The 568,096-nt window shown below is 39.7% G+C and overlaps 2 protein-coding genes and 1 long non-coding RNA gene across 15 annotated transcripts; 2 read left to right on the top strand and 1 right to left on the bottom strand.

Moving 5' to 3' along the window:
• The first annotated feature begins 6,779 nt into the window (after positions 1-6,779).
• CEMIP2 (cell migration inducing hyaluronidase 2) lies at positions 6,780-55,035 on the top strand. Of its 6 annotated transcripts, none has more exons than XM_064502361.1 (25): positions 6,780-7,097; positions 8,823-8,899; positions 19,905-20,241; positions 24,862-25,002; positions 25,553-26,114; positions 28,861-29,030; positions 30,498-30,686; positions 33,080-33,249; positions 36,474-36,683; positions 37,088-37,293; positions 37,876-37,945; positions 40,828-40,956; positions 42,723-42,811; positions 43,809-43,940; positions 44,460-44,495; positions 45,203-45,358; positions 46,191-46,368; positions 46,759-46,974; positions 47,673-47,881; positions 48,378-48,563; positions 49,530-49,749; positions 49,930-50,028; positions 51,233-51,381; positions 52,179-52,282; positions 52,786-55,035. In XM_064502361.1, the coding sequence occupies exons 3-25, from the start codon at positions 19,917-19,919 to the stop codon at positions 52,980-52,982; spliced, it is 4,143 nt and encodes a 1,380-aa protein (XP_064358431.1). In that variant the 5' UTR covers positions 6,780-7,097; positions 8,823-8,899; positions 19,905-19,916; the 3' UTR covers positions 52,983-55,035. The 6 variants fall into 6 exon arrangements, with proteins under 6 accessions (XP_064358431.1, XP_025953590.2, XP_064358430.1 ...); XM_064502360.1 differs by lacking the exon at positions 6,780-7,097 and adding an exon at positions 7,249-7,313; XM_064502359.1 differs by lacking the exon at positions 6,780-7,097 and adding an exon at positions 7,720-7,859.
• A 197,234-nt stretch (positions 55,036-252,269) lies between these two features.
• TRPM3 (transient receptor potential cation channel subfamily M member 3) lies at positions 252,270-533,698 on the top strand. Of its 8 annotated transcripts, none has more exons than XM_064501204.1 (27): positions 252,270-252,812; positions 387,900-387,979; positions 388,673-388,877; positions 397,511-397,724; positions 400,674-400,798; positions 409,995-410,166; positions 432,364-432,538; positions 441,520-441,643; positions 459,793-459,865; positions 468,345-468,445; positions 470,252-470,332; positions 472,990-473,040; positions 479,073-479,108; positions 479,254-479,394; positions 480,799-480,828; positions 481,966-482,255; positions 483,107-483,335; positions 485,958-486,125; positions 487,065-487,190; positions 494,468-494,608; positions 499,664-499,792; positions 501,908-502,159; positions 507,438-507,612; positions 516,156-516,306; positions 516,862-517,061; positions 518,435-518,567; positions 526,558-533,698. In XM_064501204.1, the coding sequence occupies exons 1-27, from the start codon at positions 252,723-252,725 to the stop codon at positions 528,005-528,007; spliced, it is 5,142 nt and encodes a 1,713-aa protein (XP_064357274.1). In that variant the 5' UTR covers positions 252,270-252,722; the 3' UTR covers positions 528,008-533,698. The 8 variants fall into 8 exon arrangements, with proteins under 8 accessions (XP_064357274.1, XP_025953592.2, XP_064357275.1 ...); XM_026097807.2 differs by having other exon boundaries at positions 252,271-252,812; positions 470,252-470,386; XM_064501205.1 differs by lacking the exon at positions 479,073-479,108 and having other exon boundaries at positions 252,271-252,812.
• On the bottom strand, positions 376,383-381,297 carry LOC135324952 (uncharacterized). Its single transcript, XR_010386174.1, has 2 exons — positions 381,138-381,297; positions 376,383-377,308 (listed from the first exon to the last, which is right to left on the bottom strand). It is a non-coding gene; the product is annotated as an uncharacterized LOC135324952 (long non-coding RNA).
• Positions 533,699-568,096: the final 34,398 nt, after the last annotated feature.

Below are 568,096 nucleotides of genomic sequence, written 5' to 3'. Positions count from 1 at the left end.
ATCATGAAATGGCATTGAGTGAGTTATCTAGAGGATGTTACAGCCTACACTGAGTTAGCAAATGAAGTGATTTGACTGCTTGTTTTTTTGCACGTGCAAAATAAAACCATGGAGCTGGCTTAAGTGAACTGGCTTTATTTTGTGACTGACTCAGAATGGGAAGGTGCAATTAATCTGAAAGGTTAAGATTTACTGATCTGACTATGGTAGTGTATCATACTTATCAGTTGTTGGGAAGTCTTAAATACACAGTGATAGGCTCTAAACCGTTGCTGCTCGGGGAATGAGGTCTTGCCATTGCAATGAATACTACTAAGCAAGCATTAGCTCAGTATTCAGTGGTGGCCAAAAAAGCAGGTGGAATTTAGAGATGATTCAAAGAGAATAAAAATAAAGCATATTTTCAAATCCATGGTGCCTGCATTCTGGACACTTCTGCAATCTGGTTCTCTCATCTTAAAAAAAAAAAAAACCAAAAAAAAAACAAAAAAAAACCCACTGAACTGGCAAAAGAATGGTAAAGGACAGAAGATGACAAGATATGAAATGGCTTTTGTGTAAGGAACAAATAAATACGCTTCATTTATTTAGACAGAAAAAGAGATGACTTGGGGAAATGCAGCTAAGTAGCATGGAGAAGAACAAGGAATGACTTTCTTTCAACATATGAGCTATGTCAAAGGGGTGGTGTCAAGAGGGATGTCAAATGCAACTAGTAGGTGGACGTTCAAAACCAACCAAAAAACAGGCACTTCTTACAAGAGGTAACTGCACTGTGGAACTCCCTGCCACAGGACACTGTGGATGCTCTGAGTTTGCTTGAGTTCAGAAAGCAAGAAATTCTTTCAAGGGCTGGTGAGTAGAAATATCCCAACTCTGGTGGTGGCAGAGCTGGAAATCAGTGGAGGCCGGGAGAACAGACAACCTAGTATCAGTGTTTACTTACCTTCTGCTTATACCCTTGTCATCAGCTGCTGTTGGAAACAGGCAACAGTGCCACATGAACCTTCGATACGGCATGTGGAATCCCATTTTAATATCACTTTCTTTATTTTTTCCTAAGAAACAGACCTAGGAAACCAATGATAGTCACTGTATTTTCACCTCAAGCTCTTTTTTTTACAAGCTGACTTTAAAAAAATGGCATAACTTTTAGCATTCTTGAGTACATTAACCTGAATTTCCAGTTGTTTAAAGTGATACAGCAAAGCAGTTCTGCAGCAGTGCAGATGCCTCTCTGCTGTGAGAATCAGAGATTCGTTTCAGATGGGCAGACAAATGTTTCTTATTTTTACATTTGGCTGTTATTCACGTGAGATACTTTAATTCCTGTTTTTGTAGAAAACAAAAGGTCAGGATGATATCCTATGCAGGCAACCCAACAGATAACTTTTCCTGTAACAGTGATTAGCCTTTGTATTTGTTCTTTCCCAAAAGGAAAAAGGTTCAGTCAGCCATTTGGTGACACACTGTGCTGATAAAAAAACCTGAAAATTTACTGGAAGCAAAACCCTTCAGTTTTACATACGCATATGATTGCTTTGATACAAAACAAGGTAAGCAGAAGAACTGTGATATTTTATTACTTAAAAGTATGCCAGATGTGTTTTAATGCTATTTCAGAGAAGTTTTATACATGGGAAGAATTTTGAGGGCTATGATCTGAATGTATATCAGGGTTGAAAGCCCAAAACTTTGCGCGAAGTTTTGCAATAGCAAGTATGAGAGATGTCTCGTACTACTTGATGGCAAATTCTGTTTTAAACTTGAATTTAATGACCATTTAATATGTGTTCCCTTGAAATCCTTGGGTTGCAATTTACTTGCTGCATTTTCAAAGATACACCAAGTATTTTTACGTGGATATGTTTCTTCTCAGAGGAAGTGAGTTACCAGCAAATGCAGATTTTCAGAGCATTTGACCTGTCTTTGACAACAGTCTAGAAACATTGTAGCTTCCTTCTTCTTCCAGAAGTATTTATTAATGCTTTTGAATTATTTGATATTCCTGAGCATTTCTATTTGTGAAAATATGCATATTGTCTCTTATCAGTTATCTAATAACTAACTGTATAAAAAAGGGGGGAAATGCAAACACTTAGTGTTTTTCTCTGTATGTGGAAGTCAGACTGCCCCTTCAGGGCAGTCTTCAGGATGAAAAGGACACGTTTTTATCACATAGCTGGCTGACTTGTATTTATCTCCAGATCAGAACTGTGTGGTTTTAGCTCAGCTCTGCTTATTGTATACTTCTTGGTATCTAAAGCAAAATCATTCTCAATTAAGATCAAACTAAAGACTAAAAGTTTCAGGACACAAATTTATTGCTTAGAAATATTATGTGTGTAGTTCTAAAGTAACTGCATGCAGCACATGAGATGAAACACAACCATAATAGAGATTCCAATTAGTCTCACTGAAGTCTGGTAAACTTGTAGAAAATAGTGTATTAAACAGTTTTCAGTCTATCTTATAGTTTGTGAAATATCTTGTAAGAGCTCATGATCCATTATTTGTCAAAAAAATTCTGACTCGTATATAAAGATCTGTAGACTGTGTCTTTTTGCTTAAGAGTACACCACTCCAAACTCAACTCTCATGGGATTGACGAGACACAGGGTCTGTGTGGTTATATATTGTTTCTGCTTCTTGACCAAATAAGCATAGTCCATAACGTTATGTTTCTGGTAAAAATCCTCACAGTTACTCATTTAAAAATTAGTTTCCTTTAATATTTCCCTTAAATGTATGCTAAATTTACTGTTTCAGTTTGCTAGTAAATTTGGCATATGCATCAATCCAATTCCTGTTAAAATAAGTATTGAAGAAACTTGGAAGGTGAACACCTTCCCAAGGAAAGCCTTCCCAGGGAAAATGTTTAAATAAGGAATGCAATTGGATTACATGTTTTTAATAGCATTGAACCAAAATGTAAATACAATGGGAAGATAATATCTGTATTTCCTAATATGAGAATACTCAGCATTTTGTTTGGTATGAAACTGCGACTTTGAAACTGTGACTTAATGATTTTACTGATTCACTGTGAGTATCTGATTACAGAGGAGAAAATCTATAGGTCACAGAAAAGTTTGTCAGTTTTTCTTGCTGGATTTCAACAGTTTCTAATCTCTATATGACTCCGAAACTTGAAATTGTGACGTTTCTCCACTGTAAATTTCTGATAACAGCTGGAGTGAGGGGAGACAAGGTAAGATAGGATTTTGACAGAACTCAGTAACAGATCATTAGTCAAAAAAGTGATTTTGGCCTATGAATTGGGGCATGTGGTGTGCTTACATTCAAGTAATCTTAATAATTATAAACAGATGGAAAACATCCTTTGCCAGCTACCATGTAATACTTACCTCTTACTGACTCGTGCTAGCAAACTGAACAGAGTTCAGTATTATATATTTGATACAAAAAAAGTGACTTGAGACCTCTATTTGCAAAGCCATGTCCTTCAAAGCCATGAAAAGACTTTGTATTTTGCAGTGACAGCAGATAAGCAAATCTTTTACAAATCTTTTATACGTAAGCATGACTCAAAGCTGCTTTGGATATTGCAATACATGAAAAGTTCACTTTGCTAGCCTGGGCGAATTGTTCATTCAGTGATACCCCCAGCAGCTGGATAAGTAGGTGAGGAGACTGTTAACTTGCAAGCTATCCGTGTTTGTGATGGGTACATGTGGGGAATTTAAGCTATGCGATTGAGGGTGCTTATTATTCTTTAGGGAAAAATCTAGACCCGACACTGATCCCAAGCACATGAACTAGGGGGAAGTGTGTGAAATCCCTGAGGCACCCAGAGCGGACGCTGCAGTCCCGAACCATGCATCTCCTGCCAGCATCGCTGCTCTGGGGGAAAGGGTCACTGTCACGGATACACAGGAATCTGTGTCAGAGCAGTGAGAACTGAACCCAGACTTCTGATCTCCTAAATGAATGTGCTTGCCATCTACAGGGGTTTCTTGTTTGTTTTTAATGCTGCTAATTTCAGTAATAATAAATTAGGTCTCTAATGACTTTCTTTACTTTTTTATAGGCCTGCAATGAGAAAATGAGTTGTGCATTGCTTTGTTTTGACATATATAAGCAAAAAGGCATGACAGCTAAGAAGTTTTATAAGTATTAACAATTTTTCAATGAGCCAGGGAAGATTATACAAGGGGAATTGTCAGAGGGGAATGATAACAGATTGTGAAACAGGAAATTATGCTGAAAGTATTCTATACTAAAATCCAGTTAAAAATTATTCAAACATTCCCCAAAATATGCAATTTAAGCTCTTTTGTCTTCTTTTTTTTAAACTGTTCTTATACGTTGCTAACAGTATTTGAAAATTTGAACAGGCTTTCACCAAGAGCAAATCTCCCTTCAACCCAGGCAGCCTTTGTATTATTTCAAGAATTTAACTATTCTTTGCCACCCGACATGTTAGACTCCCAGAGAGGTTATTAAAAATACATATGCTTAGTAAGATAATGTAAAACACAGCTACTATATGGAAAACGTATTACCACGGAGTACCTGGGAAGTAAGCCAGAAAGGTTTAAATAAGGAAAGAAATATGTATGTTTGTGCTCTTATCCGCAACGTACCAACAGCAAGCTTTCCTGAATCACGAAGCTCTATATGGGAATTCAGAGAAAAGGCCATAATTTTTGCTAGTAACTGAATCATACTTGCCACTGCCCCCTCATCTACCAGTACTTCATTTTGTTTAGGGGGACGAAAAATGGCTTCTTTCTTGCTCATTTTGAAATGATCACACCATAGTCACCCTATCAATGATGTCTTTTAAGTGCATCTTTTGCTACTTTTAAGCTTTTTAGGATACACATTTAGCACAAGGATTTGTCTGCTTAGACTCCGAGCAGCGTGAGTAAAGAAGTTGTACCAGGTGTAATGCTTTAGTGCTCCATTTGGGCTTGACACAGAGATTTTGTATATTCAGTTCATCTTTAAATTAAATCTTTCATATGCTTACAGCGTTTAGGGATTGTTTTATTCAAATGCATCTATCACTTTTTAAAATTATAGCTAAGACAAGACCTGAAACTTTATTGAATGATAATTCCATAGTACAAGATACCAGGCATTTTTTCAGCTGTCCAGTATTTCTGATTTGCCTAGGATTAATAGGTATGCCTATGTGCGCGCATGCGTGTGTGTGTGTGTGTTTGTATAGGTATATCTGAATGAAATACTGGAAATGCTAAATGATACTGGACTTGCAAACAGTTGCAAACCTATGGCCAGTCTCATTGGAGATCCCATCTGAGATAGATAGTCACAGCACAAGATTCTTCTTTGGAAAATACAAGAAAATAAACAGTTACACTCATGTGAGATAATCTTTCTCATAAAAATCTTTTGAATGCTGCTTGAAACTGGCTTTAGCCTTGAATCACAAAGATTCCTGTGGGTGTATAGATTAAATACATGTGTGTATGTGTCTGTGTGTGTGTGTGTGTGTGTGTGTGTGTGTGTGTGTGTGTGTGTATATATACACACACACACACATACAATATATTTAGCTTCAGACTGCCTTATGTACATAAGTGTTTCTGCTTTATTCCTCTATGTATGTGGTGCCCACCAGCACAGTGCCTACCACATTTATCACTGAAATGAGCACTTTGCAGGCTTAGGACTGGGAATGATGATGATTTTGTTTCTTAGTTTTGTATACAACTATGTAAAAAGTAAGTAATTCTTTGCGTTCTTGGACCCATAGCTTTCCAATGGATAAGCAACGCTGTCTGTTAATGAAAAACAAAAGCATCTGAAGAAAAACACATTTTAAATTTAGTCCTACTATTCACTGAGAACAGGAAACATACCATCTGGCAAAGCTGCCTTTACGGATTTTTTGTTGTTGTTGAAGTACTGCATTAAGTGAAAATAATTTCTCAAAAGAAAAATTAGCCTTACTTCTAATTATTTAATTGAATTGGGGGGTGTTTCAAAGATTAAATTGTGTGAACATTTTGTTACAATGGCGTTTTCAAAGAGTAATTCAGTTTTTTGGGTTTTTTTTTTTTTTTTTTGGTAGAGGATTATATTAAAAATGGTCACCTACATTTCATGGACAAGCATTATATTACATGTGTAAACTGGATGCCCAGTGCCATGCTGAGTTTTTTTTTTTAAAAAAACTGGGCACTTTGTCAGCTGAAGTGTTTGAATTTCACACCAAAGAAAAATAAACCGCTTCCAATCCGACTTGTCCTTCAACCAGGGTCATCCACAAATGCAAATTTGCACGTGCATTTGCCAAAATGAGGCAAAGATTTAGGGTCACAGGTGTGAGAAGGACTGTGCTCCTTGGTATTTAAAACATTAAGCTGGAGGAGGAAGAATAGCAATGTGGAGACACGACCAAAGAGAGGAGAAACTGCCTTGTTCAGATAGCTAAAGGCCTGTCTTCACCGCAGTGGGGTACTGATCATCTTCACAAGTTAAGGACTGTCCCAGCCCCTTTCGTGTCTATACAGGCAAAATCTTGGGTGAAGTAACGCTCTAACTCTGAGCCGTCGAAGTGAGGGGCTGAAGCCCAAGTAAGGGGTGAAACCGCAGCCGGCGGCTTGAGCTAGTGCGGCAGCTCGTACCGCTGCCGCGGCTGTGCTCGGCCCCCCCGGGCTGCAGCCCCCGCGCCCCGCTCCGGGCTGGAGCCCGGACCGAAGTGGGTTTGCAGTTCGGTGTTTAGTCACTAGATGTCTCCATCTGCTGCGAGCAAACACAGGATATGGTTGCTGGTAAACAAAGAAGAAATGGCTAGAACCAAAGTTACGCAGGGCACTGTTTATGGGAACAGAAGTGAGTTATCACTTGGTTTCCAGCCGCCTGGAAAATTTCCAAGGGAACAGTTACTTTGGAAAATGTTGGCTGTTCTTCCCGAGCCGCTTCATTGAAAGCACCTCGGATCTGATCAGGGCTGGTTGTTGGGTTTCTTTTCCTGATTCCTAGCGAGGCTGGCCCAACCTCGGTGCGCCGGGAGGGGCGGGAGGTCCCGCGCTTAAGAGAAGTCCATTGTCAGATCTACATCAAAGCGAGCAACCTGGGGGGCTGCGGCGTCCCAGCGAGAGGTAAGTCCCGGAGCTGCTCGGCCCCGCTGCTCCGCTAAACGCAACTTTTTTTTTTTTTTTTTTTTGGTGCCTTGAAATTCAGAACATTTTTGGGTTTGGTTTGGTTTCAGTCCAAATCGGACTTGCGGGAAAAAAAAAAAAAAATCCCAGGAGGCAGGACGGGAGCTTCCAGCCGGCTCTGCTCCTAGCTCGGAGGCCGTCCGGGCTCCGACTCTTGTGAGTAACTTCATCCCGGGCAGCCGGACGAGCCCCGGCGCAGAGATAACCAGCTCCTACTTTTCTGCTTTCGGGGTTTCTCTAGTGCTGCCTTCCACGCAGCTTATGCGCGTCTCTCCCCGCTGCGACTGCAGAGACAGAGCACGCCGCGTCCCTCCCTCTCCCTCCTTTCTACGTGTCCCTGCTCCTTCGCTGCAACGTTTTGCACCTCCTTTCTGGGCACCTGCACGCTTTTTTGTCTTTTTTCTTCTTTTCTTTTTTTTTCCTCCTTCTTTCCTTCCGCGGACCTTGGCGCCCCAGCGCAGCCCGCGCGCCAGCCGCTGCCCCGGGAGGCCGCGCGGCTCCGGGCCGGGCCTGCGCGCCGCTGCCCCGCCGCGCTCCTCCCCCGGGCTGCGCGGGGCGGTGCGGAGCTGCGCGGGGCGGGGCCGGGCCGCCGCGGCCTGGCGCAGCCGCCTGCGCGGCCGCAGCCGGGGCGGAGAGGAGCCGCGGCGGCGCGGAGCGACATGCCGCCGCGCTGAGCGCCGCGCTGCCGGGCGCCGGGCCCAGGTGAGTGCGGGGCGAGAGCGCTGCGCGGGGGCGGCCGCACCGCACCGCACCGCACCGCACCGCACCGCGCCGGCTTCTTTGTCTCCGCGGCGCGGGCAGCGCGCAGCCCCCGCGGGCACCGGCCGGTGCCCGCGGGGGCTGCGCGCTGCCCGCGCCGCGAGGCTGAGGCGACCCCCAGCCTGCGGCCGGGTTTGCGCTTTTTTATTTGTTTAACTTATTTTATGCAATTATTTTTCGGGCAGGTGGGCGCGGGGGCTTCCCAGCGGAGCGGGTGGGTGGCAGGTGCCGCAGCGGGGGGGAGGCTGCTCATCGGATGCTCTCGGCGTTGTTTGCAGGGCAGCTCGGACCGTTTCGGCTGCAGTAACTGCCCCGCTGCCCCATCTCCTGGTGTTCGGCTTAGCGCGGGGCGTCTGTCCTGTTTGCGTGCTTTTCGTGCCCCAAAACTTGCACAAGACGTAACGGGAGTCCCATATCTCAACCCTTCTAAGGAGAGAGGGTCTGCGGTGACAAACGCGCACCTCACAGCTCAGGTCAGAGGTGTGCGCTGAAGAGGCCGCTCCTTGTTCGCCTTTTAAAGAAGGATTTGTGGGGCAGAGTCGGGAAAGGGAAGAGGTTTTGTATTCCTTATTAGCTATCAAAATGAAATAGTGTCTGGGGCTTGACAAAGCAATAAAAAAGAGAAAGTGGTACTTGAAACTGCTAGGTGGCATCAGTTGGGTTTCAGTGAAAAAAAAGATATATAGCAGCAGATCAGTGTATGTAAAATGGCCCAGCGGTAGCCTGGTTTGAACTACATAGCAGCAGGGAGGAGAAAAAGACTGTTTTTACAGAGCCTGTAGCTCTCTGAGCTGCTTTGTCTGTGGGGATCCTGCGCGCAGCCCACGCGAACGCAAAATCTTCTGCCAGGTAGAGTTTGGGCTCCGTGCTTAGCTTGTTTCTCTTGCTCTCTCCCTGCCAATTCAGCATCCAGCAGAGCGTTTTGTCGTGGGCTCCAGCTAGGCAAAGTGTCCTGGAGAACAACAGTTTTATATGAACTAAAGGTAATACTTTTTTTTTTCTTTTTTCTTTTTTTTCCCCCTTCCTGAATCCCATTTATGGTTCAAGGTAAGATGATTGCTGTGAGGTCCTTGCTAAAGTGAGATTGCAGAAATCTCTGAAATCTAGCATCTGATCTGAGCGCTAGCTGTAGGGAGTATTTTTTAGACACGCAGATAGGTATTTTTTTCAGTTGGGGACTGGAGGGTTTTTTTGATTATGAACATCACTTTACACTCATGATATTGTGTGGGGAAAGTGGTGGGAAAGGGTTGGCTGGCAGCTTTTAACCCGTTCGTCAGAGTTGTTGCTAATGGTTGAATGCTGGAGATACGAAGTGGTAGGTGGTGGTGGTGGTAGTGATGACCCCTGCATGAAAAACCTGCGTTGTTTAGCAGGCACTGTGAAATCTTCCGGAGGTGTCCCAGCTGTAACTGATCCCATGACTGCAAGAGAGGCTTCGATCTCATTTTTTTCCAAGTTGAGAAAACAAGAGATGGGATAAGAGAACAGAAAAAAAAAAGTTGATTTTCCTCTAGTATGTGAATGTAAAAATAGCCGCAGTAGAATGAGATTTACTAATCTTAGAGCTTGAAGAATAAACCGCTGGATTTTCTCAGTTAGTTAGTAGCCTGATTTTTCAAAATCTTGTCTGATATGTATTTGAATAGCTTCTATCTGAAAGGAGATTAGGAGATTTTATTTCAGTGGGTAAAGATAAGGTACAGTGGGACAGATGCTTTTCAGTCTAATTTAAATGCTTGAAAGCAACGTTATTATAAAAGATGCAAATATATATCTAGATACCTTGGACAATCTGGACTACTTGAAACATTCTTTAATTATGGATAATAACTTACTTGTTTTTAATACCAAGTAGTCATTAAACTACCTTTATTAAGGTTCCAGTATCCAGCATATTGTAGGAAGCTCTATATTAAACAGTTTTAGCAAACTATCTTCATGCATTTTTAAGTGGGTGCATTCTCTATTTCTTTGCTTTGGAGTTTCATTTAAAAAAAAAAAAAAAGTAGTGTTTTGCAGCTTGTTATTTTTCCTCAAATGTGAAGAGCCATAAAGGAGGATGGGTATTAAAAATGTCATGGATGTTATGCAGCAAGTCAAGTATGTTTATCTGATTTGTTGAACAGGAGGTAGCCTCATGCCTCTTTACTGGCACTGAGCGGATCCCAGCTGTCCTTCCTCTCGGTGCTGCCGCCCTCCTCCCTACTGCTTGCCCTTCCCTTGCAAAATCTCTCCCAGCTTGGCCTCTCCTCTTTACTCACATCCAAACCGGGCAGCTCGCAGAGCTGTGGTGGGCTCTGCAGACCAGATTATGCTGTTTTGCACAGGAGATGGGGAGAATCCCCCTTTTGAACTGCCCTGCAGCAATTGCTGAGAGTTGGAGCCACAGAGCCACGGCCTCCACAGCTGGCTGGTGGCATCTTCCCACCCTCCCTGCAAACTAAGGGCCTCCCCAGCTGACTGGCTTCATCGTGCATCTCTGCAAGGAAGCGTGTTCCACAGCTCTGTTCCTCATCTTTTGCATGATTGTGTCACTGATTTAAAAACTACTGACATAAATGAGTGGGAAAATTATCATCTACTAAGTCTCACTTTCTGCATATGCAAAGGATATGATAGGAGCACGTGGTGTTACAGAGTTGTCTAAAGTGTATCTGTGAAGTTCATTCATTGGATTAGCAAAGACAATTCCATAAAACCACTTAAAATATACATCAAAAGAAGATGAAAATCCATATGTATGTTTCAGCCTCTTGCTTGCTGAATCCAGTCATGATTAGATGTGTCCTTTATAAGTTATGTTTTACTGGAAAGGATTTCACTATTGATTTAGTGGAGATGTTTTTGGCAAGACAGATGGGGACAACTTGTTTATAGATATGGGTTTATTTATATATTTTCTTGGAATAGTAATACTAAGAGAGGAAGCGGAGGGGGAATAGAAATCTGTATACCGTGAAGAAAGATGCGAGGAAGAAAAGTGAGGTATTTGCCGATACGGAAGGGAAATACTGAAGATGTTAAAGCATGCTTTAAAACTTTTATCTGATTTTGTTCCACTGTAACGAAGCGGGTTAACAGAAGGGAATGTACTAGCTGCTCGTCTATCATTTTGACACACAGGATTTAAAAAAAAAAAAAAAAAAAAAAAGGTAGTACGGTCATGCAATATGATTAGCTGTACCTGGCAGGATATTGCAAGGCCAGGATTTCGGATGCAAAGTTCTTGGAGTAAAGTCCCTAGAAAGGAATTTACCACAATAATCCAAACTATGAGTGCAGCCACCAGCTCGGCAGAATGCATGCTTACTGGTGGATCTGAAGCCTTTGTTTGGCTTTTAAAGATTTGCTTCTATTGTCAGATATCTCAAGTACTCTGTTTGTCTCTGTGATTCTTACAGATGTTTTTGTTTGCCAAAGTTGTACCAGGGTTTTCTATGCTATGAGTTAGATCTCTGTAAAGCTAGGCAGATGTAAATGTTCAGACATGCAGTCAAGTTACCATGCATTAGCTGTGCTGTAGCAACGGTTTTTAGCAGGCACCAAAAACAGGTCAGTGTGATGTTAGGGCTTGGAGCTCTCGTGGATTTAGCTGGCAGTTGCCCTACCCTTCTGCTGGAGGCCACCGTCCCTGTAGCAAACGGGAAGGTGTTCCCATGCCTCAACTGCTGTATGCCTGTCTGGCGCATTAAGCCGTCAGTTGAAGGTATATTTTGTGCTGGTGACGTTGACAGAGAGCTGCCATGGTGGGGCTGAGGGCATTTTGGTAGTTATAGGAGGTGGTGAGTTGGAGAAGCGGGGGCAGAAGGTGACAGATAACTGGGAGTTTATAAAGCATAGTACAAGAATGGTCATACTGTGTCAGACTAAGTATCTGTCCAGACAGTTACCCGATGTCTGACAGCGGTGAGCAACAGATGTCTGGTAAAGATTGTACAATCATCCCACTGCTGCCAGCCACCAGCAACTTATGGTTCGAGGACTTCCTAAGCTGCCAGCAGTGTCTTGCATGCAGCAATCCTTGGCTGACTGCTTTTCTGTGACCTTGTTTTCTGAACCTACATAACCTCTTAAAATCTACAAAATCCAGTGTTATGTCAGGTTTCAAAAGTTCTTCATATGTCTGTCTTTCTTGGAAGAGGCAGGAACAGTCATTCACCTTTTCTGTGCCACTTATGACTTTATGGACCTCTGTCATATATCCTTTTAGTCATCTTTTTCCAGGATACAGAATCCTCTGGGAGTTCATGCAGCTCAGAGGTGCGGATGTCGCTGCTCTTTGCTCAGTGGGTGTGACTTGGAGCTCTTGGCTTAATCATCTTTTAATGCAAACTCCTGTAATTTAGAGTTGCCTCGAGTTCGTATGAGTCAAAAGAATGAAGGTGTGAAATTACAACAGGCAGAAGGCAGTTTTTCAAGCTGCATTGTTTTCTTCTGCATAATTAAAAAAAAAATTTGAAAAAAATCCGTCAAGTAAGAGAAATAAGGGGTGGTATATCATCACTTGAAATCTGAATTGGATGAATAAATTTGTAAGAGTAAGATTTGAGAGCTTTAGTAAAGAGGAAAATCACAGTTAAGTACGAAGAACTGAGATGGAGAGAGAAGCAAATGCATATGCTGATGTGGAGTAGAGCATATCATGCTAGTGATCAGTATTTTAAATATAATGGTGTGACTTAGGCCTTTCTTTTTTTAACATGAAAGCCCACTGAGTACTTAGTAATCCTATCAATATACTTGGGCGTTGCCTGGAGCATTTATGCTTATGTCCATTGACCAAAGTTAAACGTGAGATCTAACTATGTTTTTTTTCCTACTGTTATATTTTGTGCTGTCATATATGATTATAATCTTTTTATAAGGGCTTTTCAATCACAATATTTAATAAACAAGAATTAGACAGGTAGTGTAACCATCCTCCTCTTGACTACCTTACAAGCCAGAACTTGACTGTAATCAGTCACTCAAGATTGTCCCGGAAGTGGAGTTCTCTTCATTGAAATGTATTACCATTGCATAGAAATTTTTTTCTGAAGTGAAGTCTAAGCGGTAGCAATTTTGGATGGCATTGGTGTGCTTTTAGAGACTGCAGTTATCTTTAAATGCAGCCTCTTATTAGCATCCGCATGACAAATAGTTAAAAAAAAATTGGTTTTACTTTTTTTTTTTTGGTGGCATCTTCTTCAGGTTCTCTAAGGTGAAGGAAATTACTTTCACATGGAAGGTGCCCACTTAAACAGACCTCTTTATTTGCTTAAAAGTAGGCTTGTACTTAAACGTATCACTGAGCTGAGGGAGACCCAAGTGTTCTGTAAACTGAGCTCCGCGGCGTCCCGGTGAGGCTAGCGACCGTTTCTCTTGTGTTACAGCCTCGGCACCCAAATGAACCGTGACTCACACAGCAAGCTAACGACAGATGCATGATTAAAATGCAGGTCTCCCCTTTTGATCTCTTATGCAAATTATTAAAGCTTTCCTTTCCGAAAGGGTTGAGGTGAGAAGTGTAGTAAAAATTATTCCATTCAGGTTGCCCATTGGAGGGTGCATGCGGTGTTTCTTAGCGTGCTGTCTCGGATCCTCTGTATTTGAAGCATGGGTAGATGCAGTTGTACGCAAAGAAACAACTGGTTTCTGTGCAGCTTCCTCCAGCAGAACATTCTGCTCATTTTAACAATGAGTGAAAACCAGAATAGAGTTCCCCAAACTGTAAATGATTTCTAAAGATTAACTATGACAAAAGGGGAAAAAAAACAAAGCTCCTGGAAGTGTCAGACATCGCTTTATCTATAAGGACCACGGTCAGATGCTGCGGTTTCTGGCTTTCGTTTTAATGGGGAAGATGTAAAGGTGTTGCAGTGCTCTGTTAGAGCAGTACTGAAACTAGCAGTGCCTTGACATGAATTAAGAACACTTGAATGTTTACTGTATATATAAAGCTTAGCGTCCAAGAATTAGAAAAGGCAGACATGTCTCAGCAACCTCCACAGTAAGTACACTTGGAAACGAATGACAGAAACGCCTACATTTCATACGTGAACTTTCTGAAAAGTTAGACGTTTCATCTGCTGCTTTCAAATGCTTTCCTGGTAATTATATAAGTGAAACTGGCTGCTGCAAACCTCATTCACACAAACTGTTGATGAAGGACAAAAACATACCCAGTTATCATGGGAGAGAGGAACCACTTTTTTTGCTCCAAAAGTTGCTTTGCCTCTGATCCTTCCGGCATCAGCCTTAAGGGAGATCTCCAGAACACCTCCAAGGGAGACCAGGACAAATTCCTGATGGCTCTGCCGTACGCTACAAGTCATAACCACGCGAGTGGTTTCACCTGACATGCCATAATTTCATGCTTGTTCCCACAGACAGACTCATATTCCACAGACTACAAATTACCTGTCCCCGTCTCTTGGGAAGCAATTTTATCACCGTCTTCCTCCCCAAATCTTTTCTAATCCATAGATAATAACTAAATTGCTTCCCATATCACGTGACCCATATGTAACTAAACTCAGGGCAATTGTTTCCTACTTGTATAGAGCTTTGAAATTTCCTTCCCTTTCTGACCTGGAGAAAGGCTGTATGCCCAAAATATTTCATCAGACTAACCAAAAAGATTACTTGTACCTGCATGCCTTGTCTTATATGGTTAATATTATGCATGTCTGTACTTCTCTCTCTTGATCTGTGGTGCTTTGGGGAGGCCTGTTTTTGGAAATGTGATACGCAGTTTGAATAGTTTCCAGTGCTTGCATATTATGTAATTTTGTGTGTTTTCTGTGTGCCTACAAATTCAGTTAAAATGAATAGTCACTATACAGGAAATTCAGAAAATCTGGGGCAATGTGATTTTATGTTGTTGTTGCTGAACCATGTTTTTACTTCTTATCCATCTTGCTTACATCTCTGTTTCTCATTGACTATTGCTGTTTGTCCTCTGACTTTCTTCAGAAACCTCTGGGCAAGGGAGGTGACTCATTTTTGGTGGCATGCAGCAAACAGCGTACGTGGTAGAGGATGTCTCTAGCTTTACAATTTATAAAGTCAGTTGGGGTTTTTCAGACTCTTATAAACATTGTCGTGATCTCTCCCAGTTACTTTGTTAATGCATTTTACCATGCGCCCATTTTTTCCAGCTTTTCCGTTTGTGGATGGAAAAGTAGATTCCTATAAATATGCTGTCTATTATTTTAGTGTATAGGCCTAATTTCAAAACAAAGGGATAGAACAAAATGTGCAGCTGCCTAGGAAGGCATATAGATACCCCAGGTGTTTATTGGGAAGTCTTTGTTTTCTTAAAGGTAAGCTCATGCTGTGCCGATTGCTTGAACTGGGAACTTCTCAGGCATTTGAAACATTGCCCTGAAATTAATAGCTCTATTAGTTAGTGGCCAGCTTGGCAGCAAGTAAAAGTGTACGTGTCGCACTGGAAATTTGCTTTACACCGCTTTCTGTGCAGCAATTGTACCTACTTACGAGCCTTTTAATGAGCTCGTTGTCCCTTTCCCTTCTGCTGGGCTCCTCGCTGCCCTTTGATCGCATACCAGACAAGCCCGTGTGCCAGGAAAGCAGCAGGAACCAGTGTGGCGCTGTATTATATGAGGAAATATTTTTCCTGATGTGTGGGGTTTTCTTTTATTCCCCCCCCCCACCTGCACTCCTTTTCTTATTGGGGGTTATATATTCTGAAATTAAACTGCGTGGTGATAGGCCAGAGCTACAACGCATAGTGTTTGATAGCCAAGAGCAGCAGCAGTACAGTTTCATCTAGTTTCTTTGCTCTTTTTTTGTTTTGGACAGACATGCAACTAGGCACCCTTAAAATATATTTTAAAGGAAGCATTAATTTTGCACAATACGGAAGTAAGCTTGCGTTGTTTACTGGGCTGTCAGACGATGCAGTGGTGAGCGAGGAGTTTTACAACAAGCTTGTGTTTTCCTACAATGATCATTTCCCGTCAGGAAAGCGTGAAGTGTCTTGGTGTGTTTCTCTCATTTTGGGTGGCATTGGAAGATGTTTTGAATTGCCTTCTAAAAGGTGTAGGGTCTGATGCCTTTGCAGGAAATCGGCCCCGTGCTGAGGAGCAGGTAAGTGAACCGCTTGCTGCTCGGTGCACGCTTGTGGCTCTGGAGATTCAGCTGTTCTCCTTTGTTTTACCGTGGATATGTTTCCAGTTTGTGCCAGTATAGAACAAAGTAGGTTCGTATGAATGTGTAATTGCTTATTGCTATAGAATAAGGGTACAACTTAAAAGTGGTGAAGAAGATGTGAGGAAATTGGAGGTTTTCCTGCCCATTCTGGAAGTCATTGCCATCCATCCATGGCAATGGTTTACTGTCCACACTACTACCACCAGGACGAAACTTGCAGGTAATCACTGTACTTAGCTGTAGTGCATAATAAACTGGTTCATTTTAAGGTAGTTATTTAAGCCAAGTTGGCTGACATGATAAATATGAGAAGTACTTCCCTGTTTGCTTGTGTTAAGGAAGGGGTACATAAGGAGAAATCTGAACTGTGTGGAAGGAAATAGCATTACTCCTGCAAAAGGATGACATGTGAATTCATTTAGTATCCCAGCAGAGGGATGCTAACAAGCACCTAGTGAGCTGTGGTATCCAAAATGCTCTACCTGAGTGTATTTGGAGCCTCGCTGGCGTTGGTGAGCTGGAAGTAGGTGTTTATATGTAATCCTAACTAAAAACTGTAGTGAATAATGGATTTGCAAAAATTGTGTAATACTGTGTCAAAGGATGAAGGCCAAGAATTTCAAAAATGCCAACATAGCAGCCCCTTTGAATGGTGTACCAAAAATGTTATGGTAGTAGACTTGCATTGAACTCTGTACACTTTATTGACAGCGTTAGTTGGACATTGTGCAAGAAGTTGACTTTTACTGAAATCACTCTGAAACAAGCTGCAAAGTGAAATACAGAAATTGCTCTATATAATACAGTGGAATTATAAGAGCGGACTTCTGCTTGTCTAGGGCTGCGTCATCAAGTGGAGGTACCTAGGTTGTGGAGCTCCTTCGTGAGAACTCCCACTCCCGTGGGTTTAGGAGATCCTGGTGACAGGAGCCAGCCCTCTGTGGTTTTCTAAGTTGCAACGGTCTCCTGGATCCTTTGTTTTCTATACCTGAAAGAAGATGCAACTGTCTTTGGTATTTTTAAAGGACCGTAGTGTAGGCTTGGGTCAAAGGGAAGTGGCAAACCTTGGTTGTGGGTGGAGAAAGTAAAAGTGGTAAGCTGAAAAAACTCAGGTGAATGGGAGTTTGCAAGAAAATGTGGCATTTAAAAAGTTCAAGCAGCTTCTCCCCACCTCCCCCCCATTACACTCAAGCTGTATTTGCACAGCCGAGTAATTGCACTATTCTCTAGGGCATTACTGGTTATACTACTACTATTGCACTTGCATTTGTGTGGTGCTATCTGAAAAGGGAACAAAAAAGTCAGTAATTTGAGTCAGATTGTCAGTATGTCTCAATTTAAAAGAAAAGCTGATAGCTGCTGTAAAGGATAAAAAAGATCATTCTTTCAGCTAGAGAATTTCAGATGACACAGGAAGAGGGAAAGAAGTGTGGAAATAGTTACTCCTGTTGTGCTGAAAAACTATATGCTAAATTTTTGATTGTACTAAATATCTGGTTGTGGTTGTATTGCTTCATTTTTATTTTGAAATAGGGAAGATGTTGATTCTGCAGGCTGCTTTCCACCCATCCCTGGGGTGACCAGTGTTTGTACTTGGATGGGATTCTTAGAAAACTTTAACTTTACAGTTAGCAAAATGATGCTTGCGAAGGAGGGTTAATGTTTCGTAGCATATGAAACAAAATATGTTTGAAATACAATATCAGTGTTTTCCGTGTCTGCTGTAATGAATTACTTTCAATTGCCCTTACTTTTTCCTTTAAAGTGGCAGCGCTATTAAGATGAAGCCTTAGTAGATGAAACAGTGGCATAACCATTCTGGATTTAGTTTATACTGCTGAGCAATTAAAAGACTTATTAACTCTGTTTCACATTATAGTCAGCGCTTCATATAAATGCTGCGTCTGCAAACTTTTTTAGCAAGTCTAAGAAGTTCAGTATGCAAAACATGAAAATTCTCACTACTGGGTCAGATTTTTTTTTTGTTTGTTTTATTTTTTTTAATAAGAGGATAGTTTCATATCTGGTTCAGTTAGACATGAATTTTGCATTTGAATTAGTTGAAAGGCTCCTTCCCTATTAAGCTTTTAACCCTGCTTCTGAAACATAAAAGGTGATTGAGATTTTACTGTTGGAAGATGTTTAGTTGAGTTTAAAAGCCCTCGTGATGAAAGCAAGCTACTCCACGGTGCTCATAAAACGTTGGACAGTGAAGTTTGAGCACAGAGGATTAGATTTGTGGAGCAGTTTCTCAAAGCACAGAAGGGAGAATGGTGAAAACCAGTTTGCTGCGAGGAACAGGTGCAAGGAGCACGGGATTAGCTGCTGGTGGATTTGGCGTGGTTTTTGCACTTGGGGCTGGCTGCTCCAGTTAATGTTTCAGTGCCTTTATCTTCATTGTGCGTACATCTGGAGTGGCATTGTCTCCCCTGAAAGGGTAATCCAGCCTGCTCCCTGACAACAACCCTGCTTGCCTTGAAACAGTGAAGTATCAGATTTTGCAGCATGCGAGATAAAAGGCTCCTTTGCTGCTTCTCAGAATACGATTACAGTTGTCGTGTTTCTCCTTCACCAGTGTGCCTGGCACTTCAGAGTATAGCTTTAGACTTCCCTTTGTTAATGGGAGAGAAAGGGGATCTTTATGGCCTTTCCTCTTTGGTAGTTCTGATTTTTATAATTCATTTTGCTATTTAATATGCATGACTTCTGCTTAAGCCCTTTCAGGATTTAGTTAGGAGGTCAGGTTTCAGTTAGCTGAAACTTGAGCAGCCTTCTCAAAAATCCCATCCCTAAGAAATGTTAATAAAAAAAATACATGCCAGCTTTGTGTATACTCCTTACAATGCCATGCAGTCGGAAGAAAGCTTGAGGAAGTAATTGTATGCAGTGTTGTATCTCTTAAAGTAGACCAGGGAAGTGGGGAAGGTTAAAGCTGTTGGGCAGAATGGGTTGGGGAGTAATATTTTTTAGTAGGTTTTTCTCCCTGGTTGCTCCAGAAAAAGATGGAACCAGAATACTAGTAATTGAAATAAAAATAGTGCACTATTCTGGGTGATAAGTACAAAAATCTGGAACAGTCACGTTGCTTCCAAGCTTTGCGTCCAAACCCAGACGTCCCAGCAAGGAGACAAACGGTGAGGCTTGCCGAGCAAGGCAGCAGGTGACTTGCTCGCAGGATCGCTCCAGACACACCTTTACTGGCAACCGAATCCTGCTGGGAGCAAATTGGAGCTTGCAGGCTCTGTGCACCTCTGCTCATTAAAAGTTGCATCAGAGTGGAAAAGTGAACATAAATAGAAGTTGTGTCTGGTGCTTTATGAAATGCTTTTTAGTGCTTCCCCTATGAAATGAAGACTTCTCTTTCAGTCTCTTCAATAAAAGAAAACAATGAGGAGTTTGTTCAGCTTCTGCGTGCGGAAGAAATACATTTAGGCATTCTTTGCATAGCTGTGGCAAGAGGGGGTTGCTGGCTTTCTCATTGTTCAGCAAGTCACTTCTTAATTGCACAATACAAATTAACTGCGATGACATTCAATTAAAAGTACCTGGTGGAAACGTTAGGAAACGGTCTGTGCTCTACCTGGTCCTTGTACCAGATTCTTCTGATTTTAATTTTGTTAATGAACAATAATGCTAAATGTTGGTTTGCACTGTTACACCGTGGCGGGTGACCAGTAGCTACTGTGTGGCTGGTACTGCATGAACAGCCACGCTGGGGAGAATGCACGTGACTTGCAACTGATGGTTTTTCCTGCTGTAATGTACTCTCCGTTCTGAAACCCTGTCTCTTTTTTTTTTTTCTTTCCCCCCTTCTGTGCGTGTGTGTTCCAGTGACTTTATAACATGCAAGACACTGATCCCAGGGGGAGCTCCCCTGCTTTCCTTCGGCCTCAGAACGGGAGCGGTCCCAGGTCGTCCGGGTACGTGCCAGGCAGAATCGCCCCTCTTCGCCCCCCGCCGCCCTCGCAGAGCCGCGCTTCAGCCGAATTCACCTCCGCCAGGCAAGAAGCCCGGGCAACGTTTGCGTCCTTGCCAGCGGAGCAGCATCGCCGCCGCGCAGAAGCCAACAGACACAAAAATACTCTCATTTGCTTTGCCGTCTCTAGCTTTTCGCTTTTTGTTGCACTGGGGATTTTTTTGGGAATAGCTTCAAAATATGCTCCAGATGGTAAGTTCTTGTGCAAACAAACTTGTCCTAGAAGTTAAAGTCCGCATGAATGTAATTCAATAATTCAACATCAGAATAGTGTTAAAGGGTTAGCACAAAAATGCGATACTCGCTGTAATTTTGACGTGGGGAAGGGAGCAGTCCTGGAGTGTTAAGTTCAGCTCCTTTTTCTGTTATTGATGTCACTTTTTATGTTTTTATTATGAATAATTTGATTTACTTGAAGGAAAAAGGCATAGCAATAAATAAAGATAGTGGGGGGGGGGAGTGTGTGCTGAATAGGTGTAATTATTTTTGTATGTCAAAGAAGCTGTCTGGTATTTTCACAAATTGCAGACAAAATGAAATACTCACTGTTTGAGCAGTAACTAGGGAAGATAGTAAAACAGCATTCAAGTAAAATACTCTGAGTATGTGTTTGCTTTGTTTTTAAACAAATTGAACGGGCAGCTTTTTGTATCAGCCCAGATTTTTAGCTGATCTTGGGAAATCTGGACAACTTTCAGGGAATCTGGGATGGGGGGAACCAAATGTGCCAGTGGTGAGAAAGCATGAGCAGATGATCTTATTAACTGCTGACCATTAGCTAGATGTGCCTCTGGCAAAATATTGCTTAGGCTCATTATGAGATGCAGTTGGTAAAGGTTGGTAGTATATTTTGGGGAGTGGCTTTTCTTTGTTTTGTTTTTTTTTAACATAGAATCAGGTTTCTATAAGCTAAGTTTTCTGAATTGAAACTGATTGATGATGACTATTGCATTTCTGACATAGTAATGCCAAAAGTTCTGTTTCCCAAGCTAACACAATGCATGGTGATCAAATTAGATACCAACCGATTGAAGATTTCAGATAGCAGTATTAAATGGGTGCATACGTCTTACTGGAACACGCTTGGTGGTGGGTTGCAGAGATCTCTTCTTGGGTGAAGTTGCACAATTTGTATTTTCCCAACAAGGTTGCAGGAAAACAAAAAATTGAGGAAGTGGTAAATGGCAGGTTAGTGCTACCTTGTGATCACTGGTGATGTGGGTGCAGATTTGCAGTGAGTACTTCAGCACAGCCACATGCAAGGGAGCTAAAGGTGACTTAGTCAGTTGACTGAAAAATAGCCTAGGAAGAAAGTCTTGCAGTTTTGATATCAAGATGTTAAAGCTTGCTGTTGCTAATTAACTAAAAGGTGCAAGTTTTGGTGGATGTTTTAGTAAAAGAGGTGAGGTTTTATTATGTGTTGTGGTCCCTTCGTGCTTTAAAAACTGCTGATGTGAGGGAGATGGTTCCCCCCCCTCTGCTCCGCCTTTTTAATATAGATGGTTTGGGCATGTTTTTGCATCATTTGTAGTAGTTTATTCCCAAGTTGTTACAGATGTTTTGCACTGAATATTTAGGTGGGGTTAGCATGTGGTTGATGGATCACCCAGGATACTTGGGATGTTGCAGGAAGAGTTGTTGTGATTCAACAGATAACTTTTTTTTTTCTTTTTTCCTCTGTCTGTTGTTATGAATTTGTGAAGACTGAGGAATAACCCAAGGTTGTGACTGCTTTCCTTCAGCCTCCCATTGCTCCCTTAGGGAAGTCCGGCTAGTTTGCAGCGTTAGTTGTTGCGTCTTGTCCTTCTGCAGTTCCCCGCGTCATCCTGTGAAAGGAAAAGCACGCGCTCTTTGGGAGCCTTAACAAAAGAGACATCCCACACAGGCACCGAGGAAAATCCGGCTGGTTGGAAATTTAACCTCGCAGTATTGCTGTTGCAGCGGCTCCCCAGGAGGCTTTTGACAGGCGGGAATTTTAATGCCCGCAGCTGAAACCCGGCAGGTGCAGCATTAAAGTCAGCGATAGCCATCCCGGCTAGGTGCCCTCTCGCTAAAGGGTAATGGGAAATCCACGTTGTCGATACTTTTTGTGGCTGCTTAACGGGCCACGGAGGGAAGGTGAGATTTAGCAGCAATCGCCTGTAAATCCTAACCCTCCGGTGTGCCTCCGCAGCGGGGAAAAGGATGCAGGTCTGTGCCCCGTGCCTGCCTCTGCACCGGCTCCTCGTTCCCCCTCGCTTTTAGCCTCCGGCCGTCGTGGTCACCTCCGGGCCGTGGGGCATCCCTCCCTCCCTCCCTCCCTCCCTCCCCAGCCCCGGCGGCCTGCGCTGCAGGGCTGCCGTCGCGAGGAGCAGAGGCTTTCTTGGAGGAAAGCTCTGCTTGGCCTTTGTAGTGCTCGGCTGGAGCTGGCCCAGGGTAAACAGGATCCTCAGAAAACGTGGCTGCCAAGCTGTGATAAACCTCTGCTCAGCGCAACACTGATAATTTTTTCCCAGAGGCTTGGAAAACTCCAGACTTGGCAGCTAAGCAGGTAGAAAGCAACTATTTAACAGCATGTTGAGAACTGTTTCCTGCCTTTTCTCCTGCCAGATTTTGTATCCTTGCTCCAACATGTGGAAGGTTCTAGATATTTTTTCTTTTTTTCTTTTTTTTCTTTTTTGGCAGGGTGTTTATTTTTTTTAACCACTTACAAAAATACCACTTTTTTTTCCCCCTAACCCTGTTAGAAGCAACTACCAGCTGACCCATTTTTGTTAAAACTTACAGAAATACTCCGAAGCAGAGGCTTGACCTGGAAAATTTTCAGCTTGAGCGGTTTGGCCAGGCTCTAGCTGCCTAACATTTTCCGTTATGTGTTTCTGTTTTCATTTAATCTTAACCGTGGAGACAACGACTGTGGACTGTAAAATCTAATCGGTAATTTTGGAGGTAATATATGGTGAAGCACTAAATATATGAAGTTTCCCTGCAGCCCGGTGGAATTACTAAGGAAGCACTTCAAAACGCTTTTGCTGAGCGCATCCGATTTGCTTGCCAAAAAGCTGATCCGCCTGCTTTAAAAGCGCACTCGCATTGGAGGAGCGCTCCGTTTTGGTTCTGGCGGCCACGTCGTCTTTGCTAAAACGCGATGTGCAATCGAGTCCAGGGGTTTTTTTGTCGTCGTCGTTTAGTTATGATATTCCTCATCTTTCTGACTCGACAGAAACACGTACAGTTACTAGATGAATCATACAGTGTAGAAATCATCAAGCTGCTGACTCATGGACACATTTCCCTCCGCTGCTGGCCAGGAAATACGACGTTTCTTCACAGAGCCTGTGCGTGGTGTCGGGGGGAAGGGGCTTAGTGGTCCTGCCGAAGCCTGCAGATCTCAGCGCTCCTGGCTTTTTGGCTTCCCACCATCTGTTGAATTTCTTTTTTCTTTTCTTTTTTTTTTTTCCAAATGATCTCTTCTTAGGCTGCCCCCAAAGTTTTTTTTGAACTATTTATTTTTTATTATTTCGATATTACTTCTTAGATACCTTTTGGCCCTACTCACTTCTGCTGATTTTTTTCCCACTGGCAATCAAGGCTTAGTTTCTGTGGGTTTCCTGAGTTGGAAAGCCTTTGAAATGTGGAGAGTAACAGCAAAGGAAATAACATTCCTCTCGGCAAAGCTAAGGTTTGTGCTAAGTCTGTGTGTAGGTTTTGCTTTCTCTGGATTTTGCAAGAATGGGCTATTACTAATAGCTTCCTTCCCAAGTTGCACTGTTTCAGATGTGTGGGTTTTTCTTTTTTCCTCAGAAGATAAGATGTGAAAAAACTGTGCATAGGCTCCATTGCTATGGAGCCTTGCTATTTTGACTGTTACTCTCAGTTGGGCTGCAAACCTGTTTATTTTGGCATCCCTTTGGTTGTGTTTTGCTTTAACAAAAACCTTTGCAGTCCCTTTTGTTTCCTCCACTTTTTTAGAAAATTCAGGAAATATATTTCCAGTCTGTGTCCAGTATGTCTATGCCACTGTGTTACAGCAGCTATTTATGCTACATCTGCTCTTCTGGCGTTGTAGTATGGCGTTGTTGCCTCTGTAGTGCTAAACTTTTCATGGGGGTTTCAACAGCGATGGTGCGACTCTGCTCCACCTGCTGTATAGCCTGGTGTTTAAGCTAACTTCTTAAGGGGCACGGATTGTGAGTCTGAACCCACAATTCCTCCCTTCCTAGGAAACCTTCCAGGACGGTATTGTACTTAGTATATGAAATATGCCTTGTCCTTATTGCTGAGTTACCTGCAAACCTGGATTTGAAGTGTTTGGGATGCTCAAGAGCAAGAGGGGATCAGCCTTTCTCGCACAGGTGCCCGTGACCTGGAGGGGGGTGAGATGTTCAGGCGCCTTAAAGCCATGTTAGTATGTCGGGTAGCTGCCTTGGGGTGTACTGCGCTCAGTGCAGCTGTTGCAAATCCAAGTGCTTGTCACTTACCTCTCTGTACCTGATCTAGGCAATCTGGAAAAATATTAAATGCTGTGCTGGGGTTTGGAAGTGCGGTGTATGGCAACGGTTCAGTCAGTCTGTGGTGCTCAGGGGCTCTAATTTAGGCGTAGGAATGCCTTCCTTCCTGTGAAAGTTTAGCCACTTTTCCTGCAGCCTTTTGGCTGCTCGAACGCGCGTTGCAGCACCCGTCACTGAAGCACGGTAACCGCAGAAGGTGATGGGAGTCTGTTAGAGGTGACTGACACTGCCTGACGCGTGTTCATCCTAATGCTCCCTCGACTGCTACAGTCCTGTTGGTGACAGCTTATTCTAAAAGACTGAGTTTCACGTTGTATTGCAGAGAATTGTCCCGATCAGAATCCCCGTCTTAAAAGCTGGAGCCCCGGACGAGATCCTGAAAAAAAAGTTTTTATCAAAAAGGGGGATTTGTTTCGTCTGGATTCAGATGCTACAGTACACTCTATAGTTATACAGGATGGAGGTATGTAACGGCAAGATAAACAAGAAGCTTCAATTGACTGTATACTTCTTATTCTGTGATTATATGCAAAGTGCTTTGGAATTTTGTATTGCAGCTTATTGACCAGATCTTCTGCTTTTACTTTTCTACCTGCTACCAAGCCAGAAGCATCAAATGTTAAAAGGATGAATGAATGCTCTCATTCATTGCCTTTCAGTGAGGCAATCACATGGTTTTCTGTAGGATGTAGTAAATGATGGCTTGTGTAGTAGCTTTCTGGGTACAGGGTCTGATTGTCTTCTGGTCTTAGTCATGGTGTGTTAGCAATTCTACCAAAATGGCAAACAACAAAAAAAGAGGAATGAACTCACCAAATTCTTAGAAAGATAAATCACGGTTAGTAGGAGTTACTTTCCAAAGTATTCTTAAACTTATTTAAAAGCTTACCTGCTCATTTCATGGGAGTGGAAATTAAATCTTTTCTAACTTTTCTGTTGCTGTTATTGGAGAACTGGGTTCTTTGAGTCTACTTTGATATTACTTTGACTTATGAAAATATGTTTTCCTTTAGGGTTACTTGTTTTCGGTGATGATAAAGAAGGTTCTAAAAATATTACTTTGAGAACTCGTTTTATCCTGATAAAGGATGGTGGAATGCTTCATGTTGGAGCAGAGAAATGCCGCTATAAATCCAAAGCAACTATCGTTTTGTATGGGAAATCAAAAGAAGATGCTGATGTGCCGGAATTTGGCAAAAAATTTATTGGTGTGGGCCCTGAAGGGACGCTGGAATTGCATGGGCACCAGAAGGTATCATGGACTCTTCTGTCAAAGACTATAAGTTTCTCAGGGCTGGCCTATGGTCATTATACCTTTAAAAAGAATTTTTCCCGCGGACTAAATGTGAGAGTGATCGATCAGGACACAGCAGAGGTTTTGGAAATATTAAGGTTTGATACTCATCAGTTTTCAGAAGAAAGCTTGAAGCTCCAGAACTTACTGAAAAAAGGAAGTCCTGGTCGCATTGTTGCTATTGCTGTGGGAGATTCAGCTGCTAAAAATCTACTGAAGGAAACTAGATTGACTATTCAAAATCTTCTGGGAAGTAAGTTTGTCACAGGATTGAGCTACAGGTAAATAATTTATTTTCACCTTTTGTGTTGAGTAAAGTTTAGATAGACCTTCTACCCTCTTTGGAGGATTCATCAAACTTTGACAGTGGCTGTCCTGAAAATCTTACAAGGATTAATTATCAGTGTAGTATTTGGATAATGCAGAGACTAGTAGTTAACAGAGATCTGTATGATAGGTTTTATTACAATTACTGCCTTTTGCTGTTCTTTATAAAAATTAAATTTGGGTACAGTGAGGAGCTGCTTCCTTTGAAACACACAGACAGCAAATAGGTGCTAGGCGGAGCTTTTAATGCATATGATTTGATATTTGGAAGTGCAAGGAATGACGAGCTAGAGAGGGACTACAGAGAAGGGGAGATGATCAGGTATATCAAGCTACTCTGTACACCCTATCCATGCCCGTGCACTGTTGAAACCAAAGTGCACTACCCCTTTGCTTATATTCTGAGGGAAGTGGTCTATAAAAATATTTTATTATTGAAATACATTTGTAAGGTGTTTTTGTAGTTTTTGCCATCCTTTCATTCAGACTGTTGGGGCTCAAATGGTGGGACAACTAATAAGATACAACAGTAGAGGAATAACAAGAGCTGTATAGGCACAGTGAGAAATGTTAAAGCAGGAAACCTAAAACTACTGTGCCATTCATTTTGTTATTGTAAATGACTTTGCAGTGCATGTTTTGACTGTGGCTTGCTGCTGTGCATGTTGACAGTAAGTGTGAAAGGGACACCAAATGCCTAAGCGTTCACCAGTTCTTTGGCTTCCGTAAAGATGGTTTTGTATAACCTCTTTTTGTTTTTCAGAAAATCAGTAGTTTTTCTGTTCTATTTTTACCCCCCGTTATCTCCTAAAATCTGGATTATGGTTATTTTTTCCTTTCTCTGCTTTGATACAGCTGTGTCAGAATATCAGTCAAGGTTTATTACAACTTTCACTTCAGAAACATGTTCTTAAAAATGGCTGTGTAAAGATGTGGCCATGTGGTCCTGCTCTCAAGCCTGCCTGTGAAGCAGTTTCGTTAGAGGCACTGAGATCTACATGGCCCAGAATAAGTGCCTCTTCTGAGAGTCGAGAAAGACCACGTGAAAGTTTTTTTTCTGTACCTGTGCAGCCAGCCTTGATCTGGATGATGGGTTCTGGTGTTCATCTCTGCCTGTGACTGCCACAGCAATTAATCTAAAATGGGGAACTTCTTTAACCTGCTGCCGTGAAGTAGATAGCTTTTATTTCTTTTTTTCTCTCTTTTCTGCTGAAGTGATTACTGTCTATCTTCATAGTATTAGGAGACTCTTTAAGCACGTAAAACTGTGGTGTTCTGCTCTCTGCAGCAGAGGATTGACAAGCAACTCATTTCTTGATAGTCGCCAAGGAAAAGCACGGTCATTTTGTTAAACTTGTAAAGCTAGTGAAACAGAGTTCAGCATGGTGATAAATACCGCATTATGTCCTTCTCCACTTGTGTCTCTTTGTCCAAAATAGGATGTGCTAAATTCTGTGATGCTTATTTTAAATGTTGGTGTATGGAAGGTTCATCTTGTCTGCTGGTACTGTGGAAAAGCATGCCCAATATATACTATTCTCAACAGTGTATTAAAACCAAACAATTTCATTTGGCCTTGTAAACCCAATCATTAAGAAGAATACAAGAGGGCTGAAATAAAGGCAGCCGGATGGAAGGTGGTTTTAATATCTGCCTTTGAATCAATCATAAGCAATGGACTAAGCCCAGCTGACTGACCCTGTTTTCCTTTCAGTCAAACCTTAATGATACATTTTTTGTTTCAGCTTTTTAATGATGCTCTAGTCTGCTGCCCCTGCATGTGATTATGGCATTATGGAGCAGTAAAAGACAACAAAACACAGATTTTTTTCAACTTGGTGGCAGCTTTCTGTGCCGCATGGTTCATTTTCCATTTTCAAAACCTAGTGGGGCTGTAGGAAAGTGGAAACACATCAAGGACAGTTCCCGGCTCCCCGCAGGCACGTGGCCAAGATAACTGTCCAGCTGAGGGAAGGGCTAGCGGAGGGAAAAAAATGAAACTCTTTGCTTCAGTCTTCAAAAATCTCCACAATCATGCATCCAAAGGTTTTAAGGGTATACTTTAAAAAAAAAAAAAAAAGAAAGAAAAGAAAAGCGTCCTGAAAGATTCAGCAGACAGTGCCAGTCACATACATGCCCTGCTCCCCAGCAGCTGCGGCTGAGCGCGTGCGTCCCTCCCCGCCTGATGCAAGGACGTCTCCTGGGGCTCCTGTGTGCAGGCGGCTTACGGGCAGCGGCTGACAGCACTGCTGCGGCAAGAAGCGTCAGCGATGCCTCATCGTCTGCCCCGGCTCCAGCAAACCTGTTTGTGAGCAGGAGCCAGAATTACTTCTATCGCTTGTCCCTTGTGGTTTGTTTTTGCTTTTCCTTAAAAAAGAAAAAGAAAAGGGGGAGGTGCCTCATTGGACAGTGTACAAAAAATGTATCTGAAAGGCTTCTCTTCTAAGTGAAGTGGTCTCATATTCGCCAGTTTATATAAAACACCTAAGTGTTTGAAACGACCTTTTCTGTTTTTTTTTTTTTTTTTGTGTGTCAGTTTTTTTCTCCTGCTTTTTAAAATGAGTTTGGGGAGAGTAGGCAGAGGCGTTATAAATACCTTCTGTGTTCCCTGTCTTGTTCTGTGCCAGTTTGTGAAGAGTTTGTTTAGGGAGATTACATTCAAATATTTACTTTGGGGTTTTTTTTTTTTCTTTTTTTCAGGCAAGCTTGGGCTTTAGTTGGTGTCATAGGTGGTGGAAATTCTTCCTGTAATGAATCAGTGAGAAACTACGAAAATCACAGCACTGGTGGGAAAGCTCTCGCTCAGAAAGAATTTTTCACGGTGGACGGTCAGAAGTTTGTTGTGAGAGCATACAGCGAGTGGAACGATGGTAGGGAACTGTCTGGTAAAACTCTACAGGCTGGGGAAAAACAAGAAGTTGTGTATGCTTTTTTTTTTTTTTTTTTTTTTTTTTTTCCCCTAGAACTGTCAGTTGCAGTTCTAATTTTCTGTGAGTTTTGCTTTTTGCCACACATGTGGCCTGGCTGTTGGATTAAGTGCAAGGACACAGTCTTCTTCCTGTACAGCCTGCTTTTGCAATCTAAATTTTGGTCTCAATCTAAATGTACAGTATATGTGAAGCATTACATTAAGAGGCAATTACCATCTTCATTTTTAGTATATTAGATAGGAATAAGGATTCTAATAAACCACTAAAATAGATCTTCTGTTTCTTTTAGCAATCCGTCAGTCATATATATCTTAAATTTAAGCTTCTGAGATGTTGATGGTGATCCTAAAAGGAAAACTGTGCACAAGCCAAGAGAAAAGCTTTACCTGTGTTACGAGTTTCTGTTCTTTATGATGGTGAACTTCAGTTCTCTCATCAGCATTAGGCAAGCTCTTTCAAGGTTGATTTTTCTGGTATAGAGAGCCTGGAAGATCTACCACTCATTTGATTTTATCCTTTAGTTGTTTTTCAAGAAGACCTTTGATGTGAGTTTTATTGTTTATGGGCAGTCATCTTTTTCTGCTCCTGAAATTACTGAACAATATTGTTTTTGCCTCAGAAGACTTTTTTAAGGTAGTCAAACTCTTGTTTTTAAAGTAGTTGAGCTATTTTTACTACGCTTTTTACTACCCTTATATTGCTTATTGTGGCCCTATGCAATCATATTGGCTCACATTAATTAAAAAAGAGAAAAGAAAAAAACTCACCAAAAGATATCTTTTACTTGCTGGTACTATAAAGGTAGGCTCCATTATAAAAGTAAGCTAGATCCTGATTCAGTTCTTCCTTGTGCAGTGAATAAAATGTTAAGTGAAATTAGAATTGCTGAGCTTAGGCAAATCCATCATAATGCAGTAGAATTGCATGTGTGTGTGATTTAGCCTGCCAAACCATTTTTAGTTGTGCGTAAAGTGAAAGTCTCCTTACTTTGGCTTGCCAAGTCCTTGATTACATCTGCAAAGTTTTAAAATGCAAAAGCATATCACTTTAAACAAGCAGAGCTAGTTGGATCTACAAATTGTTGCTGTCTGATATATCAATTTTTTTGGTAGATTTTACTGATACTTACTGATTTTTTTCTTTTACCAATACAGTTTTTACTGACACTGTTATTTCCATCTCTTCCCTTCTTTTTATTTGAGATCCACCAAATAAGTAGACTGTGATTGTATTTCACACTGTCACATTTCAGAGCAGAACTGTACTTTAGAGGATTTTGAAATGTGTGGAGTCTCACAAATTTCTTATTAGACAGAGTTTAACCATCTTCTTGAAGATGGTTTCATGTAGAGATGAATATAATCTCTTACTGTATTTACTCTCCTCTTTTTTTCCCATTTTTGTTAGGTGTTCCAATTTCAGGCTTCCAGGTGGAAGCTGTGGGTGGAGTAATACTGAATCTTCTGGATGATGTCAGTAGCTGGGAGCCTGGAGACCGGATCGTGGTTGCGAGCACAGATTATTCAATGTATCAGACAGAGGAATTCACTCTCCTTCCCTGCCCAGAGTGTAGCAAACACCAGGTCAAAGTCAAAGGTATGGGAATGGTCAGCGTTTCCTGAACCTTGTGTGAGGTGTGTATTAGCAGGAGTGCACCCCAAACAGGTCCTCTCAGCAGGAGCAGTAACCGCCTGTTAATGTCTCTGTCTCGCCTTGTTGCCGAGTACAGGAATGTATACTTCCTCTTACTATAAAATTGCTCTGTATGATGTCAGATCTGCCTCTGACCTGTAATGCTCACCATACTAACCTTCCTTTTGCCTTGCTTCCCAGGCTCAGTGAATGCTTTAGTTTTCATCCATGAATGAATTATGGTTGTGTTCTCTTCTTGGCTGCTTTCTGTCATTTCACTGGTCATCTTTATACGTGCTTGGATTGTTGTTTTGGTCATTACTACTTCCTTTGCCTGTAGTGCCCTTCCCATCTTCCAAAACTTGTCATTATATTTTTTCCATTTTTATAAAAAGGGGGAAAAAAAGAGGAGACGTCAGTCTTTGAACCTGTCTTCTCTCTTCCTCAGTTTTCGCATCTGCGCCACCCTCCCAGTAAAATGGTTATGAAAAAAGCTGGCTGTTCTAAGCCTGCGCCCGCACAGGATGTCCCAGGCTAGCTGCAGTCTGTTTTCTCTTTGGGCGTGATGCGCACAAAACGATCGTACATGTTATTGCCCATTTCCCTTTTCGCTCTGACTCATGCCGTTTGACTTCACGGCGGCCTCCCCCGGGATCGACTCCTTGGCTCTGCAGATGTGTGTCTCTTCCTCCTGCCACCCTGCTCGGCCTCCGTGCCAACCCAGCGGCCTCCTCCCGGGAAGCTCTGTCGGCCTCAGAGCTTGGGCCTCCTGCGTCGCTCTCTTCTGGTGGTCTGCAGGGTTATCTGCAGCTGAGCAGGCTACTGCTGCATCAGCGCGATGCTCCTCTCCTCGTGGAGATCTGGGTTTGTCCCATTCACCTCTGTCATGTGCGACTTCCTCTTCTTCAGACAGCTCTTATCTTCTGCTTCTCCGTTCCCAGAGCTTTGCTGTGTACGCCCTCAAACTTTCCTCTTCCCCTGTGTCTTCTGGGACTGCCCGTTTATACATCTGCTTTGCAGTGTTGTTTGCATCCTACAGTGTTCATTAGCTCTGGTAAGATATGTTCTACTGCACTGTGAAGTCCTAGGCAGGAAAAGATCTTATATTTATGTACCTTATTAGACATCAGAGAATAACAGCATGAGTGAAACCATAGAGCAGCAAACATCCTCAGTTTTGTTCTTGACTTTCTCACCTCGTGTGTGTTTTGAACTTGGTATTTTAAGGTGCAAGCTTGCAGCATGAAGTTTGAGAATACTTTCTGTCACCACGGAATACAAAATATGCAAACTCTGTTTCATCTTGGAAACTGTGTACCATGAGAAAGCAGCTGCTTAAGAATCTGTATGCAATTTTTTTTGCAAGATTTACAATATGACACAAAATACAAAATTTTGTGGTTTGTGAAAATAAATGCTACCAGAACTGTGTGTAGATTGTTAAAAGATGTTAAAGGAGATGAACCGGACCATCATCTTTATCTCCCTCCCCCAATACAATATTATTAAGTCTCCTTTTTCATAGTAAGGGAAGCAGTTTTAAAAAAAACAAAAAGCAAAAAGCAATATCTTTATTCTACAAAGAATGAATTTTCTGTGGAATGGCAAATTTGACATAATGAAGAACTCACCATCTTTTGAAATGATTTTTTTCTTTTTCTTTTTTTTTTCCTCTTTTGGCCCTTTTATAGTTGGAAAACAAAAATGAAGAAATACATTGTTTTATAGGAGGCCTAGTTGCTGTCTCCTCACTTGATATGTGTGTGCTATTCAAATACGGGAAGAACAATAAGGAAGACTTCAAGAAGAGGAGTGTAGTCCCATTTTATAGCTTTGTTTTCCCATCTAATTCTTAGCAAGATACAGAAATTTAGGGTAACTAGCTTTTGAAAAAGCTTCTGTGGTTTTGGGGGGGTTTTTTTGTTTTTTGTTTTTTTTCCCCTCCCATCACGAACAGCTACAGTGTTTGTTTTGGGAGTTGTTTTAGGAATGACAAAAATGGAGAGGTCTTGGTCCTTTCAGTAAAATGAAAAATACGTATACAGCGCCTTGTTTTGGAATGAAACATGCAGTAGTGTATTTGATCCCTCACACTAAGGTGCGCAAGTATCACTGAATCAACCATGTCTGGAAAAGGGGAGTTTGCTTGGTTTTTACTTGCTTAATGTTTATCAACTGCCAGTTACAGCCTCTGTGTGTATTAGCATAAGAAAAGCTGAGAGCTTTTGAAAGCTTGTTGAGGTATCAGAATGAGAGTTTTGGTGCTAAAATAGTTTTCCTATATACAATAACTATTTTCGTTTCTAACCAAAGACAACTTTCTCACTTTTTTTTAATTCAAAATTGTTCTTGGACAGAAAATCCTCAGTTTCCTCATATAGGAGAAGTTATTGATGGAGTGGACATGAGAGCAGAAGTTGGAGTCCTTACAAGGAACATCTTAATCAAGGGAGAGACAGAAAATACATGCTATCGTGAAAAGGAGTGTCAGTTTTTCAGTTATGATGCATTTGGTGGACATATCAAGGTATGAAGAACACTTTAAAATAGCTTTCTGTAACCTAAAGGCATACTGAGGACAAAAGGATTAGTGTTAAACTTGGAGGGATTTGAAAGTTTAGAGAACATTAATCCACGTGGCTTCTTTGCCTGGAAGACTGTCTTCTCAGCTTTCCCAAAGTTAGATATAACTCACCAAGACTTAGACTGCAGAACTGGGGCAAGAGGGTGCTTTAAATGTTGTAGAAACGTACTTTATATATTGCAACTTTGTGTGGCAGTGTTTAAAACTTACAAGCAACTTCCCTATATGTTCAGCATGTAACATTATAGAATAAAATTTGATTTCCCTTTTCTCCATCTTCCTTCCCTTTCCTCCTTCCCCAAATCATGAGCATCAAATCTCAGAAGTCTGCCTCGATGCCTCAAGAAGTCAGGCAGGGAAATGAAAGAAACTAGATATGGGTTGGACTTTTTTTTTTTTTTAATTGGTACTAAGATTATTGTGCAGAAGTATATCAGCTCTTCATTCACAGTGGAGAAGTTTGAGACCTTGTATTTTAAATGCAAATTTATTGCAAATTTATTTTTGCTTGTTATGTGTTGGTCACAGTTTAAATCACCCTTTTTGAAACATTGGGATGCAGATTTTAGATTTAGAGGTGGACATAATGCTGGGAGAGCCCTTTCCCTTTTGTGGCCGCTTTTGTTTTGTGGAAGCAAAGCAGAGTGGGCTATAAGTATGCTTTGTCTTTGAGATAATGTAATGAAAGCAGATAACGACAAACTGTGAATCTTGCAAAGCCTGACCTTGCCACAATAGGGTGAGTACAGCAGGCCTGTCAGATGGAGAGAAGATGGAGCAGAAAACAAACATTTTGAGTCATCGAAGTTGTTAAATTGTTCCCAGGAGCCTATTCAAAATTGTTGGGTGTCTGTTGCTGAACCTAGGCTTTAGCACTAAAGGCATTTTTCAGCTTTTCTTAGTCTTATGTGCTCAGGCAGAGAGAGTTAAGCATTAGCATGGCTTCAGGGGTTTTAATCAGCCTGGGATTTCTACTGGTCATGGGGGCATAAAGGAGGTTTAGTAGCAGTGAGTAATAAGGCATTAGTTTGTGGCTTTACTGCTGCTTTAGTGTTCTTAAATGTTAAGAGTCAGATCTCAAAGGAATGTCTGGATTTGACCATCCATCTACATTTTAAGCACACAAACCTTAGCTATGCGATGAAAAACTCCAAATGGTCCTCCACTGTATTACCAACATCCCTTGAGGACTCAGCTGTTTGTATGAAAATGATTATTTGTTAAATATCTAGTGCAGGTGAGTTAATAACAAAAAAATTTTTTTTTCCAATTTAGCTCCTTTGGATTTGCTGCCTGAGCATCACTGTTGCATTTGTTTTCTGTTTTCATATTAGGTTAGATGGAAAGAAAAAGCGTATCTGTGCTTTCCCCCGTTATTGTACAACCCCATTACCTTAATGTCTCTACTGCTTAATATTTTTGCTTTCTGGTAGTAGCTTTACTATGCATAATTCTGAAGGAAATTTCATATTTTTCTTAACAAAGAAGTTCCTCTTCGAGGTCAAATTCCAGCATCCATTCAAAGCAACATAAATGCAAGTTGTCACTGAAAGGGAGGCAGTGGTAAAGCAGGGGCTGGTGGAAGGCCTCTTCGTATCATCTCTTTCAATGATGACCCACACTAATACTGTTTTAAAACGTGTGTGAAATTGCAGCTTAGAACATAGGGTTCTTTTCTGGAGTTGTGTGGTGATCCCCATGTAGGAAGCTGGGCAGTTCTCTGGTTTCTGTGAGGCAATTTTGATGGAGAATTCTCATTTCTCCCTCAATTCAGTGCTAAAAGATGTCTTTCATGAGCTCTAATTTAAAAGAGCATCTGAATCAGCAGTAATGGTATTACTCCAGAATGAGAGCTGTTTGTTATTTCTGGCATTTCCAGTTTCTCAGTTCAAGCATCAACACTTGGCGTTCCCACCTATATAAGGTGGGTGGAAAATCAGGTAAGGTGCTGGGCTCAAAAGGTTGTGATCAGCAGTACTGAGTCCAGCTGGTAGCTAGCTCCTAGGGGTGTCCCTCAGGCCTCAGTTGTGAAGCCAGTGCTGTTTAACATCTTTATTTAAAAGAGCTGGATGATGGGACAAAGTGTGCCCTCAGCAAGCGCACAGGTGGTACCGAATTGGGAGAAGCAGTCGGTCCATTTCAGGGAGCTGCTACTCAGAGGGGCCTGCATAGGCTGGAGAAAAGGGCTGATAGAAACCTCGTGAAGTTCACCAAAGGCAAGTGAGAAGTCCCGCATCCGGGGTGGAATAACACCGTGCAAAGGCACCGGCAGGGTGCTGGTTGGCTGGAGAGAAGCTTTGTCTACCAGGACCTTCTATGTGAGAAGCTGACCATAAGGCAGCAACGTGCTCGTGGCAAAGGCCGACAGCATCCTGGGCACTGTGCTAGCACAGGTGCAGCCAGCAGGTCCAGGGAAGAGTTCTTCCCCTCTGTTTGGCACTTGCAAGACCACGTCTGGAGTGTCGTGTCTGGTTTTGGGCTCCCCAGGGCAAAGAAGACATGGATACGCTTTGTGAAGGTGCACAGTGATGGGGCAAAAGGCAACTGGAACCAAAGGGCAGCAAGGCAAATTCTGGTTAGATATTAGGAAAATAAGAGGGAGGAACCAGTTGCTGTCATGTGACTATCTGTACTGTTAGAGGTATTCCTAGGACAATGCACTGAGCAAGCTTCTCTAAGCTGACCGTCTGTTGAGCCGGTGATAGGAGCAGATGATCTTGAGAGGTTTCTTTGAACCTGTGTTATTCTGTGGTTCTGTTCAACTAAGCCTGTCCCAGACTGGTTTAGGTACATTGGTACAGCTTCATGGTGGATGAGCCCTATGTGGGTGGCGTCTGTTTCTCTGGATGGAATGTCATTGTACATGAAGAATATTTAACATATCAGCTGGTAAAGACCAAACCGTATAATGTAGCAATATAACGTCCGATGAAATTTGATCTGTTTTAGCACTGCATAGGTTTTGCTTTTACCCTTATTCGTGAAGGGTACTGTTTTGTAAAATGGGATCCAGTATAAGAAACTAATTGTTCCAGCCAGCCTTGCTGGTGTTGTCTCACGATACCTGTGTATATCTGGCAGAAATAGCTGATATATTAGCTTGAATTTCCACTGGTTAAAAAGTAAGTAGTTTGTTATTTATTCTGGACATCTCATTATGTTTTTAGATTCTGAAGAATTTTACATCTGTTCATCTCTCCTATGTGGAGCTGAAGCAAATGGGGCAGCAGCAGCTTGGAAGTTACCCTGTCCATTTTCACCTATGTGGGGATGTGGATGAAAAAGGAGGTTATAATTTTAAGACTTATCTGGAAGGTCTTTCCATTCATCACTGTTTCTCCAGATGTGTGACTGTTCATGCAACTAATGGCTTGCTGGTAGGTGCCAGGACAGTAAAACTATGCCTTGTTGAGAGAAGTGTTAAAAAGAGTATTTAGAGCAAAAATAGTCACCTTCCTTCTTCAAGTTTAAATGCTCAGCAGCGTGTTTTTTTTTTTTTTTTTTTTTATGGCAACGAATAAACAAACAAGTGCGAACAGTAACTTTCTTTTTAACAGATCTTGCTGTTCTGTTTTTTTCAGATCCTTGCAGGCAGCTAAGCTCTTCAGGCGTAGTCGTGTGTTTGTAAGGGATAAATAAAACTTCATGTTTGAATCATCTGAACTGTTGATCCTGAAGCTTCATTTGCAGCTGTGCCAACATAGTAAAACTAAATGGCCCTTGTCAAATAAATCCCAGTCAATGCTATTGCTAATGACATAATGAACTTGTATTTCTGCAGATAAAGGACACCATTGGCTATGACACACTAGGTCACTGTTTCTTCTTAGAAGATGGCATTGAACAGAGGAATACTCTGTTCCACAACCTTGGACTAGTCACCAAACCAGGCACTCTTCTTCCTACAGATAGAAACAGCAGCATGTGTATTGGCATTAGGGATAAAGTGTATGGAAGTTATGTCCCAGTGCCAGCCACAGACTGCATGTGAGTATTTCATGGTGAAAAAGCAGAATCAAACTGTTTGCAGTGGTTGAACTGCTGAGGGTCTCTTGACAATATAGAGAGGAGAACATTTTTATGCATAAGGTTATGAATACAGAGATCTTAAGTGTAATTCATGTTGCTGCACTATCTAGAAAAAGAATTGGTAGCCTTTTATTAAAGATAAAAATAAGTTGTTTTGTAGAAGGATCATTATTTCTTGTGGTACTTGTTCAAAAGACTTTTAAGACTGCATCTTTATTTCTGTGCAAAGGCCCCCACATTCTCAAACTGTTGCTACTAGTTTTTCTTCATAGCATTAATCTCTTCTAGCAGCTTACTAAAACAGTTTATCATTGCACTGAGTATTTGAAATGTTTTAAAATACTGTGTATTGAACTAAAAAAGAAGCATTTCCATGACTACTTAAATGTGGGGGGACTGTGATTTCTGTGATTTTCCTTCATATGTAAACTACTGAATTTAGACATCAGATTAGCATTTTCTGATGTGCTTGTTATGAAAGTCCCTCTGTAAGGGACTTAAAGCTTCTGAATAATACTTTGTTTCTGAATAATATTTCAGGGCGGTTTCAACCTTCTGGATTTCTCATCCCAACAATCATCTCATAAATAATGCAGCTGCAGGTTCGCAGGTGAGGCACATGGATGTACTTTAGCACAAACTACTCATTGCCATGATGTTCACAAAATGTGTGCAACATTACACTTAAAAAAGCAAACATTACACTTAAAAAAAAAAAAAAAAACCAAAAAACCCACCCCCCCCCCCACACACACACACACCCCACACACACACACACAGACATTCTCACACTCACACTCACTCTTCCTTTTTTACATATGAGTCTTTTTGTTGTTTGGTAGCACATTGGCATTGTAAGTGCAAATTTTGTCTAAGTGTGAATTTAAGAGATGCCACCTTTGTTTTGGCTGGAACAGAGGAGAAGTCTTCCTCTTTGTAGTTTCTAGTCCTTATAATAGTGCATATATGTGTGTGCGCGTGTGTGCATGTGTGTGTGCATATATACACGGATACCCACAGAGAGAGACAGAGATAGAGAGAGAAATCCTTTTTTTCCCCAAGGAGTTAGTGCACTGCCTTTTAACATTAAGGCTTCTGTATCTTCTGTAACTTCTGTCATGATTTTACTGTTTGACTGTTTTTCAAGATTTGGCTTTATAGCTTCATTCTTTGGGCTGACAAGTAGTTCATTATACAAGAAACAGCATAGCTAAGATACTTTTTTATTATTGTTGACTTTGTCAGTCATTTTTTTCTCAGCAGTGATTGTTTGATGCATTTTTAGCTATTGTGAACATTATTGTGTATCTTTTGTCACAATACAGGTTGTGGAGTAGGGACTGGAGTCTGTTCAGCTTTTAAATTGGATAAGAGGCTGATGTGCATTGTTTTGAGTAGATTGTTTTGAAGAGATCGGTGGGAATAGAATAAAGGAAGGACTTCTTAATGCAGAGACTCCAGTACTGAAAGTAGAATGTGTGTGTCAGTGCATTATTATGACTTAGGCATAGAATACATAAAAAACAGAATTAATGGAACAGGATTTGAAATATTGAAATGAGTTGAAATATCTGCAGTATAAAAAACTTACAAAATTCTTATTCTGCTTCTTGCCTGTTCTTGCTTTCTCTGGAGAAACACTTTTCTTGTTGACTGTAGGAAGTATCTGGACAAACTTACTGAATCAAACCGTTCTTCTGTTTCCTACTCAGTATCTTTCCATTTTGTTGGCTTTATGTAACATTCCTTTACCTGCTTTCAGTATTGCAGGCCAAGTTACAGGAAACAGCTTGTGTGTGTCTGCTGCCTAAAATTTGCATTCGTTTTGCATTTGCAGTGTATGCTAGTGACTGTCACTTCCTTTCGTTATCTTGGTGTGCATTATCAGAGCGAGCACTTGTATATAGTACGGAGTTTAACAGCTCTGGCGTTCGTGCAGGCTAAGCTGGCAAACCTCCCTTGCCTGGACATAATTATATTAGTATAAAAGGGCTACAGCTTGTTATGTTTCAGAAACAAAATACTCAAACTGTTGCTATAAATTACATTGTGGGGCTTTTGCCGACAAAAATTGTAACAATTCACAAGCAAATAAAAGGACCCCCTGCCTTCTCCTTTGTTACACAGTGAAGTCCATTGTAAGGCTGTATCAGCAGAAGATGCTTTTCTTTTGTTTGGGCTGTATATGAGAGCTGCATTTGTGCTGCTTAAAAATAACATTATTCCTCTTTCTGAATACTTGTAAGTGCTTAAGTAGCTGTTAAGTTTCCTTATTAAAACTTCTCTTTTAAGCAGCAAGATGTGTTTTGGGTAAAAATTATTTGCTTTTGCCAAGCATGGAACTGTATTTAATTAAATGTGAAGTAAGATTTTGGTATTTTATTAATGGAACATCCACATTTGTTTAGCATTGTTAACCATCAGAAATGTCAGGCTGCGCCATCGTTAGGGATGGGAATACGCTATGGAGAAGCAGAGTTTCCAGGGGTGTTTGGAAAATGTTCTGTCAGAGTGAAATCTGTCAATTCTTTTAAGCTAAAGTGATCTGGCTTTTTCAACATTTCATGAACAGTTGGGAGGATGAAAACTCTTCTCTTTCATAATATAGAGCATTCAATATGCAGCAGTTCTCTGGTTACTGTTTAACTTTCTAATGCTCCCTATGCTTCCCACCAACCCTTAATTTTATAAGAGTGCAGAGCATGTAGTCCTGCAAGGTTTTTTTTCATACTTGTAGGTGTTTGCTATTCTGGCACAGTCCCTGTGCCACCTCTTGTGAGCCCAAATGTGAATACGAATAGAACAGAATATGAATTTTTGTGGTTCTGTGTTACCAGATAAACCTAGCCTCTTTAAGAGCAGGGATGTCAAGGAAGTGGAGAAAATGAACAGACACTGATTATTACTGCATGTTATTGGCACAGTGCTCTGAACTGGCCAGACTTCTTGGTGTGCTTTTTGCTTTTTTTCCCTTTCCCTGCAAATTTTTTTTTTTTCTGATGTGAGCGGAAATGAACAAACCTTAGTCAGACTGTAGTAGTGAGGAGGAGAGAAGGGACTTTTGAATATTTTACAGTAACTAGCATCGTTAACTAGTAACAAAAGGAAACCAAGTATATATAGTGTAATTCAAATGCAAAAATTATATGAACTCTTAACACTTTCTTGTGATTTGAAATATTAGAGGATCTTAAATGTATGGTGTTACATAGTTTCTCCGAAAAGCAAAACACTTTTTAATAAATATTATTCACTAGAATACAGCCCTATTTGAAATTTTTTACTTTCCCATCAAACAGGTGCTCAGAGAATTTATTTTGAAGAATGCTTTCCATTGCGCAAAGTTAATTTTGGCTTTGTTCGTATCTGCTGCCCTACTTAAAATATCCAAGTTCTGTTTAACATACGATCGGTTTGTGATTAGAAGTTGATACATCAACACTGATGTATCAGACTCTCTTATAAGTAATGTTATTCTCTCCTTATCTGCAGGATGCTGGAATATGGTATTTGTTTCACAAGATTGCTACGGGAGATTCTTATGGTTCAGCCACTGAAACTAAGTCAGAGCTTACACCTTTAGGAATCTTCTATAACAACAGGGTTCACTCCAATTTTAAGGTAGTGCACTATCTTATAAATAAAGATCTTTAATTTTCTTCTATATAAGGACTCATCTATTGAAATGATAATCCAGTTGGGTGATGGCTTGGGCTGTTATTGACCTGCGTGATTCTGTCTAGGTATTGTAGAACAGTTTATAAAAAGCATGTGCATGGTTTCTTGCAATGTTTTATTTCAAGTACTTACTGTGTTTAGTATTGTCTTAGAGCACAAACAACTGAAATCAATTAATACTTCTAGTGAAGTACACTGTCCCAGGAGTAACGTTTTCAGATGCTATTCAGTTTTCCTGGCAGCATTGTTTCCTACTTTGAAGAAAGCTGATCCCTGAAGTATTGAGGTTTATTATGGTTGTGATTCATTGAATAGCTGTGACGTGTTTTCCTGGAGTCTTTTTACATACAGTAATTCGGGTATTTCTACATGGTGACACAGTTTGACTAGAGATTATGCTTCCAGTTGCCTTTAGAAGTCCAGCTATTGTCAGCAATTTTTTGTTGGAGGGTTCTCTCTCTGGGTACAGGCTTTCCTTATTCTTTTGTTTAAGTGATTTTAATCTTTTCCACATTCTGCTACATGAAGTCAGTTCAAATCCTTTAACTGATGCTTTCACTTGGAAGATAGGTGCTGTCTGTATAGATATCGATGACATTTATAAAGCTACTTAACTTCAGATGTCTATTTTTGTTAATGTGAAGCTTGCCTAGTAAAACCCAGGATCAATATTTATTTGCAGAATCTCTCTGTCAAAGTCTTGGATGTTTTCTTGCCAAAAAAAAAAAAAAACAAAAAAAAAACCCTCTGATTTTACTTGTTAGTACCTCAGCCACCTAACTCTCAAACTGTAGGTGCACTGTTTTATAGAAGTTATGTTAAGGAAAGGTCTGTTTGGGACTGTAGGGCAGTTTTCAGATTGGAATTGAAAGGTATTGAAGGCAAAAGTGCATTGTAAAGGGAAAAAAAAGTGTTTCGGCACTATAACTGTCACTATCTTTAGACAAAAATAGAAATTTGTGTGTTAAATCACATGTTAAAAGAACTACCTCCAGTAGCAGATCTGAAGATCTGTTGTATAGCAACATGGTCATCATTTGGATCACAGGTGAAGGTAGCTGCAGCTGCAGTTTATTTAATTTGTTAAATTAGTCACACAAATGATTCTTTCTTATTTTCAAAAGTAAATTATTTCATACTGTATTATTGAGTTTCAAGCTGATGATGATTGCCTGGTGAAAGTTAGCTTTAGTAGTAAAGGTGATTGAGTTTTAAACTAAAAGACAAAACAATCTTGCACAGTTCTCTTTCTTTTTTTTTTTTCTTTCTTCCGCCCCCACCCCCCCATTGGTGACATTTGCGAGAGTATTTTGATTTCATCACAAGATTGGTTTCCAGATTGTCCAGTACAGCATGTGGAAGAAAGTGTAAAACCTCAGATAGTCAGATGACATGAAAGAAATTTAGAATGAACTTTATTTTTTCAGGAATAGGGGGTGTGGGTGTGTGTAGCTTGCTGCTTTTTTTTTCTTTTTTTTCTTCTTTAATGTCATGCAATTCCCCCACCCCACCCCAGCATAGGTTATCTGTTTCTAGGGAATATGTCAGCTAGGTCTGATTGAAAGGTCAGACAGTATGTAATGTAGTGTATTGAATGCATTGTAACTCTTTAATTTTGAAAATCTAATGCTTATATTTATTGCTGAAGTTAACTAGTTAAAAGCCTTCAATGCTGGATAGTATGACACGTCTTTCCTTGTTTGTTTTAGGCTGGTTTATTCATTGATAAGGGTGTTAAAACAACTAACGCTAGTGCTGACGATCCCAGAGAATACCTTTGTTTGGACAACAATGCCAGGTAAAGGATGTTCTCTATCAAATCTGTGAAAAATGGATAAGGTCTGAGGTTGTTTGTACATTCACATGAGGAAAAACATGTTCTAAATATTATAAATAATAACTGAAAAATAAGGTCATACTTTTTTTCTGATATGCTCATGTGTTATAGGAACAACAGAGCATGGTGTGCCTTAAAGGAGCTGGCTGTTCCTCCTGAGCGCTTGCCCAAGGTGGTTTTCAGCCTTTTAGAATTCATTTTAACCATGCTTTGTTGTCATGGTCTAAGTATTTTCTGGTATTGCTGCTAAAGGTAAAGGCTCATTTTAAAATCTGTTTTTCTGGTTTATGGTTCAGTCTTAAATACTTGTTTGAAAAAGGCACACAAGTGGTAAGTAATACATACACTTGCCTTTCCTACTGCTGAAAGTTTCCTGGCATACCTCCTAGAGTTGGAGGTCATAGTTCAGTGGTACAGTTTTATTGGAAGTTATTTGCTGAGACAGTGCAAATCAAACACATTGAGAGACAATGAGACAGTGAGAGACAATAGTGGAGAGTCTAGGAAATTTCAGGTTATGCTGCGTCTGGTTAGTTTTGTCCTGAACTTCAAATAAAATATCTTTGGTTAACGAGCAAATGTCAAATGGGAGGAAAAGTACTGAGTATAGTTATATTTGTTGATATTCTGTTGTGACTGCTGAGCCTTAAAACTGAAAATATAGTTCAGGAAGCTTACTGTGTGGATTACTGTTGAGGGAGACTGAACAAAGGGCTGGAGAGTTCTCAGAAAAGAGAGGCTCCCACTTGATTAGGTCCATGTACACACTTTTCTAGGAATGGAGGACTACAGATGAGCTTGGTTTTGGTTTCTGTCACTTCCAAACACGAAGCAGAGTTGATTTTTGCCTCTCAGATGAGCGTGAGCATTTAGCTTTTAGGCTCTCTCAGCCCTACACGTGTGACACACACAAAACAAATAGAGTTTTTATTTTAAGCGTTTGGTTTTCCTGTCCCAGGTTTCGGCCTCATCAAGATGCAGACCCTGAAAAGCCCCGCATTGCTGCCCTGATTGACAGACTGATCTCTTTCAAAAACAACGATCACGGGGCCTGGGTCAGGGGAGGGGATATCCTCATTCAGAACTCAGGGTACGTATCCGGAAGCAAACCGCTGCATTTGGGTAAGAAATTTCCCCAAAAGGTGCATTTATGACAATGAATTACAACAGGGTTATAAGAGAGGACTGATGCTTAGCTCTGGGAACTTCTCAATATCTTCCACTACTTTCACAGTATCCCACTACTTTAGATAAAACAAGTTTATACGCAGTTAAATGGGAACCTGCTTTAAATGGAAGCAAAAAATTTGCATAATAGGAAAGAATGAAGCCCAGAAGTTGGATAAAACCATACATTTGTACTGAGATTTTTATGACTTCTCTGAAGCTATCGTGTTTCCACTTAAATATATATAAAAGATTACTTGATCTTTTTTTAACATCACCATTTTTATAAGACTTATTTATAAGTGTGGGGGGTTTCTAAATTTCATTAATACAAAAACTCAAGCTTTCTGCAGTTCAAAACAGGATGTGCTCTTACAGTAGTTTATTAAAGGATAAGTCGGAAAATATGACTTGAAGCTTGATTCAAAAAACTTTCTTTTAGGTTTGCAGACAATGGAATAGGTTTGACATTTGCTAGGTGAGTAGTTCATGTTAATCACTTGTGTTTTTCCTTGCTTAAAAGTTTAGAAAATATAAGTCCTTCTATCAAAATTGATAGGTATACCTGCATAAGGATATAGTTTCATTTTTGGGTCCAGGTCTGTTTCCAGGGATGCAAAAAATACTGTTAAGGCTGTAAATTGACATGACTGGCAAAGCTTGCTCTTTAATTCAACATGTGCTGGCTTTATACCACAATTCGCTGCCTTTTCACCAAAAGAGTTATTTTTATCCAGGTGGTTTTGGTATAGCACAACTCTTTAGGCAGTTTTGGTTTTCTCCCTGAAGAGCTGAGAAGAGGAAAGGGATGAGTCTTTCAAACCAGCAGACTCTCATTTTAATACAAGAGAATTAAACAACTTTGGTAGAATGCCAAAATTGTTGTCAGTTTAGGTAACAAAAAAACAGGTCTAGAATTGCGGCTGTGGGCTCTGAAAGCACAGGACTACAGGCAGAGACAAGAAAGTGTAATGCTCAGCTCAGCACAAGTGTATGTAGCCTTTTAAATGTTTAGTCTGAAATACTGTTAATGATAAAATTTCTTGCTTTATGTGTTGTAAATGAGGTATAGACTGCTTTGCTTTTATGAAGACCATTGTAAAAACAGAAATAGTACCACGGCTTGGTGTTTTCATCTGCTGGAGTACATTAACTAAAAGCTTCTCTCTGAAATTGCTTTGATAGTGATGGGAGCTTCCCAAATGACGAAGGTGCCAGCCAGGAGGTATCTGAGTCTCTGTTTGTAGGTGAGAGCAAGAATTATGGGGTTCCTGGTGGCCAAAATAAATATTGGGGAACTGGAGGAATAGACAATAAAACGCGCACTCTGCCTAGAAATCGGTAAGTGTTTTATGATTGAAATAACTACTGCCCCAGAAATGACCTTTATATCAGATATAAGCTCCTTTCTTGCATAGTCTATAGGAGATGAAGACTCTGTTGAGGGTGACAGTGTTTTAACACTTTGTGTGACAGCTGTGTCACTCTTGACTTTTTGCAAATTGTTTGATTTTATGCCACCAAAAGATTTTCTTCCTTATGAATTTAAGTTACCCTAATGTAGTAATGAAAACCTAGTCTTTTAAAACATTTGGGCCTGGAAGAAAGAAAGAAACAGCTTTCAGGTAAAGGGAATTCAAGGAACAGGTTGGGACTATGGACTAAATCTGTTTGTGAGGATGATCCTTTCTCTCTCCCCCTGGCTTGATGTGATGCTTGTTTAACATGGTGCCAGATCCTACCTCTTGCCCTGGAGGTGAAAGCTAGGTCTAGGCCAGACTGGTTTTACACCACTTAGCCACTTGTGAGGCTCACTTATTTGAGAGGGGAATGCGGTGATGTTTCATGAGGTACTCAGGCTAGTCGAGCAAGTAGTAGTGTTCTCCTACTCTGTTCCTCCTCTGGGAAAGGACAGATTTGCAGATGGACTGTGACAGCTCTTTCTTCTAACAAGAAAATTCAAAAAATCAAGGCTTGGGAGCGTGAGTCATATAGATAAGCCTAGAAACAGGTTTTCCGTTGCAAAGACTTGATCTGTGAGTCCATGTCCTCATGTTGCTTTCTTGAATCTTCAATGGGAGAAAACCTGTTTCTAACACCAGCTAAGGCTTGTCATAGTTATTGTTACAGGATGCTGTTTTAAAAACTGTTAAATATTTACTTGTATTAACAGGACATTTCCAATCAGAGGTTTTCAAATTTATGACGGACCTATTCATCTTACCAAATGCACATTCAAAAACTTTGTGCCAACTCCAGACAGATTTACCAGTGCAGTTGGTTTCTTGATGAAGAACACATGGCAGATGACACCTAAAAACAACATTTCTTTTGTGAAGTTTGGTCCGAATGTAAGTTTGTTACAAGTTTGCTTTTATTCCTGTAGGAGGCTTCACTTTCTTCTTTCTCTATTTTTATCATCTAAGGGCTCCAGGTCATCTTTTCTATACATCCTATTCCAGAATTTATCTTTTGGTGAGAGGTCACCCAAGGTGTCCCTTGTTCCCTGAGCAAAAGGGCCCATTGTTTGAGATGGAGGGTGTGTTGCAATAAAGATCTTCTGGGCAAAAGACCCGATTTGAGCCTACTACTGAAAAATGAAATCCTGTTTGCAGGATTCCACTGCCTTTGCCAGAAGGTTTTTAATCAACTCTGTCAAATTCCTCCATTTCTGCAATTGTGCAAGTGTTAATTTGTGTGTCACCTAGCAGTAAGTTAACTATTTGAATTTTTATTACCAGGTTTCTCTGAGAGTCTTCTTTGGAAAACCTGGTCCCTGGTTTGAAGATGGAGATCTGGATGGTGACAAGACCTCAATATTCCATGATCTAGACGGTTCGGTGACTGACTACAAGGATACCTACGTTGGCAGAATGGATAACTACCTGATTCAGCACCCCAAGTGCATTAACAGTACAGAATGGAATGGAGTGATTTGCAGTGGGACGTATGCTCAGGCTAGTACTGTTCCAGCTTTCTACTGAAAAGAAATCTAGAACAATTGGGGGGATAACATACAGATTTCTCTATCTTTAGATTAAAAGAAAAAAAGAATCCTTCAAAGTATCTTTAAAGTATTTCAACTACTTTTATGTGTATTATGTGTATTTTCAGGCAAGTTCTGTAATTTGCATTATTCTCAGTATGTGGACAGAGTATACAACATTAAATGCAGCAAGGTAAAAGCAAATGTTTATGCTGTGAGTTTGTGTACCATAAGTTCCAGGTTGTCTTTTGTTCATGGGCTGGATCTTGTTTTCTTGGTTTTGTGGGTTTGAGGGGGTTTTTTGTTGGTGGGTTCTTTTTTATGAAAATGTTGAAAACAGCTTTCTGAATTACAAATCACTTGCCTAGAAAATTCCAATTTCTGCTTCACATTGGGTATGAATTTGGCCCAACACCTTAACTGATTCTATACCTTTCTTTTCTTTCCTCCATCCCTCTTTTTTTAGTCTGTAAAATGGGCAAAGTCTACAACCTTTTTACCAATGGCTCTTAAAAAAAGAGTTCTGTTTGGGTCTTGCATAGTTCAGAATGTAGCAGCTCTGTTCATAATGTACTGATTATTCTTCACTACTTCGTTTCTTTTTGCACTGTTTAAAAGATAATGTCCAAACCCTTCCTCTTTCTTTTCTTCCCCCTTGATATCCTATAGATTTACGTCCAAACGTGGAATGGGCAGAACCTTTCCATGACCATAGTACGAGATGAATACCCCTCCAATCCTGTGGTTCTGCGAGGTATTAATCAGAGAGCCATCTTTCAACAATACCAGCCTGTAGTGATGCTTCAAAAGGGCTACACAATCCATTGGAATGGAAAAGCTCCAAATGTCACTTATCTTTATCTCATTAACTTCAACAAGTATGTTCCTTTTATTTCTTCTTGTTGATTTATAAAGCAACATTGAAGTAATGTCCTGCAGAATTAGCAGACGTGAAAGTTGTCAACCATCAGTGTAACTGGATGTTGACTTTTTGCTACAAATATTAAAATGTGAAAAGCCTGAGCTTAAACAGTGAGCGTGCACCTGAAGTTAAAAGTCTTTAAGGAAAATCATTTGGAGAAGAAAAAGTGTCAAATAGTGAAGTTGCGCAGAGCAGGAATTGAGTGGTTTGTCATACTTGATCTTGTTGTCAGATAAACTAATTAAATATCTGAAGTATAAAATCAGATATATCTTAAGGGTATCAAAGGTAGTTAATGAAACATTTTGTGCAGAGAGGGGAAGAAAGATCTGGTTTGAGGGTGCGGGGGAATTTCTATATTCCTGTTGCTTATTTTTTGAATCATCTGTTTGCTGCACATTGTCATCTAAACTGTTCCTATGGTGAATCATATGTTTGATTTTATTTTTCAGGAATGACTGGATTCGTGTTGGTCTTTGTTATCAACCAAACATGGATTTTGTTATAGTATTGGAAACCTTTCAAAGGCAGTCATCTGCTCTGTCGAGCAAGATAGAGCGTTATACACCCGTATCGTCAATGCTGGAGCTTGAGAAGAATCGATCAGACAAGAAGTTTTATTTTGACAGCAGTACTGGGTAACTCCTTGTAGCTTGGCCCTATGTAAAGGCATGTTGTTTTAAAAGAAGTCTTAAAAGAAAATCTGTGCCCTCCTGTTAAACTGAAATTACTAGAAATTTCCAGAAAGGTTTTGGTTCCACGAATGTTTTAAAGATAGTAGTACCTACCTGTTTCTGAAAATACTACTCTGTTTTCAGGCTTATCTGAAGTACTTAAAAGTCCTAGTCTCCCCTTCAAAAGTACTTCTGACACTGACACTTCTCAGAAATTTAAGATATGGTAAACTTACTAGAAAATTTCTACCTACATCACCTGCACATTTTGTTCTTTAGTTTATAAGCAAATAATTAATACAGGGCTTTGTTCCCTTATATGTTACTTTGTCCATCTGTGGTAAATGTGCTGATGAGTGTAGCTTTTTAAAAGACTTTTAAGCTTCCTTTGTCTAAAAACTTCCATGATAATAATTCTTCTACCATTTAATTGCTATCAGTCTCTATGTCATGGGAACAGTAATGACCACTACCCCTTAAAATGCATTTTCAGGCATTTGTTTAACATGCGAGAATGCAACTACATTGTCCAGTGTTGGCTGGTGAAGGCGAATATCCAAACAGTTACTGCTGGGCATCTGTGAAGATCTATGATCAAAGAAAACATTTGTGCTCTGCAGTTTGTTTTTTGTTTCCTGCAAGTTTCTATTTTGGGGAGTGGCTTTTCTTTTCAGAACAGATCCATTTGTCATGATGTCCCCTGTAATTGTTGGGGATTTCAGATATGTCAGTAGAGACTTCCTAATTCTAGTAAAAACTCTAAATATTTAGAAATAGCTTAAACAATTGTACAGAAGTAAATGCTGATGTAAATACTGTTGTTTCCCTGCTCCTTAAAATCATGGAGTGTAGCCGTTAAATTTTATGTAAATATGTATCTTTCTAGTAAATGATCTACTTTTTTTTTTTCTTTTTCCACCTTTTGCATAGATTACTCTTTTTATTTCTTCAAGCCAAATATAATAGGGATGGTCACAGTTATTGCTCATCTCAGGGATGTGAAAGGATCAAGATTGTGACCAAAGATTCAGCAAAAGGGATCAGTAACTGCATGGCAAAAGCTTATCCAAAGTACTACCAAGGGCCAACTGTCATAAAGCAAATGCCAGTAAAAACTACTGTACCGTGTACAAAGTGTGGCGCAACTCAGGTAAAATATGTCATTATATTTATTGTCATGACTAGAAATGGAAATAACAGCCTTGTTGATGATTAAATGGACACATTGAGTGACTTTGGAGCATAGATTATTTGAGTGAGTTAAGCCTTGTGTGATAAAGCATTGATGACATCTGCACGTGTATACTTAAAGTGTTTTTTTGATATCCAGATGGTATTCACCAGTGATCCTCACAAAAACTACCTCCTTGTGCAGATTAATTCTCCTGGTAAAAAAGAGTTAAGTGGAGGTCAGAAGGCATTTATTTCTGTAAGTATTGCTCTTGGTTTTCTTTTAAAAAGCTTTCTCTTCAGCAGTTTATATTACAGGAGTTTACAGCTTTACGTAATGCTGAGCTCACTTCACTCAAATAACTGTTCGTTCATAGTTTAAAAAAAAAATGAAGCTGATGTATTTCCCTCAGAAAATTAGGCTCCAAAGTCTTCCATTATGTATTCAAGTCCTTTGCTACTGGAGAAAAAATTGTACTAGTAAAGAAGAGTTTAAAATCCTCACATTCCTGTTAAAATCTGGTTTATTATACTTTTGTTGATGACTGCTTTAAAAAAAAAAGAAAGAAAAATTTGTTAAATAATTGTTTTTGTTGAAATAATTTTTGTGCTAACAGATGACTGACTTTAGTGGTTTGAATGACTTGTCCTATTAAGCTTTGTTGAACTCCAAAACTGCAATTACAAAAGAATCCGTAGAGATTGCTGTATTTATTCTGACGCTATACTGATGTGCATAGTGCTGTGATATTGTATAAAACTTGGTTTACTTTGATTTTTTTTTTTTTTTGTTTGGAAGCTGAAGGAGACTGGTATGTGATGCTGAAGATAGAATTATCTTTAGGATTATCATTATTGTGTGGTATCCTCATACCACAAAGCTTAAAGTCTGTTTGTGATTTACATCCTGCAATTTAAATGCATTGTCTTGATTGAAATAGTAAAACTCTGAGTTATCCAAACAGACAAATTGATTGTGATCTGTTAGCACAGCAATCTTTACACAGAAGCTACAAACTTCTACAAACTTTTGTACATTATCATAAGCAAGAAGAGTGTTTCATGGGAAAAACGGGGCTAAAACTGGGACTGTTGCAGAGACAGATCAACTGAGCTCTTGCAAGAAGCGCAAACAGTTCAGCATCTGAATGTTAGCTTTCCCAGATGGGAGAACTTATTAAGGCAGGCAGTAACTCACCTGAAACCTATGATCTCCACATAAAAGCAGGTGACTCAAGACTCCCGTGCAATTTCAGAAGTCCCACCAAAAGTCTCTTCTCCAGAGGAAAAATGAAGAGATGCTAATGAGAAGCAAGTGTTTTGGGGGAAGAGCTGTACACCATGTTGTGTCTAAACCAGATGAAGATAACTTTGAGTGCAGTAGAATAGCTGTTGAATTCGTGCATAATGTTTAAAAAAAAAAAATGTGTTTTTTCCCTCCCATCTTTTTTCCTCCCGTTTAGGTCAATGACACTATATTTTCCCTCAAGGATAATGGTATACTTATTGTTGTAGTTGATGCCTGCATTGGCACAGTGTCAGGAAATAAATTATTTTCTGAAGTAGACATTAAGCGTGTAGATGGATATTTAAAATCTGGAATTCCACAAAGGTACGTGTAATGAACATTTATTTACAGTATGTCCCATAAACTCTAGTTCTACATGGAAATATTTAGCTCCCTAACAAGGATTTCACTAACCATGTTTATGCAGAAGCACTAAAAGTGAACCAAACATATGTATGTTGAGGGAAAAAGAGAAACACAGGAGCATTTTAACAGTGCACTGAAATGACCTTGTTAAACTCTAAGTTGCTATTCTTTTAAGCTAAGAAGCGTTATTGCATGATGTTTAGTTAAGAAGTTTGCTTTTGAGGTGGAAGACAGGCAGCACTGGAAAACTCTGCGTGTTCCAGTTGAACTGCTTCATTTGAGAAAATCTGAAACTATCTAAAAATCTGAACTATGTCACAAAATGTTACACTGTTAGTGAGTGACTTCTCTCTCTTATCCAGGGAGAAAACTACTTATCACTAAAGCCCTTTTAAAACAATGAGAAAAAGTTAGCATCACAAATATCAACTTTCTAATATTTTAATTTTGTATCAATGCTTTAATGTGATTGTTTAATGAATAATTTTAAAAAAACTATTCTAATCATGCTTCCAAATGGTTTTGAAATTGATCTTAGAAGTCAGTCTTGTTTTTAATAACAATTATCTTCCAGAATGGGCTATTGTCTAGGAACGTTTTTCCAGAGACTGCTTTCTATCTCCATGTATAGTATTACCACGAATACTATTAAGCAAGTGGACTATTAGGCCAGCTAACTGTAAAAGCATGCAATAAAGTATTCAGAAAACTCAGTATTTATAACCATTGCCATCTCTGCATTGTTTCTGATGCAGGTCTATAATTCTGCTGAGCACAAGAGGTGACATAGACAGTCCTAATATATCAGAAGCCTTAATGTCCCTGGGGACAGCCAAACCGCCTTACCTGCAGAGCAATGGTTAGTGAAGTTTTGCACATTTCCTCTTCTCCTCGGACTTTTTTTCAAAGCCTCCATTTTGTGCCTCACCTAGCAAATCTGAGGGTTTTTGGTTCTGTTTTTAAAAACTTCCTTGTGCCCAGGTAGTGCTTTCTGTTCTAACAAAATCAGAATGTAGCAATTAAAAGCTGTTAGTATGTTGAGGGATGATTGCTTTATAGATCGCATGGTCTAGACCACGCTCTGCCTCTGGCACGAGTGCTGTATTGAGACGGCAAGCTTATAGCTGTCATTCATGTTGGGTTTTCAAATAAAGATTTCAAAATATTTAATGACAAATGACAAAAAAATGCAAATTAGTATTTCCTCATTAGTTGCATGGGAAGCTGAGATTGGATTAACACACTGAGGAGTCCTGGGGGGAGAATATCACAGCAATGCATTATTTTCTTCCTGAGTCATTAGTGTGTTGTACGTGAAGGGACTTGGCTGCTTCTGTAATACCGAGCTGTTTTTTGTCACAGGAAGCATGGCCTTTCTGGGCTTCAAAGGAAACTTTAAGCCATCCTGGATTAAGCTATTTACCAGTCCTGCTGGGCAAGGGCTAGTTCAGATAGAGAAGTATATCCCTTTACAACTGGAAGAGTATGGCTGTGCCAGAGCTATCAAAAGCCGACGGAAAGACCTGGAGCTTCTAAAGAAGGCTACAAGATCTCATTAAAGACTAAGATGTACATAACTGCTGGGGGAAAAAAATGTGAACTAACTTATTTTTAATTTATGGCATTTTAAACTATATTGTTATCCAAGTAAATCATGTTATTGTTTGACAGACATTTGCCAACATTGACCGCTTGAATGCCAGTCTGTGCACCTTCTAGTTGTACAAAATATTAAAGAATTTATTAGTATGTGTATAAACAGGTTTCAGAGATTTTTTCAGATGTTTGTATTTACTGTAAGCAAGTTCCTTCTGTTTAATACTCCTTTGTATTTAAAAGGGTGTTCAAAAAAGCCTTAAAAGTTTTGATAGCAGGTGTTGGAGTGTATCGTGGATTACTTGAAAGATTAATGTTAAAATCTCTCTTTCTAGCAGCTTGAATTGGTCAACTTAACTGAGTTTGCATTTTTCCTCTGCTGTTTACATGTTTTTCTGAGAAGTCATTTTACAAGCAGCTCAGTCACATTCTTTACCTGCTTTCCAAGATTTTAAAGAGTAATTCCTTTCCTTTATGCAGCTCGGGCTGAAGGGGCTATAGCCCTAGTGGTGTTCTTGCTTTGCTGTATGAGAGATGGAGAGGAGGAGGGTTTCCAAGATCCAGCCCAGTGCAGAGGGTTATGGACTGTGCAACAGAGATTGCCAGGGCTGTTTGCACCAGCGTGGCATACGGAGCAGGGAAAGATCACAGCTCTTCTGGATCGCTGTTTGCCGCTCACCCCAAAATATGCAGGAGTCTGTAAGAGTTGCTTCAGCAGTTAGTCTGGGTATTAGCAGTTAGTCTTGGGTACAGGTTCATTTCAGCTTTTCCTTTTAAAGCTTTTAACCAGCAGGGCAAAGCTGAGAAATCATTTGTTACTTTCAATTGTTATGAAGCTAAACTTCCACTCTTGCATTTTTGCAAGATTTTTTTTTTTAAAGCTATGCCAGATCTAACTTAAAGTAAAGGAAGTAGAAGGTGCTCTCAGTTCATTCAGTTAGTCATGTTTTATCTTTTAACTTTGACTCTTAATATACTCAAGTTGATATTTCCTATTGGTTTTACGTTGGACCTGTTTGGTTTCTTTTGGTTTTGTCACACCTGTTTGACCCTTTGTGGGTCAAACACATTTAGAAGAACTGAGACAGAGCTTCCCTTTCTTGGGATCTAATCTTTGAAGTTAAATTTCAGAGACTGTAAAGGTGCATTTCATAATAGGGTGCAATAGAGCTAAAATGTAGCTATGGTTCTAACACAACTGACACAGTTCGTTCTCCTTATTGTGCATGTTCTCATTCATTCCATCTGGTATAACATACCTACCGTTCAGAGACGCCTTGTCCTTTGGATTTAACATGGAGTGGCTGTTGGAAATGGACTATACACTTATCTTCTCCAAAGAAATTGGAAAGCCTTTTTTTTTTTCAGTCATGCTTTAAAGGGGAGAATGCACAATAGCAGACCTATTATTCTGTTCAACTACAATATGCTACCTCAGTGCTACAATTATACTGCCTGTTTTAATATCTTTGCTCTTAAGTGGGAGGGTAGGGGAAAGGAGCACAAGTGGTGAAGTTAAACGGATGACTGATACTATTTTTATTGTAAAATCAAGCCAAATGGATGATTACATATCGTGCAGTTGTTCTGATGCACAGTTCTGTTTTAATGTAAAAAAGACATTTTGTTAAGGAAGTGTGTGGTAAATCTTTAAGACTAGCTATAATGTTTGATGTTAATAATGCAAGGCAATGTGGTTTACTAATGCTGTGAATGCGGTAGCGATAGTGTTTGTGGATTACAGCGGTCTTAAGATTTCTGCTATTCTTACCTGTGGGTCGTGCTCAATAGAGAAATCCCAAACACAGAATGGTCTTTGGGCTTGTGAGGTAGGCCGTGAGGTGTGAGATGCAGCTGTTCCAAGCTGTCTTGCAAAAATCATACTTAGAAATGTCAAGATTATTCCAATGTAAGACATACTGAGATAAACAATTGGACCTGCAGTTGAAGTGTCATCTTTTGTGTAAATAAATTTTTACATCTGACAAGGCAATAAAAGCTTGAGCTAGTCTCTTCTGTTCTTCTGTTAAGTAATTTTGTAATATATGTTCTGAAGATTATAAACCACTTTATTTTAAACATCAGTGGACCTGTGAGGTTTGTGGCCCAAATTCCACTTTCATTCTACCTTTGAATTACATTCAGAGAAGAGTTGAGAGCACTGGGAAATGTTGATGCAAATGCTTTGCCCAAGTTGAATGGGATGACATCTGGATATCCTGATTTAGAAATGGTTTCTCAGTAAATGTTCTTAGAACATGGAATGGCCTCGTTTTTATGCATAACTTATGCTAAAGTGAACATAAAAATGAAGTGATTTTTCAGGATTTTTTTGTGTGTGCAAGTTTATAAGTAATAATGCTGATCAAGAACTGCTCGGAAGAGTTAGAAATGTAACTGTCTTAAGTGGCCTTTCCAGTGCCATTTTCAACAGGCACACGAGGATCAGTTCAGTTTTGTATGTTTTGTGTAATTACTAGTCTTGGATCTCAGAAGATTACATGTCGTCCTTTAAATATCTGTGAAGTTCTTTAGCAGAAGATGGTTCATCCATCTGCAGGGTGTGAACTATGATTTAATAGTTTTCTTCCATCTCTGGTGCAAGTGATGTCTGTGGCAGATGTTTTCAGTAATAGTAGAAAACATCCCAGTCTCTCATTATTTCTATTTCTGAGAAATGACTCTATGATGAGCATCACTCCCTAGCTTATACTGCACTTTTCTGCTTTTTAATGGTCTTCTATAAACCTCCATATGGCAGCATGTCCTGGGATTAATTTTTCTTTTCAGTACCCCTGTATTGATAACAGATTCTCTTCTGTCCTACACAACAGTGAAACACAAAGCATTAGAAGATACAACTACATACACTAACAAGAATCATAGCAGCACATAGAATTTCCATTTGGGTTCTTTGTAGTAGCTAGCAAACAACTATAAAATAAGAACTCCTGTCGCAATCTAATAGCTGGACGTGGATGGAAGAAAACAAATAATGGTTCAAGAAAAACATACTTGCGGTCTCTTCATCTTAGAAGCCATACATGCATTTCTTTTTTCCTCACTGCTTTCTTCTCTGGTCATAGAGGCTGGCGTGCTGCTCTAGTCTTACTCCCTTAGGAGTTTTCTTCCCAATGTTTTGCTGTCCATGGATTTTCTGATTAATTGCCCATCCTTCTCTACTATCGCTGTTTCCGAAAGATACTGGGGATTAGGTTGTACCTCTCCTGTTTTCCAACTCCTTCAGTCTACCAAGCCAGACTTGGGTGTCCAGGTGAAATCTGGGTCTTTTAACAAAGTCGTTACCCGAAGTAGACTTCTTCCTTTAAAATTCTGGTGTTCCAATGACTCTGCTTGTAGCAGCACGTTCAACATTGGATAGATGCGTGGAAATTGTTTTTGCAAATAAACATGAGGCATAGTGACCATCCTGATATCAGACTGAAGGACTTAAAGGCACAAAACTCTTATGCAAATATTGATCTCTGCTGCCCAATTTGGGTAGAGTGCCACTTGTTGAGTACCAGATGGGCCCTTTATAATGAAACTGAAGCCCAGAGGGTGAGCTTAAGTGCTTTGAAAGCTATTTTGTTGAACAAACCCAATTAAATGCTTTACAGCCCAGGATGTATAATTAGAACAAATACTGATATGAAGCTTAGAAATGTCAATACCCACTCTTTATATAAATAAATAGCTGTTCCCAAAGTAGCTTCTAAAATTACAAAAATATTTTTGCGTGCAAATGGCCCCTCCGCTTGCCTGTGGAAGCCTGCTGTTTGGGACCTACGAAAGAGTGAATGACAATGCAAACTGCCCGGGGTCTGCCAGAGGACCCCAGGACACACAGAACTCGGTGCTGAGCTTACGAGGGAGGCACATGCTGTGCTCGGGAGCACAGCGCAGTAGAAGCCTGAGCCAAAATCGTCTTTTCCCCCTGACAGGTGGATCCTCCAAATGCTAAAAAGAAAACGTGGACTCCTACCTATAATTAACCAAATTCTGGCCATCCAGCTCTTAGAAGAGCCTTCAACACTCTGTGTGTTGATTATAAACTTTAAGAAGTCTCGTAAGTGGTATCAAAAGGTATTAAATTGATCAGAGATGTGCTGTTTGCGAGAATATACTTGCAAAACGAAAATCTGAAGTGAGGTGGTGTTTCTCATTAGGAACAGACACAACAGTCCAGGTGCAGGCAAATGTCTGGGCTCTGAAGAAAGTCATTACAAGATAGGTGTCTTCACACTTTTTATATACTTGTCATCCCACAAATGCTTAAGCCTGTGAATAGTCAGCTACGAGACCTTAGGTTCACAGGAAGGGTGTTGAATCTAAGGTGTGGTTTTCTGTTCGTGAGAACTGTTGCAGAAGTAATTTGGTGATGTGTATCTAAAGAGTGTTTAATTCTGCTTTTCTCTATACAGCCTGTTAACTCTGGGTTTAACTCTACTTCTTATAAATCAGGTTCTTATACTGGATCTGTTAAGTTCCTGCTTAGACAATTATCAAGCCTAACTAGAGGCAAAGGAACCATCCTTGAGATTTTTCATACACAAAAAAATGACACCCTCTCCCAATGTAACAGCAGGTAGGGGTGTGAGTTTTGTGTGTGCTCATTAACCCTTGCACATATTTATCAGTGTAGCTTTCCTAGCATTGATACATGTATAGTTGCGTAGCTTAATTTTCATATGGCAGATAAACTGTACTGATACAGTTGTGCAGTTTTTGTCCACCAGAAGGAGGGAAGCCAATTTTTCTGGTACCCAGAAAATGCAGTCCATGTGCATATATGCGTGCTACATTAGGAGCGAGGTACCCATATTTTCAGGGCTGTTTTTGAAATCCAAGGCAGTAATTAAATATATAAATAGTTTTGTTTCCAGTCAAGTAGCCGAAGTTCATTCAGAAAGCTGCTTTCCTAGGCTGGGTCAAGGCTGTCCCAGAGAAAAGGCGCAGGAACCAGAAAATACCCAGAACGAGAGCTGAGTCATCACGACAGAGCTCAGGAAAGGAATTGCCATATACGTTGGTGTGATTTTTTTTTTATTCAGATAAAGTATGTCACAAACAGGAATGGGTTCCCGTGCAGGAAACAGCTCTTCCGTAAAAGGGCCCGGGAACGGAGTGTGTTAGGCCACGGCAGTGGCAGAGCAAGCAAAACGAGTACAGCGGCTACCGATTTCCTTCCTCTGTCAGGCCACAGCAGAATTTATTGCAGAGCTGCAGAGAAGCTATCAGTCCAGCTTTCAGCACGGCTGTCACCTCCGATCCAGATACAAGGTAATACGTGTGCTCATCCTAGCAGATATATAGATCAAAAGGTACCAGCTAGGGAAAAACAAATGCAGGCAGCTGAATGTGTGTGCTATCAAAACATATTTCCCAGAGTTATTAGCAGAAAAAGGGAAGTTCTCTTATTAAGGAAATTGTTCAAGGAAAGAATAGCGTGAGGCTGTGGAGTGCTTTGATGAAAGGAAGTGCTATTTTGGTACCTCCAGTTAGCTAGTGTTCATGAAGCAAGAAGTGAATTATAAGCAAAACCAAAACCTACCCCTACCCATTTTACAAGCACAGCCAGCGGATGTGGAAAAAGCCCTTGGGCGCGTGCCATGGCCTCCCACATGCAGCAAACGTACCCGAGTGCCCGCAGCAAAGCAGAGGTATCTCACCTGCCTGCGCAGAGCCAGCCGGCAGCAGAAAGGACCTGGCCAAGGAGCACCAGCACAAAAGAGATGCAACAGCCAAACCTTTTTGAAGTGAAACATTTTGAAGTGAAGCTGCTCGAAGCACAACTTTTCTCAAGCTTTTTAGGAGTGCAAACTTCTACGGGGTACGCCAGCCCTTGGCAGGCTTGCATTTATTTGCAAGAGGTGCTCATAGCGTGGACCTGCCACGTGAGTCAGTGGGAGCTGCTGTGGGTCCCTGGCTGTCACCACGTGTGTTTGCAGCTCTCCTACCTGTAGTCACAGAAGATGCGGTGCCAAGGGGCAGGGATCGCGCTTTGCTTTACTGCTTGGCACCTGCCCAGCAGATACTGGCTCATCTTAAAAAGAGCTCCCTGCCTGGCACGGCATCACTATTGTGCTGGCTGAAGGAGGAGAAGCTGCTATAGTAAAAGGGGGGTCACTTTAATTAACGGGTTAACATGAGCCTCTAGATTGCAACCCTGATGGAGGAAATTAAAATAACCTCTGGGTGAACTTAGTTGACGCTATTTGCCGAGCTTCACATAACAAAATGTAAAGCATGGGTTGCCATGAGCACAGAGGAAAGAGTGTCTTGGGTGGGAGCACCACGGAAATGAAGGAAGGATTAAAAGAGGCACCGCAAATTACTTTGACTGAAGAAGAGATTTTTCTTGTCTCTCAGTTCCCGCTCCACCATGAGAATTAATTTCCAGATATTCCCTACTCAACATTTCCAACGGATGTCCATCTTCAAACAAAAATGTGTGAGTTAGCTATTGAGTTAAATCTGAGGCTCATCTATGCTGGTTTTGAGTATGACCGAGGACCATATTTTAATCAGCCTATGACAACATTCTCAGGTAGCTGTGCAGGCACGAGCTCTCTTGCCATTTTACTTGGTAATTAAAAGCACAGCCGCAAAACCTCGGAAGCTGCTGATTCTTGAATAAGCTATGGCCACAATGCATTGGAGATGGGGAGAAATCATACTCCATGGAGGGGTAGGAGTCTGGGTTTCTTCACTAGTTAGGTCAGTTTTTGTAAAGCTGTGCTTCTGTCAGAGTAACTACTATCAGTCTGTGGGCTCTGCAGAGCATGTCTGCATGGCAATAAAGAGCTTCTGTCTGTCATCCCCAGACCGAAAAGCACAGGGAGAGACAGAGGAAAGTAACTGCACTGGGATATTTGGTGCCAGCTGATGATCGCAATAACAACCCGCTGCAAACGCCTGGAGGCAGGCCCTCGGCCTCTGCCTGCAGAGCTACTTATTCCTAAACCCATGTTCATGTAACGTCTTTAGATATTGCAGTGGGGGCTCATGTCTCACACGTTTCCCGGCACCGTGTATCCGAAGGGGCAGTTTCCACATACAGGTCACATGAGTCCTTTCTTCCTTGCCTATTCCAGAGGTCTTCCCCCCCTTCAGTTTTTTTCAGATGTCAAATGTCTAACACTCATTAGTCAACTTGAGTTCAGCCTTAAACATCCATTTAGATGTTCTTCTCTCTCCCAGTCTTAGTCATTGTGGTTTCCTACAACTTCTAAGGAAAAAAGCAGTCAGCAAAAATACAGTTATTATTAATCCTTCCTCTTCCAATGGAAGGGTGAAATTAAATCCTAACTCTGCACAGATATCTAGAGACCAGTGATAGAAATCAAGTCTTTCAAAATTTGCATTGTCTATTTAGATAGACTGCCACCAATTTGCAGTTACTTTCCTCTGCCTGTATAAGAGAAAGACATTTGACTGGCACTTATGTCTGCATCGGTAGTGTCAGCAAAGCTCTCTGGGGCTTTTATTGTGGGACACACTGAACACGTAAAGCATAGCTGAGCAGCAAAGTTAGAATCAAAATGGTTCCATTACTGTGAAGGGAAAGCCTAAGGGCCTTAAGGACATTTTTAAACTATTTAAATTCTTGTATTTTGAGTAGGAATTATAGTCTTGTTATTCCTGGGGTTTTTGTCTTTTTTTTTTTCAGGGCTTTCAATTTCAGCAGAGGGCACTGTGACCTTACTTAGAACTCAGTCTTTTAACTGAGCCACTTAGGGATGGAAAAAAATTATAGCATTTCAGTCCTTAAATCACAGGGTTACATATACAACATTTATTTATTCTCCATTTAAATCACCCCCTTGCCATCCCGGCTAAAAGACTGGAAACAAGGAAAAAAAAAAAAAAACCACTTTGTGGAATTAATAGATTAAAAAAACACCAGACATCTTCCTCTTTCATAGGGGAAAATTGGCTAAATAAAGGCCTAGACTCTCTTCTTCTAGGGTAACTGGTTTCCACTGTACAAGCCCCACTGGAGGGATTTTAACAAAGCCTTTCCAGCAGCTGCTATATTAAAAAATAAGAGTGCTGTACATTGCATTATCACCTACTCAGGGAAAAGCACACACACATACATCCCCAGCACTGTAATAAAACTAGGGGTGCTGGCGCCCCACTTTGCTGCAGGAGCTGAGCCTGAGCCAGCGCTTGGTTTCTCCTTGGCCTCGGCTTCTGCCTTTAAGCACCAACATACAGTATTCACTTTCGCAGCCTGCTTGGACCTCGGCGCGAGTAGGTGCTAGGAGCTCGCAGAAGCCCATGGAGAAGGAAGCGAGGAAGAAGAAGTGGTGAGAGGCTCTGAGCAGTCTCCCTCGGCCACCGGCTCACTCCGGGAAAAGGGTTATATACATGTTTGTAAAAAATGCGGGGTGCGAGGCACTGGCTTTCACAGAGGTTTAGTAGCCGAGCTGTGCCCGGAGGCCGAGGGAGGTGGGTTTTGTCAGGCTGCTCAGCTCTGAGTGACTGTGTGGAGGGAGAAAACTACCACCGCAGCTTTGTGCTTCGATAGTCCTCAGCTGTGCATGCACGCGCTGCCGTGTGCCTTCGCAGTGAGGACCCCGGGTCAGGCGGGCCAGAGCTTTTGCACAAAAGGAGAGGCTCAGTTCACATTGAAACCATTACAGGATAAACAGCTTTTTAACATGGTGAAGAACTTGGACCCATAAACCAAAACAAATCTTATGTGAACTTTTTAAAGAAGAATTGGTGGTGCTGTTGTTGATTCTTTGGGGAAAAGGAATCATTTGCTTTTTGGAGAAAGCAAAACTATTCTTTGTAGAGGTGTCTTTAACCGGAGGTATGGCCATAGCCACGTCTGGCATTGCAGAGCTAGCTGCGATGGGATCCCTCTTTGCAACATGGTGTAAGATGAACAACTTCCTCATGAATAGGAAGCAAAGATGCTGTGCTAAGTACACTTTATTGAATGAAGAGATTAAGCAAGGTTGAAAGAGCACCACAGGCTAGTAACTCCATCCTTTGAATTTTCTGCACTATCAAAGTGGACTGTATCCACCACTCTCAGCTGCCATTTTATCCAAAGGAGGCATCTGTATTCCTCACAGATCATATGTAACTTGGCAGGAGATACATCGGTTGCTTGGAGCTCCCTAGCTAGGAAAGCTTATTTAAGATTTCTCCATTTGTTTTGCATAGCTGCATCTATCTCTGAGAAAAACAGTTTGTCCTCAAAGCACTACTGTCTTCTTTCCCTTTGTCTCTCTGGGATTAAACATGCTGTTGTTACAAAGCAGAAATGTGGGCACCAGCTTCCTCTGCTTTGGACTGCAGGCTTGTACACCTGGGCACTAAGGGGTTTTGTTACACCATATGCCTATTACTTGTCATTTTAGGGACCTGTGGCCTGTTCTGTGTAGTTGACCAGCTGGTGTTGATTGTGATCCATTTAAATTCTGCTTTGTACCAAAAGGCATCTGGGAACGTGAGGCGCCTCATAGTGTTATGGTTTACAAGCATTTAAAGCCAGTGTTGGAGACAGGTAAAAGGGACTTTTCTGCAGGAGAGCTGGTAGAGTCCTGCAGTTTTGTAGTCAGTCCTGAGAGTTGTTTGCAGCCCCATGGGCATGCAAAATACCTGACAGGCACAACAGTGGTGCACTGCTTATATTCAAAAGTTTATGGCAACGTTACCCACCACCTTGCTGGCAAGCTGTCCTGGCAGCAGCTGTCAGCAGCATCCCTCTAAAAAGACAGATATGACATATTAGATAGCAGACCCACCTGCACATAAAAGCCATATGCCACCCCACGAGTGACTGCTAGCTAATTACTGCTCCTACTCCACCCACCATACCCGCAGGAAGGAAGAGGTGGATCAGCTCAGCTTCTCTGACCTTTTCTATGGCTTTGATTTGGGGAAAAACACGACAGCTGAAGCAAACAGGGCCGACCTATGACAATGTGTTCTGGTTTTGATCTTCTGCAATGTTACCGCCCTTGCGGCTTTCAGAAGATTGACAGGCTTCACTGTGTGGCTCCACATGCCTGGTACAGTTCCCTCAATAACCTCTGTGGCCAGTGTAGCCAGGATGGCAAAATCAAATGACTTCATCAACCATATTGATTCTGACATGCTGTACGACACTCCCTCTGAAAATCACTCGCACGTAAAAAAGGTCCTTAGCGCAGCTTTATTTTTGAAGTCACTAATACATTATTTGGATTAAGGCCTGTCATAAGATTTTGAATTTCCGCACGAGAAAAGCAATTTAAGTTGTCACCCACAAATATTGATTTGTAAGTCAGTTTTAAGGGCTTGATCTATAAAATGGCTGACTTAATCATCCACCCCACTCATCTCCCTTCCCACCTCTGCAGGCCAGGGAAGAGATATGAAGTATTTGAAAACTCAAATTCCATACACAGAATTTCGGGTGAGTTAATACCTAGGTGTTAAAAACCCAACGTTTTATCTCAGTTCATGTCAGTAGCTCTGCTGTTACTTGTTTTTAAATGATGCCATTCCAAGTCCCATCATGTTTACAAGTCTCTGCTGTGTCTGGTTTTGAACCTGCAGATAGTGCTGGTTCCTAAGAAAGCAGTCTCACCTCTACACACTGAACACTGATAATATAGCCACCACTTACTTACTCTTTTAATTGTTTCTGTTTTGTGAAATACGCAGTGAAATCCTATCATCTGCTATACTGTGGTTTGTTCGCCACTACCATGCATGTATAAAATGGGGAGGCATCGAAAATAAGGTTAGATATTTAACTTTTAAGAAAGATTTAAATGGTTTAACATTCTGGTAAGGAGAAGGGTGAAAGAGACACACTACTCATTTGTACCAGCTCAGGAAGGAAGAGGTGATGATCACAGTGCTGTGCTTGAACTGTGGCATGACTGGCATAATCCCCTCTCTTGATGTGAACTTATGGAGGAGAGCTGTGATTTCTATCTGTGGTGTTCTTAGGAAAAAAAAGGTAGTTTTTTGTATGTGGAGTTCTAATCATTTGTGGCAAATTCAGTAATAGAAATCAGTTAGAATTTCATTCTGCTGGGGTAGGTAACATTTCTGTCATCAAAGATCATCACCTTGCATTCCTTGTGGATTAAATTACAAATTATGTCCATGGAAGAACAGCACTGCCGCCTCAGGCATCAGTAGACTGGAGGAAAAAAAAAAAAAAGTTGTGTGCAATGCCGTTTCATGGAGGTTTGTCTGAGAGGAAAAGGTCATCTGAGGAAGACAGCAGTGGCAATGAGCAGCTCCAGCACAGAGTGGAGCCTGGACATGGGAGAGGTTTCCAGGGGAGGTGAGCAGAAACAGGAACGGGAAGGTATTAAGGCTCATCTTGGTGCAGCTCAGCAGCCGGGCACTTTCTGCTGAGAAAGCCATCTAACTCTCCAGAATTTGAGGTTTCTTTTAAAAACAGCCTTACCCCTCGCTATAGCAGAGAAATCCTGCTGACTCGGAGCCAAAAACAAGCAAGAGCCGTGATGCAAGAGCCAAGAGCCTGGTCCTCGTGCAGCGCATTACAGCGGATTGAACGGGGGTAACCACGAAGCCAGGGCACATAACTCTCACGCGGCTGGTCTAAGGCGATAAGGAAGGTGGCAGTGGCCTGAAGCCCTGCATGGTGGCACCGTTGGTGGCAGTAGAGACACGGGGCACGGGCACCCCATCCCCAAGCCCCACGGGGAGGGATGGCACCCATGGAACAGCCCCTGTGTGACCTGCCATCGTCCACACGCTCCTGCCCTTGCACCAGACACTGCTGGCTCCTGCAAGGCAGAAGGCACGGGTGAGGACACACTGTGGGAACGTGAGGAAAAAGAGGGAGGATGTGCTTCACCAGCCATGCCATAGCCATTTCTATTGTCCGCCCGCTCCCTTTGGTCCTCATCCTAAGGAAGCAGCATCACTCCTAGTTTACATATGGGTTATACTAATGCCACTGGCGTATCAATGCCAACATTTCAGTCATCAATCCAACTGAAATCTCTTTTCCTGGCAAATGGTTTAATCAAATCTTTCAGGGTTTAATATTTTTTCCTTTACAAATATTGCAGGCTCTGTGACCATGTATGAAAGGCAGGGTTTTGGTTAAAAAATGGCACAGTCACTAAATGTTTGTGATTATTTATTGTATAATAACTTTTGCCTAATTTAGGTTTGATAGCTGTGAAACCAATTCCCCTACACACATTGGCTGTGGTTTCTTGTTATAATCCACGAACACATCTATTGATCCTTGCTGACTTCTTTTTGTTCTCTCCCTTCTCCTTCCCCCAAGCTTTTATATAGTTTTGCAGATTTTTCGTTAGCCCACACAGCAGTATTTTTCATAACAGATTTTTGTGGCATCTGTTGCTGTCTGTACGCACCAGGTCTAGCTATTAGAAACTCTCTGGATGACAACACATCCACTTCATTGTGTGATATAAAGTGAGCTAGCTGAAAAGTGCATACCTGCTTTCTTAATTCTGAGGCACAAGCAAATGTTTGCGGAATCCTGGATATTGTGAATTAGTGACAGAATGCAACTTCTCCCATCAAATGAAGGAACCATCAATGTCACCATCAATGTCACTCTTTCTTGCTGTTGCTGGGTTGCTATTGATAATGCCAGTAGATCCACTACATCCTTTTCAGTAGGCGTCCTAAGTCTGAGGATTCGTCCTAAGACAGCTCTTAGGGTATATACATGAAAGCAAAACCAGTTCCTCCATTGGCCTTGCCTTTCAAGTCTGCAGCAGAAAATAAATGGGGCTCTTAGGATCAACGGATGATTGATGCTCCAGGCAGAGGATTACTTCTCTTCGTCTAAGCAGTGTGTGAAGCAGTCAAGGCTATATGACCACTGTAGAGTATGGGCACTGGTTAAAGAGGAGAGTCTTCCCCGTGCTCAGGCTTGGGAACTCTGCCCCAAAAAAAGTGGCATGGTAAGAAGAGAAAAATCTTGAGTTAGCCCAAGAGAGGCTAGTTACAAAAGTATGTCCTTCAAACCCGTTAGTTTACAATCCGAGCGCATGTTTCACTCAGCAGGCAGCACTGTATTATAAACTTTCTCAAAAACTCCTTAGAGCCAAGAGCAGCAGACCGTGTTTACCTCAAGACCTAGCTTTGCTATCCTGCAATGCTGATAGCATGAAGATCTCCAGGCATGTTTGCATGTTTAGGACGACCAGAACCTGATGAAATGAAGGCATTTTGAAAAAGCCTTGCTATGCGAAACATACATTTTGGGACATGTTCTTTTGTAACAGTACTATTTGTAAATTAAGGGTTCTTGCTTTTCAATTACAGCTTTTGTATTTGTTGCAGCAACAGTTTTGGTGGTTGCTTTTCCCAGAAGAGAACTGTCAAATAGGTAGTTATTACACTATAAATATTTTAAAATGTGTTCTTTTCTGCAAGCAAAAGGAATTGTTCAGATGCAAGAAAAATAAATTACTTTGATTCCATCTCCTTAGAAAACAAAGTGTTTCTTCTCACAAAAAAAGGAGCAAATTCACAGAATAGAAATCTATGCAAATGCGCAAGTATTTAAGGATACAAATATGAAGGTCTATCACGTATCAGTGTTGATCTTGTGATATTAATTCTATTCTAAGATTGCCCTGATTATGGTGCCCTAGTACCAAGCCACAGAAGTATGCAACTTTTTCAAAGTTAAGTCCCTAGGGCCTCGCCTGTGCTTTTCCCACATGGATTCCCAAAACCCAGCAGGGCTGAGCCATCCACTTTCTTGATAAATGTCCCCTTGCTGCTGCTGACCTGAATGCGATTGGCCCTGGCGTCCCAGCTCCTAACAGCCACAGGATCCACGGCCTCCTACACCTGCACTCAGCAGCACCTGGCTTGTTTTCTCCTATTTGTTCCCCAAAAGCTCCCACCATCTCTTACCTTTCTGACTTCTGGGGCTGCTTTTTCTCATCCACCTGCAACCTGAAGACTGCAGCCCAGACCCATTCCTGGCAGGACCCAGCATGCCCAGATCTCCTTTTTTTTGTCTCAATTTCCCAACTTTCCTTGCAAGGCTCTGGGATCCTGGCGGTAACTTTGGCTCTTGGTGCTCACAGTTGCTATGTGCTACAGCCCTCATTTGGGCCCTCATTATCTCCAGTTGGACTGTGATCACACCCATGAAATTATTTCCCAAATATGAAGGCTTTGATGTCCAAACTTTGATTTCACTCCCCTGATGGTGCAGAAGGCTTTTCTCTGTTCAGCTCAGTCCTCATTTATCTTGTGTCATATTGATGGCGAAACAGAGTGGACTGTTAAATATCTTTTCCTCGAAAATAAACTTTTCTGTCACATATTTTTTATCAAGTAAAACAGATGAGATGTGAGGGGAAAATGCTTTGAAGAGAGATTTATTTTATCATCAAATTACTTAAAGCTATTCAGGTTAACCATGCATGCCACTATATAACTTCTTCTGTTTATATTGGACTTCACAATTAATTGAATGTTTCTTATCAAGATTTAATTCTGTGGGGCTTAGGGAACAAATAATCTTTCCTTTACTTTGATTCTTGTCTCTCTAGTCTTGGTCTGGGTTTTTCTTTGTTCTTTTTTCCTTGTTTTACAAAAAACGACCAATACACAAAACAGATTTTAATAGAAGAGTGTATTCTATACCTAAAAGACAACCTACAGATAACAATCTTGGATCATAGACTGTGCAAGCCCCAGCATGCCAGCAGACCTCTAATCAGCTGCCAGAACTGATGGAAGCCTCTGCTTAGGCAGCTGGATGAAAGAAAAAGGATGAGGCTCAAGCAAGAAGTGATCTAAAGGCCCTGTCTTCATACATGATTTCCATGGATGCCAGAGACAGATCAACCTGTGGGTTTTGATGACACCAACTCTATAGCTTATTTTTTTCCCTCTTACACTGGTTGTACTTTGTTGCATTGTGTCCTATGTCCCACAGCTTTTGGTCCCAAGATATTTTGTACCCACCATTTTTAACCAAGGTATTAAAAGCAAAATAAGCTGCATTAATGAGGACATTCTGGGCTGTGCGACCAACGCTAGATTTAATAGGCTATTACTGTAGTAATGCTTCTGCTTTCTGTCCCGTTGGGGCCATAACTATAGTTATCTTATCCTCTCCTTAAAGGGTAGGATCCCATCTACCTCTTAGAGTGTTTTTAACTTATTCTTAATCAGTGATGAAGGAACAAAGAGATTATGCAACATTCAGTATACATTCAGTAAAGAAAACCGTGCTCCATGTAACTTCTGTCCTTCAATCTGAGACCTCTTTTGGCATAATCATTTTCCTGTGCATTAGCATATCACATATTTGTAAACCAGCCTTAAAAAAAGACAAATTAATGAACTTCAAGATGTTCTGTAATGGTGCATGCCAGACTCTTGTAAGAAAAATGTTTGACATCAAATGCAAAAATATTGGTGGAGATATGGCTGTTACATGACTCCTTTCATTTTGTGAAAACTTGTGAAAAACGGAAATAACTTGATTGTTACAGGTCATGATCACATTGGCCCATCAAAAAAAAAGAATCAGACGTGTAGTTGTGACACATCACCTACCACATTTTCCATGCAATGTAAGTAATAGCTACTGATATAAAAGGTTTTCACTACATTCACAATAAAAGTTCATGCCTCACTTTAGGGCTTTTAACTCACTCCAAGGTTATGTAGGCATGCTAGAATCATAGAAAAAATCAGGCTAAGAGGGACCTGCTGTCCTTAAAATCCTCTCAGCCATAACAAGAGGAGGCTTAAGGCTAAGAAGGGGCAGATCTTCATTCTGTTTACAACCACTTAACAGGCCAGTCAGGGAAACTGCATTATATATAAAGATTTAAAGAAAAGTCTTCTTTCTACAAGGCTGATCTGGATCAAGTTGTCTGCATGCTTGCTGGTGTGTCTACACCTGAGCGGACAGGCCCTGTGCAACCTGAGGTGGTATGGGTGGACTGGAGACCTCCTGGGGACCCACCAGCCTCCCCTCTCCTGTCATCGTCATCATATCCTCCCCTTTGCTTCCTCTGCTCTTTTCTAGATGGAACCAATCCTTCTCCCATGGCCTTTCCTCATGTGCTGCATGCCCCAGCCCTGTGACCATGCCTCCAATTTATGGATGTCTCTCCAGAGCTGGGAAGCCCCAAGCTCCCTTCCCTCTGCCTTCTGGCTATGCTCGTGCCAGTGGTGCCTAGTATGTGGTTGGACTTTACTGGAGCAATTGAGCTCAATTATCAAAAGATAAAGATATCTCCCAGTATGCAAAATCTTCAGTGCTTTTATCTCTATTAGTGAAACCATTTGTTATTTGATAATAGCAAGAATAATTCTGGTTTGAATTTTGGAAAGCTCATCTTAATTTTTCTTGGTGGGAGTATAAAGACCTGCTTTATGTAACTGAAAAGATATACATACACATATATATACATATTTATGTCTAAATATTCAGTTTTTTCGCCTCAAGTGCAAATACCTCAAAAGTAGTGTACTATGAGAACCTCCCGAAAACTTGGCTCCTCATGTTGAAATTAGTGAACAATCATTCTAGATAATCTGAACATGCTTGTATTGCAGAATACTTAAAATATACAGCTTAGCTCAGTCTTCTGGCTCAGTCTCATCGCTATTTTAAAAGATCTTATAATTTGAGACCTTGTCTGAAGTCAGTGCAGCATGCACATAACAAAAAGTCTCCATTTGGCCTAATATTAAACTAGACTTACAACTTTATCTCCGCATGAACTGCAGGAGCACATATTTAGGGATAGGAGGTTAAGTCAAAACTCTTCCAATAAAATACAATAAATAGCAAGAATTGCTACCTTCCACATGATTTTTCAGAACGTTTCATTGAACAGAAGGCATCAAATGAGGTTTGTAGGTGTTACTGACTGTTATGTAGACCAAGAGTTTGAGTATGTGGTTTAAGGTTAAGGCAAAAATCTCAAATCAGAGTTGCAGAAACAGTCCAGTTCCTTTATGGATAATATTTCTTCATTTGTTTAAGCTTATTTTTCTCTCTCTTTGAAAGAACTTTAGCTCAATCCAGAAAGCTGCATGCTCTATTTCATAACTAGTATCCTCTGTCTTGTTTTAATTGTGCTGTAAGAACTGATAACCAGAGCTGCCTCCTCTGCACAAAAAGGTTTTGTTTCCCTGAAAATATGCAGTATAAGAAAGGAAATAGCAGAAATGATGCAGCCACGGTAGTCTAAGGATATGAGTGAGGCAAAGCTTGTCGAGATGGTATATAGTTTTGGGGGTAGGGAGAACAGATGAGCAGGAGCACAGCCCTTGCTCAGAGTCAATGCAAGAAGGAGGAGATGTTGGTCCTCTCTGCTCAAAGCTCTGGTTACCCAGAGAATGACAGATCCCATCCTCCTGAAGCACTCTTTGCACATGAAAGCATGAAGTTTCAGTCAGATTTCTGTGGGAAACAGTATCCCCTGTGTTTTGCTGCATTGTAAGTGTAGTCTAGGCTATGAGACTTCTAAAGAGACTTCTTCTAGACTCCTCTGGATTTTAGTTATTTATAGCTAGCCAGGGTGCCTTCCCTCTGCCTCAAGGTATGAGTTATCTCATTCTAGGTCTACCAGGGGCTTTTCAGGGTCTTCACTTCCAGCCACTCATCCCTGTCTTTGCCTGTTTCCCCCGTGTCTCCTTGCCCCATCTGAGCTGGTCTGACCTTTCTGCGCAGCACTTGGTTGGAAAGTTCCCTAATATAGCCTTTTCTAGCCACCCTTTGATCTTGTATTGGCCACCTTAAGTCATTTTAGGGATGGCAAGAGAAGGAATCTTCTAGGATTGCTGTGGAAAATGAGTGGCAGTTTGAAAACAACTTGTGTATAAAATAGAAGCATCCTAAGAGAGGTGTCTGATGTATTTATGCATTAAAGCATTTCCAGATTTACATTATTTTTGCACAGAATACTCTATGGTGGATCCTTACCACTGATCCAGCTCTTTTTCCTCTTCTGCCTGATTTTTGATGCAAAACACCTGTATTTTCGTCAACATCATCTAATTTTCTCTTTTGCGGTTTCATTCTATATTAGGTACAATACCAAAAGCATACTGTAGCTCATGGCTACACTCTGCTGATGGCTGAACAGTTTCCAAACCATAATTAGACCTTGCTCCTCTTCAATCGTTTAATCAGAAAAACCCACAAATGGAAAAGAAATGGTGTAAATATTTATAGGCATAACATGGACATGACACTGTTGCTCTTTTGTCATGCTAGTTTAATCCCAGATTTTCATTACTAGAAGGTATAAACATGAGACAGAAGGATGGCATAGAACTCACAGAGTCTGCAAGTTATAACACACTGTTCAATAAGTGACAACAGTCTCAATAACCTTTATTAGCATATGTACAGAGTGAATCGGATACTGTCTACTAAATCACAAACTGTTTTTGCCAAGTCCTCCATGGCCATAAAGTGTTTCTGCAATGGAAAGGAAGGATCTTAAAGGATCTATGGAACTGAGTGACTTTATACTGAAACATGCAAGTAGTTAGTTTCCAGAATTATTTTTGAGATGTTATTAAATAATTACAAAGGATTTATTTTCTTCTTGTCAAATGTTCACTTAGGTAAATTGAATAACAGCCTAATTTGTTAATTACTCCATTGTCAACTACATTTCTCCATCTCCAGATATCAATTTGAGGCATAAATGAAAAACCTTCATTGATATTACGAATGTACAATGTCTTCTCACTTTTGAGACAGAAACCTGCTGCCCTGAGACAAGATAAGCCACAGGAAATCTGGGCTTTGCTGAGAGCCATCGCTCCTAGCATCAGCCCCCAAGGAAGCAGTGCCTTTTTGGAGTGCATGCGGGGTGGGCAGCCACACTGCTCCTCTCGACCCGCACGCGGTGCCCTCGTCGTGCCACTGAACGGCAGCCTGCAGCGCTCAACAGCGCTGGGAGAGCTTTCGGGAGGTCTGCATGAAAAAGCCTGCACATGAGGACTGTTACCAAACAACACTTCAGTTTGTGACACCTACTTCTCTCCTTAGGTCTCTGAATACCTCCATCCAGACTCTACCTCTGCTGTGGTCAAACGAGGCATAGGAAGGACAAATTCCTTATGTGATAGCAAAACAAGATCAGAAGCAGCCTGCAAACATATTTCTGATTTTAAAAGATGAGGAAGCAAACAAACAAAAAGGTCATAAATGACTCAATTTCGTTTCAGAAAGATTGTATTTCCTACAGTTATATACTTGGGAAAATGAAGTGTATGAGCCAAAGGTCTGGCTCTGTTCAGATATGACAGTCGGAGTTAACTTTCCAGGGTCAGGAAAGAGGGCACCCCAGATATGTTTTCTTGTCTGACACTAGTGATTTGGGCTCTACTGTTTTAGTAGATATGTTCTGCTTGAAGAATTTAAATAATTTTGTAAAGGATCACTACTCCCATGCTGGTGCTGGGAACCAAACCTCTTTCAGTAGTCACAAAATGCATTGGCAGTGGGGTCCTAAGTGTAGTCTCTTTTCCAGATCAGAGCACTGCCAATTTAAGAAAGACTGGTCTTTAGGAAAAATACTAGCATAAGTGAAACTTAGAGCTGTCTCAAGCAAATCACAAATATTTTTAATAATTTAAAAATTATTATCCTTTATTATTCCTTTATATAAGATAAAACTCCTAATACAAACTAAAGCACCCAGGTTTTTATCAGTCACATAGCTCAAGAGACTAAACATTTTCAATCTTTCTTTTTGAAACAGTGTTTTATGTTATAGATCATCCACAAGATTAGTCTGTTTATCCTTTCGAGAAGCATTATTTTATTACCTACTTTGATTACTTGCTTGTTTGCTTACTCTGGTAATATCAAAATCAACTATTATCCAGACATACCCTGGAAATGAGAAAGGAGAGTTTATATATGGTATTGCACTACAGAATTTCTGAGTTCAAAGGATGGCTATGCATGTTATATAGCTAATTGGTTCAGCTCTTATTTGTATGGGAAATGAGATTTGCAATAAGTGCCCTTTAGTAAAAATACTTAAGTACATGAAATGCAGTTGAAGTGCATTGCCTGGTTTTGTTTTTCCAGCTTGGGTATTCTGTACCGCATGTTTATGAATACACAGAGCATAACAATTGTTAGCACATATAAATCATATCTCATATTTAAAATTCTGCACACAAAAAAACTAGTTCTTATTCCATCCTTCTTAAGCATGAATTCTTTATTCCCCTCATTTAACTGGTGGGGAAGCAGAAGCAGAGAAGGGTGTGATGTTTTTCCCAGTAAACACACTCAGGTTTGCTCTAGACCTGAGATCAAACTTCTGAATTGCAAACAGGGAGAGGAGTGCTCTTCAGCAGCGTGCGTTGGCTCATTTCTCTAGACAAGTCCTTCTGATGATAGAAACTCCCAGACCAGAACACTGGGAGTCCTGGGAGCAGGACTAGCGGTTTCTGAAGCACCTATCAAAATCTGTTGGTTGTGCAAGGTATACAGATGACTTTCCCTTCCTTTACGTCAGTAGAAATGTATCTTTGGAGAGATGGTTTAGCTGACGTTAGCTAAGGAAGAAGCCAGGCCGTGTGGCTGCGGAAGGTGCTTGGTGCCTTGCAGCAGTGAACCTCAGCTCTTCTGCGACCTGCACTCACCCGTTGCTCTGAGGGCAACCAGCCTCAGGCAAGGCTCCTAAAAAGCCAGCGGGGAGGCATGTTGGCTGGTCTATGCACAGATTTGGGGATGTGTTTATGTTGATTTAGAAAGGTCTGTAGCTCTTTGGCTTGCATCAGTGAATTTATATTATCATCATGTGGCTTTCCAGCGCGATGGGTGATTGTTAAGATTCTCTGTTGGAAAATAAAATGTGGAACATTGGCTAGCTAAAGAATTCTTCCTGCCTGCTGTTCTTTTGTTTGTCTAAGATTTCTGCAACTATTTATAAAAAAGGACACACCTTTAAAGTAAATCTCAGCTGGAATATTTTCACTAGCCTTAAAGAAAGGGAGGAACAGGGTAGCAGCTTGGAATTTTTGCTGGATCCAGCACAGGTGCAAGCATGTATTGAGGAAACATCAGTTTAAGGCCGTGTGGAGAAGAAACACTGCATTTATTAAATCTATCAGTTTCTGCTGGGGAGGTCAGAAGAAAGACTCTCTCTGTCATACTCCCTGTATTTTTTCATAAGGAGAACTTGCAGGCTAGAGCAAATGCTAAGGTTTTGTTTTTTAATTAGATAAGAAAATTGGCAAGGCTTAAAGGTGACCTGAAATTACCAACATTCCCCAGTTGTCAGCCAGCAGGGCAGGTAAAACAACTGAAATGTCAAGAACGCGATGCTGTTTTTTAAAACCGTAATAAAGCCTTGAGCTTTCAGTACATCCGTTATACATTTTCCACATGTCATCTCAAACAGCTCAGGGTAGGATAAGGAGCTGCCTCCTGCCCTGTGAAGAGTGAATGCCAGGAAGCGATCACATGGCTGGACATGGCAGGTTGAATTGGCTTGACAGCCTCAAGCCGAAGATACAGGGATGGGGAAATGTATATCTGAAAATTGATATGATCTTCTTTGAACCTGAGAAATTAAACTGTCAGGCTGGGATGCGGTCTCAGTGTAAAATAACCTGAAAAATCCCCCTCACGTGTCTGTCAACAGAATCGCCAACACCCTCGCCATCCCCAAGAAGCCTGATGGGTTATACCTCTTATAAAATCGTAATACTGTAAAAAAACAGCTGTTATCTGTATTCATTCAAGATTAATCTCAAGGATATCTCATGTTTATTATAGAATTAAAGGAATATGAATCCAGCAGCCCCTCCAAAACTCAGCTGCAGTCCCAGGTCTCAGCTCTTTGCTCAGTCTTTTCGTCACAAAACCGTGTCCTGCTGGCGCTTCTGCTTCTTTTAAACCGAGAAAGCAGCACTGTTTGCTGGGTCTACAGAGTGTGACTGCAGTACATTGTCTGGACACAGAGCCTCATTAAACCATGTCATCAAGGCAGTTTTCACCATGTGGAGTGGAAACCGTGATATCAACAAACAAGCTACAACAGCTTGTATTTACCTCTCTTTACCCACATGTTCTCTTCTGGAAAGGGCACTCTTCCTACAGAAATTCTCCTTGCGCCTTTCCACTGTGGTTCCAACTCCTGCCCTACCGTAGTCTAGGAGACTGCAAACACTCAAACATCTGCAGACACTTTCCTCATTTTAAATATTAGGCTTTTTTTTTTCAATTTTCCACCATTTACATATGTTAGTTGGAAAAGATGTTGATCTTAGTATCTTTTCAAAAACATGCTGAGAGATGATGCAATGGGTTATAATTCATAAATTACTCAGAGCTGCAAATCACACCTATGGATCAGAAGTGTTATATACAGTTTTGTGTAAATATCGGAAACTCCTTACAGGGAAATGACTATTGATGCCTGCCTAAACACAAATGGTCACCAGAGGCTCTGAAATGCAGGCAGTTCACTGAAGGAAACATGATAGCTTAAACGTTCAATAAAAAAGTTAAGCAGAAAATACATAATCAAAGCAGAGCTGTTACTAGAAATAGCGAAACCATAAACAAAATACAATATTACAGCAGAATCAAATCCAAGTGGACAGGTGGGCTTATGCCAGTCCCAGAGCTCCAGGTATATTTTCTTTTTATCTGCATGGTAAAGGGGGGGCTGTTAAATAATTATTGCTAATGGTGTGATACTGATGAATATTATATACCAGCCATGCCACTCGTGTGGCAGTGGCACATCAAGAACTGCTGGCTCCTCTCCCATGCTTGCTAGGCTACACTGTGTTTGCTGTCTTAGGCGGAGAACACAGATACAAAACCTCTCTTTTTCGTAACCAGAAGTGTGAAATCTTCAGAAGCTACATGGGAAAATTTGTTACTCTCGAGAAGCTGCTGCAGGTAGTGAATACGGTGTAAATAAGAAAATCTCCACAGCGTGGTTATTTTAGTGTTACCATGAGGAGGAACAGGTGGTAAACTACTCTTTCCCTTGGGAGAGCCAGGTTTGAGCTGAGGGGTTAGCTGCGATGGGAATGAGGAATACAGGCAAAGATCCTTTCCCTTCATTCCCTGAAATCTGTACGTGAAAATGAGCACACAGTGCACACCTCTAACACAGAGGAAGCTGCTGTCATACAACCTGAGAAAAAGAAGCAGGACTCAAACAGAAATGTGATTACTTATTTCGAAAGCTAGTCAGGACAAAGCAGGTTTACACTGGTACCTCTGCATCCTGCTCAGCAGCAGTTAAAATAATAGATGTCATTTTCAGTGCAGAATTACTTTTTTTCAAAATATACTCTGACTTTTCCTCTTCTATTGACCTTGTTTCCTACAAAAACTCTCTTGAATGCCCCTACCCTGCATCTCTTTTCCTACTGCATCTCATGTTCCTACTGGACTTTGGGGGAGAGGGAGTAACTTTCAGAGGAAAGTGGCTTTTTGATTTTTCCACCATACGTATGTCCAGACAGTAACACATTTTCCCTCTGGGAAGGAAGAAGATAAACAGAACAATACAAAGCCTGATGTTAGCACAGTCTCTTTAGCTGAGATTAGATGAAGCTTGCCAGCATGGCCACTTTTCATGGCTGCTCTACCTCCAGTTACTCCTTCCCTTTGAGAACGTTGACTGCGTGGCCTATGTGTAGGCACCTGCCTGCTAGGCTTGGCAAAAGCCCATCTGTAGGCACAAATTCTTCACTGGATCACCCTTCCTAAAGACAATACACAATACAACACAAAATGTAAGTTAGACACTTGCAACTGAAAAACTGTCTACTATGCTGCACATCGTTTCTTCTAAATAGGACACAGCAGCTTAGGATAGTATACCTTTTGACAATGCTTTAACATAGGCTTGACACCTCTACTTCTCCACTGGTATGTCTTCTCACCTCTTTGAGTAACCCTGTTCATGTCTATCCTTGCTTTCTCTAGCTGGGTGTTGTTCATACCCTGACACTACATTTTCTGCCCTCTCACCGTGCAGCTCTCACTAACCTGCACTCACACCAGCCTTCTCTTGCCTTCAGATGCACCCCGTATCTGGCATACTGTGATAACAAATCTAGGCAACAAGTGCTCCTTAAACTGGTCTGTCTGCCCAGTTCTCCCAGGGCTGAAGAAACAGGGGGATTAATTCATACTCCAGCAATAAATTCATTGAGCTATTTCCTTGGAAACTAGGGGGCAGGAAGCAAGGAAGGCGGATGAGGTAGATGTGGCAGTTTAAGCTCACAGGGGGTGATTCACAGATTTGCATTTTATCTCTGAGGTTCCAGTGATTCCTTCTTTATAAAAACTATTGGATAGGATTAAAAAGAGATAAGATAAATAATGCATAGTGTTATTGGCTGAAAAAATATTGCTAGAATTCACTTCAAACAGCATACTCTATTATATTGTTAGATTTTCAGAGCTCTTCCATTAGTGCACATTTAAACATGTAATATTTTCCAATTAAATGTGTTGGTAGGAATTATTCATTTTAATAATTAAAGCATTTCCAGAGCTCCCTGAAGAGCGTTACCATGGAGGATCGGACCCACTGCTGGGAACACTCACAGCTTGCTAATGTACAGTATAGGCCAGCTGCTTAATGTCAGCCGTGGAGAAGCATGAAATCCAGTCTTGAGGCACGTTACAATTGGTAACAGCATATGTCTGTCCTTTCATGGCTCTCTCAAAGTTAGTTTCTTGAGGCTGATTTCTGTGTCTTATGAAGCCTGCTGGTTGAGCACCCTCAGATGGGCTGCAAAGCTGCCTTTCTCCCACTGCATGTTGTGGTGATGGCTTCCTTGTACCTTTGGTCCTCCTAACTTGTTCATCAGGGCCAAAAGTGAAGGCTTTATGCCCCAAGTATTTGCCTTGTCTCTCTTTCAGAAGACTGCTAGTCGAGACTCTTGAGGAGCTTACCTTGCCCTTCCTTTGGCCAAACCACGATCTTGTGTTCCTTTTTTTTTAAGCAATGAGAAATTAAAGGCATCAGCTCTTAGAGGATATTGAAAATCCCGTGGTGCACAGTGGAAGAGCATGTTATGTGGTGGCATTCCTGGCCAGTGTTGCCTTCTCCCACTGCCATGCAGCGCATTGGCTGGTTACCAGTTGGCTTATGTGGCTGTCACCCTCCCACCAGAGATGGCTGATGCACTGTGTTTGTGTGTGGGCACATGAAACGAGCCAGACAGATTGTAAAGTGTTTTAGAAACAAGAGGTATGAAACAAAATCAAGCTTCACTATCATCAGAAGGAGCTTTCCTGTCTGCATTTGAAGATGCAAACCCCACAGTAAATTGAACAAAAAGGAACTTGACAAACAGTGAGTGAAGACAGGAGTTATGGGGGGCATGGATCCTTCTGAGTTCATGTAAAACTGCTTGTGTTTTTATTTTGAATAAATAGAAAGGAAGGATGAGCAGGGAATGCGTAGAATGATATCTTCTTTCAGGCAGAGAATGGAACAAGATGAAAAATGTTTGTCTGACTAAGCCAAAACAGCTAAACAAATGAAATCATGTAAAAGAGGCAAAGTTCTACGAAAACAGCTGTCAACTGTATCATTTGACTGTTATTGCAGTCTACTTGTAATACTTCATTGATCTGATCAGACTGGTTAGCAGCACTGATATTCCTTAAAGATGTGAAGATGATCCAGACCTACCACTTCAAAGATTTTCTTGATCTGTTTCTCAATGTTTATTTCATACCTTAGATCCTTGGAAGACTTACAAAAAAAATTCACAGTTTGTTTTCCTCAGACTGCAATTTGGATGTATGAGAATTTTCCAACAGTTTATGAGGAAATATCGGTGGTCAAAGCTGAAACACTTCCTTCAGAACATGTTGGCTTAAAGAAATTCTTTGATGTTGAAAGAATCTCTAGAAAAAGAGTTCTGAAACTGGCACAACCCCCCTGGCAAAAACTGAGAGAATTTTTCATCTTGAAAATATCAACTAATTACATAAAATGAGTTGTAATCTAGACAAAACATTCAGGGCAATTGCTTAGTCATTCTGTTAACAAAAAGAAATCAACTTTTTGTCAGAATTTGGGAAGGGCAATTTTGAAAGTCTTGAAAATTCATGCCAGACAGGAAGATCATTTCCTGCCTATGTATAACATTTAGCATAATACATTTTTAATCTCTTGAGGAAAAAAATTAATTCCTCCTGCTAGGAAGAACATTCTTTAAGGAAGAAAGGCATCATTATAAAGTTCCTTGATTTTTTTTGGATACATCTTTTCTTCCTTTGAGAAACAAAATACTGGATTAGATGAAACACTGGTGGGATTTGGGATACTAAACTATCTTATTCTTTTTTGGTATCTAATCAGTAATCTACACACATTATGTGAGCGGAAGTGTGATTACGTATTTTGTATCTAACCAGAGCCTTTGGGATATGTGGGTTATTCTGTCATTGGTACTGGCTTCAAATCTTGCCCTATTTGTTCTCATACGAGTTGGTTCCAGTCAAACATAAAACAGTCTGAAAATTTTGTTTAGATAAATCCACTCATGTTTTCTATATTTTGTATAAATCAAGTTCACAACATTCTTTAAAATATTTGTTTTCTTTAAGTCATCTTAAAGTTACTTCTGGGCTTTTAGAAATACAAATTGGTTGATAATCAACCTGGTTTCTGTGAGAGACCAAGCAAAGCTAGTCTCATTTACCCATCCTCTCTATAGACTCTGTAGCATGGATATGGACAGCCCGAATCTGATCCTCTTTTGAATGTTTCTTTGCCAAACAAGTAACAGCCCATAATTTTGCATAAAAAGGTGTATTTACCTCCCTGCCTGTATCATTTTGTAGCCCTTATCAAACTGACTTTGGGCAGCACCAGCAATTCTTCATATTCTCTGCATTCCTTAACTTATCATTGATATTATCTGATAAAAACAGATTCCCAAATAGCATTGAGCTATTTGGAACAATCAAAGTGGATTAAAACAATTCTCAGTTATTTGTATCACTAAAGTGCTGTTACAGTCCCAGAAGAGAGCAATTCAAACAGCTAATGCTGCTTGTACTTGGCAGCTTTAGCCTTAAACATGTATTTGCAAAATTGATTTCCCTTTTCTCATTGAGTTTTCTAGCCATGAAATGTGTAGCACGAATCTTATTCAAGGAACACTTGTTATATTGTGATTTAATGGGAACAAGTGAGTCAAATTGGGGAGAGGGGGATTTTTTAAAAAAAAAACCCACTCACTTATAGGTTTTATAAAAAATAATCCACAAAGCTGTTTTACTTGTTTGATGCCTTCTCCTTTTCCACCCTGAATATTGCAGTCCTGCTTTAGAGCTGCCTTTTGTGGCAGTTCACACTGGTGCATCTGAACCAAAGAAGCAAGGTCATGGTTCCTTTGTCTTCTTGTCAGCCTCTTTTCTAATGGGTGAGCACGAAAGTCACCCTGCAACAGAGGAGTCAGGACTAACACAGCTTAAGCAGCAAGCATTGATAAAAAGTGTGGAACAGAAGAAGAGAGCGAGGGAAATGGTCTAGCTCAAAGGACAGCTGAGTATTCGATGGAGCTGACTAGCTGAACAAAACTGAGTGGTGATCTCCCAGCCATGGGGAGAAACTAGAGATGAGTAGCTTATCATCAGTGAGGTGGTCGAATTTACACATATATATATATATATATATATACATATACACACTCCCACAGCCCATGATGACAAAATCTAAAATCAGATCCTTGTCAATCCACTTTCATCAGGTGCCCCTGCTACAATCACAGCAGCTGTCACTGTATCTACATATTATATTTCTCCTTCATACCTGCACTTGTTAGAGCTGCAGTAGAGCTCTCCTGGCTCAACAGGGTCCAGGCTGGACCTGATGGATTTCAGCTTCTTTTGACTCAGATATTAGCCGGTTAAGATGTAAAGGTCAACAAGGTTAAAAACTCTCCTACCCATTCTGGGAAGACCTTAAGAAGTCAGACCTGACCCTCTCCACTTTACAGCAAAGTATATAAAGGCAAATCTGCCCCAGTTTCACTGCTTCTGCCTCAGTCTATTGCACTGTAAACTGTAGCAGATTGGGAATGACTTCCTGAGAAGTTAAATCCATAGGGACAGTTCTGCTCCCAGAGGACCCCCTACATTTAGCACTTCTTTAATAAGCCCAGAGCTTGCAAATATGATTGGTTTACAGTTAATTCTTCAGACACATGGAGATGCATAGACTATACACAGACTGAAATACAAATAGTAAACATACTTACTGGCTGATAACAAATAACAAACACAAATATTCGGCAAAACCACATACGCCCCTGCAGTTTTACTTGTCTGAGTTTCTCCACCACTTTTGGACACAAGTCTGAGTTTCCTAAGGAGTCCAGACTCTCTAGCCCTACATGGGGGTACAGTTACACAATTATACAGTGTCTCTGTATTATGAAAGCACTTTTCTTCCTTACTTCCACTTCCTAGGTTCTAAGATTTATACTAATATCTTGAGTTTTGTCTGCCATCCAAAAAATTTATTGTTTTGAATGCCAGTTTTTCTTGAAGATCTGCGGGTCCTGTTATGCTGAGCTCCACCTCAGTGGGAGCCCTTCAGAAGTGTGAGTCTGTGTAGTCACAACATGTGGGAAGACAGAAGACATGCTGGGGAGACGCTAGAGAATAAGAAGTTTTCATTTTGACCAAAACAATCATAAGGATCCCACAGCATCAAAGAGAAGCCCTAGTGGTCCAGTGAGACACCCTTAACATCATTGCACACATTGTTTTATTTCTTTCACAATGAGAAAGGAGACAGTGTCACCGATAAGGGAGACGAATACCTTTAAAAGTATTAAACCTCTGAGGAATGAAAATGGAGAGGAGAGAGCCAATTGCTCACACAAACCAAGAAAACTTTGCTCACTTGCCAGCTTCTTGTCTCAAGCAAAATCCTGTGCAGCTATGGCGTCTTGTGTGTGAAGACCCTGAACCGGATCTAACCTTAGGTTGCTGATGGAGCTGGTTTGAGGAGGTGAGAGAAGAAAGCAAGATGTGTTGGTCCAGTCAGAGTGCTATCAAAAGAACACCCTGAAAGACATTCGTGCAATGTCTTCCTCTTATTGATACCTTCCCCATTAGTGAACGAGATAATTAGAATATATATAGCCATTATAGCCATTGCTTACAACCTCCCCCAGTTTTGCCAGGCTGATCTGCCCTATTTTTCCTCTGCTTGCCTCCCCCTCCACCCACCTCCAACTGGCTACCAATCTGCGACACTTTTTGCTCATTTGTTACAGTTGTGCAGGCTGGCCCTGCTGTGCATGGAAAAACAAACTGGCTCATTTCCTCTCTGCACTTCTAGCCCATATGCACAGCATCAACACGGGGCTCTCTCAAACTATATTACTATAGCAACTGCTCTCAGATCTCTCTCAGATCCATTGTCTCAGCAAAAGGATTCAGTGCTATATAAAAGGTTCTTGGCTGGATGTATTAATCTTTTCCAGTTGACCTTATTGCCTTTTTTTGCTACTGTCAAAAGAAATGTTCGGAATTATAGAAACAATCAAACTCATTGGATATCCTGTAACAAATATCAAGATAAACATAATAAATAAACAATAGCAAAGATTCAACTCCAAGAGTGTTCAGAATCAAACAAATTCTAGCAAACCTTTTTAAAAGCTACTTTTCATTGGCAATAACTATGCAAGCTATGATACGGCAGACTCAGGTTTGTTACTTGGTCTTTGGGGGTTTAAATGAGCTACTCAGCCTAATCTCAAGTACATTTAGTCATGTGATTAAATGCGTGCAATTGAATGATTCCATGAGAATATGGAGTTAAACTAAAACACGTGTTGTAGATTCACATCCAATATGATTTTGGAAAAACTGTCTAAATGTGCTTATTTTAAGTTAAATGCTTCTGACTATAGCCAGATATCCAATAAGATTATTTCAAGTCTTTTTCCTTCATTCCAGTGGTGGCTCCAAGGTTTTTTAGCTGATGAGGGTCTCAACAGAAAACTTCATAACAGACTTGTATTCATATGTGCAAAGTCACATACCCAACAGATTTTTATGAGTACAATATCACCCAATACATGAACAGCATAAGTTTATCAAGATAATACTAACAAGAAAACATTCACTTGTTTCACGTTGAAAAACGGGAAAAAATGACCACTTTCTTGTAGAAAGCCTTGTATGCCCCTTGTCTTGCTCAGCCCAAGCTGTCAATCCTCATCTTTGCAATTTTGCGGATAGCAGCAGTGTTCCCACAGAGAAATACTGCACGAGTCCATGACTGCATGAGAACCATCACTCATTTAAGTGTAATTAAAAAAAAAAGCTATGGAAACTTTCTACATGTCATCTCCTTGCTATATGTTGCATCTATTGTTTTATGCTGCCATTGCATGTCACTATTAAGACAACAGCAAAGAAAGATTTTAGCAAGATTTATAAAGTTCTGGTGGGGTAACCCTACTGCCTGCAAAGAAAGAGCCATTCTCACTGAAAGTGAAAATTATCTGAAGTTCTACACAAGAATAACTATTTATTGCATTATGATGCTTTCATTTCAACATAAATAGCAGCTAATGGGAGTCTACACTTCTTTGTTCATGGATCACTTTCTTTCAAGATAAATTACAGCTGCTACACTGCAGTTTGGCCTCTATCATTGTTATCATGTCCTTTTTTCTTCAAAGCAAACAATTTCAAAAGCAGTCCACAAAAAAACTGAAGTATAAAAACATCCTTTTAAAAACCCTAATATGATCTACATCTTTTTTGCTATAGTACATATATATATGAAAGTGAACACTACTACTTAAATAGTAACATGTTCCCAAAATGTTTGAAACCCAGACATTGCAACATTAAAATCTGAAAGAGGAGGGCATAAATAATATGATTAATTTTCTTTCATTGTCAAAACCAAGAGGATTTTAAGTGGTGAAGAGCATACATATTGGCAAGAAAACAAAATTCTTAGCATTCATTGTTTTTGAACATAGTTAAGGTGGTAGTAGTAATATATGTGTTTACACTGCAAGTCTTTCAGCTTACATTGTAGCTTTACACTTTAATGAAAAATCTTTATTATTTAGTTTTTCTTACCAGTCCTTTCTATCTTCTATTTTAAAATAAACTAGATGATAGTTGTTCTTCGCTCCAGGATGAAATCTGTAGAAAGGTCTGACTCACACCTGCTGTTTTATCCACATGTTATCTTAGCTGTCAAAACCTTCACTGGGAGCAACTAATACGACTAAACTGAGGAAGATCAAGACCCTTGTTTCTGTCCTATATAATATCTTTCTTTCCTTTATATTTTGTTTCTCTGTTTCATAGTGATGTGATTTAGAAACAACCCTTCAAAAATTAAACAAATTGTGTCCACAAATAAACAAATAATGAAAGAGTCAACCTTCCAAAAAAAAAAAAAGAAAGAAAGAAAGAAAGAAAGAAAGAAAGAAAGAAAGGAAATGTACTTGAAATGCAGAAAAGGTGTGGTTGCTCGGCACCTGGAAATAAAATTCAATATGAAAACTCAATGTACAGTAGCTGTTCTTCAAACCTCTGTACAAGTACTCTGTGTATTGAAAAGTAAGCTGCCCCAAACCAACACAGTCCTGCCTAAAGCTACCCAACAAGAAAGTGCTGTTCTGAGTGGGGACTTTCACTAGACCCTCCAGATGTCTTATTTAAGGCTGTGGAGAGGCATCTGCACGTACTCCAGAAGAGACTCTTGACTGGACCTGATCCTCGTATCCTTTCTTTCAAGGAAAAGCTAAGACTAACTTGTAGCCTGAAAACAGATGCAGAAAGTTGTGTTTGGGTCTCATTTTATGTAATACCCACATGGCATTTCCTTAAAAAAGTAGGGCACTGGTTAAGTCCTTTCCTGGCTGGAAGAGATTCCCACATGTGTGTGCAGGCTCTGCTCTCCAAGCGGTGCAGACACGGCTGCCAGCACCAGTGGGCACGAGGAGACGGTCAAGAGGAGCCGGCCCTAGCTCCCCTGCTGGAACAGCCTTGGAAAATTCAGGTTGCGCTTGTGCTGGAGACTGTTCTAGTGCCCATTTCTGGGATTCTGAATGCATCTGAGGCTAAAGTAACTGTTGGATGGCCAATATATGTTATAACATGCAACATTTTCCGATGTGGGGATCAGACCCCAGACCCCCTCCAGGATGCCTGAGCATTCTGCTGTGCTGGGGTATCGCTCCCTTGTTTTCTCAGTCCCACATGAATCTTATTTTTCTGTACTGCAACATAGTAGCAAGGCTGTTTTTTACTTTACTTTTACTTTACTTTGAGCTGGGGAAGAAGTTTCAGATCCTTTGGAGCACAGAAAGGAACTGAATTTGGCTTTTTTTTTTAGCAGGTGACTGTGCTAGCTAATAACCACCAAAGAGCTGGACTTCTCCTTTCCAGCCCTTAGCTATGTTTTAGAAGAAAGCAGCATTTGCAAGTGCATTCTGAATGGAGAGAGATTTTGCCAAAAGGTAATTACATGTAGTTTGGGATATTACCTACCTAGTAGAGGGACTTTGTAAGGGAGTTTAGACAGAAGACTTCTGGCTGAATGTCAAAGTTAGGCCCACATATGAAACTTTACCTGAGGTTCTTGCAGCCACCAGAAGAATAGAGCTTCCTCGCATTTGGAAGATTTTAAGGCTAAAAGAAAACTGGAGACATTTAAGGAACTTTGTCAAAGTTTTAAGAATGTCAGCACTGAAGCTGAGCATGTAATTCAACTGAAATCCCACACTAGATACACAGAAACTTCTTCTGTCTGTCTGTCTGTCTGTTTCTCTCTCATCTGGCCCTAGGTTGTTCAGGAAGTCTTCAGTAAAACAGAAAATTGACCCCAGCTTACCAAATCCTAGAGAATCATTTTCACAGATGTACTATCTCTTCTCTCAGTGAATGATTTTTTTTTTTTTTTTTTTTTTTTTTTTTTGAGCAACCTCAGAAATGTGCTGTGCAAACATGTACTTCTAGCTGTTACTCCTGACAGGCTAAATTTGGAAGCATACATACAAATGTCTGTGGGATTTCTACATTTGCAATCATCTTAGTTATTTTGAGCTAAGTAATTTTTGGCCACATTACAGTTCAAGTTAACTGATCTAGAAGCTGGGCCTGCACTATTGCAGATCTGGGCAGAGGTTAAGGGAGGGAGCTGCAGAGGGGTTATATGAAGGGTAGAGGTTAGGCCCAGCTTTCCATTTTTTCCCCTTCTCCCATTTTCCTCTTCATTCAGAGTTGAAATCCTGCACTGATGTAGGGTTTATTTGTCCCTGATCTCATGCTTTCATTTATTTTTAATGCTTTTATAAGTGGAGAAGTGTGATGATGGTATAACTGAATAGAATAGCCAAGGTTATTGTGCTTTACAGGCATAAAATGTGAACAGAGGTATGATCTAATCTGTTTTCATAGAAAAAATCACAAGTCTGGGTTTACTGAGTTGTTGAACTTTTACGTATTTGATAAATTAAAATTAAATAAAATTATGTATGATTTATGGAAAAAAAAACTGTCTTTTTAAAGTCTGCTTCTGCTCAGAGTATTATTATCTGCTTCATTAGGAAGCTGGTCAATAGTCTGAGACTTGTCCACGGTCACATTTAGACAAGCTTTAGTATTACAACATGATTTCTTTTTCTTTGCTAAATGGTGGCCTGAAATTTCTTAAAGCTCCTTTTTCTACTAAAGAAGAGATGAATTGCCCTGATGAGTGTGTTTTTGGAGGACAATAAGCAATGCTTGGAAGGAGAGGTTAGGCGGTAGGGGTGCTTTGTGTTTAAGTCCTTGGCCCTCAAGATGTTAGGAAAAAAGCAGCTTCTCGGTCCGCACATAACACTGACACAGCTGACTCACTACAGCCTTTATTTATCCAGCCATAAATAAATAAAGTGAATTGTTAAGTAACCACCAACTGCTTTACTGTAGCTTGTCATCAGTGTGAAAGGTTTGCCAATTTACGCATCCCATCCGGCAAACAGGGGTACCTGTGAAGGGCAAGCACAGGGTTTGCAAGGGAAACTCGTATTCCCTCCTGAATTCCATATGGCTCAACAGAGAGGGGAAAATTAAACCCTAAATAGACCCAATGAACTCATGTGCCACAAAGCCTTTCAGGCCAGTTTTAATACTCACAATCAGGGTCATTCAAAGACTGCTTTAAAGACCAGATGGGATAATTATCACCTGGCTTTGAAGTCCCCATCGGTAGGAGAATTAGGAAATTGTTCGTTTCGTGGCAGGTGACAGGTGGCAAAACTTCTTCCCTCCCCAGGTGTCGACTGTGTCCTCCGTTGGCAAAACACCGGGGCTGGCTGCGGGGGGCAGCCCGAGGCGCGCGCTGATTAGCCTTCGCTTGCGCTCCACAGCTCACCAGGCAGCGATGCCAGGGGAGGGGAGGTCGGCGAACGCCCAGCGCTGAAACCTGCGGCACTAACAACACGCGAGACCTCTGAAGCTGCTGTGAGGGTTGACTCTTCTCCCTCCACCCCTGCTTCCACCCCGCTGCTGTAGAAATGCACCAGTGTCGCACTCTGCTGATAGACTTGAACCCGGCTCGCCTCCGATGTCACCCAGCATGAAGAAAAGGCAGCTGGATTCGTATTAGTTTGCCTGTCGAGAGTTGGCTGCCCAAATGAAGAATAAACAGGTGAATGTGGTGAGTCTCCTGTTTTGTTTAAATGTCTTGAAACGAAGGAAGAAGTTGTGTTTTTTATTTTTTCTAAGTTAGCATCCGATATTAGGATTGCTCTTCTCTAGTGACTCTCAGGACACTCGGGAAAGAAAATCTCTCGAAACAGTTCCCTGTGAGATCAGGTGCACTGTGGAGCAGAATGACTGCAAAGCCACAAAAGCCTGAAAATACCAAACTTCCTGGCTGACGCAGTGTCAGGGTACTGGAGACGTTGTGTCACACAGTGATAAGCTGTTTTTAGGTTTGCTGTTCCAGGAAAGGCAAGCAAAATCATTTCCAGCTTCTTAAATAATTCAACAGTGTCCATGGGAGTGAAGTGATGGGATTTAAAACTACCACGGAGCTTAATGTAACATAACTTAGTTAATTAATTCCTAATGTTTGAATAATAATTAAGAATAAAAGTTACACTTCTGAAACTATGAAAGACTCTTATTTAGTGTCTTGACTTCTATTTTCAGTTTGTTGAACCTATTTTAGTTAATTTATGGGCACATATTGTATATGTAGAATACACTACGTTCTTGAGGAAGAGTATGTGGGCTTTGTTATGTGTACAGTTTTTCTACTTTTTCATTAATATCTGCTGTATGGGATAGGAAGTACCCATCAAAAGAAGTGACAGCTTGTTCTACACCCTGTTCTAAGTGACATATGAGTGCCTTCTGAGGGCTGATGCTTAGCTCTGTTGAAAACCTCTAACTTTTGGATATGAATGTGACATTTTCTTCTGGAATTTTGCTTTGTTACTGCTTTGGCCCGTACCACTTAATAGTCTAAAATGACTAACATTTTATGAACAATAACTTATTTTGACATAATTTAGGTAATAGAGTCATTGAACTTTTCTTGTCCTGTGAAAAACATTTTTGAATGAAATATATTTATGTAGGACTAAAACTATACAAATGAAAAGAATTTTCCCACAGAAGGCTAACTTGGATATATATAGTTTTGAATTCTGGTAAGTGATTGTACAACTTTTTAAAGGACAAGCTCCAGTGTGATTTGTTTTGCTTACTTCACTTTTCACACTACAACTTTATCAGTCCCCGTGGTGTAGAGGCATTGCAAAGTGAGGTAAGTGTTGAGGGCTGTTGCCTTACAGTGAGGTTTGCGGGGGAAAAAGTTGCCTTTGCACAGAGTAGGGGCTGGACAAGAAAAGGTCACATTATATGAAATTATCATCACAGATGTAGGAGAGTGAGGTTTGTGACTTGCTGAAAACATTCAAGTCATTTTAGTAACACCAGTAAGACCTGGTAGATGATAGATGGCTTAAATAGATGAAGTTCTCATTACTGGGAGAAAGGGCAGGTGAAATGTAAAATGGACTCTCCGAGTGTCTTCCGATTCTGTCTCAGATTTTAAAGTGCAAATGTTGTGGGATACAAGGGGAGGGAGGACAAGTTCAGTCTTGCTTGTGCGCAGCACCAGCAGCGGGACGTAGAAGCTCTCACACGGTAACGCATACCGTGAGAGCTGAAGACATCTGAGCGCTTCCCCAGAAAGTGAAAAGTCTGCTACTTCTCAGATTGCACTGAGAGTTTAGTTACTGCTTGTGAAAGCTTCGTAAAAATATATATATATTGTTCACATTGTTTATTATCCTGTATTAAGTGTCTTTGAAAAGTATATGGAGAGGAGGGCTTGGGGGTGGGGGGGGGGGGAACCTCAGCACTGGACGTTGAAACGGTTTGCAGTCTCTGAGTCCCAAACGAACTTCTACAATAACTTAAAGTTATACATAAATTATATTTTAAGGATTTATTTTCTGTAATTCAATGATAGAAACATATTATTTTTCCAATCCCTCCCCAAAACACCCATTCAATTATAAACATAGAAGTACCCTTAAAATGTTGTAAGATAACTTTTGGAAAGGCCAGCCAGATCTTGTGGACATCTGATATGTTTTATGTAGTTTTTGTATTTCCCTCTCTTAGTGCAGAAAATCGCGCAGAAAATCGCACAAAAACAAGATATCTGGTGATTTTTTTAAGGTCTAATTCCTGCTGATTTTGGTGTCACAATGTTCTCCACAACAATACTAACTGTTCTGTCACAAATGGTGAAGTGAGTAACAATCAACAGGAGGGTATCACTAAAACAATAAACAAAAGTTCACATGAGAACAAAATAATATTAAAAAAGGAGGAGAAAATCAAAAAACAATGTTGTCCGTTAGTAGAAATTCCTCTGAAGGGTGTGGTTCTTTTCAGAAAGGCACTGGTACATTTAAAAACTGCCAGAAATGTAATTTGTAAGATCTGGTTTAAAACAAAGATGAAGACTAAAGGATTAAATGGTAGTTGTTTAGGTGTTTTGCTTCTAGACGTTGAAAATGTTAGTTCAGTTGTGCAACGGCATGCTCTCTATATGAAGTCTCTGTTGCAAGAATATAAAGCGTAGCTGCAATCTGTATTGCTGTTTTTGATGATCAGTCTTAGTCTGAACAGCAGCAACCCAGTCCTTCTATGTGCACACTAAAAATTATTGCAGACTATTATTATTGTTATTTAATGGGCATGTTCTTGTAAAAAGCCCTCCTGGCGGTACAGTAACAATACCGTTCCTATCGTTGCGAGGTATCTCTTCTCAGAAAAGCTGAAGTGCAAAGAAAAGGCCAGGATGGCCCTGGGAGAAGCTTTCTGTGACTATCGCAAAAGAGCAAGGAAGCGTAGGGCTTTGGGCATGGTGCACCTCCCAGAGAATGATGAGATCTGGCCTCCTGGAGCCTTTGGTGTCCTCTGGGTCCCTCGCTGTCCAACCTCCCCGCTGGCACTGGTGGGTGGAGGGGCTGTTTCAGGACAGCCCCGAGCACAGTATCAGCACGGGTGCCTCCTCAGCGCCGTCAGGCCAGAGAACCCGTGCAAGCTAGACACTGCAGTGCTTCCCCTTCGTGGATTTTAAACGCATGGGTGCCTTCCTGGATCAGTACCAGGTGGACCACTTTCTGGACTGTGGGCACGGTGGCCCACTTTCCTGGAGCGATTGCTACCACTGGTGTTTTCCATCCATCTTGGTGTCAGTCTGCTCCGCTTTCTGACGCGCATCCTGCCAGCTGACGGACTGCCTCCCTGCCTTGTGGCGCGGGGTCAGGGCTGCTGTGCTGCTGCCAGTCAGTGCGCTGCGTGGATCCTCTGCACGCCAAATCGTACCTTACGGGAGAAGAAGTGTACCACCACCAGCCTGACCCGCCGCTTCAGCTAGTGAGGTAACCAGCCAGTGTGGGGGTCGGCAGAAGTTTATTCCAGCTGCAAAACAGCTGTGGTGTGGGGTGCGTGTTGGGGGGTTGTCTGTTGTTTTGAAGGCCAGGCGTGATGTCTTCGTGCATGCAACGCCCTTTCCTCTCTTTTGCTGTTACTGGCTGGTTGCTGATGGCATTGCTGATTAAGAAGAGCTGGGGTCACAGAACCAGCTTGTAGTGTTATAGTGACGGGACCTATCATAAATTTACTTTTAAAAGCTAGGCCTTTGTGTCATCACTTACTGCCTTCAGTATAAATAATATCCAGGGCGACATGAAGTTAAAGTTGAGGAAGGTGATGCACGAGGAGAAGGTGGGAGGGCTGCTACAATTTTTGACAGTCTGTGCTTTTGTATATTAGATAGAGGAGGGCAAATGGCTGTTTACAGAGCACTGTCACCTGGTTCATTGCTCAGGGAATGACAGGGGAGAACTGAAAGCACTTTGGAAGAAAGCACTCCGAAACGGAGGAGGGGGGCAGCCTTGCTGGAGGGACAACAGGTATATTACCTGCATCTGCCTAGATTTCAGACGAATTTCAATTTGCCTTAAGTGGAATCATCTCTTAAAAGTTTGTGCCCCTGAATGGCTTGAAATATTATTTTGGTACCGGACACTTGCTATGAATGAAAGGAACAACCGTTAAGTCCTTATGACAAGCTTCAAGTAACAAGCACCTTCCAGCCATCATTTTGAATATGTCAAGTTCTCTTGTGACAGCTGGTTACGCCACCGAGATTTCCAATGTGCCAAGTGCGTATGATGGTTGTAGGCAGCTGAACTGGAGATTGGATCTAAGTTTGGGGGTCAGTCAGAGTTAGAGCAAGTGGCAGAGATGAAGTTGCATGAAGTTGCAATTTTTTTTTCTTTCTCTCCAAGTAAATGAGACTTTTGCAGGATTGAATCGCTTCTAATAACAGCTCAAAATGCCATGCTCGAGTGTCTAACGTGTGAATCATTCCCTTCATTTTTCTCATGTTGTCGTACTTTTATTTCTTCTAGCAAAATGTTTAGGATTCCCACAAGCACCGACAGAGGTTAGCAGGTTGATGAGGCTGTTGTCTCAACACAGTGCTAGGCCCGTGATTCCTGGTCGCAGAGACGCTGCGGCGTCCCCGAGGACCAGGTCTGCTGTTTGGCTGGGGCTTGCAAAGCGTCACCGGTGTGAGGCTCGGCGCGAGAGCTCGGCGCGCGCGGCACTTGGGAGGCCCTGGCTGCGCAGCTGGGAGGGGGCTGCATTTTGGGGCCAGTCCCCGCATCCCCCTCGCCAGGCGCCAGGCGGGCTTGCGTATTCGTGAGGTGGCTTTGCCCTCTGGCGGCCCACGCTCGAAAAATCCCCCTGGTTCACGAGAGGAAACACCCTTCGGAGGCTGCAAAGACTTGAGGAAAGGCAGGCTTACGTGGCGAGCGTAGTAGCAGAGGGTAAAGGACGGGAAGCAGGTCTTGCAGGCAGCAATACTGCAGCACTGGGGTAGGATAACAAGGAAAGGACCAACATTTCAACAGGACAAACGCTTTATGCCTGCAAAAAACAATTCTCTGTTAAAATTCGGTGCCTTCTCTGGTTATGAAGACTTCCCCCAGGGAGCCTGCCCTATATCTTAAGGGCAGGAACGTGGGAGCTCTAATCAAAAGCATCCTCTCACCAGCCTACAGGGAGCTGTTGGTGACATGAAGGGGCTTGCTTTAGATGAGATTGGCCTTTAATTTAACCAATAGAGGCATTTTGAAGGGAAGAAAAGGTTTGTTTTTCACTGCCTGGGCAGTTTATGTGCTGATGGTGCTACTCGTGTGGCATCAAAACTTTGGCTTCTCTTGGAAAAGGAGTTGGTAGCTACTTATAGCCTCTAAGGGAGAATAATGCGGTCGACTTGAGAATATGGTTGACATGTAAACCAAGTGCAGAGCAGCAATTAGAGTAAGAAATACTACATTATGGTTTAAGAAGGAGAATATTTGACTATTATAAGTAATATCAAACTACTGTGCACAATTTGAGTATCTGTGTGCAGCTTTGTTTAATGCTTTTACTGCTTTTCATGGTACTTTAAAATAAGGGGCATGGGGAGGAATTCCATCCAGAGAGAGGGTTACCTCCCACCCCAAGAAAAGATTATTTAGTTTGAAGGAAAAAAACTTAGAATAGTCATTGCTATACCTAATCATATGAAATAGATAAACCTGATCCTCCTGTTTTGGTCCCTGCTAGACAGAAAAATAATGTACTTACAGTGGCTATACAAATGTAGGACTAATCTGTGCAAAAGATTTTTTTGTGGAAAGATCATGTAGGGAAATAACAACTGATAAATGACTCAAAGCATAGGGAATGGCAAAAGACTATATATTTGGCCAAGTATCCTGGCAGGACAGAGTTTTTTAACAGCCTGGATACAGAAGACAGAGCAGAGGTCTGCAGTTATACCCTGTAGCCTAAGTGATCTCTGAGTTTGGGTAGTCGTTACATAAATCTTTCATGGAAAAAGACAATAAAATAAACTTTCCTACCACCCATATGACTATATGGTGCATAAATCTTCCTTTCAAGCTTTTGTTTTCTCTCTCTGGATCTTGAGTTTGGATCTTGATTTTTAATTACCTAAGCCTTGCAAAGCACTGTATCTTGTGGAAGGGGACAGAACAGCACTGTTTTGTTAGTCTGTTGGTGCTGCAGCTCCTGAAACTGTTCCCGGCATCCTTACATTCAAAAAATGCTATGCCGAGAGAGATGTTGAAACAGGGCTAAGAAGCTCAAAGCCCAGATGCCCAGGAGAGGAGGGTTCCCCTCACACAAATCAGCTGCTATTGTTTTCACACCAGAGCTGATAAATTCCTGCGTACCCAAAGTGATGCTGTCCATCCATTTGTACCAAGGACCTAGAGATGTTTTGATACCCGTGGTATAAAAGGAAAAATATATACATTTTTAATAAGATACTCTAATGAGTAATAAATTTAAATCTGAACTATTCATACCTGTGAACATTTTCCATTCAAATGAGGGTGTCTTTTTCTTTTTTAATACTTCTGGGTTTTCTTTCTCTTTAGAAGCAAAACAAAAATGACTTCTCTTCTCTGTTCCATCTTTACTACTTTTTTCTGCTTTTTCTCTCCATCCAAGTTCATTTCCACTCCTCTCCCTCCGCTTCTGCCCCCCTTCCATCCCACCACCTAATATCACGTACTGTGTTTCTGTTACCATGGTATCTTAGCATCTTTCCAATTCTCCATATATTCCCGTGTCACTGCTCTTTGTTTCTTCTCTCAGGTATTTTCCTACTGTTACGACTGCATATAAACAGTCTCTTTCAGAGCTGCAACCCACATCTTTTTGTCCTTTTATTGGGATCAGGGGAGATATTCCTGTTTCTTCATCTTAAGCGATATGAAGAAAAAGCAAAGCAGCCACAGTAGCCGGCCAGGGCATAATGTGTAACTCTGTTTCTGACAGATATAATGATAGGTGCAAAGCCATACATGATCATCGTTTACGTTACCGAAAATTTTAGGACATGAACTATTTTAAATTAAAAAGAATAAAGATTTCAAAAAACAGTTTAAATGAACTACATGCTATTGATTTTGATTCCAATGTCTGAATCTTTGCCACTCCATTTTAGAAAATAGCTTTTTTCTTTAAAGCTGAATGCCTGCAATGCCCTGAAATAAATCAATATTCAGAGAAATAATTCATGTCATCAGAGTTGCTGTATCACTTGTAGTCTGTATTTTTTGCAAAATAAGATCACTTGTTATCTCAGTACATTTTTCATACTACATAATAACCGGACAACACTGAACGTATTTTTCCATTTCTCACTCTCCCAGATTTGCAAGTATGTTGCCAGAAGCTTGTTAAATGGAGACATTGATAACCAGTTCGCACACGCCTTGGTGTGCATGGCAGTAAAGCGGGGACCTACTCCTGTAGCCATTCCACATTTTTCACAACACTTAATAGTATGCGTTTGAACTAGTAAAACGCCAAATGAAACCAAACCTCTTTTTTTAATAAAGGAAGACTTAAAGGTTTTGGATGATAAAACAAACTATTCCTCTTTGTGGGATTTCTTCCTCCCTTTTGTACCGTGTTTTCTTGCCTTCCAGCTGCAAAAGAGTAGAGAAGTTACAGAAAATACCTCTTAAACATGCACTTGAAGATTAATTATTTCCACACGTGAAAGGGTTACTCTTTTCAGGTTTCTTAAATTCATATGCTGGACAAAAGGGTGAATACCTTCTTTAAATATTCCACCCAGAACATGTGTGTGGTTTTGGGTTTTTTTTATTAGTTCTATTGTAGATACTACTCCATTTAAAAACATTCTTCCTCCAGTTTGGTAGATGAACAAGCAATGCATTTCACAAACTTTTATGTTCTTATACGGGTATTTTTCTCCTTCAAAGGATAAAGAAATATAGAGATGATCAATGACCAAATGAATCTAGGCACCTGACAAAGACACTAACTCTAGATTTCTAAAGTTAGGCGGTGAAAATATTCCATATTCTGTGCTACATGGTGTACTAGCTTTGTTGGTTAGTGTTTATACAACTCATTTTAAAATCAGCTGCTCTTAATTATCCTTCAGATTCAGCTTAGTTTTCCCACTAGGAGTCTTTAAAGCTAGTGTTAACAGTGGAGAGCTTTGTGGATATTGTTAAGAAAGGCTTTCCCTTTGATACATACAGCGTCAACAAATGTACAGAAATACTTAAGAAAAAGCTAACAAATGGGTAGATGGCTCAAAATAGAATAAGTTAGAAAAATGAGGAAAGATGCAGTTAAGAACTGAATTTGAAGGCAGTAAGAAGATGTTCATATTTCAATGACAGAGATGTTGGAAGGATTTGAGAACTAACATATGGTAAAAATTAAAAGTAAGGAGAATGCCTTCCATGGGCACTTGAGTAGATGTGGGCTGGATGGCGAGGAGGAGGGAAAAACAGGACCGACAAGGACACCAACAAGACCCTGGTGAAGCAAAGCAGTGCTCTGTGCTGTTTGGGTAGCTTGTGCGAATATCCAGGTAATTGTGGTTTGGGTTGAAAGTGTGAGTGCATTCTGCCCTCTCTGCTGCAAACATCTGCACCTTCTGCCTTGGTGTAGATTCCCTTGGCTTTTTCTTTAGGCCTCTCTGCTCCTCTCTCTGCTGGTCGCTGTACGAAACAGAGTAGGAACAATAAATCTCACAGCAGAGAATTACTTAAGCTTAGTGACTAGTCACTTCCATTTCATAGTTTAAATCAACATCCAGCATATTCTACCACAGTGACTGAATTTAAGAAGAAATATTGTCATAGTTACTTCCTGTTGAAATGTGCTTGCTGCAGATGTGAGAAGCATCTTATGGCTCAACTGTTAAATCACAAACAAATGTAATTATATTACGGGCTGGCATTTATATAGCAGGTAATGGTAATCTAATCATTAAATCCTTCTTGGAGAAACTTGATTTAAAGCATTATTAGGCTTCTTTAATATCCCAACACTTGTAAACCTTTTTGTCCTGAAATCACTCTTATTTGGTGCAGTTTGCATATGGAACTGCACTTAAAAAAAAAAAAAAAAAAAAAAAAAAGTTGTAATGTCTCTGGACTGGAGCTGTAAGGTTTTAAAAAACTAGTTTATGGAGTATTTTCAGTATTTTGCATAACTCTTAACTATTGACTTCAGGATACTTCTGCAAATCAAAGTTTTACACTAATTCAAGATGAGCACATGAGTGACTTGTAAAACAACTTTGGCCTGATTTAGGTATGCTGATGACAATAGTTTAGCTGTATTTTAATTTGAGATGGTTTCGATCCTATAGAAGATTACATGGATGATAATTTTGTGAGGAGTATTTACAGTTCCAGGAAGAAGCATCTTCCCCCTTTCCTCCCAAACAGGATAGGCTAAAGTGGAAGTCAGTTAAAGCCACATAGTTAATTAGCTTATTAAGTATTGTAAACTCTTTACATTTTAGATTTTAAAAAAACCCATAAAAATGGCTTTTAAGGTCAACAATGTGCTCTTAGAAACAAAATTTTCAGTTTGAAACCAGAGAGCAGTAAAACTGCTGGAGCCATATCAAACAGCCTAAGGTTTTATTTTCAGTGACTTTGAGTAGTGACAAAGCTGCCATGGAGGGATCCTCCACCATGGAGCTGATAACAAGCTCCAGAGGTGTCCGAAGTTGCTGCACGCCTGCCTGGTTTGGCTGCGTTCCCCAAGCTGCTCCTGTGGATGTGCAGACCTGGCCCTCCCATGTCCACCAAAGTCTGGTCAAGATCTGGGCTCTCGATGCCCGTGGGCCAGACAGGTCTCATTCAATAGGCCCTCAAGGACCCAGTGAGTAGTACCTCAAGACACTGGTCTGAGCAAAGATGAGCTCTGCACCTGCTGGCAAGGCATGCAATTTTTTTGCATGTTTTCTCTTTAATATCCTAGTACAAACTATTTTACAAGCAAGGGATGGATATTGTCTCCAAGCAGAATGTGTCCAATAAAACAATGCTGGCTCTTTCAAATGCATGCGCTGTGCAATGTCTTTCTTTCTTGTATTACTCAGAAAGAATGTAGCAGGCACAATACTGCTATTAACTTCATAAAATTCTTGTCACAGAGGCTCTGGCATACATTCTGGATTAGACTCTTAAATGGATTTTAGAGCATTAAGCCTTTTGTGACTCATTAAGCTGTTAGACAAATCCCAGATGCAATAGAATAACTTTAAACAAATCTAAACTATTTCTTCTTCAGGTAGAATAAAGATCAAAAGCCCCTAAACATCTGAGGGAGTGGATTTGGGGCATAAAAAATCGTCTTTGGTAATGCTAAGGATTCTCCGAGCTGCATTGAATTGTGCTGTGAAGTGAATGTGTTGCAATGTGAGATTAGCTGTTTGTGTGTCCACAAAGCACCTAGATGGTAGGATTGCATATTAATTACTCCTTTAGGAGTGGACTGATATCTAGTAATCAAAATAGAAAAGGAAAGATAAGTGTATAGCTAGGCAACGCTTTGACTAGCTAGGCAGTGCATTACCTGCTACTCTATGCTTTAACTAGTGTTGACTGTTCAAAGTGGAAATTTTCAGCTATGGTGTCATAAACCTACATAATAATAATAAACCTAAACATTTTAGATTTCACAATCTCCATGGCAACAAGCTGTGTCCTTTAAACCAAGCTTTCAATGATTCTCAGCTGAGAAAGACACAATAACATATAACAAAATTGTAAATATTGGCAAGAGGGTTTTATCTTGATCGAGGCTTTAAGTTTAAGAGGGAAGGACTTTAGTTGTTCATACAATTTGCTGCAGCAATTGCGCAAGGTTTTTAAGATTCTGGTCAAAGGTGCTTAGTCTTTCTACTGGCCTGCAGGCAGGTTGTTTTCCAGGCTGTGTTACGGAAAGAAGTTCAATTAAAATCTTTTGAACCTAAACTTGATTTATGTTGTATACTACACCAGAAGGTATTTGTGTGTCCTCTAATACGGCTTTTTTTTTCCCCCCCAAACTGGAAATTCAGATGTTTTCAAAACTGACAGTTTTGAAATAAACAATTTTCTTGCAAATTGACAACAGGGACATAATATTTAATTCAGGCTTATTACTCTTATCTTGGTGAATAACAAAGAAAATTCAGTTGGGAAATTTTGTTTCTTTTCAATGATAAAAAAAGAAAACCATGGCTTTGGAAATTATTCACATCCCTTACTGCTGTCTGTTAAATTTGTCTGGAACTTGGGTTTTTTATGTTCTTTCCCCCATTAGTTTCCCAACAAGCAGCAGTAGGCTTGTTGGTGGCGGTTAACGGAGCAATGTTGCTGCTGCGCTTGCAGAGGCCACGGGAGACCGACAACCCTGCAACACGCTCCAGAAGAGGCCAACTTATCCTCTTTCCGACTTCCTACTGGCGGAAGGAGATAGGATTTGGGAATAAGTCAGGTGTAGCAGGACTTGTAGAAGATGACTAAGACTGCCTGCACATTTGGGCAACGAGGCGAGTGAGGCCGAGGTTCCCCATGTCTCGGGGACTTTTTGGTCAGGCTGCAGAAGAGGCAGAGATGTGGCATGGGAGAGCCTGCTGCCCAAAGGACGTGCGGCCTGGAGGCTGGAGTGGCTGGGGGACTGCAGCTGGCAAGGAGGGAGGAGAGCAAAAGCCATGCAGGAAAGACAAATCCAGTGGTCTGAGGTGGAGCTGTCAGCGAGGGGAAGCTGGGAATGGGAGGAGCCGGCAGAAAGGGACAGGCTGTGCCAGTCGGCCCAGACTGATGGAGGAACCTCACACTTGGAGCGGGATGGTGCCGGGCTGTGTCCCTCTGCTCGCTGTGGCCACAGACAGGGAGCCCGCTGGCTTTGAGGTAAAACTGCCTCTGACATATCATCCTTGAAGGCAAAGAGAATTTGTGTGGAAAAGAGGAACGAGAAACCTACAGCCCAGAAACATAAGACAGCCTGTGACTCCAGCTTTTTAATGGCTCTCAGCCTCGGCTTTTTTTTCTTGAACATTGCGTATGGTATGTGGTTTTTTGAAGTGAGGCTTGCCAGTGGCTTGACTGTTGTTTTCACTTGTAGAAAGGGAAAATTCCCCTGCCTCTGATCTGAAAAGACAGCAGAAAATACAGCTGACAACTGAGAAAAACAAAACAACAAATAGCAGCCCTACTTGAAAAAGACCAGGAGAGATGAAGTCCCGAGTGCCACTGGGCAGGCTGCAGGTGAGATTCTTTCCGGGCAGAAGTAGAGCAAGAAAAAGGTGGAAGAGCTTGTCAGCTCTGTGATTTGAAATGGTAGAAACACATATGTTAAGGGGAAATGTGGTGTTTTACAGAAATCACGGGGCAGCAGTTAGTGCGTTAGCATGGCTGGCTCGCTGAGTGAGCTCTGGGAGCAGGAAGGACGTGGGTGTCATGGCAAGAGCAACCATCCAGGCATGGGAGCAGGCTAGAGCACTAGCTGGTCCTACGGCAGGTAAGGGTTTATGCAAGGCATAGGCATCGGCTCACTAGCACTGGTGATGATCAACAGTAATTCAATATTACAGAACTGCAGCCTATTTTGGAATGACTGGAGGAATCTTAAGCTGCTATATCATCTGTAGCAATTGTTAAGTATTCTATTAAAAATGGTGCCTGATAGAATATGAACAAAGTATCTGTACATGCTCCAGAAGGAAAATACCACAAAATATCCTTTTCTCTAATAGATAGGATGACTTTATACTCAGTTTTCTCCTACTTCACTATAGAGTTATTCCACTCTAGATGGCAAGGAAGAGAGGGAGAGATGAAGCTGTGGAGTGGGTGCTGTTTGCCCCTGCCTAACTGCATTTTTACAGCCTCAGAATTGGAACTGGGCAGGAAAGTGGCAGAGGGGCTCTGCCCAGCCTTCACCTCCCCGCACACACCTACCCTTTTCTGTTCTTTAGAGCATAATCTTGGCACACAAGGATGAAGTAAGGAAAGAAGTGGGGAACAGAAAAGTTGATGAAATCCATGCCTATTAGTACCTTTCAATATCCTCTTACTAAATCCTCTATGTGCTTTCCAGGAACCCTTTGCTAAAGAAAAAGCTATGCATTTGTGCGATTTTTATGTGATCTGGTTTTATTTAAAATCTAAATTTTTTTGCTGAGCCAGAAGATAATGGAAATAGAAATCTGCTCATTAAATCAGTAAATAACCCCAGTTCCTGCTCCTCATTAGTACAGAGATGGGAGGAGTGTCACAGAATCACAGAGGCACTGAGGCCGGCAGTGCACTCCAGAGACCGTCTGGTCCAACCCTCAGCTCAGAGCAGGGTCACCTCGAGCAGGTTGCTCAGGACCATGTTCTGTTGGGGTTTGAATATCTCAAAGGATGGAGATGTCACAACATCTCTGGGAAACCTGCTTTAGTGTTCAACCATCCTCACTGTGAAGAAGTGTTTTCTTATGTTCAGACAGAATTTCCTATATTTTAGTTTGTGCCCATTGCCTCTCATCCTGTCACTGGGCACCACTGAGAAGAGTCTGGCTCTGTCCTCTTCGCACCTTCCCATCAGATATTTATACACATGCATAAGATCACCCTCAACCTTCTCTTCTCCAGGGTAAACAGACCCAGCTGTCTCCTCATATGAGAGAAGCTCCAGTTCCTTCATTACCTTCAAGGCCCTTCACTGGACTCAGTCCAGTATGTCCATGTCTCCCTTGTACTAGGAGCCTAGTGCTGGATGCAGCACTGCGGATGTGTCTCACCAGGGCTGAGCAGGGGGGGAAAGATCACCTCCCTCGACCTGCTGGCAACACTCTTCCTGATGCGGCCTGGGATGCCATTGGCCTTTTTTGACACCAAGGTGCACTGTTGGCTTATGGTCACTTTATTGTCCACCAGGACCCCTACGGCCTTTTCTGCAAAGCTGCTCTTCAGCTGGTTGGCCCCCAGCCTGCACTGGAACATGCAGTTACTTCTCCCCAGGTGCAGGACTTGGCATTCCCTCTGTTGGACTTCATACAGTTTATCTCTGCTCGTTTCTCCAGCCTCTCAAGGTCCCACTGAATATTACCACAACCATCTGGTCTATCAGCCACTCCTCCCAGTTTTGAATTATCCGCATACTTGCGGAGCATGCACTCTGTCCCATCGTCCAGGTCATTAATGAAGATGTTAAACAGTATAGACCCCAGTATTGACACTGGCGTACACCACTAGTGACTGGTCTCCAGTTGGACCTTATGCTGCTGATCACAACCCTTTGCACCCTGGCAGTTCAGCCAGTTTTCAGTCCACCTCACTGTCCACCTATCTAGGCTGTGCTTCGTCAGTCTGTCTATGAGGATGTTATGGGACAGTGTCAAAAGCTTTACTAAAGCTGAGATAAACAACATCCACTGCTCTCACCCCATCCGCTGAGCCAGTAATCTCATCACAGAAAGCCATCAGACTGGTCAAGCATGATTTCCCCTTTGTAAATCCATGCTGACTACTCCTGATCACCATCTTGTTCTTCATCTGCCTGGAAATGGTATCCAGAATTAGTTGCTCCATGCCAGAGTGTCCTCTGGCATGAATAAAAAGAGTCCCCATGTTCAAAGCCCAGTCCTTTTTAAATAAAGGAAACTTAACTGCTATCTACATGGGTCTCTTTACCCATGTAAACACATATTGAAATGGTTTATGATCAGAGGTTCATGCAGGCACAGTTCTAGTATAGAAAATGGTTTGGCAAATTTGCTAATCTATGATTTTCTGCTCAGAATCAAACTACATTTATTCTTAACAGGAAAAAAAAAAGCACATGTCCAACAGCTGAAGACTCTTTTGTCAAATACATTTCACTCATTTGTATCATAGATACTTGGCCTCTTAAAATCCTTTTGCATGTAGTGCACATAGACTCCCCAGACCCAGACTTGCTATGAAGATATGTCACTAATGTAGCTCCTTTTTTGTTTCCATTCCCCTCTTTTGAGTGCTGTCCATTTGCAGCCGATTGGAGATGATGAGGGAAGAGATTTGCATTTTCCAATGATACATATTTGCTGGATCATTGTTTTCTTTGCTAGCTACAGTTATATGTCTTATTTAATGACCCGACTCATTGCTTCATTCCCAGGGACTCTGGTTAAGAAAGAAACTCTGTGTTTGTGTTATGTGCTCTAGTCTTTCTTAAATCCACTATTTTTCTTAACTTCTGGCTTAGCACAGAGTAAACTTCAATCCGCTCAACAAAACAGTGAATATGCACAGTTCCTTCTCTTTTTCTTGGGATAGGTGAGGAGAGAGGGAAGGAATGAAAAGAAGGAATAGCACAAAAACAAGGAATGTCTCACCTATGTGACACGCTGAGAAATCTCTGCTTGATAGACATTTGCTATTATATATTTTAGTAATTACTCAGACAATCACTCTTTTAGCATAAATGGCATGACCTAGCCCAGAAATACTGATATGGCCATCTAGAAAAACCCAAACTGACACTGTAACACAGTGTTGAAGCTTGAAATACCTGCTTGTATGTGCCATATGTCATGGACCTCCATCCTTTAAAACAAAGAGCTAATACTCATGCGTGTGCAATCATAATTAGCGTGAGTCCTTCGCATTGTGATAACTGTCAGCCAGCGTGTGCTTAGACCATATCAAAGGCAGGACAGTTCAACTTTTCCTAATCTTTTTGTTGGCTTAGTTTAGCCCACAGTAGGAGAAGTTAAAGCTAAATTAAATATTCCTTTATGTTTACTGCAGCCTGTCGCAGGTCATGTAGGCTGTTACTACAAGCCAGCTTGTTTAACCATAGCAAATAGATCATGTGATGAAACTAAGCCTAAGAATAAGCCCTGTGGAAGTATATTGGGACTTAGTTCTTGATTTCCTTCTACAGTGAATTCTACTTTCTGCTCCTGCATTTGGTTAAAAAGATATGGGATTACGAGGATCTTACTTAAAAAAGCAGAGAATTTTTTCCTCTGTAACAACATCAGGGTCTTGCATTCTTTAACTCCTCTACCTGAATGGCCCTACAAAACTTCTTTTTTTCCCCCTTTTTTTCTGAAAGAAATACTGTCTTTTCTAACTTCTGGAGGTTTGAGATCCCTTGTGTAAATTTAATGTCAAGCCATTGTTCACATCTTCTATTCAAACTGTGCAGCAGAGCATTGAATAATATTTTATTGAAGGGTTACTAAAATAGACTGTAATCATTTGGCCCTTTTGTTCCAAAGGCATTAGCTGTGATTTCTGTTTTTTATATAGTATATCTCAGTTAATTGCCAGCTGATTGTATTTTTTCCCCTTTGGCTTCTGGATGAATATATATCATCATTTTTCTGCACTGGGTGTAAGTCATGATGTACAAGACAGTTATCTTTCTTTGTTTAATTCTTATGGCTGCTGAATACTCTTTTTTAGCTAGGTATTAAATGTGGCTGTCTTCAGTTAAAACTGTAAGTTTACCCTGTTACAATACAAGCTTTTTAGCTTGCTTCATTCTTTGACTCCTGCCCTCATTACTCTAATATCCACATTTAATTTGCATGCAAAGGTTATGCAATCAGCTACATAATTTTCTCCTTACTCTTTCAACTGTTATAAGACTGGGCTTGACTGATTCTGTCCACGAGAATGTGTGTTGGAGGTCTAGCAAATATAAACATATGTAGTTATTATGGTAAATCTTTTATTAATGAAAACTTGGGTAGTTGGCGCTATAACAAACATCATTTTTTCCAGAGTTCATCTTTGTGGCTGAATGGATACAATTTGCTCAGCTATTTGTGTTCCCTGGAAGTTTGGTATTCAAAATCAATTTTAACATTGTGGGACAAGGGAATATGTATATTTAATGAGAGTGAATAGATCTTACCTACTTTTTCAATGTTTGCATGCCAATGGTAAGAGAACTGTTTCAGTAAACTCAGTGTAGCTGCTGCTCAGCTTCCCCTGAAGCATCTTTTTCGACTTTTTTTTGCCAAAAGGTGTTCACTGGCAAGAGAGACGGGGGATGTAGCTGTTCAGTACTTGTGTGCCAAGATGAGGAAAACAGTTCACCAGAGGGTCATTAAATTTTCAAAATCTGAAATATTGAAGGAGAATCTTTAAATGCAACAGGTTTGGAAAGAGATTAGTCCAAGCTAGCCTCACTCTCCTGAGGGCCGATCCAAGTCTAAAAGTCCCTGATGGGAGCTGACCTGGGAAAGGCAGGCAACACTCAACACAATCCGGTGAGAAGCTTCTCTCTCTCTGCCAGGAGGTATCAAAGTGGGCACAGTGGATTTTTTTCCTTAAATGAGTTTCTAGTTATTGTGCTGTTCAGCTCTGTGGCGACTGGCACTCTCATACTCCATTTTACTGACTGTGCCCAGGGCGTTCCTTAGGTAATCCTAGTGGTACTCCCCCTCTTCTCTCTCTGTTTCTTGGCAGGGAAAAGCTTTTAGCTGGTCCACAGGAAAAGAATCGCTGTCCTCCTGCTCCTAACCCTGGTTGATAGGTAGGGAGGGCACTGATGGCATAAATGCTTCTTCCTGCCATAACCCAAGAATGGATGAGATTTATTTCACCCTCTTTCTTGTTTAAATTCCTGAAAATGAGGGCAGATATCTTAGCAGAGCAAAGCTTTAAATATGCAAAAACTCAGGAGATTTGAATATGAAATTGAGATTTTGAGTTTTATATGTTTCAAAAATAAAGTAAAGAACAAAAAAATTGACTGGAGCTGTGCTGGACGCTTCTAAATGCGAAGGATTAGGCAGCCATGCCTTAAATTAGAACTTCTCGGAGTTAGAGAATCATTGCTAAATAATCCTGATATTGAGTTGTGTTTAAGTTTGGCCTGAAAATGTGTCCATTTAAGGCCCATTCCTACCCACCTGAGCAAAGCCCCTTGCTGAAACCAGCCAAGCTCTGTGTTCTGGCTGAAGCCAAAGCCTCTAGCAAGGCTCTGGCGTAGAGATGAAGGTCCCTATATCAGAGATACTTCCTGCAGATACAGCACTGCAGGTCTGGAAGAGATCTGGGCTTTGAAGGCAAGCAAATTTGTACACATGCATGCTTACTGAGTCAAGGAGCAGTGAGATGTCTTCCTTAGGAAGCCCGAGGGTGACCAGATAGAATAGGGAACATTTTTCTTAAACATGCAGAGAACAGCACCCAGAAGTTACTCTGACTGGAAGTCCTGATTTCGCGCCTCTTACTGTGGCATGCAGTCTCATGGTGCTACGCAGCTATTCATCCCACAGTCCACGAGATGTTGGCCTAAACAGGAGCCAGGTAAATCAGCAAGGGTGCCTAGGGAGAGCTGTAATTTTTGGCATTGGCCAGAACTAGATTTTCCCACTAATGTTATCAGCTACACTGATTCATTTTCCACCAATAAGCAAGATCTGCAGAAGAAGGGCAGCACAAGTCACCAAAGCTATTTTTTTCACCATTTGTTTCTCAGTTGAGAGGCTGTAGATACCAAAATGTCTGCAATTTCTATTTAGTTTAGGCATGAGCCCTGATCATTCATTTTCCCTCTCTTTCTCCCTTTCCTTCTGCAGCTGCAAGAAGCATAGTCTGAGTTAGAAAGATTACAGATAAGCAGGCAGGCCTCTAGTATGAATAGATTTGTGCAGGTACAAAAGAGAAATGCATTCTTCAAGAGTATCTTTAGTCCATCTGACATGTATTGCCTGCAAAGACCACTGGTTTAAGTCTCTGCATTGTTGGCTTTTTACATCAAATTTCTTGAATACTCTCTCTCATCCCGTATTTCCCATGTCTATGTCTCTTTTCCTCCATGACCCCCTTCTTATTTTGCTTCTTCCCTCTTCAACTGAGGCCAGTAAGCCGCCTTCAAGCAGTTAGTGCTTCCTACTCATATTAGTTATTATTAGTTATTAGCTATTATTAGTTATTAGCTATTATTAGTTATTAGTTATTATTATTATTATTATTAGCTATTAGTTATTATTATGCTTCCTACCTCACATTAGTGAGGTTCATTTTCTTCTGAATGAACAAGCTCAGAATAATACAAACAAAAAGGCTGTCTTTGCTGCAGAAAGTGGAGGAACGTGACAGTCTTGCAAAGATTAATAAAGTATACAGTTTCAATCTTAACACAGCTGAGAGGGGCTGGTACTTCACCCCTATGTAGCTTCTGCAATTGATGATCTGTGATGATGTCAGGCATCATCTTCCTCCACTGAAGTGAAAAATTGTTTTTTTGTTCACGTGGTTAGGCCTTGACCCTTGGTGAATTTATTCTTGCGAGGGTGAGAAACAAGCAATAATGTCGAAACGTTCTTAGTGCAAACTTCTGTTCCCTATGTGGGGCACAGTGATTCCGTTTCTACTTCAGTTCACCTCCTTTCTTTTTAAACCATCTAGGGAAAAAAAATGTATTGCTCTTTCCTCTTTTTTTTTCTTTTTTCTTTTTCCACCTTAATTTTTCAGGAGTCTCTTGGTTTGGAAAAGTTTATAGAAACTCTTCAAAGTGCTTTCCCTTTTCAAAATAAAAATAAAATAAACTTATGTTCAAGATAAATACAAACTTTTGAGTAAACAATTTAGATTTTTTTCTTTCGCTTCTGAAACATAATGGAAGCCATTAAGTTAAGAAAATACTGCTAGGCTGTGCATTTATAATATATGGTCTTTGCAGTGCTTTCCACATTGACAAGGAAATTTGAAAGTAGGTTTTGCAGTGTGGCTAGAAAAGTATTTCCCAAACTCTAGTCTAGGAGCATGTCAAAACTGTTTTGATTTATTACTATAATATGTCTGAATTAGAATTTTAAGTTGATATTTCTGAAAAGTAGAAAAAAAGCCTGTTTTATGCATACTCTTTAAATAGTTTAACACTTTTGATTACGGAATCTGTTTCAGCACCACAACGGATATCCAGAAAAATAATATGCTTGAATGACTTTATTTTGCTTAATAAGTACATAGAGCAAATGTATGCACAGAAAAGAACTGATTCCCCCTGCCTTTTCGAAAACTTCAAAAGCCTCTGAGATTGTCATTATAATTTGTCATATAGGGACAGCCTGGGATCAGAAGTGGTCAAACTAAGCTATTTGCTTTTGACACTATTATTACTTCCTAGAATTGCTCATCTGCAGAACCATAAATAGATATTATGCACACCGAGAGCAGGTGGCTAATTAAAAAGTACTACAGAAGGTGTTAGGGAGCTATGCAAACCAACATAATTTTAAGATTTTTTGATTTATTTTTTTTGCCTGATGTCAAATTAATGAATATTCTTTATTTACAAATTTTGATTCGTATCTAGCTGGGATATTCAGTAAAATAAAAATCAGACTTAAGACCCTTGAATAAGGGATTTTCAAAAATAACATCTGCTATCAGTACTCTAAGATCAGCGCAAATAGTGATGGCCACAACCTTTCTTTGTTTTGGCAAGAGACTGCAGGAATTATACCCTATATCACCCCATATAGTCAATCTTTAAGTTGGAGCAGTCTTGCTGGCCATGCACCTGATGTGTGCACTATTACACTGGCAGCAACACAGTATTAACCAGTGATACCTCTAGCTCTGCTTTTCATTTAGTAGATCACCTGAGTATCTAATGACACATATATGCTCATTTTGGTCAGGAAAAATTTCGGTAACCTCTAATATCTCTTTCATAATAAATACATATTTCATTTCCTTGTCTGCATGTGTGTGTTTGTGTGTGTGTGTACGTGTGTTTTAATGATAGGAACTCTGTGGAGAATAGAAAATGCCTTAAAGTCTAAGCAAAAAAACCCAAACAAATCCTACACACTACCTTTTATGGCAGGTCTTCTTTGGCATGTCATTTTTCTCTCTTATGTCAGATCATTTTGGTTTGTCTTGATTCTTTTTCTTTTTAACCTCAGTTTATCTCCTCTTCTTCATGCCCCCCCGAAGCTCAATATTTCACCCCCCAAAATAAGCTACAAGTGGTTTCTTGCTGAGCTTTATAAAAGACACACACACACACACACACACACACACACCAGTTTCTTGTCACAGTAGATTTAGCACAAGCTCAGATCTAAGAAGAACTTAAACTAGGTGTTATCCTGTAAATAACCCATACCTGCTTGGAAAATCTGGATATTTAAAATAAGATCTCTTGAGATGTTACTGGTTCTGAGGGTCTTTAAAAAAGAGTACTCTAGGTAATGAAATTCATTTGTCATATTTTCTACTCTGCTACACTCAAGTCTGGGGAAAAAAACCTCACAGTTTGTATTTATAGCTTCATATCTGCAAAAGCAATGAATTTCTATAAACCATGGCCATACTCCTCTTCTTCTATCCTCTGCCAGAAGCTCTTGTCCCAGCTGTATTGTACGCACATTAAATCAGATCCTGCAACTGGTATGGACTGATTTTAAACAGATCCACTCAAATTCCTTCACCAAGCAAGGTATGTTTTTAGCATAAGCAAAGGAGATGTGTCCAAAGTGGAGGACTGTTGTTCAGATTTTCTGTCCTCTGTCTTTTTGTATCGAGCCCAAACCTCCAGCTGGCTCCAGTGAGTTTTGGACTATGAGCTGTGCTGTCTCATTGTGAAAAGAACTTTAATATTTATGCCTACACATTGTTGGAAAACTAGTGTAATAAAATGCAGTGTGAGATCTTATGCAAGGAAAAGGTAATACTTATTCATAACATCTTTAAGCAAATTATTTTATGCATTCACACTTGTTGTCTCATCGTTTTCACTCACTCCTTCACTCGCACTCACATACTCGCAAGCACCAAGACGGATGTGTCCAAGCTGTCTGGACACAGAGGTCAAGGGATGCCCGTGGTGCTGTGGTCTTACCAGAGCACAGGCTTTGGGATCTTGACAGAAATAACTTGTTCTTCAGTTTTACTGCTGGGAGCAGTAAAAAAGGTCCTCCCTTATCTGTACAGGCCATTTTTATAATCCTTTGTTCTGCAGTTTCTTCTTGTGCTTAAGCATGCACTTCCATTAATACATACTTCATTCATATACCAACCTTAATATTTCTGGTGAAATACTTCAAAAATAAACAAAAAAACCCTGAAATACTTAACCATCACCACCTTCCTACTGCATACTCTAGGTCTTAAAATAGGTAAATAATAATCATCTGTGTTTCAAAATAACAAATATCTTTGCTCTAAAATCAAGGTGGATGTCTCTGCAATAGAAGAGAAGAATGATAAGTGATGACAAGCAGTCTCTTGTTGATATAAATCATCAGTCATTCTGAATATGTGATCACATTAAATGACATAACAGTACCAATTCTGGGGAAGAATTAACCTGCTAAAAGAACTTGGGGTACCATGGTAACTATTATTTCTAGATTCACAAGTTACAGTTGGAGTTTAAAAGATATCTATCACTATTTATGGAAAATATCTTGTATAGACTAATGAAACAAAGCACCAGAAGTCCATTGCCTTACTTTTCATCTCAGTCCTGAGTAAATCCTTTCCCTATACATTTAAGATAAAAAAAAAAATCTTTTTTCCTTGCTACTGTGTTGGAAGATTAACAACTTGTGACTACATTGCAACTTTTGATATTTTAACTCCTACAACTAGGACATCGACTGGAAACTGCCCCCATAACTTTATTCCTTATTAAACTGTGCATAAAATACTGGTTTCTTCTACCCATTAGTTAAATTCTCTTAAAGTTCTGTAAGTAGTGGAATGAAGGCAGTACAGTGATGTTTATGGTTTTATTTTGTAAAAGTTTATAAAGGTTAAAATTCATAACTGTTTACCTAAGTAAACAGTTCCAGAGGTAAGCTGATTCATGCTCACCAAGGACTTTCTATGTTCTGGCATCATATCTAATAACATCATTATAGAATACAACATATAGCGCCAGCTTTCTCATCTAAGAAGTACTGATGACATGAGAGTAAAACCTTTAATAGTTGGCACTTATGTACTTCATGTTAAGCAGACATATAGATTCATTAAGAATCTCTGGCAGTACTATTGACTTTGAAGCTAAGTAAGGGCCCAAGTGCTTTGGTGAGTTAAGATCTTAATTTTATATGAAATAAAATGTTATGATGTTCAACTTCATACTAGTCATAGTATTTACATACGTGAATAATACGTAAATTATTAAGATCCCATCTGCCAACTGTTAGAAGTAAGAATCCGATTCAAAGAGCAAGAAGTTCCTCTTAATTTAATGGATAACACTGATCAGGCCAGTTCTATATAGATCTTCCCCCGAGCTTCTCTTGTGTAAGGGTAGATGTGAGGTAGCCAAGTGAAGCAGTTCGGTGGTCACTGGCACTCTTGCTTGGCTTTCAAGCCTGGCAGAGAGGCTAGAAGAATGACAGCCAGTGGTGGATAAAGACCACGAGGGTTTTATCTAGAAAAGAGAATTACTAACTTGTGTGGGTGAGACAGACCAGTTCTATCTGTTTATTTGATAACACCTTCCGGGAAGACCTTATTCAAGCTGGGCACCTCTCAGCTTCCGGAGATCTGTGGAAAAGGACACAATGGTGACTGTCTCGAGGAATTCTCTTTTAGAAATAAAGAAACAAGGAAAACAATCTTATACCTTACCAAGCTTACTAAGCTTTTGAACTGAATGTTGCTATTCTTTCCTTAAATAAGTAAAAATACCAGCGGTCACAGCATTGCTGTCCACCGTACAGGAATAAGTGAAGCCTGCAAGATGGTTCAGAAAGGTGTGTTGCTACTTTTTTCTTCTTTTCAAGTGCCCCAAGCTTCCCAATACGAATAATGAAGTTTATCATTGCAGCGAAACTTGGATGTGATCCGCAATGTGGATTACATGTTTTACCTAAAAAAAATCTAACTTCTGAGATAAATTGCAATATGAAAAAAAGATACTTAGATAGTTAGAAAAAAGATAGTTAGAGCACTACACCCATATCTTTTTCCAGCAGAGAAGTTAATGATATGCTTAAGTGTATTGCCATATCTGTGGACAACTTTTCAAGTTAGAGAATGCTCATATTTTCTGCACATTAATCATCTCCCACCTCCTACCCTGAGTTGGAAAGTCTGATAAATTCACTGAAAAATATTCTCTCTCCATCTTCCCCTGGAAGCTTTTCCTTCCCTACTTGCAAACTGTTTTCTGGATTATATGAAGCTCCCCCACTTCTGTTCAAGCATTTCTATGACTGATTACTGTAAGAGAAGGACAGGCCAGTGATTTAGTTCTGATTTTGGGCATTAGTAGTGTACCAGGAAAATGGAGATGCAAAATCAGAGCAAGGACTCAGTTTTCTCTGAGTGCATGAATTAAATTTGGCATCCCTTCTGTTCCCTCAGTGCTTTAGTGTTTTACCTGGACAGCCAACCATATTGCCAAAAAAGGTTCCTTAATTGCAGTTTAAGTGGCAATTACTTCAGTAATCTAGAATTGTCACAGGAGTCCAGTGCTGTCACTTGTTTGAGGGTAAAATACATGCCCAAATTTTGCATACATTCACTAATGCATAATTACTATAGTTGAATACAAAGCCAGAGGGAAAATTTCCACAGGAACATCTTGAAGTTTGCTATACACATATATTTTTAAAAAGTTGAGGAATTAATTGAAGTTTAGTGTGCAGCAGCAAGAAAAGGATGAAGCCTGCTCCTGACAGATGCAGAAGCTATTTTTTCCATCTTTCTTATTGGGCATATGGCAAACTAGCATACCTGTTTGGTGGGGGTTTTTTAGTGAACAATAAGGAGTTATTAATTTACATCCTGGGAAAAACTGTATTTTTAAACACTGACCTAAGTTTTTAAATCCATGTAGTATTACTGAGACAAATCTAACTATAACACTTTGCATTACTTTCTGGCCAACGTATTAAATATTGTGAACTTGCATTAGCTCAAAACTGTTTTTTAGGCTAGGATTGTCATTCCTACTGAATTGTAAAATTCTGATTTAAGAAAATGATTATGTAAAGATATGCTGCAGTTCTCAAGTAAGTATATTTTTTGAAACTATGACTCCTCCTATGTTCTTCAAGAGTTATATGGATGTAGAAAAGTCATTAGCAACTGTGCGCAACAGTGTGCCTTGACTCGAAATGCAGAGTATTGTACTTAGCAGACACTTGTAAATAGGCCTTTATAATTGCTATTGGGAAGTGTTTTTATCAGTGTCCCCTTTGCTTCATCACTTCTTATCCCGTGCTGTATTGAGTTGTTCATCAGTCTCTGTTAATTGACAGTTACATGTTTTTAACAAAGGAATCAATACAGTGGGAATGTCCTAGTGTTTCTGGAGCACTTGGTATTTTGAGAGGATAGGTCTCAAGAGGAACTGAACATTGCTCCTAAGCCTTTACCTACCCCAAACTCCAAGGACTCCTTTCCTGAAGGCTAAATGAACATTTGTGCCTCTTCTTCATGCAACTTCACAAGACATTGACTTAGTGTCCGTTGGCCCTTGCATTACAGGCAAGTTTCATAGTTGGGGCACAAATATGTCATGCCATTCAAATGTTCTCTTTATGCCATATTACCGAGAGATAAATGTATCTGATTCACTGGATTTCATAATTTTGTAAAACTAGGCTAAATTTCAAGCCAAGCAATTCTTTGTTTTGTACTGCATTTGCTGCCTATTTTATGTATAAGATGATCTACTAGAGCCTTAGCAAAAATATTATACAATATTTGTTCATGCTGTCTGCTCTCTAAGGTATTGCAAATGCTTTTGACAGTGTCGTAGGGGAGACCATGACCCTTTGCTGTGAACAGACGGGAGAAAGAAAAACTGAGCATAATTAAGACTTACATGCTAAAAGTTTAATCCTGCAGTCTGTGTTCAAACCAAATTTCCTCTGCAGTGGGAGTTCAGCTTGAATAAACACTATACTGAGGGCTTTTAAGAGACTGTAAAAATCATGTCTTTCTTTGTCCTGTCATACTTTAATGAGGTGTCCAGACATATTCTAAAAAGACATGTTATAAATTGCCAGTATTTTTCCATTCTGGTCTTTCCAGTAGTGAGCCAGAAAACAAGCTCTCTACTTGTAGTGTTCCCCACCTAGTTCACGTGTTGGGAAGAATGATCAGATGGTTACAGCATTAGACAGAATTAAGTAGATACAGGTTAATAACACCTGGTTCCACTGTAAAGTTGGTGTGACCAAGTAGGAGGTCACTAACTCTGTTTTTAGACATAAATTGCCAATAGTGCTTTTCTTTGAAAGTCCATTATCAAATACTTAGGTCCTACAATGATGAAGCAGATATGCATACAGATAGAAAGCTCATTTTGTAATAATCCAATGTAACAAAAGTTTGCCTCCTCATCTTTTACCTTGCATGGAAAAAATTTTTCTTTTAATTCAATTTTTAATTCATTTTGAAAGAAGAAGCCTCCTAGCCTCCTCCTGTTTGAGTCAGAGGGTTTTTTCTACCAGTGATAGGAATGGATATATGAGCAGCATTTAATGTAAAAGACTTCATCAGTAGCCTTCAAAACCCAGAAAGTGTTGTAAAGTCATGCTTTATAAAAGAAATTTTACTGTGGTTATTACCAAGCTTTTCAACAGAGCCATCTTCATTACCTAACCTCTAATATTTCAGACATTTTGGTGGCCTGGGTCAAAATATTAATTTCTAAAAGTTTGAAGGCTGATTTGTTCAAGACTTACAGAAAAGTGAATGATCAGCTTCATTTATTCTGCAAGTAATTGAAGACCGGTTACTCTTTTTCTTTCAAAATCATAGTAACGTTGCGCTGGAGGCTTGTTTTTGTCTGATGGTGTTATGGTTGAAGTACAAGTATTTTGTAAGCATTCATCAAAGAATATTGATATTGGCTATGATTTATCTATCTCTCTATAGAGAATGGTGTAATGTATAAAGCAGACTAAACCTGTGTTAGTCAGGCAATGCAAACACTAATCAGCAACTGCAGTACAGACCTCCTGGAAAAAAAGCTCTTAGACAACTTTGATTCTGAGTGTGAGTATTTAATTAAAATTCTGTGAACCAGAAAATGGAAAAAAAAAAAATCTTCCATGATGCAGGTGATAAAAAGCATGCATGTGTATGACCCACTTCCAGCAGCATATACATGAAGGAAACTGATATCAGACATGTTCCCATTTTAAGAGGAGAAGAGAAAAATTTACATCAGCTCTTGGATTTTTTTTTTTTTTTTAACAAGGAAACTTTATGAGAAGCTACTTTTTTCTAAAAACAGAGAAAGTTTGGCAGGGATGTTTAGTCTTTGAAAACCTCTATCTTTATATTATGAACCACACATTAAAAAGGAGAAATCATAGACAAGCTTTCTGCCCCTTTGCAACTGTGTAATACCCTTGAAGTAATTACTTGCATGAACAGTTAATCAAAGAAAACACTTAATCTTTGTTTATATGTCTTTGGTGGAGTTGGCAGAGTTTATGAAATGGTTGCGTATTTTTGTGGAGCCTGAGGTAGTCGCAAAAGCATGATCAAAGGCCTGAGAACAAAGGCCATTTGGATATTGCATACTTGTGATGCCAGGTCTTATAAAAAGTTCATGTTGTAAAATTAAAAAAAAAATCATAAACAATGCAAAAGATGTACTATCCCTTGCTGTGTTTCTGAAGTCAGTCTTTTGCATCCCTTTCCTATCGGCGGAGAACAAATATGTATTGTGTATATGCTTTAGATAGCCCAAACCGATAACACAGTAGCGTGTTGTTCTTGTTGGTACTGAGACTCCTCTTTGGGACTGTCATCTCTGTAAGTCAGTCATTGCTCTGATGCTGTAGGGCACAGGCAACCGTGTTTTGGGACTGAGGGAACGTTATGGCTTGAAAGTAGCCCTCCTTTTGCCTCGTGCTCATGAGGGGAAGGACCACGATACTGCTTCTGCTGAGGGCTTAGGGGAGAGGAGTGCGATTTGCCTGGGTGCTATCCTGAGAGCTACACATGTGGGAATTTCTTAGCTGACAGAGCCTGCAGAGAGGCAGGTTGGCCTACTGTGGGAAGCAGCTGAGGAGCAAGAGGTGCCACGTGCAGACATCCCCCTCTGTGCTCATCTCTAATGGAAGAGGGAAACAAGAGGCTGCACTGACCAGCGGTGAGAGGGCATGAGTGTAGCTGGTGGAGATGCAGGCTACACGGCTGCTGCTGCTGAAAGAGGTCATAGGTCCATGGTGAAGGAAGTAGAAACTGGAAAGGGCCTCAGACTGGGAGACAAGAGAGGAAGTTTTTTCCAATGGATAGCTAATGTTTCACCTGTGTTTTCAGGTTAATGGAAAAACACCAGAGGTGGGTTTCATGTCTTTTTTTCTCCTCAGCATCTGTACACATGGAAAACACTTGCAACTCATTTTTCTATGTATGTGTATTATGAAAGCAACTGTGAAAAGACACTAACTTTTAAAGATATGAGAGGGCTTTATTCTTTTACTGGAGCAATATTCCAAAACACAGCATTTCTATACCTTGTTACCACTTAGAAGCAACTCTTTACCATATAAGGTCTTTGGAAATATTTTGGATGTTCTGTTGTGCTTAGGATATAACTGCTATTTTTCAGATACTTCAGCAGCATCTCTATTGTCATACAACAAATAAAAACTTGTAAGATCCTGCTATTCATCATCAGACACAATGTGCCTATTTCTTGGTGTCTGGTATACAAGATGTGTACTATGACTAAGCAAGTAGAAATATTGAGCAGAACAAAGGTTAGCATAAATGTAAATGATCACACACAAATGCAAAAGAGGGAAAAAATGAAGTCTACACAGAAAAATGTGCAAGGTGATTTTAGGCAGAAGTCTACAGAATGTTTATTTCTCTTTTTATGATACCAAGAAAATTACCAGAAGACAAAGGAACAAATTTGTTATATTTATTAAACTATTCTACATTGAGGAGAAATAGCAAACCTGTTATTAGCTCTTCTAATAATTTATATGACACTCTCTTGGGTGATGGGCAACACGTGCTTTGACTAGCCTAGAATTACGCAAATACTGATAGCTCATCGGTACCCAGCTGGCCAATGTAGAAGGAACCTCTGAGCTCTGACTGCTCATTTGGGTCTCTCTACTTAATATAAGCACCCCTTTTTTTGATAAAAATTTGTAGGAATTTAATTGTCTCTGAGACTTCTGCCCTTCTTTCCAACGGATTAAAACTGGTAAAAACCAGTTAAGTGGTGAAACCAGAGGAGGACAGGCAGCCTGTTTTCTTTGGAAACCTTCCCGAAAATGAAGGAAGGACAATAGTTCAAGTGTCTAGTTATACTTCATAGTTTTGGGAGAGGGAAAGCACAACTGAGGAAACGACTAACTAGAAATAAAATTAATGCTATAAATATTTAAATAAAAATTATTGTCAGAACAAAGGCATTTGGGAAATAATTTAGCTGAGATAACTTGGTTAAACTAAGAATGCACTAAAATTAAATAAATAAGAATACATGGTGCTGCTCATATTTTTAAAAATGAAGAAAACTCTTTGCTGCTTCTTGTTTTCTGTTTTTTAGTACAGAAATATAGAAGTTAAGGTGCATATATAGCAGAGTCTGTGGGAGTGAGGCAGTAACCATGATCGAATAAGTTCAATTTATGGTGTACTTGACCCACTGGACACACACAAGTCCATGAGACCCAATGGGTTGCATCTGAGGGTGGTGAGAGAGCTGGCTGATGGCATTGTGAGCTGCTCTCCATCCCCTTTGAAAGGTCACGGCAAGCCGAGGAGGTTCCCAACAACTGGAAGAGAGGCAAACATCATACCCACTTTCAGGAAGGGCAAGACCCGGGGAGCTCGCTGGTCAATCTAACTGGTCCATGGGAAAGTTACAGAGTGAATGCTACCAAAAGCCATTTCCAGGCTTATAAAGGTGATTATGAACAGCCAGCATAGTTTACCACAGGGAAATCATGCCTTTTTAATTTGATTGCTTTTTGTGATGAGGTAACTGGCTCTAGGAACAAAAGAGCACTGCATGTTGTATACCTTGACTTTTGCAGGCCTTTTCACATGGTCTCCCATAATTTCCCTATAATCAAACTATGAAGACATGGATGGATTAGTGGACAATAAAACAGATGGAAACTTGTTTAAATTATTGGGCTCAAAGGGCTGCAGCAAGAAGTCCAACAGGTAGCTAGTAGCATCCTTCAGGAATCAATACCACCTTTAATGTCTTTAATGGAGTGAGCTCTCAGTGAGTTCACAGGTGATACCAAACTGGGGGAAAAACTGTTGATACATGGCAGGGCAGGGCTGCTATTCAGAGGAATTCAGACAGGTTGGGGAAATGGGCTGACCGGAACCTCATGAAGTTCAACATGGTAAAATTCAAAGCTCTTCCCTGGGCCAGAATAACTCCAGGCAACACGGCGGGCTGGGGGCCGAACAGCCAGAAAGCAGCATTGCAGAAAAGAACCTGGAGGTCCTTGCGAGGAGCTAGATGAGTGTGAGCCAGCAGCGCGCCCTTGCAGTAAGGGTAGCCAGCCACATCCTGGGCTGTATGAACAAGCGTGTAGCCACTAAGGTGAGGGAAGTGATTATTCCTCTCTATCTGGCGCTTGTGAAACTGCCTCTGGAGTACTGTGCTCAGGTATGGGTTCCTCGGTACAATAAAAATTCTGAGATCCTGGAGCAAATCCAGTGGAGGCCACCAAGCTCGTCAGGGGGCTGAAGCACACCATGGAAGAGAAGAGACTAGAGAACAGCTTTGTTCCGCCTTAAGGATGGAAAGCAAAAGGGAGATTTTATTGCTGCCAAATGGGAAAGTGTAGAGAAGATGGAGGCAGACTGTCCTTGAAGGTGTGTGATGAAAAAGGGCAACAAGTGGGAACATGAGAAATTCCAATTAGCTATATGGAAAAGCTGTTTCACCAGAAGTACTGAAACGGGTTGCCCAGAGAGGCTGTGAAATCTTCATCCTTGAACGTTTTTCAAGATCTGACTGGATAAAGTCCTCAGCAACCTGATCTAACAGGACCTTCTTTGAGCAAAGGGTTGGACTGAACAACCTCCAGAGGCCCCTTCCAACATAAGTTACGGTGACTTCTGTCCTGCTAATGCAAGGTGAAATGAAGGCATTTCCCAGGCACTGAGTGACTGCTTCCAAGCCTCTGAGGAGTTCAAACTTACTATAAACGGTGTGGTGGGTCTTGGACTCTGGCAGACTAGAACATTTAAACCAGGCAAATGGAGCCCTGTCACCACCTATTGACATGCACGCTTTCACTTTGTGATAAATACTAGAAAGTATTTATAAAAGACTGTGAATAACAAACATGTAGGTGGAATGAGAGAGAGCAAAATAAAGAGATCAGACTGCAATATACATAGCATGTGGTCATGCCCTTTTCAGCTCAGGATGAAAATATTAACTTTCTTGCCAAGCATACGGTATGCCTGATTAAAGCCATGACAGCAATGCTTACAAGAGTATGAGGAATAAATATATGGTGTATATAATATAAATATTAGAAATGAATGGTTGTGCAGATGGTTATAAAACATGCACATTGCATTAAAGCTTATCAGGACCATGTGACAGGTTTAAACCTGCTGTTACAATGATTTATACAAAAGGTGACTGGCACTTAGTCAGATTGGCTGGTTCAGATGAATTATGGTTTGAAATAAGGAGAAGGAGTTTCAGCACTTTTCTGTCAGCCTTAACATCTGAAAAGAAACAGTATTTGGACCTTGATCTTCCAGCCACCAGAAAATCAAACCAGACTACTGACAAGTCAATAATATACATATTTTCGTATCCAGTCTATGAATTCCTTCAGAGATTCTTAATTACACGCCACCCTTTAGAAGACTGTCTGCCTGCATTTTTGATTTTCTTTAATCTGACTGTTTAAAAACAGCCACTTACATGTGGAGTTTGAAAATGATTACATTTTTCTGATGCATGATTAAAGAAAAACACTGGAGTTGGGAAATTTAATAGTTATGACTAGCAGATAGGGGAGACATCAGCGGGAATGATCTATAGACCTGTATTCTAAAACACGGTGTTAATAAAAATGATAAAGCTAATTGACTTAAATCAGCAGTGTTGACCAAGTGCTAACGTACTTCAGTGAGGAATTAATTAAGCTGGAATTACTCATGAGGATAGCTCACCCAGATGTACTGACTTGCTAGATTGCAAGATCTTGATATAGTTACAGGTCTTGGATGGAAAAGACCCTCCAGATCGCTTGTATCCCTACTGAAGGTATTTAATCAGACTGGGTAATGAAAGGCATTAAACTACCTAATGTCATAACAAAAGCCTTAGTCATTAGTTTCCAGTCTATATTTAATAGAGAATTTAACGTGTCCTTTGGAAACTCTGACCCATCTTTCTCGATTGTTATCATGGTATTAGATACTCTGCAGAAAATATATCTTTTCATGAAACATTTTAAATACTGTGGCTATAACTAGAATAATACTTTACATTATAATGCCATATCATCTTTTTAAAATGGAAAGTTCCTCTACTCAAGAGCACAGCATAACTAAGAGTCTTTTTCAGCTAAACACTTCTCTACAAAATCTTTGTAGGAAGGGTTAAATCGTAAGTACAAGTCAATGGTTTAATGCCTCCCTAAAGCAAGTCTGAGAATCAGTCTATTTTTGCTATTTTAAAAGATCCCTGAATGGCAGAGGGTCTGTTTAGATTCGCCTTTTCTTAGGGTGATGGTGTAGCACAAGAGCGGACGGGTGTCTACACAGCAGTGCCGGTGGATAGCCCGAGCTCGCACTGTAACGCGCTGCCTCGCCATCCTGTTAGTTCAGCCTTGCGGTCCTGTGCAGCCGCTCACCAGGCAGAGAAAAATCCATGGTGAGCGCTAAGGGCTGCGGGGGCCAGCCTTCCCCGGTGGCACAGCGCGCCCGTGCCCGGCGCTTGGCTGCAGGGTCGATGACCCTGGCTTGCACGGTCCTGGAATGTCCTCTGTGCAACAGACTGAGTCTGGGACCGGGGCCGCTGGAGACCTCTGCAGTCTTGGCAGGGAGACGTAACTCCAGAGATGCTCCTTGCTGAAGTCAGGAGAGGAAACCAGGCCCCTGAGAGGTGTGCCCTGCAACAGCACCGGCTCTCCCGGTACCACGCTCCCTTTTGCTTAGGGGTCAGTGTCACCATTCCCCCTTACTGTAGGTGGGGGATAAAAGTGCTGGCCTTAGCGGGGAGCGTCTCTACAAAGGGCCGCAGGATTTTGAGAGGGGACGCCCTTTGCCACGGGCAAACACTAACTTAGTCGAACAGATGGCCGCAGAGGAAGCCTCCTGATGAGATTTAGGCGAGGCCTGGGCACTGAGGCAGAGGGGCGGTGTGCCGCTAACACTTCAGCAGGGCGCAGCAGCCCGCCGCTGCCACTTACCGGGCGCCGGCACCCCTCGCGGCTGCGGCTCCCCCTGCCCCGGTGCTTCACCGCGGCACACGGAGGGGGGTAACCGCCCCCGGCCGCCCCGCAGCGCCCGTCCCCGCGGCGTCGGGCCAGCCCAGCCCCGCCCCGCGCAGGGCTTCCCCCGCGGCGCCGGCAGCGCCGCTCACACGGCGGCGGCGAGCGCGGCGCTGCGGCCATGGGGCAGCGGCGGCGGAGCCCCGCGACGGCGGCGGCGGCGGCGGCGGCGGCGGAGCGGGGCGGCGCCGCCGAGGGGGCGGCGGGCGGCGGCGGCGGCCGCGGGCGCCTGGCCGAGTCCTGGCGGCGCCTCAGCTCGCGGCGCGGCTCCGCCAAGCGCGGCGGGCCCTCCGCGCCCGCGCCGCCGGTGAGTGCCGAGCCGCGCCGGGGCCGCGGTACGGCGGGGCTGCCGCGGGCGGGCGTCGCGGGGGGACCGGCAACCTGTTGCATTTGGGGCGGAAAATCTCACGTCCCGTGCGCGGAGTCTGACTTTGTAGTTCCAACAGGTAAAAGTCTCCTGCTTGGTGCTTTTGCGCCTGTGCGTTTCTCCCCCCCCCTCTTTTTTGTATGCTCCTTTTCCTTTTCCTTTTCCTTTTTCTTTTTTTTTTGGTGCGTGCGTGTGTTTTCTAAACCGCCAGCTGACCCCCCCTCCCGGGGGAGCAAACAGGGCAGCCCCTGCGGAGCTGCCGGCGCGTACGGGACCGGCACCGGCTTCCTGGGAAAGCAGCGGCTGCAGGGACTTGGGATGAATTGCGCGCGTTGAGGAAGAGGCGGCTGCGCTTGTGGGCAAGAAACTTCAAGACAGGTAGACTCAAAGGCGTTTTCTGAGGGGGGAAAGGTGTCTCCTCAGAAGCGTGCCCTCCTCGGGGAGGGATCTGTCCTCTGCCAACTCGGTGAGTTGCGTGAGGAATTTCTGAGGTGGTTGGACAGACATTTTGATGAAGATGCCACAGCATAGATTGCATGCCAGAAAAATTAACATTTTAGCAAGATACACGAGGAAACTGAGAGAATTAATTGAGTATTCGAGTAGTAGAAGAGAGAAGTATTTATTATAGTGCTTGGAGGTCTTTTTCCCTGGGATCAGGATTGTAGTGTTAGGATGAACATATACAACAGAGATTTTGGATGAGCTGCTGACTGTCCAAGTACAACCTCAGTCTTCATTTGTTTGGAAGCAGAGTTGTGTGTTCTTCCCCAAAGCTGACTCTCTGAGGTCTGAAGCTGTATGTCTTATTCAACAGAACAAATGTATCGCTTCAAAAATGAATGTAGATTCATTAGCTTTTGAGCTGGGAGGAAGATGCCCACAGGTTGAATGCCAGTTGGGGAACAGCGTAAGGGTGAGGAGACCTACGGTAGCAAGGATGCCATGGCAACAAGAAAGCATCGGAGAAAGTAGCAATATTCTCTCATGGAGGGGGAAGAGGAGGAGGAAGGTGGAGTTGCGTTCATCTGTACCACCCTGTAGATCAAAATACTCTCTCTCTAATTCAGGTTTCTCATAATGCGCTGTCAAACTTCTTTTTACGGTAGATACTTTGAATTTAATTCCCAGATAAGGGCTCCACTATCAAAGCTCACCGGGGAAACGCACAATACGCACAATGCAGTTTAGGATGGCAGGGTGGTGGTGGTGGTGGTGTTACGTGTCTGTTGTTGCTGCGTGAAACAAAGTGGTGCTTGTAGCTTACGGCGGGGGCGAATTCTTGTTCCAGGCAAAAGCCCTGAATTAGTTTCAGGTTACAAGTGATTATCCAGAACTGAAAGGCTGTATTAATCTTTTATTAATCTTTGCATTTCCAGAGTCTTTCTGTGTAATTGAGCAACTTCCTCCTGTCGTCTTCTCTAAAATGATATTAGGGTGGTGTATTTATATTACCAGATTTGCATTACACTTAAAATACTAAATTCCGTAAGTTGGAGGATGGGAGACAGTGGTTGATTCTGCATGGGATTTTGGGTCAATTTGTTTTTGACTTGTGTTAATTTTCTTACAAATCACTTGTTTGTCTGTGACAGGGGTAGCTGTTAGTTTGTGTTTCCAGTACTCAGTATTCTTTTTATAAGAGAACATAGGGGTTTTGAAATCATATTTCACTATTGCTGTCATTTTCCAAAGTGTTATTAGTAGTCCTTAAGACATTTCCCGCCACCCCTTCCCCCCACACCCCAAACCCTGAAGAAGTGTTAGACTTAAATTCCTTTTAACATTAGCAGTATAACCTCCCCAGCTGTGTTCTTCCTGAAGTAACTTCTATTTTAAAGGTTGTCACTGGTGTAAGAAGGACTTCTGAGGGTCAGTGATGAAGCAGGAGGCTGGCATAGGTGGCACTCTGTGTATCTGTACTCGTGGTGGAGGATGGGTCCTTGCCTAGGCCTGTCTTAACATCTGAGGCCTCAGATGCCTTTTTTAATTAAAAAGACTGATTTTGTTCAGTGTTATTGTTCATCTGGAAACTGGCTGGCATGTGTGCACTTGCTCTCTCATGCCCCATAAGCAGGCTGACATAACAGTCTTTATAACATGCCTTATAGGAAAGGACGCTCTTGTCCACAGATGGATTTGGGTAGGTCAGAGATGCTGTGGGTAGTACTTCAGCACCTCCTTGAAAGCTGAGAATTTCATTTCTTTAGGGCAATCTCTGAGGTTTAACCTGCATCACAAAGTTCCATCTTTAAAGATGAGATTTATTCAAGATGGAGAAAACGTGGCGTGGTGAAGTGTTTGCATCATGGATCTCATCTGAATGTCTTGCAAAGCTGTTTAGGTAGGTGTCCTTCCTTGCAAGAAAAAGAGAATTCTGCATTTTAAAGAACTAATTTCTTCTCTATTAAGACTTGTTTTAGATTTCCTATCAAATACAGAAGTTTTAAATTAGTAGTCATACATTATGGTTAGTGCTGAGAATAAATACATTGTTTTTCTGATCAAATTTATTGTCTCACTTACAGCATCTTTCTCATCTGGTGCTGTCTACCGACATCTGAATTTTCCAACCTTCCCCTCCTTTGGGTGACTATAGAAATTGCTCATCCTGGTGTTTCACACATATTTGATGAAAAAGTAGCAAGTGCTAATTCTAAAAGTTGACTTTTGTTTTATTTCTTTAACTGTTAATTCCCAAAGAATAATTTGTAATCTCATTTCTTTACTGAAACAGTTTTTTGGTTTTGTATAGCTTATTTTAATAATAATAAGCCTTGACCGACGGAGAGAGCTGTTTTTTTATTGGCAGAAGTTGAGGAAGGGAAGGGTATTTGAGATAGAAAAGGTTTGCAAAAGCTAACACTGGAGAGATCACATAAAACACAGGTGGCCACCTCTAAACAATCCCCAAGTTGAAAGCTGTTATCTTTGTTTATAACATACTGGCTTTTTATTTATCGTTCAAAGGTAATAGGTTTTTCTTATTGCTTTTGATCTGAATTTTACCACAGGATATTTACAGTAGCAGAGAAACTAAAAGAAAAGGTCAGGTGAGAAATGTACAAGTGCATAAAATACTAGTTTGCTCTTTTATTTTGGTGTGTGGCAACAATGAAATTACAGCTCTAAACCAGGTTTTTGGTCCTGTTCTGGAGTTTTAAAATCAGATAGACTGAATACCAAAGACTGGCAGAGAGATAAGCTACTTCATGGCATAGCTGAGGATGCTTACACATATCTGTGGTTGGGGAGAAGTGGATATACGGTAGTTGTCAACCAGTGAGTGAGTTGGACTTCAGAGTCAGTTGGCTTTGTGCAAATTAGGGTGGCCAACCTTACTTTGTCCCATTAGTTCTACATCTGAGAATTAAAGAAATCAATTGTCATTCTCTCTGTCTTACTTTCTGAGGCAAGAGCATCTTTTCCAACAGGCTGGCCAGCCTGGTGAGGAGAGCTTTAAACTAGGAACAGAAGGTGATGACCCAAAGTTAAGTGAGGAAATGGTGGACAAGGGTAGAAAAAAAGCAACAGGTGTAGGACAGCAGGAATGAGAGAGAGCTCAGGAATGATAAAACAGGGCAAAAGGACACCCACCTCAAGGGTATGTACACTTATGAGTGCACCCAGGGAGAAAGGCAGGAGGAACAAGAGCTTTGCATGCAGTCACAGAACTGCGGCATTGCTGGGATAATGGAGACATGGTGGGACACCTTGCATGACTGAGCACTGTGATGGACAGATACAGGATCTTCAGGAGAGGCTGGCAGGGGAGACGAAGAGAGGGAACTGCTCTCTGCATGGAAGAGCAGCTCGAGTGTGTGGGGCTTTGGGTCTGGGTGCAAGCTTGTGGGACCGGTTGAGAGGAGACACCACTATGCATGGCATTGCGGTGGGAGTGTGTGACAGACTGCTGCCAAACAGAGTGAGGAAAGGAGTGAAGCTTTCTTTAACCAACTCAAGGAAGTCTCTGTGTCACAGATTCCTGTTCTCATTGGGGACTTTAACCTCCCCGACATCTCCTGGAAGGGCAACATAGTGGCATGCAAGCAGTCCGAGAGGTTTCCAAAGGGTGTCATGAATAACTTCTTGTGATACACGTACTGGATGGGCCAACCAGGGGTGACGCACAGCTGGTGATGCACAGCTGGATCTGCTATTCACTAACAAAGAAGAACTGGTTGGGGATGTGGTAATTAGTGGTAGTCTTGACTGTAGTGACCATGAAATAGTGGAGGTCAAGGTCCTGAGGGGGGTGAGGGAGTCAGGAGAGTAGCAGATCCCAGACCCTGGACTTCAGGAGAGCAGATTTCAGCTTATTCAGAGAATAAGTAGGTAGGTGGGATCCCATGGGAGACAACTCTGAAAGGCAAAGGAGCTCAGGAAAGCTGGTCAGCCTTTAAGGACAGCATCCTGCAAGCACAAAAACTGTCCATTCCCAATACTCAACAAAATAACGGGATGTACCAGGAGGCCGACTTTCTAACCAGGGAAGTCATGGTGCAGCTTTTATACAAAAAGCAGCAGACAGGAGAAAGCAGGGACAGACTACAAAGGAGGAAATTAGAAACACTGCCTGGGTATGTAGGAATGGTGTCAGAAAAGCCAAAGATCATCTGGAGTTGAGTCTTGCAAGGGACGTCAAGGGCAGCAAGAAGAGCTTCCATGGCTACATTAGCAGTAAAAGGCTGAACAAGGAAAATGTGCACCCACTGCTGGATGGAGTGGGTGAATTGGTGACAGCAGACACAGATGAGGCTGAAGTCCTCATTGATTTCTCTGTCGTCACCAGCAAGGTCTGCCAGGCCTCTGTGCCTAGTGACAGGGCTCAAGGAGGAGAGGAGCTACCAGCCAGGATAAGGATTGAATTAGGGATCGCTTGTGAGCACTTGACCTGCACAAGTCCCTGGGATCCCTTGGGCTGCACCCAAGGGTGCTGAGGGAGCTAGTGGATTACCTTGCAAGGCCACTGTACATCAGCTTTGGCAGGTTGTGGATACCAGATGAGGTCCCCCACCACTGGCGAAAGGCAAATATTACACACATTGTCAAAGAAGGGCAAAAAAATAAATCTGGGGAGCTGCAGGCTGGTCAGCAACATTTCAATCCCTGGGAAAATTCTGGAATGAGTCCTCTTGGAGCCCACATCCACACACGTGGGGAAGAAGGTGGTGATCAGAAACCGTCAGCATGGATTTACCAAGGGTAAATCACGCATGACCAACTTGATTGCATACTATTATACAATGACCAGATTTGTGGATGAGGGAAGAGCAGCAGATGCCATTTACCTCGACTTTAGCAAGGCTTCTGACACAACATTCTTGTATCCAAATTGGGATGTTATTTTCTGGACGAGAGGACGATGAGGCGGTTAAAAAAATGGTTGAGGGTCAGGCTTGGAGGGTGGTGGTTATGGGTCGCACCCTGCCCAGAGGCCGGTGTCATGTGGGTCGCTGCAGAGGGCTCTGCTGGAACCTGTCCTGTTCGGTGACCCAGAGGAGGGGACGGAGGGTGCTCCATCGGGTTGTAAAGGACCCTGAATCTGGGAGAAGCAGTGGCTACTGCGGGGTCAGGGCGCCTCATCCGGAGCAGGAGTGGACATGGGGCACCGCGAGCAGGGCCGGGAGGCACCACAGGCAGGGCCGGGAGGCACTGCTGGGCACGGAGAGGTGCTGCCGGCTCCGGCCTCAGAGATGCCCGGCCCTGGTGGGGGGAAGCCCGTTGCTGCCTGGTCTCCCTGCTCAGGTACGGCTGCGCCGGCTTTGGGCAGGAGTGGACTGGAGACCTCCTGCCATCCCTGCCAGCCTTAGTGACCCTAGCACTGTGTAAATCAACATAAAAAGTCCTTTGAGACTTTATTTATAAGTTCTACATTAACAGGTCTAGTAACTCTTATCTATAATCATCATCATTTATTGTAGAAATTAAAAGCTTACCAGCAATGGTTATCAGAAGTGAAAACATGCGTTTTAACAAGTCAAAAATAGTAGTTCTAGCCCAGGGCTGGGATTAGTGATGTAATCTGGCAATACGTTAAATCCAAAGTAGCATTTTGCCGGAGGCGGTGGGCCCTGTCTGCACCCTGCGGGCGGTACGCCCCTCTCTGCCTTGAGCCCGGGGCTCCAGCCCGGGTTCTTCTGGTGCTGGGGCTGGAGGATGTAGCCCGCAGAAGCTGGTTAAAAGCAGGTGTCCATTTTTCATTTGTTACGTTTGTAATACCCTTCTGATGGTTTCAATGTCCAGAAAGTGTAGCAGTGACAGATTCAATAAAAATGGAAACAAGAAACCTCTGCCAGCAATATGACCTGGAGGTGAGGTGAGGGCTTGGGTGAATGAAGCCTACAGCAAGACATGTTTGTGCAGGTCACAGGTTAGATATTGAGCTTCTCGAGGCTTCAAATCGAAAGGTGAATTATAATGCATTTTACATCTGATCTTGATTTACAATCTTTAAAGAAAAAAGTACAGTTTTATCATTTTTTAAAAGTTTTAAAAAGTTTTTATTAAAGGGAGAAAAACTAACTCTCTGAAGAAGTACTTTCTCATCTATGACAAGGTGCATTTTTGTCTCTAACTTTTATTTTTATGTAACTACACTTTTTCTTCCCTTTGGCATGTATTAAATGACATGTGGTCGGAGTGGTGAAAGTTGTTTGTCCTTCTAACCTTATTTAGAGTGAAATAAGCTCCAGGAGATGAGGATGGAACACTTTGGTTCAAACTTTATCGCCTTCCTGGAAGGGCAGTTCTTATATCTGTTCTTTGAGAGAGCACTCCAAATGTCACCTGTAGCTTAGTAACAATTTTTTAAGAATATTATATAGTATATACAGTGTGGTTGGGGTTTTTTTTTAGTTTGTTTCTGTGTACTTCAGATGAGCACTCTTCCTAACTCTTTATTGGATGGATTAATAACAAAACTAGAAAAGATACCTATTTATACTTAAGTTTAAAGGCACGTTTCCAAGTTTCCTGCACATCAACGGGAGGCCACACAGTTAAGGATTACTGCTGAGTGTCTTTCTTCCTGCTGTGGGCTTCCAGTAAGCAAATCTGTCAGGACACATCTTATGATAGACCAGTCCTGTAAACTTGTCTGAGCTTTTCATGAGCTTGGTCTTTTATTGACGGGGAAAAAAAATCGATACTCTGTGTGTCACTTCTTGGGTGCATGTGCAGAGTAGTCTGTAACTACTGCCAGAGTTGGACTTCTGAAGATTAGTAATTCCTGATGGTGTTAGGAATCATTTTCATACTGGAACTATACTAAGAAAAATGTTTTTACTTGTCTACTACCGTTCTTGTAAAGGAGTTTTCTGTTTCATGGACAGAGTTCTGTCTGATGCTAGAAAAGTATTCATAATCCTCTGTTCCTGGTAGGAACGGACTTTGAAATTTGCTGAGGGGAAAGTGTCAGATTTTTGATTTAAATAATTCTGGAAGATGGTTAGACTAGATGACCCTCAGAAGTCCTTTCCACGGTATAATATTCTGTGACTTTATCTTGGGAGAGTAGTACTCTGCACCGGGGAGAGCAGAACGTGGCATAAGTGACAACAGTCATGTGTGATACAAGTCACTGTAGAACTAGGATGTGATTTTTGGTGTGGAAGATGAGGAAAACAGAAAACAAAGTAAAGGGAAACAAATTCTCATTAATATATGGAAGCAGAAAAATGTTTAATTCCATTTCCACCATGCTCACCCGATTGCCTTTCCCAAAAATGTTTCAAGGGAAACATCAAATCAAATATCAAATCCTGATGTTTTAATGTCTATCTAATGTCTTCCTTCATGGGAAGACAATGTGTCTAAGAAAGTAGCAAGGCCTGAAGTCATGCTGGTGTTTTTCTTTCTTTTTTTGGCAGAGATAATAGTTATTAAATATTAATATACAGTGTATTGTCTATCTGAAATGAAAGCAGGCATATTTCAAAAAGGAGAATGAAGTTTAGTAGTTGGAAAGATAGTGCCAAACTCCATGGGATAATGTTGGACCAGATCTGTTACATATTCTGTAAAGTTGCCCCAGCCTTGCCTGAAAATACTAGATTTCTTTAAGAAGAGAAAAAAGTTTTAAACGGTGAGAAACAAAGCATTTAGGAGCAAGGAGAAAGAAAACAAAGAGGGGGGTGAGGGGATGGGAAATCCCTAGACCTGTGACTAGAAGCATGAAAACTTATATCTAGATCAGAAGCCTCTTTTGCCTTCCAGAATCACTTTTTGTAAATGAGGTCTGTGTAGTCTTTAAATTTGTGTTGCATATTTTTTTTACTATTACTATCTTTCAACTGTAGGAAACAAATACTATGAAGGATTCATGCAGGCTTTTGGAATTCACCTCAAGCTTAGGGGATAGTCTTTTATTCAGCCCAACATAATACAGCAAAAGACTTCTCGAAGTACCCAAGATGTTAATATCACTTAAGAAAACAACAGCACGTTTTTAGGCACAGCTTTCACTTCTTAGTCTAACAGTGGCTAGAAAGTGATATAACTTTCCTATTATAACCCAGTTGCTGCATTTGTAGCTGAAAGCAACGCATTAGTGACACAAACGTAATGCTTCTGCTAAAACAGTACTTCAGCAATCTTGTCACGCCAACAGCTCTTTTAGAGTTGCCCCTTTTGAATGGAAATGTTAAAAAATTCCTATTCTTTTTAGTGTAAGCAGGGTTTCTTCCTGTTGTTATGTTCTCTTTGCTTTTAGATAAAATGTTTGCTTTAATGACGCAATGGAAGTGGTGTTATAAAGAATATGCCAAGCGGGTGATCTCCTGTTGCAACTTCTTGAAGTTTTTTTCCAGGTGCCGTCAAATGCAGAGAAACTGCCTTGTCATAAAATCCTCTGAACACACTCAATAATCACGGTAAATACAGAGCTGTAGGAAAAAATTAAAATATCATGTATAAATAAACAGGCAAATGAAAACTCGCTGTCACTTATTGCCAGACTTTAAGTGTTTGTTCTCTGGGAAATAAAGTATAATGAGAAAAAATATCTGATGGTAATGGGAAAATTTATTATAGCTATTTATTATATGTTTATTTCTCATTAGTTCCACTGAATGATAATGGCATGATATTTACTGTGACTTTCTTTTTTCTCATTTCACTAACCTATTTAATTATCTTTTTATGAACACACAGGAGATACAGTTTTTATTTTTAGTAGCTGCGCTGGTTTATAGACGGGGAAAAATTTAGATCTTATGAAAACAGGTGCAGCTTTGCCTCTGTCAGAGTATTTATTTTTAATCCTGTTATACATTTAGGTTCAAGAATATATGTATTGAGAAGTGTGTGTGTGTGTGTGTTTGTGTGTGTGTCTATATATATTTCTCAACTTACTGGAAAAAAATTTCCAAATCTAAATCCAAGAAAGACAGAACAAGTTCCTGAGATCAGAAGCTGTAGCTGCCTTTACAAATGATGCTGTATTTCAAATTGCTCAGGACATTAACGTTGGAGTATACCACCCTGTTCTATATATTGAAGTAGTGGTAAGGGATATTAACTAAGAGTAGAATTGTATGAGCTCCTTCTTTGTGGTTCCCATCATCTGCAAGCTCTGAAAAAAATAAAGACCCAGTTTGCATTGACTTAGAGGCTTTTTTATTTATGCATGCCCTGAAAATTTTAACTGTGGATCTATAAAGTCTATGAACGTCACACCTTTTTTTTTGCTTTTGCTCTTGAAGCTTTCAAAACCAACGACTAAACTTGGGCCGCCTTCATGGTGGTGACTGTAATGCACCTGTATAGCTAATAGCCTAGTGTTTTCATTCTTTGATTCAGAGCACGGACGTGAGCTAGTATTCTTGCAGCTCCAGAATGTGCCCTTCCACCTACAGCATATTCTGGCACAGGTGTGCTATCCTTCTTCTTGCACTATTACTGTTTTGAAAGAATAAGATAATTTGAGAAATAGAAGATGTGTCCTTCTGCCCTCCTTCATGCCTTCTTGACTGGATCAGTTGATGTGATGAAGCCAGTAAGAGGGCAAACCCTTGAGTTAGGATTGTCCTCCATCATGGTTTGATAGACCTTAAAACGAACATTAGATAGACATTAAAACATCAGGATTTGATTACCTTATAACTCTCTTAAGCTTATTTCTCTGAGGTTCTGGAAGACGTCAGAGATGTCCTATTTCACACTAATATATCAATTGAGATATGATGCAAATAGAGCATTTGTCCCTGCGTTGGTATTGGCGTGTGATTGTATTGATGCCAGTTCAAGTTCCAAGTAGGGTGGCCCTACTCAGACTGTAGAATAATTTGGTGAAAATCTAAGCTGAATAATTAAGGAAATACATAATACAATAAATGGTTATGAACAGTATTCTTTAGCTATGGTGCTGTAGAAAACAGCTGTTATATTAACTGAGACACAGTGTTGTTAATCACATGATTTTTCTGCAGTAGTCAGCTGAGGGTACAATAGCAAAATACTGAAACAAGTCACAGAAGGATATTAGTCAAAATCTCATCAGTGACTCTTATTACACTAGCATTAGCGGATTCCCAAAGAAGCATTGAATTTGGGGTGAGTAAAGAAACGGAATCATAACAAGTAAAGCCCTGAATTTTGGTTTCTTACGGGTTTATCCTTTTGTTATGAACAAGATGCTTCTAGGTTACAGAGCTGCTATTTTGGATTTTGTTTTGGTACAGTCTCAAGTTCATCACTGCAGGCCAAATAATGGCTATGAGATATTGGCTAAGCGTAAATCATTATTTGTATCTCTATAATCCACTAACTACCATATAAAAAGCAATTTGGTTGCAGTACCTCAGGTGGGAGAGCATTGCAAAAATGTCCATAAAAGCTGTAGTTTGCTTTAGCTATCTGTTATGTTTTTCAGAAGGGGGAGGAGGGTAACGACCAATGTCCTCACTGATGCATGTTCTCAGAGCAGTTTCTCATTTAAAGAGAGGCTTAAAACCCTGTTAAGATCCCCATTTGCTGCGACTTCTTTGCATTAAGAAAAAGTGATGTTTACGCAGCTCCTGCAGACTGCTCTTTGCACTCACCAAGACGTCCTTATGATTCCCTTTGCCCACCATAAGCCCCTCTTTGTTCCACTTTTCTTGTTTCCTCTGTTGTGGAGCCTCTGGCACACCCCACTTCAGTTTCCCTTGGCAGGAGTTCAGTGTGTGTCTCTAAAGACTTCCAGTTCTTACTCAAAGTCTATCTATGTGTGTCTGCCCTGTACTCTCCTCTTTGCCCATGTTAACAGTTCCCCTCTTTCCCTCAAACAGAGGCTTTCTGCAACACCTAGGCTAGCATCTGTGTGCACATTTTTCTCTTCCTCCTCCAATTTATATATATATATACACACACACACAAATATGTATATTTATAAAAGCCTTTTTAAGAGTTGAGTCATAAGGATGTGTTTACATTAAGCTATTTGGGGAGACTGAGCAGAAGTGTTATTATACCAAAAAGCGTAGATGGGTTCATCAGCCACTTTTTGACTGGGTTTTAAATCTATAGGCAAGTGCAGGCCGTTTAAAGCAATGATGATTCTGTATGTTCTACCCACCAGTTTTCTTTTGATTCCCACATCCTTTCCACTACTGTTTCCTTTTTTCAGAAGCAGCCATGTAGTCAATGTTACGATTCCCAGACCACTACCTGACTCTGAGTCAAGGGAGTTGGAGTGTGGGCAGGTGACTGGAGCTTAGAGCTGCTCATTTGTCTTGGGAATTGACTAGGATAATTGGGAATATCGAGATATTCCTGGTTTATGTGACATAAAACAAACCAATTCACATTGAAATTATAGGCTGTGCTTAACAAAGGTGTCTGTCCAAGTATGTGCATGTGGGTTTTTTTTGTTGTTGTTGTTTTTAACTTCTGGCAAAGGCTGAAACAACGTCTTGGAGAATTTGTATAATGAGACTTCCTAGACCATTTGCTGCTGCTCACTAGGCGTTGTAACAGGATAGCTAAAAGCAATTCTGATACCTGAACAGAGACTGAGATAGTCTCTGAGAGTTTTAGTCATAGCTCATTTTATATTATGTCATGATTTTAGGGATTGTCTTTAGGCTCTGGCAGAAAATATCAGGTGTATTCCATTTACATAAGGGTTAAAATACTTTTAATTTCCTGGAGGCAGTGACTTTTAAAAGAGAAAACAACATGCAGTCGTACAAGATTTTTTCCCCACTTATTAATATGCCATTAGAAACCGGTAGCTAATTGTGCTTCCTGTGCTAATGACCTTTCTGTGTATCATGTTGTCATCATAGGCAGCTAGGGAGATCACAGTGTACTGCTAGAGGCTAGGCTGTGCTTTCCATTAGCAGCTGCCTGTCTCACTGCAGAATTTGTTCTATAGAAATACTTGTTCTAAGAAATACTGCTAGTCAAATTAGGAAAGTTCAGAATATTTCACTGTTCTAGCAGTCTAACTGGATGAAATGCCTATAGCTTTATAATCAGATTTAGTACACTGGGAACACTCACTTGAATTCATTATGTGAATATCCTTAAGTGCTTCTTTAATTTGATTTATTAATGTCGGGATTTTGGCTTTTGTAATTGCCAAGCCTCTGGATCTTGATGTTCTCCTTAAGTAGAAATCACTGTTTTGCTGTCAGCCAGGAAAAGAGGTGAGGCATCTCAAATTTTATGAGGAAAATCAGCTGTTAAAATGTTGATTCTGTTGGCATCAACTGTGTTACTACTAGTGTGATAGATGTGTATTCATGCACACAGGACCCTTGAAATTGATGGTAAGGGCTAGTAGTAGGCATATACACAATTGATTCGGTGCATAATAAAGCATGTGAGAAAAGTATAGCTAACAGCTACCCTATATATGAGCATATATCTATAACTAAGTTCTCCACTTGCCTCCACCTGCCCTTGTCCAAATGACTTCATTCCTTTTTATGGGATTTTCCAGATATCCCACAGCTGTAGCTCCAAATGGTTGTTGAGCGTTCAGAAATCCCAGGCATATCCAGTGTGCATGTGGATGAAAAATCTGGCACGTGCACCGTAGATCTGTATGTCTGGAAAGCAGGAGTCTCCAGAGCTGGCTTGTGCATGTATAGTACCTTTGACGTGCTCGGTATGCTCTGGGCTTGTGCACCCCGATGTGTAGCACATCAGCTGTGTTTTTGTTTGAAGCCTCATGCCCTGAGACAGGAGAGCCACCCTAACTGTGGCTGAATTAATTAATTCATTGATGAATTAATCCATCTGATATAAAGGACTTCCAGATTTCTTGATGGAAGAGCTTGTCTTTGGTGTTATTGTGGTTTTGAAACAAACTCTTCTATCCAGGTGTGGCATTGGCAAAATCTTACTGCTTTAAGAAATGAAATATGATCGTAATAGCATTTTCAGAGTTACTCATCAATATGAATAGATTTTTTGGAAAAAGGAAACTTTTGAAATAGAAGAGCAAGACTTTATCTTGCTCTTCATTATCCTGGGGAAAATGGGAAGTCCACATTCTCCCCAGGATACTAGAGAAATAAAAATACAAGAAATACAAATAAATCACAGTGACATACAGGTGTGTGACTGAAACAGTTTGAAAAATGTATGCTAAGTAACCTGGCATAGTGAAGATTCACAAATAATTAAGAACTATATGGAGGTAAAATTATGTCCCGGTAATAAGAAACTCTTTCACCACACAAAGTTGTTCAACACTGAGCATATTCTTGGTTTATACCAGATGTATGCCACTATGAAACTTCTCCTGTGGCTGGTGATATCTAAGGTTCAACAGTACTCAGGTTTGGAAAGATGTTCTCACTGGAGAAAGAACCTTTTGTTCTTTTGCAAACTGAATTTTAAGCAGTGACAAGATATATTTTGAAATCCATCCCATTATTTATTGTAAAATTACTGGAAGGCAGTGCAAAAGACATCTTAAAAGCCTTTTCCAAATGTGAATTTTGTAGAGTAAGCTGAATTACAAGACCTTTATTCAAAGCCCTTATTTCAACAAAACTAGAAACTCACATTAGTAGCTGAAAGAATGTGATTGATGTCACTGAACCAAAAAGCACTTATGTGTTGACGTTTTCCATATAATCCAAATGTAAGTTGATTCAGATTTGTCAAGGTCCTCTTGTAATAATGGAGGCATTCTTAACCTACAGTTTTGAGTTCTTAAAACTTGGATCTGACTTTGAAAGCTGAGAGCTCTAGCCATAATTTTGGATGATTTAGAGACCAAGACAAGCAGTGTTTCCTATCTTTCAAGTTACTTTTAGTCTATGTTTTTCTGTAGATGACTCTCTGCTTTTTCATTGTGTGCTCCGGTAGGTTACTAGGAATGTGAGAGTTTAGAAATCCTGGCCTGATCATTTCCTTTGTTTCAAGGCAGTCTAGCTCAGAAGTGATGTGCTAAATAATTAACCTAAAAAAGCAAGAATATGACACCTGATTCTGTATGAAAGTAAACTTTAATAGAGGAGTCTGAAGTTAAAGAAGGTTTTATTATTGGAATGCTAAACTAATGTGCAGTCCAAAGAGGTAAGCTGCAGTTGGGGAAGGGAATAATCACAGGAATATATTTTAAAACATAAGTAGTAATAGAAGATAGAATTCTTGCTGGATTCTTAAACAGTCACAGTATTTAAAGTTTATAAAAGTTACAAACGCATATGGAACTTAATTAAAAAGATGTGCTTAAATAGCAAGTCACTCTTGGTATTTGCTGTTGTTAATATTTCATTGGTAGACTTAGAAATGTTTATTACAGAATTTTCCATTGACTTTGGAACCTGTCAGCAAATGCCAAGAACAGAAGGAAAAGAATCTGATAAAACTGTTCTCAACATATAGTTAGATCTGCCCTTTAAAAAAAAAAAAGTACTATAGCTTTGGGGAAAGAAAAGAAACATAAAAAATTAATCTTTTTGAAGGGCACATCTCATCACCGTCCTTTTCTCTCTGAACAAAGAGGTCTGGAATTTTTGTTTAAAGTAGTCATCCACTTGCCAGACTTATTGTGGGACATGTCTGGAAAATATTAGCAATAAAATGTTGAAGACTGATTACTGTTGTAGAAAAGCACACGGTTTAGACGTGTAAATCTGTACAGGCCTCAGTCTAACTATTGCAGCAAGTGGACTCAGAAACTGAAGTTTTGTAATAAGAAATAGTATCCAATGTGCTTACCAGGTCAGATATTATTTTAGACTCTTCAACTCTGAATCATTAAGTTAGAATGACTCTTCCTTGAGTGTGCAGTACGAAAAAAGTGTAAATCTCATGACTTCTATATAATCCTGCAGAAATATAAAGTTTCCATTCAAATGTAATTCCACTTGACAATATCGCAGTATAACTGATTAGCAAGCATAGGCCTATAAGGTTAGATTGTAGCCTGCAGTAATAAATCATCATTTATTTTTCAGCCTTGTTGAACACTGTCTGCCTTATAAATAAGTCCTGAGCAGAAGCCTCTGTAAGGGGGCTGAGGACAGTTTGGCCAAGCTAAATGAGGAAACAGCTATTAGCCTTCTGAGTTTTGAGGGAACTATGGTAAGGTCATATGAAAAGCTTGCCTATCATTTCTTCTCGGTAGTTTGCTCTGGAGAGCACTATACAAGCGCTGGAGTTTGCACAGCTGGAAAAGCTGTTTTCTGCTCGATTGCAGACCTTGCCTTCTCAGATGGTAATGGCTGATTTTATAAAGTTTTGTGTGGGTCCTCTGCAACTCTTGACTTAACCTGACATTATAGGCTTTTGCTTGTGTGATCTTGTTCCCACAATGTCTTCCTGCCTCATCACTTAACAAGTCTTATTCCTCTGCAGGCCTGTATTCATTGTGGTGCTGAAATTCGCTCGGGTTGCCTTTGCCCGGCCGGAATGGTAGATGGAGGCAGAGCACAAGAGTGGTATATTGCTGACCAAGCAGCGACTAATACAACCTAAATACTCCAGAGACAGAAATCCAAAAAATTACTTGCCATTGCCCTTGCCATTACTCCAGCTATATTTAATGTTGCAGTATAATGCCATGTGACTATACAGTCAACAATGTACAGATTTTACCTGTGCTGTGTATACTAATCCTGACCGTGTGTTAGGCATACATGACCTTGCCATGCTTGGAGCTATTCTAGATGTCCCAAAAGAACTAGAAGAAACGCAGTTTAAGCTTGCTTCTTGGACTTGCATCAGAGGTACAGCCAGTAGAGGTGATTTAGGAAGAAATGTCTTATTATAATTTCCTAGTTCACATATAGCCATGTAATCAGGCTTTAGCAAATTTGTAGCTGTTTGTCATTTTTACAGCTACCTGGTGATTCATCTCAGGCGCTAGGGCTCACTTGTACGAGCACGCAGGCCTGCTTTTGGTCTGCTAGGGAGCTTAATTTAAGTGAATGCCTGTTACAATTACAGACTTCCTACTTGGGAAGCTTGCTAGAGCAGTGCAGCAGCAGTGAGCTTGTTTAATGTGGCCAAAGCTTCGACTAATTCTAGCGTTTACTTCTATTAGGGAGAAACTGTAGTTTCATCAAGGTGTTAATAGAAATTTTGCTGACTTCATTTCTCTTTCTATGGGAGTAAACACTATAAGCAATGTGGGCTTTTTTCTCTATTTTTTTAATAGTCGAGGCTAAGTTGGCCTTCAAGCTTGAGTCCTGCAGTTCAGCTGTGAAATCAGAGTGGGACTGTCTGCTGCGTAGCTTGTGTTTCAGGCTGTTTATGCCCGTGTGCCTGTTGGCCCATTAGCTCTCCTGTGAAACCAACAGGCGAGCAGCATTCTTCGAAAGCATGGGTGGTGTCTTCTGGGTTGTTGCATCCAGTTCCCCATTATTTTAGGTAATACATGATGTTTCTTTCTGAAGTGTACTCATGTCCCCTTTAAAAGCATCTGAGTGTTTTGCCTCCAGTGGTTAGCAATTACTCTCCTGAGTTCCAGTTTAAATTTATTCATGGCCTTATTGAGCTATTTGTTCTTGTTTTGATGCCAGTCCTTAGATGAGATAATGTTTATCCTTTTGGTGTTATTAGTAAGTGATAGCTATAACCTGATCAAACTCACCTCCTTGAACACCTTTCTCCCTCAACAGCCCTTTTCTGCACTTATTCCCAATGAAGTGAATCTTTTTTTCTTTTTTTAACATCACTGGTTAAAGTTGTGTAAGATACTGCTGCACAACTCCAAAATTACTTTCTCTCCTGGAAGTATCCTTCCTGATATATCCTAGGACTAGGTGGCATTTACTCTTACCATCTAATTCCCCTCATCACTGAACAGTCCTGACTTGTATGACCCTGCGTTTTGTATTATGAAATTATCTTTCTTTTTTTATTTGACGTGGTTCTGTCATATATTCGTATTTCTGAATATAAATGGTGCCTTCCAAAATTGTCATCCGTAAATGTTACCAGTGTTACTGGCACACTTTCTTTTTTTTTTTTTGGTAAAGGCAACTGATGAAGCTGTTGAACAAAATTCACCCTGACAGCGATTCATGAGTATCTGCTAGTAACCTCGCTTTTGTCTGATGCTCTTTTGTACATGACTGCCCTTTCATGTGCTTGTTTTGAGTTTCTTTAATAATTTCATTCTCCTCCAGTTTATCTAATCTCTTCCCGTGTGGCACTGTATCAAATGCTTTTTTACAGTCAAAAGAGATAAAATTTCATGTACTTTCCGTTTCTTCAGAAAACTGGTTCTTTTTATCTGAGGAAGCTGTTTGGTTAATCTGACATGTTTCGTTTTTGCCAATATGTTGTTTTTTCCTAAAATTTTTAGTCCTAAAATGCTGGAAACAAGTAGCTGTCTCTTCTGAGCAACTGTATGAAAAAGATAGGTTTTTTTTCCTTGTTTCTTTTGGGGGAAGTGAGGAGGGTTTAGGAAAACACGTATGTGGTACTTGTGCTAACAGTGCTACTAATTGACTCTAGTCCTGCACTTAGAGGAGGGCACATATTTTAGAGAACTTATTTTCCAGAAATTTAACATTATTAAAGAAAAGAACCACGAAGGCCAAATGGGAATGAAGTATTTAATTTATGTTCTGCAAGTAGCCTTCTGATTGCCATTTGCATTGAAGTGTCTACAGACTCCCACATACACATATCTTTTCTCTTGAATATTCTGTTTCCACTGAAACAAGATATCATTCAAAGATAGTCTTGAAGGCTGACATATATTTGGCTCGAATAAACAGTGCCATTAGATAAAATGCCAGCCTTTTTATATGTGCAGACACTGTCATTTGTAATAAAAGTTTGACAACTTAAATGATTCTTCATACTGAAAAGACAGTAAGTACTGAATACATTCGAGAATTCTGCTAGCAAAGGATGACTCCCATCCCGTCTTCTGGAGCAGATCTTACTTGCTGTTCTCCTTGCTGTGTATGTTAGGACTTCTAGGAAAGACACCAGTGTCACTCTGGTCAGGACGACAGAGACAGGCGCTTGGGAGAGCCAAGGATGGGAGAGGTGAATCTTCTGTGCCGCAGAGCAGGTCCACTTACGCAAGGTAGAAAAAGAAGTCTTGCAGGAGGATTATGATAATGTTTGAACAACATCAAATGTTAATACAGTATATGGAGAAGGCCTTGGTATGTGGATCTGGAATAACATGGATCCACCTTCTAAATAAGTGATATGATTTGGGTGCATCAACAGATACTCTGTGCTGCCTTTGAGGGAGCACAGCCTAGCCTCCAGAGACCATTCACTCAAGCCTGACAGTCATTTTAAAAAAGTTTTAGTGCTGACCAGGCCTAGGCCTACCACAGTTACGTAATTTGTTCTTTGCTCTGTGGGCTGCTAAAAAGGTTGGACACATTGGAATTGTGGAGCCAGATGCAATCTGTTTTAGCCTCACTGCCTCTTCTTTGCTGAAGAATGATAACCATTTGAAGGAGTCTTGCATTTTATTTTTATGCAATGTTTCAAAGCCTCCATAAAAAGAGAAGGAACGTCCAAATGACAAATGTGAAAATCAGTGAGTGTTTTCCTACCCCACATATACGTGGCACAGTATAATTTGCAATTCTTTGCCCTCCTTAAAGATACTTTGTTTTGCCTTAAAGGAGGCAGCAAAGGTAGCCACGTCACTCCCTTTGTGCAGGACACTGCCCATGGGTTGGTGAGAAGGGCTGGAGCCCATGGAGCTCTTGCTGCTGGGTGGTAGCTGCCTAGTTGAGAGATTCTTGAAGTTAAACTGAACTTTTTTCCAGATTCTACCCAATTTCCAAATGGAAAATAGAGCTTCCTTTCCTCATTTGTCACCTCAGTCACAATAATAATGATCACAGCCACAAACTATAGTTTGTGATACTGCATGCAATTGTTTTCCGTTTCCTGCAAATATTTTCCATTATGCTATTTACTGTCATAAATTTCCACACTAGTGCTTGAGTTTTCTTTTCTATCCAGTAACAATTTTGACCACTGTGTAAAAGCTCTTCTACAAGCTTTCTACACAATGATTTTTAAGGTGAGAAGGCTCTAAAACAAAGCTGGCTGTTGCCAGAGATTATTCTCTCCGGGTGGCTTTCTCTATCACTCTATTGATATCACTCCATCGCTTGTGGAAGACTGGGTGTGGGGGGGATTCTCTAAGAAAAATATCCCACCAAAGCTATTTATCTTACACCCTTTCTCCCTTCGCCTCTTATATCTTTCCTTTTAGCCTAGCACTTTGCTCCTCTGAAGGGCATTTCATACTTGGACTGAAATAGTAAATAGTATTGAAAAGATTTAATGGATGGAATGGGCAAAGTGCTGAAACAGTATGAATTTTTGAAGTACATGGATATGTAATCTAATAGAGCTGAGAAAAGGCCAGGAGGCTTCTGGTAAAACATAAGGCAAGATCCAGAAGAAGACCTCAGGAGAATTTAGATGACTGTGTCCAAAGTTGCAGTCCTAAAGACTCCTCTCATCTGCCACCCAGCCCTGGAGATGCTTCTTGGTTGCGATAGTGAGCACCTAGAGAGCCTAAAATTTTAACTCAGTGTGGCTGCACTTCTTTCTTAATTGACCTAAGAGAGATTCACACGCATTCTGTAATCAAGTTAGAATCCAGAATTTAGGTGGTGGTGGCATAGGTCTCTCACTCGGAAGCTTGCTAGCATACTACACAAATTTCAGAAGGAAGTTTCAGAAAGAAGGAATGCTGCTTTCTTCTGTAGTATCAGTATGGTGGTAGTGCCTGTGTCACTGCTGTCCTCTTTCTAAGTCTGCATTCACCCAGGAGTTGGGAAGGCCCTTCTGAAAGATTTCTTTAGAACTTGCATTTTCTGCTTCTGCAGACTTGGCTACTCTGGGATGAGGGATAAAGGTATTTCTGCCTCCCCTTTTGAAGTTTTTCTGCTGCTTTGGGCAAATAAATCCAAGATTTGGGGAACCAGAGAGAAATGGCATAAGAATGCATTTGACTAAGTTGAGTGGAACTTTCAGTGCAGAGAGGAGGTCTGAGTTCTGATTCTTATTTCAAAAATTTCCATACTTACTAAAGGCCTACTTACTCTACAGAAGCCTTTTAAAATTTATTTGATTTTAATATTTGATTTTAATATCAATTTTTATTTGATATTATTATTTGAATTGTGATGTATCTGTATCTTGTTTTGTTTTAAGCGTCAAGCTGCATGGCTTGGAAAAAAGTGTTTTTTTCAGGGTTAGGGCACTACTCATGTTTCCTAAGCTTCCTATCTCTATCTGCTTACAGTCATAAAATTTGGTCAAAAAAATCTGCTATATAAATTAAGCATAGTTGTTTACTTAACTCTGATATTTGTACTGGAAGGTAAGTCTGTTGCAAGCATTTTCTGCTATGTTAGAGGAGTATTAGAAGCAGTGTTGCTACACTGCTTCTAAACATGAATATGGTAGCACTGTAATCCAGGGCAAAAGGTCCCTATTGCAGGTTCATTGCAAGGAAAATAGCTCATCCGTGTATTCTGTAGTTTAATTTAACCCTCTGTGTTACCTTGGCATTTCACATAATATTTATCTGACTTTATAATAGATTTCAGGAAGCTCAGCTGTCAAGATGTGATACATAAAGTAATCAGATAATAGCAAGACAATCTTTTCTTCTAGATAAGGTAAGAAGAGCAAAGAGTGGGAAAACATTCTTGCAATGCTGTCATTAAATAAAATTCATGTTCCAGCACTGGAAAATATGAAAAGCAATTCACATATAGGATTTTTTTTAAAAAAATGATCCAGTTATTCCTGTTAAAATATCCTGCCATCCTTTGAAAATAACCCTGAAAACTTGTACAAGAGTATTTACCAAAAAAACAAACAAACAAACAAACAAAAAACCACAGGAGCTGAAGGTTAAAGGTAAAAGCTATTGTGTAAAAGTACAGACTAGGTCATTTTGTGTGGGTTGTTTCTCCAAGCAGCTAAGTGCTTTAGTTATAACAGTGTTGTGGTAATATTGCAGCTATTTTGAAGGATATGGGGGAAGGGGTGGATTTTGTGATGTTTTCTTGACTCACCCCTAATTATTAAATACCAACTCTTGCTTTATGGAGTATGAAAGTATGCTTTATTTATGTAAAGAGCAGGCAAAAATTCAAAAAAAGATTTGAAATGCTGGCATCATTCCAGAAGACAGAATTCTGACGTAGAACAGCTGCTTTCATTAATTTGTTCCTACGTAACTGTAGACTTCATGGTTTGGTCTTGTCTTTAAACCTTCTACCATCTGACAATAGTGGTGATTTGGCATATGTCATACAGGTGTGTTTTTTTCTTCCTTTTTAAGGGTTTAGTCTTTACATCCATAAAGGGATATCAATAATGCATGCACATGTTTATTCACTGGAAAAATATCTTAGAAATATGTTTATATTTTGCATATATGGTGTGGATTAAGTAACCATGCAAAAGCAAGTGCAAGAGGCTGTTATCTGGGTTTTCCTCTATGCACATTTTTCCTTTTGATGTTCTCAACTGGAAATAAATCTGCCCAGGTCCTTGTGACCACTAGACCTTCACTCAGCACATGGCAAGAAGAAAGTAACTATATGCTCCTCAGCACTGTAGATCACGAGCACAGATGTGTTTAGACAGTCCTGTCCGTCATTCACACTGTATATGAACAGATTGGCCCAGCCAAAGTCCATGTATGAAAATTATGTTGCAAGAATGTGTGATTTCTTGGGTTTGAGATTACTTATTAAACTATATCAAGCTATATGAAATAGCTGTATGTCAAAGACTTTTTTTTTTGAAACACCTCTTCATACAGTATTCTGTGGAATGAAAACATATTTGAAAAATTTTAATATTTCTTTTTTTCAAGTAAACACTCGAGCAGCCTCCACAATGAACTGAAGATCCACAATAAACTGAAAAAACCCCCCGCGTGTGTGGGAAAACTTTTGTCTATGCATCTTCAAATGTATCCAAATATATGTTTTTGAACAAAGGATGTTCTAATTTTTTTATATTGCTAATGCAAGATGAAATGGGGAGAATATTTATATCATGGGGAGAATATTTATATCATGCAGAAACTTACCCTGGAGGAGTATATTGCAGTTCAGTTTGAGAGTCTTTTAATATAATGTTTTTCAGTGGCCTTTATATCTGTTTGTTCTTAGAGTTCAAAATCTGCACCTCTTCATTTCAAATGAGGAATTATAAACCAATTCAACTAAATTGCAGTGAAATGCTTATCGGAAATGCTTGTGATGTGCTTCAGGGAAGTCTTTAGGTTGCCCCTTCTTTTCTCTTCCAGATGAGAACTATTATATCATGAGTTTTCTGCCTCTGAAAATCAAAGCGAGATTATAATATTTCATACTTGCTGAGGAGAAGAAAGTAATTTACTGGGTTAAATAGTATTAATTTATACCACCGTGCATGTGAAATTAGTCTAGGCAATTTTAAAATAAATTCTGCTATTCAAATTACCTTTTTGTCATGTTGATCTTTGATTGCAGATCCTTTCAAGCTTAGAGAAAAATGCCTGAAAACCTCCAAATACTTTTATAATTACTGTTTGCCTGCCTGCACTGCATGGCATTTTCCTTACAGAAACATTGCAAATTCAGCATAAAACAAAGTAGCGTTTTACATATATCCAGTATTAGAGAACTGATGTTAATTCTGCAACAAAGCAGGCCAGTCTGGTCTCCTGCCAGTCACAGTGTGCTGCAGCCAGTTTGGTGTTAAGGCTTTTTTGTTGAAGTTTTACTCTCAGTTAAGCTAAAGCACAGTGTAACTTTGCTTCTGGATAACAGCAAAAAACCCACCACCTCCTCCAATGCTTCCCCTCTCCCTGTGCCAAAAAATGTACAGCAACCTCCACCCACTCCCTGAGCGCTCTTTCTCTTTGGGGCCCTTCGGGGCATCATCACAAGTATTTAGGGCCTTCCCTGTGCAACCCCTGAGAAATCTGGACCCTACTTAAATTTACAAACCAAGCATGGAGCCCTGTGCATGATTTTGTGATAGTGAGGGGCCAGCGTGTCTTTCGGCTGCTGGAAGGGCCTGACAGGTTCTGCTTGCACACAAACGGGAGGTGTAACTTAAAGCTGTACTGAGATAAAGGAGGTGTCTGAAACCTGTGATCTGGTAGACCGCAAGACTAACACAGCTGAAAGGAATCTTCTGTTTACTCAGGGAATTCTAATGGCCATGGTGAGAGGGGATATGCCTGTATATACTGATGGTTAATTAAGAAAGAAAAAACTAAAAATATCAGTATAAAATGTAGAAAATTAGAGATAAAAGTTTATGTTTCATGTTAATATCTATATCAGAGAGGGGGATCTATACTGTTCTCCTAGACATCCCCACTGCTGCAGATAGTCCATTGCATGGATATGTCTTTTATACTAAGAGGTATTTCATCTTGCAAGATTCAGTGGAGAAAATCTGTGGTCTGGCATTTTTCACTTTCTGTGCCACTTCATGCTTTGCTACGTATATAGCTGTAGCATAATCTATCTACTGTTCTTTTTCTAGGGTTTGTATTTTAATAAATATATAGCCTTTTCTTTGTCTAGCTCCCAAGTCTCCTTAATCTGTAAGAAAACAGAATTGTCTGTAGTCCATTTGAGCCATCTATGCATTAATTGCATTGTGCGATACTGCTCGGATGCACTCATTTAGGGGTTATGTTACTGAAAGTTACTAGTCTCTCTTTGGCTAGTTAGTGTGTTGCAATAATCATGTGCAATATTAAAAAATTTTAATTAAAAAAAATTAAGAAATGCTTATTAAAAATACTAAAAAATGTGGGAAATGGGGGAAGTTACATGGCAAAAACGTTTATGGCTGCTTAGTCTTCTTCCTAGCATATATCTATGTCATATGTGACATTTTATCAATCCTCACTAGAATAAATGTTCTTAAAATGTTGTTAGAAAATATAGCACCTAAGCACACTTTTTTCAAGAGCTGAGACAGTCAGAGGTCTTCAAGTGTACTTTGAGTTCATTTTCACTTGTACCTGATTAACTTAATTCACTTGCTCATCTTAGCTGGGAGCCTGGAGCAGGCTTTGCATTTGGCAGTAAAGTGAGCGTTCAGCACCGAGAGAGGCTCACAGAGGGCTGAAAACTGTCATTATCGCGCAAACCTCTCCTTTTCAGAAGTGTAAGCCATGTTCCTCACAAGCAGAGGGTAAAACAGATCTTAGCAATGTTAGGTTTGGTCTCTGCATTCAGCCTGTAACCACACTGGAGGGAAGTTAGCAGGTCAGTGCCTGAAACCCAGTAGAGTGTTTCCTGGAGATTATTGCTCCTTGCAGTCAGCGTTTGAGTCCAGACCGTGGCCGGAGTGATGAATTCCTAAGGGGTTTTAAAAGTCACATGTGAAATAGGCTGCTGCTGGGTTTATATTATGCCTCTTTTATAGTACAATGTTCCCTATAGGAAAAAAAAGTCAGCTAGCCATGGTTTTAGCCAGAGACTTTTAAGAGTTAAACAGCCAAGACTACCAGGTTCGATGTAGTACGTCTGAAACACAAAGAGCATTTGCAGCAACGTTAGTAGACCCCGAGTGGGGACTTTACCTATGGGGAACTTGAACTATAAGTTGATACTCTTAACATGGAGGGTGGCAGAAATACTGGATGTGACAAAAGTCGCCGTTCTTGAGGATTTGCTTTAGGTCCATGTTGTGGCCTCCCTTTGGATATTCGTTTGCTTAAGGGACTCCCAAAATCCAGTTCAATTTTTTAAAAACTCTGGATAACTTCTCATAACAACTAAAACGCTCTCATTTATTTGTACATAAATAGAAGAAGAGAAGAGATAAGTTTTTTTTTCCTTAGGTCTGGTAGAAGTAATGAAAAAATAAATAAAATGTATTGTGAACTGCAACAAAATGCATTAATATCTACAAGCGTTCTCTGAAACTTTCTGTATATCAGCAGGTATTGGCAAGGTGTGACTTTACTTGGCCCAGTATTTAGAAGGTATTTAAGTATTCTTATTTGATTCTGTAGAAAGCTCTTCTATCTGCAAGGAAAAACTGATGAATGCTTCCAGCTGTGAGTACGGCAGTAATGGAAGGAGGAGTACAGCAGAGAAAACAGGGTCAAGATGAGATACTGTAATAGGCAGGGACTTGTAGGCTGGCTGCATCCCTGTGCGTTACAAGGCAGAGAGGAGGAATTCAAAAAGAGAAAGTTGTGACTATATGCATTTGCAAGTAACAGCTACTGAGCAAAGGCACACTTCTCAGGCTTGAAAATTACAGCCGCAGAAAGATTTATTTTTATTTTTCTGGCGGTAAAGAGCTGCAGTTATGGTTACAAAGGTTTTTTTAATGGGAAGATCTGAGATGCACATGGGCTCCTTTGTCACATTCCTGAGTTGAGAGAGGTTAGAATTGGAAATATGATCCCAAAATAACCATTGCCATGTCCTTTCTATGTAGAAAAAGGATCGAGGTATTTTTGTTATAGTCCCAAAAATGAAATGTTATTATCATGAAGGTGGTCATGAAATTATGTGTCTGGCTTTAGCAGAAGTACTCAGAATTACAAGCAATTCACTAAAAACTGCTGGTGGCGGGGGGACAACAGCTTTCAGATCAGTTGCTGTTTTGTGCAGTGTATTTTCCATAAAAATTACAAGCTAATATTTGTTTGGCTAATTATTTTTTTAGTATTGTGCTTAAGCTAACTTTGTTAGTTAGCTATGGACAGGTTCTGTGTGTATTAACAAAGCAGAGAAATTGAAAAGTAGCAAATGAGTTCTTCCGTAATATAACGAAGGTGGCTGGTGCCATCTTCTGGAGGTGGCCGTGCTGCTTCAGAGCACTTCGGAGTCTCCACTAAAAGCCAGACCTTTTTTTTAAGGAGTTCAGTATATTTTGAACAAACAAAAAGATCTGCTTGCTACAAGAACGGAGGAGATAACAAAGCTGTTTGGCAGCTCAATACCACTCACTCTACCTGGGACACTTTTCCAGCGCCGAGTTTCTATTTTTGGCAGCCCTGCTTCAAGAAGCATTCATCTGTTTCTCGCAGAAAATGATGCCCTGTAAGTTATTGAACACTGCACGCTGAAAGCAGCCTGGGGGTCCTAAATCTTCCCCTGGGGCCGTATCGGTGCTGCGGCGCCGAGCATAGCTCTGGGCTGAGAGGAGACGCCCGTCCGTGGCACCGTGTACGTGGAAAGCTGTCTGGGACCTAAGTCCTTTCTGCTCCGCTAGATTCATAGCAGATTTCGTAGTTCATGTGAAGCTCTGTTTTTGCTGCCGTTGGACAGCCACCATACCGTTGCTCTTCAAGTGAAAACACGTTACATATTCATTTTAAAAAAGAAACCCATATCCGGATCAGTATTTAAATGCTGCAATTTAGTCCCCTTTCTCCTGTCCCCTCATTTCTTTGTCAGGTGAGAAGGAGCTTGTCTGCCGAGCATGGTCATGGACCAGCATCATGTAAATTCTTCTGTAATTCAGGCCTGCTATTTGCATGGGAAGGATTTTAAAAAAGCAAAAGGTGAAAAAAAAACAAACAAACTGTGCAGTATGTGTTTCTGATTTTTTTTTACAGTCAGAATGAAAGACTAGTGTTTTTCTAGTTATATTTCAGTCTTCACCGTTTAACTGAGCCTCATTTTTTTAAGGCGTTGCTTTCTTGTTCTATTTGATCATTCCGTCTTCACTTTTCACCATGATTTTGAGAGAGCAATCTCAGTGCCTCGATGAGGAAACTACTGTGCCTGGCTTTTAGAGTTAGCCTGGCGTTACTTGGTTGATAGAGGTGGTACAGAGCGGATGGGGACAGCCCAGCTGCACAACATGGTAATTGGCAGAAAATATTTCGTTTGGTTTATGTGCAGATGCTGCAGAGAAATGAACATTACAATTAATGCTAAAGAAAAATAATAGACGGATGCACTTTTTTCTAGAGAAGTTCCCTTCCTGGGTGCTTGTGGGTGCTTTCGTTTTCAGATTAATGTACAGTGGGGATAAAATCCACTGGTCGCTCTCCATTCGCTGGTGTTGCTGTGGTAGGAATCTGCCGTGCTGTGTTGATTACTACAAAGCTACTTAAATGTGGGCCAGCGTATCTACTGTGGACTGCTGCAGGCATCTCACAGTTGCTGTTTTATTTTTCTAATACACTAATATCCGACTGGTAATATGAAGATCGTTGTTGCTAATATTCCTCCTGAGCACAGAAGGGTGTCTGCTTTTTCTGAGAATACTATGTGTGTGTGTACCCAGTCCTGAATCTTGTTTTCTCAGGCATATATTTAAGGGTTGTGCAGAGTCGCGTAGCCCAAAGCCCCCATGATCACTGGCAATAAAGCATTGAACTCGCAGTAACACAGCTCAGACTATGCATGGCACAGGGCCAGAGTCATTCCTGCAGTGTAGTCTAAGGTGGCAAATGGAAGTTAAATACACCTATAATTATTTAGTTTAACTCAGGATTTTATTTGTTTGGCACTTTATCAGAAGGTAGGATTTTTTCGGAAGTCACACTGTTTTTCTTTAAGACTGTTTTACGTAGTGAATTAGAAATGAAGGAAGGCATCACATAAAACACTTCTAATTTACATACATGAAAGGAAATTAGACTTACAATTTAAGAAATGTGTCAGTAGACAATAAAACTTATTACTGGTAACAGTGAAGAAAAGTTCAGATGTCATCTGTCATTTAGCAAAGTTCAGTGAAAATAATAATTTAAAAATCCCCAACCAGCCCTCAGTTATAATTTAATATTCTCTTGAGAAAACTAGGATAGTTGAGGTCATTATTAAAAGATGAATTATTTCACTTTGCAGAAGAAACACATCATTAGTGCAGAAAAAAGGATCCAGCCTTGTAAAATGCTGAGTACCTCCTGATACTTGCTTAGCATCAGCTTCAGTAAGAGGTGAGGGTGTTTATGTCCCCTGCAAGAGGGAGATCTCCTGCTTTGCAGAGTGGAGCCCCAAGGGAAACCACTCACCACGTGTGCAAGCTCAGGGAGGTGGGAGGATGGTGCCCTTCTGAGATGTGCTGAGCACATTCAACCTCCAGCGGGCACGTTTTGTACAACTGGGTTCCACTTTCACGTTTACTCCTGCTTGTGAATATTGAGATAGTTGGAAAATAATGAGTAGATCCTTTAGGAAATTTGAAGGGGAGATGAAAAGATGTTTCTTTCTCTGATTCTCGAGGGATGGGTGAGACCCTGAAGTGTTCACAGACTGTAATGTCATAGTGTGCGCAGATAGTAATGGCTGTGTAAATGGATTTGTGTGAGATTATAGTATAATAGAAAGTATAATTGCATATTATTATGACTGTAGTATAATCAAAAGCCACTGAGGGCTCAACAGTTGAGAAATTACTTTTCTAAAAAAGCTGCTACAAATGGTGCATATAAAAAGCATTTTCGTATGCCAGATGAAAAGTTGAGTTACTTCAGTGTCTGTTGGTAAGTACGCAGGCATAGAGGAGTGTCTCCTTTGTGCATCTGCTCTAGGAAATTCTACAGCAGTACCTGCAGTTGCTGACAATTTCCCATTAAAAGAAATCGCTAATTGTATAGTCAGAATAAACTGAAGTATTTTTCTGCTGAATCGTGCTTGTGTAACACTATGAGATTATATAAAATGTACATGCATGTGATCTATATTTATTAAAAACACATACTTTCCAGTGTGTACAAATTGCTTCAGTTGGTTTTGCCCTTTTTATTTGCCTGCTCAGAGAAAAATATCACATTCTTCTGAAAATATACATTCAGATGGATTATAAATGTAGTAAGTGCAGCTTTTACTCATCACTAGCACTGGGGTTTTATTTTAGAAAACTTTTAACTCCAAAATTGTTCACAGTGCTCATCCATGAAGACTATGCATTGCCTTTATTTGCCCCAGTGGTGCCTGCTCAGGTTAATATTACAGGTTGGCTCTCTGTTACGAGAATTTGGCTGGCTGCGGAGGCTTCACGTGTCGTGTCCTCAGTTTGCTTCTCAGGTCTGTTACATGAGAAGCTTATCTCATTGCACATGCTAATCCTGCTCTTTCCCTCACAGATATTGCCCAGATTTTTGCCTAACTATTGCTTTCAGTAGTTCGTCTTCTGTCTTTCATTATCATCACACTTTCTGCCTTATTTAAAATGCATATTACAGTGTTTCAGTGCGTATGTTTAACCGCTTAAATCATTTTGCCTGACAATATTTGTCACCACTATTTTTTTTACTTAGCGTAGCCCCTTTTTTCTCCTTCACCACACCAAATTCGGAATTCCTGGTTTCAGCTTTAATGTCCAGCATGAATTTTGCTAGTTTGTTATCTCACCTGCTTACTTTTTAGCAACCTTGCCCAGGCCTGTCTGCGTCAGGAATGAGCATTTGACAAGCTGTCCCTGTTCTCCCCACACGTTTCCCTGCTGCTGTCTATGAGCACAATATGTTAGATGTTCTTCCTAAGTCAGTGTCGAAGGCTAGTCTTCAAGGATTCAGACTTAACTGTAGTCTTTTTGCCATCTGGATCTTTACAAATATATCGACAGATCGATGTCTATTTTTACATATTTATTTAATGTGACTCTCTTATTCTACCATTTCTCAGATTTATCTCTGAACATATGTTCTGTGGGGAAAGACAAATTAGCCCTCTACTATTTGTACAATATTTGGTATTCCAGGGTTTTAAAAATAAATATGTGCTCGGCAGTGCCTGAACATGAGAGAGAAATCTGGCAACAAGTACCTAGAGTTTAATTAAATCCATTTTACATTTTGTACTGAAGTGTGCAGAAACATGAGGCAGCTAAAAATGAAAGTGCTGTAGCTGGAATATAGTACGGATAATCGCTGTGTGAGTAAAGCATGCCCTCACACAAAGGTGTTGCAATTTAAGTGTAAATGTGTTTCAACTCATGCTTTTGCAGACCAGAGCAGATTCTGATCATATGTTCCTAGCTGTAAGATCTTGAGTATGCTCGATAAAATCACTAGAGTAAATTCACCAGATTTGCTATGGCAGTGTAACAGAGATTACTGTTTGGTCCTCTGAATCAAGTGCTAAAAGTGAATAAAATGAAGTGCTAAAAGGGAGTAATTTTGTCTTTACTTTTCCTGATTCCATTTTCAAACCATTGTATTTTGGGCACGTGGGAGTTTGTTGTGCATTAATACGAACACCGTATTGTAGGATATTTTACTGATCTCTAGATTAGTTTCTACTTTAGGGAAGGTGTTTACATCTGAGAAATACGGACAATGCTGAGGATGGGGCTTTTCAATTCATCTCCAGCATCTTTGGGAGATTAAAAGAAGCAGAAAAGGAGGGGAAATCCCCACTGTGTCAGATGCTGCAGCTTGTGCCCTTACATCAAGGCAGCATGTTGGGCCATGACAAATGTGGTTCAAGCCAAAGAGACGATCCAGTCGCTGTTTTGGGTTGGCCTAGGGCCCCTGAAGTACCTTGCTGCCTCTTCCAGAGAGTGGGCCAAGCTGGGAAAAGATAACATTAATTGAGCTTTATGTACAGAGAAGGAAATTTCACTCTAATATTTCACAGGCCACACTCAAGATTATCTAAAAGTTTTTTCGCTTCTCAAAGATCACACAGTATGATTTGAAATTTATCTCTTTTTTATCCTTGCCTTTCTTTACTATTTAGCGGGAACAGTGTAATTGAATTCCACAAAAAAATTTCCTTCCTGCTGGATATATCTTTTCACATGGAAATACTGACACAGCAAAATAGTCCCATCTTGAAACCAGGAGGAGCAAAAATACCTATTAAAATCTCGAAAGTTGACAACAATTTTCTTTCTTTTTTACCATAAGTTGCCCTGCCTTAAGGAAAGTTGTTGAAAGAGAACTTTCTGTTGCTCCGTTGTTAGCTTTTGCTCATCTACACTTTAGTAGTCACCAGTAAGTGTAAAAATAAAAAACAAACACAGAAGCAACAGGGCAAATGTGGGATTAAGAAGCTGGTGCTCAAGAGAAAGTTGGACTCTTAACACAAACATCTGTGCATGTTTAAGTAACTAAGCCAAGGAAAGGAAAGCACATTTTAGGAACTTTTTAGTTAAGTTAAAAAAGACAATAAGCACTTGAGAATGGGCCATTTAAATAGTAGAACAGGAGACTGAACACTATTCAATAGCTCAGATTAAAACCAAGCAGCTTTCTCTAGTGGGGAAAAAATACAGTTTTGACTTTGGTCTTTTATCCCTAAAGTGTGAACGGATATGTTGTAATGAAGAAACAGGCTGAATTTTTGTACTGCTTATCAACACCTTTGAGAAAATCAGTGCTGACTTCAAAATTAGTAAATACATTGGGAGAAATGCATCCATACAAATTCTTAGATTAATAGTATGTTCATTAAGTCATAAGCATTTTGAAAGCAAATAGAAATATTGAAAGACGAATATCAGAGCAAAAGATCTTTTCTCTGAACTTTCTTGTCATCTCTAGCATAGGAAACATGCTAGGAAGTGCTCTATTATGCATTGATGTGTATTTAACCTACTGTTTAAATGTCACTGCTTGGTTGATGTTCTTACTGCTTTCCTTCCTTAAAGGCAGGAACAGTGTCTGTTCTTAGCTCTTTAGGAGCAATAATTAACATTAATCGGTGAGTCATGTAACATTCTGCTGCATGAAATAAAAGCGAGACTTGACTCTTCTGCCTTTTAAATTGCTCACTCTCTAAAATACTATCAAAGTTAAAGTAGTTTTTGTAAGGAATGAGTGCAAACATCCGTCTGCCATTAATGCAGATTTGCAGTGAATTTTGTGAATCTCCAGAAAGCCTCTGGTACTGCAAAGAAGCACCTTTTCTCGTCTCCACCACGTAGCCCAGCTGTGGCGCAGCGGAGGGGAGCCTTCGCTGAACAGCCACATGTGCAAGAGGCCCGTCGAGACTGCTGAGAGCTTCCATTCTGACCTATGGATGTAGGTATAACATCCAAAGGTTATCAGAAGGTTTAACCATTCATATATGTTTAACTTTTTTCTGTCCTTGGACTGAAGCATTAAGCAGTTGCAGTGGATTGTAGCAGCACATCCAGAGTCCTGATTAATTACGACTGTTTAAGAGGAAAAATGACTATGTGAATATTGGCAAAGTGCATGTTGGGCAGTTATGCTACAGAGATTTTGTCTTTTGCATAGCCAAGTTTTCAATCCAACTCTATGTATTATCTCAGTTCTCTGATTTATTTACCTGTTAGGTGACGTCTTTAATTTTAACTGCAGTTAAAAACATCTATTTAGGATCTACTGACTCATCTTAAAAATTACTTCAGCTCCTGAGCCATCTCTTTGTTATGTTCCTGACCTGTCCAGTCTGCCTTACTTACATAAAAATTTCTATAACTTTTAAAAATGAAAGATAATTACCTTTTGGTAGTTGCTACTGTGAAAAAGCATTATTTTTGACAAACTGATGCTTTTGATGAAGGGAGTTCTTTAACATACAAGACAAACTGAGTCTTGAATCACAGGCAGAAAGAAACTGAAGATAGGAATCTGGATGTGCCTGATGTGTACTAGACATTCATTTAAATCCTCTTAAAAAGTGTTTTTAGTATTACTAGGCATTCTTGAGAACTTCTGGGAATACATTTACTGTTATCAGTGCGTAAGAAACCAAGATATATTTGCTCTTCATTTATTGTAACTATCCCAGGCACATTGTGGTTTTTTCTGTTTTAACATTTGAAGCGTTCCAGAAAATGTAGCTGTAATAAAATGACTAATTAATTTATTATATAAATATGCAGTGATATTATAGTAGCTGCAATGATCTAATAATCACGATTTATTGGAAAAAATAATCATATCCTAGATATATTGATATACAAATGGCAGATTGAAATAGCATCAGCTTCAGATATACTAGCCCCTTTTCAGGTCTGAAATTGAAGTAGCAAGCATGAAGCTAAATTCTTGTTGTGGACAATAAAAACAATTGTGTTAATCATTAGTTAATTTGAAAAAAAACAGGAGACTAGGAAATGTTATCAAGCGAAACGTTGATAAAGCTTGTTATCCCTGTGAGACAGTGATCAAAGCTGTTTGCATAACATTGAAGGGATAGCCAAGAAGAGGAAAAAATATGTTCTATAAAAGTAGTATAAGCTGATACGGGTTTTAGTACTGAGTGTAGCTATTTTAGTTCAGCTCTATGCAACAGAATTTTGGTTCCCGGGAGCATCTTTTGAAGGTAATTTTTAAGTCTCCTGTTGGCTGGAGAGGTCACAGGTGGAATGGCAGCTCTGTGGAAAAAATTCTCCCACAGAATCGGGTATTTTTGTTCTTTTACTGATTTCTCTATGCAATTCCATTCTGATATCTAGTGGTAGCAGTTTAGTTTCTTTCATATAATTTCATAATTTGGATGTTGTAACATTATCTGCATAAATGTATCCTGGGATTTGTATGGGCAGGATATTTGATTTGGAAGACTTTGTTGCTAGGGCATTTATTGCAATGGCTATTGGTTTGTGTTGGCAAGTTTTGCAATTGTATTCTGGTTCTGTTCTGTATCAGCATGTATTGGCTTTTGAAAGGCATGCCTCCGATGACATTCGGAGCACAGGGGTTACTTGAAGGCTATGTGAGTGTCTTCTGGGGAAACTTATGTCAGGTCATGATCTTTCTACGTTGTGCATTGCAATATTTTAATGACTTCCTGAAGAAATTCTACTATAGGGTTATTCCTGTCAGTCAATGGTATATGAGGGCTGTTTTTACTTTCTTTCTTTCTTTTTTTTTCTTTCATTAAAATGAGTTTGTAAGTGATATCCTTGTGGTAAGGAAAAGCACCTGTTTCACTAGCAGGCACCCTTGCTGAGTGAAGATCAGGTGTTGTGAGTGTGTAATCACTGAACTGGTTCTGAGAAGTTTGAGGCTGTGTCTGCACTTTGTGTGGCTGCTGGCTTTGAGAGGAAAATTCTATATTAACCTTTTTTCTTTTTTTTTTTTCCCTTAACTCTATTTCACTTCTTCTAATACAGAGATATCCTCTCTCTATCAGCCTTGCCTTACTAAGAGCATTTTGTGGATTGAACAGACTTTCTCTTTGCCTTTACAGTTATGTTCAAATCTTATTAAAAAAAAACAAAAACAAAAAACCTAGGTGATTTCTTGCAATCACAGTGCTTGTCACAGCTCTGAATTTTTTTTAACCTGTCAGAAAATGATACTTCTGTTTACAGACTCCTATACCAATCTATTTACTGTGGAAAGTGAATATTAAAGAGACAACAAAAAAAACCTACCAAATATAACCCCCCACCCCAACCCATTTTCTTTACCTCTCTATGGCTGAGATTTAAGCCTCATTTGCTTTGCACGAAGGGTTTTCTTTTGGTCTGACTCTTAAAATAGCAAAATGGCTAAACACGGTTTTGGCATCCCTTCTTTGTAGGGGCCCTATTGCTGACAGCACCAATTTTACATCTCCTGAGTATATAATGTGATTTCTTACGCAAAATATTCCAAGAAATTCCTAGTCTGCTTGTCTACCACTGACCAGCCAATATTTGATCAATTGTTCAAGGCTACGCAAGAGCCTTACCTGGGACATCAGTCAAAATCCCTTAAGTCATGGGAAATCACTGGAATTGGGAAGCTTTCTCTTGACCTCAGATGGACCAATTTTTAATTTAATGAAATGAAAATACTCATTCTAGTTTTATATAGTGTAGAACTATGTATTTTGTCTGAAATACAGGATGGGGCGAGAGAGAGAATTGTATAAAACTGTAATTATAGTGATATGTGAAGTTCAGTAACAGCTGACCTGTGTTGGTGCAGAAGGCCAATGTTGGCAGCAGTAGGCTGAGCTACGTGGACAATTGTGAGTGCCCTGTGGTACTTTTCCAGAGACCTCCCTGTCAGAGGTGGGATGTTCGTGACCCCTGGCAATTCCTGTTGTTGCCTTTCCACAGATTCAACAGGTGTTTGAATTTCAGTACCGATGACAAAAATGTGCTTCATAAAACCCAAGCCAGCTGACATGACCTCTAACTTCCCTTAATGCTTATGTCATTTCTTTTCAAAGAAAGGTGTGGGGGTTTTGTTTTTGTCTTTCCTCCCCCCCGCCCCCCCAAAGGAGAGGTGATTAATATGATTGCAGAGCCCTTCTTGTGGGTATATAGACAAAGGGCATGTCCAGATGGGCTGCAGATTCTAACATATCCTAATTAGTGTGGGATATTGAAAACTGCTGGGAAAGCCTACTAAGAAGGCTTGTGAAACAAAATGCTGCCCTACCTAGACTGAGCTAACTTAGGCAGCTGATTTTTTTTTTTTCTTTTTTTGCTTGTTTGTGTGGTTTTTGGTTTTGTTTTCCTTTCCACTATTCAGGAGCTTACAGCATCATCACTCATTCCTGGTTAATGGTTATTCCATAATGAGCATGGAATTGGTGAGCATCAATTGGTAACCAAGAGAATCAGTTAACGAGTGGTTTTACAGTACATATGCTAAAGACATTGATGTGATACTGAATGTTGTTTATCTAATTTGGGCTAGAGAGCAATCTTTCTCTTTTGCACCCTTCGCCTGTACAGACCCTCAGAAAATACACTCCATCAAGTCCGTGAAGAACAATGCCAAAGTTTCTTTGACTAACTGAGATTTATCCAGCGTAAGATCGATGAAGTTAGCTTTGCCGTGCGTGTCCAGTAAATGTGGCCTGAATGTTAGGGAGAAGAAAGTAGGTGCGAGACTTGCTTGTCCGGACAGCAGGAGTTTGTGGAGACATTGCTGCTCTCAGCAGTGACTTTCCAGTGTCCAAAACTTGCTGGATGTTTCGCTGCTTCAGATACCAGGAGCATGGCTGGGATATGTCATTCCTTGCTGTGAAACTTCCTTACTGGTTAAGACTTCAGTATACTTCCTCCTGTGATATACCACTTGTTTTATCTCCACTTTGAGGTGTGAATAGCTCAAACTTCCTCTCTTTTTGTGTGAAACCGGTCAAAAGCAAATGACACTATCATTAAAAAATAAAGCAATAAAGTTTAAATTAGACTTTTTGAGGGGAGAGATTTTTACATTCTAATCTAAACTTTGAAGCTGAAAGAATCCAAATTTATTTTTGCTACTACCACCAAAAAAGCTAGATGAACTGTTTTGGTCAAGGACAGAAAGGAACTGTCACAATTGAAGCTACATTTTGAAGTCATAGGAATTTAATTTCTTCCTCCCTTTTTTTAACCTAGTTTTTCTTCAGCAAATAAAAATAATTATTTGAAGACTTCTAACCATGACCATGGTTAACCATAACCATTTCAGCCAGCAGTAAAATATATAAGTAAATAAAATGGAAGAGAGGAATATACTGATGATCTGAGGATGGCCTAAACTATGTCCATAGCCACACAGTGGGGTGTATATCATACTGGATTTTATGGAAATTGGGCAAAAAATCCCCCATTCAGATCACTTTCTGTCCACTAGCACATACTTCAATCCAGTGGAAGAAGTCGGAGTGAGATACTGCATTTATGTAAATTATACACCATGAATTCAAATATGCATATAAAAAGCTAAAAAACAAGTCTTTAAAAGCTACTTTGCTCATAACTGACTATTTGCTCTGTCTTGTGTATTTAGCATGAAAAAATCCAGATCTTAATGTGCTATTGTGAAACAGAATAATTAAGGAAAACAAAGGCCAGATAATTTTTACCATTCAGTCATTGTAAACATAATGTTTCAGTATTTCATCTCTGAGAAGGCTGTGAGAGAACACAGTTTGAATAAGTGCCTTTCCTAGTTTGCTTTGAAACAAAAGCTTTGTGATATATATAGCACCATAACTTGTCCTTTTCCTGGAGACTGTGCATAAGCATATGTGCTAAACCCCTCCAAAGTTTAGCTCAACCCTTCCTTCTGAGGCAAGCTCAGTTGCAAGTTTTCTGATGAGCAATGTTTTGAACTGGAATTCCTCTGTGCCACTCAGTCAGACACGTCCTCAGGTTTCCACTTGGGCTTTAAATGCATTTGCAGGGAAGCCTCTGACTGTAGTATCCCACTTCCAGAACCTCTATGTTGATAGGGTTATTGTATGTGGTATGTACCCACTTTGTCACTAGAAACTAGCTGATGTGTACACACTGATGTATTTGTGACAAAATATGCTTGGCAGAATGACCAAGGACAGTGCCTTCTGTCCATCCATTGCAACAGAGAGGCCAGATTAGACTGGGAGAGTTTTCAGTGTTGCAGGTGTAGTCAAGTTGCACATATATCAAATTGATGTATATCAATATCAAATGTGTGTATATCAATTAGTGATTACAGAACTCTAAATTAATTGATTCCCTTTTTGCTGAATATTCTAAAACAAGAGGCGAGTCCTGAAGTCTTAATGCATTAGCTTCTTGGGAATTTCATTGAAGTCTCTTGGTGTTTGAAGCCATCTGCTCAACCTGGGGCCAGTGGCTCAAGCCTTGTCCTAAATTCTGCAAGAGCAGAATGGGTTGCTGATGTGCCAGATGCAAACTGTGGAGGTGTTTGGGAACTTTGACTATTTGCAGCATGGTAAATTAACTTCAAAGGCTGAAATGATAAATTTAGTCTGTTAATGGAGATTCTGCTTCAGTAAAAATTAAACGGTATGGAGCTGGTGGAAATCAGCACCATCCCCTGGTGGTACTGCCTGCTGCCTCTTTGTTGTCCTCTCCTGGTGCCAGGAAGGAGGTGAGCCATGGGGATAGCAGAGGTACCCTTGTTTGTGCAGCCAGATTGCTCTGGCAATTGCTTCTTGCAATCACTGCTCTCCTACTCTGACTCTGCTGACATTAGACACCCCAAGAATGGTCATATATCTCATACAAGACTTTCTTGCTCCAGGAGTATAAATTTCAGTAATAAACATGTAATTTATTTATCATATCAAGGAGTTAGGAAACAGCAATAGTGATGACCATAAGAATTTGTCAAAGTGTATCACAAAATCCTTTGAGCACTTTTGTGGAAGGTTAAGGTTTTAATTCTCCAGATGCATTGCCAAAATCGCCAACATTAAGTTTTGGTAGATTACTAAATATGAAACTTAGATTTTAAATGTGTTATTTACCTGGCTGGACTTAACTAATATAATTATTTTCCTGTCTCGGTTTAACAGATGTTACAGCTAGTTTTTGAGAGAGAATTAATCTACAAAGCCTTCATAAGTGGAAGACAGAAAAGGAATTTTGGGGGGTGTTTTTTTTTAAGGAAGGAGATATTGTCAGGTTTAGAGGCATCCAGCCTTCAGCTGAGTTGGCAGGCTTTTACTCCATCAGCTGAAGGTCTGTAGTTCTGTTGCTGAAAATTATTAAATATATTTTTACTAAGAGCTGCAATCAAAGCTTTGTTCCACCTTCACTTGGAACTGGGTGATAATTATCTCATCTTTTTGTATGTCATGTGCTTTTATTTTCTTTAAAAATGCTTCTAAAAAAAGAATACAATGGTTAGCTAAGTGAGGGATTTTGAATCTAGATGGAAAAAGCTGTTTTATTTATCAAGCCCCAAACTGCCCAGAAGAAATTAGAATGAAAACAAAAATTAGAAAACATTAGCTGAAGTTTCGGCAGGCCTGGTAAGAGTGCTTCCCAGCTAGCAGAGCAATTGGTGTGCTTGCGCAGGGTGAGTGGGAGCAATCTCTAATGTTTCTGAACCCTGTCATTCACTGCTTATAATATCTGTCCCTTAAAATCTGAGAGTTTTACAAAAAAGCAAAATGGTTGTTGCTGCCTGGTCACTGAATATCTTCTCTTGTTTTGTTATGGGCATATAAAATCATGACAGAGCTCCAGAAACTGAGAGCTGATCTTAGGGTGCTGCACCCCTAATTCTATACAATGTACTACATAAAAAGGGATTTTTAAAAGCTCACAGATAGCTTTAAAAGATATTTTTCTACATTGCAAATAGAACTTTTTAGTGAAGAAAGCGCTTCTGTAGCCTGATTTCTGAAAATAGTTTCATAAAATGCTATACGTTCTTGTGGAAATTATATTAGGTTTGTATGAACTAAGCTCTGCATTTCAGTAACATTTAAACTTCTAAATCAAAGTTTCTTCTCACAGTTTAGCGATGTCCTACATTATTAAGGCTTTTCTTCCTTTTTTTTCCCCTTCCCAAAAAAGATTTTAAAACAAAGTACAGCACCCCGGCTAATTCTGTGATCTTTCTGCAGGAGGCTTTTTTTTTGAACAGAAAAGTACTGTTTTTAAATGCTAAGCTTAAAATGACTCACAGTTCAGAAAAAATCTCTTAATTGAATAGACTAATGGTGTAATATACTATGTTGAGGACTAGTCACACTAAGAAGGGATAGCTGATTTAATTCCAGAGAAACAAAGCATTTAAAAAAGGAAAATGAGCAAATATTGACAGCTTAGGATTCAAATTAAGGCAGCAGACCTATTTGTGATGAATTGTTTCAGTGACTGAGTATTGACTGAGGCAATTTAAGGCCTGTCAGTTTTCTTAGTGTAGTTGATAAACTGGGAAAGATGATGCAGGATGTGCTGCTCTGGGACTCCATGTCTGTTTCTTGACATGTGTCACAGGATCAGCATGAACGGGAGATGATCATGGTATGCCCAGGGAATTAAAGGCCTGTGCAGGAAAAGGAAGTGTGGCTCCCCAAGGAAAACATAAAACTGCAAAAAATAAGTGTGTGCATGGTGGTCATGGTTACCGCAGTGGTGTCTTGGGGTCTTCGTGCCTTTCAGTTCTGCAAGGTGCTGATGCACCTCTCTGCTAGTAGTGCCTGGCGAGGAGGTCTTCCTCCCAAGGCCAGCTGTGTTTCTCTTAGAAATGTTTCTTAGGGCTAACAAGTGCTGGCTGTTTCACTGTGTTTCACTGAGTGGCTTTTTACACCTTTTGTCATGGCTATAAGGTAAGGAATTAAAAACATGGGGTTTAATTCTTCCTCAGTAATTAAATAGCTTTCCAGGTAGAAGAAACTTGACTGTACAAGTCCCTAAGCAACGTGATCTAGCCTTAAAGCCAGCTTTGCTTTGAGCAGGATGGTGAAGTAGCTGGCCAGTTTCTTCAAACCTAAATCCTTCTATAAGCCTAATAAGCATTCTTCTATTCTTCTATAATCCTATATAAGTTTATATATAAACTAAGTAATTTGGAGAAGGTCAGGTTGTCCTGAGAACGGATTTACGTGAGCAACTAAACAACAACTGCTTGCGAATGAAGAAAGCGGGAGCTTGGCTCTTAGCAGTACTTTGGAATTTGTGCCTGAAGTCACAGGAGGAGGAGAGTCAAGTGAAATCCGATCATCTAATATAAGGGGGTACAAAGGAACTTTTAAAAACCCGCAGTTGGAGAAACTGGCAAAACACAATATGTAATCCTCTGTTGTGCATGGTATAAAGTACCACATAAAACAAAAGCTGGCAAAGCACAACTGTGTCTGTGTTCAATTTCTAGCTGCAAAGATTCTCACATTATACTCTTGTATTTTATGTGAGTGTGTAAATATATATTATAGATAGATAGATAGATAGATACAAGAAAAGGGTGAGTTATGGATTTTATATTATGCTAGTTCTGCCTGTGTTATCTTGTGGCTTTCCCAGAAAGAGGAAACTCCTGTTGCTTGTGCTTGCCTGTGTTACGGTGACTTGGAGCAGTTCCTGCTTATGTAAATATATGTTAAAATTTTGATAGCCTTCTCTAATAGAATTTGGGAGTAAGAAATATTGAACAGAACACAAATGTCAAGAAACAAAGCAAAACTTACGGTTTTCGTGTGTTACAGTAGCCATCTGGAAATTTCTTTGCAGTTCGAATGTCGAAGATAGTGATGTCTTCAAGGGTGTTGGCATCACATATGGAAATCTTTAAGGTATTGCCACTGTTCAGTAGGACCTGCTTGAATCATGCAGTGGAACTTTGGCAAGCCATGGCTGGCTAATGTCATTGTCACGTAATTTATGGGGGGAGAAGGGAATCTCTGTAAAGATTTAATAATAGATACTGTATCCAGTTTATAAGAATTTTTGAGAATTTAGCTTATAAGAACATAATTTGTTTGGACTAAATGAGAGTTAGAGTGCTAACAACTCTTTATAGATATGTATTTCAGTGCTTGATCAGTATTATGTGTTAAATATTTGAGATGTATTTTGTCTGTCATATTCTGTTAATGATTTTTGCCAAATCTAAATAAACTATTCATACACGTAGATAAACTGCACAATGTCCTACCTGGAGACCAACTGCTCTGGGAGTTTGTCTGATCAAGGTACAGTCTAATGCCATCTGAAGAATCTAACTTGGATGATTTTGGACTCTTACTGCACTTAAGGCCTTATCATCAACCTATTCTATAAGCAGCAACTCCTGTAGTTAGATTTTCAGGTCATCCTTCTGAGGTAAAGTAGGATATTTACCTTCTGGATGCAGCTAATCATTTCTCCAAGAAATGTATTGTTTTCTTGTCTTAGTATTCTGGAGGCTTGGTAGGATAAGTTGGGTAATAACCATTTCTGTCTGTTCTATTTCTAGATTCTGTTTTTTGGATATGAAGTGTAGGTTTAAGTTGGTATGTCTACAACTTTAAGTGGAGGGGCAAAGAGAGTGGTCAGAGGTCATGAGATATGTTTACAGGAAAAGAGGAGATGTTTACATGCCTATCTCTGCTGTAGGCTTCACTGAAGTAACAAGACCCACAGACCTCCTTGACTTGACTCCTGCTTCAAGTCCGGAGTCCTGAACTCCTGCTGGCACCTCATTGGCCTGTTGTTAGCTATAGAGTACTGTCAGTGCGGCCAGTCACTGCTAACACAATTTTATGTGCCACTCTTGTAGTGTTTTGTAGTATTGACTCACCTGCTGCGAGGAGAAGCAGGAGTGATTGACTCATGTAAACTATCAGAGGAGAGGTCACATGTAGAGCCCCTGGGCGCACAGGAGCTATCAATCCTGTAGGATAAGAGTTGGTCTTAACCAATCTTTTGTATTTCCTCTGTGCTTAACACTTTTTTTTTTCCCCGGTTGGAAAGGTGGTTGGATGTGACACCTTGTTGAAGCCTGCATTTTACAGAGAAAGACTGAGATATATGAGCTCTTGAAATCTATTCTGACTCTTTATGTAGAAGTCCAAGCTAAAATGAAATTTGGTGCTTGACATTAAATGCAAAAGGAGGCTGAAGTAAGACGATTTGTTTTACAATTAATTAATTTTCAGACAGATAAACAACGTGTGTATATGATATACACAATATATAATCCTCTGTGTGTGGCATAAAGTATCCCATCAAAAGCATAAAAAGACTGTCAGAAAACTCATTCAAACCTAAACAACAAGATGCAATTCAGTTCATATCAATGGTGTAAATCAGCATACGAGTGACAAGCAAGTCTCTAAGGTTTTTACAAGTAGACTGATACACTCCACAGAACCAAACATAATGCTTTTGTGCTGTTTCTGGACAGGAGCTCCCCACTGATGAAGGCCTCTTGGGTGTGATACTGGATTAGGTTAGGTATGTGAAAGTGCTGAATTATTATTGCTTAGGGATTTTTCATATTAATTTATGGATATTGTTGTTCAATACCACAAAAACATCCTCTCATATTTGCAGGAAATTACCTTAGTGAATTCCTTTATCCCTTCCTTCAACATGCGTCGTGTGCTCTGCAGTGGAGGAAGAGGATGTTGGTTGATAGAGAGGTGGAAGAGCTGGAAGGATTAGGAGGAAGGGAAAGAGAGGGAAGAGGCCCTGTATAAACCTCTGAAGTATCCACATTCTCCCATCCCATAACAATACACAAGAATACAGATCTAATCCCAGATTTTCACAGAATCGTTTGGGAGAGGATTCAGTTATGGGACTTGAAGCAACTTACCTTCTGCTCTATATCAAATAGCACCTTCTAACATCGTCATCCTCACCTCTAACTTTTATTTTGCTACCTTCTTTACACTCCTGTGTTGGGCTTCCTTCCTTCTGCCCTCCTTTCCACCCACCCCTCTGCACACCTAACCACTCTTGGTATGAGGCACTGTCAAAGTGATTCATTTCTAAAGCCCTGCCCCAGAGTACTACCTACTCTGGTTGCCCAGGTTTGCGGTGTCTCCATCCTGCCCATTCTGCCAGTCTCTTGGGCTTGTCAGCTGTCAGGTAGGCGTGCAAGAAGCTCACCAACTGCAGTCTCCCGTGGCTCACCCACGGGTCTGCTGCCCTATCCAGATTTAATGAGCATGGTTAAGTATTCAGCTTTTGTTTCTCTGCCTCTTCCTTGTGTGAGTCAAAGGCTCCTAATACCCTTGCTGTCTCTTGATTATGCTATTTTATACTTTATCCTGAGCCTTTGATTGACATTTGTACCAACCCACTTCCCTGCTGTTGTCTGAGAAGCAACCCCCACAATCTGCAGTCATTTAGCTATCTTGCTTTTTCTTTCCTTATACTATTTTTCCTCCTATTACCTCCCTTCCTCATAGGTAGCCAAATTTATGTCTCAATATGTAGTTGATATACTTAACAGTCTTCTTGGATGTGCTTACACAGAAAAATAAAAAGCATAGGTCTGATTGATCAGTTTTACAGTAATGAGAGTCGATGTGGACATATAATCAAGTTATCATTGTTTCAAATAAAAACCTCTGAGACATACCTACTGAAATATCCCAGGATGTTTGAAATTCTGTACTAGTTGACACTGTTTTTGAAAATAAGTGGGTGCATTTGAATTGTAGTTCAGACATACATGTGAATATACATGTCACCTGTCTATTTTTCTACTCACTTTTCTTCACTGAATATGAGAATATCTTTTTTATGTTTGTGTAAAATCTGTTATATTCTCCTGTTATAGTGCTAGTATGCTAATTTCACATGCATCACCTGGAAAATGAAAGTCTACTACTAGAAGACTTTTCTGGCTCTTAACGAAGTCTTCTGGAGTCCTGCTGTATTCAAATGTAGACAGTTAAGACTGAGGAAGAAAGACAAGCAAAGTTAATTTGCTTTTTTGGAGCAGAAGAATTGGTTGTCTGCAAAAGAAGCAAGCTCTTGCAAGGGAGACCTTTAGGCAGACATATTCTTCTATCCACAGTTAAATATTAGTAGTGCTAGCTTATTCTAGTGCAGTCTCATAGATTTATCTTTCTAAGAATAATTTCAGAATAAGATGTTGTCTCATGCCTTAGTTGAGATTTTGCTTCATATGCTGATAACCAGCCAAAAGAGTTTGTTGTGCAATGAAAGAAATACTTCTTTACAGGATCATGCGAGAAGTATAACAAGGTAGTGAGCAATTATCAGAGTTGTAAGAGCAACATTATGTGAAACATCTTCATTTGTTCGTGATATCTGTTAATGCAGTTTTAAACCCTGAGCAAGCTCCTAATATGGGATGAATATAAAGCTCTTCTGAAGTGAGACTCTGGAAGGCAGATGTAGCTGCAATTGGTGTGAAACATTTTGAAGACATTGCGTGAACATTGTATGAAAACTTGGTGATCTCATTAAGTTGTCTCTATTTGTTTTATTAATCCGTATATTTCTAGATATTCTTAGGCATATAAGTATTCTTATTCATAAAATCTGAAGATGTCATGCTCAAACCAGAGAGTTGGTGTTTTGTGTTGTGTTTTTAAGATAGAAAGTATCATTGTCTCAAGTATCTGAAAATTAATTGTTTAAACACTAGGTAATTCTTTGAACAGATTTACCATCATGTGTTGAATTGTGTATTGGTAGCTTATCTGTGGGATTTAAATGGCTGATTATAGATCTTGTATCCTGGAAAACTCCTTCACCAGATTCTACTGTGCTCCCTTTAGCTTAGGAAACTGCTTCTTAACTTTTAGAAAAGAAAGTACTACCCTTTAAAGTAATTCTTTTTTTTTTTTGTAAATATCTTTAAAATTTCAATTAACAGCAGCGCTTGCCAGAAGACTATCAAGAGGATAGGTCTCCTTTTCATAAGTGGAAAGACTTTTTGACTCCTCTTGTGCCCCATACCCTTCCATTAGTCTTGGCAAACTTGCTCAAATATCTAAGCACTGAGACAAGAACTTTATGGGAAGCCAGCACATAATGGTGATATCTTAAAGTATATTTTCACTGGTGGCTGAAGAACACATCACTTAGCTTGCTCCCTGATCTTGATGTTTTTGATGATTGAATATTATATTAGGTAATTTCAAACAGCATGGATTAGTGCTTGAAAGCCAAGAGACAGAAAATTCTATACTCACCTGCATTTAGATATCCAGGACTTAATACTAAATATTGACATAAGCCACTACATGGAGCTCGAAGCACAAACAGAATTGTCCATTTAATTTCAGAAAAGAAATTCCTTGAAGGAAAAATGAAATGCTTGGAATTGTACTGCAATAATAATGCACAAACAAAGATAAGTTTGAAACAAGGTAAGACTTCTTTAAAAGTGCTCAAAATGGGATGTTTGCTTAGTGTTAGAACTTTTTTCCTCAGAAATGGAATTCTGATGAAATCCATCTTCTTTTCAGAGGTTTTCAATTGTGTATTCTGGTGTAGCAGTTTCTTTACTGGAGATATGTGAATACTCTTTCATTTTCAAATTAACCTTGCTTAGAGAAAGAAAGAGCCAGAATGAAACTTTTCTACCTTCCTTACCCTGAAGAGTTGCAGAAGGTGCTTAGGTCCCAGGTGTAACAGAGCTCTGGGACTGTCTGTGTACTGAGACTCCCTGATAAGCGACACTGCTTTCTGGAGTACTAACTTGCAATTCAGCCCCATAATTAACATTTACGTCAAAGTGCCAGCGGAGGTCCGTCCAAGCGTTTCATGCTACATTGTCCATTTCTCTTAAATGCAATAGATCCAAATCTAGGAAAAAATACTGAACTCTTCTACTTCTTTTGTATCAGTTTTGCTTGTGAAGATTGAATGTAGGCTTTTGATTTTTCTTTTTTGTTCTACCATCTTTATAGTTTTCTTCTGATAGAAGAAATTAAAATGTAGGTAGGAACATATAAAGTCTGGTTGCTGTGGACAGATGTGAGGTTTTACATGTAATTTTAAAACTGCCTTGTTTCTTTCTACTACACACAGATCAATTCTCCTGCAGGAATAAGATTTGGCGTTTGATTTCTTTTGCAAACCAGCTATGCCTGTATTGTTTTTTCACCTGCAAGCTTTCAAGTAGGCGGAGGCCTCTGTTCTGCCTTGGTGTGCAAGGTGATCAGCCTGGAAAATTGGAGCTTTCATCTTTGGCTTGGTTTGTCTTATGTAGATGTTTCCTATGTTGTTACTTTGCAAAAGTGACCATTAGGAGATCGTTTTTCTTTGTTATGGTGGAACCAAGATCTCAGGTTACTAAATCTGGTGCTGGTTGCATTTTTCCAAGGACAGCATGAGTTGCCTGGGAAAAGGCATTTGCTTCAGGCAGTTGAAATCCTTTCTTAATCTATCTTAAAGATGTTTTCTTACCGTGTCTGTGTGAAAATTAAGAAGGATGGCCTTGTAGGAACATGGGTGTCACATGGACACAATTAAGTGTGAAGAAAAAGGAGCGCTGCATCTTCAGAACAGTTCCCTCTGAGCACCACACTAGAACCAGCAGCTTCAGGGGAGCTGCTTGGCTCAGTAGATCAGCCTGCTGCTGTTCTTGTACTATTCCAAATATTGGCTGGCTTATATGCATTTTACATTTTTAATGTATACTGATACAAGTCTTTTACACCATTCACTTAAGAGTTTTATTAGCACAGCAAAGAGTATTGGCCTCAGTGACAAACTGTGGAAATATATTAATTACATGTCGTGATTCCACTTGTTTTAATTTTACTTTTGCACACTTTGAAGTCCCTTTCTGGGTGGAACTGTTAGAAAAATGTTTTTCAAGACTCTTAATTTATATTCCTCTCTTTCCTTCTTTTTTCCCCCCGAAGGAAAATTAAAAAATAATGTATTTACATTTATGTGAGAATACCTATCATGAGGAGAGGTAGCTGAGAAGGAGGGAAAAGAGCTGGCAAAAGTCAAGGACCCACTTTCTTTTGCAACAAGTCTCTTCCTTTCACTGATCAGTCACAGGGTGACATAGTTTCCTCGGCCCTCACTTTACTCTTCTATTTTGGACCTCTTCTAATGTGTTGTAAACTTGGTGGAAGTTTTGTCTGAATAAAACAACAGAGCTCTGTCTGGAGGGCTCAAAATCCAGCATGAAGTTAAGCTAGGTGCAGTTTATAGCTCAAGTCTTCAGTTTGAAAATACGAGGACCACCGGTGGGCTGAAAGAAATGTCTGGAGTACTAAATTTGTTAGGGGTTTTTTGGTTGTATAGTCATTACTTTGAAGTCCAGTTTTTTTTCTGAAATGACAGCTGTTTCTATAGCAGCTGATTGTGATATAGTAAATGTTTTGTACAGGATTTGCAGAGGTGGAGTCAGACACTTGGCTGCATTAATTCCCCCCCTACACACACACACTTAAGTGATTAATCATCCTCTCATCAGAAGTTTACCATTTATGTATATTAGCCTATCCTGAATTAGTTTATTTTGGAGAGAATTTCTCTAAATTTCAAATGAGGAAAACAAAGAGCTACAAGAGAAGAAAATATCTTTTTCAAATACAGCACAAATGCATAATTTCTACAACATGAAAGCCAAATTTCTATTTTCATGAAAAAATCTTTCATTTTCTTTTTGACTCTGATCAGAATTTTATGTAAATCAGAGTATGTTTTCAATGATTGAACTCTGAGATGATCTTTTAATTACTGGTGTATACATTTTTGTATGTTACTGAGTGACAGTAGACACTGTCTTAAGATTTGCAGTTGAATTTTTGTTGTGAAGTTGACCATCTATTTGGCCATCTTCTCTCCCCACAGTAGTTCATAGAAAAATGAGGTTTCAGTAGAAACTGGAATTTGGCAAGTCCAGGGTAAATTAAATTTATACTATACGATTTTAGATTGTAGAAACACTTAGTTTTCACAGTCTCTAAACCTCTTTTCTGTTCTTGTGTCTCTTCAAATTAACATAAAATATTGTGCAACCATCACCACTACCCCAGATAAAGGAAAATATTTCATTTGGGGTTAAATAAAAGATTTCTAGTTGATGGAAAGTGTGTTGTCTGCACTTCCCCACTCAATTCTCAGGCTCTTGGGGAGTCAATGACAGTTGTATTAAATTTGTTAGTTCCATCATTTTTTTCATGTTTGTCTTAGTCACAAGTATAATCTATTAGCTATCTGTATTTAATTGACTGCATTCACTTCCTGCTGTTCCATTTTACAAAAGAACTATGTACCCCTTGATGAGCAGGTTGCACCTGAGGAAAATATAGAATTCGCCTAAGTCTGAAGTCAGTGATGGATGTCAGAATTAGTAGCTTGCCGGAGCTCGGTTGAGTGAGAGATGTACGCTCATGTAAGCAGTGTTTTGAATTCTTTCTCCAGACTCCGCTTTGAGATGCGGGGTTAGTTAGAACTGTATGAAAAATACACAGTAGGACATCCTGAAATGAATTAGTGTTTCATTAGTGGGTTGTGAAGAAGAAAATGTTAAGAATAGGTAATTATGACACCTGTTCAATGTCACAGAGTGCTGAAAACTGAAGACTAATAATTCAGAAGTGTATTATAAATGGGCCAAAGAGCAGTGAAAATTAACATGCCCACATAGTATATGCCCATAATGTCTGGGTAAGCCTTTAGGGCATTCATTGCTGAGATAAGCCCTGTAAAACATAGTAAAACAGTATTTCAGTTGCTTTTGCAGAAAATGCTAAAGACCTAATTAACTGTCAGAATTAAAATCAGTATGCTGTACTTACAGTGAGTTCTTATGGGTCACAGCCTGTGGCTGCTGAAGGGACGATCCCCAGCTATGAAGATTAAACCGAGGGGGCCCAAGATGTATTTCTACAAAATGAGTCTTTAGCCTCACTGGAAACATTTCCCGCACAGCGCTGCTTTTGTGATTTTTTTTCTAGCGGCATGCTCCTTGACTAAGTAGGGCATTGGATTACTTTTTAGTGCCTTAGAGCCATTGGGCTCTATTAGTTAATTTTAAAAAGTGAATTTCTTGTAAAAATCTCATAGCAGCATAGAGTTCAAATAAAACACTTTCTGATGGTAATTAATACTGAATTACAGAATGTGAATGATCATGGAGGAACATTAAGAACTCCACGCTGCTCATTTGCTGTGATCTGAGTCTCCACTCTTTGCAAATAAGCTGATTGATCTCTCTTAAGAAATCTCATTTCTTTATCATCCATGCAGATTTTATATGCAAATGACTGCAAGCTAAAAGCAGCTGGAAAATTACCTCTTTAATCTCATCTTTAAATGCTTGGTGTTGTACTACAGATGGTGCATTTGTTTTCTGGTAGACAAGTGCCAGTATAATTAGGGTCTTATAAACTTGAGAAAACTTTTATTTTGTGATGCGTATGCAGATAATGCAGCAACAAGCTTCATGTTCTTTCTACCTGTGTTGAAAGTTAGGGCTTGGACAGAGGTTGAGAATAAAAATCTAGAGTGCCAGATCCCGGTATATTGCTGTATTCTGGAAGATTTTGGGGGTGAGGGCAGTGCCCCCCTGGCCACAGTGCCATGCCAGATGTTTTCTTACCTCTGGTGAGAAGTTGTCCTTTGCTGTACCTGGCGTAATATTAGGGCTGGGGCTATCCCTCATTCTTCTCTTCAGCTAAGGGAACTGGTTCACTGCTGTCGAATGAAATTACAGTCCTAAATCCTAAACACAGCACATAAAGTTGATAGCACAGTTTACATTTTCCCCTAGGAAAGATGCTATTTTCCATTGCAAAGGGCGAGGTTGCTAGGACACTTCGCGTGGGTGATATGGAAGTGAACTACACCAAATTCAGCCTCGTCAGCCACCCCAGGTATCCAGCAATATCCCAACAGACCATCCACCATCAAAACATCAACACTGCATCCCAGAGTGTGTCTTGGGAGACTGCTGAAAAGACTTCTCTAGCGGCATTCAGCGGCATGGGGGCACTTCTTGACACCAGCCCCTTTCTAGAAGCTGAGTACTCTTAAAGAGGAGAAACTCAGCTGTTGCTTTCTCCATCCCCACTCTCAGGAAAAACCAGCCTATTCAGGCATCTCGTCATTTTTGGCTCTCTTAAGTGGCAAAAAATCACTACAAATCTCATCTTGGACCCCAAAGGGAATTGCATGAAACCAGGGCCTGTCATACAGTCAGAGCAAGGCTGCTCGAGTGACTGCCAGCCCAGAGCACGGCAGCTACTGAGCAGTTCATGCCAAACTGGTCGGTTGGTTCTGCCCCGGTCTGATTCACAAAGACATTATGACCTCAGCTGAATCAAGCCTGAAATAAATACTTACATTTCCCTCAGCACATATTCCAAATAGTTTCAAGTATGGGTTTCCTGTCTTACCTAATGTCCCACATACTTCTCAGCTACTGTTTTTTTATTTTATTTTTTCTCCTTAGTGGAAAGTTGACCTGACTCCAGGTCAGCAAAGGGGTGATATCATGATCAGAGTGAGATACTCAAGTCAGACAAAAGGGCAACACTATTAATGTTTTACTTCTCTGCATCAAAAACAATGAAATAAAAGTTTTGAATGACATGCTTCAAACAGATTTTTTTCAACACCATAGATGTTTTACCATAGGAAATCCATTAATTTCATAGAAGATCTTATTCAAAGAAATATTTATTCAGATAGCTAACTTTTACTGTATTTTGAGTTGGCTACAAGTTTTTGCTTCCTTAGCGTTTGCTTTCTTGGTCATTTGGGGGAATTTAGTATTTTCAAAGGACAACGACTCATTTTCTCAGTATTTTATTATTTTAAAATAATCTCTTGACTCACAAATGTATAATTCATACTGTTGCACATAAGACAAAAATTCCTCCTCTGAGGGTGTACAACTTAAAATGGAAATTTATAGCATTTGAGTAGCACTATGATGCAGCTTGGTAACTGGTGATATATTGGTTCTAACTGCATTAGGAAAAGTACAAATGTGTGCATCTCCCTGGTAAATTGCTATAGAACTTGGATTTTCAGATTTTGAATTTATGCTAATGTAACTGAGATGTGCCTTCATTAATGTACATTGCCATTGTTGTGGATTGGCATCCTTATTATGTACTGCATAATTAGGATTTGAGTCATAATTGATAGTACCACAGAGAATACTTTTTCTAGTTATTATGGTTTTTTATTAGTTTTAGCTGAAAATTTTCAGCGATAACTCCTTTATGTACAATTTTATCTCTGCAAGGCATCTTTTAGATAAAAAATTCCTTTTAATTGTTATGGTAATATATTCCCTAGTTAATGTCTTGTAGAATGCTTTGACACCGTACATATGTTGCATGGGTATCTGCTTGCTTGGTAGGTACACTTATAGTCTGCAAATGGGTGGGGTGGGGTGGGGGTAAAAACAAACCAAAAAACCCCAACCTAAACCACCCTTCCCTGATGAGCAGATTATCCCTTCATAGGCTTATTATTAAGTGTTTTATAGGTACTGTTAGAGTTTTATTTACATATTTAAATTCTAAGGAAATTTAAATTGCTGAAATCATTTTGAACTAAAAGTGCAATTATCTGATCTTCTAATGATTTAGTTAGAAGATTATTGTGTATAAATATAGCTCATCATTCTGAAGTTGTGCTTTACTAGCTTCTAGTACTGTTTCCTCTTTAAACTTCGGCCATGAACTTTTAAAGCTTAGGGGAGATACGTATACATGTCCCCCTAACTGGAGACAGTTGAAACATCAAAATGCATTTGGCCTGACACGTCTGCTTTAGTTGATGGAAACATTGCCATATTATCAACCCGAGAGTTCATATCGGAATTAAATATCAAGCATGAAATCACAATTGTGAAATAAGTAGACAGTGTCTCACTGTGCAAGGATTCACTAGGGCTTGCTCAAGCTAACTGCTGTCATCCTGCTGGTAAAACTGGCTGTGCCAAAGATGCTGGCCTTTGCCTGAGCCTTCACATTATCTTCCCAAGCTGTCACCTAAGGTGACTGTATTTTTAAACTCTACTCTCTGACCCCTATAATGCTTTTAACAGGAAGTACCCAAAAAAGAGATTGTGCTAATTCTTTTCTTGCAGAAGGTCTTATGCTGGTTAGTTTCTCATATATGCAGTCTTCACAAAGTATTTCTGCAAACTGGAACTTGGTAAAGTTTGGGTGAAGCAAATGGTGTTGTGTAATACAGTAGAATATCTGTGTAGATCCTGTGGTTGTGAACTTGCCAGATTTTTACTGCTGCTGTTGTAACTGAGGTAGCTGGATTCCCAAGGCACATGGATGTTAACTTTTGCAATGCACTGATGTCTTGTGTCTTTTCTGGGAAGCTCATCCCTATCGAATCAGTCAGAACCAGTTACAGAACGCTTCCCTCCTGCCAGTGACGCAGCATGCTCATTAATCTCTTAAATAACTATGCTGTGTTGTATTTACGGTTGCAGGTTTAAGACTAAAAAACGTATGCAGTTCAGGTACTCCTGCTTCTATTACATCCTATGTCATGAACACTTGAGAAGTCACATATTTATCACAATGAAAGTGGGAGTTTCAAATCATTTTATTTGGAATTGCTCAGCGACTTTGAGGAGTTAATAGGATTTCCAAATTAGCAAAGAGAATTTGGATAGCATTCATTACAAATTATGTTTTTCTAAGATAAATTAAAGTTGTTTCCTAAATAGATTTACTAAGGAAACGTATTCTTTTTCCAATAAATTTCACTCTTGTCAGGGACAAAGAAAATCTTACCTTGTATTTCTAGTCTGAGGGAAGGTATTATTCAGATGAAACTGTGATTTCTTTTTTTACATTTGATAGTTCTGATATGCTGTACAGGCTTTCTCTCAGGACATATGTTCATCTGTATTTATGCCTCTGTAGAAAATTACTATTGATACTACAGAAAAACCCAGCTGTGATTTAAAAGAGTACAATACAGTCCCCTCTCCTCACTTTTGAGCTAACAAACACAGACATTTTACCTGAAGCAAGAGTTGCATGTTTTTAGTTATTGAGATATCAGCTGAAGTTCCATATTGATAAGAAATAGGTATTATCGAAAAATGTACTGTCAGGTCTGTTTCTCAGAAGAAAAATGATGGGGGGGGAGGTGAAAATAAAGGCTTTTTTTCCCATACTTTTTTCTCTATTTCAATCAATTTTCAATTGATTGAAAATTTGAGTTCCCAAATAATAAAAACAGAAATATTTTCCTTTTACAGTGCTTTTTTAGTAGATATTGCCCGTGTTTCTTCTAGGAATTTGTTCTGAGAAATTAACTTTAGCTTCCTTATACATTACTTCCACTCACCACGAAAGAGCTGGGATGGAGGCCTTGTGCACCACAGAAGATGAGAGATCCTGAAGAATTACATCATAGCTTCCAGGAAATGCCCTCACCATATTTCTGAGCCAAATTTTATTATTCTTTGGGAGAACATAACTTCTACGCTGAGGAGTTTGAATGGGGAGAGTATCTCTGCCAGAACCCTATTGTGGTGCGTGTGGGACTTCTCCTGCAGATGAACTTTTGGGTTTCCCTGGCTTGAGGAGGCATAAAGGTGCCATAAAGACAAGTCTTTGATCAGCTTTGGTTAGGAATCCACAGCCATTTACCCAAACAATTGATTTTTTTCAATAGTCCCTTACTGTGAAGCTACAAGCTGTATGAATAAGTTGCTTGGCTCAGGAAAAGTATGTTGGAAGGGGGGCTACAGAAAGCAAGTTATAGGAAGGCAGGCAGAAACACTGAACCACTGGAGAAGCACCTTGTTTCACAGAGCTTGCTGAGCCTCCTGGGTAGGAGTCCCTTTCCTGGTTTAAGCATCATCCACAAGATCCAAAGCCAGCGGAGCTGAGGGTTTGGGGGGTTACTAAAGCTGAGCACGTACTACATGAAAAGAAAAAGCCTAGCAGTATCATCAATATCTAATAGGATTACACATCCTGAAACATTTGTTGCACCATCACTTCTTTTCTCCAATTACATGTTCCAGCATTTGTAGAAATCCTGTGTGAAAAATTAAAGAAATGGGATTTGAGCTCACTTGTCTCTAGTTGTGCATAGCTAGAGGGAACAAAACAAGGAGGTGATTTATAAAGTCAGAATAATTTTATTTTCCTAAGGTAGATTCTTCTGAATATGTTAGTATGGCAAGAGTTATTACCATGCATATAGGGATGGGATAGATGCACCAGTTAAGTTTTTATTTGGGACCACCAAAGCTGTACTGATAAATCTCTGTCTCAGGTTAAGTATCTAAGCTTGATTAAAGGTGATTTTAGAGGATTTGTTAACCTCATATGGACTGATAATTGGCAGGGAGGAAAGAGATAGCTGGAAACAAACAAAAAAGCATTAAAAATTTTCTAGTTGTAAAAATCATCCATTTATTATGAATAAACCCAATATTATCTTTGTGAGTTTACAGACAGTCTGAAAGAATAGCTCTGAGAGAGGTAAACTGATTTAACTTATGAAATGTAGAGATGATTATTTAGGATTTTTAGTATTTTTTAGATTGAGATAATCTTTTAGCAAATAAATTAAATTTGTTAGATATTAAAATAAGAAAGCTCTGGAATGATTATGGTATAAACAAAGTGGAGGCAGATACTGTTTTCCACCTTCTACTCCAAAATGCTTGGAAGAATAAAAGGTTTATTGAACAAAGTAGTCAAATACATGCAGACATATTTTGGAACAGGTATCAGAACCCTTTCTGCCCAAATTACAGCTTTGGAGAATTATGTTCATTAAATAAAGCCATTCTTCATACATTCTTCACAGAGCTAAAGTGAGAGCCTGCAGACTGAAACAACTTAGCTGTTCACATTGCTAGAACTCATTTTGGGCTTTTTTTAAAAATGCTTACATTGATTTCTGTAGTATTGGTCAATTACGAAAGATGTAATTTTGAAGGTCTTTTTGTGTGTATTTCCATAATCTTTTAGTTCAGATTTATTAACTTTATTCATTTGCTAAGCACTACAGGGCAGTTTTTATAGTGTGCTTACATTTGACAGAGTTGAATTATATTTGCATCCTGAGAGCTACAGCTGCTGTATTTCATATATTAATAGAGGAACTAATTAATAGAAGTTCAGGGACAGATGGGAAGTTCTATATAAAAAGAAAAGCCTCTTTGAGGTGTTGCAGCTTCTCCACTTCCAAGAGTAATATTCCACAAACGCTTTGAATTATGAACACAATTTTCATCAGTCTTATATAGATAATAGATATCTTTATATTCTCCTAAGGATGTAGTTTGGGAACATGAGTGCTAAACTTTCAAAGAGTAGGGACTGTTTTTCTCTGTATATTGCCTAGCAATATGTGGATTGAGGAAGCATGAAAAGGGATAACACAACAAGGAAGAGTAATTTTATCAAGGAATAATGGATTTTTAAATGGAAGAATAGATATTAATGTAATATTTACATCTAAGAGCTAAGATTTTTAATTAGAACTGCCAAACATCGGGATCTGCAATGAACAGGTGTGTTTAAAATACTGCTTTATGATGTCTTTTGTCTTCACAACATGCTTGCCCCCGGGGTGACTCCTAGCTGCCTTAACCTAATACCTTGACACAGCCACACAAACCATCTATTCCACTCAGTGAGGCATCTGTTACTATAGCATATGCTAGGAGGTCGGTTTTGTTATGTTTCGATACCAAGGAACATGCAATCACTATCTATAGCAGCTGGCAGGCACAGCAGTCTGGATGTATCTAATCATGTCTTCAAGTGCTTCCTCTGAGACCTGCACACATATACCACACTATTTTCCTCCACTGCTGTTATTTCAGGTTTGTAAGTGGTCTGGCTTGATATCCTTCTGGCCCGGTGATGTTCTCTCCAAATTTTTCAGTTTCTAATTTTGAAACAACATAGTAATGAGCTGCTATTAAGACTGTCTATCAATAGTTCTTTGGTCATATATGAACACAAAAGAGTCTTAATGAAATGAACAATTTCCACAATATTAATACTCCAAATAAATTCAAATGGTGCAAAGCTGAATCTAAATAGCTGCTGAGCAAACCTGGGCTTGAGTTGGCTGGATGTCCATGTGGGGAGAAGATAAAGGGTTGACATAAGTGATACCCTTGGACTCTACTGGTGATTAAATAGGACTGCAGCAAAATGCGCTAAGCAATTCTACTGCACATAAACTCTAAAATAGTAGTTTTTGAAGTGACTGATTTAAAATGGCCAAGGTCTGTGGATTTTGGTATGTTACAGGAGATAAGCACTACAACATGATTGATTTTAAGTTTTGGCTGAGTGGCTTGATCAGTGTTTACAGCACCAACAAAGTATGACTTGGAATTTAATCACAGATTTCAATGCAAAAAAATTATCTTCACCCATTCCTTGAAGACTTATTGTAATGGAAATTAGGAAAAACTCTTGCCTGGGGATATCTCAAGATAAACAGAAACAGTTGGCTGGGCTTCAAATCCCAAGGAATCAATTATCTCACCACAACCAGAAACACTATTGCCCCTTCCTGTTTAATCTCAGTGGATTTTTTGAATTGAAACTTTACTGTATTGTTTTTGGCTCTTTTTGTGCCTCACTTGTTACTTGGTAGTTTCATTTACAGAGCACGGCCATCCTATTAGTATCAAAGAACTCTGTTGCTTGGCTGCTGGAGTAAATTAGTTTACAATCAAAGCTAGAGCATGACACCTAACCTCAGTTAAAACCTCAGCTGAAATAAAAGGAATCTTGTATTATATTATATTTTGCATATATCTAGTGTAAAACCTGTTTAATCAGCAGCTAGCAAATGAGGGATTTTGTTTTTAATGACATGACTGATTATTACAGTTCATCAGATTTTTTTCTATGACATGTAGGAGTTTATTGGCTAGAAGCTTGTTCCTCATTAAAAAACATTTTCATGATCAATTGAATTTAAATGATATATGATTACCTTTCTGTTTATATTCGACTTAGTGTGTGTGCAGGCTCATGCTGAGCATATATTTACTTTCTGATGACAATATAATTATGTGTTATACGGCAAATATTTAGAGTATAAGAAGAGCATGACAAATGACTAAGTACTTACTATTTCAGCATTTTGAATTATGTTTCCCCAGGCAACAATGTCAGAATGCATCTCGGTAAAATTTCAAGGGAAACCTAGTCCATGATCTGAACACTTACAAAATGAGAAGAGAGAAATAGCATGAGGTGCTTGACCTTAATCGAGGTCTTAGTGTTTATTTGGTCTTTGAATGTAGAACTGAAGAATGAGTTTCTTACCAGAATATGTTTTTCCAGATATCAGACATCTTAATCTCCTTCAACAAGTATCAAAAGATATCACTTCATTGTGTCAGGTGTTTGCACTTAGATGGAATAATCTTTTTGTATTAGGGTAAGGACAGAAGAGAGCTCCCTTCTGTTTTCTCTATTAAAAATCTGAAGGTAATAATGTCTTATAGCAGCTGCTTACTCATTAAAACAAGTTTCAGGAGCAAAATGCATTTAATTCTGGATAAAGATTTAGTGACAGTAATACTGCAAAATCATTGACACCTAGGTGCTTTTTTTCCCCTCAGATGTGGATTTCCTTGTGCCCTGAATGTAGAACTGATGATTTGCCTAAGCGCTGCAATCAGAACCCACATTTATTTATCTCTGCATTCTGACTGCAAGTGGTCATTAGCCTGGCAGATATCAAAGTTATATAGATACCACGCTAGAATCCCTTTGTTCAACACATTTAGGGCAGGATGCTTGAATGAGTTTGTGTCAGGTTTTCTTATTAATGACTTTGATTTTCTTATCACATAACACATTTTAATGTACTTTGTTAACAGTAATGCAATAATTTCCAATTGCTGGTTGAATGAAAGCATGAATATGTTGTCTGGTCTTCCACAAACATAGGCAAAAAAATCACTACTAATAGTAAAGCTGAAATAACACTGATTTCATAGCTATCTTTGAGGATGTACATCAAATAATGGCATACCTTTGAATACTGTCACTTTTAACTAATGGCTGGGAAAGACGCAGTCTCACGGCAATGGCCCCGAAGCTTTGTGATTCAGAAAGTAGTAAGAGAAATGTTTTAGTGTTTGTACTGTAAGCGTAAGGGACTCTTAGACATGCCTTTGTTGGCAAGCTAATATTTTGAATTATCTGGCTAGCTCACTAGAATAATTTTCTAGAAATACCTAGACGAACATTAGCATCAAGTGATGAACACAGTCATTTTAAGAAATATTCCTTTAATTACTGTTAGAACAGAACTTTCAGGTTGTTTCTATGCCAAAGAAATAATTCACTTTCTTCTGCACACTGTTGCCTGTTAGATACACATGACCTCACTTGATTATCTGATTCTCAAAATAAAATATGTTTTACTCATTAGATATTAGTATATTCCAGTGAAATTCAGTTAACTGTTAATATTTTACTGTTTCCTGCCAAAACCTACATTTAACTGAGGAAAAGACAAAAGTGGCTCCTACCAGCTTCTAAAATACTGTGATGGTTTTTGTATGTATTGCATAACACTAATACTGTAGATAACTGTGTGTTGCTTATTTAGTAATGATAGCATAAATGTGCAGTGCCTGTTTGTTAAATTTTAGTGGTCATCCCTGCATGTACTGACAACTCTAGAAAGCTCTGCAGTAGTGCAAGACTTAATTTTGCATCTGGAACATTTTTTGGTCATAATTAGTGCTATAACAGACCAGTAGCTATAGGGTGGGGATGAAAAAGAAGATACTTCTCTCCTTCTCTGCGTCACAAAGTAGCACGGACAAATAAGACGAGTACTGTTCAAAAGCCAGGGTAAAAAATAAAGGGGTTAAAGAGTATACTTCTAAGATGCTGTCTATTCATTTTATACATTGCTGTAATCAGCTTTACTTTAGAAAAACATTAAAACTAAAAACAAAAGTGACAGAGAAAATTGTATATTTAGAAAGGGCAGGCACTGAAAATTCTTCAACATCTGAAATGGGAAAGCTATATCAGGGCCTGAAATGACCTTACGTTACCATCAGCTGTTTTTAAGAGCAAAGTGAAATCCTGTCCATTTAACAAGTATTTCTCTGTTTTTGTCTAGTTCTGTTCTTAAAAACTCAGCTGGAAACATTAGAATCATAGAAAATAATTGCATTTTATTTCATCACAAGAACAGCTTTAACAGCTATTCTGACTTCTGGTTTCCTCCCAGAAGGACTTCAGAAACCTATACCGAGTGTTGAGTAAAACAGGAGAATGACAGGACAGTTTTGACAGTCATACTTTTGGAGATTTTTTGTTTGCTTGTTTTAAGAAGATTTTATCAGATATCTTCCTGTACTGATACAGAATTCTTCTATTCATTTTACATTTTATTTTTGATTCTCTCATGATGGCAGTTAAAAAACTTCTATTGTCCCCACAACAGAACTTTTTTTTCCTTTAGAAAGCCCTCCTGAACTTTTCTGAATGGCCCTTGAAAGAAGCCTGTGCTTTCTTCAAAAAGAAAATAACAGTAAAAACAAAATATTGGAATAATAGCAATGAATTGTATGTGTGTAGTAATTTAATACATATAAGTTGAATGTCAATACAAACCGACTATTCAGAATAAATGTTCAGTATGTGATGATATATAAAACTACTTAACCTCCTTGTAAGAAGCTTCTTGGATGCTTAATTCTCCCTTTACTAGCTATGGGATATAGACTGCACTGTGGTGGTGGTAGCAGATGGGAAGCTCATTGGTAATGTTTCTGTTTCATACATTCTGGAATCACAAAGTAGGTTAGGTTGCAAATGATATGGTCCAACCATTCAAAGCAGCACCAACTTTGAAAGTTGGATCAGGCTGCTCATGGTCATGGAGTTTGTGCTCAGAACCTTAATCTTCAGGCAAGCTATGCCATAAGTGGATACTGCATGCCATTTTCCTTCTAGATTAGAGTATTTGATATACATTTAATCACATATGCTGGGAAAATGATTGTTGTAGTAACATTTGAAATATTCTTAAAAAAAAATTAAGACAGCACTAACTTACTGTTTTATTGAGAGCACGGATTTATACTGCAGTCAGGACCAGAGTAGATTTTAAATTTCCATGTCTATTTTAGAACAATACAATAACACTTTTCATATAGAACATTTAATTTATATTTGAAGCTGTAGCAAGAAACTTGTGGTACTGTGCTTTTACAACTCACATTTTTTCGAAGTAGTTTTTCAGCAGTGAATGTAATGCATTTTGTGTGCGGTGGATTTGCCCTTGTACTGAATGGAGCTAGGGACATCTAGTGGTTTAAATGAAAAAATACAGCCAATTCTTCTCCCGAAAGTTGCATTTAGCAGTTATCAAAATAACATTAGCATTTTATAGAATATCGAGAATTTTCACTTGTTATTTGAATGAGTGGTTTCAATCAATCACTTCTTACAATGGCTAAAAGGAGTGAATTTTTGGACAGCTTTGCCAAATAACTGAATGCACAAGTAGGCGTTACCTTACCCCCAGTCTCAAAAGGGAGATGTGTCCATGACATTTCTTCATTTTTATTTCTAACAGTACAATGAAGATCACTTCCCAGAAGAGAAAATCGTGTGTCAGTAGCTTATCAAAACTTGCCAGCTGCATACGCTTTCTCTTTGCAAGCAAACGTGCCCTGCTTTTGCCTTAGCAGTGCTCACGTCCATGCTCCTCACGGCCACGTCAGGGCAGGCAGGATGATACGGGCCCCACCATGCACAGTGCTGTGCTTTCCCAGCTAATGACAGAACGGCTGCAAAGACAGGTTTCATAGTGTGACCATAAGAAAAAAGTATCAGTTTCCTGAAATACTTTTAACTTCTGTTTTATTCAGTCATTAACAGTCACAATGCTGCAAGGAAGACCTATGCTGCCAGTTACTCTGTGGAGTGGTCGGTATCACTTTGACTGTAATATGTATGCCAAATCTTAAAAGTCAGGAATAATATGATTCTTCTAGATATATAACTGTGGATCGTAAGAGTTCAAAAACAATCTTAGTGTGTCTGACCCAGCCATAATTATCATTTTCTCTGCCATCAGTACCTAAAAAGTAGTTATAGTGAAGGTGGAGGTACTTGGCTCGTGGGGATGCATGGTGACAGGGCAGGAGGCAATGGGCACAAGTTGCTTCAGGAGAATTTCTGTCTGAGTATTAGAAAAAAATCTTTAACATGAGAACAACTAAATGCTGGAATAGGTTGCCCAGAGAAGTGATAGGATTTTCTTTGTTGAAAATACTAAAAACTCAGTTTGTCAGGCCTGTGGATAACCTAATCTAAGGAGATGTTCTCCAGAGGTCCTGTCCAGCACAGACTTTTCTGTGATTCTATGATTCTACATCTCTAGATATCAAATTTATTTAAATTTACTAAGTTAATCTCATTAAATTTCTTTCCTGTTTTGGGCACCAAACTGGACACAGTATCCAGAAGTCATCCAGCGAGGATCAATGAAAGGGGAATACCAACTTTCCTCAGTTTATTGCCGTGCTCCCACTTACACAGCCCAATATGCTGTTAGTCTTCAGATGGCTCCCCAGATAGCAGGGAGGCAATGAGGAGCATGCTTTCCTCACAGAAATGCATCTTTATTTATAGGGTACTTCCAACTATTTAAAGATGCTCAGATAAATCTTTCTTTTTCGTATACATTTTGCCTACCTTACAATTTTATTGTTGGCAATATTGCTTTATTTCAAAGAAATCTTAGCACATAAAGAACTACTTTGTGAGATCAACAGTAGATCTTAATCCAGGTTTTTCAAGCGATGAAATTTGGATCACAGCCTTCAGATGCTAGCTGTAATTCTGTGATTATGATTAACCTTAACTGTCATCAAAAAATTGTCTTGTCTGCATCGCTATAAATGTATCAAAGAAACTGGACCATGTGTGGGGCTCTGAGACAGCTTTCTCTGTAGGTATCAGAGGGGAGGGAAGGAAAGGGTTGGTTTTCTTTGTTTTGCTGGGGTGAAAACTCTCCAGTTAATCCCTGTGCTTTGCTTATTGTCCTTTTCCCAATTTTGATGGCCAAGAAAATGCTACTTGCCCTATAACTCCTTAGCACTGCCGTTATTGCAAAAAAATTTAAAAGCCCTTTTGAGAGTTCAAAGATATTATCAGCTCACTTTCTTGTATCTTCCACTTGGAGATGCTTAAAGAAATGAGAGAGAATTTTTTTTTGCAATTCAAATGATCATTATCTCACATCCTTCCACTGTAAGATTTCCCTCCACTAGCAACAAATGTTCTAGAGAGAAACAGTAAATCTCTTCCTGTTTGCATTGACTTCTTGATTACAGCCTTAACCAGGTTTGTTCAGCATCAGTCCTTTATTAGCAGTCTCACTGTATTGCTGAAAGTACTGGTGACGTCATGTTTATCAGCTGTGTTTTGCTGTTTCTTTGGGAATGGGTGGCTGGTAGCTTATGGCCTCCCAACTCAAAAGTAGGTCTGTATCAACACTGCTGGCAAGATCAGATGCTGAAGGTGGTTTCAGTAATACATTCGCTTTTATATCCAATCAGAGAGCTATCAAGAATGAAAAATAGTGGTTGGTTAGTCTTCCTCAACAGACCTGTTTCTTTACCATGTGATTACCACTTATGGCAGCTGCAGTAGATCCACATCAATGCATAAAACTTGTCATCTCAAATGAACAAAAGGTTATGAGCCATCTGAAGTTTGACGGTGGCTATGGTAACACAGTGGTCTGCACATTTCGAATGATCTGTGTGCTTCCAAAGTATTCAGCAATTGCTGTCTGCTAAGTTTCATGGCTGAACAGCTTGGTGCTGATCCAGTTATAAACTGGACATGGGAGCAGCTGGGCAGTCAGGACAAGGAGTTTTTGTGATCTTCAGTGTGATAACCAAAACTAAACCTGTTTTCCTGCAAATCTATCATCACCTGCAGAAGTTTCATACCCTCTTCTTCGTGTTTGTTAGTTTTTAATGATCAGTTTAGCCATGCATGTTGACTGAATCATCTCAGGTATTTATAATTCCTCAATTTCCTGGAAGGCTGCTCTGTCTCTAGAAGGGCAGCATTTTCTGCCTTGCAATCCTCATCAACGGTAGCTCATTACTGTTGAAAAATTAAAAGTTTTATTAGCTTTTACAATCTTTTAGAAGTCTGGCTGTACACCGTTTGGCTTGGTGCGTCAATACAATCAGTCAATCTGTCCAGACACCTCTCCTTCTCTTAGATGTTAGACTGAATGTATTTCTTCCTGCATGTAACTTCTTGGTAGTTTTTTAACTGACTATTTTAACTATTTTAACCTATGTGAAGATGTTGCCAATGTTTTCTATAAAGTGCCCTCTTTGTTTTGGCACAACATTTGTTTGAATCCCAGCTTTTGCTCTTCTCAGTTTCTTCACCTTTGTGGTTGCTATATTCACAGTCTGAGGACTTTAATTTCTTCCTAATTTTCCAAAATTCTGCAGAGAAGCAACTGATGTAAGTCCAGAGAGAAAATCCAGGCCCTAAGAACATCACCGTAATCAACTTGTTTATTCCTTGTCGTTTCTGCTTCTAGTCATTATATTTAGTTCTATCTTTGATAGCACCTATTGTCAGAAAATGTTCTCACATCGATACTCCTATACTATGATCAAACCACCTCTTCACCTTTTCATCAAAATATGTTTTTAACAATTGAGTTTAAGCTATGGTCTTTTATTGTAAGGTATAGCTAGTTCTGACTATGGTTTCAGTGATGCAGAAGGCTCAAAACAAAAAAAGAAAGAAAGAAATGCTCTAAAAGGAGAGGTTTATATCTTTAATTTTTGTACAGATGGTACAACAGATGTCTCCTGTCAATAACTCCTAAACTTGTAATTCTGCTTTGAGGTTTTCTACATATATAGATAAATATGCAAACAGCTTTGTAATTATTTGGCACAACTTGTATTAGGGGGAGACACTGATCTACATAGGAAAGGTGAAAGCTGCTTTATGTTTATAAATTATTTTTGCTGCTACTTTACATCTCGCTGGCTAATTTAGCAAAAATAGAGTCAACTTGCCTGAAACATCATTGGATGAATGAATACCACAGCAGAATATTCCAGGGACATTTTAAAAGCAGTCTGTCAAAGCATTCTTTAGAGCTTGAGAAAACAGAATGTTTCCTGTTCATTGAACAGGTTCCCCACAATATGATTTTTGCCATCTGATGTGATGTTGCAGCTCAGATTGGAGCTAGAAATTCCAAATATATTTTAATTTGCTAATTTTCATAAATGACTAGCTCTGGTAAATATAGTGCAATTTCCCACATACTGTAGGTTGGATAAAACTTAAATAGTAAATCTGAATAGTTCCCTGTAGGCGTTGCGGTACCTGTGTTGGCAGGTGGACCTTCCCACGTGTGTCCTTTCCGCCGGTGGAGCTGGGCAGCCGTCAGCAGGACAGCCTGGGCGCCCGGCGGGGATCCACGTGCCATCTGCACTGCGGACCTGCAAGTGCCGCGTGACCCTGTGGCCAGGGCAATAGCATACCCCCAAATCATAAGCAAAAATACCTTCACAACTCTGGAGTTAAAATCCCAGTTGTTCAGCTTTTTGTAAGCCAAAATTCTAAAAAAAAAGATTGCATGTGAGCTTAGCTTTAAGCACACAGCTAGTGCCACCAGACTTGAAGATAATATATAAGTTTAGAGCTAAGTGTCTGCATTTGTAAATCTCTGCAGGATGAAAACTAACTGTTGTTTACTAAAGTCATTTCCTTTCTGGTATTTCAACATTTTGTAACAAGAATGTGACTCTTGTCTCCAGAATTTACATCCTACATATAGGACAAAATCAACAAGTGAGTGTAGGAAAAAACACTGGTCAGTACAGAAAGCTTTGGGATCCTCTGAGTGCACCACTGGGTAAAGTACAAGGGTGCTCCTTGGGCACTCTTGAGAAAAAACAGTGAATGGGGATCAGCGGGGGTGATGACGGTATGAAGGACACAACAGTGGAGGAATAGGTGGTGAATGACTGTAGAACTGGAGACAAGTTTTTGGTTTTTCTGTGTTAGAGCAAATGGGAGTTGACAGAATAATCCAGAGAGCATACTGGTAAGGTCAAAGCTGTATGTTCAAAATAAAAAGATTGCCTGAACAACATTTCAAATGTAAACAAGCCAGACAGTCAGTAAATCTAACCAGATCTGTGAGTTAAAAAAAACAAAACAAAAATGCTACTATGCATATCAGCGTCACAGTGATATCTCTGATCTGTAGACTTTGTTTAGAAGAGTACGATCTGGATATGAAATGCTGCTATATGTTGTAACAATATCTGTCAAAAACATAGACAAGGAAATCCAAGCCAAACAGATACTAAAAGCTCTTTAAAACTGAAACAAGGAATCATTAACTTGAATTTGGGGTGGGTGGACCATTAGAGCATTAGATAGTTTTTAACTGCAAAATTTACAAGTGTCAACATAAAATAAGCTTTATTTTACCAACCTCATGTCTTAGAAGACAGGCGCTTTAGGACGGTGTAAATCAGCGCGAGTTGCTGGTGAAGTGTGAGAAAAGTAAATTCCCATATTTACTAGAAATTTATTAGAAATTCTAGGTGCAGATATATATAAACTAAGTTCTGCTTAGCATGTCTAGATAATTTCCTGCCTCTTTGATAGCCTTAATGCAGCTTATTGTTGCTTTTTCTAAAAGCCATCATTCTGAGAAAACCATGACAGTTCTGGGAACAACTTACTGACACTGTAAGATCCTCCCTAAAGGCAGTGTTTCTGGGAATTGCCTTGCAGTATTGAAAGGTCTGCAGGAACCCGGTCATCTTTGACATGTCTGTTTTATAGACTGTTTTGTAGCCCAGTAGCACTAAGCCTATATGGGAATTATATATCTATCCATTGGCAGACAGATATTAGATAGATACAGATTAAATAGACTCAGTAATTACAATAATCCTATAAGGAAAAATTAACAAACTTCATTTGAAGATTTCTAGCTTTACAGTCTTTTTCTTAGTTGTTATACGGAGCTGGCTTACAGGCAACTTACAGCAGAAATGGACCACTTTGCTTCTGCGCTAAGACCTCAGAGCAGTTGCAGGCATTGAATCCCATCTCAGTCTCGTCTTCTTTTGCTGAAGCTTTGGTCTGATGTTACTTCTAAGCTGTTCTTAGACCAGAACTGTAAGGCATATGAAAATTTTCAGTACTACCAGTCTCTTCTTATTTGACAATAAATTAGAGCTGTGCAGAGGACAGCAGTGTTGTTTCATGAAACGTTAGCATTTGTTTTCAAGTAAGAAATTCCAAAGTATGAAACTGTGCCTGAAGAATTTCTCACTTCCTTCTTGGATGACATTTGCAGAGTTCATTTCAATCTGTTTATCATAACTTTAATTTGATATTATATAAGTTAGCATTAAAAAAATCCAGAAAGAGATGAATATTGTCCTGATATTTCATCTTTGTTTTGTTTCCTTTTTTTAAATTTTCTTTCCCTTCCCCAAAATAATGCTTTGGAAATGTTGCGAGTCTTGTATAAAGTATCTCAGCTTTGAAAATTAAGTGATTCAATAAAAAAAATTCTTTGTAATTCTTCATTTGTGAAGCTCCTATTTGTTGTATATATTTTTGAAAAGTTGGCAGTAATTATACTTTGTGCCAAATCTGTCTATGAAACTATCACAACTGCAAATAAAAATCTGGTAGTTGTGTGCACCTATGACTAGAATGGCTACCAAGGGCATTGGTCTAATGGTATTAGGTATGCCTGCAACCCTTCATGAACCTAACTTGCTTGTAAATCTGGCAAAACTGATTTACTTTTTTCTTTGACAGATGATATTTGCAAAGTTTTACAGACAAACTGCTTTGATGTTATGCTAAGGATTAAAATAGGAAAAAAATTCAAATACATTTTAAGCATCTAAACTTGTCAAAACAGATCTTCTCTTTCTTTTGAATTGAATTTATTTTTTTCCATGAAAAATTATTGAAGTAAATTGAGAAGGGGCATAATTTTATTATGCTACACCAGCATTCCCTTTTTTCGGCCACGATAGCATATGCACTCATTGTCTCTACAGCTATTGTTGAAAACACATTGCTTCTGAGAAAAATACATATCTAGCACATAGATTACCATATGGGTAATTGAAGGAAATTCATTCTTTATAAAAATAAGCAGTGCCTAGACCATTGCACTTTTTTATTAGCATCTTTAGTTAAGACCATTTTATATCAGAGATACTAAACCAAAAATGATGTTGCTGTATGATGTAGATTTAAAAAAAAAAAAAAAAAAAAAAAAGCATGGATCATATCGGATTTGGGACACTGCCGACCAGTTGCAGTTTCTTCTTCATCTTACAAAGTGCATTTCTGATATTTACCTTGCTGCCTGGTCACATTTTAAGTGCAGTTGATAGTAATAAAAGTTGTTCTTGAAATATAGCTTACATTCCACTGGTAATTGTTGAATCTTTTGAAAATGGTATATAGTTGCAAATGATTTGCAAGCCAAAGCAACACAAAGTATAGTATTTTATTTACTGATCTTCTCCCCAGGCACCTTAATATACAGCACGAGTTTTTTACATGCAGTCACTTGTAATACTTCTATTAATTTCAGCAGACTCGTACCACTTAAACTAAAGCAGTTCATGAAGCACTGTATATGCAGAATGAAGGACATTAGGACATTGTCACATTAGCTTGTGTAGGTGATGATTTTTTGAATTAGAACAGTATTTTGCTTTGTATGCCTGTCCCAGCATGTCTTCTCTCTATCTTTGTTTTTTTTCAAAGGGAATGTTCAGTGAGATATTTTTCTTCTTCCAAAGAATCTTTCAAAGCCGGGGGTCCTTGCTGTTAGAAAAAATAAGCATGCCACAAAGAAAAATATATGACCTTAAAATGGAGGAAGAACTTTTTGCATGGTGATATGTAAGGTTCAGAAAGTTAGAAACTTAATATTTTTAGAAGATCATAGTGGTACATACAAGACTAAATGCAGTGATATCTATACTATCTTTCATCAGTTTACACAGGCAGGATTATATGACCAGAGATACATTGGCTTATTGAATCCTTCCCAGTTTCCTGGCCACATGGATCCCCTTAACTAAAGGAAAAAATAACTGCTCCTGGGGAGCTCCTGTGTCTGAGCCTTCCCAGGAGAAACCCAGGGTTTGGGGTAGGTGATATTGAAATCACTACCCCAGATTTGTCAAGGGAGAGGAAGAAATTCATTCTTAGGGAGTAAGAGCCAGCAATAAAGCGAGACAATTTAGAGTTCTCTCTGACAACCTTGGTAAATCTAGGCCATAAAAAAAGAAAAATGTTAAGTGAGACATTACAGGAAAATATATAAACAAGAAATAGGGAAAGGAAGAAACAAAACCAGGAGCGCTTTATAGAGATGTTTGCTGTTTATTCAACACTTTTTCACTGCTGCAGCAGTAGCAGACACTCAAGTGAGTCTCACAAGTACATTAATCCTGCCACTATTCCTATTATTTCTAATGGAGATGATTTGCAAGCAGTTGTACTGAAAGTTGATCATCAAAGTCACGAGCTAAAGTATGGCTGAGAGAGGGGCTTCTGGTCCCTCCTGCATTAGGCTCTGTAAATGACACTTTCCCTTGTGGATGTTGCAGATGCACTGTGGTAAGAAACCCGAACTATAATTTCTAGGAAGGCTCATCTGGAAAACAGATTCTCTTCCCTATTTGGTTCAAAATGTTTGTACATTTTAAGAGCGAACACTTAATTTAGCAAAATGTATCTGAATTTCTGTGACATACCATACTGCCCTCATTACCTGCTCATGCAAAATTACAGACAAAACTTGCAACACATGAAATTTCAGTATTGTGTCCTTATCAAACATGATGGCAGATATTTTTTTTCTGAAGCTTCTTTATGTACCATCATGCCATTTATCTGGAAGCATTACATGCCCGTGCTGTTTGAGATGTGTTAGAGAAGAGAATGACAGCCAGGAGTAACAAAAATTGATTTTTTTTTTTTTTTGGTAGTTTGCTGCTGTTCTCAGGAACAGCTTGTTATTTATATGTTATTATGTAAGAAGGCTTATAGCTCAGTGTATGAGTGCACAGGGACTCCTTGTACTGATATGCAATGTATTTCAATAAAAAGTTGCAAATTTTCTTTTTCTTCAGAAAGTATTTGATATAGTTCTGATTTATGTTGTTTTTGAATGGATGAGATGGATGACTAACTCTGACTTTTGGAGAAGGTGGATTCTTAAAAAATTTGTATTATGCCTAGTTTAATGGCACACAATTTGTTTTTTCAGATTTTTTCTTCTGTACTGTATAAAACAACAGAAATGTTCAGAAATTTTCTGACTCAAGTTTTATCAAAAGATGCTGACTTATTATGAGTGAAATATTTCTTGGAAACATGTTAGTTTTGATATGCTGATATTGAAACATCATCTGTTTTCTAAAGGAAAGTTGCTTTAGAGCATGTGTGTTTGGTTGACAGGGAGACAAGGGTATGGGAGCCCGCAGCCTTGACATAATCCCCCCATACTGAATGCTTTGGGGTTGGTGACTCCATAACTTTCTTTTTCTTGACCAATGACCTGTTCCAGGTGGAAGACACTGCGTGCAGAATCCAACCCCTAAGAGCCCTAGAAGCTCTTAGAGAGCTGCAAAATCTCAAGGAGAATTACTTCTCTGGCACACAGCCTCTTAGTCCTTAGGCAAATAAGAGAGATCTTCTTGGTGCGTTTCCTTTAATGACCTTGAGGATGCTTTGAGGAACTGGTTGTTAAAACTTTTCATGACACTTGAGACAGCAGGCAATACAAATAATTGTCGTTCTTCTAAAGGTCTCCCCCACCTTTTCTTCTACTCTTCGCAGTAACTGTGTGTTAGTAATATGTATAATCCCATATAAAGCGCAAATCTACATTTATGTTCAGGGAAGACTTTTTGTGGAGGAGGAATTTTATACAGATTGCTTAAGGCAAGGAGAAGGAATCTTTCCCACATTCAGGGCCAACAGAGCAATGGGTGGGAGGGATCTCTTTCAAAGAGAGGCTTTGTGTATTTGTTGTTGCAGTTTTAGAGCTGTTCAGCAGACAGTGCAATGGGAAACGCATCCCAAATGTGCCCGTAATTAGAGGAATCAACCATCCCACCATGCTAGCTGTTCAAAAAGAGGATATCAAAGCATTAAGCAATGCGGTGTGACTATTTTTGTTTTTAATGCACATGCATTTGTAGGCCAATCTTCATTTTAGATAGTGTCAGTTTTATGATTTTCTTGAACAGAAATGGGTTTAAAATCAAGATTTGTGTGTGTTTTGAAAATCAATCTGATGTAAGGTTGATAGACTTTTGTAAAAGGTATGACTTCTGCTGGCTAACAGAAGAGACATAATGGAAAATGAAAAGCCTTCAAAATTTGTTTCTCTTTCCTATTTAGAAAAAAAAAGAAAAAAGGGATGTACAGATAATGAAAGGAATACCTGCCTGAAGTAAAACAAAGAAAAAGTTGCTTATTAGAACTCCAGTAAACAAATAAAATCTGATGTTTCACTCTTCTATATTTTAGCTATACTGTATTATGCAAAGTAACACTAAATTCATTTGAAGTTCATATATAAATGACTTACAATATGAGAATAACAATACAAGCCAGACTGGACAATTCACGTATAAGAGCAGTTAAGAGCAACAATGCAAACTGAATACAAGAGAGAATATATTTAGCTTTGAAGTAGACATGCAGCCTGAACTTCTGAAATCAAAAATGCAGCAGTCATACAGCTGGCCAGCTGGTTCAAAACGGGAAACTTGTTTGAATATGCGTTATATAATCCTATACTACTGACACAGAGATGTGGATTTTTTTCAGAAAACAGAGCAAGGTACTTGAGGTACTCTGATTTTAAAAGAAAGTTTTAATTACTAATTATTCCTGTAAAATTAATAATCTTTGAATATATATAAGATGATTTAACTTTGTGCACTGTAAGCAGTCCCACTGAGATCATGAACAGAAAGGATTTTATTTATTGCACTGTACAGAACAATTTATAGTAGTTGAACGTACTACACTCAGGAATAAAGACAGTGTACAAAATATGTAGCCTTAATGCAGTATAACAGTCATAAATATAAAAGATCACATGCTTTTGCCAAGAATGCCAATATTGTTCTGCCTACCTACCTTGATAAATCCTATGAGGAGATAATCACAGATCATGATAACAGGAACTGTTTTCATCCATTTAAAAAGGCATTAACAGTTGAGACATAAATAGCCAGGGAAAATATATTTTATGGTTGGGAAAGCACTAAATACAGAAGCTGCATAGAATAATCTTTGTTTCTTGCCTGTGTTATTTATTTTATAGCAGAAGTAAAAATCTTTACACCAAGAGAAGTGCTTTGCCTAGCACCAAAAATGAGTTGCACAACAGCAACGTTATTATGAAGTTTCAAGATTCAAAATCCATTATTTGAGATTTTCTTTTCCTCTGTTGGTTTCTATAAGCACTTCGTATAAAGCAAATATGAACAGAGAGGCACAGAGGCTTTACGGATATCTTCCAACAAATACATGGGACTGCAGGATGGGGTCATAGGATAACTCAGATTGGCAGTGACTTCAGGAGGTCATCTAGTCCAATCTCCTGCTCAAACCATATGTGGCAAATTTATCTTAAAGTATAGTCCAAAATAAGAACAAATTAAGGGTTGGAAACATTTCTTCCTCTACTCTTCTTCCAGAAGAAGAAGACATCTCTTTCATTACCTGTAGAAAATATTTCATTAGCATAATCAATGCTTAGCTATTAATAGCTTTTTCGAGCAATATTAATAATATTTATCCATAAATAGCAAGGTATACGAACCTCAGATAATCAATGCTTAGAACTGAAGTTTACATTACAGAAGGTCTCTGTCACAGATCTCATTTGTGCTTTGCTATTTCAGTTTTAATAGATGAGAATATGCTGAAATTATGGTATTCCTCTACTCAAGTTTTTTTAAAAAAAGAAGCACTGGTGAATCAGTCTTCTCATACAATACTTGCATTGTTTTCCCTGTATCTTATTAATCATTTTATGTAAAAAAGGACTATATTCAGCCTAAGAAACATATTTATGAATACAGAATAAGCATTTTGTACAAATTTAATAAAGGAAAAAATCTTACTTGCTGGTACATGGATTTCTTTCTTTATAGACAGAAATTTTGCAAAGAATTCCTCAGGAGTGAAAATACAAGGAGCAACACGTTTTACTGAAGGGAAGAAAGTAGGTCCATGTTACTAAGTGACTCTTTCCTTTTCACAGTCTGCATCACTTACTGTGTTCAGTGCTACTAATGCAACTAGTAACAACTGAATCACAAAACCATATGCTGTTAAAAATGAAGGATTTCATTTATTAGAAGCATATTTATTTATATTATTTCACATTAAAATCAGTAACTTTATTGAGGAGGATATTTCTGCATGTCTAAGAATTATATGAATTTTTGGAAGTCATAAAATTCTTCTTCCCCTATTCCTTAAACATTAATCTTTTTCTCCCTGGATTATTCTCACTATTTCAGTAACTTTCAGCAACTTTTTTTTCCCCTTCCCCAAAGATACTTTTATTTGCCTATCTCCCCAGATAATTTTGCAAATCCGTTGATAAGTAAGCAGCTTAGCTAGTGTGGAAGACATATGGTACAACCAAGCAAGGAACACACATCTGATGCCTGGACATACTGATTTTTTGATTGCTGTTGGGCTTTTGGGGAAGAGGAAATTAGGGTTTTTTTGGTTTTTGGCTGAGCCCCTCTTGTAGTTATCATTCATTCTCTGCTTCTTTCCTTTCCCCAACTAAAGTCACAGGCTCAAGAGAGGTCCCTAGTGATACCTGTTTTTCTTCTGGCTGGGAAACAGCCTGTATGTCACTGAAGGGTGTCACTTGTCTGCTTTCCTGGGTTTTTTTATACTATTCAATATATATGTACAGCTAATGCATTTCATTTCTGTTTTCCTAAATTTCCTTAAATTTTTACAATGAGGTTGAACCACTGGTAAGTATGAAGAATTATCATAAGAAAAAATGGGTTGATTTCCTGTGAGCTCTGAAATATTCAAAATTCCAAATCTTTGACTCATATTACTTTTATATAAATATTATTTCTCTGGATGAAGTAATGCAACCCTTTCCTGTGCCAGTGTTTTCAAAGGTAGTGTTTTTAAGTATTACTCCCTTTTACATGCAAGTATCAGGTATTGCTCTCTTGCCCTTGGGCTGAGGCTGAAGGATACCTTAGTTTAAGAACTGTTAACCCTTTTTGGGTTGGCAGAGGTAATGCCCAAAGAAATAGGTTTATTGAGACAACAGCACTGGATACAGAAGGCTTTTGAATTTGTCTGAGTAACAGAACAGAATAATGCTAAGGGCAGGGAAATCAAAGATACTGACTATTGGGAGAAAACATTCATTGGTGTTTTAGTCATAAAATGGAACATCCCAGTCTTAACCGAATGAGTAGCTTTGTTTATTTTATGAGCTGTACCATAAAAATGATGTTTTGGTGGACTGTGAAAAACTGAGGTACATTAAACCTGATTTTTCAGAATCCTTTTCTGTGGTGCAAGTGCTTTCACTTTGATTCCTAAAAATGTTTAACACTCTGTCTCCTAATACACAGATACAATAGCATTAATCTTCATAAAGGTATTATTCAGTACAAATAATTTCTTTTTCACTTTTGGTCCACGTATGAAATTTAAGCACCGCTTGACACTGTGTAGTTCTGTTCTTTTAAAAAACTGAAGTTCTAATTAGAAGATAAATCCCTTAGGCTACTTTGCTAGGTTACTCACTCATGAGATTTTCCTTTTTGTGTCTTAGAGGTTCTTTCATTCTGTTATTACTTTTACCACAATATTTCAGCAACATATTTACCAGTTTCTTTCAATACCCAAGACATTTTTTTCTAAAGAAATCACAAGATGAATAATTAATGTGGATAATATTTTGCAGGAAAAAACAGTAATACAGAATGAGGAAAAAATAGTGGAACTGGGGCATAATCCTTTCTATCTTCTGCATAGCAGAAATTCAAATTCAGCTTTTTCTTAATTCATACTAAAGTAATGTACACTCTAAATTTACATTTGAGAGAATTGGGTAGGTGTTGCATGTTGGGCAGAAAGAACAACTTGTTCTGTTATCATGCAAATTGAATTTTGCTTTTTGTCAAAATGCTACAAAAACAGATTTTATCTGCCTTTCTAAGTCTTGATAAGAAAAAAATACACCCACTCTCTGCTAAACTTTTCCCTAGAATTCTATGGTATTTACCCCCACACACATACTCCCCCTTTTCTAATGCATTGTCTGTGTGTTGCACTTTGTGGCAAAAATATCTTTGCCTGGCAATGAACATTATATAGTTGGATAGCAACACTAAGCAGTGGAAGATTTTAAGATTGCACCTAAAATTTATTTAAGGAAAATTATACTGAAATTACAATGTATTGTACAGGAATACCTTTAGAACTATCAGTAGTGCTAAATGAAACGAGACTCTTACTGTATCAGTTTTCCTGGTATTTTAACGTCCAAATGCACTGTTGTAGAAATGAAATGAAGCTTTTTCATCTGATAAGTACATTTAATGTGGTTTGACTTCCAAACTGGTGCTCAGGACTGGAGCTAGTCAGAACAACTTTGAAAATACGTTGTCAGTGGTATATTTTTTCCCTGAAAGTAACAATATATGACATTTTGGTAAAATTAACATTTGGAGAGAAAAGGATTGGAAAAATAGTCCTGATGATGCCAAATGTCCCAGTTTTACCTATGAAATATGACACAAAATGTAGAATGTCTAAGTGGGAAAATGAACCAGCGTGTCTTGAAGGCAGAACTGAAGACTGTAGAAGACATGGGGATTGATTTAATACGAAGGATACAGTCATGTGTGAAAACTTTAGAAAACTATTTTTTTTCCCTCTAGAAACTCGGAGTTTGTTAGTCAATACTGACAGAGAAGAAAAGGAGGAAGAGAGTATTAGTCAATCACTGAAGGACTGCAGATGCTGGCACGTAATAGCTGTGAAAAAGGCAAATGAAAGCCTCCAATTAAGTAGATGAGGCATTTCCATCAGAGATATTAAGTATTAATTCCATTATACAAACTCTAAATCAAGCTTTTCTGGATTATTGCTCCTATAAGGAGCTTCTATAATATAGGAGCTTCTGAGCTCCTATATTCAAAAAATATGATCTAGGGCTGGAATGGCTTCAAAGACGACTGCACAAATGGATGATCTGCTTCATATGAAGAAATCTGAAGGTGTGGTGAATGGACCCACCCCTGCCCTGTGTGCTCTCCGGGCTGATTTCAGTGTACCAGCAGGTCTGAGTGTGTGGGGCCGTGCCCACGCGCATGCACCGTGCCCTGCAGCAGCGCTTGCTCTGAGAGCGCTGACAGTACCTCACCCGCTGTCCTTACGGCGCTTTTGTTAAAATCCGCTTCACATCCAGCTGGTTCAGAGCACACAGGCAGTGGGCTTAGGTCAGGCTCCAAAGGCCTGCTGAAATATAGGGTCCTTCTTTTGAAGGAATAGAGACATGTATTATTATCCAGGCTAAAAAAAATGCAAATTATTCATTTTGATTTTTTCAGTGTGTCATGTTGGTAGTTTCGCTGTTTTCAGAACTGGAATTTTGAGTTTCACAGTTGTGTCATGCTGAGAACAAATGAAATTTCTGTACAGCTCTTTGAACAGCTGGGTCCATTGAACCACTAGACACTATCATATCACCCTGAATAGAGGGCACTATGAGGGTGTCATCATATGCTACATTTCGTGAAAGTCACTGTGTGTTGCCCTGCTGTATTAATAATGCTCTAAGACTGTTGCCTCTTCCTTTGCTTGCACATAGGGCTCTTTCTAGTTCAAGCCCTTTAGTCTGGGTGGCCTTCGTTGTGTCACAAGCTCTGTAAAGTTCATTGGAAAAAATAAATCACCCAGAGTTTGGTCTAACCCAAATATATGAGCATTAGTTTACAGTACCACATACTCCTTTGATTTAGCTTTTAAGGAAAAATAAATGATTCTGTGAATGACTCTTAGGCCTGAACATTTCTTTAAATAAACAGATAAATAGTTTCATATAAAGAATACATACTGCTGTCTTCCCACTGTATTGGGAAATATGGTGGAGACCATTTGGCGCAGCTGATGTTCAAATAACTATTTTGCTTATGTCTAGTTTGATCTTCTGTTAATAAATGTTGGTCCGATAGGTTGGGATGGCTTCTGCACACAGACTGCCCCACAAAGAGCTTTTAGATGATGGAAAGGTCTGGTACTTAGTTCAGAGATGTTACAGGGACTGGTACAACATCTACACAATTTTTATATATCATGTAAAGACTGTAAAGAAACAGGAATTACTGCTTTCCTCAGTGCATATTTATCTTAGCTAGATAATACTTTTCAGAGTACCTTGATACTGACTTGCTAAAATATGAGCCTTCATTCTGTGTTTCTCTAGGATCCAGTATGTGTTTGGTCTTTTTTGTATTGGTCTTTTTTTATTGGTGTGCAGTGTAATTAATATTGATATTTGTCATATGAAGTAACTAACATCTAGCTAAAATTTTATTTACCTATACCCTGTTTTATTCTCTTGCCTCCTGATGGAGCTTCTAAAATATTTTTTTTCCTCCTTTACTTCTTTCATACCTGGGGGGCTTTTACTGAACATAATATGCTTGAAATCTGCAATATTTGCATTGCCTCAACTCAGCCTGATCTATTTTCTTGTAAGGTTTTTACCAGAATGCAGGACAAAAGAAGACATTAAACAAAGAATATGCCAAAGAAGAAGAGCAACTCTCTAAAAGAGTGCAAGAAATAAGAAGAAAAAGCTGCCTAGCTCATGTTATTTGAATAGAATCCAGTGCAAGCAGTGTACCATGGCTATTTCAAACTTTTTATGAGAGTGCTCACTCTACTGAATACAAAAAAAATTATGATGAGTGACCGGCTATATGGCTATGTATAAGAAACATCTAGCAGGAAAATCAAGACCGATGTTTACTTTTATGCTTGGTGAATTAAACTCTTGCTTTTGTAGCTCAGTAAAGGGCTGATCGTTCTAAAATTCCAAAATGTCAGAATAGCCACAAGGTGCATGTTTTTGCTCAAAATGGCAGCTTTAATGTATCTTATATATTTTAATGCCCAAATACATTCCCTATTTGAAATCAATGAGAGGGAATGCAACCATCAGTGTACATACATATATAAAAGAAAAATAATTTTAGCTGACCTTGTCTGTTGTTATCAGTCAATGTTGTTTCTCTTCTTTTTCTGTATGATCTGAACACCTTCCCAAGATGAGGTAATTGCAAAGTATCAGGTAGTTTGTGCATGCCTTTGATCATAAGGAGTATCCTCGTGCCCTGGCCCCTGCACACATGTGACACACAAGTTTAGGCCACGAATGCTGTCTTCTCCTCACTCCCATGTTTACGGGCTTCACGCACTGAGAGGAGCATGTATGCTCTCCCGGGTACGGGAACTTCATGATGTTCACAGGAGCTGCCATCTTAAAGCTTCCAGGTATCTGATTGTAATCCTATGTAATCTCTGACAAAACACTGGAAGCAATAAGAGAGCATGGTATCGTTGCTGTCTGGTCTTCCATAGGCCTACATCTGTTTTCATCAGCTGAGGTTCTGGATCACTATATCTTCAGGAACTGTCACCACTGTAATATTGTTCGTTTGAATTTATCTTGTTGTGCCAATAAGAAGACCAGCAACTGTGCACCAATAATGTCATCTCGCCATGCTCGCGCAAAGTCTCCTGTAGCTTTATAAATGAAGTCCCATGCCAAACTCCTGAGGCATAGGAGGACTTCGTGTTTTGAGACTGCTGATCAGGGAGATGTTATCTTTGGATATGCAGCTGTTAGAAAACAACAACAACAAACAAAACAAACTTCCTATTGAATGCAATTGAGTGCATTGAAACCAATGAAGCCAAATAGGAAAATAATATAATTCTACAGAAATATCATTTATTTATAATATCAACCTATAGAGTATTCTTTAATGGGGATTCTAAAGCCTTCTGTAACTTCTATTCTACAAGAATGCCTTTGTATTAAAAACCTAGAGGAAATAGAAGTTAATTCATATTTTTATTTCTATGTTTGCTTTAAAATAATTATTGGAAGTAGGAGACATACTGAATTGCTAATAACACGGGATGATGTGCTATACCTTGTTTTTAAATGAAAAAGAAATAAGCTATAACTGAATGACTAAGATGTATTTTAAAGTAATAAGTTGGATTCACTTGTATGTGAGTTAAAATGTCAAAGTAATGTTAAAACATCCTTTCTGAATTAAATTTTTGAAAGTTGTTCTACCTGTTTGATCTCTCAGACCACTAGATGTCATTGTAGTTGAATCCTAGGTCCAGTTTTTTATTAACTCTGTGCTGGCTTCAGCCACTTGATGGCACCTTTCAATTGTTTTCAAATACAGGTCCTTTTAATATGCTGATTTTCACAAAACAGGTTATTTTAATGTTTCATTTAATGCTACAGTGCCTCTCAGAGTAAAAGCCTATCTTCCATTTTCAGACAAAAACTAATATGGATGTCTGAATTTTAGATTTTTAATGAAGTCTGGAAAAGTAATACTGAGAAGAGGACTGGAAAGACATACATTTGTCTAGTTATATAATAGTCTTATTGGAGCTGAGGTTTCTCGTGGTGCAGTTCCTATAAAGGTTAGAGCCATTGTAATCTAGAGAGTGCTTTGAATCTCACTGGAGAAATTTCAGGCAGCGTACTGGGCTTGGTATGGTGTTGAAAAGTTCCTGTGTACATGCCGATTTTGCATTTGCCTGGGACAATAAGTGTAATAAAACTTATTTTAATATTTGGACAGATAAGAATGTATACCTTCTTTTATGCTTATGACCTTTTGGCATGACAAGTGTTTGGCAGAGCATTCAGAGGTTGGATAAGGCAGTGAGTTTTGATTTTTTTGAAGGCTGGGGGGGCTCCTGGCTTGTTTTCCCTCCCTTGTAACCTTTCTTCTCACTTCCCCGGTCTCGCAGGTGCCCTGCTCCAGGCTGGCACCACGGAGCCAGTGGGAGTGAGGCCCAGGAGCCTCCCCTCCCGCAGCCCCGGCCAGCCGTGGGGATCTGCCTGCCCCAGCTCCAAAGGGGCCGTTGCGGCTGAGCCGTGAGCGCAAGTGCACCCGTGATGCCAACCGTGAGTCACCTGCAACGAAAGCGAGTTGGCATCGTTGGCACTTGCGAGCAAAGCCCATCTGTGCCGCAGGCGGGGAGAGGCCACACGAACTCCCTCCGGCATCGGCGAGGTATTTTCTTCCCTCGCCCTGACTTCCCTGCTAACCCGTGCAGCCTTCCGCTGCAGACCTGCATGTTTTGTGTTAGATCAGACCCCTGCCTGGGTGGAGATTTGCCAGGTTGCACAAGGGATGCTTCTGGGATGTCTCGCTCTGCAGTAGTTGCTTCGCAGATGCTTCTGCCTCCCCTAGGCTGGAGGCTGATGACTGCTGGGCTCCTCTCGGTGATCCGCGAGCACAGGCCAGTAATTTTATCTCAGCTGTGAAACTCATCTGCTTGTGAAGTTCATGCTGTTACATGCAAAAGGTGGATGTTTGTTCTAAACAAGTAGTAACATAAAGTGTCCCATGCAGTTTGCTTTTCAGACTTTTCTTACACAAGGAATTAATGGACATAGAGTTTAAAAGTCTAGCTTAGAGACTGCCAGAGATCCTTGCAGGTCTGTATTTTGTTAGCTTAATACATGTGAGTATCAGTAAGCCCAAAACCCTTGATGTTTTGTAGCTGGCATCGTTGTGTCAAAGGTCTTCAGGTCCACCTGAGTACGTGGTGTATGTAACTAGTCAGGCTTCCAGAATTCAAAAGTAATTGAAAAAAACACCTTGTCTTTCTCTATTGACGGCAAGTCTAGTGGAAGAGTTTGGTTGCTGATTCCCTGCCTTTGAAAAACAAAACCAAGCAAACTCCTTTCTGTCGCTAAGATATGCTTCAGTCAATGATCATGCCTCTAGTTCTAAAACCGGGGCAGACTGATTCACACCTTGGCTTCCTTTACCTAAAAATGAAAAGAAGTGTGCCTTACTCTGCAGTGATTTAAGTGTTATATCTTCAATTATAAGTGTTATATCTTGAACATGCAGAAGGATGCAGTTAGCCTTAATTCTTGACAAGACACATCAGTATGCTTAATGGGAATCTGTCAAGCACTTTTCTATATGCTTGAACAGACACGTTTTGGAAAGCTGAGAAGTGTCTTAAATGCTAGAGGAATATTATGGAGTTTCAGTGGAATGTTTTCAGGCAAAAAGGTTTCAGTAAATCAGCTGTCTTAATCAGTGTATAGTTAAAACAACAGGCTGAATCAGCAATTCAGTCACTGGTCGTGATAGTCACAGCGACAAAACTGTAGTGACATAATCCACCAATTCATGTGTACCATCTTTATGTTTGTTTTCAGATAGTTGGGCAGAACTTAGTTAATCCAATCTCATGTTACATCTAAAGTGATTTATTTTATTTTAGACTGGTACTAAGACCTGGTAATTTCTTTTGTCGAGAGAAGGACTGCTGAGCTCCTCTTTCCATTTCTCCATCACCCGCCCCTACCAGACCCAGCTCTTGCTTCTGCCCCTCCACCTTGACCCATCTGCAGTAATGACTGCAGGTAGTGTTACGCTCAGCGGTCACAAAGAATTATGCTATTGAATCTTCTTTTCTCTTGTTCTCCTGCTCCTTCGGGTTGTATCGCTGCAGCACCCCAGGGCCCCTTCCCCTTGCGGTAGGTGCTTTATGGAGCAAAGAGCCGTTGCTCCAAAGGCCAAGACCGTGCTATTTATTTCTGTGACATTATCAAGGTGTCTTCAGAGTGGCAGCAGCTCTCAATAACTATCACTATCTGCATTTCTTTCTACTGCTGATGACTCTTGGACACGTAATTTTAGCCTGATTTTTTTTTCCTTCCCCTATTTCTAAAAAGCCCTTCCCCTATTTCTGAAAAGTTTGCTTATACCCAATAAGTGTCTACATTTGGTTCACTATAAATTTTAGAAGAATTGGAATTTAGAATTTTCCCTTTCTTTGAAGACTTATGAAATGTTTCAGGAAAAAACGCTGAGTTTCCTAATAAACTCAGAAAGGGCCAGAATTTTACCTGTTCCACTTTATTTTTACCAGCTAGTGGTCAAACTGTTAAGCCCAATAGAAGAACAATGCTTTTGTTGTGAGAGAGCTTTTCAAGAGTGACTTGACTTTACTCCATATTTGAGATGCCTGTTCAGTGCTATACAAAAGGATTTTTTTTTGCAACTAATCTGGAACTATTCAACTGTTCAGCGGTAAAGAGAAATACAGAGCTAAGGATGCAAAGGAAAAATAATAGCTATATTTAAAATATAGGATTTTAAAAGATGGAATTAGCCTTCTAGCCTTCCTGATATCTCTCTCTTTCTAAGAGTTTTAACCTGTGCACAGCAAATTTCTACCTGACGGGTGTAATGCATACTCATATTGTTTTGCATCAGGAAAGCTGTGTAAACTGAATTCCCATCCACTGCAATGCAGGACTAGCAAACATAAGAATTGTTAACACAATGTGACAAGGGAAAGGATGAATCATAGGAAATTTATAAATAAAGAAGAACACTTCAGTTTTAATTAAGACCAGTGAATTAAGAGCTCTTGGGGGGGAGGGGGAAGGGAAAAGGAAAGAAATCTGGATCCACCCATTGTCATGTGAGATGTGAAGATGTTTAAGGGTCAAAGAAATAGCTTTGTTTTACTAACCGCTTTTGTGTAGCCCCTGTTTTCACTTATTATCATGCTGTTTGGTGTGCCGCCCCCCACCCCCCCACCCCGGACTGCAGCAAATCGGTGTCTTTGTGAGCACAGTATGTTGCTGCACTGAAATATACTGTAGAAAGCCGAGGCAGTAAGGAGCTTTCTGGTAGCCGTCGCTGTTCTGCCATGTTCTCATGCACTTATGCCTAACGAGACACCCTGATGTAGCCCATCAAATTTGATTTTATCATGTTCAAACATGTTTGCCATTATAGCCTTAAAATATTTCTTGTTGATCGTAAATTCTGTTGTGGGAGTTATAACTGACAGGTGCTGCCATATTAAAACAAACACGAAAAGTTTCCACCAAACAAGTAGGACACTCAAATACAGATCTACCAGATTGTCAACAGTATCTGTGATTTATAAAGATCCAATTATTGCTGCGATGCAAGTTGTCTGTGAATGATCACTTACTGCTATCTGGTGCCTTTCAAAGGTAGAAATCTGTGATCATTAGATACTAACTAACAATTGAGAAATTAGAGAATTAAGTTTCTTTTTAAAATGGAAGTATATCATTTGCATTGGTCTTTCATGTCTAATGTGGCTTAAACAGTAAATGACAGCATGATAGTTAAAAAACAAAAACAAAAACAAGCCATGCTTGGAAAACAATTACATTTTATATATTCAAGTAGGATGTATTCCATATGATAGAAAGTCTTTTTAAAGAGTAGAAGGCTGAAACATCTTGCTCAGATAAGTCTGAATATCTTGCTAGTGAAGCCTATTAATACACCTGCAGGGTTCCTCTGTTTAATTACTGTTATTCTGTTATAAAGACAATGAAAGCATCTTTACCCAAAATCTGGATGAACAAAGCTATAGAAGACTTAAATATGCTGCTCATTAAGAGGCTGATTCAGCATGTGCCTGTTTATACCAGTGGGTTTCCTTGCTGAAATCAAAAGGATTACCTCTGGGTTAAATAGCCTGTGTTATGATGCTGCTTTATGATAATGACTGTCACTTATTGAAGGGCTTGTCTTGCAAGTATTGACTCTCTCTAGGGAATGTATCCACCTTAGCAGTTTCATATACTTGATACATTCCTGCCATATACAGAATTTTGGCTACATAAATACATTGTGCTGCAATATTGAAAAAGTGATGTTTGCATGATGCTTCTAGGATGTGTGCTGAAGCTTTGCTTCAATATTGGCAACTGTCAGTATTTGTGAGTAAATGCTTTCAAAAGCAGTGACAGAATTTACTTCATACAGACTGTTTTGAATAGTTGCTCTCATGAGGTTGAAGATATGTCTGCTTCGATTGAGCACTTAGCTTTCTGATTCCTTAATTTAACTGCAGTGCAGGTTTTATGCATTTATAATGCAGTTAAAAATAGAGGAGCAAGAAGTAACGTTGTGAGAGCGATATATGCGTGCAAACACTGTACCATCTCAACTGAGAACTAAAATAACATGTCAAAAATAGGTATCATTTCTTGTGGGGGGTTTTTTTATGCTAGAATATAGAAAAATATCTTAGATTCTGGAATTATTGTAGAAGAAGACATTAAAGACTGTCATGTCAGAGCTCAATCCAGCAGCTCCTCAAAGAAAGAAATTAAGAGGTGATTTGGTTTGTATCAACATGCATTTGATAACAGGACATTACAGTCTATCAGACAGGGTATACCAAGAGCCACGAATGGGAGTCTGAAGCCTGAAAATTTTAATCTGAAGAAAGAACATGCTTGCAACAACCACAGAACTGTCCATTGCAAAAGTTAAGAGTTGCAAGAGACTCCTGTTTACTGGTAATTTTCAAATCAAAATCAGAAGTTTTGTGTCATAGATGCATTTTAATGAAGCAGTGATCAATTCAGGAAGGTGTTATTGATTATTTTGCCAGAAAATCAAACTGAAGAGTCCCAGTGAGCCTTTCTGACATTTACAGTATGAATCTATCTGTATAGCTAGGCAAGGTATTTGTACAATGCCAGCTGATTTCAGTCAGTTGTATTTAATATCATTGCCCACTTTCCCCTCTCCGGATGGGATTAAACCCTATTAGTTGAGATGTTCCCTTAGTGGCATGGCTTATTTACTTCTCACCTTCAGCCTCGTGCCTGTAGACATGTTTTAGGTGGAACAGTTGCCTTTACAGACAATGTTACCCAACACATGCTCTGTGGGTATGGAACACAATTTTGCAGGACAATAAAAACACTCCTGTTTTAGAAACACAACTTGCATGCATTTTTAAAAAATATGTGGATGGAGGGGAATTCTGAGCAAAATGAAAGGGCAATCCTCAGTGATTTCAGCTGCATTTATTTAGAAGACAATATGGATACTGTAAGAATTTGGATTTGAATGGAAACTACTGTAATGCAAGACATTTTTAAACAGCTCACAGGTTCCCTTCTGTATTAGTTTTCTGGATATCTATCATTAGGATTGTGCACACATTTATTTTAATAATGCATTTTTGTGCACAGTTGTCATGTTTTTATAAATATTTATGAACCTTTTTTTGCTGTAGTACAGATCCAAAAATGTTCAAACTTAACAGGCGTTGAATTTTGGGAAATGGACCAATAAATAAAGTGATTCTCAAGTAGATGTCATGATGTTCAATTAAAGACAGACAGACATTTGCAGTTCTAGTTTTATTTTTGGAAAGGCAGGGATTTTAACAAAACATTAGAGAAGATCAAGTCTTGGAAAAAAAATCTACAATGGATAACATTTGGGAAATATACAATTGTTACGGATGTGTCCAGGTTGCATGTAGATAACTATTCAATTTAGTTGTTTAATATGCTACTGCTGTAGCTGAAAAAACTACTGCATTTTGCTGGCACCTTTCAGTGGCTAAAGTAACCTACTAGCATTATTTATTTATGCACAAGAATGACAGAATACTCCTAGTAGCAATTACAAACTACAGCAAAGCATTTTTTGTAAAATAAACTCATGCTTCTCCTGAAGTTTCATAAATACTTAAGGGATGTGGCTATCTTAGTGAATGCATTATCTGTTTTGGCTTCTGCTTCAGTTTTTCAATTTTTAAAGAATATTTAATGTAACTTTTCACTCTGATGATACTGAGAACAATTAGAAAACAAAAAAAGCGAGCTGTATTCCACCCAAATATTTTTCCTGTTGCAGTGTGCCTCCTCATATATAACTGCACTGAGGTTCTGCTTATTTAAAGATGAGGTAAGAAGGATTTACCTATTTAAGTTTTATAAAAGCGTGAACTCTGTGCTACCTCCAGTACCTTCAGATAAGCCAGATTTATTTAATCACCCACATTCTAGTCAGCAGTTTTACGTTTCCTTTAGCTATAGAAATTGGTTAATTCTTTTTCAGTTGCCACTAACATTTTATTTTCAGAATACAACCACATGTCAGTCCTAAGAAACTGACTTATTGGAAGATTTTAAAATTGTACTCTGTGACACAAAGTATTGGTGACTGAAATGTCAAATTAATGTTGTTTTTGTATAGTATGTATATATAATACATATTGGTTGTTCTCAAGCTGAAAATGGTTAATGTTTTTGTATAGGAAATTACTGTCTAGGAATTGCAAGTACTGTGTAATGTCAGCATTGACCTTTTGCTAGTAATCAGGAAAGTGGAAAAGGTTTGGAAGCTTTTGAGACTTGAGCTCTTGTGTGAAATACAGAATTTCTAGTCTTTCCTATTGCTACTCTTTTTGTCAGACTGGACTGCTATATGGCTATAGGAAAATACTTTGTTAAAGAGGAAGCACACAATTTTTGTTAATATTTTGTGGTTTATGCGTGAAGAAATAGGCGTGCATTACTGGGAGCTAGGTGAACAGGGAAATACATCTGAAGGTGTTTTAAGTTTGCATAGCTGTGTCTGAGAATGGATGCTGATTTTCATTTTGTTTTTTTCTTTTGTAGTAACATACTTGATGCTTGCATCTAATGCAGGAATGAGAGGATGCTGAGTAGGCTATTAGTAGTTTATAAATTACTGTTAAAAAAAACCACAGTCATGCTTTCCTAGCACAGTCAAGACCCTTCTGATGTCATGCTTTTTTGAGCTACTTGATGGATTAAAATACTGCTAGTGTAAATGAGAAAAGGCTATGGAATTAAAAAAAAAAGAAAGAAAAAAAAAGAAACATCCCCTTTACATCATGTAAATCAAATGCATTTTCCATCTTATTCTGCTACCCATTATAAAGATAGTTTTGTTTTGTTTTTAGTTTTTACAGTTAGAGCACTAGGGCAGTCTTACTTAGCTAGGAGAATATTGAGAAAATGTAGGAAGTAGAGTTGAGAAACTCTTTTGTGATAGAATTAATTTCATCTCAGAGTTCAGGTAGGGCACGTCAGTAAAGCTTCCTTTCCTCAGCATGGCTTCTCTGTAATCATTAAGTATTCTTCTCTCTCAGCTCCTAAGCTAATTTAGGACTATCATGATACAATGATCCTGTCGACTGAACATACGCACAGCAGATTAAGGTTCTGATTAATGGTGTTAGGAGCTATATGAAACATGCATCTTTTTTCAGTGGCAGAGAGGAAAAGGTGCAATGTGGGATGAGCCCAAAGGATGGATGGGCGAAGAGGCCAGAGGGTGCAATGGTGGAAACAGCAAGGAAGACAGGGAAGAGTACTGAATCCTGCTTAAAATTCTTTGTATATTGCTGTTCCAGTGGGACTCCAAAAAGCCTGCAAATTGTTCAGAATTTCCAAATGAAAACGATAAAGAAATGAAAAACTGTTAAAGAAGAGGAAGAAGAGGGAATAACAGTGATGAAAGTCTGAAATAGCCAGTTCACTTATGACTTGTTATTATTGATTGTAAAAATATTCCAATCATTCTTTTAGTCAGGAATTCAAAGAGCTCCTGCAGTCAAGACCTCTTTGCCACTAGTTGCCTAGTAGGATGCCTGCCCTTCACCAAAATAAAATGCAAAATTCTTCAGTCTTTGTCTTTATCTTTAGGTTTGGTTTTCTTATTAAGCAATGTTTTCTCTAAGAAAAGGAAAGGAAAACTGCTCTGGTGAAGGATTATGTAAAGCTAAAGTACTGGGCGCAGTAAGAATGGGCTCAACTTTTAATTTAGTTCCTCATAACTGCTTTAACGGTGAGCCATACTAAGGAAGACATTTTGTAAAAGAGACCTGTCTGATACAGATTCAAGTCAACCAGTACTTCCTCTTGGTGAGTTATGAGTAATTTAGGAAACAACAAACATTTTTATTGTCTTGACAAGTATTTCATATACTGAAAGCTTCCTTTCTCTACTAATGAAACGTCTCTGTAATTTAGTCTTCTGTTATTTCTGACCTTTATGTCTCCTTTTTCCTTTCTGATCCCTGAGTAATTTTCTTTGCATTATAGCAATCTTCCCTGTATTTACAGCTGTCCTGGGAGAGCTTTTTGAGCTTCCTCTTTTTAATGTTCAAAAAATATATCGTAGTGTCTGAGCATCGGCATTTCCATTATAACTCATGGGAGACATAGCAGACAGCTGTGTTTACACATTCAAATTGCAGTTTAAAGTCTGAGACTTATGGTAATCCTTCTCATCTAATCAGATACTTATTCCAGCAAGAATGAAAGACTTAGAACTTCTCACTCGTTATCATTATTATTTCAGTAGGTATCTATAAAGTCATAAAGGAGGTCGGGAAATTTCTGATCAAGTATCTTTTGGTCAGACAGAAAATCTGGAGTTCATTTAAGCCAAGGCTGTCTCTGCACGTGCCTGCACCAGGCTCAGCAAAGCATTTGTCATCAGTGCTTGCTCTAGTCAAAGGAAAAGCAGAGACCCGAAACCCTGGAACAGCTGACGGTTAGCGGCTGATTAACGTTTTCACTACACATGGAAGAGACCAAGCTGAAGCTTCTGTTTTACCTGGCCTACAGTAGGAATTTGAACTGGTGTTTTCAGCATTGCAGACTGCCAATCTGGTCAACAGAGCATAGTGACACTGTAGTGTCAATCTCTTACTGTCTCGATGGATATTTCACGATTAAAACAAAGGCAGGCTCCAATAGGACATAATGGCAGGAATTATAGGGGGAAGAAAACCCCAGTAACCAGATAGGTATGGGACATTCAGCTGGCTGATGGAAGACCCAAATCAATACCTTTTGTTGGATAATTTTGAAGAAAATACTAAAATGTTTTGATTCTATCCTATCATGGAATGCAATAGGCTTTTCTTTGTGTTTTTGGTGGATTTTTTTATTTCCTTTTTTTTTGTTGTTGTTGTCTGGCTCATGATAGCCTGTAGTATAACTTTATCTAGACACTGAAATATGATATTAATGCACGGATTTAATGGGATACATTTACAGATCTAGGATATGTAGTACTCAGTTTTCTTGTTGAATGAAAGATGTGTTCGTGATGAATGATTACTACTGGTACTTTCAGTTCTTAAAATATATCTCAGTGTTGATATGCAATTTCATCAGATAGCTTGCAGTGCCCATGCAAAGTATTAAGTTTTAATAGTAAGTTCCTTGTCTCACAGATTGATCCTTCAATAGAGTGATAATAAGAGTAATAACAGATTTTTAAAAGGATAAATACAGAACTTTGTATTAATATTATGAAAAAGTAGTGTGAATGAGATAGGCTGTGCATTAGCCACCCTCCCTTCTATCCCCTAAAAGGTGTGAATTAAAAAATGAAAAATGATGCGACTAATGTGCAAAAACATTTTAACATGTCCATTTTCTTCACTGGCCTTCTCAAACAACAGAACAGTAAAATATATTAATTTTTCTGAATAATAAATTATCTCTGTGAAGTGACCACTATTCAGCAGCATTTGGAAAGGTGAGCAAAATCTAGGGTCAGTTTAGGTTTTGAGATAAAAAAACATTTTTTGCTTTTTATGTGTCTTCCTCCCTCTTTTACTATTGTTCTCCCCAAAAGTAGTGAGGCTGCTGCTAGATCCATTTTGCCCCTCTTTCTAGGGAGAGAAACAAAAATGTATTGCATTCTGCTTCAGCTAAATTTTGCTAGTTGTATTTTGTTTTGCCAAAGGGCAAATATTGAGAGCAAATATCAATGAATGAGGAAAAACCAGCAGCTCCTGTGTATTGCAACAGACCTGATTTGTCTCTGTCCTAAATAGTTTGGGGTTTGTTTGGGGATTTTTTTTGGATTATGTAATATTTTCTGAGTAACATAATTTAAAATGGTTTTATTCTAATGTCATTTCAACCTAAACTAAAAACCACAAAGCGGAAAAAAAGCATGCACTATTCAAGGCATTGAGAGAACTCTCCAAAAATTTCCTGTCAAAATTGCTCATAGCCTCAATTACTAAAGTTTTCCAAGAAACATGTCTTCATGTAGTCCTAGAAGTTTGTCCCTAAAACGCACTTGTTGGAGCGGCGTAAGAACAGTGACAGGATTGGGCCTGGACTTCTGAGCTGATAAACTGAGACATGGAAAGTAAGCGAGCGGCTGGCAGCCTGGTTTTCCCACATGCTGCATGTGCGGCTGTCCTGCAGCTCCCGTCCTTTCGAGCGCGGATGCGGCGGCGCAGCTGAAAATGAGGCTGTAAATGAACTCCAGAAATGAGAGGGGGGAAAATGTCCGCAAGCTCGTGTTTTCTGTTGTAGTAGGTGTTGATATTGTGCCACTAATATTTTAACATGCTGCTTTAATTAGCACTGTTTCCTGAGGCCTCCTGTTCAAATACTTATTTTTGCTACATTTACATAGACAGAAGGTAATGTTTTTCTAGAGCTGAAGCAGAAAAGACTACTGTGCAAAAGTAGCAAATGTCTTTCCCGAGTGTCAAAAACAAACCCCCGAGTGCTAGGGATGTGTGAAAGATGCTTCTTTTTAACAGCTCAGACTGAGCACATGTCACTAGCTTCCCAGCGAACCAGGGCACTATGGAAAAGGATGCGCTTCTGGTAGTCGTGAAGTCAGCCAGAAGCTTTCAGCAATTGCAAATGGTATTTATTTTTCTGACCTAAGCACAACAAAGCTTCGGGATACAGCTGATGCATGCAAGTTAATGTAGCTATATTAAGTGAAAATTATTGCCTATTTTCTGGGAAAACACATCTGAATAAGGACTTAAATTTTCTGAGGCTGTACTAGCATCAGTTAGATTAAAGTGTTTTCAAAATACTTGGCGTTAATAACATCCTGTCACCCAGAAGCAACTATTTTCAGTTTAATAAGGGCCCAGCTAAAACAAGATTTGAGGATAATTATAAATAATAACTATTCCTTTTCAAGTAAGATGTGCTCTTACTTTAGGCATGAAGAACAAATCTATTAATCTCAAGCACCTAGGGCATATCTAGGGCAAAAGCCTATCTGGAGTTGGCTCAGCCTCCATAGAATAAATAATCTCTCCTTCACCTGATGAACACATTATTATTCCACAAAGGTGTTGCAAAGAAGGTAGCTTTCACAGCATTTTTGCCTGGATTTCTCAAACACTGTGCTAACATGGAAGCATCTGCAAGGTACTCTTCAGAGTTTAAAATATGAGAAAAGTCTTTCAAGTGAACACACAGATTTTCAGGTTAAGGTGATGAGAGTGGAGAGTATTGGGTACTACCTCACACCTAGAGAAGTCTGGATGTGATGGTGCCTTACGTTGTAAAACTACTGCTGAAATCAGATTTCTTGGTAATGATGTTGGGTTAATTTATACGTGCAAAAATGTTGAAGCTGTGATGGGCATTTCATGAATATATCTGGAGTGCAATGAAGGTGGCACTGTGCTTGTGAAACGCATGGAAATGTCATGGAATTGGTAGGGGACCGCAGAGATTTCCTTAATCCGGAATAGTGCTGAAAAGGACAAATTTGTCTTGCATGACTCAAGACAGACAAGTTTGTCGCTGGCTGTCAGATACCAGTTCCTGTTTGGTTTGAATGGTAGCACAAGTGCTTTCAGGTTTGAGCAGTGCAGACAGAAGCAGATGCAGCACAAAGTTCTCCTCAAACTCCTTATCAGAATTAGAGATTGATTTAACTTCGCTGCTAAATTGCAATGGGATTTGAGTAGCACTATAAGAGGATATGTTTGTGATTTATCAAGGAGTTACTGGTATGGTTAGTGCTCTGCAGTAATTTGGAAACTCTTAGTTTTCAGTCAGTTTTACATCTTCAGGCACATACATGAGTTATATGATTCATGTTGTTTCCACAGGGGCTAACAAAAGGCCATTTTAGTAGAGGTTTCCCTTTCCAAGCTCTCTAGAGTTATATTTTGAGCTGGCAGTTCTTTTGAGCTTTCTGTTCTTCCCTTGAAATATGTTTCTAACCAAATAACTATTGTCAGCATATGTGTTTTCTGACCAAAATGATTCTCTGCTCCTCTTAGTTCTCTAGAGTCGGTGTGGTAGCAGAAGAAAGGCCTCAAGCAAATTATGAGGTAGCTGTGGCTCAGAAAAAAATGTGATTGTGAGAGGCTAAACAAGGGAAAATAGATCTTGGGATTTTTCCAGTAACTCCTTCTTAGAAAAAGCTCTTTATTTACAAATGAGAAGGTCTAATATGGGAGACTTTAAAAGCATGAATATTTGAACTTTTGGTACTTTTTTCATTAACTTTTCGCACTGTAACTGTGTGTGCAAAGCACTGTGAATATGGCACCATTGCTGGTAGGAAAATAGGCCATGTATTATTTAATGTTTTAGTCTGTGTAGGTTATGAGAAATCCCACTATATCAAATCCTGAGCCAAGAAACGTTAAACGGGGAATCTGAGTTGCACTATACAGTTAATATTTGTCAAAAAGGCAAAGACTACATATGTATGTGTATAAAGGTACTATAACATTAAAATACTAAATTACATGTAGGGATTTGCAGCTAAATTTTCATTGTCTCCCTTGGTTTGTGTGTCAGTCATAAATTACCGTGTTATGACCTCTGAAGTAATTCAGGATTCAGGAATGAAAGTTCAGTACTGCTGCAATGCTGTTGATTAAATTAGGAAAGTGGAACTTGCTAACCACGTAGGTAGGAAACACCAGAACTGAACTGGTTCACAGCAATGCCTGTACGGAAGGGAAAAAAAGGACATGCATAGATGTTTCACAAGCAAAAACAATAAAAATAGAAAAGCATGTGGAAAATGTCCAGATGCTTCTGAGAGCTGTTCAGAGCTCTTTTTTGACATCACCCACCTCAATGCTGTGGCTGACTCAAACACTTCACAGAGATGATTTGAGATCCATAAAGGTTTTATAAATCTATCAGAGGAAGAAAACTCTGCCTGCCGTCTCAGACATTAGAAGCAAGAGGACAGCACTGGGTCATCTAAAGTAGCCCAGTGATGTTTTTTCACTGTGCCAAGGGGTAATGTTTCTAAGGTTAATTTTTCTTGTGAGACCACTCGTATTCTGATGCAATTCACTGTCCAAGCGTTTCCTCTTGATAATTGCTGAGCTTTTACATTTCATCACAATCCTCCTGGTTAATTTGATTTTATCTGTACAGAAAGGCTTGCTTATGTTTTATGTAATTTTTAAAAAGGAAAAATAAAAGAAAGGGAAAAAACAGCAAAAAACTGTCTTTCTCAGTCAAGTATACCTCTTTAGGTCTTTTAATCTTTCATCATTGAATGAGGGGAGATTAAACACGCTTATCAGGAGAGATTAAAGGACTTTATGAAGAACAGTATGTGGATTTGCGTTATCACGTTGCAGCTCAGACTCTTCGAAGTCGCTGCATGATCTTATGTGAAATACCAGACCAAAATAAAATAGTGATATCATAGCTTTCCCAATAGCGCACAGGTCTTTGAAGGCAATCATCATGCAAGAACTTTTACTCATGGAGATACTGATTTTCCCTTAACATCCGTGAATGTTTGATCACAGAGCTAGAATTCATTTTCCACTCAAACCTAAGTGACATCTGCTCATGGCTGTCGCCTGGCTGCTTTCCGCTCTGCAGCAGCATCTCTGAGCTGCCGATCCCTTTCCAAACCAAGGAGGGGAAGAGGTCCAGCAGAAGAAACTCCATAAAGCTGGAGGCTCTCGGCACACTGCACATAAGCCAGGGCAAGCGGGTCAAGATTTGAATTACAGTGCAAACATGGGAAATTACACACAGGAAATTATTATTCATTTGTGTAGTAGTAGTACTACCAAGGGAAGATCATTAAGGATCTGGGTCGGCTGTCATAGGAACAATATGCATATTGATTTTAAAAAGATAGAAAACACTTGAAATCTTATGTGATGTGAGGGCTGTTTATTGGTTGTATTCCTATTGTACAGGGTGTTTTCCAGGAGAAACTAAATCCTTTGCAACTATCTTTTCCTTTAACCTGCCAGAGAAAGTCACAGTAAGAAGCAAAGCGATAGAGTAGGGAAGAAAGTCGAAGCCTACTGGGAGCCACACATCACAGTAGAGATTTCTGGCATTCATGTGGATTTGAAAAAAAGGCTGACAGATGTTTCTGGAGGCACTGTGGCTACTCCAGCACCTGTTTTACATAGCACCATACTTTTCCATCTTGCTGGTCCACCTGCTAGATTTTGAGATCCATCTGGCTAGTTGGCTTTGAAAAAGTTCTGAATGACACGTGGTCCCAAAATCAAAATGCAGTGGAAAAATACTCAGAGTGAAAGATGGGAGCAGTATAAAAACTTCATCTAATTTGGAACTCTCCCCGAAATTTGATGGCACTAGATGCTCGAAACAGCAATTTACTCTGCAGGGAAATGGCACAACTACATGCAAGATAGTAGTAGTCAGTAGCTGGTTCTGATGCTATTGGTGCTTAGGAGGGTTTTTCAGTTCAAACTAAGGTTAACTGTGAAACAGCATTATTAGTATTTTAGGAATCTTTAATAACGCATTTGTTTATAAGCATCTGAAAAGCAGGCTTTTGAACAGAAGTGTTAAATCCTCTGTGTTTTGAACCGAGGATTGAAGTATTTATGGCTAAAAGGGCAATCTTACAATTTTGAAGGCAGCTGATCTCAATGTCTGATAAAAGACTAACTGCAGTTCAAGCTGTGGGGTGAAGCACTTGATGGGGGAGGCCCTTCTGAAAAGGCACACAGAATTCCCCAAGCGAAGCAACTCCTTTATCACATTTCAGAGCACGGGGTGGTGAACTGTGCTTGAGACTGAATGTATTACAGAGTGCTACAAGCCGAAATCTGAACAGAAGTGTACAGAGCTCAGTCAGAAACCACAATAGCAGTACATGAAGATGCATAAACTGCCTCAATCATCATAAACCAAGACATCTGGACAAGGCAAGCTCATTTGGAAGCAGATGGAGGGGCTTAAATGGATTATATCACTTCTAGGCATCGGCAACATCAGCGGGCTCTGTACAGTGTATACGAAGAGCTCAGTGTGGTTAAAGGCATCATCACTATCTCTGCCTAAATGGTGTAGGAAGAGACCAAAGACAACATCGATGATGAACTGTGCAGGGAAACTTGTGCCAAAATCAACCACCACCTGAGACTGCTGCTCTGAAAAACACCGTGGGAGGCGATCCCAATGGATGGTGTTTGATAATCAGCAATACACAATTAAAATTAAAGGGAGCTTTCCCAAAGGTACAAAAATAAAAAAAATGGATCTTAATATACTGAATTATACAATGAAGCTTTCATCTTATTTTATGGATTTTTTTATTATTATTACTTAAGGATGGACCAGTGTTTAGAAGAAAGTGACCATAAGTTGTTTATATACCACTAGCTCCTGATATGAGTCACCTTTGGTTATATTTTGGGAATAGTTAATGATATTTTCATGGATGGAGGGAACACAGGGAATATAACATACCTCTCTACAGACCTTTCTAAACTTATTGAACTTATTTTGCTTTTGTTAATTTTCTGGTACACTTGATTTGAACATTCCAATTTGTCATCTGCCCCTACATAACGTTCCTGCTTTTGATGTCTTTAAATAGTCGCATTTCACATAGGTTCTTATTTCAGCTAGGTTTAGAAATGCAGAATCAGGGTTTACTTTTATTTGCCAGGAAGTCCATTGGGAGAAATGTTAGCAGAACATGTCATATGACAATCGAGCAAGTACTAAGAGACAGGCTAAAACACATTTTTTCCTTGCAGAGTGTGATAAGGCAAGAAATCGTATTAAAAAGTTACTTTATTTCATGCAATCCTCTTTCCACTCTGACTTTTGACCCTTTGAATAGCAATGAATGGCTGCACAGAGCACAGATCTGCAGAAGCTAACCAGGTCCTATGCTCCGGGTAGCCACAGGAACAGACGAGAAAGCCACTGGAAAATTTCTGGCAGTTCTGCACTTCAAAAGTTCAGGCTAAAGGTGATGTGAACAAAAAATGTACATCATTTACAGGACAGATTTGCATTCTTTTCTTATGGTGCTTTTAGGATGAATATGAATAGGCTATTATGACCTTTCTGTTCTGCTTGTGCTAAATGCAATGCTAGCTGTATTTAAATAAAATTATGTTTTTATCACATATATAAGCTGTGTAATTACTGATAATATAATTTTACAGCATATGCACTATATTCTTTTAAATTATAATTCTGAATTTTCTCTACAAACTGTAATTCAGGTGAATTACATTGTTGTGGGGAAAAAAATCAGTGCATTTATTAAAATTTTCTTATAAAGACACGATATATCTTAGCCTGGACTTTGAAAGCTATCACTCACAGATCTATTTTATTTCTAATGATGTTACTCTATATGTGGGAGAACTGTATTTCACAGACATTTTATTACAATATCATGGGTAGATACAGAGGATTGTGAAGTTTAAAATGTACAAGGGCATTACCAATACTATTTATACCTGACCTATCTATCTGCTGTTAGCTAGTTGGCAAGCATCTGATGCATAGCATGTGTCGGGAAATCCTCAAAAAAACCAATTTGTTCCATGCTAGAAAACATCCTCCTTCCTCCTTGACTGTAAGAGCCAAGATGACTAGCAAGATGTAGTGCCTAGCTGAAGATATTTATAATGTCCTGTTCTGACTTCCTTTTCTAAAGAAATTTTTATGCTTTGTTCCTTTGTTATCCATCCCTTTAGTGAAAATAGAGGCTAGGACAGTATTAAGGAGAAATACCATATATTCTTGCTCCATTCTTACTCCCACTGCTACTACTTATGCTGCTAATACAGACAAGATACTGAGTTACACAGGCCCATGTCTGAACTAGTATGGCCATTCATAAATAGGAGGTCATGTCTAGTGAGTCTTTTTTTTCCCTATTTTTAACCTCTCTTTTTTTATTCCAGGCATTCTGTAATCATCTATTCTTCTTATATTTTCCAGAGCTGAGTTTTCAAATAGTAAAACATGTTCCACAGTCATCATTTATTTATGTGGTGCAACCTTGGTAATGTGCACACTTAAAATGAAAAATTTTAGTGATATATTTCTGACACAATGTCGGTATCATTCTTTCACCCTTCAGTTTTAAGACAAATTGCTCTTAATGTAAGCACTTTCCTATAATCCCTTTGAGTTTATAGTCAGTACTGCCAAGCCTGCATATGCAAAATTGATACATTCTAATAAAATTTATTACAAAACCAGCAGGAAAGAGAATTAAAGACTATCCTGTCTTTATTTTCTGATTCCTGTGAAATTTTCATGCCCTTCCAGATTAACTCTCTCCCTGGTTTAGAGACATGCAAATACCATATTTATTACATAAAAATACTGTGATGTTTGTGGCAATGTTTCTCATTAGACCCTCATTTAGCGTCATGTTTATTATATCAGAATAATCTAAAATGTTATGGGACATTATTCCTCTCTGTCAGTATATGTAATCAATACTGAGGATCCTCCTGCATTTTAGTTACAATCTTTAAAGGATACAACTCCGTTTGCGTTTGGTTTATTTTTGCCTTTCCCCTTGGCACGACTTTGCTAATTACTCTATTTTCTGTGTTATTCATCTCCCACTTGTTATTTGATAGTTGGTTTTTTTTTTAACAGTAAATACTAACAGAATTTATTTTTAAAGTAAGAAAGTCCGATTATAAATTTAGAAAGTGCAGCAGATGTTTGTAGCATCTGAAATGATGTGTAGCCAGAGGGACTGAGATTTCTGGCCAACCAGTTTTAACCAGACCTGTAACTTGTTGCTAAAATGAACATTTCCCTGAAGCTCTTTATCATATGGATTTCTCTGTGGCCAGACGAGGTTAACTCAAGAGAGGGAGAAAAACATGTAGGTTGTGGAGAGCCAGGGCTGATTCACTGCTTTTCATGATCCAAGACAGAGACTCCTACTCCTTCCGCGTTACAGTCAGATTTCCTAATCGGTCATAAACTCCCGTTCACTAAGTAGGCCATATTGATTTTAATTTGTTTACGGGGTAAGGGAGCTTGGTACCTTTCCCAGGATCTGTGTTTTGATTTGTGATAAGTGTATTAGTTTTTTACCATGACAACCATTAGTATGCTTTAGTATCCAGGTAAAATGGTACTGTGAAGACATTCCTTTTTGCTGACAATCTCCAAGAATAAATTCCTTGTCCTTTGCTACCTGCATACATGGTCTGAATCCTTTTGATCTGAGACGTGACTGCATCTTCTCCTTGGTACGTGGTTAGCCCTCCGATCTCTTCTGCAGCTTCTCAGCTCTGCTCTCACCGGTGACCATGTGAATAACACTCAAGCACTCCAGGAAATGGGACATGACCACTGAATAGTAAAATTAAAGAGGAACCCTGTAGACACATGCTCTGGCTAAAAGCCAGTTCAGGGCGAAGTATCTGTCCCCAGAAGTCTGTTTTTTTCTGCTATTTTAGAAGCAAAGCTTTTAGGGAGAGGTAATTAGTTTTTAATACAACAGCAGTACTGCTGGAAAAAATGGTAGGGCCTTAAAGCACATTTTCCGAAAGTCCTGAATAAACATGACCTCTTGTATGCTCATTTTGAGATGCCACTGATCCCTGAAATCTCCAAAAGGACATTTCTTTAGGATATGTAGGCATGCGGTATTCAGAGGAGAAATGTGCTACACCTACTGCATAGTCCTCATTTTACTCCATCTTTTTTGGGGTCCTGAAAGTCTGACAAGGCTTAGGCAATGCAAGTAGATTTGCACCAGCAATTCTACTGTGGGTGAAATATTGCTAGTCTCTGTTCTGAAGGCTGTTGATAAGTCTTTATAAACGAAGGTGCAAATAAATGGTACGTACCAGCTTGCGGAAAACCAAGTTGTCAGCCTAGGATATTCCAGTAGTGAATCGGAGGTTGCCATGTGTACATGTTACAGAGGGAGACGCGTAATCGTTGTGGCCTGATGCATTAATGATTTTTAAGCTCAACGTTCAGATTTATCTGTGAGTACACTGAATGTGTTAGGAAAAATATCTGCTCTTCCATTTGCCTATTTCAGTGCTGCTATACACAGTTGTAAAGTGTGCTTAAGAAATCGTATGCTCAGTCACTCTTACTGTTCTCACCCTGCAGTTTCTGGGCATTTTGCAGGAAATGTCAGACTCATTATTGTGAGAGGTGAGTGGAAGAAGTTGTCAGTTTTAGTTTTTTGCCTATATGGTGCTGAGAAAGCCGAGCCTGGCTTAAAAATGCGTGGTCTCTAATAAAAGATGGAAATTTTATGTGTAATTCAAAATTGTTCCTGTACCTTTGTTGTTGACTGGTGCTATGTTACAGTACAGTAACACTGAATTTTGGTAGAAAACAACCAAGTTTTATGGAGTATAAGAACATCTGTAGCTCAGATCCCTCTAAACTGTATGACTCAAATTATTATGATGAAAATATATTTTAGCTTGCATATCCAACTATCATCTGTTGCTCTCGTAAGAAGCAGCTAATTTTTCAAGACATTGCATCATGGAGCTTTGAAAGTTTTTCTCTGTTCTACATGAAGAGGGTTAATAATTCTAAAATCAGATTTTTCTGTGTGAATAAATGGTTTGTCCTGTTACTGTAAATGTATGATACTAATCGCTCACCATGATCTAAACAGATTACTAGTAACATAGAAACCTGTGTGTGTCACAGTGGCAGTGTCACATGCACAGTTCTTCCAGACGACTGTGGCAAAACCACATACTCCTACGCATTTTTTTCTCTTGCAACAGTGTGGAGGAGATGTGCAGACATATGAACACCATTCTGTGTGTGTCTATGTGTAATGTAGAAGATACCAGTATTGTTTCTTCTCATATGCCATAGAGGCAGAAAACAGTTTTCTCTGATAAGTTTAGAATAGTAGAAAAAAAAAAAACAATTCCAAATTTTCTCTGGTCTTAAATGGCTAGTCAGTGAAATTTTGCACAGATTTAGCCTTTTTATGCCTGTGGCTTTCACTACCTTCATTTGTTCGCTTGTTTGTTTCTCATTTTGTTTCATTTATTTCTCAGATTTATTGTAGTACATATACATTTGCCTTCCTTGGCAATGCTGCTTTTCACTGGGCGGCAAACAAAATTGATCGTTTTTGGCTTAGCAGAAATGACGTTCCTAAATCTGTCCAATGCACCAAAATACAGTCAAGTACAAGAAGTATATAAAGCATAAAGAAGTGTCAATATTTTTACTTAGGATCAGATTCAGCTGTTATTCTTCACAAGGCCTCAGTATATGGGCTTCAGAATATAGTGGGCTTAGCTATACCTGACAGATTTTTCACTAGATTTATTTTCCTCTATCAGCAAGTATGCTTTTCTGTCAGAGTTGTATTCTGCTCTGGAGAAGAATTCATGCACAGCTGCTTACCGATAAAATTTTCTCCATCAGAAGCTATTTTCCTGTTACTGATCCCTCCTCACATTCCCCCAGTCTCTCCACCTGCTGCTAAAGCATTAGAAAGCCTAAAAAAGTGGTATGTGAAAAATCATTGCCAAATAGTTGAGGCAGTTACAAATAACCTTCAGTCTAACCTACAAAGCCAAGAAAATGAATCTTTAAGCCAATGAAAGCCTAGCCTTGCTACTCCTCTCCCTGACGGGATGCTCCATAGAGTGTGCACCAGAAGCCTAACTTCATTCCCCTCCTCCAAGGAGGCTAGTTTTTGAGTCCTTTCACTTGCCTTTTTAGGTATACACTTTTACTTTCCCAGCAGAATGAGTTGTTAAACCAAAATGGGTATGTAGAGTGGGAATATATGAAGAAAGAGAGAGAATTTCAATGGGCGGATTATGAGGAAGACTCTTTGGTAGAAGACAGATGTGGTAAAATGCATCCCAGTGTGCAGGGGGTAATGAGGACCTATCACTGGATGAATTATGCACATATGTAGAGACCTGTCCGTTCCTTAGGTAATTTATTATACATTAATACTTGCATTTTATATCAAATTACAGAAAAAAAGATTTGACAGTTATTTAAGTGGAAAAGTTAGCTATTGCAATGTATGTGTGCCAAGTGGTGGAAGCTGTGGTGGCCACTTCAGAAGTGACAGGACTGCGGCTGTCGCGTTTTCATGTCTCCTTGTTATTTTAGCTGCCTGTCAAAGCTTTCTGAGGGAGCCTTTGCAGGAGAGGGGAGAAATGAGGTTTCTATCTCAGGCAGCTTTAGTCGTACTTAGTGAGATAAAGCTATTACTCCAGCCCTGGACATGCTCCCCGCTGTATTTAAAAAGCCTGCTTCAGAGGCTGGAGACCTTTAAAAAAAAAAACATAGGAATTGTGTTGCCTGGAAAGTTAGAGGCAACCTACACAGTCACCAGTTATTGTAGAGCTATGTGTATGGAAAAAAAGGCTCTTTATTGTGTAGAGCGAGATGCTCTGTAATTAATAAATGCTCTTGGGGATTTGCTGCTGCTTTAAGCAATATTGCATGAAACAGGCTGTAGCTGTATCATTTGCTATAGTATTTGTTTCTAAGTGTTCCCTCTACACTATCTGTAGTGCTAGCATTTTCTGTCATTGTCTTTCTGACTCTTGTTGCGTTGTCCTTCAAGAATGAATGATGAGGCAGCGTGCAACAGTACTTCAGAAATGACTTAAATTTTGCTACCCTGGTATTTTTTAGAAGAAATACCAATATGACTGAAGTAACAGATACAGTGTCAACAGAACAGCCCGTAAGTTTTATGAGAGAGTACTTTTAAGGTATTATAGCTGACTAATAAAATATCTCTTATTACAAAACAGGAAAACCCATATGCAAAAACAGCCTTTGCCATAAAGTTGTGCAGATGGATTTTAATTTATTAATCCTTTTCATAGAGCTCTGAATAATTGTATTTAGAAAGCTAATTTAACATGATCAAGGATTTGGGTCGTAGAAGGTCTAATCATGTGAACACAGACTTCAGTAATTTGCCATACGCAGACGCTCCCTCTGAGCTTAATGTGACTGCTCATATGCCTAGCACTACTCATGCACAAGTATTTACAGAGTAGGGGCTTTCACCTGCTCCTTGGCATACGTAGGCATTCAAACCACTATGATTTCAATTTAGTAAATGCTTCCACTTCCCTTTGAATGCTTAAGAGAAGTGTTTGAAGCTAAAAATTAATTTCTACTGCCTAGGCATGACTACAGTAGACAACTCAGTGTGGAGTATAAAACAGATTAATTTCCTGACTATCTGCTGGGAAATTCACTGAAATATTCAAAGAAACCCTTTGTCAGTAGAATTTTCACAAAGGAAAAGATAATGGTTGGATTGTTTCCTTTTTGTTTGTTTTAGCAATAAGTATAGATAGCAAAACCCATTTTTATTAATAGGAGTATTATTATAATTTTATTTTATGGTCTTTATTATGCCATGTTTAGTGTTCATTTGCTAAGTATTCAGCCATTAATTAAAGATGATCTTTGAACTGTATAGTTCAATATTTATGGACATTTCTGCATGCCGTTTCCATCTGGCCTGGTAAGCTGATAGCAACTTCGTGCAATATTCAAGAAACTGTCAAATAAACATTTCATTAAATAGATCCATACGTCCTCTTGGCTAAAACTACGTGCTTAGGCCTAACTCCTACTCAACATTCTGCACAGAGTGACCTGATGGTTTGACAGCAGCAGAAACTCACTATTTTTGAACCACAGGGAAGTCTGAAATAGTCCCTTGCTTGTTCAGAACTCAAACAAGAAACCTTCACTTTAATTTTCTGTGAAAAAGAAATAGTAAAGCTTTGAATCTTCTTGAAATCTCCAAAATGTGGTTTCACTTTTTCATTTTAATGATTTTCTATTTCATTTTTTTGTTTCTGTCTTACAATACAACCAAGAAAATAGTGGACAAGTATGTTATGACTTCACATAAGACATATGAAGACTCAGAAATACTGCTTTATTAATGACCATGTACTCATGTATCATGATATATTCAAAAGTGAAAACTATTTAATGATAACATTTAGTTTGAAAGAGTGCTTTAAAATTTGATGTTGAATGTTCTAGGTAACTTTTTTCCAATTTTTGCAGGAAAAAAGCACAGAAAAGTCAGCTTAATAGAAACAAAGCTTTGCCATGGAAACTTTTGACTAAAACAGTGTGTTTGGTTTAAAATGTATGATACAAGTAGTGGCAGTAAGATTTTCTAAGACATAGAATGAAAGTCTTGGGTTTATATGAGAATCTGGTGCTTCACAAAGGAAATAATACACTTGACATACATGCAAGTTCCCCTTCTGCCATTTGTTGTCTATTTAGAAGCGGTTTATGTTGCTGATACAGGATACATTTTAGCATGCTTAGTTATATGCTTCTTGCTGTGCATACTATATTTTATTATTTCTTTGTGGATTTTTTATTTACAAAGCTAAGCTGTATAACGCCGCTCTAGCTTATGTGCATTCTTAATGTGTGTGCTTCCCCACACAGCCTTACTGCAGCACGAGATCTCAAAGTATGTCACATGTATTGATTAATTAACCCTTTTGTACAGAAGGGTGTCACATTGGGAAGTTCAGGAAGGATTGAAGAGTTACAGTGGTGATGAAAAGTTTGAATGCTACAAAACTGATTGCAAAAGCCATCTCTGCTGCTGCTGCTTGGTGCTGGGCATCCTGCTTTCGACTGCTGCTATGTGCTATAAAAGGCCTTGCAAAAATGAGTGGCTTGTAATGCATGATGCTGAGGAAGGAAGAGCTGCTCCTTTCATTTCTTTGTTCTCCTTTCTTTAGTGAAGGAGGGAAGGAAAAGGTGTGATGTAGGGGAGCCAGCACAGACACTGTAGCGTGACTCTGTGAGGAGGAATTTCAGAAAAGTGGTGTCATGAGCCTTGCGTTGCAGAGCCACCAGCGCTGGCAGCAGGGCACGGTGGCAGGCTGTGATCAACCTGAGCTTGTCACTTGTTCCATAAACCAGCTTGCTATCCCCATCCAGCCTGCTGTTTTCTCTGCCTCCCTGTACCTGCCTACTGCTTCAGCAGCTTTCTACAGCTGCTAATGAACTCCCTGCATTGCAGTCCTGGAAAAAATTGGCAATGAAGGATTTAAGCTTTGCATGGATTTTTGCATGGATTTAAGCTTTTGCATTTCCCATCTCTCTCATAAACATCTCGTAAACATATGACTCTCTGCAATCCTGTCTGAAAAAATGATTGTGGGGTAACATGAAAGAGAGAGAACTGCTTGCCCATATGGAAGACTATTGGGAAACCTGGGTAAATACCTTCTCAATTAAAAGTGGTTGTGGCTGAGATGCCTGGAAAGAGATGAGCACCAGAAATTTGAGAGGCAGGGCAAGAGGGAAGAAATTCCTTTCCAATGACAAGAGTGGCAGTAGCAGGGAAATTGTCCTATGGAAGCTGAAGCATGGCTGGATACATGGTGGAGTTTTCCTTTGAGGAAACTAAAGAGATTTTATCAGAGAAAAAAAAATCCATTTGCAGAGGTTTCTTGGTGTTTTGTTGTACTAGTTGAGTAGTCCAAATTATGCTACGAAAAATGAAACCACATTGACCAAATAGAGTCATGAGTTGAAAAAATGTTTTGGAGAACAATGAAATTTTCTAGAAATATCAAAAAGCTATTTTAATATTTCTGAAAGTCTGTATACTCTCTTCCTACGTTCTCTTTCATCTTTCTAGTCTGTTAGATATAACAGATATCAGATATAACATGTAATTTTCTAATTTATTTTTATATACCTTAGAGACTCTTTTTAAGAGTATCAGTCACTCAAAATAGAGCTCACTGACATATTTGTTGTTGGGTGTTCTTGCCCAGTGACACCCTCTTGAAGCATTTAGTAGCAGTGAGGTGTGCATTCTTAATAGCACTTCCTTTAAATATATCTCTTGATGGTGTACTCTTAGCTATTTGTTTTGTCATGTAGGACACTAAATTCAGCTTTGTGCGTAATTTAACAGTATCTATAATAAGCCTAATGTAGTAACAGATTGAAATAGACACCATTGCATGACTTTGTTCCATTCTCAGCCAGAATAAATCTCTGGAAAAGATTCAAAACACAGGCAATTCAAGTCATTCATCTGATAAGAATTATTGCTTATGCTCAAATATATAGGGAAGGAAAGAGCTATACAATGTGTTTGCAATTAGTTGCTACTAGAAATGTTGAGGAAATTATTTTGGTGGTTTAATTTTCCATGTAGTATAGATGGAGCCATGATGGCCTAAGAAAGGAAGCTTTGTAGCAAAAAGCAAGGTATTTTATTAGATCAAAAGAATGCAGACCTTTGTCTTTAGCTGAACAAAGTTTATGGATGGGTCTTCCTGACTAGACTAAAGGATTCAAAATTTGAAGACTTACATATTTTTTCTGAAAGAGTGTACATTCAAGTGAAAAGATGTTGCCTTTCTCTATAGCCTTACTTAGTTTTTCAAAATTAATCTGTATTTTTTCATTAGTTGATCTGTTTTGACCTATAAAATACGCCCAGTTCATTTAGAGATAATTATTGATAATGCTCTGAATTCATTTTCAACTGGTTCATAGGTATAGTCTTTACTTATACACAAACATTATGGAAGTAGAAGGTGTTGACTTAGTATTCGAGATAAATTTTGATCCATTTGAGGCTTGTCATTCGATGAACAGCAGTGTCTCTGATCAATATTTGCTTTCACTTCTCAGTGGCCATTCCTCAGCTAGGCAGTCAGCTCATCTGGTACAGTATTAGTCATGGAAATTCACAGAGTGGATTAACAGTAATCATCCTTAATTTCAGCATTCAGAGAGAAAATACTACTATATTAGAGCTGTTAGTAACTCTGGATAATAATAGACGTATCTTATGCAGTTACAACTTAAAATATCTAATAAGCTATATTTAGCATCACAAGCTTGGTATAATCTCTAAATCAAAGGTAAAATATAATGTTTAAATCCCCAAATCCAACACCCTCTGCTGTTCATAAAGAAAAGATGTCAGAGCAGAATTTCAATCAATACTGAATTCTGACACAGTTTGGGAATGCTAGAAAGCATATGGGTTATGACTTATACTTTGAAGAATAATATGCAAAGCTGCTTATCTCTTGCCTCTGAATTTGAAGTGTTTTCTTCACAGGGATTCCAGCTTGCTTTCTCCACTTCGGGAAGAGTTCTTTTGCAGATTTCTGAAGTACTAGATTGGTAATGAAAACTAGGAAATTTTCACTGTGGGTGTGGTATTCTCTCAGGAAAACAGACAATGTCAAAAGATATTTTTTGCTCTTCAGAATATCACTGATAATCTTTGTTATGGAATAACACAGGCCTGTGTTTATCCCCGGGTGTTGGGGCTGTTGCAAACCATGGGAATGGTATTGGCAGTTTCCTGATGTCTGATTCCAAATGATCTCTGCAGAAAGAACAGTAGCACAGCTTAAGGCACTTGAGTTAGGAGCTGAGCAGAAAAGGGATGCAAAAGAGGCTTAGATGGCAAGAAAATGAGATATACAGATAAGGATTCATTACGGATAGATGGATGTTCTAAATAAATTCAGCTGTGAACAGATTTTTTTTCCCCCATCTGAGACTGACGGTAATAGTTCTCTCTCTAAATAAAAAATGTGGAAGTGCATTTACTTCTAGCTTCAGCAAATGCAATCACTACTGCAGACAGGCTGGTATTGCATTGCCCACAGTGAATTTTTCTTTCTGGTCTAGTGTATTTATTTAGCTTTAAAGACTAATTTCTTTCCTCTGGGGGGAAAAAAAAACCTACAATATTAGGCTTTGGGCTTTAAAAATAAATGCATCAGATTTTGTTTATGGCAGGGCATTACTATGACTTTTTGAGTTATTCTTATTAGAATTTCTTCAGTCTGTGCTGTTGGCATAAAAGGAAGTGTTTACAGCTGTGTTTCAAACAAATGCTGCACATTGCACCTCATGGCAACAGCATGATTTCAGGCAAAAGATCACAGGGGGAAAAATTAATCATACTCCTTAATGCAATGCTGAGCTGACTTTTAAGAGGATGTGCAAACTATACGATCCAAAAGCTTTAGTGTTTACTGTTACCCGTTTACATCTAAACCTATTAAAATTGTAAAAAACATGTAACAACGTGAATGTAAATTTTTTCAAAATGTTTATACAAGCAACTTCATTTTGAGAAGAATAATCTCATCTATGTTGTACACACTATTCAAATGTATTTTTTTCCTCCACAGCAGGAGCTATTCCCACATGGCTGCAATACTGCATACAAACAACAGTTGTCATGAAGCTCGGGGGGGGGGGGAGAAAGAAAAACACTTGTGTAGATCCCTGCTAGTTTAACTAGTGTTTATGGCTAAGAAATAATTATACAGCCATGTAAAGAAGTATATTATCCAAGTGTCTGCTTCCATTTCCACTGCCTACCATCAATATGAGGTGACCAGTTCTGGCTGGGAGGAAGCCCCGATCTGGGATTATCGTATGGTACAACTCTTCATTTTGGAATCATACTGTGATTCTGTGAAGCCATTTATTCTTTCCTGTTGTTTATATGGGGCAGGGGTATGTTAAGGTTTGAGTTTGGTTTTGGTTTTAGTAAGGGAAGCAAATAGTAAAGTCTTTTTTTTTTTTTTTTTTTTTTTAACAGCTGTCCTTACATAAGAAGGTGTTCCACTCTAATGTAGGGCATAGAGTCCGATAGCTTTATGAAAGGAAAGAAGGGCAGAATAAGCAGGTAGATAGAATAGAAAATAAAACAACAAAGAAGTCTGAAGTGAAAAGTGGAGGGCTATCCTTACAGCAGTGGTCTGCCATACTGCAGATAGTTATGTACAATAGGTAGTACCCAAATTTTCCTCAAAACTAAGCCCAGCTGAAGATCACACTGAGACACAATATAAAGATTTTCAGAAGAGACAGTGAGGGGTTATTTCTAGCTGAAAATGTAACAGAAGTTTTCACCATCTCAGAAATATACTTGTTTTGTGCAAATGGATCAATATTCATATTTTACTGTTTTCCTCTTGCAAATTCAGATTCTACTTATGATAGCGATAAAAGAAAAAGAGGAAGATATCTTTAAAAAGCTAATCATATGTATGGCATCTATTGCAGAAATAGCTTGTCATATTATTATTCATGTATAATGTTCAAATTAAGCTGCTTACTGCAAAAGTAATGTTCTCATCATATAATGGAAAAATATGAACAACTAAAGATGTTTATGCCTTAAAACCTGAAGCATGGATTTCTCTCAGATCCTGTTTCCATTCTCTCAAGCCACCTTGTCTTCTAGCCCTGATTTTGGTTTTGATTTTCACTCCGCAGCTCTTTGCTAACCACAAGGGAGAGCACGTGGTGCTCGAGGTGCGTTGCCGCAGCGTGGCTGAGGCTGGCAGATAGCTTTGGAGTTAGAAGTTGGCAAAATGCCGCAAGGTGCCCTGAGGAAAAACACTCATCCACAGCCTTTCTTTTCAAAAAGACTCGCGCCGTATTTTCCACCCTGCCATTCGCTCCCCTGCAAACTTGTCTGATGTACAGGTGTGCAGCAGTGTTTGCATCCTCGCTACGCTCGCGTGTGGCACACGCAGGCTTAGGTAATTATAGGAGCCCTAATGTCTGCCCACTGTTTCCCGAAAATCTGAAAGAGTGACTCGTACTCTTCTTAATGGTAAGCAGAGCGTCTCAGTAAAACAGAGCGTGCTGTGCCAGGATTGTTGCAAACGTCTCCCAGGGACTGCGTTCTGTTCTGCTGGCGCTGACCTGTAAATCTTGCCGTGCCGTGCCGTGCAGCTGGCGATCTGTTTATCCTTTATATGGACTCCAGCGACAAAATCTGCACGCAGAGGAAATGTCCCCCAACTTCAGAGGTTAGGATTCGGGTTCTAGTCTGAGCTGATTTCAATAGGAGGTCACTAGTTAAAGTGGAAAGTTAAACATCTCAAAGCATGCAGAGAAAAGTCATGAGCTATGGCTGAACTTTATTTCTCTTAAATACTCTCCTCATGCCTAAGGAAAGTTGTACTTACTTCTTTCAGGAATATTCCTTCCTATATGTTATCTAGAAATATAAATATCAGTAAGCTACCTTGCCTGGCTTTTGCTTTATACAGTAAACTGAATGAGGTTCTATCCTTCTACAGGCACTAGTGCCAGAAGTCTTTACAGTGGGACTCTAAAGTCATTTTTACGTCATGCTGGTATATTATTATGTAGCCATTCCCTGCTCTTTCAAGATGCAGAGGCAGATTCTCCATGGCATAATTCCCCGGAGAAGAGCACAGAGATCCTCATTCTCTAGACGTGGTTTTGTCATAAATACCGCCTAGGCCAGCATCCAGAATGAGGGAGAGAGTTTTTCCCCAGCCCTCTCATGGAGTCAAACATTCAGGCTTTGGGACTGTCCAGAGTTCTCCGTGAGTCCTTTGACTTCAGGAATTAGCATCTGCTCTGAATGGCACCAGAAGTCTACTTTTGTATAAGATTCACTGCATCACTGAGGAACTAACCAAAAATTAGTGTGTCTTGAGAATATTTTTCTGAAGACTATAATGAAATAATCCTTTATAAAATTGATTTTTATGCCATAAATGCTCTGCCTGATATCTATCCTTTTCATCATCCATGAGCAGTCATAAGCAAATTTGTAATCAGGGAAATAAAATCCACTCTGCAGAGGGCTCAGCATCTGGAGGGTCGTAAGTAACTGCCTGGCTGCATTCTGAAATCTGGATGTTCTTGTTAGTGGATATTTCTAATCAGTTTTCAGTTAGCTTCCATTTTTCAGAGTAACTCAGGTGTTTCAAAAGCCACAAGGGTGACACTGTTTAAGTCAGCTTTTTAACCATGGTAGTCTATCTCCAAAGCAAAGAAAGTTAAACATATCAATTAGTAAGTACTTTCAGAGAGCTCCTTCTTAAAAAAGGTAAGGGAAATGTGGGCAGTCTAGGCTGGGCAAAATAAAAAATGTCCTTCAACCAAAATGCTGGTTGAACTAGAAACAGAAGAGAAACAGAGAGAAAATTTTCTATATTTAGAGGAAATTCAAATATGAGTTTTGGTTTGGTCACACTTCGCCAGAACAAATTGTATTTCTACCTAGCTGCAGATAATCCATGGAGATTATCAAAGACATCTGTTAAACAAATGAAATGAATTCACTCCCATGGTGTAAAAATGTATTTAAAGCTACCTCCTTCTGAAGTCCTCTTAGCTTCCTTTATCAAAGTAAAAATTGAAGTTATAAAATCTATCCATGCAATATTTTTCTCTTCTATTTTGTGTCTGAGCAAATAAGACATTCCTTTGGCAGTGTTGTTAGCTATTCTTCAGGTTGCCTAAGCCTCAGAGATCAGAAGAGAACGAAGACAGGAGTACTCTGAGATTTCATGTTGCCAAGTCATTTTATTCCCTTCTATATAGGGGGAAAAAAAGAAAGAAAGTAAACTCCACAGAGAATTCTGTTAAATTATGTAACAAATTCATATTCTGTTAATAAGCACAAATAAAATAGAACAAGGTCTGAGCCTAGTAGCATTTCTTTGTGCTGCATTTGTGTGTAATGTGCCAGAAGTAGGCTAAGTTTTAACAAAGAATAAGCAAATGCTCCAATTTTATCTTTCAGATGGCCAACACAAAGGAATTGATAGAGTGGTGAGGCTTACATTCAACTTGCTATTTTTGCTTTTTAACAATTTCTTTTGATCCCATTCGTTTGACAACTCTTGCTTGAGAGCAAGGAGATAAATGCACAAAAGAGAGGGAAAATGGACTTTTAATTATACAGTTAGGTCTGAAATATGAGATGATATCATATGGCTACAAGATGAAGTACTTTGCATAGTGGTAGATTCTAAGTGATCCTATTTTCTGAAATACAGTTTCTGTTGTACAGATTTTCATTATATAATATCAGGAAAATTGCAGATGTCAGTTTATGCCCCACTTAGTTTCCCTCTTACCTATATTGTATTAATATCACTCACTCCTCTGGGCAGCAACTGTGGAACAACAGTTTCTGTCTAGACAAAAGCTAATGAATAGATGAATCCAGCTTTTCTCATTCTTGCATATGCAAGTCCTCATTAGTACTTTGTAAGTCATATCGAGTGAATGTTAACATCTCTGGTGCGCTGGAAAATCCACTCATACTTCGTGAGTTTGGGAGGGGAAGGTTCTGAGGGAGAAAATCAGATTTAGTGAGCTCTCACATTCAATGTGCAACCACAGCTTCAAAAGAGTCAAAGGGAACTGAGCGCCTGTGGACTTCTTGCTGACATATTAAACCCCAGAGAATTTGTACGGCGGTTTTTCACTCCTTGAAAAACCCAGCCTGCACAAATTGTACTCTGTTTTCTTTTCAAGGAACTGTTAATGTGCTATCTTGTTTCATTAATCTTATTCACATACCTAGTTGCAAAATTTGCCAAATAGAAAATTCAGTCTTGAGTTTCTGTGAATATACAGAATAATCATGTTGAAAATATTATTAACTGGATGCAGAAAAACTGCTTAAAGCAGTTAAGTTTTTCTGCAGTCCCTGGACTTGTCCATAATACTGACTAGCACAAGTCAGTGAAGCCTGTTTGGCACGAATGTGCGTATCAAAAAATCAAAGGTTCCAGGGACAATTCCAGTTTTAATGGATCATATAAAGCATTGGCTTGAAATATGTTTGTTATTTTGTAGTAAGCTCTCTCTGAACCTTTCTGCTTGTTGTTCTATGGAACTTGTAAAGCACATATGCAATAAATTCCTTCCTTCCGTTGTGAAGTCTTACAGTAATATATTTAAGGAATAAAACTAGTTTTATGCCAGTGCAACTCCAATGAAATCAGCTACCACAATAATTACCAATCTAATGGGAAAAGCAAATATATCAGTCAAAGGTGTGGAAATATGCGGGCAAAGGGAACACTGTTCCTGGGTGAGGCATGCTTGTTAGTTCCCACGGGCAGCTTCTGTGCTTCTGTCCTTCACCGTGTGAGCGCTGAGCTAGGTGGGGGGAGCCGAAGGGAAGCTGTAGCACAGTGCGGCAGCCGTGCATGCCCTGTGGCTCACCTCTTGCCCACTGCTGTGTGATATTTTCACTCTCATGTAGCTACCTGGTTCTCCCATACACAGACACACACTAGTACTGTATGCCCTGCTTCTGTGATTTATAAGCCAGATACCTTTAATGCATGATGAGATACTACAAAGTTCTTACAAAGTTTGCCTTGCTAAAGCAATAGCACTTCCATCCTACTGCAGGTCAGGCAATCGCTAGTCATGAGATGTAAAGATCTTAAAACTCCTGTTACCCAGGCTCGCAAGACATCCTCAGCCACCTTATCCATCTGGCAGTGTCAATGCAGCTGCAGTATGTTTGGGTTGCCAATGATTTAGGTGCTGAGGAAGGCAAAGTACTGCATCAAATGAAGGAGTTATGGACCTCTGATGGCGGAGGAATGGAGTCAGTGACCCAAAAGGTGCCTTGTGGTTCTACGCAATGTACTCCTGTTGTCAGGGCAAGGACCCCTTCCGCAGAGCATCCTGCCAGCAGCTCTTTTTATGAAGTAGGGAAAAAATACAAAGGTTTCTGCAGATGGTAGCTATGGTAATATGACACGGAGAATGAGGCAGTGTCTTAAGCAGTAAAGTGTAAAGCTATTTCAGGTTTTATGGGTCACAGTCTTTAAGTCCATCCAGGTAACAGAGACAGCTAGTGCAGATCACAGAACAAAGGTAGGCTGTGCAGTCTTTGAGAGACATACTGCTTGGCAAGAAGTATTCCCATGCCCTGCATTGTTTTAAGCTTCTCAGTAGATGCACTCCTTTGTTAAGAGGCTTTCAAAAGCTGTGGTAGCAAGTTTGGATGTGAAAGAAATAACCATGATGTCCTGTCAATATTCCAAATTAGTGTTTTTTCAGACTCTCAAACATAGGATATTTTATTTCTAACCTAGCTCCACTTAATAATGAGAGATTTTAGGGTGATCCTTTTCACCCTACGTCAGTGTCTGGGTGTTTGACTGGGGAAGGCACAGCCTTAAGCATTGAAATGATGTTATGTTGTGCAACCTATTGCCTGTAAATTGTAACTGCTGAACAGAATGAAATATAGCACATGGAAATGTTAGAAGCTTGAGTATTAGCATGTTGACTCAGCAAATTAACACAGTTTTCATAAGCTGCTGAAAGGGAGCCGGGCAAACTTAAAATGTGCTTTCCTTCCAAAATGCAAATATAAATGGAAATATAATTATGGATGCTCTGGACTGTTCTGCTCCTTCTAAGTCTCTTCTAATGCCTATTGAAATCAAAGAGAGTACTCCCCCTGGCTTCAGTAAGCTTTAGATTTGGCCTTTGGTTATCTTTTTTTCCGCTGTCTTCTGAAACCATGTAATCAGTTGTGGGATATAGGGTAAGCTGCTGTAAATTCTTCTTAATTGCATTAAAATAAGAAAATTGTTTCTTCTGCAGAACTTCCAGTTCACTAAATCTCCTATCATTAGTAACAAATGCGGTGTGCATTTCCAATGAGTTTTTAGATGTTACTGTTAGTTGAAGTTGCCCATTACAAAGGTTTGTCATGCTGAAGGTCAAGACAACAATACTTATGGTACGTAATGTGTAATATAAAGACCTATCTACACATAAAACTATGTTTTTCTTCACAAATTTTTTCAGGTAATTTTTACTGTGCTCAGGTTTTTCTATGTTATTCAATCAAAGATATTGAACTACACAAAAAAATTCGTTTGGTATCTCCACAACAACTGACCCCTTCGTCAAATCTCTGGAACTGCAGAAGTATTTTCAAGACAGCAGTTAAGCTGTAGTTAAATTGCTGAACTCCTTGCTGCAGGAGGCTGCTGATGCAAAAATCTATATGAGTTCAGTGGGAGACCAGACAGTTCACAGAACAGAAACTACCATCAGGGTTGATAAGTACTTAAAAACCATCCCAAGTCCAGGAAGCTGTAAATAATTGGGTGCTAGGAGACTAACTTTGTATCTGTGTGTTTGCATTGTATTTGTCTTCCATAGACATCTGCTTTCAGCAAATGTTGGCGACAGGATACGCTGGTCTGACTGCTCTTCTGTTCTTAATATCTGTATGCACTTCAATATGGTCTGCACACAACCTGTAATTCCCGTGTGTAATTTTGAATAGAAAATCCACTTTTCTGTTGTCCTACTTTAACTTTGTTGTGTTCTGTATCACAGTAATCTTGGAAATCTTTCAGTTTGTAGAGCCCACATTTACCCTGGTGTTATTTAAAGATGCCTTCTCAAGATACAGTGTAGGAGGGAAGGTCATAATCAAGCTGATTATTTAGCACATTCATAGTATTTTGACACTTTAAATAGCCTCTAGCAATAGTAATATTGCAACATTAATTAATTAATTGGACAATTTGTCTTTGATATGTGAAGGCAGGATGAAGTTATGGGAAAAAGAGGGTAAATTATGTAGGAAAAGGTGGGAAAAGAAAAGAAGAAAAAATTATGCCTGAGTGAAATTTCTATGGGTTATACAGGGTCATCTGACAATTACAACACAGGTTTGTGCTGAAGTACAATTTGTACTAAGTATAAATGGAAAGAATGTAAGTAAACATTCTGACAAATTTCACGTGATTTTTCACAAAAGCTATGAAGAGTTATTTCAGGTCTCTTGTTCATTTTTTTATTGCTCTGATAATCAGACACTGCCTACTTTTCTTCCATAGCAGTCTCATACATCCTATCCATTCTTCTATTGGAAGTTTCTACTGGCATCTGCTGTGCTCTGTTACACTCAAATATTGTTGCAAAGACAAGAGAATAAAAGGGAGAAATCTAAGCAGCAATAGCGGTAAAGAGCAGAAGACAGAGAAAACTTTTTAACAAATACAGCATCAATTTTTTTTAATTGATTTCATTTACTTTCTGTCATGACCTTATCTTCTCTGGGGGATCTTTCATTTTCTGTCTGTCATCTGTTGGCCCTGCAAACTCTTTGGAAGGCTTCCTGCTCCTTGCTGTGCTTAAAAAAAATCTATATATATATTTTTTAAACCCTTTGCAAGTTGCTTCTCAAATTCTCTTTTTGCTGCCTTGTGTTTTTAACCTGCTAGAGTTTATGATCCTTTTTATTATCTTTCTTCGAACACAGCTTTGGCTTTCTACAGATGCCCTCTTTTTTTCTAATATCCTCTTATCCTGCTGTATTGCCATGCAGACTTTCTTTCAGTCTTCCTAAAGTCTTTTTTGACAGGTGCTACGCATTTGATCCAAGCCTCTAATAAATACTTTCTCAGCTGTCTGTCAACATTTTTGTCTTTTGGTTGGTCTTTATTGTTTCTTGTTAAAGAAGCATTTTTATGTTGTTTCCTTTTTAAAGCTGATGCCATAATGAATTTTGTTGGCTTTTGTCACTTGTGCAAGGAAGCTGAAGCACCGTATGTTGTTGGCACTTTTGGAGGGTTTTTCGTTAGCAAGGTTTTGAATCAGGTCTTGTGTGCCACTCAGGAACAGCTTTTTCTTTGCTAGGTTTCCAGTATAATTCAGCCTCAGAATTAGGACTTGGCGTGATGCGGACCAAATCCATTTGGAGGTAGTCACAGTCTCCTGTTGTTGTCATGTTTCCTGTCCTCCCAGACACACTGATCTCCCTCAACAAGTCATAGTTACTGTTATTATCTTGGAAAGACAATAATGAAGTTATATATGCCAAAAAGTTGTCTTATTTATCTTAATTTACAGAGGTTGAATTAGTGTTATCATCAGAATTTAGATCTCTCCCATTAATCTTAGGAAAAAAATGTATTTCAGGACTCAGTTGGGTCCACGTATTCAGATATCAAGGATCCATTAAGCTAAAGTAGGAAGTAGATAGGGAAATCTAAGTAGACCCTAAATTCCTTTTTTTAGCACATTTCCTTTTCTTATTTATGAAACATTAAAAACACACAACTATTTGAACGTAGCTTCAGTAGTATTATATTACTGATACATGCATTATTTTCAATTGCTGAAGTACTGAAACACGTAAACCTGATAGTCATTTATCTTACTGATAGAGATCAAAGGGAAATACTTGCGAAGGTCCCTGTATTAAAACAGTGACAGGCCACACCATTTATTCTGGTGGTTCTTTGTTTTTCTCCTGAACAACGCATTAGAATTAGGGCTTGACTTTGCTCCACATGCTCCCATCTATCTTGTGCGCAGCACTACAGCAAAACTAGCTCAGCCGTTGTCACTGAGTTACCACATAAGGTTTTTGTGTGCTGCTGCTGTTGATATTATTTGAGTTAGCGTGTCTGCATCATGCAGTTGTTTAATTCTGGTTATGAGAATCATTGTCCTCTTCTGGTCCATGAATTTCCCAGCTATTAACTTTTTACCCATAGAAAATGTCTGAGGGGTAAAATGAAGGTGTGAATCTAGCTTGTAGGAGTATAGTAAGTGAAGGCAGCTTGTGAGTGGACATACTCTGCAAATATGAATAGCTAGATTACATAGGCAAAGCCCCCTGGGAATCTGTGCTCTCATAGCTATGCTGTGGACTATGCCAATATAGCCTCACTTCTTTTGCTATCGGTGCCACATAACATATTGATATACTGGATGTGCTAGTGTGCAGGCCAGGACACCCTTTTTTGTGTGTATGCATGTACTCACATTTGTCCATTGGACCAAGTACCCACTGACTGCTGTAGGTTGACTGTGGGACAGTCTTTGCAGCAGCAGCATTTTAATGAGGTTTCTGAGGCAGTAGAATGAGATGCTTTTAAGTTATTTCTTAGTTTTCAATGTAAAAAAGAAAGTAGACTACATTCTTTTTTTTTTTTCTTTTTTTTTCTTTTTTTTTAATTATGTGAGTTGTTAATGTTAGAAATGCCTGTGCATGGCTGACAAAACTCAGTGGCTTATCTCCTGTAGTATGACCAAAATGTAGATTATTCCCAGCTTGTGAGGGATGTGTGGCAGTGAGTTTTGCTGGTGGGATGTTCAACTTATGTAACAGGAGAAGTATCTAACACTCAAGGAGCTATGGAGCCCATTTTATCAAGAGCTTGGAAAAGATTTTACTGTCTTATGTCCTGCAAAATGAAAAAAAAAAGCAGAGCAGGCTGGTGTCCTTAGAGAAAAGCCAAATGAGAAGACATTTGATAATGGCTCCAATATTGGTTAATTCTTAGGCAGCTATTTTGGTATGAATATTTTCCTAAGAGGCGAGAAGGACTTGGGAGTCCTGGTGGACACCAAGCTGAACATGAGCCAGCAATGTGCCCTTGTGGCAAAAGATGCCAATGGTATCCTTGGCTGCATTAGGCAGAGCATTGCCAGCAGGTTGAGGGAGGTGGTCCTGCCCCTCTACTCAGCCCTGGTGAGGCTGCATCTGGAGTGCTGTGTCCAGTTCTGGGCTCCCCAGTATGAGAGAGGCATGAAGCTATTGGAGTGAGCCCAGTGAAGCATCAGACATATGAAGAGAGGCTGAGAAAGCTGGGACTGTTCCGCCTGGAGAAGAAAAGGGATCTCTGGGGGATCTTATCAATGCACGTAAATACCTGGATGGAGGCTGTAAAGAAGGCGGCCAGACTCTTCTCAGTGGTGGCCAGTGCCAGAGGTAATTGGCAATTGGCACACTGAAATATAGGAAATTCCACTTAAAAATAAGAAAGCACCTTTTTATTGTGAGGGTGGTTGAGCGCTGGAACAGGTTGCCCAGAGAGGCTGTAAGTCTCCACTCTTGGAGATATTCAAACACTGACTGGACACGACCCTGAGCAACCTGCTCGAGGTGACCCTACGTGAGCAGGGGACTGGACTAGACAATCTCCAGAGGTGCTTGCCAGCCTCAACCATGCTGTCATTCTGGAAAATAAGCAAATGGACTCTAACACTACCTTCTCTTATAGCTTCCCCTAAGCAGTGTTGGTGGAATGTGCCTGCCCTGTACTGATAACTGTGTTGAGTGTGCAGTACTCAGGTGTTTGAAGTGCACTGAAGTACTGCTCGGTCACAACAGAAAGTCAGCTTTTTGAAAGATAAGCTGGCATATTGAATTGCTCATGAACATATTTATGATTTTGTAAAGCTGATTATTTTTTCCATCGTTGGTTGATCAGCTGATCAAATCATCAACTAATTTGATCAGTTGATCAAATAACATACACATGAAAATTGTCTTTAAAGTATTTAATCATTTTCTTTTAAAATTGTGTTTCTGTCAACTCTAATTGTATATATTAGATTAAAATTGCTCCTGAAATTTATGCTTCATAATATTCCAAAAGCAGCTGTATGATTTAGCTATATTCTAGTCTGTCACGGTTCTCCTGAAAGGTATCCTAAATGCTTCTAGATAAAAGCTAATTTGTGCAATGGAAGACTTGAAAGAAATCTGTTTCCTACTCTGATTAGAGCAGTTTAGTGGAGTTTCAAATAGAGTCAAATGGAACTTCACTGAGTTGATCCTTTTAATTTAGATGTGCATATAAAAGCAGCACTGAGGCAGAAACCTGGGCTCTGAAATGTGTACTAGTAACACCTATTTCCATTTTACGTTTTATCATTGTCAGCCCTTGTCATGTGACATTATTCAATCTTGCTTCATAAGGACTGTTAGAGAGAAACTATAGTTTAAGCTGCTCTATGAAAAATTACCAAATTCAAAGTAGGTTTTTTCTGTTGCTGAAACAGTGCAAAAGAAAGGCTCTGCGTCTGCTGTGCAGTAGGCAGCTGTAGACATGAGAAATAACCGTAACTTCATAGTATCTTAATGTTTTCACAAAACATTGATTTTTTTTCCCTCCTCTGTATACAACTGGTGTTTTCCTTGAGACTCTCTTTAATCCACACCACAGGAAACCCATCTAGTAAGCTTGCTTAAGTGTTTCAACTAATGCATTTACATTGCACACAGAATTTAACGTAGCATTGCAGTTCTGCGGTATGTCATCTGTTCTAAGTTTTAACCCTCCTAAATGTTCATAAATGATGGCCCTCAAGCCATTGCTATCCACACAAAAACAGCATACCTCTGTTGTGCTGGTTGGTATGTGTGTGTTAGCCAATATGTTTATTGGGTCACAAATTAATTTCCACTGAGAAATATTGGAATAAATACATAAATATCAGTGGAATAGATTGTTCAATCAGTTATGGTAAAGCTACCATCTAAAATACAGTGAAGAGGAGTTAAATAGATGTGTTTTTAAATTTTCTTCTAATATGATGCTTGTGAAACACTTGGTTATGTGTAACCTTTTTGTCAAATTTTATTTACCAGTTATGATAATAACTGACAGATGTCAAATGTAAATATGGCTTTGTTGCCTTTGTGGTGCCTTTTCATATGCTTCCTGATAGAGGCTCTTTAGAAAGGATGGTCTTTCTGTTGTAGGTACATAATGTCTAGTGCAAACAAGTTGTGGTGGGACAGGACATTGGGATCTCAAGATCATCTTGTTGCACATACATCAAGTGGCAGTAGTCTGAAAACTTTTAATTAAGATTCAGTACCTTTCTCTGGTAAGCCAGTCATTCCTGTACCTTCTGTAATACATCACGGAAGTTATTATGTATTTGCACACTTTTGTCACAAAATTTCAGGGGAGATCATTAATGCTGATGGCTGATTGATTAAAGGATTCAATTTCTTCTGTTCATTTTCTATACTTCCCTGACGAACTGAAAGAACTGAAAAGAATATGAATAGAACTCACGTTTCAACTATATTAATTAAATTGAAAAGTGTTGTGTAATGTCAATAAATGACATTCCATTAAGTAAAATACATTCCTGGCTGTAGAAACTAATGCACTGTATTATGCCAAGAAAAAGTAGAAATTCAGTGACCATTTTAATAAATATGTAATGACGTTTTGATAAAGAATCTTTCCCATAAAAGTATTCTCTTCCTAGCTTAAGACTTTTATTGCACTACTGGCTATTACCGTTCTACATGAACAAAACCTCAGAACCCCCTGGTCTGGACCTAGAAATAATGAATCCGCACAGTGTCATGCTGCTCAGCAACGTGCCGGCCTAGCACGGCGGCATTGATGTCAAGATCCCTTTTTCTCAAAAGAGAGTTTACGGGAAGACTCTGGGATGAGTCTTTCTGCTTGTTTGCTTTCCTGGATTGCAGGCTAAATCAGTAGACTGTTCACAACAATTTTCATAGGGGCTGTAGTTGTATTGGAAACAGTATCCGAATTGTGAACAGTAAAGACTAACTTTACAGACTACTTCAGAAAACAGCTATTTAAATGATTGCATCTCTCTCCTGTCAAAATCTCTTTGTTAGGTGGACAATACATTTATTTGACCATAAAATGCTAGGGAAGACACTGATCTTTCATTTTGGAAAATTTCGTGATTATCTCACTGTCAACATTTTGTACATGGAAATTGTCTACTGTGTTAATCTACTATATAAATAACGTGCTTTGCCCTCTCAAGTCAAATGGAAAAAAAAAGTATGTGTAACAGAAATGCAATGTTAGTAATGCTTAATATAGTAAAGCCAGGCCCTTATCTGAAGGAGAAAAAAATAGCTCGCCTGTGCCCAGAGCAGTCCAGATGGAATCCCAGTAGGCAGCACACTTGTGTAAATGAAAGGAGTTTTATTTATTTCAGGGAATGCATGCTTCACATTCTGTTATGTTCCATTGCTTTCCCAACTATGGTATACTAATATTCAATTACTAAGTCTTCGGGGATTTTTTTAAATTTCCAGGGCACCTTATCTCAAAGAGCCTGCGTATTTTCTTGGTATTAAAAATATACTTACTTTATGACAAGACTGATTTCAAACCACTACACCATGGTTTTGGTTTTCTGTGTGCTTCAGTATAGTTGAAATATTACACATTATGCCAAATAAAACACCTCAGGTAGCAAACCATCTTATCTTGTTACATTCTTTAAAGTAATTTATGTAAGCTGTGCTGAAACAACTTTTTGGAGCTCGAAATATAAATCTAGGTTGTCATGGATACACACATGAGAAGGCTTTCTTTATAAATATGTTATGAGTCTGACAATTTATTTTTAGTACGTAAAAGTAGATTTTTCCCCCAAAAGATGTAGGATACAACTAGGGTCATCATTGTACTCTGACTGCACTTAAATACAATCTTTTTCTTCCTGACCACAATGCCAAAATATTTTTAAAACTTGAGGTTTATGTGCATGTCAAAAGGGCTGACGAGAGCCCCAGGCTTTTCTCTCACCTGTTTGACCCCTCCTTTGTACCGAATATGCCTGAAGTGGAAGCGGTCTCCTGCTTACCCACAGTTAGGGAATTAAGTGTTGTTATCCAGAGCAGCCTCCAGCAGTGCTTTTAGATCTGCAGATATTTCACCTGCTGTTTTCTTTTCCGGTAATTAAACTGCATGAGGTAATTATAGCATATAGCTGGATAAGCTAAATAATTTATAGACCTTTTGAGTCAGGCGATACCTTCCAGTATCGCATGTTGTATTTGCTCCTGGTTCCCTATAACTTCTATAGCGCAAGAGGTGATACCCTAATATGTGATTCTTTGTTACTGTTGGCTGATGAAATAACAGAAAGTTATTAGCTTGTGATAAAAAGTGATAAGCCTGTGATAAAAAGCATTAGGGAAGGAGATGGCTAAGAATAATTCACAACAATAAAATAAAAGTATTTTACACGAAGGCTGCTTTTAAAACTTTCGAATCTTTGGATTTTTACACCACACCAAACAGTGGAGTGGTTTAAGAGGTTATCTCTTCACATCAAGTAAAACAGAATAAAACACAACAAATTCTTAAAATATCCTTTCTTTCTTTCATGCACAAACTGTTAGCAGTTCCTTAGAAAATCACATCTCCTCCAAGAGTACATAAATGTTAATTTCTTGCATATTGCATGAACTATGGTGTAAAACCACACTGTAGAATTCCTCTGATTCTTTTCAGGGAAAAAGCCTATATTAACTAAAAATTTATGACAAACAGTGCAATTAATAATAAATATATACACCTAAGAGATTACATATTTGGGCTATATCAAACACCAAATAATTTTGAAAAACAGTTACTGAAAGTGTTGATGCAAACACTTCTACAAATATTCATTTCTTTTGCAGAAAGTTTTCCTCCCAATGATCCAACTTGCTTCTGTTTCTCTAGCTACAGAAGTCAATTTTCATTTTTTTCCCTTCTGAATTAGCTTAACAACAGTAGCAAAATGATACATAAATCATATCCATAGATGCTGTGTTCCATTAAGAATCAGAAAATCTTTTTTTATGAGTCTCAAAAATAATGCGTGTCATAAATGTAACAGATACTTTATACATAATGCAATAGAGGCATAAAGCCTAGTGCCAGTGAACCTAGAAGAATCTGTTCGTTTGCTTTCTGGGAGTCAGACATAAATCACAAAAGCAAGATTTCTGACCTAGAGCTTTAAGAAAGGGCTAAAAACATTAAATAGAGGATGAAATCACATGCTCTTGGAGAGAATTTATCATTTTTAAGGCTGCTGTACAATTTACACCATGACCATTGCTTAATGAAATACAACGTGGCATTCACGGCACACGGAAATTGTTGTCTCTCAAATGTATTTTCAGGTCTTAGTGGTAGAGAAAAGGACTAAAATACAATTTGCATGTACTGTCTTTGCATGTGGTTTGCAAATCCTACTAAGAAAAGATCCTTGAGTAGGAGTCTTGAGTGGAATTGTACAAATCATGGGACTCAAAGAACAGAGGGCCATAAAAGTGGTTATTATATGCTGTGCCTGCTAATGTTACAGGACAGTCTGTAATGAGGACATTAACCTGGCAAAGACTTGCTAGGTGTGCCAATAAAGCTCTTCAGAAAAGCCTTCCAGCAGCTTTCTGATGCCAGCAGGATCTGTCCATCCAGTGTCGGTACGAGAGGCTGGAGAAGGTGAGTTTCATAGTAGTGACAAGAGAGCCAGAAGCACAGTGTAGTCTTAGAAATTGCATCCTTAAGGTGTTTGCAGAGAGCAATTGCATAACTGACTCATACTTTTGTTTTTAAGAAGACTAAGCCCACTTGTCTTTCGCTCTGTTCTCCTGCTCCTGTGGATTTTGTTGTTGTTGCTATATCTGAATAGTTACATGTGTTCTCTTTGGAGATGTGGAGATGTATGGGCAGCTTGTCTCCTTAAATAAATGAGTAGTTGGTCTGTCATGAATAGCACTACTGTTGTGCTCTACAGAAAAGGTAACTCAGGAGTTTCTTCTGCAGTGCAATGTTATTTTCCAGTTCCATTTTGCCGTCTGCTGTAAAAATTTTGAATTGCCAGAACAGGGGGCTGTTGTCGACACCCACACATTGCAGGGGATTGCACACGACTGTTCGGAAATAGCCCCCAAAGTAATACAATTTGGGCAGGTATTCGGGGAGTAAAAGTGATGTCTCTTCAAGCAGACTGGTTCAATTAAAATCTAAACTGTGACGTTGACATGATGCAACGTGAAGATTATGATTTGAATTTAGTTTCCGATTTCCTAACTTCTGTGGTCTTGTTTGAGCAAGGAACTAAACTAGGCTTTACAGCTGAGAAGGAGAAACGTTTGGATCCTAAAACAGCCCCAAACTCAAGGGATTAGAAATAAAAAAGCAGAGTTTTTGCCATCTTTCCTAGAAAAAAATTACTGCAAAAGGATTGAGTAATTGGTAAGCAATCTTTTAATAGTTTCCCAGGATTCTGCAGTCACAGGACTTCGGAAACATATCATTTACATGCAATATCAGAGACTAGTTAAAGCTGCCTGTAATATTGCACAGTGAGAGAATGACATGTTTCATGATGCTATAAGTGATATGTTTGGGTCCTCAGGACTTTTAGTAAGTCAGTGCTGACCGCTTCTCTCATTTTTACAGGCATCTGCTTTGACACCTTCAAAACAACATCACCAGACAGTGGTTAGAAAAGTTTAAGCTGTCACTAGAGCTTATTTGATGCAGCTGATGTTCTTTTTGCTGTTGCTCTCATCTGGCACCTTCCATGTCACCCATCTGTTGTGTCCGGGCACAAAACTAGATTATCATCTCTGGAGGGCATTATCCACTCTTTGCTACAGTTTTGGTCAGTGGTCAGTCTAAAAGGCCCTAATCTTGGCCTTTGCCCCCACTGTAAGTACTGAATACAAACATATAATAAATGCAACAAAGACTGTTGAAACCCTTATACACTTCTTAGCTACAGTTTTTCTTACCAGCCAGAGTTTGTCACTGTCCAGATGTGCTTAGAATTCTCCTAATGAAAATATAGGTGTAAAATTGTGGATGTGTGTGAGCCCAGGATACAGAGGAATGTATGTGGATTAGCTATGTGACTTTAAAAATAAAGTGAAGCAAAACAGGTAAAATGCTAGAAATAGAATTGATTAAGGAGGTCAATTCAAAATCATATTTTGAAACACCTCGTAGGAATCATTTATGCTTAGCTGAAAAGAATATTTCTGAATTTTGTTCCACAATTTGATTCAGTTTGTTTTTGTTAAATTTCACAGAGCTTTTAGACCCAAATCTTACCCTTTTCCTCTTATCGTTTCTCAAAGGAAATATAGCAATTGCTTATGGGCTGCAGAGAATCAGCAGTTTTGTAAGCCAGTCATCTTCCCATTGCCTGATCAAAGATATTCCTGTTCAAAATGAGTCATGGAAAAACACTTATAACTCTTGAGCAAGTTTTATTTTCTGGTGCTATCTGTGACCAGCAGGTCTGAAACTCCCTTGAAGGGTTTCCTAGTAAAATTTCAAATATATGGCAAGGTGTTTAGTAACATCTATGTAATAAGGATCATTTTCGCTCTTTACCAAGAACCGTTTGCTGTTTGGTTGCTAGCGCTGCTTTTGTTAGCGTTAAATTGATGCAGTGAAGTTCCCTCGGGTTCTTTCGTGCTCTGCCCATTGCGTCGTGCCTTCCAAAGTCCCAGCCCAGTGGCCGCAGGAGGCTCCACCAGCAGAGGCGACGTCCGTCCTGGAATAAGACCTTTGGCTCCAGGGGGGAGGTGAAAGGAGGCGTGGAGGATGCGTGCTCCCTATCGTGCGGGAATCTGGGGGTGCCGGGGGCTGTGTGGGGAGAGGAGGCAGTAAGGTCAGCGTGCGACAAAATGACCCTCTATAATTACCTTTCTGACAGGCATGAAGAGAGAGATAAACCAAAAGGATGGAAAATACCATTTGGTTTTCTTGCTAGGGCTCCTTATTACCTTGCGGAGGAAGGTGTTACGGAGGTTTTGTAATTCTTTGCCACGCCCTTAAGACACAAAACTACTTTCCAGCTGTGGAGGACTATGATAGCTGAGATGACAAAGTCATCCCGCTTGTTTACTGCCTCTGTCTGCTGCAAACGCAGAAAAATGTTCTATTGCAAAACCGTTGCCATGCTGGGTCTTTGCTGAAATGCTTAGTGGTCAGGGTGAACTGCCCTCTTTTGTGAAGCCTTCATGAAGATATGCTGTGTATTGCATTTATGCTGACCCAGGCAATCAAGACTGGAGAATGTTTCCTATTTATCTCTGGGAAAATATTATACCAATATACTTAGTAAATTTGATATCTCATCTGGAAATGATAGCGAAAATGCGGTTACAGATCAAAACTGGAAAAGTTCGTTGAAAAGTATGGTGCTATTAACACAAAGATAAACAGTGCAGATAGGAACATGATGGTTAAGCTGGAGAGAAACTTTGAGCACAACCATAAATCTGAATGCTTGAGCAGCCTAATTTCTGTCATATACTGTAGAGGTTACAGAACTAACAGCTTGCCCACACTTGGAAGTTAATTTAAATTAAGATGGATTGTCACTTAAAATGCAGTATTTATTTCTAAGTGACAATCAACCATGGACATTTTGAGACCCAAAATAAAGGTGTTATATTCCTATGTGGGCTAATTGCTTTCAAAGATAAATTTTAAAAAGCTGCCTGACCTTACCAAGAGCAACTTTTTAAATATCCTTTTGTTGAAATAAAAAAGCCACATCCAGGCTTGCAGGAAAAACACAAAGAAAGGAAATCAAAGTAGTTATTCCAGGAAAGGGGAGAAGAAGAGGAAAGGGAAGATGAAAAGGGCCTTTAATTAAAAAGAGGAATGTTTGGTCGAATACACCATTCTGGGATACAGCTTCAAGAGTTAAGGGGAGGCAGATTTACAAGTACCTCGAGAGCAATTGAAGGCAAAATGTTGCTAATTATCAGGACTCTCCGCCAACAGCTATAGAGGTGAAACCACAGAGAGAATGGCAAAGCGTGCTTGCTCCGTTATCTGCTCAAACTTTAATTTTCTGTGTGCATAGTGTAACTTTGAATCCGCATTTCAATTGCTCATTTTGGAACTGGGAATAACCTAGCAGAGTATCTAGGAAAACCGATGTAATAAGGGAACATTGGATGTATCTGCACTGCTCGGATCCCTGCTGCCTCGCAAGTCTGGTTCCCCTGACTTTCGCAGAGTGCGTGTGCATCAGGGCCCCAGAGACCCCTTCTGAGATAGCCCAGCTCAGTGCTTTCCCAGGCAAAACCCAGAAGTGGATCAGTTAAAAGTCATCTTAAGATGGCAGTGAGTAGGCTTAAAAAAAGAATTTCATGATATTTGATATTCATCACAGACTTACAGAACTTAATAAAAGGAAACAGACAGAAATCCATCAACCATTTTATAAGCTATACCCTTTATTCTAGCTGCTCAGTCAGTTGCCTAAAGCCATAATTCATAACTACGTATAATACCATTTATGTATATGCTTGAGACAGTTTACAAAACTGCCTACATCTAGAATAAATTATTTAATTAACATTAATAAGTATATTGCATTAACACTATCTGCGTTTAGGGGAGAGGGAATAATGGATGTGAACATGTGGCAGAAGACTTGTGAAATACCACAGCGAAGATAACAGCATAAAAAGTTACCTAGGCCATACTATGAATAGAACAAGATGCTGGAGCAGTGGGAAAATATATAAATTAATTATCAGTTCAGTTAAGCTTCAAGAAAATCTGTGCCTGTTAAGATATTTTGATGGACATGAAATTAAGCATAGCTCATCCCAATTTGGTAACATATTCTCATTTTTCTATTCTCTGATTTTTGCAAGCAATTATGTAAAACAAAGGCAAATAAATTGAAACGTAAGTATTTGTTAAAAAATTATTGCTTTTATAAATATAGGCTTTTATTCATCGATACACACTTCAATTTTGTTTCACTTACAGGTCTGTGAAGTTACTGGGTAATAAGATGCCTCTTCCTTTTGGCTGTGATAGTAAAATGCATCCTGCTAGCTCTGACTTTTAAGTAAAAGTTGCTGAATTACTTCTTCTTTTGCCATCCTGCAATTCCTCCATAGTCTCAGGAGATGGTCTCCTGTGTGTTAGGGTGAGCTACCACCTCTGCCCCAGGCTGTTTCTGCAGCACTCACCCGATGACCACTCACAGCACTGCAAGCAAACAGGGAGAAGAGTAGCTCTGTTTTCTCCACTATTTGCTACCTGGCTGGGCTCTGCAAGCCCTCAGGGGAGCTGGAAAGCAGTTTTGAGTTAAGGAAGCACTAGCAAAGGTGGCTCAGTGTCCGCGCTGCGGAGAAGATGCACCTTTCTCCTCCCGTCTGCTGGCACACACAGGAACACCAAACCTGAAATCACAGGAAAGTTCTCCTGCCTCCCCCTGATGTTTGTCCCCAGCTGGGCTGCTGCTGTCCAGAGGGGCTGCTTTCTACCATGCTGACCAGTGTATCTTTATGGTTTCCTTGTGCTGCCCTCTCTGCTTGTTCCATTTACCCAGTGTCTTTTATTTTATAAAAGAATTGTAAACTGTGCAGAGTAGGAAAACTCTCTTTGTGTTTTTGTACCTGGACCCTATCTCAGTACAAACAGTAATAACAACAACAATCACAACTCCTGTTGAGGTACCTAAACCAGACTTGCGTTTTTCTTGTGCTGTGGACTAATAAAAGGAGAGAAATGGTTGGGTGAGAGAGCCTGCAGCCCCTAATATCTTTTTGATGAATGCTTGCCCTCAGGTTGAAAATGTTGGACGTTGCTGATGTGCTGCAAGTGGTTTGGATGTTATGAGCTCCTCAGCTGTTCTCTCATTCTGCAGCATTCCCAAAGGTGTTAAAGTTTCCTGTATCAGAGCTTTCTAAAGGTAGGATTATTATCATGTTGGATAGCAGAAATCCACAAAGAAGTGCTCCTAAAAGTGCTTTCCAAGAACAATAGGTTTAAGGAGCATAGAAATCTCTCTATCTGCAGGCATCCCCGGAATTTCCCTTCTATTTGTTCTGCTTTTCTGTTGTTTCGGAGATGCACCTTGGCGAGAGACAAAGAACCAGATGTGAATGCTGATGGTGCACTGAGCATGCTTGGGGGAAGAAGGGTTTTAATGTGAAAGTGGCAGCTCTCTCTCTTTCAGCTCTAGTAGAGTAGCAACTCAAATCCTCCCGGGATTGCTGCATCCTCACATCTCCTAATGGGCCTCAGGTTTTAGAAAAGCTGAGCACTTGCTTTTCTAACTCGATAGAATAAGAGCTTCAAATTCTGACTTTTTCATTGAAGGAATACAAAGCCCCACAGAACAAACTAAAAAAATACCACTCCCCAATCTTTTTATTATATTTTTTAACCAGTTGTTGTCAACACTTCAGCAAATAAGCTTTCCAGAATTTGATTATTTGCTCCCTAACCCTTCACCTATACCTACCTAAAATTGGCATTAGCTGCTGCCAAAACAACATGAGAGTAAAAAATCTCCTTACTGGGCCTTTTTCAAGTTTATGCAGTATTCCTTATAGATAAAAGATGTACATTAAAATTAAAATGAATTAAACTTAAGGCCAAGAGGAGATTAAATGGTCTATCCAAAGTCACCCAAGGACTCAGTGGTGAGGCTGAGTCTCTCACATCAGGGTAGCACCCTATCCATCAGGTTTTCCCTGCTGCCTTTGTAGGAAGCTGGTATTCCTACGCTTGCTGTCTGCAAATACAAACGACTAGGCGAGGCACAAGGCCATGGAAAATAGGCCTGTGAAAGCAAGTTGGTGTATATTAAATACTGCAACACATAAAAGCTATGGTCCCAGAAGGGCTGTTTGCAGAAGAAGGCAATGATAGAGCTCCATCTCAAAGACAGGAAGCTCTGTGGAAGCTAAAAGATACATTGGGCTCACTATTTTTAGTTGATTAAAACTATCTGTTATGTTTCTTTATTGTCTTCAACTCTATAACATCCTCAGAGATTTGTTATTCTACTCATTGAAAAAGAAAGGCAGCAGGCTATGATTTTCCTATCTTCTTTGTCCTTAGCACATAGGCTGAACACTCAAGTTTACAGCAGATGCCTAATGCAAAACAGATGTGGAAGGGTCAAGGTAATGGTGTATCTGGTATGCTTCCCGAGAAACTCTTTCTTGCTCTTCAAGGGTAAAGGAAAGTTATCAGACTATGGGACCATGGTTTTGGGAGTGTTCAGAATATTTGTGTCTGATTTGTTTGGGTCTTTTACTTTCTTTTTTCCGTGAATCTTCAAAGCTTAATCATTGGATATTTCCTACATGTTATTACCTTTATAACTGAGCAAAGTTATCAATCCACACACATTTTAAGGGGTACACTATTTACAATCAGGATTATTTTTTCTACTGACTTAACTTGCCTTAGCAGAGTAGTTTCAGAAAACCGTATTTATGTAGTCACGCTCCACTTCATTATCAACAGCACTTTTTTTCCTCCTTTTGTAAAACAAATACATTCAAAGCTCAGTTGAGAAAGCATTTAAATATGTATAATTTAAACTAGCTGCTCCATCATAACCAAAAATTTATGTGCTTTGGCACAGATTTTGTCACAAAGAATGACTTTTGGTGTTCTGCCTTTTTTTCTTCTACGGACATCCCACTGTCTGCTCTTTGTAGCTTTGCAGTTTTGTATTTTGCAATATACAGTGGAGTGGAACTGGCAAGAGAGCTCTTCTGGTGCATAACCAGCCTTGCACTGTGTTCTGGGCCATCCCGTGCAGGGCACAAGAATGTTTTATCCAACACTAAGGTAGAATAACAACATTCATATGCTTCTCAAGAGGGTACAGTGAGGTGGAGCTGGCTGATATGCCTATGTTCAAAAGAAGCATGAAGGTACTGGGCTTCCACTTTGATGCACATGAGCTCCTTGCACCTGCACTCCAGTATTTGTAGGCTTCGGAAATATCCATGTACGTACAGGGACCGGAATTCCTCTAGAATGGAAGATCAGGATGAAACACTAATCCTTACCATGCTCCACTTGGATAATTTAGATGATTTTAGGATTTAGGTTCCTTGGAAGACCTGATGGTGTTGATTAAGTACTGCATTTCCCCATTCTTCCCAGAGCTATGGGTCTTTTGACAAAACTTCAAAATAGAACCGCAAATAATGTTTCATTTTACGGAGTTTTAGATTTGCAGCCCCACTGCAAACCATTGTGGACAGTAATATACAAGACAGTCTGATTAGTGTAGCCTCATGGAACAATTTTTTTAATCTCTTTCTACGCATTTGGAGAATTTGTCAGCTGTTGCTGATGAATGTAATAATAATGATGAGTAAATTATAAATAGAGAAGCAACATCTGTAATATGGGGAGTAAGAGGAAATTTGAAAATGCCAGAACAATCAATAAAAACCATCCAAGTAAATGAGTAGATATTTTCTAAACTGACAGAGATTTAAAACTTTCCTGAGAAGTGGCGGTTTTCCTCCATAATCAGCTTAAAAACTGATTATTTCTGGCAAAATAAAATATTCCCAGCTCTTTGTAGGGGGTTTGCTTTTTGCACTTCGTAACTCTTCCCTAATGCAACCCTCATCAAAAAATTGTGCGGAAAGGGTATTTCTCCTCCTGCAGCTGGAGAGTTGGCATTAAGAACATCTTCATTAGCTGGGAAAGCCAGCTGCTGCCTCAAATGGAAGTATGCTTTGCTAGGTTTGAATTGTCCCCACACCATAGCCTCGTGTGTCTGCACACCTTTAAAAGAATTACTCCGAGCGTAAATTTAATGTTAAACTGAGCTGAATTGAATTCAGACTGTCTTTTTTAATTGTTATTTTAGCAGAACGTGCATGATAGCACCCATGCTTTTGCAGCACCCCTAAATGCTGACAGCACTGCTAGCACACCAGTACTATGTCAGATCAATGGAACTAGGCTTTCTAGGTCCATTAGATCAGTGAATGAAGAGAGAATTAATTCTTCGCCTTCTCAGTCTCTGCTGCCTGCACGCTGGCCCCTCCCCTGCTGCCTGACTTCCCTCTGCTCGCAGGGCTTTGGGGAAGAAAGGGCACGTTACCCCGCCGCTTGCTTTATTCAAATTCCGCCCTCTTCGCCCTGCGCCCTCGCCCACGGGAGCGGGGAGCAGGGCGGATGGCTCCGCGGCCGCGGGGGAGCCCAGCCTGGCTGCTGCCTGCGGAGGGCAGCGGGGAGCGGGGAGCGGCAGCGCGCACTGCAGCCCTTTCTGTACGCAGGCTGCCCCTTTCCTTTAAAGCAGTGCAGCCCTCCCCTGAGCAGCAGGCTCCAGCCGCGTTTGGTATGCACGAGCCCTGCTGCTCCGAGGCAGGGGCCGCTTTCTTAGGGAGGATCGGCGGCTACCGCAAATCCGCCTCGCCTGCCTGCTGCCCGCGTCGCGGCCAGCCCCCGTCCCGCCTCGGGAGCCGCAGGTGCGGGCGGACGGGCCGAGCATGGGACGTGCAGGCGGCGGCGGCGGGCTGCCTCGGTAGGCGCTGCCGGGTCCGCGGCTGACTTTTCCGGTGGGACTTGTGGAGGGCCATGAACCAAACGGACGCTCCCCGGCCGCTCAACTGGACCATCCGGAAGCTGTGCCATGCCGCCTTTCTGCCCTCCGTCAGACTCCTCAAGGTACCGTGACCCCCCTCTGCCCGGAGCGCGCCGGTCTGGGCCGCCGCAGAGTTCATGCCGAAATTGCCTCAACTTCATTAGGAGCTAGTTTAGCTACCTCCGTTAAAACCCCTGCGAGTACCCGGAGGTACCGGAGCTGGGCTTTGCACTCCGGTTCTGCGTGTTCAGCAGTTGATGGAGGTCTAGGAGACGGGTAGAAGCACGGAAAGGCAGTAGGCGGTGGTGGACACAAGCTGCGTTTCAGTTTGCCTAGGCGTATAAAAAAGACATGAACTTCTAGGGAAGAAGAAGGCATCAGTTTCCAAGGTGTGTGTCTTTGCGAGCAGTCCTCTGCTACCTGGTATTTGGGGTTATTCAGACCCTAGGGATACCCAGGGGTACAGTACCGCTCAGACCAACCTGTAAACGGAGCAGTATGTGAGCGGACACAAATTCTCCGGGTTGGCTAACAGCTGTACATAGAAGCGGAGGTCAGCTAAAGACTGAGAGTGCAGACAGCTTCAGTGAAACTTTCTGATGATGATTTTTTTTTTCTTTGTTTAAACCAAGTGGCACAGTTTGATTTGAGGATGTTTTTAAATATGCCTTCCTAAAAGATAATTATTTGAAAATTACTTTGGTTTATAGACAATGGGAGGGGCTCTTAATCTCAGCATGTGCAGTACCACTACTGCTGCGTGTCCCACTTACACCTTTTCTAGAGGCATACGTAACTGGAAAGCAAAAAATATCATGAATCAACTTTTTGAAGAAAACAGAGGTTGTATCAAGCTGAAAAATCTTGTTTGCTCTTGGAGCATGTTAATTTGTTTGAAATGTATGAATGTATGAAATTTGTTTGAAATGTTTGAATGTATGAAAACATAATGCAAATTTAAACAATATAATCAGGTTGCTTTAGGATGCCTGTAATTTTTTTTTTAGTGTTGGGAGGCATGGCAATGGTTATCTCAGTTCATCTTAGTACTTCATAGTTTGTCTTTGAAATTAGTATGCAGCCAGGTAAAACATGGCTCCATGCACAGTGCGATGGAGTGTAATGACTGATATAACCATTTGATTTTGCATGGACAGCTCGAACTTTGAAACTAAGTCAGTCCTCCGTAATGCAACATATTTGCACAGTAGTGTACTGTATGGTAGCCACTTACCAGACAAATAGTGCACTTATAGTTATTGTATATGTGAAGCAAAATGACCATACTGTGTATCATGACAGGTATTTGTCACATCCTGGCAGGAAGGGACAACCCTAGAAAAAGGTTGCTGTTTCCAAGCCAGGTGTATGGCTGCTGGCAGGTGCATTGTGAGCAGCTCCGAAGAATAGCAATAAGGTCTACAGTAGATCTGCTGAAAAATCAAAATACAGCTGAAGTGTAATACCAAACAAATCAGAAAGTAGTGCTGATTATCTTGCAAAGGCTTTTTTTCTTTCTTCTCCTGCCAGAAGCACAAATTAGAATAGCCATACTTTAAAAGCTAATACACTTAGGAAAACATAATTTTCCCAGAGTGTGAGAACTCAGATGTTGGGAATTTTATTGGCATTCTCAATACCACAAAAAAAAAAACTGTAATTTTTTTTTTTTTGGCAGACAAATGTTGCCCCCTGTGTACGGTTTTTCTTCATTGCACTTGTTTTAAGGGTAAACGTCGTCGATTATTTATTAAAAGAGCTGGCTTAAAATGATTTCCTGTGGCTACAGCTATAATCTTTTAGGGATAGAGAGCGAGCGGAGGCCGCGGGGTGAGCAAGAGGCGCAGGGGAAATAGCAGGGGATGCGCAGCCCGTGCGCGGGGGCTGGGGAGCGGCCACAGCAGAGGAGCTGGGGCTCGGGCACCTCCCCCAGCTGCCGGGCAGAGCTGCCTGGGCAGGGGGAAATGCAGGCACCAGCATCTTCAGGGCACACAGTCAGCTCAAAACGATGCTTCCGACATACACGTTTTGCCTTTGTCTTCTATTATTTAGTGTGTTCAAGGCATGTGATCAGGCAAGAACACGGCCCCGTTGTCCCAGTTCCCCCAAAGATATGACTGGCAATATGAAGGAATTTTCCTGTTAGAAAGAGCTAATAAGAAAAGAGTGCAATAACAATAGCAACAAATTACCAGATGAGCAGTGTACATATTTTCCTGTTTTTCCTCCAGGAATTTGAAAATTTTTACATACACAAATTCACTCATCAGAAGAGTGTCTGTCTTCTTTTCTTTTTTTGGTCTGTCTCCAAAAAACAAAGAAGAAACCCCTTTTTTCTGAATGAAAGGTGCTCTTGTAAATCCACAAACATTGGAAAAGCAAGTGCAATCTTAGCTCATTTTTAATGGACCAATTTCCAATCTGACTGAGAGTCCTTAAGGGGTAATGCAGTATTGTATCTCAGTAGGTATACAGTAGATCTTTTTCTTTTTACACAGAGGAAATTAATCTCTATATGTGCAAACATATATAAATATATGTTGTGTTTCTCCTTAAAAAATAATCCAGGTGTTCTCTTTTGAAATTATTGAATAAAAGCATGCTTTCTTCTGATTTCTTACATTTTGGTGGCCAGATATAGAAGTATTCTTTTTTAATGAAGTTAATGCTAATTTGCTTTTGTGAGAACATATGCAAATTCTTTTTTATTTAGTTTTGATTTTGTCCAACATATTGTATTACTGAATCTGATTAGCCTTTCTCTGCAGTGTGTGTTCTCAGTTGCACAATAAGCTTTGTAAAAACTGATGTGCAAAGGCACATCATGTGGTTGCCAAAGTCTATTTCAGTGTGTTTTGTAAATTTATTTACAGAAAATATAAAATAACATTGTGTTTGTCATTCCCACACTTTTAGTCCACCAGAACAAAGCAACTGAACAACATCATTAGGTTCAAGAATGCATCTCTGCCTGAATTTGTAAGACTAAGAGTTAGCAGAGATTTCCTGTAATACGCAGGGAAAAAAGTCACTGTAGCATAACGTGCCACCTTGATAGGAAACAGTATGAACTTTTCTATGTCTTGGCTGTACGTTAGCTCTGTGTCCTATGAATAAGAATTTTAAAGCTCTCATCCTGTGGATTCAATTTTACATGTAGCACCTGTGCTTTTAGACTGAGTGAAATAGATAAACACTGGAAACCAGGACTTCCTTGGGGTCTCTCGCTTCATATTACTCAGTAATAAATTGGTGGGATTGTCTCAAAATGACTGCTTTTAAATAAATAATAATATGTGCTATGCAACAGGTAAGCTGTGCTCTTACTCCCTCCTGCTGAACTGGCACACGCTGACATGCACTGGTTACCTGGACTGACAGCTGACACAGCTCTGGCCACAGTGACCTGGTTTGATTTAGATAATCGAGGATCAGTCACTGGTGCTGACAGGTCCAGCAGCTCTCCAGCTCTGTTCCCTGTGCTTTTCTTCCAGGCATGTGTTTCTGCTCTAACCGACTTCACTAATACCCTCAGGTTTAGGAATGGTCTTATAATCCTGTTTTCTTCATTTTTCATTTTCTAACAGACACACAGAGTATTAGAGAACTAGGAGCTATTATATTTGAATCACAGGTTAAATCAAATTATTAGAGGGCATTTTTACACCTTGTGTCACTGGCTCACCCTTCACTGGTCCTGTTTTTTCCCCCTAACAAATATTTTCTGCAGCACATCCCATGCTGGTACTTTTTGTGGTTATTTCAGTATGCTTAAATAAATGCTAACTCACCATCTACTGTCTTCCCATGTGAAGTAAGAGGATTAAGAAGTGCCCTGAGCACGTGTGCAGAGAGGGCGATTTTGTGTTAGCGAGAGGGATTGTCGTTTTCCCAAGATGGTCACTGAAGTGTCAGGTTGCTTTCCAGCAGCGACTGTTTAGCTTCTGCTTCTCCACTTGAACTCCAAAGTTTGCTTCTTTGTGTGTTTGGCCAGGATCTTGTTACCGTGTTTCTTCTTTATTTCTTATTACGAAGAATTAATATTAATTAATAGTAAGCAGTATCCATGTTGTGCCACTTAAGAACAACCGTTCCACTTGCTCTGGTAGTCGTAGTCGTATTTCTGTGCGTTTGTCCTAAGGTGAAAGAGAGTTTCTGAGTCTCCATACATCAGATAAAGAGACGGTCTCCCAAGAAAGGGAGCCTAGTCCAAATGGAAGGATTTGGGGAAAACAGACATTTTAGAACAATATTGTATGCTCTTAAAAAATTGATGAATGACGTGATAATGAAGACTTCACGCCAAGGACTCTGTGCCCTAGGAGAGGCTGCAGATGTTGCACTTCTGATTGGGACAGATTTGCTTATGAGACATGCCACAGGGTAGGGGATGAATAATATATAAAAGCCCCACAGATCTGAGAATAGACCGAGGAGAGGAAAATAAAGGGAGTCTAATGTACAGTAAGCTTAACACCATGGATTTAAAGATGTGCCGCTGTGGAAGTGCTACACTGAATGCTGGGATAACAACAAATTACCCAGCCTTTTTCTTAATAAGTCTGCTAGAAAATTTTTATAATGGACTTTGAGTTGCATGCCAGTGAGTAGATTTGGAAGTTAAAAGCTTAGCTTTGGAAGAGCCAGAGGAAAAGAAATGGAATGAATCAGAAGAAACACTGGAGAAAATGTTTTGGATAATATTTTCCAGCATATGGTTCAGTAACAAATGCCTGCTCAGCTCTACCAAATAAATACAAAGAGCACTTATCCAACCTGGGCAGCTGCCTAGTCCAGCTCCAGGAACTGCTGGAAGCTTGAAGAGATCAGACACTAAATTTCTTGCCAAAGGAGAAGCTGGACCTTATTTTTGTTAATGACTTTTTACTTGATTGCCCTAGACAGGGTGCACAAGGTTACCCAGGAGAAAAATGAAAATCTAAAAAAAGCTCATTAGAATAAGGCAGTGTCTTTTTAAGTGTAACAAAATATACATGTGAAATTCTGGCCATCCTAAAAGCTGTGGAATAGAAGTGTGGCCAGCATTTTTCCTGTTACAGCAAATTTGTTTAGCTACGTTCGTTCATAAAGAAGACATCGAAAGGAATAAAGACTGGTAAACACACAGTAGGCTTTGTTGTGGTACATGGTGAAATACCACATTGATTTTGCTCAACAATTTAAGTCTGCTAAAAATCTCAAATAGCTATTTGATTACAGAATACAACTTCATTTCAGGATACTTTTTAAAGTATTGTTTGGTAAACTGAGTGAACAATTTGCTTCTCGAGAATGATGGAAGAATGAAATGTGTTCTTTAGAAAACAATAAATATTTATGGTTCTGAATCCTCTACTGTTAGAAAAAAGTGTAACAGAGGAGAAAGCTGTATTTTTTGGAGTTGATTTTTTTTTTCTCGATGTGTTGAAAAAAGCTATTGGACCGCCAGAATCATCCAGTAACTCAGGCACAATACTTCTGGGAAATAATTTTTACAATTACATGTACGTGGGTTTGTTTGCCATATTCATGAGACAGTAATACTGGATTGTGTTACACTCTTGGGAAACAGAAGTGCAAGCTTTTTATTCTATTTTATTCCCTATAAATGAGAAAGTGGGCAAAAATGTAGATGGGCGCCAAGGCAGATAGGATGTGAAGATGATTGTTTCTTAGCTAGTCTTTTGGTGCCCAGTTGGCACTGGGCTCCTCAGATGTATCACGGCTTGATAGCTAAGAATTGATTCAGGTTATTGTTTTAGTTCACTGACCACATCCCCCTTCCAAACTGCAACAAAATGAGAGGGCAAGTTTAGTAGGTCTCAACTGAAAAACTGAGATACTTGGAACAAACCCCAAAGCATATTGCTGTCATTAGTGAACTGATACATTAGGTGTTCCTGAAAGTAATATGCACATTACTGACAGTAAAATGAGGGTGGTAATTTACCTGTGTCTGCACTCATCTGCTTACTGACTTAAATTGTAATAGGGAATGAGCCATCACCTATGCTTCCATCAGGAGGATGTGGTGCAGTCTGGGAAGTAATAACAGCTCAGACCTTACGATCAGGCTGCTTGAAACAGAGGCGTGGAGAGAATACCAGCCAATGTAACAATTTTCTTGTGAATTCACTGGTAGGAAAACTAGTCACACCTCTCTTTATGGTGGACTGTTGTATAAGGTACGAAATACAGATGAGTTTTGAGAGTTCTGTTCAGAAAAAAATTGCTTTGACAAACAAACTTCTGTTTTCTTCTCAGAAAGATCATATTTATATATAAATTACAGTTGTAATGGATGTTACGTGTTTTGCGCTCTAATTCTCAGATTTTCTGGGGTGTATCATCTGTACTTAGCAGTCCAGAACCCAGATTGCCGGAGAACAGAAGAACTCTGTTTTCCAGAGGGTGTTTTGCTCCTGTGCCATCTAACGTCGCTTTCATAACTTAAGGAGAGCAGAAAGGAGAAAAGAGCTAGGGCATTGCTGTGCCATTGTGATTTCTTGCTTTATCATCAGGAAATAGGTTTAAGACTACAAATCAGAGGAGCAGCAGGTGTTGTAGCATGCCTTCAAGCCACCTTTGCACAGGTAAGCTTGTGTTCCTGCTGCTCAACCTTTAGCTTGGACTCTAGTGCTTCACATTTTTACAGGCAAGTAATGGGGAAGACATTTTTTAGCTGTAGCTGAAGAACTAATGGTATGCCATGTGGGGGTTGCACATACCCAGAAGATGCTTATTACTTGCAGTCAGGCTTCTCACCAAACGTGAAAGGAGTTGATCCTTCTCGTGCAGCACTTGGGCAGATATACATGTGTAAGGAGCTTCTGACAGATTCTGTCAGATCATTTCTCCGAGAAGGGAAGAAAATGTGGAAGCTGCTAAAACTTTTTTCCCCATTATATACAGATGTAGTCACTTTGTGCAGTTAGTTTTGCTGAAAAGGTAGAGGACACATTTTTAATGTGATCAAAGATGAAACAAAACTTGTTCGCAGTTTGGCTTGTTGACTGAGTCTGTTCCAGGAATGTGATTCACACTGGTGACCATTGACACTGAAGTGATATACCAGCAAATCAGTTTCCACAAGAAATATTATTCCAATGAAAAACATTAAAATGGAAAAGAGAGATTAAGACAAAAAGCCTAGTCTAACTGCCTTTGCTGTAGAAGTCTTGTTAATATATTAGTTTCCATGAGACTGTTTTCAAGGAGTAGACACCTCAGTGACTTTCTGAAGGAGAAACCATAGTCTACTGGATTCATGTAGAGAAAAAGTGGTGTAGATTTTCAGGTGTTACTGCAGTAGCTTTTGTTCATGACATACATAGAATTATTTTAAAATTACCCTACTTCTGTCCTGGCAGTGAGACATAGGCAAGTGCATATAACAATGACAGAAGTTTGCTACCTCACTGTCTGCTGTGAGATTGGGTGGTCGTAATGTCTAAAAGGAACTTCATGGACTCACAGTCGATTTCGCTTGCAGGAAGTGATCCTCTAACACGAGTGCCAAGTGAGAGCTTAGATAGAGATCCTTAAAATTGTGAAAGGTTGTAGAAATGCAGAGTTTCTTCTTTTAAACCAGATATTTTTAGGGAAAAAATTATTTATCTTTCTAGGCACATCACCACTTTGTGAATGCTTTTCAAGAAGAAGTGATAGAAAAGCTAATGTTAAATTTGCAGTCATGATGCCGCAGTTAAGGTACTAAAATGCGTGGCTGTTCTAAAGTAAGGATCTTGCCACAGCTACAGGTCTTTATCCTCTTGCACATTAATATTATTTTATAGTATCTTCCTAAATCCAGACCTATCTTTAGCAATTCTTCCCTCGTCGCAGAAAATACAGATGTGTTTGCCTTCTACTCCACTCCATCACCAGTGGAGCTAGAGTGAAGAAGCTGAGGCAACAGAGTCATCAAAGGAGGTCCACGTTTCCTGCATATTAAAGGACTCGTCTCAAAAATGATCCCTACTTCCTATGGCACTCAGTCTTCTCTGATTTGAGTACTTACAGGAGGTGTCAAATGGCCTCGACTCCCACTGACCCTAGCAAGAATTGGGAACATGTGAAACACTGCAATAGACCTGGATTTCAGGGATCAAATGCAATTGTCCTAATTTCTGACTGTATGAGGGATAGAGTGAGGGCTTTGTGGACTCACTTCTAGAGTTAGTTGTTAAAAAATAATAAATAGTGTTTTTGATGTATATTAATAGAAAAACATAAGTCTAATTCCAAATAGACACTATTGTTTTTAAAATAATTGTAAAATGCTACCATGCACATCAGTATTTGAAACAAGATGCTACAAATACAATGCCACTTAATGCATTAATGGAATCCTGTATTAATGGCATAAGATTTCAGTGCTGTTCTGCAATACTGTTCCTTATGTTTGAAAGGGTGCCATGTGAGCAATTCAGGCCACAGGACCATGAAGTGAAGCTGAGTGGTTTTATTCCACCTGAATTGCTAACAAGACTATGCTACAGTGTAAGAAGAAATGCCCTCAGGGCTCTCTGGAAATTTATGTCAAAGCCAGTAATAAAGCATGAAATAAAATCACTTCATCAAAAATATCTTTCATCTCCCAAATAATATGGTGACATGAAACAATCTGACAAAGTGCTCTTAGCAATGTCAAGGATGTTACTGAAGAAAATATCAGGATTTTTATTATCTAATTAAAACAGTCATCGGGCTGATTTTACATTAGTGAGGAGGTGATGGAGTGAAAGGTTGTCTTTTAATGACCCATCTTTCTTCACCTGTTGTTGGTAGAAGCAGAAGGAAAATGCAGTGACTTACTGAACCATTATAATTAAGAATTTATGGAGGATGCACCACCATAATATTCTGTTATGGAAGGATGCCATTTTTTGAACTTTGTCTGTGGGTTACTAAATTGGCGTGGCTCGTTGCTGCTGTGTCTGTGGTAATGCAGTATCCCATAGCAGTTTCACAATGCAATAGCTTAAAGTGCATCTTTGCATGCAGCTGGAAAGAGAGAGCAAAACTGCAACTGGATGAGCTAATTACATGATATCCTGAGGTCCTTCCAGAGTAACTTTACTATGATTGCGTGCATAAGTTTCCAGGTTACAAAGGTATCTTCCAGATACATTCTCGTTCAGCTTTTGGCCTCATTACTTCAAATTACTCGTCAAATTACTTGTGTCATACATAGGAGGCAATACCTGATGATCAGTGGGGTTTTTTGGGGGGGGGTTGGGTTTCTTTTTTTTTTTTTTTTGGGGGGGGGACCATAAATTCCATGTTACCAAATAAAAACAATGTGATGATCAGCACAACCTGGCTAAAATACTACTGCTTTTCTCGACATTTTTTTTCTATATCTCTGCCCATCTCCACACTGGAGCTTTTCCAGAACTGCATTGCTCCTAGAATTTTACTGATATTTAGCTGCTTGTCTTGTAATCACAAAAGCAATAGTGGTGCCAGGTTATTATGGCTGTAATGCTGACAAATAATTTGCCACGTGCAGTCTAATGACTGAGCGAGCCACCTGTGGTCAGCTCCCTCTGCCTGAAGGATGGTAGATCTGGCATCAAGATTGCCCGCAATGCTTGTGAGAAAAGCAGAGGAGCACAGTGGTAGTAAAAGGTATCCCTTTGCTACTGGATGTGATAGCTGTAAGTTTCTGTTGGCTTGGGATATCTGCCTTAGAAAGCGAATACTTTTTTTAATCATTCAATTCAAATCCAGCTTTGTCTTAAAAAACACATTGATGCCAAATTTTCAGAGGTCCTGCACTTACGTTCTTCTGTGAGAATGGAGTAAATTGGGGTACACTGTGAAAAGAAACCCATAAAAGTTGCTTGCCCTACATTGCCACTGACAGGACCAATTAAATATGCATCATTTTTGACATAAGTTTGTCTAAGTTCCTAAAGTAGTAAACTTCGTAGGCAATCCATTCGAAAGTGACCCTGTCAATGCCATCAGAAATATTTTTCTGAAGTCTTTGTCTAGATCTGTCTTGCTGGTCTTTAAGTCCATGATGTCTTGTTTCACCCACTATGAACACAGAGGACACATGCAGCAGCTTTTGTGTTTAGAAGTTCTAATCCAGTGTTTGGAAATTGGCTAGTTTAGCAGACTTGTTCGTGACATCTTTGTCATCTTACAGTTCTTTGTTCTTTGTCATCTTACAGTATAGCTTACTTGCGTATTTATTCCAGTATTTTCCACTGCTGAAGACAAACTGAGATTCCCTTCCTGCTTGCTTTTTTCTCTCTTTCTGTAGTCTTCAGGTGTCTTACTGGAAAAGTCAGTAGGGGACAGGAGGGACATCCCCTTGACCTGCCATGCTAATCTTAGGTCCAAAAGCTGGAGAAAGACTGATGAAGAAACAGAAGGTATCACAGCTCTTCTTCATTTATGTCTCCTGAACAGGCTAAATAACCTTCCTTTAAATTGCCGTAAAGTCTTTCTCACGTAATTTATTTTACAAGAATGTGAGGTGACTAACAACTATCAGTCTTCAGGGAGAGCTTTCAGGATGCACAATCTTTTTCTGTTTGCACGGTAGAAATATTCTTTTTTTTTCTTTGTATAGTAATGAAACCTGTATTCTTAAATGTTTTCATTTCCCAAGAAATTTTAAAACTCAATGATGTGGAAGACAATCAGCAGCACAGTCCCTAATAGAACACTGGACTTCAGGTACATGTGCTGCCTATATTACATACAAATGAGGAAATTTAATGTTTTTGTGCATTTCTCTGGAATACAAAGCTGTATTTTTGATCCTTCCAGCACAAATTTGGAGAAAAAATAAGCAAACAAAGAAGGTTTTCATTGATATCCTAGTGGGAAATTAAATGTGAACAGATTATTTTATCTTGATACATACAATTATTTAAGAATAATTTAAATGTAAAGATCTAATCTATCAATCAGGCCTAAAATATCCTGTGCAGCTTCTTATTAATGGCAACTTTGGGAGCTGTAGTTTTTTCAAGGTGAAGATACTAAATTTTTCAGAGGATATCTTCCCCTTAGAAGCTGCCGATTGCTATTGCTAATATCCAAGGATGAGGTTTTTTCTTTTGGTTACTTTTATTTATAAGGTAGTACAAATTACCAGCTTTGTTCAGTGTTCAGAAATTCTCAGGCATTACTAAAAAGTCCCTTGATAAAATGGATATCTGTATAGTTAGAACAAATGAGAAGAAATACTTATTCACCGAATATAGCGGTCTGCCAGGGATGAGACTACAGCAGGAAGTCTTTAAGTAAGTATTGAAACTGAGCAAATTGCTTGCATCAAATTGTCTGAAAAATTTAGTATCTCAGTGCCATGAAGTGTTTTAGCACAGATAGTTTCCATTAATTTACTTAGGAGTCATATAAAATCCAGCTAAATCAATAGAAAGACTTTCACCAATTTTTAGGGGGCATGACCCTTATTTGCAAGATAACAGAGCTTGAAGTAGGAACAGCATAATGATACAGGATATATATAATGTACGTTACGTTGTTTTTCATTCAAAACTGGAGATATGTTCAGGTATTTCTGCTAGAAATAGTTGTGCGTTTTACCAATACTGCAGTTTTTTTCAGTATTATATCTTGAAGTCCACTCCCCCCTTAAATGGGGAGGATGAAAAGCTGAAGCAAACTACTTAATGTGATTAAATAAATATGAATAACTTCAGAAAAATATGTGGAACATCCATTGATTAAAGTGATTAGCCGCATAGAATGGCTACTTTTTTGTTTGTTTTTAATGCTGAGTATTTTTTAAGGAATAAGGATATGCTCATTACTCATGGCAGTTCTAACCCTTGTCTGCAATCATAAAATAAGATTGTGTTACAGCCAAGCTGCATTAACGGTTGTGTGTGTGCTCCTAGCCCTTTGCAGCTGCAAAGTGATGTGTTCTAGTTTAAGCTAGTTGTATGCAACATGCTTTATTTGAATATCCATGCGATCACTTCAGATGACACTGCTTCAAGCCCTGATAACTAGATTCTTTGTGGTAGTCATCCAGATCCTAATTCTAACTCTTCCTTTGCACTTGTAAGTGAATGTCCATTTGACAGGCAAAAGTCTCTCCTGTGTAAGGAAGGATTTCTCTCCTGTGCTGGTTCAGACTTGTCTGATATGACAGCTGGACCCCAGTTTGGGGACACACTCCTTTGGCCTTTGCTGTAGCAAGTTTTTTACTGCAACAGCATCTGGATTGTGTTGTCCTATGTCTCTTTTCCCATAGCATTTCTTCCTCATGCAACATCCCAATTACGTGCACTGGAAGTATATATATCGTCTAGAGAAAGGCCTCTTGCAGGTCTAAAATCTCATTTCAGAAGGACCTATTATGTAATGTGGTGAGTAAAACTAGCATTAACATTCTCAGAGCTGCTTTTTAGTGTCTTATTTTTGTGTGCTGAGAATTAAGACACCTTGACTATAGACTGATTTTTCAGAAACTACCAAGACAACATTCTATGAAAATAATGGTCCTCTAACAAAGTTCTTTATCTTGTTTACTAAAGCTGAATATCTCTGTCAAAATCACTAGAATGATCAGGTTTTAATATTTCTGTATCAAAATTGCTCCATTAAAATTTTAGCTCTTCCTAGATTTCCTGCTATATGCTTGCATGATGCAATGGGCTATGGCTCTGAATCTCAGATTGGAGGTCTTCCCCAGAAATTCAAATTAGCTGTCATTAAAACACTTCTTGCTTTCTGCTGTTGAGGCCTTTCAAGCTCACTGGGAGGCCACAAACGGTATGACATAATGCACAGGTTTCAGTGCAAAAAAGAAACATTCAGTAAGGAATGAGATACCCATAATTAATTCAGGTGGTTGATATGTGATCTGAATACTCTGTGAATACATAAATGCTAAAATGCATTGTGCTCAAAGCAGCAGTTATTATTATATCCCACTTGTTTGGATTACTTGAATATTAGTATATCTCTGCCCATAGTGGATCCATTCAAAAAAATGAGTTCCTTAAAGGTAATAATTTGAAGTAGTTGTGAAACAGAAATGTTGACAAAATGAAAATTCAAGTTCAGTTTTAAGTAAACTAAAACATACGAAAATAGAAAACAATATTAACATAATGGCATTGAACTTCATACACAGGACGAAATACAAATTCGTTTTAGACTATTATAGTACTACTATCAGTTTGGTTCAGAAAGCTTATCTAGTCAAGCTACTCCTTACACTAACTGTTGTTAGCTTTCTCTGTTCATGACCTCTTCTTCAAAGAGTAACAAATTACTAGTCACATCCTGCACTGCATTAGGAAAAGTGTAGCCAGCATGGGTCGAGGGAAGTCATCCTTCCCCCTTTTTTTTTTTGATGCAACATCTGGAGTCCTGTGTTCGGTTTGGGGCTCCCCAGGACGAGAAAGACACAGACATACTGGAGAGAGTCCAGCTGAGGCTGCTGAGTTGGTCAGGTTGCTGGTTCATGTAATGTGCAAGGAGAGGCTGAAAGCCTGAAAGTTTGTTCAGCCATAAGAATGAAAGGTGAAAAAGATCTTATTTTTATCTTTCTATACGTAAAAGCAGGGTGTAGAGGAGATGAAGCCAGACTTTTCTCGGGGATGCACAGCAACAGGACAAGAAGTAATGAATACAAGTAGCCATAAGGGTGGTTAAGCACTGGACCAGGTTGCCTGGAGAGGCTGCAGACCCTCCATCCTGGGGGACACGCAAATCTCAAATGGACAGAGCCTGAGCAAACTGATCTAATTGCACCTGACTGGTGAATTGATGCCTGATTTTATATATTTTGCAGAACAGGGGAAGGAGAGTTAGTCTTCAAAGAAATATCGTTTTTTGGTCTTGCAAGTGTCTCTTCTGTTTTAACGGTAGCCAGAGATGTGTATTTAAACACTTAAACAGTGCAGAATAGCACTGCAACTGCTAGTCTGTTATCACAGGAGCTTCTCAAATTCAGAGCTTCTCAGAACAGTCCTCTGAAGTTGCTCTCAGTGCTTTATAGAGACAGGAGCCATACGAAGGCAGCAAGGGGATAAACTTTATAAGTATTCTGTGGATGTGGAGTAGAGTATGTCCTAGGTACACATTAGATTGCAATTATGTTCCACAGTTGTTTTTGCTGTAGAAGCTTTGCAGCTGAGTGTCCCATAAATTTGGCTGGATAGTTGATTGGATCATGATTGTAGCAAGTGATTTACAGCAACAGGCAGCTTTTATGAAGTTCAGCAAACATCTGTGTCTGTGACTCTGGCCCAGTAGCGCTTGAGCTAATAATTTACATCAGTTACTTGCTGTCAACCTGTTTGTTATCTGTGCCCCACTTCATTTCAAATTGAATATTCACTTGTTTATGCATAGTTATGCACTGAGGGGCCATAAGTCATTTCTTCTGCAGAATTTGTTTTGATATGTCTTCATGGCAAGAGGTAGCAAAACCAGAGACTTTCAGTCTTCCATAGGAAGCTCTGAATTTGTTGGTATTTCCTCATCTGGCTGCAGTGAACATTGTTGGAGAGTGTTACTTCCATATGGTTGGCTCCCAGACATTTGAGGGAAGCGATAGGGTTTTCATTTTTTCCCCCCCTTTTGCTAATCATTGTCTAAGAGGTATGGGAATGAAAGAGACGTACAGATATGGCTCTATCTTCCTGGCTGCTGAGGGAATTCTCCATACCCGTAGGGCTTTCTCCAGAAGAGCAGAAGATAAAAGTACATAAAAATACTGAGGAGAAGGAGAAAAAAATGGAATAAAGAGGGAAGCAGTTAAAGAAAGCATTGTTGGTTAGTGGCAGGAGTGGGCTGCTCCTTCAGGGAGGCCAAGCCAGGAGACGAGCATCGCAGCAAGGCAGGCAGGGTACTGACCTCACCAAGAAGGCCACAGTCCCACAGTACCCAACCAAGGAGAGTGGCGCAGGTCTGGTGCCGGTGACCAGATTCAGCCACAGTCCAGTGATCACCAGGCAAGTCCACAGCGATGAGGCAGGGCCAAGGTTAAGCCATGAAGCCAAGTTAACGAGGCAAGGTCAGAATCAGCAAGATTCAGGGCTGGACACACCATACCTACAGCATAACTCAGGCAAGGGTGAGGGCCCAAGCTTAAATACAGCTCCTGAACGAGTGGCAAGAGGATGCATGGATGGAGGCTCCCATCAAGGCCGCCTACAGCTCTTCCTTACTACTTGGCTGTTTTCCCAGCAGTCTGATCCCACGTTGCAGCTGCACCATATCAGAGCTGGCCTTGGGCACAGGCAGACAGATCCCTAGGAGTTGGGAGTGGGGAAGGGGGATTGCAAAGGAAGGTGGTTACAGGCTGATCAGGGCAATTAGAGCCTGTTGGTGTACTCAGGGCCTTGACAGAAGCATCTTCTCCCATCACTCTGCAGAGGCTGGTATTTATAGGGGTATTTGTGAAATGCTTTGGTCTTAGCCGGAGCGTGCATGTTTTCTGCTGGTTCCCAGGTGCACTCCTTGGGACAATAGCCCTGCCAATCAATTAGATAGCAGAGCTTTTCCCAGTTGGGGTTCAGAGTCCAAAATTTGCTGTAGCTGGTAGTCTGCCTCTGCTGTCGTGACTGCTATAGGTCTCCTTCAGGTGATCCTCCCATCTAGAGCTGGGGCATGGGATGGGTCAGGGCTGGGACTCTCTGGACAGAGTCAGAGGCTGCAAAGCTGCAGGAGCCGGGTCTGACAGCTGCCCCAGGCTCTGGAGCAGGTTAGCCCTGCCTGTCTCGGCTCAGAGGACCTCAGCCGGCCCCAAGCCATAGTGTGATCGTTGCTTCCCCCCTCAGTTTCCAGAGTCAGCTCCACGGATGGTGCTGCATGCTTGGCAGCTCTCCATCAAGGCAGCGCTGGCCGTGGACACCAACCAGGTCAGTCCCCAGGGAACTGCTCCAAGTAAATGTATGAGGTTTTAGGAGCAGGGGTTGCTGTGGGGGCAGGGGCTGTTACAGGAGCCTGCAGGGCTGTAGACTTGATTTCCACATATTGGTATTTTTTGGAAAAAAAGCCTTTTAAATTCTGAATACTATCTTACAATGAATTACCACTGAAGATAAAATCATATTCAGTGTAAACCACTAAGCAACCATTAGACTATATCTTTTTCTCAAGAGGCTGAGCTATATTTGAACTAGTGATTGAGATATTAATATGGAAAATACAAACGTTCTCCTACTGCAGTGTAAGTACAAACTCAGTATTTTGCCTGAACTCTCAACCTCACTGTTCCTTTTTCAATGGAAAAGGTATATCATATCTTTCTGAAAAGATTAGCAATCTCTTCTTCAGTGTTAATGTTAGAGCTCATACCCATCAGTTACTGTTCGTTTGTAGGGCGTGGGTTTTTTCCCCAGATTGTTACACATACCATCTACTGAAGTACTTTTCTCTTAAGTCTACTGTACATTAATTAAATCATGCTGTGGAGGAATCACTAAACGCTGGCTGAGCTGGAGGTGTTCATATAAGCTCTCATACATCTCATTGTAGTCATAATGCTAGCTATATATTTAGAATGATTGTGGATACAATTTGAAGAAGGCTGTATGATGTAAGCATTCAATAGTATAGTTATTAATCCTGTCTTGAAAGGATGAGAAGAATAAAATGTGTATCCACTGAAGGAATGTTTGCACAGCAGAGGGAAAAAGAAGCCTTCAGTAATCTGCACGCTGCTTGTAACTCTGTATTGAGATACCGAACCTCAACCCTTCTGTCTCGGGATGGTTTCAGATGCTCAGGAGGAATTCTCTTCCCTCCTCCTTCCCTCCTCCTTCCCTAGAAATGGGCGATTTTTTTTTCTGTTTTCTTTTTCTTTTTTCCCTCCCTTGAACGGAAGCTGTTGACCATACTTGGAAACAGATCCTAACTTGCAGTCAGTTGCTCCAGAGGAGTCTGGAGAATCCTCTCTGAAGTTCTGCAGTAGCAACACCTGCATTTCTTTCCAAAGTTAGAAGATCTGTTGAAACGTTTCTGCTTCTGAAGCATAGAACAAGCACCCTGTTAACATCTTACCACTATATCCAAGCAGGTGTATATGAGTTATTTATCAGTTCAGAGGTCTTCAACATCAGTGATGCCTTGAGCTCTGCTGTTCCTTGCCTTTGGCATATGACACTTGGGTTTTCTGAAGATTGGAAGTTTATTAATTAGAGATAATTCAGCTAAATATAGAGATCTATAACATCTCACTGGAGGTGAGACCATGTGATTCATTTTTCTGAATGTCTTTAAATTCTTTAAAACCATAAGAAGTGGATCTCATTTTTTTGAAGATTAAAACATTTTCTCAACAAGATGTGGAAGCAAGAACTCATTGCATTAGAATTAGAAGGATAGTTTCCTCCTCCATGTTTGAAGTTGATAATTAATTCTCATTTAATGCAAACAAAACTACAAAATCATTATTTTCCTTAGTAAGTATATGGTCTATTGTATGGCAAAACAGCAGTTCCAGTACAGTTCAGGTCAAAAAAGCGTTCCTAGATTCCAGTTTAAGTTGCTGTTTGCATCATTCAGTGTGTTTAAACATGATATGCTCTATAAATAGTTATTATTGCCATTGACAATTTGATGCTAAGAAGTGTCATATTCACCTCACAGAACATTTTCTGAATTTATGTTTGGATTTATACTCAGAAAAAAAGTAGTAGGTCTCTAGAATATTATCTTCTCAGGTTTTTTCACATTTTATGAGTCAAATTTCAGATGTATTATTGACTAAGAAATCTCCAAAGAGAAGTCAAACGCTCAGAAAAGGTACTATTAGTGATTTAAGAGAGGATTCTTTTACTTGTGAGTCAGTGACCTGGACCAGTACTCAGGAGACTATATTGCTCTTTCAAATGGAATGTAAAAATTAAGGTCCAGCTCATTTGTGTAATCACTAAGTATTCACCATTGTGTCTTGGGAAAGTTTCATGTTTTGCACATTATCTTTATAATTTGAAGTAGGTAGGTATTTGTCAGCTTAAGATGTCCTGTATTTCATTGGTCAGAGAGTTTACTGAATTGTCTGCATATTCCATTCCAGACCTAATTCTTTAGTGTGACAGAAAACATGATATTTGTACAAATAATTAGTTCTCTGTTTTGAGGTTTTATTTAATTTTTTGGTCCTGCAAGGTGAAGATTAATTAAACGCAAGTTTCTGTCTCCAAGGGCCTGAAGAATGAAAATATAAATAGACAGTTCATGAGATATGATTCTCTCTATGAAAAAGAAGATTTTTTCATAAAGCTATCTTACAAAATTAGAACTAAAAATATGAATACATTTACATTCATTTAGATACATATTTACAAAGCCTTCATTAAATTAAAATTGCCATCAGAATGTAAGAACAATAGGGATAACTATTCGCCTGTTCTTAGTCTTTGCAGATCACACAATGATACATGTAATTAAGCTGAATGAACAAATACTTGGTTTCCCATACCCAACATATATGCATAAGCAAAAAATTAAATCTAACCATGATGAGGTTAACCTAAACTCTGATTTTATCCAAATTTTATAATTGCCACCAACAACTACCTGTTAAAGGAAAAGAAGTTGGCATTGTCTTCAAAATGACTTTTTGTTAATACCGCACTAAATGTGCACTGCTGTTCTGATATTGAATACTTGCCTCCATGTCCTACCTGCATGTCGTTGCAGATGTTGGTGTACGGATAGCGTGGAGACCTACTATGTCAGAGAACATGCACTGCTACAAGTTGCAGCCTTGGCTGGTTTTGGCTCAAGCAATAGAGTGGTATCTTTTTGTGTTTTATGGTCCTTGCTTCTTTCCTGACTGGAACCATGTAATTGCAAAATATAAATTAGAGGCCATTAGGCCTTGACTTCTGGCTGTGTTCTTCTGTAGACACTGGGTAACCTCTATGTATGACACAAACATTTTACTGTGGACTTGGGAGAATGAAGTTTTTTAAAAAATGAATACTGAACTGAAAATGAAGTATGAGGAGAGTGGAAATTTCAGGGCTAGTGCTAGAGTAGGTGGTTTTAAAAAAAATAGGCAATGCATAAGAAATTATATATCATAAAATTGCTTTTCTTTTTAAATATATACATAATGCAAATGATAGTATTTACTCAACAAAATAAAACAGCAGTGTGTTCCTTAAAGGCAGACCATATAGCCAAATGAAAAAAAAAACAAAATAAAAAACTGCAAATAGCTAAGTCTGGTGCCTATTTAAATTCTTTCCATTAATTCATCCACATTAGAAGACATTTCTTCAGATTAAGAATACACCCTTATTTGTTACGAATGGTAATGTCTGCCCTAGGAAGACAAAGTATAAGGATTGCAGGCCAAGATTAAGGAAAAATAACAAGCCTGTAAGGAAAGGATTAGAAGAGTGATGGAGAATTAACTATGCTACCTCTATAAATGCCAATGCATACATTCTTCCTACAGTAAATCTACACTGCACATTCAAATTTATTCTCTACATATAAAATATCACGTGTGGTTTTCAGCTTGCAGAATCAGAAATGCTCTTTCCCAAACTGTGAGATTGATTTTTAGAAACAAGATTCAGCTGTCATTTCTTGTTGTGAGGTTGATTGTTTTTGTTAATGGAGGTCATTTCTATAACTGTATACAGTATTTTTTTTAGTTATTCAGTTTTCTGATATTTTGTAAGGTAATAACATACCAACTAAAAATCATGAAGATGTACATCTTTTTTCTTTGTGGTATTAGCCCATAAACATGTTTCATTTGTTCTTGATATATTGTTTTGGAGATGAGGATGCTATCATTATTCAAAACACTATTCATAAGTCTGATGCATTTGTGTGATATTTTCAAACATGGCTGGGTCTGAGGATACTCCAGACCAGAATCGTAAATTGTACAGGGAGGATCAGAAAAGTGTTAGTACAGGCTACACTGAAGTCACAGGCAAATTGTGCTAAATTTTCAGTCCCTGTTTCTGAGGTGTATACAATTCTGCTAAGATGTGGTAGAATTGTGTAGAATCTATGTGTGTTCATATTTAGGTAATTTATGACCAAGTGAAAACTTTCACTTTAGGCTCCTGTTGAAAAATGTTTCACATATAATTCCCCTATGCTTTATTTACAAAAAAAATGGTATCATATTTTCTTAGTAAACTTTTAACATTCTTATCCATTTGTCACATTAAAGTACATATAGTATTGAATTCATCTCAGTTATGATTGTTCTCTGAGTGTCGAAAGTAACAAATACAAGCAGGCTTCTATGATTCTTTCATGACGTGAAATGCAATTTTTGTGACTGATGAAATTTTTTTCATTTCGTCTTTGAGTAAGACCAGCCCAACTATAGTGATAATGACCTCAACTGGCTAAGTATGTAGGTCTTTACTCAGGTACTTCATTTGTGAGATACGTGCTTCTGCTCAAATCATCTGGCAGCCCCAGCTGTACTGATTGCACACTGCTGTGGAAGCTGGCAATGATTCCGGTTCATTGGGTTGTATACAGCATATGAAGCTACAGATGACTTCTTTATTATCACCTTATGGACCATGATGAGACATCCTTTGAAGAAGGTGATTTCTCTTTGATTGTCTTGCATAAAACCCCACAATTGGAAGATTTATGACATGAGTTGGCAGTTGACTGCTGTCTTTGTTGTAAGAATGCAAATCTGAACAAATCCACAAATTTCTATTGTACAGGGCATTTGCTTTTGTTTGGAATGGTTTACTTTTATAGAGCGTCTTTTCCAACTGGATGACTTGTCTTTTCAGGTTACATGCACTTTGTTGCACATTCACAGTTTGTTTGTTTGTTTGTTTGTTTTTCCTATAAGGCCTGTAAAATTGGGCATTCCCTGTTGTCTACTGTGTAACAAGAGATCTTTAAGGCAGATTTTTGTCTGTGGCATGATGTCATAGGTTAGTTGTCCTGGAAATTTTTTTTTTCAGATCATCGTGTTTGAGAGACTTACCTCTTTTGGCTTCTGTTTCCAAATATTCAATATTAATCTACTAATCCAGCAACATATTGCTTTGTAGACATATATTGGATATGATGAGTTGCACTTGAGTACAAAATGTTTGGTACTTCTTCTGCACATAGGACATATACTCTGTTTATATTTTCTGCCTTTTTTTTCTTTTGATGTTTTTTCTGGCATACATTCTTCACATTACTATGGTCTTCAGTAGACCGCAACAAAAAATAGTTTCCATATTTTGCCAGAAGCATTGAGATTTCATGAACTCTTTTTTTTCCCCAAAAAACAAACCTGACACCTCCACCCTTGCTTTGAACTCATGAAACACATAGAAAAGCTTGTTTCAAAATGTCTTGTAGTGAATATTTAATTATTATATCAGTCTTCTTTACTGTGTGTCCCAATGAATAAGTAATGGTAAATCTCTGAAAATTATCCAGGTGGGCTCTTAATAGGTTGCCTGTAATTTAATCAAATAAATTATTCTGTGTTATGATCAAAATGGGATGAATTTTTTGGACAAAGTTTCCTTTCATTTAAAATGGATTCTGATAAAATTCACTTAGCAGTTCTGGTTAGAAAACTATATCATAAAATATTAAATCCTTCAAATGATTTCTTTTTCCATTTAAGATAAATTTATATTTCAGGAATTACTTCTCTTTAAGGAGAAATTTACAGATTTCAAAAAGAATAAGTTAAATAGTCAGTTATTAAATGCAAGTTAAAGACAAAATGCTGATAAATCAGAACACTTGGGCCCAGTTCAGCTTAGGCAGAGCTGAGATTGCAAGCCCTAGTGTTTCACACACATATTACACAAGTCTTGTACATGACATAGGCTGCTTAATTTTTCTGTTGCCCAGGTGCAATACCCACTCTCATTAAATCTCTTGATCGGCATTTATTTTCAGTTCAATGAAGAGCAAGGGTGCAGAACAATCAATATCAGCTGAAAGGGCTTTAGTTCATGCTTTTAGATCAGACAGCCTCTGTGGGGAAACAATTTTTTAAATTAGAGACTCTCTCATTCCTGGGTTTTTTTTTTTTTTTTTTTGGAAGACACTCTCCCCCGCTTACTGCTGTGGCCTGCCCCTGCCTGTCCTCCTGGGCTGAACCTGGCGCCCGAGGTTGTCTCCGAGATGCCCCTGACGCTTCGTTTTGTAGCACAGAGCCAGCGGCTCCTCTCAGCCTCGAGATAGGGCTACGTGCTCTGTTTGCTCATCTCTACAGCGGATAAACAGGATGTCTTCTGCAAGGGTAAAACTGCAAATACCAGGCGTAGATTTGGGGAAACTGTAGGGTTTGGTTCAAAGCTCAGTGACTGATGTTTGAAAAGCACATACTATAGCTCATTCCCTTTCTCCGGCTTTCTTTTACATACCTGACTTCAAGCCAGGTCGTTTGAATCTGGCAAACGCTGGTGGCTGTTGAAAGGGGAGGACCTTTCCTGCTTTCTCGGTTACAGCTGCTTTTTCCTACCACCTCTCTTTTGCCAATATCAGCATTCATGTGGCCACATCCTGAGCTGGATAGCAGCAGATCCAGCTCAGAAAGAGCTCCACTTGTGTCAGCACACAGGGCGGCAAGTGGGAGTGGGCGACGGGAGCTGGACAGCAGTGGGATCCTACCTTTTGGCAGTAGCTCAGATTTTTGCCAGATTAAAGTAGCAGTGTAACCACAGCTTTATGGATGGCTTTCCATGGTCACTCTTTTCATAGCATATTATTCAAATTTCTGTTGAAATCACGTTTATTCACTACAGTGAGTGTTCGACACTAGCTTCCTCCTTCTTGCTTCATATGATTCAGTGTACTTCTGTTTTTTTTCTGTTTCTGTGGGCAGTTGTGAAAATTATATACAAAGAGAAGATTCTGTGTATCAAGGAACTGAATGCAGTCTGCATTGCTAAGAAATAACTCCAGCATTTTGGATACCCTCTATCTTGTCATTTCCTGCTGGTGATGAACCAGCCCAGTATATTCCTGCTTTCAGCTCTGTCCTCATGCCTGTATTCATATTAGTAGTCAAATACTCTGGGCAGTGCATTCCCAATGAATTATTGCACTTCTGTGACAGCTGAGTTGTTTTGGCTGTGCGCCACATGCCTCAGATTACCATCCAAAGCATGCAATAATTTCTGACAAAATGCATTCTTCTCATGTCGTATTATCTAAATGAATTATAATCCATTGACTGTACACATAGTTGTCTCAGAGACTGTTTAATGATCCATGCCTAAAAATTTCTACGTTCTAACAATGTGTGCTTTGATCTGGAGCTTTCTCTCTCCTTAACTTTCTTAAACAGCAGCAATCAGCGCTGCCATTGTTGGAGTCACTGGGCACATTTCTGCGGTTGGCCTTAGTTGTTTATTGTGGCAGTACAACCCATCAATCCTCTTTTTTTTTCCAAGTTTTTTCATGACTTGTAAATGTTTCTGAAGACATAAATGCTAATAGGCCAGATTCTTCAGTGTCTTGCATCAGTCTTGTGGCTAACAAGTTAAAACCATGATTTGTGTACAGTGAGGCTTCGTGATAAATGTATCTAATCGACTCGATTTTAGAAATAACTGCAAACCTTTTTACAGGCTTACTACTCAGTTTGATTCCTTAATCTGTTTTTTTTATTTTTTTAGATACAAAATATATGTGCACCCATATACATATAGAATACATAGTTTATCTATATGGAAGCTCAGTGCGTAAATGCAACTCATTCTGTATGCATTTTATCAACAGTGCAAAATGCTATTACCAAGAAGCCTGGAGAGCAATGAAAAATAGATGCTTTTCTCTCTCTCTCTTTATATCATCTTAAATTGTGACCTGCAGCAGGATCAACAGCAATGCCAGTATAGAAGAGTAAGCGTGTAACAGATGTTGCCGTGGTTTTGTTAGAACAGTTAATACTGAGGCATTGCTTTCTCAAAAGACACTGGACACAAAAAATAATTGTTTCAAAGGAAGAGGAAGAAATAGTAAGACAGGTGTATCTACAGTAATGGCTCTATTTCCATACAATTTGCATTGAATTTTGTTTTCTTTCAGATAGGAGTTTTTTACTTTTGATACTATTCCATTATTTCTCTTCTATTTTAAGGAATTATGTTGTTTAAAATCAAACAAAACCCTTCACTAAAATCGATGTGAATGTGCATAAACCTTTTACAAATACAGATAAATATTTCTTCACTACTCTGCTGCAATGCATGGCAATTTTTCTTCCTGTGCCCTCTTTGAAAGACTGTACCTACAGATCTGGGGCTCCTGGACAAACCTCAAGATGATCAATGTGTGCCTCTATGATCTCATGAAAGTGGAGAAATTACACTGCAATCCAGTGTTAGAGGACATGGACAAGGAGATAAATTTCTCCTTGTGCCCCTGAATGAGCCTACCCAGTCAAAGGCAAATGTGTGCATACGGATGCAGCTTTCTATGATGTGCCAGAAGAATAAGAATTATCTTGATCCTCAATTCTTGATCAGAAAGACTTTAGCCACTGGCTAATGCTTCTTTTTTCCCCAAAGAAGAGTGTTTGGACCCTCTTCCTTATTCCACTTCTGTCCTTGAGGAGTGAGGGAAGAGATCTGCCTCTGAAAATACTGGAGATCCTAGGGAAGAGCGGCAGTGATGAAGGGCAGTATCGCAGTGCGTACCGAGGAATACTGGGAAGTGAAGTCACTTGGGAATTCCTTTGACAGCTGGGGTTTGCGGCCATACATTCAAATCCCATTCTGTCCACTAGCTGGTTTTCTTAAATATGGACACCATAATGATGCACAAAGACTAAACTCAGTGCTGGGCATTGTATAAACATGTAATACATGAGTCAGCCTAAAATTCTTGCTGGGAAGACGCCAGGGAAGAAACAGTGAGATCAGTGCAGGAACTGGGTGTTAGGATAAACCATATTACAGGCTGTGTCACAGTAGGACAGCTGAAACCTTGCCATGTCTCTTTTGTTTTTAAAAAAGCTGGTGATTTCTATCTCTCAGAGAGAGAGTGTACTTCATTTCTATGAGCTTTTAGCTCTTGAAGACTTGGAACTGGCTGCAGAACTCGGTCTGTTCACTTGAAAGTACCATAGCAAGACCATATTTGTATCAGTGGGGACGTGTCACGTGGATTTTAATACAGGATAGTGTTTAAACTATCTTTTCATGTTCACAGCATTAACATTGGTCCAGCTTTAACAGCTGTTGAAATGTTACTCTTACTGTGCTATTAAATGTTGTTTATTAGCATATTTATTAAAATATTTTGTTTAGTATCTGCAGTGTCCATGTATGCTCTCTATATATTCTAAATCCTACATGGGATAGCTTCTTCTATTAACACATTCATAGTCTTGATGCCCTTGAGGTGAATTATCCTGAATTATCTATAAAGAGATTTCCTCCTCCACAGAATAATAATAAGTTCAGGATCTCTGCCAAGTTATTTGACTTTTGTTTTTGAATATAGTTTTTTTCTGCTGAAGTAACCTCTGTTGTAACTATGGTGCATCTATAACCTATGAAAAAAAAGACAAATGTTCTCAGAACAGTTTGGTTTTGTGTCTTGGTGGCTTTTTATAGTTTTGGATAGGTGGTGTTTTGTTTTTTTCAAATGGCAATGAGTGTTTATTGAGTGCAGTACAACAAGACTGAATTTCTACATTTTGCACCTGATTCTTCTTTGTTAGGCTTTGTTTACTTGTTTAGATTCCCCTTTTCTTTCAGTTCAAGTGAAAAAAATCTTGGAAACTGAAACAATGGTTGTACTTTTCACTGCCGAGACAGCTGTTAAACAGATTGGTTTCTTTTATTTCATAGATATGTCCTTGTTATCACAACCATGGAATGGGTTTACAATCAGTTTGTTGCTTGTAATGTATACCAATGCTCACTCACCAAATATTTGGCTAAATTCTGAAAAATGTATTTCATTGCTGCTCCTGTGGCTTGATTAATGAATAAAAAATGGAATCAGACTATGTGCAGCAATCCTGGCACGGAAATTCACAAGAAGAAATAAAATAAAAATCCAGTCTTTTAGAAGAAAAGGTGTTAAAAGTATGTTTAATGTCTATTCCAGGCATTGAGAAAGCTAAGGAAAATAAATGCTCCAAGATAGTCTGATATACTTAGCCGTCATGGAGAACGCAATAGATAGTCTTTCCATTTGAAATTTATCAAAGAGTCAAAGGCGCATTGGATACTGGGTGAAGGTTTGGAGGAAATTTGGAGTTCTACTTGTTCTGATTGAAAGTTTTGATGAATTTGGACCTGTTGAAAATTCCCTCCTCCTGTCTTTCCTGATAAAGGCTCTACTCTTCTGTGAATCCCATCAAACTTACTTTAATGTTGATGTCTAAGGGACTTTAACATTTCATATTAAGCAGTCTTACATCAATACTCTCTTTTTGGTAAGAAAGTGAAAGATCTTTTCAGAAAAAAAAACTTTCAGCTACATCTTTCAGAGGTAGCTCCTCTTTGGATGGGATGATGCTGCGCAAATGCTAGATGACAGAAAAGAGACTCCTACCTGAGGAAGCAGATACTCTAGAAGTAAATGAAGTAGAAGTGTATTACAGCTAGTGAGGAATAGAAGAATTATTGCATGTCTTTTCTGAAGGGGAAAAAAACCTGGTTTGGTATTCCATCTGTTCAGATCAAGATTCTATGGATTTGTGGAACTAAGTGATTTTGAAATGTAAATACAGTGATGGAATATGCAGGTGTTCCCACTGACTGTCATTTTGTTGCTTAATGAGAACAGCCCAAGTATTTTAAATATTTGGATAGCAAGTTATGATATAACTAGAAACTGAGATCTGAAGATCTCTTGGCTTGTGTGTATAGAGATGGCTGAGAAGAACCAGAACATCATTTAAAATATGGCTTACGTGAATTATTCTGAAACAATCTAGACAAATTATGAACTTATTTCGGTTGAGTAGGTGGTTAATGGCTCCATTTCCAATACTCATTTCTTTGACGTCAAACATAGGCTAAATTTCGTAATTCTCAGCTATGAGGAAAATATGCAAAATACACATATTAGTAAAGCTGATATCTCATTAAAAAGGTAAACAGTTTCTTCCTGGAGCAGCAAAAAGCCCATAATAGTCCATAATCAAAAATTAGCTCTGACTTTCCTCCAGCATTTGACAACAAGACTTCTCTACAACTATTGAGTTTCTCAAATGCAAAGTGTATTTATAAAAAATCAGATATGAAATGGTTATCCTTCACTTTTGTTTGATATGTAATAACACAACAGCCAGAGTCTATGCCTGTCAAATTAAAACACAGCAAGCAGCGGAGCCCTCAAAATGTCAGAGTCATTTTGTCCCCAGAAAGCATTATCAGTGGAGTCAAAAGCATTGGGAATCTCTGCAACAGCCTGTAGAAGCCATTCGGTGATTTTTCAGAGTTGGCTGAAGGCAAATTTTTGGTTTCCTCCATTGAAATGGTGATGGCTTCATCAGATACAAGAAATAGAAGCTAAGTGAAGCTCAGAGGACTTTACCTTTTCTGAGGATTTTTTCCCTCCAGAGTAGTTGCTCTAGCTATAGAACAAGACACAATATTTTAGTCTCAGGTGGGGTGGTAAAGTTGGGTTATCTATACACTTTTCTACTAGTATTTCTCATTGCCATTCCCCATCATATATTTGTGGGGGGTTTGTCATTGTTGCAGACATTTGGATCTCTCTTTGGGGGCTTGGCAAAGTAGCATCCTTTTTCATGTATGTCCTTTTGGAATTAAACTGTGACTTCCTGTAGGGAGATGACATGCAACAGCCTCTGTAAACTTATCACAAAAGAAGTCCTTGTTTTCTAGTTTCATGGTATAGAATGAAGCCTTCTCTGACCTATGTCCATTTACTTGAAAGTCATGAAGTAGATAAAATACATTGTTCTTATTACAAAAGCAAAGCATTATAGCATCTTATTCACAGCTATAGCTTACATCTGATGATGCATTAATTCTTTGACAATGCTTCTGAGGAGATAGATCAAGAATTTGAGGCAAATTACATACAAACATAGGGATGATTTTTAATCTCAGAGTCAGACAAGTATTTTACTATTTATCCGCTTATGGTTCCACAAAGAAATGATATTTTAATATATGCTCTTTTAATTATCATTTTAAGCAGCACAGGGTTCCCAGCAATATTGGATTTATTTTCTTGCTGTCATTTGCTAAGACACTGTTTCTGGTGATACTTTGGCTCGAGTACGGAACAAAAGGGATTCTGAAAATAGAGGTTGTATTACGTACATTGTACTACTTCTGCTGTTCCAGTGATGAAGAGTATTTGTATTCAGGAAAGAGATATGCATGGCTATCTTTTGAGCTACTTTCGAATTTCAGTTTATGAAACTGGCTTTCTACCAAAGTCTTTTTATTTTTTTTTTTTTTTTTGGTGGAATTGAAGAAAAGTAATACATTTATCTTTAAACAATGCATAACTAGATTTCAGAATAAAGGGGATTTTTTTCTCATTTTCTGTTGCAAGAAAACTTGTAGTTATTAGAGAAGTCAGAAACCTTCTGATTATTTTTTTTATTTTTTTAATCCCTGCCTGCTGAATAGGAGAAAGAGAAAATAGAGTCAGTCATAAGATACCAAATATTTAAACCAAAAAATGACATGAGTTTCAGTTTACAGAAAGGTATTTCTGGTCAGAGGAAGAAGAATCAACATATCTGAGCAACATGGGGGTTATCAACTTGGGATGAGGGATAAGAGTGTCAATTTTATGTTCTCCCATCCTAGCAGAGAGCCACAAATGCTAGTCTCATGATTATTCAAAAGTCTCTCTCAATTTTTTCTGTTGAAGCTGTTCTGTGTTGCATAGATGAGATAGTCATTGAACTAGCAGTTAAGATTTTAAAGGTGAGTTTCAGCTGTATCTGTCTACATTAGGAGCAGTGATGGTAGCAGAGACGAAGGAAAGTCATCTTTCAGAAAAGTCACTTGCAATCCAGTAGATATCACACTGGTAACGCAAAGTTTGTGTAAACTGAAGATCTCCTCACCCTTGTTGGTCCTCTTCCATAACCTACCCTTTATTCCATGTATAAACCACTACCACTCTAAGGAGTGCAAAATGCTGATCCCTGAGGAAAGAAGCTGTTTAACTGGAAAATAAAGGAAATCTCTGCCCGTTATATTCCATGAGTTGTTACTCCTTGTACATACACAAATCTTTCTATTTCCATCTGTCAAATGAAACTGTGTATTTTTTTAATTGACTTGTATCCTGTGTTATAAATCTGCCTGCTCATTAATCTCAGGCAGAATTACAGGGGAATGTAATGCAGCAGTAGCTATTAATAATCCTCAGGACTTGGTGCTTAGTGTTATTCCAACTAATGCCTACCAGAGAGAAATAGCAATATTTTTAAAATATTAAAAAGTTGTAAAACATTATCTCAATGTTATCCATGTTACGAACCTCATTGATGAAACAGCCAGAGTCTTTCTACTCAAGCTCTGCTCAAATTGTTTTCACGTCTTTCACAAAGATGCAAAAAAGGATCGGATTTTGTAACCACGGCCAGATAGTGTGCCGTATTGTGAACAGCTGTACTAAATCCAGGTGGTCTAGGGTTTTAGTGGAGCCAAAAGCCAGAGTACAGCTGTTAAAACTATAAACTATCAAACTTCTAGTTGGAACTGTTTCACCTTGCACAAATTTTCATTTGCTGCGGTACCTTAGGATGGAAGGAAAACAATGCTTGAGTCCAGGCACCAAATCAACGCAGACATCTCTTTTTGACTAAGCAGGTACCTCTGCTATTCTGAGAAAGCTTTACAGAAAAAAAAAGAATAAGGAAATGCAATCTAGACCATCAAAAGAAAGGAGCATGGAAATGATAAGAAAAGAAATGTCGAAGATAATTTTTATAAGGGAGAATAAGGGAAGACTGTGAGAAAATTAAGACATTGGAATCCAAGTGAAAGATCTGAGCAGCCTTTTTGCCTGTAGCATGGGTACAGGGAAGAAAAAGTAGACCTAGCAGTCAGTATTGCAAAGAGAAAACATTGAGCATTAGCTTTCTTCCAGCTATAAAAGAAGTTCCAAGGAAAGCCAGGTTGCAACTTATTTTTCTGGCCTGTTTTCAAGCTTCCTTGATTATTTCATCCAAAATCTAATGATGATTTTGTATCTCTCAAAAAGTCATAAAGATAGTGGATGTTATAAGTATGTGTTTCAGAGAAAGGTAGCTTTTTTTTTTTTTTTAGTTATAAGCCCAGGACTCTTTGTTCCAAATTCAAAGATATCAGTCATAATAAATATTTCAAAGATGATCAGAAAAAAGGGGGCACATTTTAAGCATTTGTTTCATGAGTTATAATTAAATCTAGAATCAACTTATAAAAATCAGACAGAATTAGAAATGAAATATGCACTGCATTCTGCAAAAGTGACCTTCATGTCAGTCTATGCATCTTTCATGATCTCTCACAGCATGCAAAGCGTGTAGTAGCCAGCGGTAGTGGAACACATCCCTCAGTCATCCCACTTCATTTCTGCTGATCTCACCCATATCTTTTTTTCCCCTTCTGAACAGTTGTGTTGTGTAAATATTTAACAATGTTTCACTCTTTTTCTTGCATGGCATTCTGGATATCACATACCCAGGTTTTGCACATATTGTCAAAATGTGCTCTCTGCCTTCATTCCTTTCCTCCTTCTCCCCAAATCTTTATATTCAAATGAAATCTTTTGTATCTTTCATCATTTTGGACTCCAGAAGGAATATACTTTGCTAAGAGCCATGTACTACAAAAACAGAATTTGGCCTCCAGCTCCCTTAAAAGTGCCCTTCAGGGAGAAAGGGTCTCACAAGTTATGACATCTGAAATATCAATTTCCATTTAAAAAATGCAGCACTAAGTACTTACTGACCTAAGGGCCAGACTGTGGCTTAAAGACTGTAGGTTGTGGATATATGTGTGAGATGACTTAGTAGCTTATTGCTACGTGGGGTCCTTTGGGGATCTCTGGCAGTACTCACGCCCTCATGCCAAGTGCGCGCACGGTGGGGTGGGCTCTCCATCTTGACCGCTGCAGAAGTGTTTCCTTCTGCAAAACCAGCTCTGCTGAGTGATTGCACAGGGAGGGAAAGGACATTGCCCTATTTTTATGAGACTTTTATGTCACCTTCAGAGAAACGAATACCTTATCCGTTAAGATACTAGTGTTGGTTATAATATGCACTGTTCCTTGAGACAGTGGCAGTCCCTTCCACAGGGACTGCTTGTATTATTTCCTTTTATGCATCGGCAAAAGCCAGGCTCAGATGGATTAAAAAAAAATCAGAATATTTCTTAGCATATCCAGTGCAGAGTACTTGAAGGATCTCTAATATGTGTCAGGAACTGCTGCAGGTAGCTGCTTATGGTACTAATGATAATCCTTGTATACACTTCTGGGAATGACTGTCTTCGTGTGTAAATATCTTTTATTTTGAGAAGGGTGGCTCATAGACATTCTACATTTTCCTTTCTTTCTTGTTTTTAACATATGTGGTCCAGCTGTTTGCAAAGTGGATCAGGACAACAGTTTGGAGCAGTGACTGAAAGTACAGTGCAGATGTCGTAAATAGGCTTGGGCATACAGAGGCTTAAGCTTCTGAGATCTCTTGAACTGATGACATCAATCTTATGCTTTTGGTAAAGCTAATCTATAGCTTCTCTTCTTGTGAGCACAGCATGGGTTTGTGAAATTTCTTCCTAAAAACTGAAATATATCATGGGTAGGAGTGGAGAAATAGAGGTGCAAGTAGTTATGCATCAAGGTGCTATAGGTATTACTGTCATAAAGCAAAAACGTGTTCCAGACAGTGTCCAATCTCTGACCATGACTGTGAACAGTATTCCTCTGACTGCTGACCGTGACTGTGACCAGTATTTCTGTTTTACAGAAATACTCAAAGAATCCTACAGAAGACATTTATGGAAATGTTTTGGCCTTAGTCTGAGTAGTCAGCATTTGACTTATTTGCAGAAGCATAAGGGTTTCCATATGTAGTAATCCTATCTAATGGAACTCTGAATATTTGCAAAATTTTAAAGGGTATTTAATCCTGATTTGGTTCTTGTTTTCCATATTATGTGCCAATAAATGCTTTAGGTTAATTATTCCCTGAATTGTTTTCCTTTTATTGGATTTAAATTTCACTGAATATCCCTGCATTTTCCCAGTTTTCGCTTACTCATCCCTGTGACCATAGCGGCTTCCACAACAGAGGCTTGAGAGCCTCTAGATGCAAAGTTCTTGCAACAGGGTTGCAAAAAGTGGTGGACCCTCATGCAAAATATTGATGTTGCTTACTGGTCATATAGTTATGTGGGTAAAATACTATGTAAAGTACACCTATATACTTGTAAAATGGGGACTCTTCATGTCAGAATTAGAGAGGAGGTCCTAGCTGGCTTGGAAACGCAGGAGATGAGTATAAATTTCACCTTTGCCTCCCTCCTACGCCCGCCAGAGCAAGAGCACTTGCGGTTGCCCTATCAGCAGCGCTACCCCCAGTTTCACCCGGCAGCGAGCAGCCTCTGCTCCCCGCGGGGCGCAGCTCCGAAGAGACACGTGCGTGCCCGCGCGCTGTCCTCGGCCGGCCCTGGGGCCTCGGGGCCATGCTGCTGGTTCCTGGCCCGCTGGCGGAGCGAAGCCCTGGCTGCCACTGCCAGCGCAGCTGCCCTCCGCTCCCCTTCTGCTGCGGCTCCTGCGCTGACGTCTTGCTGGCACTGTTAACCAGAACCCCTTTTTTTCATAAAGCTTTTATCCCCCTTTTAAAAAAAAAAAAATCCAGCCATGTGCGTGGCACTATGTTGCTGTTCGCTTTAGATGCTCAGATAAAATCTTCCCCCGCTGGTTGCTGTTTCTATTTTCTTTATTTCCAGCCAGGGTAGCCCATAAGAACATTAGCAGAGAGAGTGCTGGAGACGCCGCTCTTAAGCCTGTCACTTGCTGTGCCACTGGAAGCTACATTGAAGGGACTTGTCAGAGGCGAGCTAGCTCTGCGAATCGGTTTGTAACACTTGGCTGCTTCAGAAAAAGGGAATTTTCTTCATTGCCAGATCCTACCTCATCAATATTGTATTGCTTTCACTCTCCCTGGGTAGCCGGAGTTAAGCATAGTACATCTCTACCCATTTGCATAGTACATCAGAGAGTTTTAATGTCATTATACTGCCCAGGATGGAACTGGCATTAAAAAGGCTTTAGAAAGTGGTTGTACTGTATCTTTATAATGTGCTTGCAGTGGAAGGAATGGTTGCAATTAGCAATAGATAACATAAAGTGGAAAGTAAGAACTAATTTGCTTCTTTCCCCAGAAATAAATTAAAGAGTTTTTGTTGTTGAGAGAAGAATGATATGCAATTGAAATGATTGCAAAAGCCTACAAAATTTAAGTACATCTCAATTACATTTCAGTACCTTGGGGGAGTTTAAGTATGTTCATTATATGAATTAAAACATAATGTCTTGCCTATATTTTTTATTTGCTGCATATGATAGTGTCTTCTTACATTGAGCTAATATTTACATGGAGCACATATTTAACTTTTTGTTGCACATCTGTACACTACAGCTGCTTTTAGACCAGGAGAGAGAGCAGATCCTGTGTCTCCTTGGATTTCTATTTTTAATGACAGCAGATATGGAGATAATGAATTTGAAGGATCCATGTTTCTTTTATAATTTACTGTTACAGACTCTTCCAGAACTGCTCTGCTTCTTCACTGGAAGGGGCAGGAGGCAATGACCTCTGAGGAATTACCTAGAAGAAGAAAGAGAATCAAAGCTGATAATTCCTGTAAGAAATTATTCAGGTTTTCTGTCCTTACTGACTAACCGGCAGTTCATGTAATTTGTCTGAAACATTTCTGTATGTTTTCAGCATCTGAATTATCTTAAATAGTACTTTAGGGACTAGAGATGTTGCTGGCTTGATATCATTCTTTAATCCTGTCACAGAATGAGGACAGAGACAAAAAAATAAATCACTCTTTGTACACCTTCTCCAGTGCAACTTTTTTGTGTGTGTGTGTGTGTGTATGCTAGCTAAAAATACACCTACAATATGTCTGTTTATGTTTAAATGTAGGGGAAAATAATGTCATGGGAATTGTGGCTGATTCAGATGGGGTTTCTCTTGAGACTGCTTTAAAGCATGCTCTCCCCCCTTTAAATAGGTTAATATATACAGTGTTGTTGACTAGCTCCTGCTTCTTTAAGAAGCCTAGTGCTGGTACTAAGACAAGGAATGTGACTGTTAGTCTTTAGAAATAATGTAGAAGAAAGCAAACAAACAGGCAAATATAATTACTACACTTGGATGCAATTAAGTACGAGCGGTTATTACAATTAACCATTCAAACCAAATTGATATTTGTAGCATATCTGCAGTTTAACCTGACCAGCACCCTGAGTATCAGATATATGGCAGTTTTTTTCCCTTGATTCATTTCCAGTGCTGTTCCCAGAAAGTCCGCCGATATTAGAAAAACCACCCTTGAGGTAGTAGGATAGATTGTGTCCCCACCCCCTCTCTTCTAAGGCTACAGACTTTTTCTTTTCTGCATCTGCCTGGATGCATGTGTGCCGGCACGTTGCCTTGAGCATGGTGAGGAACTTGCTGATCACCAGTGTTGCAGATGGTGACCTTCCACCACATTCAACAAAATAATTTTTTAAATGTATGTTAGTTGAAACATCTAGCAGCCATCTAGGTCAGGGTCCTGATAAGCAGGACAAATTTCCAAGTTAGATCAGGTTGCTGAGCCAAGTTTTGAAAATCTTCATAGGTGGATATACTACAACTTCTCTGGGCAGCCCCTTCTAGTGTTGTCTATCCCCATCGGGATTTTTTTTACCTGTGTCCATTTGGAACTGTGCTTATTGCAACTGTGTCTGTTGCCTCTCATCCTTTCACTGTGTGCCTCTAAGCAAATTCTCATGTCTTTTCTACAACTCCCTTTATGCAGTGGAATTCAGCAATTAGATCCCCCAGTTTAACCTCTCTTCTCTGGATTGAAAAAACCTAATTTTCTTATCCACTTCCCATATGCCATATGCTCCAGTAATCATCTTTTTATATTCTCCCTTACACTGAAATTTTCTCAGCGGAGCAGGAGATTAATATGCATGTTGCATATCAGGATCCCTTGCTGTTACTGTTTTAGCTAGCAAAAGCAAAACTGTCCTAAGGAAATGCTCTTTACATGACTGGCAATAACTCGGAACCAGGCTGAATGGCTGGCAGAGACAAAAGGCTTGAAGAGTTTCTGTAGGCCACCATGCATAAAGGTCACCTCTCCTGAAAGCAGAAGTCTTAGTAATGGCACAACTATCTAGGCTTGTTTATCGGTATAAGCATCATTAGATGGCCATACTCCTTACAGTCTCCGTAATGATCCAGTGGCGGATCCAGTAAAGGCAGAAAGCTGGCTCACATTTGAATTGGCATTAGCCTGTACTTGTAATCATGCAGGGAAGTGTTTAAAATATAATGAAATAGGTGTCATACTGAGTGGACCATGTAGAGAACTGCAAAAAGAGCTTACCTCTAAAATAAATCTTTTTGCTTCAATTAACCAGCTTTGAATCTCAAAAAAAGAAATCAGGTCAAGAACTGCCAACTGCTTTTTATGATGCACATGTAAGTACTACCCTGGATTTTAATCTTTTATCAGTTTGTACAGCATATGGAAGGAGAAGTGGTATTTTTGTGGACTTAATTGTTTCCCCAGGTCATAGACAATCATATAATGTAGCCGTTAATGAGATATTTTAATGCTAGATGGAAGCTTACAGCAGTGACAAGAACCACAACAGAGACACCAGGAGTAGCACCTTCCACCTCAAATTCAGTTTGGGGCATTATAGAACTCTCCTCAATAGAGAGCAAGGCTAGTAATAGCTGTCTTTCTGGACAGCTTCTTTCTCTTTGCTTTTCTCTCTCGTTATACTTATAAATCAGTTTTAAACCAAATTAACAGCCTTTAAAGATGGAGTGGGTGTATGTGGCTTCTGTGCAATATAAGACTTGGTACTTTTATATATATATATGTTTGTGTGTGTGTGTATTTATATATTTATATTTGTATGTACTTGCAACAAACAGATTGTGTTAGTGGCTGAGTATAGAAATGGAAGTAACAGAGTGAACTTTTTTCCTTGCCTCCCTTATCTGTTTTAGTTTGCTTCGGGTAGTGCCTATGCAGGAGCTTGTAGCCACATAAATGAATGAGAATTATGAATTTGGAGAGGGTTGCACAGACTCATGATGAACCATGAAGCTGGAGAATTATCTTAGGACTAGATGTACTAAGGCAGGGCACCATGGTTTGACCACTTGTAAAATTTGCTTTAAAAGAGTGCTGAATGAAATGCCTTCACCCCCAAGCTACAGGTCCACTCTGTCTTGTATTTTTTTGCCTGCACAATTTTGTTGATCACTTAGGCTATAATTACAGTCCCAACAGAAACTGTTGAATAGATTATTCCACTCAGAAAGAAAAAAACGAGTTTTTGGAGTTTGGAAGATTCTCCCACTGGGCCCAATTCTCTGGTATGACTTAGCTGCCTATGTAAACTATATGACAGCAGAAATTCAATTCTATGTCTGTTCCTAACAGAGACACTGTTCTTTCTTGTGTTGGCAAAAAGCAGGAGAAAAAAGGGAGGAATTTTTTCTCATTGCCCCATGCCAATGACATTTGTCTGATTTTTTAACTCTGAAAGAAGGTACTCTTATGGCAAAAAAATGGAGCAAAAGTGTTGAATTGTGTCCGAGTTGAAGTGTTTTGAGCTTTTGAGTAGAGTAAAGCTAGCCCAACAAGCATAATGCAATTGAAAATGAATCATTTCCCTGTTGTAAGCAAGACATTAAACACGAACTGAAAGTATCACAATAAAGAATTAAAAGTTGTTGTTCTCCTAGTAAACATAACACCCAAATCTTTCTTACTTCTGTAATGCCATGTTAAAACTAGAGGGGAAAGAAAAGCCTTATAATACATAAGATCTCTTTTCCAGTGGTGAATCTGGAGAATATATGTTGTTTATTTGCTAAGCATGAACAATGTAGTCCATGTTGCGTAAGACACAAAAGCAGTCTGTGCCTCAAAGAACGTTTTAATCTAACAGCACAGATGTAGAGTAGGCAAAACATGCCAGAGTCCCCAGCAGTAGATAATTGGTATTTTTAGTCAAGTTTATAATTAATATTATTTATTCACTGTTTGTGGGCCTAGCTGAAAAGGTCTTGACTGAATACTGTCTGAGATAAGAGTTCAGTTACTAAACTGTATGAACACACTTAATGTGAGGAGCTGTTAACGCCTTGTTAACGTCTTGTATTTCTTTGGCATGAAGCAGATCAGTGAATGACTGAGCTACTTCCTTGAACTTATTTGCTTTACTCAGAGTGCAAAATAGTTCTTCATACGTGAGGAGGGCATGGTATTCCTATCGGATATAGTACTCTGGTATAGAAAGAGAGCTATTGCTATAAAATTTCACAGTACCTTCTTGCTGCCACTTTCTCTTTCATACCTGTCCTCCATGGAACTAATAATATTGAATATTCGAAGTCAACACCTGTTGGCTTCTTGTGGACACAGACATTTGGGACACAAATCCAGAACAGAAGAGATGAGCGGCCGTTCTCTGTGGGCAGAGAGTAGCAGCTCCCTCTCTACCTGCCTTGAAATTTAGGCTGTCAGGCAGAAGTGAGGAGCACTTGCAGCTGCAGTCAATGGAAATGTTGTAAATGTTTTAAGTAGAAAAACTATCTCTGTCCTGTGAATTATCCTAAAAAATAATATTCTGTTTGCTCATTTGGGTCCTCAAAATTGGAATAGATGTTGACATTAATCTCTCTCTGGCAGACGGATAATGCAAACATTGATTTCATGAGTGTCTTGTGAAAATAAATTAATATAGTGGAAGCTCTCAGATACCAGCAGAGATGGATGCAAAAGTGAAGTTATGGGAGAAACCATTACCATAATGTGTTTGCCCATTTATAATGCTATCCTGGAGAGGAGAAAACAGATTTTTTCTGATTTAGTGAACAGTTCCTGTGCAGACAGCTCAAAAAAAGTTGTGTACTGAAAGGCAATTTTATTCCTGTGACTAGAACTTACAGAGGATTATTTTAAAAATTCCATTAAAATGAGTTGATAATAAATTATTCACCTGGTTTTCCTACTGAGGTATTGAAAAAGTTATGCTTGGTTACTGGTATAAAAATGTCCTCTGCCTTTCTCACCTGAGACTTCTGGATCTCTAAAGAGTTGGAGCATGAGAGAAGCAGCTTCGAAAGGAGACCACGAGTGCTGGGGCAGCCCCAGCAGCAGCCAGGCTCTGCCTGCACAGCTTTCTCGGTGTTAGAGGAGAGAAGAAGGCGGTGGAGTGGATGAGGATCACCACTTCAGATTCCAGAATCTGGAACTGAAAAGGGTGCCAGGAAGCTGGACTGGTGGTATCTGCTTCATCAGGATGAGGAGAGCACATTTTCAGTTCCTGTGGCAGTTGCACATACATACCTGAGTGTTGTTCTGGACTCTGGCCCTCTCCCTTCGTGGGCCCATCAGCCTCAGTGGTGCCACCGTGGTGCTGGGAGGGCTCCAGCCCCATGCCGTGGAGGAGCACTGCGGTGGTGCAAACACCTCAGTTATGGGCATTGCATGGGGTGGCAACCAAGTGCACAAGTTTTGTCCTGAATAAATGAGACCGGAAGGATCTGCCGGTGGTCATTGGCTTTTGTAACGTAATGTGGGAGTCCACCAGCAGAACAAGTACATTTCTTGCCTTCCAGTAGTGGAAATGCAGCGTGCTTAGGCTTGGATGGTGTGCTTAATACTCTAATAATTTATGCTTTGTTTTTAACTTTATTCTTTTTGTGCCTTTTTATGATGATGATGCAATAATTACTTTCCTTAAAGCAAAATTTTGCTCTTAGAAAGTATTTTATATTTTTAATAATTGATATCCTTAGGGGTAAAAGTAAGCATGAAGAGTACACAGAGAAATTTAATTCAGACTAAGGAAAACAATTAAAGATTTTTTCCCTCTAAAATTAAGAGAGACTACAAATTACCCATTAGAAACAAATGAGAAAAACACCAACTGAAAAGGCTTTTAGAATAGGAAATGTCTTCTGCTGAAACACTAGGCAGTTTACCTGAAGTTATAACGATTATGCTTCATGCTTCAAAGATATGCTTTATTAGATTTTTAATCAGCTGTAAACAACATCATTATTTAATTAATTTGATTTTATTTTAAGAGCTGAACTAATATGTTATTAGTTGGAAAGCCAACATTTGTGAATCAAATTCTTCACACGTCCTCTAAGCTTGCATCTTTTCCAGTTCTAGTTCCATGCCTACTGTTAGAATCAAATAAATAAGCACAAATGGGAAATCAATACAGCCCACTTAAAACTTGGCAGTGAAAAATATATAATTCACTGAATGCTGGTGTACTTGTGCGTAGAACCAGCGAGTGTAGTTTAAATCTCCTCCAGTAGTCATTACGGTCATTTCTGCCTCCTGCTTAGTAGTTTTGTACATGTCACATCTCATTTTATTGCTTGCATTTGAACACACTGAGGAGCTTTCTGATGATCGGTTCATGACTTTTTCCTTTCTTTCAAGAGGTAGGTGTGTAATATTTATTTAAAATTAAATTTCATGGTGCCAACCACAACCATTAAACTTCTGAAGTGCAACATATGGCAAATTCCAGCTTCTGTTCAGTTGGAAAGAGTTGGGAGGCATAATGAATAACACTAGCAAATAGAAAATGGCACAAGTGTCGGTATTTTTATATATGGGAGACAGTTATGAAACGCATAGTTTGGTTTCGGTTAGAAGGGCATCGATAATATTTAGCACTCAGAGTCCCTTATCACATTTTAATTAAGTAATGTATTTATATCAGATGGCTTGGGGTGGTCAAGGGCTGACGCACAGCGAAGTGGAAAGGCGAGCTGAGGTGAGTCCAGCACAGGAGCCCCACGCACCGCTTGGGCCTCCTGCTCCTCAAACCCATCCCCGTGTCTGAGTAACCTGCATGACGCTGCAGCAAAGGCATGAACCAAGTGGTGCCGTCACTTTGGAGTAAGCCTTCTATGTATACAGCTGTGTCAACATACCTAGTGCCATAGATCTACAAGAGATAGCAAAATGTGGCATATGTTTTGGGCTGTTGAATTTAACTGTTAGTAGTGGCTCTGGAAGTGAGAACTAGAAGTGAATAATTCATTCCGGGACTGAGGCTCTGACCCTGAACATCGCATCACGAGTCATCTGTTCAGCAACCTCAGCCTTCTTGCTGGCAATCACTAGAAAAAAGATTTTTCCAGCTAGCATAACTTTTCCTTTCTGTCCTCCATGTGGGTTTGTTTCTTGCCTGTCCAGAGAACAGCTGGATGGAGACAGTTTACTTTTATTATTTGTCATGTTGTGAAGACTCTTCTTGTTCATGCCTTGTTTGGCAATGTTTTTCACCTTGTCTGCTTGTTAGGATCCTGTACGAGAGACAGCAAAAACAAAGAAAAGAAGGCGGTAAATGCACCATTTGTGGCAGTACCCTGCAGCCTCTGCCATTTCTCCCTTTACAGACAATTGGGATTTTACCCTATTTTTCTTTGGTTTGCTTTTTTGTTGTTGTTGCTTCCAACGTTGAATTAATGAGTAAATTTCATTGCCCAGGAGTTTAAATCTCACTGCCAGAATTTGCGTGTGCTCTCAACGGAAACATGCCATCATATGGAATCTCTGCTGTTCGATAAGAAAGGAAAAGCTGATTTTAGAAAAACCAAGCTGGTCAAACAGTTAGCAGTAAACAGATTATCCAAGTAATTTGATTGTTTTTGGTACGTATTTTTTACAACTAAGTTTCTTATTTGTATATATCAAGTACATTGAAGGTACTATATAAAACATGTTAATGAGTAGACTTCTTAGTAAGGTGGCATCAGGAATACTCGATAATCAATCAGTTCAGACACATCATAGGATTTTAGTTCTTTGGGAGAACAGAAGAAGAATAAAGAGGGAAAGAGGTAGTTCAAATCATTCAGTCCTTGATTCACAGACAGAGTGGGACCAGTGTGGATAGGACATATTAATGTTTTCATTTCAGCTTCAGCTTTGAGACATTTCTGTTAGAAAAGTAGAGCTGCTGGTAGTTTGGAAACAAATTTATATAGAACTTTATCTTGAAATGAGAAATATAAGATAACACAATGCTGTCCTGTTGTTTGGTATTTCTATATATTGATTCAGTCCTAAAGGGAACAGTCAGTCCCACCTGTTTCACTTGACTTCTGGCTTCCTGCCCCTTTTTCATGGTTTTGGTTGTGCCAGGTTTAGTTGCCTACTCTGCGCTGGGTTACTGAGAAATTGGAATGCATATCCTAGTTATTGGCATTGCTGAATCATACTTGCACGGTATTTGTATGTGGGCTGCAAGGCTAGGAAAGGCTTGGTCATATTTTTTTATGCCATTGCTAGAGTTAATAGCCCATTGTTCAACATGTTTGCTATGAATAGGGAGTGAGGGAAAGAACAGGATACCAAGTGTCCAAGGACAGCACTGACTCTTTGGGAAACAAGCTACCACCAGCATTAGAGTTTGTCTCCATTATTTGATACATCCATTAGTGCTGCTAAGTGACCTATGAGTTTTTGACGTGATGAACCACTATTAGAGAGCTGTGACTTTGAGTCCATTTCTTGTGCTCATTGAAAATAATGTTTTTGTTGCGTCTGTGAAGTGGGAAGCTCTGCAATTCTAAGACTGGTATTGCTCCAGCTGCTGGCACTCAGACCTCCACACACACACATGCACACAGAATAGGGCATTTCTCACCCAGGGAAATGGTTAGAAAAGGGCTTTAATGAGAAGATAGGAGAGATTGCGCTGATCAGGCCAGAAAAGCAGATTGGCCTGCTGCCTGTGTACATGGGACCAGCCCCTTTTACTCCCTTTTCTCTCCACTTTCCCACCCTTGTTCCTCCCCAGACCACCTTGACACCTCCTGGTTTTTCACCTAAACATCCCATAATACGTCCTATAGGACCCCCAAGTGCTCTTACTGGTTTTATTGCCATTTTAGAGATTGGGAAACTAAGGCAAAACCCAGAATTAACTTAAGTAAGATTACTCAGGAATTTGCTGGCCAAGCCACTCTTTCAGCTTCCAGCCATCTGAAGTCCCAGCCATATTGCATCTTGGATTTGTAGCCATGGGACCCCCCTCAAATTTTTTCCTTTTGCCAGAAACACACTGTTAAAGTAACCAAATTCAAGTCAACAGTGACATCCGGTGGTTAGACCCACTTTACTTCCAAGACTGTTCTTTATCCCTCTGCCTAAAAACTAGTAATGTAAGTGTAAACTTGATTAATTTAGTCCCTTTTTTTCTCTGAGCATCATCTGTGAAAAAACTGATTTTGAAAAACAGGTGCTGTTCAAAAACCTTTGAAAAGATTACGCCCATGAATTCATTTTGGCATGGGGACTGCTTCTGAATTCCTTTATTGCAATTATTGTTTTATGTCTTCACTGATCATAATTTATTGTTCGTAATCCTGGATTGATCATCAAAGTCTTTCAGTGCTGAGATCCTTTTACTGCACGTCTCAGACCTACCAGGAGCTTTCAGAGGGAGATAGGTAGGTATGTGTCTGTGTGCATCTCTGTGTGCATATCCCAGGAACTATTTAGGCTGATGCGGCACCTTTTCCATTTTATTGTGTTGTGAAGAAAAATTCACTTAGGGAAGATGGAAATATGTGACTGGAAGTGACCATATAGGTCAATAAAGAGTATATATACAGCATTCCGTATTTCAGGAACGGTTCATGGAATGAGCATCCACAAAGAAAGAGTAGAAATATAATTCAACCAAATAGGCTTTTTACTCTTCTAAATTTCATTAAATACTCTTCCTCTGCTTACTTTTACTCAGCTCTTCTAATTGCCATTTCTGTCTCCTAAGATCTCAGTGTTTTTTTCCCATATCAAAATGAGAAAATCTCCATAAATCATGTAGCAAAACACTGCTCCTCAAAGAATACTTAAATTGGGGAAAAAATTATATTTTATAGATTAGCTTATGTATTATAGATTAGTGCTATCTTGCAGATGTTTTCTTTCTAGTCAGCAAATCGATGTCTGAAAATGCATATGGTAGAAGTGAATGTGGTGTAGAACAGAGATGAAGATGATGAACTCTGATGTTTTCAGAGCAAGAGAAAAGCTCACATTAAACTCCCTCTTGAAATTTTTGATTGTAGAAATTGTCAGAATCCATATGCCACTTGATCTCCTTCAGCCTTATTTAGTCCATCTGTATAAAAATAACATTAAAACTCAAACGCAGTATTTGTTCTGTGGTTACAGATGGATCAACACTGTTGCAGAATCCAAAATAATGAAATCTGCATTTATTTTGATATCACAGATTCCAAAAGAGATGGTCCTCCAGTCTGACTGTATTATCTCTCCAGATGAAATATCACCAACCTGTGAATTTGAAGATGCATTTTTATGTACTTTTTCCTTTCATTTTAAAGAGGGCTACATTTTACCCATTTTTTTCTTTATTTCTCCCACAGCTGCTAATCAGTACGTAAGTTATTGCCCTTTATGAGCCTGACCCCAGAAACTTAACTGATAATATGTACTGCTGTTACAAAAATTATATGACAAGTTAATAATTCACTTACTCCCTACACCCTTAACATGAGGTGAATCAATGAACCAGGCTTGGACTAAAAGATACCTGAGTCACATGATTTAAATGGGCTATTTTATTTTAATAATTAAATATCCAGGCTGAAGTGGAATTACATTTCAGAGAGGAGATGAAAATGTAGTCATCTAGGCCGTACTGCCTTCTGTTGATCTGTGCCTTAGCGTTATGTTCTGTCTCGCAATGAACTGAAAACCAATATTTCTTGCTTAGTAATAAAAAGCATTGGCAGTGGAAAAATAAATTCTGAAGTGTTTGGAACTAAATTATTTTGAAATCAGTCTTTATACCTTTAATTAGAAAAGAGCTGTTTTCAAGGAGTCACCACATGCATTTGGATTAAGATGGAGGTATTGCTATTTAAAATGTTATTAAAACAGCTCACTGTTTCAAATACTAATTTTGAAGAATATTCTTCTAGGAAAGACTAGTTTATGATATCATAATTTTAATTTTTACAGTAGTAGTAAAGCCAAACTTCTTTATAAAAGGAGAAGCCTGAACTTGCACATCTAAGTTACTAAAGTACCTAAATTGACATTTAGAGGGTGCTGTTAACAAGGGTTTTGTTGCGCTTTTTTTCTTGTAGTTTTGGAGGATTTTGTCACACACATTCAGAACTTGTTTCACCTTGATTCAGGGTAGTTTATGTCTCTTGGATCTTCTGAACAGCTGGAGAGCTGATCTGCTTTTTCTGCTTTAGGTGAGTTGGCTTTTGAGAGATGCTAGTACTGAGAGATGGCTAGGGTGGGATAAATTCATTTTGAATTTTGTATTTGTCTATCTATTGTTTTTCTTTTTCTTTTTCTTTTTATTTTTTTTTTTTTTTTTTGGCTGGCTCCTGATAGTTCATAGAGGTGGTAATAGAAGGAACTGCACTGTGCCTGTGTGTTCTGAAGCATTTGTTGAAGCATTTCTCCAGGCACACTTTACTGGCTATTCCTTTTTACATGCAAAGCTAGATAAATCAGTGCCTTTTTTTTGGAGGTGACTAATGTCCTCAAGAAAGGATAAAAGATAACTTTAGACTGCTGTTCGTGTTAGAAACAAAGTTAGAAACATCAGATGCTAAGCACTGTTCGTTTTTTCTGTCTCCAAGCTGCATCTAGTCTTTAAGACTAGTTTTTTACTCATTGCATTTTGAGACAAAACAGTCATGTTATATGTAAAGCAAGCCTAAAAATGTAAGCCTAAAAAATGTATTGACAGTGTTGTGTGCAATAGTCTGTATTCACAGAGCACTTTTTATCCTCAAAATGTCAGTGCATTTCACAAACTAGGTATGTACTAAGGCTATATTCATCACAGAGAGAGAAAGAGATATGCATCATCTGTCACTACTAGCACGTATCAAAAGCCATCTCACCAAAAACAGGCAAAACACATAGGGCTTTATCACTGAGGATGATGGCAGAAAGTTACCTTGTGTGGCACATTGCAATGTGGTTGCAAAGAAAAGGAGAATGTGGTGAAATTTGTCTGAGGGCTGCAAAGTAAAAAATGTAATAGGGATTTTTAGTATTTGAGATGAGAAGATATGGTTTCATGTGAAAAAACCTATGTCTGGTGAGACTGTGCAGATCTGTCTATGATTCATGAAAATAAACCAATTAATTATGTTGTAGTGTGAACTCAAGATTCCACAGACTGAATGCCATGTATTAAAGATCCGTTGGTATATATTCAAAGCCTTCCTTTCCAGAGCTGACCTTATCTTTCACTGTTGATCAGAGAGGGTTAAAAATTGAAAAAGAAAAACAGATATGGAATTGCATCTGCCTCCTCTGTGAACAGGCTGCTCTCTTTTTCAGTGCCACAAGCAGCAATCCAGGCAGAGCTCACCTTCTCAAGGTAGCTCTTGCTTGAGTCAGTATGTGCAAAGCCAAGGACTGAAGGAAAGGGCAATATGTGGATGTGCAATGTTCCCTTGCCAGAAGTCCTCTTGTAAGTTGAGCACTCAGCTGTTTCCCTAAATCCTCTACAGGATAAAATGCCACCCTTCCTACTAGCTTATTCTGCATCTCTCTGGTTCCATGTTCACTTGCCTGGACTCCTCACACAAGTGTCTTCTCCAATACATTTCTAGTAAAAGTTGACTTTATGATAATTTTTCCCTCTTCTCCCTTAAAATTCCAGTCTCCTCCTCCTCCCCCAAACCATACTCACAAAGAAGGGGCTGACAAGAGGTAGCTGAGATATTGTAGAGGTCTTTTTTTTCTTTATTATATGCCTGAAAATAGTTCAGGTTGTCTTTGTGAGAGGAAGTGCTCTCACTAGTGGTGAGTTGCTGGTTTCTTAAGACTCAGTTCTGACTCATGAACTTAGGTAATGTGGAGGAGGAAGAGGAAAGGGATGAATACATGTTCATTAGAGCCAGCTTGCATTAGGCAGCTAGCAGCCTCCTGTATAACGCATAGGCACGGTCAGGATGGGATCCTTCGAGGGACTCTGTGTAGTGGTCAGGGATTCAGTACAGCACATTCGTAGGTGCATGCATTGCATGGGTTACAATAAAGGTTTAGAAAGGAGATATGAAAGAAGGACACATTTATTAGCAGTATAATGAAACACTGTTATAATTTAGCAAAAAAGAAAAGCAGTGCACCTGCTCCTGACTTCCTGTAACATTGCTGAAGGCCTTGGCTATATGCCTGCTCTTCTCCCAAGGAGAAGTTGATTCTTTAGAAGTCGGATCTTGTGTTATATAACCAGTGAAACAAGCAAATCTCTGCTTCTACTATTTAGCTCCTCAATACAAATAAAGAAGCTTAATTGGTAGTTAAATACATAAAGACAGTTCCATTCCTAAATAGTTAATATTAGTTTTCTAAAAGTCAGAGGTATGGTCTTGAGTTCCCTTATCCCTTTGGAATGCACATGCTAGGTGCAAGGAGCTTTCAATTTTATTTTTGTTATATATCGACACATTAACAACAAGGGCAAAGAAGATGCAGAATCAAAGGCTGTTGTTCTTGTGATCTGTAGGACTGATTAGGGGTAGTGCATAGCTTTTTCCAGCTGTTTTTAATTTAATATAATCAGTTACAATGAACTGAAGAAAACTCACTACAATAGCATCTTCCATCTAGAAGGACTTACTCAGCATGGACGATGAGCAGCTACCCGTTAGAAAAAGACCAGCTTTCAAGGAAATGTTATCACCATTATCAAAGGACTTCCAGGAGTTCTGCTGTAAAATGATTTCCTATTACATCCAGTATTTCTACTGTGAACCTCTGAGTAACAGCAGGAGGTTTAAGCAGTGCTCAGTCATATTGAAAATAAAGAGATGTGATTTATACTGAAAAGAAGATTAGTCTGGTGATTCTGCAGACATTTGAAGTATTGCATTTTGTATGCAAAAAAAAAAAAGAAAAGACCTCTCTTTTTTCTCCTTAGTCATTTTAGTTCCATCTGAAATAACTATATGTTATTCCCTCTAGTAATATTACTGATCCTATTACACTGACCTCATTCACACTCCTATTATTTACAAGTTTTACTTTAGCTCTGGAGGAAGTATTGGACATTAGCATGCAAGGCTGTTTTACTCTGTGGACGTAGGCAGTCTAGTTCATCAGTTAATTTAAATCAGTGTGACTCTCTTGAAATTGATCTGATCCTGCTTTACGCTTCTCAGAATCAGTTTTACACTAGGAATCTCAAAGGTTTGGCACAAGCATTAGAAAGAGCCTCTTGAGGCCTGCAACCTGAGGGAGCCCTCTGGTATCTCAATATCAAAGCGAGAGCACACCATGCAGTGATTGCACCATTGCCAGCTGCTTTGCTACTGCTTTATCCTCCTCTCCACTGCAATCAGGTTTATCTCATTTTTTCATGTGACCATGAGGACTCTGGGACGCTCTTACAGACCTGTGTCCCATCAGTGCACAGATGTCCAACTGCTGAAGCCAGATGAAGCTCATTACAGCAGAAACAAAAAGCCAATATTAAAGGCAAAACTAGAGAATGCTCAGTGAAGACAAATGGATCTGTTAAAGCACATAGAAGCATATACAGTATACCTAAGCCAGCTTTTTACTTTTCTCTTTTAAAATAAGCATTAAGATATCTATATAGCAATTTTGAATAAAATTTGTTGAAAATTTTCATGTTTGAGTTTATAAACATTTTCACTTAAACTTGAGGATAAAGTGATCATGTTTTACCTGAGTAATTAATTCCTATTTCCTTTTTCTTTCCTTTTAATTTAATTCTAAACATTCCTTTAAAAAGTTTCTTCCATGGAATATAAAAATAAAGGTAAAAATACATTCTAAATTAACATAATGAAAAAATGGCACAACTTTCATTCACATACAAATCTGGCAATGTATCTGATATTTATTAGACTACATTGCCTGTGATTTGTATAGACCAGTTTGTTGTTTTTTTGCACCTATCATTCAATATGTGGAGCTCTATGCACAATGATATATATAAATATTTGCTTACACATTGAGGAAAAACTCAGAGAAAAAATACTTATGTGACTCATTACTTCTACTGCCTCAACATTTGTGATTTAACTATCTAACATTAATTTTACTTGTCCTCTCATGAAAATTAATCATTCCTAGCATTTGAAATGGAATAATGCTGTCTAACTAAAACTAATGTTTCCTGGTCTTGCCATCTCATTTAGCTTATCAGTTAATTAAATGCTTTGCTGGATGTTGGAGGAAATCTGACATTTCAGCAACCAATCCCATATTGTTTCTCAGTTTGTACAGAACTATCAATTAGTGACATTGTTAAAAAAGTTGTTTCTGGGCTTTTATCTATATAAGCATGGAGTTTTACATACAAAAACTAGGATCTGGAGTATAGGCCAGGTCTTCTTCAGGCAATTTCAGCATCGCAGGTGAGATATTGGGGAGATGTTTGGTTCTTACTCTGAATCCCCTTAAAACTAGTCATAAGACCATCCCCAGTCGGAGGAAGGAGTTTCTCCTCCCTGTGCACGGGTGAGGCCAGCGGGAGCTGAGGGGTGGCAGCCGGCAGCCAAGGCAGGTAGCATCAGCTCCCACTTGGCCTGGCTTCTCCCCTGTGGGAAGAAACGAGTCAGCTCCGGCTTTACCCCCCCCCCCCCAAAGGCTTAAGGACCCAGGGCGCTGCGATTGATAGTCAAAGAATTTAGTAATTCAAAAGAGAATTAGCGCCAAATCCAAGGAACAATCCAGGTATCACACAGTACGAGCACATCTCTAACGATGCACCTCCTGTTGACGCTGAAACTGAATTCCCAGCAATGCCAGTGATGCTATGGAAGCTGTTTTCTCTCACATCTAAAATGCTTTCTTTGTCACAATTTTCAAATTCTTTCGGCTCACTTATGTCTAACTTTTTGTAGTGAGGCTGTTCATCTGCACCAGAACTGAGTGACTGAATTTCTGATCCTCACTGCTGAATTTCTGGCCTGTACTTTTTACACTCCTAAAAGCTACCCAGTTACATTTCCACTGAAGCAATGAATTTGTATTTTATGCTTCCAGGAATGCTGGCTGCCATTAACTGCCTCGCTGATGAGTTGAATGACAGGAGCGAATGCAATGTGTAGCCCTTAGGTTTGAGTGACAGGTATCACTGGAGTATCATCCTAATGCTAAGTCATTAATAAAACTCTTTTATATACAAAAAGAAAGGCATAACTGGAGTTTCAAGGAGGCAAACAGCATTTCTTGAAGGATGTACACTAATTTTCAATATCAAATCTAAGGCTTACATGCAAGTGACATAATATGTTACATAAAATCTTGGCTCCTTCATCCCTAAAAAGATATTTTACAGCATCACTGTTTTCACAAGGTTGAATTCTCTTCATTATGTCTAAGGTTTGGGAGGTCATTTCAATATCTACTTTTGCTTTCTGGTGTAAGACAGAGATAACAGATTTGCAGAGGGTCCAAAGCTTGTCAAGGGCTAGTGAAACAGCAGCCTTTTTCTTTTAATATTTGCCCAGTGAGAAGGTTTGAACCAAGAACAAAGTCATTAGTTGATCTAGGAAAGCACTGGTATGACTGCTTTTCATGTAGCATAGCATACATTGCTTGACATGTGTATAACAGGTTAAGTGAATGGTTTGTTACTTAGGGGGGATAAAAAGTTGCCCTTACAGTGATTGTTGGAGAGCCTGCATGGAAAACGGTCCGTAGACATTTTAGCTGAAGAAAAACCCTCTTCCATATCTATTTCTTTTTCTGGATACGTGGATCACAGAGCAGTTTGAATGGGTGCGTGTTGCTGGATGTTTAGAAATCTGTGTGTTACTATTTTTAATAGTTTGCGAGACATAAAGGAAATGTGATTCTGATCAGAAAAAAACTTTCTGGAGCAGTCTGGGGATATCTTCATCCTGATACTACAGTCTGTTTTGTCCACATTGTGTTGGCAAATGAAGGTCTTCTCAAAAAGGTACAATGTTAGACAAGGAGCTGCACCTACAGAAACAAATAAAACCAAGAATGTGCAGCCACTCTTCCCCTCCCCCGGCCCCTTCACCCTGGCTTCCATCTGGCTATCCTCTATTCCCCTCATCACTTTTGGAAGCCTTTTTTTAATCAAAGAGGGGATCTATTAGAAGTCAGTGACCATCTGAGGACTCCACACCGATGCTCAAGCTTGAAGGACCAGGCACTGACCCATGGCTTGCACTGAGTTGTACCCAACTTCGGCAGCTGAAATGAGGAGGAAACCCAGAGGAGAAGTATGAAATGTTGAAACTAAGTTAGAGTTAACAAATAATGTTGCGCTTTGTAGCTGGTGAATCTCATTGTGCTGATGGAGAAAATGAGATTTTTGTGCAGGGAGCTTGTTGTCAGAGACAGAGCTGGAATCAAGACCTCTTGATTTCTGCTTCTGTGTGATACTTAGCAGAGCTGTAAGAATTGTGAACGTCTGTATGAAAGAAGAAGAAAGCTGTTCTGTATGAGATAGGTAATCAGCAATACATACAAATGCAAAAAGTATAAGTAGGGTAGATATAAAATGAGCTTGCTTTATATACCCCTCTAGTTTATGGTAGTCAGTGGTTTAAGAACTGGTCAGGTGAGTCATCCAGATCAGTATGTTTCTGATACTTTAATTTGATGAATTGATGATCTCTTTCATTAAATTATCTTTTGAACTCATCTTTTAATTCATCCATCTTAAAATAATTCTTTTAGCATACTGTATCAACTAATTCCACAGTTTTACTGTACTCTAGTTGAAATATTATTTTTATTTGTGTGTTTGTTTCCACTTGCAGCAAAATTCTTAATCCCTAACTGCTGCTATGGGGTATAGAGAATAACTGTTGCCTCTTTTCTCTCAATCAGATTTGTAATACTTTAAGATTTTTTTCTTTTCCCTCCCTCTCCTTGTTCTATTTGTCTCAGGTGGAAGGGCCTTGTCTCTTACAGTATATAGGACTACAAAAATATTTCATACTTGTGATCATCTTTGATCTTATTCTCTATTTTTTCATAATTATACTACATCTTTCTTAACATTAACTAACTAGAGCTATAAAATATTTTATGTTTTGTTCCCAAATCCTTTCCCAATAATTTGTAAGATTCTTTTTGGTTTTCTGATCACACTCGGTGCAGATCTGATGCTTATGGGGATTTATACATGACAATTCCTACATGTTTTCTGAAAGGGAATTGTTAATTTAAAACCCCTATTTGTACTTTTAAGCTTTGCGTCACTCTGTGCTTTATATAATGTTTCCCATTTTATTGCCCAGTTACTCCTGTTACGAGAACTTTTCTGGATCTCCTAAAATTAGCTTTAGCACTGTGTGTTCTAAGTAATTTTCTGTCACCTACTATCCCCTTTTTCAGGTAATTTACGTGTATGCTAACCTATTCACGGTACCTGTAAGCTACCTGCACTGCGTATTCTGCTTCCCACCTCTACACCAGTTAATGGGGAGTCTCCCGTTCATCCCATAACAACATCATTTCTTTAGGGGGCTTTGCGACAGCCTTGTTATAACTTCCCACAAATTCATAAATGCTGTATCAGCTCAGCCGCCTGCTCACTGATGCTGCCACAGAACTCTGGCATATTTTTGAGACATTTTTATCTACAAAACTGTACTGATTTTTCTCCAGTACAGTTCCATTATCCTTTTGCTTACTCTGTTTCCTCATAGCTTCTGTCTGTTGACAGATCACAAACATGCCAGTCTGTGACTTTTCTATTGTTTCCGGACATGATTTTAAAAATGAACACCCTATTTGCCACCTTCTATCACTAAAACTTTGCTGACTTCCCTGGGCCAGGATTTCACTCAGTGCCCATTAAGTCAGAGAGGCTGAGGGTGCCAGTTAATAACTTTTCAGAAATACATTCAGGTGTGATAAGTGTGAGATGTTTGTTTCAGAAGACTAATGTTTGATGATTTATTTCCTACGGCTGTAGTAGATGTCAGTTTTGTTTGAGGTTTTATTGTTACACTAAATGCCACTGTTGCCAACAAGTCTCACTCTGCACCAGCTCCTCCATCTGACACATGGATGCTTGATATAACACAAAATTTACCAAGAACGAAGTAGAATTAGATTGTTCTCGTTTATTTTGGTGTCCATATTACTTGACGTGGAGACATTTGGCACATGAGCTGACATTCCTGTGAGGTTAGAATGCAGTTTCATAATGAAGAGAGCAGCAGCATGGAAATTGTGTGGGCTTCTCTTTAAACATTACCATAACAAAACAAAGTTTGCAAAGGCTTTGCAGAGATTTAGTTAATCTTCCTTAAATAGCTTTGCAGTTCTAGGTGTTTGATAATACCACCTCCAGTATGTCAAATGCTTCCTGTAAATGCACAACCAATTTCTCAGCTGTAGGTACTGCAGCTTTTATTTACAGACAGGAAAGTTCTTGAATACATTTCTTCACAGCTATAGATAACATTTTATTTTTATGGCATTTGTCTACAGTAGTGTGTTTGGCCTTACTTGCAGCAAATGCACAAAGTGAGAGGCTGCAGCTGTTTCAATTAATTTTAACAGGAACAGAGCTAGATAACTTAAATGCATGTCAAAAGCTTCAGGTCCCGGAACTGCAAGATAGCATTTCAGGTTTCAGGTAAAAGTTGATAATTTTGTTCTTCCTGCTTGTGGGAAGAAGATTCGGAAAAAATGTTTCTTAAATCTGTAATTTTCTTTGGGAGAGGAGCCAGGCTTTTACTAGAGTTGGATTGTTAACTCCATAATGTGTTGTGACCAACACCTGCAAAATGCACTGTGGTCTGTCCCCATTTGAGTGATTAACAGGGAATTTCCCCATTAAAATCACTCAGATAGGGTAAGGGAAATGAATCATCTTGCCTATGGTGTAGGTGGTAACTGAATCCAGCGATTGCCTTTGAAGGTAGAGGAGGGCTTACAGAGAGCAAAAGGCAGGGGAAATATCCTGGGAGAGGGCTACTAAATGGGTGTCTTGCTCTTTGAAAGTAACTTCTGTGACAATGACTTTTTGAATAATCACTGTAGGTTTCTACACAGAAAGTAATGTTTTACACAAATTCAGAATAAGACTGATTTTTGTAGAAGCAAAATATTTATCAATTTATTTTATTTCAGTGGATGCCTGATAAGCTTTCTGACTTCAGAGTTATCTTGTAGTAGCTTGTTTTAAATTAACTTTCCTTTGGTTTTGGTTCTTTTCATCTTTTTAAGAGAAAACTCTTAAGAGAAAGAAAAATCTTTCTCATGTCTCTTTCCATTTGAGGTATGGTGATTTTTTGTTTAGATGCTATCTTCTCTTGCAGTTTTTATCTTAAGAGTCAGCTACTATAATATAGTTTGCATGAAATGTGTTTTTACATGAATGCAAAATTTAAGATATGTAGGGCTGATTGCTTCTATTTTGGGCAATTGCACTATGATGGTGCTTCTGTTTCTCTACCGGCTTCCAAGTGCTTTAAAGGTAGAATTTAAAGGAAGAAATCTCTAGCTGTTTTTGAGCCTAAGATACTGGAAAATAACCTCTTTCTTCATATGACACCAATGCCGTTTCAGTCAGCATAAAGACTGAGCAATTTCCACTTCCCATTTGAAAGGAGAGAATAAAAAGGTCAGCGCCTCTGAGGTCTCTGACAACGGTGCTTATGCAGCTTGCAGGGGTGTTCAGATGTAAAAACTGTCAAGGTGCTTAGCAAGAGTTGCTCTTTCTCTCCTGGTATTGCAAGGACTATTTAAGGTGTTTTAGCTGTATCTGGTGACCAACCGATATGGTCTTACTCTGCTATTAGCTCAAGCTGTTAAAATCACAGCTTGCAGCGGGAATCAAGGCTATGCTTCTAGCTCAGTGTCCTTTAGAGGATCAGTCAGGCCAAAAAAGTGAGTTTAGATGGTTTGTTAGTGTCTGAGGGAAGATTTTCAGTGTGTGTGTGTGTGGGTGGGGGGCATTCTTCCAAACTTGCTTTTGTGTTCTGGTCTGAAGGTTGAGTGAGAGGCTATCCATTTGTAGTGTGCATCAAGTAAATAATGTAGCGGAGCGTATGTTTAGAATGCTGTAGGGTCACACTGTGTAACACGTAACACAATATACTTCTAAAAGTTATTTACCAAGTCAGTCAAAGATAGCTTGAAGACTTTTTCTGAAGGGATGGCAAAACAATGTGGGCATATTTTCAATCATTTTAAGTTATGGCTTACAGTCACATGCCTGAGTTCCTAAATAAGAGCTCTGATTTTTGAGACAATACATGTTTGCAACTTTGAAATGTAAGACTTTAAAAAACAAACAAAAAAAACCTCACTAACTTTGGGCCTTTTGAGTTTTAAAATTTGATTTTGGTCTGTCTTATAACTTCAAAGGACTCCACTCACACCAGTACAGTATTACTGCCTGAAGATTGCCATTCCTTTTCCCATCAGAATTTCAAAACATGAAAATGGTAATAGGGTGCAAGAGTCAAAATATTGCATCTATCTTCCCCCTTTTGATTTTTTTCCCCCTCTTTATTTCCTGCCCCCAGTACCACTGCAGAATCTTCATACATCCTTATATGTTTTTCTTGCTGCTATCTGTTTCATGCATTCATTTCCCTTTCTTTCTCTTTTTCTTTTAGGGGGGGGGGGGGGGAGAAAAAGGTAATTTTTCTCCCTGACCCCTGCCCTGTGTGCATATATGTATGCATGTGCATGCTTGCTCACTCACTCCACTCTTTCCTCTGAGGAATGCAGGGTATCCCTTTCCTTTGCTGGAGAGTAGTTCCCATTCAGTCTCTCTGTTCTGATCAACCTATACACTTGCAATTTGGTGGAAAAGCCCACAAGCTGAGAGTTAGCTGTATGCGTACCTAGGAGCTATGTAGGTCCCCAAATCTTCTAGCCTGTCACGATGCCTGACATTTCCTTTAAATAAATAAATGCCTAGTTATATTCAGAAGTGACAAGAAATATTTTTTTGGATTTCATAATGACTTATTAACAGCGGGACTGCAAAATGCCTGCTCTCAATCATACTGTTCATACAACCTTTCTCAGCCAAACATATTCAGTATTCAGCTAACTACACTGAGGATGTTTGTCTAGATGGAAATAATAACTACCCGTTACCTTTTAGAGAATAAATTTTTAATAGGAATGCAGCGTACAGTGACACAACGTGTTAGTGCATCCACATTTCATATGAGAAGATTAGAGTTTCTAGTTCAGACCACTGAAGAAAATGAATTCAGAGAGTGCTCCCATTATCTTAAATCAGTTGCAAGGTCAGAGAGTTTCATAAAGAGGTGATTAAAGGCAAGTGCTCAGCCCAGCTTTGGCTATTTAAATAATTAGCTTACTTCTTGCAAGTGCTGAGGATTCAGTGATGAAGGACTGTGCCCTTTAAACATGCACATCACAGAGCCAATACAGAACAGTGAATAAATCTGAAGATTTAGCAGCACTTGCCCAAGGAAAACCTTCAGAATGGTACCACAAGTTGCAAATCATGTGAACCAACAGCCTTCCTGCATAAACTTGCATAGCGCCCACCTGTACCATGTTTGATGCCAAACATCATAGTTTTTTCCTCACTTTTCTAAACAATTAAATCTCTCACAGAGCACAAGTGAATTTTGAATTTCCACCCAAGTATATCTGCAGAATATGTCTTAAAAGATTTATGGTAAACTGCAAAATTTATCACCAATATCTCCATGTATTTGAGACAGACTTCAGAGGTAAAATCAAGTCATCCTAATGTTTTCTCGTGGGATCATGTCAAGGCTTAGGTCTTTGCCTAATGTTCTGCATGTAGGGACAGAATTCTAATGCGCCTTTTAACATGCTTAAGGGAATAAGGAGTGAAATGATGAGAAGCATAATCTAAGTTGCTACGAAACAATGCAACAGAAATCAGTATTGGTGCATATCATGTACCACTACTTTTTTTAAAAAAAAGTGTAATGAAATGCAGAGCTGTGGTAAAAAATATCAGTTTTATTGGTGACATTAACTTTTATTGGAAGCTCTTGGTCAGTGTGTATTTTTACTTTGTTTTGTCTAACTTTTGCAATTATCACTCTGTTTAAATTTTCTCCCATCCTACACTGAAAGTCTTGAAATTCAGGTCTGATTACGGAATCTGTTATCAGCATATCTCTTCAATTCTTTTCATCTTTAGTGTCTGGCATGAAACACAGGTTATACGTACAGAAGCCAATCCAAGTTTCTTTCTGTTGATAGAGGATTATGATACTTAACCACCACATTTAATTTACTTTGAAGATGGATGAGTTTTTATTGTTTGGTCTCCAAATGTAATAGACAAGCTCAGTGACTTTTTAAATCAAAGCCAGAGCTCCACTGCAGCTGCGGTAGAACTGCTGAACATTTGTCTATCATTAATAATTCTCCTTTATTTTTGATCTTTTTTTTGTTTAAGAAAATGCCAGCAATAAACTGACCTTGCTGGTGAACAATCTGGTGATAAATGAACAGAACAAATTCATTGTATTGTCAGAGACAGCTGTGGATCTGTTATCAGCTAGTGAATTGAAAGGTGGTAAACACAAGGAAAATAGGAAGGGATTCAAAAAAGTCCTGACTATGGCGTAGAAATGGGATGTTCCTGTTGCTGTGCTGCCAAAAAGGTCATCTTGTTTTGAATTGTAAATAGGTTAATTGTGTCTTGAGCTTTGATACAGTAGATTAGATATAGCGAATGTGAACTCACTGCCCTAAGTGAGAAGTAAAATGCTTCACAGTTTACAAACTGGGTGGATACCAACTTCAGAAAGTCTCATCTCACTTCCTCTCTTCATTTTGCTCTTTGTGATGAACGTCTTGTCAGAAGAGATATAAACATTTCACCAACACTTATCTTTGAGAAATTCTTGTGCTGTGTATAGATGAGATCAGAAGGAGGTGAGGGTAAATAATAGCAAAGTGTCTGGAAAAATAGGAAACTTAAAAGTCATCAAGCATTTAAAGAAAAGTAAATAATATAGCCAGAATCTGAGCTGACCTTTGCAGATCTGCAAAACAATAACTACTGTTTTCCTTCATTTGTTCTTGGAATTTTTGAAAGTACTTTTTAGACTACCTACTTGGTGGGGGAGGAATGGAGAGTCAGGTGTAAAGGTCTGTGTAAAACTAGAGTGACAATGCTCCAGTATTACATTGGCAATTAAGAGAGAACAAAAATCATCAAAGATTAACCTACAAGTAAAACATATTTACATATTGAGACAGGAACTAAGGTTTTAAATAACAAGCAACCAGAAATTAAGTTCAATTAAATGTCTTTTACCTGATAACAATGTCCTTAGAATCTATACAGCTTAAATATATCAGAGGTAAAAATGAAGTACAAAAAAGCTATACTGAAGGAAAAGGGTTTTTTAATAAAATGGGCACAGGAAAAGATAGGAAGAGTGTTCTATAGAAGAAATAATCAGATTATGCAGCATGGATGAAAAACTTCTTAGGTAAAGCTAATATTTTCCTTACATTTTCTGAAAGCTTAAATCTTTATGTATCCATGCTGTCAGAATGGAACTTCTAACAGACAGAACAGTACTGTGGCTTTTACCCATTTCATTAGTTCCATTAAAGTATAATAATGGGAACAAAGATTTTAATATCTACCCCAATACAATTCTAAATCTTTTTTAAAAATGTAAGTCATATGGTGTTCTGATAATGTGCAATTAGGCAAAAATATCCACAAATACGTATAAGTCTTGATTGTACCAGTATAATGACCGTGAGAGTGCAGAAATGGATGATGATACCCATATATGTAATCATCCATATTTATATGAATATTTATTGAGCTTAAGGCAATTTGTTTGTGTATATGATGTTATTCCCATAGCTGTAAGGGTTTCTAAATAGGAAACCAAGAGTATTGTCATGTTATTTGATATAATGTAACACTTATGAGAGTGTTTCCTAAGTAAAAAGATATTTTCTCCTTCAGTCGTCTGGGAAGACCTCACACTTTACTACAACAAGTCTTTCCTTCAGCAATCAAAATGACTGACTCCCAATAAAGGACTAATCTTAAAATAGATACAACCTAAAATTTCATAAAGCATGAAATATTTTTTCTTACTTTTCCAGCATCTCTATTTGAACCAAATAAGTATCTTGCAGTTTGTCTCAATATTAAGTGTCTCCTTTCTAGCTAAAATTGAAACAACTATGACAAGATGTCAGGCAGTATCTTGAAAATTAATTATTTAAGATGCTGAGTTCTGTTATAAGGTCTATGGGCATTTGAAATTTTCTGTATGATATGCATGATGTTCATACATTACATGCAGTCATATAAACATCATACTTTTCATCCAAAAACACTTTGGCTGTGTAAGAACCCCCAAACACTGCTATTTCTCATTCCTTGCTGTCTATTCTCTCTTAACTATCTCAATACTTTTGTGGATTTCTTCTTTTATTCATTACAGCAGGTATTCTACTTATGCAGAGACCATTTAAACAAGCATTGGCCCTGTGCTAACAGTGATTTGCGTGTGCTTTTTCTCTGTTGTTGAAATGAAGCTGAAAATTAAAGAAACTAGAAGTAAATCAAAGTTCTTGGAAACGTATTTTTGCCGAAGTATATGCAAGGAGTTGGTATCTGGTGCTGTATACGATGAGCTGGCTTGTTCAAGTTTCTTCTAAAGTCAGCATTGGTAAACAACATATAAACTAGCTCTTTAGGTTTTCAAGTCTCATGGATTGACTTGGGAACATTTTGAAAAATTGACAGAGTTAATTAAAGAGAACTTATTTTGCCTCTCTTTCGCATTCAATGAATGGTTTTCCCAGCTCTGTGTTAATGGGGTCTGCTATGCTAGCATGAAATACTGTCAGAAAGCCCAGCACATGTCTTTCCTAATTTTTACCAGGATCTGTCCAAACAGCATGATAAATGTCAAATTTCAATCAAAAAATAAATGATTCTGTCCTGGGGAGACAGCTGCTGAGCTGATGAGATTCACGTTATTTTACTTGCAATTCTGCACGCAGGCTCCTGGAATAAGTAGCTTTTGTGGCTATTTAAAATGTCCAGAAATTCTGGCTAACTCTTTTCCAGTTTTAATCTGAGATTGTCTCCCCAACACTTTTATTTTAAAAAATGGCAGGGTAGGATTTGAGACATTCGTATCTAAATTTGGCATAAGTAAGGGTTCTTCAGAAAGAATGCAAAGGCTCTGTAGTCCTGCTATGACCTTCCTACAAATGTACTCGTATCCATTCAGATTTCACTGCACAGTTAGGTTTAAATACCTAATCTGTGGGAATCACTGTGTCTCTTGATCTTACTAGTTACTATGATGATATCTGTCACTGTGCTTTCAAGGTGAGGTTGAAAATTTTGTCCATTCTTTTCTCTTGCGAGATTCAGTTTTTGCCCATTTGGAGTAAACAACAGCATCAGTCTCATTTCCTTTCACTAAAAAACATGTCTGACAACTGAACTGACACCTCCAAAATAATTTCACACATTGTTGGTAGAGCTAGTCGGCTTGCTGGCCTTGTAAAACCTGCAGATCAGAAGACAGATTTCGATGGTGCTCTGTCTACACAGAGTAGGACTGAGAAATTCAAAAGTCAGGTTTCTTACAATATTTATAACTTTTCTGCCCAGCTACAGTTATGAGGAAAAGTCCTCTGCAGATCCCATTTTTAAGTAGACTGGTTATCTTACAAACTTGAGTGTTGTCTCCTAGAACTTGCGGGTTTTTAGGATAAGGCTGCCTACAAGATATTCACAGTGAATCAAAAGAAGTTGCAAGGAGGCTGTATGTTACTTGAATAGGGTCCATATGAAGCAGTAACCCTTTTTCTGTGCCTGTTCCAATGCTAATGTCCTGTCAGTTCTAGTTATTTGAAATGAGAAATTATATGACTATAATAAGGGAATAATGCTTAACAAAAGCATGCTTGTATTATAACTAATATCCATGAGAAACCTCTGATAGCTGGAGAACTTAGAGCCACACAAATCTGTGCCAGCCACTCCCGTACTGAGCATCCCTCCGAGAAGCCTCATAGCCGGGGCAGTGTTTGTCCCACTGTGGAGCTAACAGTCTCCAGTGACCACCGTTGCGCCTGTTTCTCTGTGTGGCTTTTAGGAGGGTCTCTGAATGTCTACCCTTTTCTTGCTCGGTTGGATCTTACTATGAATAGGCTAAAAAAGCCCTCTGTGCTCCAAGCTCATCCCGGCGTGTTGGCGTGTCTGTGTGCGTTCTGACTCACTCCGAGCTGTTATTGTGACAGATTATCACTTGCTTCAGCTTTTCAGATGCCAGTCATGTTAATGCACTTCTTCATGATAAAAATTTGAACTTCTGCTTTCATAATCAAAAAGCAATGTTGAACTATTTTAGATTACAGCCTTTACTTTTCATGTTTCTTTGTTTATTTGGGGTTGAGTACATTTTAATCAAACAAAGGAAAGTGAAATAGTCTGAATTTGTTTTGTGACCTCTAGAGATGTCTCTACAGCAGTATAGGATCAGAAATGAGCTTTTGGAGAGAACCTCCTGATTGTTCCCACTTACCATGGTCATCACATCCTGGAGGAGGGACTAATGTTATAGGCTACTGCTATGGGCTAATACTACCTGCTATTTTAGACTTTGCCAGAATTTGTGACCGGCCCTTCAGGACTCAGACTAAAAGGAGTTACTTAGATTTTAAGAAATAATCCAATTAAAAACAAATAACATACTTAATGTTGTTTCTTAAACAAACATAATGCCACAAGAAATCATAAATCCTCAAAAAAGAACCCTACAAAGTTATACCAAAACAAATAAAATTCCTCATAGATGCTTTTAAAGGCATGTTCTTTCAACCCTCTTCTTCACTCTGGTGTTGCTTATTCAGAAATTCCTGTGAATTCTTCCACATTCCAGCAGTTTTTGACTCTTGGTCCATGCATTAAAGCATTGCAGGGTTCTGGATACATTGAGATTAGAGGACAGAATGGGATGTTTTCAGCACTGTCACAAAATCAGATCCAGCCCAGCTAATTATAATTGCACGTCCTTAATGTCTGAAGGTCTTGACCCACTGAGTTTAAGCTAGTAACTTTGCCGTCTTCTAATGATTACAGAATTGATTTTCCTTTTTTTTTTTTTTTTTTTTTTAAGATGAATCCCAGCACGCTCTGGAGTCACCTTCCATAGAAAGTAGAAGTGCATGCCACTTCTGAAAATCAGGTATTAAGTGTACATCTGATGGCAAAAAACCCAGCCCACTATCCTATATTGCACCTGTTTTGGAGAAGCCAAGGCCTGACTGACAAGGAGTTTGATAGATCACCCTCCAGCCCCCAGCAGGGCAGTATAGACACTTAGGCTTGCACTGTCTGTATTACTCTTCTGACAACCAGGGTTAAAGGTTGATCTTGAAAGTTGTTAAGCTATTTTTTTATATGAAAAAGAAACTTGTTTAAGTTCTGTCTCCCTTCTTCCAATCTTTGTATTTTGTATTAGATGGTGTCATTTTATTTTTAGCATTATCCACTTAGCCCTGGCATTTGAGACATCAGGTTGAAAAGAGAATGACAATGTGAAGATTGCTACTGATGATAAAAACTAAACGGATCTTTTTTTCACTCTGTCGCTGATTTTCAAATCTCTAATACTTTGAAGCCTTTTGGGATCCCCTCTGGAACACTTCCCACAGCAGTGCATTTCTTGAGGGAGGGGAATAGAGTACTTTTGTCAAAAGCGCTGTCCGTTTGACTGAAGGAAACAAGCCTTGTATATGTAATGAAGGTGCAAACTATTTTGACACAAAATGGTAACACTTTCAGAATCTTCTACATTTTGTGCAATTGTAAGCCTCTAAGGAGTGCTTTCAAGTGCTGTGTAGTTAGATGTTCCTGATTTGTTTTGAGTCAGGGATATCTACATTTTGGAGTAGCCCCATTTTGTTTCTTTATTTTTTCTCATGTTTCCTCTCCCTGTGGACTTCTGTTCCATTATTGGAACACCGTTCTTTAAACAAGTGTCTCTGCAAGCACTGAAACTGGTTTCCCAGATTTGCCTTTCTTTAGTGAATGACTTGGATGTCTAAAATGAATCAAAGTTTAAGTCAAGCTTTTCCCGTTTTGACGGCGTGTATCAGGGCAGTCTCTTTGTCTTTTCTCCTTCTTCTTCCATAGGGACCCACTGTGTCAAATAATGTGTGCCACTTCTGCAGATTTCCTACAGTTGCCAGTACCTATGGGGTCACTTCCTTCTTCTCTGCAGGCTATTTTAGGACCTTTCTTCTCTATGACCTCTTTTATTCTGACCAGTTTGGATTAGCTCAGTCACCGGCTTCAAAAGTCTTGGAGGTGGAGCATGGGAAGCATGACTACACAAGCCAAAGGAGCTAAGCTAAAAATAGGAACACTTGCTCAACCTGCTTTATTTTCAAGTCTCTGGCACCCTGAAGTCCTTTGGTAGGACTTTTTAGCCAATGCGATGAAGTCGAATATCAGTTTCAGCTCTGTCTAGATACTTTCTGTCACCTTTACACTAGGGATTTCAGCATTTCTTTGTGTCTGAGCCCCTAAGAAAATATAGACTCTCCCACAGGAATGCATATACATGTGTATTTTGTATCTGAGACTATGACCACATTTAGGCAAATTTACTTTGGCTCCATATCTAGTCTGGAGACTGTCATATGATTAATCGTTATTGATTTCAGACATTCTGTACCTGAATTGCAGCAGCTTTATGGTATTGAACACTGTGCCTTTAATCCTGAGCTTAGAAACTGATTGCAGGTCATTGGGACCTGAGGATTTGGGCAGGTAAAAAGGAGGAAAAGCCTCTCTAATGATAGTTTCTGGGACTGAGAGTTCTCCTGATACAGAGTTAAATCAAAGTGGCATCCACACAGTCAAATGAAATTATTACCTCAAATAAATAGATACGTAACTAAATATACACCTTGAGAACATATAAAAATAAAATTGAAAATGAAGACATGGTGTTAAGTCTGGCATAAAAGGGAATCTGTAATGCTGGTGTTCTGGGTGAACTGGGCAAGTCCAGGAAATATCTTAGCATCTGAAAAGCTAAACTGTCTTAAAATAAACCTGTGCAATCAATGAATGTGTCTGTCTGCCTCTTGAAACTGAGAAATTGAGGTCAGCAGGATGGAAGGACAAAAGACTTTGGATCACATTTGTTCTTTGGCAATGTATTTGAAGGAGGATTTCCCGCCTCACTCCCGAATGTCCTGTTCAGCTGACAGTGAGGTATGCAGGGGTACTCTTTGCTTCCTTCAGTATCCCTGACTGCACCTTCAGCATCCCTGACTGCAGCTGCTCTAGTTTCCCTGAACATGCATTGGGCCAGAGAGTGACCAAGAAGGACTGAATTCAGTGGTTAGAGTGCGTTCACCTGGTGACGAGTGCCGTACTGCCGTGAGCACTTAGCTATCTGTGAATATACGGTGGAACAGCATTAAGAAGAGCCAAGAGTACCTGATCCCGTTGTATCCTAGGGCAATCAATAACAAATTTAGATTCAAATCTCCTCAGGCTGAGGATGGAATTGAAGTCAGGGTATTCATTTAGAGAGAGGTAAAAGAGCTTTACTGTCATAGTTCTTCATGGATATTTTTTCCATCTGATAACATTTGACAAAATCTGCCCAAATTAATTAACCATTTTTGAATAGCTAGACTCTCTTTTTTGAAAAAAATAATAAACTATTTACCATATTATAAGATGGAATGCTAATGCATGATGTATTTCAGTCCTGCTGTTACCAAGGGTAATGGACTGCACTCCCTGAAAGCACACACATAGTTTTGATTTGGACATCAAGTTGTGTTAATGAGGATGATTTCTTCTCAGAGGTTGAGCTGCTTCTTTGATTCACATATTTTGAGCCAATATCAGAGCATGAAAGAATATTTGTGTTGAATTCCATGGTCAGACGCTGAACATTTGTGCAGATGTGGCTGTGATCAAAGACATCTATAATTTGTTTACTTCATATTTGCATCTGCAAATATCCGAAGTCCAAAAAGGCAAATGGAAAAGAAGACGTTGGAACAGGAAAGAAAGGAGACACCTGAAAAAGGAAATATTAAAAGAGAAAAATAGATGAGAGAAACAATGTGGTGAGAGGAAATACTATGGAGAGTTATAAAAAGTGTCATAAAGAAGAAAACCTGCAGAAAGAGATATTTCCCAACCAATCTTTTCTTTTAAATTGAAAAGCTTTGGCAAGATATAAGTGAAGATAGAAACAAATAAATGGCAAGCCAATGGCAGTCACAATTCATTGTCTCTTTACTACCGCCTACTTTTCTTGTCTTGAGTAGATTGATCAAGTGGGCATAGCTCAAGCAAATGAATTGTATAGAATCATGTACAAATACACATAGAAATATGAGTGAGAGGTAAGAGAAAAAAGAAATTACATAAATTACTTTCCGATGGCTTTCTGTTGTTGTGCGTTGTATTTTTCTCATTTTTAACATCATATGGTTCCAGATCAAATTTTTGTTTTTAGAGAAGATCTTAGGAATTCTCATCGCTTTCTGAGATTCATCATCTCCAGGTGAAGGAACTGCTGCTTTTAACATCTGTCTCTTCCTCTCCAGTTTGAATGAAACACCCAATGTAGCCTTTGATAAAAGAGAGCAAGGGGGCAAAATATACCAGGTTTTTTTGCTAACTCCCTAAATGCCCCCAGAGGCACTGCATTCAGAGCAGCAGCTGGATGTTCATTGTGCTGAATCAAGTATAATGAGAATAGAAACTGTATGTACTGCTCTAGCAATTGCTCTGGGAACACCCTAGGGACATTCGCATCCCAGTAATCTCTTGCAGAAGGAATGAAATTGAATCTGTCAATTCTGCTTATGCACTTTTGAAAACAGGCTTTAATTGTTGCTTGATTAGATTAACGTTTTACTTATGGTATTTACATGCACAAAATTTCAGGTTATCTGTGCTTTAAAAGCTAAATTACCCTTACAATTCAGTGGTGGAATGTGTTAATATCTTCCTGCCACTCACTTTCCCCTACTCCATTTGCAGTCTTTTGCCATTCATTTGATGTGTCTTATCTGGTGAAGGAGCAATATCTTGTGAAGGAGTACCTTGTATTTGGTTTGCAGGTTATACTATGAAATGTTGATAATTTCCTAGTAACTTCAGTAATACTCAGTGCTAGCAGCCTGAAGTAATTCAGAAATGGTTCTGATAATGCTGATGGGGTAAAACAGCGCTGGTTAAACTGGAACCAAGTCTGTTTTGCCTGCAGTGTAGCTGTTAATTACTGCACTACATGTACTGCAGAGAACTCTACAGTCAGAAGGAGAATTGTTTCCTTCAAATCAATTTTTGTGAACTTATTTAAACTAAATTTCTGGAGAAATTGTAACTGTAGGTGGATACTAAGGGAAATAGCAGAAAGCAGAACTTTTTTTCCACTTACTCTTCCAGTAAGTCTACCGTATGCTGCTGTTGTAGACGCTTCCCTATGACAGGACAAAGTGTAATTTTGGAGGGATTTATAAATCTGTTTTTAAAATGTTTTCTGGTCTGAAGGTGTGCCAGAGCAGTCCTACAACTAATGAAATTCTGTCTGAAGTTCCACTGAGATAATTAACAATATGCCTTACATAAAGGATCAATGCTGAAAATTCAGTGAATTGTCAACAAACTCTAATGTCACAATATGAAACCTTTGAGTCTCATGCTGAGGTTAAAGCATGGAAGTTTCACAGGTGTCTGCTACTTGACTGAGAGAACATCTTCTGAAGAAAGCCACTTTCTTCCACTGTCCTACTTGGGCAAGTTGGTTTGCTGTGCTTACCTTTTTAACTCTGGAAAATGGACAATAGCAAGACACTAGCAGAGAAGAACAGTGAGTGTCAGTACAAGAAACTAATTCATTTAGCTCCAGGCAAAAGGCTTTTCAACAGAAAAAAGTGTTTCATTCAAACATTATATTTAATTGATACCTTTAGTTGTGCTCATGAGTCTCAGTTTCCTTTCCTTGGCAACAGCCTAAATTAGGAATCACTTGATTGAAATCCATTGAGTTACACAGATGGAAATGAAAAAATAATCTGACTGAATAATGATTATTCATAATTAAAGTTTGATATGTGGTATATTAAAGCTGATTAAAAGTGGAGGCCATAAATGACCATCTTTGCAAAATAATTCTTGGATTTTGAATTCAAGGAGATGACATAAAATAGTCTCGCTCTTCTTGTTTCCCCTCTCTCATCTTTTCATTAAAAAGGGTAGCAAAAGAATGATGAGACTTTCGTTTATCTTTCTTTGAAGACTGTTTGAGGAATATTCTTTAAGTAAATAGAAAGCAATTTTATATTTGAAGAATATTTATGAATGTATAGGGAGAACTTAAAGCTAAAAGCTGATATTAGCAGAGATTAATAGCACCATATTAGATTTTGCTAACATTATTGGACTGCCAGAGGACAAAGGAGAAAGATGGAGATGTGGAGATACCATGGGGAGACTAAGCGTGGCTTTCGATACTGGTGAGTCTATGCCTGGAAGCTGTCCAGGTGGTAAGACAGAGTACCTTGAGTAACACTGGCCTGTTGAGTTTTGTCTGACCACGTCTGTCATGGGCTTTCATGATCCAGCATGGGCTTTCAGAATAACTAGAAAAAAGAGAATAAAGACTGTATGTAGGAAAGTCATCAAGGAAGAGAGAATTACAGGTTTTGGAAATAATTCTTAACTCTTCTATTACTATCTTTTACAACCGTGCTTGCTAGATTAATTAAAATTCATGGAGGTTTACTTGCTGTTGGCTTGCACCCATGGCACTCTTCATGGCAGTGCAAAGTGGAAATGAAGCATTACCAAATCAGAGCAGGAGCATTTGGTACTTGCTTTACCCTTGCAAAAATAGCTACATGGGATGCCAGGCAACTGATGAACTCCTTTTTTGTTTTTGAAAGGATTTGGTGCTGGTCCAGAGGGGTGGGGGGTTGCCTGCTCTGGGGGAGGACCCTTCCCTGAAGTCATGTCCAACATGTACTGCTTGAATTCAGAATCTAGGGTGTGTATAGAGGTCTATCGCCCGGGTGTACAGCTACAATGGAAAATTCATCCACTAATTTAGTTTTCTGATTTCTAGAGCTTTTTTTTTCTCTCTCTCTCTCTCTTTTGCAGAGCACTAGGGGAAAGAAAATACTCTAGGTTGTCTTCACTGGCAAGATTCAGTAGTAGGATGATTTTTCCTCATTTGACAGGTGGCAGAAGCACTCTGACATTTGAGTCTTTAACACTGGAACCCAGCATAACAGTCCTGTTTTCCTCTGTATGTGTGGGAAGCAACTGTTCCATGTATTACTATCAGCACCTTTTTGACAAACTAACAAGAAAAAATTGTAGCTTCTCAGAGGAGAGGAGCAGCATGTGGTGTGCTGGGTCACACTTCTGTTCTGTGCTGTCCTCCACTTCCCAATGGACTCCCTAACTGCACTGCCTTGCTGGTACAAAAGGAGATTTTCTTTATTTCAGAGTGATGTGGGTAGGAATGGAAGCAAGTCATTGCGTGCTTACATCTTCTCATTGTTCTTCAGGAAGTATATTTTGGAAAAATAGAAGTCCACGAAGGATGGACAACAAGGGTGGAAGCAGAGTCTCCAAGCTTTCCTTTAGCCAGTGAGCTGAAAGGACCTAGGAAGTGTAGTATTGATTCTGAGAACTAACTTTCCTTGCTTTCTGCTGAGATTTGATGTCAGGTCTGTTCAAGGACATTAATCTACTGGCATAGTTTGCAGAGCCAAAATTTCTCGGAGTCGTATGACATGTGCACATAGAAATGAAATGGAAAATTGTTGAATTCAAGTCTTTTGGTTTTAAAATACTGAAGTACAAGTCAAAACACAATGATTTTTTTACTCTGCAAAGCTGTAAAAGGTGTCTTTTCTGAACTTTGATGAATTTGACAAATATATCAAATGTTTCTTCATAACTTAAGGACTGTGTATGAGTCATGAATTTCTGGAATTACTGCTGCAATTCTTTTACATGAAAGGTCTTTGTTTTTCCTGATGATGGCAATCTGCCTATGAGAAAACTGTAAAATGGGGCAACCACCACTGTCTTGAGCTCTTACCTATCCAAGTTTGAAACAATATAATCCAAAATACAATCTATTTGAGGTAATACAAAGCCCTATAAAATTTGCAAAGGTATATACCACACTTTGTAGAGAGATAATGATGTCCTTTGAAAAATATTTCTTTAATTCTAGGCTTTAATGCATTCAAGTTCTGTATGCCTGTGCATATACACATTTTTGCATGTAAGTATATATTACTATATATCTAAAGAGGTATTTAACAACTTGAAGTTCACTCAAGTCATCTTCTACAAGATGCTTTGGCTTTAGTGCTTTCTGAGAAGGTCTGCTATACAAATTCAGTTAATGAGCAGTTGTTATAAAAATACAATATGTAGTTTGAAGAATTCTTAGGTTTTGAGAAATTATTTTCATATATTTCCTAAACTGTAAATACCTGTTTTTGTGAATGTGAAATGTCATGTTTTTTACAAAACATGCACTTTTTACAAGAAACATTGTGAATTCTATTTTATTTTCTGGCAGAATATCTGCATATATATTTGTCTAAAAAAGGATACATTTTTATATAATGGCACAGATTTGTATATAATGCATGCTCTTATCTTCTTGAAAAGAATTGATACGGCTCGTGCAGAGGGTAAAAACAAGCAGGTCACACTGAAGCAACTTCCGTTGATCTAATGCACTGTGTCCTGCCGCAGTTGTGGAGAGCTGCCCATTGTCCAGTATGAGCCATTTTACAGAGGTGCCTTAATAAGTGCAGTAGCAGCAGAGAATGGCATTCAGGTCTGAGTCTGTAAGGGATGGCCTTTTCCTAGCAGGAGAGAGCGCTTCACTCTGGAGGAAGCTGCAGAAAGCAAGTGTTGTAGTGCTCGTGTTTTAATGGGCTTACGGGTGTTTTTCCCCATCAGTTTGTAAGAGGATAACCAGAGATTCTATGATCTCTTAGGTTTAACTAAGAACTGCTTACATTTAACTGCTTGACTGCTTTATTTTTCACCTCTGAATCCATCACCTCTCCTTCGTGTCTTGTTCTGCTTCCTTACTTTGACATGTATATTGTATTTATCATATTTGACTTCAGCTTTCAGTGCTTTATCAAATGCAGCAATATGGTAAAATGAGATTGAAAGTTGACCTTTGCACTGCACCTGAATTCCGGTGGGACTCAAACTCCTCTTTCTGCCGCCTGCCTTTTTCCAACATCTTAGCTGAGATAAGCCAGTGTCATTTTCATGGAGATAGCACCGCTGTGAATATGCATATTGTTGGCTCTGAATGAGAAATGATGATGGTAAATACTGATTTGTGTGGCAGGCAGGTATCTTGATAGCAGTGTGCAAAAAGAAAAGCACGCTCCTAGAATTTAAAGGAAAATACCGGCATCAACAAAGGCTTGGGCAAACTGCAGATTTCAGGCTCTGTCAGAGAAAACTGACTTCTTCAGAAAAATTAGTGAACAAAAGCAGATCACAGTAAACAGGTACTGCTGCATGCTCCTTTCTCAGTTGTCCTTTTCTGTACATGACTGTCATGCAGGTACTGTTTTTTCCTGTGGGGGCACCTCCTCCTGCTCTTTAGGAGAAGAGAGAGAATCCTCCATCAGCCCCTTCTGCCAAATTCCTGATTAATAGGACTGAATTAATTTGTTGAAATCTGTGCTATGCTAATCTGCTTCCTCAGGAAGACTGGACACATAATTGTCTCTTCTTCCATAATTGCACCAAGATCACAGCAGATAACTTTCCAGACACTAGTCAGTTCAGCTCTCTCAGAACTTTCTGACCTTTCCATCTGGCTGCTTAGTTTTATGATGCACTGAATTCTTGACCAGAAGCCAAAGGCAGTTTTTTTGATGTCTGTTTGCTTTACACCCCTTATTCTATGACAAACTTTGTTAAAAAATCTTTAGCCCTTATGTTTGCTTGGCAATTACTCTTTTTTTCTGTCCCACTCCAGTAGTATCTGTAAATATTCCAGCTGTGTGATGTACTGTTAGAGGCAGCATGTGGAAAAAGTTTCCCTTTCTGTAACACTCGGTTCGTGAGTGGCTTGCCAGACTCATTCACCCTCACCTCTGTGCTACTGGTGTCATCAGCATGTTGCACATTTTAAGGCCCAAGAAGGACCAACCAAGGGAAAAAAAATTCTATGTGACCAAAAAAAAAAAAAGATCTCCTACTTTTTCCGTGACCAGTCATCTTGTTTTCCACTTTTGCATGAGCAGGTAGAAGTAGCTCTAGAACTGAAACAGCCCATGTTTTGAGGCACCCCAAATTCTATTATTCTATATATTCTATAACAATCCTGTTCATTTTTTGTCCTATCTTAAGCTCCCAGTGGCCTTTATTCCCCACCCACCCTTTTTTTCATATGTGCTTATATTTGGAAGGAAATCTACTGAGTGGCATGTGGCATCTTCATGAGATCTTTATGAATCAACAAAATAAACTATTGAAACAGAGAGAACACTATGTAAAAGAGAAGCTGTTAATTTTTGTTGCATTCTTTTTTCTAGTGATGAATCAGGAGCAATTACTTGAGAGATCAGAATGTCCCAGAGTGCAAAAACCCTGAGATTAGTATGACCAATCCTTTAGTGAACCTGTTCAGTCACATTTTCTATTTTTTGGCTTACATGCCCAAGGATTCTTTTCATCAATACACACTTTAGGTTTTTTTATACAGAATAAAATTCTCTAAGGGATAGAGGAACATGTTGAGAAAGCCAAAACTCCAGCCTGTCCTTGTTTTAGGACAAGTAAGGTTTTTTTAGTTAAGAGAGAGTGAGGTTTTTCTCCCTGATGATATTTGAGACTGCTTATTGACTTTCAGCTAAACATGATTTTCCTGCTCTGTGTTAGTGGGATAGCTGCCTGGACTGAATGCCATCAGCTAATAATAACAACAAAAATGCAGAACTGTAACCCATAGAGAAGGAAGGTTAGGGTTGCTGGGTTTTTTTCTTGTTGTTTTTATAAAGCAGTTTAGCAAGTGGCATCACAAAACTTAGAAGTCACATGGAGGAAGCAGGTTTGATGACCACTGAGGGAAGAGAGAATATTTTACAAATACAGACTAGAGAGAAAATAAATGCTGTGGAAAGTGTCTGTAAATGTAGCTGAGTGAACAGGGGAAGGATGAACCAAGCCAAGCCAAGAACTATCTTGGCTATTTACGGAGAAACAAATGGTAAAAAATAGGCCAAGAATAAATGTAGGTTAGAAAAAAGAAGTTCCCTGACCATATCAGCAGGGATATTCTAAAACAGCCTTACCATAAGGATAATAGGAGCAAAAGAATACACTCATTTAAGGACACATTATTAAGGGGATTATGTGATATAATGTCTGTGATAGGAACACAGGGCATGGGAACAACTGGCCACCTCAATGACTGAGCCCTGTCAACAACTGCACTGCTGGGTTACTGGAGATTTTCACTGGTTTATCCTCACCGGCCAGTAAAGGACTAGCCTGCTATTTAGATTCTCTTCTCAAACAACGCAGGAAACGATGCTGGCAGGTTTGCCTAAGGAGTGCATATCCTCTGGTGTGGCTTTTCCAAGTGAAATCCCAGTGAAATCAGTGCTAGCCAGATGTGCAGATTTAAGGGGCTCTGCTACTCTGCTAATTAGGCTGCTTCTCCCTCGACCACCAGCTGGTCTGCAAACCCAGCTGTCTTCTAAAATGGTGTTTTGTGAGGCAGTCAGGAAGGTTCTTGCAGTTGCTGTTGGGGTCTTTTTTGGAAGAGGAGGAGGATTTTGTTTTGTTTGTTTGTTTTTAGCTCATGATCAATGTGTTTGTGTGGAAATAGTAAGAATTCAGTAAGAATAGTTTTGTTTGAGTGATTTTGGATCAGTGCTCTGCAAGGCCTTGGGAACAATTTCATTTAATAGGATTGAAGATGACACCAGATGCCTGCAGTTCTTTCCATGGTTTAGTAGAGAGAGTCCTTATTACTCAGGTGCTTTTACATTCATTTTGTGTTAATTCTCCTGGAATTTCTCTTGCAGATTTGTGGTCTTACAAACTGTTTCTTGTATACTTACTTTTTTTTTTAGTTGATTTGTATGCGTTCATGGTAGGTCACCATTTTAGCTATACAAAACAAGGCAGTCTGGTTAATCAAATCTTAGTCTTAAAAATGAGGTTTGCTACAACCATGAAGATCATAATCATTCCATAAAATGATTTAGTGAATATCTCCTTGTATGGATTTTTTTTTCCTGACAGGGAGAGTAGAAGCCTTCTAATTACTGACTTTTTATGGTTTCAGGGTCTGGGGCTTGGCTTAGTTCCCATAGTTGGCTGCGGTGTCTGTGTGTGTTCAGTAATGGCTCATTACCTTCATATGCACAACACTTGGTTTTTTTGTCCGCCTTTAAAGTATAAGCATTTCTCATTGCCAAATGCAGAAAGCTGTACTGAAAAGCATAAGCATATGATCTTTTCTTTTCCACACATAACTAACAAAATCTTACATTGCAGTCATCTGACTTTTCTTTAAGACACTGGATCAAAAAAAATTCATAACACCTGTGTAGGTTTGAAAAAAGAATCTTCCCTTTTGATGTCTAGACTCAGTTCCCATTAACCTTTTCATTGACTCTTCATGCTCCAATTTTTGCATTTGTAACAAAACAAGAGATATTGAAGTCTGCCACAGCACGCATGAATTATCTTTGTTCTCTTATTTTTTAGAACCTCTCTTTTTTCAAAGTTGCCTCTTTTCCAAGGCCTTTCCTGCTTCATTTTTCATTTAGCACATGTCATCAAACTAGATTGGCCTTGCTGCTGTTGTTATTCCACATTGCTGCCTTCCTCTGCCTTCTATATGAGTGTATGGGCTGTTTAAATGCATTCCTTGAGAAGGGAATCTCTTCTTCATAACTATTCATAAGTCTCCTTGTGTTCTGCTGGTGCTCCGTGAACTTTACATATCAATATCTAGCTAAAATAGGAATTTCCTGTAGTAAATATGAAAAATAACTTTAGAAAGAACTATTTCAACTATTTTTTAAGCTTACAATATAGTTTGCTTTTATCCCACTTTGGCTGTTTCCCAAAGACAAAATTATTTTAGTGTCTATAATACAATGAGAGATTCTTAATGGTACTGTCCAGGGCTTTGCATGAACAAGTATATATCTTTAAGAGGCTAGTTTATAGAAATTCAGCACCATGGGCATGCAATAAAGTTCATTCTCTGAATAAATTCAGAGAACTTATCAGTTATGTGGGCTCTAAAATTTAATTAAAAGGGATGAAACTAGAGTGGTAAAAACAGTGCTTAAATCTCCCTAGGTCTAGTCAGGTTGTTTTAAACAATATATGCTATCTTACATACAGCAAAAACAAATCCCTTTTACCTATTCACAGAAATTTCTTTTTGTGCTACTAGATACATTTGTTCTGATCTGTAGATAATATCTTTCCTTACTTTTATCCTTACTCCTCAATATAGATTTTTTTCTTTCTTTTCTTAAGCAAAATGTCAAGTATTGAAGACTTAGTTCAACTTAAAAAAGGGCACCAGCTTACATGACCTTTCCTGAGCTTCCGTCTGTAAATTCACTTACACTCAACTTCAGATCCACTCCATTCCCATAACTCCCCTGTCTTTCAGTAAGAGATTTGTTGTACTCTGAGCAAATTCTCTGTCAAACTTCCCTACATATAAATTTCCACTGGTTTTCTCCAAATACTTCACCTCTGAGCATCCAACAGCAAAATCTGCTCCTTTGATTATCCTGATGTGCTGCACCCCTGTTCTTCATAACATAACCACAACATTTCCATTTTAAATCTACCCTTAATCACAAGAGGTCCACTTTTTAATATTCCCCTAGAAGTGGCTTTAAGTGATGCCCATTCTTAAGCACATCCCTTTTGCACTTCCATTTGCACTCTCAATTCAGACTCTGATGACATGCTCCTTTTGACCAATGTTCAAGAGATCCTCTTCTGCAGTCTCCATAGGTCTCCCTGGTCTCCATGTTTTCCTCCTGAAATTAGATTGATGTGCCATTAAAATCAGCTGAATAATTTACATGCACTAATAATGTATAAGCAGCTCAACCATGTTAAGAAGAAGAGAGAGATGGTGTACACAACAAATACAGCTTTTCCAGAACAGAGTTTCACATATTGGAAGAAAAAGGGGGCCTGCACGTTCCCAGTGCAGCATGTTCGAAATTACATGGATAATCCTAAGCTTGCTGTTCTCATACTGCACTTGCAGCCTTACTCTTACTAAAAGAAAATATGGATATGTACGTCTACTCAGAACCCAGCTTTTAAGAGTTATTCTTAAAAAATGCTCCCTTTGATGACAGTTCATGCCAACAAAATAGATTTCAGGAAAGAGTGATGTCCTGTCAGATGATTATATATGTAAGCATTTTTGTTTAAATATTGAAAAACTGGCTATTTCATGGTCTTCTGTAAAACAATTGACTGCTTCCTAGTAATCCCTGTGTGAGAAGTAGGAGGTAAGCTTGCACTTTAGATTGTTTCAAAGGCCAAACTTTTATTCTCTGTTGAATCCAATCTCCAAAACTTTAATTTTGTTTGAATGAATCTTCACAAAATGCATTACCTGATAAGAGTCTGTTTCACACTGTGTTTCTGTGCTTTCTTTCTATGGTAATATTGATAATTAATTAGATAGAATTAATTAGATTGAAAACTTATGGGGAAAAAATGAAGGTTTTTCTGTAATTTATTCAATTGTGCTACCTACTTCTGAGCTAGTAAAGTTGCAATTTAATATAATTTGAAGAGTTCATCACATTTTGAATTTTGACTAAGGCCCTTAGTGGTTTATTTGTGACTAATTGTTCATTTATTCAGATGATTCTATTTTTAACCAAACGTTCTTCTGTTAATATCTCTTCTTTTTTAATATGAAAGAGCAATGTGTAGAGTTGAAAAATGCTATGAGATGCAAGCAATTTCCTTTTTCTTTTTTAAGCGATCTACCAAGTAAGTTCTGGTATTTTAGCTTATTAACGGACATGTTTTCCCCATCCCAACCATTGTGTATCGTACAAGTTTGTGGCTAAATGCCGGGATCAGCTGTGCTGCTCACAGACAGCATGGACTAGCTGAGTGAGATCTCGATCCTGCTGAGCAAGTGTCAAAACATGACTTCTGGGAAGCCAAGACTTCACTCAAGATTTGCATGCGGAGTTTGCAGAGGGTTTCTAGACAGCAGCAAAGTGAGCTGGTGAATATTTTGGAAATCAGTTGGTTCTTGGCCTTCATGTGCATTCACTGGAAGTGTACAGGAAGAAACATATGCGCACAGCCTGCACTAGAGCCATGGCATGCAAACTGTCCTTGGATGCAGTCGGGTGCTCTTGTGTCCACAGGCAGCTGGAGCATAACCAAAATAAATCAGCTGCAGCTTGTGTTATGTTAGAGGATCTTTAAATAGGAAGTAGCTGCTGCCACGGCTCCTTCTTCTTCTGGCTAGTATTGATGTTAACAGGGCAAAGGAGCTGTTGCCAGAACATCTCTGGATCATGTTAGAAGGGCATTCGGAGACAAGATGCTCTAGAGAGCAGCCGTAAATCAGAGAGAGCAGAGCAGTCCCCTACCTCCTCCCCTGGCAGCTGCATTGAACATTCTTCCTAAAAATCTGGCCAGCTTGTTTAAGATGAGAAATCATTATGTGCAAGACCAGGCACACATCTGTTCACTACTCCCAAAAGCATTTTTGTCAAGAATCATCTAATTTCCATATTTTACAAATGCTGTTTTTCTTCTCATCTTTCAGTAGCTAGTGATATTCAGGCCTTAAATACAAAGAATAAAATGTTGGTGAATCTTTTACAAACCTTCTGCATCATTTACTTAGATAGTACTGCTTTTGACCCTTTTTTTGGCTCGCAGGATTTTTGACATAAAATATACACAGTTCATGTATCACTTTGGTTTCTGTTCTTGAGTAGTTAGTAAAGTTTCTCTATTCCTTTTAAACATGATGTGGAAAGTGGCTTGCTGAGCTTTTCCTGCATTCCTCACTCATTTAGCATTCCAGACGAATGTGACAGCTCTAATATGCAAGAGGGTAATGAACCTCTCTATGATGTTTTGATGAGATGTCGAACCTAACTGTTAGTTTAAGTCCTCAGGATGCTAATTAGTGGGTCCAACTAATATAAACAAAGATTTTATGGCTTTTCTTTACTGTGCCATCCGAGAAGTGACATGAGACAGAAAACGAAGAGCGAGGAGGCTGAAGAACCGTAAGAGAATGTGAAAGAATAGGATCCCTTGTTAGGAATATGGCCTTTTGCAACATGCACGTAATAAGTGGTGTTCATCCAATTTAAAATAATCACCCTGGATGCTTGTGCATAGGCAGTTAAATACAAAAAGCCTCGAGGTATTTCAAAGAGGAAGCTGGAAGAAAGTGACAGCCCCAGAACTAGAAGCTGGGTGGGGAAAGAGAAGAATTCTGCTCTACAGCAATAGTGTCTCCTTTCTTTAGCACGTTGGCATTCCTTCTAGTATGCTGCGATCACCATGACTCCAAATAGGCAGGTCCTTCTTGTGGCCCACTAAGAGATGGAGATATAGATACCATCCACAGCACTCTGATTCCTCACTTCCTACAATTTAGAAGGTTTGGCCTCCCCCCACCCAGTTAGCAAATTATATAATGTCTATTCTGTTGTCTTTTTACTTATATCTTATAGCCAAGTATACTGGCCGTATAGCATATGCTACTTTCTTTTTCATGAGCTTCAGCTGTTAACATCACCAGTTCAAACTACAGTGAATTGTCTTAACCATTGTTGGTACTGAAAATAAGCAAGCTTTGAATTTCTTTACTGAAAGGAAGTATCTCAAATACTATAAACTAATAAATATGGATCTAAATAAGTACTTAAAAAGAAATTTGGCAGGACAGTAAAGGAGAGCACTTCTGAAATCTTACAATTTATGATCTGGAAGGTAGCTGCAATTTTTAATTTTTAGCAGTGTTTGAGCTAAAAATTGTTAGAGACTATCAGAGTCTCCAAAGAACTTAAAAATAAGTCAATCCATATTAACTAATATTTAGGGTAGATCAATTATTTAGCACAGATGGATTAATTTATGAACACATTTAATAATGCTGTTGACAATATACTGAGGAAAAATCACTTAGAGCTCAGAGAGCTAATATGACAGGCATTTATTGAGATTTAAGTGGGATGCACTTAGAAACAAATGGAATAGACTATCTCTACTGGAGACAAGGAATTGATAGTGCTGTTCTCTAACTGCGTGCTCTGGCCTTATTTTAAAGTACTTTTATTTAGAGCCTCTGAAGCAGCTGTTCTTTCTTTTTTTAATATTTAATTCTAAATAAAAGCTGTTGTGTGTAGAAATTAAACACATTTTATCACATCCTCAAGTACTATGCAAAGGCAGTAGTGTGTATATTATTAATGAAGAATGAACATTAAAGATTTGGCTTTCTTTGAGATAAACATAGTTTAAGAAAAACTTAGGAAAGCTTCATGATTTCAGCAGAATAGACTACTGTTTATAGAAGCAAAATAGGAAAGTAATGAGCAAATTATTTTTTCCAGAGAAAAATAAAAGCAAATCAAACAGATCAGAGCAAAGAAAAGCCTTATCAAAAGCAGTAATTTCAAAAAAAATGCTTTTTTTTTTTGCAAGGTTTAGAGATACAATTGCTTGTCTAAGGGCTCTTCAATAATTCCCTGTTTTAATTTTTTTCATTGTAAACACAGCATAGTCTAAAGGGATCTTACGCTGAATCACTAAGTGTCAAAATGTCAATATTTTAAGACATACTGCATTTTATTTGCTTCGTATACTGCTTTGGCATGCATCATATTGCATTAGGTTTGGGAGATTTAAGTAACTCAGAAATGAAAGCATCATCAATTTCACAAAAAAAAATCTAAAAAAGGTTCACATTGAACATCATTTAAAATGTTTCCATTTTTCTCAGCAGAAGAAAAGAAAAAATCGGCTTTGTGTCAAGCAAATTATTCCATTAAACCCAAGATGAAATGTGTTATTGCTGGCAGAAGAAAGGCAAGGAAAAGCAAAGGCTGGATTTGCAAAATGGGAGTTGGGACCACCCTTCTGCCTATGTGCTGGTTTGACCATTCATTCAGGACATGGGAAATGGAAGTCAACATAGTTCTAGTTTGTCTAAATATTTTAGCACTCCTTGGAGTAGGAAGTGTAATTCGGGTGTCCCATTTTTATCCCCTTTGATAACTGTTCTAAGTATCAGAAGGCCATTCTCATACTTTTATTATTTGTTTTACTGGGTCAAATTCTACACCAGAGGAACAGTGCTCTTCGTAACATTTGCTCTTCATAATGTTTTATTGACTCTTCATAATATTTTATTTATGCATAGAGGCAAGGGAACTTTATTCAAAAGTTGTTGTAAACCAGGGAAAGAATGATTTTAAACCTTGGTCTTGACTACAAGGAGCCGTGTGTGTAAGTCCCCCTTTACATCAATAACTAACTAAGCACTAAATACTAAGGGCAAGAGGAAAAATACTGGGCTGCTAGTTAAGGCATTCACTAAGCGTTAATGGTACTAGCTTTCCACTCTCTTTTCCAGTGTATGTGTGGATATGCAGGGAGGGATGGTGTCAACTGGACAGACTGGGAAAACCTTGTTTCTGAAGAGTCTGGTGATTCGGAGTCCTTCTCTGGGAGATGGGAAATGGAATTCACCAAATTCACCTTCAGCCTGTGTTTGCCTTTTGTGTGACTACCATGATCAGGCTTACAACTTGCTGAAAAAATGCTTTTGCAGCTATACTATGGAAGAGTGCTCATAATTCTTCCATTTCTTTTTTTCTCTTTGTCTCTACCACCAGCTTCTGCTTTTGGTTAGTTTTTTGGGGGGGAGGGGGATTTAAGCATCATACCTTTTATTTTGTGAAGAACATGACTACAATATTAATTATTTTATAGTCTAGTTTTCTTTTACCAGGTTTTTTAAAATATATGTTAATATATTTTTCTCTTGATACATACAAAATTACCGCAGGGAAATATCCAGTGAACTGAAAAATTTCTTAATTGCATGCAACAGTTTATAATACGCTAATTTGTAATTATTGTAGCCCTAACTTATCCAAGCAATTAACTGAATCATTAGTTATTGATTAACTAATGCTGAAAATCACAGATAACTAGATGATCAGTTCAGAATACTGCTGTGTCGGTTTTCTTTAGGTATAATCCCCCTTATGGCCAATGGCTAAGTAGATCTGAGTATCTTATACTAGATTGTATTCAGTTTACTCAGTTTATGTATTCCTCAGTTCAGTTAGAGGAAGATTTAAAACAGATTTTTTTTATTATTCTCAAGTACTATATTCAAAATATGAACATTTTTACGCTCTATTATACAGAAGTTTGTGAACCTACCTACTGTAATTGGTGTTACAACTTGCTTCAGAATCACTGGTGGCATAACGGGGTTTCAGACTCCTGGGTCCATATTTATGCCATGCAGCTGTAAGGTTGCAGTGTTTCTGAGATATATTGCATACTATTTTTAAGAACTGCAAGAACAGTTGGTGGGATAGGGTTGGTTCACTTGCAACTTTTTTCCACAAAATGTTGCTTTATAAGGTAATTCTATCTCATAAGGACAGTAGCCTATTTTCTTGTGGGAAGCCCTTTCTGCCACTGACACCTTAATTTTGTCCTAAAATTATTAGGAGAATTTAGTTACTGAAGCATGTGCTTTAAATAATATTATATTTTTTAGTCCTAATTGTCCACAGAAAACCATTTCCTTTCAATTTTGTTGAGGTTTACACACACACACACACTTTCTGAGGGATAGTTGTTATAACAGTCCATGCCTCTTAATTTTGATTGACTTACTTCTCCTGCACTTTACCTTCATGCAGATGGGCTTCCATCTTAGATGTTTCATGTGTTCATTGTCCTACTGAAAAATTTCACAAATATTTTTCTGCTTCTCTGCAACTCCGTCTGCACCACCAGGGATGGAAGCTGCTGTGTGGGGACTGCAAAGGAATAACTGCTTTATTCACCCTTTTTATGCAGAAATTTATTCTGTTATCCCCACCACTGGTGAAAATACTGGTGAATTTTCCTAATGTAGAAAAGCTATTGAATTCCTTAAAGTTCAAAACCACCTATCTGGAGTTAGTCTCATAAAACATCTCTCACTCTGAAGCGGTTCATTGAATGAAGTATTTTAAGAGGCTGTCTCAGTCTGTATGTACAGATTAAGCAGTGCACGCTGGCAAAGAAGAGTTTCTTCCTGGACAGAGTTTTCTTTCCTATCTTCATTCGTATCTTTTTATTCACATCCTGAAATACCCTCTGAATTCCACAAATGTTTAAGTAAATTATGAAATACCTTTTCAGTTTAAAAAAAAAAAAAAAAAGAATGTCTGCATGAAAGTATTACAAGAATGCTACTGAATTACTTTGTTTTTATGAATTTCTCAACTATTATTCAGATATTGTCCACTAACACAGTGCTTAGTTTATGCTTGTACCTGGTTTAGTTTAATGTTTGTATTGAAGCAAATTTGAAACTGGTAACGCTAAATTTTGGTATTGCGGCTGTTCTAGGAGTTAGTTCCTTGGACAGAGCTGGAGCTTTTTCTGTGTCTTGTCAGTGTAGGAAAGCTCAGAATTAGGACCTGGCTGTGTAAGCAGGAAAAAAATTGCAAAATTTCAATGCAGGCGTCAGTGTGCACCCTTTCAAGGTAGTTTTGAAAGGTTTCACAGGCAAAAGAGCAGGATTTGTGAAATGTGATTTTATTTTATAGGTAAGTTTATAGTAAGTATTTTTTGCAAAATTGTCTTTAGCACTTGGTGTGTATGCTATTTACCACATAGGATCACAGGGTGATTCAGGCTGGCAGGGACCGCAGCAGGCGTTGGTTAGAGCACAAGGGGAGGACACGGAGAGAAAAGGAGGCGCTGTGTCAGTTGTCAGCAGGCAGAGAAAGATGACAAAACTTTAAGAGGAAAGAAAAAAATGGAACAAAGAATATGGTTTGGAAGCAAGATGGGATAAGATCCTTTTCAGAGAGAAATGAGCTTTAGAAATACAGTGCAAAAAAAGGGGAGAGGATAGAAATTCAAGGAGAAAAAGACTTCTGATGGCCTGCAGTTTCAGAACAAGCTCACCAGGTCTCTTTGGTCCAGACAAGCACTGCATATAAAAAAACTCACCAACTTGTAACTTAGAAGTTTCCTAGAAACAAGTTTAATATGTTTCAGTAAGTTCAGGATGCAAGAATTTAGTCCAGTTACTGTAGACAGACTCATACAGTGTCCCTCAGTGCAATAAGATCGTGTTTTGTCTTACCATCATACCCTGAAAGCACAGCAGTTTTGATGCTTGCTGAGAAAAATCCAGCGTGTTGTCTGCCATGAAGCATAAAGGGAGAGAGCATGAGAAAATACTAGTAAGAGCTGGGCTTTTGGGTGTCCCAGACATGTGCTTGGGTGGAATCCGATTCTTTTTTCTCCAGGCAATTGCAGAATGACTGCCGAATCTTATCGAAACTTCTGGCGAGACCAGACTATGGTTAGAAGGCAAGTGAAAGTCCTCCTGTTGTGCATACACAGAAGTCCCTACCAGTTACATCTTATCCTTGAATTAGTGTAATTAGCCCAACAGTGTCACCATTTTATCATAGCCCTGTGTAGCAGGACCACACTACAGCTCTTCTTCCAAAAGGAATTCTTATAAGAAGTGAGCTCATTTCTACTTATCAACATATAGAGTTATTTTACCATTTAAAATCTCAAAATTTCTGGTATACTGAATGCTTTAATTACCAGATAAGCAGCTAACCAAAATAAATGTATGAAAATAAATATATAAACAAGCCTTTTTATTAGCATGTAGTTGCAATGGCTTTCTATTTCTGTTTCTGCCATGTATTCTCTTTACAAAATACGTAGCTTATAGAAGTATAAGTGTTATTGCAGGAAAAACTATAACCATGTCTGTGTGTGTCTGTGTGTGTGTGTGAACTCTAGTTGTATCAGCTGGTCTACAGATATTTTAGTAGTAAGTACTGGAAGGTTGATGTCTTGATCAGTGACCAGTCACCTTTCAATGAAGTATCCAGGTTTTGGGCAGATTTCTTTTCATGCTGGAATCTCTGCTGCCATCAAAATCAGTAGTGACAGTTTGATTTAACCAGAAGCAGACTTCTGAGTAGTTAGAAAAATGTAGTTGAGACAAGGTAGATGCAAAGGAAATACAGCACATTAAAAAAAAAAAAAAACAAAAAACAAAAAACAAACCATAGTTCTCTAGGTACCTCACAAAGCAGACACCACAATGCTTATGTAACTCAGGAGATATTTTTTTTGTTGTTACATATATGGCAAAGGGTTGCACAGTTATTTAAAATTTATCCAATTGTAACTGAGCATTTCCCTCTTTATACTATTTTGTGGCAAGTTGCCTTTCTATTTTTAGCATCTGAAAGTGGCATTTGAGAACACTTTTTGTAACTGCTGTGTCTGGTAAGGTAGAGATGAATGTCTTTTTTAGATCAAATAGCACTTAAACTGGACTGTATGTCTCTCAGAGGTCCCTTCAGAAAATCTGCTAAGTGTCACCAGTATCTCTTACACCGCATCAAAAAAGCTACATTCTCTGGACGTAATCTTTTAGCTCAGTATATGTCACTGAGGTGAGAGCTGACTGCTTTCTGTGTCTTGCAGGACTGAATCCTTTCATTGCCTGATGTATAATTTAGATAGCGATTCAGTTAGTAAAGAACGAGCAATGTTTTTTCAGGCCATGACTGACAAAAATACATGTCTGAGATGTGATATAAGCAGACATTAAATGAATAAATGCTCTGTTACTTTCTAAGTGAACATTTCAGAGTGATAGGCAGAAAAATACTAAAATTTTAAAACTAGAAAAAAACATTGTTATGTGAGAATGGATGGAAAGTGGATACAGAAGATAATGTGAATTGCATATTTCCAGAATGACAGCTCACTGACAAAATTACACCATTAAATGGAGCTCAGCTTTCTTCTTAGCTAGTACTAGGTTTATAAAAATTACATCAGTCTGGTTGTAAGTTGGAAACCTGACAAAACAGGATGACCATACTGAAAGGAAGCAAGACACAATTTTGAAGTGGCCCAGATAGGGTGGCTCTGTATGAAAGGGAAGAGATTTTTTTCTTCTGGCTTTTATCTTCTGCTGTGGGACCTCAGTGAGCAAAAACAGTGTCCAAACTGAAGCATAAGAAAGACAAACTACTGCATGTATTTTCAGTGCTATGAGCTACAGTTCACCTGAGCGAAGTAAAAGAAGTGTTTGGGGAAGTATTTTAAATAGCTCAGACTAGTTCTTCTCCTCAGGCTTTGTGCGAAGTCCATTGAAATCCCCAAAAGAGTTCCATTGGCTTCAATTGCTTTAATTCCTGCCGTTACTGTTCAGATGGCCTGGTACATACAGAAGATCAACAGCACTTAGCTTGGGTTCTGCATGGTGGCTCCTTAAAAAAATTAGCCATAGAACTCCTGCTGCAGTGACAAAGAAATTTTAACACAAAACTGGCTTTGAAATAACATAACAGTGGATTCTGGACCATGAAATGTGAAGAACAGCTTGGAAGTATCTTAACATGGTAATGGTGGTAAATACGTCATGTAGTTTAACCATGGCCTAGTAGTAACTGCTTGGGTGAAATCTGTAAAACTGCCTAAAAATTAAACAAATACAGAAGAAAAATTCACTTGTACTGCTTTCTGCATAGAACAAAGGAAACTCCATATTTTCAAGCTGTAAGTGGCTCCAGAAAATAATAGGAAATAATGAAGTAAATGAAGTAAAGTCATGGTAATTATATCCTTCATTTAGGCTATTCACATTAGCCTAACTGCTTTTTGGAAAAGAAAGCTAGCCTTCAAGTAGCTTGCTTGTCTGTCCTGTTGCAATTCAGCAGTTAATCTTCTCTTCTTTTCCTAAAAGAAACCAGAAGACTCAAAACTGTACAATGATCTGAAAATTAAGCCTTGTCTAAGGTTGCTATACCACAGGTATTGATAGCAGACATGAAGAAGGGTTATTAGAACACTCCAGTGTTTTAAATTCAAACTCTGCCTTTTTTCATCCTTCTTTGAGAAAAGAACTAATATGACAAAAAAGAAGTTGCAAGGGTGGTTGTATCAGGTAGAACTGCATAGCAACCTCATTTTGTGAGCTTTGTAAAGAGAAAGAAAATGCATACAATTTTATATATAATGTGGAATGTGTGTTTTTATGAATGCCAAAGTTAATAGGCTGAGTTCTTCAGCACCAGGCATAAGGTGACCACTCTGACTGCGTTTTAACCAGCTCCAGCAATGCAGGCAGTAGGTCTTCAAAAGATTATAGCTAGGATTACTTTGTAAAACCACGCTGCTGTTCTGCAGGAGCTTGGCAGTGGTGCCAGCACTTTGCTCTGCTGGTCTGAAACACAGCACTGCTTGCGCAGGGGGGGCCCAGGATGCAGTCCTCTCCTCCCCAGGCCCTGGCGGCTGTTTCCGAGTTAGCCATTCAGTTGCCAAGGTGGCACTGTTAAAACCACTGTGGTTATGCCACTTCTGAGGCTACAGAGGTGAGTTAAAGCTTGTGATTCATGAATTTTAACTTAACCTGAGCACCCGTTCCTTTTATCAGGAGGCTCCGTAGCTTGGATTAGTCTTCTGAGCAGCGTGAAACGTCTCCTTGCCTTCTTTCCGTCCTCTTCCACAGGGATTCTGATTTTTGAAACAAGGTTATTTGAAAGAATGTGTCATCTTCTTGCTGTTTTCAAATATAATTTAAAAAAAATGAAGAGAGGGAACTTTATTTTTGGAGAATAACATCACAGCACCTCTGCTTTGAGTCTAACAGTTACTAGTCATCTCTGGAAAACTGCTGCGTTTCAGTCTTGCTGCAACAGTAAAGCTTCTTTTATCTGAGTCTGCAATAATGTGCTTTGAGATGTAGATGTAGGGCAATGTTGTATGCTGCTATTATTAGATCTTTCAGTGGATTCTGACATAGTCATATTTTCTTTGATCATGTACAGCATTTTGGATGCTGCCCTAGTGTACCACTTTTTTTTTTTTTTTTCCTTTCCTATAGCAATTTTCATTTCCTTGTCTAGGGTAAATTGTTGTACTTAAATTCATCAGTGAGAAAAATCTGGAATTTCCATAAAACCTTCAATATTTTCACATTTTGGAGAGTGTTATCTCCAAAGAATCAGGAAAATCAGGAAAGGGGGGGGGGGAAGGGAAGAAAAGTTTGGCTTAAAACTAACATGACATATAGAGAAGCTGAAGCAGAGATGGATTTTTGAAACTGTAACATTCTTACTTCCTGGGAGCCAGATCAAATGAGAATTTTGTGTCCCCCAGCTGTCAGTTTTGATGCACATGAAATATATATTGCAGTTTAGGCATCCAACTTAATCCCATCTAACTGAAGAACTAAATTGGGAAGGAGAGGAATGACCTACTCTGAATCATAGTGTGCCTTTTCTTTATGGTATCAAATGATGTCTGGTGGGTGGATTACAAAACTTACTTTTGATTGTGCCAAATCCCCTAGAGTTGTTTTTGAAGACTGAGAGCTCAATCAGCTGAATTAATTTTCTTTAAACTGTTGTATTTACCTCAAGAAGCATTTTTTTAATGAAAATGTGTTTATGAATTGCTGGGAGAGCTTCTTCATGGAATCAAAAAGAATTGCTTGAAATTTCCTACTCTTTCCCACAGACTTTCTTCCCACTTATGAAGCTGTGGTATGTCCTTGCTCTAGCTAATGGTGCCTGTCATCTGATTCTCCTTCCATTGTAATTCCTATTGCTCTCAGCAGGTCCTAAATGCGTCTTTGCGTTTTCCTGTTCCTCAGTAAGAATATGTAATCCAAAAAAAAAAAAGAAAAAAAAAGTGTCTTACTCATGAGATCCTGATAGAATCTGTGCAATTTGCATCTGCTTTTTCATTGTGATTAGATGTATATGCTAAAAAAGATTTTATTTTTTCTCCAGGGCTTTTTTTAGTGTTTGACACCTCATAAAGAGTGTTCTAGTGAATGTCTAGTGATAACTGACACTGTTCTTTTTGCAGTGTATTTTTAAATATAGCATAGTAAGATTACATTTTCAAAATATTTGGTAATTTGTTTATGACTGTAAACATCTGTTGAGTTCTACAACTTAAGAACCATCTGCATTCGCAAGGGAAGTTCTGTCTAGCAACCTTAAGCCATTGTTTCTCAAACAACTACAAAGTGTGAAATCACTTTGTGAAGCAGTATGCATAAACAGGGAGGCAGTCCTGTTCTTCTAGAAGTCCAAGTGACTTGCACACTATTTTGTTATAAATTCCAATACTAGTACTGTAGTGCCATCTGCTGAAAGGTAGTGAGGCCCCCCGGGTACGTGGACAGAGATTTCCACATGCCCCTTTCTATCTTTGAGGGACATATTCTAAGTTCCCATAAGCTTCTGTGCCTATCTAAGAATTACTTCTTTCATTTTGTGTGACATTTTTTTTTCCTTTTTGTGATGTGATGTGAATCACATTCGGGCTCTCAGTCATAAACCATTTCTGCTGTGGTATCATCACATCAGTGACATTTATGTAGCAAAAATGTGTAAGCAACAGTAAAATTATGGCACAGATCAACACTATTTCATAATAGTCAGCTGGAAGAGGTTTCTTGTAACTTCATTGTGTTCTGAGGTCCCAGACCTAGAGTCAGAAGGAATGTCTCTGGTCTCTGGCTTCAGCATCCCTCTTTTTGTTGTCCATATCACCAGTGTTAAACTGTGTGGGTTTCTTGCTTGAGGATTTTCGTTTTTTTTTTTTTTTTCTTATTTGTGCTAGATGAAACCTCTAACCACCCCAAATGAAAGGTCTGTGCCCAAGTTTTTTGTAGCCCTTATGCTCATTACCTTTTTCTTTCAAATGGAGGACAACAGCCCCTGTCCTCTGTAAAAGGGGATACAGCCAAACATGCTAGATGGAGAGCTGTTGGCCTCAGCTACCTCTCCTCTAAGCAGTACAGCTACAGCCTGGCAGGGAAGCAGACAGTGCAGTATCAGGAACGGTGGAGCAGGTCTGGGCGTGGGTATCACCTCTCCGGCAGAGCAGGGGCTGTCGTCCTCCCTTTGGTCAGGAAGGTGACCGTAACCGCTCCCAGTGGTCGGCGGGTGGCATAGCTGTAAAGGTCGACTGCAAGATATTTAGCGGAATCCCAAAATCTAAAGAGAATGATAGAGTCAGTCTTGTGGGAGAAGCTTTGGAACTCATTTACTTTGATAGCTAAAATTCTTTTAGCAAAGGGATCCCTAAGCATTGTTTTCATTAAACATCTATGATAAAGAATATTCTTTTCAACAAGACAGGAGTTTTTTCAACAGTAGCTGGAAAGTGTTGAAGGTAGACTTTATGGTCATGAATAATGTTGTTAATGGTTGCAAAGAACAAGACTGGAGACAAATATGTGCTTTTAACCAAACACTAGATGGTATATCTGAACCTTAATGAGTGCAAATTGAAGGTCTTATAAAAATTTGAAAAGGTATTTGGAACCGGTGACCTGCAGTCAGGCCTGGTGGCTCATTTCTGTTTGTATCAGTGCAAACAAAATAAGTTTGAGAAAAACAGCTCAGCTGAGTTATTGGCAAAGAGGAACATAAGGCTGCAAGTAATTTTCACTTTACTGGGAAAAAGAACTTTATGGTTCTTTGATAATGAAGATCGAACCAACAGATTTTGCAAAACTTTTTACACATGTAAACTTATTTGGCTAAATGTAGTCGTGTCAAAGCAAGGGCTAAATCATAGAAAGCACATTAGTATAGAAAGCAATGCACAATAAAAAGCATTCAAGAGAACAATAGATGTTTTAAGTCTGATGGCTAAATATTAGGACCGGAAAACAGTGCTCTGTCTGTTTTGCTATAACAATAATACTGCTCCAAAGTTAGAAATTCTCCTTCAGTGCATGGGGAGAGAGCAAGGTCCTTGATAAAAAATGATAATGTCTTCCAAGGATTTGGATGAGGCCTATAGGCACAGTGGTGCAGAGTGTCACAAGCAAGAGAAAGTATTTATAGGGGTGGATCAATAGCTGTGGCGGAGACGGTCCCTGGGGCAGTGTCTGGGCGCACGGATGCCCTGTGGAAGGGCACATTCCACCTCTTACAGACTCAGCCTCTTCACCAAAGGTGCCTTTACTGCTCAGTCTCACTGGCAAGTAGAGCTTCAGCTTTGTGGTAGTTTGGAAGTTCAAAATGGTGCTTTTAAGCTAATTTGCACCAGAAGGAACACCTGAATGTTTTGTTTCCGTAAACATAATTAGCGGGTGCTTGCATCAGCCCTAACCGTTGGGGTACCGGGTCCTGCGGTAAGCAATGCATGTTTGTGTCCTTTCCCTTTCTGATTTGAGAGGCAGGGGAAATGAAGGCAGAGAAAGTAGTGGGCCTTCTCCTCACCTGTCCCTTGGTGAATTCAGGTCAGGTCTGCCAGACACCAGGTCCCCTTTTCATACTGTCATCTGCAGAATCAGGACTCTTTCTCACGCTTTGCCAGCAAAGCTTTCCAGGCTATACCTATGAACCGTTATACCATTGTCACAAAATATTTTGCCGCAACGAAACAGCTAATTTTAACGACTATGTCAGCAGATGGTCATTGTCATTTACTTTGTTGTCAGAGCTTAGTATTTTTGTAATGCTAGTTAAAATGGCCTGCCCGCTGTTCAATTGTTTGCATTGGAATAATACTCCATTTTGCTGCTCATGGATCCATAAAAATGGATCTTTGAAAAGAATTTGTGTCACATCAGTAGCTTCCTTATCTAAACTCCCAAAGTTTTTCTAACCAAGTCCTCTAGGCAAAATGGAAGACCCAATTTAGTCACTTTGTCACCAACAATTTAACAAACAGCTAAGAAAAAAAGAAAAAAAATCCTAACTTGATATATCACATTCAGCTGGAATAGGTTAGTGCCAACAGCATCAATTTACTCTAATTAGATTACCATCCAATTAATAAAGGAAAAAATGGTTCAGTTGAAGATGACTGTCCAATTCAACCACAGGCCCTAAAAGCAGAATGTTACTGTTGCCAACTAAATTTACAAAAAAACCCTTACAGTCATCAAAAGTGTTAGTTTTAACAGCAATTTAGAAGGGAATAGGTGGGAAAGCTAATATTTGACAGGTCAGAATGCTTATGTCACTTGATCAGTTTTGATAAAATACATTCGGAAAATGTCCAGTTTCATGCTTAAACCTTTTGTAGTTAACTAATCGTCTTTCAGTCTTCTTTACTTTATTTGTAGATGCATATGTCATTGTCAGTAAACCTACTGAGTCCATTTTCTGAAAGTTCAGTTAGTGAAGAATTTTTTACGATGTTTTCTTAATGAAAAGGGTACTTTCTCATAATTGATAAAGCATGTGACTGCTTTCAGAAGCAAGGCATCTACAGAGTTGCTCTTAATCTGTTTTTTCAGTTGCAATCCTTATGTGACTCTGCTGTTCAGACATGATATGTTCCTGAAGACTTTAAAAATTCATATTGTGCTACATGGTCAGTAAAGGATCTCTGCTTTCTGACATGCATACAGAACTTCAAAATTAAGGAAATCAATGGCTGTTCATTTCAATTTCATAGACATGCTTTCCAATTTTTGTTTTTAGTTTCTTTTTGCCTTTTAAATTTTAGTTTGCTATGAACTGTGAACTTCTCATATTGCTTCCATTTTGTTTCCTTCTCTGTTTAGCCAGTCATTTCTGATGTCTACAGGAAAGGGTATTTTGCTCAGGAAAGTACTGTGCTGCTGAATATTTGCAGGACATATTATAATGTAAAAATTTCTATCGGCACTGTGGAAACACAACATTTGGGATTTAAAATATGTTCGATAATGAATAATTTTGCTCAAAAGATGAGTAAAATATTTTCTTATGGAGATTACTGTTCAGGACCAAAGTACTTAACAATGTCTTGAAATTTATTTCATGTTTGAGATACTTCTGTTTAGAGAAGCATTTGGACTGATTTCCTTCTAAAATTATATGATCTTTTATGGACATATACCACTCTCAATGAGTTTGTAGGAACTTTGTCTGTGTGTTCAAGGAAATAATTTAGCCCTCAGTAGTAGTATCAATAATTTGAGATGTCTGTTTTCGGAGGAGAGAGGGTGACTTGGCCCAGATCAGTAATTTTTCTGGAACTAGAAATAAAATGTACATGATGTGTATCTCAAATCTGGAAGATGGTAACAAGTACAATAATTATTTTGTGAGCTCTAGCTATCCAAACTGAATAAAAATAGCTATGATAGGCTGAGAATTAATTCATTGTTAATTATGAAATTTTATTAATGTACTGAATGTTTCTGTATTGCCAGCTGTTCAACAAATAATTTAATATAAGAGTGTAATATAACTAGATTTGACTTAAGCTTTTTCAGATGGGCAGGGAAACAATTTACATAAACAAATGAGTATACATATTATTATACAAATTTTAATTATAACACTGTAGACAGAATTGCATTTAGGGCATTGAGTAGGAAAAGGCAAAGGTCTTTAAAATTGTTTTTGTACTTAGCTTCTGCTTTTCTGTTTGTTTACATACGCAATTTTAAAATAGCTAAAGACAATGTTAAGTCATTGTGGGGCTGCTGAACAGAGCGATCTTCCTGAGATCTGTCTCTCCTAGGGCTATGTCTAAATTAGGGAGAAATGTGGTGCAATAGGTTTGGACCACTTGAAAAAGCAATTGATGAGAGCCTGCATTTATGCGACATGCAGTTAGGACGTGTTACTTCAGGCCCAACTTTAGACCAGTAGGCTGGATCAAATGTGTCTGCTGTGAATGTGGTCGAAACTGTCCACAGAAAAATTGCTCTCTTAATTGTGGATCCTAAGTGGCCCAAGTAGTGCCACACTGCCCCTTTCTTCCATCTCTTGCAGGTGATGGTAGCATGTCACTGCCTTGCCACCTTGTCCTGTATGAAGCCTCGAGTGTGGAAGCAGGCCTTATTTTTCTTCCTGTTTATTCTTTCCCATTCTTTCTGTTTGTCCCTGCTTGTTTCCAAGTGATGCCATGGTGCCTGTGGCCTGACTCCCCCTCCTGACTTGAGCAGGCCCAAAAAAGATGCCACAGAAAAAGGGTGTGTGGGGGCAGAGAATGCTGTACTTGACCTGTAGCTGTGGCAGAAGCTCTAGGAGGATACACCGAATGAACTGACTTTGCTGCACTGCGGCATCCTTTTGTGAGAGGAAGAAAATTTGGACCATGTCTGGCAGTCTTTACTGCTGCAGCTGCTTTGACCCTCTCAGCCAGAGGTCCTGAGCAGGAGAAATGAGCTTCGTCTGCTGAAACCACTTTGTCCATGGGGCATGAAATAACCATTGGCGAGTTCAAAGCTTTCAGATGTAGAGGAGCCTGAAGTCTTTGGCCAAGAGCCAGGGCCTTGACTTTTCTACTCTTGCATGGAATTTTTGGAGGGAGCCTGTATCTGTGTTGAAGAAAGTTGCTATTACCCTGTGGAGCCCTGGCACCGTGGGCCCATACAGGTCATTGACTAACAAGTTCAAAGTGGGCTGCCAGGGCAGCTAAAACACAGGCTATTGTCATGAAGGCCTTAGAAGACCACCAAGGCATACTTAGGGACATCTCAGCTGCCTGTGCTGGAAGGACTCATGATGCCTGTGTTGTTCATAATGCCAGCCTCATATTAAAAGAGGATGTTGACACCCCCTTTCTGAGCAGAGATAGGATCATCTGGAGAATCTGGGTGCCCACCTGCATTGTAAGCAATACTACATGCCCCTCTGCACTTTTAGGGCATGAAAGCATACCCAAACCAAAATGGACCCCTGGTGTTATAGTGCCACCAGAATGCTCCCATGCCTTCCCATCCATCATCCCCACCCTAAAAATGTGTACAGAAAAACTTACCCTGGGACTGGGATCGCTGATACAGGAGGATGCTGACATTAGCTGTGGCAAGGAGCAGGCCAGGAGGTGCTCCTGGCTGATGCACCACCCAGAGGGGATGCAGGCTCTAGGAATGCAGACCCCAGGGCATGCATTCTCCTCCAGGCTCTTCCACAAAATGGTCCCCATGCACTGTGTATTATGTACTGGAGGACTTCGTCCTGGCACAGTTCACTCAGTGGTCTCCATTTTGGGCTGGCACTCTTTTGGAGACTACTAGGAGCAGGTCTTCCCATTTAATATTTTCTGAAAATAGTCTAATTCATATACACTGAAACTGTTTCATGAACCAAACTAGTGAGTGAGAATAATTAGGGGCTTCACTTCAAAAAGCTACTACTGGTCTAAATGCTAATACGGACACAGTGTATGTCTCCTCAAGACATACAATGCAACTTTAACTGACTTTTGCATTTGGTTGGGGACTTTTGAGAAGAAGGGAATTGTTCGATGGAGTTTTGTTGCAAGGTAGTAGAGCCAGCCTTGGAAAATGCAAATTCCTAGAAAAATCAACAATATGTTTTTAAATTTAATAATCAAATAGCATTTTACAGCCTTTCTCCATAATAAAAGAAGCTGGCGGCTTGTTGTTTTTTAATGAAAGCTAAAACAAAATGTGCCATTGGTAGGTTTTCAAATGAATTGATGAGGGTGCTGTTTCATTAGCATCATTAGGCCCCATAGGCTGTCTCTGTTGATATTGTTAACAGCATGGGAGTAAAGTTATTTTTCTAGCTGTCATACTCTAATTTGCTTGCTTATGAACTGAAAAACCCAATGTTGTTATTCATCCATTGGTAATGTACTGAAATCGTGTTATTTAACATTTGTATATTGCTTTCCATCTCCAGAAAGAGGCTGTGCTTTGCAGACTCAAAGAGGAAGGAAAAGAGAGCTATTGTGGAGGAGAAATTGCATTTCCCCTCTTGTCTACCCTGAGAGATACTGCTTTTCTAATATTCAAACAAAAGAAGAATGGGGATGCTATGGCTCTGAATTGACCCATACTTAAATTCGTCAGGGCAAACTTACATGAAAATGTGCAGTGCTTAGCAGAGTGGGTCTCCATCCAACAATCATAGCTTAATTTTTATAATAATAACAATGCAGCTATTTAGTGGTGTAAAAAGTGCATTGTGAAATAAACAGAAATTGAAAATTGAAGTTCTGCTTTAGAAGATCTTTTCCCTCTGTGTTTAGAAATATATATAATTATTAGTGACTTAAGTTTCTTGAAAACTGAGTATAACAGATTCATAGTACGTCTTTTTGGCAGTGAAATAAAAGCTTATAATCTTTATAAGCAGAAGATCTACAGCTAAACTCCTTTATGCTTCCTGCAGAACTGTTGATGGAGTTTTATTTCTGCCTGATGTAGTCTCTTTGGAAAAGTGGATACCAACAGTTCCATTCTTGGCTCTCTTGTGAAAGTTCAGATCTCATTACTTTAAATAATTGGGTAAGATGAGACCCTGTGATTTGAGAGAAAAGGGAAGGACTAGCATAAAGCAGAGTAGCAATCAGAACCCAGCTCTCATTTGGACTCTTGAATACTCCTTTTTTTCTTTTTTTTCTCTTTTTTTTCCTAATGGTGCTGAGTTATCACGTACATGTAATGGCTGTAATCCCCACAACCAAACTTGTCAGTCATTCTTTGCCATAATAATGTGCTGAGATTTTAAAAAGTCTGGTGATGAGTAGGATCTGATTTAAGCCACAAAGAAAACTCAGATAATTGTTTCAGGGGCAAAGCCCTGCTACAGTGCAGACTATATCCAAGTCCTCCACATTGTCCAGGTTCAGTGACCTAGAAACAAGAACTGCAGTACTAACAGAGGGACTTGAAATGTCAGGAGTTTCAACACAGGGAATGCAAGAGAGAACAGCAGAGAGCTTTTCACATGTAGTGTGACACTTATGTTTTCCGTCCTTTAAAAGACCTCCAGTGAAAACTGTATTTTTTCTCCACGCACAATCAACTAGTAAGGAGAGGCTTTGTAATGGCAAACTGAAAGAATCAGAATACAGCAAATGGGCAGTTTTGAGGTTTGTTATGTAATGATATATATGTCTGTTTTAAAGCCGCAGGCTTAGAGCAGCTCTTTACTCCTGGTAAGCTCTGGAAAAGGAAGTTTACGAAAATTGATGACCTGTAGTTCAGATGTCTTGACTCTGCTGCTAGACCTGTTTGCACACTGCATTGTAATAAATTGTAATAAAAAGGCTGATTCAGCTCACACTGATGCATCCTAGCAAGCCTTCAGCTAGCTAACACGAGTGCTGGAGTTGAACCGGGACAGAGTTAAGCATGACTTAGTGCTTGAGTGTTTGCTCAGGACAGGTTTCATAGCTCACACTTTGCTTCTGTTTTCTGTGGTTATCTGACTATTGGTACCTGCATTTGCAAATTTGAATCTTGGTTTGTGCATCTGCCTGCCATCAGACCTGTGGCTGTGGTAACAGCATACTCCCAAACTGAGTCATGGTGAATCAGCGATACCCTCTGACTGTCCATGCCCATTCCTCGGTCAAAGCATTGGCCCTGAATTGTTCCTTCCACTGTGACCCACCAAAGAACTCTCCTTCCTTGCAGACATCTGCTGTGGATGAAGCTGTGAGACTGTAATGAGTTCGGCAGCCTCGTGGGCTGCTCTTTATTCCAAGATGCTTAGTCTTGCAGAATTCTCTCTGTCATTTCAGGTTGCTGTTTTGGCTTTATCCAGTGAGATGATGGCATACAATCAGTGAACTCTGGAAAAGGATACAGTGAGACATACTGTGCATACTCAGCATATCCCCAAAATTATCATGGGCTCAGTCAAGAAAAAGAAAAAAAATGAGCTACATGGCCTGAAGTCTTTCACAAATACTGTGTCTAAACTTCTCTTACTGTGCTACAGTTTTATTTACATCAACAGCGGAGAAGCTCTGTTTACAAGGGGGAACGTCCCCTGCACCGGCAAGGAGGAGGCTCTTACTGCATTACAAACCAAATCACAACCTTGTCACACCACCACTTACGTCTATGCAGAGCTGTGACAACCACTCCAAAGCCTGAATGTTCCCCACATCCTATGGAGAAACAGGCTAATGAAATGGAGACACTTAGGAGAACAAGCACAAATGATCTGGAGCGCAGGAAAACCGTATGGTTTTCACAGAATCACTGCATGGCTGAGGTTGGAAGGAACCTCTGGAGATCATCTAGTCCGATGCTCTTGCTCAAAGCAGAGTCACCTAGAGCAGACTATTCAGGACATTGTTCAGTCAGGGTTTGAATATCTCCACAGATAGTTTTGAGTATCTCCACAGAGACTCCACAACATCTCTGGACAACCTGTTCAAGTGCTCTATCATCTTTACCGTCAAAAAGCTTTTACTTATGTTTAAAAGGAACTTCTTGTATTCCAGTTTGTGCCCATTTGCTCTTGTCCTTTCACTGCTTACCACTGAGGAAAGTCTGGCTCCATCTTTCTTCACAGCCTCCCTTCAGATACTGAAACACACTGTCCTAGGCCTTGTCTTCTCCAGGCTGAACAGTCTCAGCTATTCCTTCCTACATTCAGGACTCGGCACTTTGTTGAGCTTCATGAAGTTCCTCTTTGCTCCTGGGGTACATCACTAGTGACAGGTCTCCAGCTGGACTTCGGGCTACTGATCATAATTCTTTCTTCCCTCCTTCTTGGTGACTGCAAATTTCTACCTCAGAGTGGTGGGCTTCCACTGGTATTTTCAGATATGTAGTTGGCAAAATTTTTTCATAGACATATTTTTTTGAAGGTTCAGTCTTTACAAAAGTGTTCATAGTGTTTTTGAATCTGGGTTCTGAAGTTGCTGTTTGAAATTTTGTCACGTTTTATAGCATTATCCATGTGTGTCAAAACTCACTAAAATAATGTTTTATTAAAGGTCATGTATAAGATCAAGGTCATGACCATTAACAGCTTTCTTTTCACTTTTTTCAGAAGAAAAGGTTTGATCCCACCCCTCCTTATAGCCTATTTATTGTCCTTCTGTTGCATTTCGAAGTTTGGACGTGGACTTGTACTGCCTAATAAGTGACTCTCCAGATGAGGGGCAAGGAATGTTACTTTACATTTGGCAACGATTCAGATCACTAAGCTAAGAACCTTTGTGCCCTATATAGGTATATAATTATCTAATGGAGATATAAATATGTAATGGAGAAAGGCTCTTTCTAGGGGCCAATAAAAAGCACCCATGTTAGCCAAAAGTAAGTGGTATGAATGCTCTGGAGTGTGAAGTTCCTGATGGATGTACAGTGTCTTGAGGATATGAGAGAGACAGGTTATATTATGCATATGATCTAAACAAACTCTGGCTATATTAGAGTTGCTGAGTCGGTATTGTATGGAGATTGTATGTGAATGGAGATAAATTTCTTACCATTGATGAAAATTCTCCAACAGACTCATAGTTGTTAGAAGAAAGACAGAAGGGCCATTGAACTGAAGTACTCAGCTGGCTGCATTTTTGCAGGCTCTACAGTTCAGTGGCAATCTGCTGCAGCATGATTTTTCAAAGCAGCTGAGTTCTGCTTGTCAGGAGACACTAGCTAATAGGTGAAAAAATCAGATTGCTTTTTGCTTGAGGCATTGAAAATAAATAGCTGCTTAATGAACCAGTTAGCCATGTAGAGTGCCGGTTTCTGGGACCCATGCTAGGCCCTGCTCGTTGCTACAATGCCATATGGGATCCATTTAGTGCTTGCAATCGCTAGAGGATGTTTTCCTCTGACACAGGAGCTATCGAGCCCAGACTAACACATACAAGATGTATGAGATTCAGTGGTGATCTGAGTTGCAGGTTATTTTCAGGATGACACAGTCGTGAAGCACAGAGCTTAGGCAGGCAAAACATATCCCAGGTTCGTTTAAACACTTTCACCCGAATCAAATGCAAATATTGTATACTTGAATCTTTTTATTCTGGTGCAGCCAGTGACATGTGGTTTTCACTGAGTTTTAACATGCCATTTTCTCATCATATATCTATCCCTAGTACAGCCTGTGAGCAGATTTCTACCTGAACAAATTGTACAGTATCAAAGAAACATCTTAAAATGGTCAAAATGCAGAAAAGGCATGCTTACAAGCACATATTTCTTGTACTCATTCCCTTAGGTAAAGGGCTTTTCGATGGGCTGCCTCTCTCTTGCTATTACAGCTCGGATTTTTTCAGTCTATATGGTATTTTAATGGTATAGTAGATTGTTACAGAATACTTATGCTTGCAAATAATTTTAGATTGCCTTAATAAAGAACTAACTTTCATTTTACATGATTTTACTCTATTTTAAGTCATGTGCATTTCACTCCAAAGAGTTTTTTATATACATACATCCAGGTATAGTAAAATCCATCCAGCCCAAATTCACTTCAGTGCTATCCTCTGTAAATTGGGCATAGATCAATGCCAGTGGAGTTATATCAGGGATGGATTTCCCTGACTGGATTTTTGATGGTATGTAACATGCTAAAACTGATATGAGGTACAATTATCCCACTATTAATTATGAGATATTTTTGTATGTCTTAATCCAAAATTTGCTTGAAAATATTGGAGTGAGTGCTTGTAGCTTGCTAATTGCATACTCTTAAAATAAATCTATTCTTTAAGATGTGGTAAAGAAAACAGTTGAAAACAAAATAAGGCCATGCTTGTGCTCAGCGTGTAGTAACTACCCTGCTGTACAGCATACAAAATGACCCAAAACTGTGGAATTAGCTCAGGATTCGAATTATTAATGGTTACTAGCATAATGTGGGACTACACCGTGCCTGAAGTATCCGTGTGAAACATTTGCTGCTACCAGTGGGATTCCCACTGCAGACTGAGCTCTTGCTATGAAGAGCTGTGTTTAAACAGCAAATGAGAAAGAGTAAATTAGCAATGCTCACGTGTGTGCAGGGCGAAAACGTTGAGATGTAGAAGGATCATACTGGAAGTCCCTGAGAATTGACTGTAACCCTAGGCCTTTGACGGACTTACGATGTTTTTTGGCACAAGATGGCTGAGCTAATAGGAACCACAGCCAAACCACAGGACAGACCGGGGCCATTTAGAAGCAGACTGTGAATGGATGTGACCAGGTGACGGCTGGGGGCGGGGGGGGGGGAATGCTTGTAACAACCAACAGCTGTCAGATATACAGGCATCAGCGAGAAGAAAGCAAAGTGCCATCAAAAGAAACCACGAGAACTGAGATAGATCTGACAGAGGCTTGGCAGGACAGATCTGTGGCTCGAAAGAGGTTTTGGTTGTTAGCAGAGAAATCAGGTGACAAGACAGTATTTTTATAGTAGCGCATCCGTGGAGGTAGAAAGAGACCGAGTTATACTATCCATTTTGCTGCTGCCTGTGAAGCACTGCATTCCCGTTCTCTACCTTAGCATGTTTGTGTTTCTGCTTACACTGTGTTTTGACTTTTTCAGCTCTGATCTCTACCTCCCTTCATTACTATGTGAAGTGCCTGGAACAACGAGATCCTGATTTTAGATGGTGGGCCTGGGAATTAGTGCAATATAAATTATTAACAATAAATCAATTAATATTGCATAACTAAATCCATGTGTGAATCAGACTGTGCTTTAGACACTCTGCTTCCCGTCTAGTTTATAAGGCTTTCAAGTAATAGTATCGCCAGTTTACTGAGAAACAAATGGAAGCAGAGAGACGAGCAGTGGCTTGCTCAGCGTAGCATAAAGGATCAGTGGGAGAAACATGTTCCCAGCACGAGTTTGTGAGTGGCAAGTGGCACAGATTTGCTTTTCAGAAGGTACTACTTTTTCATGTTATTTCTTTGACAAGACTGCTTTAATTTTGATACAGTCTCAACAGAGCTAGAAATGTTTCTTCTCTGTTTTTTCTACTCTTCTACTTTGTTGACTCTTAAATTATTAATTGCATTCAGGTCAGAAGTAGTATCTGTAGTATCAAATATCCTTGAGCATATTACTTCAGACTGTCTTCCTCTTTCACTACCATATCAAAGATGATGATGATGACTAGATTGTTATGCATTTTGAAGCATCATTTTAAAGAAAAAATATCTGCTGTATTTTTTAAATCATCTGAGAAAATTGATAATATAATACTACTACAGGAAAAAAAAACAGCTCTTAGGACTTTTTTTTTCAGAATCTACCATATTTTATGTGTCATTTTCAACACTAAAGGAAAGTGATTCTAGATGATATAAAATATTATTAAACTTATTTTGATTACCCCAAATTCCAAATGCTATCTGCAAGCTGTTTTTTCTGTTACAATTGTTGAGGCCACATAAGCAAGGCACTGAATATTTTCAGCCCACTAGGTTTTACTAGATGCTTTCTTAAACTGTTATTTAAAATGCATATAGCTTTTACTGTCGTGTATTGATGTGCATATAAATGGAATCTGCAAATGGAAAGAGCAAAGGAAGAAAGCTGAAACATTCTCAGATCTGCTCACTGCACACTGGGAGGGCAGGAGAGAGAAGGAAGAAGAGTTAAGCACGTATGAATTTGTCATATTCCATTTTCAGTGCTTTTTTTTTAAAAAAAATTCTATTAATCAGGCAGAAAAGGTAGTACTATTTTTACACAGTGAGGCAAAGAGGGGTCTTAATTTTTTCCAGTGCTATGTCCATAGTCTTCAGAATGCTGCTAATTAGAGAGGAAGGAATCACACATAATTTTCAGCTACAAATCCAGGAAATTATGAATTAACTCAGCACAAGAGTGACAGTGTTCCAGTAGAAACTGATGATACACTTTCTTCAATTAGCAAATTCAGGTAAGGAAAGTTATTTAAAGTGAGCAAGTTCCTAATTTTTCCATGAGAAAGGATTTGTAGAGCAAACAATCAAAGTGGAGACAAGAAAAGAAACAAGGAATGTGTTTGTGCCACACAACCTGACTTCAGGTAGGAGGAGGTTCATAAGTTCAATTTACAACTTAAGTCTTGATGATATTTTCCCCATCTCCAGATCAAAGGAGGTTTCCCATTATTTATTTCTTCAGTTACAAGTAAATGATTATTCTTGGCACAGATTCCAGTCTCTGAACCAAAAAACTACAAAAAAAAAAAAAAAAAAAAAAAAAAGAACTGGGTGGAGGAAACCTTTCGTTGGTTTCCAGTTCCTTGTCGTTCTTTTACACACCTTTGGCCCATACAAGCCAGTCAGTTCCCCTGCCTTCAGCTTGTGATACGACATTGCCTGAGTCAGAAGTCCCTCTGGACACGCAGGAGGACACTTGGCTGGTGATGAAGAAAGGGAAGCTAAATGTAAGGATGAAAGTGCTTACAGACCTGAAAGTGTCAACTGTCAGATCAAGAATGCTTTGCGAAAGAGGCAATGCCAGGTTACTCTTAGAAAGTAAACCATCTGTGAATAAAAATGTCTGGAAGCAGATGGTGAAACTGGATTTTTTTTTTTTAACTGTTTAATATAACCTACAGATAAAGTGAAATAAAAGATTTAGCTTGAGATTTTGCCTAACTGGCAAGATAAATTCTCATTCTTTTGGATCAAGAAATGTAGGCTCAGATTTAGAAAAATTCCACAAGTAGCATTAATTGCCTCAACCTAATCAAATACATTTGGCTCAATATTACTTGCAATCTCTTAAAACAAGTGATGGTAGGTCAGGCTAGATGTTTTAGATTACTGCAAAAAATACATAGAAAACAAACTACAAAAAAAGCAATAAAGCTTGGCTCCAAGGGTTTATACTCATGTGTGAGAACATTTGAAGAAGATAAACTAATTATACAAATTGTTCCTTGGGATAGATAGATTTTTTTTATTATTGTTTAGAGTTTGTCATAAAGTTTGTATGCAGAAGAGGCATCTGTGGCTTTTAGATGTACAATTGGCATACTGTAAGAATCTTGTTTTAATTTCTGGAGACTGACTTAAGTGCTGGCGGACAAATAACTAGGGTTTTATTGTGTCCATTTTGTAACATTGCTGCATCTTTAGTTTTTGCAGCTACTTAGTATTTCGTTTTCTTGTCTCTGAGGTGATGGCACAGTGTGTTTATTCATGGGGATGTGAGCTACAGACAAGAGAATATGACCTTAAAGTTTTGATTTCTCTAGTAGTGTGGATAAACAGGGAGTGGATTATGTGAATAATCTGAATCTTGTTTTTTAAACAAAGTGAATGCTATTTTCATCATTGCAGCTTTTTATGCTGACACCTGTCACCCTCACCGTTTTCACTTTTCTTGATCCTTGTTCTCTGCTATGATGTTCTCTGCTATCTCTTTTCAAGTTAAGAACTGCTTTTATTAACGGCAATGGCGCTGGTGGCTTCCATCTGGTGTTTGAGGACAATGTGATTTTATGACCTGTATGACTGCCCTTTAAGGACAAGGTTTCGTATCACATACTCCGCAGTGTTTCAGCTAGCCCAGGCAGGATTCAGTGCTGCCCATTTATCAGTATCCTTTACTAGTGTTCCCGGACCCATCAGGTATTCTCACTGGGGAGGGGAAGCGTATTCCCATGAAGAGGGGAACCCGAGTTACCCAACTCCATCGTGACTCTGTAGGAGAAGGTTTGGAGGCATCAGTGGCAGTCCTCAAGGGCAAGCAGAGGAGTGAGAAGCTGGAAGTAGTCAGGTGAGAAAATGGCCAATTTTCTCAAGCAGGCTTTCACATTCGAAAGGAGGCAGTCTTTTAGGTGAGACATATTTGCTTGGAATATGCATGTTTGTGGGCAAGTATGTGTATTTGTTTATTTGTAGATGAATTGACATAACTGCCTTCCTATCAAAGTATCAGTTTGTGAACAATCATAGTTTATGTCATGACCGTTTTGGTGCTTCAAATCCTTATTTCCTTTAGTTACATATGTTATAAATGATTGCCCTACAAAATACGCCATGCTGTGAACGCAAAAATTGTGGTGTGATGGGTAATGTTCAATCCGTGTAGTCGCCTGCGGAGGAGCAGAGGAACGCTGCCGTGGGTCAGGCCAGCGGTCTGCCACCCCCAGTGCTTCTACTCCAACTGCAGCAATAGGGGAAGCACAGGAGCGGACCCACCATCAGTGACCTGGTCCATTCACACTGCGCCCTCAACTTCCACGGCCACTGGATGAAAGTGGTTGGGGGTTTGTCCCAGCCTAGTCCCTTTAGCAGATGTTTATTTACCTGCTGCCCATGAATTTGTCACAGCCTTTTTTGAACCTGCTGATGTATCTGCACCCACAACTTCTTGTGGCAACAAATTCAAGAATTTTGGTACTGACAATGTGAAGGTCACCTGGCAATGAAGAAGGTCAACAGATATGCTTTTTCATTTTGCAAAACATCTGCTTTGAAGGAAGGAGATCTCAAAGTACCAGAAAGGAATTTCTCTGAGTGATCTTTACTCTTTGGAGTACAGTCAATAATTCCCTTTTACAGGAAGATCATTATTTTGGGAGGGCAAAGCAGAGGCTTTCTCAGCAGAATTTACCAGAAAGTGTGCATCTGCTGTGACACACCTACGCAGTTTTGATTTATATCTTTGCCTCCTACATCCTTTCCAGTTGTGCAGTTTTCTTCTCTGTTCTTTTTCTGTTGAGGTCTTACTAATTAATTATTTTCTGTATGTATTAATTCATTAGCTTTAATTTGTAATTTGATGTCAGAATTTATCAGCTTCATGTCTTGATTCTTGTTGCAATGGCATTGGTTCTGGGTCCTTTTTCTCTTTGCCAGAAGAAATCGTGAGAGAAAGCTGTTGCTTGAAGATAATCCACTAAATCACTAACATCTTATTTCAAGTATGTCCTCCACATATATTTTTATTGTGATATCTTCTAGGAATTAGGTGAGGTTCGAGAAAGGGTTGATGATACTTGGTACTTACGAATTTATTATTTGTAAAAGGTGACATTTATATTGTAGTTTTGGCTGTGTGTATATATCTGAGGATAATGATAAAGAAAAGAAATCCAAACTTCTGTTAAGCATGGAGATATATGCAGCACGTGACTTATCAAAATGACAAAAATAAACCCCTTCAGTACTTGTCTTTATCTCTGTGGCTGTTAAATCCTATGTTTAAGGCTCAGAGAGTTGGGAATTTTGGGGTCTGAGGCAGCAAGCTGCTGAACTTGGGAAGAAGCAAACTTCTAGCCCTTTCGGGAGTCCAAATTGCAAGACTGGGCAGTAGGGATCTGTCCAGTGTGGGTAGTCCTTTTTTTCTCTCAGCATCTGCCTTTCAAACTCTTTCCTGGTGTCACTCCTTTGATACCTGGATGCCGCTCTGGCAGACCCAGGTTGACCAGTGCTGGAGCTGGGAGCAAGGCGATGGCAGTGGCAAGGGCAGGGCGCAAGGCCACAGACTGAGCAGGAGCTTTGAGGTATGGCCCGACCTGGGAGGGGAGATGGGGCTGAGCTGAGCTGAGCTGCGCTGAGCTGAGCTGGGCTGGGCAGCTTGGCGTCCAGGGTAAGAAACAGCAGCAGTGGAAACAAAGCTACCTGGACCCTATTTTCATCATCTAATTGTAGCAAATGGAACCAACCTGCCTCAAGCACAGCTTGATATCAGGCTAATTGGATCAAGGCTATAATTGGTGAGGAACTGAGGGACAAATTCTAAATGTTGATGGATGGGTATAGTCTAATAATCACGGCATATTCTAATAACTCAACACAACGTAATGCAGATGGTGATGCCATGATTTATGTTTACAAAATGTTTTCAAATTACATTAAGGCTAAAGTATTGCACTGAAGTTTTGTGTCTGCAAGTAATGAGTTCTATATAATATTCTAAAAAGCTGGAGGTCCTTAGAGTCTCTCTCCTCTTTATGCAGTATACCAACTTTGTGATGCAGTGTACTTGCTGAGTGGCCTTAAGCCCGACAGTTATCTCACTGGGATCTTCGTGCATATCCCTTGAGAGATGAAGGGCCAACCATTCATGTAAATTCTGATTAACAAACAAGTGACAGTTACCTTTTGAGTCTGAAGATTTTTTTGCGTTTGATCATCTTTGTTTACATAGCACTGCTCTCCTGCAACGTAATAGAAACCCTCGTCTATATGGCAATGCTCTATGTCTAAATGAGCATCTGCCTCTACAGTCAACTTAGGTGGGCATGCAAAATTTTGAATACTTCTGAACCGTCACAGAAAGGCTTGAGAAAGAAACATCACAGCAGGAGTGGCTTGCCCACTCCCTTCTGCACATCAAAAAGTTCCAAAAGTTGTTTTCCTAAAATGACATTAGCAGTGTATGGCCAGGAAAGCTTGTCTGCCATGTCCCCGGAGGCGAGCATACTGTGTTCCATGGGGCAGAGCAATAGCTGTGACTGTTTGTTTTGATTGTTATTCATGTAAAGCTTGTTTAATTTTTATATAATCCCCCCTCTTCACCCATCTTCATGTTTGTCAGTAAACAGACACCTAAATACAATGAGGCTTAAAATCCTGAATTTGTTTGATGCTATTTCCTTTGCACTCTGATCGGTTGGTTGGGTTGGACACCAAATGGTATGACTAGCTCCCACAGGGATCTGTGGGTGCTGTGCCTGAGTGGGTGATATGTGTGCTTTGAGGGCTGAACTCAGTTCGCTGTAAATCACTTGCATAATGCTGGATCACTGCAAGCCTTATTTGAGTACAGAGCTAAGAACCTATTATCGTTCATTGCCAAAGATTGTAATTATGTTGACAAAAAAAAAATCCTGTTTCTAAAATGGATTAATCTAATTGAAACTGTTCATACTCTCTGATGAAAGCCAATAGGACCGACCCCTGCACCACAGTAATTTTGCCATGAAAATATAATGTTCAGCTTCCATTTACACAGTATAAAAGTCAAATACCACAGATGGAAGGGGCTACCTTGCCAGCAAACTTATGGTTTGCCAGATTGTAAGTCTAACAGCAATTAAAGACCAACTGGGAAGAATAAGTAATATAAGACAATCTAATCAAATAAATCTATCAAAATAATTTTGAGCCCTTCCCAAATAACCAGAGAGCCTGAAACAATGTCTTGGGCAAAATAATCAGGGCACCCAGCATTATTAAAATGCACACAAATTATGAGGACAAAGGATGAATGTAAATATCCAGTGCAGATACCTAATTTGCAATTCTGAACATTCCAGTTATACACTGTAATGGAACAAACAGCACACTACATTATAGAACAGAAAAAGGAAAGAGAGAGAAGAAAAATGTTATGTAAAACTCCAGTGGAAAAAAATCAGCTAAATCTATTTTCTTTACAGGGACTTTTAGAGATATTCTTTCTCTGTTTAAAGAGAAGATAGAAAATACAATTTTTCAAATAGCTGAAATTTTAGTCTTAAACAGCACAGGCATATTCTTCAGAATATGCCTTATCCTATTTAGAAATGCTGTAGCCTAAAGAGACAGTCCTTTCATCGCAGAGACCGAGGCTGACCTAACAAGAGTTTTTAAAGATAGTTCATGAGTCTTGGCTTCTGACTGAAACATTGAGCACAACCTCTTATGTGCTAAGCTACGCTCATGATGGATTTTAAATTTATTTGACAAATAATTCCCTCACCAGTAGAAGTAAAAAAGAAACAAGGTAAACCAGAGCACAACCTATTAGCTTTTTGTTCAGAAAACCAGACCCTTGGTGTGCTGGGTTTTTTTTCCATGTACAAAATAACTGCAATGTGGCCATGGGAGGCCAGGAAAGGCAATTAGAAGGCTGTATGTTGGCTAGAGCAGATGATTCAGCTTTGATAATGCAGCATACTTCTTCACTTTCTTATACCTGTTACAGGAGAAACACTTTCCTTCTGCCTTTCAGAATGATAGGAAAGTCTCAGAACTACCTTCTGAATCACAGTGGAAAATAGAATAAGTAAATTATCCTCTTCCTAAAATAAATACAGAATTGTGAAACTCCATACTTACAGGATTTTTTTAAATCAGTCCATATTATTTTCATGATTGGGGATCAGAACCTCTGCTAATACTACAGGCATTTGCACACAGATGCCAAGTGGCTGGTGTTGCAGCTAGCTGAATCACAATACCTAGCCTGGAAAAGGAGCAACCTTCTGCAAATAATGGATTTCATTGGGTCCGGATTTGTGCTTTTATGAGTGTGTCCTTAGTGTGACTTTAGTTGGTAGTTGTTTTTCTGCCCTAGCTGCTCCATGCAGACTAACTTGTTTCTTTGCAGTCTTCTGTAGTATCCTTTCTCTGATAATGGCAACCCAAGAACATCCCATGCCAAAGAAATTTCCCTTAACCCCAGGCGCAACTCTTTTGCAGAAGTTAAACTTAAATGACTTGTGGGAGAAAAGCAACACCAGGCATCTCTTTCTGCTCCGTATTTCATATACACCACTGACTCTGTCTGCTGCCTAATCCTGAAATCCTGGTTCTTGCCTCACTCGCGGTCACACAGTCACTGGTAGGAGACTTGCCTGTGTGCGGGCTGAGGCGATAGCCAGCAAGGTCTACATTTGAGCACTTGTAAGAAATACTGCTACTAAAAGTTGGTAGTTATGAACATCACACCATAACAGTTGTGGTCTAAGGAAGGCACATTCTCTGTGAAAACATGAAGGGACATCTGGTTGTGAGTATGTGCTCTGCTTTCCAGAGTGACCATCCCGTTACTGTAGTACGTGAACACAGCTATTCGTGCCGGCTGTCTTGATCATTACAGATCACCAGCGCTGATCTGATGTTTTTCATACACACAGACTCCCAACCCTGGCCCACATAGCATGTGCATGTGCTGATTTGCTGCAGCGTGCGTTGGATGCTGCTGATTGATAGTTGAGGCAGCATTTCCAGCAGATGATGTTCATGTTTTATAGTATTTCACTTGAAGTAGACTCACAGAATATTTAAATACCTCCGGCCTATTGATTTCAGTGTGGAAGAGCAAAGAGGCTGATATGAAAGCTAAGCAGTCTGAGAGAAAGCTTATAAACAGCACAATCCTTGTCCTCTAGGAATGGTGGCTGTAGTCTTTCTCGGTGCTCCTGCTGTACCACCATCCTTCACAGCAAGCATTAGCTAGATCTTTATTTTCTGGCCTCTTTAGTATCCAGTGAAGCCTCCTAACCTACCAAGAGCTGGTGCAAAGCATGACCAGGGACCACTGCTAGAGGCAGGGTTCAGGCAGGTGTGGGCTGACAGAGATGCTGACTTAGGGGTCGATGGAGAGAGTTATAAAAGAGCAGAGCAGATGCTGTGTGAAAAGAGTGGAAAAAGGAGGTAGGTAGTACAACCTAATAAAAACAAGCAAAGGGGGTGAGAAAGAGAAGCTGAAAATTACCCTGGTAAAGCCATGATCTTATCAGGAGGGGAGTGAAAGGAAATGAGAAGGAGGGAAAAATATTAACAAGGAATGCATTAAAGAGAAGGCTAACTTGAGAATGCTACTTTATTAAAAATAGAGTATATTAAACAGTATGCCACTCTAATCCCTCTAAACTGCAGAAACATATGGTCAATGGGGAACCATCATAGCAGTGGTGTTTTTCAAGCTTGTTGCTAAGCAAGTGAGTGCTGGGTCAGATTTAGATTCTGCTGCAAAGGTTTGCCAGAGCTGCACTGGAAAAGCTAAAGACCACTCCAAGCAAGAACGCTTGTTTGTTTCCTTATGTGGCTTATAATCACTATCTTCACCTTTTATTGTAGTTTAAGTGTCCAGCCTAAATAATAGTTTTCTGAGGTTGTTAAATTATTGTGCTATCTAGGAAAAATACTTTTCCCTTTTTTAAAATGAAGTATTTCCTCTCCTGTTGAAAATAATTAGTGCACTGTAAGAGCTAAGAGAGTTTATAGAATCCAAAATTCAATTTGTAGTATTGCTTAATGACTCTGGCAAACTGTGGCCCTGATTCAGGCAAGTATCTCTATTTAGAAAAATATTTAAATAAAATTCATGACATCATTGAGGCTTAGATTTAAGAAGATATTAATTCTGAATTTGAATGTATATACAAATAAGTCAGGGCCTAAGAAACAAGCTTTGAAAATTATCTTTGACTCAGCATAAATGCTTTTTTGCGCTTCTTAAAGGAAAAACTGCAAACCCATGTATTCTGCCGAAGATGAGAGAAGCAAGTAATTTGTACCAAGTCTGGTGTGTGGAATAGCAGTCCCACCACATATCCCCTTGATTTCCATGAGAGTCAAAAACTTGTCTCAGGGGAGAGAATCCAGCTTAGTGCCTGTGTGCTGGCTTAGCTGTGTCACAGCAGGACAAGTTACAGCCGAAATCCCAATTATACAAGGCATGGAGCAACTGTAACACCCATGTACTTCAATGGGAACTGAGATTATTCAGCATTTTCCAGATCAGGATCTCTAAAATGACAAAAGCAGTGACATTCAAACTAATCTCCTAATCTATCTATTATTTAGTACCTAGATGTACATTATATACTTCATAAAATTGACCCTTAAATTTTATGAGCATCGTAATTACTATTATTGGGCTAGAGCAAAATTTAATTAATATTCTCACTTTTGGCTGCACAGAGCTTTCTGAAGTCTGTGCCAGAGGTAATTAAAGAATGGTTCAAATGGCAGTCTCTAAGGCTTTGAAAATATCTGTGGGAAATAAACTGTTCGGTTGTTCTTTACTGCCATAGTGTATTAGAAGTGACATTACTAGAAACAGGCTCATCTTTCTGGTCCAGTAGACCAACTGAGGCATTTACATTTTGTGATGCCCTGATTACACAATTGTTAGCATCACTTCTCCCCTTACCGTGGCTAGGCAGGAGGATCTGTACTGTTATGTGAAGCCATTTAATATCTGTGTTTCAGAAACAAAAGCTGAAGAAATTGAGAGTGAATAAGCAAGATAAGCTAAGGGATGTTTTTTAACCATGTGCCTGAAGTATACAAAAAGATGTGATTTGCACATAGTGCTCAATGCGATGGAGTTCAAGGGAAAGTCACAGCTGGTGAAACAGCAATCAGTAGCAAAAAAAAAAATCATTGACTTTGGGTGGTCTTGATGTCAGTTAGGCTCAATGGGCGTGACTCAGATGTGTAAATTCAGCCTTCTGGAGTGACAAGCTGCATATTGCTGAGTAAGGTCTTTCCCTTCTATTTCACCGTAAGCTTTAAGGCATTCAGTTAGCAAAGAAAGGTTCCTGATTCACAAAGGTGTTTAAGCATTTAAGATAGTCCCATGCTCAGAACTACCGTCTGTCTCTTTTTTGTTCATCTCATATCTTCACTAGAGTTCTTCAAATACTGTCTGATTTTTTCCTTTTAATTATTCTTCAACTCTTATTTAGTTCCAATGCCTCACAATAATTTTCTTCCTTTATGACAGAGATTATTTAAAGTAATCTTGTGATGCATGGAGAGGAAGCTGAATGTGAAAGATAAAAGTGGTTAAGAAAGAGTCTCCACTACTTGCCTACTTTACCTACTGCTTGTTTCCAATATGGTTCAAGCTGGAGACTCCTATTCAGATGGTATTATATGGCAAAAGTTTTAGTCATTTTTTCAGTGGTAAACTGCAACTCAGATCTCCACTGAAGCTAGAAAAGCAGAAAACATGAGATATTGCTCTCATGACAGCTTATTTCACAAGTTCACCAGGGAAGGCATCCTGCTGTCAGTGAATTTTGAGCAAAATTGCTAATATTATTATTTCTTGACTCAGATTCTAACTTGCTTCCACGTCTCAAAAGGCCAGTGCTCTCATCTGTAATCAGCTATTAAGCTTTATGGTGAAAATTTCAGCTATTGGTAGAGTGATCTGAAAAGAGCTATACAACCTTTTTTTTCAGTGTATAATTGAGATTGCTAAATTAAGATAAATAGTAGGGCTGTGTTATACAACATGCAGCGAGGCCACGAGGCACTGGTGGTAAAATGGAGACAAGTTAATTGCGATACATTACTGAAATTGTTGTGTACACAACTCCAAAAGCATTGCTAAAAGCACACTTTTCCTGTAGCAAGTAGGCTTTTGTTACGATTTCAGATGAGATGTAAAAGTAGCAGATCATGTCACTGTAATTGAATTAGTGTGAGTGTTTTCAGAAAACGATTTGCAGTGCTGTTCACTTGAAGTAGAGGAAATTCATGTGGCCTGTGGATTATCTAGTAAATTATTGTGGGGATGGAGGAGACTAGTGGGGGGAAATGGAGGGAAGTGGAGAGGACTCTGTGTCTATTAAAATTGTATGTGCTATTGAATGAATCTTAATGCATAGTCTAAGACAAATGAACCTCTTTATCTAAATTTGCATAGCTGAGGAGAATTTTCCAGTATGGACAAAGCCTTATGACTTTGTTAAATGAAAGTAGACTGTATGTGGCCACATTATATTCCCTGGTGTTCATGAACACCCAGACATCAAACACCCCTTTTTCCAGCACGCGGGGTAGTTCTCCAGCCCAGCACAAGAACAGGACCACAGCTACGTTGCCCACGCGCTGGGGGAGAGGAGTGCGAAGGGCTCTTCCTCCTGCTCCCCACGGGAGTGGCTTGCTGCTACCACCCACCCAGCGTCGCGGAGCAGGAAAGAGCTCCCAGCCATGTGGGTGCAAAACGAGACATAATACCATAATGCACAAATTCATGAAATGCAACTTTAGATTTAGGGGGCACTGAGGAGGGAGTGGTCTTTTTAGGTCTGGAAAAACCTCCTACTTTCTTCTCCCTTAATTCTGAATTAGCTATATCAGCTGTAGACTCTCTAGTGCAAGATCGTGATTCTCCACAAATTACATGATGTCCTTTTTTACCTCAAGTAAATGGTTTGTCCCAACTGTATTTCCTCAGTACTGTAAAAGTCATACAATTCAGCGCACAAGGAGGGTCAGATTCCAAACCATTCTAAAGGGCAGCGGAAAGGCTTCAGGCAACTTTTATTTTTATTGACTGCTTTTTATACCGTGCTTTTTGAAAAGTTAAGGGAAAGCCTTATTCTTATTCTTAAGAATCCTGATGTGGTTTCCCAAAAACTCCTTAAGAGTGGATTGGGAATGTGTTGATGGTAGCAGAAACATAGATATAATAAGCTGAACTAAAACTTCAGAGCTAAGGCATCCCAAATATTTTGCTGCTTGAAATACTGATCCAGTAGAGGATTCACATTTATTTTTCACCATCCCCAGTCAACAAAGCCAATTTCTGTTCCTAAAATGGTTACAAACATACCGTGTTCAAGCTGCTCTCTTGCACCGTTTTCTTCTATTCTCCTTGAGTTTTGCTACAATGTATTGAAAGAGTACTAATGTGTATTGCACATCACAGAAGATCCCAGTGATTGTATGGCACAGGACCAGCCTTCCCACAAGTAGCGTCCCTCATGAAAGAGAAATTTACCTCACCCTTAAATAAGCAACAAAGATTTAAAAACTATCTTCAGTTTTCTTCCTTGCCTCAGATACAAAGGAATCATTAATTTCTGACTGCAGCTAGAATAAACACATGCAATTTTTTTTTCCAAGCAGATTATCTGAAAAGCCCTGCATAAAGGCTGCATAAATCATTCATGTTGTAACTAGGGCCTGAAAGATTTAATGCAGCAGGAAAAACAGTGTAGATTTGGTTACACTGAAAATTAATTTTGCAAGATATTAAGCCTGCCTGAGCAAATAGTTGTCTCTTGTGTATTTTGGATCAAATTCTCCTCTGACATAAGCACACACAACTTACTTCAGTCAACGGAGACTGAAACTGAATTTGATTCACCATGCTTAGATCCAGATGTCAATCATTTATACATTTAGTCACAAAGGAAAACCTGTGATTGAAAGCTGAGAATAGGTTTTTCTGTCTTTTGATTGATGCTAACTTTGAAGGTGTGATTCTTTGGGAAGCTGAAGTTTGCGGTAGCCAGCTTCTCAATGTTTTCAAATGATCAGTCAATCAGTATCTTAGGTTTTTAAACTTTTCATATTGTGCTTAGTCTCAAATCATTACAGGACATATTCTAAAAATGCATTGAAATGGGTAACTAGTACAACCAAACAAATGTTAGCTGTTTAACATAGCTGAAGCTATAGCCTGAAGATGTCCTAAATACTAAGTAAGAATTTCATGTTTAGTTTCCAGCTTAGAGAAACTGGAATATGTTTGAAACCAAAAAATGGTAGAATCTTACCCTCCTTGTGCACTGAATTGTATGACTTTTACAGTATAGAGGAAATACGGAGTTGGGACAGTTAAATGTGGATACAATAAATATGCAAAACCCCCAAATTATCATGCTTTCTGTACAAGCATACTGTGTTCTGCCATATAAATAATATTATGGAAATGATTTCCTACCAAAAGACCCTTCTCATGCTTTTAAGTATGAGACTACTAAACATTTGTTTGTGGTAATGGGGAGAACCATCAGTTTTCTACATTTGGAGATGTTACATGCCTTGAAGACTGTAATTTACGCTAAATATGTTTATCTCTTCACTTGCCATGTCTCTCATACCTGTACTCTAGCTTGCAACATTTTACAGCCTTTCCAAACTTGAGGTCCAAAGAAATGCATTTCAAAAAGTGTTTCTTGTGGGCTACAGCCTCTACAGTTGTGGAGACTTCAGTGAAGGTCATGTTGATCTAAAATGAAAAGTCTTCAGAAAATGCTTTTAGGTATAAAATTAATTAACTCTTATACTGACTTATTGCCAGCAACCACCAAGCTCCTCTCAGGGCATAAAAAGCTGACATTATGGGTTGCAAGTGCTTGTAATAGCTAAGGAGTGGCTAGCTGCCTTAAACTGCTGGCAGCAGCTCCACTGTCATGGAAAGCTGTGTGTGTCAATGCCTGCAGCCAGTAATTACAGCCTGCGGCTTCCTTCTCTCTACACCCTAAACAGCCCCTTACACATTTTAGCCACAAGTTTTGCACCTGTTGGCGTCAAGAGCAAAATACTCTCCCTGAAGATGCAATCAACTCCTTAACAGTGGCTTTAGGATTTTACATTAAATAGCAGCAGCTTTTATCAGAGTTATGGAAAATGTGCATTCTGATTTTGTGACTACTGACAGAACATTTCAGGGTGAAACAGCATGTGTCCTATTAACAAGCTGCTCCCAGCAGAAATTCATAAATTTATGGCAGAGTCAAGATTTTTCACTTTTACAAAAAAGTTGTGTGGAGGGGTTCTCATTTTGGCAAAATAAAGGGTTTTTCTAAGGGAATAAACGCCTAAGTGACTGAACACAAATAAAAATTCCATTCTGTTTTGACAAAGCTAAACATGTATGGGGAGTGACTTTCTTCTCCAAATCTATGACTTTTTTTTCTTTGGTGGTTTGATTTTTGTACTCATTTCTATTACACAAAATCAGGCAGACTAGCTTTGCTTAATTTTAAGATTCAGGCACACTGGTGTGTGAGGCTTGTTTTTAATACTAGAAGCTGATACAGGCACAGAGAAGGGTGAAGTTAAGGGAGACTGTAAGTACACGAAAGAAAAATCTGTGAATTACAGATTGTAAGTACAATGTTGCTACAAATAAAACTTAAGAGTAATAAATGTTAACTGAATGCTAGCAGGCTTGATGTGTGTGGAGTGTGGGCACTTAATCATTTCTTGCCTTTGAAAGGGTTCAGATTAAACAAAACTTCACCACGCTACTGGGGGAATCGTTCTTTCTCCGTTTTTGCATTCAGAGAACAGTTCAGTTTATAGATAATAATAAAAGAGAAATCAGCATGAAATTTGTTTTAAAGTATACTATGGGACACAAGGTTTATTATTAACAAACTCATAGCTGATCTTACTCTTCTGCAGGGGGAATGCTTAAAAAAAGCAATAAATGAGCTTCCAGGTTACTATTCAGAAGTCTCCTCTGCCTCAGTTTGGAAAGCTTACATCAGTGTCAGGAAGTGGCAAGCTCTAGGTAACTCTCCAGTTTCAGCTAAGACAGAAATAAGGTATTTAGGAAAGAGAATGATTTCCAAAGGGAGCTGCCAAGGAGAGGGTGGAACTAGATTTCCCAGGTGTGATGTTCGCAGTCCTTTGCAGGGCAGAAGTCCCAGTAAAACAGCAATTATAAAGTGGATGGGAACTGGCAACACAGGATTTTCTGAGGAAAGAAGAGGTTTAAAGGAAAGTACAAGATTACTGCTTGCTTTTCCTTCTGCAGATGAACTTGGTCCCACCCAGACTAATAAAAGTATATTCCAGGGAATCCTATGCTTTTGTGCTTTGAGCTAAGGCAGTTTACCCCCAAAAGACACATTTGCTGATTTGACTTCTTTGGGGGGTTATGGAAACGGAGCACCTTTATATACATAGGAGTGTATGGTCACCATCCAGTTTAGTCCAGCACTTTGATGAGTAGCATCTGTTCTGCACACACAGGACTAAGCCTTCCTCAAGCTCTTGTGACAAGGAAGGGTTGCTTGATGACAATCTCCAAAAATGCCAGTACCGCATCCTTCTCTTCTCTCAGTGTCTTCATCTCTGTTAGCTGGCATGTTATGATTACGATATTTGCTTTGTGGTAGAAACTCTAAGACATCATCAAAAAGATGAACCAAGTACAAATTGCCCTCTTTGCAAGTGTTACATTAGAGAACAACAAGTCTGTTTGGGGCATCTCTTTCAAAAATATCCTCTTTTTCTCTTTGTAAAATACCCTCCTTTCCTCCTTCTTTTTATACTTTTCCAGAACATTTGGAAGGCTTTTACAGTTGAAGCCTGTGACACTAATGAGGAAGCCATAGGGGAAATGGAGTAATAACAATCTGAGTGAAATATTCAGAAACTTCAGCTATACTGTAATAATTTCCCAGGCCTGTGACCTTATTTAATTTTTTATTCTATATTGTCATTATTTAACTCATGGCGTTTTTTCCATCTAAAAAATGTTTTTCATATCTTTTATCAAGCTAGCCAGCTGCATATGAATGTAATGTAAAGTAACAAACTCAGTGACCTATCTCCCTGTAGCACTGGAATACAGAATAAGGGGAAAGTCAGATTTTTCTATGAGTTGAGAGTTAGCCATTTAGAGCAAAGAGCAGCTCTGCTCTAAGCCCATAGCTTCCAGGTTTTAAACTTACAGAAGTCCTATGGATATGGAGCTGTTACAGGTCTCTTAACATGACAGTTTCATATATATATGATATAAACTTGAGAAATCTAACATTTAGCTATCTGTGCAGAAAAGAGAGCCTAAAATGAGGAATACTGCTTTTTTTCTTTTTCAGAGCATCATAGCTGCCACTTTACATACACTTGGCATACACTTGGGCAAGCAGACTGTAGCTGCACTGAAACTCTGAAAATTGCAATTCAGTGAAAAGAAGCATTTAAAATTCTAAAGTCCTGATCGAATGACTTCACAAGATGATACCCAGAGACAAGCAGTTTGCATAAACAAGGCTTATGCTTCTGAAGTTTGAAGTATGACTTTCACAGATACAAGCTCCTCCTTGTCTTGAGACTTTTACAGACCTGGACAGACGTGCAATACTGATACCTGGGCTAGTCAGTGGGGACATCACATGAGGAAGGGAAGCATTTAGATTGCTTCTTTATAATAAAGGTACTAACTTTCAAGGATTGATTTAAAATGTTCTTAAAAAAAAAAAATTCTCCACCTGGAGACACAGCACAGATATACCCACAAAGTACTACTTAGATTTTGACCTTGATCTACTTGGTACAAGCATTGGTGTCTGTGAGTTTAATCTTGCATTTTTCCTTTGCTAGGAGTTCTTTGACAACTGTAATAGGCAGATGAGTAATAAAAGAATAAGAGGTTTCCCAGACAATGTATAGTGTGCTTGCTTACTGTAATTCAGTGATTAGTTCTCTAGCAATAGCTTTGGAATAGCATATGGAATGGTAGTTTGAATCTAGAGAGTGGGAGATAGATCAGAGTTGTTAAAGCAATGGGTAGTTTCCAGTGAGCAAACCCTTCAGAGTCTCTAAACAGTCCTCTGGATCTCAAGACGACTGTTAAACTCCTAAAAAAAACCCCATTTGGTAAGGGACCAGCAGAAAGAGCACGGCTGGGCTGCTGCTGTGACTGCCGGGCTCCTGGGTCGCTGCCGAATCCCCGGGCTGCACCGTCACCGCAGCCAGCTTGGACACCTCCCGGAGCAGGGAGAAGCGGATGCACTCCTCCTCCTCCTCTTCCTCCTCCTCCCACAGATCCCTTTCCTTCTGCAATCGCTGTTTGTTTGGGGTTGCTGATCTGGAGCGCTAGTTCTAACAGAAAATCCTGCGCCTTTGGAGCAGCTACGCTTCTGCACTCTGAGTTCCTGTGTTTTCTCCATGCATATTGAAAAGGTGCCTAGAGCACTTTAAGACCTCAGAGATGGGATGTTTCTATATCTTCTTCCCCCCCCCCCCCCCTTTTGAAAAGGTATAAAATTACTGGAGGAATATAAAAAAGAAAAGGAAAAGAGGAGTGTTCCCAGTTGTTGCTACAGTGAAGTCCTCCAGGTTGTTAAGAAACGCAGGCGTCCCTACACTGCAGCAGCCACTGGGGCTCGACCTATCGTTTCAGTCTGCAGACTTTGCAAGCAGAAGTTGCTGATTTGTGCTTCATTTGCTCAGTGAACCTGTGATTTCCAGCAGATTGAATAAGATGAACCACTAGACTCGTTTTCAGTTGTAATACGTCCTGTTGCAGGTCCTCTCCCTGGAAATGAAGTAGCAGAAGTATGAGTGCTGTTTGCTGCAGATGAGAGTGTCACCTAGGGAGATTCAGGGAAGCTCCATTAGGGTCACTAAATTCAATAATTAAAGACTGTCACATATATACCAGTTTTTCAAAGCACGGAAGAAAAAATCAGATAAGGGCAGGACCAAATTCATCTCTGCAGTTCACTGATGCTATACAATTAATTTCAGTGGCTTTGCCTGTCCAGAGGCACTAAAAATTCAGTTTGAACACATGCAATCCTCACAGCACATGTTATTTCAAATGATGAAAGTAAAATTTGGATACCCTTTTCTGTGTATCTCTGAAATTCACTGAATTCATATCTGCTAAAATGTTTATTTCCCACTCTACTATCCAGTTAAAAATAATGCAAAATGTCATGAATACCTAGTACAACTTTTTTGTTTCATTTTTAGTTACACTTGGTCTGTAGTGTCTTATTTATGGAATATAGAGCAAACTGCCCTTAGAGTTAGTAATGAATCTTTATTCATTACTGGTAGATACGCCTTGCCATAATAAGGCACATTATTTTGAACAACTTCTGACACCCAGGAAACATAACAGAGTTTAACAACTGTAACAGTAGTGAATTAAATGTACGTATTCTTTCTGTCACCAAGCCAGTGATAAACAGATGTCTCCAGGAGATCTGGATCACTGTTTTCCTTACTCACAATCCCACTATTTTGCAGCACGTGTAGGCATGTGGACTACATCTCTTCTGTGTTCAGCTCCATGGCAAGCCTTATTCCACCCTCCAGTTTGCAAAACTCTAACTCAAGCCCTGTTTGAGGAGGGCAATGAGACTTCCCAGTGTGCCTTTCCTTCACTGGCCCTTTTAGTTTTTGAGGAATTCTGCTGTTGTGCCAAAACAGGAGGCATTTTGCTGTGGCATCTTGTACAAGCAGAGGTATGGTCATGGGTGGTTTAGATACACTTGCGTGGGGCTTGTTATTCTTCGCTTTAATCTTCTTTTCAAAGTCTTGCTAAGAATGATGTTTTTATTAAATAAAGAAGAATTCCCAAGGTATATGAGTTGCATACTAAAATAGGCAGTATATTAAAATGTATATGACCTGTTATTTTTAATTGAATCTTAAATTATCATTTCCTATGAAGTCAGCAGTGAAAAATAATGAGGCAGACATTTTCATTTAGAATCTAAGATTTTCTAAATAATCTTTTTATAGGTTAGGCCTTAATGAGTCAGTGACATTCAGTCGCTGACTTCAGTGGGCACAGGATTAGTCACTAAGTTTGTATAGTCTTTCTTAATATTGCTATTCAACTGAAAGTAAAGCTGTCAAATAAAAAAAATATTTACAGAAGTCCTTGGAAAAAGCAGTTACATTTAAAAAAATAAGTATTTTCTGTTTTTTTCTTTTCTGATCAGAGAACACTACCAGATTTTATTCATACATTTGGTAAGGCATTCTTGACAGTAGCCTTAATGTATTGCATTTAAAAATTAAACCAGTTGGAGAGAGTGCTATTAGGGATAACTTACTTTCAAAGCTCAATGAACCATAGGCATCTCTGTAAGCTAGAAAGCCATCTGTTTAAAGTATGTAAACCAGGAGCCATATAGTAATGTCACCTTCAGTAGCCCAATGGGAAAAGGTAATTATTTCATTCGGCATTATTTTTTTATGAGAGAGCAACAAATCAAAACAACTAATCCACTTCACTGAACAATACTTAGCAAAGCTCAGAGCCTTCAATTAAGCACAGTTTAATAAAGGTACTAATCTGTATTAAATGAAATCCTTCAAGGGCTCACACTGAAACAATGCGTAAGTAATAATCAGCGAGTCCTGATAGGGGGGCCTGCTGGGGCAGATAGCTGGAATGTGCTGTGTAATCAAATTCCAGATTTAGACCCAACAAAAAAAGAGAAATTGCCCAGGCCTTTCTAAGTAAAAGGGCTTTTTTTTTCCATCACTAGGCTTTAATATCTAGCATATTCAAAGTTGCCTATTCTAAAAAATGCTATTAAAATCCTAATTACAATGTCAAGTCAAAACAAGAAAGTAATCTAAAACTGCTTATGTGCCCTCTCTGTGAATGACCTCCATCATACAGTTTGCAAAAAGTAAGACTGGACTGTGTGATTTGTGTCTCTGTGCTACAAATATTCACTTAACTGGGAAGCTCTCATAAGCTGTAATTTGTGCAGCTCCTTTCCAGAATTCCCTGTCACATTGCAAGCTGCATTCGACTTACAGTGCTGGGGAGCAGCAGTGGTTGTATTTCAAGTCATGCACGTGCATTTTTGTGTATGTAGAGCTACGTGCAGTCCAGGGTCCAAGATGATGAATATCAGCCCTGTGTTGTCTTTTAACAGACAGTATTGGTTTCGTATACATTTAATGAAAGGCCCGTGCCACCTGGCTTTCCAAAGTAGTTTCAGCACAAGAAATAATGCTTTTCAGACATGGATGTGTTCTGACTTCTGTCACTGCAGACCTTTGTGCAGGTCTTGTAGTAAGCAAAAATGAAAAACAACAAAATACAATTGAATTGCCAGTTAGGAATGTCCAGGTTTTTCACATTGTGTCTAGGCAGTTAAACTCCAGCATTTCCACCTGTGGATAGAGAGACTGCTAATTTTGCCAGTTCTGTCTGACCCGTCAGCAACACTGAATTGCACCTTAGGCTGTCTGGTGTGGTAGGATGGAGACTGGACTTCCCGTACCAGCAGTGTTAAAGCGTTGCACTGCATGGTCTAAACTACGCCTTACATTACAACTCTGCTTTCTCCTGTGCATCTCTTTAAGTCATAAGAGACAGTTGTGATTACCAGTCTGACCAGCTGGGTAGTGTAGGCCTTAACAGCAATGATTTCCCTCTGCAGGTGAGTATCATCTATCAACAGCCTTTGCTGTGACTGCCCATTTGGGATTTTTTAGGAGAAAGTGATATGGGGGTCCAATCCCAGAGAGTGGGGTTATTGTGTGACGAAAAGTTTGCAATCCTTTGCCCACAAATCTGAGTCTGTTTCTCAGGCTTCACCTACCCTATTCATGTTTGCATTTTTTTTCTAAATTGGTGTAATCCAACTTGCCTACCCCATTTCTGTTTTTTACCTATGCATATATGTAAAAATATATATATACACGAACAGCCGCAAGAATTATTCCTTTCAAGAAACCAAGCTGATATGAAGCCACCCAATAGAAGTATCATTTTCTTGTCGAGAGCATTTCTGGCAATTGGTTCACAGAACTAGTAGACAGAATCAGCTATTTGTTGTGGCTAACAGGACACTGAAACAGGGCAGGGATGTGAAAGCCTGTGGTTTGTTTTCCTCTGTGCAAGGCTCTAGTCCTTCAAAGTCACAAGGGTCAGGGCACAGGGGGTTGCCTACAGAGAAGAATTTGCAAGGTTTGAGATTTAATGAGGCCCACCTGTGTTCACTATAAAATTGTAAATCTTGTATTAATTCAAGGATTAGAAATGGAACTGTAGGACTGGCTTAATGGTCCTTTAAAGTCAAAGCCGAATAGGCTGAAAGAAGGCCTTTCAGTAAAGCTTTCATGCATCAAGCAAAGTGGAATTCATAGATGCATATAGCATGGAAAAGCCAGTAAAATATTTGCTATTATATATATTTTAGAGCATTATTATGTATAATTTAGAGCAGCTGATCTACATCAAGGTTAATATGATTCAGTTCTGATATAGTTGGTCTTTAAAATTATTTATTACATAAGAAGGGAAAATTAAAATCCTGCTTGAGCTTTTATTTTATGCCTGTCACTTGAGGAAGTCAGCAGATTGAACACAGAGTTTCAAACTTCCTGAGACTAGGATTATAGCCCTTTTTTTTTCCAATAGTCCTTTTAAAGTAAGATTCTCTGTTCAGATCAAACAAGAAACACTAAAAACACCTATTTAAATTATGTTTTCAGTGTTTTTTTCTGTTCTCATTCTGTGATTTAATAAGAAAATCTATCTCAAAACTATTCTTTCCTTTCTGCTTTGACCCTGAAGTGAAGTCATAAAACTTCACTTATGTCTTCATATTTGGTGATTGTTTCTTTGCTATTAAAGAATATTATGTGAATAAGCCACACATTTCAGACCAAACATCATGGAGAGAAAAGAGAATCCTGTCCACAAAAAGAAAAAAAGTGATAAGGTTTTATTACGTGCATCTTGGACAGAAAGTTCATGCTTTTAAAGTCATCTTAGAGTTACAGACCAGTTGGGAAAATTATTGCATTAATTTCTGAATGTAAATGATTATATTTGACTTTCTTTTTCAATTAAGAAAGTGCATATCAGGTAACAATCTATGAGATTGCACAGGTCTCAAGCCACAGGGATGAAGACAAATAATTATTGTATGCCTGGAGCTATATGACTAAAAGTATCTTGCATCGTCCACTTATCTAGAACAGGGCTCCAAGTTTAAGTGATAGTATTATACAGTTTTAAATTTTATCTGCATGAAATTTTCCCTTTTAATGGAACACTGTAGGGCTCTTGGATTAGATTGACTGCTTTCATCTGAACAGGAGGAAGAGTAACAGTTCTACTCAGAGTGATTTTTGTTTTTTAATTAAAGCTGAATTGGTGTGGACTTTTGACAGAAAAAGGGAAAAAGGTAAAGTATCATTGCCAGGAGGAGTAAAGGAGAAGTGACCAAACCTACAATAATTAACTGAGCATACAACTTAGATGAAAAATATTTTAGCCTGAAAAAGGTTTTTGAGCTCTCAGATGTAGTCAAAAACATTAAAAAGATAATGAGTATTTATTGGCATAAAAATAATAATGACTTGTCTCTTAAGCCTGACAGACATGTGCATGGCATGGAATTCTTATGGGCTAGATAAGATCAGTAATCTCCATAAATATGCCACTGCTTTTCACATGACTGATTCCTGTATCGATGCAGGAAAACTGTGGTTTGTGGAATAATGTTTGATCTGAACCTTTTCTAAACATATTAAGTTTACATAATGTTGTAAACATGTGGAGAAAAATATGTTCCCAAGAACAGAGATACAAATGCATTGTAGTTCTGTGAGGGACAGTCTATTTCTGATTTGCTGAATTATGACATTCTAAATATGCTGCTTGCATCATTACACAATTAGACATGCTTTCCTCATGACAGCATTGTATGTCCACAGCATAAGAAAAGTGCATAAAAGCAGTTTCTTGCACTGTTCTCAAAATCCAAATCAGAGTTTATCTGACAGTGTTTCAAACTGATCATTCACTCCAACGAATACATTAATGTTCACACTCGTTAGATGTTTTCACCTCTTTCATTTACAGCTAGGCAAATATGCTGTAGGTATTATAAAGAGAATCATTTTTTAATAAGGAAAAGGTATTTTAAGGCATTGTAATATTCCCGAGGAATTCAGGAATTTAATTATTAGGTTATACTTTAATCATGTTTTTACTCTAAATCTTCCTTATGCATTCATTCCTGCACTAAAATACTGCCTTGGGTTGACACTTGATACTTGGACATTATTTTACAGGAAAATCAAATGTCAACAGTCTCTGGATACTAAATGCAAAAAAACAGATCTGCTAACTGTACCGTGTATACTAAGCCGTGTATGCCTAGATTGTAATGCAATGAGAAAGTATTGCAATGCCAAAATCCTTAGGAAATAGAATAATATAATGCCAAACTTCTCAGAAATGCTTCTAAAAGAAAGGTAGCCGTTATTGCAGGGAGTGTGTTTCACTTCTTAAGTACACATTTGTAAGAGCCATACTCTGGATTCGCTAGGTTTCTGCTAAAGAAACTGGCCACCATATCTTTGCAATGAATAAAAGAACAGACTTTTCTGCCCAGAAGAAAAAAGAAAAAGTGACCACGGGTTCTCTGGGGGAAGGTCTCTCAGCCGGCATGGGACTTGCTCAGATGTTTGCTATCACGCCGTGTCAGACAAGGCAGAGAAGAAGAACCTGAGCCTGGCAGGGGCTGTCCTCGCGGAGGTGGGGGAGGCGCTGACTGCTCTCCAAGGTCAAATCTGGGGACAAGAGCTGCCCCACGGCTGCAGGAGCGCTGGCCGATGGCAGGAGGGCTGCTCTCCTTCTCCGCTCTCAGGAGCGGGGCTCCCGGCTTCGTTCTGGAAGTGCATCGTCTCCCTGTGCTGCGGCCAGACATGGGCAGCTACAGACAACGAAACTGAAGAGAAAGTGATGCTTCTGCTTTTGCAATGCACTATATGGCTGAATTCTTCCCGGGCCATGTGCCTCGCGCAAGCATCAGGGTAATAGGTGTGACTTAGACATAAGCTCACAAGTTCAAAGACTCAACTTTTTTTCCTCCACCCACTTCCATGTTTGTTGAGAGGCAGCTCTGAGCTATGGTCTAAATATCTGTTCTGACCTAATCTGCTGAGAAATGTTTTCATTAGGTCTATTTGATTTCAACATCCAGGCTTGCCAACATTTTGCTCAGTTCAAACAGTTTCGAGTGGTACGTGACTGGCATCACTTGTTAAACTCTTCCCTTTATTTTAGAGTTTCAGCTCAAGCTATCACTGAAATCAAGGGTTACAACAGATCATACCGTAGAAAATGAAATGTGAAACAAACATTTTTGGAGCTGTTGTTTCTGCTTCCTTTTGACTAGAAAAGCAGAGATAACAGTATTCTTGTAACTTGGTTCAGAATATGTCCACTGGTTCTTCACAAGAATGTATATAAGGAAACTAATGTTGAAATCCAGCTTTTATTTTTGTCATCAATTCAGGTATCAGAATCTAAATGATAGATTGGTCTTGAAACATGCCTAAACAGTATGTCTCTTATTTATTGTTTCTTAGAGCAGAAACCAGCAAAGGCCAGTGCTTGAAGTGCTGGGAAAGAAAAGAAAAACTAAAAAAGAGAGGTCAGAATACAGAACACGCAATAGCTGCATCCATCCAGGACCTGTGTGCCCCAGTCCCCGTGTTTGGTATGATGAAGTTGGCAAGGTCAAAAGAGTGGCCCCCGAGGGCCCCCTCCTCTCTCCCAGCACCCTGCCTGTGTGAGCTCTGGCACAAAGATAGTGACCAAGATAGCTTAGCGATCCCCATTAAAGTTTCAACGAAGTCTGGGGACCACATCCTCCATCTGGCATGGCGTTAGCAGGGATGGGGATGGGGGAAGCTGGAAACGGTGGCTGCTGCTCTGCGTGGTTTCCTTTACCCGTGCTGCCCGTGGATTTCCATGCCCGGAGGAGCAGTTGTGCTCTCTCTGTGCGGGATTTTGTGTGACAGCCAGGGAGATCTTTTAAAATGTGAATAACCGCTGCTGGTAATCCATCGCAGCAGAGGGCCTGTCTTACAGCTGTGCAGAAAAGATAAATGCCGTCGACCCTACCGTGTTGTTCTTCAGACCAGCACAGGATGAGGTCAGTGCCAGAGCGGAGTGAATTAGAATAAATCACAGTTTGCTGGTGATGGCTCTCTGCAGCAACGTCTTCTCCTGAAAGTCTGGGCCAAGAGTGCTGCTCCTAGCCCCAGGGAAGCCTGCTGTGTGCTGGATTTTTTGGAGTCTTAGGGTGATTCAAGGAGTGCGTTTCTAGTGTCTCTCCAGGTCCAGTTCTGATCTTTGATCATATACTTAAAGACTCTTCTTTTCCCTTTTAACCAAGGCTGGAAAGAAAAGGCAAAGAAACTCATTGTAAAATTGCTTTCATGTTTACAGGTTCGTAGTAACAGATCAGCCATAAAAAGAAATCATATTCATGGGTTTTGTGGCTTTAGAAAATGTTGGCCTTTCTTCCTTTTGTAACCAGAGTGATTATGTAAGACTTGTGTACTATCTTTGGAGTGCTACTGTACCTTGTTTTGTGAAATGGCTTTCTATAATTACTTCTCTCACATTCTCTTTTCCCCCTCCCTCCCAATAGCTATCACTTGTGTAATTATATATCACACCGTTTATAATTCTGTATTTTGAATTTAAAAAAAAATCTTCACAACTGGTCTCCTTTTGAAGCTGTTAACAGAGATATTTGGAAAAATAAGCATGGATCTCACATTACAAAAAGGCGGGGGGGGGGGGAGGAGAAAGAGGTGCCAGTTTGGTGGAATTAGCTACTGTGAGCAGATTTCTTTTACTTTACACTTTGGAATTGTAATGTAAATTTGTATCTCACCAGTGTCTCAGTAGTTTTTTGGTGTGTAAAACATTGAGCTATTTGATCCGCTGTTGCACTTTCTGGAATGTATCTTTTGTAGTTTCTTTCCTTGTAGAAATCTCAGCCCTGATACTTCTACAGTGCAGGTCCATTACCCTGCACAGTTGTACCTTAAGGCAAAAATGAGCATCCTGGGCATACAGTCCAAATCTGTCTAATAATCTTGATTGTCTAGAAAAATATCAAATTAGTGCAGCATATCTCACAGAAAACTTGTAGGACTGGCTTTGTTTTCTTTTCAAAATGCAGACAATATGTAACTAAATTTACATTTGAGAATGAAAAAAATGAGTATCAACCTGAAATATTTCCATACTATTTTATCCCTTCATTATATGAGATGATGATGTGATCTATTCCCATTTAAATTGCTCAAGATATGTACTCTGAACCTTCTACTTGTAATAAGATTTGGATTTCCTTTTCACTGTATGAGAACCATACTGGTATGTCAGACTGTGCTACATACAAACAGTATGTACCTTTACAGTTTTCTCTACGCCTGTGAAGAGCTCCAGCTAATGAAGACTCAGCATAAAGAATCCCTGCCTCCAGATCTCCAGCTGCAGTCACAGTCCACTTAAAATTATTAGTTCAAATGGATAATAGGATTTAGACTGTATTGCTAAGTCTTCCAATGTCATTTTAAATGAGTTGGATTTTTTTAATGTCAATACTATAAACTCCAGTTGACCCTATTTGCTTAGTCATATGACATAATCAAAAATCACAACAGATTTCATTCCAAAAATTAGCAATTTGTGTAGTACGATTATCAGCAGAGGGAAGCACATTGCTACCAGTTTCTTCTGTGTCAGAGAACTGACATTATCAAGTCCTAAGAATAATGGTTCATATAATTCAAAATTTCACCTAAAGTTTCACATAGTTCCAAAATGCCAACTAAAACTAGAATTAAGAAGTGGAAAACCTGGGAAGGACTGTTGCTACACCAGGCTACGCTGCCAGGGTGACACACTCCTCTCCTCAGACTGCTTTGTCCTGTGTCTGTTTGTTGAATGTGTTTGGGCCGAGAGCGGGGGTGTCTGTCCCTCCTGTCAGGAGCTCACCTCTTATTGCCTGAGCTGTGCCATGCACAAGGGAAGAGGAGAGTTACTGATAGGAGACGGTAGGGAAGGCAACCTCACGCTCATCCTCCGTTCACTGGCATGAAGGTGGTTTCAGATAGGGAGAATCGGAGGGAGACACCTGAATGCCAGGAGGCCCCAGGAGGAGAGGAAGGAAGAGAGGGTGAAGAAGCTCAGGCGCAGGAAAGGAGAGGTTCTCGTGGCCAAGGGCAGGAGAAAAGCATGTTGCAGCAGCTCTCACAATTTCATCAAGCAACAGAAGCTGAAACCATTTTTGCTAGTGCTTAACATGGCCAGTCTCTCTCTTAATTTCAGCCCTGCCCAGAAGAAACATCCTCTGGTCTGCTGCCTTCTGGCTGTTTCAGGAGGCAGACTTAATTTTTCCTTTCTCCAGCTAAGATTGGCTTTGGCACCTGAGGAAAATGATGAAATTGCTTCAACACAGGTCGAGGGAGACAACAGAGCTGATAAATACATGGCTTCATCTCTCATCCCTTATGACTTCTTTTACTTGTTCTTCCAAAACAGTGTCTGGAGGAAGGCTGGAAGATGAGGAAACCGGAACCGAACTTTGCATTCTAGCAAAGGACACCTGTGGCACTATATCAGGCAGGGATGAGAGAGGGACTTGTGGATAACTGCGGGGCTGGAAGATGAGATGAAATGTGAAGTGTGGCATATAATTGCTCCATTTGAATGTTTGGGCTTGGGGAACGTCTGGAATCTCCATTCCTTCAGGCCCTTTCGCACAATTTTGTGCAGTTTAATTTAACTGCTTCTTCAAGTCAGCACCCACACAGTGGTTAACAAAACCACCTTACTCTTTAAATTTGAAAGAGCAGACAGTGTTATAACTGTCATACATTTGTGGGGTGGAATCAGCAGTTCAGAAATCAAGTAGTTCAGACCAAAAATAGATTCAATGCAAAACTCCTACATTTGCATTTTAACCTCATGATTTTTTATTAGGGAGGAATGAGGTCTGTCTTAATGTGGAGATTGTTTTCTTTCCTTAATATGGGGAGTTAGGAATAATGTTGCTTTTTTCCAGAAGATGGAAACTAGTCTACTGTTTTAAAAGATAAGGAGACTGTCAGTGTTGAATGACATGGAAAAGTATTTTTCCTGTATATGCCTCTCTACAATTGTGTATGTGCACCTGTAGATTTCCATGAGACTTCTGTGTAGACTTCATGTTTTGTTATGATTTGTTTATTAGGTCACAGGAATTAGAACTGTGTATGGGTATACTGCTATTCCAATGGATTTTGATTAAAACAGCTTAATTTTCTGGCAGTTCTTTATAATTAGTATTATAACTTCTTTACTACACTGGCGTGAAATACTGGGGTTGTGCTAGGTAGTTCCATGAAAACATTAACTCAGTGCTCAGCAGTGATGGTCAAGAGAAGCAGATCAATTTTTTTTAGGAATCAGTGGGAAAGGAACTGATACCAAAACAGTGAATATCAGCATGGTGCTATACCAGTCTGTAGTTCACCAGAGGTGTGCTGTTCTGGTTCCTTCTTGCACAGGAAGGATAAAGTGGAACTGGGAAAGCTTGGGAGAAGGGCAACAAGGATGACAAAAGGTAATGAATGGTTTCTATGTGCAAAAATACTTGGTAAGGGCTCAGTCTGGAAAAAAAGATTAAGGAGAGGCATGTAATCAATGTCTTGAAAACTGTGATTGGCATGGAGAGGATGGATGGGAATTGACTGTCCAGTGTCCGAGTACAGGAGTGCCACATGGAGGTGGTGGGAGCCAGGTTCAGAACAAAGGATGCTGAAAGTTTACATGAAATCAGTAGGCTACTGCATAGAAGGAAAGTCCATAGAGCATTACAGAATAATAGAAACTATATTCAATCCAGGTAGTCCCTGAGCAGAAAATGGTTGTTGGCTCATAAGAATATTAGGAGAATAATACATACGTTTGCCCCGTTCTTCCTTTTCTTTAGTTTATGACACTCTTAGAGACAGGATACTGAGCTAGATGAAAACTTCCTCTGACTCAGTAGGCCTGTTCTTGCTATAAAAGGTTTATTTACTTACTTAAGTAACTTTAACTTCATGACAAATTTGAGGAAATCATAAGTATTTCTTCAAAGCTAAACACCATAAACGAAGTCAGTAGGCTAAATTCTTCCCCCCATTCACCAGTACCCATGAGAAGAAAATAGAAGGAACTTACTGAAAGTATTCTTCATTTCAATCAGTTTTTACTCCAGAATATTCCCCCCAAACTCCTACCAATATTGACGAGGTTTGTGGGAGGCTGGGTGTCTATATCAATTCTCAGGTCTGATCATTCTCTGCGGTTCTTTTTCAAACCTCCCTTAATCTTGCAGGTAATTTGTCTGTAACATAGATAATAATACTAGGTCACCAATGTGCTATAAGGGCTTCATCTGTAGAATGCTTTGAAAATACTCAAAGCATAAATACATACTTGAGTAGCAGGGCTTAACAAAGATATAAAATTTTCTTTTCCATTACCTTCTGATAAGAACAATGTCAGATATAATGTTTAAAATTCTAAACTATTGATTGAAAAGTTCCTGATTCTTTTCAAATTACTCCTTTTCTTCCAAGTACAACATAAAAGTTAAAGCTGGTAAACAATGATAACAGATATATTCCGTAATGTACTGTAGTAATAAATGACTGCACTCCGCGCCCACCTACTGTGTACTGAACACAGCTTGATTTTCAGACAATTCAACATTGTCTTGGAACAACTCTGATGATAAAGTGTTTGGAAAACTAGTTAGAAGGGGAATAAAGAGCACAGAATATAGAGCTATCGTGGGTAAAGTCCTGATGGCCAACCTCTAAGATACCACCAATAATAAAAGTCTCATAGAAATTGAAACATTTGGGGACACTCTAATGATCCATGTAGCTTAATGTCCAGAGAGGCCAATTCCTAATGCTTTAAGGAAGGCATAAAACTGCTTATAATGCTTACAATTGGGCAACACTAAAACAAGGGGGAGAAATTTGGCTCGAGTACAACTGGGAATTAGGTTATACTGAAGCACTGCCATCCTTTGGACTCATGTAGCCATAGAAGTTTACCAGTATAGGCTCTTTACTCAGAGGCAGTGGGATTTCCAAAAGTGCCCGTGGATTAAGGAACACTAATCACATCAGCTTGCAATGGCACTGATGCACTCCGGCCACCAGATGCTCCTGCAAATCCTGTCTGTAATTTGCTTCAATAATACTCCATCGCCTGTCCAGCAACCCTGTCCCACTGCAAGGTAGCGAAAGGCTTTTATCAACGCTCCTCTTGCTGCGATGAAACCTGTCTTACAACCCCATTGCTTGTGGGTGATTAACAAGGTTGGGATGCAGGGGGTTAGAACTGGCTCCCGCTCTGCCCTACCACTGAAGTTGAATATGTTTCTAATACTGTCATTCTCGGTTCCCTTTTAAAAATAACTTTGATTCATAGGACAGCAGTTAAGCATTCCAGCTGCCAAGCATGTTAAAATCTGCCAAAACTGATTTTCCTGAAAAATTTCTGCTCTCAGTTTATTTTTTACATTCACCTTCCTCTCGCATAAGGAGTCATTCATCTCATTGACAGTGAGCTGGCCTGAAAACGTTGATAGTGCTTATGTTCGTAGGCTTAAATGTGCAGCCCCTCCCCCCCCCCCGCCTTTAAAAGCACTAGCTCTGTCCTGCAGTTTACACAGTACAGAAAAAATAGCTGTGTCTGTTTATTGACTGCTTTTTTATTGTTGCCCAAAATATAGGAAGATCCGTGGCCTTGGTAGTTTTATTGCCAGCATCATAACATAAAGCATCTTTACATGAACTACCAGGAACAGAGTTGTAGTTCTCTGTGGCATTAGGGCTTATTCCGGCTCTCCTTTAGTCTCTATCTATAAAACACCCTCCACAGAGTCACTGGCTTCTGCCCCAAGTTACTTTGCAAGCTAAAACCTGAATGCAGGAAAGATCTACAGGACCTTGCAAAGTTCAGTGCTGATGTTTCATTTCAAATTTAGGTTTGGATTTTTCCTTAGTTATCCAAATCAGCTGAAATCTGTCTCTTCCTCTCCCTCTTTTTCAACCTCTCAACCAAATCAAATTCTCTTGTGTTAAAATGCAAGCAGTCTTTTCCTACGGACTCCCAAGTCGTATTCTTTACCCCACTGAGCTCAGTTTACCAGATGTCTTCTTGACGCTGCAACTCATCTTCTTCGCCATTCTCCAAAAACCATCGCTGGTCTGATCCTGTCCTAAAAAGATCCTAAAGAGATTTCCCAAGACTGACACTCTGCTGCTCAAAACTGTGTAGCAGAGAAATTATATATATATATGTATATATACACACATGTGTACATATATATTTATATATATTTTTTTTTTTTTTAGACAGAAATCTCATGGAACTGAGGGAGAAAAAAATTCTCACAGGTGAGCCAGCCTTGCAGAAACTTCTCAGCACTAGTGATTTCTTCTGGTTTCTTCTCAACCAGAAATTTAGAAGTTGATGCACATGCTCAGTCTGACGCGTCCTGGGCCCATCAGAGCCAATGCACGTGCAGAACAGTTTTGTACTTGTGTATCCATCAGTTCCACAGATGGATGAAAAGATTTCTGTGGGCTAGATGGCAGCCTTATGGAAATTGAAAAGGAGCATACAGGAGAGTGGAGTTCATCAAAACGTGAGGGAGAAAAAAAGAGGGAAAATACTGTTTCGGGGCTAAAGCTAGAAAGAAGTCTTTAGTTTGTATTAACAAAAATCGAAATGTTGTTTACATGAAAAGGTTGTTCTTCAGTGGTGATATCAAGTACTTACAGTAAAGAATTAACTCCCAAATTTGTAAGCATGCAGGTTAAATTTAGAGTTACTTTCAATTAAGCTGAAAATAATGCAGTCGCTTGTCTCGCAAAGACAAAGGTTTGAGCTTATGGCATTCTGAAAGGATGCATTCATTACAGTATAAGTATAGCAACCGTGGTGAGAAACGGCGACAAAACCCGGCTTCTTCGGATAAATGCCATTGTCGATTAATCGTAATACATTTCAACTGTGTATAGATTCCTCGCAGTTACCCAGTAAACACACTGGTTTCATTCTTCGGAGATTAGCAACCTCTCCGGTGTGTGCAGGCTCCTTCCAGCTTAGTACACTGTTTCTTTTGAAGGATTTGCTTTCCTGGGTTGAACTTTAAGGCCTCGGGAGCACCTTAGCACACTTTCGCAAGCTTGCTTTCTGCAGCGGGGGCGGGAGAAAAAAGGAAGGAAAAAGGAGAACCAGCTTGTCAGGGCTTGCGCCACTTCAGTCCGGGCTCCTCTCCGGGCACTTGTTTTTCCTGCGGCCTCGCATCAGGTGCTGGGCTCGAGCGGCCACGGCCGCCCGCGGAGCCCTGACGAGCGCAGCCCGGCGGCGGCGCGGACCCAGCGCCCGGCGGGAGCGCGCCTCGCTGCCGCGGGGGCGGGCGCAGCGCTGTTATTAGGCGGCGGCGCGCGGGCAGCGCAGTTCGCGGCGGGCCGGTCCCGCGGGCGGCGTTGGGCGCTCAGGTAACGAGGGGCCGGGGGGTGCTGCAGGCGGCCGGGAGGAGTGGGGGGCTGAGCGGAGGGTGGGCTGGGGCCGGGTGCACGTGCGGCACCGCGTCTGCGCCTTCGCCGCGGGCGTTACCGGAGTCTTACGAATTAACGCCGAATCAGAGTTTGGGGAATAACGAAAAGTGAAGGCACGCTTTTTGCTCGACTCGTCTTGCATCTGCCCTGCTAAGAGTTTTACCGCTTTGTTCATTCACGGTACACAGGAGTTTGTTGCAGGCTGTTCATATCTAACATAATTTCGTTGTTAAAGTGGTAATTCCCTCAAGTTGTTCCCGTTCTGCTATGAAGACTGTCCTGCAAGTAACACATTTTATTCTGCCTCTCAGCTTTGTGTTTCACTGCAAATGGTTCTGTCTCATAAGGATCCTGGCATGGGGCAGTATAACTGGATGCTTGCTTTTTCATTCTGAAGGACAAACCATTATGAAATGAGTAAATCATGTATTTTGGCGTTATGACTGTGGCAGGTAGGGCAGTACATTGTCTGAGACGTAAAGCCTAAAAAGTCTTTTTTTTCCTGATACGAATAAAGGACTTTTTAAATCAGATTATTAGTTTGCAGTTTTACATGCAATGAAGTATGACGAAAATTCAAACGCAAATTGCTATTATATTTAGCATAGCTGGGTTGTTGTTCTACATTCAAGATCTGAATTGCGGTTAGTAAGAAAAAGAGTAAGAAAGCAGATTTTAAATGCCAGTTTCTTGTCCATATTTCTATGACAGCCTGCTTGAGTACCCAAAGGAAAAAGTTCCCAGTCAAGTACCTGTTACTGTACCTTCTTCTATGGGATTTGTTGCTTATAGAAATTGAATTTATGGCCATCTTTAGAAAAGATACCTCAGGCCTACGTAGTCAGTTATTTCCACAAGGCAAATCTTTGGGGGAAATCTACATAAAATGTATGAAATGTAATAAGGGATTTCTTTTAAGGAGCCTCAGCAGCATGAATGAAATGTTGCAGAAGTTCTGGACTAGGAGCTGACTTTGGATGCCATTCAGCACTCTGACCTGTAAAAGCTTCTCATGTTTCCAGAGAAGATAAAGATACTGCAGGCACCTAGTTAGTGCTAAAACAAACAAGCAAGAAGATAAAACTGGCATTACTCCGATAATGTTCCGTGTTTGGCAAAAAGTTAATGTGTGTGTGCAACAAAGGTGATTCGTAAATCCACAGCATCTTATCACCGTACCCCTTCTTAAGGCAATACAGAAAGTGTGTGTACTCTTGGAGCTTGAAGTAGGGGGAAATTTCAAGTTTGTATAGTCTGTACAATAAAGTGCATAATTATCACTGGAATACCTGAACCATAATTGCAACTTTCTTTCTTTCTGTACAGCGCTCTGAAAAAAAAATAAATATAATTTTCCCACATAGTTTAGCTTTGAGATTTCTGCACTAAGGTCAAATTAAGTTCATGAAGTTCACTCTGAAAGCCTTGAGAAGTGTCGAAAGTTAATTTTTAAAAATCCTTTCTTTGCTTGAAAAGGCTACTAAATTCAGCAGTTACTCAATGCTGCATTAGACTTCCAAGTTGATTTGGTTGTATGGTTTATGGTTTTATCATTATCACTGCCAGTATCACAGCCTTGTAAGTATTCGGAAGTTATAACAACAGAGAATTTTAAGGAAATGTCTTCTATGTAGACGTTCAGAATTTCTATTTAACTTTCCTGTGTTTAAACATGAAGTGCACTTTGTCCCAAACTCTATAACATATTAACTTTCTTTGTTACATTTAGGAAGAACAATCAAATGTGGTTCCATTTGATGTTTTTAAACATTTTTTTTTATACCTGACAATAAGAGTCATGTGGGGGTGTGTGCCATTCCTATAGGGTATAAAATCTAGCAGACTTTTCAAATAAAAATGCAAGTAGAGCAAAGATAAAATATTATTATGTAACATGAGTGACCACTGTTTTCACTAAGGAACTGGATTCTCTGAAAAAGGCGAAAGAACAACTTTTTATGTATGATGAGTAATAGGCAATGGATGTAGTTAGAAATTCTTATTATGGGACTTTCATTGACTCTAAGAAATGTCCACAATTCACAGTGTTTACCAGAAGTGCCAGAAACACAGATCTTAGTCATCAAAATAGGATGCAGATTTAGTTGACAAAACTGTACCAGTAGATAATAGTTATCATATAGGTATTTTAAGTAAATTTGTAGAGGCAATTTCACATTTTCTCTTTTTATAAATGCAAGGTGGTAAAATTTCACTTAAGTTATCTAAAGTTCATTTCATGTTACTTAAGTGCCCAATAACTTTTTCATAGTTAGCCTATTTAGTTGCACAATATAAACAGAAATATAAATTACTATTTTATTCTTTACATATATTTTATAAAATGTATCTGTTTGTAATGACTTTTTAAAGAAAATTTTCAACTCAGCTCTTTATTAAATGAAACAATTGAGTTCTGTCTGGAGGAATCATTTAGACAATTTACTAGGATTCATACTGTGTTGAGTGAGAACGGTCCAGAGAATTAAATAAACTTCAGAACTCTGAAGCTTTCTCATTTGTTTTTTGTTTTTTGGGTGTTTTTTTTTTTTTTTTTTTTTTTTTTTTTTGCTACTCGTCTGTCATTCCTTTAAAAAAAAGAACTCTTTTGTATCTGAAAATTAATACTACACTGAAGGAAATGACTTGATTTCCTGAGAATATCTGGGGCTAGATCTTGGCTGGTATAAATTGGCACAGCTTCATTGAGCTCAGTCAGTTTTACAATTTACGCCAGCTCATCAGCTGACTCTTAATGTTTCAAAGACTTTTTTTTGTCTTTTTTCTCCCATAAGTAATCCTTTTTGTCCTTTCTTCCTGAAGATGTCCACATAATAAACTGTATTTTCAGGCTACAAGTTAAACAGCACTCTTAGTGCCGGTACAAAATGTTAGAGTGGAATCATGCTGCTGTCATCAGTTTTATTTGGGGATTTCTTCTGGCTTTTGAGATTTCTTTTATTTAGAGCTGACTTAGTTGTATCACTAAAATGGAAACAGCTTTTTAAAAGTATTTTTAATAAAATGTTCTGTTTTTCTCTACCACGCAGAAAGCTCTGAGAATTTCGTTTGAATTAATTATTCTCCAGCAATTCCTGTTATAAGAATGTAGGCGACAGCATCAAAGTCATCTGGCTAGTGAATATAAAAAAAATGTTAAGAGCTTGTGTTGGGTGCTTAGGTCTAGAAGGGAACCAGACTTATAACAGAAAATGTTTATTCAGTGCAGCATATTCACTGCGTATCTGCACCATGAGTGAAATTTTCTTTTATGTTTGAAGTTTCTCTTTGGATGTACTCTAAGTAGTGTTTAACAAGCACACAGAACTTAAGGCATTTCCTCTCTCCTTTTTAGGCACAGAAATCATGGATAGAAAGAGCATTTTACAAGAGAGAATGCGTTCATATCATACCCAGCACCAAAGACCCCCATAGGTAATTGTATGCTACTTTTATGAAAAATCAAAGTCAATTACAAGATGTTTATATATGTGTGTGCATGTGTATATTTATATAATATAAGTAAGTTGTAAAGCCATATTTAATCAGAAAAGTAGTTGAATTATCTTTGGAGAGATGGATTCCTATGAGGCAAAGTGCTATTGCTTTACATTCCAAAATGTACATCATCAAAACATAGAAATCAAAGGTGGATCAGAGTCTATATTTATTTTCCTCATCTTCCTAGTCAAATATTTGGTTCCTTGAATATTTATTTAAATTGGATGCATAACACAAAGTACTTTCAAAAGAAGATAATTGCAGTGAACTAGCAGTTTAAAATATGTGATAGTCCATGCAAAGGCTGATTGTTTGGCCTAATGCCATCCGAGGACATTATAAAATGTTCTTTACTTTCAATTTATGTATATTTAGAACAAAGCATGATTTTACTGAAAAATAACATAGTCCTAAGAAAATAGGATCACAGAAAGAAACAGTAGTATCTGTATTATTTGGCTTCCACAAATAGAGGCTTCAGATAGTACAGGAGTGGTTATCAGAGTTAGAATGGTTTGGGGTTACAATTTTTTTTTTGAAGATCTTTAATCTGTTTAATATAGGTTTTTCCCCTGTGAAGTCTATACGTGCAAGTTACTCAGGTGTTTTGTCTGTTTAATATCACAGGTGTTGCTGTGGGCGTCTAATAGGTCAACATGTTGGACTGACTCCAAGTATCTCCGTTATTCAGAATGAGAAAAATGAAAGCAGGCTTACTCGAAATGACATCCAGTCGGAGAAGTGGTCCATCAGCAAGCACACGCAGCTCAGCCCCACGGATGCTTTTGGAACCATTGAGTTCCAAGGAGGAGGCCACTCCAATAAAGCCATGGTAACCACATTTTTCTCTTAGATAAATAACACTTCTAGCTCAAAAAAGGCCTTTTAAAAAAGTAAACAACTTTCTTAATTTCATTTTAAAGTTTTATTTAGCATAAGACCATACGATATGCTTATGTGTCTTGTGCCAAAGAATCAGTGAACAGAATGAACCATAAAAGCTACAGCACAGCATGAAAGAGCCTTCCTTTACGAAGACATGCTAATGTGCCACTACCTTGATTTTCTTCCATTGGCCAGCCATCTCTCTTTTGGAATAATTTTAGAATTAAATTGTGGTTTCCCATTGCCTGGTTTGTCATTGCAAGGCTGAAAAATTTGAAATATGCCTGATTTCTCTTATATGCCTCCAGACATAAGCTGGAGGATAGACCAGTTAGGCTTCCTTGTTTATCCTGCAATGAAATAAGAGGCCCAGTCATAAGCCACTAAGCTAGAAATTGGGAATTCCATTTTCTACCACAGATTTCCTTGGGAAAGTCACTTAGTCATGATACACTGATATCAAATGATGCCAAAGTATATTAATCTGAGCAGATTGCTCTGCTAAGGCAGTGACACATTTCCAGTGCCCAAGCTAACCCAAGCATGTGTTTCTGTATGGCATTACATGGTCATGAAAGAGACCTAGCTATATCTAGCTGTAGATAGAGTTAGATCTCCAGCTATATCTAAACTGCAGTGCCTGGGGCTTTGGGAAAGAAACATGATTGTGTCCAAAGCAGACAGTGGCCAAAACGCTGATTTGGACAGCTGTGAGGGCAGAGGCTGAACCCCAGGGTGCTGCCCAGCAACCCAGTGGTATCTTCTTTGCCTCAGTTCTTCCCAATAGGACTCTCAGAGCCATCATGATACTAGATAAATTACAGAAGGTGACATGAAGAAATGATGAAGCGCTGAGGTACTATGGTAGCAAGAGCCATATGTGTTCCTTAGATGGATATGAGGATGGGGGAGATGGAAAAATTGTGTGGATGGATGGTTTTGTTCACCCAGAGCAGTGGATGCTGTTGAGAATAGAAAACGCTGTTGCCCCAAGAAGCAGATAGAAAATTATGTGGTTTCTCTGTCATAAACACCTTATGTTCAGCTGATGATCAGTCATCTAAAAATCCACAAAGCAGATCAACCCACTGCTAGAGAATCTGATTCAGCAAATAGGATTTGTTTAGTGTAAATAAATTGAGACCTCCCTTGACATGGAAACAGAACAAACCTTTCTCATGGTGTCTCACAAGGAATGGGAACAGAACAGAATACATTTCACGAAATCTAAGTGAAAATTAGAGATATAGTAACCATCATGCTATTTTCTACCTTGAGTTATATCTCTCTTTATGGGGAAGGGTAATTGCTAGAGTTTTTTTAGTGATGTTCTTCACAAGCTCTATAGAGCAATAAACTGTACTGTCAAGATAGAAGTAGTCTAGGGCAGCCAAGAAATGATGAAGAGTTTAGGGATGCTGTTGATATTAACTGAGCTGGAGAATTTATGTTTTTCTCTGTTGAAATTCTGTTGTCCTGCAAACAGTACCATAAGAGAACAGGAGATGCTCCAAAGTGTATGCTGTGTGTTCAAAGGAATATACCTGCAGTGAAACTTTGAAGATAAAATTGGAAGTCAACATGAAGGAAAGAAAAATCTTGTCAGAAGGCTCAGTCAGGATTCCCAACAAAAAAATCCATGAAGAGTTTAGAGAAGAGAAGACAAAAAGGTGTTAAAAACCCCAGAAACCTAAAGTATGAGTAAAAAGTCAGGCATAAATGCAGACAAAACATTTATTGGAAAAACTCTGGATTTGTTTTGGCAGTACTAGAAAACAGGAAGTATAGTTGCATCTGCCATTTGTTCATAGGCATTAAACCCCATGCAATGCATGGGAACAACAAAATCCTGCATGATCCAAAAATATGTATAAAACCTCCAGAAATTCAGTAATCCCACTAATGGAAAAAGTGCTTCAAATCAAGCAATTCACTAAAATTTCTGAAAGGGTGTCCAGTGAGAGAAGCATCTTGCATATGATCAAAGCACAAATGAGGAGATCTGCAAAAAAGTAATGGTGCATTTTTTTAATGAGAAAATACTAAAGAACTTTGTTATACTATGGTACTTGTCACTGAAGACAGTGTGAAGATGTCCTTATGGTTGCAATTCCAGTCTCAAACATTATTCTAGGGTAGATTTTAGTCAAGGAGCTGGTCGAGGAGTTGTTGCAGTTTTATTAGTACAAAAAAATGAAAGTCCTAGCTCTGAATTTACTGGTTACAAAGTCTTTCCCATAATAAACCATGAAAGTTACCAAATCAAGGAATTTCTGAAAAATCTAAGAGACGACTGATTTCTCAGTCAAAGCAACCAACCAATTTTGCCAACAGAGGTGTGGAAAAAGGAACATTTTATTGCCTTGAGATATAAGACTTGGAGAAAGGAACAAATGCATAATAATCCATGGAAATGTTAATGTTCAGGCAATACTTATATATTATATTTTCAAACCCAAAGGCAAAGGAGCTCCAACATCAATGCGCGTGCACACACACACACACGCACACATACACAGAGAGAGAGAGAAGATAGAAAACATAATAAATGAGCATTTGTTCTTTTCTGAGATAGTCTACTTACTCAGGTATTTTGTAAGTGCTAACTACTGGATATCAAATATCACTGTAGCATACAAGCTGAGTTTCATTGGTGATCAATTAGTAGGTTAATATTATGCCAGTTGCATAAAAGAGTAACCCTGTAAACCAACAAGATTTAGTGAGCTGATCAAGATCAAACAAAGCCTCAGGGGAAGAGTTTGTAATAAAATTCACCACCTGTTCCTTACTTTATTTCCTGGAATGGATGCCCGTACATGAAGACTATTAAGCAGGGTAAATACAGAGCTGAGTAGCATTATCGTCATCTGTGCTAACAGCAAACCTAGTAAATTTTTCTGGATAAAGCATGTGATGAGATTTGTTAATATAAACTATTATAACCTGTAGTTAATTCATGGAACAGATTGGTGGGCGTAAGACTGACAAATAATGATTCCCCACATTCAAAAATAACAAACAGGAATTTGATGGTAAGTATTCATGTATATTTGCAAGCCACAAATGCAGCAATATAGTACGTTATCAATTGCCACCAGACAATTAACAATGTCATATTATCTTCTTGTGAAAACAAAAATTACTCTAAGATTGTAACAGCACATGTAGGTTTTGGAAACAGCAAAGACCACATAGGCTTATATATTGCCAATAAAAGTGGCTGTGTCATTGATTTTAATTCCTTGGTCACAGAACAAAAATTCACAAGCAGTATTAATTTTGCTAATACCATAGAGTTGCTAAAGCATCCTCAGTAGGGCTGCATTAAGCTACTTAAGTCAATAATTTGAATAACTGAGAGTACAGTGGATTCTACAGAAACATATAACAGAGATTAGATAACACTGTTTAATGAGATCAGTTGCTAAAGAGGCCTTTCTTCTAGTCTACTCATCACAGATGATCCTGTAACAATATTGTGTCTCCCTTTTTAGATTGCTATCAATCCCTGTTTTCTTTACAAATGGCTCATCCCATTGATGTTTAAGAAACACATTTCACAGTTTTGCCATTGACATTTAAGTTTGTTTTTCCGGCAGGTTTTGAGTTATGACAATTGTAAAAAGGCAGGGAACAGCTAAAGGCAGAGAAGGATGTGGAGCTGCATAAACTTTTTCAGCAGCTTTTGCAACAAATCAGTGAATTAAAAAAAAGACTGGAAAATTAATATAATGAAGTCAGTGTGTATCAGCTGACTCTGAGTAGTTTTAGAAACAACATGTATCAGTCCATCTAACTTTATACCTGCAAAGTAATGCCCTAACTCCAATAGCATTTACTAAACTAATGTGACAGATTACGTTCCAATTATGAGCAATATTCGGACCATTTCAGATTAAAGAGCTTTTGGTCATTAGAGGACCAGTTAAGACAATCTTGCTGTGCTGCATTTTGCACTGAACTTGTGACCAAATTAAGCCAATTTTTTGAATTTAGCATCTGCATTTCCACACACACACAAAAATTGTGACATTCTTTCACTAGTTGGTAAATCTGGATTCCGTATCAATCTTTTCTTAATGACCACTCTTTACTGAACTGAAATTGCTTTGATCATGGTTATTCAAGGTTAGATGGAAGATGACATTTGAAGAGCTTTAGTGAGTTAAATACATTTGTCCTTTTTTAAATAAATTCCTCCTAATCAAATGCATTCCAATTATATATTTAATATGCACAATAAAAAGCTAGCATATGTTTGCAGCTGTAGAAGACAGAAGGTTTATTACAGTGTTATGGGCTTAATGTTTCTTTTGGTGCATGGAAACATGAAAGAACTTAAATAGAATTCCAAAGTACTTAAGCAGTTTTAGCAGAGAGACCTTCTGATACTCAGATCCTCAATAAAAGTATTTCAGTAAGAATATTTGGAAATCAGCCAAATAAAAGTTTGTTTTTTTTTTTACTTTTAAAATGTATGAAGTTTTGTCAAAACTGTTCAAAAATGATCTTAAAAGCCCTCAGTGCTTTTGAGAGAGAAAAAGGAGAGATAATCCTTTAATTGACATAGACCGTGAAAAAGGCAATGACTTTTGTTTTTGTTATAGTAGATTATATTGTATAGCACATTTACAGAATTTAAGAGATGATGTGCTACGTGGAGATAAAGGAGACATAACACACAAAGGCATCATCCAAGGTCTATTTATATCAGTGAGAGTCCTTCCGCTGGCTATTTAGTAGAATTTAGATATCCTTAAGACATTAAAGAGAATATTAACTAGTAAGGAACCAGTGTGGTTTCAGTTTAAGTGATTGTTTACCGGCTGAGTTTAGAGAGAATTAGATCAGGACTATTTTCTGTGAAGATCACTCTTCAAGGGATCAATCTGGACCTTGAAGAGTAATCTGCAACACTGGAATCGTACTCAAGGTGGGTGAAATGGTCAGTAGTATTGGCCTGCCCCCAAAGAGAAGACAAAGCAGCAATGTTAGACTGCCTTGCAGATCACAAAATGTTATCTGAAGAGATTTTCTTTAAAGACATGCAGCAAAATAGATCTTTATCTAGGTCTTACCGTTTTATTCACTGAGAATCTCCTCTGCCATCAGGCACCATGTACTCAATAGGACGGCTCTGAGTAACAGTGCACAATCTTTACCGCTTAAGAACTTCCATTTTTGGCCTAGGACAAAGGAGGAGAGGGTCCAGTTTGCAAACATCTGGTTGTTTGACTGGGGAGGGGCGCATTAGTTTCTTAGGTAACTGCTTGACGACAAGTTGAAATAAATCCTGGCATCAAATGGCACCCCTCTTGACAACCTCTGGGCCAGGTTAGGGATCAAACTGATCTGACAACTTGAACCAATGTGCTATTCTACAGTGTTATGCCAAAGTTGGCCAGGTTGGTGGGTAGGTTTTATGGTTAAAAACTGTGCTGCTGCTTGCTGCTGGTTCCAGTTTTCGACCTTCTCTGCTGATATGTAATAACTGAAGCCTGGCATCCTATCCATACGTCCCTCCCATAAAGGAGGGGCTAAATAATTTGTCATTAGGAATGATCACTTCTAAAGTTGACAGATGGATACCGCAGACCCTGAAGTTTGGGGGAAAAGAGCAGTAGTTCAGCTTAGGTTCATATTTAAATTTTAGATCTACCTCGGGAAGCTATAGCAAAAGAAATCAGGAGTGGCGGAAGAACTCATTAAAATTCTAAACAGAAACGGAAAAGACCAAATACTCTGCTACAGTAGTGAAAGAAATGAATTTTTAATATGGACAAAAATGGCCTTAAATGTGTTTATTCATAATTTAATGGATGCTTAGGAAATGATGACAAAAGAATTTTATTGTACTCACTAGGTGCCACGTGAAGTAATGGCAAAAGGATTATCTCAGGCATACCAAACTGAAAATGCCTTCTGTAAGAGTTAAAATGAATCTGACAGTCAGAAAAATTGAGGTCTATGCATTTTCTCTGCAAAGAAGAAAAATCAACATTTAGGTGCCATTGCCCTTCTCAAAAAACTTTCTAAAAAGTAAAGGTCATTTGTGATGGTTTAAACTTAAATTTACTTTTAAAAGACTCTCAGGTTTATTTTTACTTAAATTTCCTCCTTATAAAGTGAAGTGAATTCTTATCATAAGTATAGAGGTTTTTGGCCTCAAGTATAAGAAACAAGCAGGCATTTGTGATAAAAGCTGTCTATATTTCAAATAAATGTAAGAAAATACCTCTTCTAAGTCTACAGTTCAGCATATGGCTTTATCTTTGTTGAAACTCAGAAGTCTAGGTGGATAAGGAATTGAAAGAGATTTTTGCCAATCAGTGAGCGGGCTTAAGAAGTTAGGGACAGTGAAATCACATCTTCTGGGGCACAAACCAACACTAGAGGATCAAAAAACCAGTCACTGGGTAGATTAGGTAGTATCCATCTGATTCTGTTTGTCCCTTCATTTTAGCATCAGTCTGAGGCAGGACGGGTAGAAGCATGAGCCGCGTTAGAGCAGTTATCTGGATGGTTCAGTGGCCTCTGCTTTCAGCAAATCTATATGGCTGTTACTCATATCAATTAATTTTCTGTAATCATCTTTTTGATTTTAAACTCCCAGCCTGCGTTCACCAAAAGCACAGTAAGGTGCCGACTGCACCACAACATAGCCTCCACACTTTGACTGGCAGAGGATTCAGTCATTGGAGTCACTGAAATAAAGCCCATACTTCACTATAAATGCCTGCAGCGTAACGAGGACTTGCCTTTGCAGTCTCAGCTCTCCCTAAGGGCAGAGCCGAGGGAACAAACATTAGTCTCCTGGCAGCTCTCCTATGTGTTAAAACTTTGACAGCTCTTCATTCCTGATCAAAATTATGCACTTCACCTTCTGGCTGGTGGGAGCAGGTACCGTGCAGGGTTTTATCAACTTGCAGGTAATTGGACAGGTTACTACTAAGGATACAGTACACATATAGAAGCTCAAAGGTACATTGCAGTCTTGCCCAATATGAATGTTGTGTGTTCTTTGTCTGTTAAGCTGTTAAGAATTTGCATGGCAGCTGCAGGAAACTTTACTGATTTAGTGGAGTGAATTTGTGCTCACAAGTTCCTGTGCTTCTCTCAGTCTGGCTGTGCTCCACTTGCTTTCCTCTGAGTGTTCGCCCAAATGTGCTTCTGCTTCCAGAAATGTAGGGAATGGCTGTTCATCATGTGACAACCCATTCTTGCAAAGAAATCTAGCTATTAGGAATTTGGGATGAAAAAAGTCAAGTCCTTTAGTGTTTCTTATTCAATGAGAGAGGAGTCTGTGTAACTGTCATATGATTTTCAGCAACTGAACTTATGGCAAGAAATACTGATTAGACATATTAAAAAGAGACAAAATTATATAATACGTGTGGATATCACATTACCAGAAATGTTACAGTACATAAGATACAATCAGGTAAGTTCCTCTAGGCTGAGGGCAAGGGCGCTTGTGTTACACACCTGATCGTTGTGTCAAGTACCCCTTAGGGGAAAGACCCCTAAAATAGCTCTATAGGCATTAGTTCAGTCAGAATTTTGATACATGGGCAGCTTTCTATAGCCTATGTTATCTGATTAAGGCAGCCCTTCCTGATCTTAGAAGCTACAGAAAGGACTTTATCCTCTCTTGACCTTTATTCTGCTGTGCAACTGGAATTGGAAAAAGATATGAGCCTTGACGCAGGCTTTGTGGGGCTCCTTGCACATCAGCAATAGAAAGAGCAGGGGAAGAGCCCAGAGAGAGGGGCTGGTCCCGAAGAGACAGGTATGTGTGCTTTATAATACTACTACAGAAATTTCGAACACAGTTGTTGACTTTGAGCACTCACAGATGGGCATCATCTCCCTTGGGACAAAATGCTGCAGAGGTAGCACAGAAAAGCCAAGAACTGGATATGCGTAAGGGTGTTTCAGAGTCCTTTTCGGTTCCTTGTCCTTGTTATGCAAATCCATGAGTTTGTACAAATTAGTCTGTAAGTCTTAAATTAGCCCTTACTGCGTTCGTTCATCTGAAAAGTATCTGTTTTGTAGTCTTGCTTGGTTTCAGCTTCTGTATGCTTGAGCAAACAATCTCCTGTGGTACATCCTACCTTTTGAGTGTTTAATTTTGTTAATTTAAAAATCAGATACATGGGAATGTCCATTATTGCAATATTGTGGATTTCCTTTAGAGTCTGGAAGATGAAATTCAAGCATAGCTGTGACTCTGGCTACCTGGGTGGTCTTTAGCAGATCACGTAGATTTGTGCTACAGTTTCCACATCCATAATTTAAAGATATTTATCTTTTTAACATGGATAAGCAAGTTGAAATGATTAATGGGATAATTTCCTTAACAAAGGAAAATTGTCCAGCCTGTGAATTGCAAGTATTCCATGTTTCCTTGTTTCACAAAGAGCTTTTTTTTAAATCATGGAGTTAGCAATTAATTAGTGCTTTTCGCTGTGAAAGTTGCCCTTTTTTCAGTGATCTGTTGGACATAGATCATATGCATTAGACACCACTGTGTATAACCAGTCTTTTTTCTCTTTCCTGCTGCCCTTATTTCTGCAGTACGTACGCGTGTCTTTTGACACAAAGCCAGACCTTCTTCTGCACCTGATGACCAAAGAGTGGCAGCTTGAGCTCCCTAAACTTCTCATCTCTGTGCACGGGGGCCTTCAGAATTTTGAACTTCAGCCAAAACTCAAGCAAGTCTTTGGAAAAGGCCTCATTAAGGCTGCTATGACAACTGGAGCGTGGATATTCACTGGAGGAGTAAACACAGGTAATGGCGATATTGAAAGGAAAGCATAGTGGCATCTCAGAGATTTTGTTTTAACAGAAAATATTTAGAGCTGATCTAATTAAGAAGCTGTTAGGTGTTTTATTTTATCAGTGCTAGTTGTACTGTGTGCAAACAAGAAAATGCCAAGTTCATACCAGTCTGGCAGCTCCCAGAGAATGAAAAGTTTGCTAAAGCACACTGAGGAGCTGAAAATAAAGCCGCCTGTGAGGCAATTATATTAGTACATTGCCAGGGAGGACTTTGTAAAATCGACAGTTAGCTACGTGGAGGGTTTGCTGACTAGAACCCCAAAGAAGCAAAACTCTTATTACATAAAACAGGAAGCATTTTCATCTGGAAGAGACCTTTTATTTTCTCTTAAAAGACCATCTGAAGTGTGAAAGGAAAAAAAAAGGTTCTGTTCTGTGGCTTTAGGGAAAAACTTCATTGTGCATAAGAATCACTTTGTCCTTTCTTGCAGGCAGCTTGACCTAATTTTTTTCTATTATCCTTGGAGCAACAGAGATAACATTGCCGTTTGTGTGCAAAGTTGAGAACATCTGTAACATACCATATGGGTATGGCCTCCTAAGGACCCGGGAAAGCAGCTAGCTGGCCCAGCTCTGCTGGAAAGCTGCATGTGGATTCCAGGAATGGGCTGAGAAACAGTGTTTCTCCAGTTGAAAAAGGTCGAGCAGGGGCTTGTGTCACCCTTCCCAAAGGAGGCAGAAAGGAGGAGAGCGTCAAGGGGAAACCAGAGAGTTCTGTGAAAGATGAATGCATAAAGTTTTGAGCTCGTAAATGTACATGCAGTTTCTTACATCGGTCTCATTTGCTGCATTAGCAGAACTGCAATTTATTGCTTTAGTAATCCAACATAGTGCATCCTCTTACTACCTATGGAAATTATTGTAATAACTCTATCTTGCATTAATTTTAGTGCACTGTAGATCAGCTTCTGCATATTTGGGTATGCATGCTTGTCTTGGGTTTTTTAGTTCCCAGAGCACATCAAATTTAAAACAACATACGGTTTTGTCACAGCAGAAATATGAATAATAAAGAAGAGGCATAATTTCTGGGGTGTTAGGTAGATGAATAGATAGATGCATATGTATTTAATATTCCCCATCACTCTGCAGAATAAAGAAAATTAGGTTAAATGTTGACCTGTGTACTGTGGTCATAGTGATTGTGTTAGTTGCTCAGATACTATTGTGGTGAGAGTTTGCAAAGAGAGCTAAAAATTTGGTTAAAAAAATTAGAAGACAGTAGACCTTGTGAACTCATTGCAGTGGCTTACCGCAGGAACACTGTATATGAAACTACAGAAATTTTGTGAACAAGGACTGAATATAATATTTTCATTTGGCAAATACAAGACCATTTTATATCATTTTGCAAAGCATCATAATTGTGAATGCCCAGAGAATACAAACAGACCAACATAATTACTGTTGAAAGGGATTCCTTTTTCCTGTAATCAAATGTGACCATAGTCAAAGCAATGGAGTTCAAATAACAGTCTCTGTGTGTTATTTTAAAACCATATAATTCTAGAGGCAGTTCTGCATTATCAGTTACATCTCACTGCTGCTTTTAAATTGTGGAGCAAAGTAGCTGAGTGCTCTAGGCCTAGGTTTTAAAATTGTGTAGGTGACAATTGTGTGTTTTAGCTCTGCGTGAAATTGTACAAATTGAGAATTTCTGCATACAGTCAGTTCTGATGATAATGAATTTATATATCAGATTTCTCTCAAGGAAAAGTATAAGAGAGAAATCCTGAAATGCTGCAGTTGGTCTGTGAATCAGCGATGCAAAGAGGATGGCACATACATAACCATAACCATGACTGTTTAATGACTTAAGTTGTTTTGAATATTCATGTCATTCTGTAAGATGATTGTCCTAAATAATAGACGTTTCTACAATCTGGCTAGATTTTCTGCTCTGAATCCATCGTGATGTCGGTTTATAGTTTAATTCATAGCTAACAGCAGGTGCAGTTGTGGGGGGGGGGGGTCGTTTTGAAATTCGTGGAATCTGAACAAGAAGTAAACAGAGAAACTAAGTAAGAGGTAACATCAATAGCAAACTCACTGGCCTGCTTCCATGCAGCCATAGTGCAAAAGATAGTTATTGATCCACATCATAAAAATGATTGTTTGAAGGGGAAGGAGGAATGATCTATGCGTGAGCAATTTTTTTGCTAGCCTGCCGCAGGCTTCCTCCCCACACGTTCCTTGCACAGGAATACCGCTGAGATGCTCACAAAGCAATACACAAGCAGCATCAGCAGAAAACACACGCAAGAGAGCTGGAGAGCAGTCATTCTCTCTGTACTAAATTTCTGTTTTCTCACTGATCTCCAGGGTTTTTTCCAGTTCCTTACTGGAAGCTATCTCAGGTGACTGAGTGTTTGGAAAGAATGGCAGAATAGCTTACCACGGGGAAGCGTAATGATGCTTTCACAACTTTTCCATCCATGGTTCAGACACAAGAGAATGTTTATATGCAAACTACACTTTTTTTTTCCGCTTCATCCCTTTGTTTCTTGCTATGCTTGGGGAGGACATATGTACCATGTGTCTGCTTGCATGCATGTATGTTTGTGAACACAAGTACAGAAAAACAAGTTACAGCCAGCTGTCAACATTTCCATTTTTATTTCTAGAGCTGTGTAATTTTCTGTTGCGGCTTTATCTATAATTTTGTAAATTATATAAATTGGGCTACCAAGCCCATGAAGGTGTCGGTATTGTGGACCCGGTTCAGTAATACCTATAGTAATACCGTAACAGTAATCAATAAGAAAATACTTTATAGCTTTACTTAGTTGTAAGCATATGCATAGGTGTTTCCTGAGAAGGCATTGTATCCTGAACCCAGACCATAATGAACAAAAGTGTCATAATTTGAACTTTATATTTTATACTGTTTCTTTTCCAGGAGTCATTAGGCACGTTGGAGATGCACTGAAGGACCATGCCTCAAAATCTCGCGGGAAGATCTGCACTATTGGTATAGCTCCGTGGGGGATTGTGGAAAATCAAGAGGATCTGATTGGCAAAGATGTAAGCCCTATGAAGACATAGATCATCTCCAGTATATATAAGTCTTATGCTTGTTTTTCCTTACTCTCCACCCCTCACTAACAATTTCTCACAGAATTAATGTCTGCAGCAAAAAATAATCAATAGATACATTGGGTTTGCATTATGCTTGATAACAGTTTTGAGATAGCAACAACAAAATTCCCATGCTGTGCAGGTCAAAAGATAAGAATTTCCAGTAGCTTCTAGTATATATTCATTTTTTTCTTTAAAAATAAATTATAAAAATATTTCATTAAATGTTATTCTTAAAATATATCTTTAACGTGCATAATTAGATCTCTGTGAGTTCTGAAAGGTGCCTAAGAAAACACTGATAGCAAAGCTTGAAGTCTGATTTATTTTGCAACAGTATTGTGATGCATTGGTTAATTTTATATTTACAGATGGTCCCCCTTACATTCCATCCTATCCCTTTTTATTACTGCAGTTGGGAGGAGTCTTATAAATGTATTGGACACAAGGCTGGACCTCAAAGAATCATTGTCTCAGTCATCTTTTAAGAGGCAGAGTCAACATTTCTTACACTCCTTCGTATCATTCTTTTCTTTTAAACCTATACTGTTCTTCAGGAAAATTAATGCCCCGACTTTAAATAGAAGAATGCCTTGCTTATACTAGTTATAAATTATCTGAAACATTCCTGAGCCTTTTTTTGCCTCATTTCTGGTTCTTTCCCAAGCATTCTGCCTGAGAACCTGTGGTTAGTCTTGAATGGAAAAGAGATGCAGTCTTCATTCTGCATAATGAACATTTTCTTGTCTAAATTACTGAGTCATCCTTCTCCGTATATTTGTCCATTAGCAATCTGGGGAGGGGAAGGGGGTACAATTATCAGCCAAGTCAAAAGGAATTACAATACGAGTGGGAAGAAAGAGATCCAATTGGGATTCATGGCAATTTACTATTAAAGTATAACCATTAGGGAGAATTCCAATTAGCATGGTTTTATGCTCGCTAATACCACCAATGCTTGTGTAATAGGGCTACAAATACTTACAGCGCAGCAGGATGGGGCTCTGCAAGAGTAATTCAGAGTCAGTTGTGAACATTTCTGGGATGCAGTCGCAAAGCTGAGTGGCAGAAATTACTAATCACAAAGATAAGCTGCTCCTGATTATATAGGTGTAAGACTAATGTACAGACCAATTTCAGATAAGCCATCTTGCCTGAAGATGCATGGAGTTCTTCTGGAAACGTTGCAAGAAGCCAGAAGGCAAGGGAGGTCACTAAATTAGGCCTGAATTAATTCATTTTGGAACATTATGCTTCCTCCCTTAGTTATTTCCACCTGCCAGTCAGCTACCTGCCTCTTTTCCCAGCTAGGCACCACCTGCTAATGGAACTCCGCTGCCCTCCTTTATAGAAAGGACTGAAGGAAAAAGTTGTTTTCCTTGCTGTTCCAGCCATCTGAAACCCATCCCCTGATTTCCAGTTTCTTTGGATGTGTTCCAGTAAATAGGATAGGGGCAGGAGAGCCCTTGGCTGCCTGCTGTGTGCTGTGACATGGCCACCATGTCACCACGGTCGGTGCAAAGCCCTCGGCTGCCAAGCGAAGAGGCAGGTTGCCCTCGGAGCCGGGGCCTCTGTTGCCCAGGCGCCCGTTCGTGGCTCCCTCCACGCTTGGTGAAAGGCTCTGTGAAAGCTGTCTTTAACTCTTGGTAGTCCGCTGAATTATCTGTGAGCTATTTTACTCTAGTATTTTCCCCAAATTCCTTACAATAGTAGGTCACTTCTGCTGCTCACCTACTTATTAACATTCAGTCATTGCAAAAATTAACCTTTCCTTCTTACCCTTTTCCCTCCCTTCCCCCTAATTTTCCCCAGTTATTAATCCCTAAAATGACTTTCCCTCTTATCCATGGGTGCAGTTTCTTTAGAAGCATTTGGCGAGGAAGCTTTTTGAAAGCTTTTTGAAAATCAAAGGATACTATATTGCCTGGCTCATTAGAGGTGAATGCTGTGAAATGAACCAAGAAGGGGAAATATAAATAGTACCGTAAGCATGTAAAATGAATCATCATTAAGCAAGTAACAAAGGGCACAAAGGATTAGGCAGGGGGTGCGGGGGGAAATAAGTCAACCGATAGCAAAAGGCTTGTTGAACTCCAACATCAGTGTGGCTTTATGCATGCGTGAACTATGTCTAGTTAAATTATGATCAAAACCAAAGAATAGTCAAAACATACCCTTGCTCCTTAGAGCAGCGTCAGATACAGAAAATTTGCTTGGTCATGGGAAATTTATGGGAAGGGAGGGGGTTTCTGTATCGCCCGTGCACCCACGCGTGCTGTCTCCCCTGCCTCCTGGACACCAGATTTGCTCGGCAAAGTTGTGCCACAGTTAACGCTCCAGTCCGTGTTTGGCTTTTATGTTTTCTGAAGTTGTGGCTGAGTTTTATTATGTTTACCAACCCGTTCAAATGGGTCAGCTCTCAGGAAGCCCAAGGGCTTTCCTCAGAGCCGTAAAAGGAAGTGGCCAAGTTAAGCAAGCTATTACTGTTGTAAGCGATTTGTTTTGGGGTTGCTTCAAGGTCCCAAATGAGATTGGTCCTACTGCAGTACCACAAAAGCACAAAATAGCGCTCATCTTGATACGCTCAGCATCTAATTTGAAAACAGAGCACGGAGGGGAGTGGTAGTCCGTTGCCTTATTCCCAATTCTCTAATAGAAAATATGAGAAAGTAAGGTGGCTCACTCAGCCTCACGGAAAGCTTCTGCCACGAGCGTATTTCTTGCTAAGTACAAAGCCACTGTTCCTTTCAAAAGAGTGCGCCTTGCAAACCCTTGTAGCACACTTACTGTTGATATCGCTGGGTTTCCTTTCAGAGTCTGTTCAGTCCTTGCTTGGGTTTAATTCCTAGTCTCCTCGCTGTGCCTCCAGGCACAGGGCCTGGATTAATAGGACAGTGATTTCGGTACTTTTCCTCTGCAAGATCTTTCAAATAAGTCTCATTTTAGTCCAAAGGAGCTCGTATTTGAGAGTCAAATCAAAATATGTTTTTATTGTGTGACTTAGTGAACAAAAAGACATTTCTAGCGTACTAGGATATGCTGTTGATTAGAGACAATGCTGTTGTAAATTACCTAGTAACTTGAAAGGTATGCAATATTTTAGTAAGTAAAATTTTGAGAACAAAAAAATCCCAAAACCTTTATCTCTTTGAACTAGCTGAAATCAAAATTGAGCTCTCGTGCTGCTATGTTGAATCACTGCAAAATATATGTAACCCACTGCTCCACACTTCCTATAAAATCTTTATACATGTAGAAGCTGAGGGAGGAAAAATTCCTGAGTTCTCTGCAAATTTCTTGGGTTTCATTTGTTTCACTTAGAGAGCTCTTATAGCCACAGGTGATAGTGTGTGTCTCTCCCCATATTACCTTATTGATTGGTGGCTTACAGTCAACAACTACTATGTTGGCAAAAATGAAGCTCAGCAGAAACTTTGGAGAAAGCAGAATAATTATCGTTTTTAGCAAAGGTTTTACCCAATCAGGAGGAAGCAATAGTGGCTGGCTAAGAGTTAGTGCAGCAGAACACAGAAACCGCAATGTAAACCCGCCCCGTAGACTTGTGGCACAAACAGTTAAAGTGCTATCGGAAAGAAAACTGCTTTCTCACAGAAAATTATGGGATATATTTTACATATATAGATATATATATATACACATACATATCACCCCCTTTCATGCACCCTGTGTTCCAGAACAAATTATATTTTTGGCTCCCTAGAAATCGAGTGCTGAAAACAGGATCACAGGCAAGTGTAGTTGTTCTTTATGGACTTTACTAACAACAAGTGCCTGCTTTCTTATATTGTTCAAAACATTCAGAAAAAATAAGTTGAATAGAACTTGAGCAAGGCGTATACTGCTACTTGAAACCTACTCTCACATGCAGCTGAAATGACAAAATTGAGGAGCAAAAATTGTCCATTTTAGTATAAAACCTAAATTTGTACTGGATTAAACATAAGTTTAGATTTTTTTGTTATGAAATAAAACCTGGCTTTCCCACTTTGTGTCTAGATAATTCTTCTGATTTTTTAAAGCCTGCAATTTTGCAGTAAGCAATCTGTTATCAGTGCAGTTGCTGATTTTTTTTAACTGTAACTGGAATAAAAGCATGTCATCAGCAGAGTTTTCTCTAGGATGCTCAGAGAGTACTCACAGTAGAACTCTGCAGTCCTACTGTAATTGCTTAGTTAGTCATATATTCAGTTTTTTCAGTAATCATTTGGATGATGGAACAGGGAAGGTTGTATGCACTTTGGAGAGCAGGATCAGAAATCTAGAGAATCCTATTAACTGAAGCAATTGTTTGAAGGCACCCTGTCATGGAAGAAGTGCTACTCTGAACTTCTCAAAATTACTGGGGCAATAACTGACTGATCAACTGCTTCAGGAAAGACATCCTACCCTATTGTAGTGGTTCACCAAATAATTGTTAACAGCTGATGACTTAATAACATGATGCTTTTACAGAAGGATGAGCATTATGTTGGGACTTAGTAGCAGGACTGGTATGTGACAGATGGAATCACTTATTTCTGTGGCATTTGGCATGGGTGAGTCCTGCTCCAAGGTCCTGTGTCTAGTTTTAAGAGGAATCAAGGAAAGTTCATAACCAGCTAGAGCAAACAGGAGATGTAGAAATGTGACTGATGAGGAAAGCTTAGAGAGTTAGGTTTGTTTACTATATATCACAGCTAGACTAACTAGGAAAGACTTATTTTCACCTACACACAAAGTCCTACCCTCTCCCTTTTCCATGATCTCACCTGTAAATCCTTCATTGCAAGGGACTTCAGCTGAATATTGCTCTGTCACTAGCAAGTCACCTGCATTTCCAGAATGCCACCTTGACATTACCAAAGATTGTCTAAACCAGGAAAGCCATTTAAGAGTTAATCTCTCCTCACCCCTCACATATATGAAGAAAGTCATACAGCTGTCAAGCTTGATAGGTATGTAGCCCAATCTCACCACTTTAAACCATACCCTTTAAAACACATGCCGGTGAGTCTTGTCATAAAGCCCACCATTCATGTTAGTTGCTCTGTATTCTGTATTTGTTTGCCAGACAACATGTGCATCAGGCTAAGGACTGTCAAGATGAGCTACATGTGTTCTTTTTATTGTTTCATCTTAATTGTCATATTAGCTTATGGCATGAAGTCACTTCCTCCTCTCCCTCATACATCCTTGTTTTTACAGTGAGAGAAAGATTATATTTTTCTGTAACTGCTTTCTGCAGGTTTCAGAATAACGATTAAGTCTACAAACCTCAGGCAGCTAATCTTTAAGATTATTTTAAGATTTCTTTTATACTGCTTTATAACACCATGGAATCTGTTATTACCAATTTTGACTTAGTTTTGGTAGATATTTTGCAGTTATTTTCAAGAAATATATTATACTTTGAGATTAAATTGAATTGCTGGGAAAAAAACCATAGCCAGTTAGTTCCCAATTTCATTTCAGTATAGCTTTTATGTAGTGTCAAAATATCAGAGCCCCCTAAGAGGCCTAGTCCTAGTCAGGAAATAATTATTCTAGGAAAAGATGCAAGGAAGAGAGATTCAGCCTGTCTCCTTGCAAACCTCCATGTGGGGAGCATGCCTGAGGCCACGCTGGAGACGGGCATCTGTGCAGCATATACAGAGGTGCTGGAGAGTGACGCTTCCAGGAGCCTCTAAATAATGCCGAAAACGGCCCTATTCCCTGGTGTACCGCAGAACTGTGAGGCTACAAAGAAGGCTTAGGCTGAACAACAGCTGCTGGGTTTCCAAGAAGCAAAGCACGCATCTCACTTGTATTTTGTACCAGTGAGCTGAACACATGAAGTTTGGCCGAAGTGCTGTGGCTCCCCCCGACTGCTCAGGTTCGTGGGCTGGATCGCATGGCACGTGCGTGCGTAGGGAGCTACCGACAGATGTGCTGGGGGGCCTGGTACAGAGCAGCGTCAGAGCTGGAGCCCCTCTCACGGTTCCTGGACCGGTTCCCGGTTGCCGTCAGTGCTGCACCTTGTCCTCCGCTCTGGGGACCCCGGCACCCGGTGCCGCTGCCCAGCCTGGTTGGAAACGGGGCTCAGAGCTGGCCGAATGGAAATCCCCAGGACCTGACAGGCCTGGCCCCTGCTGCGCACCTACCACCGAGCGAATGGACCAGTATGGTTTTTGACCTCTGTTCTTCTGAGATCTCAATGTCTTGGATGTCACTCATACGATTCGTTTCTCTTCTCTCACCTAATTACATTTCCTAATTTATATCTCTCGCCCAATTACTTAATTTGTTCATCCTCTGCAGTGAGATACCTTGAGTTATTTTCAAGTGTTATCCGTATGTTGAGCCTCCAATGCCCACAGAGGGTGTAAGCCGAGTATGTTAGTGCTTTTAATTCAAGCTTGCTGCCTCCGCAGGGTAGAAATGCACTCACTGAGGTTGGTGCAGCTCATGGCCTCTTGACCAAAGGCCGTTGCTTTGGCAGCAGGAGTGCTGCTTCGCAGTGTGGCTGCTCGCACATACGTTAACCTATATTTAGAGGAGCTGTCTTGAGGATAAATACTTCCTTTCAACTCTGCAGAGGAAAATGCCAGGGGCCATTATTCCCCCTTCTTGATGCAGAAAGAGGATGAGAAGACATTAAAGTCGAACTTTTTCTAACCTTTTAACTTGCCTGTAAAATGGAAGAGATGACTGAAAAGAACAAAGGAATGGGAACTGTAAGAGGGGGAAACTGAAAATCTGCTGAGTGTTGTAGAAAAGCAATTCGCCGCAAGGAAAGAACCTCAAAGCTTAGGATTTTGTTGCCTTCATGGAGATTTTGCTTATGCTTTAATCAGGAAAGGAGTCTGAGTTCATGATAAGGTCTGTGAACTTCATTACAAAAAAAGGTATTTCAGCTAGTGAACTGTGCATGCTGTGAACAGTCTCATTGAAAATAATTGTATTCTTGTTTTCACATTTCCAATTTTTATTAATAACATGATTCACCTTGTAGTTAAACAGCAGACACAGAACCAGAGCATTACCTTCTAATCTGCCTGCAAGCAGCAATACCAAATCAAGACATGGAGGTTTTGGAGATGCAGCTCATTAAAACTGCAGATCAGGCTGTTCCTGTTAGAAAACCCTGAGCAGTTGCTCTTGGGGACAAACTGCCAGCCTATAGTAAAATTGCATTCCCATTGTCTGATTTTTTTTCTTGTAATCACGCAAGAAATGGGCAGTTCAAGTCCTTCCTCTCCTAAAAGATATTGCTGGCCTGTCTCCTCTGTATTGAGAGATGGAACTGGTGTCAGTTACAAAACCTGTAACTGTTTAAGTTGATCTTACTTGATTTTTAAGGAATATGAAAGAATCTTCTTTTATTTTTCTGTCTGTGGCATAGGAGACATGCGTTCTGTGCCTGTAGAAGCTAGCTAATGAGCATATTCCAGCAGCATATTGATATTTGTTAACGTTTATTTTCTTGTAGAATAAATGTTTTATGAATGGGCCACCAAAAGAAATAGCCTAAAAGAAATGTAAGCCGAGGCTACCACCTGTTCTTGCAGCAGAGGGCACAGTGCCTTGATGTTGGCCAGCTCCGCTCTTGGTCTTCTCAGAACTATTTCTTCACTTTCGCTGGAGAAACACCTTACAGAGCGGCCTTTGTATTGACAGTTTATAGCAGCAGCAGAAGTTTGTGGGTTTCTGTTTGCTGTCAAAGAATTGACCCAAGTGCAGCGAGCATTGGCAAATAAAAGAACAAAGTCTTTGGCCAAAGACATATTCAAACATACTCATATTTTTTATAAAGAATTATTTCTCAGTTAAAGAGCCCTTTTAAATAACAAAAGGGAGGGAAGCTTAGAGAGAAATTAGGAAGCTTATATTTGTCTGTCTGCAAGCACTTTTGCCAACACTTAATAATGTACATTATTGTGCACCAAAAGGACTGGATTTTTGTTAGATTTGCAAAAAGAACAGTGCCAGAGCATTGAAGAAAATTCCTTGCAGATCAAGCGTAGCACAGCTGAGTTTTGTAACAAGTCACTTCAGCATTACTTCAACCAGGAGTTTCAACTTACAGATTTTCAGAAGGAGTTTTGTTTTTCTGAGAAGAAAAGGCAGACCTATGTAAACAATGCAGGGAGCAATATTTCTAGCAAATGGCTTTGAATGATCAGCCAGAATCCCTCAATACGAGATGAAATCTTTTGTCACGTCAGTGCAGTCTGACTGACGTCACTGGAGACCCACCAGAGAAGCCGATGGCCCAGTATGGTCCAGTGTCATTGTTTGGTCTGAGTGGAGGATATGAGGGGGACACCTCTGCAACAACTTTGTTTGTCCACAAAATAATTTCCCCTGATGAAAACAAATCAAAGGCAACATAGCAAATTCCCTGTTGAATGGCAACTTTGAAATGCTATTGTGAATGCAAGCAACTGCCTTTGTATTGTGCTGAGATTGTGCCAGCAGTTTTTTCCAAACGAAAAACATGATATAATACCACGTGTACACCCCACCAAGAATCGCATTCACTACTCTGCAGACCCAAGTGTTTTCTCCTTGCAGAGATTTATGCTTGTATTTAGTTGCTGGCAGAGGGTCCCTTGTGCTGGTCCCCCCACATAAATGGGACCAGAAAGTCTGAGCAGCCCCCAGGAGGTCTCTGGCAGGTGGCACACCGGGGCCGCGGGAATGGTGGGTGCTATGTAGAAAGAGCCAAAGAGGACGATAAGAAGGGGATTTGTGTCAAGGCCATTGAAAGACAGGTGCAAGCAAGGTGGAAAACGTCTGTGTGGTCACACAGTCCTTTGGAGGACTGACCCAGAGCTGGACTTGCCAACAAATCAGTGGCTGCTGGGGCCACTGAAACAGATTACCCTGAAAAACCCTTTAAGCAGTGTCTGCCTCTAAAAGGTCGGTCTTTACAACACTTTTACAGGAGGTGGCCACACTGTCTTACGTGCTAGGGTTACTTTCTGTTCTTTACATACAAGACAGCCGTGCTCAAGTGCAATACTCAAATAGCTATTCACAAACAATTTTGGTGGTTTTTTTTCCTGTTGTATCATCTTGTCAGCTGGTATCGCATAACCGATTCAGTTCAGAGGGTCTGTTCTGTTTAGTGCTATCTTTTTCCTCTGTCTCTAAAATGCAGGTGGTCCGACCATACCAGACGATGTCCAATCCCATGAGTAAGTTGACAGTGCTCAACAGTATGCATTCCCATTTCATTTTGGCTGACAATGGCACTACTGGTAAATATGGAGCAGAGGTGAAACTTCGTAGACAGCTGGAAAAGCATATTTCACTTCAGAAGATAAATACAAGTGAGTAACATTTTACCTATAATTTTTTATAATTACAATTGTATCAGGGACACTAGGAGTTTGAAAAGGGAATAGGGTCTGCATATTTTTAGAATTCTGCTATCTAAAATGGTGAACATGAGTTAATAAAAGTAAATAATGGTGAACAAAGCTAATACAATCTGATTCTAGAGAACTGTGGGTGATAGTACAGCACAAATGAAAGAGCTGAATGGGTTTCTGGTAGCTTACAAACAGCTTTTGTTAAGGTCCTCAGTTCAACTTAGACATAAATCTTTGCTGCATCTCCTTAAAACTGCATATGCTTCTAGTCCCCTTTGTCTCATAAAGAAAATAATATTCTGACTTGAACATGCCTGTTATTGTAACCATCTTTTCATAGCCCAAACGAAGGAACATTTTGGTGTTTTGTTTTGTTTTCTTATTGCTATTTCTGTAATATTACAGAAACTTAATTTAGATGAGGACATAATTTTTTTCTAAATATTTTGGATTTTTTTGGCTTCTGCTTAAGTTCATTTAGTTATTAGAAACTTACTGCAATCAAAGGAGAAAAGAATCAGCTCTGGAAGCTGAAGCTGTGCCCTAAATAGGGAACAAATCCTCAGTTTGGGCAGTAGTCAGGCAGGACTTTCTCAGTCTTGCAAGTGAACCTCAGCGTTGACCTGTATAAGCTATGTTTAGGAATGAAAACAGAACTCAGTTTTCAAAAGTGGCCAAATGCACAGCCTTTCTGCTGATAACTCCCTGTAAACATGCAATTTTAAGGCCAAGAAGGTTGATGTTTTTTGTGATATAGGCACTGGAAACTGGAATGAGACCAGGAAACACATTTAGCCTCTCAGCCGTCAGAGGTAATGAATTGCAGACAGGCCCGACGGGCTGAATTCTAACCAGTGTGGTGGTAGTGCTCGATGTAGCTTTCCGTATCAAGATTACAGTCTGTGCTCAAATTAAAATGGTGTGCCACTTAGATCTTTCAGCATCACTGGACAGATAGAGTAATTGATTTCATGCCACAGTAAATCAAAATGGGAGGGATCCAGGCTTGTTGTTTTTACGATATCGGTGTGTATCACTTTTTCTCAGATAGTGGTGTGCGTGTACGTGTGTATATTCTTAGCAGTGTGTGCATGTGTGTGTGTGAGAGTCCTTAGCAAATGGAGATAGCTAGATTGACCAGCATTAATATGTCACATTTGAAAGTGACATATATGATGTAATCAAATTATAGAAAACTATGCCATAAATAATAATTATTTTGAGAACATGCATGGGAAAAATGTGAGCATGTTCTGTTTACAGCACAAATTTTAGGGGGAAACTTCATATTAAAATACAAATCTCTTCTGAGATTTACTTAATTCAGATTTAGACAAAAGATTTATTTACTGGAACATTGACAGGTGAATCTCAGAACTTCTGACCTCAACAAAAACCCACAAAACCATGAAGGATCTCTCTTCTCTGGTCTGGACCTCCTCCCATCCGAAGAATATATACATTTTTTCTTCCCTGTTCTAGGTGACCTCTCCCTCCCAAATCTCTCTCTGGTAAATATAAGAACACTTGGGTCTCACGACATTTCTTCAAAGACAGAAATGTGAGAGGACTGTTAAGATGGCAGGTTGCTAGTGAGATTTATAAAGCTTGCTTCAGTGAAGCCCAGAATTTTTCCTGGTTTATAGATCTGAGTGACGGTGTAACTTCAGCAAACAAAATGCCCAGCACTGTAAGGATTTGCGAATTCCTTATCTTTGCCTTGCGTTGCTTTCTTTCACTTTCAGAGCAGGTGACTGAGTTTTGCCCTGCTGCTAGTGACTAGAGATGTGGCCATATGGGCGAGATGAGGAACACCTGCGCTAGCGGGTCAGCCAAGCAGATGGCCACTTTCTGCTGCCTTTCCCCATACCCATCCTAGCGGGATAGGGACTTCCCTGGCCCAGCACGGGCAGCGGCACTGCTGCGGGGGACCTTCGGCCAAAGGGCAGCGTGTGCAGCCATGCGTGCGTGTCCCTATTTACCACTTTTCAGGAGTCAGCACGCGGAGCGGAAAAAAGACACTGACAGCATCAGACTTCTGTTCTCCAGAAAGTCGGGAAAAGGCACAATTCTCACCTAGTCACCAAACAAAAGAGCAGCAGGATAGAAAACAGAACAGATTTAGGAACTAACAAACAGTTGGTAACTTCTGTTTCACAGCCTCTCCCTGGACAATAGTGCTGAAAGCAGATTTTATTCTTATTTTTAAGCCTGCTTGACTTTTACATGCCAGGCCTGTCATTTCCTGTTATTTACTTTCCTTTGCTTCAACTGTATCTTTCTTCAGTGTGGGGATAGCTCTTCTGGATGTTTGGGATCAGATGCTATGCACAAAGAGAAACTTCAAGCTTGTGTTTACCTATTAAAGATATAGAAAACTGTATTCCTCTCAGATAGATTAAGCAAATAACAATCTGTCTCCTTATAAAATTTAAGATTAAATCAGGCCCTTAAGTATGCCAGATAATTCTGAAAGACTGAACTGTTTTTTCTTCCTAACAAGCCATGGTTCTCAGTCATTCAGCAGCATCTAATTTCCTGAATGTCACAAATTTCACTGTTAAAAAAATAATAAAAAGCTTGCCCCATACCCTCTATGAATTTATACCACTAGGGAAAAGAAAGACTTCACTTGAATACTCTGTTTTCCTACCACTTTTTCAAATTTTACCTCTTACATAGCTCTTGTTTTGTCTCCAGTACTAATTCAATAATAATAATAGTCTTTTCAGACAAGCAGAGAGTACAGTCGCATTTGTGAGTCACTGTGAGTCTGCAGGTTCAGGATAGTCAGTGAGTTGCACATTTAGCTAGAGGTCAGTTTGATGCTTCGGTGCTCAGGGCAGGTCTTTCTTGTTTTCACAAGTGAAGGTGATCTTAACGCAGCCCAGCAATTGTCTCTTGCAGTGAGCTACCAGTTGTCTCAAACTCGTGAAGTTTCAAAATACATGGTTTTGTAGTGAAGGTAATATGAACTTTTCCAAAACTGTTTCAAGTTGAAAATGAAACGTTGCAGGTGATCTATCAGAAATGTTTCTGGGTTTTCAATTCACGTGAAAGTTTGAGTCCTGAACTTTTTGCTGGAATTCAAAGGCAGGTTAATCATCTTAAAATATACACTAGAAAGAATGAAAAATATCCTTCTGACCACCTCCACTGTATGGCTTATTTGCACAGCATCACAAGGAAAATTTGACAGCTAGCGTAAAACTTTTTACACTGAAACATGGAATTTAAAGTTTTAGTTCATCATTTTTCAACAATATTGCATTAGTGAGTAGAAATTTTCAAGAGGAATGCACAGAGATTTTAAATGCAGTAAAGTGTTCCTGCTCAAAAGATAAATTTTCCAGGAATATATTAAGTGGACTGCAGCTGTGTTTTGAGCTATGATGTTACACTTATACTTTTTCTTGACATTTAGGGATCTATACCATGTTAGGCTGACATCATTCACTGCTGCCATTTTACTGATTTCTGATTCACTGCTTCTAGAAGTGTCCTTAATGCTGAACTCTGTCTCACTACCTCGAATGCGAGAGGGTTGACAGCTGTTCCAAGAGTGATAGGTATCATGTTGGCTGACAGAGACCTCTAGAGGTCCCCAGTCTTCAGTCAAAGCGGGACCATTACCAACGCTAGCTAAGCTCATCCATGGCTTTGTCCAGGCATGTCTGAAAACTTCCAAGGATGGGTATTCAACCATCTATACAAATAACTTCTTTCAGTGCTGCGTTACCCTACTAGGAAAAAAATTATTTTTTTTATTTGTTTTTTCCCTTAAGTGCAGTCTGAAGCTTCCAAACTGCTATTTGTGGCCATGTCCATTTGATATACTGCCTGGCTGTAGCAAGAAGAGGCTGACTGCTTCGTCTTTGTAACTCCTTTTTGAATAGTCGTAGGTAGATACTAGATTATTCCTTTGATTCCTCTTCAAAAGATTAAACAAGCCCTTCTCTCTCAAACTGTCTTCATAGGACATACATTCTAGCCCACTGAATACCTTAGCAGCTTTTCTCTGGCTGATCTCTAGTTTTCCCTTATCCCTCTTGAACTGGGCAGCCCAAACCTGAACACAGTGTTGCAGGTGCCGCCTCGCCAGTGTAGAATGGATGAGAGGCGATAATGACGTACCCTGGACCCGCTTCTCCTAATGCAATGCAGTACATGGTTTGCCTTATTTGCACTGAAAGTATGATGTTGGATCATATTAAGGTTATCTTTTCAAGGATGATTGAAACTGAAAAGGCCTTGGTTCTCAAGAGGTATTCTGCCATAATATTGTTCCTAGCATTCAATTACTCTTTTTTTTAATTCTTTTGCATTCCTCAAGCTCCTCTGATCCACAGTATTTCTTGATTGAAAAGTCTTTCTAAAATCTTGTGTCTCAAAACTCAGTTTTATTCAGAGTTATTAGGGATCAACTTTTCCTCTAAAATGTTAAGAATGTCTTTGTTTTTCTAGAATCCCACACACAATACATTCCCTCCTCCCCCTCCTGCCTGCAAAGTCTTCAGCACATATTGTAGATTTTTCTTTCCCTTTGCAGGTATTTTTTCCCCAAATATTGTATTCTTACATGTCCTTTCCAGTGGGTCACAATGGTGCTAAAAAAAGAGTTTCAAAAGAAATTGTTTCAAAAGATGAGGCAGAACAGTTTTCCTCAGAAACCTGGTATTGTTAATAGGCATTGGATTAGAAATTAATGAACTTCTTATTATCCCACAAATGTAAAAGCACAGCTAGTCTTTTTTTTTTGCTATCCTGGGAAAATGCTAAGGGCTGCTGTAGAAACAGAACTTAATGTATTGCCGATCAGATTGTGTACCCGCTACACAGAGAAAGGAAGGAAATGAAACATCTAATTGCTTGAAACACCCTATTGCAGATCCCCCAACTATGACATTCCTGGACATTAACAAAGCATTTCTATGAAATGTGCTAGAATGACCTGATCGTTTGCTAATATGTACGTCGTTACCTTGTTTTCAGAACATTACTGGGAATCATGACAGACTCAGCCATGCCTCCAGCTAGAACCACAGATGAAATTCATCCACAAACTGCATGTTGGAGCTTACAGGCCATAAAATATTCATTCCTGTGTCTCCACAGTCATTAGATTAGGATAGTTGCCACTGTAGCAACTCAGCGCAAAGGTCTGATCCAAGGACTGTTAATCATCCTCAAGAAGAAAAACACTCCCGTAGGTTGACATTCCAAGGATTTACCTGTTTTATTCTTAGCCAGAAGAGTGCTTTCTAAAATTACAAATGTAGTGTCAAAATAGTTCATGTAGGATAAAAGGACCCTTTACCAATACTTACAGAGTATCTCTTTAAAAAGTCCTACCTCACGTTTCATTCTCTTAGCTTCGTGCTCATCTTGGCTTATTTATAATATGCAGTTTATTCTTCTTGTTTGCATTAAGGCCTTCACTTCATGTGGTATAATTATTACTATTAATTGAAATCCGACTCAAATCCTTAAACAGCTTTGAGCATGTTTGCCAATTACTTGCATCATGAATGCGCTACTTTCCTTTGTATGGATGATCTTACTGCAGCCATGGGGAAAGGCAAGAAAGCAATTGATTGCTTCATACACATAAAATGGTCACATGTAGGCTATATAAAAGTATCAAATTTGAGTAAAAGAGATTGTGAATTAATTAAAAATACTGTCAAATTTCTCTTTAAAAGAACATTCATAGTTACTTATCACCAGAATCTGGAGACACAGCGTAGAAAGCATACATACACCTACAGTGTATTCTTGTGTATGCATAACTATTTCAGGAAGTATGCAATTATTTCTTTTTCTTGCATATATCAGTACGTATATACCATTCTTGCCAGGTACCTTTTTTTGTAATTAAGACTATTCTTAAAAGAAAGCCACACAGTAAGAAAAGTGCACTGTTTTGTAGAGTGATATTTTGTAGGCTGAATAAATACTTTTGAGAACGGAGCAGTCATTTCAGCCTGTTTCCTTTTACTTTGGCTTTTATTTGGAAACTGAATGAGTCCCATTTCAGCAAGGCTTCCATAGCACTTAGACCCATGGTTTCTGTTTGCCAAATATCATCTTGTTCAGGCATTTGGGGATCCAGTTGCCAACTGGTTGCACAGGTTAAGTTCAACAAAGGGAAATTGAGCATTTTCAGTAGAGGGTAATTGGGTTTTTATAATCAGAAAAGTCAAATAAACATAACAAATACTATAGCTTGCTGCTAACCCTGCATGAAAGCATCAAATCTGCCAATTTTTTGCTCTATTCTATCAACAAATATTTGTGCTTCATTTACAGGGGTCTTTTCTGTTTAGATATGTGCTTGGCGTGTGTTAGAGAGGGATAATTTACTCTCAGTAGTGGTTAGAAAGGCAGAATAAGGGCTTTGTAAGATATTTGCAAATCTGACAAATAGCCTTATAAACGTTTTCATCATGTATTAATGATATTTTTCTTTTAAAACTAGACTTCACGGTTGTATTGGAAAATTTCATAAATCAAAAGAGTTAAATCTTGGTAGGAGTACTGCCAGAATTTTCTGCTGTGTGACTATCTGACAGAGATTTTACATCTTTAAAATTTGCTTTGGGAAAAGGTAAAGTCCAACAGGGAGGCAGTGGTGTTCACATTAGGATTAACAGTTGCCCTCAGGGATTGAAATGTAAAAATTGATCTAATGATTACTCTAATGATTTAAAAGCGGCTTATTTGCTAGTCTGCTTGGAAATTAACTTAATACCAGAAGTCGCTACTTAGATTTATTCCATTTTACATTAAGAGGCACAATCTTGGGGAAGGGAAGAGAAGTAATGAAGCAAAAGGACTTCACTATCATCAGCAGTGAAAATGACAAGGATAGGTAATGTAGCCTAGACAGTAGCGTAGCCTTTACTGATGGGAAAAACAAAGACTTTTTTCACTATGAAAATTATTTATTCTTCATAAACCTAACTACCACCTTCCTCTTCAGGAAGAGCTGTCTGGACATTTTACAGTTGTAAAGAAAAAAAAAAACCTTTCTTGGAGATTTTTAAAGATTCTTTTTCCAGAAGACCCCAAAATTAAGTAAAAATGAGGATACGTATGAAATACATATTTGAAACAACAATATCAAGCCATATTTAATTGCATATTTAATTGTAAATGATGTCTTTCAGAAAAACAGTAGTTTGGTTTATTTTGCACAAAAATAAAATTTATTTTGCATGAACTCCCTTAACAAACACACTCTTTGTGTTTGTTTGAAGTTTGTAAATCCAAACAATGGACAAAATGCTTTCTTCTTCAAAGCCAAATGTGGGCAATAGATCAGAAGGAATCCAACTGCATGCAGTTGGTCACCTTTCTGGAGTAGGCAAACTGCGTCACAAGGCTTTGAAGAACAAGCTGTGCAGTACACTTACGTTAAAGCTGGTGTGACAGATGTATTTAGTGAGCCTCAATACTAGTTTTCATCTCCTACTCTCCTGCTGCAATAATAATATCCAAAGTGTTACCTACATTGTGCTTCATCTTCTCAACACCATGTGAGGACGATAGAAAAAAAATAAATATTCTGTGCTGCAATTTTTTTAAGGGCTAGTGTCTAGTCCACTTTTCTAGCAGCTCTGCAGTGGTCAGTATCTTGGTTTTATTTCCTTAAAAAAAAGCACAAACCTCAGTGTAGTTTGCCCCAGGATCCTTCTGCGCTGCTTAATGAGTTCCGCACACTGAACCAGCTTGATGTTTCTTTAAAAGATTTCCAGACCAAACCCTTAGGTTATGTAGGGTCCATCTTGTGGTATTCTTACTCTTCTTGATTAGTACATCTCTGGACGAATAGTCTCCTAGGCTTCATAGGACTTCATATGGAGTACTACTATTCATTATAAATCTGCAATCATTCTTATCCTGAATACACTGTTCAGTGCCAAAGGTTTGGTCTACACATGGCATGCTGTTCTGAAACAGAAAGACTGCAGGCATTGGTATATATATCTTTGCCAGAGTCTTTATAGAGTTGGCAAATGTAGTTCAGTTCTGGTAGGCATATGAGAAGAACTTACTCCTGAATAAGGAAGTGGTGGAAAAAGTTGAGTGAGCTGATTAGATGGAGAAGGCAATTTGGACAGTGTAATATGTCAACAATATCTGTTCATGTGACCCGTGGACTTCCCTTTGTCATCCTATGCCTGAGAATATATGAAGGGGGCTGGGAAGGCAAAGGGACGTTCAATTGTCATCACTGGCATCTTCTCTGATCATTGCACCATCATCAAATGCATTGGAATTCTCATTTATTTCAGATTTTTCTTTCACATTCTGTGCAGTGCTAGATGCATTTTCGTAACTACATAGCTAGAAAGATGTAGGTGCAGACCTCCTTCTAGTAGAGGGAGCCTACTGTAAAGTAGAGCTGTGGGAAGCCTGAGTAAAACTCAGAACTGTCTGAGGCTTCACAGGTTTCAGGCTTTATTTGACACAGGAAACCTGAGCTGCCTTCATCACAAGATTCATGATGCTTGTGAATCTGGCATTGGAGCCAAAATTATCTCAGAGAGGCTTGTGAAAGCAGGTATGGCTTAAAAATTTTTCTTGAGGCACAGAAACATAAACAATTGAAAGGGTGCAAGTGGATCCATTCATTCCTCTGATGGACTTGATTTTCAACAGATGAGTCTCACCTTAGGTCTCACCTTAGAGCTACATAAATGTGTGGCTTCATATGAGATCATACAGTGCCTATTATATTGACAAATATGCAAAATATAACAAGGGAAACTCCTCAGTATATGATCTGGGGCAGTGATAAAGTTGATTATGTTACTGTGAAAACTTTGTAAAGTGGTGGCTGCAGTATTTGATAGGGCTCACATCCAAAGGGAACCAGGGAAAGCAACAAGGTAGAGAAGACAGACTGGGAATGTTATTGAAGCTCTGGTTGTTCCTGAGTCTCTTAGGCCATTACCTACAGCTGATGACCTCCAAGAAGAGTGATGCCAGTTAGGTCCTGTAGTACTGGCCTAATAAACAGTTGACCACTAGAGCAAACAGATTATGTTTTGACTGAAATTCATGTGTGAAATTTCTTGTGTGTTTGTCTTTGAACTTAATGCCTGCTTCAAACAATATATTTACATCCTGTAGGAAGCAGCCAAGGGGGTTGTCATTGGCTTCTGAGGCTTAGAAATCCTGACTTTTAGTCTTTACCTAGAACGTTCTCATGTCTTGCCTGTTTTTAGGACTCTCTAAACTTCTTGTCCTTTTGCAAAGATCATTGAGAAAATGGAAAGAAGATATCATGCCACAAATCATATTTTCTTATTACCATCACTTGGAGTTGTCCTTTGGAGCAGTTTTTAGTATTGGTCCAATATTAAATGAAGATGCAGTCCAGATGTCATGTCCACCAGCTTGTCTGTCAGTACCACATCTGGCAGGATCAGCATACAGATGCCAGTGGCCACGTTTGTTCTTGCTTTACACCAGGTTGTGTACCACTCTCGAATGGCTTAAAATGCATGCGTGATATCTTTACCATGGTTTGTGAACCATAGGACTGAAGCGGAGGCCTGCCAGCGACCTGCCATTTAGTTCAGTGAAATCTCGCTCTGTTGCTGCTATAGATGGAGGACATACCATGACCCATCCTAGGCAGCTATCCATTCCCAGAAAACTTCCTTCTTTTTTGGGTAGCTGCATTTATGTTGTTGGTTTTGGTAACTTGTTTGTACCTGTAACAAAGGCAGTTACGTGTAGACAAACCTTAGAGGTGCTGTTTCCATCCAGCTGTCAGTTCTTCTCTTCAGCAGAGAACAGCAGAGACAGTTTAGCTGTAGGCAGCCAGAAAAGGAGGAGAATGGAGGGAGCGTGACTAATATATCCCATAAATATCACACATTTATCACAAGGTGGATTGAGATAGACGAGGAAGGAGCTCTGAATAAATCAAAATGAGAGGGAAACTACAGAGATGAAGCAAGAAGAGAAAGGAGATGAAGACAAATCCAGATCATACTCTCAGTAAAGAAGAGAATTCAAAATAGAGGAGATAAAGGGGATTGCGTATTAGACATGAGACAGAGAAGAGGTGAAAGCGTGTTTGGGATACCGAAAAGGAAATCAGAAAGAGGAGAATGCAGAATAGAAGTGACCATAACAAGAGGAGCAAGGAGAGTAAATGCAAACTAGAAAGGAAATGGTAAAGCTGAATGAAAGAAGAGTTATAATAGTAATTTGAATATGTGGTTGGGAAGCATGAAAAGGAAAAAGGAAATGATAGCAAATGAGGTTTAATGAGCCTAAGGCAGAAGACAAGTTAAAAAAAATTGAAAAGCTAAAACAAGTCCAAAGCTTGTGAGCTTTCCTTTATTTAGTAGTGGTTCTGTGTCATTCTGTCACACATAATTCTTCAGTTCTGTGAAATGGAGAAAGAGAGGAAATAGTCTCAGAGTTTGCTCTATCAGTTTTCCAGGTCACTTTGATTTCTCTAGACACAGGGCATGTAATGAGCTTCCAATCAAGTGGAAGTTCCATTTAATTTATTAAATTAGAAATCTATTAAAATTATTCAGAAGAGGGTGGGAGAACCTGTCACCTTTGGGCTCCTTTTTATTTTTTTATCTGCAGGTTTCTGTGCTCTCATTACTGAATGGTCCTTTCAAGGATTAAAAAAAAAAATCTGTCTATCTCATCTTTGCCTTATCTAGAATAAGCAAATAACAGGTACTGTGCTGAGGAAGACACTGGAAATAAGGGGTGGGGTGAAGAGAGGGCTCACAGTACGAAGGGCAGCAAAGTGAAATTACGTTTGCTCCAAACATGGCTGTTGTGGGAAGTTCCCGTCTCTCTGGGTGATGAGACCCATCCTGATCCAGCCTCCTGTGAAGGTCGGTTCCCTTTGTTGTGGAGGGGTTCGCTGCATACTGAATAATGTAGTTGTTCTGCTGGAACGTAGGTACAGGAACGAGCAGCTAAAGGAGAGGCCAACTCTCAGGTCGCCGAAGTATGGATTTAAATACTGAGAGGCTCTTCGTTAAACGTATAATTCCTTTGAGCAGCCAGTGTGGAGAGTAGCTACCTGGGCTGGAAAGCTTTTGCAGAGCTGGGGGAAGCAGAGCTTCAGATATGCGGATGGTCTTTTCTATTTGCTATTGGTATTTTAGACAAAAGTATTTCATATGACTCAGGAGGGGTTTCCAGAAGGGCCCGAAGACTGAAAAAAATACGTGACCTGTAACGTTCCTTTCAATTTAACCTGGGAGGAAGGATCTGGATTATTTCAGGATGTTCTCTATTACCACTGAAGCCTTTTTGAGGCAGTAGGGACCATAGGCATTGCCATAGAGAAGTCCAGGTGAGACAGCCTCACAGTGTTGCTTACTCTGCTAGCCCCATGGAGTATAGTAATGCCCCATAAGCTGGACTTTGAAGACAGATTTCTCTACAAAGGACTGTCTTTGTTTTTGTTTATGCAAATTCACAGAACTCCCAAGTTCCAGCTGCAATTTCAAGGTGTCAAAATCCTCAAACTCTGCAAAAAACTCAGAGGGAAATGTTGTTTTACACTGTTTCAAGAATGAATGATTATGATCATTAGTAGATTTCCACTCAAAAATGTTAGTTTATATCACATACTTAGGTTAGAGCTAAGATTGGATTTGATCAAAACGTAGCTCAAAATTGTCAGAAAGTCTGTAAAGTCATGAACATTTTGACTGATCTTCACTACACCTTCTTAAGATAGTTGTCCATTGACAATTAAATGGGATTTTCCCCTAAATGCGTGTGAGCAAGGACTGCAATAAGAACTCTTGAATTCTAATCGCATCCGTTGAATAAATAGGCTGTGGCTGGGAAACATGTCATCTGTTTGATGTAATTGTGGATTTGTTACACTGGCACCTGCTTTAGGATTAAAGACCCACATATGCAGAGTGGTTTTGGTATTTCTATTCCCAGCTGGTAGCATCGCAAGTATAAAATGGTATTTTCATGGTCTTTTTATTCATTTTTCATTTCAATTTAATAAATGTTTGTCCACATGACGGTCAATTATTGTGCATCTGAAACATTTGTAGCAATCAAAGAAAATCAAATCTGAATGCACTCTTTAGAATTTACCAAGTTAAAGTGAATATCAGGATCCTTATTCATAACACAGTTGTATTAAATGTGCTCACTGGGCATTCTTCTTAGGATGAAGCCTCTCAACACGAATTTTACTTCGATGCCTAATTGCTTGCCAATTTAACACCTTACATTTATGAAGTTTCTCATTCTAATGTTCATCTGAGGTAGTCCTGTGTGAGCGTACACAAGGTAAACCATCTCTGTAAGGGCAGGATGATCACTTCCAATATGCTAAAAGAAAATGTATTTCTACTTGTTTTACCATTCCAGTCATTACTTACAGACAACTTAGTAAGCCAGCTATCCACCACAGACTAAGCCATAAATACTAGTTTAGGCTGCAGCTGAGGGTGGAATCGGGTCATACCTCGGAGTGACACAGGTACTTGCTGCCTAGCAAGCACAGCCATTAGTCAGTAAATGGAGTGGCATGAGCGCAAGACTTGTGAAACAACCCTGGAGCTCAGAGTTTTTAATTCCAGATTAACAGGCAGATAGTTTAAAAAAAAAAAAAAAAAAGCAAAGGTCATAGAGAATTTTTTCTCAATATCATTGGAAAAGGTGGCAGTTCATTCCCTGTAATAGAGAACTTTTTTATTAGCTGGAACAATCTGAAATGTTGTTTGAGAGCAGAATAGGAAGGCAGGAAAATCCAGAACAGTGCCGTCCCTGAAAGAGAGGTCCTCATTTCATAAAATTTTATATGACAGGACAATTTTGAAATTGTCTGGGTTTTGATGTAAATTAATTTTGCTACTGCACATGAAAGGATATGAAAGGCTTCACTTTCATGAAGTCCATGTGGCTGCCGCTGAGCACATGCAAAACAGCCTGTGCAAAACAGTCTGCCTACATGCCTTGGATGGCACTGTGCAGCTGCAAGCCCTTGCAGGCACACTAACGCCTGTGTGTGCATCCTTTAGTTGTTAGCCACTAAGAGAGCATTGAGTTTACTTCCTGCGAAAGTCATAGTCCTAAAAGAACTTTGCAGGTGGAAGTGTAGCAGTTGCTCACAAATACTAGACCTTTTGCAAGGTGTATGCAAGTGGTGTTAGAGGTCTGAAAAAAATCAAAGCCTGTCCTGGAAATTTTCTGCTGTTAAGGGTCCATTATCTCAGTATCTCAGCTAGGGGTGTGGCAACTGATGACTTGACTATTGGGGAAACCTGCTTGTTTCTGCACCCCGTGGCCCCAGTCCATCTAGATCCAAGGAAGTTTTGCAAACCTGGAGGACCTGGAGGGTGGTGCTGTGTAAAACTGTAGAGGCACCTTGATCATGAGAATATGCATGCTTTCATGAAGAATTAATAAGCCATTCCAGACTCCTGTTGCCGTATACATCCCTGTCTAGGATTTTCGGTGCAGCATATACCTGTCTGCAGTCGATTCAGGATTTCTAGGAAGGGTCAAAAGTCTTGTTTCCACACTGCACAGATGATCATTGTGTTCCCTGTTAATCAAAGACTCTGGGATGTCATAGACTGACTGCACATGCACTGTGCACATGCTCATGAAGGCTCACTCTCCCTGCCCTTTGGGAGAGGTTGGACCCACTCGGCAGGTCCATCATGACTCTGTCTAACGTGTGCTGCAAGCCTGATGTTTTCCCATTGCAGCCACCTCCTGGAGAACTTGCTGTACAGCTGCACATTGTGTGGGAGATGTGGGGGCCTGGCTAAAATTTCCAGTTATAAAAAGAAAACAGGTCTGGGAGAACCCCCACCAACATGTCCGGCCTGCAGAAAATCAGCTCAGATACACCTACCCTACAACCCAGTGTTAAACTACAGAAATTAGAAACATTTGTGTCAGGGATAATGAACTAGAGCTTCTCAGTTTTGTTTGCACAGTTCTCAGGGGTGATCTTAGAAATAGTTCAAAATATACTGATAGATCCCGGTTAATCTTATAAGCACACTTACATACATGAGTAGTAAATGGCATTCTGTTCACTTGTTGGTCCATATAGCGATGGATAACTCACATTTAGCTCTTCATAAAAAGAATTAGTAATAATTTATGAGCCTGTTATATATTATTTATATGTATGCTCATAGCATAAAATATTAATGTTTTTCCAAGATCTGGGAAAGCAAAATAAGGCTTCTGCAAAATGGTAGGTTTTTGTAAAATCACTTTTCACACTGCACTGACATTATCCAGTATTTTTCCTTGCTACCATTTCCAGATTCATTCATTTTTTCTAGTTTATTGTTTTAACTTACATATTCAGGCATGTTGTCACAAGGGGAAAACAGGATTTTTCTGTATATTAACATTAAGGCCCACAAGTTTCCAATGATGCACATTAGAATGAATGTTCTCATATTTACATACCTGCATAGAATCACAATTGCTGGAATGTCTCTTATTCCTCTGTTGCTTGCCACAAAGGCAACAGCATAGTAAGGAAGCGTTAGGTTAATTGTATACATCTTTTGTCCAATATTACAGTGTAATTTACAGTATTATATGAGCAGCAATCACAACAATGGCCCCTGGGAAACACCAATGTAGTCTAATCTGCAAAAATCTTTGCTTACATTCTTGAAATGCTCTAAATACAAATCAAAGCTTTAGGAATTAAGATGGTGATAAGCCTCAGAGACCCAACCAGCTTTAACTCCCAGGTCTTCTGTACTATTTCGTCTTCATTTTGGGTGATTCACTACATAAAATAGAAATATGAAAATACTGTTTTGTCTGTCTTCTGTTAACTCGATCATGACAGACTATCTGTCTTTTTGTATTCATAGCAAGGAAACTAAGACTTTGGTATGAGACTTGGAGGCCTTATTAGATGAGAAATAGTAATAGGCAAGTTTGGATGAGATGTTTCACATGCCTGCGCTTGAATTCAAGTTGGATTATTTCCTTGAAAATTTGAGAAAAATCTCCTTGCTGGCTTAGGAGCTATTTGGATAACATAGAATAAAAATTCTGAGAATTCTGAGGTTTGTTTTTTCGATCAGATCTTTGCTCTCTTGAAATGTGAGTGTAGTTAACCACATGATAACACAGTAGTCAGCACTCAGAGCCATTCTCAAGTCCACTTGTTACTTGCATGTTGCCAGACAATAGAGTTTCTCTGCTTTCCAAAAGGCAAAGGACTTGCTGAAACCAAAGCTCATCCGTTAGATGCTGGAAAAACTACTGTGTGTAAACTTAATAAACTTAAAAACACATCCTGCATGTAACTATCAGAAGGCAGAAAAACACCGTAACTTTTCAGACATTAAAAAAATCAGCTGAACTGAAGATGAGTCTTTCTCTACAAAGGATATAATAAACTGGGTAATACGCTGTTTATTGTCTTCTAAGAAACAGAAAAGTATCTGGCTCTTTGAAAAAGATCAGTTCTTTTTATATGTTTGGAAAACACTACTAATGTTCAAGATGTTTTCCAGATAATAGCACATTTTCCTATTAGCAGAAGGGTAACCTGCAATTTTAAGATGGAGAATATTTCCATGGACAATATTACTTCCACTTTCTCTCCAGCTAACAAAATATGAATAACAAAAAAATGTGAAGGGAAAATTTCTTTCTAGCTGACTTCTAAGACTGGCCAATTTAACACTTGGCATGAAATTGGTACTTTCTGGATGTGTGATAGGAGACAGCAAGCCTGGTACTTTAGCCCAGATTCTGTGAGTCTGGTTTCATCTCTTCATCGCCTGCTTTCTGACAGTCTGAACTCAAGGAAAAAGCTCTGTTTATAATGATGATGTCCTTGGCCTTCAGATACCTTCAGGTTTAGTATCTCACCTCCCAGTCTGACTTTCACCTACCGAATGGCAGGGCTGAAATGAGAGGCTCCCTATGGATATATCGGGCACCTCCAGCCCTTTCTCTGTGAACTGTTGTTACAGTGCCTATGCTACGGGACTAGCCGAAACACTGCTTTTGCAGAGAATTCCTGACTCATGGGTTTCTAAGGAGATACACACATCTAGGAGGAAAAATATTTTGAGTACCAGTCCAGGAGAAGTCTTCATCTAATACCTTTTTTCCCAAAGTCAGATGTGGTGTCTTACCTGGCAACATATTCCAACATTTTTCCAGTCAATCTGGTTCATAGTAAGGCAAGGCATTGTCAGTTTACAATTTCGTACACAAAAAAATTGTGAGCAAATGCAGTATTAATATCTGCCTAGCAATAGTAGGTAGATGTGTTCCTACACACTGAATTTTTTCTATATACCTTCTGTATTTGTTTCCAAATTCCTGATGTTTGGTGGCAGAAATGGACCCAGGATTTTCTGGTATCAAACCATATAAAAGACTAAATCAGATCAGTTCCATTGCTTGCCCAAAAGTTATTGAGGAGCAGATTTCTTTGATATAAGCAGCTAAGCTTTTATGTTGAAATGAACATAATACCACAAATAACTTAAATGTTGTGGCGAACATCATGGAAAACTGAGAATGTGATACTTCCCACTCAGCATCTTTTTTCAAATTTTAAGATATTCAAGCAGAGTAGATTTCTTTTTCCCCTGTGTCTGTGGACTTCCTTTCGCACACTGTGGATGCTGTCAGAGCTCAGAAATTAATCATAATGAATCTTGAAAAGCTCATAACATAACATAACATTCAGAGAGCTGCAGTTCAGAGCACTTTCCTGAAAGCTGGAAATGTTTTTTACTCTGAAGAAATATGAACAAAATATTGTAAGCTGATTTTTAAAATATTATGTCTCATTCCAGAAATACACTTTCCAATTTTCCCTCCAAACTAAAGAAACAATAACTGGGGTATTTTGGTAAAACCCAAGGAGAATTTCCAAAAGGCAAATGAGACACAGAAAGCAAGTTTGTGTTTTAAATCTTTTCTATTTCACAAACATGCTGGAAAAATTGAGAGCACTGAATTTCAATCTGAAACTTGATCAGGTAGGGATAATGGTAATTTAAGGTTAATACAAGCTTCTATTTCTTTAAACTCAAAGCTATAGAGTTTTATTCAAGAGTGTATTTGGAGGACAATTGTTTTGTTTTATTAGCCACAAATTAGAGGATTGTATTCATGCTGGTCGTGTTTCTGCAGGATCAGGGAAGAGAAATAAAGCCACCTGATTAACCACAATGAAACACAACACTTGCAGAGAATTTTTATATACCATGGAGCTGCAGTAACTGTAGATGTTAAAACAAAAAAAGAGCAATTTTATAAATGTTTTCAAATAACAGATACATGAGCCCAAATAGGATAAATTGATCTGATAAATTATTTGTTGCAAAGTACTAGTCCAGCTGTAAAGACTAGCAGTCATTATTTATTGTCAGAGTTGCCCAGCTGATCAATATCCAGTGGAATATACCAAGACTGAATACATTTCTAGTTATCTGAAGAAAGCTGAAAAAAATCTCTATTAGAAATCTGTTTCAAGTACGTGAAGTAACTGCATCTACAGTGGTTATTGAGTATCATTTCAACCTCAGTCTTATTAGAAGTCTGTGACGTGCTTCACTTCTCTGATAGCCAGAAATCTTCTATCTTCTTGTGCAAAAATTGTTGTTTTTTTAAAATAGTTCTTTCTCCTGCCTTAGCGTTCTCTGTAAATATAATGGGGATAATCAGACATATTATCTTTCACCCTTCCATTTTGCTAAAGTGAGCCAAACGCATTTAATCTTGTCTCATAAGATAGGATCTCCATTTGTTCTAGTTCGCTCTTTTTGAACATGGGTGAGCAATGCTGCACACAATATTCTGGATGACGTTTCATGAGTAGCTTGCACTATGGCACTGGTGTGCCCATATTTCCTACTGCAGATGCTTCACTGTATTTGTTCTAGGATTGTGCCTGCCTTCTTCATGGCCACACCATACTGAAAACTCTCCTGTGATCAACTGATTCATATGGATCTTTCTTCTTTCTGTTATTTCCAGCTAAAGAGTTCCGGTTTATAGCAGAATTTATTACTCCCCAAATACCTGAATTGGCCTCTTGTATTATGTACTTCCTCCATTTCCATTACTCAGCCCTTAAGGTCCTCCAGACCCAGTTTGCCTCTTTACTTACAATGTCTCTTCACCATCTCTTTACTGCCATCTGCCTTGTCAGCAGATGTCAGCACCACTTGTACTTCTTGGTCTGAAGTCATTAATAAGGTAGGACAAGCATAAGTTGCTTAAGGAACTTAATTGGTACTACAGTTCCACATGCAACTCTACTCATTAGTCAATCAATTATATACCTTAAAATTTGTGTTCTTATATCCAGCTTTGCTAATAATTTCATATACAGCATTGTAGCAAATACTTTATAGAAGTCCACCTTGGGTAAAAGTCAGGATCAGACTTTTAAAAACTGTTGCCCTTTATTTATCCTTAATTAAATAAAATCTATTCTTCCAGTCAATTTCCAGAGGAAAATGCTACACTTGGGAAGAGGAATGTTGATATAAGATTTCAATGAGCTGGGTATCTCCTGATCAGAATTCATTTAGAGCTGCTCTGTGATCAGTCTTTAGAGCAAGGAGGGCTGAAGCAAGAACAGTGAAGGGAGAGCCTTATTCAACTATCAAAAATTCATTTCTTAAGAAACTATCAGCAGAAGAAAAAATGCTAAAAGTATTTGCTGTGCATTGTAGTGCAGATAAAGAAAACTATATGAGAAGAGTGAGTCCTGATAAAAAGTTCATAAAACTTGGTGCCATTATATTAGCCAGAGCACAAGAAATGGAATCATAAAATAACTGTCCAACTATATACTAAATTTTTAACTGAAAAGTGTATCTCATCAGCCACCATGAGTCTATCTGGTGATTATGTTGGGATGTTTCAGCCAGAGAAATATTCTGCTCAGTTATTTTCCTTTTTATTCGTCTTCTGTTAGCCACTGTCATACAAAAACATTATTCTTATCCTAGACATCACCATAAACAACATTTCTCTTTCACCTAGCAACAAAGAGGAGCTTAGACAGACCTGTGAAATGAGGTTCTTTTGGACATGCTCAAGTGCAACCAGATGTATCATATTAAATGTACTGATACCAGAAGAATATCTTGTTATTTAGATGATTATCAGAAAATTCCATTTTTATTGTTAGTTTTGTTGAAAGCACTTTTAAGGCATGTAGTTTTCTGCACTCTAAAAATGAGTTTATTTAGGCACCCAAAATTTACCAAACTAAACTTAGTTTTGTCTAGCCAAAAACTTGCACAAATCTAGCCACAGTCTAGATGAGCAGAAAGTGAGGTGGATTGAGAATTGAATGACTGGCAGAGCTCAGAGGGTTGTGATCAGTGGCACAAAGTCTAGCTGGAGGCCTGGAGCCAGTGCTGTCCCCCAGGGGTCAAGACTGGGTCCAGTCCTGTTCAAAGTCTTCCTCAGTGACTTGGATGAAGGGACAGAGTGCATCATCAGCAAGTTTGGTGATGCTACAAAACTGGGAGGAGTGGCTGATACGCCGGAGGGCTGTGCTGCCATTCAGAGGGACCTGGACAGGCTGGAGAGCTGGGCAGCAGGGAACCGCATGAAGTTCAGCAAAGGGAAGTGCAGAGTCCTGCACCTGGGGAGAAACAACCCCAGGCACCAGCACAGGCTGGGGGCTGACCTGCTGGAGAGCAGCTCTGCAGAGAAGGACCTGAGGGTGCTGGTGGACAACAAGTTGAGCATGAGCCAGCAATGTGTCCTTGTGGCCAAGAAGGCCAGTGGTATCCTGGGTTGCATTAGGTAGGGCATTGCCAGCAGGTCAAGAGAAATGGTCCTCCGCCTGTACTCAGCCCTGGTGAGGCTGCATCTGGAGTACTGTGTCCAGTTCTGGGCTCCCCAGTACAAGAGAGACATGGAGCTACTGGCATGAGTCCAGCGAAGGGTCATGAAGGTGATTAAGGGACTGGAGCATCTCTCGCATAAGGAGAGGCTGAGAAACCTGGCACTCTTCAGCCTGGAGCTGAAGGAGGATCTTATCAACATGTTCAAATACCTAAAGGGAGAGTCTAAAGAGGATGGGGCCAGACTCTTTTCAGTGGTGCCCAGCAGCAGGATGAGAAGCAACAGGCACAAACTGAAACACAGGAATGTCTGTCTGAACATGAGGAAAAGCTTCTTTACTGTGAGTGTGACAGAGCACTGGCACAGGTTTCCCAGAGAGGTTGTGGAGTCTCCTTCCTTGCAGATATTCAAAAGCTGTTTGGACACAGTCCTGGGCAACTTGCTCTAGGTGACTCTACTTGAGCAGGGGGGTTGGACTAGATGATCTCCAGAGGTCCTTTCTAACCTCAGCCATTCTATGATTCTGTGATTCTGTGAATTCATCTTTAGCTTAAATCCCTTAAAGTTAATGGAAGTACATAAGGGATAGTTTGACCCATCAGAGTCGTAATTCTCTCCTCTTAATTCAAGGTTTTAATTCCTCTCTCTCATTTGGCTCCTTTCTTTAGACCTGCTTTTCCACTAACACCTTTGAAAACAACGTAACTACCCAATAATGATTAGGTAGAGCAGCAGTTTGGGAAAGTCCTTCATATTAACAAAAAGTGTAACTAGTAAGCTAAGTGCAAATAATTCTGTTAATCACTTTGTTATGGTCCACCCTTTTTTCACTCTTTCATTAGTCTTGTTTTTATAACTCTACTTAAGGTTTTATAAGTAAACTGCATACACGCTATTTAAGTTTTATAATAAAAGAGCCACAATCTGACAGATTATGACAGAAACACAGCATTTGCTTCTAATGTGGCTCAAAGGTATTTCTATTCTTGCTGTTGTATGTAAAAATGTTGGGGGGGGGGGTTAGACAAAAATTTTTTGGCAGTAATTCAAATCCTTATAGTCTTTGGTTAGTATCCAATATGGTTTGATTCAGCAATGTCTCTATAGTCTCTAACAAGACTTAACATACAGGTGTTTCAGGCTTACCTTTGTCTCTGTGGACATTTGACGAAAACTCATGGTTGCCTAGCCTCATACAACATTCCTCTACCCAAGTATTAAGTTTTGGGGGACTCATTTCTTTTCTTTCAATGAAATGTCAAAATTCTGTGCAGAATGCATGTACTTTTCAAAGGAAAACCTGGTTTCAAAAAAAAAAAAAAAAAGACTGTGTTGACAAGAAGTGTTAAGAGAAAATGTTCAATTAGTTTGTTGCCCAGGTCCTTTTGAATGACTCCAGTCCTCACTAGTCAAGAAGTGACAACCATAGAGATTTTGTCAGTCATTTAAGTGCCAGCCTGCTCTCAGATTTTCATTCTCTAAATCCATTAGACTTTTATGGCAAAGTCTGTGTTGCAAATTTTGTGGAGAGTTCCCATCTAATTACAGTACAAGTATTGAAAATGAAGATGTCTCCTCCATGCTTAGCACTGGTTCAGCTCTTTCTGGAGCATTGTGTCCAGCTTAGGGTCTGCAAGTCAGGGGATGTGCTGGAAAATTTGAAGGGAATTCAGAGGAAAACATGAGACTGACTGTAGAAGTGGAAAACAAGTATTGCATTGACATGGAACATAATATGTTTAATTTATCAAGGAGGATGTTACAGGGCTATCCAGCTTCAACCTTAAAAGCATCTAACAAGGGAACAAAAATATCATGATAGAGGAGATTTTAAAATAGAAAACAAAGATACTGGAAAACCCAGGGATGGGAAGCTGAAACCATGCAAAATTTAGATCAGAAGCAAGTTGCAATGTTATGATTCAGAACAAGATAGGAAGAACTGTGGTAGCTTCTCTATGCTTTCAAGTCAAGATTCAATGTTTTTAAAAATGCCTGGTGTATTTCAGCCATAGATTTTCTATTTAAAGCAGAAGATAGTTCTAGAAAATCCTGTTTTATGTGATAGAATAGACCAGATGAACATAATTTTCCCTTCTGTCCTTAAGATCTATGATTTGCTGAATGACATTTTGTCTAACATGACACTATATGGTCACATTGCAGTAATCTCCATGTGGGTCTTTTTCTTTTCCCTCCTGTCTTCCGTTATGTTTTATTTGGTTTGCTGGATTTGTATTTTTTGTTCCTTTTCTTTTTGTTTTTTTTTTTTGTTTGTTTGTTTCTTTCCTTCTTTTACTCCAGGAATCGGTCAGGGGGTTCCAGTGGTGGCCCTCATTGTGGAAGGAGGTCCCAATGTTATCTCCATCGTTCTGGAGTACCTGCGAGACACTCCTCCTGTTCCTGTTGTGATATGTGACGGCAGTGGCCGGGCATCCGACATCCTTGCCTTTGGTCACAAATACTCTGAAGAAGGAGGGTGAGTCCCTTACTAGTGAGCGTTCCTTCTCGACCTGCAGGTTCAGCCTGGTGGTGACATAGAGCCCAGGAAACTCTTAGCACTGCAGTGCAAAACTAATCCGTTCCTCACATGGCTGTTTCTGTCGTTGATGTGGGTAAAATATTGAAGGTATGCAGTCCAAGAAAATAAGTTAAAGCAAAACTAAGGAAATTCCTTAAAATAAAACAATCAGGGTTGTATAATATAGTTTTATTTGCCATGGGAGGTAACACAGGGTCAAGTACAATGTGTAGCATCCTGCATTTCACTCCAAGGGCATGGGAAATTATTTTCACTGCATTCAAAGCTGGCTTAGATACGATATGTGTGACAATATAGTGTCCTGCTATCTTCAGGTTTCAGGCAGCCCTACCTAAATCATCATGATCCCTAAATGTTCATAGAGGCCAGTCTGTATTTGCCTTGTCCTTTGGCAATATTCTGCATGCCTGTCTATATTCACACATGGCTGCCTGTGCACTGATCTGTGCTAGCCCTGTTCCACCTCTCTGTGCAGACTCAAGGTGAAGCAAGAATACTATTGAGCTTGTATTAAAGAAAATTCAAGTGTGTTTTTCGTTAAATCAGCCTGTACATACACTTTGCAAGTTCCCAAGTGCATGTTATAATTAAGTGACTAAATGTTTAACAGTCTGTTCTTTTCCTCTACCCACAAACATGTATGCAATCAGAGCAGCACAAATAAGCCAGTATTCAACAATTTAAAAACAACACATGAAGGTGGAACAAAAATCCACTCAGGTGCAAATTACTAAAAGCTAATTCATGCTCCTTTTCTCCAGCTGACTGCACTGACCAGCACAGACCCAGGCTTCACTGGGAGGGGACACATTTTTGTATGTGTTAGTGTATGTAGAGACAAGTATTCAGACCTACAATAGAATTATGCAAATAATAAAGCATAAATATGTATATACACTGAGCTCTAATTTAACATATATTTTGAAAATAAATGTGATCATGAAGCTCCCTTAACGTAAAACTTCTAATGGGAATAAGAAAGTTTGCAGCAAATATTTAAATGAGTTTTATATTCAGGTTCATGCTTAGTCCAGTGATGTGTCTGGGATAGTTCTGAATATCTCAGGTTTCTTCTGAATCCCTGAGAAGTAATTCCTCTGTTTTTAATGGCCTCACTGTTTATACCTTTAACAAAACCTCACTCAAAGACATTTTATCCCTTTGGTCCATTTGTACCTACAGCATTTCCATCTACCTTTTCTGTGTTTTGATGTCATCATGAAAAAGAATATAGCAAGAACAAAACACTTATTTCATCATCATAAACTCCTACCTATAAGAAAAGCAAATGGTGGGATACTATTTGCTAGAGGCAGAACAAGCAAGTGCTTTCTTCTCTGAGATGCTCAAGTCTGGCTTCTTGAAAGCTACTATCTCTAATCTGTGGTTCTTCTTTCCATCTGAAACTTTCCAGGTTGTGCCTGCAATATTATCATACGGCATAAAACATTTTGGGCTGCTCACCCTGCACTAAATAATTTGTGGGAATTTCTATGTGTTCCACTTCTGAAAACACCAGTCTAAAGTACAATGTTATTTTTAAGAATACTGAAAGTGAAACACCAATGTTATTTGTATTCATAAAAATATTTTACTCAAATACATTGCACTTCATATACAGAGTGGGTACTCTTCCCCCTCTGATTATATTAACCTACTTTTGAATAATGTTTAGCAATATGAGGAGAATACAGAATAATTGGCACATTAACTGAATTCAGCTACTAGTTTTTTCTTTGGAGGGAATCTAAGTAGGTTACACAGAACTGTGTCTATTAGACTATAAATCCATGTAGCACATCCAAATTGCAGTCAGAATTTAATTCTCCAGTTCTCTATACAATCAGACTATAAAGTAAGGAAAAAAACTACTTTAATCCTGGCTTCTGGCTGCAAATCAGGGTCTTCTCCAACCATAGCATAGCTTCTCACTTCTATGCACTGTGCATCTGATCTGAATCGCTCAAAAAACCCATCACTCATGGCAGCAACAGGCTCTGCATTTGAATGTCAACATTATTGCACTGTTTTTTCAGTGTCTTAAATTTTCATTCACTACAGGCAAGAAATGGACTCATTTTCTACACATACAGTAAGAATGTGTGTATGTGCATACTAGGCACTGCTGTGAGTTTTCAAGTTTATTTGGAAATTTGTTTCCATGGGCACAGAACTACGTCTGTAGGTGAAGGAGGATGAGAGTTTCAGTGTGGCAGCAATCCTTCCTCTCTGAGAGATCCTAAAGAAGAGCGCTGGGCAGCCATCCATCCAAAAGGTCCCTCCGTATTGGATTTCCTAGAGTTGTGCTGTGCCTTCTCTCCTCATTTGTCCTTCTGAATTGATTTCGCATAGCAGCAAAAAAACATTTCTGGTATTATGCAAGGTGCAGTAGCTCTGTGCAGTGTGAACTCTTGTGCGTCCTTGAAAAGACCTGAGATAAAAAGTTGGAAACTCTGCCTTATTTTAAGGCCTTACTTTAGGTTTCTTCTGCAATAAACAGTTGCTCAGTATGACAGGAGGAAATTTCACTACAGCAGCTTCCCAGTACATAATGCAATTGTAAGCTGGACTGCAGTGGAAGGAGCCTGCTCCAGCATGCAGTGATGGTCCAAGCCAGCACGCACGGAGACATGTGCTGGTGCTGACTTGCAGAAGGGCTACCTGCAACGGTGTGTTGGAGAAAGTAGATCAGAAGGAGCTGTGAAGCGTACCTTAGAGTAAAGACATCCTTGAAGATGTCTTCAGTTCTGAGGACTAAGTGCCTTTTCTCTCTCAAAAATAGTCTGTTCAACTTGGTGGGAGGAGTGCAAGCCCGATATGCCGTGTTTCATACCAGGCTTGGTTTGAGCACTACAAATATCAGATATGCAGTATTAATGCAATTTTTAAAGTTTACCATAACTTTAGTGTTGGAGAACACATGGTGCTTTGGTCCAAAAAATTTTGAAGAGAGCATTGAAGGATGTACAAGGTGGCTCCATTTTGCTACAAGCAAATAACAGTCTCAATAACAAAGTAAGCTCCGTTCCCACTACCCTTTACATTTTCTTACTTGACAAACAATTTATGGGTAGGAGATCACCTAAATGAGAAATAGGCTTAAATGCAACCTTCCCCATGTTGTGAATAGGAGGGACCTTGTGGTTGCTTATCAGTGTTGTCCGTAATTGAAAGGTCAAGATGTACTTACCTGCTCATTTACTTAAAAACAGAAAATGTGTTGAAGTGCTTTGAGTGCTGAGAACTTAGGAGCAATCATAGCCCCCAAATTTAAGCCTCTACTAAGTGCCCAAACTATGAAAGTGAATATTCAAGTAGTTCATACCTGTCTTCTCCACACAAAGCCATAGTATTTTTCACTGTATTTTCAGGGATGTGTTCTCGTTTCCCTTTCTTGCATACGAGCACAAGCTGAGAGTAAAATGACTGTAAAGCACCACTATTTATAGAATCATTCAGTAGTAGTTTTTAATCCTCAGAGAATTTTTAATTAAATGCTGAATTTAAAAAGAGAAAGATGAAACACTAGGTTAAAGCTATGTCACTTCTTAGACAAATATTTCCTTACAGAATGGGAAATGACTTGCAATATTCGAATGCAGTCTCCCAGCTGAGTTTATAGTGTCTTAACTATTCCATCAGCTCTACTCCTGCAAGCACGAGAGCCTTAAGGAATTCAGTTCAATGTAATAAAAATGTACTTCTTGCCTGATGTTCATAACGAAACATATAAAACATTCTCTCTGCTTTAAATGAGCTACACATCCTCTTGTGGGACTCATTAAAGATTGCCTTTCGATTGATCTGCCTCTGCCTCTCCCATGGCATAGCTTTTAGGCTTCATAACCAAAGCATGTGGCTTAAACATTAAAAAAAAAAAAGAGTTTTTTCACTTTGAGTAAAAGGGATCATAATGTAGGTTGGAGATCTGTCTTCTGTGCCCACCATGATGTTTAGCATTGCATCTGAAGTATTCTGTAAGATTGTTTTCACATTGCATACATTTATATCTGTCCCTTTCTCTTGTACCAAAGCACTTTGCAAAGCAAAAAACTGCATAGAAGCAAGTGAAACATTGAAATACAGCCAACTCCCTTTTGGTGAGGAGACAACCATTCAATAAACAGAAGTCAGGCAAAAATGGTGTTGAAAAACAACCTACCATGAACAACTTCCAGTAGCACCTCTTCTTCATTAAAACCTCTAGGAATCATCACTGTTTGAATGGAACAAAGGAATAATTGCGTTGAGTTTCTCTCTCTTCTCAGAACAATGCTGTGTAAAATATGTGGATTTCCAAGGTATGAGAAATTGCACAACTGTGCCTTCTTTGCAATTCCAACTGCAATAAATATCAACAGAGCCTCTGGTCATGTTTCTTATATATGGTATAATTGTCTACAGTGCAAATCATAATTAAAAAATCAAATACCTTCAGTTTCCCATAAAGGAGGGCAGGGAAGAGTTTTCACATCACAAAGACATTTTATGTATAAACTTTCTTTATCCTGGATAAAAAGAATAATAAAAAAAAAGAAGAATTTATAAATGAAAAAATCAGAAATAAATTATGTGCAGTTCACTGAATGGAAGTGATTCATTTAGAGAATTTCAAAGCCTTTCAATATCAGCCAGTTAAAGAAATCTAACTTACACTTAGAAATCTGGTTAGAGCATAATTACTGTACATCTCCACTATGTTGTGCAACTCCAGATCTCTAGAGAAAAATGACTAAATAATTTAGGCAACTGGCTATGGACCAGATCTTTCAAATCCTCTCCAAAATCATATCCCATGAGGCTGAAAGACTGTGATGTTAATGAATGGAGCATCTATTATCTCCTCAGATATTAGGCATGACTTCAAAAAAGATTTCTTTATGAGACGGGAGGGTGCCAAAATGCTGTCATCTGTCTCTACTGGTTCACCTGAAGCAATGAAGAGAGTTCTGCTTTGTTGTTAACTTTTCCAGAATATTTTGGACAGAACTAGAATGATGCTTTATTTAGTTTGTGACTTCAGTTGTTTCAAGTGGTCTCTCTTGATGGATACAAAGCATCTTCCTCCATTTTTTCCTGTGGTAATATCCTAAAGATCAGGTTTGATGATCTAATGCTTTTCAAAACTAATACTGGCACCCTCAAAAAAAAAGGAAAAAAAATTGCTCTTAACAATTCTGAGCAGATGTTTTCCGAAAATATGATTCCAGATTAGATGTCAGATTTTTAAAAGTAGGTACCTAGATCCCGTCAAAATACAAGATAGCAACCCAGCTTCTCTGGAAATAAAGTAGTTGGTACCTAAACTTACAGGGAATAGGCTTGTCTTAGGCATGTAGAGAATGAAAGAACAGGTTTTAGCTATGCCGGAAAAGAAAAGAACAGGTTGAATTGCCTTTTTGTAGAAAACTTTTTCTAGGCAAGAGCAAGCTACCTGCAGTATTGCTGCCATGACAAATTAAAGAATTGTCACCAAAAATGCCCAAAACAGGACTTTATTGGTACACTGCAAAATATTTTCCAAATCAAAGCCCAGCAAAAAGATGATAAAAATATTATCTTCATGTGACACTATTTGTTTTTAAATATGAAGCATATGGTTTTCTTAGGGAGAAGTATGCTGACTTTGAAGGAAGATGTGATCATAGAATATCAATCTGGTAAACTGAGGCATGTGATGCCTATGAGCCTTATGCATATGGAGGCTTATAACATGTGGCAAAGGCCACTGTGTGTACTGTTTTTGATGTTAGGTGTTGAGCATCTTCTATATTTTAGGTAAAAACTAAAATCACAAGACTCTAGGGTCCATCTCTTTTCACCAGGGCCTAAAATCAGGAATTTGTGATACTAAAATGTGTGCTATGTTTGTATGTGTATGGTTGTTTTTGCCTAATGGATAAATCATTGCACCACCTGCAAGTTATTTTGTTCACTGTGGTCTATGAAGTTACCTATTTTACATGCATCAGGTTTGATATATGCATTATAGATTTAGACATTTTAATAACATGGTGCAGGTTGCATTTGTCCCAGCTGGATTACATCATTGGGATCTTTGATTTGAGAGCTTCTAACTTTAATAGATTCCTACGTGCTATAGTCTTGACATGAATGATTTCAGTTTCCACAAAGCTTAACTCAGCTGTGCACACTTTATTAGAAGGTTCACTTTTTTTTTTTTGTGGTAGTTTTGGTTATAATTACTTCAATTTTTCTGTCTCACAAAGACATTGAGCGGGAAAATTAGGCTTGCTGTAGAGCTGAGACATTAAAATACATACTTGATAAAGCTAGAAAACTGCATAAGTCAGATGATGACAACAAGCTTCTGAGCAGTGATACTTTGAGATGTGAATCTATGTAATTAGGAAACCACTTCATTATGTGGATTTTTTAAAAGAACTCTATAGCTTTCACATGGAGTTTGCTTCACGTACTGTTTAAACTTATCATATGATATGGTTTCCCATAGCTATAATTCAGGAAAAAAAGTGATGGCTGCTTAGGCAGCCTTGGAAGCAAACCCTGAGGACTTAATTGTGCTTTCACTCAATGCTTGTCAAAGAAAATTTCTCTTGCTCCTGTGTGTATTAGCCTGAGAGAAAGCTGACTGTATTAAATAAAACTTCAGGTTTGGATTCTAACTTTTTTTTTTTTTAAGAAAATTCAATCATGATGAGAAAATAGGATGAGCTTTATCCCAGGATCCTTGGAAACTGTTTGTGAAATCCTTCCCTGGTTCAAGCTTCTGATCTGAGATGTTTCCAACCATGTATTTTGTCATACACTTCACATTGTTTCCAATGGAAATAAGAACTTTATTTAAACGTCTTTTTTAGGACTCTCTAGCTGCTGCTTTTAGAATATTCAGTCTTCCTGATTGTCCCCATTTCCTTTGCTTAGTTTGAAGAATGGAAAAATGCATAGTTGTGAACCACTTAAATTTACAGTGATGCCTCCTTTCCACACCATTTTAAGAGCAGCATTCTTGATTAAAGCAAATTCCCAATTAATTGATTTTTTTTAAGAGCCCCAAGAAAGGGCTTCAGAATTTACACCACATACAATTTACCAATCTGCAGCACAAAACTGGGGAGGCCTTCACTGGCTGTAATTAAAGGATGCTCTTCAAGGTGTCAGCCTTTCCAAGCTGATCCTCTCAGTGAGAAGTGAAGCTATGTTTCTGCCTGTGCAAACAGGTGCATTAGATGCAACTTGGATTTCAGAGGACACTGACACCTTATTTCATGTTTTCATGTGCTTGTACACAGTAGGTCAAGTTATTTCTCTTGTTCCCCCACATACAGAAAGTCTTCCACTGCCCGCTCTCCCCACTGCTCCCAGGAAGAGGGCTTGTGGTTACCACCAAACTCATCATATGCCCCCTTTTTGTGAGGAAAGTGGGTCATCCAGGGGGAATGAGCGCTTACACAGTGAGTGAGCTGGAAAGTCAGTGTTGTTGCCTCTCCAGGATACCAAGGAAAAGTACAGCTGGGCCATATCGCTCTTTAATAAAAAGAGGATGTACAGAGGGAAACTCTCCATTCAAGAACAGTCCATAAGAAAGCATAGATATCTATACCCACAGTCCAATTTAGAGTGGAGAACATATGCACCCCATATGCCAATATATATATTCTCCTGTGCACCTCTTTTCTATCCCTCTTTACTATCCCCATAAATTATCCCTTCTAATGACATGATTGCTCTAGGTATGATGACAAGATATTTGAATCATACCTGAAATTCAATTTTGTAGTGAATTTCCTGCAGTCTCTTTCAGGCTTTCTTGCTCCAGAGAGGTGCAGGTGACATTTACCAATGGTATGAAATAAGCAGGGTTTTGGTCTTTATTATCCCAAAGCAGCTGCCATAAGCAAAGACTGACTTTTAGATACTGCACTGCTTCAGATAATTTTTTGCTGTTGCTGCAGGGCTTTAACATAAAGCTTTGTTTTTCTTCTATTATAAAATATGACTGATGAACATTTACTGATTTTCATATCCCCAGATGATTAACATTGATTTATCCTTTAAAACATTCTGACTCAGCTAATGTGAAAAACTGCTGTAGTGCAGAAGTTTTCACGTTTCAAAGGATACACATTCTAAATTATTGAAACCACTAATTTGTAAGACATTAAGAATGGCAGCATTTCCTCTAGAACAGTCTTGATGATTAGGCTGCTTGATATCAAGGGCTGTAGTTCAGTTACTGATATTCCATGTAGTATTACTATTGCTTTCTGCTGTTGGCCCACTTTTTGCAAGTACTGACATTAGCACTTAGGAGGCACATAAAAATGGTTATTCTTTAAACTCCTGGAAGTTTGGCATAAAGAAAAGCAAAATGGTTTCTTTGGGTGGTTTCAAGAGCAGGGCAATAGTCTTTATTCTTTTCTTACCTTACATCAGTGTTGTGAGATGAAGTTTTTGGAATAGTACAGGTAAAACCAAAAACACTGACAACAGAAATACCTCTGGTTTCATAAAACAAACTGTAAGTTAAGTTCTGCTAACTCCCTGATAGAAGTGCATGTTCAGTTCGACTAGATGTGCTGATGTCCCTCAAATCCCAGGCTAACTGTGGTTCTTGTTTTCATTAGGAAATCCCACATAGTTAATAGCTTGAATGACCTCCTGAAACGCAACATCTGGGAACTGAAATAAAAACTTTGGAGATGAGAGACCCCAACATGATGATCAACATATTTTTTGAGAACAATGTTTTCAAGTTTGTCTCTGATGCTTTCAGCAATTCCTGCCCTTCAAACCTGTCCAGAACAACTTTCAGTGCTTTGCTGTCTAACTCCTACTTGCCTGAATTTTCAGGGTTTTCCCTTATGAACTTCTTTACTGTCCATTTTAGTAACAGAATTTTGCTTTTTCTCTCTCTTTTTTTTTTTTAATTTCAGACTTATCAATGAGTCCTTGAGGGACCAATTGCTGGTTACCATCCAGAAGACGTTCACCTATACCCGAACACAGGCACAGCACCTCTTCATTATCCTCATGGAGTGCATGAAGAAGAAGGAGCTGGTATGTTCAGACCTTCCTTAGCTGAGAAGAGAAAGCTCAGTGCATTGTTTTGATTGAGTCTTTCAGGAGCCTGCTGAAGGATTTTACAGATCTCATAATGGTGGTCTAGACTCTAAAAGGTATAAGGGAAGGGTGTAGTAGTCCCAAATCTGATCAGTAAATTAGACTTTTTGTTTGCTTTTATCTATTTCTTGATATTAAGTGAACTCCAACAGTTCTACTCCCTCTGTAAATTCCGCTACGTTTACTTTGACAGGACACAATATAGCTAATAGGACATGGATATTATTACTTTCCAGTCATCCCCAGGCATATTGTGATTAAAATTCTACCACTTTCAACTATAGAAACCCTCAGAAGAAAGTCTAATTGTATATCTGTCACTGGGATCATATTTTAAAGATACGATAGAATTGCACAAGTATCACTAGGGCTATTATTTTATTATGGAGATGTGTGAAAGGAAAAGAAAACAGCTTGTCTCCAAGGATCCTATCCTACAGTGGCAGGCTATCCCTTTACACATACTTATACTTTCTAGAAGAACACAAGTTCTTTCAATAGTTTCCGGGAGCTCCACGAGGCTGCTTTTGCAGAAGCATTTTTAAAGCAAAATCATATTTTAAAACAGTTGGAATTAAGTTCTAGTAGCTTTTTATTTCTTGCAGACTGACTGAATAGACATCTTTCTATTTTGTAACTTAATCCTTCTTTTAAGATCTGTTTTCAATTCATATCACAGCTCCCTGAAATTCCAGGTTGTTGACAGCCTGCAACACTTTGTGTAGGGTAACTTCAAGAGAAAAGATTGACTCAGATGTTTTATAGGTGTTTCTTTTTCTGAAGTTATTTGAGTTCTCTGTAACTTCATCCTCTCTTGTGCCTTTTAATTTTAGTTAAAAGGAGGACATGGAATGAATGATACCACTGAATGTGGGTGTAGTAATGGCTAGGAAGGGTTAATCGGAAGGCTGTTCCTTTTAGCCAGAGCTTTGCAAAATAGCAGAAGATATTCCTTTATACGATTTAACTTGCCAAGAGCGCAGTACCCTGGCCACTAAGCAGCAGCTCATGCATCCATCAAAAAGTAGCCAGCCTTCTTCATTCATAGATAAGCATTTATACATACCATAAGCCCGTGGCATTTACCTTGGGGAACTGCAGGAGGGGGATGTCCAGGACAACTTTTGCAGGAAAGACACAGCAGCAATGTGAGGCTCCACTCTGCCATTGCACAGTAAGCAGATGGTTGATGGAGCTGAACTGGGCATTTGTCTATTTATCAGCACCCCCCACAGACTGCTTTCTCCCACAGTGAGAATTCAGATGAAATGATAACCCTGTTCCTCCTACAGCTTTGGTGCTGTAAATGTGCCCATTTACGTTAACATTTTTAATAACCATGATGTACATGTACAGGACCTACACAGGAGGGAGGGAGGAAGGAATGAAAGAAGGAAGGAGGGAAGAAGGGAGGGAGGGAGAGAGGGAAAGAAGGAAGAAAGCAAGAAAGAAAGAGAGAGAGAGAAATAGAGAGACCTTGATTTACCAGGACCCTGGAAAACATGCAATGCTAGGTTATTGTAGGCCTCTAATTCCAGATTTGGTTGTCAGGCTTTGAATGAACTCTGTCATTGCGAATTTAACTATGGAGTTTTCACCTGCAGTAATCAAGTCAGGATTTTTATCCCAGGCAAGGTAGTGCGTTTGTTAGAAGTTGTTTTGCAGGTGTGTCACCTCTGTCACCTTTTATACTCCTCAGCTAACTCTCCTGAGAAAAGCCAGCAGCCAAGAGATGGTTTGCCCATAGTTAGGTGTTTTGAGCTTGCGTTTGTAACACTAACCCAACTATACACAAAGGGAAGACATTAAAACAGCTGTTTCTCTCGAGTTTCTCAGTTGTGCTCAGAGAGTGCAAATTTTAACAGTGGTAAGCTGAAAAGGTTTTCTGCCTGCGATGTACTTGTTAAGCTAATGGTGTCCTTTAAGACTCATGATGATGTAGATGGATTTAGAAGAATGACAATATTCGTAATGATGAAGGTAGCATTGCCAGAGGAGTCAGATAACCTTGGAGGCGTGAAGTATTCCCAGGAGTGAGTGGAGGCTTCATCAGCCAGATGTTTCATGTCTCCACATCTGCTCCAGCTCTTCTCCTTCCTCTGGCTTGACCTTCTGATTTTGTCACGCAAAAGACAAAACACTGCTTGATGAACTGACATTGCCATTGCTCAGATCTTCCCTCCCCCAAACCAGCCAAATAGAAGGAAGATGCAAAAGATTGTCTCTTATTAGAGCTCAGCAACAGCCAAATTGATCACAGCTATTTTTCCTAAGTTGATGGGCCCAGTCTCCCAGGCTGTCTGATTTTGTGGCTGCTGAATTCATAAGTAGCAAAGTAGAGAGCACAGGAGAGACTTGCCTTATTACAGTGTGCAGCTAAAAAAATAAATGCAAATAGGTACAGACAAGAACATGTTCTTACAGTAAAGTACATAAATACAGTTGAATTACAGATGTGCAGAGGAAATTTCCAAAGAGAAAAGAAAATGCAAGTTTGTGTGTGGAAAGGAATTAAAAATCTATCTTTGAAAACAAGATTTCCTACTGTACCTATTTAAAATGTATAAACCACTGGCATCTCTTTTATAAAGCTAACAGAATTGTGGTGGCCAGGGAAAAAGCATAATCATAACAAAGGTTACCCCCTTTACAGGAAATGGGGTGTTTCTAGTTCTGACGTGTTGACATTTACTTTTAAAGAATGGTCTCTAAATTGTATGCCTTGCTATTAAATGTGCAGTGTTCTGTTTATTTGCTGAAGAGTAAGTTCATTTGCTGAATAAAATCAGTACATGAACTGGATGATAGGGTGAGGCCACAGCAGATGAGAGATCTAAGTCTGTTAGGCTTGCAAAACAGAGCAAATTTCACTTCTCTGTTTAATGAGTAAGTTTAATTACATTGCATACTTAGCTGTGTTGGCACTGCCTGCGTCTGAGCTTATATTCAGAAATGTATTTGAGCTTAGAGACGTATATGATATAAAACCCTATTGCTTAGAGAGGTATATGATATAAAAACCTACTTAGAATTAAATAGAATATAGGTGTCTGTACATACAACTGTAGAATACAAGGGCAAGAGAGTGGCTTATATATAATTTATGGAGATTCACTAGCATTACACATACAACGAATTCTTAAAAAATGTTCACCCAAAATAGTAACTAAAATAAGAGCATGAAGGCTCAGCACTGCTAATTGTGCAGGAAGTAGTATTGTAAAGTCCACTCAACACCTTCAAAAATTGTTCAAAAATTACTACGAGCCCTTTTTCTAGTTGTTCCCATTTCCTCCATGCAACTTCAGAGGAAGCTAGAACAGCAAATTCGATGATACGTTGTCTGTCACTAAGAAAAAAGAAATTGGTGGGGAGGGGAGAGAAAGGAGGGATTTTTAAGGAAAGAAAACAGTTTCATGTAGGACCTTTGCATTCCATATCAACTAGTCCAAAGGCACAAAAAACGGACTTCCGTAAATTAATAAGAACAGACAGAGAGAGTGGAGAAGAGCAAGACTGTCTCCAAGGCTGTTCTCTGATCTCTCGCTTCTATTCTGAACTCAGCATACGAGGAGCAGGCGAGGGCATTCCCTGAGGATTCAAGGTGGCAGGGAGACCGCCGGCTGCAGTCCTCGCTCAGCCCCGTAGTCAAGTGGCGGCCGGGAAGGGAATCCCTCAAGTAGCCGACTGGAAGAAAATTCCCTTCAGATAGCGTCTGAACACACGTTGCATCGGGTTATACTTCAAAAGTCTGTTTCCATCTTCACAAAGGAGTGCTTTTTTCTGTCCTAATAAATAAGTTAGCCTTACTATTTGTCCTTCAAGACAGTAACTCTGGTGTTCGAGTTACCTGGCTGCTGCACTGTTTCAGGAGTACTGAATCCTTTTACAGCTTAGACTGGCGCATTGCCGCAGTGCCTTATTCCCAGGGAAGTGACGTGACTTCTCGAGTCCGAGTGTGCTTTCTGGCGAGCTGAACGCGTCCCTCTGCGGAGCGGGGGGAAGAGGAAGAGGGAGGCTCCCTTGGGCAGGCGTGGGGAAAGGCCGCTTTGGCAAGCCAGAGAGGTGCATGTCCCTGAAAAAGCCCACACTTGTTGCAGTGAGATACATTTGTCATAAAATTAGTGCTTTGAATATAGTGGTTAAAGAGTGAATAATCTTCATTTCCATCTGATGGACAGAGACATTTGCTGTGAATCAGGAAAGGTCCTATCTTAGTACCTTAGGAATTAAAGATGGCGCAAGTAACATCAGTGGTAAAGACTATGTGCTACCTGCTGGTAAATTTTGGGTTTTTTCTTGCTACCATGACAATTTTCTGCTAACTGTTTGAAATTCCAATCACTACACTAAATGAATTAATAGTGTGATTGTAATGAATTAATAGTGTGATTGTCTATAACTCCACTACAGGGATGGGTTCACTGAAGGAAGAGATTATGGATAGTGGACATAGGTTTATATACTCTAATAGGTTTGCATGCACCAGTAAATTCTTGCTAAAAGCAAAACAAGAGCATCTCTATTTCATGTCAGCATGTAATGGATATTTTTCCCTTGCCTGTCCTGTTCTGCGCTATTCCTGTGGCTCAGTGTGTAGTCACTGTGACAAACATGATTACTGTTTGGGTATAGCGTAAAGCTTACAGCAACTCTGTTTTACTGCAAATATGGTAATAGTTCATTCCAGACTAATTCATGACTAACTTGCAACTCTGGTGCTGCCAGAACAAACAAATTAGGTTTCATACCAGAGCAGCTGGGCGCAGTGAGCTGACACCAGGATTGGCTTTCTCTCTCAAACAGAAATGGAAGCAAATTGTCCAGAAATACAAAGGTTCAGTGTATGAGTAGCTTGAGTGGCATTTGTACCCCCGTTTTATCCAGCTAATACAGGATCTTGACTCAGCTCATCAGTTACTTAGCCGAAGTACTGAGAGGCTGGTGAGTGATTTAGCAGTTTCTTTTCCATTCGAACTGCCAATGAGATTTATTCTTCTCCAAGGGTTTCTATTTTGTTTGACCGAAAAGGTTGGAGCAAACCTGTCAGTGTGTCTGGAAGAGTTTAGACTGGCAGAAGCCTGAACTGATCATATGCTGGCTGCAAAAACAGCTGTGTTTTTCAGCTGGATGTGTGGGTTCAGTGAATTTGCAGTCTAATTAAACATTATTTGCAAGTGTTTATTAACATTCATGTAGATATGTTGTGAACTGCATAGTAACATACACGTAGATGTGTTTTGAGCCGCGTATTAGCTAACTCAACTGACTTTTAATAATACCAGAACATTGTCTATTTCTTTCCTTGGCCCTTTGCAAAGGTTAAAATAGCTCATTGAGCTCCATTTTTTAAAAGAAATTTTTAAAGCATTTGTGTTTCATAAACAGGTAGACAAATAAATTATTGCAGCTAAGATTTCTTAATGCTGACTGAATCTTTGTATTCTGCATAGCTGAAGTTCATTTCATTTTCATGAAAATTAAACCTCCAATCCAACCATTTCCAGTCAATAGGATTAGTCTAGTAAGTAGGCCATACCATTGTAAATTGATATTAAAATTATGATTACATGGTAGTTTTAAATTCTGTACACCTTCTTTGATTAGGTTTTTTTAGGAAATAAACCTTTTTCTAATTTTTCCAACCTGCAGGCTGACAAGAAGCCAGCTGAAGTTATTTGGGCTTTGCCATTGACTCCAGTGAGGATAAAATCTGATCGTAGGCCCAGGTTTTTGTGCCTTGTGCTTCAGTAATCCTGAGAACAAAAGTTCCACAGGCAAAACAGCTACTTGCATCAAAAAAGAGATAAAGGCAGCTGTTGTACTGCACCGAAGCCTTGAAAAGCCTTTGATCCTAGCAGTCGCCTTTCAACTGGTGGCAGGTGAAGTAGGGCCCCTGCTGACAGAAAGCAGCAGAATGTCAGACTGACTGTCGAAGCGAAAGTGTGCAATTTAGACAGTTATTTGGTCTACCCTGAACCTCAGCCATGCCATCTTCAGCTCAAGTCTGCAAAGACCAATAGCCCTTTTGTAACTCGAGCCACCCAGAGAGCTACAGAAAATCCCTGATCTGTTGCTTGCATTCATTAAGCATGAATTTTCTGTTCTGTTTGGTGCATATTCCTTGCCCAATGGACTCAGATGGAGTCACCTAGGAGAGAGTAATGTAACTTAAAATAAATCTCTTCCCTTACCATGTATTCTGCGATTAAAACTGCAACCAGAGAAACGAAATTTAAAGTTTCTTTGCCCTTTAAAAGCGTATGTTTATGAAGATACCCGTTGTCCTATTCACACTGTCAACGAGTAATTCTGCAAAATGCGCACTGAATCATTATAGAGCACTGACAATTGTCCCAGCACAGAAAGTGAAGGCAGAACAGTAGCATGTGGCACAGCAAGTCTTGCATTAGATAATATAGGCCAATTTTTGTAATCAGTAAGTCGGCAGTATTCAGTACAGGTTACATGCTACATATCCTGCTCAGAAAACTTTCTCACTCCCTGACCCTGTGATCTCCAATGAGTTGAAATTTCTCTTGCCTTTTTTGGGAAAAAAGAATTTCCTCTTCTCTAGCTTCAGGCAGAGGAGAAACCTTTTCTTTGCTGCTGTAATATCCAAAAGCCATAGATGAGTAGCTCACTGTGTGCAGCGTCTGTGTAGATACAAGAACATCTGCAAATGTTCTGTCCCCTATGAATACCTTACAATAATTGAGATGTCTTTTCCAAGTTTTACCTGCTTAGCACCACTAGCAAATTGGCTAGGAAACTAATAGTTCATGGCTGTTTTTGCTGAAATGTTTCTGGGTGTTGTCCTGGCTTTGATGTCAGTTTAAATACAGAATAGGCACATGCCTGCGTCATCAATGGCACAGCAACCTGGGCTTCCATGTACTGTCAAGGTTTTTGATAATAAATTGCAAAGCAAAATTAGAAACTGAAGTTTTAGGTGGAGCAAGAGTCCTGGTCCCCAGTCTTAATACCTTTGCTACCTAACAACCCACAACCCCTCCCTCTAAGGTCAGTGTTTTCCGTTGAAATTAAAATCAGAAGACGTATTTGTGCATGGAAGTCCTACGGACAGCACTGAGTAAGGCAGTGACTTGCAAGTCATAATTTTCCAGTATATACAGCAATGGGAATGACCAAATTGGAGTTTTGTTCCCTTAAAGTAACAGAATATTAGGTCTGTCTGTCTCAGTGGTGAGCTCTTAACATCACTCATGGCTTTAATATTAAACTTGGGCTTGAATAACAATTCAATTTTACAGTGGTTACTAGCTGTGAGCAAGAGATGGGTTATGGGTTAAATTGCTCATTAAAAGCCCTGAATGACACTAGCTTGACTGGCTGTTTTTTACAGAAATTTTCCTACCCAAGATTCACTGTTTAGGAAGAGAGCAGAGACATTGAGGATATGAGATTATGTGCCAAAAGGAGCCTATTTACTCAAAAATAGCAATATCTAATGCTGTGATTTGCTGTCAGTCCATAGTTTCCCAGAATGAACTACAGGAACATGTGGAGCTGTAGAGAGAAAGGGACACACACATCCACACAAATACCAGAGATTGCTGAGTCTCTAAAGTGTAAAACGAAACTTTAATGGTGTGCACATGGGTCTCATCAGAAGATCAGACACAGGCAGAGATCAGAGTTGACTCTAACCCCTCTGGTCCGTGACACAGGTGCCTGCTGCTCTGCCAGAAGAGTGCTATCCTGCAGAAATACCAGTTTGATGGGGTTATGGTTTCTAAAGCTGGCATGTAGCATCGCCTGTAAATGCATTTTATAGAGGTTTCTTCTAGCTATATGGTGTGCACCTAGAAGAACGCCATGTAAGATCCCATGCATGATCTTATACCATTAGTAGATCAGTGTCTGTGGACAGCAGCTGCTTCAGGACAGCTAGGGTTAGTGAACTCCATTGTATCAGGTTTCAATTGGTTATAATTGCTGCTGTTTGGGATTTCAGTCTTGCAGATGACAATGCGTCTTTATTTTATGCACACATGTCCCTTTTACGGTTAACACATTTGAGTCAGTTTATGTGCACTTCTGTGAACCCTCTCTATCGAAGAGGTGGTGGAAGTGTACAACATCACTTTTACCTCACTTTTCTTTCCTGTATCAGAGTGCTAGAGGAGCTTGGGATATATCAGTTTTTGAAATAAAATGCCCCTTTCTTCACCGAAAACCATCTCTCTTTCCTTGCCCAATTCTGATATTGCAAGTCTACATGGAAACACATCTATTTGTGTCTATCATCACAATCTGTTGATGAGTACAGCCTAGTGGCTTAAAGCACAGTCTCTAAATTCTGTTCCCCTGCTTATATTCTTTGTGACTTGCAATTTATATTTATTCGTGTTTCTTCAACTCTGAAATGAGGAACTGGTATTTCACTGCCTGAACAGAGAGGTAAATGGCCTAAGGTAGTAATTGCATGAAAGCTGCTGTACAAGTGAAAAGAATTGTTCTCAATGTTTTTAGTGTCAGTACTTACTTTTTTTTGTTATTTATTCCACTGGAAAATAGTAATGTTTCCTTCCCAAAGGAAAGGTTTCACAGGGACATGCACATTCTGCTTACCCAGACTTCGAAGCAGACAGATTAGCTGAAGAGCTAGATGGCAAAATATAAAGTTTTTTATGCGGGGCAGAGCTGTGAGATTTCCATAGCCTTTTCTCTCCAGTCATTAAGTAGTTGACACAGCTGTCTCAGCCTGGAGCAGCCAAACATTGACAATAATTTTTGTCAAACAATTTTCTGTGGACCTAGATGGCTTCCAAATTGCAGAACTGCTGCCTTTCTTACAAGCGCTGAATTTGTGTTTGTTCCCTGCTTCTTACCAGACAATGAGTCTGTGACACATTATGGGATCAAAGAAAAATGTGAAGTGTGGCAGTGCTGCCACGGAGTGGAAGGAAATATAAAAATTTCTGGAACTTTACTGCCAGCATTCAAACTTCTCCCCTCACATATCTGCTCCCTCTTATTTCCTCACTTCGAATTCTTTCTTATTCTTTAGGACAGCACACCACTTGATTTATTTTTTCCCTAAACTTTCCTCTCTCTAATCTTCCTATTGCTGAATTTCCCCTTATTTGACCATCTCCTTTTATCTCCAGTATTATTCAGCTACTCACCTGCTCACTTTGATCTTTGTCATGCTGCTTTTCCCCTGCGTTAAACAGGATTATTTGCTGCAAGAAAAAATGGAAGTGTTTTTCCCCTCTTATCTTAACCATTTTGAGGCTTTTCATAACTGACCTCCTTTAATGGTTTGTTTTATTAAACTCTGATTTTTCTTTTTGCAGAATTTTCCTCTGAAATATTCAAGTAGGTCTAGGTAAATTATAAGTGCTAAAATGTGCTCCAGAACAATTTGCCTATTTTGTTGAACTCATGCTCTCAGCCAGAACAGTTTCAGGATGTATTTACAACTGTGCCTGCCTCTCTGTAGAAAAGAGAGATGTTTCTTTCTGACTTATGTAACTGTGAGGCATTTTCAATTTGTTTTTTCATGAGAAGTGATATTTAAAGCTATTCCAAAAATTTTGGGGAGAGCAAAAAAAAAAAAATCACTTTGAATGGAGGTTATATCACCGTTTTTTCCTCCCCAATATCATAGTGAAATGATGATGAAAAATGCTCCCAGCTCTAAAAGCATGAATAACTTGCAGCATTCTTTAGATGCCTTGAATACAGTCTATAAAGAGAGTACTGTCGGCTGCTTTCACTGCACTCATCGCTGCCACAGTGTTTTTTTTACTGCATCTTCAGCTATCCATTGCATAGAGCACAGTCAGTCTGAGGTGCAGGGAATAATTGTTCTTTTCTACCTCCTTCACGACAGAGAGCAAAATGCTTTTCAGTGCGGCTGGGCACAGCATTCTCCCTACCGATCTGGCATTGTTAATAATAAAATGCCAGCTAAAAATCTGAATATATTTCAGCTGCTACTTCTCACTCTGAAATAGTTGAGGTTAACCCTAATTTAAAAAAGGAAGTGCTTGCGTGTGATAGAATATTTTAGCAATTTGAAGCACAGTCCGCTACTGCACTGTGATTCGTATTTAGTCTCGGGTCCTCACACTGGCTCTGGATCGAAGAAGCCCTTCTGCCTCTGGGAAGTTTTCAGAATAAGTCCCTGAAAAAAAGCAGTGTGATGAGAGGGGAGGATTTGCTTTGGGTTAGAAAAGGCACTAAAAGATGAAATAAATATGCCAGTAGTTGGGAAGAATTGTTATGCCCTGTAATTAATCTCATTAAAAACTGTTCTAAACTATTCCAAAACAGTTTTTCAAATGCATTCCCATCCCATGATCTGGAGAATTTGCAGTTAGTGATATCTGTGGCTGTGGCCCCTCCCTGTTGCTCTTGCTTCTCTTTCTAGGGGTAAAGTCAGCTTCACGTATACAAAGATGTTTGCAGTGTAGTAGCTCATACTGCTGGAAGTGTTACCATTTATATAGTCAACTAGACCTGAATATATCAAATGGTGACACAGCTATGCTAACTCAGAGAAAAGCCTACAGAGCAAAATGAGCAAGTTTTTGTGGCGGGGAATTTTCTGTAGTTCTGTATGGCTTGCTCATTACAGTACTACTGCCCTCCACATAGGCCTGTTTTTGTCTGTCTCCCCCACACACAGTCATGTCCTCTCCACCCACAATAGCTCCATGTCACCCAAATGAGTAAAGGGCAGAAAAGTGACCGGTTACTATGGAACCAGGCAGGGGAACAAGTTGTAAGAATTCAGAAATTTTACAATTCAACTATTACAGCCTACTCCCTATCCCACAACCCCCCCATCTCTGCATACCCGTACCACTGCTGGGGTTGTCTCTCCTATGACTTCATTTGCTTTCTGGTTGAAGAAGCTCCTCAGCATCTATTTGCTGTATTTGATCTTAGCTAGTCCTTTGATTCGGCAGCTGCCATTAAGTGGACCACGGGTGCAGATCTGCATACGTGCAGCCATCATTTGCATTTCCAAGGTAACTCTGCCTTTACATGCATGCAGAACTTGGAAAACCCTAAGTACCAGTGTAGTGTGTGTGCCTCACAGTGTACAAATCATTCCTGAATGTCCAGCTCATATTTACTACTCTGAGGTAAAACCTGATTTTGCCTATAGATGCACAATGCAGTATCACTATGAAGGGAAGCAAACAACAGCATGCAACATATTAGGCTAAATCCACCCTACAGAGCCAGAAACTACATAGAAAAAAGAGAAAAGGAAGGTAAAAGATATCTATTAAGCAAGAATGGAACTGGTGCTAAAAAGAAAACAGAGCTGTTTTAAAGTGAATGCTTTCAATAAAGAGTCTAAGGTCAGATAATCTCTTCCCCCTAACCTCCATTTGCCTTCTATCCTGCTGCCTTTTTTCTTCATCTCTCTGTTTTTTACTTGCTTTCTAGCTGCCTGGCCTGAAAATTAGGTTTCTGCCCTGCTGGACTGTAATTACTGCTGGCAAGAATCACAGTGTGCTGCAATCACTGTGCTTGCAGAGAAGGTCTGTTTTGCCTTAGCAATTTCCTAGCACATTTTCCTGGGAAGAATTAGAACACAGCTAGGTTATTTTCCTGGAAGTTAAATCATGTTCACATTAAGATGTTTCAGTAAAATTTGAAATGGGATGGAGGGCAGACCTTACTAGATTTTTTTTTTCTCTCTTTTCCAGTTTTTAAAGATAAGCGTTGTCTTGGAGGCAGGTTTTGTAGAGGCAAACGAGAGGCAATTGTCTGTGCTGCATTCCCTTCATTTTCACCAGGAAGACTGATAGGAGAGTTTGACAAGTGGATGTCCGTCATCCATCCACCTCCCCAGGGCAGTGCTCCTCTGAGGAGCCAAGCAGAGCTGGTCCTCCCTGCCCATCACCCACCACTGCTCCATCTCCTCACCTAACCAGCTGATCTTACCCCAGGAAGGTCCCTTCCTGGTGTCATCTTCAGCCTCCCACTAATATAAGGGTACATAAATATGTGTCACCTGGGTTGGAAATAGCTGCTGCACTTTGAACATAGTGATGGGCATATGAAAAGGAAGTCATACAGTAGATTTAGCAAGAATCTGGATGCCCCTTAATGCTGCTTTTGCAGCTTCTTGGTGTAACCTTTATTGGTCATTTGGAGGCATTTTTGCTTGTCTGTTAAGGTTCCAGGTGTGTTTTCATCCAAAGATTTAAATCCATCTTCAGTGCAGTGCAATACAGTTTTGCATCTGTAAGGGCTGTTAACATCAGCTTTTATTGTATTCGTAAAGAAGAGAAGAAAAATTTTATTAAAAAAGCTTATGCTGCTTGCTGTTGGAAGTCATACTTGTTCACTGTGATGCCTCAGGCAATTATCTGCAACAGTCGTTTTGAGTCAATAAATAGTATGAACACTGCGGAAGAAAAAAAGGAAATGGAAAAAAGAGCAACCCCCAAACCCCCCAAGGTGGTGATGGAGGAACAGAAAGAATTATTCTTTTAAAATAATTCAGTTTAGCAATTCTAAATAATTCAATTCAGCAACTGAAACTACCAGCCACGTGGAAGACATCATGTGGCCCAATCCCTATGGGGGAAAAAAGAGTACTTGATTTTTGGAATTTTGTTCTTCTTTGAAGGTAAATTGTTTTTTAGGTTCAAAGGGAATAGCTGAGCAGGCAAAATGGTACATTTTCACTCTACTACAATTTCATTATGCTCAGAAAAATAGAATACAGAAACAGTTTGAATCAGATCAGTGTAAGAAAATTATTCGGTTTAAACTAATCTTCCCTTTTTCCCCACAATGTGAAAAAATGGCTAGTGCTAGTCTGACTAATGCTGCCCCTCTCTCTCTTCTTGTTTTCTTTTGCCAGGGTAAGTGAGTCTTAAGCCTGTACTACTTTTTCAAATATTTTATCAACTTCTTGTGCTTTATGTTTCGTAATTAAATGATTATATATGAATGCCCTATTAGGGTTTTTGTTATTACTATTTTTTCATAGAAGTTGTAAAGAGACTAGGACTCTACAACAGGCTCAAATAGGACAACAGTAGGCTTAAATACAAAGTAGATCTTGTTAAAGGTGGATAGTTCTTAGGCTCTGTGCCACCTCTCTTCCTTTAAATAAGAAAAAACTTCTGTTATTCTTAGTGATAAATTGTCAGGAGGGTTTCTTAGTTTGTAATTTCCTGCTGTTTTCCCTTCCCAGTAGCAGACATGCTCATCTAGTTGGAAGCTGGAAATAGAGTTTATTGCACTCAGACATTTACCTTTAGCACAGTAGTTTTATGTATGCTAGAGCAGTAGGGTCTGTAATTCTTCCCAACAAGACTCGAGTCAGTGTCCTATTTTAACAGCACCAAAGCTCTGTTTTTTAATTTTCTGCAGTGTTTTACCCACCAGCGTACCTCGGAATGGCACCTAGTAAGATGTCAGATATATTAAGGACTCTTGAAACCAGATGAGGATATTGCAAACAAACAAAACACTGGATAAATTCTAAAATTTCTACCTCTTGACTAGGGGCATGAAATCACTAGAAAAAATAGGTCTGTAGCAAGACAGGCAGATTGAGTTTGAGGGGACCTGGAAATACTGAACTTTTCTTTTCATGAGTAAGTACTTCAGGATGTGTCTCTATGCCTCATTCCCCTCACTATGAGAATTAAAGAACACTGGAAGAACTATGAACAGTGTTTAAATAAAGAGGTAAATCCATATTTCAGGAACAACTGCTGTCTCTTCACAACCATACTTGTAAAGCATAGAAATAAAATTAATACTTTCTTTCTGGCAAGGTAAGAGAGCCTGCAGCATAAGGCATTAGTGTCTCATCCAACAGCAAACCTTGTATGCTTCCCTGTCTCTCTCAGACAGTGTTTTACAAAATTGTTTATTTTCCCTTTTTATCCATGTTGAAATGCGACAGGCAAAACAAAGGAGTAACATCTACAGATGCATTTCTAATAAAAATTGTGAAAAAAGGCAAGGAGAATTGGCAGCCCTCTTTATTAATGAAGCATTAAAGCACTATAGCAACCTGACATACAGCTATATTGGAGAAACATTCAAGATCTGCCTGGGATTTCAGGACTCCTCATGTGCTGCTCCTCTGGGACACAAAACTTAGCAGAGATATTCCTCAGTCCAGGTGCCTTGTCCCTGAATGATAATTTGTTACTGTAGGAAAACAGAAGCTGCAGCTACTTGGTTTGATAACACACTGGCATTGACAAATAAAATAGAAGTGATGATGATCCGAATGGTTCAGCAGTAAGCATGCTTCACCCTGCAAGCTTCATCTTCCAAAATCAACTCTGCAGGGCCACGACTACTCAAATATTGTCCTTTAGCCATTTAAAAGTAGATGTCATGGGAGATATGTGTATGCCAATGTCTCTAAAGACTCAATAGAGGAAACAACCAATACATTTGGCAAAGATATGAGAGGCAACAAGACTGTAGCTAGAGAACTGCTGCATATCAGAACTGAAATGTTTTCAGCAGAGATGTGTGAGGAAGTTTGCTCCTTGCTTAATCAGAGCGTAGTCCTATCTTAATTCTTCCACTCTGTGAACCTACACACTGATTGATCTTTATGGCAACAGTGGAAAGAACAAATAAGCAACTTTCCAAAAAACATGGAAGATCATTACAGGGCAAAGACATGCCTATGAACTCCAGGTTGAAATGGAGCTGTTTCACCAGGTTGGGAGGCAACAGAACAAAAGATAACTAGCTCTGAAAGGTTTCTGAAGAAAACTGCATGAGAAAGAGAGTAAGTTTGAGAGAGTTGTCCGAAGTCTTATGCATGACCTGTGACAGGAGAGAAAACTGCTATGGATAGTTAGGGCTAACCTAAACCATCAATATCTATTTCCTGTCCCCCCCCCAAAAATGTGTGTTCAGAGCAGGCAAAAGTTCACGGTAGCAGTTGAGTCTATTGCTAAATTTTCAGCTTTTTGAAGTGAAGTACTGTGAGATTCTGCCTTGGTTCTGTCTAAAATTATATCCCTAATTCAGTCTTGGGCAAGACACCCAAAATGATCATAACTCTGGTTTGACTCTGAGCAGTCTTTCCTTTCCCATCTCTAATTTAATTATTGATCTTCTTTGTCTTTATTTTTGCTGTCTGGATTATGTCTTGGCCTCTTAAAAAATAATAATAAAGTGATAGTTACTATGTACAGGTGGTTTTTAATGCTAATGTAACAAAAATTTTTAGTTCTGCTTTATTTTTAGTAGAGTAGCAATTTACTCTGCTATGGTGGGATCATTTTTCTGTGGGGGACAAAGGGAGGCAGGGGAGAGGAGTGAAAGAGAATTTAGAAATGTAGGGTTGTATGTGATCCAATACATGCAAGGTGCTTGGTTTTCCTGTGGTGCTAAGCCTTCCCGTGTTTGCACTTTATTGCCTTTTAATTATGGCTTCCCCCACAAGCTGGGGGGTCACTGAGCATGTGTTTAGCCTTGCTTATTCTTCCCCTACATGCTCATAACTCCCTTCGTTCGGTACTTTCAAGTGCCAATGTGCAGATTGCTTTACCTGGCCTTAAGGGAAGAAAGAGGCTTTTAGCCGTGCAGTGGTGCCACCGAGACCGGCGCTGCAAACAAAGCGCTCCCAGCCGAGCTGTTCGCCGGGAGCTGCCTGTTGATGCAAAATTGGGAAGGAAAATGCCAAGCAGTGCGTGGGTATTATGCTCGGGCTGTTTTGCAGCAACACTGTGTTCACCCACTTATTCTCCACGACTGCCAGAGCTGGCAGCAGCAAGGGAGACGTTTCTCTTTCCTGCCGAGGGAAGGGGAGGAAGGCTTTTTCTTCCTTCTGCCTCCTGACCCGCCTGCCTGGCTGCTAACCTCCACAGTACCGGTCGTCATCTGCGGCATGGGAATCACATCAAGGCTCGTACGGCAGAGGGGCTGAGCTCACATTTTTATTGTGTATGGGGGTGAGACATACATAGGAAAATATATTGCTACCCCTAGAAGTTTTACCTGTGCTCTGCAAGTCAGGGGAACAGGCACTGACAGGGAAAGTTTCCTTGCCAGACACTGGGGAGATAAGAAAAACTGTGATACGAGGGTGGACATCAAGTGGGTTTGCCAGGAACATCCCTAGACTCCTGGGGGAGGAAGGAGATAAATCACTGAAATATCATTTGAAGTATTTATGGTATCTTTCAGGAACACTTTCAAGGGTCAAACTATATCAAATTTGAAAACATCTAGTCGGGGCAGACACTGAATGTAAATGCTTTCTCACATTAACTTTTTTAGACAGCATCTAAACTAGCTGATTAAGTGAGCTAAGCCAGGTCGAGTGTGATTTGATCCAGTTTGCCTCTTCAGTGTCTCACATGTTGTGCTAGCACTGATGCCAAAATCTCTTTTCTCCTTGGTCTCCCTAGAGCTGCCAAGGTCAAGAGAAGGTGGACTAGGGGCAGCCTTCCTCTTCAGGACAGCTAAGCTGAATTTCCTGGGATATACTCTGCAGGGCTATTTCAGCTGGTAGACTGAAGCTTGCCACCAAAGCGTTGTCTTAGCTTACCCAGTTTATACCTCTCCTTTCCCTGTAGCTGTGTACCATTCTAGCACACTGTTGCAATTCAGTGGTGCTATATAAGTAGGAATTTGGGAACTTAGGGGGCTAAATATGTTGCTGAGTATGAGTATAATATATGGTTACATAATACTTAATTAAAGATATCAATTAACACTTTTTTTAAAAAATTAGTTAAGTGATAGTGAATCGTTTGCCATCTCTCCATCAAGGCAGCAGCAATGTACATTAGACATGATAGAAAGGATTTTAGCAAATAATATTCAAACAAACAGTTTCAAAAACAATTTCAGGTGTCATGGACAATCTAAGCTGTGGCAGTTTTTGTATGCAATTTTTGAAATGGAGATGTAGCTCTAGTAGAGTCTGATGTCTTGAAGCATTAGCTCAGGTACTTCCAGGCAATGGAACATACATGCTGTGTTGAAAGTTTTCTGTCCTTTAGTAGAAAAAACTGTAAGTCAGGAAATTAATTGTAAAATGGTTGTATCTGAGGCTGTGCTGTGAGATCCAAGGTGTGGTCTGAATCCACGCTCTCCCAAAGCAGGAGCAGTTTGGGCTGTTTCTGTTTGAAAAGTTATGGAAAGAGGCCTAAATTCTTAGGTTTGTTAATCCGTACCTAAACTCAGGAATTGTAGTGAGTTGGGTCTGATATTCCTTCCTCATCTCTGCCTGTTTTTAAGTAGTTTTCTATAAATCACTTTGTCATTGGAAAACAGGAAAAAAGCTGATGCTGGTTGTTCAGATCAAAATGGTGACATAGGCTGCGTTAGTAAAAAAAGGCACTAATAAAAGGCTGCAGTCTCTGTTGCCTCCCAAGAAGCAGGGGCCCAAGAGCAGCTCTTGCCACAGTAACAAAAGGAGCAAGAGGATTTACACTTCTGAAAGTTTCACTGCACCCCATGACCAGGAGTTAAACTGGCCTGAAAGAACAGCCCCACCGTCTCCATTTTTATTCCTTATGAACTGCATACTTCACCTCACTGCCTCTGAACTTTGTGTGTTGTAGTGCTAGGTCGCTGACTACACATGCCTGAAGATTTTCTGGACCCAGTATAAGCCCAGCTCTTAGATGATGTAGCAAACTTTCTGCTATATAAAGTCATGAGGTTGAATAGGCTGCTGGGTTTGCTGGAAAACATTTTTCAATGCCATACCCCATAAATGAGGCCCACAAACTGCAATAGACCTAATTTATCCTAGGTTAACTCTACTGAAGTACTGTATTGGACACCCTAAATCTAACGTTACTCTAACACAAGAACAACCTTTCATCCCTCATTTCATCCTGTAAGTATCACTGGAGATTATTCTTTTGGATGCTCATTAATACAATGTCTACCTTTAGTGAGTTTTATCGCACAAAAATACTGTGTGTTAATCCTATCTAATAAGCTTCCCATAACATGACTAGAATAAGGTCATTATCTTGTAACAATCAGGATGTTCTGAGGTCCAGAAAATGCTGCCCTGATTTAATTTCTGTTTAAAAAAATAACCGTGGTTTCAATAATGGTATTATCTTTTAACATTTCAGATCACGGTATTTCGCATGGGATCAGAAGGACACCAGGATATTGATTTAGCTATCCTGACAGCATTACTGAAAGGTAATAGAGTTTCACTTCACAGTGAGCCTGTAACAATCCAAATGGATTAACTCCGTGTCTCTGCTGTACTGGAACCTGCATTTATTGACAATATATACCATATCGAGGTAGTGAATTCTTACCATGAAATTGAAGTATATTTTTTGCTCCAACTGCTTTATACAAATCTAGCTCTTTCTTTCATGTTTATATAGCTACTGTTTTTCCTCTCTGAATCTTTATTTTCCACCCACAATTCCTAATGTGTCAGAAGAAACATCAGTGGTCAGGAAATGAAAAATATTGTTATTCCTTTGTCATTTTAAAATACTAGCATATTTCCTTTTTCATAGCATGTTAATTCAAGAAATAATTTGCAGCAACCATCTTTGTTAGTGATTCACAACTACTGGATGACTGGCAGAGTTTCAGACTACCTGACCTGCCATAATTTAATGGTGACCCCCACACACACTATTTACTTAAGAAGATTAGTACTCATGAATAGACAGCCAAAGAACTTTTCAGAATTAAAATTATCTTCATGGCTAGTAGAAATTCCAGAAAGTGGCTATCTCCCTTTAGATAAAGCTTGCACTATGGTAAGAGAAAAATATCTTTATTTCTGAGTCTCCTGGGAGAGTCTAGGATGGAATTTGTTGATCCTCTGCAGATAGAGCTAAGAACTGGACTATTGTGTTGATAGCAATTATAACCTTAAACTTCATGATTTGCTGAATCTTTCTAAGCCCTTACATGTTATACTTACGCTCTTAAAGATTGTCTTATGATAAATCTGCAGTTTCCAAACTATTTTCAAATTACAGTTCATTACAGGCCCTGGACTTGCAGACTCTTAGGCAATTAAGTTTGTCTCTCTTCACCATATGATGTTGTCAGGTAGCTGAATACCTGCCTGCAAATACAGAAAGAGGTGATGTTCTGGAGGCTCTGAAGTACATGTATTTGCCTGATGTAGCACTACTCCCCCAGGTGAAGGCTGGCAGGGTCTAGCCCTCCATTGACATGGTATTTCCCCAAATGGGGATTTTCATAAACTGCATGTGCAGTAAAAATGGTTTAAATCACCATATTCATCTTGTCTGGAGAACTTCATTCCACTATGTATCACAGGCTATACTGACTTTAAAAACAGAGAATAAGAAAATACCCAACAATTTTAAAACACATTTCTGAGAATCATTAGGGAATGGACTTCAGAAGGTAATTAGGGAAAATTATGTTTCATGAAGCACTTTAGCAGTTGTCATCAAGCTACTGCCACCCCTACACCTGAGAAGGAGGGTATATACTGCCATGTGGCATGCTTGAATTTGAGTCATATCATAAAACCTAATAGAACTGCTGGGTATTCAAACGTGAACGGGAGCTATTCTTGCTTGTTTCAGGGCTCAGTTTTCTTCTTGGTTTCTTCCTGTGCAGGCTGACAGAAACCATATGAAAAGAAAAGGCAGAAGGCCTGAATTATTTTCACCTTTCCAAGCAAAAAAAAGTATTTTATCTTTTACACAGTTTTTAGTCTCATTGTATAAATGCTACTTCGAACTGAAAGTCTGAACAGGAGCAATAAGCAAGCACTGTCCACTTTCAAAACATGATTGCAAATTGATAACTAGTAACCGAAGAAATGAGCAGGGATTATTTTACTCCAGTGGCTTCTATTTCTTTAGGCTTTACTACTGTCGCTTGCTCCATCTCTCTCTTCATCTTTAAAGATGCCAGTTGCTTGGCCTGTAGGGAACATGACTGTTTTGCTGCTACCCTTGGGCAGCAAGTTTTAGACAACTGTGTCTTTAAATCTCAAGGCATTTTGGAAAGGAAGAAGAAATTGTTTCAAAGTAAGAAACCTGAATCACATCCAACACCACATTCCCTTTTTCCGCTGCATCCCCATCCTGACAGAATATTTTAATTGCAGTTTTCATTGTGATCTTTAGTATAACTGGATCCTTCATTATCCTCAGTGTACAGTGTACTGACTTAACATTTGCTTTTGAGGCAATCATTGAGATTGCTGCTCTTGATTCCTATCATTAAGATACAGATTTTCTTTTTAAAGTTGTCATTCTACTTTTTGTAAGTACATTTTCAAGGTTTGAATCCTGACATAGATTCCTCGAAGTTGTTAACTGACTTGAAAGTAATCCTCTCAGCAGCTGAGGAAAATAAATCGTAGGGCTGGGAGGGATTGTTCTGTATTTTAAAAGTTCTTTTGCTGTATTTACACAAGCAGCTGTACCAGGTTTGCAGTCTGGATAGATGTGTATTCTGCAGTAGACCTCTCTGATGTAGGATATCCATTTTGCAAGTGCCTAATTGATCCTGTCTTCTCCTTAGTAAATGAAATGACCTTCCTTCTTCAAAGGTAGTGTAGGACATCATAGTGAACTTCTGATATCTTAGAAGGAACCTGGACCCATTTAAGTAATTTTGACATCTTCTTTCATGCTTTCCTGACTTTCATGTTTTTGTAATTTGCTGATGGCAGCATTTGTGTTTTGCTCAAGAGTCAGAGGAGCTAAAACTTAAACATCATCATCTCTGCTCCCCATCACTTTCTGTTTATGAAGATACTCAGAGAAGATTAAATTTATCAGATGCTACTTTAAATCCTGCTAACCTGCATTTTCTGAGTACAGAGAATGAAAATGCATGACGTTTTAATCAATGTGTGCAGATATGAAATCTCTTGTCTCAAACAAGTCAGTTGTCCTTATGCACAGCGTCACAGCACAAAGGTTCTGGCCCAGCCTGAAAGAAACACTGCCTTTCTGTAAATATGCGCTTCATGGTAAAAAAATCCAAATAATGGATAGTCTGGGCTTTCAAGAAATGAAGAAATTAAAGGTAGCAGTGCTGAAACATTTGTCTAATTCTGTCTAACTCCTAGGCAGCTTTGAAGAGTGGATCTCTTGGTGAGTGTGTTTAGATTCAGGAACTATTCTCTTTCACCTCTTCTGAATTGTGTGAAAAAGGGGAGGAGGAAAGAATGAAACCAGTGTGTCATTATTGGTTACTTTTTCACCATCTCACTGACCAGGATTTTGCAATTCTTGCTTGATAATAATAGTAAAGATACATAAAAGCTAATTACTAATCCCACCCTGGTGTGAGTGATTTGTCTAGGGAATAGGTTGAGGACAAGGGCTGGGAAACACAGAGTATCATTTCCTGCTTACTGTGTAAGATTTGCAGTGCACTATTGTCTTTTTAATCTGGAACCAGGCACACTGCCAGTGCAGGAGCTCTCTTGTCCCAGATATTCCACAAACCCCAAACCCTGCACTGCGTAGAAGAGATTATTTCCATGTTTGTTTTCATGAACCACTTGTTTAATCTTGTCAGCAGCTTTATCTTTCTTGGAAGTGATCTCCAATAAACCAGGGAATGGCATCCAAACTAGTTACCAATTTATATCGCATGGATGTCACAACAGCATATGGCTTGTAAATTCCTTTTTTTTTTAATTCTTAGAGAAATGCAAATGTGCGAATAAGTTTCCAACTGCATGCTTTTGTAGCAAGTACATTTATTGATACAGCTTAACTGTGTGTGCTCTCTTAACTTGAACAGTTGGAACTGAAACAGTAATGGATTTTGTCCTTTTGCAGCTTCTAATTGAGCAGAAAGCAGATGACAGGGAAGTTAAAGGCAACATATTGCAATGTGCTAAAATATCATTGTTTTGAAGGGGCATCAAAGATCCTAGTTCACAAGGCTATTGCAATGTCTACAGCTTATTAGCAGCACCAGTCATGTTTCAGCTGGTGCTCCAGAAGCTTTCCCAGTGCAGTAGTTAATATTTGGAAAAGAGATGCTGTGTGGTACACGCTTATTATAATATTAATGCATGTAGCCCTCCAAGATGAGCCATGTTAGGCTAACGCAGACCTGATGTCTCTGCATGGCTTCCAGCCTGTGAATAAGTCATGATTCACGCTCACTGAACAGCCGTCATGTAGTATCAGATGGTCCTGGAAGACAGAGTGTGATGGTCTGTCAACCATGAAATCCCTGACACAGAAGGATTAATGTTAGCTCAGTCCAGTATGTTTCTGAGTTAGGCCAGATGTCTGGTGACTGCCCACATAGTTGTTGCTCTTGGTTTTGTTATTATCAATTGATTTGCAAAACACCAGGAAGGTGCTTGAAGCAAATGTAGTGAAAATACAGTCCTTTCTCCAAAGAGCTTGCAATTTATGAAGCAGAAGGCAATACAAGACATGCTGAGATGCACAGGAGAAAGTTAAGTTGTATTGCTATTTTTCCTAATCTAATTCTTTTATTTAAATGACGCTTCAAAGAGGCATTGAGGTGCTTAAAAGCATTGTGGAAATGAGTCTTCTGGAGTTTCCAACAATGATCTAGATAAATCAGTGTTGTGTCAGTTTGGCTTTCCAGATTCCTGACCACCAAGTACCATAGACTCTCCCTAGCGAATCCATCAGAGGTTTTACTTTGGTCACAGTAGAACTCAGTCAGTTTATAAAACCTGTACCGCATCTCCTCAGTAACATGGCATCTTGCAAGGGCACAGTACTTATTTTCTGACCTGTACCCTGGCTCACCTAGGATACAGAGTCAAGTTGATGATCCCAGGCTTTATCATCAAGGTGTATTGCATTTTTGGTCCAAGGTATTGGAGAGATTGTCTGATGTGAATGGAATTTTTACCAGATAAATCCGGGCAAGAGATCTGAGTTCATCCAGAGCTCTCTGTGGATGGCCAGCCTAAGAACAAAAGTTAATACCTGCAGCTAACACCTGTCACAGATATCCTGCTTGCTCATCCAGTTTCTCTTGTTTAGCATGTATCCATATCTAACAATTCTGCATTGAAATAAAATTCTGCTGAAACAATGCATTTTATCCCAAATGGAATTTTTCTTCTCGCAGCAGACAAAGGGAAGGAAGAACCATACAGCAGATATGAATCATATTGACTAGTACATTCTTTCAAGGAACATATCTTATGTTGTGCCACACATTAGAATATTGAGTAAATATTATATAGACATTAGTCATATTGCCTAAAACACTATTTCAAGCAATAAGTATGCTATGGTAATTAAAATAATGCAATGGAACGAAGCAGAAAACCTTTCCATGAGCCTGGGTAAAACAGAATCATGAGGAGAAGCAAAGCTAATCTCTCACCACTGACAGTATTAAGGGCCTAAGGAGTGGTTCCAGTGTGATCCTCTGGTTTGAGCTGATAAGAGCAGTAGGTTATTAACTCTGCCCTTTTTTTTTTTTTTTTTTTCCCCACATTTCCTGAATATTTTGGCTTTGATTTGAGTCCATTGCAGTGCTGCTCATGAGTAAGATGAGTCCTCACAAGAGTCGCTTTGGGGGTTTTTCATGTTGAGTCAGATCAATGAATGGTTTGTGGCACTTACTGCAACCTCCTCACTCACAGTGTTCCCACTGTCTTCCATGGCAAAAATGAAACAATATCTCAACACAGCCCACCTCACATTTGTTCAAGAGAATATTTCTTGTATAAGTGGAATTATTTTTGCTTTTTAATGCCAGGTAGAATTTCACCTGAAATAGCCTGAATACTTTCTTTTTTCCATTACGTCAAAAGTCATCTGTGCATCCTGGAATAAAATCAATTAAACTGCATCCCCAGCCCATATGCTATTCTGCATAAATTCCCATAGCTTTTGTTTCGTTTCTCCCCTCATGTAACACCACCATAATCTAAACTCACCTGAAAATCGCAGAAGACAGCCAAGCAAAGACAGAAGTGAGAGGGTTTCCTAGCAACGAGAGCTCTCCGAGCAGCCCTGCCGCTGGCCGCCGGCCGGGGCGGCTGCCCTGCCGAGCTCATGAAATGCGGGGCACCCCGGTGCTCGCTGCCCACCTCTGCTGACGGTGGGGCTGGGCTGGACGTGAAGTACGAAAACCCCTTGAGAAACCGTATGTTTCCTCCGACTACCAGATGTTTCCGGCACGCTGCTAGATAATAAAAGGAGCCATTAGAGTAGCCAGCGCTGGGAAGAGCATCGCCTCCGGGACCGCACAGCCGCCTGCAGGAAAACCCTTCTGCAGCCAGCAGCTTTGCAGGCTGTGGAGGCTGGACTGCAGCGTGCTTTCCCCTCTCCCCAGTTTTTGGAGCAGTAAACACGCACAAGGAAAGCAGTCTTAATGAGCTGCTGGGCTTGGGGTACGTTCAGGAGCGCAACCACTCCAGGCCCCGTGCCTAGTGCTCTTCGTCGTGACCACACGCCAGGCGGCTCCATGTTTACCCAGCAACCCGGTCCTTCCCAAAGCCATTCCTGCACAAAAAGGCACAAAAAGGCCCAGTAGTGCTAGGCCCCTGGAGAAGGCTCCTTGCGGCAGGTCAGAAGGTGTTTCCTTGAAGCCACGCTAAGCCTCAGTGCTTTGAGGTGAGTTGGCCTAACCGGAGAGAGCATGTGTAACCCTTTCTTCCCACAACCCGTTTTGAACCCTCTCCATCCAAAACAGTCCCTGACGAGGCAGCATCCCCAGGTATGCAGGCCGTGCTGCTGCAGCCATGCAGCAAAGTCAGGAGGTCGATCTCCACCGCCGCCCTCGGACTGCAGGGTTCACCCGTGTGCCTCCGCCGCTGCCACCAGGTACCTCATCTGAGCACACGGCGAGGCTCTCCCTTTCCTTGCAGGCACACAGGTGGGAAGGAGGAGGCCCTTCAGCAGTTTGGGAGGGTCTGCTGTTTGTCTGGGAGCGAGAGAGAGTATTGTTCACTCTCTGCTTAATTTATTATACCACCCTGGGCAGGCTTTTTCTGGTTTTATAAATAGAACTATATAGACATTTTTGCCCTCCCCAAAGGTGAGTATTTTCTTTTCTCAAATGTCGTATGTCACGCACATAAGAAATTCAAAAAGGTTCAGACGTTGGTCTGAACCCGTGAAGACTCTGGTCAGAGCTTTTGTCTGTATCATAGTATGAAGCAAAGAGAATCGTTGTCTTACACACCAGGCTGTTCTTGTCACTTCTCAGCTGCAGAAAGGTGCTTTTCTCTTTTCACTACTTTTTTTTCCCTTTTCCTCATTCTTATCTATCTTCCTGCTCTTGCATCGCCTGCCTTTTTACTGGAGCTCATTTTTGCAAATTCTCCCAAATTGCATTTCTCTCAAATAATTGCTTTAGAAATTGCCAAATATTTGGGAAAGTTTCATGGCAGCAAACTGACTGAAAAGTTGAGAGTTTTGAAATTAAACTGTAAGTCAAGCTTTCCTGAGGTCTGCTGAACTGATCCTTCACAGGATTGCAGCAGCCACTATGCCATATTAGCCTATATGCTTTCTGTGCCTCTGATTTCAGCATCTGCTTTCAGCTGGAACAGTGCACAGTTTTGGATAGTACTGAAATGGGAACAAAACTGTTTTCAAGTTAGGTAAAGCTCTTATTTGTGTTCGCTCCATGAGGACCATTTTTCAGTATAAGAATATATGAAGACAAGAAAAAAGTGGAGGTATTAGGCCATTTATAAATGAGCCTTTACAGAATCATCTAATCTCTGTAAGCAAGCATGTAGTTGAGAGTCAAAGGGCACTTTACTTATTTTGTTGATCAGCTCATTCAGGCCAGTTCTCCCTGTGACACTGGAGCACAAATATCATTTTATTATTATAAATCAGCTAATAACCATGAAACTTGTAGTGAAAAATTAAAAAAGCACAGCAGGGCAGGAATGTCCCACAATGTCCATTTAAACTAAACTGAGAAACATACCCTGCCTTCCAAAAAGAAATAGCTCCAAACCCATCCTAACATCTGCATTGTTTTTTTGTTTCATTGAGATATACTGCACTTTGACACCAGCTCTATGACATGTTTGGTTACATAAATATCACATGTGTAAGGGGAAACACGAAGACCCCTATGTGCAAACAGGTGGAGGAGAAATCCCTATGCTGTCACAGAATCCTCCTTCATCAGGCAGGAATGTGTAGAAGATTTATATAAAATACATGTTTATTTAAATAAGGGAGCTCATGGGATTTGAACTTGTTTGTAGATGCACGTGTCTGTGTATGTATGTGTGCAGGTGTGCGTGCACATGCATACACATATATATAAATGTGCGTGCATGTGTGTGTATTTATATATGTATATTGCTGCAACTGGAGCAGGAGCACTCTTGGACTCTGTTTCTGCTTCCTCTTTGAATGGAGGGAGACCAGCACACTCCACCACAAATGAATCTGCCGATTTTAATACTTACCTTTTCAAGGGCACTGTAAGGTAATTATTAATGTCAGTGAGACAATTTGAGAATGATAGATTCAGATTTGAGAATCAGTACTTTATTACAGGGGCAACGGAAGGTTTGGGTTTGTTTTAATTTGAGATTAGTTGCAGAAATGACATGGACATCTGTGAGACTTCTGACTAAGAGGGATTATTATGGTGGACTATTGACTGAGTCTAAAGTATGTCTTATTTTCTCCTCCTCTCTTCCCCGCACCCCTGTCTATATACACAGGAGCTAATGCATCTGCTCCCGACCAGCTGAGCCTAGCGTTAGCCTGGAACAGAGTAGACATCGCCCGCAGTCAGATCTTTATTTATGGGCAACAGTGGCCGGTACAGTATATATACAGCATCTTCTATTGAAAACACTTTAAACCTTACACAACATTAAATGCTTTTTTTTTCTGGTCATGGTGGTTTTGAACCAATTTTGTGAGGGTTTAAAATATACTGAGTCATGTTCTTAGTCAAAGGCAGAATTCCCATTCATAGCTACCAAAGGCAGGCAAGGTTACAAGCATGCTAAAATGTTCGCTTGTTCAAGGAAATGGTGACATCTAGCGATGCCTTAACGCTGAAAGACCACACCTTCAGAAAGATGGAAAATAACACATAGAGTGTTTTGAATACTGAGAAAAAAAGTGTCTGTTCAAAACCATGGTAAAATAAATAATGGCTATAAATTAAATGAAAGGCAGAACTAATTTTGGCTGTTCATACTGTATGTTTTTATATACTGAATCTGCTGATAACTGGACATCAAAATTACACTGCATGGGTGTCGGAGGTCATCAGGTGGACAGGAGAGCTGAACCATGACCTTACCACAGTAGCACTGTGGCTCCAAACCCAATTTTGTGCCTGGTGCTGCTGGACGCCAGGTCTGGTTCCAGCTGCTGCCAGCTGTGGGACAGGCTGCCCCAGCCAGCACCTTCCCTTTAAGGGGCACTGTGGCCAGGCCACTCAGTGGGAGAGGTCCACAGGAGGGCTGTAAATATACCTGAACCTGAACACACACGTTGAACCCCATGTGGAGCAGCGGAGCAGCAGTTTCCCACGCCACAGCTCCATCTCATGCTGCGGTTTTTACAGCAGTAGAAAGTCACCCAGCAGGACCAGAGAGACCCAGCCTCCACCTGCTGCTCCTTAAACCCCCCCCACATCTTCGTTCAGAAGGTTTACTTTAATCACCATATTCAATACCGTGACACTTGCTGTGTCATTTTCACGAAAAATTTATATGCTAGCCCCATCATTATATGAGTGTTTACATCTCCCCATGGAAAAATTATAGCATAGGTAAATTCCTTTTTTAAATATACTTATTTTAAATGTAGTTTCTGGAGCTTGCTGCTCCTAAAAGCTGGGATTTTAAAAGATCTATGCCTTTTAGCTGTAGAATGAACATGACTATTTCTCATGCCTTCAATAATAGGCATAGACATAAACAATATGCAGCAGAGATTTAGATGGTACTAAACTGCCACTACTACTATCACTCTATCACCACATCATAGTGACAATTTTTGTAAATACTGTAGCCTGCAATCATTTTGCAAGCTAAAAGCTGTAAATATGAAGTACCTTCCCATCCCTTCATCTCTCACTAACCTGAAAGAGATAGAAAAGAAGCAGCTATGCATAAGACGACTTCTTGCATTTTGTCCTTTGAGGAGTTACTGTTTGTGAAACTGTTTCTGCTTTCTAACTTTCAAACTTTCCTTGAGTTTCAACACCACAAACTAAGGGGAAAGCTTATAAGGACTGAATTAAAGTGAGAGTGTGTGTATATATATAATAAATATATCCAATATAAATAGAACGTTTGTCTGGAAAGCAAGAAATAAAGATAATAATGAGATGGTGAATAGAGTAGAGGTGTGGTCACCAGTTTCCTAGGTTTCAGTTCCTTGGTGCTAATCTGGATTTCCTAGAGTATGTTAATCTTAACACTGACAATAATTTTTCTCTGAATCAGAGAAACTGATATAGACTGAAGCTGTGATTATCCCATTTGAAGCTTAGCAAAGCAACACCCAGGATTTTGTCAGGAGTCTCTGCCTGTGCCAGGGTGACAGAACCAGCTGGAAACAGCCTTCAGTACCCAGGAACAGCCTGAATTAATCACTTGCTTTGCAGGTGGGCTCCCTTGAGCAAGCAATGCTGGATGCACTGGTGTTGGACAGAGTGGATTTTGTGAAATTACTCATAGAGAATGGAGTAAGCATGCATCGTTTTCTCACCATCTCCCGGCTAGAGGAATTGTACAATACGGTAGGGCCAACCTAAGGCAAATCTTCTATCTCTGTGTTCATTGTTTTAGCTCCCACCTGTACTATAATGACATGATGATGCACAAAGCAGCCAACATCTGCTGGGGAGATTTTCCATATCAGAAATCCACATTGCCTCTTCGCTTTGTGTCTCATGTAGTGGAGCTCTCTGTGACTCACCCACTTAATCTCCCTGAATGCATTTTGTGACACATAAATTAAACCTCACACACTACCAGCTGATTTCTGGTCACTGTAATGCCAAAAAGATAGACCTTAGATTTACACAGACTGCAGTGGCTGGAAGACAGTAACTGGCAAGTTAGCACCTGTGGATGGTCAGATACAACTCCTGAGGCTCTCCGTGGTTTCAGAAAAACCCTGCAAATGTTAGTCAAACTCAGACACCAGAAAACAAATAAAAGCAACCTTACTGGGAAGATATCCTGACTTTAAAGGTAAAATCTGGTAATTTCAGGAGGCCTGAGTGGTGCTACGGTGAAGGACCTCCCCATGTTTTCACAGAATGTTCTAAAAATGATAGTTTTGACTTTTAAAATATTTTTTGTGAGTTTTATATCTTCACCCTTAAAACAAACATAAAACCATACAGGTCCAAATTGCTTCTCAGTTGTCCACTCCAAAGCACGTTCCAGCATTCATATCATAACCTACTAATGGGAGAAACCAAGAAGTTAAAATTGCTTGAGTGGTATGGAAAAAAATCTTCAAGAATTGTCTAGCTCTTATATCTGTCTGTTGGAAAGAGGTTGCGTTATAGTGCAGAAGGCTTTTCAAAAGCTTTGTTTTGCCAATACTTTTCAAAGCACTGCCACCATTATCTGCCACACTGCAGGCTGTTATCCAGAGATGTTTCATACTGATGGTAACCAGAAGTCAGTGTTTCAAAAATATCAAATACAAGAAGAATTTATTAAATTTGTGCAAAATATAGAGGAACAGGTGCCTGTGCTGCCCTAGAGCAAGAGATTTCCATCTGTTCTTTGGTTGGCTTGAACTTTGCCTACCCATACTAGCGTGTATGTATTAAGAAAAGAAAACCTAGGAGCTTTTTCACTACAGAGGTAAGCAGTGTCATTCTTGTAATAAAGCCACTTTTTACAGGGAATAAGTTTGAGGAAGGTCTTCAGTTCTACAACTGAAAGAAGACCTTTTAGAAGAAATTTATTGCATGAACTGTAGAAATCACTGGAAATTATTCTTGCAAGAATTCAAAAAGAACTTGGCTGTGAAATTCCTGAACTACCAATTATGGTATATGACATACCGTATCCATAATGGCATCAGCACTAAAGGAATAAAAGGCCAAATGAAAAGTGCCAAACTTTAAAATGAGCCCTGAGAGTGACTTGGGAAACTACAGACCAGCACAAGTGACTTCTGCCATGGCAAATTTGTAAAAATACAATAAAGAACAGAATTAATAGACACAGGAATCAATCTTATGTCAGCGGAAAAAAAAAGACATGGCTTTTGTAGAGAGGTGCCAAGCTTTAGAAATCTATTACTATTTTTGAAGTCAACATGCAAGAGAATAAGGATGATGCACTTGACACACCTGAGTTTTCAAAACGTTTTGACAATATTAATCCTTAAAGGTTTTTAAAGAAATTAGGCTTCTCATGGTGTTGAGGGTAAGGATTTTGTGGATTAAATACTACTCAAAGGATAGAAAACAGTGGGTAGGAATAAATGCTCAGTTTTCAGCACAAATGGAGCTAACTATTAGATTCATCCAAGTGCCTGCGCTGGAATGAATGTTGTTCAGTCTATTTAGAGATGATCCGAAAAGCAGCAACTAGACAGAGAAGGAACAAGGGACCTGAAGGTGATGCAGGGCCGTTCAGGATAGGCAAATTTGAAGCTGCATGTGAAGAACTGCAGGAAAATCTAATCACACTTACTGACTGGCACACATCAGGTTAAACACTGATAACTGCAGCATAGTGTATGTAGGGAAACCAACTCTGTGCATGTGCAGTGATGTTCTCATATCTATCATCAGTCACAGCCAAGGAGGCCTCTTATAAAAGTCTGAAAATGTCAGCAACAGTCAAAAAAGTAGCTGAATAGAAAGTACTTCTCCACACAACATGTAATTAAAATAGGGTGAGTCATTAGCATCAGCTGTTTTGCATGTCAGATGGGATTCAGAAAAGACTGGACAAACTCAAAGACTGTACGTGCCGTTACTGGCCATCAGCCCAGATGCAACCTCTGGTGCAGGAGCGCTCTGAGCTGCCAGCAGCGGGAGCAGGGGCTGTGGGTGCGGGAAGGTTGCGTCTCTCCTGCTGTTTTCCCTTCAGCCCCCTCCCAGTCTGTGCACTTCGTTCTGCTCCTATCTAACCCTGTATGGCAGTTCTGGTGGTTTTGTTACAGAAGTGCTTTGGACAAAAAAGAAATTGGGTGAAGTAATGCTCTTGTAAATGATTTTAAAATAATTGATAAAACTACATAATTGAAGTGCTCTCAGTTGCCTGATTTTTAAACTGCTAAGGTGAGAAGGCTGTTTCAAAATTTACATCTTGCACGGTCTTTGGATAGTGCAAAACTATTTTATTCTTCTTTATCTGTCTTTTGCAGAGACACGGACCATCCAACACTTTGTATCATCTAGTCAGGGATGTCAAAAAGGTAAGAGTGCAATAGACGGTAGGTTGGAGATAATGTCATGATTGCTGTTTTGTAGCTAGATACAGTCTCTGTTTTGCATGAGCTTTCAGTCAGAGCCTTCTGCTTCCCCTGCCATATCAGAATGCTCTCTTTGAATGTCCTGAATATGAAGTTTTTGCACATAATGCACAATCAGCAAGTTACTTGGCTTGCTTTCTCCGTGGTTTTAGATGCTTCAATTTTAGTGCTTCTGCTAGTGGAATTGTAGGCTTTACATACCATGTGGATTTATGCTGTTATCTGTATTTTCTCATACCTGCAGCTAACCTCAAAGCTAATGTCCATGTTGTTAATTAACTCCTGAGTCTGTGAATATCCATTTTCCTTGTGCTGGATCCTAGTTCGTTGAAATGGTTCCTCATTCTGTGTTGTGTGGTACGTTGTAAGCGTCTCCCTCTGCAGAAGCATACAAAAGTAGTGCAGCTTTCCCCTGCCCCCTTCTCAAGTTCATTTCAAGCATCTTGAATGCTAAAGACCCGGGAGGAGGGTAGGAGAGAAATACAGAAAGATGCAGTGACAGGAAGAAGACACCAAATACCTTTAGTAGTATGTTCAGGATTAAAGGTGTTACAGCAGCAGCAATGAATGAAAATCTCTTATCTGCTAAATATATGGGTCCAGGAAGGAGACTGGGTCTGCAGCTGACCTCATCAAATTGATTTTTCTGTCAAAGCACGTGTAGATTACAACCTAGGACATTATGCAACATGGACCTCCAGGGTAATATATCAGTGCAAGGAGATTTCTTTACATGGGAATAGCTAGAGAGAAGGCAGCAAAAGGAATGGAGAAATTTTGTAAGAGCACAGATTGGTGGTTTCTTCTGTCCATGAGAGCTGGGCAGAACTAAAGGGAAATAGGGGAGAGGAATGGCAGTGCTTCAGATACCATCCTTCTATTTAATAATCCTATAGAATAATCAGTAGCAATGTTTAGGAAGTTCTGATGTTTTTGTTGCTGTTTAGTGTGTTACATGGCATCATCATTGCTCACCTATATGTAATATACTGAGTGACTATCAGAACTTTTGAAATGTCTAGAGGAGAATTTGAAACTGTTCTTATGCATAAATCCCCCTGGATGGAGCAGAGCAAAGTTAGAGTGCATTTAGGCTGGCTGCTCTTCTTGAAGTGCAAGTTAATAGAGTTTTTTTGTTATTAAATGTGCAGTTATTTATGTGCCTTTAAATGTTTGAAACAAGTATCATCTGTCTTCTTACATTAAAACAGATTCCTTTTCTAAGTCCTTCTCTCCCCCAATGTCACCTTTCTAACATCCTCTTTTGAAAGCCAAGCAATTTATAAATTGACTCGGTATATAGTAAATATATATTTTCCCAGAGTCCCTAAGAAAAGATGTATTTTTAAAGGAGCATTTGAAAAGAAGGTATGAGAACAGGCAAAAAGAGGATCATTACTCACAGGTGTACATTGAAATGCATTAGCATTAAATATACTTACAGTCATATTTAATGACATTATTTATCCACAGCGACTGCTAAACTTTAGGTGACGGTGATTTTTCCTTAAATATATCTTTCTTTCCTCTCCCCACATCTGAAGCCTCAGAAAGTCCCACTGTGTGAAGTGGGTGTGTGCTCTTATTAGAATATAGTTAAGGGTTTTGAAAATAAATAGGTCGGGGCAGCCTTCCACACCTGCATCAGAAACTGCACCCCTGTGACTGTATTTCTCATTTTGTCGGTGATGAGGAACACCCACGGGTCACTGGGAGAAATCTGACAGCTTGCCATAGCCCTGCCACCCGAGCAGTCACAGCCCTTACCTATCAACCAGGCTATAAATCAGCCAGCAGCTCTGACACCAGTTTAAATGAAAACACCTCCATGGAAATAACTTCTAAATGGACATCATTATTTGACAGTTAAGTGCCTCACCATGCATGAAAACCAGACCACAGTGTTGAAGCTAGTTTTGGAGTTTATATACATTTTGAAGCCAGGTACTGAAACTCCAAGTTTTAATTACAGTATCGCAAAGCATAAATATAAAAAATGTAGGATGACATCTTGAGACAACACTTAAAGGATATGCATACTCTGCACTTTTTCTGCGTGCATCTTAATTTTAAAACCTGCACTATGCAAAAGAGTGTGTGCTATAAAAACTTGTTTATATTCTTAATCATTGTGAATGCTGAAATAGAAAGCATCTGCTTACAAATCATACATTATTTATTTTACTGCCATTGTATTACATATCTGTATAAATCTCTGGGAGGTTTCCTATTGATTTGAAAGGCTATCCTGACTCCTTGGCACAGCAGAGAATTTGTGCTACAGAAAGGAAGCCACACTGCCACCGTCCTCCTGTCTGCGGCAGCTTAACACACACACACACACACACACACACACACACACACACACACACACACACACACACACACACAGCAGTAACTCATTTTTTTCTTTGAGTTTCCAGGTTTCCAGGTTCACAGTTAGCTCTGGGCAGCAAATTGCAAAGGCATGGAGAAACACACTAAAAGACTGCAGTCATCACAGGGCTTAAATTCTGTATGGATCCACTAACCAGGCAGATTACTCCTCAACAGCCCTGCTTTAGAGAATTGCGTTCATCTCTCTTTTTGATCCCCCCAGTTTGGTAACTGCAATACAGGGCCAAGCCATCGTTTGCACAGTATCCTTTTTGGTACCTTAGTCGGGGTACAGCGTTTCACACGGCGCGCTGACTTTCCCCCCTGACTGTACAAACCGATGGATTCAGAACACGAACGAAGAAACGGTGGCTGTACCTAACATCCTTTGCATAAGTGGAGGTTGCCCTCTACTGGTTATTTCAGAAAAAATCCTCCCCTACCGAACTAGTTAATGAAGAACAGTGGAAATTAAGAGATTGATGGTTTTCTTCTTTATTCCAAAAATGGGTATATAATGAGCATGTCTTAATTCACTATTGGGTCATATATGTTTTCAAAGTCATTTGCTCTGGACTGCCTCTGGATTTCTACATTTCCAGAGCACGAGCAGGTACTATATTGCTGTTCAGAGTTTTTTAAGTACTATTTATGCAAAATCAGAGGTTCATTACCTGTTGAATATAAAAACATATATGAAGTGAAAAATGTATTATAACTGATTAGTTACAGCTCAAAAATGGAAGTCACTGCAGAAAAAGAATAATGCATTGGCACTGGAAAGCTTATCTCAGCACTGATAGGTTAATTAATTATTAGTCAGGGTACCAGTCCTCTCCCAAAATCAGCTGTTGTCCTCTGTCGTTCCTGACCAGCCTGGCTCTACTTGAACTAGTCCAGTCAATTTTTTGCTGTTCTTGGAGGGGTTCTGGCCCATTCGCACCAGTGGGCTGCTTTCACAAGCAGACTTACCACCAGCAGGGTAGTTCAGCGTGTCTGCTGATACAGCAAACACTTCAGCACGTGTATAACTTTTTCTGCAAGGGTAGTCCGAGGCTTTATCGTGGCACATCACTTTAGGAAAGTAACCCTGTATTTGTTAGCAGCACAGAGCCACATATACATGTATGTCAGTATAAAATGGGTATTACTGCTATGCTTTTTTGAGTTTTCTTCAGGGAAGCATGTCAGCATTTTCTGGGAGAGTCAGATGCATCTTTCTTTTAAGTTACTTTATTAGAAATTTTGTATCTAAATATCCTTATGAAGTTTTAGAAGTCAGAACAACTATATCAAGAAAGTCAAATTTCCCCATATATATAGCACCCTGTTGCCTGCTATGCTTGTTTAAATTGCTCAGGTATTTCTTTGTCACTCAGTAACTTCAAAGCATTCGGTTTGTGTCTAATATTATTCCTGAGACAGCAGGAGTTTGCTGAAGAACTACACCTGTAGCTTAGTCATTCCCTCCGCTGCCAGTGCTTTCTTCCTTGTTCTGGTACAACTTTCATTGCCTTAAGCATTCTGGAGAGAGGAGAACATTTCTAGGAAAAAAAAAAGAAAAAAAATGGTGTTTAATTTTTAGTTTACAATGATTTTTCCTTAAACTGTTCAAAATACAAATGATTGGGTACAAATAAGCTGATACGGTGTTGCGGGACATAGCGATCCCCCCCATCAGACTGGCCAAGAGTAGGAAGAGTGCAAAGGGATGTGCCGAGGGGCACCACTGAAAGGTAGTCAGCAGCTTACCTTTTGCCACCCCATTTGCTTGACATTTATCCCCCATCCCCTTGAATCCCAGCCCATTGGCAGGGACAGCACGCCGCAGCACAGCCTCCCTCTCTCGCTCCCCAACCCTTCTGCACCGTGGTGAGCAGAGACGGAAATAGCCTTTGCTCTTCCTGGCTGAAGGCGAAGAGGAAGGAGGATCTTTGCCTCCATTTCATCTCTTCTGCAGCCATGTAAGGGCCAGGTGCCATCTGTTCCCCATTAGTGCATCTCTGCTCTGAATCTAATAACCACATCTGCAGAGAAGCCAGGCAGACGCGCAGATATTTCCAGCAAGACGCGGCAGTCATAAAAATTGTTCTATGTGAATTATTAACCTTCTTTTGATGATCATATAAAGAGAGCTACAGGCTAACTGTAATCTGTGCTGTATATCATTATAGCAAATGTGATTATTTTATTAGAGTGCATTGAAGAAGTTTGAAGCTAAAATTTGCAATTTCCTGGTCCTTCTACAATGTTGACCGTACAAGTTAATGTTTTACTAGACTAATTTTCTCTTTTTCCAAGGCTACCGCTCACAGTTCATGGAAGGATAATTTACCTTTTTTTCCATCTTTCATGCATAGTCACATCTTTTGCAAAATGACATACAGGACAGAGTTGTCAATCTGTGGTGTTCTTAACGAGATCTCTAGGTGTGGGTGACCTATTCCCGACTTGCTGAATCGTACCCTCTTTTCTAGTAGGGATGTGCTTGCTGAAGAGTGTTTGAACAATTCGGAGGCAGTGATATGGAGAGGAAGGCAAATTTAGATTTTGGGCAATTCCTTCCCCTTAGCCCTTTTCTCCTGTAAAGGGATCAGCAGATTGCCCTTGCAGGCAGTATCTCAGAATTCATGACCTCAGTGGTGCCACGTTCAGGCTTGACGATAGAGGGAAGGAAGAAATATGCAAGGGAGTACATGAAGAATGAAAGCTGCATGATGAAGACATTGGAAATTCGTAATATGTTTAACAGAGAGTAAGAAAGGAAGAGAAATGGGAGACCAAGGATACAGAAGTTTTCTCCAGGATCTTGCTTATGATCCCCACCACAAACACAGTTCATCTTTCTGTATATGGGACAAGAGGTCCTTGACACTGCTGGAAATTAGATAGTGAGATTACTGTGCTTAGAGAAGTTTTCAGTAAAATATTTCAGGAGTGCAAGAAGGGATTGTCTAGGAAAATTGCTGGGCTTGTATTTTTCTTCTTGAGCAAAACCCCGAAGTATTAGCCAAGAATGGAGTCAGAAATTTTATCTATTACAACTATCAGTGGTACTTCCCTCACACTAGGTGTAAAATTTAAGCAAAGCTATTCATGTATTTGTGCATAATTCCAAGAGGAGAAGCTACCAGACGCTGCCTTGCCTCTAGCAGCTAGCGGTAACAGTAACTCCTGCGCTGTGGTCTGGAGCAGATGCGCTGGTAAGGCAGCTCTTTCCGCCCCGCTGTTCCTCTTCTGAACTGCGGGAAGGAAACCCGTCAGGACGTGAAGATCACAAGTAGGAGCTGGTTTCACGTGCGCAGACGGCGTCGCACGACGTCACCTCAGTGGCGCGGCAGAGCAGATGAGGCAGCCCAGCGAGACGCCAGCGCAGGAGATGTGGGGGACAGACGGTGCAGCAGAGGTGCCCTCTAGCAAGACCAGCCTTCAGCAACCCTGCCTGACCTTTCAAGTGTGCTGATCCTCCTGCTTTTTGTTCTGCAGTCGTGTCCCTTGTTTCCCCAGCTGAAGAATATGAGTACTGTGTACTGACGTTGTCGTCTGTTACTGTCAACAAGTTCTTCACCTTCTCATTTAACTTATGTCTTCTTTCCAAGCGAGAATATCCAGGTTTCGGTTGGATCTATTTTAAGGTGAATTAATTAACCAGCATAATAATACATTCCTGTTTTTAACTATTTTAATTTGTTTTATTCTAATATAGTTATAAAGTATATTGAACAACACCAGTAATAACCGTTTTTTCCTCCCCTACAATCCTCTTTCTTGTCATTGCAGGGAAACTTACCTCCTGATTATCGGATAAGTCTGATAGATATTGGCTTGGTGATAGAGTACCTGATGGGAGGAGCGTATCGCTGCAACTATACCCGAAAGCGGTTCAGGACACTCTACCACAATTTATTTGGGCCCAAGCGGGTAAGGAGCAAGTTATTTGCCATTGGTACGACTGCACCCATTGGCAGTGAGGAAATGAGTTAAAATAGTTTCTTAGACGGTTCCAGGCTGGGGGCAAAAATCCACAGGCACGCACTGTTTTGGCTGCTGATTCATTGCCATCACGTACTTAGCAGTTATTTCGATATGCTGCAAGTCAGCCTCTGACACAAGCTGCAATTTTGTAGAGTTTGATGTAAAAATTTTTAGGTGGGGCTGTTCTGCTGCCTTGGTAAGACTAAGATATAAAACAGTCTCTTCTGGCTTTAAAATCTATAACTGGGAGTATCCATAGTTTCTGAAAGACTAGAGTCTTTTGATCTGTCCCAATAATACTGTAGGGCACTCAAGTTAGAGTTGAAAACACAGTGTTTTGACAGAAGCATTTCCTTGCTCAGGCCTCCTCTTCTTGACTGTCACCTGAAGATATCAGGGCAAGGAAACCCATAACTCACAATTAGCTTTGTTGGCTGGATGTGGCTCCCATTGAGTCAGTGGGCTCATGGCAAAAATGCTGTTCTGTATTTTTGAGGTTTTCTTGTCTGACAGGTTACACTACCATGAATCCAAAGTAAAAGTACTATCCTTCTAAAACATAAAAGATATTTATTATCATCCATAATGCAACTGACCCAATCCAACCTGAAGCAAAATCCGATCATGTTTCCAGTAAGATTTGTAGCAGTAGTTCTTTCTTTGCCTATTTTTATATCACAGTGTCGTTTCAAGTCTCAGTTCAGATTTTAGCAGCACACACTATTGAATATTGTTGTAAGTGACCATAAAGAACAACAGTTCAGTAAAACATTTACAGCCAAACACCTGAAATGGGTTTGTTTCTTTCCCAATACTTTCTTTAGTATTACATTTCACTTTTGAGAGGAAGGGTAGTAATTTTCTCTGCTGGAAGAGTCTTTCTTCCCTTAGCCACTCTGTTAAGAAAAGTGTACAAGTTGAGACTTCACAGACCCTGGGCCTGGCAAGCAGAGCAGCTTCATAGCTGTCAATAAAAGTGTGCCAGGGAAATAGCCAAAATACTGATGCACTCCAGATCAACTCACGCATGCCAGTGCCTCTTAGCAGTGATTCCTATCTCCCATCCACTAAACAGCCTCAAACCATCTGTAATTTATGCCTGAATCCAAACATTCATCTTCCGTTGTTTGTTTTGTTGAAATAGGTTGGTATTCAAGATTGACTTCAATTTATATTATATATTTACATAATGATGTCATAATGTGATAATATAATTAATAATTTGATTATATAATTATTGCATATTTTCAATTTTTTTATATATATATACACAGAATATATATACATATAGTTGTAATTTTTGATCATTCTTCTAGGAGAAATAACATTTTTCCTAACCTTTTTTTACAGCCAAAAGCCCTGAAACTGTTGGGAATGGAGGTAAGTAATCTGCGATAAACCTTAATGTCTTCTCCTTTTTTAACAAATATATGTATTAGCAACATCATGTTTAGATTTACAATAATGTAGGCACCAACAGTTGTTCTCAAGTTTTGAATGAGAAGAAAAAGTGTATTTTTGGTCCAGATAACTTGTCTATGCAAAGGCCAAATTAAGAAATGTTTCTTAATATAACTCCAGCAGAGAGACAAAAAAAAGAAGGGCTTTCGTCCTCTCTACATCAGATTTCTTTTGTTGAAGATTAAACAAAATATTTCAGTCCATCAGTCCAAGCAGTATTTCAGTCAGATAACTGTAAAGCTTAAAAAGATTTCAGAGAAATGAAGCAGTTGTAGAACTGGTAGCATGATGCAGAAATCTTTACATGGGCCAAAGTTCCATCTATTTTGTTGACACTTTTGACTACTCTGATGCTTCAAGGAGATAGTGGTGTTCATTTGCTTGTTTTGTACCATAACTTTCCTTTTGCTACCCACGGATGCAGCACAGAATAGGTCAGCTCATCTGATAAAAGCAGTAGGCTAAAATGTGGCATGAAAGAAAAAAAAACAAGGCAGCCTAGCAAGAGAAACAACATAAAGCTGGAGGAAGAAGGGATAAACATGGGATAGAAAGTAAGAATAGGAGTGAAGAAAGGAGATTCCTACTCTACTGAGAGGATAAAGGGAGAAAACGTAAAGCATAAATAGGGAAGAAATGTCCAGCAGACAGGAACATCCCCTGGATACACCTTCTATAGGTGGGAAGAGGTGGATGTGTCCCAACAGACTCTATAATTAGAGCAAATTCTTAGCTTTTTTTTAATGGTGGCTCTTCCATAATTGTTCTGAACATTGTGTGATTGTGCTTCATGTTATTAGGGAGAAGGAGAATTTAGAGGGATAGTCCAAAGCTCTTTTTCCTGTATTTAGAAATGGGGTACTGACTTACTAATTCATTTGCATGGAGCAATATTTTATTGTTATTTTATTGTGTGAAATATTTTATCCAAAAGAGCTAAAGGGGCTGGCCTGCAGGGAAGGTATTTGATGTCTCAGGTATTGACTCCAAGACCTCGTGTAAATTGATTAAGCCTCTTCATTGGGGGAAAAAAAACTTTCTCTACAATTCTCATAGGATGATGTCCCTTTGAGGCGAGGGAGGAAAACAACTAAGAAAAGAGAAGAAGAAGTTGATATTGATTTGGACGACCCTGAGATCAACCATTTCCCCTTCCCATTTCATGAGCTGATGGTGTGGGCTGTGCTGATGAAGCGTCAGAAGATGGCCCTCTTCTTCTGGCAGCATGGGGAGGAGGCTATGGCTAAAGCACTGGTGGCCTGTAAACTCTGCAAAGCCATGGCCCATGAAGCATCAGAAAATGACATGGTGGACGATATATCCCAAGAGCTGAACCATAACTCCAGGTGGCTTTTCTTTCATGCATACTTTCTTGGGTAGAAAAACAAAAAAAGAGGAGCCTGCTGAACCTCCCAAAAGTTTGCTTTTCTGTGCCTTGCTTTCACGTCTAAATTGTAGGGAAAATACAGTCCTTTCAGAGAAAATCTAAATGGCTTTTAAGCCACCTGTCTAGCAAAGAAGCAGTGTTGTTAGCAGTATAACTTCTGAAATGAGAAGGTGTCAAGAAGGCAATGAAATATCTATACTGCTTATGTGTCCTTCATGAGGCCTCAAGAGTCAGGCTGCAACCTTTTCTGTGCCTTTTTCAAGTTGTTCTGTTTATCCCAAGCAAAACGCTTGCTGAAAACCTTACGAATGTGATATTCAGGCAGAAGCAGTAACTAGCAAAGAGCTCATGCTTAGGTGAGCTATCTGTGAGACTATATTTCATAATTATCTTTTCTGATATTAAAAACCTGAGACATAAAAAATTATGAGAATTTTAAAAAGGATATCGAACACTCCGCTTTCCAGGGGACTTGACCATAAAACCATGAGCAAGCAGTGGAAAAGCGATCCACGAAGCTGCAGACAGCCAGTGGGTTTCAACTAGAAAATGTCAGGGAGGTGGGCAGGCAGGTGGGAGCAGACATCTGGTAGGTGTGGGTGCTTGGCACTTCTAAGTTGGGCCACTTATTTATGTGCCTGCCGTTAGCCACTCACATTTGAAAACGTGGGTTTCTGTGTGTGTAGTCACCATCACGACTTGTGTGAGGGCAGGCGATGCACCCCTTGCAAAGGCTGTCGGTTATGGAGATTTCTCTTTGCGGCAGGCCGCTCGGGCTGACACGAATGAACAAATGTCCCCTCGTTGCAGGGACTTTGGTCAGTTGGCGGTGGAGCTGCTGGACCAGTCGTACAAGCAGGATGAGCAACTGGCAATGAAACTGCTGACCTACGAGCTGAAGAACTGGAGCAACGCCACGTGCCTGCAGCTCGCAGTGGCAGCCAAGCACAGGGATTTCATTGCTCACACTTGCAGCCAAATGCTGCTCACGGACATGTGGATGGGTCGTCTCCGGATGCGCAAAAATTCTGGTCTAAAGGTCAGCACTATTTTAAAACAAAATTAACAGTAGAGCAGTTCTAATAGATGGTGACGGGACTCACAACAAATTAGGAACAACCGGTTCTATTAACCACGTTTCGGCTGCTTATTTATAATGGCGTTAACTGGGGTATATCCTTCCTGCGTTCAGCTTTTCAGCAGGGAGATTACCACAAACCCAAGTTCAAAGCACATTACTTAGGTTTTCATCCCCTTTCTCAAAGACCCCTCCAGCATCAGCGAGAGTTATCAGAGTAAGAATTGCGCCAGCAGGTCAGTATGTCACCCTGCCTGGATACCTGAGGGGTTAGCCAAGGTTTCTAAAGATAAAGAGAAAGTGTGTGTGTAAGTGAATTAACTGCAAGTGCGAGGTGCTTATCTGACAACCTTGGGGAGCAATTGCCCAGAACAGGCCAAAGCGAGCCATACAAATTTTCTTGAAAGCCCCTGCCAATCTTCCTGATGACTGACCTGAAGGGACTGCCCGAGGGAATCTAGAGAATAATTCAATTTCCAATGCCATTTAAGCTTTACTTCCCCCAGCAAAACTGCTAACAGAGCAAGGTGGATTCTGTGAGGTGAGTTTCTCTCCAGAAGAAAACTGGGCTGGCATCTTTCACCTTCACCAAAGTACTCGCTAGTCAGTGCAGAAGCAAGAATTGCCTCTTTATCTCAGCTGATAGGGAAATATTTTCATGGAGGGGGATTCTCTGTCCTGCATTAGCTTTGTGTGTGAGAAGTGGTATTTGCTCCGGCTGTTTTGCTGCATGAAATGATGTTTGGTAATGGTGAGAATGATTATGACTAAATGCATCATTATCATACTGGATCTAATCCAGTAACAATGATGAATGAGGATAAGTGACTGATAAGATTCTCATCATCCTCCTGTAGGGGCTGCATTTAAATATCATGCTGCTTACAGATAGAAATGGCAATGTCATCTGACATCCACCATGTCATCTTTACTACCTGTTTTTCTGAATCACATCACAGGCCCTTTGCCCCTCATGAGGGACTGGTCCCTTGCTCACCACTTGGCTTTGCAGATATTCCACATGGGTAGATCTGGCTCGGTGCAGCAACTCATTTCCCGCTGTATGCTTTCTTCTTTACAGCTTGCATCTCTTAAGACCTAAAATAGAACCTCTTTTCACAATGATTAATCAAAGATAACAAACTCTTTTTGCCCCTCAGCTTCTTGTAACAAAAGGGCCTCAAAAGCATCCTTCACTCAGTTTGTCGTCTGTGTTTTACTCACTGATGCTCATTAGCAGGCCCTGTGTAAAGGCAAAGCAAGCTACAATCTATGCGAGCAAGAGGCAGGGTGGCAAAGAAATAAATTTGCAAGCGTGAGTCATGAATTATTTCCCATGAACAATTTTCTCCAGTTGAAACTGGCAAATGGCAAGAAGGCTGAATCTAATTCTCTTAATGTCTCACCGGGGATGTATAGCACTAATGCGAGGGGGAGAGGCAACTGTTAATTCTGCCTGTCTTTAAAAACAGCCTCTCTGGGAAGCCAGGTCTGCCCGTAACACCCTCTGCTTCAACACATCCTTGCCCAATGGTATCCTCTTCCCATGAATCGAGTGCAGGAAGAGTCAAGGCCATTTAGTGCTCAGCTGGTCTGAGGCTGGACGTAGGGTTCGCATGTTCTAACTGCTCCTAATTACAATAATTTGGATGATTTCAGCAACACACATGCTGCCTGCCAGTATGACGAGCACAAGCAGTCTCCCTCTTCTGATATGCCAACAGCCTAACTATCTGGTTTCACGATCTTTTAGAGAAAGATGTATAATAAAATTGTTTTCCATGAGAATTTGAGGGGAAAAAAAATTTGTTGTGTTTTCCAGTTACAGACAGGCCACTCCTTTTTATATTGTTATGATATGTCCTCAGTTACACTACAGATTTGACCCCAAGCATTCTGCATTGCACATATCAGCACAAGGTAAATTTAGTGATTTCTGCATTCCCTCTGCACAAGAGAGGGAATGTAGAAAACAAGGAGCTGGCATAAATATGAACATTACATGGCTGCCAGGTTACTGAAGCAAAATCTAAGGAGACTGCATAGCTAAGCACGTCAGTGTTTGCTATTGCTGGCTTTGTCTCTTCTCAGACCCAGGTATGCTTATGCCTTGACCTGTACTACCTGGGTATATTAAGTTGTATATTAAGTTATATTAAATTAATGCTTCTTGTGTATCATTTACGCCGATGTTGTCTATTATGTACAATGCAGAAAAGTGCAGGTTCAAGGTCTGAATGCATCCATGGTCCCATCTGCCGTTGAGTCTATGTAATGTTTTGTAAATGTATTCTAGTGGGTAACAATATGCATCTGATGAGCAAACAGATAAAATATTCAGGAGAGTCAATTAGCCATAGCACTCATAGCAATGCTAATGGAAGTTACATGCTTTGTTTCACCACAGAGCTCTGAAAGCATTACCCCAAGTGACAAATACTATATTGCCATAGAAACTCACATGCACAAGTATATTTCTTTTCCCAAATGTCCCGAGGGAGTTGTTCCGTTTGATACTAAGCAACCACCATAATTGTAATCTGTTTACTGTGATGATTATTATTATCATTATTATTGCTTTAGGTAATTCTAGGAATTCTACTTCCTCCTTCAATCCTCAGCTTGGAGTTCAAGAACAAAGATGACATGCCTTACATGTCTCAAGCCAGCGAGATCCATCTTCAGGAGAAGGAGCCAGAGGAACCAGAAAAACCAGTGAAAGAAAAAGAGGAGGAGGACATGGAACTCACCGTAAGAGCTGACAATAAATTACCAGCTTCAGTGCTGGCAGTTTGCTGTTCCCACCTCTGTGGGTGTTGCAGGCTATCTGATGGTTAAATTTAGTATCTGAACAGGATAGCAGTCTTAACAGCCCCCTCTGCTTGGTGGGACTTAAACCGTATATGTCAGCATCATTGTTTCTTCACGTTGCAGCAGGACATGATGATGCTGAAGCATCACGTTGTGATATAATGGCCTCATATTTTGATTCAGTTCGATGCAGCATTATCTGAAATAAATTGAAGAGATTTCAGAACTGAAAGCACTCAGCTGTGATGGATGACTGGGCACCCCTGGTAGAAAAGATACTCACTAACTCTTCCTTGGGATGGAGATGCCCAGAGAGCCATGAAAGCTAGAGATTCTCTTTTTTCTGTTAGTTCACTTCATTAGAGTGCAAGTTAGTGTGCAAGTAGGCAAGAAAAATGATGAAAACATTCTTCAAAATTCCGTATGGATTTGTAGTCAGCGCCTCTCACATATATACACAGGCAATTTTTAATCCACTGAAGACAGAAGCAAGTAGCTAGACAGCTCAGCCGTTACCAAGAGCTTCCATAGCGCAGTAGAGCTGTGCAATGAAGGGCTTGTCTGTAGTAGTAACATAGCCTTAGATGAATAATTTACACTGCAGAGAGATTCAAATAGCTAATGCTCCAAAAATTATGCAAGTCACCTACTTCCAGTCTGTTGTTCTCAGATTTGTTGGACACTTTCTAATTCAGGCTATTATCGTAAGAGTTAACAATCCTGCCTTAGCTTAGTTCGGTTTGGTTTTGTTCTGACTGTGGTGTCTTTGAAAGGCTTAAAACTCATACCCAATTCTTCTAGGTCAGGATAGAGGAGTAGAAATAAGAGGGCTTTTTCCTGGTTAATCAAAAAAAAAAAAAAACAGACTATTTCCCACAGGCAAACAGCAGGAGCTGCCCCCAGGACCCTGTCTGCAGGCAGGCAGAAGGACCTGCCTACGGGACCCAATATGCAGGCAAGCGGAAGGAGCAGCCCACAAGACCCACCTACAGGACCCGTTTGCAGGCAAGAACCTGGCTGTTGGGAAAGACCAGAAGCCAGAAAAGCAGCAATGGGCTGTTCTCCGCCCATGAGCTGCTAACAGTGATTTGCTATCCCTGGTTTCTGATCCGCTCATGAAGTGCCTATTCAAATCAAATAAGCACTTTGCAAGCCGCCTTTTTCTTGGCAATGGGTAGAAATTTGGGGAAGAACTCACTTCCATCTCTCTGCAATTATCCCAGCTCCTAGTTTCTTGTCTACAATACTGTGTTTCCTTTTTACCTCCTGACTCCCAATGCAAGGAAGTGATGTGCTGAACGGTATGTGCTTTTCCAGACAAGTCTTAGACCTTCCCTCCCTTCTCCTTTCAGTGTGCTGACAGTCCTGTTGCTCTTTCCCGTCATTGACTCTGCCCAGCTACTCCCTCAAATTTGATGCATCGCCCTAGTGACGTTTCTGACAGATACAGCCTTTTCTATAGAAGTGAGAATTGTTTCCATGGAGTCCAGCAATTTTAGAAACAAAATCTTGGGCCCCCTACTGCTGACTTAATATTTTGCCTATATAATCTGTAGTGAGTTTTAGGACTAGGACTGTAATACGGCTCCTTCAGTCCGGCTTTGGAGCAATGGCAGCAATGCCCTTCAGTAGTGCAGAGAATGATTTGCTAGCAAAGAGACCTTTGCATTTATGGCTGTGGTTAGATATCAGAGACAGTTACAGCTTGTCCCCTTCAGGCACAGTGTCAGGAAGAGTGGCCCTGCCTGACGTATTTTAAATACAAAAAAAGATTTTAGATTGAAATTTGGGGTGATTTTCCTTCTGGCCTTAGTCAAATGACCTGGCCTAAGTTCGATCTGGCCTCTTCTCCGGGGACAAGAAGATCCCTGAGAGACTATTCAGGAAGCACCTGTGAAGCTTCGCTTTAGTCGCACTTATATTAAGGGGACATTATTCATGGTTTATTAAGATTAATAAATAATTATGAGGTGATTTCACAAACATTTAATCAATTTTTCAACTCTAGTTCAACAGACCAGTCATTGCCCCTCACCATAGCATTCATAACACCTGCTACTGAAGCATTTATAATAAAATGTGTTTGAATAACTGATTTTTTTGGTTCAGTGATGAACTTTTTTCTTAACTGGTTCTATTTTTATTCAAAATCAAATAGATATTATTCTCCATATTTTTCCTTTCAGAACAAATGAATAGGGTTTTTTTAATATACATTTACTGTAGTTTTATTTTATTTGTTTAGATATTTGGTACACAATTGTTTAAAATATTTCCCAAAATTTCCCATGGTTTGGTTTCTGAGCTTTTTTTGCTGTAAAGCTTAAACAAAAACAAACGTGAACTAAAAAGCACTTTGGTCTGCCCAAAAGTCCACTTCTGGCCAATAAACTATTCATCCAAATAATTTCACCTAGGTCTATTCCTAATCATTCCCAATAAATACTACTGAAGTCTGTGTATGCCTGCAATATTATGTGCGTATGCATTTTTATAAAAGTACCCCTAACATAAAAGGATCACATTTAGACAAGCTCAGCTGATAAATTTCTTTTGAAATCTTCTGTCCCCTCTGCTGTTAAACCCAGGCGATTGCTTGATGGAGAGATTTTGCTGGTGCTTAATGGTAGGACAAGAGAGTCAGTTTGTTGCTCTGGACCGTGCTTGTGCACAGGGGATGAACTGCAGGGCCACAGTGATTGTTACATTCTTTTACACCTAATTTGCACAGAATAATGTGATCACAGAGTACACCAGCAGTGAAATAAGTCCCCACATGGGTGCATCCGTATGTGAATATATGTTTATTTTGTGCCATGCTCCTCTCAAAGGAGGAGTGATGAATGTTGGGATATACTAGATAAACATGCAGTGTTTACTCACTGTAAACTATTTGTTACTCACACCTGCTTTTAAATTATAACAGGTATATGAGAGTGCTGGGCACACACTTCTTTAACATTTTGATGCTAGGCAACAGACTTGCCTTTTGCAGCATATTCACAGAAACATGCCAGAGTACCGCTCCCATCATCGCCTCAGCACCAGGCAGTTTAACGTAATTTCTGCGTCGACCTGCCAGTTGTTAATCCTTAATCTGCTAGACCAAGAGGAGTAGAAGGGCTCTAAAATCTAAAGGCCGAGGACCTTTTGTATTTGTACAATGTGCTGACCAGGGCATTACTTTAGTGGCTGATTTGGGGATTGGTCAAAAAATCCAACGGTCTAGCCTTATCCAAAGATAACGCTGATTCTGGAAGCTATAACTGGGACTGTCCTTATCCTTATTCGGTGCCCTGTAGTTAGGACATTAGAGTTCCTCAGTAAATTATCTTATTTCAGAATACAGAATAATACATTAAAGCCTTTCAGAGGGTGTTTTATTTGTTGTTTTGGTTGTTTTGTTTTAATTCCTCACGTCAAATAAGAAGTTTGGGCTTTCATAGACATCACTAAAAGTCTGAGTTAGGACATTTCAACGACAGCAAAGTTGGTTAGTGTTGGCCTTTGGGATGATACGTATCTCGTTCATGTTGTGTGTGCTTAGCCTCTTCTGTTTAGTAGAAGTAGCTAAATAGTAAATCAGGAAAAATGCAATTCTTAAGTTGGGAAACTTTGAATATCAGCACTTGCGCAAGGTCACTGGGGGACTACAGGCAACCTGTGCTAAAGCAAAAATTTTATTTCGTCTGCAAGAAGGAAAGCTGTCTATAAGAAAGACTCCATTTTCCCGTAACCTGAGACCTGTTTTCTGTCATGGGTTTACCTGAGAGGCCTGCCTGCCCATTAACGGTAGCATCTGAAAGAGCTGAGGACAGAGACCTGCCACATGGGACATGACTGGCAATCGCCGAGTCGGCACTCATACCTCTCTGTCCCAGGACAGGGACCAAAGCGAGAGCAAACTTTTGCCCCTCTGTGTGACCCAACTAAAGCAAGGTATGACAGCCAGGCTCAATTACAGTCCATGTAATAGGGATAGGGAATTTTTCTTTTTCCTAAAAAGGCTATTTGGTTATACATCATCCCATGTAGCCTCCATCATGAGCATGTCAGTGTCATCAGTACCACATCAATTATGGCTAAGTGGGACAAATACATGAACCATCCTATCTAGAATTACCACAGTGATTTCCATTTACAGCCAAATTAAAATTCTGATGAACTTTAAATGGCCATTTCTTATTTTTTATTTTATGCCATGCTGCCTATGGGAATATAAGCACAGGAGGATACTATTAACAGGCTTGAGGGCATTTTGGCATCATTTTGAAGACCATTTTGCTATGGGCACCAGTGGTCCAAGGATCTGGAGTTCCTCCATCTCCATTTCTCCCACCTCTCACCAACGTCCATCGGAGAGGTGTGCACCCACAGCACCCTTACATCTGCACGAGGCACCAACACAAGAGCTAGGCACCCCTTCATGCCTTCTTAAAAGCTATAGTTTGAGACTTTTTAGGGACTTGCAAGGTGGTAGGCCAGTGCTGGCCCTCTCCATAACGAGGAATTTCCTCCATTTCTCCAAGCTCTTTGGAAACGTCTTGCACAGCTGCTAAGCAACCACTTTGGCACTCTCCGCTTCATTCACAGTGTTCAGCAGTCTGGAGGATTGAGCTCCTAAGGCTGCAGCTAGTGTTTCAGATGTGTTCTCTATATTCAGCTTAAAGAACTGCTGAGCATGTGCAAAATCCCATTTTATACGCTTATAATTCAAAGGCATTAAACATTTTTCCCTACCAGTAGTTCAAGGCAAAGAACTGTAACCCTGGAACAATTATCATGGAGGCATCACTTCTGTATGTGCTGTAGGATACAACAGGGTATGCAGATATCCACCCAGCTATGTGTGGTTTCCTCACCAGCTCTGTGTAAATACTAGGAAAGTCTGTAAGTAGCACATACATTTCACTAAAGATAAAATTTGAAGAGCCTATGATCATATTATCAGGATTCAAATTCCCAGATTCAATTATAAATACATAAATATATCATAGGATCTCATGCTGCTCTCTAAAGAGCATATTTCAGTTCAGAAGTACACTACCCAGAAGTGTTCTGGTTCTCTATCAATAATCAGTCCTCAATTAAATAAAGGAAAATGCCTGGGAAAAAAAGAAAAGCCTCTGAAATTCTGATTAGTAAATCTCCATGTAAAAGGAATGCACACATCAGCCCCAGCCCCTCAGGCTGAAATGATGCAGTTGTACTGTACTTTGCATGTTGCACTGCTGTCAGGCTTACCTTGCATGACTCATAGTGAATCACGGACAGAATTGTGTATTAGAGAAAGAGATGCCGCCTACACTCAGTGTCTTGAGTTATTCTCACCCTATTGCTTCTCCCTTCAAATGCAAACACGTTTATTCACATTCAGCATTGCAGCTATTCTGTTAACGCAGGGACTTATGTTATTTCCTTACTTCCGTTATTTCTGTATATTTCTAATGAGGAGGCTTTTCAGATGGTTAATACTGTGATATAATTAACATTTGGGGACATTAGGTCAAATCCAATCCCCAGCCATCACAGAGCAATTCCCCATCTGTAGCATGGGGGAAGGGAAAGGTTGGTATTGTATGGTACATAGTTAATTCAGAAATAATTATAACATGACAAAATTACAGCACCATTTATCAACAAGAAAGCAATAACAAGCAGGAAAGCAGCATCCATGAGCTAAAACATAAATCCAGGTACTGAAAGACCATTATCCTAAAAACACCCCAACTCACTGATTTCAGTGACAGCTGAGGGTCTCTCAGAAATGGGAAATTTATAAAATTGTGAAGGATTTAAACTCTTATAAATAATCCCCTTCACTGAAGCACCGTGCTGCTCATTTGTTAAAGCTGCCAGCATTCGTTTTTACCTCTCCGGCAAAATTCTTGAGCACAAGAGGACAGCAGAGACAAAGCCTCATGAAAAGCTATGGAAAACTCTGTGGCACCAGATGGCAGTTTTCCCTAAAACAATGTCAGGAGGTAGAGAGAAGCAAAGAAATGAGTAATTTCTTAAACCAGAAATTTTTCAAAGCATTCAGATCATAATCCACTTTTTCCCCAAATAGTCAGTCCTTGATCTATGTCTGGGAAAGAGTTTGGTTTTATAGTCTTCAGGTAAGGATATGCAGGGTGCTGTGAAGGCTGCATAGTCTCTGCTACTATAATTATATTCAGTAGGTCTCATGTTCTTGCAGACTATCTGCTTATCTAATGAGAACCCTTCAACCATCTCCTCTGCTCAGCAGCGACTTCCTTTTTTTTTTTTTTTGAAGTGAAAACTATGAAACTCTTGCCAGACTTTAAGGGGTTTTATTCTGAATGAGAATCAGAATGGGGGCATCTTTTTTTTTTTTTTACATGCATTGTTTTATATATGTATAGTAAAGAACTTCTTAGAAATCTGAACCGGCGTAAAAAGGTAAAGGAGATAGATAACTTCCTCAAAGTAGACTGCAGTTCTAAGAGGATATCAGCAAGTGCCAGACTCGTGTCCTGGGTCTTTGCTCTACTTTGGTGAAAATATGAAAGGCAGCATCTGTGCGTAGTCAAATTCAAGAATGTAAGGGGCTACACTGAAAGTAATAACACCAGAGAAAAAAATAAATTTGTGAATTAAATGCAATAGAAATATTAGAAAGCAGGCATCTAGGATCATATATGTAAGTAGCGTTACAAATATCTAGACTGAAAGAAAAAAATGTGGTCCCCCATTTATTATTAAAATATAATATTTTACATGACCAAAGACCTGTATGAATGGCTCTGCCTGAGGCCCAGAAAAAGGAAGAAAAGGAAAGATTGGGATTCTTACTTTTAAATGCGTGGGAATTGCTTGGCTTCTGTGGTCATAAATCATCTCCTTTTCCTGCAAGGAACTAGAACAAGATCAAATAGCTCACCTGACGCTGATTAGCGAAGTGTGTGCAGAACATCCTGTTGAATCAGGGAACAGAGACAGATAAAAGAGGGGCCTCTGCATTGAAAGACAGCATGTCTGGCAGCTTATTGTTCTCCTTAACAGTTGTCTCAGTGGCTTAGTTTTCCACTTTTTTAAATTGTGATTGAGAACAATAGTATCTTCAGGGATGTTGAAAGTTTGCTTCAGTTAATATAAAAGTACTAAAGTGCTTTGATCTACTTGTGGGAAAAATATTATAGAAACATTTCAATAAAAGCATCATGGTGAAGTCCCTGCATACCTAGATAGGGCAGTTATATCTCAATTCTTGCCATTGCTTTCATGTGCAGGAGTACTACAATGTATATCTGCCACCACAAACTAAATAGTAAGAATTTGCTCAGGACACAGTAACCTAAAATCCACTATTAGTCTACTATTCACAAAAGAGTTTTTTAAAAGAGAACATTTTTTACATTAGTCTGTATTCTAAATATAAAGGGACTCCTTAATTTCAGTATTTGTTTAGTCAGTCCTGCCACTTCTCACTGAAGCTGAGCATGGAGTTAAGAGTAAACATAATATTATCTTCTTTTGCCTGTTAGCTGTGCACTTACTACTGAGGACTTCTTAAGTACGTGTTTCTGGAGCTCTGGGTAGATCTTCAGGGAGCATGAATTGCAGTAGTAACAGTGAAATCGAGTCAGCCACAGGCAATGCATGTGCACTCTGCAGCTTCATTACAGAAGAAGCTACAATCACTGCAGAAGGAAGCTTGCAGTCCAAGGCCTTAATCCTGCAGTGAACTGTACTGCTCCGTCCTCTACATCCATATGATTGATGTTCACTGTGGGGTCATCGCCTAAGGTAGATCCAGTGATCAACACAAAAACCATCACTAGCTTCATTGCCTCCAGTTCAGCAACCGTCAGCCCATCTTTCCCCCTGCTGTTCTCTTTCAGTGTCAACCTTATGATCTTTCCTTTGTAACACTATATTCAAAACTTCTCTGTTTTCTGTGTGTATGTTTGCTGTGTATAAGTATACAATAAGAAGCTACTGCTTGGAGAAGAGAAATCAGTACAGCAAAAAGGGGGAATGTTCTCTGACTCTTACTTTTCGTCCACCAGTCAAGGATTACCTTGCTGTTGACAGTTCCTGGTAAAACATCACTTTTTCAATTTACAAGGTACTAAACAGTAGCTTCTTACATAAAAGATAATCTGAGAACAGAGCATTTTACACCTAGCTATGGTCATCTGTTTTTCCTAAAGATCAAGAAATCAGAGAACTTTTGAACGGTTTTCTTTTGAAAATTCAAAAAATAACTTTATTCATCTTTCACAATGAAAGAAACACAAAAATGTCCTTTCTTGTAGGCAATGCTGGGACGAGGGAATGGAGAGTCATCAAGAAAGAAAGAGGAAGAGGAAGTTCAGAGCAGGCACAGACTCATCCCTGTTGGAAGAAAGATCTATGAGTTCTACAATGCTCCCATTGTTAAATTTTGGTTTTACACAGTAAGATATCTTTCCTGTTATGTTACTACTGATGGGACAAGTACCGGGATAGGATAAAGGCCATCCTGTGTATTTCTTTGAAAGTCTGTATCTGCAAACACTGGAGCGCTTCTCCATAAATATTTTCATAAACATCATTTGTGGAGGTTAGGTAGCACTTGCAGACCTGTCTGAGAGTTTTAAATACTACTGCTTCATTCTGGAAATTAATGGTTAAAATATGAACCACTGTGTATCTTTTCTTCAGCTACAGCAGTAAGTGGTAGTTTGCTGTCAGCAAGTGCTCCCATGGAATTCACTGCTAAGCCCAGTGGGAGGCTGGTCTGAATCAGGATATCAGATTGGACAGTAACTGATGAAAATAAGAAACAGATAAAGCAAATTTTTTCTTGGAATATTTTTGCTTTGTTCTGTTCAGCTAATCTGCAGAGTGTCTCTCAGACAAAGTGTTTGTGTAACTACCTGTTAAAAAACAAAGATACAAGTAGCAGCCAGCATGGATTTTTCAGGGACAAATTATGTCAAGACAGTCTAATTTCCTGCATTAAAAAGAAACAGGCCTTGCAGATGGGGCAGAAAGCAACTCATGTCTTATATTTTGACTTAGGTAAGACCGTGTCAAAAACTTTAATAGATATTTTGACTGATAAAATAATAGCTGCTATATTAAGCAGTTATTATGTGGATGCAAAGCTTTTTGGCAATTGGTTCTCAAGAGCAATTATTAATTATTCACTATCAAGCTGGAAACAGGTATTAGGAAGGGTTCCACTAGGGTCTCTGCTACATCAGGTACTATCTGATATCTTCATTCACAACTTGGAGGATGGAATAGAGACCAGTTCTTAAATCTGCAAATGACACTAGAATGTAGAAGGATGGGATGAAAATGTAAAATGAACACAGAAAGTAATATTTTCTGTCTGTTTGGCACTAGTTAAACCTTGGCTGGAATATTATACCCTAGCTTCTACATCGTGTGACAGATGTCCACTGGTTTGAAAGACCCAAAAGAGAGTAAGAAAAATGTTTCTAGACATCTATAAAACGTGACTTATGGGGAAATATTTAAGGACATGAGGTTATTTTCTCTGGAAAAATGAACTCTGAAGAAAGGATTTAATAGTCTTCAAATATGCACATGTAGCTGCAAAGAGAAACAAAATGGAATATTCTCCAAATCCTTAATGATCGGGACAAAAAGAAATGAATTAAGTTGCAGCAAGGCAGTTGTAGTCTGGACGTTAGGGAACAGTTGCTAACAGGGTAGCTCTGAGAAACACTGTGATAAATTGTGTAAGGAGATGGTAGATTTTCAATTATTAGTCATTTCTAAATCTATCTTATCAAAATATATGTCCAGTATGGTACAGTATAATTGATCCTGCTTTGGCACCGTTGAATTGGCCAGATGATTTCTTGTCATCCTTCCCAGCTATATTTTCTATCATTCCACTGAATGCAAAGCAGCCCAGCTTCAGCAATCACGAAGAATGTACTTCTCTCCCTCCTTCTGTAGATGACTTCTTAATGAAGAAACTACCTTTCTGAGATGTGGACAGTACATCTACAGACAGCAGGAACAACCCACATCAACAGAGACTAAACTGTGGTGGACAACTTATGCTAGCAAATAGCTCCAGTTTGGCAACTTGGAATTACTACTTGCTGAACTGTAGCCAATACAAGTTCATCAGGCTGATGAGTCTAGAAACTGCTCATCAGCAATCTAGTATCATTATCAATTGCAAAATGTATTATACATAACCAGAAAAGTCTTTCCACTATAAGCAGAAAGAAGCATCCTGGCTCTCTGTTAGTTCAATTCTGAAATGGGAGAGAGAGATCAATACTGCATTTCCATTTAGACCTGTTTCTACAGTTTTATGTCCTAAGGCAGGTCTCAATCAAGGTCACTTATTAAATCTGGATCTTGGCTACACTGAGCTTCAAGAGCAAATTAAGGTGGATCCTGGCTGCAGTGGTTGGCCAGTTGGATATATTGAGGAACTCCTGGAGAAAACAGGGAAAGCAACTTTTAGATGAGGGTTAAAATTGAACAGTCTGTCTCACTTTTCAGAAGCACACAGACGGAAGCAGTAATCATAGCTGTCAAAAGAAATCCCCCAAATTCTACACTCCACAGTCTGCAACGCAAGAAATTTGTCCATAGCTATTGTACATAAATTAAAAGCACTTGATTATTCAGTATCCTCCTATCCACTGTTATTCTGTATCTATATCCACCTTCACGCTTAAAATACAGAAGAGTGAGCTAAATGCAGGGATGTTTGAGTAAGTAATATTTTGGCTCAGCAGAGGTGTCAAAATAAACAGCCTTTTCTCACTAACAAAACTTTTGCCTTTCGCTCTGGACATCCTTTAGTTTCAGAACCTATTTACTTGGTTTTGTTTTGTGGCTCTTGTGTGGAAATCCATGCCTGGAAGGTCTCACCTCACAGACTGCTAGTGAAGAGGGTGGCCTTCCCCTTTTAACTGCTAGCTGTTGGTTGAAGTGCTAGCCTCAGCGCAAGACGTAAGGTGTAAGAGGCCACATTTCTACTTCCTCCTCCGGGGAGGACCTATGGAGGGAATTGGACCCCGTTAAGAGCCATCTTCTAAGCATCACAGTGGCTTTGCCATAAGCTTTTCATTTTGGGACCACTTCACTCTATGATCATTTCATTATGGCAGGCAGTGAGGAGAGGGGAAGATAGTCTTGCTGTTGAAGCACTCTCCTACCGGTACGATTTCCAGGCTCGCCCCTTGCCTTAATGAGTGTTTAAGTATTCTGTACAGAGTGGGACAGCAGCCATAGGGCATAGGCAGTAACCCAGCCTAGCAGGCCGCCCTGTGCTTCGTTTCTTCAGGTGCTGCCTTCAAGCGCGGGAGGAGCAGCCCCTGGCTCGCCACCAAGCCGCGCAAAAGCATGAAAGCAGCGTGTTCAGCTACTTGTGTAGCAGCACTTCTGAAGAAACTTGTGTGCCAGCGTTGGCAGCTGCGCTGAGGTCTGACAGTGGTGCGGGAGCAGGACGCGCGCCTGGGAGGGCAGCGCCACAGGCTCCAGGAGGGAAAGAGAGGGCGTCACCGGCGGCCTGCAGGGCTCGTCTCTCGGACGACAGGGGCGCAGCTGCAGCACCATTCGATTCTTAAATCAAGATGCGATCTCGTTTTGCCAGGTGAAAATTTTCGGTAATTTTCAGTAAATTTGGGCCGAGAAAATGTCAGGAGAAAATTAAGAAAAAATAAAGGCCCCTAGTTACATAAGGGTCTTATGGTTGCTATTGTTTTAATGTCCCTGTTCTTTTGCCACATTAACTACAGAAATTCACTAAAGGTTTATGACTCAAAATAAACCAGTAAGATTTGCTACTAATTAGTTTTTAATGAGATCTAATAAACACATACCAAGAGGGACATTAGGTGACACTGTCGCTTGGCTTTTTGCAGTGTGGTAGAAGGTGCTCCTTCAGCTGGGGAGGCGTGTATCCAGCCAGGGTTTCGGCTGGCTCTTGCGATGCCCTAGATGCTGACGTAAGTCAGTATTGCTCCCTGTTTCCTTCAGGAGTGTTCAGGGAAGACCAAGGTAGCTCTAGACCTGGGCGTTGCAATCCATCGTCATGCACGCACCGAAAGACAAATGACATTGTCTCCTCCCTTTTAAGTAGACGAGAAGCAGTGATTCAGCTGGGTGTCTTATCTGTGCTGATAGTTATGGGCAATTTAAAGAATTCTCTTGAGTATCCTTCAAACCAGCAACTGAAAGGGAAGCCAGAATCCTGTGGCTTTTACACAGTGCAGAAATATTTTTTTCTAGCATATAGAACAAGACTATAAATCCTGTTCTGTGAGGTGCTGAACACTGGAAAAATCCTACTCAAAAGTCTCAGGACTCTCTACAATTGCAATATCTTGAGTCTGATACTGAGTAAACAAATAGGTGTAAGTAAAATGCATGAAAGAAAAATTTCGGTTTGGAATATAGATGTATTCAAATATAAATGTATTCAAAAAGCTTTCTCCATCAGTGGAGGCTATGGTCAGAATGTCTGTGCACAGGATTGAATTATATTTTCTCTGAACTGAATTTGCTTAAGACGCATTTTTGTGTAGAACAGCTGTTGAAAGGTGAAGCAATCAGTTAGTTTTCTGGCTACCACAAAGCCCAGCCACAGCCACTCACTCTTGCTACAGGCCACAGGCCACTGTGGCACCAGAGCTGCTCTGAATTTGCAAATTTGCTGATGCGCTTTGCCTTTTTTCTTTTTTTTTTTTTTTTTTTTTTTTTTTTTTTTTTTTTGATTGACCGTTTGATTAGACTGGGCATGTAGAAAGAAAGGACAAAGAAGTGAAAAACATAATCCACACTTTTCATTATGTCAAAGATTAGGGCAGAAGGCAGATAGAGAAGGAGAAGCAAAATGGTTGTACTTAAAAGTCTGCAAAAAATAGCAGATGAGAATGTATGGCTACTTGCAGCAGTAAGATCAGTAGGAGTAGCAGTGTTTAGGGAAGGAGTCATGGTATAGGTTAAGTCAATGCTACGCTGGGTAGGGAGATCGTTAGCAACACCTAGGACTTTCTAGGCTTTGAACAAGGACTGTGCAAAAAAGGCATGGAAGGTCAGAGTGAGCCCAGGTTAGATGAACAAGGATAAAAAGCAAGGGGGGGGGGAGTGTTAGAGAAGTAAAAGGTGTTAGAAGTGGACTAGGGAGAAATATGCAAGTAGGTGACTTAAATAGTCAGCGTGTGGTAGATGGCATCGAGGTATCAGTTCCCACCACTGTAGGATAATCCAGGGGGGCTGCGTTAATGCAGATTTGTTGGGGAGGCAGAGGTAGGTGGGGGAGAGGAGATTAAGGCGTTTATTTTGCAGATTCCACTCTGTGTGTGATTTAATATGAGCTTTTCCAGAGGACCCAGAGCACTGTCTCGTTGTTCTTCTGTCTTTATAATTCCAGTTACACTGGAATTAGGAATATCAAACCACACCTGAGAAACTGCCTGAGCTACATAAATGTAGTGACTGCTGATATTCTTTTTGTTTCCTTACAGCTGGCATATATAGGGTACTTGATGCTGTTCAATTATATAGTGTTAGTGAAGATGGATCGCTGGCCATCAACACAGGAATGGATTGTCATCTCGTACATTTTCACGCTGGGAATAGAGAAGATGAGAGAGGTAAAATCAACCCAAACAGATGGACAGAGTGGAAAAGGAAATAAATGCTTTTTTCATTTTAATATCTGGTTTTATTATTTTTCTCCAGGTATTTTTTGATGGATGGGCTTATCATAAAATTGCTTTTTTTGCAAAAAAGCAGATGGGTTGTTAAAAACACACAGTTAAAGATTGTATCTTCCTCCACTTTAAAACCAAGAATCTCTCTTTCCTTCTCTGCAAAAAAGCCTCTCTCCCATGGAATTTCTCTGTTCAGATTTCCTCATGATGCAAGTTTAATAGTGCGCATAAGTATATGGTGGTCTTCTGACTTATCTTAAAGCTTTGCCATATTCCTCGAAGTGTGGCCAGGCAATTGAAGTACATTTTAGGGAGAGGGAAAGGAGAAAGGGTATATGGAATTGAGATGGAGATGGGATGCCAGCCAGAAATGCCATGTTTTACTCCTCCTTCCCCAAATAGAAGTCCTTCAAAATTTACAGCCGTTCTGTCTGTCCCAACTATGCTGAACAAAGGCTTTAAATAAAAACAGGCCTAACTGTGGGGAAATTTGGATCCATATTGAGTATTGCAACACACTTCTAGTAGGTTTTCCCCCTTTTTTATCTTGAAATTTCTTGCTAATTATGTCAAGTAATCGCACGCATCTCCCTAAAGATGCTAGAGCATGTTGAACAAAAAGAGACGATTTAAGGTGGCACTCAGCCTGCATGCAGCTTGGAGCTGCTGTGCCATCCCCTGCCCCTCGCGGTCTCTCCCAGCGGTGCACTTTTCACTTGGCCAAATACGCATTTATTCGGCAATGACCCCAGAGGCCAAATTCAGCCCCGATGTGAGTGAGCGCCACTCCCGTTGACCTCAGCTGTAGCAGCACGTTCGTACCCCTGGGCTGAGTTTGGTGCCATCTATGTATGCATTCTCCGCAGCAAATGTGCTTTTAAATGCTTTTGAGGGCTAGAGGAAAAATGATCTCGAAACAGCCGATTAGACTTCAAAGATAGGTGTCAAACGCTGTGCCATAAACTCTACATTATAAATAAGAGGAGCAGAGGTACCGAGAGGGAGAAAGACATTAATTGCGTGGCCTATTTCACTACCCGAAAGGAAGAGGGAAATCGAGACGGGAGCCACACGAGGGCTCTGCAGCACTGACGGAGATGAAGCGCCGCTGGCTCGGTAGGTGGGAGACTGCTGGCAGGAGTCATGTGTATGCCATTTTTATCTAATCACTCCCCCACAAATTGTCCTTTCCACAAAAGTTTATCAAGAACATTTGTGGGGATGGATTTCTCAGCGGATGTTGGAGATTGTTCATAGAAGATGAGCCTGAAATTCATTCTGAGAATAAATTATAAGAAAATTGTAAGAATTGCATTCGTCTTTTTAAGGAACTGTATGAGTCTGCTCAAACGCTCTCAAGCTAAATATAGAAAACTAAAAACAAATAGCTTGTTAACTAACTAAAAGCTAGGAATTATTCATAGAAATCACTTGAGGAATAGTTTCAACAGTAATTCAGGAAAATAATCAGCTCTCCCAAATGATCTTGCAAATAGAATGATGATAAATTCATAAGGTAAGATTAATTATTTTTATGAATTGTCTTCCCAGCTGTGGGATTGAATTTCCAAAAGCAGGTCCAAGTAGTAGCTGGTCTTTTCTGGATTAAATGCTAAATCAGGGTCTTTGTGGTCATTAAATATTTCCTGGCACTTCGATACACATTTTAAAATACTTTATAGCTTATTTAAATGTGAATTCCCTGATTAACTGTCTTTCCATCTTTTTCATTCTATTCCAAAATTCTAAGCAGAGTCAGACAATTTGGAAAACAAAAAGAAATTACTGCATTTCTTCTAATTTCACAAGGATTTCAGAGTGAGCGAGAGAGTTTTCTATCTCTTTTTTTAAGAATTTCGCACATAGATACAGAATAAGATGGCTGAAATGGAAGATTTCTCAAGAAAATCAGAGAGTACATGAAGTATTTATATGACAGGAGTCTATCAGCTTTGCTTCTGGCCTGTATGATATATATCTGTTTACTATAGATTTACTTCAGGCTTAAATTAAGGCAGCTCAGCTCTTTTTCTCTCCATGTCCTATGTCCTTCAGATATTGATGTCGGAGCCCGGGAAACTGTTACAGAAAGTAAAAGTTTGGCTCCAGGAGTACTGGAATGTCACTGATCTCATAGCGATTCTCCTGTTCTCCGTCGGGATGGTGCTCCGTCTGCAAGATCTGCCTCTCCGGAGCGACGGCCGAGTGATATACTGTGTTAACATCATTTACTGGTATATACGGTTGTTAGACATCTTCGGAGTAAACAAGTATTTGGGACCGTATGTTATGATGATTGGGAAAATGGTAAGAGAAGCTGGTGCATTCCTTCTATGTTTTGATAGCATGTTCTTGACTCCATATCTTCGGTTTGGCCAGTGAAATCACTGCAGATTTATTCGTATTTCCTTATAGATTAGCATTTTCGTGTAACCTAGAAATCAGTGCCTTACTGAACCAAATCCTCTGCACGTCCCCCGGTGATGGGGATTAGAATATCCCTCTCATGTTACACTTCTTGTCTCCCTCTGAGATTGCTCTTTAACAGCAGAACTGTCCTACACCTCTGAGCCTTATTTGCAGTAAATAGAGAGGGTGATAATTCTTGGCTAATTGCAAAGGAGGCGGTCTGTTTAGGTAGCCAGAAGTGTTCAGTACCTTGAGACCCTCAAAGAAAGCACACTGTAATAGGGATGGTATGTTCAAAACCGTAGCGGTCATGATTTAAACCGTGACCTTTTTATAGTTTGCCTGATGGCCACGTGTTCTTTCCTTTCAATGCCTTCAACCAATAGTGTCCTTGTGAGGTTGGAAACCCATTTGCATATGTGCAGCCTCTGCCCCTCGGTCACGTTACATGCACATGATATGGCAGAGATGTAAACAGCTTACATAGAAGTAAATGCATATGAAAAGGACTGAGAGGTATTTGCTGCCAGATGTACAATTTTGAGCATCTTAGCTTTTTCTCTTCACAGTTCAGAAGTGTTGAATAAAGGCACCATTTTGCTTGTAGGAGCTAAATAAAATGGCTGAGTTTACAGAGGTGCATGCATGTGTCCTGGTATTTGAGTACCAGCTAGTCTCTTACCTGCACATGTACTTAATTCACATGCTGATGTTTTATATACAGCTATCCAGCCTTTATTGTGTAAATCGTAGCTACTTCATGCATTCTGAGCTTTAAGATTTATTTTTAAAAATCAAGATGAAATTACCTGTGAGGCTGGCATTCAGTAAAAACAAGCAAACTGAATACCAAACTCTCCAAATATGAATATTACTGTTGTGTGCTTTATACGTGGACAATAATCAGTGAGTCCAAATAGCCTCTACAGGGCAGTTTGGCTTACCATGGTCCATAAAATAAAAACGCAGCCACTCCCCTTCTTCACAGTTATAGGAAAAGAGAGTGTACGTGGACTAGGATCCCTCCCTGATATTATGTTAGTCACAACAAGCCTGGTGATTCTAAGCAGGTAATGTCAAATCTGTAAAATCGAAATGCAAAATCCAGGCCCCCCCACCCACCAGTGTGACTTCCCCCTTCAGCATGCGAGCTTTCAACTCCAAGCTCTTGGCTGAGAATGAAAAAGAAAGAACAGTTAACCTAAAAACAAAAAGAGATAGAGGCAAAGCAAAACACACAAAAGCAAAGGGGTCGTTAAATGTTTATTTCCTGCAAACAGGATTTTGATGTCTTCCTTCAAGGAAACCAGCAAGATGTTGATGTGAGGGATTTTTGCAGCGCTGCAGAGTACAGCAGAGAAAACACTCAGCAATTCTTGCTGTAGGTTACTAGAAAAGGATGGCAGGACGAGGGGAAGGACCAGAGATCAAAGAGAAACCACTGCATTATCATCTCTTCCTTTGCTGTCCCACCTGGGCCATGTCCTTCTGTCAGGGGAGCTGGGTTGCCACTCAGGCTTATGCAATCCATAGCCTAAAAAACTTTTTGAAAAAACAACTACCTTCATATTCTGCTATGTTTTTCACAGATGCGGTGGACAAAAAGCTGTGATGCCAGCAAAGGCAGTCTGAAAACCCACAATATACAAATAATGAAATAGTGAAAACTAATAATAAACAAATTGGCCATGCATAAACAAAATTCTAGTTGTTAGTGTTATGGAGAACTGATAGGAGTCCAGCTTCAGCAGTAGTATAAACTGTCATATATTTTTCTCCTGGGGTCAACGCAGAAAGGAAATGGTTGAAAGCAGCAAATAATATAATTTCCATCACTTTGGCATCCTCACATGTGTACAATGAATTAAGCCTCACTCCACTTCTATGTTCTGTGGAAAACAAATGCAGGAAAATCACTAGCCTCTGTGGGCTTGGCACCCACTCAGAGGGGTTGAATTTAGCTACCAGAGTACTCTGAAGGTGTGGGCATCTGTTAAAGGAGGGAAGTTGTTTTATTTTATGTCTTCCTGTTATTTGATTTTCATACCTCATCCAACTTTCCATGCACTCAGCAACTCTGACACATCCATTTTGCCCACACGTGGAATGCCCAGCCGGTGTGAGTTACATAAATTTGCCTCTCGCATCTGTTTTCTGTCCAGCTAATCCCCATGTGTAACAGCCACCCCATTTATATCGGTGCATGATCATGCACAGCCTTCCCTGGGAGTTGCACCTGCTTGCTCTGGGCTGCAGTGGGCTCCCCTGTGTATTTTTGTTTAAATCATTTTCTCCTTCAGCTCCTTGGGATCTCTCCTTTTGATTCTGTGGTCTTGCAAGTACCATAGAGCGCAGTGGAGGGGATCGAGATGATTACACCTATTTCTACAGAGTAAGCCCATCATAGCGCCTGGGGTCTTCAACAGGCCATGTTTAATGCAATCCATAGCATTGGCTTTTATATAGAGCTTTTACAGGTTTTAGACTCAGGAGGCAAAAGATGAATCTCTCCAGCCTTCCAGTGTTATGGGTCTCTCGCTTCACCTGCGTCTATGTTGCGTCCAACAAAATTGCTGTAATAAGAAGTGTTGCCTTTGGGCCCTGTGAGCAAATATTCCTATGCAATTAAAGGAGGGGCTTGTGAGGCTTAAAGGCAATGGGCTAAACTAAAGGTGGAGAGATGAGGAGTAAGAAGCAGAATGGCTAGTTTACTACTATCAGCTAATTTCAGTACCACACTCTGCTTATCATAATGTGCTTTCTGATCGCTGCACAAGGGCAGAATTACACCCTTTCCATTTGGGAATGGAATGAAATCCCTGTGGCACATCAAGAGGGTCAGAAGTGTATCAGCTCCCCTCCTGTGCAGAATGCCTACATTTTCTTAGTTTCCCTGCAATCCAAAATGAGCAATGGAGCCAACTAGTTTATAAAACTACACTAAGCCATCCCTGCTTTATCACTTTTTTACATCAGTTACTGAAGAGTTCTTTGGAATGACTGAAATGGTCATAACCTTGTTAAAATAGAGATTGTAATTTGGCCTTGCAGGCCAAAGGACCTGACACACTGCCCATTAAAGTCAGTGGAAAGGCACTCATCTCTTTCACCAGATTTCAGCCAAGCTACTGAGGTTTTAGAAAGAGAGCAAACCGAAGGAGTGAAAAGCTGATATGCTGCTTGAATAGAGGTCAACACTGAAATTTTTATTTCTTCCAAAATGAGTTCAAACCTATGTCATTCCTGATTAAAAATACTGGAAGCTTTTAAGAAATTATCTTAAATTACCATGAAATGCTCATTATGCTTATTTGTTTGCATGAAATGTATTTATATTGTATTATATTACATTATAACATATTATATATTTCTATCTGAAATCAAATTTTTATCAGAGGAGGAAAGAGGATATGGGTTTCATCTCTAAGTTTCTTCTCTAAAAGCAGTAAGAACCAGAGTGCGATTATGCAGATTCCCCATTTCAGGATGCTCTCTGAGACATAATGATCTGGATTTCCTCTTCAGCCAGGTTTTCTCAAGAGATTAATACCCTGAACAACATAGGAATGTTCATGATTTACTTGTCCATTTTTAATGCTTTATGACATGTATTTTCCTATCCCATCTCCCCAGGTTTTTTTTCTTTCTTTCCTGCATTTTTGATGTACCTCAAGATTTTCATTTTCCCCCGCTCTTTTTCACCTGTCCCTAGTTCCTTCTTTCCAGCTCCTCAGGACTCTCCCACCAGGGCCCTGCCCCACAGGTCTCTTTCCCTTACGGCCTCTCTCCCAGTAAGTGTGAGAATATCCTTTTCTGTTTGCCCCTCTGTGCCCCTCTCTTTTCTCCAGCACATAGTGTCCCAGTGTTATTTTGACCTCATGTCTCTCCTCGTGCTTTGAAGCTGAAGAACCCCAGGAGCGATGGCAGATTCACCTGCTGCACATGGGTCCCCTCTTCCCTCAGCTCTTGTCACGGGCAGCCCTGCTCCTGAGCTGTGGCACGTAGCCTATGGAGCTATATGGTCCTGACTTCGGGGGCACATTGGTCGTACACCCGCACAGCCCGCCCCTTGCACTGAATGCGGCTGAGCCAGAAAATGCAGAGAAAAGAAATCTGTAAAGATTAAAATTCAAAAAATCTTAGAGCTACTCTTAGGCTGAGTATTGGCCAGAGACATAAGTTACTTCTCTAGCTGAGCGGAAGTATAACTAAAGGTCATAATAAATAAAATGTTTAATTGGATCTTACAAGAGACCTTACAGGACTACCATTTTTTTCACAATCATTTTGGGTTATAAAGCATCTGTGCTAGATCTGTTTGATGTCCAAGGTTTCTGCTTTGCTCTGCTCTCTTGAGGGTCTCACTCACACTGCTAGCACAGCTCCTGTTCTTATCTTCAGCCGCTGTTCAGTACCTCCTAGGACTGCTGTCCCACTTTTTCCAGGAACATTTTGAATGGGTAGACATCGTTTGCAGGCACTAATTAAAGTTGTGCAAATGCTAATGAGCCATTCAACAATGGAGAAGAATAGGCTGAATGCCTGCGTTATCTGCATTTTACTTTTTTTAAATATGGCCTTTGTCAAACTCCCCCACCAGGCTGATTTCTAGTCCAGCCAGTATCACAGCTTTTCTTTCTCACTGGTTACCACTGTGGTGTCCCTTATGTTGCAATAACAGGCTGTTCTGCCACCCGTTATTCCTTATGTTAGATGCAGCTTCCTTCCTTTGCTCCAAGACAATGAGTACTAGTGAACAAAATAATTCATGTCAGCTCTTTTGTTTTGGTACAGTTGCCATTAGGCGCCTAAAAACAATACATCATCTTGTGACCTTTGCCCAGACTGGGCTGCTCATGCCAGTGAACCCATACTGCTGTTAAGGCAACCAGTGTGACCAGATGGTAGTTTGTATTTTCAAGCCTATTCATACCATTGAAATTGTTCTTAAAAGCTAGACTGAGGAAAACCAAGGACACAATAATATCACTTCCCTTCTTTGAAAATGAAATTTGTTATGTGTAAAATTGAGAGTGTATTTTCAGAAGTTGTTTTTGAAAACTGGTTTACAAACTTTTTGCAGTATAGAATGACAAAAATGTTGACAAATAAATTTCTCTAATTCTTGTCCCTTCTATCTCTGTCTCTCCCTTTGTTTCCGTCTCATGACTTTCAGATGATAGACATGATGTATTTTGTCATCATCATGTTGGTGGTTCTGATGAGCTTTGGTGTTGCGAGACAGGCTATTCTCTTCCCCAATGAGGAGCCGTCGTGGAAGCTGGCGAAAAACATTTTTTACATGCCTTATTGGATGATCTATGGGGAAGTGTTTGCAGACCAGATAGACCGTAAGCAAGTTTATGATTCTCGTACTCCAAAGTCAGGTATCCAACTTTGATCAGATGATGTCTTACTAGATCATGTGCGTGTTCTCAATAAATGGCTCAGGATAGAGGACTCCTCCATCACAGAGAACGGTCACAAAAATATTTCTGTTGCTAATATTGGGGTACCAATTTTAGGAGGTGTTTCTGGCATCACTTTCCAATTATTTAATCAGAAATCTGTAGTGCTAAATTTACCTTGCATATAAATAACTTTCTAAATGGTTCTTTTTACCAGTTGGGTGATGGAGATACCCTCCCAGGTATCCACGATGAGTTCTTTGGTATATCTGGGACACGAAAAGTCATCTTTTTTCTTTCATCCATTGGTTTGATTTTAGACCTAAATGCTTTTGACCTAACTTCATGCTGAGTATTGAGTCTGATAATATTGGGTTAGACCTTCAGCTCCTCCACTCCATGAGGATCTAATCCATTGTGTTTTCTTTCCTCCCTAACTTGCTCACTGCCACCACCCTTATGCTAAACCATGTGATGCACTTCTTTGGGGACAGTAGGCCCATTATTAGAATTTTGCTTTATTTACTTACTGGAAGGCAAGAGCATGCTCACGTCAGTGCAAACAGAACGAAAGCCAGGATTTCATATACTATCTCCTCAGGATTCATTTGGCTGGTGATCAGGAAAATGCCAGTTTTTCTATTTAAATTAAACCTCCTGGTGCCACCTGGTGCATTATGCCAAAGAAGATAGGTGGTCATGCAAAATGATGCGGTATGATGAACGGAACAGAGTAAGAGTCATAGATAGCCTGTCTTTAACAAACCCTGATGTATAAATGATGTTCATAATTTCTACTTAAATGTGCATTGGTCTTGGCAGCATATACAAGTGAGTATCTCTTCCAGTGGTAGGTAGAATCTGTTAAACCTAAACTTAAGGTATTCCTTTTATCCTATGTACTACCCTAGGAGAGGACAGTGTTTTCATAATTTATCTTCTGCTTATTCAGCACTGAAAAAGTTTGAATGAAAAAAAAGGATTGGTTAGGACTGATTAGGACCAGAGAATAATACATGTAGCCGTATCACCATGAATCCCCATACACACACACACTTAAGGAGTCTCAGATGGACAGACATATATATATCATATGACAGATATTTCAGCAGTGCCAGTTGTATTTCTTCTTCCTGGATGAGCACGGAATCAGTACTGTAGATGCAAATAAAATCTCTTTTCCATGATTACCTCTCCACTTTGTTCTCAGAGGCAGCATGGCATACAAGGAAGTAAGCAATTCCCCAAAAGCATAAAGCTTCTCCTTGTGTTTAGCTTTTCACCTGATTCCATTTTTTTCCTTTTCTTTTATTTTTAAAAATGCATTTCATTCCAAAGTCATAAGAGTTGGGGGAGGGTTAAAAATTCATCTTATTCCAAAGCCATAATAGAGGGATAAAAGTTTATCCCTTTAACCTATGACTCCTTTCCACAAGCAGAATTCTGTCTGTCCCTCTACAAGTGGCCATTTATTGATGTTGTACTACATAACTACCATAGTGCAACAAATGTGGCAACTGGCGACTAAGAAGTTCTTGGTATATTTATTTTAATGAAGTGCTGATTGTAGTTTAGAACCCTGAAGCCTCAGAAACAAAAGTGTTTTTGAATGGAACTTGGCTTTTTGAGTATAACAAGAGGGTGGCAGGCTCCATGCCTTGCATAAGGATTTAGGGGTGATCTTGTGTGTTATTCAGATGCCCAACATTTAAACCTTGCAAAAAGATGCAGGGTAATTACTCTGAGGCTTAGGGAAAGCAAAATTCCTGACAGTTTCAACCCCAGCTATAAGTGTGGACATGTTGTTCTCCTGTCTGAGCCAAGGAAACCAGGAGTTGCTGCAAAAGTGGTGATGCCAAAATGAAAAGCAACACCTAGTTCCTCCTTCCTGAGAGACAGATGATGCAGGGAATTAGAATCTGCCACTCTTTCAGCACAAATTACGTGCAATATGTCATGTCTGTCTGAGACTCAGTTGTCTCAAAAATGTTACCTCTGGAATAGACTGGGAGCATGAGCAAATGGTTGGTGACTTTGCTATACAATCAAAATGACCTGATTGGCAGCCAAAAGGTTTTACTAAGATACTTACCTTTTTTCACTATTTGGAAATTTACTGTCATGTATTTTCTAAGTTGTTCTAAGCTAAATCAGCCGCTGTCTTCTTCTTAGAGTGCTACAGAGCGTTTGTACTTTCTCAAATATGATAAACGTTCTGAAATTGTTATGCTAAGTCTACACTGCAGTTGAACTTCATAGATCGGAGAGGGGGTTGGTTTGTTTGTTTGTTTGTTTGTCTAGCAAACCAAAAGGGTTTCTTTGTGGTTTTCTTTAAAGTGCTGGTGTTTCATATTTCTATATTATTCGCAAGTTTGGGATTCAGCAAAAGCGCTGGTCTTAGAAATGCATATACCTTTGAGCTATTCTCCTGGAGATTATCCTAGTGTGTTTGAGAAATGTACAAATAGTGCATGTTACTCTAAAATTTCTGACTTATTTTTCTTTTCTTTTCTTTCACTTTCTGTTGATTTGTGAAGCATGCCATTAAGGCTGACCAGATACAATGTCTGGATCCATCTCATCAGCTGGCAGCCTGTCCATCCAGTGGGTCTACTCTGATTTTTATCTCAACACACTGCACTGTTGAAACACTAGCTAAATGTCTTGTTCCAAAATAATGCATGTCTTCTACACTTTTACTTTTTACCCATCGTGCCTGTATTCATTCCATATTAAAAATATGTACTTTAACTGGAGTGTGCATTAATGTACTGTCGGCATGTGATCTCACCTGCAACTCAAAAGTGGGGACAGAATTATATCCTCACTTCTGGGAATTCGAATACATTATTCAGTGGTGTGTTTTATTATCAGTGCTGTGCATAAACACTATATTCCTACAGATTCCTGACTATCGATCAGTCGGAAAAAAATGGAGCAAATCTTTTAGAACTGTGTTCAACTTTTCAGGCAAATTCCACAAAAAAAGCAAAACCAGTTCCAAAATTGAAACTGAAAGGTAGTTCCTCTCAGACTGACAGTCCACCACAGCCTTGTTGTCTGGAGGAGGAAGAGGGGGTCCGGGTCGGGGAACTCGTGATGGTGCATGGAATTGTCTCACTTTTGGGCTGCCTCTTCTAATCCAGCTCAGCCTTGTGCTGGCTGATGGAGCCGTGGGGCAACAGCCAGCCAGTGAAGCTGCTTTTGTGAATTCCCTGCTGGACAGGCATGCACTGCCATAAAATCTCTCCCTCAGTTTGCCGCACCTACTCTGGCAGTATTGCTGGCAACTTTAGCGAAAGGAATTAAGGACGGGGTAGTCACACGCAAAAACCTTTTTTGTGTTGTTTCCACCTTACCAACCTATCTACCTCTCCAGAACAGTATTGGGAAAAGAGGTATATGAGAAATATTGAAGAGAGAAGGGTTATTCCAGGGAGTGAGTTTGCTAGGCAAAAAGTGCAGACGGATGACGTAAATGGCATCTTGAGAAATGGCAGTCACCTTTAGAAAATCGGCATTAGACTTCGCATTTTCCTATATTTAAAATGTGAAGCAACTGAGAGTGCTGTTAGCCAACATGGGTTTGTTTTTTTGGTTTGGGTTGTTTTTCAGATTTGCCTGGTGTCTCACATGTCAGATTTGCATCTGGATTTTCTTTCCAGCTGACAGTATTTCAAATGCCATCTGGAAGCTGAGGATCAGTCTAAGTTGTGTTTGTTCCCTGTGCCTGTTCCCTTATTGGAAAGTCCTATATAGTTTAAGAGAAACGGATGGGGGGCTCCTTCTCTTTCACTTATATTGGAGCAATGCCCAATAACCAGAATGCATTTGTTCCAGTATAGGAGGAAAGATAAATTAGGATGCACAGGTTTTAACTATCTAATGAATTTAAGAGAAAAGTATAATTAATATGAAGGGCATATTTATTTAAATTCTTTAAGCTTCTTGGTTTCTTATAATTTATTTAAATTCCCTATGAGTTTCTACGGCTTTCTAGTGTAAGAGAAAATTTTACACTAAATTCTATACAGTCTTGGGATTTCATTCTTTTTATGTCTCCATAGGACTTTTCTATAAGGGATGTCATCTGCATGGATCGTACTGGAATTAGAGCTAACAGAGCAGCTCTGCACAAAACAGAATAAATCATACCTCTGCTTTTCTGTGTTTTTTTGTATTTCAGCTCTGCAGCACAGGCAATATTTTTAGCACTGTTAGACAAAGGCAAGGGATAATATTTGTGCACAGCCTACACACCATTTTGAGAGTTTCTTTGGCCTGTGCTAGGGAGGGAGTCTCCTTCCTAGCACTCCTCTCATCTTACATTTCAGGTTGCATTTGGCATGGTATTTTTAATGAGGGGAGGAGGAGGCAGCAAGCATTAGGGAGAATAAGGAGAATACGTAGATATCTATGAAACATGATTAAAATACCGGTGGATAGGAGGTGTTTGAAGGATGTTTTCAACGTGGCTGAGGGCAAGACGCAATACCTAAGGTCACAATATTTTGGTTAAAGCAACTTGAAGCAATGAGACTCTGTTCAATTTCCCAGATATTTCTCTGGTGAACAGAGCAATGGTGTGAGATTTGGGGGTTCCAGACTGCGGTACTTTCTCTGTCAGTGAAGAAGCGAACAGCCCTAGGCAGCTCATTTAGCCTTTTTTCCATATTTACCAGCCTGGCAAACTGTTACCACAAGGTTGTTTAGACATTTCGTTAAATAATTATCAAATGCTTTTGTATCCTTTGGGTTCAGTGGTGATCAAAATTGGAAGGCGCCCATCTATTCGTAAACAGGATGACAAAGGCACATTTCAGATGTCCGGACTCGAATGAAAAAGATGGGTTTGTTTGTTACTTGATCCTCACATATTGGTTTCCTTAGTTTTTTGAGTTGTGATCATATGTACATGTTCAGCAGTTTCTTGTGTTTCCAAACAATTAAACCCATGCTGTAAAAGTCGTATCCATTTTTAAATGAGAAGTTTTCATCAAAGACAAAAAGCTATTTGGTAACAAAGCTGTCAAGTTATGCGGCTTCCTCTCCCTGTTATTTCCCACAACTCCTTTGGAAGGGTGTAGCTGGGGGAAGAGTCATGCCACAATAATTTGCACGGGTTGTTTCCCGAGCCCTCCACCCAACGCCCATTAAAAACGAGCAGTGCCCATGTCATGACTGTAATTGCACCAGGGGAATACACTCTGCCTGTAAACACAGCCCGAGGCCCGAGCCCTGCCGATGCTTTAGGCCCAAAAGAGAGAGGCGAGTTGCTGCTGTTTGGTCTCTGACGATTAGCTGGCCAGGAAAGAGGAAGGGTTAGGTATGCAGCAGGAAAGGTCCGTGCAGGAAACTGTAAAGGCGAGCCAGGAAGGGAAAACAAGCACAGGAGGGGATTATGAAAAAGGAAATGAAAGATGCAAAAAGTACGTACATCTACAGATGTCAGGATGCAATGTCTGAAAGCCGGGTGAAGTTAACACATATAGCTGAAATTAAAACTCCAGGCAATTATTACCTTTCAAAGCACTTCTGAGGTCAGGACTCAATGTCCTGCCTTCACCCAGTGGTCTGTAGGCATCAGACTACCTGGGTTTTTTTGATTACGTGAAATACGCGTGTACTTAAACTAACAGAATTTGCTTCAGCAAAACACTTCACCAGAATTAAGCAGTCTACATGACTTTGCTAAAACAAGGCCATAAAGTGAAAAGATGTAAGCATGCATTTTCAAATATGCAAAAACTGTGCTTTGAAAAAGTTAATCATAGTGAAATTAGTGTACGTACTACAAAAATTATTGTATTTCTCCAAATATATTTAAAGTGCCAAATAGAACTCTATCTTAAACATCAGCAAAGAAATCTAAAGTAATATTATTGCTACTGTTAGCCAGCTGTCAGATTTCTCTGCCCTTTTTCATAAAGGGAGGAATTTCAGTTTCTGGTTTTCTGGGACTAATTAATTTTGAACAAATAGTTTATTTAACAGTGGAACAAAATCCTTAAAATTAATTTTATCATCTAAAACTTGAGTAAAATGTTATTTTTGGTGTGATGTTCAGTAGAACACAAGTTTCTGCATTTCGGTCACACATCACACTTTTTCTCATGCAGGAGCAGATCTGAAGGTTGAGTTGTGTTTTAGATCCCTATAAAGTAAGGCACAAAATTAATATTCCCTTGTCATTTAAAAACTGTTCCCCCAACAGAACTGACAAAAGCTAAAAGCTTTGGTAAACATCCAGGAAAAGCCAATACCTGTGTATGAAGAGAGCAGAACACTATGGGAGCTTGTCTTCATAGGAAGCCTCATTTGGCCGTCACTGTGTGGCATACACTGACGAGGGTGCATTAGTAATACTCTAAATCCTGTTTGGCAGCCAAAAGAAAGTTGCAGAAACCCTCTTTGTCTAGGTAGTTTTCAAAGCTGAAGGATTTTTTAGATGAAATTCTCTTTTTTAGTAGAAAAAAAATGGGATAATAGGATTGTAGCCAGACTTTGGACTGAACTTCTGATTTCCCTGATCTATAGTTTAAAGTATGTTTTTCAGAAATTTCTCTCTTTGCTACAGAAGACACTATTTGCTCTATGCTTCAGCACATAAAAGGGCAACAGGTTTCATCAGCTCACACAGTGATTGTTCCATTACGGGTGAAAACATGATGGCTTTAGGTGCAGTATTCTGTTGGACTTTGTAGCTCTGAATCAGCATGTGAGTAGGTTAGTGTTTCCACACAAACAGAAACATGAAGTCTGCTTTTGAGGCTTATGCCAAGAGGTGTCCAGTGTCCCTGTTTCTGCTGGATGAAGGCTGAGTGCACTTAGCACAAGATATTCAGCAGCTCACAAATGGCGTTTGGGATGCCTAAATGAAACTGCACCAGAGCAGTGCAGGAAGCATGAAATCAGTACTAACTGAAAAGATCTGCAAGGGCAACGTTTTCTCAGAAATAAAGAATTGCTTGCTCTGAGCCTTTTGCAGCGATAAAATGTATTTTTACAAGTGGGAAAGACTAATATCGATGTAGCTTTCTGGTTCAGACTCAGCAGAGTTGCTGCTAAAAGTAGCATTACTTATATTTGGCTTTGTCACTTCTTTTTTCTGTGGGTTGAACACTTCGGGAGAATTCTTGTCTGAAGCTGATGTAGCACATACTCCTCTGTCCCATGAAACTATATTCTGTCTATGTACATGTACATAGCCTAACATCTTCATGTAGTGCTCAAAAACAAAAACCCGAGTGACACATAATATCACACGATTCAAAATACAATCACCCGCGGTTGAAACCTGAGCTCTGTGAACTAAGGTCAGAATGAACATTTTGAAAAGAAATAATGCTTGGTACCATAGATCATGGATTTGTTGACACAGGGCGGGATTTTACAAAACATGCGGCATTGGCAAACTATTCTCTCCTTGAAGTCAGTGGGAAACGCTCATTGATATCAGCCGGACTGCAGATCTGAGCCAATGCAGAGCACATGGAAATTCCTCACTTGAATCTTCTTTTTCTTTTTGATGGGGACAAGGGGAAGCTGCAGTGATGAGCAAAATTTACTGTATGTGTAAGCTGCTTCTTCAGTGATTTCCTTGAAGAGCTGATTAGAGAGTTAGGACCAGTCTCGCTAGGGCACCTTGAGGCTAGAAGGGCATAAACTCAACCCACGCTTGCAAATGCAGATGTTCTGCCAAAATACATGAAGGCATGTAAAAGAAGGAAGTAACAAAAACTATTTTGCAATGTTTTATCTCTGCTTGCTTCAGATCTACAATATTAACACAAAGATTGCTTCGGTTCTAAAAATCAGGGAGGAAACAGGTGGTAACTCTGCTGCCTACCTGTCCCTTTACCTGGTACAGTGAAGACTTGATAATCTCCCCCATTGTTTCTAGGCATGCAGTCAAAAGTCCTTAATAGCAGAGGGTCGTTATGAATACCTTCCAGAGGGGCTCCAAGCAGTGCAGTGCACAGGAATAAATTTCTATTCCTTATTTTAGTTTCATGCACTTATTTTACTTATTTATCATATCCTTCTCTATCCATGAGAAAAGACCATACTTTTGCCAGTAAAAAAGCAATGTGTTAGCTTTTCACAGGATAAAGCATTTTCATCAGTATTTGCACAGCCACTAATTACTACCGGAATGCTATGGTATTTTAGCAGTATGGGACAGGCAGCTCACTCACATCAGATAGGCCCCCTAAAATTTCTCGGGGGAATATTTTGTGATTAATGTCAAACAGCATTCAACACCATGAACAGCACCTCTTAAATTCTGTCATAAACCTGACAAGCACTTGATCACCACCATCGATAGCAAATGCAGACTTCTCTGGGGGAGCATCAATGCCACTCTTATTTGGAAGATGTTGTTTTGGCAGGGGAGGGCCTTCATAAATATTTAAATACTTCTGTAAAAAGCATTGAAAAAATAAGATTCATTCCAGTTTTGCTTGTTTGCATTTTGTTCCCAGCTCCTTGTGGTCAAAATGAAACCAGAGAAGATGGCAAAATAATCCAGCTGCCTCCTTGCAAGACAGGAGCATGGATCGTTCCTGCCATCATGGCCTGTTACCTCTTGGTTGCAAACATCCTTTTGGTGAACCTCCTCATTGCTGTTTTCAAGTGAGTGGCACATTGCTAAATATGGATTTAGGGGGGTTATTCATGGTCTAAAAAGGCAGCTAAGCCAAAGACCTTGGCTGAGAGCCATTTTCAGAGGAAGGGAGGGTGAGAAGGTGAGAGGCAGTAGCTTATCTCCAGGGAATGAGGAAAGTACCCGGCTCTTTAAATTGTCTTGTGTCCAAGGGATAGACACTCCATGCAAGTGCAAGCAGAGAAACCAAGTATTCAAAGTTCAGTTATAGCATCATTTGCTCCCGATACAGAAAATGAGAATAAAAATAATTCCTCCTGTCACTGGGTTGTTGTAATGCTCAAAGGCTGCACAGAGCAGGAGTAATTAGGTAGTAACATACTTTTGAAATGGCTGCTAGAGCCACTGAGCTTCACTGAAGGAATAGTAACTTATTTTGTCCATTTCATGTGTTCTTTTTCCTTCTTTGTGATATGGAAACATACTAATGTGTTAAGGCTAGAAGTGCTGTCCTACTATTTCTGGAAAAGTAGCCAAAAAACATTTCCATCATCTCATTTGTTTTTCCTCTTCTCTCTTTCTAGCAATACATTTTTTGAAGTCAAATCCATATCTAACCAAGTATGGAAGTTTCAAAGGTATCAGCTAATCATGACATTTCACGAAAGACCAGTTCTCCCACCACCTTTAATCATTTTCAGCCATATGACTATGATATTCCAACACCTCTGCTGCAGATGGCGGAAACATGAAAGCGACCCAGATGAGAGAGACTACGGATTAAGTAAGCCTAGAGCAATTTGCAGAAGGGAACTTTCTAGCTTTTCTGACCTTGCTCACATCTAGTGTTTGATGTGAATAGAGGCTGAGTCCAGTACTTAAATAAGGTTTTCAGTAGAGAACTACTTTGAGCTACAAAATTATTACGTGAACCAGTTAGCTTCACCTATATTCCCCAACTCTCAGCTCTCTTGAGACTATTAATATGGCTCTGTTGTTCCTGGGCTTTTTTGTTAGTTTGTTTGTTTTCTTCTTTCAAAGCAAAAGGTTTTGTTTTGTTGTTCTTAATGGTCTGTTCTTGCTGGAATTCTTCTTACAGTCCATCACGCTTCCAGGTCTTCAGTTTTATTGCTGAAACTGCAGAGGTAGCATTCCTATTTTTAAAGCAAACAGCACATGCTTTCCCTCAGCATACTTTTTGCCTAGATGTGTACATAAACTGAGAGGTGGTGTGGAGTAATTATTCTGTAGACACATTCTCTCCTTGACACTTATATAAACCAGAGAAGTGGTGTCTCCAAACACTTTGATGAACTCCCATAAGCATGACAGAAAACCTGTCAGACTATTTTGATAATGCTTTCTCCCCCTAATCTTGCTCTTCCCCCTCTCTCTTCCCAGCCTAACTAGCTCCCCCTCCTCTCCAAATTTCCTTTTCAGAGTAACCCTAACTTAGTGCGGATCTGGAGGTAGATGGCTTTTAATACTGTCTCATACCAAAGGATGAACCTCCCTGCCACTGCGCTGGCCATGCTTGCATCTCCAGCATAATGCCACAAAACCAGAAGGCATCTCCAGCTCCCTCACCATACATGCCAGAGGTAGGGAGCTTGGAAAGGTGCAGCTCTGCCCATGCCATAGCCCACCTCTATAGGAGGAGGGAGCTGGAGACAGGATGCGCCACTGGAGATGCAAGTTCAACCAGACTGTGTCCTCAGCCCTCAGTGTGTCTGCCCCAGCCCCTGTTGCTTCCAGCAGACCTCAGCTCCTGCAATGTCAAACAGACCCTCCGCGCTCCCAGACTCCTTTCCTGACAGCCTCCAAATTTGATTATATGTGTTTTAGGTTACAGGTGGGTTTTGGCCCCCACTCTCTCTCCAGGTCCTGACCAGCAGCTGTGTTTAGTGCTCATGCAATCAGAAAGCATTCATGTTTGCACAGTGTTTGCCTGTTAAAGTGTTGCCGTCTCCAGAAGCATATATAATTGAAGCCACTAATACGGTAATTAGATGCATCTGATTTCATATCAAAATGCCGGATAAACTTGAAGCCTGCTTTTGAAAGTTTAGTCCATGAATTTTGCTGCGAGAAGAGTGGAGCTAATTTCACATGTTAAGGCAGTTAGCCAGGTTCACATTCTTTCCATTGTTTCTACAGAACTTTTCATAACTGAGGATGAACTGAAAAAAGTCCATGATTTTGAAGAGCAGTGCATAGAAGAATATTTTAGAGAAAAAGATGACAGATTCAATTCCTCAAATGATGAAAGAATCCGTGTCACTTCAGAAAGGTGCACATATTTTGTTTGTTCTATTTTGTATGCAGATCTGGAAGTGTGTTTCTCTTGCATTCTCCCTCTTTCTTTCTTTTTCTTGGGGAGAGAAATGTTTGAGGTCATTTTTAATTAGTCTTAACTAAAAAGCAGAATGATAAAAGGTGGTGTATTACTTTTCTCTTTTCTTTTCCTTCCTAAAACAAATGTTCCTCTAATTTTTGAATATTTGAACCATTTCAACTAGTTATAATAGAATCAACAAAAACAGTGAGGAAAAACACAATATCTTCTTGTATTTCAGTTTTTGAAAGTAGAACTTTAGGACACAAGTGGTCAGAACGAATGGGAGAGCAAAAGGGAGCTCCTCAGTGAAAACTACAGCTTTAGCACAGATCTGCTAGCCATTTAGATAAAGTAAGAGCATTGTTTCACACTGGCCTTGCTAGGTAAGACAGCTTCACTGAAAGCAATAGGAGTCTTGCCATTAATTTCAAAGGAACTAGACAGTTTGCCTACAAAAAAGAAATGCACAGACAACAAAGGCAATATTACATAAATTTACTGCAGGTTGCCAGTCTTCAAATTCCTCAGTCCTAAAATTCATCAATCTGTTTATCTACTCAGGTTCTTATATGCTTTCATTATACAGCAGCTGAACATTGGAGTTAAATTTTGAGGACAGAGTTTCTCTTTTGATTCATGGCACTGTTATCAATAAACATTTTAGGGCAACACCCCAGTCAGATATTTGTAATTACTCTAATAAACCACAATTATTCTAATAAACCAGTACACTGAATACTCCACTTTAACCTGAATGCATCTAAAGGAGGTCGGGAGAGTAGCCATAATAATTGATTACACAGATGTAACACTCTCTTCTACTTATACATAATCCTCCAGCACTGCCCCTGCTGCAGCTCTGCCTAAAATGTTTCCTGTAGGCAAGGCAACATGCTTTTAATTTGGTTTTGAAATAAAGCTTTCCCAGAGCAGGATTAGCAAAAATAATATCCTTTAATCATTTGCATTCCTGAAAATAGCACTCTCAGGAAACATATTTTAGAAAAGCATATTAGAGGAGAAGTATGGTATGGAGTGGCCTCTCATAAGGAATAGCCAGGTAACCTAGCTCTACTCAGTCTGGAAGAGATAAATGAGGGGTGAAATGATGGAGGTCTATATAATCATGAGTGCTTGGAGAGGGTGAGTAGAAATCAATTGTTCACTGTTACCCCCAGAACAAGAAATAGGGGGGAACAAATGAATCTAGTAGGATCCCAGCTTCAAAATAAACAAAAAAGGTGATTTGTTCATGTAAGTAGCAGAGCAGAGCAAATTCTTGAAAGCCGATGAAGTCTGAAGAAAAGCTAATGATGTCAGCTAAAAGTCTACACTGGTTCAGAGGAAGACTAGGCAGGCTTAGGGAAGAGAAATCCAGTAAGGGCTACTACATACATGGCAATCATATCTAGCCTATGAAGTTCCTGAGCTGAAAATGTTTGGAGACTGGAGAATACAAGGGGACAGAATACATATGCTTCAGAGGAAGAGAGTGGGCTACATGGATCTGCAGTCCAACTGAGTACAGTTTTTCTTGTGTTCTAGTAGTCCAGCGATCAGAGAACTAACCTAAAAATGGTAGCTGCAGATTTAAATTTCTGTTCTGGCTTAGCTTTCCTTTTGGTGGCCAAGGAAAGAAAGTCAGAGGTAAGTTTGAAGCTTCTATATGTAAGAAGAAACCCAACTGGGACGTCCCCTACATTAGGCAAGTGCTCTAAGTACTGTAAAATTTATATGTAGAAGTCTGTCATTGCAGTCCGCCCTGGCCCCGTTTTGCAAGAAAGGAGCCCTTCCTTGTGTTTTAAATGAATGATTGAAAGTGTCTCACTCCAGAAGAGAGTTCATGATTATGAATCCTAAATGAAGACAAGAACCTGAACCTCACAGAGAAGTAGCTCTTAAAGAACCTATTTTTCTTGGCCAATAGCTTAATGTGAAAACCAAACATGCTTCAGCTCTGTAAGGGAGGCCTAGGTACCAGTGTTATGGGGTACAAAGTCCACACTGAGACCCAAGCACACAAGAGTTGGATATTCCATTACTTGGACTTGCAGCAACGAAGTCCCAAGTGAATGCAGTTCTTCAAATTGTAATAGCTCTCTTCTCCCCTTGCCAAACCAACTATAATGATCTACCACACAAGGAAAGTGCAAATACATTAAAGATTTGAGGTGCTCAGATGCTTGAGGAATCAGGGGTATCAAAGTATCTTGAATAAATCACATTTTAAGAACCAGATCCCCAAGTCTGACATTTTGCCTTCAATTGTGGACCAGCAAATATCCCTCTAAGTGTTCTTAATCTAAAACACCAGACTGATTCTTTTCCCTAACATTTGGAATATTCAAATATTTAAAATCCAGATCTGGCCTTTATTGTTTCTCTATATAGATGTCTTTGTACCCTTAACAACATCTAAAGCAAAGAAAATTGAGGGGAGATGCAAGACTACACAACCTCTGTTCCAGTGTCAGCTCATCAGTGTGTAGTAACAGACCAAGCACAATACCTACATTATAGCCATGACATCATCAGCCTAATCGTCTGCCCAATTAACTCAGCTTTACACGGTGTAAAAGTGATCCAGAATGCCCTGGCAAGTGGAGTTTCCTCCTGTACTGAAGATCTTCCACATGTGGGAAGCTGAGGACACTGTTAGGATGGAGGAGAAAGGTGAAATGCTGGGACAAGGCTCGTGTGATGTCCCTGCCCCTAGACAGCTCACACCCTTTCCTCTTCTCCCTGCACCTGCTTAACTCACAAGAATGTTTTCATCTCTTAAATACCCCTTGAACAGCTCCTACCTGCAGCTGGATTTATCAGCGTGCCCTGAAGCCTACCTGGAGGAAGAATAGTTGCACACCAAAAGTGCAAAGCCCCGGTAAAACTGGAAGAGACAACAGGGTGTCAGGACCAGGAGATGGGAGCCGAGTCCTGCCTTGAGGCTTAGCCTACAGGAGGCTGGGAACTCAGGAAAACAAAAGAACAGGAGATCCTGTTTCTCACTGCACTGAGCGCAATGTAAACCAGTGACTTCAGTTACGCACTCAATGGCTCTGCTGGGTCAGGACCAGAGTGCCTTGTGAGACCCACCTAAAACAAGCTGCAGTTTCTACTCTGACCTTGGAATGGGCTAACCTGATGTCAGTCTGTACTGGGGGGTCTGTACTGGTTCAGGAAACACCTTACCTCTCTTTTAGGACAAAAAGTTCCTTTAACTTCACTAGTCACAAAGACAAATTTTGGTGAATCTGCTGGAGACCAGGGAAGAAAATGAAGTTGGACAACTTGACTTTGCTACTGTAGGTGAATCACAACAAACTCCTCCTGGAAAGCTTCCCTTTCTAAACACTGTGAAATTTTCAGTGGCACATTTTGATCAACTTAGAGACATGCATAATATGATCAAAAAATCACTGTGAGATTTTTTTCTTAATATCTGCCAGGAAGCCACTAAAACAGTCTCCTCTGCAGGTATTTCTTCCCTACAGCAAAGTCTTCTCTCTTTCATAGCCAATGCAAAAAACTGCTCTTGTTTCCAAAGGGAGCAAGGTCGTATCCTAATAGTATTCAAAAAGCAGATAAGCTGATTGAAGTAAATATTATTATGTCATCTTTGGTACAATGTGGCCTCCATTACCATAGTACCTGAATGCTTTACTGTCTTCAGTGCATTACCCGAACAGCATCCACATGAAGGAAGACAGGCATAGCTATTATCCTGATTTTAGAGATGGGAAACTGAAGCACACAGGAGGAGGTGTGAGTTAGTATGAGCCTACCAGATGAGGCCACACAAGCGAAGTGGGGTTAGGAAAGGTCTGTGAATCCTGCAGCGCCTCTGCGTCAGCGATGGTTGCTCCGAGTTTAGCAGCCTGACGGTGTAGGTGGGAACACAGCCAGGACAACCCGAGGGCTTTAACCTGCCGAAACTAAAGCACCTGGGAAAACTGGCTGGCTGCTGAACCAGCGATGCCTCACCAAAAAATGTCAGGGAAAGTGCCAATAGCCTGTTACAAGCCAGGGAACTGCTCTCTACATTTGATTTGAATAAAACCACTCTACAGTCACTTACAGTGAGCAATGCAAAGACCCCTGTAAGTGACTTTAACTGTCTACAATCTTTGTCTCAGTTGAACAGGATTTTGAAGACCAAAATGTTGCCTAAATAGTGGCCATAAGTCCACAAAGGGACTTGGGCACCTAACTCCAGCACTCAGTTAAGAAGTCTGCTTCTGGAAAGAGTGCCTTACTTCCATGAAGCAGTACTCCAATTAAATTATAGATAAATACATATGCGAATGTTAGAAATAATTATAATCAGAACGAATGCCAGCAAAATCCATCATCTCCCAAACCATAACTAAAAGGCTGATTGCAGATAAAATAAAATCTTTGTCAGGTTCCCAGTTCTGAGCTAATATTTTTTTTCCTAGCTACCGAATACCATATTCAGATAGTCCATGTTTATGTTTTACTAGTAGACATTTTTGAGCATCGGCAAAACACACTTGATGCACATTTTAGATGTAGCCTCCTCTTTTTCTTTTCTCATGCCCATCTGTTAGGATGGCTTCATGCCCTCTCATATGTTGGATAAGAGTCTTGCTGTAAGAAAAGGCACAGGTGCAGTGAAGGCATCATACATTGATATTATTAGATTTGCCAAAAGGCTTATACTCTCTCTAATACACGTGGGAAAAAAAATCTAAAGTAAAACCTGGGCATTTTTATTTTGAACCAGTGCTTTAATTCAAAACTGTTCCTGAGGGAAACACAGCTCTAGCTGTCTATTCACTGAGTTCAAGTATCAACCAACATTACAGGACGATAAGAATATTTCATCTGTTAAAACATTCTAAGGATCAGATTATGACTGGCTTTCTTCAGAACACATCCTCTTAATCCCACAATGTTTGGCTGGTGTAATTATATCATGTTTCTCACAGGATTACTCTCAGAGCGTGGTGCTAGTCTGTGTGATGAATGATTCCAGATTTGAACACCATATGAATATAAGAGAATATCATTTGAAAGAAGAAGTATTTGTTAAAAAGATTTAAAGGTGGACATATGTAGTATATGAATTTAGCTAATAGCTTTGGGTTTGGAGAAGATTACCATTGCTCAAGCTTTCTTTTTGTGAATAAAAATGACACAGTCAGGTCTTAGTCAATGTAAACACATGTATGTACTACTCAGTCATCTACGTGTATCTATGGTTGCCCTTGGTTTCTGAAGTCAGGCTGCACTGTCCTAATCTTGTTGAGTTTCTACATAAATTTCCCACCATATCAATGCAATTAAACTTGTGATTATTTCCTCAGGAGCCAACAGCCTGTGTAGCCCAGAAGCCTCTCTCTGCTTCGGCCAGTAATGCCATGGTCCGTACATCCTGTGTCTCTAGCGGGAGGTAGTAGAGCATATTCAGGAAAGCAGGACAAACACATGGGGGTGCACCACTGAGATATGGCTCTAGGTTCTTCTTGGGCTGCATCAGTTTCCTTGTGTTCAGTAGCACTGCACGGACCTCACAGGAGTGCAGGGTGCACAACTTACAGACAGCTCTGCTCATACTCCACTAAGGCTCTAAGATGCAACCAAATGCAATAAATCAATCAGCTATGGCTGCATTAAAAAATATTTCAGGCAAGCAATCAAAAAACCAAGACTATCCAGCTAGTTTCACAAAAAGTTATAAATTAATTCCAGTTCTTCGGGTGACTCTTGCCTGGGTTAATGGTTTTTGTTGGCGGAAACCTGAGCCTTCACAAGTAAAATCCCGGCTCTGTTAAAATCAGTGGAAAACACTTCCATTTACTCCAAAATGTCCAAGAGATTACTCAGATTGTTGGGTATCTCTGACAACCCTAAAATTATGAAGTTATATCTGTCGTCATCATTGAAGAGTAGTTGCAGAGACTGGATGCTATACAGTTACAGAGGCACTCAATTATTAGCTGATAAATATTTCAGAAGTATAACATTTTGATAAAATAACAATTTAGGCAACAGATAACACAAGGGAAAGTTTAACTGCTTCCAATGTAAACTGATCTCTGACTATGGAATTACATCCTGTGCTTGCAATAACACTAATCTGTTTTTTGTGAGGAGGCTGGTAGCAAAGGTAGATTGGTGGTGAAATGATAATAAAAAGGGAAGAGTGAGATTCTTTGAAACTACAAGTTCATCTCTTAGCATTGATTACTTCATCGTTCATCTACTTAGCTTCAACTAATACAGTAGTGACAGTAATCCAGATGCTGTTTTGGAGAAGACTTCAAATACATTTGGTTTGCTATGCTTGTGCTTTCAAAATTCAAGGGCTTCACTACAAGACATATTTCATAGGAACAAGAGACTTGCTCCAGGGACCAGCATCGTATTTCTCACTTTCTTCTCTTGTGCAGACGGGTTGTTGCTGCTGTTCACCACGAGGTAGTCAGAGTTCAGTGTTTCAGAGAGTAAAATTCCGTAATGTACAATGCATTAATGCTGCCCCATACTCATTTATTGCCTAAACTCTGACTCTGTTTTGGATGGGTAGGAAAGTTAACGGTGGTGTCAGTTTCAGGCTAGGTGTCCTGCTGGAGATTTGACTAGCAGGAATAGCATATGGTATTTACCTCATCAGAAATCCTAGCTGTGATTGACAGGGTGCTTATTTATATTTGAGTAGAAATTGCACTAATAGGCAGAGAATAAGAGACTTTGGAAGTCTTGCTGTTTGGTATTTGTCACTTCTCTATTCATTTTTCAGGGTCTACAGGAATGGAGAAAAACAAAAGTGTAAATCTAGAAATATGACATATGTATTTGAGATAACTACTTAAAACTGTTGCTTTTAATACCTCTTTGGCAGACACTGGAGGTCCCTGGTCTGCCCTAGACATTGCTACTGGGGGAAGTGATTATGGGAAGACGTTTCACAAGTGCTAAAGGCAATTTCCATATGTGAGAGGACTCCATATGAGCCCTTCAATGCAAAAGTTTTAGAAGTCAAAAAACTAAAATGTTTGGAAGCCACTGGCATAAACTAGTACACAATTCACCTTACTGTTGAAAACATTTTAAAATGAGATAAATCAACATCATATGCAGTTATTTTGACGTTTGAGTAAATAATTATATGATCACACAATCAATTGTTAGCTATAAATACTTTAACTTTTTTATTTAAATAATATGTTAAGTAGATAAATAACTTTAAAATCCATCATTTCAATTGCTGAACTACCAATATAAAATACACAAAGCACAAACACAGTATCAGAACCATCTTAATATGTGTACACTCTTGTGCACTGTATTTGATTTGATTGGTGTTCTCTCCTCTGTAATTTTCACACGTAGTTCACCTGATACTACTTACATTCAGTATAATAACAGATTAAAAAAAAATCTGTATATCTGAGATAAAAGTAAGTCTGGGAATAAGACTGTCTCCTTAGGTGTGCACAACGCTATCTGGTGCGAATTTGTGAGAAAGAGTGGGAAAAAGTTTGGCATGCTACCCACCGCTTCTATGGCATTTTACCCACTTTCAGGCCTTCATTTAATTCTGGAATTAACCATAGTAGTTTGGTCTGCAGCACAACTGAGAGCAATGTGCAGTCGTGCCTGCTCTAAGTTTTATTCATCTGGAACAGTCTGAATAGAAGTTTTGGCAGCAGAAAGGTAGCAAATCATTGTAACATTTCCCTAATGTCCTGTCCCTTGCACAGCACACACCCAAAATCCCCTGTATGTTACAATCAACAGGCAACAGACACTGCTCATTTACAAGTAGTGTCGTGTGACTGCTGGGTTTGGAGCAAGCGAGATGTTGTAGGTTGGCTTTGAATTTTAAGACCTACCTGTTCCCATTTGTTTTGGTGAGCTTTAGTTGGACACCACTGCTGTGTAGAAATGAACCAATTTAATTCTTCCCTTTTTTAAGGGTAGAGAACATGGCCATGCGACTGGAAGAAGTAAATGAGCGCGAGCACTGCATGAAGGCATCTCTCCAGACTGTCGACATCAGGCTTGCCCAGCTGGAGGATATGATAGGAAGAATGGCGACGGCCTTGGAAAAACTGACCGGTATAGAGAGAGGTGAGACGACCAAGATACGATCCAGGACCTCCTCCGACTGTACCGATACGGCCTACATTGTGAGGCAGAGTAGCTTCAATAGTCAGGAAGGAAATACTTACAAGCTTCAGGAGAGCATAGATCCAACAGGAGAGGAGTCCATGTCCCCAACGTCACCTACGATCACGCCCCGCCTGCGAAGCCACTCTTTCTATGCAACAAATATGAAGGAGAAGTGTGGGCTGGAAAAGTTTGAAAGCATTTTTAAGGAAAGATCCACGAGCCTGCACCGTGCTAGCAGTTCCCACTCCATAGCAAAAGAAGCAAAGGTTCCCTTAGCCCCTACCAGCACTTTGTCGATTGCCCCAGACTCCAGAAGGCCTTCATCTTGTATAGACATCTACGTTTCAGCCATGGATGAGATGCAGTCCGAAATAGAGCCCCTTGACAGCTCAATAAACATTCTTGGTACTGGAGATGTGGCTCTACAGGCTCACATAGCCTCTTCCATTTTGGCTAACAGCGCGTACATTAGCAGTACGCCAGGTGAGAGAATTTCCGGCAGGAGTCTTGATTATGAGGAAACCTCTGGAATAGAAACAAGAGCATTTTCTTCAGAGTATTCACAAATCACAGACTGCCAAATCCCCTGGGATTCAGACCCTCCCTTGTATCACACCTTAGAGCGATCTAAAAGTAGTCGCTATCTGGCTACAACTCCATTTATTCTGGAGGAAACACCAATCGTGAAATCTCACAGTTTTATGTTCTCTCCATCTCGAAGCTACTTCAGCAGCCTTGGCGTCCCAGTCAAAACAGCAGAGTACACAAGTATTACAGACTGCATAGACACGAGGTGTGTGAGTGCTCCCCAGACCATCGCTGAGAGGGCCAGTTTCCCTGGAAGTCTCGGAGGCAAGGTGGAGGACTTGGGATGCTGCCACCCAGAGAGAGAAGCAGAACTAAGCCACCCAAGCTCTGATCATGAGGACATCGAGGCCAAAGACAAGAAGGGGACCCCTTTATCTCCTCAAGACGGCAGTGCTGCAAGAACTCTGACCAATAGCATCCCACTTCCAAAAATAGAGCGGGCCAACAGCTACTCTGCGGAGGAGTCCAACATGTTGTATGCACAGCACACACGGAAAAGCTACTCTATCAGTGACAAACTTGACAGACAGCGAAATGCAACGGGCCTGCGAAACCCCTTCCAGAGGAGTAAGTCCTCGAGGCCAGAGAGCAGAGGGGACAACCTGTCTATGAGGAGACTGTCGAGAACGGGAGCTTTCCGCAGCTTTGAGAGCAAGCACAGCTAGGCCTAGACAAAGCTCACAGGCAGTCTAAGGGTCATCTGCTCTCCAGTCCATTTTCCTTAGAAGAACTAAATAACCTCACATCATCACATGTCAACTCTAGCTGGCGTTAGCCACCAGTCAAGGGAGCACGTTGCCAGTCTCAGTAGCACCCACTGAGTTACTGCATCTTGACCCAGTTGACATTCGCACTTAAGGAAAAAGGGAGGGAGGAGAGCTTTATAAAGACTTCAGCAAACAACAGGAACAACAACCCCCCTTATGAAAACACAAGTAATAAATGAGTAGATTCAGAAATCTGTCTTTTACTAGAAGGCATCATAAGATGTTTGATGATGATTCACAAGTTTGTAGCACCCAGGCATTAATGAGCAAAAAGAGATATACAAATTATATATTCTAAACTTCAATCCTGACTTCTTTTTCATCCGTTTCACCATTGTGATGACTGATGAAAAGCATTTGTTATTTCTGTAGAAACCGGCAGCAAGCAAACCTAAACTCTCCCAAATCCTTCACAGCCCCACACTTGTGAAACTGAAGAAAGATGAACAAGATAACAACCGTAGAGTTCACTTATCTCTTTTTGTATTAACTTCTAGTGCCACAAAAAGTTTATATTTTCAAGAGCAGAAAGGGAAATGAAATGCCTTTTGTACTGCTACTTAAATGGAGGAAGAATTTATGTTAAAATGTCAGGTGATTTCCTGTATAAAACAGGCATTCTAGATTCTAGCACAGCTGAGCAAGCTCAGGATGAATGTAATTAAGCGGAATAGTATATATTTATTTTTTTACCACATTTGTCATCGATATGTTGTCTCACTAAATCAAAGGATGTGATGGAACAGTAAGAATAATGTGCTGCGAGGCTGATCAGAGCATGGCACGGCAATATCATCAGGTTCTCACTGCTCTGTTTAATTGCTTATACAAATTGTGGAGGTTTATCCACCAAGTTGCTACCAGGTTCTTCTTGCTGTTCCATTTGAGCTGCCGATTTTTCACATCATTCCCTCACCCAAAAACATACACCTTTTTTTTTAACATGGACATGGCTGTATTTGAGCATTTCAAAGTACACAAAGGTTTGTCATGCGATCTGAATTCAGAATAACACCATTAGACTGAAGTTGCTTAAGGGAAAATGTTCTTGGCAGAGCACTGGAAAACAAAAAAATATATATGCTTTTAAGGTAAGTTGAAGAATCAAAGTGAAACTTGAGGTGTCTGTTAAAAGCAAAAGCCATCAGTTGCAAGTATGCTTCCACTGTACAGCAACATATCACACAACATGCATTTTAGTAGGAGAAAATATATCTGGCTTGTAGTGTAGTTGTAGGGTTTTGGGTGAAGTTGGACTTTACCGATGTTCCAAGTGCAAAACTCAGTCCACAGTGTCAGTAGGAGTTTCAAACTTCTCATGAAAAGATACCACAGTGGTCAGAGGAGGAAGAGGATGCAGAAGATAAGGAAAAGCTAGAGAAGTATAAATAGCATTTGGATCACAATTTCACGTCATTTGTGAGGGGAAAACTTACGCTTGACGAGAGTTGAGGCTAGTGCTTTTAAAAATTAAAACATCTCTAAAATGACCAACAGCTATGCAGAGCCAGGTCCTTTTTGTTTTTAAACATAAGCACATGCAAGTGGGGTACATCCCATTTATTATCTTCCAAATCTCTAAGGCAGCTTTGAAATGGAGGCTGACATTTTCTCACTAGGATCTCACTTTGGGAGACTCTAAGCACTATATTACAGTTAATTCTGAAGGTCAACAAATCCCCACATAAAAATAATCGTCTGCCTCAAGACAAGGGGCAAAGAAGGTAAAAACCCTTTAGGTGCCGACTCCCTTTGTTGGAAAGTTCATGAAATAAAGAAATGCAACATGGTGACATTAAACACAACGTGCTTCGTACTTCCTGCACCGACGTGTTCCTTCCTTTATTTTGTTTAATCAGGCTTTCAATGAGCTAAACTCCATCCAGACACCGTGTTTACGCAATTGCCTTGCAGTCCATATGCAGCTTTACGGTCGCATGGTGACACTGAGAAAGGTCAGAAACTGTCCCCTTTCCGTGCGTTATGAAGCATGCTTGTGACAGGCTGATTGTTGAACAATAGCACAAAGCCCAGGGACAAAGGAACTCGTGTTTAACAATCTGCTTCAAATGTGCCAACTTTTGCTAGCAGCCTTTTCCTAAGGCTTCTCTAAATCTATCTGTCCTTGGTGGGTTTGGGGGGATTTTGTTTTGTTTTGTTTTCTTTGTTACTTTTACGAATGTCTCCTCAAACTGTCCGTGGACTTTTCCACCCCCATCATATTATTGGCCTATCCTAGAGGAATTTCACATTTGCTAGAAATCCCACAACAGTGATTAGTGGATTAGTTCAAGGTGCAGGGCTCTCCTCTGGGGTAGGTTTCATTGCTTAGTTTGTCAGGGTAAAGGAATTTGCCAAACCCAGAAGCTGTATAAATGTTTTGGATACAGCACTTTAGTGATCTGGAGCACACATTCCAGGTAAAATGGAACAGGACACTTTATTTACCTCTTAAAATTTGCCATTATATGTAAAATGCAAATTCAGATGTTAAAAGTGTGATTGCAAGATGTCAGACCACTACTTTTCCTGAATGTTTCCCATTTATTCTGAAATATGGTGTCTATAGAATATATTATGATGGATGTTAGATTATTTTATCTTCACCTGGGTTTTTGGTTTTTTACATATTACATCAAGCTGCCCCTTTTTGAAACTGATGGCAAAACACCCATTATGTGCAATGGGATCAGTTTTCCCACTCCTGATACTATTATGACATTTCAGTGAGAGTAAAAGTCTTATCATCCATCATTGTGTAACTATAGCATGTGCCATTACGACATATTCTGTATCAAATGATAGCTTATGAAATATATACATATATATTCACATATATACATATCTCCCATGTATAATCCAGTACGGTTGTGACATGTGATAATATTAGTGAACGTTACAGGACAGTTCTAACAGCACATTATTAAGTCATATTTGTAAATCTGTAACATTCAATAAAATAACACGTGTTGCATCGAGCATTACGTTCCACTTTCCATTATACATATGGAATATGCATTTCTGGTCACAGTGCGTAAGTTCTGTATGGTTCACTCATTCCTCTGTATAGTTCCACTATAAATGTCTGTATGAGCTGATGTATAAATCTTTAATGAGCCACTGTGGGCTGTGACAGGTGAGTTGTGGTAGTGTGAAAGATGAACTGGCATGTTATGCAAAAGATTATAAGATAAATGAACTTTAAATAATATTTTGAAACTCAACTGAACTTAGCTGTTTGTTTACATATGCTGGCCAACTGAGGAAGCAGTGTACAGTATTTTATAAATATTTTCCTATAGTAATCTGTTCTGTTGTTTCCAGTTTAAGTGATGCTATTCTAAAGTTGGGTATACACGTGTCCTAGGTATTGGACTATAGCACATTATTCTTTCACAACAACTGTGTAATATGACTGAGGTAGTTTCTCTTCCCTACAGTCCAGTCTTTTTTTGTGTCAATGAAAATGCATGCATTGTTCCATGAATTTCTTTGGACTGCTATGAGACTTAACATTTTACTATTGCCTGCCTGTAAAGATGAATCCAGTTAGGAATGAATTCAAGCTTTTGGATGTTTACATTATTTTCCATTATGTTTGCTCTTTAAGCAAAGGAAGCCAATTTTTTTTATTATTTTTAAATGACAATTATATTTTATGAAATCAAGACATTTAATACAAAATGCCAACCTACAGCAGTCCTGAGACATTTGGCTCTCTCTTTTTTGGAAGAGATAAGGTGCTACATTACTGTTCTTAGCACAAGTGTCAGTTAACCAATGGCAGTGAAGAGCTGATTTCAGATTACAATGAACACTGCAAGTGTCCAGCCATGCACATAAGGCTATCACGCTAGGTTACAGATAGAGGTTGCTTTTGTTTTTTCTTTTTCCATTTATAGATTTCTGGTGAAAATGGATTTGCATTTTTGGTGGAACAGATACCCCTTTTTCAGGGGATAGATATCTTAGTTAGGTGTATTTTTTGTAAGAGAAGAAAATGATTTCTTAGAAACTGTCAGCACATGGAAAATGCAGCTTCGCAAATAATTGCTCAAAAAGACTGCTGTTTGCAGCACAAGGCCTTAGTCCAATGACTGCAGTTAGAGCAAACAAATGTCTCTGTTCTGAAAGCAAAAGTTATCAAAGGTATTAGTTTGGAGTGAGCCAGTGAAACAAAATTCTCTCTAAACTCATGGTGCAAATTTTAAAAACAAGAATAAAGGTCTTGTTATGTTGCTCAGGTTACATGCTTAAGACGATTCGATAATCACATGTAGGGAGAATGTGAACTTCTTCCTGGATTTCCCTAGAAGTACTTAAGAAGTTGTGATGTCTTTCCCCTGCTTAAACAGAATAAAACATTTGCATTTTTGCACAAACAAGCATATCAGTCTCGACAAAGACCACATTCTCAGTTTCGTGAAAAGATAGCAAGTGCAGATCATCTTTTTCGAAAGAAATGGGAACACTTCCTAGCATGAATTTTCCCTCATCCACCTCACATGAGGGGACAGTCCAAATCAGGCAAAAGCAAAGGGTCTGTGTTGGGGTACCTGCTTATCTAAGGAAACCCTTCAGTCCTCTGAATCAGATCCACTGGCCTTGCCACACTTGTGCACAAAAGCACCAGTGTTGACTTTGAAGAGACTGCGCTTCTGCACACCCACGAAAGTCATGCTGCTTTACAGCTGCTCGCAGGAGAACACGAAAGGTCACGTCCACTTCACCTCTGCCAGGCTGACCACAGCTAGGGTCTCACCAACGCTGGTGCCACTCTGCAGAAAACCCCTTGATTTCAATAGAGTTACTCTGATTTTTATGACAGGACTGATTTACTCATTTCTAGCTCTGCATTACTTTGAGTCATGACGCAGATTATCCTAAATCATCATCCAGTGGGTGGACTAATGACTGAGCCATTGAGCCAGACTGGTTGTGAAACAGTCTCTGATCTTTTAATTTTTGCCTTATGCGATCCCTTTTTCAGATCTATTGTAGAGCCACAGAGTACTTCTTTCAAAAAGCTGTTAGGAAAAAATGTTTGATTATGAAAGTGCTGCTGTTTCTGCTGCAGGGAAGTGATAACTCTTGTTTATTTTAGTATTTGGGAGGGAGAGGGGACAGAAGTGGGAATTGTCTGTGAAATACAATATTATGCCTGCACAAGAGTAAATTGTGTTAAAGTGATATCCTTCTTCCGCCACTGCAGTTGTCGTACATGAGGAGAGTCTGTATGCTGCTACTGCTGTCTGGAACAGTGTTTGCGATATACTGTACTAATAGCTATTTAATGGTTTATTATGTGGGTTATCATTTATAAATCATAATCATTTATAAAGGGAGAAAAACAATTAAAATGGCATTTTAAACAAATTCCTACAACTATGAAGGTTTTCAAGTTTGATTTGTCTAAACTTATATCACTAGGGAAAATGGTCCTTTCCAAAGGTCTACTGGATTCACAATGCACTTTTAGACTGTGTTTAGATACGTAATAAAAAGCAGAAGTTGGCAATTACTACTGTAGAACTTTCTGAAATTTCTGTAACAATTGTTTTGCAATAAAAAAAGATGTAGTTCAAAACATCTGTCCTGTTTACTGGTGCATTTATTTATGGTCATTTGCTTTCAAAGCAATAAACGATGCAATTGCAGCTGCTTTTCTCTAGGATCTCTTACTGCTTTAGTTTCAACAAAACATCTTAAAAAAAAAAAAAAAAAAGGTTCCCACTCTTCCAGCATCTTATCAAAGCACTAATAAAATATCCAATTATTATGTTAGGTACGTACCTTCCAGATGCTCAAGCACTGCACCTTCTCTCCAAACTTCATTGCAGCACGCTTGGCCCTGCAGCCAGCGCTGGTACAAACTATTGTCCCATATTACTGTGCTGAAGTTTTGAACAGTCTAAGTGATTTCCACCTCAGATCTGGCGTCATTCAGGTATCCCTTCTTCTGGCCGATATCAGGCCCCTGTCTGAACCAAGACAGATACTTTGTGCTGTGTTTATTTAAAAGGAAGGTTTGCTCCTTTTACCTACAGCTACCACTTCAGCAGGCAGGGAGACGCAAGCACTGATTGCAGATCCTCTCCCAGCTGTTCTCAAACAGACTCAGAGAAACACTCTCATTTGTATGGCCTTCTCCCCAGATGGGTGTCATTAGAGGCTCTCTTAGCTAAAGAAGCTCTCCTCACTTTATTTAAACAAATGCCACCAACTACTGCACGAATACCTATGACCTTCTCGGACCTGGTATCTCACCTTCCTCAAGAAAGGAGCCATTGTCTCTCTCTTCATGCTACTCTAAAAATGACCAGCTCTGATACTTCCTCATAAAAACATTAAAAAAAAGACACTTACACATTAAGTCAAGGTTGGGATCTACTTCATCTGCAAACACGTCTTCACTGAGATAATAGATTGTTTAGCTAAATGCAAAAGAAACACAGGAAACAAATATCCCATTGAATGAAAAAGGTATCAGCTCAACAGCTCTGCACAGATCAGTCACACTTCAGGAGAGGAATGGCTCAGAGAGGTGTTCTGTATTTCAAATTTCTGAAGGAAATGCTAAATTCCTTAATCAGATTTTATCTAATCCTTTCTTAGGGACTGCCATTCAGCAAACACTATGGGAGCTTTGAAGCCTTAAAAAAAAAAAAAATCTGTGCTAGACAGTATTCATTATGTTTCTTTCCAGGTATCATTATACATCTATTACCCCTATGATTTCTCATGCTAACATATTTTACCTAATTCTTATGCAATTAATAAATAATGGAAACAAGCAACATCATCAGCCTTGATTTTCATTCCCATGATTTGAAGCCTTGTAACCTTGATGCCAGAGGTCTATTCTATTTTGCTGTCATTAACACAGAATGGCAGAGACCTCCATTTGGATTAGACCATGACAGTAGCCCCTGATTCATTATCCTCATGACTGAATACAGCAAGAACTTATAGTTACAGAAATAATTCCACATGCTCACTGTCCTTACATATCAAAATTTAATTTAATGCTGTTTACATTTCTGGCACAAACAAAAAATTGTACAACTCTAAAAAATTTCATGATTTTGAAATTTTCAGATAACTGATTGTGGGCACAAATATTGCACATTTGGATTATATATTTAGGAAGCAATAATAACAAGCAGTATCTGAGAGTAGGTTACTGAAGTGTGTCTATAAGAAATAACAGTAGCACTCAATGAACAGTGACAGAAATACCACTGCAGGTGATATGAGCAACTGTTATGTAGAGCTATAGGTGGTAAAGGAATAGCTATGTGAGGAAGCACCTTGGTTAGTCTAGACTTCAAAACAAGACGTTTGATGGTCAGTGCAAGGCTGATAAGCACCTACCACCTTACCACACTTAAATTCTTGTTGCACCTTTCCTTGCTTAAACACATAGCCAAATGTTAAACAGCCATATGCACACCACTGAGGCAGCCTGTGGAGGGGAAAGAATTATCTTCACAAAATAAATTAATGTGTTTGGTTCAAAGTGTGCAAGTCTAGTTTTTTTTTTTTTTAATGAGCTTGGAAAAACCCACATCAAAATTCTAAGAACATTACAGAAAAAGTAAACAAACAATCTTTTTTTCTTTTATCTAAAAGCTCACAAAAATTCAACCCCCCATGTAGCATTTCAATACTTTGCAATGAAAACTTAGAAACTAAAAGTGCATCTTTTGCTAAAAAACAAAGCTTCTGAAAATTTCAGTAAAAATTAGCTAAATTGAAAATTAGTTTTTTCAAAGAAGTCATTAAAAAAAATTAGCCACAAAGCTGAATTCCAACCCACTAGTTGTTGAACTACGGTAACTATACTATAATTCAAAAGAAGGGGGAAAAGTAGTCCAGCTAAGAAAAATATGAACAATTTATTCTATTATTCACATCTTTATTCACATCAGTCTTACGCTACGTGGCTCAATCCAACTTCCCTCCCAGAGTGGGTGCTTGGGGAACTATACAATAGCTCTGAAATTAGCAACAGGAGCTTTTAATGACTAACCCATTTCTACCATGCTATCTATTTTACTAATACCATAGTGTGTTCCTCAGAGAATCATAACTTAGACATATAACTTAGAGCAACGACAATTAATCTGGGTTTGTTTTTGAATAAATAGTCCCCATCTCAGTGGGGCTGTTGAGTGGTTTTTGATGAATATCTGGAAGGACGGTCTGTCTTTTTGCTCCAGTCTTATGCAAGGCATGGTGAATAGCTGCCCTGTTGCAAGAATGGGCCAAAGATTCAGGGAACGTGACCTGGTCCCCAGTTCCCCAGAAGATCATTTTCCCCCTGAAGCATTTTGGCTTTCTAACTGGAGCAGCTTGCTGCCACCTCCACCCCTCCTCAGCTGTGGCAGAGAGGAGTTGCAGCCGCCCGGGGAAGTGCACTGCGACGCCTGAACGTTTTCTTTCCCTTCTCCCGCTGTGCAGAGGTGTAGCTAGGGTCCACATTACCACTGGAGTCCTTTAAACATTTATCTGAAACCTTTATAGACTTATCTGGATTGGCAATAGCTCTGGAAAATGAACGAAGCCTACTTTAGTCCAAACACCATCTCTTCTAAAATGCTTGGGTGTTTTCAGGCAATAAGGTACTGTGGGCATTTATGGGAAAACAGGATCTCCTTAACAGCTGCTGATCCTGGTCACTGACTGCTGATGGTGATAACAACTTTCAGCCATCTGAGAGGATGCAGGAAACAGCACCGTGCAGCACCTCAGCCCTTCCCGAGCTGGCCCTAGTTTGGCCACACTGAGCTGGCCTTACACTAGCCCTGCGTGATGCACACCCCAGCCTGCCCGCACCGCGTCAGGAACGCAGGTGAGCCACGCGCAGAGCCTCTTGGGGATGGAGGTGGCCACCAGGGCTATCAAATTCAGCACCCAGCTGGCAGGAAAGAGGAAACAGCAGCAGCAGACAGAGGGAGGGAAACAAGGACTGGGACCCAGTGAGATATGGATTACCACCAATTTTCTTGAGAGAGGCTTGGCTGTAAGACTGGGAGACATTGCATTATCTGTGACCCACATCCTCTCCTGGTCTTTCCCTCTCACGGCACTGTGGAGCTATGTCAATACATGGGCTGTAACATAGAGGTCTAGTCCAGATAACTCTAAATAATAAATAACTCTAAATAATACATTGCAGTCTGAGATAACAACGTAGGTGGGACTGCAAAAAAGTGAGTGTTATAGGCTTACAAATCCCATAGTAAAAGGAGGAGAAAAAAAAGCAAGTGCAGATCCTGATGTACTCACAGCCACTGGCAGGAGAGGTTTTAGTTCATGTTGGACTATTTCAAGTCAAACAAGCACTGAAGCACAAGGCCGAGCCCACGTCTCCCCCCTCAGAGACAAGTGTGCTCAACTTCTGTCTCTAAAACCATAATTTCTTCTCCTCCCTCTTCCAAATGCTTAAATATTGCACAGGAAGAGCTTCAACAAGACAGACTCACAGCCCCCTTCTCTGTGGCTGCTCACTCGGCTGCATAGTCTCATGGTGTATTGGTTAGGGATTCACCTGGAAGGTTGGAGGGGTAGCCTTCCAACCTTTCCAAGCAGCCTGAAGATATTAATTTGAGTTTCACACTCCATTCCTAGCCAGGGATGGTGTAGATTCAATTCCAGGAAAGTCTACCTACGTGTTCATGTCTTGCAGGCAAGGCAAAGCAGATAAACAACTAATTTATGGATCAAAATGTGAGGCAGGCACCAAAGGCTCAGCTCTGCTGAGAAGTTAGTTCTGGGTGCAGCAAAAAGTTAGGCATGTGTTTTTAAAGTTTAGAAAAGTGGCACAGAATAATCATACCTAAAAATATATTAATCAAGGCTGCTAGCATGAAGAGTTACAGCACTATTGAAACTTGGCACTGCAATTTCTTTTTTATATAAATCTTTTCCAGAATGTGTGCTACAATACAAAATAATACGCAATATGTATTATTTGTCAAAATTGCTTTGATGATGCTTTCATGAGGAAGAAAGGACTAAGACCTTGCTTTGCCTCTACTAGTAGGGAGAGATTTAATAACTAGTCCTTTCTGTTTTGGTTATCTAAATAATCAAATGCTATATCTTGAAATGTTTCAATAGAAAATCTGATCTAACATAATGGAGGCATAGCACTTGTTCTTTGCATTGGGTGCCTAAATGCAGATGGAAACTAGCAACGCGGTTGTCATGGAGAAGGTTGGACTTACACAGTGCCATATAAGTTCCAGTTCCCATACCCTCTGTGTCTCTGGGACTTGCCACCTTTGAAGATACATTCAGAGTTGATCGCTATGCCTCAAAAATATGATATTAAGGAGAGGACTGCCTGAAGTATTGGTTTAGTACAAAGCAATCAGAACCTCTCTCTCATTCAACAGATCCTGAAATCCTAGCCATATTTTTGGTTACGTGGTGCATCAAGTACTGAAGTCTGTGAATCTGGGTAAGTTCTTAATTTAAGAGGGATGTGATGGTTAGTGCTCCCTGTTTCTAAATTTATGCTGGAAGTCAGAGGCATTCAAAAGGTGGATAGAGGGTTATGGGGAAGCATGTGCTCCTCATGATAAAGCAATGACCTTCAAAGTATTTCAGACTTTTTCCCATTAGTTTCTGTCTTCCCCCCAGACCTTGGTCACCCCGGGAAAGGTGAGCCCCCTCCCTGCAGAGCAGTGATGCTCAGGCCACACTTTGCATTGTAGGCTCTGCCTTAGCAGAAGCTGCTACCATGGTGCCCATGCCCTGCACACATCAGATTGCTCTCGCATTACACACGGTCACACCGGTTTCATGATGTGAGGTCATTTTTGTCTGCATGGCCACTGGATGTCACTGTTCCCTCTCTGAGAGACAGCCAAGTAGACACATTTCTCTGGCTCTAAAAAATGGAATTGGGGTCCTTAAGGACAAACACGGACCAGGCTTCGCAGCCTGCCCCAGGAGTGCGGGCTGAAGCGGCCCTTTTTGCAAGAACAGGTGATGCAGGAGCAGCTGGGGGTAAGCCCAGGTATAACAGGTAATACTGCAACTCAGAGATTTCTCACCTGGCCACAGTGCACCTTGCTTGAGCTATACTAGCAATGCAGATTACAAACACCTGCAGCCAGAAGCGAGAAGTCTTCTGAAACAAATTCCTGGCACTCTATGGTGGATAGATCTAGCTCTGTGTAAAGCAAGACGTTTTAAAATAAAGTGTGGAGTGCTCAATCTATTCACATTATCCATGTTCACTACAATTTTTTTAAATTCCACATGAAAAGGATTACATAAATAACTCCTTACCTGCAAAGTATCTTCAACATGAAACTCAATCATATGTGGTGATAGTAACATTATTTCTTATACAGGGAAATGTGAGGCAACCTTAGCCATGTTTTAATTGTTCACAACTTTGCTAAATATTGCAATCTTTAAGGGTGAAATTTTCTAGGCTGATTCCTGGTTGCAGGTAAATGTAATCAGGGAAATAAATGAAAGTGTCATTCATGTTAAAAAAAGCAAAGGAAAAAACATACTCACATTTGAATTTTGCATGTATACACTAAAATCAGCACACAGCAATGGTTTAGATTTTAGCAGCTAAAACCCATGGAGATTCAATACACATGCAGGACTGATGAGGATTCGTTTACACCTGCAGCACTGGGATGCTGTAGGTCATTTTCAGTCCAACCATCAACAGCGGAAACAGGAGGTTTCTCTCTCCCATCCTTTATTAAACTACCTCCCATGGTAGTAGTCTGTGTAGTAGATACACAGGTTTCCACCTTGCTGGTGAATCCCCCGACAGACAGCTGCAGTTGAGCATTCAAAGTTTGGAAGCACTAGACTTGCAGCAGTGCAGTCTCTGCAACTTTGATTTGCTGCTCTGGGGCGTGTGACAAACATTGCACACACAAAACTTGCCATAGCAAGGGCCTGCTCTGGCTGCAAACAGCGCCTGGGCACAGAAAGCCTGAAAGGCAAAATACTGTCTGTATGAAGCCAGTTCCCTTTGTTGAGGGATTTTTGCAAATTCAGTGAGACAGGGAGCAGCAGAAGGAGCAGCGTTGTGGTGAGCACACCCTCGGCAACTGGCTTCTCGCCTGGACCGTGGCACACAGCCCTCAGGGGCTGTTAATCAGAAAACAAGATCCCTGAAGAACTTCAAGGTGGCGTGATGATTGGGTGCAATCCCTCCTCCGAGTCCCTTCAACAGATGAATCCCTCGGCCCCACCTTCCCCTCAGAGCAGTTAATCACTTGCCTGTCTGTAGAGCATCCTTGGGCAAGCCACCCTCCACCAGCAGGCTCTTTGAAGCTGTTCATCGAGCCAGAGGGCCCCAAAGTCCGCAGCAAAGCGAGGTTAAGGCAATCCCCTGGCACAAGGTGAAAAGACTCAGACAGAGAAAAGATTGTCGAATGTGGGAAATCTTTCGAAGTTCAGTGTGTTTTTTATATACCGTATAATAGGAGAGGACACCAATGTCATAACCAGCTGTTTCTCCTGCTGCCTGTTTTATTAGGCATGTTCTGAGCTGGCCTATTTTAAGCCTCCAGGGCTTGGAAAGAAAAAGAAAAAGGCAGAGGGGGGAAAACCTGTTTAATGATTTCTAAAGGGATTTCATACATCAGCTAAGCCCCCAGCTGTTTGGCAAAACCATGCTTAGAAAGTACTGGGTACATCTCCCCAAAGGGACTTTGGGAAAATACATGCACTTGGGAACTTTAGGCACTTACTGCAATAGGCAACAGCTGAGCAGATTTATTAATCTAAATTTGGTGTGTAGGTGTTTAAAATGGCCATGATATTTTGTTGTTTTGAACATCCAGTGCTAAATTGCCTTGTCCTTCAGTTCCACATCTGTCAGTGTAAGCGTTATACTTGGAAAAACACCGAAGATTGTGAAAACATTAAAGATTTTAATCCTGCACTGTGGCAATGTCACCCTTTTAATTGGTTTATTAATCTGAAGTTTAGGAGGGATATTCTGCTACCTTCTTTCTACTTGTGTCTTTTTAATGCAGTGCAAAAGCTGAACCACAGGAAAACTTGACTGTAGCATCCACCCAAACATTTCCCAAACAGGGAGCACCTGGGCTCTCACGAGGCTCCCAAGTTGATTTCTCTCAAGGCTCTGAGCAGCACAGGACCACCTATGCTACACCAGCCTCTGGGAGCCCTGGCACAGGCTGCCCGAGAGGTTGTGGAGTCTCCATCCTTGGAGATACTCAAAAGCCGTCTGGACACGGTCCTGGGCAGCCTGCTCTAGCTGACCCTGCTTGAGCAGGGGGGATTGAACCAGATGATAAGTCCCTGCCAACCCCAACTATTTCGTGAGTCTGTGATTCTCCATCCAGACAGAAAGGACTATCCAGGACTGTAAAGAAATCCTGGAGATCCCTGGCTGCCATGATTATCCATCTGAAACCTTTTCAGACAGGTCTAAGCCCAACTCACACCATTTTACAGCAGGGGTTTGGATAGCCTAAAACACACTGGTTCCTTTGCTTTGTACTCCAAGGTTGCCTCAACTGTAAATTAATCAAAGCAGAGAACCAGGATGCAACTTGCAAAGCTCATCTATTCACTCCTCTTTACCACTCCTATCTTTCTTCTTTTGCAGTTGCAGTATTAAAAAAATAGTACTAAATAAACACACAGACACCTTAAGCAAGCAACACCTGTTACACTGCTGTGAACTAGTTCCTGTTCCCACTGTGGTTGGCAGGAGAACAGCTGGGGCTGAATGAAAACGGGAGCATGTGGAGGGCAAGAGCTATGGGCATACAAATAAGAAATAAACTTTGCTGGAAGTGACCATCTGACAGGAATGCTGAGATCAGAGGCAGTGTTTTATTACTTAAATCCAATAAACCTTTCAAAAATAAACATGTCATAAACAACTGTCTTCCTGTAGCAAAAGAAACATCAGTGTGCCTGCTTTGTGAACAGAGTATCAAAAACGCAGACTTAATGAGAAACGGCTACTTTGAAGACTAAATTCTCACCTCAGTTAAGCTCAGATTGGTCAGCTGTCTGCTCCACTGAAGCAACCAAGTCACTCAGACTGGACACTTCAATAACTAGAAGTAAAACTTGACCCGACAAATGCAACCAACCTGACTGAGCCAGCAGTGCATAGTGCAATGAGCAATGTTGGCTCTCTATTCCAAATGAAGGAGCACCTAAACTCAAATGAGTAGCTTTCCTGAGAGCTGCCTTAATTTGTTGCAACAGGATGTATTAACCCAACTTTTCTTTTGGCTTTCTACAAAAACCTCTTCTCTGCCCACTTCTCTTATATGCTGGTGGTTCATAAACCGTGTGGGCTGCAATGATTCATCAGAATTTACATAGTAGCTTTACACAAGGTTTTATCTCCTTTCAAAGAGGCAAGCCAACTTAAAAGCTCTGAGCTTCTTTCTAAAAGCTATTGTTAGAGCATCAGGGTGAAGCATTGCCCCAGCTGCCAGCACTACAGCCCCAGTAATCAGGGCTGTGAGAACAGGACTTATAATTATCTTTTATTTCTGTTTTAGCAGCACGCTGTGGGAATAGATTTCTATTATTGCCATTATTATTATTGATAGCCACATTTCCAAATCTAACATCAATCTCCTAAAGCCTACATGTGCACATAAATGATAGTGATTCATAGCTGGTGACTAGCTAGAGCCGCTGCAATCAATGTAGAGTTAAGGACGTAAGTCCCTTTTATTCCCACCTCCAGTCACCATTTTCATGTGATCTCCCCCAAAATATCTTGGAAATAAAAGAAATAGAATATTTACCTGTTGCCACCAGCTATTCCACTACTGCCATATACATGGTGCGATGTGCCAAAAAGCCATTCATGAGGCCAACTCTGAGCTGCAGGATGAACTCAGCTAGCAAGCCACCTCCTTTCCTGCTGTAGACTTCATGTGGTGAGGGGAATGGATTAGCCAGCCTTGAAATGAAGTTGCAGCTGTAACTGAGCACCATCCACTACTTTCAGTTCGGTATAGCACTGCTTAGAGACAAGAGCCACAACTATCCAGTTACCACACGTCCCAGGCATCCAACTCCCAGCAATGAAATAGGTCAACACAACGTGATGGATCACCTACCATACAGCGAGCAATGCACGCCATAAAGAGCCACCAAAGTGAGATTAAGCAAGCTGCAGGGCTTCAACAGGTGACAGTCTGCAGAGTTCACAGTCCATTTGCTATAAGCTGTGTGGTTATCACTGCCACAAAGGAGAGCATAGCATAAACCATCATTCCCCTTCACTGAGGCAGCCTCTTCAAGAAGAAAGTGCTGCTTCCAGCACTGAGGGCCCTGAGACAGAAATGGAGATCTGTAACAAAAGGGTTAAGCGCTTGCTAAGGAAGATGCTTCAACAAGCTGTAGCTTGGAGGTACATCCTGAGAACAGTATACTGACTTCTAGTTGCACTTAGAGTCCCATTGCTTCAGTTAGCTATCTTTGGGTCACAGGCAATCTTTGAAGCTAGTTTCCTACCATGCTGTTGATTAAGATGCATTCATTTATTCCAGAGCCACTAATATGAAGCTCTACTGTAATGCAGTATTACAGGGCCTCATTAAACAGATTGCTGGTTGTCTTTCTTGGCATAGATTTACTTGGATTTAGATGTACAGAAGGAGCACGGTTGTGTTGAGTGCTTCTTAGGCCACTAACAATGTTCTAACTGTTGTCCTCTGCACCATATCTGATATGCGTGTGGTCACATGAGGTTTTTGAGCTTTGTACTTTTTTCTGTACAGATGGTGGATTATGAACACCAGCTGAAACGGTCATATCACTCTCAGATTCCCTGCAAGTTTCCGGTTTCATGCTAGAAAAATATTCTGAAGTGCCCTCAACCCAGGCTTTCTCTCTCTCTCCCAAAAGCATTGCAATGTCCATGCATGTCTGCATCTTACCTTTGTTAAAAAGAAAAAAAAAAGTTAGGTAATGTGATAAAACAGATAATACAGCTTGAGAATTTTTGCTTTGTTTTTTAAAAAAGCACTAGAAAGTGAGCAAATACCTAAAAGACAGGAAAAGCAACTCCTAATATTTTTTTAAAAAGAAATCTTCACATAATCATAACTTTTTTGTCACTTTTGACCAATATTTTTTATTAGCATAGCAATTTATATTGATGAATCTCACCTCTGTTAGCAAACGGTTCAGGAACTAGTATTAGAGTTCCCAGATTCACTCTCTGCTTGAACTATCTGTCAAATATCTGGAAAGTGCTTCCTTGGTTTTTGACTATTTGCAAGCAATTTAATCTCTCTGACCAGAGAAAAACTCAACAGACCATTTTAGATTCTCTGATGAACAGACTGGAGTACATTCAAATCCCTTTTTGGAAAACTAATTCTTGCACAAATCAATTTGAAACTTATGTCTGCAACTAGCACTTGAAACTGATGCTTCATTTAAGGCTTCAAGGAGACTTCACTTAGTGTATTCACCACTTAGAGGTTCAGATGGCAGAAAAGAGACAGTCTTCTCCCCCCTCAGGTCTCAGCAATCAGATGTTAATATTTCTACTTCTATTTCTAGTTAGACTAGATATTAGACTGTGCTGCAGAATCAAATATTCAAAGATGTTTAGGCACCTAATTCTTCATGGGTAGTTTATATAAAATACTCAAAAGAAATGAGCTTTGCTCCTTTAGCCACATAGCTTTTTTGTAATTGAGTTACCTAAGTTATTCCAACCAAAAGGGTCACCAAACTCTGTTACAGTCAGCTACTTAAACTGTAAATAAATATTTATTGACATTCTTCAGCTATTTATCTAGCTCACTATGGGATCAGCACAATAAACCTGTTTTAACATGAGCAGTTCAATGGTTCCAACACAGCTTTCAGGTCTCTTAAAACTCCAAGCAGTAAAATGAACACAAGACTTTCTTTCACTGTATTTTGAAGGTACAGGAAACACTAGTTACAAGCTTTAGTTTCTTTATATACTACTTTACGAAGCATTATTAAAGCTGCAAAACCCCCAGAAGTTAACAATCAAAAAGTAGCCTATGCAATCCCTTTGTGCAGAAAATTATAGATTTATTTACATATTCAAATACTATTTTCCCCCACCCCTCCACACAAAGGACTGGTTTAAATTAATGAGCAGCTACACTGTTTTCTCCTCAGTCCATGCCTTATTTACAGCACCTCATTCACAGCCTGCTCTTGAAGAACAACTTATTAATTTAATTTGTTTCTTTCCTGGTGTTATTGTGTTTTGCATGCATATGAATTAATTTATTTCCACAAGAACTTTGGCATGATTGAGTGCTGATAATCTCAGTTTACAAAAGGGTTTGCAATTGTGGATACCAAATTTGAAATTCTTGTGATCCAAACTTCTAGAATATTTTATACTGAATCTCATTCATTTGAAATACTTTCATGGCTTTTTCTGCACCTGTAAACCTATATTACTTTTGCAAATGGTCTCAAACCAGGTGTCTGAAAAATGAAGGACATGTGAGGACTGAAAAGTTTTGACTGAAGTGACTTAACTAAATCCCCCAAGAGCTTAGAGGCAGAAGCAAGAATAGAATCGAGTCCTCTAGAGACACCCTTATCCACCAGATCTTCTTCCTTTCCCAGGAATCCCCTGCCTCACGCATGACCACTCATTGGGAGTTTTCCACTGTGAATTATTTTGTTACAGAAAATGGCCTTTCAGAAAAATCAAATACTCTTTAGGGTATAGAAAAGAAACACAGAAGCCAAAACAGTTGTTCTTCGACAGCCCACCCAAAAGCAGGCAATTTTCCTCCCTGCCTGAGCATGCTGACATCTGCCTGCTCAGCTGCCAAGGCTAAGCTCCCCCGTAGCCTCCACCTCTTTGGGAGCCAGACAGAGGGCGGGAGGCTTCGCAGCCCCTGCCTAGTGCCACCGAGGCTGGAAGGGCCTTGTCCTCATGGGTTTGTGCCTGTGGGAAAAGTATCAAAATAAAACTCAGGCAGCCAGGAAAATGAAGTTCTATTTCTGCTCCTCGATAACTAAATTTTTCTCAAAATATATATATATATAAAATCCCCATTTGAAAATAAAATTTTCTAAAAAAAAAAGAACTAAAATCCAAATGCATTTTTCCCATATAAGGGGTTGTCAGATTCTGGTCAGCTTTATTCAGACTTCAGAAAGAAATGAAATACGATTCCTACAGAAAAAGCTCTCCTTTGCTGCACACCTCTTATTCATCCCCAGAGCAATTCCATTCTATGCACTGACTGAGGCAAAACGCCATGGATAAGATGGCATGTAATCATATAATTAAAGACCACCAAACACACAAACCCCGGGGGTCTAATTGAAGTTACAGGGGCACCTGTAAAAGTAGCACTTCCCAACTTCTGAATGTGCAATTTTGCAAGATTAATATCAATAGTTTGGGGTGTTTGTATTTTCTTCTTGAAAGAAGAAAGCGATGTGCCTCGTGTGCAGTGCCGCTGGCTGGGGCTTTCAGAGCACTGCAGCTCACCGCTGCTTTGAATGGCAAGTAGCAAATCACCTGGGAGCGACCAGCATCACTTACGTGGTCCAGCACTCGGGAAAGGGACTTTGGTCCTGTGGTAGGGGTTTGCATCTGTGCACTGTGAGCCCCGGGCTTGTTCCCTGTGGACCTCATCTCACCTCATATCACAAGGGGGCTTCCTCCTCCATGCCCACACCATTAGTCCCGGTCCCTGTGCCCAGGCCTCCTCCCAGGTACTTTATTCCCATCGGTTTTGTTGCCTCTCAAAATTCACTTCATATCCTCTGTATATGAAGCAGACATTGTCCTCCCTCTCGGATATTGAGGAAAGCCCATCGGTTGAAAGATTGTTCTCTTGGTAATATTTTTGTTTCCCAGTTTCTGGCTGTTTGCACAAATTGCTAAAAAATGGAGGCTTTCCACACGGAAGGGTATGTGCCCAGAAGATCTCTTAACTTCCTATCAGTGTATTTCATTTATCTTCAGTAGTACTAGTCCTGACTTACCTTCAGATAAAAGGAGACCAAAATTAGACCAGTATTTTAATTGGCATGACACAGACTCTAAAAGGAAACGGAACCTACAGTCTACTTTTTGAACCACTGAGATTAATTTCAGAGAATTTCTGCCACTCCTGGGTACTCCCTGCCCCCTGTGCTGCTATGAAAGACCCAGTACAGGCTAACACACTACCCTGAGGAAAAAGTCAAAGGGAAATTAATGTAGATACTACACCTAACACAGAAATGTTAACAAAGCGGTGCAGCTGCTGCGGCCACTGCGAAAGTCTTGCCTTTAACCTACACTTATGTCAAAAACTATGTCAGACAGAAAATCTGACTTCCAAGCTGATTGTGACCTCTTTAATTTATGACCTGGTTTTAAAATAATAGCCTGCACCAAAAGCATCAGATCTTATCCGTCAGCAGAACTGGGGGTTGCCTTCTCCTCCAGTTACTCCTGTACAAAATTATAAACTTCAGTAGGAAGCACCAGCGGAGATGAGAGAGGCAGATGAGGGACCTTCTATCCTAGCAAATGCCAAAATCCCCATAGATGCAGCAGGCAGCGACCTGCCGGACGAAGCTACCTTAGCCTCACTGCCTGTGCAGGCTCTCGGCTGTGATTAAACATCAGGGGAGAAGAACACAGAGCGTCTGTCACAGCAGACACAACTGCGCAGACACGACTACCCCCCTCTCCCCTAGTAAGATATCTGCTTTCAGTTTCATGTCCCAGTCTGTCCTCTATTCCTCCAGTCAGTCCCCATGCCAGCTTCCTTCGTACACTGCCTTTCTTTGCTGGGAAGGACTCCCAAGGGTTCTCACTGCTCTGCTGTAAATCCTTGAGAGTCCTGCGTACGGCCCGATGCCGACAGCAAGCAGCCAGGCAGGTGCCTGGCGTGGTGGTATGGTGCTGTCAAGTCGCTCCCTTGCACTTCTCTGTTTCCTACCCGCCCTTACAACAAGCTTGTAAAGGCCATGCCCTTACTTTTAGCCTGTGCCTGTACGGCGCCCGGCACAGCGAGGTCCTAGTGCCTGCCTGGGGCTCTTACTTTCTGCACCGACACAAGCCAGGAGGAACCACTGCAGCATCACTCCAGCGTGGTGCTGAGCAGCCCAGGCCCCGGCCACCCCCAGCGTATTCTGGAGGCAGCCCGAGCCCACGCCACACCACGCCGTCGTTATTATCCACCGCTGGAGTCAACGACCTGGTGTCTTGTTTTTGCCTTTGCGTGGTATTTTAAACAAACGGGGGTTTCTACTCTCCCTGTTCCACTGCTCTCAGAAGAGTTCAGTACAGACTGTCCAGTTCAAGCAGTACTGGAGAAACCTGGGAGGTTTCAAAAAGAGGCTTTGGCAGCAACAGGAAAAAAAAAAAAAAAAAAAAAAACAATACCCAAATGTATCACAGTTAAGACATAAATCCATTAAACATCCTGTTCTTTTTCAAGCATACTTTGGTCACTTGCTCTGTTTACTGAATATATCTGGCTCATAAAAGAGCTTTCTCTATTCATGACTATTAAAGAGGTCTTAACTATCCTTTTTTGTTCTTGGAAAAAAATTACAAAATCAGTTTCATTTTCAGGGACAAACATCCGTTCATGTACAACTGCAAATAATCATAAAGTTTTGGACTGCAGAACATAGCAGGAACAAGAAGGAAAATGGCCGGAGTCACTCTTTTACCTTCTATTCACACCTTCTGTGAAGTTATCATAAAAATGTCCTGGAAACCCCTGTAACCTAGTGTCACTGTAAAGGCACGATACAAATCCAGTAGCCAGAGTTGTAAATTATTACTACTTTAACATCTGGTTTGACCAAATTTATTTTTAAATGTATTAAAACTTCTTCTATGTGATCTATAGACAAAAGAGATTTTGTTAAAAAAAAACCTTCAGGGTAATTGGAAAACATTTTTTTTAAAGTTGCAGGTGATTAAAAAATAATATTTTACATAAATAGTCTTGATAAGCACAACAAAGATTATAAACATCCGTCGTTAAACAGCTTTAGTTCAAAGGTCACAGAATGCCATAGATACACAGCAGTGCTTGTAAAAGTCTACAGGCTGACTAACTCTTGGCCAGGATTTTCAAAAATAGACATCAGAATTCACATTCAGGCATCTGAGTAAGTTCTTTGATTTCCACCACCCCCACCACCAGCATTTCCTACTGGTCTTTCTGCAGCCTCTTCTCAGAATGAAGAACTTGTCGCAAGAAACTTCTGCCTTGCCAGACTTGTTAAGTCTGGTTTCACATACATTTCACAGAATATATGTTATATATTCAACAAATCTGGCAGAGATGAAAAATGTCCCTATACTCATATCCAGAAGTTTCAAGGAAACCCAATGATAAGTGTATTCAGATGAAAACATTTATATCAGAATGTCTGCCAAGAAAATGTTTCTTTCCAGGGTTTTTTAGAGTATGATTTGAACTTTCAGGCCACCAGGGACAGAAAGAGAAGCCTATTTAAAATTTCTACCCTAATTTAACGTTTAAATAAAAATAAAACCTTTTTAAAACAGGGTTACAAGTGCCAATACTTTAGTAGTACTGATCTGTCATTGTAAATATATTTAACAGTTTGAAAACCAATACATGTATGAGTCAAGAAATCCAGCATAAGAGTTCAGAAAAACAGCCTTTACTCTGATACATACTGTGATACCTTCATCACTGAGTACCCATGTACTCCCAAAATATTCATATATTCTCAAATCACAGATTACATTCCCAATATGAGTCATATCTTCTGCATGTGAAAAAGCTGCCCATAAGTAGGCCCTCCTCCAATGCAATTCCTTTTAAACAGGCAAAAATCATAGTATTCTTTCATGGCATCTAGATGTTATAGATGTTGAATACTCTCAGCCTCCAGTGACTTCCCAGTTCTACCAGAAGACATCTCTAGCTCTACCCACCAATAGCCATGAGACTGCAAAACCCCTCCACAGCACACCCTTGTAACACATCCTGTGATGGCAACAGGGTCCTTTACTTCCCACTCTGGACTGGAAAGATGCTTTGCTTACCCTATGTGCCCTCCTCAAGGAGCTCCTACCACCTTCATTCAGCTCAGTGGAAGCTGTCGAACCAGTAAGAAATCAGATTCCACCTTGCCAAATTCAAAGCTAGCCTTGCAGGTATCTCCTGTACCAGCTCTCAAACCAGACATTCCTTTTCTAAGTTAGTAGCTAGCAAAACCCCACAAGAGGAGGGGTTGCAAACCTTCTTATAGCATCCTGAGATAAAAAGATTCAAATGTCACAAGCACAACCTTTGGTCTCACATCTTATAAAACCAGGCAATGAGCTAGCAGTGCAGTCAAATCCAGACCCCACTCAGGTTTTAGCCCCCAACCTAGGCACAAAGCTCAACTTCAAATTTATTTGGGGATCAGAACCTGAATACTGCTTTCTTTCAGCTCTTCTCCAACAATAACTGTCCATTTGTGCATCATGCTTGCTCAGAGTTAATTGCTGTAATACTGCTCGTCCTCCTGATGCCAGCTTGCTACATATTCAAACAATAGATCACAACAGAGGTTTGCCTCTCTTGTGGAAAGAAGAAGAGGAGACATATACGCTGTCAGTAAGGCTAAAGATCTAAAGCTAAAGCTAAGGCCTAATGATGGCTGTAGGGTATGGATGCGAGAGCCGGAACAGTTCTGAATGAGCATATTAATAAGAATTAGTAAGCTATTCTGACAGGTTAATTACATAAGAAGGTTTCATAAAGTTGCCAATTATCTTCCTTCAAATAAAATATACATTTATATATGTTATCTATAAAAATATGTGTGTGTGTGTATTAGAATGTTAAATATATATATATTTAGCATCCTAATATACAAATATATAAATGTATTTAACATACTGCCAAAATGCCATGCATGTGTTCCCTATTACAGAAATGGACTTTCATACTGTTAGGTTTTGATGAAACTTGATCCTTCAGTTTGTCCAAACACAACTCCAAGTGGAGGGATAAGAGCGGTAGACGGTGGCTCACCTGCCCCTACAGCAGACAAGGCTGCCCGGGATGGAAACGCCAGGAAAAGCAGAGGAGAACGCTATTAGTGAGTAAAGCGCTGAGCCCTGCTAGGAGGAAGGCAGCAGCCCAGAGAGCAGAGCTGTGCTGGGGGAGAACAAACGCGCCGCTCTCCTCCCCTAGCAGCGTCACTGCGCGCTCTCCTCCAGGATTCCCAGCATCCGAGCCCGCCCTGACCGCAACGCATCCGTCGGAGGACTGCTGACAATACACAGCACTTCCTCTGCAGACACAGACGCAAGCCACAGCTTGGCAAACAACATTATGACCTTTTCCTTGCTTTATATCTCTGGACCTGCAGCTGAAAACAAGAGGCAGGAGCAGGCGTTTTTCAGCCGCTCTCACGGCTGTCTGGGTAGGTTTTATTAATGCTGTCGTACATGGAAAGCAGCAGGGCCCTCCCCCTCCCTCGCCGCTCTGGAGAGCATCAGTTGTCATCACCACGATGATGACTAGCTCCAAGTCTACTCTTGCGTTAGCTACCCTGTGAGCTCTGCCCCTGCCCAGGCGGGCAGCAGCACAACTGCCGAAGAGCTGCTCAGCCCTCCCCGCTGGAGGTCCTGCCTGTAGGAAAAGTAACAGCTCGCAGGGAGCCATCACCATCAGCTGTGCTGACAAGGCCCTGCCTTCCACGGTAGCCTTAGCCCGTGGTAGATGCTGGAGCTATTCTCTTTTTGCCTCACCTTAGTAATGCCCAAGGCCAAAGACAACTGAAAATAGGGAAAATAAAGTTGCCCGGGACTTCCAGACTGGAAGGGAACCTGCCAAAATTGCAGAAAATAGTTACAACGCTTCCCATTATGGCCTGATGAAGTGGTACTGAAAGAAAATCATTCAGAGTGAAATCTTCCACACTGCTGCATGCAGCAAGCCCAGAGCTATTGGAGACCTACAATCTAGTCCCACGGGTGCACAGAGAGAATTGCAAACTGCTGGAAAGACTTATTCAAACAAAATTTGAGACTTCTGTTACTCATGCAAAGGAGTGCACTGGGAGAAGGTATATTTTCTTTGTAAGAGTGGGGTACCAGGTAACCTCAAAGAATAAAACAAAGTCCTATGAATTTGAGTAGCTAGCAGATGGACTAAATAGGGGCTAAATTAGTTTGTGGTGTAGCTAATGGTCAGGTCAAAGAAAAATTATGGTGACAAATGGGCCATGGTTTTGTAAAGAATATTAGGTCTTTACGGGGTTTGCGGCAAATTGAAGTTTTAGGCAGAAAGCATTAGCGAGTAGTCAAGAGCTGTGTCTGTACAATTATGTGTGTAGTGGGACATGAAGGCAGAATAGAGAGGTAAGGATATGTGCCATATCCTGGCACACACATGAAAGAAACCTCTGATGCAAAGAAGTACTCACTGCAAATGCTGTGAGTAGCATGACCATAATAAAACAACTGTTTTGCAAGGGCATGACCCTGTTTTCACAAACTGCAAAGAAACACACACACACACCAAAAAAAGAAATACAATTAAATATATGCACCTGGAGGACAAATCTGTGACAATCATGGAGATAAAAAAAAAGTCTTAACGATAAAAATAGTATTCTACAGCCAATAGGTCTGAAAATAAATGAATAAAAATGGAGCTTCCTGAATAGCAGTGGCTCCAAATGCAAAGTTACCACAATCAGGCTCTACGAGGATACATATAATGTTAGAATTCAAATCCCAGCTTGTTTCACAAAGCAGCATAAAAAGCCATAATAAACCCTGACCTCTTAGTCCTTATGCTCTGTTAAGCACACTGCCCTGTTCCACAACATACAGAAAGTGTTAGGTGCATTAGCAATAAAATCATAAAAGCCAGGAAGCTGTGTTGGGAGCCATGCAAGCAAGCTGCATTTGCAAACACTAAAAAGACAGGTGTGTCTTAAATCCTGCCTTTGTCCAAGGCTTACATTCAACACTGCTTTGTACTGAGATCCCAAATTTATGGCCTGGAGGCCAATGTGTCTCACCAAAGAGCCTTATCCAACCCACAGATTAGTTCTAAATAGGTCACTTCAAACATGCATAAAACAGTTGGAAAAAAAGGGCTGTCCCACCTCTGTTAGCCATACCTCCAGCTCCTCTCTCTCCCATACCCTCCAGTCTGTTGGCACAGTCAAACCATTGACTTGATCCAGTGGCAAAACAACTCAGAAGAGACCATTTTTCAGACAGATCAGCTCCCTGATCCAAATCACCACTGAGCTGCACAGATACCAGTGCTGCAGTTAATGCATATTCAGAAGAGGGAGAACAAGGCTGTTCTTTTTTCGAGAACAGCCTAAGCAAAGACTGGTTTCAAGCGACCACAGGCACAAAAAGTCCAAGTGGTTTCCTGGACCGCTGCACTTTTGGGGGTACCTGCAACCTTGACCTATCTACCTCCCTGCTGTGAAATTACCATGCCCTGCCACTCAATGATAACTGCCCATATTCAAGATCCTGGCGTGTGGCCTGCACAAAGTAGCTCACCTCTCTTTCACAGAGAGGAAATGACCTTAGATAACTTTTGCACAGATCTTGGATAGTTGTAGCACAGTAGCTTTGCAAAGCACAGACAGGAGAGGACCAACTTAGCTCTTAAGGGCTGTGGATAAGATCAAGCAGGCAAGGCCATGAAACAGCCATTCCCTGCTAAGAAGCAGAGGCCAGGGCAATGCCAGGTGCTAATGTCTGAGACAAGCCATAAAGCAGCACAGCTGGAAGATAAGGGACAAAAGGCAGAGAGAAGGAATCAACAATGGGACCTGGAACAATGAGGCAGAGTTTCATGTGGTGGAAAGAAAACAAGGAAGACAGATCTGTCCCAACAGGGCACCAGACCGAAAGTCCCCTTCTCCAGCAGGTTAGAAACGCATAGGCACGGCCAGCACGCATCCCCCAACACCCCCATGCGTAGCCCTGCAGACTTGAACAAGGCTACACCACACCCAGCATCCTACCTGACCCCCCTGAGCCTCCCCTTCTCCCCGTCCAGGGGCTGCTCTAGCTCCCAGGGCAGAGGTGGGGAGCTGCAGATGGCAAAGGGCCCAGATCAGACCGAAAGGGCACTGCCACCTCACTGCCTTCTGGAGCAAGGCTTGGGGCATGTGTTTCCTGGGAGCTTGTGCTCACACTCGCTGGATCCCTCTGCCCGGGTGCAACCAGAGCAACTTTTAAAAGGGGCATAGTATAACTTTTCTCATGGCACCCAGGGGATGAACTCCAAAGAAGAGAGGCACCCTTCTTCTGCCTGTTTTCATACTTGAGATGCAAGAAGCTTACCCAATATTTGGGGAAATACAGTAGTAAAACAAGAGAAAAAAAATCCAAACTCACTAGGGTTGAACAGCAGACTGCAAGCGGGTGCATTATTTAGCTATTGAACAGGCTACAAAAATGTTCTTAAAGGATTTGATGAGGTGCTTAATGGACTGGAGCACACTAAGGATATAACACATCATCGTGATATAAATCCCAACTTGCTGCCAAAAAATGTATGCAGATGGCATCCAGTCAGCACCAAGAAATAAATTAGAACTTAGTTAAACCGGACTAGATGGTGAGATTAGCTTTTGAGAAGAATATGCAAACAGTGAGTGAGTGGGTTAACTCTATGCTCCCCATAATGAAACCAGAGAAAGGCAGAAGTTCTTTCACAAGCTATGAAAGTCTGGCATTTGCATGAAATACAAGAAATTATACAGAAGAGCCACCAAAATCTCCTGAGATTCCCGATTCTTTTTGATGCAAGATTGGCACAGATCTGATTGCATTAAACAAGAAAAATGCCTAAGCGGGCTGCTAATCCAGCTGCTCCCTATAACCAGGCTTTTACGAAGACAGCCTGTAGCAATGCGGCAGCTTGGAACAAGTGTGGGATACCAAGGCTCCCGCGTTGCAGCCTGCCAACACGGTCACCTGTTGCAGACTAAAACTGCTCGAGCTGTTCCTCTGCACAAAGGTATTTCAGTCCCGCCAGCCCCAGGCAGCCTTGCCTGAAGACACCACCACGGTGGCACAAAGCTGCTGAGAGCCACCAGCTATTGAAGACATACTCTTTAAAAAAAAAAAGCTTGTGTGGGTGAGGTGAGGGGTTCCTCAAACCTTTGGCCTTTCCTTTATCTGGTGAAGTCAGCCGCACTTTCAGTTTCCTTGGGAAAAAGAACCGAAGTACAATGTGAGGAGCAGGGGGGAGAGACATAGCAAAGTAAAAGTACTTGTTTAACAATGACAGGCATAGTCAAAGGAACAACAGTGTCACTAATCTATTTCTGCAAAAGCAGGTTTGCCCTGTCTTTTTTTTTCCCCATCCTTTGCCAAAAAATGTTTGTTCAGGGATGCTGATTGCTTTGGAGGTTTGTTTGGTTTTTTTTTGACTTAGAAAAAAACCCAACCTAAATACCTATGATGAAACAAACCCTCTGGGAACTTCCTTTGCTCCACCCGTCTTGCTTTTTTTATCCTCTCTGGCTCCCCGCTCCTCTCCTCTCGCCCACCCCCCTCGGTAGATCTGTGCAGCTCCCGAAACACAGCGGGCTGGAGGAGTTCACTCCCGGTTCACGGGAGGGAACAGGCTGTACTCTGCACACCAGGCAGGGCTGCTGCGAGACCGCACCAACACCATGAGCTCAGCAAGCGGCGCCACGACAGGGACATTCGCAATATCTGAGCTGTCCAAGGAGTGCTCCGCTTGCAGAAACCACCCTCCGCTCACACCCCCAGGCGCACACACATGGGTAGGTGACCGGGGTCAGTGGATTCCTGGACTTTCCGGTCTAGGACTTGGCGAGTTGCATTTTTTCCCCTGAGTCAAAAGGGGTGAGGGTTTTTTTCCCTTTCCTCCTCCCTGCCCCCCTTCCCGAATTTAATTGCAGCAAAAGCATTTCCAAGGAAACAAGCCTGCCCCTCCCACTTCCCCAGTCCCTCAAATACGACTTGGCCAGGGACTGGAGAAAGTATTTTTGTGTGTCACTAACACCTGAGCTCGGGGACTGTAGCCTGCATCTGTCACTGACTTCATCTGATTGACTCCAGAGGGAATTTACAGAATAAGCTTCCACACTTCCCCCCTCCAAGCTACATGTTTCACTGGAGCCGGCAAAGTATCGCTGCTTCTTAGGTGGCACAAGAGCTCTGTTTGTTGTCAAGCCTCCTCCCCGTGATGGAAAGTGTGACCTCCTCGTCATGCAACCTGCTTACTGTTTAAAATGATCAATAATAGGAACGGACACATATCTGGCAGGATTCGCGGAGAGGTGACTGAGATGGGAGTAGTAAAGGAGGGTGCAGATTGAAGAGATGTTTTCAGCTGTGTGCAGGCGTCCTCCGCTGACCTGTATATGTAAATTACAGTGATTCATTGCTTCAGCAGTTACTGGATCTGGTTATGCTTTAAATATAGAAAAGTGAGATTTGTACTATACTCTCATTATCTAATCTAGTTTTTCTTTTTTTTGTTTTGTTTTCCTGTTTCAGGGGAAATGCAGAGGTGGGAGGAGCATTCCACATATATAAAAGCCTTGAGGCTTACTCTTGCACAATAACCTGTATTGAAACAAACCCTGGGGGTGAAAAAGAGTGAGTTAAAACAAAATACAACCATTAACAAAGCCCAACAATACCCTTCCAACAGTCGGTTCCTGCTGTAGGGGAATGTCAGCAAAATGAAACCAGAGGTCACAAGAAGGATGAAAAAGTCCTGAAGAGGGAATCTTTATTATTTTTAATAATGCAGATAACAATTGGAGACTGGTTTCCTGATAGGGGAAGGCAGTCAGGGAAGAGGTTAAAGTCTGTGGAGAGACACAGTCCAGGCCACGGTGCTGTCGGGGTCCCTGCATGGGAGCAGCTTCAGAGCATGGTGCCCCGCTGCAGGGTGAGAGCTCCAGGGCACAGGGATACTTTGCAAGGTGCATGCTGAGAGGTTTACGTGCTACTTATTTTCTCTACCATCTTGTGCTGCAAGAGTGCCTTCCTCGTTGCCTAGTAAATGGAGCGATCTGGCAGAGAAAGGTATCTCCAGCATTACCTTAGACTTAAGAGAGTCTTTGGCAGGTTTAAAAAAACAAGCATTACTCACCCTTAGTATTTCCTTCTCTAACAAACATACATCTCTGGCCCAAACACATTATTTCTTCATTTCCTCCGGGACTGAACCTCTGGCTCACTTGGTGTAGGAGTTTCAGAAGGGGTGGAGAGAAACTATGAAATGAATCATGAAATTCACAGCAAAAAGAAAAAAAAACTCCGTCTGAATAGCTCAAGCACTGGCCTCCTCAGTTACAGAACAGGCCCTGGCCATTGTTATCATTTTATTATAAGTGTATTGTTTGTACATTGTCCTATTTTTATAACTGTAATGCTGTAAGCTGAAAACAAACTGGATTCCCACGGAGTGAGATAGGAGGAGATGATAAGGACACCAAGAGCTTACTATTTTCTACAGAACTATGCAGAATTTTTGCATAACCTCCTGTACAGATTCCTGCCATTTTTTGTGTGTTCATCATATGTTTCATCTGATATCATTATTCATTTTAAACTGTCACCCTTTTTCCCTCTCACTGACTGTCATCTGTCTCCACTGATTTCTGCAAATATACAATAAGGCTTTGATCATTTTAAGATGGAAAAATATTCCTCCTCAACTCATCCATGCTTCCCTCATCATCTGAATGGATTAAAGTCTCTATGCATATTGCCAGTGCATTAGTATCCAATTATTCATAATTAATCTCTGGGTGTAACCATGTTTTTATTTCAGCTTCAAAGGAATGATTTCACAATTTTTTTTCTGTATCTTTTATTATTCACAGTTAATATGCTGCCCCAATTCTACAGACACTTGTGAAATACAAGAAGGGTTTTCTAAACATTTATGTGTTGGGAAAAAAAATGCAGTGAACTTGAAAGACAAGCACCTAATCTTAAAATGCTTTCAGTTGTCTCCTTCACATAAAATAAATTGAAAATACCAATACTTGCCATACCATAGCAAACCTTCTCAATGAAACGTGTGTGCACATAACACACACACACACACACACACACACACGCACACACGAATTTTCCATGAACCTGGATAGTGGCTAGTGTAGTTCTTTCAGTGCTGCAGACATAAAAGAAATTTGTGACCTACAGAAACTCAGTGAAGTCCCTTCATTCACATGCATTCCAACCAGGAATATCATTATTTAAAACTGAGAATTGGGATCCTGAGATGAAACCAGCCTGTACCTTTTCAGGAGGAGTTTTGTGAGTGTCTGTATTTTGTTATCTCTATTTTCTAATTCCGTAGGCTTTTAATTTCCATGGTTTCCAAAACATTTGATATGCTAAATAATCTACTTTTTTTCCCTTAAATCCTAATACCAAAGTAATGGGGTTCTCAACTATCACAGCAGAGCTTTGAAGGCACGGGCAAAGCGGTTGTACATTTGATTCTCACCCTGAAATGCAGCTGCAACACTTTGCCAGCCTAGAAACTGGGATGCACAAATCTATACGTAGCTAAACAACACTCTTACAAAAGAGGGAGGCAATGATAGCTCAGCATAGTAAACGCAAGGGAGTGTACAAGGCTGAATCACAGAGAATGTTAAAAATGAGCAAGGGCGTTTGAACTTGTTGTGGCTTGAAACAGTAAATCAGTGGAGAAATTCAAGAATGGACTGAATTGTTCAGAGGTATGTTGAGCTACCATCTGTTGGCTGGAGTAGGAGATAAAGGGGGAAGAAAGGAGAAAAATGTGGTGATTGCCCACAAAGCAACATTGAGGACTTGTGCCAAAGCATTAGCAGTAAGAACAAATGTTGAGACTGGAGTATGCCCACTCCTTTCCTCTAAGAGGTGAGGCCAGATGTTTCAGCTTGCCTGTCGTCCAGCAAAAGAGAATTGCGAGAATACCTTCTTCGCAATCATCTTAGCCAGTGTATGTCATTTCCAGTCTTCTCCCCAGAACCCTTTGGTTAAATAGTTATTCTTAAAGAATTTTCTTTCCTGATGGTGGGCTATAGTCCTCAGTCCTCCCTATGCCTGTGGCTGAGCTCCCAGACACGAGATCTCTTCTTCTGGCAGTCTGTTACTATAGAGACAAAGTAAAAGGAGTATATACACATCCATTGTGTCACAGTGCTGGAGAACACCCCCTTGGTGCCAACATCAGAGCAAAGGAAAGACATAGCTGTTATTTTCCCCAGCATAAACATATGAGGGTATAACAGGTATTCTGAAACAAGAACATCCTCTGTCGATCTACATTTTCCAACAGGGCTAGATACAACTGCGATGGTAAAGGGGGAGGCAGGGCAAAGGTACAGCCGTTGAAGATGGCTCTCTCAAGTGTGGGGAAGTCTGCAGAGATGCACAACCACAACCTGGTGACACGAGAATATGTGCTGTGCTAGTCACTGCTACTGAGCAGGTTGGGGGAGGTTTAAAGCTTAACTCCCTTAAAACCATGGCTTGGCCAGTTCTTGCTCTCATGACACACACATGCTGAGTTATATGGTGTTAATAAACACTTTGCTTAGACCCTTCCGTGCTCTCTATCTGTCCTCTCACAACCTATTTATGCTTTTTCTCCCAGTTATGATGCTCTCTTGGGACAACTGCTTTTCTTCCCTGGTTTTTCATTTTCTAAGGACACTGTCCTCTTGCAGAAAAGAAATCTGAGGTTTAAGTCTTGAGCAATTTATGTAAGTTATTATGATTCTTTTCACACTCATATTCGTACTGTGGACAGGAAGCAAACATGTGACAGGCTTCCCACAGTGGTCTGGGTAAGCATATCCAAATACAAAACCACTCTGATATTATCAAGAAGAATGGTGTATTACACAGGTGAGACTACTACTTCTCAGCACGCCCAAGGCCTTTATTGGCTTTAATCCAGCTCTGAATCACATAAGAGAGCTTGCTTTGATTTGTTTGTAAACGATTAAACAGCCCCAAGTCATGCTGTATTTTATCTTAAATTAGCACAGGGGTCAACAAGCTTTTTTCTCCCAATACCATGGGGTAAAAGGTGTAAATATGAGTGAACAGGGGAATAAAGTGTCCATCTGAGTGTCAACTAAGATTAAGAGAGAATGACAGACCACAGTTTAGCTGCCCACATGAATTTATGTTGACTGTAACTTGTATTTCTTATATCTGAGTAAGATATTACAAAAAGACCAGTTGAACCAAAACAAAGGAATATGATGAATACAGCACATGCTCAAAGACACATTTCAGCTTCCTTTTTCTTCTTCTTTTTTTTTTTTTTTTTTTTGACAATGGGATCCCCTGGCCTACTATATACTCTTGCTCAGCAGTTGCCCTGATTCTTAAAAGCTATAAGAATTTGTTCAGCCACACACTAAAAGAATGGTAGGAGTCAGCTTTGATTTCTTCTCTTTTAGGAGATTCTTTAAGGAGATGCATTCTTCACATGCACCAACCGCAGGAACGAAGGTAAGCACATGAATGCAGCCAGGCAACACGACTGTTTCCATGAAAGCTGCTGTGAATTCCCCATGCTGTTTTGCAATGGCTGTACTGGGATCATTTAAGCTGAAGCACTGTAAACGGCAGAGAAGTACAGGGGAGGCACACACACCACATGCATGTGTGCATGTCTGTGTGTATGTGCAGAAATAAGATATATATGTCAGAAATATTAACGGGATTTTAATCCTTTTACTAGTGTTGTGGAAATTAAGCTTGTCGGCAGCTGTAACAGGGTCTGACCCTAGGTTCCCGCAGAAAAGTTCAGAGCCAAATCAAAACAAATTAAATAATTAAATTTTAATGACGCGCGTGCAGTAATTACAGCTCGAGCTGGGTGCCTCCGAAGAGGGACCCCAAACAAAGAAATCCCTGGGCAATTATAGCTTTTTCAAATTAAGTTTCCCACCCCTCACGCAGTAGTTGAGACCAATAGTAATTTTTAGGTCTGGGGTCTCCTGCTCCTTATTGTGTCTCATCGTTGTTCCTAGGCAGGCTGTTTTTCTCCCTTATCTTTACTGTTGTGGTTTCTGCTGACGGTTGTACCTTCATTTCTTGTTGGGTCTTACTATTGTCTCTCAAGGTCCTGAGGAGGAGGAGGTGATACCATAACAATTTACACTGCCCCAGCAGTGAGCTGAGGCTTTGTCCCTCAAGGTCCTAATGCCCTGCACTGGCCTTATTTCAAAGCCTTGACACCCTCCCTTTCGGAGTGTGAGACGCAGGAATGCAGACTGCTTGTAACTTCCTTATCTTCCCAGCTGGAACCAGCTCTGAGGCCCTTCTCTTACCGGACTAAGTAAAAGTTCATTATTTTATCTAAGTGTGGCCTAAAGCTTCAGCAAATGTAGCTACTCATGCTAAGCAAGTTTTATATAAGTTGTGCTAAGCGGCTACCTCTAGACAGTTTCAGTTCACTATTCTTTAACACCAGCACCGTCTAGTCACATACAATTATAACTGCATAATTGCATGGCATTCCCGGTTCCACACTTCTCATACTCCATACTAGGTCTGTATCTGCCCCAGGAGGAAAAAAAATGGCAATTACCAGTCTTCTGCCCATACATTACAGAGAACATGCATTAGAAATATTATCATACTATATTATTTTTATTATTTATTTGTTTGAATGTATGGTGAAAACAATCATCTGGTGACATCGTCCTACATAGAGATGAATTTTCACACAAATCGAGTCCCTTTTATAATTTTAATATAAGTCCAATTGCTTGGAATTTTCTAACTAGCTGGATCCCATAAACTTGGAATATTTACTGTCCATGATGTCAAAAGGTTTTCCCTGAATGAGATGCCATAGGTACCTTGTTCGTGTGGACATAAATTAGACATAAGTTTGAAGTTCACTGGCATTAAAAGATTCACTAGAGGAAAAAGATGTTCTGGTCATATGCAAGAAAAAAATAGTTGAGAAGTGAGACAGACATTTTAATATAGGTGACAGCTCTAAATCTTTTGATAAGACATGCTATATTCAGTCTGTTTGGGTAGACAGGAAGCTTATCAGCTACACTGCCCGTAGATACACAGGCTGTTATCAATAAGACCTCAGTGGTTTTGTTTGGGAGCTGGTAGGGGCAGGGGAACCTTGCAATTAAGATTTCATTTTCTCTCAGCTCTCTGCAATGTGCATGCCAAACTCCACCCTTCCCATACAATTGAAAGCAACATAGATTACCAGTATGTTAGAGTTTTAGGCTCTCTGTTGCATATTTTTTAAAAAAAAATCTACAAATATAGAGTTACATGAAAAATTTATATTTTACAAACATAGTAATCATCTTCAAATAAATAATATATTTGGTGGCTAGGTCTGGGGTCACAACTGCTTTATCTCACTTATTTGTAATATAATCAAACCGACTGTTTATCGTTTCCAACCTTGTTGAGTAAGCAGTAACAGAGAACAGGGTTATCTGTTCATCAGTCAATATCCATACACTTCAGGTGCAAATGAAACAAAGATAAAGTACTAAATAGTTTTGGGTTTTTTTTTAAAGTATAAATCTTTTACTAGAGAAGAGCAACACTCTCAAATAGTTGTAACACTTACTTGTTTGGCAATAACAAAGGGCAGTTATAATCGTAACTGTCTCCACAAAGCTTCATGTGTCTCAAACACCCCAGTCTTCTCCAGAAATAATGAAGACTCATTGTTGCTGGTACTGGTTTCACAGTCTCATGAAGTGCTTCATTATTAGGCTGCTGACTTAAAATGGAGCGGTAGAATGAAGTGGTATGGATGCACATGCACCAGGCAGCAGAGGGAGAAAACATTAAAAAAAAATGGGCACATCACAATGTCTGGAGTTAAAAAGTAGCGCTCCTCCCATCAAAGGCACACTGGTAGTGCTGCAGTCAGTGGTATGCCCCCGTGAGGAAAGAGAAGTGTTAAAACAATTTGATCATTAAAAATATGCAACTTTCATAATAAAATGCACCTTCTAGCTATATAAGTTTGACCAGATCTCATGATCTCCGTCATGGGTTTGATTAGTAGCTGGATGGAAGACGTCCAGGGAATAAACAGGCACTTCAGAAAAATAACTTAAATAATTTAAAAGGTAGCATTGCTCCATATTGGTCAGAGTGAAACCAGTGGGGGTTAGAAACCTAGAGAATTAGGAAGTGCTGGTTGTTGAAGAAAAAGTCCAAGGTCTGTTCATGAGAGGTAGTTAAAAATTGCCTTTGCAGTCTTCATAAAGAAAGATTGCTAACTGAAATCTCCTGTTCACATTTCAACATAAATAATTACACTTTGGATATATTGCTGCAGCCACATAAAAAGCATTCCTTGGTTCTTGACCTACATTTTTGTGCTGTTTGGGAATTGACTTTTTTCATTCCTGTGAAGAAGTAGTTACTGTCAAGGGATTAAATGATGATTCCCATGCCTTGTTCTTCAGATATTTGGAGATTCCTCAGGATGGCACAATATAGAATGAAAATCACGATCATCTGCTAACTCTTTTGGCAGTCCAAGATGAAGTCATAAAGTCTTAGATACCTACTTACATGCGTCTGTTTCTGGGAGACCCAGAGGATGCTCGATTGTAACGATTTTTATTTTCCAAGTGAGAAACACCATAAATTGCAAATTGCTTTTGGTCAAGGATACAGTGCATATTCCAGGATTTTTTGGCACCATCTCTATAAAATATGTTGACAGTGCATATTCAAGTCCTATTATCTAGGCAGATTCCTCCTGCTTTCTCATAGTTCTTTCCTCTCCTGCATTTTGTTAGGAAATAAAAATGTCAGCTTGAAATAGCAGAAGACTGGCTCTATGAATAATCCCATAAGTCATCTGCCTATCAGGAACAATATCTTGGATACAGCGGAGTTCGTCTAGAGGGTTACTTCACTTTGAATGACCATCTCTAGAGCACCAGAACAGAGTAACTCATTAGAAACTCTGAACAAAGTTCACTTTCAGTGACACTGTGAGAAACTCTATCTTCTTTTAAAAATAAACAAGAAAACTGGTATTAAATTGCTATTTTTTTAAGAGTTCTGTGCATTTCATATTTTGATGGGAAAATTAGCATCACTCACTGAAAAAAAACTTATCAACAAATACATTAATTTATGGTAGTTTTGTGCCTATCTAACCTCTTTCAAAAAGTGTAAGGCTTCCTCTTGTTGATTACAATAGGAACTGCCTATTGACTAACAAAATATCTCAAGGGACTAATCTGGTAATGTACACCCTATTTTCCATGTATCCAAGATGATTTTTCTCTACACACTGTTGCTGAAGAAAACAAGAGTGTTTTTTCCGTAATAGTGATGTTTATTGTTTGTATCACTTAAAAATAAACTGCATGACACGTCCATTGCACAACACTGGAAAAAAAGCCTGATAACATGAGATACTTGGAATGTTAAGTCTATTCTAAGTATTGTACAGTGTTTTTACAAAGCTATAAATCATTCTGGACAGCAGTGAAAACATTGGCTACATACAAAACTAGCAGGACAAACAACCCAAATCCATGGAAAGATATCAAGTGATCAACAGACATCTTGACTACAGAAAAATTGCTCAGGAATGCAGATGCCAGCTTTTAAGAGAATTCTTGAGTGAGCTGTTCCCAAGCCGAGGACATTAACCACTGCTAAGAGGCTGCACATTCCAGCATATCTAAAGAAGCTGAAGGTCACTGTACATGTGATTTAGATCTCCACTGTGATAATCCAGATAAGACATGTACTGTTTGTGATTGTTCCAGTAGTTACCACTCATATGAGGAGAAACATTGGCTTGACCTGATACTTTACATTATCAGAGAGTTTCCACATCTTTTACATTTTTGGAGGGCAGATTACTCCACAATAGAATAATATTAGTTATTAAATGTAGCAATCACTTTGAAATCATCTGACTGAAACTGAAGGCTACTATGATAACTGTTTTTTTTTTAATCATCTTTACAAGAATGGTGGATTGAAATCTCCCAGAAATGAAGGTTTGTATCTAACAGTGCAAGTACTACAAGGTATAGATACTATATGATCTTCTGCATACAAACTCCTCACTGACAACTGTTTGTACTCCCGGAGTCTTTAACAATTGGTCAGGATAAAACACAACTTGCATCTGTTGGAAAGAATGAACTCTTGCTATATTTACTCTGCCTTCAATACCTATTCCATAAAGTGGGTTTAGTTTATAAGCTAAGAGGGGAAGAAGAGAATTAGGGAAATTCCAGCTACTACCTTCAGCAACCTGAGAGGTAGATAAAATTAGCTCTCAGATTGGCACCTGCTCAGTATTACTGTTCTTTGTGGACCTTCTCTGGTATACCAGATTGCAAGTCAGCAAGCCCTTATAAGTTGACTGTGAAGAACAAACTTCTCATTGGTGTTTTTTACATGGATGGATGGGAATAAATAGTTATAATTCCTTTTCGGTTTTTTTGCTCCTCTTCAAAAACAGTGGGTATAATAGAATCAGATAGGCACTGAAATCAACAGCTGTGATTCTTAACATGCAAATAGAGTAGGCTTCCCAAAGTTGTGTATAGATGTGAAGATCTGCGTAGAAGTGCATTTAAGCACTTTTCCTGCCTTTCACAGTCAGGTGACTCCTGGGAGGAAAATTCAAGATATATTCATTTCTGCAGAAATACCAGATTTCCTTTGTTACGACTTTAATAGCCATTGCTGCTTTGGGGGAAGTAGAGTAGTAAATATTTACTTGCTTGATGGAATGGATGCTGAAATTCTCAGAACAACTGCTGATGTAAACATCAACAGGTAAACTGAATTTCAATTCACAGTCTTGCACAAAATACAGCATTATGGATATTAGGAGGAACAGCATAGTTATTTAATGTTATTTCTATGGGTAAATATTTACTGAAGTCAACCTTTATTATTTGATCTTATACTGCATTCTAAGCAGGACAACTAGCGGATCTGAATGAAGCTCTTGGCAGATTCAGTCTTAAGAGCAATATGTTCCTGGTACATGTAACTACTGGATGGAGCTGAATACACACTGCATACCGCACTTGCTGTATGCAGATGGCTATTTAATTAGCAAGTTAGGTCGTTTAGATTACTACTTACAAAGAATTTCATGTGAAATGTTGCAGCAGCTAACTGTTAATGTTATTGTAATTCTATTCTCACAAACAGCGGAACTGTACTTAAATGTCTTTAGGCTTCAGGATGCTGGTGTCCCTAGCTATTTCCCTTGTGAACTAGCTAAGTATAACCAGACTTCTGACTCACACACATTTGTGAGGGGAGGTCCTCTATCAAGTTAAAGCTGCAACATGAAGTGGAGAGTTTTCCAGATTCTACAGAGTCAGACAACAGAAGTTTAAGTTTCACAACTTCATGGCAATGGACAACATTAAGAAAGCCTAAATAGTAGATTTGTCCTCTCTACCTAAATCCTTCAAACAATGAGAAAGTGTGTTTCATACTAGATCTGTATTTGAAGCAGCAATGGCTGTTCCTTGAACAGTGTTAGTAAGAAACCATTCACTTATCCAAAGAGAAAATCATTTCAGAAAGCAAAGATAGCAGATGACCATGGTGCCTGGAGCCCAGTCCCGAACAGCTGTGAGGCTGTCACTGAGGACCACCCATCAGAGCAGTCCTTTAGAGAGAAGTGGAGTTTCCTTTTTCCTCGGGGGGATTCACACCCACAGTTCTCACCCTGATATGAAGTGCTCAGGCCGTTGGGCAGTTCTGGAGAAGATAGCCTCCACCCTTCTTTTTAAAACCATTGGACTTTGAATAGCAGAACTAATCTCTTCCTTAGGATACTTCCTTGGGACAGGTAAGATATGAATTCAAAGCCTTGATGGAAGGACTCCTTAGTGCTTTGCATTCAAACATAAAGATATCACAAAGCCTCTGAGTTGCAAATCTCCAGGGGCTGGGAGAATGATCTGAAGCAGTATCTTAAACTCTTCCCTAGGCTACTGTTACAGACAGCATGATGGTCCTGATGGGTTTGACACAGCCGCCTCCATGTTCCTAGCAGGGGCTGAAATCTAGGCAAATACACAAGCTGAATACTGGTTTCTGTGAAGGCTGAATTGTTTCTGGGCATGCACAGGAGCAGAATATCAGGGAAAACTAAGGCAAGTTAGAGTTTAGGTTCTTTTATTATCAACAGTCAGCTGGGGTGGGCCTTGGCAGTATTGGGTTTGTGTGAGATTTAGGTGCCTCTGTGCCACTCCAGGAATCTATAACCTCCTTTGGCTCTCTCCCAAAGCAACCAAAATCAAGTTAGCTAAAGTTGATTTGCCACAGAGTTTAGCTTAATTCAGTCAAGTCACTCAAATTGATTTCAAAGCAGAACTGATTAAAGGAGATTCTACCTAAACTCAGTATAAGTTAATGTTAAACAGGGGCACATAAAAGGTGCTACTATGCAAGTACATGGTTGATTGTTATGCAGAAAAGCTTATTGTAAGCCTAAACTAAAAATCCAGTGTTTTCTTCAGTTTAGCAATATAATAGCATTTCTCACATTCTGGGGAAGATGCAGCTGTAAAGATAAAATTGAGTAAGTCAGTGTTCATAACTAATTATTACTAAACAAAGATTGAGTTAATAATCAGCTCAAGGTACAACCAACCCACAAAACAAGATCTGCTATGCTATTGTCTTTCTGAAGCAAAAATGTTTTTTAACAAGGCTGTCTTTTTAAAAATAATGAAGGGACTAAGAGAGTGGGCAAGAGAAGGCTTTTTAGTCACTTTGCTGTGCTTAGAGATCACTTATGATAATGTGGCACATATGTGCGAGCACAGGCATATTCATTTTGCATTTGTCCTTTTATTTAAGTTTAGGAATTGGTATCTGAGAGGCTATGTTTCTTAGAACTAAATCTTAGAAGTTGAAAAAGCATCAAGGAAATGAAATGTAGAAATCACATGACCCCTCATATATAATTCTAATAAATTACGATT

This window comes from Dromaius novaehollandiae, chromosome Z, assembly GCF_036370855.1.
Source record: "Dromaius novaehollandiae isolate bDroNov1 chromosome Z, bDroNov1.hap1, whole genome shotgun sequence".
Classification (NCBI taxonomy): Eukaryota; Metazoa; Chordata; class Aves; order Casuariiformes; family Dromaiidae; genus Dromaius; species Dromaius novaehollandiae.
The sequence above is the reverse complement of the archived record's forward strand: the minus strand, read 5'-3'. Positions and strand labels throughout refer to the sequence as shown.

What these genes read in the sequence shown, in the direction of transcription:
- CEMIP2 (XM_026097805.2), top strand. Translation starts at nt 19,917, where the DNA reads ATGCAAGACACTGATCCCAGGGGGAGCTCCCCTGCTTTCCTTCGGCCT. An exon ending in CATTTGGTGGACATATCAAG is followed by an intron (nt 33,250 to 36,473) that starts GTATGAAGAACA and finishes TTATGTTTTTAG; the next exon opens with ATTCTGAAGAATTTTACATC. An exon ending in TTGTGAAGTTTGGTCCGAAT is followed by an intron (nt 46,369 to 46,758) that starts GTAAGTTTGTTA and finishes TTTTATTACCAG; the next exon opens with GTTTCTCTGAGAGTCTTCTT.
- TRPM3 (XM_026097807.2), top strand. Translation starts at nt 252,723, where the DNA reads ATGAACCAAACGGACGCTCCCCGGCCGCTCAACTGGACCATCCGGAAG. An exon ending in CACTGGAGGAGTAAACACAG is followed by an intron (nt 397,725 to 400,673) that starts GTAATGGCGATA and finishes TTTCTTTTCCAG; the next exon opens with GAGTCATTAGGCACGTTGGA. An exon ending in CCTACAGGACCCGTTTGCAG is followed by an intron (nt 487,191 to 494,467) that starts GCAAGAACCTGG and finishes CCTTTCTTGTAG; the next exon opens with GCAATGCTGGGACGAGGGAA.